The sequence below is a fragment of the Rhinoderma darwinii genome, chromosome 1 (genome assembly GCF_050947455.1).
Source record: "Rhinoderma darwinii isolate aRhiDar2 chromosome 1, aRhiDar2.hap1, whole genome shotgun sequence".
NCBI lineage: Eukaryota > Metazoa > Chordata > Amphibia > Anura > Rhinodermatidae > Rhinoderma > Rhinoderma darwinii.
The window spans coordinates 179100805-179677520 of NC_134687.1; the positions used below are offsets into that span (position 1 = coordinate 179100805).

Below are 576716 nucleotides of genomic sequence, written 5' to 3' on the forward strand. Positions count from 1 at the left end.
CTCCTCCTCACAGCGCAGAGTGCATGTGAGGAGGAGGAGTTGATGCCATTCTGACTAATGGCATCGCTGTACACTGTGTGGCAGGGCCGGGGTGTACAGCAGGTGGAAGGGAGCGCTGCGCTGGCTCCCTTCCCCTGCTTGAAAAGCACCCTGGCCCGGCGACACCTTCGATGGCGCCGCTAGCAGCTGCAGCTGCTGCTGCTGCTACTACTGTAGCGACGCCACTATAGCAGAGCGGGGAGGTATCTCCCCGCTCTGCTATGTGCTAGCCGCACTTTAGCTCCTTGAAGGAGCGGAATCCCCGTGTTTTCGGGGATTTCGCTACTGGACAGAGCGCTTGATGTCTCTGTCCATATCTGGGCAGTGACATCAGGGGAAACTCCTGAAGCGGAATCCCCAAACACATGGGGATTCCCCTTCAGGAGTTTCCGCTGATGTCACTGTCCGGATCTGCCCGTCCCGGCACGGATGCAAAACTTAATGCAAACCGGCCGGGCAAAATGGCCGATTTTACCAGCCGACACTCGGGCTCGGGAACGACCCGGTCGTGTGAATCCCGCCTTACAAAATAATTTATTATGAAAAAAAGTAAAAAGAGTTACACATATTTGGTATAGCCACGTCCGTAACAACCCCAACTATAAACTATTACATTATTTAACCCGTACGGTGAACGCCGTAAAAAAATAAAATAAAAAAACACTGCCAGAATTGCTGTTTTCTATTCATCCTGTCTTCAAAAAAATGTGATAAAAAGTGATCAAAAAGTCAAATGTACTCCAAAATGGTACCAATAAAAACGACAAGTCGTGCCGCAGCAGAAAAAAAAATTATGGCTCTTAGAATATGGCAACACAAAAACAAATAATTTAGAAAAAATAGTGTTTTTGCTGTGTAAAAGTAGTAAAACATAAAAAAAAAGAGATAAAATTTGGTATCACCGCAATCGTAACAACCGGCTGAATAAAGTTATTGTGTTATTTAAACTGCACGGTAAACGGTGTAAATTTAAGACACAAAAAAGTGGTGACATTTCTGAATTTTTTCTATTACCCCACCAAAAAAGTTAATATAAGTTAATGAATAAATTATATGTACCCCAAAATGGTGCTATTAAAAAATACAACTTATCCTGCAAAAAACAAGTCCTTATACAGCTATGTCGACGCAAAAATAAAAAAGTTATAGCTCTTTGAATGCGACGATGGAAAAACTTAAAAAAATGCTTAAAATACCTTCCGTATTAAGGGGTTAAATAATGCTCATTGAAATCAATTGCTGTCCATGTACTAGATGGACATATTGGGCCTTCCAGCATGTCTTTGTGCAGCTACCAGCAACAGCTAATTTATGGTGGTCCCAAAAAATAACACTTTTAACTTAAAATGCCCTAATAATGTAAAATACAAATGTGTCCTTCTTTACATTTCCTCATATGTCAACATATCCTGAGATGTGTGGAGCAAGAATGAAGAACATGATTTCGCCATACTCTATCACAAGGTTTCTATGCCATATGTGTCTGCGTCTGGCCACCCAGTGGTTGTGATGTGTATTGCAGCCTGTTAAGGGTTTTATAAACATGTCAAGATATTGCATTGAATTTGTTTAAAAAGAAATTGTCCTTAGAGTCCTTAACCTCTTAATACCAAGGGGATTTTAAAACTTAATGACCAAGCAATTTTTTAAGAGCTATAGCTTTTTGTTTTTCTGTAGACATAGCTGTATAAGGACTTTTTTTGTGGGACAAGTTGTATTTTTTAATAGCACCATTTTGGCGTACTTATAATTTATGGATTAACTTTTTATTAGCTTTTTTAGTGGGGTACTGGAAAAAAACTGAAATTTCGCCATTCGTTTTTGCATCTTAATTTTACGCCGTTTACTGCGTGGTATAAATAACATAATAACTTTATTCAGTGGGTTGTTACGATTGCGGTGATATCATATTTGTATAGTTTTTTTATGTTTTACTACTTTTACACAGTGAAAACACTTTTTTTTCAAAATGATTTGTTTTTGTGTCGCCATCTTTTAAGAGCCGTAACTTTTTTTTATTTTTCCCAATTCAGAGCGTCTGGCAGAAGCTGTTTCACTAAGCTTGATACCCCTTTCATTCAGTTAAGCGATTGTGACAAAGGCCTGCGATAGTCCGAAACGTCAAGAAAAAATCGCCTATTACAAATGAATCATCCATACTATGATAAATTCATATCTTGGAAATAGAAAAATTTTGGGGGAAAATTCTATATTGATTTCTATATTCAGCTCTACACTTGAGTGCTTGGGTTGTTTTTTCTACACAAGTGTAAAACTGACAGGCATCTGTTAGGCCATGCCTCTGGCATGACCTAACAGGCAATCACTACAGGCCTTTGTTAGGCCCCCAAGCTGCCATAGAAACCATCGGCACCCCACGATGCACGCGGGGTGCCAGTGGGGTGAGAGAGGGAGCCCCCTCCCTCTAAAACCACTTAGATGTGGCGCTCGCTATTGAGCGCAGCATCTGAGGGTTTAAATATGATCGTAGAACACTGCTAGTGGTCTCCGATCAATGCCCTAAAGCCCAAGGCCGTTAGCAACAGTGCAGCAGCCATCTTGCCCGGAGTCCCCATCTTGATTCTTTTAAAGTGAATAAGAAAGTCATTGCTCCTTTAGGACAATTTTGTATGTTTCTAAGTTATCTTTGACCTTGCTTCCCATGCAAGGCTTGGACAGGAGGAAAAGGGAGGGAGTGAGATGGGAGAGGGAGACCCCCATCTTAAAAGAATGACCTATTATATCCTTGCCAAGAGAGATAAGCCACCTGCAACCCTGATGTGTGAAGAACTATAATAATGCATTTGAAATGTATCGTATGTCTGTAATTGGCTGAATTTGAAATAGTCCCATTGCCTCTGATTGGTTAACCTCAAGCCTACACCCCTTTTGAATGATATTATTGTAATTGAGTTTGGCAATAAACCTCAGAGGAGTATTTTGAGCATACCAGCAGCGTCTGTGGGTTATTCCTCTATCGATATATCAATAAAACATGATTTGGAACTGGATAAATCACTGGAGGGTGTTTATTGGTTGACATACCCAATACAAATTTCAATCTAATATAAATTTCGGCCCATGATTGTGTCAACAAAGGCTATATACACCTTTTGAGGGCTTTTTTTAGTTTTTTTTAATTAAATACACAGTGTGTTTTGTGTAACTTCTTAATAACTTTTTATTAAAAATTTGTTTTAATTTTTGAGATATAGCTGTTCTGTTTTCTGTATACAGAGCAGTTGTATTGTTCGGTATTCACTGAATCCGTCAGTCCCGCGGACCTGATGGGTTCAGTGTCGGTGGGTGCTCCGTGTCTCTGCCACGCAGGATCCACCTGTAATCTATCACATCTAAGTTATGAACTTAGATGTAATAGATTACAGGTGGATCCTGTGTGTCACAGACACGCAAAACCCACTGTCAGGGACGTGCAGTCCATGAGGACAGATTAATTTCTGGCTGCTGCATCTCTGAGGGGGCGGCAGTGCAACTGAAACCAGCCACCACGCCACCCCCTCTTGCACTAATTCTACCTGCATCTATAGGACGCAGATACAATTACATGCATAAGTGAATGGCCGGGCACGTGTGAGCTTAGTTCTGGTGCGGTATATATGTACTGAGCTTGGTTCTGGAGCTGTATATATGTACTGAGCTTTGTTCTGGTGTTGTATTTATGTGCTGAGTTTGGTTCTGGGGCTGTATATACTAGTATGTACTAAGTTTGGTTTTGGCGTTGGATATATGCACTGGGCTTTGTTCTGGTGCTGTAAATATGTACTGAGCTTTGTTCTGGTGCTGTATATACGTACGAATGTTGGTTCTGGTGCTGTATATATATATTGGGCTTGGTTCTGGAACCGTATATGTCAGAGCCTGGTTCTGATGCTGTATATATGTACTGAGCTTGGTTCTGGTGCTATATATATATATTTATGTACTGAGCTTGGTTTTGGGGCTGTATATATGTACTAAGCTCGAGTCTGGGGCTGTATATATGTACTAAGATTGGTTGTGGTGCTGTATATATGTCAGAACTTGGTTCTGGAGCTGTAATTATATAGGATATATTTCTAATAACAAAATTTCAGGGCAGATGGAATTGTTTTCAATTCATTGTATATTTAATGGGAACCTGTCACGTAGTTTTAACCCCTTGAACAGTCACCATGCGGTAATATATGACCTGACAATATGTCCAAACATTTCCCTGTATGTTTTATTCAGATGCAGCAAAATCTATAAAATCAGTTTTTGAAACTGTGCACACTATATGCTAATTACTCATTAAAGGGTCATGGGACGGTGCTGCTATCCTGAATAGTCACATAGGCCTCCAAACCCACCTTTCCATGCTTGATTGACATCCCCCTGGCTGTTTTACATCACTACCAGTCTCCTCTAACTTTCTCGGATGCGCCATTGCCTTGTACTACTTGGGCACGCACCGTGCAGCGAGTTGTATTCTGCCCAGGTGCACCACGCATGCCATTACAAGGCAACGGTGCATGTGCAAGAGTTGGAGGAGGCTGCTAGTGATGTAGAACAGCCAGGGGGATGTCAATCAAAATCTGGGGACAGCAATTTAAATTTTCACCTCAGGCAGCAGAAAAGATTGAATCTGCCCTGCTCACTGTCACTGAACCCGTCAGATCTGCGGGACTGACAGATTCAGTGAAAAGCGTTAGATACAGCTCCTCTGCATAGAGAATACAGAACAGCTGTATCTAAAAAAGTTAAATGAATGTTTAATAAAAACTTATTAAGAAGTTACACAAAACACACTGACTTACCTGTTTATTTTTTTTAAAAGAAAAGCCCTCAAAAGGTGTAGATAGCCTTTAATCTAACTCATGCAAAGGTAAGGGTGGACCTATTTGTAGCTCTTCTCTAGAAGGAAAAAAAACCTCTCTCTAGTATCACCTGTAGGTTACTACTCTGTAAGTCCATCTCTGACCCGTTAAACAGCCTTAAAACTTGATTCACGTTAATAGCCAAACCTAAAACATGATCTCATGTCTATGGCCAGTTTTAAGTTGCTCATACACATCAGATGACAGTCGGCCAAACCCGTCAATTTTGGAAAGATTGGTAGACTATATGATGTGTATGGGTGTGACTTTCCCCCTGATGACAGATTTTGGGGTGAAAGAAAAATCGATGCTGTTGGATTTCAACATGCCCTGTCCTTTGGCAACGGCTTATATCCTGCAGGAACAGAGGTGTTGGCCGAGACAAGCGTGCATGTCTATGTGGGCGTAAGGCTGCCTAACAAGTGCATCTTAAAGGGGTTTTCCCATCAGGGACATTTATGACATATCCACAGGATATGTCATAAATGTCAGATAGATGCGGGTCCCACCTCTGGGACCCGCACCTATATCTAGAACGGGGCCCCCTAAACCCCGTTCTACCTCTCTGTGGTCCGGCTGACTCGTGTGATTTCAGACCATGAAGAAGGAAACATCCTGTGGATATGTCATAAATGTCCCTGATGGGAAAACCCCTTTAAGTGTATGGGCAGCTTTAGAATGATTCATCTATAAATACTTAATTCAACTTGGGCTTCAAAAGGCAAATTGAGCAACTTTCGGGAGTGTGTCCACTATGTTCAATTCAGTGAACTCTTTTTAACCCCTTCCTTCTTTGGCCACTTTTGGCCTTCCTGATAGAGCCTCATTTTTCAAATCTGACATGTTTCACTTTATTTGGTAATAACTTCTGAATGCTTTTACCTATCCAAGCGATTCTGAAATTGTTTTCTTGTGACACATTGGACTTTATGTTACTGGCAAAATTTGCATTTTTCTGCTTGTAAGACAGGCAGTTATACCACACAAAATTGTTGCAAATTAACATCCCCCATATGTCTACTTTAGATTGGCATCGTTTTTTTAAAATTCTTTTATTTTTATAGGTTGTTACAAGGCTTAGAACTTTAGCAGTAATTTCTCACATTTTCAAGAAAATTTCAAATGGCTATTTTTGCAGGGGTCAGTTCAGTTGTGAAGTGGCTTTGACGGCCTTATATATTAGAAACCCTCAATAAGTCACCCCATTTTAAAAAGTTCACCCCTCAACGTATTAAAAACAGCATTTAGAAAGTTTCTTGACCCTTTAGACGTTTCACAGGAATTAAAGCAAAGTAGAGCTGAAATGTACAAATTTAATTTTTTTTTTTTTTTGCAGATATTCATTTTAAATAAAAAAAAATTGTAACACAGAAAGTTTTACCAGAGAAATGCAACTCAATATTTATTGCCCAGGTTCTGCAGATTTAGGAAATATCCCACATGTGGCCCTAGTGTGGTAATGTACTGAAGCACAGGCCTTAGAAGCAAAGGAGCACCTAGAGGATTTTGGAGCCTTCTTTTTATTAGAATATATTTTAGGCACCATGTCAGGTTTGAAGGGCTCTTGCGGTGCCAAAACAGTGCAAATCCCCCAAAAGTGACCCCATTTGGTAAACTACACACCTCAAGGAAATTATCTCGGAGTATAGTGAGCATTTTGACCCCACAAGTTTATTGCAGAAATTATTGGAATTAGGCCGTAGAAATTAAAATCTACATTTTTTCAAAGAAAATGTAGGATTAGCTATTTTTTTTTTCATTTCCACAAGAACTAAAGGGGAAAAAGCACTGCTATTTGTAAAGCAATTTCTCCCGAGTAAAACAATACCCCACATGTTATCATAAACTGCTGTTTGGACACACAGCAGGGCTCAGAAGGGAAAGAGTGCTATTTGACTTTTGGAGATCACATTTAGCAGGAATAGTTTGCAGAGGCCATGTCACCTTTACAAAGCCCCTGAGGTGACAAAACAGTGGAAATCCCCCACAAGTGACCCCATTTTGGAAACTACATCTAGATAATTTCCTCAATGGGTGTAGTTTCCAACCCCTGTTGTCTTCAGATGTCGATCCTCCCAGTGGCGGATTAAGTAGACCATGGGCCCTGGGCTGTTACCCAAACTTGGGCCCCCCTTCCTCACCGTAACTATTTTTAACACTACCTTTTTGGGCAAGCATTAACAGTGTTACGATTCCCCTTGTCACAGCGCGGTGTCCCTACATACTGACAGTATCACACTGTGCAGGGACACAACCTCCTGACAAGGGGAATTGTCTATCAGTCCTGGACTGCAGAAAGACTTTTTGTGAAATACAAGGATTTCCTATAATAAACATGTCAGGAGAGGTGACAGATTCTCTATAAATCTAGTGACTCACAGGTGACGACGTCTCAGATTCTAGTAGTTTTTTTCCTCTTTTCTTCTCCATCCGGTCCAGCGCTCATGACGACTTCTCCCGGCCATGACTCATTTCTGCAGAATTTGCCACTTAGACGTCTCCTCACTTTTCCAACATTTCCACACCTATAAACGAAAATAAAGTTATCATGGTGCCACATAGTGTACCCCTAAATATAATAGCACCAAACACTGCGCGCCTGAATATAATACCACACACTGTAAAACACCATACACACAGCCCCCTGTACATAGTGCCACACACAGCCCCTGTAGATATTACACACCCCCATAGATATCGCCATACACAGCCCCCTCTATATATCACACATCCCCCTCGTAGAGAGCGTTACACACAGCCCCCTATAGATAGTGCCATACAGCCCCCCTGTAGAGAGCGCCACACAGCCCTCCCCCTCTTGTAAATAGCACCAAAAAGCCCCCCCTATATAGAGCGCCACACACATACCACGGTGGATAGCACTACACAGCCCCCCCTTGCCTCACAGCGCTCCCCCTTGTATATAGTGCCTCACAGCGCTCCCCCTTGTATATAGTGCCTCACAGCGCTCCCCCTTGTATATAGTGCCTCACAGCGCTCCCCCTTGTATATAGTGCCTCACAGCGCTCCCCCTTGTATATAGTGCCTCACAGCGCTCCCCCTTGTATATAGTGCCTCACAGCGCTCACCCTTGTATATAGTGCCTCACAGCGCTCCCCCTTGTATATAGTGCCTCACAGCGCTCCCCCTTGTATATAGTGTCACACAGCGCTCCCCCTTGTATATAGTGCCACACAGAGCTCCCCCTTGTATATAGTGCCACACAGCGCTCCCCCTTGTATATAGTGCCACAAGGTTATGTACACATTTAAAAACTTTATATTATAATTATATATATATATATATAGTATGTCTGTGTATCAGTGTGATTGATTGATTTTATTAAAAAATATTTTTACTTTTTGAGATACGGCTGCTTTGTATCCTGTATCCGTCAGGTCAGCAGGACTGACGGGATCAGTGACACGCAGGATCCACCTCAAATCTATCACATCTAAGATTATAATTTAGCGCAGGGCCCGTTTCACTGATCCCGTCAGTCCTGCTGACCTGACGGATACAGGATACAAAGCAGCTGTATCTCAAAAAGTGAAAATATTTTTTAATAAAACGTAATTACAAAGTTGCACCAAACACACATTTTTATTAAAAAAAAATAAAACCGACGTTATTTTTGCGACGTTTTTTCCGTAGACAATGCAGGTTTCGTTTTTTATCGTTTTTATGCACACATTTTTTGCCATTTTAGAATTTTTATTCATAAAGTTTGAAAATAATAGTAAAAAAATAAGCTTTTTTACGTTTCAGCTATTTTTTTTTGGTAATAACATTGTTTTACCCTAAAATAGACCTTTTATCTGTGATCGTCATTGTCTACCGTAAATTTTAATATATTACATGTCTATATTAGGGTAATTGGGTCAGCGCTAGCGTTACAACAATGATTGGCGGGGGGGGGAACGTTTTTTTTGGGGTGGGTATTTTATGTGTATTTATTATTATTATTTTTTTTTGCACTTTACTATTTTTTAATTCTATGTTCTGATCCTCAAAGGTCAAAAAAGACCTTTGGGGAACTTTATATCTACTTTCTCTTTGTTTTACACCATGTTTTTCCACTGTAACTGGAGCTGCACAGCAGCCCCAGTTACAGGGGAAATCAGCCCTCTCACAGTGACGATTGTCACTAATAGGGCTGTGCTGGGTCTAGTAAGACCCAGCAACAGTCTGCCACTAACGGCACCCGGCGATCATGTGACCTGTCACATGATCACCGGGAGGAATAGAGACAGCGCCGCTGCTGCTGTCTCTATTCCTGTACACAGCGTTCATTGAACGCTGTGTAAGAAGACATCGGAGAAGACAGAAGCAGCGAAAGCTGCTTCTGTCTTCTCCTCAGGGTCCCCGGCAGTCACTGACAGCCGGAGACCCGACATTCAGCTGCCCGATCGCGCGGGCAGCAAGTTAAAACCCGAGCCGTAGAAAGTCTATGGCTCGGGTTTTAAGCACCCGTCCCTGACCGCTGGCCGTAAAAATACAGCCAGCGGTCGGGAACCAGTTGGGCAGGAGGATAATCCTGTACTGACCTCAGCGCCGGTGACCGCCCGCCGGCTCTTCTCTTGCTGCTTTGGAGTAACAGAACAGCCGTCCGTCGCTGTTCTGTTACTCAATGGCGGCGGCCCGCACTGTCAGGGAGGCGTGTCCTACCCCTGGATCCCGGCGAATTCCCTGCTCCTCCCCATCTTCGGCCGTTAGCAGCGCTAGCGCGCTGAATAGATTTAGGGGATAATGTGCGTTTCGGGCTGCCATGGGCCCCCTGGGAGCCTCGGGCCCCGGGCGGCCGCCCGAAACGCCCATATGATAATCCGCCACTGGATCCTCCTAAGGAGTCTGTGAGGATGGACCAGTTTGGGCTATCTACCCAGGAGAGACAACGCAGACGCACTTCGGGACTCTGTCTATATTGTGGCCTCGGAGGCCATCTTCTCCAATTGCCCACAACTCCTCTAGAGAGGCAGTTGATGGTTGCATCAGTAAATGGACTACCTCTGCCAGACCAAGTTATAGCTGTGACCAAGCCGCTGAGGCCCCAAGTGGGAGCTCTCCACTCCGATCTTCTATCGTTCTTTGTCTTGTCCAAGGCTGTTAACCCCGTGTTGCTGGGCCTGCCTTGGCTCCGACTACATGCCCCGGTCCTGGACTCGAGCTCTGGAGAGGTTCTCCAGTGGGGCCCTGAGTGTCACAGCTGATGCCTGGTGCAGATTCGTTCAGCTCAGCCTCCTCTGCCTCGGTCATTGGCAGGATTGCCTGGTCATTATGCTGCATTTTCGGACGTCTTCAGCAAAAGGGAGGCGGAGACGCTGCCCCCACACCGGGCGTATGACTGTCCTATCGAGCTGATTCCTGGTGCATCCCTTCCCCGTGGTAGGGTATATCCTCTCTAAGGATATATACTAAGAATATCCAGGAACCTCTGATTAAGGTAACGAAAAAATAGTACACGGTGCCGTCCCAGAAAAATACAATTGTAGAAAAAAGAAAAAATAATAAATGTATCTAGGACATATCAAGCACTATATCCTCTCTCCCTGCCAGAGACTTTGTCCATGTCCGCCTATGTTAAGGAGAACTTGGAGAGGGGCTTCATACGGAAGTCTTCCTCCCTGGCAGGAGTCGGGTTCTTCTTCGTCAAGAAAAGGGATGGTTCCCTGCGTCCTTGTATTGACTACCGGGGTCTCAACCAGATCACGGTGAAAAATAATTATCCGTTGCCACTGATCTCAGAACTGTTTGATCGTATACTTGGTGCCAAGATTTTTTCCAAACTGGACCTGCGTGGGGCTTACAACCTAATCCAGATTTGCCGGGGTGACGAATGGAAGACTGCATTTAACACCGATGATGGACACTATGAATATCTAGTAATGCCCTTCGGCCTGTGTAATGCTCCCGCGGTCTTCGAGGAGTTCGTTAATGACATCTTCCGTGGCCTCCTCTATGTTTGTGTTGTGGTCTATCTTGTTGACATCTTGATTTTTTCTCCAAATCCTATGACTCATCAGAGACATTTCCGTCAAGTTTTGCTGCGGTTTAGGGAAATTGGAGAAGTGCGTGTGTGAGAAAGATGCTCCACCCTTCCTGGGCTAAATCGTCTCAAATAGAGGTCTCAAGATGGATCCTGAAAAGGTCAAATCCGTCCTGGAATGGCCACGTCCTCAAGGCTTGAGAGCCATACAGCGCTATCTGGGATGCGCCAATTTTTACAGACAGTTCATTCCAAACTTCTCCTCACTGACATCTATCTCTAACCTCACCAAGAAGGGCACAATCTCCTGAGGCAGAGTCCGCATTCAATAGCCTAAAGAGTGCCTTCACGTCAGCTTCTATTCTCCATCATCCAGCTGTTTCTTGACAGTTCTCGTTGGAGGTGGACGCCTCATCCGTCGGTGCTGGTGCACTCCTGTTCCAGAGAGGTTCCAAGGGCAAGTCAATGGTATGTGGATATTTCTCTAAGCTCTTCTCTTCCGCAGAACTCAACTACTCGATTGGGGATCGGGAGTTACTGGCCATCAAATTGGCCCTGGATGAGTGGAGACAAGGGCACAGCTCACCCCATCCTGATTTTTACGGACCACAAGAATCTCACCTATCTCCAGACGGTCCAACGGTTGAACCCTCGTCAAGCCAGGTGGTCATTGTTCTTTACCAGGTTACAGTTTGAGCTCCATTATCGCCCAGCCAATAAGAATTTGTGGGCCGATGCCTTGTCCAGGTCATTCAAGACAGAGGACACCAAGGAGATTCCACAGAATATTATTGATCCGTCTTGCATTGTCTCTGTCAACCCCTTGCAAGTTAAAGACATCCCTCTGGGGAGGACCTTTGTGCACCTGGCTGACAGAGGGAGAATCCTCCACTGGCGACACTCCTCTGAAATGGCCGGTCACGCGGGCACCCGTAAGACCCGAGACCTGATTGCCCATCATTTCTGGTGGCCCACACTGCCCAAAGACATTATGGACTTATGTTTCTTCCTGCTCAGTGTGTGCAGCTAAAAAGGTTGCTCACTCCAGACCTACTGGTCTGCTCCAGCTGCTGCCGGTGCCCGATGCACCCGGGCAGCATATAGCTATGGACTTTATCACTGACCTGCCTCTCTCTGCAGGATGCAGTACTGTCTGGGTGGTGGTGGTGGATCGATTTTCGAAGATGGCCCACTTCGTTCCTCTGACCGCCCTTCCATCTGCTCCTCAACTGGCCAAGCTTTTCATCCAACACACCTTCCGCCTGCACGGCTTGTCGCGGCATATTGTGTCTGATCAGGGGGTTCATTTCACCTCGAAGTTCTGGACAGCCCTCTGCGGACTCCTCATGTGAAGTTGGACTTTTCCTCAGCCTACCATCCTCAGTCCAATGGTCAGGTCGAGAGGATCAATCAGATCTTGTAGAACTACCGTCCACCACTTCATCTCCAAGCAGATGACTGGGTGCAGCTGCTTCCATTGGCTAAATACTCATATAATAATCACACCATTGAGTCCACATGGAATACTCCGTTCTTCATTGTCTATGGCCAACACCCACGAATTCCTCTCTCGGTTCCTGATAGGTCCGAGGTACCAGCAGCTGACACTGCTTTTAGGGACATCCTGCAGATCTGGAAGCAGACTGGATCGTCCATCCTACTGTCAGTCGACCGCATGAAACGGAAGGCAGACACAAGTAGAAGAGAACCTCCTCAATTTCTCCCTGGCACGAAAGTCTGGCTGTCCTCTAGGAATATCCGACTGAGGTTGCCATCATACAAATTTGCTCCCAGGTTCCTCGGACCCTTCCAGATCCTACAGCAGATCAACACTGTCACCCACAAGCTTCGGCTGCCTCCTACCCTCAAGATCCCAACTCCTTCCATGTCTCCCTCCTGAAGCCGGTGGTTCTGAACTGCTATACCAAGACTCCTAGTCCTCCGGTTGCCTCCAGCGGCCCTTCAGACATCTTCGAGGTTAAGGAGATCTTGGAAACCAAGAGAATAAGAGGAAGAACTTTTTATTTGGTGGATTGGAAGGGGTTTGGTCCTGAAGAGAGGTCCTGGGAGCCAGAGGCGAACCTCAATGCTCCTACCCTTATGAAGAAGTTTCTCTCCCGCTCTGGCCCCAAGAGGAGGGGGCGTAAGAGTGGGGATACTGTCATGTCCATGGCCACAGGCCATCAGGTTTACTCACCTCCTGATGGCCGCAGCCATGGGTCAGCGAGCGCTGGCCCCAGTCTCCTTCTAAGGAGACGCCAGCGTTCCCTTCCGCTTACCTTGGTCGGATCCCGTAGGGTGCACCGAAGTTTAATGTCCAAATTAGTACGCTGGAGTATAAGAAGGGCCCGGCCCCTTCCTCCCATGCCTGAGCGTTGTTGTCGTACCCTAAGTTTGCAAATGGTCTCCTAGTGTTTCCCAGTTCCCAGTGTTCCCCGTTCCTGTACCTGTATCCTGTATCCCGTGCTACCTGGTCAACTGCTGAGCTGTAGTCGTGCTGTGCTGTATTCCACGCCTGACGTCTGTCTGCTGCTTAAGTCCCAGCCGAGCCTGTCATTGCTACTGTCCGAGCTGATACAGGTACACTATATGAACTATAGACTGTGATCTGCGTCCTGTTGGCCAGCTGCCATACCATCAAGGCAGTACGGCCCAGTGGGTTCACGCACCCAACAAGACAGACTGTTCTGTAGGCAAATCAAACAGCTCCAACAGAATTTACCAGCAACAGCTGTAAAGACCTGGGGCCTACCAATTAGATCTTACCAAATCGATCCTTGCAGTCTTGGGGCATATGTGAGGTCATACACCATCAATGCAAGGGGGCTATCAAGAGTGCCTTGGATGCTATCGGTTTACATTCCTTTATCCGTCCACATTCTGTTACAATCTGGTTTTCACGCCTTCCGCTCCCAGATGGACACTTCCTGTGGAGAACGATCTTTTTCATCGCATAATCATTAATTGATCTTAATCAGATAATTCAGTTGAAGAAAAACATTAACATTTACATATTTATATAGTAAAGAAATATTCGGCACACAAGGTGATGATTTTAGCAAATCTTTCGGTTTTATTTTATCAAAAGTTGATGCCAGAGGCTTAGTGCGACGTTTCGGTCGTAAATTAGACCTTCATCAGGCGCTTGTACCTCCTGGTGCCTGGTTCATCCAGTCGTTGGCGCTGCATATTTTAGTAGCGGTTTACCGTTTTGTTATGGCGCTACTAAAATAGTGCCTGATGAAGGTATAATATACGACCGAAACGTCGCACGAAACCTCTGGCATCAACTTTTGATAAAATAAAACCGAAAGATTTGCTAAAATCATCACCTTGTGTGCCGAATATTTCTTTACTACGTAATTGGGTTGGAACCCTATTCGTGCACCTACCGGATCTTGTTAGCTCTGAACCACTACATACCCAATTACATATTTATGTTAAACATTCACACTGGGCAGTAACTAAAACTGATAGATACAAACTGATTCTTCTTCTTTTTATATACTGCACAGAATTTTCTGCTCTAAAATTTTCCTTTCACAACAAAAATATTTTCAAATGGGAATCTACTTGCACTAAGAAGTTATCATTTGCACAAACATAATACTGGCGCATGCCTCCAATAGTCCAATGTTAAGGCTGATCCAGAACTTTACATAAAACTTAACCTCAGTTTTTAATATTCCCACAGCACTTCTGGAATACCATTATTAAACAAACTAACTTTGGGATATCATCTGGAGAACTCCTGATATGTTATCATTGTGTCACGTAGGGTTTGTGGACCCACTGGGCCGTACCGCCTTGGCGGTATGGCAGCTGGCCAACAGGGCGCAGGTCAAAGTCTATAGGGTACCTGTGGCAGCTCGGACAGTAGCAAGGCAGGCTCGGCTGGGACTAGGCAGCGGGTAGACGTGAGGCATGGAGTAGCAGGACAGGTGTGGAATACAGCACAGCTCGACTATAGCTCAGCACGGCACTTGACCAGGATAGCACGGGATACAGGATATGGGATACACTGGGAAATAAAAAACACTGGGAGACCATTTGCTTAGACAAACTAGGATACGACAAACACTGCTGGAAGGGGCCCCTCTTATAATCAAGGGTGCTCATGGGCTAATTTGGCATTAAAGTCTGATGCACGCGCTGCCTCTTTAAGAGCGGGCATGAGCGTGCGCGCGCACCCTACGGGACCCGGCCGAGGTGAGTGGAAGTGTGCGCTGGCGTCTCCTGAGGAGGAGACTGGGGCCAGCACTCGCCGACCCATGGCTGCGGCCGTCAGGAGGTAAGTGAACCTGACGGCCCGCAGCCATGGACATGACAGTTTGTACAAACACCAGTTCAATACTTGGGGTACAAACTATTCCCCTGTCACTACACACAACTTCTGCAGTGGGGAAGATACTGGCCAGGCTTCAGGCCACCCTGAGAACAGGTCTACACATACGAGCTCATTTTCATACACACCTACCTCGGGTATTTGTATGTTCTGCAGTCGCTGGAATGGGTACTCTGGCCTGGGTGCACTTTTCATAGGTACCTTTGCTGTTTTACCTATGTCATGCCGTGCACATATAATGCAGGCTGCTACAAACCTAGTGGTGGCATTATTGAATCCAGGGACAAGCCAATTCACTGATACCTGACTGCACATACTCTCTTTGTCAGGTCTGTCATCTCTTACGCTCTCAATTGGTTTACCCGATGATCCAACAAAGGTCCCACTACCAATGGGCCCATAATTGTGGGCGATGCGAAAAGCGTACCTAGAGTCAGTGTAAATGTCGGCCGTCTTACCTTTTTCCAGGTTACAAGCATTAGCGAGCACCTCCAACTCCGCTTCTTGAGATGAATAAGAAGGTGAGAGTGGGGGTTCTGGATGATTTACTTTGTGCCTCGTATCCTGTCCTGTACATACTGTATATAATTAAGTATCTTTACATTACAAATTTACATTAAAAACCCATGTCACATATAGATGGACCATTTCAAAAGGGTGGTGTTTTTGGGGTCACCAAAATTATTTTTCCACATTCATCTGATAATCCAGAATATTTGTAAATCTCATTTTTATCAGGTTCTGTAAATACTTGATTAATACAAAAACAAATAAAAATTATTTTATTAAAATCTTGCATAAAATTAATAATGTTCCTGTAATTTTCGCCTCCTGTGTAAATTTGCTGGAGGGGGATGGTCTCTTACACAATACCTCATATTGGGTAGAGACTACAGCACAGCATACCCTGTGCCATATTTACCATTCTGGAAAAATCTGCATCTACACAGAAAAACCAAAAAAATTAGGATGCTGTCATACACATTTAATCTGGATTATTCATTGGGGTCTCATACACATTTTGTAGATCTCCTGGAACCAAATTAATTAATTCAAAACAAAACAAAATTGTACCTGATCATTCTCATCACTACTCCCTCCTTTTTGGACTCTGCGGCAGTAGTGTAGCAGGGTTCAAAACTGCATATCTCAACATAATAAGGTTGTGCACTATCTGGGGGAACTAGTTTGGCCCCCCTATAATAAACAATAGCCTAAAACAAAAATGACTTTCTCCTGACAAAACAGCATGTTATCTTTTAGATACCTTGCAACCATTTACTTTTAAAACCTCATACATTTTCAAAAATTACATTCAGGCAGTACTATAGCACTTCCTATGCATATGTAAAAACAAAAACAACAACTATAATTCTTTATCAAATAAAACAGAAAATAATATATCTGCTAATATTAATTACTGCAATCCAATAAACTATATGCGGGAGTAGGGAACAGTAGGTACATACATCTTCAAGGCCCCGTGTCTCACAATATCTGTATTTTAATTCATTTGAATTAAGTTCAAAACATTACAACATTAAATCTTATCACATCATAACACATAAATAAGCAGCAAAACTTTTATCTTTTATGCAAATTCTGACATAATATTTTACACACTCAGTACTTACGGACAACAGCGCATGCGCAAAGATAAGAAACATTCCTAAACACTGCAACCAGCGAGCAGACTTCTCCTGTCTCACACACATAACCCCTCCTTTTCTTCAGACTAATGCTTTTCTAAAATTACTCCAATTTAACCCTATACATAAAACACTAAACATTTTACACTGTACTGCTATTAAAAATGAGAACATACAATATAGATCTAAAATCAGTGCAATATTGTAGTCACTTGTCTCATCAGTCCATGCTCTATATATAAGCTTATATCAGTCTGCTTTTCAGACTTCACACTGCACACGTTATATCACACACATGTTACATCACACAACCCCCCTCCCCATCACAATCTATATTAGTCATCATCATCATCACCATCAATTCCTTACATGCAGCACTCCGGATTCATTTTCTGTCTCTGTCTATCCACAAAAAGTCATTTATTAACATCCACACAACCTAAATTTTTGAACAATCAACTCATTTGATCACATATCTCATCCTCCCCATTCACTCTGTGGGTTGTAGTCTGGGGATTTGCTACGTATGTTGGTGATTATTTCTTTAAGGGCTTTGGGTGTGTGCCAATACCAATGTCCTTCACTGTCATTTGTGTAGGTAGCACGGCAATAGCACTAGGTAACACGGAAACAGGATACGGGATACAGGAGCAAGGTACACTGGGAGGCTAGAAGACACTGGGGGACCATAAGCAAGACGAACAATGGAAAACTAACAATGCTCTGGCAAAGGGCAATATGGCAGAGCCCTTTTTATAGCCCAGGGCATCCTGGGCCAGATTGCAGATTTACTGCAAAAACGCGCGCACTGGCCCTTTAAGGCCGTGCACGCGCGGGCGCGCGCGCTCGTCGGAGACGCTCAGAATTTGGAAGTGAGTGCAGGCGCCTGACTGGGGGACGACGCTGCAGGGAGGTAAGCTGTCCATGGCCACGGCCGTCGAGGTTAACGACCGAACGACGGGCCGTGGCCATAGATGTTACAGGTATGTCAACCGAAACCCGCCCTCCATTGATTTATCCAGTTTCCAAATCGAAGGTGATCGAAATATATCTCTGAGAGAAAAGATTACACAAGAGACCATGTTTGTATTCTCAAAATCCTTCTCTGATCTTTATTGATCCAAATAAATATATAAGTATGATAATAGAAAAGGTGTAGGCTTTGATTTCAGCCAATCATCTACAAAATGATAATGACTCTTATTCAGCCAATGAGAATATTTCAATGCGTTATAATGATTCTTCACCCTTCAAGGTCTCTTAATTGGCCTGTCCCTTGTTACATGGGAGAGACATTTCAGATACACAAGTTAATGTGTCTCTACTTCTTATCTCACTAGAGAATAGAGACTGCAGATAAGATTGCACAACATTAAATCATTTAAACAAAGCCCTTCTTCAAGGCTGACCCCCTTATGGTAAACAATGTCATTCTCCATTCTACCAAGAATGATTGATCTGCTCCTTACAAGAATAATAAAAACATTCAACTCAAGAACACATAACATAGAATTGTTTCAAGACAGCTGCTGACTTAGATTAATATATTCGTTTTTACTTATTAATCTCAAAATGGCTCCTTCAGGCCACAAGATGGATTCCAACGATCCAAAATGGATGCCTACCATAGAAGATGGAGTCCATGCAAAATGTCATCTTTTAAACATATTGTAATCACCAGTGGCGGATTAAGTAGACCATGGGCCCTGGGCTGTTACCCAAACTTGGGCCCCCCTTCCTCACCGCCGCCCTGCCGCGCCGTAACTATTTTTGACACTACTTTTTTGGGCAAGCATTGACAGTGTTACGATTTCCCTTGTCACAGGGCTGTGTCCCTACATACTGAGAGTATCACACTGTGCAGGGACACAACCTCCTGACAAGGGGAATTGTCTATCAGTCCTGGACTGCAGAAAGACTTTTTGTGAAATACAAGGATTCCTATAATAAACATGTCAGGAGAGGTGACAGATTCTCTATAAATCTAGTGACTCACAGGTGACGACGTCTCAGATTCTAGTAGTTTTTTTCCTCTTTTCTTCTCCATCCGGTCCAGCGCTCATGACGACTTCTCCCGGCCATGACTCATTTCTGCAGAATTTGCCACTCAGACGTCTCCTCACTTTTCCAACATTTCCACACCTATAAACGAAAATAAAGTTATCATGGTGCCACATACTGTGCCCCTAAATATAATAGCACCAAACACTGCGTGCCTGAATATAATAATACCACACACTGTAAAACAACACATACACACAGCCCCCTGTACATAGTGCCACACACAGCCCCTGTAGATATTACACACCCCCATAGATATCGCCATACACAGCCCCCTCAATATATCACACATCCTCCCCGTAGAGAGCGTTACACACAGCCCCATATAGATAGTGCCATACAGCGCCCTGTAGAGAGCGCCACACAGCCCTCCCCCTCTTGTAAATAGCACCAAAAAGCCCCACCTATAAAGAGCGCCACACACATACCACTGTGGATAGCACTACACAGCCCCCCCCCCCTTGTATATAGTGCCACACAGCGCTCCCCCTTGTATATAGTGCCACACAGCGCTCCCCTTGTATATAGTGCCACACAGCGCTCCCCCTTGTATATAGTGGCACACAGCGCTCCCCCTTGTATATAGTGCCACACAGAGCTCCTCCTTTTATATAGTGCCACACAGCGCTCCCCCTTGTATATAGTGCCACACAGCGCTCCCCCTTGTATATAGTGGCACACAGCGCTCCCCCTTGTATATAGTGGCACACAGCGCTCCCCCTTGTATATAGAGGCACACAGCGCTCCCCCTTGTATATAGTGCCACAAGGTTATGTACACATTTAAAAACTTTATATCATAATTTTATATATATATATATATATATATATATATATATAACCCAATTACCCTAATATAGACATGTAATATATTACAATTTACGGTAAACAATGACGATTACAAATAAAAGGTCTATTTTAGGGTAAAACTATGTTATTACCAAAAAAAATAGCTGAAACGTAAAAAAGCTTATTTGTTTTCTATTATTTTCAAACTTTATGAATAAAAATTGTAAAATACCAAAAAAGGTGTGTATAAAAACGATAAAAAACGAAACCTGCATTGTCTACGGAAAAAACGTCGCAAAAATCACGTCGTTTTTATTTATTTATTATAAAAATGTGTGTTTGGTGCAACTTTGTAATTAAGTTTTATTAAAAAATATTTTTACTTTTTGAGATACAGCTGCTTTGTATCCTGTATCCGTCAGGTCAGCAGGACTGACAGGATCAGTGACACGCAGGATCCACCTCAAATCTATCACATCTAAGATTATAATTTAGCGCAGGGCCCGTTTCACTGATCCCGTCAGTCCTGCTGACCTGACGGATACAGGATACAAAGCAGCTGTATCTCAAAAAGTGAAAATATTTTTTAATAAAACGTAATTACAAAGTTGCACCAAACACACATTTTTATAAAAAAATAAAAACGACGTGATTTTTGCGACGTTTTTTCCGTAGACAATGCAGGTTTCTTTTTTTTTATCGTTTTTATACACATCTTTTTTGCTATTTTAGAATTTTTATTTATAAAGTTTGAAAATAATAGTAAAAAAATAAGCTTTTTTACGTTTCAGCTATTTTTTTTGGTAATAACATAGTTTTACCCTAAAATAGACCTTTTATTTGTGATCGTCATTGTTTACCGTAAATTTTAATATATTACATGTCTATAATAGGGTAATTGGGTCAGCGCTAGCGTTACAACAATGATTGGCGGGGGGGACGACGGTTTTTATTGGGGTGGGTATTTTATGTGTATTTATTATTTCATTTTTTTTGCACTTTACTTTCCTATTTTTTTATTACTGTGGTCTGTTCCTCAAAGGTCAAAAAAGACCTTTGGGGAACTTTATATATATTTTTTCTTTCTTTTACACCATGTTTTTCCACTGTAACTGGAGCTGCACAGCAGCCCCAGTTACAGGGGAAATCAGCCCTCTCACAGTGACGATTGTCACTAATAGGACTGTGCTGGGTCTAGTTAGACCCAGCAGCAGTCTGTCAGTAACGGCACCCTGCGATCATGTGACCTGTCACATGATCACCGGGAGGAATAGAGACAGCGCCGCTGCTGCTGTCTCTATTCCTATACACAGCGTTCATTGAACGCTGTGTAAGAAGACATCGGAGAAGACAGAAGCAGCGAAAGCTGCTTCTGTCTTCTCCTCAGGGTCCCCGGCAGTCACTGACAGCCGGAGACCCGACATTCAGCTGCCCGATCGCGCGGGCAGCAAGTTAAAACCCGAGCCGTAGAAAGTCTATGACTCGGGTTTTAAGGACCCGTCCCTGACCGCTGGCCGTAAAAATACAGCCAGCGGTCGGGAACCAGTTGGGCAGGAGGCTAAGCCTGCTGTACTGACCTCAGCGCCGGTGACCGACCGCCCGGCTCTTGTCTTGCAGATTCGGAGTAACAGAACAGCCGTCCGTCGCTGTTCTGTTACTCAATGGCGGCGGCCCGCACTTGTCAGGGAGGCGTGTCCTACCCCTTTCCCGGCCAATTCCCTGCTCCTCCCCTCCTCATCTTCGTTAGTTAGCAGCGCTAGCGTGCTGAATAGGTAGCTTTGCAAGATGATGTGCGGTTCGGGCTGCCATGGGCCCCCTGGGAGCCTCGGGCCCCGGGCGGCCGCCCGAATCGCCCATATGATAATCCGCCACTGGTAATCACTTTCACAACCACAATCCTTTCTGCACAGGCTGGTATCACACTGATAAATGTCCTTCCTTATCCCCCTTTTGGTCCACACTCCGCACCTTTGCAGTTTGGGGAATTTTGCTGGGAAGTGTTGACCTGGTATTTGGGCCCTCCCCTTCCTGGTTCCCTAATTTTAGGGCCTTGATAATTCGCCTCTCGAAACAGAAGAAATGTTCCCCTCTGATCTGCACAGCTGCATATTTTTTATTTCCTGACTTATTGGAGCTTTAACTAATTAATTTTTTCATAGACGTAGTGGTATGAGGGTTGTTGTTTTTTTTTTGCGGGACGAGCTATAGTTTTTATTGGTAGCATTTTGGGGTACATGCGACTTTCTAATCACTTTTTATCCTATTTTTTGGGAGGCAAGGTGACCAAAGAACAGAAAATCTGGCATAGTTTTTTTTATACAGCGTTCACTATGCATTATAAACTACATGTTAACTTTATTCTGCGGGTCAGTCCGATTCCGGCGATACCTAATTTATAGCACTTTTTTATGTTTTACAACTTTTTGCACAATAAAATAACTTTTGAAAAAAGAATGTATTTTTTCTGTCGCCAAGTTGTGAGAACCATAACGTTTTCATTTTTTCGTCGACTGAGCTGTATGAGGTCTTGATTTTTGCGAGACGAGCTATAGTTTATGTATGTACCATTTTTGGACACATGCGACTTTTTGATAATTTTTTATTCGAATATTTGTAGGGCAAAGTGACCAAAAAACTGAAATTCTATCATCGTTTTTACGGGGTTTTTTTTTTTAAGCTGTTCACCGCGTGGAATAAAATGACAAAATATTTTTATAGCTCAGGCCGTTATGGTCACACCGATACCAAATATGTATGGTTTATTTCTTTTTTTTATTATAATAAAGGATTTGATAAGGGAAAAAGTATGATTGTTTTTGATTTTATTACTTGAAACTTTATTTCCACTCTTTTTTTAAACTTTTTTTATACTTTTTTTTACACTTTTACACTAGGGGACTTGAAGGTCCAACTGTATGATTTTTTTTTTTCTAATACATTGCACTACCTATGTAGTGCAGTGTATTAGATCTGTCAGTCATTCACTGACAGCAAGCCGATTAGGCTTCACCTCCCGGCGGGGCCTAAGGGTATGTTCACACGAGGTCATTACGTCCATAATTGACGGACGTATTTCGGCCGCAAGTACCGGACCGAACACAGTGCAGGGAGCCGGGCTCCTAGCATCATACTTATGTACGACGCTAGGAGTCCCTGCCTCGCTGCCGGACAACTGTCCCGTACTGAAAACATGATTACAGTATGGGACAGTTGTCCGGCAGCGAGGCAGGGACTCCTAGCGTCGTACATAAGTATGATGCTAGGAGCCCTGCTCCCTGCACTGTGTTCGGTCCGGTACTTGTGGCCGAAATACATCCGTCAATTACGAATGTAATGACCTCGTGTGAACATAACCTAATCGGCTTCCGTAATGGCAGAGCAGGAGGCTATTGTTAGGCCTCCTGTTGCCATAGCAGCAGTCACAGCTCTGCCATGCCTGCCGATCTGCTAACAACCTCTAAGATAGCAAACCGAGCAATGCCCCAAATTGTGGCAATGGTCACAGTGACTGATATAATAAACCAGAAAGAGAAGAAAAGTCACGACCAAGTATTTGCAAAATTACAAACAATCTTTATTTCAGTCAAAAATACACAGAAAACACATTACAACTAAACACAGTAAAAAGAATGAACCCTCATAAAGAGATGGAATCCGAACATAAAAGCAGCCTGGTCCCCCAGATGTTGAAATGGTCACAAGATCCCACAAAGAGCATAAATCAATATTATTAGGCAGGTGCTAAGCATAGTACATTTGCACAGATAGATACCTAAAAAAATATACTTGCAAAGTGCAGTCATAGGCAAACTAATGAGCAAACTATGTAGTGGAAAATGAGCAGGAGATCAGGACCGGGAGGGGAGACCGCTGCCAGACCCGACGCGCGTTTCGCTGGTGCTTCGTCAGGGGTGGCTTTCGATCGCTGCATCTAAGGGGTTAATGGCAGGGAATTGGGGTTAGCTCTGGTTCCTGCCATTACAGGTGGATGTCAGCTGTAACATACAGCTGACATCCACCGCTGATGACGCCGGCTCAGCTCCTGCCATCTTGCCGTCGGCTACAGAAGCCTTTCAGGCCCTGCCTCTGGGCGGGGCCTGAAAAGTTTCCATGCTAGGCAGACCGGGAGGCCAGTATTAGGCCTCCGGTTGCCATTGCAGCCACCGGAACCCCTGCAATTTCATTGCTGGGGTGCCGATGAGCTGCAAACAACTTAAATGCAGCGGTCGCTTTTGACCACTGCATTTAAGGGGTTAATGATGGGGATCGAAGTTAATTTTGGTCCCCGCCATTACAGTCCGATGTCAGCGGTAATACACCGCTGACATCCGGTGATGATGGCACCGACTCTGAGACGGTGCCATGCATTTGTCGTATGGATACGGCAAAATGCGGGATGCACTAACTTTCCATGACGTATCCATATGGGAAATGTCGGGAAGGGCTTAAAGTGGGTTGTTTTTTATACCCTTTGTGAAGTCGAGTTATGTAGTGTTAGGGCTTATTCAGACGAACGTGATATACGTCCGTGCAACGCGCGTGATTTATGGACCTATGTTAGTTAATGGGGCCGTTCAGACAGTCCGTGATTTTCACACAGCGTGTGTCCGCTGCGTAAAACTCATGACATGTCCTATATTTGTGCGTTTTTCGCGCATCACGCACCCATTGAAGTCAATGGGTGCGTGAAAATCTCGTGCAGCACACGGAATCACTTCCGTGTGACGTGCGTGATTCGCTCAACAGCAGTAAAAACTATGAATGAAAACAGAAAAGCACCACGTGCTTTTCTGTTTACAAACATACAGAGTGTCATAATGATGGCGGCTGCGCGAAAATCACGCAGCCACGCATCATATGCTGCTGACACACGGAGCGGTTATGTACCTTTTGCGCGCGCAAAACGCCATGTTTTTTACGCGCGCAAAACGCACACGCTCGTGTGAATCTGGCCTTACTCTGATTGATCCCCCCCAGATTTTTTTTTTCTAACCCCCACAGAACCTGTGGATGGGTGTAACAGGATCAGACTACGCAGAAGATTTGTCTGAAGCCTATAACCAAGGAGACATATAGGTCTGTGTAGGAGCTGCATACACAAAATTGTAGGATATTTTTAATCAAGACTATTTGCAAAGATGCTTAATTTTTTGGTCATTCTAGAAGCATTGGTGCAATAAACATTTGATTACAAAAAACACATAACCTTAAAGTTACCCACTAAGCACTTTGTATAAACTTTGTGCCATATAATCTTTAAATATATGAAAATAAGAGATTTTTCAGATATTCATGTTCACCAGGTGAGAAGTGATATAAAATTAGAATTTAATGAGTGTTCCCGTGGCACGTTGGTTCCGACAGGTTTTAGAGATCCTTCATTTTTCTGTAATTACCGGTTTTAAAGAGTTATGTTTCTCTGCACAGTTTTCTATTGTTCTCTATAAACTGTATATAGATATATGTGGGGGAAGGCAAACTCGTATCATTCTGTCTAAATATTATTTTTGTCATTAGCCAGATGGCACAATACAAGTGTAAAGTGATACAACAATAGACTTTATTTCTGTTTTATTTTGGCAAAGACGTACGAAGGGATTACATTATGTCATTTAGCCCCAAAAAACATTAAAATGACAAAATAAAATAAATATTGGTTAGTACTGTATGTCATGTGCTCCATACACACAGCGACATAGTATCCGTTTGAGTTTGTGTTTTTAGTTAGTTAATGTGTGAATATTTTGTGAAAATGTGATGCGTTTTTTAGTTTAATAAAAATATACCGTTTTTCTTTATAAAATAATCCATACAAAATGAATCATAAAAGTTGATATTTCTGAGTTTTTTGCAGGAGGAAAATCGCTGATTTTCGCTGAGTTTTTTGCCCGTGGCCATTGAGCGTTGCAGGCATAATATGCCGCGAAATACGCTTTCTCTGCCTCCCATTGATGTCAATGGGAGGTCAGAGGCGTAAACGCCCGAATATAGGGTATGTCCCTTCTTCTTCCCGCGAGCCGCTTTTTCCGCTCGCGGGAAAAAAACGCCTCCGCCTCCCATTGAAATCAATGGGAGGCATTTTCGGTAATTTTTTGGTGCGTTTTGCGGTGCGGTTTCCGCATCAAAAATCTTGTCAAAAAAACTCAGTGTGAACCCAGCCTTAGTCATTTACAATAAACTTTGTGTTTAATGCAACTGGACTGAGGAGGCAATAATAAGCGGTTTAGTTTCTGCCATTTTCCCGGTCTTTGGAGCCTCTGGGAATTCTGGGAGGGTAAGCAGGCAGTGTATGATAATCAATCACTGGGAAAGCAGATCTGACTTTTACAAACGTGATGATATTCTGCTATTCAGTTGTCCTTAACGTCCTTTAGCTTACACTATATTATCACCATTAAATCTTGTATCTTTTTTTGTTAGCCATTGTTTATGATGCATTACAGATATTGACTTTTGATAACATACCGTATGTCTAGTACAATGGTGAATGAGAACTGAACAGTAGTTAAGTGTTGTGCAATTGAAACAGATGTGTTCTGCAAGTAATAATAATAAAAAAATAAAATAAAAAATAAAATGAAGAATAACCTGCTGAAAAATAAAGTTGACCTTTGAGGACTCTAGAGGACACCCTAATGAATGGGATGGGCTAGGGTCATGATATGCGCCATCAACACTTCCACCTTGGTAATGGCTCCCCAGTTCTAGATTATTAAGCGCATAAATATTTTTTATTTCATAATGCCGGGTTTGCTAAAGAACGGAGGTGGACTGGCAAAAGAGACATTATTTAGAGACTCTACGAAAGCATGAGGTTACAGGACATGGAACTCATCTATGACTTCTAATATTCATAATAATTTATAGTAGAGGGTAAATTGTTCATTATAATATACTAATTGAATGACAGAAATTGCCCTCATTGTCCCATCAGTGCTAGCCACAATGCCCACCATACAGTGCTAACCAATTCTCCGAATAGAACCAATAACAAATGCTCCAAAACAGTGAAAACAACATTGCCCCCTCTACAGTGTCCGTCACTGTGCACACGCAAACAGTGCCTGCCACAGAGTCCTCCAATATAGTCCCCACAAAAATAAAAAGACAAACTATTCCTATATGGTGCCATCCCTACTACTATAATATCAGCAGGGTATGTGCACACACAAACTCAAAAATGTCTGAAAATACGGAGATGTTTTCAAGGGAAAACAGCTCCTGATTTTCAGAAGTTTTTTTTAGCAACTCGCGTTTTTCGCGGCTGTTTTTCTATATCAATGAAGTCAATGAAAAACGGCTCCAAAAACGGCTGTTTTTCTATATCATGAGTCAATGAAAAACGGCTCCAAAAACGGCTCAAGAAGTGAACTGCACTTATTTTTCGCGAGCGTCTTTTTACGTGGCCGTTTTTAAAAACGGCTGCGTAAAAAAAAAACGGCCCATCGGAACAGAACACCGTTTTTTCCATTGAAATCAATGGGCAGATGTTTGGAGGCATTCTGCTTCCGAATTTTTGGCCGTTTGGAGGCCGTTTACGGCCCGAAAAACGTCTGAAAATAAGCCGTGTGCACATACCCTTAGGCTACATGCACACGTTGCGTATTTTGCTGCGGAAAAAATTAACCAAAACTGCAGGAAACCGCAAGAAATTAGCAGAAAAAAAAACTTACCTGAAGGTGCGTTTTTTAATGCATTTTTCGGTGCAGTTTTTATGTTTTGCTTCGTATAATCATTGCGTTTTTATGCTGTGGGTTTTGCTGCATATTTCTTTAGAACTAGGGAGATAGAATTTGAAAGTGGAATCGCAAGATAAATTGACATTCGATTCCGAAAATACGCGCTGCGGTTTTGAAAATACGCAACACGGATTAATTTACGTGCGGGAAAATACTGCAGCGTGTACATGAGATTCCCGGAAATCTCATTGCCTATGCTGGTACTGTATTACACTGTGGTTTTGCCACACGCAAATACGCACGGCAAAACTACATGTAATACGCATCGTGTGCATTGACCCTAAGGGTATGTGCACACACACTAATTACGTCCGTAATTGACGGACGTATTTCGGCCGCAAGTACCGGACCGAACACAGTGCAGGGAGCCGGGCTCCTAGCACCATACTTATGTACGATGCTAGGAGTCCCTGCCTCGCTGCAGGACAACTGTCTCGTACTGAAAACATGATTACAGTACGGGACAGTTGTCCTGCAGCGAGGCAGGGACTCCTAGCATCGTACATAACTATGATGCTAGGAGCCCGGCTCCCTGCACTGTGTTCGGTCCGGTACTTGCGGCCGAAATACGTCCGTCAATTACGGACGTAATTAGTGTGTGTGCACATACCCTAAGGGTATGTTCACACGGCTTATTTTCAGCAATTTTTCGGGCCGTAAACGCCCCGAAAAACAGCTGGAAAAATTGAACATCTGCCCGATGATTTCAATGGGAAAAAACTTCATTTTGTTCCAATGGCATTTAAAAAAACGGCGCGTAAAAAAACGCACCGTAAAAAGAAGCGCACGTCACTTCTTGAGCCATTTTTTGAGCCGTTTTCATTGTGTCAATATAAAAACAGCTCCAAAAACGGCCGCAAAAAAACGCATCAAAAAATGTTTGATGCTTAAAAAACGGCTGAAAATTAGAGGCTGTTTGAAAACAGCTCCATATTTTACAGCCGTTTTTACTTTTGCGTGTGGCCATACCCTAAGCCCTTAATCACACGACAGGGTTTCCCGGCTGCAGTAGGAACAATAGACCCCTAATGGGGCTATTCACACGACCGATTTTTTGACGGCCCGGGAAACCTGGCCGTCAAAAAATGGGACATGTCCTATTTTCGGCCGTTTACCCGGCTCCCATAGAAGTCTATGGGGCCGGGTAATACACGGCCATCACCGGAATGTGTCCCGAGTGATGGCCATGTATTCAGTCGCTCGCTCCCTCCTCACAGCGCAGAGTGCATGTGAGGAGGAGGAGTTTATGCCATTCGGACGAATGTCTGTACGCTGGAGGTAAGTTTATACACTGTGTTGCCGGGCCGGGGTGTACAGCAGGTGGAAGGGAGCACTGCGCTGGCTCCCTTCCCCTGCTTGTTTTAAAAGCGCCCTGGCCCGGCGACACCTTCCATTGACTTCAATGAAGTACAGCTCCAAATTACGTCCGTAAAAGATGCGGCGAAAAACGCCAGTACATGCATTTACGTCTGAAATTCAGGAGCTGTTTTCTCCTGAAAACAGCTCCGTAATTTCAGACGTAAATGCGGTTATTGTGTGCACATACCCTAAGGGCGGATTTACACGAGCGTGGGCGTTTTGCCATGTTTTTTGCGTGCGCAAAAGGCACTTAACAGCTCCGTGTGTTATGTTCATATGGTGCGCGGCTGAATGCTTTTCACGCAGCCGGCATCATAAATGACACTCCGTTTGGATGTTTGTAAACAGAAAAGCACGTGGTGCTTTTCTGTTTACATTCATTTTTTTACTGCTGTTGCTCGAATAACGCGCGTCCCACGGAAGTGCTTCCGTGTGGTGCGCGTGATTTTCACGCACCCATTGACTTCAATGGGTGCGTGATGCGCGGAAAACGCAGAAATATAGAACCTGTCGTGAGTTTTACGCAGTGGACTCACGCTGCGCAAAAATCACGGACAGTCTGCACTGCCCCATAGACTTGCATAGGTCCGTGCGACCGGCGTGAAATTCACGCGGGTTACATGGACGCAAATCACGTTCGTGTAAATCCGCCCTAACTCTTCTGACCTTAATTGACAGATAGACACTTGAAATTTCTTACTTTTCCACTCACTGTTCACACAGAGTTTTTTGCAGGCAAAAAATTCTGCATGGAAAAATCAGCTCTGGTTTTTTTTAAGTGGTTTTGTACCACAGGCGGTTTTGACACTTTTTTTTAGGCTTTTTTTACCTCTTTCTTCAACAGGTAAAGGAAAAACAGCGAGCGGCTTTTACCATAAAACGCGTCGAAAAAAACCGCTTCAAAACACGCCACGTGTTCGCTGCATTTTTTTCCGTCTCCCATTGATTTCAATGGGGTTTTTGAGGCGGAAAACGCCTCAAGATAGGGCATGTCACTTCTTTTTCCCGCAAGCGCTTTTTTCCGCTTGCGGGAAAAAAACTCCTCCACCTCCCATTGAAATCAATGGGAAGCAATTTCGGTAGTTTTTTGCTGCTGCTTCCGCGACAAAAACCACAGCAAGAGTTTTTTGCAGGTGGAAAAATCTTCAGGAATTTTGAGCCAGATTTTGACCTGCCGGCAGAACACGTTTTTTGCAGCGTTTTTCAGTCGCGGCCATTGAGTACCGTGGGCAAAAAACGCCAAAAAAAACGCTTTCTCTGTCTCCCATTGTCAATGGGAGATCAGAGACGGAAATGCCTGAAGAAAGGGCATGACGCTTTCTTTTCTCGCAACCATTTTTTTCCGCTCGCGGCAAAAAAACTCCTCCGCCTCCCATTGAAATAAATGGGAGGCGTTTTCGGCCTTTTTTTGGCGCGTTTTCCGATGTGGTTTCCGTGTCAAAAACAGCACCAAAATAACTCTGTGTGAATAGGGACTTAGCATCTTGAAAAACTACCAGCAGTGAAAAAAAATGTCCATTAGGGCGGATTTACACGAACGTGTAATACGTCCGTGCAATGCGCGTGTTTTTCACTCGCGTCGCACGGACCTATGCTAGTCTATGGGGCAGTGCAGACTGTCAGTGATTTTTGCGCAGCGTGAGTCGGCTGCGTAAAACTCACGACAGGTCTTATATTTCTGCGTTTTTCGTGCATCTTGTACCCATTGAAGACAATGGGTGCGTGAAAATCACGCGCACCTCACAGAAGCACTTCCGTGGGACGCGCGTGATTCGCGCAACAGCACTCAAAAGTATGTTTGCAAACAGAAAACCACCACGTGCTTTTCTGTTTACAAACATCCAAACAGAGTGTCATTATGATGGCGGCTGCGCGAAAATCACGCAGCCGCACAACCTATGTGATGACAAACGGAGCTGTTAAGTGCTTTTTGCTCACGCAAAATGCCGCGTTTTTTGCGTGCGCAAAACGCACACGCTCGTGTAAATCCGCCCTTAACCCCTTAATGACCGGGCCATTTTGCACGTTAATGACCAAGGATTATTTTTTGTTTTTTCCCGGTCGCATTCCAAGAGTCGTAACTGTTTTTGTATTCCGTCTATATAGCCGTATAAGGGCTTGTTTTTTGCGGGACGAGTTGTATTTTGTAATTGTACCATTTTTAGATGCTTATAACATATTGATTAACTTTTATTAACTTTATTTTAGGAGAGAATTGAAAATAAGCAGCTATTCCAGCATTGATTTTCACGTTACAAATTTACGCCGTTTACTATGCAGCGTAAATAACATGTTAACTTTATTCTATGGGTCGGCACGATTACGGGGATACCAAATATGTAAAGGTTTTATATGTTTTCCTACGTTTGCACAATAAAAAGCCGTTTAGAAAAAAATCACTTGTTTTTGCATCGCCGCATTCCAAGAGCCGTAACGTTTATATTTTTCCGTCGATGTGGCCGTATGTGGGCTTGATTTTTGCGGGCCAATGTGTAGTTTTTATTACTACTATTTTGAGGTAGATAGGACTTCTAGATTAATTTTTATTTAATTTTTTATGGGGGGAATGGGAGAAAAGAGAGAATTTTGCCGTTGTTTTTTGCGTTTTTTTTGGACGCCGTTCATCCGGCGGTTTAATTAATGTGTTCATTTTATTGTTCAAGTTGTTACGATCGCGGGGATACCATATATGTGTATGTGTCATTTGTTTTGACACTTTTACTAAATAAAACCACTTTTTGGGCAAAAAAAGTCGTTTTATTTGATTTTCACTGTAATTATTTTTTTATTTTTTGTCACCAACTTTATTTAACTGATTGACATTTTTTTTTTTAGTCCCACCAGTGGACTTCAGTATGCGATGTGCCGATCGCATATATAATGCTTTGGTATACTTAGTATACCAAAGCATTATTGCCTGTCAGTGTAAAACTGACAGGCAATCTGTTAGGTCATGCCTCCGGCATCGCCTAACAGGCAGATGCTGAAGGCAGACCTGGGGTCTTTGTTAGACCCCCCGCTGCTATGGAAACCTGACGGCGACCCGCGATTTGTTTGCGGGGGCGCCGATCGGATGACAGAGGGAGCTCCCTCCCTCTGTCAAACACATTAGATGCCGCTGTCACTATTGACAGCGGCATTTAATGGGTTAAACTGCCGGAATCGGAGCGCGCTTCGATTCCGGCAGTTGCAGCAGGAGCCAGGCTGAGTATAACAGCTGTGCTCCTGCCGCTGATCGCGTGGGTACAGTCTCAGTACCCGCGCCATCACAGGACGAATATATCCGTCCTCCTGCGCGAACTAGCAGCTGCTGAGGACGGATATATCCGTCCTTCGGCGTTAAGGACTTAAAAACTGATCGACTGTCAGTATTTTATGGCCATTTTGAATCAGCGTCACTAAATTTTCATCCATTTCCAGTCCGTCTGTCCGTTTTTAATGGCCATTTGACAACTGTTTTGCATCAGTTTTTCATGGCCGTTAAAAAAACTGATGAATTTCATTGGTCAGGCTTTTTTTGTCCCAACCCTCTGAAAACACCCAGAGAAAGGTCACATGTTCACCTAGACCTATTTACAGCCTCCCTGTATATGATGCCACACACCTCTCTGTATATGATGCCACACACCTCCCTGTATATGATGCCACTCACCTCCCTGTATATGATGCCACAGAGTCTCCCTATATATGATGCCACACACCTCACTGTATATGATGCCACACACCTCCCTGTATATGATGCCACACAGTCTCCCTATATATGATGCCACACATCTCCCTGTAAATGATGACACACACCTCCCTGCATATGATGCCGCACAGCCTCCCTGTATATGATGCCACACAGCCTCCCTATATATTTGCACCTATAATACCCCTTGGGCAGTATTATAACAATAAGACATAGTCTACAAATAGAAAACTTATATACGTCTCATGTACATATATACACAAGAAAAATTCTCGTACAGACATATGTGAGTCCAAAATAATTTTATTGTATCAAAAAATGGAATACCCTCCCAAAAGACGTCTATACAAAAAACATTCAATTTAAAACATACTTAAAATCAGACTTTCCGAGACGGTCATTAAACCACCATAGCCAGTATATTACAATTATGCACAATGCAAAAATGGGTAAAAAATACCTCAAAGATAAGTTTGGGAATTACAAACAAGTATACAGTTCCATGATGTCAGTAACCCACAGTTCAAGTGTAAGAATATCACTGTTGTAATGTTAGTTATCATGCATCATTATAAAGCCCAATATCATGGCTGCATCTCATTTACCTGAGGCTGGCATGGTGGCTGTTAGACGGGCTCAGAGAAGAAACACCTCGACGCACGTTTCGCACCCTTCCTCAGGAGGTGATGCTAGTGTGCAAAACTATGGTATAAGTACTATACCTGTATATTGGTAGCCAATGGCACATGATGGTTAATTAGGTCCTCCCACGTGTGTCTTCCGCGTCAGGAGCGTTCCGTGCAGAGATGGATTCCCCCATCTCTACACTTCCGCCCTCACAATGACAACTTCCGGCACAACGTGTGGAGAGCCAATCAAGCGCATGCGCACACTACCCTATGTGTCAAGTCATCTGGCGATATAGATAAGCCGTCCAGCTTTTTCCACTTGACACATAGGTTCACTCGGCATCCCAATAGTTTGGTTAGCTAGCAGTATTCATCCAATTCCACACACTATCAAAAAATTGTAAAAGATAAAATGAATAACAGTTTTTTCATAAGTAAGATGCAAAGCTTAGGGACTCATTAAGCCCCTTTGGTGACATAGTGTCTAATGTCACAATCCACTTAAGTTCCCTCCTTAAGAGTTGTTTAAAAGTGTCTCCTCCTCTATTTCCCTCATAGATCCTATTTATGCCTTTAATTTTTAGAAGCCTCCAGTTGTTTTTGTGGAAATCTCTAAAGTGTCTCGCCAGGGGTTTACACCTGTCGCCAAATTCATCTCCATGATCTCTACCGGTAATCCCCTTTATGTCGCGAATGTGTTCCATCACGCGAGTTCTCAACTCCCTAGTGGTCATACCAACATATATTTTATCACACGGCAACTCGCATGATTGACAACATTCTTGACACTGCAGTTTATGAAATGGACAATCTTCTATCTTTTATTGTCACTCAAACCCACAAAACTATCGGTCCTCTCCATGACAGTACAGGCCCCACAATGGCCACATGATACATTCCCCCATTTTGGTCCCCTTGGACCAAAAAGATATGTTGATGGCGGGGTACAATGACTCTGAACTAAAATATCTCGTAAATTCGGACTACGTCTCGATGTGCGGTTAAAATTTTGCCCAAGATTTTATCTGTTTTTAGGACTGCCCAATGTTTCTGGAAGATACCTCTCATTTTATTCCATTGTTTGTTGTATCCTGAAATAAATCTTACCACTTCATCAGGCCCTTTCTTAGTCTTTGGTTTCAGGAGCTCTGTTCGATTCTTTGATTTTCCATTCTGAAATTCTTGTCTCACATGAGTTTCCTCATACCCCCTTTTTTGAAATCTCGATATAAGATCTATAGATCGAGCTTCAAAGCATTCATCAGAGGAGCAAATACGCCTTGCCCGGAGGAATTGTCCTCTGTGGATTGCCTTTATGACATGTTTGGGATGGGAGGAATCTGCCATTAGGTATGCATTGACTGAGGTCTCTTTTCTAAAGATGTCAGTTTTGATTTTCCCCCCAGTCTCAATCAGAATCTGAATATCTAAAAATTCAATTGTTACTGTGTTTACTTACTAGTTTAATACTGACATCGTTCTCATTAAGATATTTCCAAAAACCTCCAAGATCCTGTTCCGTACCCTGCCAGACAAACAGAATGTCGTCAATAAATCGTCGCCATGATACCACAGATGACACATATGGGTTATTGTCACTTTGTATAGTACTTCTCTCCCAGAAGCCCATAAACAAGTTTAAGTACGATGGGGCACAAGTGGCCCCCATCGCAGTGCCGCGCGTCTGTAAATAGTATTTGCCTTTAAATGTGAAAAGTTGTGACAGAGCACAAATTCAAGTAGCTCTAAGATAAAATTAACAATTTCTTTCCCTAGATTCCCTGTTTCCAGAAAAAATCTGCATGATCTCAAACCATGCACATGGTTAATGGATGTATACAGTGACTCTACATCACTAGTCACAATGTGCATGTCGTCCTCTAGTTTTAGACCTTCCAGGGATATCAACATGTCAGTTGAGTCCCTTATGTAGAAAGGGAGAGCTTCAACATGAGGTCTTAAATAATGGTCAATAAAGCGACAGATCGGCTCACACATTCCACCGATCCCCGAAATAATCGGCCGACCGGGGGGGCAAATAACATTTTTATGGACCTTTGGTAAGAAATATATCGTAGGAATCCTAGGTTCTCTTACTATTAGACCTTCATATATCTCAATAGGGATCATTTTATTGTCAACTGCTTGTTTCAAAATGGACTCAAGCTGTGCATTAAAAATAGTAACTGGATTCTGTTGTAAAATTCTGTCGTATCTGTATCATTAAGCTGTCGTTTGGTTTCTTGTTCATACATAGTTGTAGGCCACGCTACAATATTGCCCCCTTTGTCCGCAGGCTTGAACACAATATCCTTAATATTTTTTTTTCTCTCTAAGAGCTGCACGTTCGGCTTCAGTTAAATTATCATTATAGTTTGATTTAATAGTTCTCATCTCCTCTGTAACTAATTTCACAAAGATCATAACCTGCGGACAAAGGGAGAAAGACGGAAACGTGGTACTCTTTTTGTGTGAGTTTTTTGGGAATTTCTCCCTCCCATACTCATCATGTATGTTTTCCTCATAAAGGGCTTACAGGGCCATTAATTCCGCTCTCTCCTCATCCGTACTAGGTATAAATTTCTCGGGGTTAACCCCTTCCCGCTCCTTGACGTACTATTACGTCATGGCAGCTGTATCGTTCGCGCTCCATGCCGTAATAGTACGTCTCGGGAGTAACGGCCGTTTCGGCCGTCCTCCCGACACATACAGGAGCTGTGACGCTGCTGTCTTGTTCAGCAGCTGTCACAGCTCCTACAGCGGGGACCGATCGCTGTGTCCCCGCTGATTAACCCCTTAAAAGCCGCGTTCTATAGAGATCGCGGCTTTTTAGGGGTTAAGCTGCCATCGCCGGCCTGCTACGCGATAGCGGCCGGCGATGGTGACTATGGCAACCGGACACCAAACAATGGCGTCCGGCTATGCCATAGACGGAAGCCTAGTGGGTCCTAACAACGTCAGGACCCACTATGCTTGCTGTCAGTGAGTAGCTGACAGTTCTAATACACTGCACTACGCATGTAGTGCAGTGTATTAGAATAGCGATCGGGGCCTCCTGCCCTCATGTCCCCTAGTGGGACAAAGTAATAAAGTGAAAAAAAAGTTAAAAAAAGATGTGTAAAAATTAGAAAATAAAAGATTTAAAAGTAATAAAAGTAAAAATCCCCCCTTTTCCCTTATCAGTCCTTTATTATTAATAAAAATATATAAACAAACAAATAAACTATACATAATTGGTATCGCCGCGTCCGTAACGGCCTGAACTACAAAATTATTTCATTATTTATCCCGCACGGTGAACGCCGTAAAATAAAATAATAATAAACCGAACCACAATCACAATTCTTTGGTCACTTCACCTCCCAAAAAATGGAATGAAAAGAGATCAAAAAGTCGCATGTACCTAAAAATGGTGCTGATCGAAACTACAGTTCGTTATGCAAAAAATAAGTCCTCGCACGGCTTTATTGATTGAAAAATAAAAACGTTATGGCTCTTAGAATAAGGAACACAAAAAGTGAATGATTGTTTACAAAACGTATTTTATTGTGCAAACGCCATAAGACATAAAAAAAAACTATAAACATCTGGTATCGCCGTAATCGTATCGCCACGCAGAATAAAGTGAATATGTCATTTATAGCGCACGGTGAACGCTGTAAAAAAAAACTAAAAAAAAAACAATAGTAGAATTGCTGTTTTTTAGTCACCACGCCACCTAAAAATAGAATAAAAACTGATCAAAAAGCCGCATGCACCCCAAGAAAACTACAATGAATTCCTCAAGGGGTCTAGTTTCCAAATTGGGGTCACTTTTGGGGGGTTCCCAATGTTTTGGCACCACAAGACCTCTTCAAACCGGACATGGTGCCTAATAAAAAAGAGGCCTCAAAATCCACTAGGTGCTCCTTTGCTTCGGAGGCCGGCGCTTCCGTCCATTACCGCCCGAGGGCCACATGTGGGATATTTCTCTAAACTGCAGAATCCGGGCAATACGTATTAAGTTGCGTTTCTGTCATAAATTCTTTTGTGTTATAAAAAAAATGGTATAAAGAGGATTTTCTGACAAAAAAAAAATGTAAATTTCACCTCTACTTTGCTCTAAATTTTTGTGAAACACCTAAAGGGTTCATAAACTTTCTACATGCTGTTGTGAATACTTTGAGGGGTCTAGTTTCTAAAATGGGGTATTTGATAGGGGTTTCTAATATATGGGCCCCTCAAAGCAACTTCAGAACTGAACTGGAACCTAAAAAAAAATAAAAATGAGGCAATACTTCGCTTCTTACATTATACTGATAATGAGCCGTGCCCACCCCGAGATTACCCCAGTTTTGACCGTTTGTCTAAACGGAGACCCCTATTACACCGTTCCAGTGCCCGGTTTTCCCAAGCATACACCCCCGAGAAGTGTATTTCTATTGATGAGTCCCTGGTACATTTTAAAGGGAGGGTTCAATTCCGCGAGTACCTGCCGGGTAAGAGGGCAAGGTATGGCGTGAAGATGTATAAGCTGTGAGAGTGCATCAGGGTATACCTACAGGTTTAGGATATATGAAGGAAAGGCCACCCCCAAACCAGACTGCATCCTGGACTACAATAGGTACATGGGAGTGATGGACTTGTAAGATCAAGCCCTGAAGCCCTACAGCGCCATGCAGTGTGGTATAAGAAGCTGGCCGGGAACATCATATAGATGGCTTTGTACAATGCGTACGTGCTACGTCGATGTGCAGGCCAGACGGGAACTTTCCTGGAATTTCAAGAGGTGATTATCAAGAACCTAATCTTTAGGGACCAAGAAGGGGGGGCACCCAGTACTTCTGGAAGCGAGCCCACACGCATCGTACCAGGGCAACACTTTCCAGGGGAAGTTCCCCAAACTGGCAAGAAGGGAAAAAGTCAAAAGAGGTGCAAAGTCTGCTATAAGAGGGGGATAAGGGAGGACACAATATATCAATGTGACACGTGTCCCGAATAACCAGAGCTCTGTATGAAAGTGTTTTAAAATTTATCATACATCCCTTGGTTTATAATTTACCCCAATTTTACTTACCCTGATGCACTCCGCACAGCTTATCCCCCCTCGTCTTTCCCCTCTGGGCCCTGCTGTGTGTCCAGGCAGCTGATAACAGCCACATGTAGGGTATTGCCATACCCGGGAGAACCCACATTACAGTTTATGGGGTGTAGGTCTCCGGTCAAAATGGCCACTACACCTCTAGATGAATGCCTTAAGGGTGTAGTTTTTAAAACGGGGTCACTTCTTGCGGGTTTCAACTGTACTGGTACCTCAGGGGCTTCTGCATACATGACTTCGCACTAGAAAATCCCGAGTAGGCCAAATGGTGGTCCTTTCCTTCTGAGCCCTCCCATGGGCCCAAACGGCAGTTTATCACAACAAATGGGGTATTGCGGCACTCAGAACAAATTGCGCAACAGAATGGGGTATTTTGTTTCTTGTGAAAATAAGAAATTTTCAGCCAAAACTACATATTATTTGACAAAAATAATTTTGTTTTCATTCCCAGCCCAATTCAAATAAGTTCTGTGAAGAAACTATGGGGTCTAAATGGTCACATTACCCATAAATGAATTCCTTGAGGGGTGTAGTTTCCAAAATGGGGTCACTTCTGGTGGGTTTCCATTGCTTTGATACCTCTGGGGCTCTGCAAATGTGACATGGCACCCGAAAACCAATCCAACAAAATCTGTACTCCAAAGAACACACAGCGCTCCTTCCCTTCTGAGCCCTCCCATGGGCCCAAACGGCAGTTTATCACCGCAAATGGGGTATTGCCGCACTCAGGACAAATTGGGCAACAAAATTGAGTATTTTATTTCTTGTGAAAATAAGAATTTTTTAGCTAAAATGACATATTATTGGAAAAAATATATTTTTTTTAAATTCCCAGCCCAATTCAAATAAGTTATGTGAAGAAACTATGGGGTCTAAATGGTCACATTACCCATAAATGAATTCCTTGAGGGGTGTAGTTTCCAAAATGGGGTCACTTCTGGTGGGTTTCCATTGCTTTGATACCTCTGGGGCTCTGCAAATGCGACATGGCACACGAAAACCAAACCAGCAAAATCTGTACTCCAAAGAACACACAGCGCTCCTTCCCTTCTGAGGCCTCCCATGGGCCCAAACGGCAGTTTATTGCCACAAATGGGGTATTGATGCACTCAGGAGAAATTGGGCAACAAAATTGAGTATTTTGTTCCCTGTGAAAATAAGAAATTTTGGTAAAAAATTACATCTTATTGGAAAAAATTTCATTTTTTTAATGTCACAGCCCAATTGAAATAGGTGCTGTGAAAAAACTGTGCGGTCAAAATGCTAACAACAACCATAAATGAATTCCTTGAGGGGTGTAGTTTCCAAAATGGGGTCACTTTTGGTGGGTTTCCATTGCTTTGATACCTCTGAGGCTCTGCAAATGCGACATGGCACCCGAAAACCAATCCAACAAAATCTGGACTCCAACAAACATATAGCGCTCCTTTCCTTCTGAGCCCTCCCATGGGCCCAAACGGCAGTTTATCACCACAAATGGGGTACTGCCACACTAAGGACAAATTGGGCAACAAAATGGGGTATTTTGTTCCCTGTGAAAATAAGAAATTTTGATCACAAATGACATTTTATTGGAAAAAATGAAATTTTTTTCATTTCAGAGCCCAATTCAAATACGTGCTGTGAAAAAAATGTGCGGTCAAAATGGTAACAACAACCCTAAATGAATTCCTTGAGGGGTGTAGTTTACAAAATGGGGTCACTATTGGGGGATTCCTACTGTTTTGACACCTCAACACCTCTTCAAACCTGGCATGCTGCCTAAAATATATTCTAATAAAAAAGAGGACTCAAAATGCACTAGGTGCTTCTTTGCTTCTAGGTCTTGTCTTTTAGTCCACGAGCGCAGTAGGGCCACATGTGGGACATTTCTAAAAACTGCAGAATCTGGACAATACATATTTAGTAGTGTTTCTCTGGTAAAACCTTCTTTGTTACAGAAAAAAAAATGAATAAAATTGAAATTCAGCAAGAAAAATGAAATTTGCAAATTTCACCTCCACTTTGCTTTAATTCCTGTGAAATGCCTGAAGGGTTAAAAAACTTTCTAACTGCTGTTTTGAATACTTTGAGGGGTCTAGTTTTTAAAATGGGGTGTTTTATGGGGGTTTCTAATACATAGGCCCCACAAAGCCACTTCAGAACTCAAGAGGTACCTTAAAAAAAAGGCTTTTGAAATTTTCTTAAAAATATGAGAAATTGCTGTTTATGTTCTAAGCCTTGTAACGTCCAAGAAAAATAAAAGAATGTTCAAAAAACGATGCCAATCTAAAGTAGACATATGGGAAATGTGAACTAGTAACTATTTGGGGTGGTATAACCGTCTGTTTTACAAGCAGATGCATTTAAATTCTGAAAAATGCAATTTTTTCAAAATTTTCTCTAAATTTTGCAATTTTTCACCAATAAACACTGAATATATCGACCAAATTTTACCACGAACATGAAGCCCAATGTGTCACGAGAAAACAATCTCAGAATCGCTTGGGTAGGTTTAAGCATTCCGACGTTATTACCACATAAAGTGAAATATGTCAGATTTGAAAAATGGGCTCTGAGCCTTAAGGCCAAAACTAGGCTGCGTCCTTAAGGGGTTAAAGAAATGCCTTTTGAATTTTTTAACTTTAGACTCTTGTACCTCAGATTCCCACTTCTTAAATTCAGATTCCAGCTCTCCCTTGAATTTTCTAATATCCTCCTCTGTTGTATCTTTCTTTAATTTATCTTTTAACACTTCAATTTCCACTTCCAGCGTTTCAAGTTTTTTTTTATCCACACCGATAAGAAGCTCTCTGCACGGAAGCTCTCTGCACGGAACGCTCCTGACGCGGAAGACACACGTGGGAGGACCTAATTAACCGTCATGCGCCATTGGCTTCCAATATACAGGTATAGTACTTATACCATAGTTTTGCACACTAGCATGACCTCCTGACGAAGGGTGCGAAACGTGCGTCGAGGTGTTTCTTCTCTGAGTCCGTCTAACAGCCACCATGCAGGTAAATGAGATGCAACCATGATATTGGGCTTTATAATGATGCATGATAACTACCATTACAACAGTGATATTCTTACACTTGAACTGTGGGTTACTGACATCATGGAACTGTATACTTGTTTGTAATTCCCAAACTTATCTTTGAGGTATTTTTTACCCATTTTTGCATTGTGCATAATTGTAATATACTGGCTATGGTGGTTTAATGACCGTCTCGTAAAGTCTGATTTTAAGTATGTTTTGAATTGAATGTTTTTTGTATAGACGTCTTTTGGGAGGGTATTCCATTTTTTGATACAATAAAATTATTTTGGACTCACATATGTCTGTACGAGAATTTTTCTTGTGTATATATGTACATGAGACGTATATAGGTTTTCCCTATATATTATGCCACACACCTCCCTGTATATGATGCCACACACCTCCCTGTATATGATGCCACACACCTCCCTGTATATGATGCCACACACCTCCCTGTATATGATGCCACACAGCCTCCCTATATATGATGCTACACACCTCCCTGTATATGCCACACACCTCCCTGTATATGATGCCACACACCTCCTGTATATGATGCCACACACCACCTGTATATGATGCCACACACCTTCCTGTATATGATGCCACACACCTCCTGTATATGCTACACACCTCCCTGTATATGATACCACACATCTCCCTGTATATGATACCACACATCTCCCTGTATATGATGCCACGCATCTCCCTGTATATGATGCCACGCACCTCCTGTATATGCCACACACCTTCCTGTATATGATGCCACACACCTCCTGTATATGATTCCACACACCTCCCTGTATATGATGCCACACACCTCCTGTATATTATGCCACACACCTCCTGAATATGCTACACACCTCCCTGTATATGATGCCAAACACCTCCTGTATATGCCACACACTTCCCTGTATATGATGCCACACACCTCCCTGTATATGATGCCACACACCTCCCTGTATATGATGCCACACACCTCCCTGTATATGATGCCACACAGACCCCCTGTATATGATGCCACACAGACCCCCTGTATATGATGCCACACAGCCTCCCTGTATATGCCACACAGCGCCCTGTATATGATGCCACACACCTCCTGTATATGATGCCACACAACTCCCTGTATATGATGCTGCACACCTCCCTGTATATGATCCCACATACCTCCTGTATATGATGCCACACACCTCCCTGTATATGATCCCACACACCTCCTGTATATGATGCCACACACCTCCCTGTATATGCCACACACCTCCCTGTATATGATGCCACACACCTCCCTGTATATGATGCCACACAGGCCCACTGTATATGATGCCACACAGACCCCCTGTATATGATGCCACACACCTCCCTGTATATGCCCCACAGCCCCATGTATATGATGCCACACACCTCTCTGTATATACCACACTTCCTCCCTGTATATGATGCCACACAGACCCCCTTTATATGATGCCACACAGACCCCCTGTATATGATGCAACACAGCCTCCCTGTATATGCCACACAGCGCCCTGTATATGATGTCACACACCTCCCTGTATATACCACACTTCCTCCCTGTATATGATGCCACACACCTCCTGTATATGATGCCATGCACCTCCTGTATATGATGCCACACACCCCCTGTATATGATGGCACACTGACCCCTGTATATGATCCCACACACCTCCCTGTATATGATCCCACACACCTCCTGTATGTGATGTCACACACCACCCTGTATATGATGCCACATAGGCCCCCTGTATATGATGCCACACACCTCCCTGTATATGATCCCACACACCTCCTGTATGTGATGCCACACACCACCCTGTATATGATGCCCCATAGGCCCCCTGTATATGATGCCACACACCTCCCTGTATACGATGCCACACACTTTCTGTATATGATGCCACATACCTCCTGCATATGCTACACACCTCCCTGTATATGATGCCACACATCTCCCTGTATATGATGCCACACACCTCCCTGTATATGATGCCACACAGACCCCCTATATATGATGCCACACACCTCCCTGTATATGCCACACAGCCTCCCTGTATATGCCACACAGCCCCATGTATATGATGCCACACACCTCCCTGTATATACCACGCTTCCTCCCTGTATATGATGCCACACACCTCCCTGTATATGATGCCACACAGACCCCCTGGATATGATGCCACAAACCTCCCTGTATATGCCACAAAGCTTCCCTGTATATGATGCCACACACCTCCCTGTATATACCACACATGAATGCCCTACATACTCACCGATGCAGCGCTGTCTTCACGAGATCTGCAGCAACACAATGACACTCACTAATGCAGCTCATCTTCACGGGACCTGCGAAGGCGGCATGATGACGTCATCGCGTCGCCTTCGCAGAACCCGGGAAGACGAGAGACCACGCCTGAAGTGGTCGGCGCTGCATCGGTGTGTCATCGCGTCGCCGATAGCCAGCAAGGGAACTAGTAGTTCAATTGCCAATCCTCATGTCACAGATCCGTTTTTAACGGTTGTTACATGTATTGACAGCCGTTAAAAACAGATCCATTGACTTCTATGGGGGCCGTCAGGCCGTGAAACCGGCCAAAAATAGGACATGTCCTATTTTTTGATGGCCATTATTCACGGGCCGTTAAAAAAATGGCCATGTGAATACACCCATAGAACATCATTGTTCTGAAAACGGCCGTGTGATGACCGTTAAAAGAATGGCCGTCACACCGGCGTTTTTCACTGTCATGTGAATAAGGCTGGGTTCACACTACCTATTTTCAGGCATAATGGAGTCGTTTTACGCCTCGAATTACGCCTAAAAACACGGCTCCAATACGTCGGCAAACATCTGCCCATTCATTTCAATGGGTTTGCCGATGTACTGTGCCGACGACATTTTACGCGTCGCTGTCAAAAGACGGCGCGTAAAATAACAGCCTCGTCAAAGAAGTGCATGACACTTCTTGGGACGTTTTTGGAGCCGTTTTCTCATAGACTCCAATGAAAACAGCTCCGAAAACGCAGCGAAAAACGCTGCGAAAAACGTGAGTTGCTCAAAAAACGTCTGAAAATCAGGGGCTGTTTTCCCTTGAAAACAGACGTTTTAGCCCCGAATTGCGTCCTAAAATACGGCTCCAAAGCGTCGGAAAAACATCTGCCCATTCATTTGAATGGGCTTTACGAAGTTCTGTGCCGACGGTCATTTCAAAGAAGTGCCTGTCACTTCTTGAGATGTAATTGGAGCCGTTTTCCATTGACACAATGGAAAAACAGCTCCAATTACGTCCGTAATGGACGCAGCGAAAAGCGCCTGCACTTGCCATTACGTCTGAAATTGCGGAGCTTTTTTCTCCTGAAAACAGCTCCGTGATTTCAGCCGTAACGGACGTGTACGTGTGAACATACCCTAAGGCCTAAGTGTTTTCAATTCACATTTATAACCAGAGAAGTCTCATAATTGTTTTTTTCTGCTTAGTCTTTTCCTTCTGGTCTTGTAAAATTGCACATTACTCGACAGTCCTGGAAACAAGTGCCAGATTATTAGGGTTTTCTGGATTATCAGATGTTGTAGTAAAATAATTTTAATGTACTCCTTTTTTTTAATTATTACCCAAATGTTTATTTTGTTTCGCCCACTGCCTATTGGAATATCATTATTACAGTATCAAGGTGATTCAACACCAAAATAAGGAACACATTTTACACATCCGCTTCATCTCGGAAGGTCATTACAGCTTGAATGGATATTAGCAAATAGTTACAGAAGATTAATAACATGGTCCTGGCTATTTTATTAATGTAAAATTGTGTCAAGGACATTCCATAGCACTTTAAAACAACTTAAGAATTAGTAATGTATTGTGCAAATCATTCCCCAAGGGCAAAGAAATAAACACAGATGGAGAAATATTAATATCAATGGCAATCTACCAATATCAGGCTGTGCCACCAGCTCAAACCAAAGTAAAGAAAAGCGTGCTTTGAAGTGCAACAATGTTAGGTCAATGTCAGAATACTGAAGGTCTTTGTCTCACTGTTGTTTTTAATGTTTAAAAGGGGTTATAGGACTAATAATTTGTATTTTAAAAGGACACAGAAATTGAAAAATAAAAGTAAAGGTAACATTTAGCAGTTGTTGTTTTTTTATTATTATTTGTTTTCTATTACTAAGGCCCTGTTCACACTGAGATTTTTGCAGGCACATATTTTTCCGTGTTTTTTCGCTGCGTTTTGCGCCCATGGCTATTGAAGCTAATGAAAGGACTGTGGGCAAAAAAACACTGTGAAAAACACTCAGAAACTAGTGATGCAGGCTTTTTCTGCCTCCCAATGTTTTCAAAGGGAGGTTAGATGCCAAAAGCCACCCGTGAAAAAATACGCCTATGCCTCCCATTGAAACCAATGGGGGGCGATTTCGGCCATTTTTGACACTGATTCCAATGTGGTTTCCGCATCAAAATTAGCGCCAAAAAACACAGTGTGAACTGACCCTAATAGACCATATTTACACATTGGTGAAGAAATCCAAAACAGTGATGCAGTAAAGCAGTTAATCAGAACCCTACTCTGTACTGATGAGGAGCAACTACCCTTAAACAGTGCTGAGAGTAAGGAGATGTGATATCCACAGGATATGCCATAAATGTCTGATAGATGCAAGTCCCAGCTGGGACCCGCGCCTATCTCCCGAACGGGAGTCCCCTGACCCCTGACCCACCTGGTTACTGAATGCAAGTTATGGAAACAGGGGTAGCACAGTGACTTTGGTAGTTTTCAGAAACCCGTCCTGCTGTGCACTGATGCTCCACCCGGATACAACGGCAGCCTCAACAGACAGGACCTAAAAGTAGAATTACTTCACCAGATTAAATACCTCTGTTCGGAAGATAGGTGCATTCACATTTATTGAACTTACAAATATCGAGTAGCTGAGTGAGATTACCCGCTTTCAGAAACCTTTCATGCTGTGCACTTATGCTCTGCCTGGATGTGGCAGCCGCTTCACCAGGCGTGACCTAAATTTAGAATTACTTCACCAGATCAAGTACAAATTACTTAGAAAAAAGATTGCCAAACTTTAAAGACAAAAGATAAGAAAGAATTACTTCACCAGATCGGGATAATAATTTAAAAGGATTGCCAAAAAATTGGACATCAACCATCTACAGGTGGAGAAGATTTTAAACAATTGCCAACTTGCCCGGGCCAGCCATAAAGCAAAACACTCAAAAGATGTCTCTTCATCACATAGTCACTATTGATGTCAAAGTACATGAGTCTGCGTAGCATCAGAAAGAAACAGCACAAATTATATTTACATGGGAAGTGTGTTAGGAGGAAACCTATGCTTAGAAAATATTTAAAGTGTTACAAACGCAATAACCAGGGCTACAAACCTATTAAAATTATTGTGCTAGCAATATGCAAAACCCTTAGGCTGGGTTCACACGAGCATGTTACGTCCGTAAAGGACGGAACGTATTTCGGCCGCAAGTCCCGGACCGAACACACTGCAGGGAGCCGGGCTCCTAGCATCATAGTTATGTACGACGCTAGGAGTCCCTGCCTCTCCGTGGAACTACTGTCCCGTACTGAAAACATGATTACAGTACAGGACACTTGTCCTGCAGCGAGGCAGGGACTCCTAGCGTCGTACATAACTATGATGCTAGGAGCCCGGCTCCCTGCAGTGTGTTCGGTCCGGGACTTGCGGCCGAAATACGTTCCATCCTTTATGGACGTAACATGCTCGTGTGAACACAGCCTTAGGCTACAGGGTGCCCTGTGCGGAATTGCCCTTTGGTGCCCCCCACTTTATTTATCATTCTTATGTATTGTCGGCATTTGGTGCTTTTGTTTGTGCATTTGTCACGTCAAAAATGCTTGATTTAACCCTTTCCCGACATTTGACGTATCCATATGCCAAAGTCGGGTAGGGGAAGTATGGAACGGGCTCACGGAGTGAACCCGCTGCATACGATGCGGGTGTCGGCAGTTTGTTACAGCCGACGCTTCAGAGTAACGAGCGGCATCCCGCTCGAGCGCGATCCCGCTCGTTTAACTCGTTAAATGCTGCGGTCAATAGCGACCGCAGAATTTAAATAGTTAGAAAGAGGGGGCGACCCCCTCTAACAGCTCATCACGCCCCCGCAACGCAATCGTGGGGGGGAGGGGGGCGATGGTTGCTATGGCTGCCTGGGGGCCTAATGAAGGCCCCCGGGTGAGCCATCTTTGTACGCCTCCGGCAGGGCTTTATAGTTGCCTGTCGAAATCACGATATACTGCAATACATTAGTATTGCAGTATATCGTGCAAGTGATCTAACGATCGCTGGTTGAAGTCCCCTAGGGGGACTAATAAAAAAAAGTTAAAATGAGTTAAATAAAATAGGTTTTTTTTGTGTAAAAAAATAAAATAAAAAAAAGTTAAAAAAAAAAACCTTTTCCCATTTTCCCCCTAGAGCATAGTAAAAAAAATAAATAAACATAATTGGTATTGCTGCGTCCGTAAAAGTCTGAACTATTAAAATATATCATTATTTAACCTGCATGATGAACGCCATAAAAAAAACTAAAAAACTGTAAATGCCAGAATTTCTATTTTTTGGTCACCTAATCTCCCACAAAAAAATGAAATAAAAAGTGATTAAACCGTCGCATGTACACCAAAATGGTATTATTCAAAACTACAGCTTATACCGCAAAAAATAAGCCCTCATACCACTTAATCGACAGAAAAAAAAAAGTTATGGCTCTCGGAATTTGGCGACACAAAATAAATTTTCTTTTTTACACTTAGGTTTTTACTTGTAAGTAGTAAAATATAGAAAAAACTATATATATTTGGTATCGCTGTAATCGTATTGACCCACAAAATAAAGTTAACATGTTGCTTTAATTGCACAGTGAATTCCGTAAAAACGGCGTGCAAAAAACCATGGAGGAATCTCTGTTTTTTCATTTTCTACCACACAAATAATTTTTTTCACGTTTCCTAGTACATTATATGGCAAAATAAATGGTGCTACGAAAAACTACAACTCGTCCCGCAAAAATCAAGCCCTCATAGTACTATATAGACGGAAAAATAAAGACATTATGGCTTTTGGAAGGTGGGGAGGAAAAAACGAAAATGAAAATCTGAAAAAGGGCAGCTGCGGGAAGGGGTTAAGCGTCCCATTGACATCAATAGTAAAGCGCTCCGTTAGTGCCTACGATGCGTTTTGTGTTAAAATGTGTCGCGTAAAAAATGAAGCGTCAGGTCAATTCTTTGGCATGTAAAACGCGCCAAAAATGCGCCAAAAACGCACCTACTTTCTTTAGTCCCAAAAAAATTTCTTTAGCGCCAAAAAAACATACCGAAGGCGTGCAAAAAGCGCGATAAATACGCGTCAAAAGCGCCTGTAGCTTAAAAAGAACTTTACAAAAACACTAGTATTTTTAAGTGTATGTGTACACACAAAATTAAAAACGTCTGAAAATATGGAGCTGTTTTCAAGAGAAAACAGCTCCTGATTTTCAGCCGTTTTTTATTCAAAGTCGCGTTTTTCACAGCCTTTTTAACGGCCGTTTTTGGAGCTGTTTTTCTAGAGAGTCTATGAAAAACAGCTCCAAAAACGGCTTAAGAAGTGACATGCACTTCTTTTTTGTGGCCGTATTTTTCCAAGGCTGTTTTTCAAATTGGCCGGGTAAAAAACGCCCAGTTGGAACAGAACGCCGTTTTCCCAATGGGCAGATTTTTGGAGGTGTTCTGCTTCCGATTTGTGTGAACAAGGCCTATGTTTTGGTAAGGCTGTTTTCACATTACGTCCTGCCTGTCCATTCATCATATGCTGCGGAAAAGCTCCGGGCGCATACATTAAATGGACACAAAAAACATGTAGTATAATGTTTTTTTACTGGACGCCACTACATAAAATAGCGCAGTCCCACCTGAACTGAGGCTTTTTTAACATCAGGTGATTGGGGCTGTTTACCATACGTTCTGGGAGCTTTCCCGGTGGATACATTACACGGATGGGCAGGATATAATGTGAAATGACCTTTAGGCTGAGATCACACGGGGCGGATGAAGCTGCGTAAAAGAACGCAGTGTATCTGCCCTGTGCGCCGCAGGGAATTTGGGGCGAAAAACTGCACCAAACTGTGGCCCAATTTCTGGCCTGGAATGTCTGCTGCGAAAAAATGCAGCGCTTAGCAGCCTGATAACAAGCCTGGCCTCCTGGGATGACCTCTCATCCCAGGAGACCGGTGCAGCGGCAGTCACCTGGGATGATGCGTCATCCTAGGAGGTCGGCCCCCTGACATCATCCAGGCCAGCCTCCTGGGATGACGTTTCATCCATGCGACCGCCGCTACAGCCTGTGATTGGCTGCAGCGGAGGTCACATGAGATGAAGCGTCATCCCAGGAGGATAAAACACAGATTCCTAGTCAAGTATAATATATTGTTTTTTTTCTGAGTTGCGTTTTTTTCGGTGGGATCGCTATTTGTTGGGGAATTTACCTCCCATTGAATAGAATGGGGAAAACCTGCAACAAATAAGGCGTGTTTACACAAATACAATTGACGTGCTGCAGAATAAAACTCTACACCGCAGGTCAGTTTTTTTTCCGCTCAGTATGTACGCAGCTTGCGGAGGAGATTTGTTTTATCTCATCCACTTTGCTGCTACTGTATTTGCTGCGGATTTTCTGCAACGAATTCCATTGCAGAAAATCCGCAGTATTTACGCAACGTGTGAACTTGCGCTTACTCCGTTTACTCAAAGGCTATCTTTTGTATAACAGAAAAAACTATTAAAACTGCTGTCCACGTGGGCAATGTTGGCACTTTTTAATACTTATTATTTAACCCCTTAATGACCAGCCTATTTTAAACCTTAATGACCAAGCCATTTTTTACGTTTTTCCATCGTCGCATTCCAAGAGCTATAACTTTTTTATTTTTGCGTCGACATAGCTGTATAAGGTCTTGTTTTTTTGCGGGACAAGTTGTATTTTTTAATAGCACCATTTTGAGGTACATACTATGTATTGATTAACTTTTATTAACTTTTTACTGGGGGGGGGGGGATTGAAAAAAAACTGAAATTTCGCCACACTTTTTCGCGTCCTAAATCTACGCCGTTTACCGTGTGGTATAAATAACAAAATTAATTTATTCAGCGGGTTGTTACGATTGCAACGATACCAAATTTGGATAGTTTTTGTATGTTTTACTACTTTTACACAGTAAAAACGCTTTTTTTTTTTCAAAATTATTTGTTTTTGTGTCTCCATATTTTTTTGCGGTCAGACTTGTAGTTTTTATTGGTATCATTTTGTAGTAGGTGCGACTTTTTAATCACTTTTTATCACATTTTTTTTAAGTCAGGATTCACAGAAAACAGCAATTTTTCCATAGTTTTTTATTTAATTTTTTACGACGTTCACCATGCGGGTTAAATAATGTAATAGCTTTATAGTCGGGGTCGTTACGGACGCGGTGATACCAAATATGCATAACTTTTTTACTTTATTTTGGTTTTTTAATAGTAAAGCAGTTTGTAGGGGGAAAAAGTGGGTTTTTCATTTTTTTTTTCACATTTTTTTTTTCTTAACTTTATTAAACTTTTTTTTTACTTTTTTACTTGTCCCACTGGGAGACTTTAATATGCGATCATCCGATCGCTATTATAATACACTGCAATACTTTTGTATTGCAGTGTATTACTGCCTGTCCGTTTAAAACGGACAGGCATCTGCTAGGACATGCCTCCGGTATGACCTAGCAGGCATTCACTACAGGCAGACCTGGGGGCCTTTATTAGGCCCCCGGCTGCCATCGGAGATACAGACACTCAGCGATCTTATCGCCTGGTGTCGTGGGGGAGAGAAGGAGCTCCCTCCCTCTCTCCAAAACAACTCAGATGCGGCGCACCCTATTGAGCATCGCATCTGATGGGTTAAACGGGGGAGATCGATACTTATATCAATCTCACACGTTCGAGCAGGGACGCCCCCAGCCCTCAGCTACCTCTGGCAGCTGAGAGCAAGGAGATTTGACAGCTCTCTGCTCTGTTTATTTATTCTGATGCAGTGCCGTAAAAAGGCTTATGCATCAGAATAAAGCCCATTAGTGGCCGACGTGAAAAGGCGTATTGGCGGTCACTAACAGGTTAACTCACAGTGTGAAGGCCGTAAAAAAAAAAAAAAAATTGCCATAATCACTGTTTTTTGTTAAAAAGAAATTATCAAAAAGTTGCATGTACCAAAATATTGTGCCAATAAAAGCTACAGCTCGTCCCGCAAAAAAAAAAGCCCTCACACCGCTGAGACGAAAATATAAAAAAAGTTATGTCTCTCAGAATGCGGTATACACACATACACATGCATACACACACTACATGGCCAAAAGCATGTGGAGACCTTACCATTACACCTATATGGGCTTTTTGGACATCCCATTCCAAAACCATGGCTGTAAATATGGATTTGGGCCTCTTTTGCAGCTATAACAGTCTTCTTTCTTCATTCTTTTTGGGGTGTGTGTCTGTGGGAGTTTGTGCTCATTCAGTTAAAAGAGCATTTGTATGGTCAGGCACTGATGTTGGTCAAGAATGTCTGACTCACAATCAGCATTCAAAGTCATGTTGAGGTCAGGGCTCTGTGCAGGTTAGTCAAGTTTATCCACACCAAATTCGTCTAACTGTCTCTTTATGAACCTCGCTTTGTACGCAGGGCATAGTCATGCTGGAACAGGTAAGGCCTTTCCCTTAATATGCAGCCACAAAGTTGGAAGTAGGCAGTTGTCCATAAAATCTTTGTATTTTGTATTAACATTACCCTTAACCCTCAAAAAACTGTCCCAGAACATTATCTCTCCTCCACCAAAATTTACAGTAGGCAATATGAAACCGATAGGTACCACTCTCCTGGCATCCCAGAAACCTTGACATCAGATTGCCAGATAGTGAAACGTGATACATCCAGAAAACACATTTTTACTGATGCAGAGTGCAGTGGCAGAATTGAAGGCACTCAGGCTTATTGGCCGTTGTGCCCAGGACTGTGTGGCTAGGAAGGGGTTAAGGTTTGCTACGTAAGCTAGGTGGGTCTGGTTACATAGGAGGGGTATAATAGGAAGCCTATAGCAGTGGGGCACCCGCCCATAAGGGGTGTTTTGGGGAGGGTTATAGGGTAGCTGGCACACCCTCCCAGGCTAGGGTTTATAAGGGGAGGTGGGTAGGACATCTTCCTCTTTTGGCTGTTACCACTCAGGGATTTGTATTGCCAAGGAACCGTGTGTGCACTTCTTACCTGTTATCCCAACCTTCCTCCCAATTTTACTTTTTATAAATAAAAATAAAAAATTCTAAAAAATTGAAAGTGGTAAAACTCAAAGGAAAGGATCGGTTTTAAAATTTTTTTTTTTAAAAAAGAGAGAAAAGAAGCATGATACCCTTGGTGATACTAAGAAAGGAAACCGCATACGATTTGGCTTTTTGATGTATGTTTATGACACTCCAATGTTGGAGTCCAATATGTTGTTTGATGGCCATTTTGGTTGTCATTGTTTTATCTTCTCGGTGTGTTTGTTGTTTCTCATGTCACAGCAGGCGGTATTTGTGAAAGTACGACCTACATGCCCTGCCTTATGCGGGCTGGCATACGGGTACATTAATAATTGTTTAACCCCTACCCGCACCAGGACGTAACTGTCCGTCGTTGCGGGAGGTTACTTCCCGCACGAGGACGTATAGTTACTGAGTTTTTCCCGGTGCACACTGTCGGCGACAGTGTGCACCGGGAACCGGGAGGTCAGCTGTCACCGACAGCTGACACTCCCCTCTTGCCGGCCAGCGGTCCTTTGCCGCTGATTTTGGCGAATTAACCCCTTAAATTCGGCGATCGGGTGCAATCGCCGAATTTTGGGGGTTTCGAACATATCGGCAGACCCCGGTCCGAAATCGCGGGGTTTGCCGATAGTTACTATGGCAAATGGAAGCCAAACAATGGCTTCCGGGTCTGCCATGGACGGTAGCCCATCAGGACCAACCTTCGGCTGGTCCTGATAGGCTTCCTGTCAGAGTGACAGGAAGTCACTGTGTCGTTCCCGATGGCACACTGTCGGCGACAGTGTGCATCGGGAACTTGGAGATCAGCTGTCCCCGACAGCTGACACTCCAGTGTTGCCGATCAGCGGCTCATCGCTGCTGATTTCGGCAATTAACCCGTTACATGCGGGGCTCGATTGCGATCTCTGCATGTAGCGGGTTTGTAGCGCATCAGCAGCCCCCATGCAATCATGGGGGCTTCTGATGCTTGTGATGGCACCCGGGGGCCAGACAACGGCCCCCAGGTCTGCCATGTATGTCAGCCTTTGAGGATCAGCCTCTGCTGATCCTCGTAGACCAACTGTCAGAGTGACTGTGACGTCACACTGACAGTTGGAATACATTACACTACCTAGGTAGTGTAATGTATTCTAGCAGCGATCAGAGCTGCAGGTCAAAAAATGAAAGTGTAAAAAGTAAAAGAAAAGTTAATAAACAAAAATATAAAGTGTAAAAAGTAAAAAAAAAAGTTAATAAAAATGTTTTATAAAAGTGTAAAAATAAAAGGTTTTGTTTTCCTATAATAAGTCATTTATTATAGGGAAAAAATGAAAACGTTAAAAAAATGTACACATATTTGGTATCACCGTGTTCGTAACGACCCAAACTATGAAACTATAATGTTAATTTTTCCGCACGGTGAACGGCGCAAACAAAATAAACGGAAAACTGTCAGCATCGCTATTTTTTGGTCACCACCCCTCCCAAGATATAGAATAAAAAGTGATCAAAAAGTCGCATTTACCCCAAAATGGTACCAATAAAAACTACAACCCGTCCCGCAAAAAACAAGACCTCCCACAGCTTTTTTGACGAAAAAATAAAAAAGTTACGGCTCAGAAAAGCGTGTCTCAGAAAATAAATAATTTTATAGAAACGTAATTTTATTGTGCAAACGCTGCAAAACTTAAAAAAAACTATACACATATGGTATCGGCGTAATCGTACCAACTGGCAGAATAAATTAAAACGTAATTTATTGCACACGGTGAACGCTGTAATAAATAAAGAATTTAAAGCGCCAAAATCACTGTTTTTTGGTCACCTTAGCTCTAAAAAAGATCCTGAGGGGCCAAAATGCTCACTATACCCCTAGAAAAATTCCTTGAGAGGTGTAGATTCCAAAATAGGGTCACTTTTGGGGGGTTTCCACTGTTTTGGTCCCTCCGGGGCGTTGCAAACCCGACAATATGAAAACCAATCCAGCAAAATCTGCGCTCCAAAATCCAAAAGGCCCTCGTTCCCTCCTGAGCCCTGCTGTGGGTCCAAACATCAGTTTACGACAACATATGGGGTATTGCCGTAATCGGGAGAAATTGCTTTACAAATGTTGGGCGGCTTTTTCTCCTTCTCCTTTATTCCTTGTAAAAATGAAAAAATTCTATGTTTCCACAGAAAAATAGGTGATTTTCATCTTCACAGACTAATTCCACTAAATTCTGCAAAAAAACTGTTGGGTCAAAATGCTAAGTATACCCCTAGAAAAATGCCTTGAGGGGTGTAGTTTTCAAAATGGGGTCACTTTTTGGGGGCATCGACTGTTTAGGTACCACAAGACCTCCTCAAACCTGACATGGTGCCAAAAACATATTCCTAAAAAAAGGAGGCCCCAAAATCCTCTAGGTGCTCCTTTGCTTCTGCGGCCTGTGTTTCAGTCCATTAGGACATTAGGGCGACATGTTGAATATTTCTAAAATCTGCAGAATCTGGGCAATAAATATTGAGTTGCGTTTCCCTGGTAAAACCTTCTGTGTTACAGATTTTTTTTTATTACAAATGAATTTTGACAAAAAAAATGAAATTTGTAAATTTCACCTCTACTTTGCCTTAATTCCTGTGAAACGCCTAAAGGGTTAAAATACTTTCTGAATGTGGTTTTGAATACCTTGAGGGGTGCAGTTTTCAAAATGGGGTGATTTATGGGGACTTTCTAATATATAAGGCCGTCAAAGCCACTTCAGAACTGAACTGGTCCCTGAAAAAATGGCCTATTGAAATTTTATTGAAAATATGAGAAATTGCTGCTAAAGTTCTAAGCCTCGTAACGTCCTAGAAAAATAAAAGTACGTGAAAAAAAATGATGCAAACATAAAGTAGACATATGGGGGATGTTAACTAGTAACTATTTTGTGTGGTATTACTATCTGTTTTACAAGCAAATACATTCAAATTTAGAAAAATGCTAATATTTGCAAATTTTTGCTAAAATGTGAAGTTTTTCACAAATAAATATTGAATTTATCGACCAAATTTTTTCACTAACCTAAAGTACAATATGCCACGAGAAAACAATCTCAGAATCGCTTGGATAGGTAAAAGCGTTCCGGAGTTATTACCACATAAAGTGACACATGTCTGATTTGAAAAAATCATCTGTGTCCACAAGGCCAAAACAGGCTGTGTCCTAAAGGGGTTAAAGTTATATATTTTGGAAATATTAAATTAATAAATAAATAAAGCTGTGGCCGACCTTCCGTGTCAACCCACGTTTAAAAGTTCAGTGGCAGTGGTCTGGTTTATTTATGGTAAAGGGTTTAGTCTAACCTAGCGTGATAGAAGGGTATATGCACACAGTCTGCTTTACACCATTCCAGCTGACGCTTGGCATTGTGTATAATGACCTTAGCCCCTTCCCGCACCTTGACGTTAATGTACGTCAATGTGTGCAGTTCGTTCCCGCACCTTGACGTGCATTAACGTCTGCACTTTAAAAGTTAACCGCCGCGCGGCGCAACACCGCAGCGGCGGTTAACTTCACAGTTAGTATGCCCCGATGTCCGGGCAGACTACAAGGGACGAATGAAAGTGGTCCCTTGCTCCAGATCGCTCTGATTGGTTAGTCTGTTCAGACTTTCCAATCAGAGCTTAGGATCTTAGAAGTACGACGTCACAGGCTCCGATTTCCTGTTGGAGTAAGGAAGTTAAGGAGATCGGAGCCTGTGGACGTCGTGAGAAGAGAAAGTGACAAAAAAAAGCCCAAAAACACCCATTAACCCCTTGATCACAGCATTTAAACTGTGATCACCCCCTCCCTTCCTCTCCCAGTCTATAAGGGAGATTTTTTTCTGTTTTTTTAAAAAAAAATAATAATCATAAAACTCAAAAAAATAAGTTTAGTGAGCGTTAGTCAGCGTTAGTGAGCATTAGTGAGCATTAGTGAGCGTTAGTGAGCGTTTAATCAGCGTCAATTTAGTCGGTGTAAGACCGTCTGTTAGTCAGCGTCAGACCGTCTTGTTTGTAAATCAATCAGCGTCAGTCATCGTCTTTTTGTGTAGTTTAGTCACCGTTAGCCAGTTTTAGTGTCAGAAAATAAAAAACTTACTGTGTACGTTAGTGTTAGATCAGTGCATCAGTCAATCAGCGTCAGTTAGGATCAGTCAGTGTGTGATTGTCAGTCAGCGTCGTCTTTTTGTCAGTGTACTTTAGTCAGTGTCAGTCAGCGTCAGTTAGTCAGTCCTTTTGTCCGTGTTAGTGAGAGTTTGTGTCATAAAATAAAAAAATAAAAAATAAAAATATTAGTGTACATTAGTATTTTATGTAAAAAAAAAAAAAGACAAAAAAAGTTATATTATACATTTGTTGTATACAGCACTTTAGTATACAAGTCCACATATACACTTTAGTAAAAATAATAAAAATGGCCCGCAAAACCTTTACTGCAGAGGAGGCATATGAGATGCTGGCATCGGACACCGATACTGCAAGTGATCCTGGGTCCGCATTTGTGCTGTCCTCCTCCTCAAGCGACACCGAAGAACCTCCTTGCAGTCGCAGGAGGGTTAGTGTTCAGGTTACACCTGCACTTGAACCTGAACCCAATTGGTTGCCCCCAACCTCCTACACCCCCCAAGTACCGGACTTTACTGCTGCTGCAGGGGTCCAAGTCCAGACATCAGGACTGTCCGAAATGGAGTTTTTCCAGCTCTTTTTTTCGGACAGCGTTGTGGAAAATATTGTTGAGCAAACTAATCTCTGTGCTCAACAATTCATTGCTGTCAACCCTGGTAGTTATTATGCCCGGCCTTACAGGTGGCATCCCACCGACAAAGCAGAAATGCTTCAGTACTGGGGATTGGTCCTAAATATGGGCCTAACGAAGAAGCCATCGGTGAGGGCCTATTGGTCCACCGATATTCTGTACCACTGCCCCTTATACCGCACCACAATGCCCAGGGCTCGTTTTGAGGCAATCCAAAAATTCTTGCATTTCAATGATAATTCCCAGTGCCCCCCCCAGAATGACCCAAATTTTGATCGACTCTATAAAATTAGACCCCTTATTTCCCATTTGGCCCAAACATTTGCATCGTCCTATACCCCATCAAGACAAATTGCCATTGACGAGTCCCTGGTGCATTTCAAAGGAAGGGTGAAGTTCAGGCAGTATTTGCCCAACAAACGTGCCAGGTATGGCATCAAGATCTATAAGTTGTGTGAGTCGGAGTCGGGCTACACACATACTTTTAGAATATATGAGGGAAGGGACAGTCAGATTGAGCCCCCAAACTGCCCACCTGTCCTGACCACAACTGGGAAGATTGTCTGGGACCTCCTGCACCCACTGTTTAATCAGGGGTACCACTTGTATATAGACAACTGGTATACAAGTGTACCCCTGTTCAAATGCCTGGCAGAGCAAAAAACAGTGGCGTGTGGGACGGTCCGCAAAAACCAGAGACAGCTCCCAAAAACCCTTCTCAGTCAACCCCTGCAGCGTGGGGAGAGCAGGGCGCTCCACAGTGAAGGGGTCCTTTTTTTAAAATTCAGGGACAAGAAGGATGTCCTAATGCTAACATCCATTCACGACGCCACCTGCTCCCTTGTCCCTGTGCGTGGTGCAACACCCACCACCACGTCACGGCCTCTCTGCATCCAGGCCTATAACAAATACATGGGGGGAGTGGACCTTTCTGACCAGGTGCTCAAGCCGTACAATGCCATGCGGAAATCAAAAATTTGGTACAAAAAATTGGCGGTGCACTTTGTCCAAATGGCATTGTACAACTCCTTTGTAATATACAGGAGCACTGGTCAGGAGGGGACATACCTGGAGTACCAGGAGAAGGTAATCAAATCCCTTCTCTTTGGGAATGTGGCAGAGGTAGGGGAAAGTTCTACCTCTGCAAGCAGTGATGTCCCCAGGATAGTTCCAGGACAGCACTTTCCTGGTGAAGTGCCGTCCACAGAAACAAAAAAGCGCCCCCAGAAAAGGTGTCGTGTCTGTGCCAAAAGAGGCATAAGGAGAGACACGACATACCAGTGTAACACCTGTCCCACCCACCCTGGACTGTGTATCAAGGAGTGCTTCCAAATATATCACACCTCTCTGGAGTTCTAAATTAAATTTGTATCTGCCCCTTTCAATTATAATTATCGTCCCTTTCATTTAAAATTACAGTGCCTTACCATAACCATTTCACCATTTAAAAATTGAACATCCCCTCCATAACAAAACTAAAAATACCCATTATACCCCTAGATGAATACCTAGGATTTGTAATACCGTGTAGTATCTGCACAATTTTTTAGGCCTATGCAAACATGACATGTGCCCAAAAATCATCCAAGTAAAATAAGGCCTCAAAATCCTTGTGGTGTTCCAATACTTTCTGGCCCTGCCATATGTCCAGCAACAGCAGATTAGGGCCAAGTTGGGGGTATTTATAAACTCGAAATAGCCTGATAAATGTTGAGGTGCTTTTCTTCACTTGCATGCTCTGTGTCTGAAAAATCTGTCCTATAAATGAAGCATTTGTGAAAAAAATTGAAAATGTTCTTTTTCACACCACATTTCCACAAGATTCTGCAAAAAAACTGTGCGGTCAAAAAAGTGATGACACCCCTAGATAAATTCCTTGAGGGGTGTAGTATTCGAAATGGGGTCATTTCTGGGTGTTTTCTATCATTATGGGGGCTCAGAGTCTCTTCAAAGATCAAATGGAGCCGTTGAACCAATCATGCAAAACTTGGGCCCTGAAAATCAAAGGCTGCTCCTTCAATTCCAGGCACTGCCATGTGCCCACGCAACATATTTGGATCACTTTGAGGGTATCTCTGAACTCAGTTCAAATGGGCCAATAAATGTTGGTGTTTTTCTTCACTTGCATGCTCTGAACAATCTGTCCTATAAATGAAACATTGGTGAAAAAAATTGAAAATAGTTTTTTTCATGCCAGATTTCGACAAGATTCTGCAAAAAAATTGTGTGGTCAAAAATGTGATCGCACACCGAGAAAAATTCTTAGAGGGGTGTAGTTATCAAAATGGGGCTATTTATGGGGGTTTCCCATAATTATGGGGGATCAGAGTCTCATGCAAAACTTGAGTCCTGAAAAACTAAGGCTTCTGCTTCACTTCCCTGCACTGCCATGTGTCCACACAACATATTTGGACCACTTTGGGGGTATCTCTGAACTCGGTACAAATGGGCCAATAAATGTTAAGGTGCTTTTCTTCACTTGCATGCTCTGTGTCTGAAAACTCTGTCCTATGAATGAAGCAGTTATGAAAAAATTTAAAATGTTCTTTTTCACGCCAGATATCCACAAGATTCTGCAAAAAAAATATGGGGTTAAAAAATTGATCACACCCCTAGAAAAAATTCCTTGAGGGGTCCAGTTTCCAAAATGGGGTCACTTTTGGGGGGCTTCCACTGTTTTGGTCCCTCCAGGGCATTGCAAATGCGACATGGCACTGAAAACTATTCCAGCAAAATCCGTGCTCCAAAATCCAAATGACGCTCCTTCTCTTCTGAGCCTTGCTGTGGGTCCAAACAGCAGTGTATTACCACATATGTGGTATTGCCGTAATCGGGAGAAATTGCTTTACAAATGTAGTGGGGCTTTGTCTCCTTTATTCCTTGTCAAAATGAAAAATTTCTATGTTTTTCCAGAAAAAAAGTAGATTTTCATATTCACACACTAATTCAAATAAATTTTGCAAAACAACTGTGTGGTCAAAATGCTAACTATACCCCTAGAAAGATTCCTTGAGGGGTCCAGTTTCAAAAATGGGGTCACTTTTTGGGCATTTCCACTGTTTTGGTCGCTCCAGGGAATTGCAAATGCGACATGGCACTGAAAACTATTCCAGCAAAATCCGTGCTCCAAAATCCAAATGACGCTCCTTCTCTTCTGAGCCTTGCTGTGGGTCCAAACAGCAGTGTATTACCACATATGTGGTATTGCCGTAATCGGGAGAAATTGCTTTACAAATGTAGTGGGGCTTTGTCTCCTTTATTCCTTGTCAAAATGAAAAATTTCTATGTTTTTCCAGAAAAAAAGTAGATTTTCAGATTCACACACTAATTCAAATAAATTTTGCAAAACAACTGTGTGGTCAAAATGCTAACTATACCCCTAGAAAGATTCCTTGAGGGGTCCAGTTTCAAAAATGGGGTCACTTTTTGGGCATTTCCACTGTTTTGGTCGCTCCAGGGAATTGCAAATGCGACATGGCACTGAAAACTATTCCAGCAAAATCCGTGCTCCAAAATCCAAATGACGCTCCTTCTCTTCTGAGCCTTGCTGTGGGTCCAAACAGCAGTGTATTACCACATATGTGGTATTGCCGTAACCGGGAGAAATTGCTTTACAAATGTAGTGGTGCTTTGTCTCCTTTATTCCTTGTCAAAATGAAAAATTTCTATGTTTTTCCAGAAAAAAAGTAGATTTTCATATTCACACACTAATTCAAATAAATTTTGCAAAACAACTGTGTGGTCAAAATGCTAACTATACCCCTAGAAAGATTCCTTGAGGGGTGCAGTTTCCAAAATGGGGTCACTTTTTCTCTCTTTTTACTGTATCGGCAGCACAAGAACTCTTCAAATCTGACATGGTGCCTAAAATATATTCTAAAAAAAGGAGGCCCCAAAATCCCCTAGGTGTTCCTTTGCTTCTGAGGCCTGTGCTTCAGTCCGTTATCCCACATGTGGCTGTTGTGTGCTATTTCTAAAAAGTGCAGAATCTGGGCAATAAATATTGAGTTGCATTTTTTGGAAAAAAACCTTCTGTGTTACAGAAAAAAATGGATTACATATGAATTTTGGCAAAAAAAATGAAAATTGTAAATTTCACCTCTACTTTGCTTTAATTCCTGTGAAACGCCTAAAGGGTTAAAACACTTTCTGAATGCTGTTTTGAATACTTTGAGGGGTGCAGTTTTCAAAATGGGGTGATTTATGGGAACTTTCTAATATATAGGGCCCTCAAAGCCACTTCAGAACTGAACTGGTCCCTGAAAAAATAGGCTTTTGAAATTTTCTTGAAAATATGAGAAATTGCTGCTAAAATTCTAAGCCTTGTAACGTCCTAGAAAAAGAAAAGAATGTTCCAAAAACGATGCAAATATAAAGTAGACATATGGGAAATATAAACTAGTAAGTATTTTGTGTGGTAATACTATCTGTCTTCCAAGCAGATAGATTTAAATTTCGAAAAATGGTAATTTTTGCAAATTTTCTCTAAATTTTGATGTTTTTCACAAATAAATATTAAATTTATCGACCAAATTTTTTCACTAACATAAAGTACAATATGTCACGAGAAAACAATCTCAGAATCGCTTGGATAGGTAAAAGCATTCCGGAGTTATTACCACATAAAGTGACACATGTCAGATTTGAAAAATCGGCTTCGTCCTGAAGGCCAAAACAGGCTCAGTCCTGAAGGGGTTAGGCTTTGTACAACTGCTCCATCATGGAAACCCATTTCATCAAGCTCACGATGCACAGTTTTTGTGCTGATGTCACTTCCAGAGGCAGTTTGGAACACTCTAGTAAGTGATGCAACAGAGCATAGACAATTTTTACACACCTGCCATTAACACCTTAGATGTCGTATTCAAAAGCGATCGCGGAATCTTAGTCGTTTGTAACGATCGGCATCGACGCAATGTTATCGTGACGATACTGATCGTTGATATGGCAACCGGAGGCCTAATAATAGCATACTAGTCTGTCACGTACGATAGCCTATTAGGCCCCGCCCACAGATGGGACCTAATAGGCTTGCTGTCTGTGAATGACTGACAGCCCTAATGCATTGCACTACGTGGTGCAGGCCCTCAAGTCCCCTAGTGGTGCAGGCCCTCAAGTCCCCTAGTGGGACAAAAAAAAAAAGTTGAATAAAAGTGTCAAAATAAAAGTTTCAAGTTAATAAAAACAAACATTGCCTTTTTTCCTATAATAAGTCTTTTATTATAGGAAAAAAATTAACATTAGAAAAGGTACACAAATTTGGTATCGCCACGTCCGTAACGACCCCAACTATAAAACTATAATGTTATTTTTCCCACACGGTGAACACCGCAAAAAAAGATAAGTAAAAAAGCATGCCAGAATCAATTTTTTTATCACCACCCCTCCCAAAACATGGAATAAAATGTAAACAAAACGTTGCATGTACCCCAAAAACGGTACCAATAAAAACTACAACTAGTCCCACAAAAAACAAGCCCTCCCACAGCTTTTTTGACTGATAAATAAAAAAAAGTTATGGCTCTCAGAATATGGTGACTTTATGATTTTGTCACGAAGCGCGTTAGTGGACCCACTAGGCCGTACCGCCGTAGCATGAAAGCAGCTGGCCAAACAACAGGAAACCCCAGCAATACAATGTCTTGCACAAGGGTACCTGGATAGTCCGGACAGTGGCCGCAGCTCTGGCACTGATGGAGATGGGTGCAGTAGGTAACGCCAAACGTGGCGGATGACACAGGTGCCGCTGGTTGCGCCAGACGTGGCGGATTCCCCCGGACGTGGCTGATGACACAGGACGTGGCGGATTCCTCCGGACGTGGCAGATGACACAGGACGTGGCGGATTCCTCCGGAAGTGACAGATGACACAGGACGTGGCGGATTCCTCCGGACGTTGCAGATGACACAGGACGTGGCAGACACAATAATAAAGGCACAACACGGGAAACAGGAACAAGGCACGGGTAACAACTGGAACGGGAAACACTAAGGGACCATTTGCCAGACAGACTGGGAAAACTAACAACGCTCAGGCAAGGATCAGAAGGCCTGGGGCCTTCTTATAGACCAGAAAATCATGGCAGTTGATGATGATGACGATTTCCTAAGTGCGCGCGCACGCTCGTGCCCGGCCTTAAAGGGCCAGCGCGCGCACTTAGGAAATCGTCATCATCATCAATTGCCATGATTTCCTGGTCTATAAGAAGGCCCCAGGCCTTCTGATCCTTGCCTGAGCGTTGTTAGTTTTCCCTGTGCCATGAGAAAACAATCTTAGAATCGCTTAAAAAAAAAAGCAGAAGCATTCCAAAGTTATTATCATATAAAGTGACACATGTCATATTTGAAAAAAAAAGGCCTGGTCCAGTAGGTGAAAACAGAATGTGTCCTTAAGGGGTTAAAGTCACTGAGTTCTTTATTTATATACATTTGTTAACCATAACATTAAAACCACTAACGGGTAATGTAAAGAACAGGGATTTTCTCATTAAAATGGCACCTGTTAAGGGGTGGGATATCTAAGGCAGCAAGCCTACAGCCAGTTTTTGAAGTTGCTATTTTGGAAGCAGGAAAAATAGGCAAGTAGTAGGATCTGAGCGACTTTGACAAGGGACAAATTGTGATGGCTAAATGACTTGGTCTCAGCATCTCCAAAACGGCAGGTGTTGTTGGGTGTTCCCAGTTTGCAGTAGTTAGTATCTACCAAAAGTGGTCCAAGGAAGGACAACTGGTGACAGGTTCATGGACGCCCAAGGCTACAATGCGCATGTGAGCATTAGAACTGGACAAAGGAGCAATGGAAAAAGGTGGCCTGGTCTGATGAATAACGTTTTCTTTTAGATCATGTGGACGCCCTGGTGCGTATATGTCGCTGTCATGTCCATAGCTTTGGGCCGTCAGGTTCACTCAACTCCTGACGGCCGCAGCGTTGGCTCCAGTCTCCTCCTCAGGAGACGCCAGCGCTCACTTCCACTCACCTCGGCCGGGTCCCGTCGGGTGCACGCGCACGCTCGTGCCCGCTCTTAAAGGGACCTAAACCGGACTTTAATGCTAAATTAGCCCATGAGCACCCTGCCCAGCCCCTTCCTGAAGAGCCTGAGAATTGTTTGTCGTATCCTAGTTTGCCTAAGGAAATGGTCTCCCAGTGATTTCCAGTTCCCAGTGTATTCAGTATCCTGTATCCCGTGCTATCCTGGTCAAGTGCCGTGCTGTGATGTAGTTGTGCTGTGCTGTATTCCACGTCTGTCCTGCTACTCCATGCCTGACGTCTACCCACTGCCTAGTCCCAGCCGAGCCTGCCTTGCTACTGTCCGAGCTGCCACAGGTACCCTATACAAACTATAGACTTTGACCTGCGCCCTGTTGGCCAGCTGCCATACCGCCAAGGCGGTATGGCCCAGTGGGTCCACAAACCCTACGTGACAGTACGCTCAGGCGATGGACTCCGCTGGTCGATCCAAGACCAAGATGACGTCACAAGAGATGCGGACGGATATGTTTGACCTCCGGTCTCGACAGGACCAACTCCTCCAGGCCTTGAACATTCTCGCAAGTCGGCAGGAAGCACGAGCTGCCGTTCCTCCTACTACACATCATGGCAGTACTAATTCTCAGACTACACCTCCTGGCAGTGTTGATCCTCGTTTTTCTTTGCCACTTCCTGACCGCTATGATGGAGACGCAGGTACCTGTAGTGGATTTTTTAACCAGTGCCAGATCCACTTCAGCCTGTATCCTAGGGCATTTTCGTCTGATGGCGAAGGGTCGCTTTCATCATCTCTCTTCTTACTGGCAAGGCCCTTGCATGGGCGAATCCTATCTGGGAGAGACAAGGACCAGAGACCCGTGACTTCCAGGGGTTCCTCTGGACATTTCGCACGGTGTTTGAAGAGCCTGGATAAGTCTCTTCTGCAGCGGCTTCCTTGCTGAACCTACGCCAAGGAGACATCTCTGTGGACGAGTACGCCATCCACTTCCGCACCCTGGCGGGAGAACTGTTGTGGAACCATAAGGCCCTGGTGGCTACATTCTGGCATGGACTGTCTCCTAAAATTAAGGACGAACTTGCGCTCGAGACCTGCCATCTACCCTGGATGACCTCATCCTTCTGGCTGCCCGGATTGATAGAAGGCTCCAAGAACGACTCCAAGAGGTTCATCGGGAGAGAGCTCTACCTAGTCCGGTCCCTACCTTGCCGCAAACCCTGCCGTCCTCAGATGCCGATCCACCTAAGGAGTCTTTGAGGATGGACCAATGTAAGCTATTTACCCAGGAGAGACAACACAGACACACTTCGGGACTCTGTCTTTATTGCGGCCTTGGAGGCCATCTTGTGCGTCTGTGTCCTCAAAAGCCCCAAAGCCTAGGGTTGGTAGGAAAGACAACCTTGGACAAAGAAGGATGGCAGCAGCGGGATGGCAGCTGGCCAAACAGGTAAGTACAGAGTTCAATATTTCAGCGAGGATACCTGAGGCAATCGTAGACAGTAGCGAGGCAGGCACGTCCAGGACAAGGCGGTAGAAGACGTCAGGAGAGGCGTAGCAAATCAAGCGAGACTGTAGCACAGCACGGCAACAGCACGGCACTAGAACTGGGTAGCACGGAAACAGGATACGGGATACAGGAACAAGGTACACTGGGAAACTGGAAGACACTGGGAGACCATAAGCACGACAAACTATGAATAGCAAACAACTCTCTTGCAATGAGCAAGAGGGCAGAGCCCTTTTTATAGCCCAGGGCATCCTGGGCTAGATTGCAGACTTCCTGCAAAGTCCAGAGGTGCGCCTGCGCTGTTTCTCCTGGATTGATAATTTTAGTCGGTCTACATGCATCGGGACCTCGGGCAAAGCAATAGAAGCAGGCAAGAGGGGTTGCTGGAAGTTGGGTGCTAGTCTAGGGCGCAGCGGCTCCTGACGAACCTCGTGAGATCTCTCCCTCAGCCTTATGTCTACCCGAGTGGCAAGCAGAATCAAGTCGTCCAAGGCAGGAGTCAGATCTCGAGCGGCCAGTTCATCCTTGATCTCGGACGACAGACCATGCCAATAGGATGCCACCAAGGCTTCATTGTTCCAGGATAGCTCTCCTGCCAGAGTCCGGAACTGGATCGTATACTCGCCCACGGAGGTGTCCTCTTGGCGAAGGTTGAAGATGGCTGTGGCTGTCGATAAGACTCGCCCAGGCTCCTCAAAAACAGTTCGGAATATTCACACGAACCCCTGGAAATCTTTGGTCTCGGGTCCCTGACGTTCCCAGATAGGATTAGCCCATGCCAGGGCCTTGCCAGTCAGGAGGGATATGATGAATGCGATCTTGGCTCCGTCCGACGGAAATACTCGATAGTGCAGGGTAAAATGAATATGGCTTTGGTTCAGAAACCCCCAACAATCACTGGCGTCTCCATCGAACCGAGAGGGCAATGGCAGCGAGAACCGAGGTTTCGGACAGGAACTGCCAGGTGAAGTAACAGGAGGATCGGCTTGAAGGACTTGCATAGAGGCAGGAAGAGAAGCAACTAGCGTCCCTAGGTGCTGCACCATAGAGTCCACTGCCACAAGGAGCTGATCCTGCCTAGCTCGGAGATCCAGCAGGTCCGCCTGCATGGCTTGGGAGGGTGCCAAGCACTTGAATTGACCAGTGGAGTCCATGGCTAGAGCGTTCTGTCACGAGGCGGGGTGTAGACCCACTGGGCCGTACCGCGTAGCAGGATGGCAGCTGGCCAAACAGGTAAGTACAGAGTTCAATAGTTCAGCGAGGATACCTGAGGCAATCGTAGACAGTAGCGAGGCAGGCACGTCAGGTGGAAGACGTCAGGAGAGGCGTAGCAAATCAAGCGAGACTGTAGCACAGCGCGGGAACAGCACATGACGGCACTAGAACTGAGTAGCACGGAAACAGGATACGGGATACAGGAACAAGGTACACTGGGAAACTGGAAGACACTGGGAGACCATAAGCATGACAAACTATGGGTAACAAACAACGCTCTGGCAAGAGCAAGAGGGCAGAGCCCTTTTTATAGCCCAGGGCATCCTGGGCTAGATTGCAGACTTCCTGCAAAATGCGCGCACTGGCCCTGCGCGCCTGCCGGAGATAGTCTTGATGTTCGGAAGTGAGTTCCGGCGCCTCACAGGAGGACGACGCTGCAAGCAGGTAAGATGTCCATGGCCACGGCCGTCGAGGTTTAAGGCAGACGGACCGTGGCCATAGACGTTACACTGAGGCTCCAAGTAGGGGCTCTCCACTCAGAACTTCTATTGCTCTATGTCCTGTCCAAGGCCGTTAACCCTGTGCTGCTGGGCCTGCCTTGGCTCCGACTACATGCCCCAGTCCTGGACTGGAACTCTGGAGAGGTTCTCCAGTGGGGCCCTGTGTGTCACAGCCGATGCCTGGTGCAGATTCGTTCGGCTTTGCCTCGGTCATAGGCAGGATTGCCTGGTTATTATGCTGCATTTTCGGACGTCTTCAGCACGCTCGTGCCCGCTCTTAAAGGGGCAGGGTGCGCACCGGACTTTAATGCTAAATTAGCCCATGAGCACCCTGGACTATAAGAAGGGCCCAGCCCCTTCCTGCAGTGCCTGAGCGTTTGTCATATCCTAATTTTTCTAAGCAAATGGTGTCCCAGTGTTTTCCAGTTCCCAGTGTATCCTGTATCCCGTGCTATCCTGGTCAAGTGCCGTTCTGTGCTGTAGTCGTGCTGTGCTGTATTCCACGCCTGTCCTGCTACTCCACGCCTGACGTCTAGCCGCTGCCTAGTCCCAGCCGAGCCTGCCGTGCTACTGTCCGAGCTGCCACAGGTACCCTATACGAATTATAGACTTTGACCTGTTGGCTAGCTGCCCACGAACTGCTAGTGGGTCCACGAACCCTACGTGACAGTCGCTTCTCAGAGGAAGAGATGGCACCAGGATGCACTATGGAAAGAAACGAAAGCCATTAGAGGCAATGTAATGTTGTAGGCAATGTTCTGCTGGGAAACCTTGGGTCCTGACATTCGTGTGGATGTTACTTTGACATCTACCATCTACCTAAACATTGTTGCAGACCAATTACACCCCTTCATGGCAATGGTATTACCCTAATGGCTGTGGTCTTTTTCAGCAGGATAATGTGCCCTGCCACACTGCAAAACTTGTTCTGAAATGGTTTGAGGAACATGAGAGAGTTCAAAGTGTTGTTTGGCCTCCAAATTCCCCAAATCAATTCAACATCTGAGGGATGGGATGTGATGTAAAAACAAGTCTGATCTATGAAGGCCCCAACCTCACAACTTACAAGACTTGAAGGATCTGCTGCTAACGTCTTGGTGCCAGATACCACAACACACCTTCAGAGGTCTTGTGGAGTCCATGCCTTGAAGGATCAGAGTTGTCTTGGTTGCATGAGGGGGACCTACACGATATTATGATAGTGGTTTTAATGTTATGGCTGATTGGTGTACAGTACATCTCTATGGGGGGGATAATTCCCCCCTATAGAGCCCTCTGCTGTCATTAAAACGCCCAGACCCCCCTTGCAATATACTCCCGGCCCCCCAGCGTTGGCCGACTCCTTTTAAATTAGTAGGGGCTGGAAGCTGAGCACAGTATAATCCTTCCCCCACTAATTCAAAAGTGATCAGCCGACGCTGAAGGGCGGGGGATTATACAAGGGGCGGTCTGAGCATCTTACTGACAGCCGACGGCTCTATAGGGGGGAATAATCTTCCCCATAGAGTCCTCACTAGCTACCATACTGCAAGGTTAGCAGGGTCTGAATGTCTGACTGACTGCTGAGGACTCTAAGCGGAATCTGCCCCCTTAGAGCCCTTAGCAGTCAGTTAAACGCCCAGACCCCCACCTTGCAGTATAGTAATTAGTGAGGGCTCTATGGGGGGGATTATACGGCCACATTTAGCCCTCAGCTGGCAGTAAGTTGCTCAGACAACCCCCATCACTTAAATAAGTGGGGGCAGGAAGCTGAGCGCGCAGTATAGCTCCCCCCCCCCACAGCACTCCCCCACAGAAGTCAGAGTCAGTACCCTCCTTGCAGTATAATCCCCCCATAGCACCCTCAGTAGTTATTATACTGCAAGGGAGGGGGGTTTCAGTGTGATTTTCTAATTACTTTTTATTAAAAATCATTTTTACTTTTTGAGATACAGCTGCTTTGCATCCTGTATACAGGTCAGCTGTATATAGCGCTGAATCCTGTATCCATCAGGTCAGCGGGACTGTCTGATTCAGTGTCAGCGGGACCTGCAGGATCGAGCTGTTACCGATCACATCTAAGTTCATAACTTAGATGTGATCGATAATAGGCGACTTAATGGATTCAGGTCTCAGCGCTATATACAGCTGCTATGTATACAGGATACAAACCAGCTGTATCTAAAAAAAAGTTACAATAATTTTCAATAAAAATAAATCAAAACTTGCACCAATAGCATTGATAGATATCTTTTTATTTATATATATATATATATATAAATACGTTTTTAAAGGTGTGCGTAGCCTTTAAACTGTAACTAAACTTTTATCACGTGACATGTCAGAAGTTTTCATCGGTGTGGGACCGAGCACTGAGACCCCCACCGATCACTAAAGCGAAGCAGCAGAAGTGCTCGGGTGAGCGCTGTGCCGCTTCATTTATGATCGACTTTCAGCCGAATGAGCGGTGTACAGACTCATAGACTTTCTATTGAGCCTGTACACTGCTCCAAGGCAAGGCAAGCCAAACCGAAATTGAAGCAGCACACCGCTCACACGAGCACTTCTGCTGCTTCGTTTTAGCGACTAGTGGGGGGTCTCAGTGTTCGAACCCCACTGATCAAAACTTCTGACATGTCAAAAGTTTTTAAAAAAGTTGTTACACTTTAAAGAGAACCTTTCACCTGCCCATAGATGTGCATTTGAGCGCAGTATGTAATGGTCAGGGCTGCACAAACACTGGGGCACTTTCCTTTTTTTTGCCTAACCTCTTTCCTTATTTAGATATCGGTGCCGTAATATTTGGCGCCCGATATTTAAATAACCCCATGGACTGTCAATGGGACGGTAATTGGCAAGGGGGCATGTAACATCGCTGTGACACTGTCCAATCAGCTACGGACAGTGTCAACAGCAAGAGCTGGAGAGAACATGTGAACGCGCACGCTCTCACTCTTCAGCTCTTGGCAGGCAAGTACAAGACTGTGTGATCTCTTGCGAGAGATCAGTCTTGTCGCCCTTGTCTGCCGAGAGCTAAAGAGTGAGAGCGTGCGTGCGTGCACAACTCCGATGCCATGGAACAGAAGAAGAAGAATTCACACTTTTCTCTTCTGTTCCGCAGTGGTGGCGGAGCTGCGCGCTCGCGCGCACACGCTCTCCTCTCTCAAGGTCTTGCTGTGACACTGTACGTAGCTGATTAGACAGTGTCACAGCGATGTTACATGCCCTCTTGCCAATTATCTCCCCATTGACAGTTCAGGGGGTTATTTAAATATTGGGCGCCAAATATTACGGCACCGATATCTAAATAACGAAGGAGGATAGGAAAAAAATTTAAAGTGCCCCAGAGTTTGTGCAGCCCTGCCCATTACATTCTGCACACATATGGGTAGGTGAAAGGTTCTCTTTAAGGCCCCATGCACACAACTGTATTTTTTCCCTCCCGTAAATACTGGCGTAAATACGGGTCCTTTGTCACCCGTATTCCACCCATATTTATGGACCCGTTTTCTCTGCTAAATTGCACTGCACTCATCGGCAGCCCCTTCTCTCTATCCAGCACTGATCGCCTGCCTCTTGTCCCTATCCAGCTCTGATCGGCAGCCTCTTCTCTCTATCAGTGCTAGATAGAGAGAAGGGGCAGCCCTTTTGGGAAGAGTTTCCACAGCGGAACGCAGCGATAGAAAGAAAAAGAAGTTCATACTTACCCCGGCCGTTGTCTTGGTGACGCGTCCCTCTTTTGACATCCAGTCAGACCTCCCTGGATGACGCGGCAGTCCATGTGACCGCTGCAGCCTGTGATTGGCTGCAGTGGTCACATGGGATGAAACGTTATCCCAGGAGGCTGGACTGGAGGAAGAAGCAGGGAGTTCTGTGTGACTATGAACTTTTTTTTGTTGCAGGTTTTTACACACTGTCCAGCGGTAGTCACTGTCCAAGCTGCTGAAAGAGTTACTGGCGATCAGTGCAGCCCCTTCTCTCTATCCTGCACTGATCGTTTAACTATTTCAGCACCCTGGACAGTGACTATCCCCTGACGTCGCCTAGCAACGCTCCCGTAATTACGGGTACACACACGTAGCCACTCGTAATTACGGGAGCCCCATAGACTTCTATGGGCCTGCCCGTGCCGTAATTACGGCCTGAAATAGGATATGATCTATATTTTTCAACGGCCCGGGCACCTTCCCATAAGCAAGCGGGAAGGTACCCATAGCCAATAGAAGTCTATGGGCCCGTAATTACGGCCTGTAATTACGTGCGTTTTTACTGTCGTGTGCATGGGGCCTAAAGGAAAGGTGTTATAATTTTTTTATTTTTTTTTATTTTACGTTTTACTTTATGGGTCTATTTATTCTAATTGTTTTAATATGTTCCCTAAAGTAACTATTTATTCATATGTTTGTACTTTTGTGGGGGCAGCCATCTTTATTTTTATTTTTCATACTGCTAATTTTTGTTTTGCAGGTGCCGCTGGACCATTTGAACTACGTCGTAGATTCACAAATTGGGCAGGTATAATCCCAATAGGCCACGCAGCCAGGTCAAAAATGCAGCTGAAGGAAAGTGCACAGGTGCGTTTAAATAATAATAGCCACTCCCACTAGCCTTGAAGGGAGTGGCGTGTGGTGCATGGGATATGTAGTAAAAAGTAAATGAATAGCGTATAATGTGCAAGTAGTAATAATATGTGTGAAATATAGGGGGTCTTCAATGCTGGGAGAGCATGGTGTGTTGCGGTCTGGCATAGCAAGCAGGGCAGCCCGCTCTATGTACTATCATGGCATTACAAATTGGGTGCTACCAGGCTATATAGGCTGTGCCTCATGATTTACGCATTAGCCCTCCATGTTTTACACACTGCACCCACACTTCATGCATCACTCACGTTCCTGACCCTTTTAGTACTGCCCCCTATATTTTACACTTTATTCACCACTCACTATACTCAGTACTGCCCCCTATATTTCACAAATATTATTACTACTTGCACATTATACACTATTCATTTACTTTTCACTACATATCCCATGCACCACACGCCACTCCCCTCAAGGCTAGTGGGAGTGGCTATTATTATTTAAACGCACCTGTGCACTTTCCTTCAGCGGCATTTTTGACCTGGCTGCGTCCTATTGGGATTATACCTGCCCAATTTGTGAGTATGGCCATTTTTTGTGGTTTTAATCCTATTCTATGTCCCACTTTTTTCTGTGGTGTAGCTTCAAGTTTGGAACGAAAAGTTCCAGTTAGGGACTCGCAAGTGTGGGGATCCGTGACGAGGATTGCGAGCTTGCGTTCTTTTTGCCAAAATTACAACCAATACCTCATGTATTTTCCATGTTTACTTGTATGATATCTACTACTTTTTGGACGCAGCCAGGTCTTCAATGCTGGGAGAGCATGGTGTGTTGCGGTCTGGCATAGCAAGCAGGGCAGCCCGCTCTATGTACTATCATGGCGTTACAAATTGGCTGCTACCAGGCTATATAGGCTGTGCCTCATGACTTACACATTAGCCCTCCATGTTTTACACACTGCACCCACACATCATGCATCACTCACGTTCCTGACCCTTTTAGTACTGCCCCCTATATTTTACACTTTATTCACCACTCACTATACTCAGTACTGCCCCCTATATTTCACACATATTATTACTACTTGCACATTATACACTATTCATTCACTTTTTACTACATATCTCATGCACCACACGCCACTCCCCTCAAGGCTAGTGGGAGTGGCTATTATTATTTAAACGCACCTGTGCACTTTCCTTCAGCTGAATTTTTGACCTGGCTGCGTCCTATTGGGATTATACCTGCCCAATTTGTGAGTATGGCCATTTTTTGTGTTTTTAATCCTATTTTATGTCCCACTTTTTTCTGTGGTGTACGTCGTAGATTCGTTGGACTACTTTGCTGATCTAATTTTTTTTCTTTTTTTTTTATAAAATGGTTAAAGTGGATTGTGTGGAAGAGTTATTTCAATAAAATAAATTTTTTACGTCTCTGTTTTTAAATCCTTCATTACTGCCTTAGTAATGGCAGCTGTCTGATTGAGAACGTCCATTACTAAGAAGGGGTTTAGTGTTAGCCAGTAAAAAGGCTAGCACTAACCCCCTATCATTACCCCAGTACCCACCGCCACCAGGAGTACCGGGAAGAGCTGGGTACGATCCAGTACCCGAACATCTGAAGTGAAGCGTACTGGGGTGGCCGCAGGCTGGTACTATCAGGCTAGGAAGGGCCAAAAACCGTGGCCCTTCCCATCCTGGTAATGCTAGGCTTCTGCTGCTTTATTATATCTGGCTGGTTATGAAAAATGGAGAGGATCTCAAGTAATTTTTTTTTCAATTATTTATTTTGAAAAAATGACTTAGGGTTCCCTATATTTTTCATAGCTAGCCAGATACAATAAAGCAGCAGCAGCCTAGCACTACCAGGGTGGGAAGGGCCTCGGTTTTTGGTCCTTCCCAGCCTGATAATACCAGCCTGCGGTAGCCCCACTGCCTAACCGTCATTTCAGATGGTCAGGTACTGGATCGTACTCGGCTCTTCCCGGTATCCCTGGTGGCAGTGGGAACCGGGGCAATAATAAGGATTAGTGGTAGCCTTGTTACTGGCTAATGCTAAGCCCCAGCCTTAGTAATTAAACGCTGTCAACAGACAGCAGCCATTACTAAGACCATAATAAAGTATTAAAAAAAACAGACATAAGAAAAAAAAAAAAATATTGAAATCAAAACTCCCCCATGCAACCCTCTTTCACCATTTTTTTTTTTTTTTTTTTTTAAATGTAGATCATCGAAGTAGTCCAATGAATCTACGACGTAGTCCAAACAGTCCAGCGGGACCTACCAAAAAAAAAGTTAGCAGTACAAAAATGTAAAAAAACTTACATTTGCCACAATAGAAACTAGAGGTCAAGGAAAAGTAATTCCCCTTCATGTAACTCTGCTACCTATCAACTAAAAAGTCATCCGCCGGAGGGAAAATTGTTTCCCCATGGCAGAGTACAAGAAAGTCTAATTCCCAGGTGAGGCTTTCTTGTACTCCACCATCAAGAAATGTTTTTCCTCCCGGCAGATGATTTTTCTGTTGACAGGTAGCAGAGTTCTTCCGTAGTTGTGTTAGGGGGCAAACTCGCCAATTTCCCAGTGCCCCCAGAATGGGCCCCTACTCTAGGGCCAGGGCTGTGTGCTTGCCCCCTAGACTAAAATTTGCCAGCCAACCCCTGGCCATTGGCTCCCTGCTCCGCCGTATGCTCTTGTAGGCCACAGCCTGAGGCCTACAAGAGATTGGTAGCACGCTGATGACGTCAACTGCCCGACACGATTACATCACTGCATCATGCCGCCCACGCCGGGCCACTGAACTCAGTTAAAAATCATAAGTCAATTAGGTAATAAAAAGGGGGCATAGAAGATGTGTTAAACCATTTTCTGTGATAATGCTGCGTTGCTGATCTATGATACTAAAGTAATATAGTAAGTAGAATTCTTTAAATCTTTTCTATACATGAAACAGCACTTTAACAAATAAACAGCAAATCTTTTCCTATTTAAAAAAAAATGTATATATTGCATATTTGTTGTGTAAAGCTAGTAAAGACAAAAACTCGGATAGATTTGGGGGTGGGGGCGTCTTTTTATAGTTCGCCTCAGGCAGCAGAGGGGCTAGGTTCACCCCTGACTGTGCCACTGCCTGTTTACAGTATAGTACAGCATAAGTATAAGCCTAACTAAAGCTTTCCCAAGGTCCTGGGGCTCCATGGGGAGATGATTTAATTAACAGGTTCCCGACCGCTGGCTGTATTTTTATGGCCAGCGGTCAGGGTCTCTGAAGTCCGCCGTATAGACTAATTATGGCGGCACTTCAGAGACTGTGCACGCGCGATCGCGTGCACACAGCTCTGTGACCCTGGCTGTTGCTAACAGCCATGGGCACTGGGCAGAATGTCAGGGGCCAATCTTTTGGCCCCTGAACATATGATCGCTGTGACAACCAATCACAGCGATCACATGCATTTCTACGTATAATACAGTGTGCACGCGATCGCGTGCACACAGCCCTGTGCCAACGCTGTTGCCAACAGCTCTGGGCACTGGGCAGAGTATCAGGGACCAATCTGATGGTCCCTGAACATGTGGTCGCTGTGAAAACCTATCACAGCGACCACATTTGTTTTATTTTGACTTTTCTGGCAGTAAATCTCCTGCCTCTTTTCTTCTCCTCAAACATTGTTTCAGTGTGAGGAGAAGAAGAGAATCGAGAGAATTGCTGCCAGAAGAATACAGTTAAAGTTACAAAAAAATACAGTTACACTATAAAACATTCTCTGTATAGATAGATTTCTATCTATCTATACAATCTATCCATCTATCTTTTTTTCTATCTACCTATCTTTCTTTTATTCTATTAGAATAGGCAGGTAGGGAGTATATAATTATATATATATCCACATATATATAATATATATAGCAATAGCGGTTTATTTTTTTGTTAGCGGTAGTGTAGATATATATACCAGTTAGTTTGTGTGTTTTATAAAAAAAAAAAAATATTTGTTTAGTTCGTGTTAGTGTTAGTGACGTTATGGCGAGGAAGTTGTTTAGCGCCGAGGAGGCATACGCCATGCTGTGGTCTGAGTCGGAGACCGCATCAGAGATGGCGTCAGAGATGGAACCTGTTTTGGGCAGTGACGATGACAGCGTCACTTCATGTTCATCTTCAGGGGACGTTGTCCCTGATGCAGTTGAAACTGCAGAACATGAAAGCGCAGGGCCAAGTACCGCTGTAGCACGGGACAGCCTGGTCCCTCCAGTCCAGGCTCTTGTATGGGCACCTGCCCCATCTTTTGGGCCTTGAATCCACGGATTTACTGCCACTCCTGGCATAACCGTGGACAATACAAATTTTGTCCAAATGGATTACTTCCATTTATTTATAACGGACGACATCCTAAATCTGATTGTCCACGAAACTAATTTATATGCCGCTCAATATATAAGGCAGAAACCTTCATCCACCCATGCCAGAGATTGGACGTCCACCAATTTGCAAGAATTAAAAAAAATTGTGGGGCTCACCCTAAATATGGGTATTGTCATAAAGCCCTCCATTAGGTCTTACTGGTCAACAAGACCCGCCCAAGCCACCCCAGTATATTCTGTAGTAATGCCCAGGTCTCGTTATGAAACAATAATGAGGTTCCTCCACTTCAACGACAACGCACAGACCCCCCCAAGTACCGATGCAAACCGGGATCGGTTGTTCAAAATAAGACCACTGATAAATTCCCTCAATAATTTATTCCTGCAACTCTACACCCCTGAGCAGAATGTAAGCGTGGATGAATCCCTCCTCAACTTCCATGGAAGACTTAGCTTTCGCCAATATCTACCTTCCAAAAGGGCAAGATATGGCGTTAAGCTTTATAAACTGTGCGAAAGCGGGTCAGGATATACCACCGCCTTCAGAATTTATGAAGGGCGGGACCACTCAATAAATGTTCCTGGATGCCCTCCTGATCTTTCCATCAGCAGTAAGATCGTGTGGGAGATAATGCAGCCTCTGCTTCACAAGGGGTACCACCTGTACTATGATAATTTTTATTCGAGTGTGCCCCTGTTTAGGCATTTGCATGCTGCAAGGACTGGGGCATGTGGTACCATGCGCAAAAACCGAATTGGTTTTCCGCAGCAATTAGTGGGGAAGCGCATGGTAAAGGGGGATTCCTGTGCTTATGCATCTGAGGAATTGCTGGCGGTCAAGTACAGGGATCGCAAAGACGTGTATCTACTAAGCACGATTCATACCGCAGGAACAGTGGCAGTGAGGGAAAGAGGGGCAACATCAGACAAGCACAAACCAGTGAGCGTGTCCAAATATAACAAGTACATGGGGGGGTGGATTTAAGCGACCAGGTTTTACAGCCCTATTTAGTGAAGCGAAAAACAAAAACCTGGTACAAAAAAGTGGCCATTTATTTGTTACAGGTGGCAATCCACAACTCATTTGTGCTCTACAAAAAAAAACAGAGGCAGAGACACATACCTGGATTTCCAGGAGAAAATAATTGAAGGCCTCATTTTTGATGTTCAGGACACCAGAGAATGCCCCCAGTCTGAGGATGTCATGCGACTGACTGAAAGACACTTCATCAGTCGGATTCCCCCAACACCAACCAGAAGCAACCCCCAGAAAAGGTGCCGCATCTGCAGAAAAGACAGGCACCGCGTCTGAGAAAAGACAGGCACCGCAAAGATTCCCGATATTTCTGTCCATCATGTCCCTCACAACCAGGCCTGTGCATTAAGCCATGTTTTAAAAAATACCACACTGTTCTGCAATATTAGATTTTAGTTAATTAGTTGAAAAAATATTTGCCCTACATTACATTTTTATTTTTCCCCTGATTTTACTCCAAGGCTGAGGGAGGGAATGGGTGGGGGGTGGATGTCATGTTTGCATGTTTTCTAAAGTTCATCTGCTGGAGAGCTCCATTTGCATAAACCTGCAATTTCTTATTTTAGAAAACCCCAAAAAATAAATTCCCATTATACCCCTAGATGAATATTTTGTGATCTCTGCTTCAAGAGCAGATATTTTGGAAGTGTTATAGAAACTCTGTTGAGTTTTGTAAAACCAGCTTTGAAAAAAGGCTCTTTGTGAAATAAGCTTCTTCTATCGTCCGCCCTTCTACATCTCTATGTGATAATAAGACACACATGTTTGGTATCCCCATGCACAGGAGAAGTGGCAGAATGTGAAAGGAGATGAATTTTGTCCGTGGTCCATACTGTGTGTGAAAAATGCTAGCATAAACTGACGCAATTGCTAAAAAAAAGCAAATTTTATTTTGTTCCATCTTATTCAAGAAACTTTCAGAAGAAAACTGGACTGTCTAAAAATATGATAAACCCCTTGAAGGAAACCTTGTGGGGTCTACTTGTATGAATGAAGTCATTTATGGGGTGTTTCTAATGTTTCAGCAGTATTACGCCCCCCAGAAAACTGTATGCTGCTATAAAATCAAATGCTAAATTCCTGGACTGAAAAGGCCAAAAAGCCTCCTTTTATGCCAAGACCTGGCATATGCCCGCACAGTGAATAAGGCACACATATTTGGTATGCCCATGCACGGGAGAAGTGGAAGAATGTGAAAGGAGATTAATTTTGTCCGTGGTCCATACTGTGTGTGAAAAATGCTGGCATGAACTGACGCAATTGCTAAAGTCTTGCATTTTTTTCCAATTTTGCCCACTTTAGAGAAAAAATAAAAATGATATATACTGACAAATGCCACTAAAACAAAGCCCTATCTGTCCTTTAAAAAGAGTGTAAAATTCAAAGATGAACTTTATTCACCTGCAGAGTTATAGTCATCTAAAGAAGCAAATTGTGAAATTTGCTCTGGTCATTTAGCTGTAAAACAGCCTAGTCCTTAACCGGTTAAAGTAAATCCAGTATAATTATAAACAGCACGCAAATCAACCACCAGTTAGACAAAGAAGATTATGAGGTATCTGTCACACAATAAGGCCTTATTCACACGAACGTGTTATATGTCCATGCTATGCGCGTGATTTTCACGCGCGTCTCACGGACCTATGTTAATGAATGGGGCCGTTCAGACTGTCAGTGAATTTCATGCAGCGTATGTGCACTGCGTGAAACTCATGACATGTCCTATATTTGGCCGTGCTTCACGCAGCACGCACCCATTGAAGTCAATGGGTGCATGCAAATCGCGTTCGGCACACGGAAGCACTTCCGGGTGCCACGCGTGATGCGCGCTACAGTAGGAAAATAAATGAATGAAAACAGAAAAGCACCACGTGCTTTTTTGTTTGTAAACATAATACCAGAGTGTCATAATGATGCCGGCTGTGCAAAAATCACGAAGCCGCGCACAATATGCTGATACCACACGGACCTTTTGCGAGTGCAAAACGCAGCGTTTTTTGTGAATAAGGCCTAACTGAACTTCTAGTCTGGACAACTACTTTAAAGCAGTGTTCGAAGAGTCCAAGAAAAAAATGGCAGCAGATTAGATGGAAAAAAGTTAAATCCCCTACCACTCCAACGCCGATCTTTGCGCTGTGGTCTCTGTTTTCATTCCAGAAGCGAATCACTGAGGCCAGGAATTGGCTCCAGAGGTCACGCACGGGTACGGCACATTATTGCTGATGGAATGTAAACAGAGAACAGCAGAATACCTCAGGAGTGGTGGGGGATTTGACAGGTGAATATTGTGTTTTGTTTTGTTTTTAATTATTATTAGATTTTTTTTTGCTTCCAGTTTGTTTTTTGTCTTCTTTGATAACCCATTAAAGTATTTAACCCCTTAATACTGTAGACATTTTGTGACCTAATTACCAGACACTTTTAGCAATTTTCCACACATGCTGGTTTGATGACTGTAACATTTTTCTTTTATTTATTTCTTTTATTAGGGTGATTTTTGTGAGATTTTTCATGAAAAATAGGGTTGTTGTTTTTTTACCATGTTTAGGCTATGTTCACACGGAGTATTTTGGGGGAGGAATATCTGCCTCAAAATTCCGTTTGGAACTTTGAGGCAGATATTCCTCTCCCTGCACGCCGATTTTCGCGGCAATTATCGCGCCGTTTTTCGCCCGCGGCCATTGAGCGCCGCGGGCATAAAGCAGCGAGATATATGCTTTCTCCTGCCTCCCATTGAAGTCAATGGGAGGTCGGAGGCGGAAGCGCCCGAAGATAGGGCATGACGCTTCTTTTTCCCGCGAGGCAGTTTTACTGCTCGCGGGAAAAAGACGCCGACGCCTCCCATTGAAATCAATGGGAGGCGTTCTCGGGCCGTTTCTGCCGAGTTTTGCGACGCGGTTTCCGCGTCAAAAAACTCTGCAAAATACCCCGTGTGAACATAGCCTTATACATATTTATCAAAACACTCTAGCAGAAAAAACAGACATTGTTATGCTTAGCAATTATTCAAAGTTTGGCTTTTATTTCTTAAACCGCTCTAGAGAAGTGAAAGCTACACAGTGTGATGGTGGAAATGGACAACAAGGCCAGTTATTGTGTTAGATAATTTTGATATATTTCATCCATAGAAGATGTACTAAGCAAAATGTACCAGAATTCTGGCCCAAATTGCACTAATAAAACTCTAGTATATGCTGTGCGCCAAATTTTGTACACTGCTTTGAAATGTGTCTAGAAAAAGGGGAATGGCTTAGCGGAGTCATAAAATGTATCATATAACTTAAATGGGCACTGTCATTTCAACAAACTTTGGATAAATGAATAGTACAGGCGATTCTAAGAAACTTTGTAATATATCTTTTTAGAGTAACAAGCCTCTTTCTGCTGTATCTGGCTGTTTTTCTGCTCCCCCTCCCTCTGTTAAACTGACTTTCACTCTGAAAATTCATCTCTATCAGTCTGGAGTCGGACTGTAGCTCACATGTACCAGATTACACATGTCTATGGAAGATTATGGAGAGGGGAAGGGGAAGAGGGAGCAGGAAGTGCAGGAGATAAGAGCAGAACGACAGGCATAGGAACTTTCTATCACAACCAAAGCACTTTATTCACATCAGTATAGGTCAGTACTTCTTTATATATTTCTCCTGCATGATCCTGGGGCTGTTTCTGAGTGAGAGAGAAGGTTATGAATACTCCTCTTCTTACTGTGTGTAGTGTAAGGTAGGTAGTCTCCACCCCCCAGCTCAGAGAGAAATGCAAACTACAGATATAGCATGCAAAGGGGAAAAACTGCTAAACATTTTAAAATCAAAGTAATATAATGGCCAGAAATAGTGCTGCTCACACACATGGTAGTTATCCTGATAAGTCAAACGATCGACAGGTATCCTTTAAATGCGTGCACCATTTTTGTTGGAGCAAAATATTCATGTAAATTACACCAGCCAAAAGGTGATATAAGAAAAGGTGTCTATCATGTCTAGCAGGATGCACCATATTTATCATACAGTGTGTAACGTCTGCAGCCGCAGACCGTCACTCTCACTTACCCCCTGATGGCCGCGACCACATAACTCCATGTCCAGGCCAGCATCTCCTCCTCAGAAGTCAGCGCGCACACCCTAGAGACCAGTGCAGAGCCGGGCTCTTTCCCAAACTTAAAGGGCCAGCTCGCGCATGAAATTAATCACAAAATCATCCCCAGATCCCTGGACTATAAAAAAGGGCTTTGCCCTTTCACTCCTTGCCTGAGCATTGTTATGTATTCCCATGTTAGTCTTAGCAAATGGTCCCTTAGTCGTATCCTGTTCCCAGTGCTCCCGTGCCCTGCTACCTGTATCCTGTATCCCGTGCTGTATTTGTTCCTGAGCCTTATCTAGTGTTGGAGTCGTGTTGAGCCATCTGCCATGCCTGTTGTCATACACTACGTCTGGTGTTATCTGCCACGCCTGTTGTTATATGCCATGTCTGGTGTCATCTGCCATGCCTGTTGTCATACACCACGTCTGATGTCATCTGCCACGCCTGATATCATCCGCCATCATCTACCTTCAAAATCCATCTGTGCCTAAGCCCCTGCTACTATCTGGACAAGGTACTCTTGTGCTAGGAATTGGTATAGACTGCTGTTTGGCCAGCTGCTACTCCGCTATGGCCTAGTGGGTCCATATACCCACGGATCATGACAGTACGCTCAGGCCATGGACCCGGCTGGTCAACCCAAGACCATGACGACGTCACAAGTCATGCAGGCAGACATGCAAGTCAGAACCAGTGCCGACTCCCGATTCTCCCTGCCACTACCTCCTCGCTATGACAGAGACGCGAGGACCTGCAGAAGATTTCTGAACCATTGCCAGAACCACTTCAGACTGCATGTAGTGGCCTTCCCTTCTGATGATGCAAGGATCGCCTTCATAATCTCTCTCCTTACAGACAAGGCTCTGGCATGGGCGAACCCCATTTGGGAACGTCAGGGACCAGAGACCCGTGACTTACAGTCTTTCTTACAGACCTTCCGTACAGTATTTGTGGAACCTGGGAGAGTCTCTTCTGCAGCTGCATCTCTGCTGACCCTTCGCCAGGAAGATATCTCCATGGGCGAGTTATCACTGAAAGTGGATGCTTCCTCTGTTGGTGCAGGTGCACTTCTGTTCCAGAGGAGCTCCAAAGGAAAGGCAGTAGTATGTCGCTACTATTCTAGTCTTTTTTCTTCTGCTGAGCGCAATTACTCTATTGGAGATCGGGAGCTACTGCCCATCAAATTGGCTCTGGAGGAGTGGAGACATCTTCTAGAGAGCGCTGCTCACCCCATCCTGATCTTCACCGACCACAAGAACCTTACCTATCTTCAGTCCGCTCAAAGACTGAATCCTCGTCAAGCCAGGTGGTCGCTGTTTTTCACCCGTTTCCAATTTCTGCTCCACTACCGTCCCGCTGACAAGAATGTGAGGGCCGATGCCCTTGTAAAGGATCTGCCAGGCACAACTTCTGTGTATACGCCCATAGGTAATCAGTCTGCACCTGAGTCTATGCCTCTGAGACTGACTCCATCTTCCACCACTCAGGATGGCAGGCTTAGGAGTGGGAGAGCCTATCGCAGCCTGGCCAGACGGAGCTAGCTCCCGCCCTCTGTCTATTTATACCTGCCTTTCCTGTTCCTCCTTTGCTTGTGATTCTTTTCGTGTGGTTTTCTGGCCCAGCTACAGCTTCTGACTATTTGATCCCGCTCCATACTGACCTTGGCTTTCTGACTACTCTCCTGCTCTGCGTTTGGTACCTCGTTCACTCCTGGTTTGACTCGGCTCGTTCACCACTTTTGTTGCTCACGGTGTTGCCGTGGGCAACTGCCCCATTTCCCCTAGCTTTGTGTACCCTTGTCTGTTTGTCTCGTGCACTTACTGAGCGTAGGGACCGCCGCCCAGTTGTACCCCGTCGCCCAGGGCGGGTCGTTGCAAGTAGGCAGGGACAGAGTGGCGGGTAGATTAGGGCTCACTTGTCCGTTTCCCTACCCCCATCATTACAGCCCTGTCCAGATCGTTTGAGATGGAAGCCACGGTGGAGTCCCTCAAGACTATCATAGACCCGTCCTGCATCGTCACGGCTAATCCTCTGAAGTTTAGAGACATCCCTCTGGGGAGGACTTTTGTTCGGTTGGCAGACAGGAGAAGAATTCTCTGCTGGGGACACAGTTCTAAACTGGCTGGGCACGCTGGTGTCCGTAAAACCTGAGACCTGATTGCTCGTCACTTCTGGTGGCCCACGCTACCTAAAGATGTTCTGAACTTTGTCTCTTCTTGCACGGTGTGTGCTTCTAACAAAGTTGCTCACTCCAAGCCTGCCGGCCTGCTTCAACCTCTGCCTGTACCCAACGCCCCCTGACAGCACATTGCTATGGACTTTGTCACAGACCTTCCCCCCTCCACCATCTGGGTGGTAGTGGTCCGGTTCTCTAAGATGGCACATTTTATCCCGCTGACCGGCCTACCTTCTGCTCCTCGACTGGCGAGTCTCTTCATTCTACACATCTTTCGCTTGCATGGCTTGCCTCTTCACATTGTGTCCGACCAGGGGTGTTCAGTTTACTTCAAAGTCCTGGAAAGCCCTTTGTAAACTCCTGGATCTGAGATTGGACTTTTCCACAGCTTATTACCCCCAGTCCAATGGGCAAGTCGAGTGGATCAACCAGATCTTGGAGAATTATCTCCGCCACTTCATCTCTTCACAGCACGATAACTGGGTACAGGTTCTTCCATGGGCCGAGTTCTCATACAACAACCACACAAGTGAGTCCACCACTTCCACTCCATTTCACATTGTATACGGTCAACATCCTAGAGTCCCTCTTCCAGTGTCGACCACATCTCAAGTACCCGCTGCTGACTCTGCATATGGGGACTTCCTGCAAATCTGGCAACAGACCCGGTCCTCTATTTTGCTGGCAGTCAATCGCATGAAGCGAAAAGCAGATACAAGCAGAAGAGAGCCGCCTCAGGATCTTCCTGGTACCAAAGTCTGGCTGTCCTCTCGGAACATTCATTTGAAGGTGCCCTCATACAAGTTCGCTCCCAGGTTCCTTGGTCCTTTCGAAATTCTGCAACAAATAAACCCTGTCTCCTATAAGCTGCGGCTGCCTCCTGCCCTCAGAATCCCCAATTCCTTTCATGTGTCCCTCCTGAAGCCTGTGGTCCTGAACCGCTACAGCAAGACTTCTAGTTCCACAGTTGCTCCCAGCGTTTCTTCTGATCTGTTCGAGGTGAGGGAGATCCTGGACTGCAAGAGGGTAGGAGCTAGGACTTTCTATTTGGTGGACTGGAGAGGGTTTGGTCCTGAGGAGAGGTCCTGGGAGCCAGAAGAGAACCTCAGTGCCCCTGCTCTTATAAAAAAGTACCTCTCTCGCTCTGGCCCCAAGAAGAGGGGGCGTAAGAGGGCGGATATTGTAGCGTCCATGGCCGCGGGCCGTCGGGTTTACTCACCTCCCGATGCCCGCAGCCATGGATCCGTGAGCGCTAGGAGACGCCAGCGATCACTTCCACTCCGGTCTGCTGTGTCCCGTAGGAACACTGCCATGATTTCCTGGTCTATAAGAAGGCTCCAGGCCTTATGATCCTTGCCTGAGCGTTGTTAGTTTTCCCAGTCTGTCTTGCAAATGGTCCCTTAGTGTTTCCCGTTCCAGTTGTTACCCGTGCCTTGTTACCTGTTCCTGTATCCCGTGCTGTTCTTGTTCCTGTGCCAATTAGTGTCCGAGTCGTGTCATGTCCTGTGTCATCTGCCACGTCCGGGGGAATCCGCCACGTCCTGTGTCATCTGCCACGTCCGGAGGAACTCACCACATCTGGCGCAACCTGTGGCACCTGTGTCATCCGCCACGTCTGGCGTTACCTGCTGCGGCCTTTTCCATCTGTACCAGAGCTGCGGCCACTGTCTGGACTACCCTGGTACACATGTGCGGGACATTGTATTGCTGGGGTTTCCTGTTGTTTGGCTAGCTGCCTCCCTGCTACGGAGGTACAGCTTAGTGGGTCCACTGACCCGCCCCGTGATACCACGGACATGACACTGCAGTGCTCTTAAAAAGGACCTCCACCAATATATTAATGACATAATCTAAGGATAGGCCATCAATTTTAAAATCCCGGATAAATTACAGTATTCTGATGATTAGGCAGGAAGTGCTTGGAGATTGGAGGAGAGAAATTCAATCCTTTACCAGTGCCTCATCATCCTTTTCTGGCTATCATAACTTACAACCTTCTGATGGCAATGTACAATATAGCTTTCATTCTTTACCACAGTTCCTTGGAAACCTAGTGGTTCCCATGAAGGCAGTACCAAGAGATATCACTTTTAGGCTGGGTTCACACGAGCATGTTACGTCCGTAATGGACAGAACATATTTCGGCCGCAAGTCCCGGACCGAACACACTGCAGGGAGCCGGGCTCCTAGCATCATAGTTATGGAGTCCCTGCCTCTCCATAGAACTACTGTCCCGTACTGAAAACATGATTACAGTACGGGACAGTTGTCCTGCAGCGAGGCAGGGACTCTTAGCATCGTACATAACTATGATGCTAGGAGCCCGGCTCCCTGCAGTGTGTTCGGTCCGGGACTTGCGGCCGAAATACGTTCCGTCCATTATGGACGTAACATGCTCATGTGAACCCAGCCTTAGGGTGTAGTCACACGCTGCAGATTTTATTGCAGAAATTTCTGCGAATAAATATCATTAATATACATCTGAATGGAACTTGCAGAAATGCATGCATCCGCTGCAGAAACAACCACAATTAGATTAATGGAACTAATTTTCAGTCGCAGAAATTGTTGCAAAAAAATCTGCAGCGTGTGATTGCACCCTTTACTGTAGATATGGGAAAGCACCCTAAGGCTGGGTTCACAGAGTTTTTTGTAGGCGGAAAATCTACCTCAAAATTCTGTTTGGAATTTTGAGGCAGATTTTTCTCTGCCTGCACGCCGATTTTCGCTGAATTTTTCGCCCGCGGCCATTGAGCGCTGAGGGCAAAAAACGCTGTGAAATACGCTTTCAATGCCTCCCATTGATGTCAATAAAAAACTCATACATTAGGCATGGGAAACTTATTTTAGCCTACCCAAGGAGGCTTGGTATGCAGCAGGCAAAGCAGAAAACAAATTTCAGCTAGAATATAAAGTTATGAAATGCTTTATCTGCTCCTAGTTACAGCAAGCATCCTTGAGGTAGGAATAGGGCTTCCCTTTGAGTGGAAACAATTTCTAGGGATAACCTTATGGTGATAGGGTTGGGAATCTCTGCTCTATCAGATATTGTAGAAGAGAGATCACAATTCTCTAATAACTAGTATCATAGACCCCAGGAAACACCTTGCTAAAGTTAAAACCCAAAGCACAAGTAAAAATATAGCCGCAAGTGTTATAAATGAAATGCTCGTACTTTAGACATTAGAAGAGCAAAGAATAAATTTATGACCTGCAGTCAAAATAATGTGATAGAAGATCAAAGGAAAGAACCACAGAACCCAAACATATAAGAAAGCAAATAAATATCAAAGCTGTAATCACAGCCGGAGGTCAGAGCTATTTGAATGGTATAAAAATGCCAAAGAGAAATAATTAAGGGCTATTAGGATCATACCCAGCAAACAGCAAGTAAACATCTACAACGGAGCAAGTCCCCAAGCAGGCAGTGATTCCCAGAAAACAGGTAGACAGCACAGCATCTTTTCATTCAGCATACAGCATGTAGCATTCTTAATCCCGTGAATCAGATTAATTATTCATTATTTAAAGATGCATTATTCATTGACTTGTGTAAAAAGCTTATTTAGTAAATTTGTCTTAACAGTTTTCTTATGTAGATTCCCAATTCTTGAAGTAAAAATCACATTTCTCTATGGATGCTTTATATATATATATAATTACCAACATTTGCTAAGACTGACATTTTATATGGCTAAGGTAGCTGAAGTGATTTCCACCAAATTTATTAAAAGGTGCACACCTTTTCATAAATGTGATGTTTTTTTTACCTGTCTGACAGTCAGGAAAATAAATCTACGCCTGCTATGAGAAGCCGTAGATTTGCACCAAATTTGCACAAAATTTGCACCATTTCCACCTATTTTACATAATTAATTTGACCTAAATTAAATGGGTTTTCCAGTCCCTGAAAATTGATGGCCTATCCTCAGGATAGGCCATCAATAGCTGATCGCTCGGAGCCCGACTGCTGGGACCTCCACCGATCAGCTGTTTTGAATCGGCCAAAGGGCTCATACTGTCAGGTCCGTATTCCACACCGAATAACCACCTCTGTAAATTGAAAGCTGAAGGCATGCCTGGAGAGAAGTACACCACACAGATGTTTGGTACAGCTTCCCTTTCTCAGTCAGGAGGAAGACTGAAAAACTTTTTATTCAGAACAAAGAAACACAGAAAGAGACACATGCCCCTCCCTCGAGATGTGGGACTTGCTTAAGTCCCATTGGCTCCTCTACTGTAAGTTTTCCTGTACATTCTTCTGCACACTCCTCTTTGCATTCCAGGGGGCGGTGTTTTCCATAGGCGTGTTATGCAGGCTCTTTGTGCTCCATGAATCCAATCTCTTTGTGTAATATACTGAATATATATATATGTAAGGATAATATTTTTCGAACAATATACATGGTAATGATCCCTGACAGTCCCCCCTAAAAATATTATTCTATCCCTGAGTCTTGCCTAGCAACCTACCACTGACCATCAAATGAGGAGAAAGAAATGATCCAGCGCTGATGATGGTATTAAAAGGGAGATGAGAGTCCCATGTTTATTGGAGAAAAGTAGTAAAATCGAAAGGGAGACGCAGTCCCAAGATGCAAGTAGTCAGGCTTTGAACCTGAGCCTACGCGTTTCGAACGCGAGCTGCGTTCTTAATCATGGCAAGTAAGGTAATGACCGTGTGTCTGAGCTTTCTCTATAAGCTGGGCAATCAGGTGTTGTAGCAAATATGCAAATGTCAGTAATTAGTAAACCACGTCAGTTAAAGAGTGACTGGCGATCTTCTGGCAGGTAAGTAAAAAAAAAAATTTTTGAATGAATGTATAACATATCCACACATTGATATTGTATATAAATCTAGTGTATGATGTTGATACAATTTTGTTGCAGAAATAGAATATATGAAAGTGACTGCGGCATTGTTAATATTAAGTGAGCCCGTTTTTAATCGTTGAGCTCATATAGGAAAATTGAGACACACGGCCCTGAAAATACTTGTGCATACATAAAAAACATTACATGTTGACAAATCATAACATAAAAGATGTTAGTATGTAGAGACAGTTAAAAAAGATAATGAAGAAAAGACGGATAATTGTATATTTCTATAGTGTGACGACCTGTTCAAGATCTATGATTGTACAAAAGAAATCTCTCGTTTGTAAAATTTGATATATGTTAAAATAAATAATTTATTTATAATATAATACGAATATGTCGAAGTTATATCTTATTTAGATGTTATAATGATCTAATATGCCAAATGAACAGAAACTTATGGTCTTATGTGACCTATATCGAAATAACAATGTAGTATATTCTTGCAAATATGCTGGATGTTGAATGGTAAATATTGATCCTGTTATGGAAAGATCAAAATATTAGAATATTGAATTCAGAATGACCAATTGAATCTGTTTCAGAAGAGGAGAAACATGACGGTAGACAAAAAATGAACGCTAAGTCCCATGACTGACGAAAACCTGTGAATGGAAAGAATATGTCCATATATACACCTGACCATCTATCTATACCGCAAGAACGGAGTCTCTATGAAAAAACACCAATTAAGATATGGATGTGAACTGCACATGATGATGGTATTATTATAATGGCGTAAATAATTGTTATAGTGTAGTGCTAATGGAAAAAGGTGCACTAACGCATCATGTGAAGTGTGGATTGAGTCTGATGCTATGTATGGGTAGAATCCGTTTTTTTGATGAAAATAGACCACTAGTAAATTAAACCAATTTTAAATAGATGATAATATTAATACAAATGTAAATATAAGAGGGAGTATCACAATATCAGAATAAGAATAAAAATTTAATTTCTGCAATGAGTTGTATCATAACAGAAAAAATGATCTGAGTAATTGTGAAAATTGTTTGCATATGGACATGTATAAACCAATGATATAGGTCCGGTTTGGAGTGCGTCTATGTTTGTTTATTATGGAAACCGCTAAATATGAGATTGTGCATTTCAGGATAATATATGAGGTATATATGAGAAATATGTGTAGAGAAATTATAGCTAGTAGGACTCATAGGGCCTGCATGTAATATATCCTACATATATTGTAATGAAATTAATTTTGAATAGAATGAACAATCAGGGCGGAAGAAACCGCCATGCGGAGAAAATCCACCTCCGAACAGCGACGAAACTACAAGGAGACCACGTCCCGCAGAGAAAAATCCCGCGACCCCGGCCGAAGCACCCAGCAACACCAGGTGAGTACCGTGTGTGTTGAATAATAATATAACTAGTCAAAAATTTATGTATATGTTGCTAGTGTTGGAATTATCATATTGTGAAGATGTAGCCCTTGAATAGTTGGAAAAATTGTTGCATTAGTCCAAAACAGATCCAATAGAAATGTTAACACAAGCAACAATATTTTGTTCTAAGACATAGATATATTCTGAAAACTGGATGATGTGTTACTGAGAGGAAGATGTATATTAGGCTTGATTAATATTTTGTTTGTGTGGTTAATTATTTGACACCGATAAATTCCTATATCTGGGGTGTGAGAGGAAAAACCAAATGTCACAAAGTTTGGTGGCAGATCATGATGTTAATATAGTTGTCAGAACCCAATTTTGATAGATGTAGTTGGTATGGACAAAAAAATATTGTATTAATCAGCAAAACATGTAATTGAAACTAGGTATTACTATATATATTACATATCATTATCATGAGTGGGATTGGCATTGTGGAATAAAGGATGGATATTGGATATTTGTAAGTTAATAGTGAAACATAAGATCCTTCCTAAGGTTGAGTCCTTTCGGAAAACGAGTTTCTAAATTATAAATCCAGAATGCCTCCCGTGTAAGTAAACGATGTTTCAAATCACCTCCTCTATTTGTCCCCCTTGTTTTCTCTATGGCATATGTGCGGAAAGAGTTAACATTTCTGTTATGGCAAGTAACAAAATGTCTGGCTGCATTGGATATGTTGATAATAGATGGATTGCGTATATAACTAAGATGTTCCAAAATACGAATTTTAAGTTTCCTTATAGTGCAGCCTACATACTTGAGTTTACATGTAGTGCATTCAATGATATACACTACGTGGTCGCTATTGCAGTTCATGTAGGATTTGATTGCAAAAGTGGAGGTATCTGTAGAGTTTGAGTATTGTTTAGTTATTGTTACAAATGTGCAGACTTTGCAAGGGCTGACCCCACACTTGAAAAATCCCTTATGTGTCAACCAGGTAGGTTTGGGGTTGTTTGTTGGTAACAATGATGGAGACAATATATTACCTAGGGTTCTGGATTTATAATTTAGAAACTCGTTTTCCGAAAGGACTCAACCTTAGGAAGGATCTTATGTTTCACTATTAACTTACAAATATCCAATATCCATCCTTTATTCCAGAATGCCAATCCCACTCATGATAATGATATGTAATATATATAGTAATACCTAGTTTCAATTACATGTTTTGCTGATTAATACAATATTTTTTTGTCCATACCAACTACATCTATCAAAATTGGGTTCTGACAACTATATTAACATCATGATCTGCCACCAAACTTTGTGACATTTGGTTTTTCCTCTCACACCCCAGATATAGGAATTTATCGGTGTCAAATAATTAACCACACAAACAAAATATTAATCAAGCCTAATATACATCTTCCTCTCAGTAACACATCATCCAGTTTTCAGAATATATCTATGTCTTAGAACAAAATATTGTTGCTTGTGTTAACATTTCTATTGGATCTGTTTTGGACTAATGCAACAATTTTTCCAACTATTCAAGGGCTACATCTTCACAATATGATAATTCCAACACTAGCAACATATACATAAATTTTTGACTAGTTATATTATTATTCAACACACACGGTACTCACCTGGTGTTGCTGGGTGCTTCGGCCGGGGTCGCGGGATTTTTCTCTGCGGGACGTGGTCTCCTTGTAGTTTCGTCGCTGTTCGGAGGTGGATTTTCTCCGCATGGCGGTTTCTTCCGCCCTGTTTGTTCATTCTATTAAAAATTAATTTCATTACAATATATATAGGATATATTACATGCAGGCCCTATGAGTCCTACTAGCTATAATTTCTCTACACATATTTCTCATATATACCTCATATATTATCCTGAAATGCACAATCTCATATTTAGCGGTTTCCATAATAAACAAACATAGACGCACTCCAAACCGGACCTATATCATTGGTTTATACATGTCCATATGCAAACAATTTTCACAATTACTCAGATCATTTTTTCTGTCATGATACAACTCATTGCAGAAATTAAATTTTTATTCTTATTCTGATATTGTGATACTCCCTCTTATATTTACATTTGTATTAATATTATCATCTATTTAAAATTGGTTTAATTTACTAGTGGTCTATTTTCATCAAAAAAACGGATTCTACCCATACATAGCATCAGACTCAATCCACACTTCACATGATGCGTTAGTGCACCTTTTTCCATTAGCACTACACTATAACAATTATTTACGCCATTATAATAATACCATCATCATGTGCAGTTCACATCCATATCTTAATTGGTGTTTTTTCATAGAGACTCCGTTCTTGCGGTATAGATAGATGGTCAGGTGTATATATGGACATATTCTTTCCATTCCCAGGTTTTCGTCAGTCATGGGACTTAGCGTTCATTTTTTGTCTACCGTCATGTTTCTCCTCTTCTGAAACAGATTCAATTGGTCATTCTGAATTCAATATTCTAATATTTTGATCTTTCCATAACAGGATCAATATTTAACATTCAACATCCAGCATATTTGCAAGAATATACTACATTGTTATTTCGATATAGGTCACATAAGACCATAAGTTTCTGTTCATTTGGCATATTAGATCATTATAACATCTAAATAAGATATAACTTCGACATATTCGTATTATATTATAAATAAATTATTTATTTTAACATATATCAAATTTTACAAACGAGAGATTTCTTTTGTACAATCATAGATCTTGAACAGGTCGTCACACTATAGAAATATACAATTATCCGTCTTTTCTTCATTATCTTTTTTAACTGTCTCTACATACTAACATCTTTTATGTTATGATTTGTCAACATGTAATGTTTTTTATGTATGCACAAGTATTTTCAGGGCCGTGTGTCTCAATTTTCCTATATGAGCTCAACGATTAAAAACGGGCTCACTTAATATTAACAATGCCGCAGTCACTTTCATATATTCTATTTCTGCAACAAAATTGTATCAACATCATACACTAGATTTATATACAATATCAATGTGTGGATATGTTATACATTCATTCAAAATTTTTTTTTTTTACTTACCTGCCAGTAGATCGCCAGTCACTCTTTAACTGACGTGGTTTACTAATTACTGACATTTGCATATTTGCTACAACACCTGATTGCCCAGCTTATAGAGAAAGCTCAGACACACGGTCATTACCTTACTTGCCATGATTAAGAACGCAGCTCGCGTTCGAAACGCGTAGGCTCAGGTTCAAAGCCTGACTACTTGCATCTTGGGACTGCGTCTCCCTTTCGATTTTACTACTTTTCTCCAATAAACATGGGACTCTCATCTCCCTTTTAATACCATCATCAGCGCTGGATCATTTCTTTCTCCTCATTTGATATTCTACACCGCGGGCCGTCGCGGGGATCCGACTGACGCTACCAGGAGACGCAGACCGGTGAGCTGGAGGTTCTCTCCCTGTTTTCACTACCACTGACCACTCGAACCAGGCGGGTAGGGGTTTTGGATTTCTTCACCAGCTTGAGACGAGCTACTCCTGATGAGTAACCCCCCTTTGTACCTGGACTTCCAAGGTGTCGGAGTGGTCCTAACTTTCCCTATTCTCCTCTGGATACAGGATGGTTGTCTTGATATAATCTACAAACCGCTGCTGGTTGTAATATATATATATATATAATTAATCCGGTCTACATTTTATTAATGGTAACAACTGTCGCACTGTCACTTACTGTCCTAATGGGACTTTTACCCCTGCAGATATAACAGGTCATGGGCAGCACAGTGACCTTCACCTCACACCTCCACATAAAACTCCTCAGATTGTAATTTGCAGCACCGTAGCATATTTACACACATAATTATAAACCTCAGACATTATAAACAATAGGGCCTCAACTAATAATCATAATGCTATCACCCTCAGGTTTCGGGTCCCATCAGTTCATTGCGAGTCCTGTACACCATCGTCTTCTTCTTCTCCTGTCTTCTGCTCTTCACTGACTGTCACCCTCAGGGTAACACACACAATTGTGGAGTCAGACTACGTTGGTGTCCAGTGGGGGAGTTATTATTACCCCCTCCTAGCCACTTACTTATCAAAACACTTGATCCTGCTGACGGATTCACTCAGGTCTTTGGTCTTTACTTTGATCTTTACTGATGTCATCAGGACTTGGTTTGGTCCTTCTCATCTGTCCGACACCGTCTCCTTTAGTTTACGTCATCAGGCTGTACATAGCACCTCATGTTGTGAGCCTGGGGTGAGATCCCACGTAGGCGGATTAGTGGAGTTGTATTGTGACTATCAAACCCTCCGCATCTGTACTCTTCCTCTGGCAAGTTACTTGTCTGGGAGGCCGCTTAGAATTGTGACACTGCCGTCAGTTCATGATAAACGCGTTGTACTGGCTCAGGCTGCGCCTGCCGCATCTCAGTGATGGAGTTCATCGTGTTAAAAGTCTTTTAGTTCATATTTTCTGGCACTTGCTGGGGACCCCCAACTCTTGTCAATTGTTAAAATAAATACTAATCTGGTGATAACATCATCCGCATACATTATAAACGTTGTTCTAAGTACATACAATAATGTCAGGCCCTTAAATGACATCAAACACCTTTATATAAGGAAAAACTTCTCTGTTACAATGGACAGGGCACCTAGAAGATGTGTAATTATTGGGTACATTTCATTTGCACTTGGTGATACCCTTTCAGCAGGATTTGTACCTTGATCTCAGCTGATTGCCTAGAACATCTCCACCTCACAGAAACATACACAGATTCCACATGTTTATCTGACAAGTGTCTTAAACCTATTTTTCTTACTCTAATCTGGTTCGTTCTACCTGGGAAGGCCTCTCAAGGTCGGTTCTCTTCGTGGGGAGGCGGGTATGATAAGGTTGGCACCGGTCTGCCAGGACTGTTCTGTAGGCAAATCAAACAGCTCTAACAGAATTTAGCAGCATCAGCTGTAAAGCCTGGGACATACCAATTAGATCTTACCACGTCGATCCTTGCAGTCTTGGGGCATATGTGAGGTCATACACCATCAATGCAAGTGCCATCAAGAGTGCCTTGGGTGTTACCGGTTCATCTTCCCTTATCCATCCACATTCTGTTAGAATCTGGTTCTCACGCCTTCCGCTCCCAGTTGGACTCTTCCTGTGAAGAACAAGCTTTTCATAGCCTAATCAGTAATTGATCTTAATCAGATAATTAACTTGAAGGAGAACATTAACAATGACAGATTTATTTTAAACGTTCACACTGGTCAGTAACTAAAACTTACAAACTGATTCTTCTTCTTTATATACATATCTATACATACACATATACACTGCACAGAATTCTCTGCTCTAAAATTTCCCTTTCACAACAAAAATAAACAAATAAAAATGTTTTCAAATGGGAATATTCCGCTTCTGTACCTTTTATCTGACGCATGACTCTAATAGTCCAATGCTAAGGCTGGTCTAGAACTTTACATAAAACTTAACTTCAGAATTTAATATTCCCACAACACTTCTTAAATACAGTTATTAAACAAACTAACTTTGGGACAACGTCTAGAGAACTGCTAACATCTTATCATTGTACAAACATCAGGTCAATACTTGGGATAACACTGTTCCCCTGTCACTTACACACAACGTCTGCAGTGGGGAAGATACCGTCCGGGCTTCAGGCCCCCCTGAGAACAGATCTACACACACGAGCACATTGTCATACACTTCTACCTTGGGTAGTTGTATGTTCTGCAGTCGCTGGGACTGTTAATCTGGCCGGGCTGCACTTTTCACAGGTACCTTTGCAGTTTTACCTATGTCACGCCGTGCGCACATCACGCCGGCTGCTACAAACCTAGTGGTGGCATTATTGTATCCAGGGACAAGCCAATTTACTGACACCTGACTGCATATACCCTTGTTTTCAGGTCTGTCTTCTCTCGCTCTCTCAATTGGCTTACCCGATGATCCAATAAAGTTCCTACTACCAATGGGCCCATAATTGTGGGCGATGTCAAAAGCGTACCTAGAGTCAGTGTAAATGTTGGCCGTCTTACCTTCTGCCAGGTTACAAGCCTCAGCGAGCACCTCCAGCTCCGCTCCTTGAGATGAACAAGAAGGTGAGAGTGGTTTCTGGATGATTTACCTCGTGCCTCGTATCCTGTCTTGTACATACTGTATAATAAAATCTCTTTATTACAAATTTACATTAGAAACCCATGTCACATATATATATAACATCTAAAAGGGGTGGCGTCTTCATCCTCTAAAATAAAACCAAATGTTATACACTTCTCCACACTCATCTGATAATCCAGAATACTTTGAGAATCTCACTTTTATCAGGTTCTGCAAATACTTGATTAATACAAAAACAAATAAAAATAAAACATTCCTAAAAACTTTACATCAAATTAACAATGTCCAGACAAGTTTTTTATTTTTTTCCCTTCTCCCCCATCTAAATCTGTAAAGACCCATCTGTGAGTGACGTCACCTCTGCCTCCTGTGTAACTTTGCTGGAGGGGGATGGTCTCTTACACATTTTTAGATCTCCTGAAACCAAATTAATTAACTCAAAACAAACCAAAATTGTACCTGATCAGTTCCTTCACCATTCCCCCCTTTGTGGACTCTGCGAAAGTAATGTAGCAGAGTTCAAAACTACATCTCAACATAACACTAGTTTAACCCCCTGTAATGTACAACAGCCTGAAACAAAAAGGACTTTTTCCTGACGACAATACATTTGATTTTTACAATGACATAACTCATGTGTGAAATCAAAAACAAAACAATTGTAGTTAGTTATTCAATAAAAACAGAAAATATTATATCTGATAACATTAATTACTGCAAACCAATAAACTGTATATAAAAATAGGGAACGGTGGGGGCACATACATTTTCAAAACCCTGTGTCTCACAGTATCTGTAGTTTAATACATCTGAATTATCAAAACACATGAATTCTGATCACATCATAACACATAAATATCGTAACTTTTATAAACAACAGCGCATGCGCAAAGAGAAGAAATTTATTTAGGTTTGTAGACATTACTGATATATATATATCTAGCAGTGCATATTGTAATCCCTTTGTCCCATCAGCCCTGCAGACTGCACCCAGTAAGCCCCCCTCCTCCACCCAAACACAGCACACTACAGGGGAGAGGGAGGGGGGTCACACACTCACAGCTTCTAACAGCGTCTAGTCTCACAATCTTAACACTTTCAATGCCGGCAAAACAATATACATATCTGCAATCATTCATCACACCATTGTCTAGGAATTATCTACGTTCAAAACATCAACCACATAATTTGTAACAGTACAATCTGTCGGCCACCATCTCTATATTATGATGACGTGTTGTTTCATCAGTGAACTAGACTGGAACTTCTGTAAATAGAAAAAACACTACAAATGACAAAATTAACAAGGCGATTATTTCATACTGATTTGGTTGGGCCGGGCGTGGCCACATCAGGGGTGGGTGGTGGGGGCAGCCTCTCCCATTGGAAACACAGAGCACAGCTGTGAGGGGGGGGTTTCCCACCAACAATGAGGACACACTCAACATGAGGTACGGAAGCCATTACCGGGCGTCGGCTGGTCCTGTTTTCTAATACATACAATACCTTTCTTATTCCTAACTTCCTCTTCTGCAAATCCCTCTAAAGCACTTTCCATCAATTTCTTCATTTTACTCACATACTGCTTCCCTTCTCTTCGCTTCATTAAATCATATGCCTAACAGTCTATATTATACACGTAATTTATATAACAATTTTTGGTCAACGACTCCCAGGCCTCGCCGGAAATATTAAAATTCCTCAGTCTACAGCCTCCGGTCCGCCGAAATATAATTTTTATTTAGACTCTCCGGCTTCGCTGGAAATATTAAAATCCCAGTCGATAACTCTCCGGTCTCTTATATAATCTTATTTAGACTCTCCGGCTTCGCTGGAAATATTAAAATCCCAGTCGATAACTCTCCGGTCTCTTATATAATCTTATTTAGACTCTAATTACCCAGAGGATGGTTAGTCGGGCGCGACTAAGGTCTCACAGGTTTTTTTACCCTCACAGCGGAAAATATCACCTCTGTCGCCTGAGATAATCCAGGAAATCAACAAAAGGGTTCTACAGATCGCCACAAGACTGTCCACTAACACAGATAAGACGAAGATTTATAAAATCAATTCGCTTACCGTGTTATTGCGGAGGTGATCAAATTCCTTCAGTGGGCAACTTTGAGTCCTCTGTTTCACCCTGTGATTGTCGGTTGTCCGGATTTTGATATTTCCTCGAGTGAGGCCCCACATTCGGGCGCCAAATGTCAGGTCCGTATTTCACACCGAATAACCACCTCTGTAAATTGAAAGCTGAAGGCATGCCTGGAGAGAAGTACACCACACAGATGTTTGGTACAGCTTCCCTTTCTCAGTCAGGAGGAAGACTGAAAAACTTTTTATTCAGAACAAAGAAACACAGAAAGAAACACATGCCCCTCCCTCGAGATGTGGGACTTGCTTAAGTCCCATTGGCTCCTCTGCTGTAAGTTTTCCTGTACATTCTTCTGCACACTCCTCTTTGCATTCCAGGGGGCGGTGTCTTCCATAGGCGTGTTATGCAGGCTCTTTGTGCTCCATGAATCCAATCTCTTTGTGTAATATACTGAATATATATATATATATATATATATATATATATGTAAGGATAATATTTTTCAAACAATATACATGGTAATGATCCCTGACAATACGAGATCTGCTTTCCATTCATTACCGTCACTACCCGTACTGTGAATCGCCAATACAGCGGCGCAGTATTACAACCCTCTCCCATTCACTTCAATGGGAAAAGGTTGAAATACTGTGAATCAACGCTACTGCTTTGTCGCGGTTCACAATACGATCAGTGACCGGAACGATGCAGCCCCTTCAAAACAGCTGATCGGCGGGGGTCCCAGCAGTCGGACCCAAAGCGATCAGCTATTGATGATATCCTGAAGATAGGTCATCAATTTTTAGGAACTGGAAGACCCCTTTAAGTCTCTTTTGGAAATCACTCCCATTTTCTCGTCAATAATCAAATTTGGGCAGTGCGATGAGAAAAGTAATTTGCTACATTTTATCAGCACAGTTCACACCTAACACTGGCGTAAAATGCTTTTTAAATGTCTGCCAGAGTATCTCAGAAGATTTCTCCTAGTCTCATGGTAGTCTCATGGTATTCCCAACTGAAACATTTATAACATATCCACAAGATGCATGACATTAACCCCTTAAGGACCGAGCCATTTTTAATTTTTTGTTTTGTTTTTCACTCTCCGCCATAACTTTTTTATTTTTCCATCAATGGTGCGGTGTGAGGGCTTATTATCTGCGGGAGTAGTTGTAGTTTGAACTCCATTTGAAGCACCATTTGAAGTACCATATAATGTACTGGGAAACTGAAAAAATAATTGGTTTTAGTTTTTACTGCTTTCACCGTCCGGTAAAAACGACAACTGAACTTTATTCTGTGGGTGAATAAGATTACAGCGATACCAAATTTATATATGTTTTTTTTTATATATATATTACTACTTTTAAAAGGAAAAAACCTTTTTCTTAAAGAAAATTTTTTTTGTTTCACCACATTCTGAGAGGCGTAACTTTTTTATTTTTCCGTGGATTGAGTGGTGTGAGGGCTTATTTTTTGTGGGCAAGCTGTAGTTTTTATTAGTACCATTTTTTGGTACGTACAAATTTTAGATCACTTTTTATTACATTTTTTTGCGAGTTATGAGCAATTTTAAATTTATGCTAATTAGTTTCTTAAAGACCAACTGGGCGTGTTTTCACTTTTGACCAAGTAGGTGTTGTAAAGAAGTGTATGAGGCTGACCAATCAGCCTCATACACTTCTCATTGTTCCAGCCCAGCATGATCCACAGCACAGTGTGATTGTGCAGTGAAAGGAGCTGGGCTGGAACAATGAGAAGTGTATGAAGCTGATTGGTCACTGATTGGTCAGCGTCATACACTCCTCTGTACAACGCCCACTTGGTCAAAAGTAAAAACACGCCCAGTTGGTCTTTAAGAAACAAATTAGCATAAATCTAAAATTGCTAATAACTTGCTCAAAAATGATCGTTTTTCAAAATAAAAACCACTGCTGTTATCTACATTACAGCGCCAATCAGACTACGTAGAAGATAGGGCACTTATAATCTGGTGACAGAGCCTCTTTAAATAATTTTATATTGTAATAGTTCAAACTTTTACGGACGCAGCGATACCAATTTGTTTATTTTTTTATTTTTTACATTACTTTAGAGGAAAAGGGGAGTTTTTTGAATTTGTAATATATATATATTTTTTTCACTACCAATAACTTTATTAAATTTTTTTTTACACCATTTACTATTCCCCCTAGGGGATTTAAACCAGCGATCATTACTAATGTATTGCAGTATATCGTAATTTTCCCAGGCTTCTATTAAGCCCTGCCAGAGACACGGCAGACAGAGGCAGACAAAAGTCAGCCCCGGGGGCCTTCATTACGCCCCGGGCTGCCATCACAACCACCGGCGCCGCCCTATCGCGGTGTGGGGGCGCCGATGAGCTGTCGGATGGAGGCGCCCCCCTCTCTATAACGCCTCAGATGCTGCAGTCGCGATTGACCGCAGCATTTGAGGGGTTAAACACCCGCAGGGTATGGAGGGCGCTCAGCCTGTGAGTGCCCTCCAAACATCCCTATGACACTTATCATGTGCATGTACATGATAATGCGTCAAGGCGTTAAACGATTGTCACGACTAGAATATAAGAGTTAGCACTTAGATATAGGTATCATATTAAAGCCTGGAATCTTATATTTTAAATAATATCAAAAGAGGTAGTAGCGATCAAAAATTTTACTTCCAGGTTCTTTGTGAGTATCAGGGTGGGTAGCTGCAAGTGACAGCAGGATGAAAGAACACAGCCGGGGTTACGCCACTGGTGGTGCTCAAGACCGCAATACCAGACAATCGCTATCACATGGGTGAAGCACGCATCAATACTGACTAAAAACAAAAGGCACAAGTAACTCACCAGTGAATGAACAAAACTGAATACTGAAGGTAGTAGAAGTTGGAGACGATGCATAAATGGAGTGGATGGCAAATGAATAGCATGCAAGCAGTTAACAGATGAATAGACAGTGGACAAGAATAAACTGCACTCACTGACCCTATCTGAATACCATCCTACAGCAGGGTAAGACAACAGCTTGGCAGCAGACCAAATGCACAGGAATGGCAGACAAACCAGTGGAACTACTGATCCTAGGATACACATAAAATCACTATACAAAAACTAGATCTCTCAGAGGACCAACAGGTCCCACAGTACAAACAAACACATAGACAAGAACAAACTCATGAACAAGAATCTCAAAAGAGTTTAGTACATGCCAGAACTAGTATAACCTGAGTAATACAGAGCTGAAGTATATATAGGCCCAGGAAAAGCACTTCACCCTAATTAAACAGACAAAGCTAAAAGATGACCAAATCCATACTCAGATCGAAGGCATTGCCTAGCAACACCCAAACACAGAGATAACAAATCATTGATTAGCAGAAATCCTGCTGCTAATCGTTACACCTGCCAATGTCATTTCTCCCCTCTGTACAGCCTTCCAGTGGCCCCAGAGGGGTTAATTTTTACTGTTAACCCCCACTCTACCACTTATAGAGGATATGACGATACTGTATATATGGGACTACTTTTATACTGAAGAAGTGAGGAGATGAGCAGTTGCACATCTAATCATCCCCTGTGCCTGTTCAGACCACTTGTCAACTTCTTTTTGATTCAAATGTTTACTGGCATCTGGATTGCAGAGATTTTTGTTCTCTTCAGTTTTGATAATTTAGTAAAGATATGTGCATGAAGATATAGGCATAAGTGACATGTATGAACTCTGCACATCTTGCACTTTTATTTTTAGGTGGTGTTGTGTGTCTCAGACTCTGCTTGGGACAGACATAATCTGAATATATATGCATTTTTTTTTACAAAACTTTACGCTTTAATGCAAAACTGCATTAAGGCGCCCATAAATGTAAAGTGCCTGGTGGCATTTTTACAATGTGCCAGGTTCCTACTTTCAGAAAATATGTGGTTATGGGTGAATAATATAAATTTTTTTGTTTTATAATTCATTTTTATTTGTTTCTTTGAACATAACATGCTGTACTCTAATAGAAACCAATATAGGGAAAAGAGAACAAGGAAAACTTACGCAAACTTATTTATATTTGGAATGTTTCCTTCTTCCCTTTTTCTGAGAACCATCCTTGTTTTGGCTAATCACTTTACGCCCACACAACCGAAAATTAATGGACTAATTTAGTGTCCGGACAGAAACTCGTTAATTTATCACGCTCGCAACATTTTTTTGGCGCAGTGTATGACAACGTATTTACACAGTAATTTAATTTTTGTTGACTGTAAAATGGGGTTTAAATGTGAATATGTTTGCAAAATATGATTTTTTTGCAGTTAGCTGAAATTATATTGTTTTTACTTGACATCTACACATTCTACATATCTAACAAATATTCTCAATATTCAAAAAAGGCGATAGCACTCTGCGAATACTAAAGCCACCTAAACACTATAAATAAATAAATAAATATGTCTTGCTGCTGAATCTACTTACAATAGTGAGGTTCTTAGCACACATTTTGATCAAATTGTGTGAGTCCACCTGCCACGATAAGGCGACCTCTGATGAGCCAGCTAAAATTCTGGGAAAACACGTTGAGGCTAGATCATAGGGGTATATAGATTATAAGACTCAAACTCAAATCAACCAGGGGTCGCTCTTTTCAGAGCGCATGAATAGCATTTGATTGGTTACTATCAGGGACAGTATCTATACAGGCGTGAGTGAGTCTCCAACAGCCCAAACATCCATAGGGCATATGTTTAGGAGGACTAATATCACTATGCCTGAGAGAACATTGGACGATAGGGCATACTTGTCTTAAATATTTAGAATCAAGTACTGCTATACTTTTTGAGCCTTTGGTATGTCCTAAATTACCTAACAGTATTTATTAAACCACCATTATCATTATTTCCCTGCCAGTAATTTATATGAAACCTAAGACTGCAAACAATACAAAATCCAAAAATGGCGACAGCACTCTGCGAACACTAATGCCACCTAAACACTATAAATAAATAAATATGAATTGCTGCTGAATCTACTTACAATAGTGAGGTTCTTAGTGCACATTTTTATCAAATTGTGTGAGCCCACCTGCCACAACAAGGCAACCTCTATAAGGTGGGTCCCTACGATGCTGGTACCCCCAGAACGGGGACTAAGCCTAGATATACCAGGGGATGGTAGGAACCAGCATTAAACTAATTAAGATCACCCAGGGCAGAATGGGAGGAGTGCAAGATCAACAATGGCAGCAGTCAACCACACATATATGCAATACATAAGAGACAACAAAATTTGATCAGCACATTCCAACAAAATTAAACAAAACGTGTGTAGATGTTCAAGGAAGCCTAAGACTGCAAACAATACAATATTCAAAAATGGCGACAGCACTCTGCGAACACTAATGCCACCTCAACACTATAAATAAATAAATAAATGTGCATCGCTGCTGAATCTACCTACAATAGTGAGGTTCTTAGCGCACATTTTGATCCAATTGTGTGAGCCCACCTGCCACGACAAGACGACCTCTATAAGGTGGGTCCCTACACTGCTCGTACCCCCAGTACTGGGTTTAAGCCTACATATACCTGGGCATGGTAAGAACCAGCATTAAACTAATTAAAATCACCCAGGGCAGAATGGGAGGAGTGCAAAATCAACAATGGGGGCAGTTAACCCCACATATATGCAATACATAAGAGACAAAAAAAATTAATCAGCAGGGAAGTATTGCTGCAAGGGGGGGATGTAGCTTATCGAGAGGGGGGCGTTGGTGGGGTGGAACAAGAGTTTGCAAAGGGGGGAGCAGGGGGTTGAAAAAAGGGGAGACATTGTTGTAGCGAGGGTGGTGTAAGGAGCTCATCGCATGGGGGGCGCTAGTGCTGCGATTAGAGTTGTTACAGATGTTCACACAGGATGAGACTATCGTTCTCCTGACGCTGATAGAACTAGATTATCTAGCAAAGTCAGGAGCGCGCACAGTGCAGAATGGCTTGATTGACATCGAGCCGCTCACGCCCCCTTTTTATAAAAGATAACCAGCACTAGCTGAGTTATGAAGTTGGAAAAAAAGGTAGTTAGGGAAGGAATTAAAAAAATGTTTTAAACAACACTAGATTTAGAATTTTATTTAGGTTCAGGATGCATTTAAAAAAAATTTGACTCAACTTGGGAATAACCCTTTAAGGCCACAGTAAATGATGTGCTGGGAGAAACAGCTAAATGTCAATATAGCAGAAACAAAATCAATACAGCACAGCAATCGGGACAGCCTGGAGGCCGAGCTTATGGTAAAGATTCATTAAATATTAATTATGTTGATAACAAAATAACGCTATAAGGGGGGAGAAGTTAAAGGCTATGTAAACCTTTGAAGACTATTTTTAAAAAAATAAAACAATTTATCGTGGTGTTTAATGCAACTTTTGATTTTTTTTTTATTAAAAATAGTTTTTACAATTTGAGATACAGCTTCTATGTTTCCTGGATACATAGAAGCTGTATCTTGTGCTAAAACCAGAATTCGTCAAGTCTGCAGTAAGTTCATAACTTAGATATGATCGATAACAGGTGGATCCTGCGTAGAGACACGGAGGAAACCAAAACCATCAGTCACCGAAACCATCAGTCCCGCTGACCTGACCAATTCGGGTTTCAGAGCAAGATACAGCTATGTATCCAAGATACATAGAAGCAATATCTCAAAAACTAATTTTTTTTTTAAATAATTTCATAATTAATTAAAAAGTTGCATTAACCGCTTCCCATCGCCGCCACTTTTGGACTAAATGACAGAGCCCCATTTTTAAAATCGGACGTGTTAATTTATGTGGTAATAACTTTAGAATGCTTTCACCTAGCCAAGCGATTCTGAGACTATTTTCTCGTGAAAAATGTTACTTTATGTCAGGGGTAAAATTTGGTCGATAAATTCATTTGAAAAAAACACCAAAATTTTGAGTAAAAAATGCAAAAATTTGCATTTTTCTAAATTTGAATGTATTTGCTTGTAAGACAGATAGTAATACCACACAAAATTGTTGCTAGTTAACATTTCTCATATGTCTACTTTATGTTGGCATCATTTTTTGAAGATAATTTTATTTTTCTAGGACGTTACAAGGCTTATTTTAGCAGCAATTTCTCACATTTTCAAGAAAAGCCTATTTTTATAGGGTCCAGTTCAGTTCTGAAGTAGCTTTGAGGGGCCTATATTTTGGGGAAACCCTCATAAATCACCCCATTTTAAAAACTGCACCCCTAAAAAGTTTTCAAAACAGCATTTAGAAAATTTCTTAACCCTTTCTTAAACGTTTCACAGGAATTGAAGCAAAATGAAGGTGAAATTTACAAATTAAATTTTTCTTTGCAGAAATTCAATTTGAATCCATACTTTCTGCAACACAGAAAGTTTTACCAAAAAATTTATCTGGAAACCACAAAGTTTTACCTGGATTCTGCAGTTTTTAGAAATATCCCACATGTGGCCCTAGTGTGCTACTGGACTGAAACACAGGCCTCAGGAGCAAAAGAGCACCTAGTGGATTTTGGGGCCTTCTTTTTATTAAATATATTTTAGGCACCATGTCAGGTTAGAAGAGGTCTTGTGGTGCCAAAACAAAGCAAACACCTCAAAAAGACCCCATTTTGGAAACTACACCCCACAAGGAATTCATCTAGGGGAGTAGTGAGCATTTTGACCCCACAGGTGTTCCATAGATTTTATTAGAATTGGGCAGTGAAAATGAAAAAAAAATGTTTCCCACTAAGACGTAGGTTTAGCTCAAAAAGTTAAATTTTTTCATCAAATGAAGGAGAAAAAGTATCCCAACATTTGTAAAGCAACTTCTCCAGAGTACGTAAATACCCCATATGTAGTAATAAATTACTGTATGAATACACAGCAGGGCTCAGAAGGGAAGGTGCACCATTTGGCTTTTGGAGCGCAGATTTTGCAGGATTGGTTTCTCTGCACCATGCCGCTTTTGCAAAGCCTCTAAGGTACCAGTACAGTAGAAACTCCCAAAAAGTGACTCCATTTGGCAAACTACACTAGGAATTCATCTAGGGGTTTAGTAAGCAACTTTGACCCCACAGATGTCTCATAGATTTTATTAGAACTGGGCAGTGAAAATAAAAAATATTTATTTTTTCCATTAAGACGTAGCTGTAGTTCAAATTTTTTCATTTTCTCAACAAATAAAGGAGAAAAAGCATCCCAACATTTGTAAAGCAACTTCTTCAGAGTAGGGAAATACCACATATATGGTCATAAACTGCTGTCTGGGCACACGGCAGGGCTCAGAAGGGAAGGAGCACCATTTGGCATTTGGAGCGTAGATTTTGCTGGATTGATTCCTGAGCGCCATGTTGCATTTACAGAGCCCCTGAGGTACCAGTACAGTAAAAACTCCTGAAATGTGACTCCATTTGGTAAACTACACCCCTTGAGAAATTAATTTAGGGGTGTAGTGAGCATTTTGACCCCACAGGTTTTTTCAGAATTTATTAGATTTGGGATGTGAAAATAAAAAATTTATAATTTTTTTTCCAATAAAATGTAGTTCTAGCTCACAATTTAGCATATTCACAAGGACTATAGGAGAAAAGCACCTCAACGATCGTAATGCATTTTTCTCCCGAGTAGAGCAATACCCCATATGCGATCGCAAACTGCTGTTTGGACACACGGCAGGACTCAGAAGTGAAGGAGCGCCATTTGGCTTTTTGAGCGCATGGTTTCTAGGCGCCATGTCGCATGTGTAAAGCTTCCTGAGGTACCAGTACAGGACAAATTCCCCAGATGTGACCTTATTTTCGAGACTTTAGCCCTCAAGGAATTAAATTAGGGTTGTAGCGAATATTTTGACCCCACAGGTGTTTTATAGATTTTTTTATCAGCCAATTGGGCCATGAAAATATAAATCTAAATTTTTTCTAATAATATGTCATTTTAGCTCAACATTTTTCATTTTTACAAGGAATACAGGAGAAAAGACACCCCAAAACTTGTCACGCAATTTCTGCCGTGTAAGGCAATAACCCATATGTGGTTGTAAACTGCTATTTGGACACATAGCTAGGTTAGGAAGGAGCGCTATTTGGTTTTTGGAGTGGAGATTTTACAAGATTCGTTTTCTGACACCGTGTTGCATTGAGCTAAGGTACCATAAACATATATCTCCCAGAGCAAATTACACTTTGGCTAGGTGATTCCACACACTGTACCTCACCTCCAAAAATATTAAATGGTAACAAATAGAAATTCTTTCTTCACTAATTTTGATAGGGCATCTTGTAATAGTAGAAATGGAAGGCTACTTTTTTTCTTCCATATAGACTCCATATTGCCCCCTTCTCATGTGGATATACATCCAGGCTTATTTATAATGCTTTAGATAGCTATTCTATACCCATTGTGCATATGCTTACTGACATGGACCTACCATTGTTATGTATTTTATACAATATTTAGGTGTAGCCCATATATAGCTGTATTCTATGGGATCCTCTATGTGATTTTATCCCTTATCTTTTGTTCTACAATAAAAAATGTGATATTTTTTATATTTAAACTGAATAGTGCATGACCCTTGTCCTTCTTATATACTGTATACAAATGATGTTGTGGAGTTTCTATTTGTTACTATTTAATATTTTTGGAGGTGAGGAACAGTGTGTGGAATCACCTAGCCAAAGTGTAATTTGCTCTGGGAGATATATGTTTACGGTATTGATTTCTGTGTTTTTCACAGCTTGTGGCTCTGGGTCGAGTATGGACTTCAGAATGCGAGATCTATCGTGGCTCTCACAATTGGATGAGGTCTTTAAAGAGGATTCCAATTTGTTTTTAGATATCAATGGCAAAGATGTTAGAGGTTCTATTAGTCGACTCAAAGAATTACTCAATAAAAGGACCAAAGTATGGTGGAATAAAGCGTTCCTAGAAAAATACCTGTCCAAAGGGTTAATACCGAGGGGTGTAAGGATACAGGTCTTCCCATATTTTATTATAGATGACGATAGATTCAAAGTGGGAGGAACTATCCACAAGTTGTTCTAGAGGCTTTATGGACCTATTGATCCAGTCCAACCAAGCCACCCTTATTGAGCTTGAAAGTGAGATTGAGGAAGTTCAAGCTAGGGTTAAAAGAGATCACTCTAGTGAAGCATTAGAAAAATAAAATGCTGAAATAGAGAAGGAATTCCTGAAATAGGAACATGACAGATGTACTGTCAAATCCAAAAAATTCCAGAGAGTTAACAATGACCTGCAACGAAATCAGGAATACAGATGGTGAAAAACTGCATCTCGGTCTGTATCCCGCTCAAGATCTGGATCCGTTTCTTCCCAAATTTCAAATGATGAACAATTGAGAGTCAGGAGATTTGGGGATGCAACTGTAAGTAATCATGAACCGACCTTCCCACGTAGGAATACGGAGAGACAAGTGGAAAAACTTAAAACTACACCTCCATTGGCTTCTGGGAGAGACAGGTTTTTCATTGTGATGGCACTCACGCTGTCGACCGTGTGCAGAGTTGGTTGAGATACATTGATGATCTTCTGACCATTTAGCAGGGGACAGAAACAGAGCTGCTGCAATTTATGCAGCAGGTCAATTATCTCAACATTACATTATCCTACAACTACGATAAGGCAGATTTTCTAGATGTTACTGTTGAGACAGATGAGAAGAGACATTTACAAACTGATGTCAGGAAAAAGACATCTGTCAATTCTTTGTTACATGTTACATGAGGGATGTCCGGGTTGGCCAGATCCTTAGGATGAGGTGAATCTGCTCATCCAATGCGAAGTTTGGGAGCCAATCAAGTGATTTCAAAGAAAGATTCCCTGAGAGGGGCCATAGTCATAGAAACATTAAACAAGGATATAGGCGTGCAAAGGCCACCTAACGTAAATCATTACTATAGCCATCAAAACATAAAGATGTTGGAAATAATACAATTAGATTAATTTCCACCTTCAATAATCAGTGGCAGACGATGAGATCTATACTAACTAGACATTGGCCCACCCTACAAATGGAACTGATCCTTGCAACAAGTTTATCCAAAACTCCTCTAATGACAGCTAGGAGAAGTAGGAATTTAAAGGATATACTCGTGAAGAGCCACTGCTTGGCCAAACAGCTGAACACCTTTACTTTAAGGGGCCTAGTGTGGGGAAGTTACCCCTGTGGGGACTGTGTGGCATGTCCTTTGAACCAGTGGGAGGGTGTAGACAATTCCAAATCCAACACTATACATCCTGTAGCACCACATGTGTCATATAATATGCCACCTGTGGCTATGATAAGATATATGTTGGGTTAACATCATGTCAGTTACGAGTTCAGACTCGCGAGTATGTGCGGTATATCATTGCTGCGAAAGAAATCAAAGATTTGACCCTTCTCAAAACTATACAAAAACACTTTAAACTATGCCATGGATGTGACCCAAGATCCTTTAAAGTCAGAGGGATTGATAAAATACATTGTGGTGTCAGAGGAGGAGATGTGAGGAATTTACTTGCCTGAAGAGAGTGTAGATGGATAATAACCCTGGTGTAAGGGCAGGAAGGAGGTGAAGGGAAAGTGAGCCCTAATCTACCCACCGCCCTGTCCCTGCCTACTTGCAACGACCCGCCCTAGGCGACGAGGTACAACTGGGCGGCGGTCCCTACGCTGGCTAAGTGCACTGGAAGACAAACGGGGAACACGCAAGGGAAGGGGCAGTAGCCACGGAACGCCACGAGGAAACGGGGCGGCGAACGAACAGTCAGGACCAGGACGAAGTGAGTACACCCGAGCGGGCACGGAGACAGAAGCAAGCCAGGGCAAGCAAGCAGAACTGCATCAAGGCAGAAGCACGGCAGAAGCAGGCTGGAGCAAGCAGCAGTGGGGCCAGGAATCCAAAAGAATTACAAGCACTGAGGGAGAGCACAGGGCAGGTAATAAAGGGCAGGGGGCGGAGCTAACTCCGAGAGACCAGGCCGCGATAGGCTCTCCCACTCCTGAGCCTGCCACCCTGGTTGGTGGGAGATGGTGTCAGTCGAACAGGTCTGGCCTCAGGTGTGGATTGATTAATCCCAGGAGTATAGCTAGATGAAGTACCTGGCAGATCCCTAACACCTGGGTACAATGGTCCCTTCTGGCCTTAACAAAATATGTAGTTTTGCGGCGTATTTGTATTCTCTCTGCCTTTTTATTTTATGTATGTATTAATTGTGTGTTTATGTTCAGTTTTTAATTATAGATTCCCATTTACCGCTTTAGAGGCTCTGTGTTGTGAAATGTTGTGAAATTCAGAATAAGAAGTCTCATGGTCCAAGTCTATTTTGTGAATACCAGTCCTCGGAACCATTAAGTGTTGAAGAACTATATGATGGATTGTTTCTCGGTTTTAAATAATTGTTTATACAAAACCTGCCTGTTCTTATTTTATTTTCCCATAGTTATTTTCTTTCTTAATCATTTTCACTTTATATATTTTTGTCTTAGAAGTGGTATTTTGTGCACATAAGATTTTTCATCACATAATATTCTTTTATTTTCTAGTATTTTTTACTATCAATATATTGCTTTAATTATGCATCACTATGTTACTTTATGTAATTAATTGATATGTGATTGTTTTTGGATGCACTATTTTCACTAATGATTGCTCTTTATTGATATTAAATTGATGCATTACGTGCATTTCACCTATGATTGATTGCGTATTTTAGTCTTTTACATGTGGATATTTTTTAATCGTAAACGCCCCGAAAAATGGCTGAAAATACGGAAGCTCCAAACATCTGCCCGTTGATTCCAATGGGAAAAGTGCCGTTTTGTTCTGACGGGCGTTTTTTTACGCAGCTGTTTGAAAGAACGGCGCGTAAAAAAAATGGCCAGTAAAAAGAAGTGCATATCACTTCTTGAGCCATTTTTGGAGCCATTTTTCATTGGGTCAATAGAAAAACAGCTCACAAAACGGACGTAAAAAACGCATCAACTAATGCTCGATGCTTAAAAAATGGCTGAAAATCAGAGGCGGTTTTCCCTTGAAAACAGCTCCGTATTTTACAGCCGTTTTTAGTTTAGCGTGTGAACATACCCTAACTTGGGGACTTGAAGATCTGATCTTCTGATCCCCTGTACATTACACTGCACTACGTGCCTCTGATATGTATGACAAGAACAGTAGGCACCAGCTGGTGCCTGCTTATTTCCACGACCTCCGGTAACACCTGCAACAATTGCAGAACACGATGACCCCTCCAGTAAACCTCTGCCTCCGAGAAACCGAGTGAAAGACCACCAGGGCGGATAGCAGCTCTGCACTCAGCCTAGAAGACGAAAGAATGTCCCAATAACCACACAGACGGTCGCATACCTGGAAAGGAAAAATCTATTTAACAGCAAATCGGGTCTAACATAACCAGAAAAGTAGTTAGAACGCCAACAAACTATACGACGAACCTCAGCGTCCGGGAGGCCTAATTCGCTAGCCATAGTCGCAGCCCCAATTCTAAATGAATGTGTACTAAAATCCTTAGGCGGAAAGCCAACATGAGCTAATACTTTCTTAAAAACCGAAGAAAACTGAAAACAAGTTAGCGGTATACCGTCAATATGGGCCAGGAAATGCGTACCGAGGGACAAGTCCATAATTATGAAGCAACAAGGGCGACCGGGCATGTAACTCCCGGGACTGGGCGCAAAGACACACAGCAACCCCGCACTAACACATCAGTTTTAGACCCCCATATGCGAAGGCGGAGGGATGAAGAGGAAAGGACTACATCCTCTAATAGTAAACCCCAAGCAAAAATAGGGAGGATTTCTCCAGCTCACCTTGTGGAACTTATGTATATTGTGGATGGTAGTCCTGGCGCTCGGATCCTCGTGGTGGCACACGGAAAAACTTGTTGTTTTGTAGGAAAAGATGGTTGGATCCAGCGCTGACAGTAGTTAAAAGGAAACTTTTTCCAAGTTTTATTAGTTCTTTGTTAAAAGAAGATTTTCATTGGCGTATATAGTATATCTTGCAATGTTAGATTGGAGGTAGGTAGCCTACGCGTTTCGGATGGTATCTCCGTCCTTATTCATGGCTTCTAAGCCATTAATAAGGACGGAGATACCATCCGAAACGCGTAGGCTACCTACCTCCAATCTAACATTGCAAGATATACTATATACGCCAATGAAAATCTTCTTTTAACAAAGAACTATTAAAACTTGGAAAAAGTTTCCTTTTAACTACTGTCAGCGCTGGATCCAACCATCTTTTCCTACAAAACAACAAGTAAACCCCAAGAGCGGGATGCGCTCATGAGGAACAGCTATGAAACTCACAGGGCACCGAAAAATGCTAAAACAAAAGCGACCGAAAACAACATTACTTCAAAACTTGAGCATTGAAAAACGACTTAGTCACGTCCGATCAACCCCTTAGTTTCGAGAGAATTTAAACGCCCGCGAGCCGACGCTGCGCCACTAGGCCAGAAACACAGCGAGCATGCTAATGCGACAAGTATTCCAATGTAATGGACACGCCAACATCATCAGTAGAAGAATGCAACCTATCCCAAGCTACCTCCACCCACTCATTCCATGCATTACCATAAGGAGACCAGGTGGACGGGGCTAGGGACGATCTGACCTAAGGCACTAATTCTGATCCAGCAGCCTCCACAAAGCCAAAGGGCAGGGGGTCCCCTCAGGGTCTGCCAGCGGACAGAGGGAATGAAAAACCTGCCAATTGAAACGAGAAAGAGGATCAGCAATGCAATTCAACACTCCAGGAATGTGGCGAGCCCGAAACTGGGTATTACATTGCAAGCAACGCAAGACCAGATGATGTAGCAACACCACCACTGGCTCGGAGGAAGAAGTGAGTTTGTTAATAGCAAAACCTACGCTCAAATTATAAGACCAAAAAACAACTGAACTATTAGACATGGAGCCCCCCAAAGGTCGACCGCCACCACAATTGGAAAAAGCTCAAGCAGGGTCAGGTTAGCGCACCAATCCCTGGCTCGCACTCGTCGGGCCAGGGGGCAGCGCACCAGGCCGAGCCAAACATGGCCTCGAAACCCATGGCGCCGGACCAATCAGTAAACAATTCCAGATCAAGATTAGAAACTGACGGAGTACGCCAACAAGTGCGCCCATTATATTCCCCCAAAAAGGTACGCCAAATGCGTAAATCAGCCTTAATGGGAGAAGTAATGCGAATAAAATGGGAGGGCCGCAAAACCCCCGGCGGTGGACAAGGATAAACGCCTGGAGAAAATCCTACCCATGGGCATAACCCTGCACACGAACACCAATAAACCCAACAAGGACTGTATCTGACGAAACTGTAGCTTGTGGGAGACCAAAGCTAAATACAGACATTCCCTAATCTTAATAATTTTTGGCTCCGGCAAGCGAAACACCATTTCCTCAGAATCTATCTCAATACCTAAAAAACAGAGCGATGTGCAAGGGCCCTCGGTCTTATCCTCAGACAAAGGAACCCCGAAACGGCGGAAAATAAAACGAAAATAAGACAAAAGATAAGTAAAGTGAGGTGAAGAAGCCGGGCCAACAAACGGAAAATCATCAAGGTAATGAGTGACAGAATTAGAACCAGCAACATCACGCAAAACCCATTCAAGGAACGAACTGAAAACTTCCAAATAAAAGCAAGAAATGGAGCAACCCATAGGCAAACACATGTTGTAGTAGAAAGCCCCATCCAGATAGCAACCCAACAGGTGAAAACAATCCGGAAGTATAAGTAACAGGCGAAATGCAGATTCAACATCAGATCTAGCCCTATCAAACGACACGTAAGAAACCGCAGCCAAATCCTTGCTAATACCATCGTTAACCGAGATACCTCTAGGGTGGGAGAGGTGGTGAATGAGGCGGAACTTACCGGGCTCCTTCTTGGGGACAACCGCCAAAGGAGAAACCCGTAGGTTGCGAAATTGGGGTTCAGAGAATGGGCCCGCCATGCGGCACAGCTCGACCTCCTTACCCACCTACTTGCTAAGTACAAGGGGGAACTCCACCGCAGATTTCCAATTTTTGGAAAAAAACGGATACTCACTGTAGGTAAACAGAATGAAAAAACCGTAAGAAAAACCGACTCTAAGTAGGGCAGGCACCCCCATCTTGGGGTATCGCTCTAACCAGGGGAGCATCTCTAAGACGTGGACCGGAGTCCTCTGCACTACCAAAATGCGAAGGCCGGGATGAGGGCAAGGTGCACCTAGTGCACCTACTGGCGGAGTGGGTACCTCCGCTAGTGGAGCATTCATGTCTAAACTTACATGACCCGTAGAACCTGCAATGGCCATCGTTAAAGAGCCAGCAAGTACCGGATTTGCAAAAGTCACCACCCCCAACTCTGGCCCTGACTCCGGGGACAGAGGAAGGGGTGGTAGACGGAAAGGGCCTCTGAGACATCATAAGGCGCAACCAGACATCGGTCGCCTTAGTACACCACGCAGAACCGTCATGCGATCTGAAAGCGCTAAAAATCGTATCCATGGACACAAACAATTTATAACCGCAATCCGGGCATTTCTGGCCCAGCGTGCAACCTAAAACAGCAAAGGCCTGTATCCAATTGTTAAAGGTCCTAGCCAACCTGAGTTTCATCTAAACCCCCCGCTCAAAACGCCTTTCTTTATCTACCGTAGTAGAATCAATCTAAATCAAGGACCATTTGTCAACATAGTCGTTTCTAAATATTTTTTCCGTGGTATCATCAGAAAGGTGCGCCCCCAGGGGGGCAATACCACAAAAATATGTATCCCTGAAAACGGGTATGGAAGGCGTCGATGTGGAGGTGGAAGCCTCAGCTGAGGACTTCGCGGCCACGGACTGCACCTGACGCTCCGCGAGCGGAGGGGCATTGCCCGCCAACAGGGAACGAACAGCAAACAACAAGACACCATCAGAAACATCATTCACATTCCATGCCCGCAGGCAGTCATACTTACCGGGGACAGATGCACGTCCTGGGACCATGGTCGAAGGCGTTGAAGTCAGAAGAGAAGCAGGCATCTCGGGAAACATCGGTACCACGACCGGCTCGACCGTCGACACCACTAGACTCCCCCTGGCAGACCTTGTACGATGACGCCGAGCCGACCGAGAACGAGAAGTAAGCACGCCACGCTCAGCGGAACTATAACTCCCTGAAGACGAACTTGAAGATGTTGGAGACCGCCGAGAATGCCGATGGCAACAACGTCTTGACCGCCGGGACCAACCACGGTGAGAACGATGACGGTTGCCACTAGCTTGCGACGCAGCGGATGAAGGGGTGGAATGGGCGTTTGCCAGCACATATACATGCCCCAAAGTAGGATGCACTAACACAGCATCCTCTGGGGCAACAGTAATAGACGGACGCAATGGGATTTGACCCTGATTGCAAGGAAAAAGCTCCTCTGCGCTATCCACAGTCATCGTCAAATAATGGAGGGGACAGCTCTCTCCATGTCCCACTATCCCCAGCCTGTCCTGCCTGGGGAAGAGGGGGAGCTCCAGCAGCATTCTTGCTCATAGGCAATCTAAAGGCAGGGGGGAGGAGGGGGGCTCTAGGTAACGCTACTACAGCGCCGACACTAGCAGCCACTAAGAGACTGCAGCCACCCCACGCCTTCGTCCTGCAGTCGCAGACGAATTATCTCAGTCAGCTCTTGCCGGTCCATTATAAAAATCACACAGCCAAAAGAGGAAGGAGGAAGTGGCCCTGTCCCTATAACCCATTGGTACATTCAAGCTAAATCTTGCCTCGTAAACGTAGTAAAGTGTCCACTATATATCATATAGGGGAAAGAACATATTTAAACCAAGTATAGCTTTGTGCATTGACCTACAATTATCGATATATAACCTACAAACACGGGGTGCAATTAACACATAAAGTATGGAAAAATACAAAAAATTATTGATTTGGAAAGTATACAAACAATTAAAAGATGAGCCATGCATGCAAAGCATGAAAAAGGCGTCTGCCTATGCAGAGAGCAAGTACAAGCAGTGATCAGTGGCGGATTATCATTAGGGCGCTATGGGCGGCCGCCCGGGGCCCAAGGCTCACGGGGGGCTCATGGCCGGTCAAACCGCACATGATCGTACGTGCCCCCTCATGCCCGGTGGCGTCGCTAGCACCGGAGGGGGCCCCGGTGCTAGCGGCAGCCACATTCATTTGTATCTGAGTCCTCAGGACTTAGATACAAATGAATACTATAGGCTGCAGCCGGTCACGTTCGGCTTGCAGCCTATAAGGCGCTGGGAAGAATCCCTGCGCAGGATACAAAGGGGGAGCGCTGTGTGACACTATATACAAAGGGGGGAGCGCTGTGTGTCACTATTTACAAGGGGGAGCGCTGTGTGACACTATGTACAAAGGGGGAGGGCTGTGTAGCACTATATACAATGTGGGGGCTGTGTAGCGCTATCCACAGCTGTATGTGTGTGGCGCTCTTTATAGGGGGGCTTTTTGGCACTATTTACAAGAGAGGGAGGGCTGTGTGGCACCCTCTACAGGGGGGGCTGTATGGCACTATCTATAGGGGGCTGTGTGTAACGCTCTCTACGGGGGGATGTGTGATATCTACAGGGGGCTGTGTGTGGTGCTATCTATGGGGGTGTATAAAATATACAGGGGCTGTGTGTGGCACTATGTACAGGGGGCTGTGTGTATGTGATGTTTTACAGTGTGTGGTATTATTACATTCAGGTGCGCAGTGTTTGGTGCTATTATATTTAGGGGCACAGTATGTGGCACCATGATAACTTTATTTTCGTTCATAGGTGTGGAAATGTTGGAAAAGTGAGGAGCCGAAGACATCTGAGTGGCAAATTCTTCAGAAATGAGTCATGGCCGGGAGAAGTCGTCATAATCTCTGGGCCAGATGGAGAAGAAAAGAGGAAAAAAACTACTAGAATCTGAGACGTCGTCACCTGTGAGTCACTAGATTTATAGAGAATTTGTCACCTCTCCTGACATGTTTATTATAGGAAATCCTTGTATTTCACAAAAAGTCTTTCTCCAGTCCAGAACTGATAGACAATTCCCCTTGTCAGGAGGACGTGTCCCTGCACAGTGTGATACTGTCAGTATGTAGGGACACAAGGGGAATCCTAACACCCATTTGGTAATGCTTGCCCAAAAAGGTAGTGTTAAAAAAATGTACGGCGCGGCAGGGCGGCCCAAGTTTGGGTAACAGCCCAGGGCCCATGTTCTACTTAATCCGCCACTGGCACTGATGCAACAGGGATATGGAAAAAACAGCAAATTGTAACAGAAAAAATAGAGCGCAGCATTTTCACCCGATCGACAACCCAGTGATGCCAGAAAATGGACGCCAGAAAATGGCGTCCGAGTCTGCCTTGTACGGGAGCCGATGAGGACCCGCCTGCGGCGTGTCCTCATAGGCTTGCTGTCAGTGAATAACTGACAGCGCTAATACACTGCACTACGTATGTAGTGCAGTGTATTAGAGTAGCGATCGGGGCATCAGGCCCTCATGTCCCCTAGTGGGACAAGTAAAAAAAGTAAAAAAAAGTTAATAAAAATGTGGTAAAACAATAAAAACACACACATTTCAAATAAAAATAAAGCTAAACTGATTTTTTTCCCATAGTAAGTCTTTTATTATGGGAAAAAACGTAAAAATCAAAAAAACTATACATAATTGGTATCGCCGCGTCCGTAACGACCCAAACTACAAAACTATTATGTAATTTATCCCGCACAGTGAACGCGGTAAAAAAAAAACATGAAAAACAACACCAGAATATTTGTTTTTAGGTCACATCTCCTTCCAAAAAATGCTATAAAATGTGATCAAAAAGTCACATTTACTCCAAAATAGTACTAATAAAAAATGACAATCCGTGCCGCAAAAAATAATCCCTGACACCGCTTTGTGCACGCAAAAATAAAAAAGTTATGGGTCTTAGAATGTCGACACAGAAAACAAATGATTTTATAAAAAAAGTGATTTTATTGTGCAAAAGCCGCATTACATAAAAAAAACTATATAAATTTGGTATCGCCGTAATCGCATCGACCCGCAGAATAAAGCCAACATGTAATTTAGGGCACACTGTGGATTCCGATAAAAAAACCAATAAAAAACTATTCCAGAATTGCTTGTTTTTGGTAATTTCCTTTACCGAAAAATGAAATAAAAAGTGATCAAAAAGTCGTATGTGTTCTAAAATGGTACCAATAAAATCTACAGCCCGTCTCGCAAAAAACAAGCCCGCACACCGCTCAATCAACTGAAAAATAAAAAGTTACGGCACTAGTAATGCGGTGATGAAAAAACATCTCAATGCGCAGGCCGGAGAGGAACATTCCTGCAGTTTCAGGGCCCTAGTATTTAGGAACTAGGAAAGGGAATGGACATAGCACATCCGCTGGAAGCGAGGGCGCCCGTATTATACCAGCGCAAAACTTTCCCAGTAATATTTCCCAAACTACGAAGGAGAAAAAGTCCCCAAAAGGTGCAGAGCGTTACAAAAGGGGGATAAGAAAGAAAACCGTTTATCAGTGTGACACCGGCCTGTGCATAACGGATCGCTTCACACCGTAACACACATCTATGGATAATTGCATTATTTACCCCATTATTATACCCTCTTATTATGCCCTGATGTTCTCCGCACAGATTACATATACCCCTGATATACTCCGCACAGATTACATATACCCCTGATGTACTCCTCACAGAATACATATGCCCCCACATTATAAACGGAAATACCAGCAAAACCCCAAACAGAACTATTACAAAGCAAAATCCATGCTCAAAATGGCGGTCTTTCCCTTCTTAGCCCTACAGTGTGCCCAAACAGCAATTTATGGCCACAAGTAAGGCATTACCATACCCGGGAGAACCCGCTTAACAATTTATGGGGTAAGATTCTCTAGGAGCACAACATCTTGTGCGGCGAATGGGCAGATCAGTGGAGAAATTGCAATTTTCACTTTGCACAATCCACTGCGTATTCATTTCTGAAAAACACCTGTGGAGTCTAAATTCTCACTACATCCCTTGATAAATGCCTTTAGGGGTGTAGTTTCTAAAACGGGGTCACTTTTGTTTCGTACATCAGGGGTTTTGCAAATGCAACATGGCGTCCGCAAACCATTCCAGCAAAATCTACGCTACAAAAGATAAATACCGCTCCTTTTCTTCTGAATGCTCCCATATATGTAAACAGCTGATTATAACCACATATGGGGTGTTACCGTACTCGGGAGAAATTACTTTACAAATGTTGGGGTGCTTTTTCTTCTCTATTCCTTGTAAAAATGAAAAATGTGTATCTAAAACTACATCTTGTTGGAAAAAAAAAATATTTTTCATTTTCATGGCTTAATTCTAATTAATTCAGCAAAAAACCTTTGGGATCAAAATTTTCACTATACCCCTAGATGATTCCTCAGGGGGTGCAGTTTCCCAAATGGAGTCACTTTTGTGGTGTTTGCACTGTACTAGTACTACAGGGGCTCAGCAAATATGACATGACACCCAGAAACCATTCCAAAATCCAAATGGTGCTCCTTCCATTCTGAGCCCTACCGTGTGTCCAAACAGCCGTTTATGACCACATGTGGGGTATTGTTTTACTCGGGAGAAGTTGCTTTACAAATGTTGCGGTGCTTTTTCTCCTTCAGTCCTTGTAGAAATGAAAAAAAATACCTAAACCTACATTTTCTTTGAAAAAATGTAGATTTTCATTTTTACGGCCTACTTACAATAAGTTCTGTAAAACACCTGTGGGGTCAAACTGCTCACTGTACCCCTAGATAATTTCCTCATGGGGTGTAGTTTCCAAAATGGGGTCACTTGTTGGGGGTTTCCACTGTTTTGTCCCCTCAGGAGCTTTGCAAATGCGACATGGCCTCCGCAAATCATTCCTGCTAAATTTGAGTTCCAAAAGCCAAATGGCGCTCTTTCCCTTCTCAGCCTCGCCGTGTGTCCAAACAGCCGTTTATTACCACATGTGGGGTATTGTTTTACTCGGGAGAAATTTCTTTACAAATTTTATGGTGCTTTTTCTCCTTTAGTCCTTGTGGAAATGAAAAAAAATTAGCTAAACCTACATTTTATTTGAAAAAATGTAGATTTTCATTTTCACAGCCTACTTCCAATAATTTCTGCAAGAAACCTGTGGGGTCAAAATGCTCACTATACCCCTAGATAATTTCCTCAAGGGGTATAGTTTCCAAAATGGGGTCACTTGTTGGGGGTTTCCACTGTTTTGTCACCTCAGGGGCTTTGCAAATGTGACATGGCCTCTGCAAACCATTCCTGCTAAATTTGAGCTCCAAGAGCAAAATGGCGCTCTTTCCCTTCTAAGCCCTGCCGTGTGTCCAAACAACCGTTCATTACCACATGTGGGGTATTGTTTTACTCGGGAGAAATTGCTCTACAAATGTTGTGGTGCTTTTTCTACTTTAGTTCTCTTGGAAATGAAAAAAAATTAGCTAAACCTACATTTTATTTGAAAAAATGTAGATTTTCATTTTCATGACCTAGTTCCAAAAATTTTTGCAAAAAAACTGGCCGGTCAAAATGCTTGCTACACCCCTAGATAAATTCCTCGAGGGGTATAGTTTCCAAAATGGGGTCACTTGTTGGGGGTTTCCACTGTTTTGTCACCTCAGGGGCTTTGCAAATGCGACATGGCCTCCGCAAATCATTCCTGCTAAATTTGAGCTCCAAGAGCCAAATGGCGCACTTTCCATTCTAAGCCCTGCCGTGTGTCCAAACAACTGTTTATTACCACATGTGGGGTATTGTTTTACTCGGGAGAAATTGCTCTACAAATGTTGTGGTGCTTTTTCTACTTTAGTTCTTTTGGAAATGAAAAAAAATTAGCTAAACCTACATTTTATTTGAAAAAATGTAGATTTTCATTTTCATGGCCTAGTTCCAAAAATTTTTGCAAAAAAACTGGCCACTCAAAATGCTTGCTACAGCCCTAGATAAATTCCTCGAGGGGTGTAGTTTCCCAAATGGGATCACTTTTGGGGGGTTTCCACTGTTTTAGTTCCACTAAACCTGTTCAAAGCTGACATGGTGCCTAAAATATATTCTAATAAAAAGGAGGCCCAAAATCCACCAGGTGCTCCTTTGCTTCTGAGGCCGGTGCTTCAGTCCAGTAGCACACTAGGGCCATATGTGGGATATTTCCTAAAACTGCAGAATTTGAGCAATAAATATTGAGTTGCATTTCTTGGGTAAAACATTCTGTGGTACAAAAAAAATGGATTCAAAATGAATTTCTGGAAAAAAATAATGAACTTTGTAAATTTCACCTCTACTTTGCCTTAATTCCTGCGCAATGTCTAAAGTGTTAAGAAACTTTCTAAATGCTGTTTTGAATACTTTGAGGGGTGCAGTTTTTAAAATGGGGTGACTTATTGGGGGTTTCTAATATATAAGGACCTCAAAGCCACTTCACAACTGAACTGGCCCCCGTAAAAATAGCTTTTTGAAATTTTCTTGAAAATGTGAGAAATTGCTGCTAAAGTTCTAAGCCTTGTAATGTCCTAGAAAAATAAAATGATGATCAAAAAACGATGCCAATCTAAAGTAGACATATGGGGGATGTTAATTAGCAACATTTTTGTGTGGTATAACTGCCTGTCTTACAAGCAGATACATTTAAATTTAGAAAAATGCTAATTTTTGCAATTTTTCGCTAAATTTTGGTGTTTTTCACAATTAAATACTGAATGTATCGGGCAAATTTTGCCAATAACATAAAGTCCAATGTGTCACGAGAAAACAATCTCAGAATCGTTTGGATAGGTAAAAGCATTCCGGAGTTATTACCACATAAAGTGAAACATGTCAGATTTGAAAAATGAGGCTCTGTCAGGAAGGTCAAAAGCGGCCAAAGAGGAAAGGGGTTAATGTTATCTTCATTGAAAAAAACTGTGCTTTTCTTTAAAAAATAAGGAAATTTCTAAGTGACCCTAAACTTTTGAACGGTAGTGTACGTTCCAAATAAAGTATTTTTTGTATTTTTCCATACTTTGTGTGTTAATTGCACCCCGTGTTTGTAGGTTATATATACATTATCTGTACTCAGAGTTACCACTGTGTGTTATCTGTGGTATTAGGCCCTATTCACATGACAGGGATTCTCGGCCGTGAACGGCCGCGGTAGGAACAATAGACCCAAAACAGATAGAACACTGGAGTGATGGTTGCTGGAAATGGGCCTCTATACACCTATGTAGATACTGCATTAAAAACCAGACGTTTGCAGCTAGAATAGTCATTTACCACATTAACAATGTATAGAGTGTATTTCTGATTAATTTAATGTTATCTTCATTGAAAAAAACTGTGCTTTTCTTTCAAAAATAAGGAAATTTCTAAGTGACCCTAAACTTTTGAACGGTAGTGTACGTTCCAAATAAAGTATTTTTTGTATTTTTCCATACTTTGTGTGTTAATTGCACCCCGTGTTTGTAGGTTATATATACATTATCTGTACTCAGAGTTATCACTGTGTGTTATCTGTGGTATTAGGCCCTATTCACATGACAGGGATTCTCGGCCGTGAACGGCCGCGGTAGGAACAATAGACCCAAAATGGGGCTATTCAAACGGACGAAGCTGTGGCCGGGGATTCCGCTCCAGGAGAAGTCCCTGACCTCACTGTCCATATATGGACAGTGACGTCAGGGACTTCTGAAGCAGAATTCCCGGCGTTGAGGCTGGTGATTCCGCTCCAGAAGTCACTGACTTAACTGTCCATATATCGACAGTGACGTTAGGGACTTCTGAAGCGGAATCCTGGGCGTTGAGGCCAGTGATTCCGCTCCAGAAGTCTCTGACTTCACTGTCCATATATGGAACGGTCCCCTACAGGAAGGTAGGGGGTGCCATCTATGGGGGATGGCAATGTACAAGGGTGCAGTGTAGCACTACCTACAGGGGGGCTGTGTGGCATTACCTACAGGGGGGCTGTGTGGCAGTACCTACAGGGGGGCTGTGTGGCATTACCTACAGGGGGGCTGTGTGGCACTACCTACAAGGGGATCTGTGTGGCACTACCTACAAGGGGGTCTGTGTGGCACTACATACAAGGGGAGCTGTGTGGCATTACCTACAGGGGGCTGTGGCAGTATCTACAAAGGGCACTATGTGGCATTATCCACAGAGGGCAGTGTGTGGCATTATCTGCAGAGGGCAGGGGTGGAATTATCTACAGAGGGAAGTGTGTGGCAGAAAATTGACAAATGAAATTCATCCGTTTTTAAAACGGACAGGGAAAAAAAACAGATGCAAAACAGGTCAAAATCGGCCCGGAACGGAGAGGGAACAAAACGCCCGTTTTTATCGACCGCCACTCGGACCCTGTCATGTGAATAGAGCCTTACATAGGACTGCAGGTAACATCTACATTATCTGTACTCAGAGACTTGTCACTGTGTTATCTGTGGTATTACATAAGACTGCAGTTAACATCTACTACATTATACATTTACCCTGGGTGAATAATCTATTATTCAGCAAACGCTTCCGCATTTTTCTTGGGTTTCAAATTTTGGTAATTAGGTTTTAAAATACACTCATATTTTTTTATAATATTTTTTACAAATACTTATTATCATTCCTTTGTGTAACGGGTTTTCTATACTAGTGTGTATATATATATATATATATATATATATATATATACATACACCGTGTTCCAAATTATTATGCACATTGGATTTAAGTGTCATAAACATTTAATTATTAGTTTTTCAATTAAACTTAGGCCTCATTTACACGAGCGTGTGCGTTTTGCGCGCGCAAAAAACGCTGCGTTTTGCGCGCGCAAAAGGCACTTGGCAGCTCCGTGTGTCATCCGTGTATGATGCGCGGCTGCGTGATTTTCGCGCAGCCGCCATCATAGAGATGAGGCTAGTCGACGCCCGTCACTGTCCAAGGTGCTGAAAGAGCTAACTGATCGGCAGTAACTCTTTCAGCACCCTCGACAGTGAATGCCGATCACAATATACACCAACCTGTGAATAAAAAAAGATGTTCAAACTTACCATGAACTGCCTGCTTCCTCCAGTCCGGTCTCCCGGCCGTTGCCTTGGTGACGCGTCCCTCTCTCGTCATCCGGCCCCACCTCCCAGGATGACGCCGCAGTCCATGAGACCGCTGCAGCCTGTGATTGGCTGCAGCCTGTGCTTGGCCTGTGATTGGCTGCAGCCTGTGCTTGGCCTGTGATTGGCTGCAGCTGTCACTTGGACTTAACTGTCATCCCGGGAGGTCGGACCGGAGTTATCGGTAAGTCAGAACGTCTTTTTTTTTTTACAGGTTCATGGATTTTCGGAGCGGAAGTCACTGTCCATGGTGCTGAACCAGTTTAACGCTTTCAGCACCGTGGACAGAGACTGTCTCCTGACGTCGCGTACCCGAACATTTTTTACCGGTTTCGGTCAAAACGAGTTTTGCCGAACCCGGTGAAGTTCGGTGCGCTCATCTCGAATTTGACACTCCGTTTGGATGTTTGTAAACAGAAAAGCACGTGGTGCTTTTCTGTTTACATTCAGGAGTTTGACAGCTCTTGCGCGAATCACGCAGTTCGCACAGAAGTGCTTCCGTGCGGCATGCGTGGTTTTCACGCACCCATTGACTTCAATGGGTGCGTGATGCGCGAAAAACGCACGATTTTAGAACATGTCGTGAGTTTTACGCAACGCACGCGCACTGCGCAAAATTCACGCATCGTCTAAACAGCCCCATAGACTATTATAGGTGCGTACGACACGCGTGAAAAGCACGCGCGTCGCACGCGCGTATAATACGCTCGTGTAAATGAGGCCTCATGGATGGTATTGTGTCTTACGGCTCTTTGGATCATTGTAATGAATCTCAGACACCTGTGATAATTAGTTTGCCAGGTGTGACCAATCAAAGGAAAACTACTTAAGAAGGACGTTCCACATTATTAAGCAGGCCACAGGTTTTAAGCAATATGGGAAAGAAAAAGGATCTCTCTGCTGCCGAAAAGCGTGAAATAGTGCAATACCTTGGACGAACTATGAAAACATTGGACATTTCAAGAAAACTTAAGCGTGATCATCGTACTGTGAAAAGATTTGTGGCTGATTCAGAGCACAGACGGGTTCGTTCAGATAAAGGCATAATGAGGAAGGTTTCTGCCAGACAAATTAATAGGATTAGGAGAGCAGCTGCTAAAATGCCATTGCAAAGCAGCAAACAGGTATTTGAAGCCGCTGGTGCCTCTGGAGTCCCGCGAACCTCAAGGTGTAGGATCCTCCAGAGGTTTGCAAGTGTGGATAAAGCTATTATTCGGCCACCCCTAAACAATGCTCACAAGCAGAAACAGTTGCAGTGGGCTCAGAAATACATGAAGACTAATTTTCAAACCGTGTTGTTTACTGATGAGTGCCGTGCAACCCTGGATGGTCCAGATGGATGGAGTAGTGGATGGTTGGTGAATGGCCACCATGTCCCAACAAGGCTGCGACATCAGCAAGGAGGTGGCGGAGTCATGTTTTGGGCTGGAATCATGGGGAGAGAGCTGGTAGGCCCCTTTAGGGTCCCGTACGGTGTGAAAATTACCTCTGCAAAGTACGTAGAGTTTATGACTGACCACTTTCTTCCGTGGTATAAAAAGAACAACCGTGCCTTCTGTAGCAAAATTATCTTCATGCATGACAATGCACCATCTCATGCTGCAAAGAATACCTCTGTGTCATTGGCTGCTATGGGCATAAAAGGAGAGAAACTCATGGTGTGGCCCCCATGTTCCCCTGACCTCAACCCCTTTTGAGAACCTTTGGAGCATCCTCAAGCAAAATATCTATGAGGGTGGGCGGCAGTTCACATCAAAACAGAAGCTCTGGGAGGCTATTCTGACATCCTGCAAAGATATTCAAGCAGAAACTGTCCAAATACTCACAAATTCAATGGATGCAAGAATTGTGAAGGTGATATCAAAGAAGGGGTCCTATGTTAACATGTAACTTGGCTTGTTAAGGTTTTTTTTATTGAAAGAGCTTTTGATTTCTGTAAATATGACCTCCTGATGCTGCAAATTCAACAAATTACCATTTTAGTTCTCTTTACAACCTTTAAAATGTTTTGATCTCTGTTGTGCATAATAATGTGAAACAGTGCATTTTGAGTTTTTTACTTCTAAAAAAAATCTGTTACCATTAGGAGATTTGTTCAATAAAATTCGTATTATACGCCAAAGGTTGATGGCTTGAAGATTATACTGACTGTCATTTGCATTGACTATTTAGGAAAATCAGCGAAAAATAAGATTTGCATAATAATTTGGAACGCGGTGTATATATATATATATATATATATATATATATATATATAACAATGTATTATGGTATTTGAAACAACTTTTTTATTGTTTTTTATTAAAAAAATGTAATAATACTTTTTGAGATATAGCTGTTTACATCCTGGACATATAGAAGCTGTTTCTTGCGCTCCAACCCGAATCCATGAGGTCCGCAGGACGTTTGACTTCAGTGACAGCGGGTCCTGTGTGTCTCTGTCACAGGAACCACCTGTGATCGATCTCAACTGAGTTCAATGCACCTGTTATCTATCACATCTAAGTTCATGAACTTACTTGTGATCGAGAACAGGTGGATCCTGCGTAACCAAAGTTGTCAGTCCCGCTAACATGACAGATTCGGGTTTGATCGCAAGATACAGCTGCAAGATGCTGGGTGCCGACTCTAGTGCCCAATCAGGAGACAGCTAGAATCGTCACTCAGAGAAAAGGGGCAGGGCTTGCAGTGTGCCATGCAAGAGCACTTGCACATTATGTGCCCGTCTTAGTGGCATTTGTGGTCTCAAATTAAACATTTGTCTTCTAGTTCATGAAACTTGCATGACTTAGATGAAAGGTATGTTTACAATGCCTGCCCCTATATCGCTCTGTCACCAACTTTGAGGCCTCAAAACTGCTGACAGATTCCCTTTAACCCCTTCCCTCTTTGGCCACTTTTGACCTTCCTGACAGAGCCTCATTTTTCAAATCTGACATGTTTCACTTTATGTGGTAATAACTCCGGAATGCTTTTACCTATCCAAGCGATTCTGAGATTGTTTTCTCGTGACACATTGGACTTTATGATACTGTCAAAATTTGCCCGATACATTCAGTATTTAATTGTGAAAAACACCAAAATGTAGCGAAAAATTGCAAAAATTAGCATTTTTTTCAATTTAAATGTATCTGCTTGTAAGACAAGCAGTTATACCACACAAAAATGTTGCTAACTAACATCCCCCATATGTCTACTTTAGATTGGCATCGTTTTTTGATCATCATTTTATTTTTCTAGGACGTTACAAGGCTTAGAACTTTAGCAGCAATTTCTCACATTTTCAAGAAAATTTCAAAATGCTATTTTTACAGGGGCCAGTTCAGTTGTGCAGTGGCCTTGAGGTCCTTAGATATTATAAACCCCCAATAAGTCACCCCATTTTAAAAACTGCACCCCTCAAAGTATTCAAAACAGCATTTAGAAAGTTTCTTAACCCTTTAGACATTGCGCAGGAATTAAGGCAAAGTAGAGGTGAAATTTACAAAGTTCATTATTTTTTTCCAGAAATTCATTTTGAATCCATTTTTTTTGTACCACAGAATGTTTTACCCAAGAAATGCAACTCAATATTTATTGCCCAGGTTCTGCAGTTTTAGGAAATATCCCACATGTGGCTCTAGTGTGATACTGGACTGAAGCACCGGCCTCAGAAGCAAAGGAGCACCTGGTGGATTTTGGGCCTCCTTTTTATTAGAATATATTTTAGGCACCATGTCAGGTTTGAACAGGTCTAGTGGAAGTAAAACAGTGGAAACCCCCCAAAAGTGACCACATTTGGGAAACTACACCCCTCGAGGAATTTATCTAGGGGTGTAGCAAGCATTTTGACCGGCCAGTTTTTTTGCAAAAATTTTTGGAACTAGGCCATGAAAATGAAAATCTACATTTTTTCAAATAAAATGTAGGTTTAGCAAATTTTTTTTCATTTCCAAAAGAACTAAAGTAGAAAAAGCACCACAACATTTGTAGAGCAATTTCTCCCGAGTAAAACAATACCCCACATGTGGTAATAAACGGTTGTTTGGACACACAGCAGGGCTTAGAATGGAAAGTGCGCCATTTGGCTCTTGGAGCTCAAATTTAGCAGGAATGGTTTGCGGAGGCCATGTCACATTTGCTAAGCCCCTGAGGTGACAAAACAGTGGAAACCCCCAACAAGTGACCCCATTTTGGAAACTATACCCCTCGAGGAATTTATCTAGGGGTGTAGCAAGCATTTTGACCGGCTAGTTTTTTTGCAAAAATTTTTGGAACTAGGTCATGAAAATGAAAATCTACATTTTTTCAAATAAAATGTAGGTTTAACTAATTTTTTTTCATTTCCAAGAGAACTAAAGTAGAAAAAGCACCATAACATTTGTAGAGCAATTTCTCCCGAGTAAAACAATACCCCACGTGTGGTAATAAACAGTTGTTTGGACACACGGCAGGGCTTAGAAGGGAAAGAGCGCCATTTGGCTCTTGGAGCTCAAATTTAGCAGGAATGGTTTGCGGAGGCCATGTCACATTTGCAAAGCCCCTGAGGTGACAAAACAGTGGAAACCCCCAACAAGTGACCCCATTTTGGAAACTATACCCCTTGAGGAAATTATCTAGGGATATAATGAGCATTTTGACCCCACAGGTTTTTTGCAGAAATTTTTGCAAGTAGGCTGTGAAAATGAAAATCTAAATTTTTTCAAATAAAATGTAGGTTTAGCTAATTTTTTTTCATTTCCACAAGGACTAAAGGAAAAAAAGCACCATAAAATTTGTAAAGAAATTTCTCCCGAGTAAAACAATACCCCACATGTGGTAATAAACGGCTGTTTGGACACACGGCGAGGCTGAGAAGGGAAAGAGCGCCATTTGGCTTTTGGAACTCAAATTTAGCAGGAATGGTTTGCGTAGGCCATGTCGCATTATCAAAGCTCCTGAGGGGACAAAACAGTGGAAGCCCCCAACAAGTGACCCCATTTTGGAAACTACACCCCATGAGGAAATTATCTAGGGGTACAGTGAGCAGTTTGACCCCACAGGTGTTTTACAGAACTTATTGTAAGTAGGCCGTAAAAATGAAAATCTACATTTTTTCAAAGAAAATGTAGGTTTAGGTATTTTTTTTTCATTTCCACAGGGACTGAAGGAGAAAAAGCACCGCAACATTTGTAAAGCAACTTCTCCCGAGTAAAACAATACCCCACATGTGGTCACAAACATCTGTTTGGACACACAGTAGGGCTCAGAATGGAAGGAGCACCATTTGGATTTTGGAATGGTTTCTGGGTGTCATGTCATATTTGCTGAGCCCCTGTAGTACTAGTACAGTGGAAACACCCCAAAAGTGACTCCATTTGGGAAACTGCACCCCCTGAGGAATCATCTAGGGGTATAGTGAAAATTTTGATCCCAAAGGTTTTTTGCTGAATTAATTAGAATTAAGCCATGAAAATGAAAAATATTTTTTTTTTTCCAACAAGATGTAGTTTTAGATACACATTTTTCATTTTTACAAGGAATAGAGAAGAAAAAGCCCCCCAATATTTGTAAAGTAATTTCTCCCGAGTACAGTAACACCCCATATGTGGTTATAATCAGCTGTTTACGTATATGGGAGCATTCAGAAGAAAAGGAGCGGTATTTATCTTTTGGAGCGTAGATTTTGCTGGAATGGTTTGCGGACGCCATGATGCATTTGCAAAACCCCTGATGTACCAAACAAAAGTGACCCCGTTTTAGAAACTACACCCCAAAGGGCATTTATCAAGGGGTGTAGTGAGAATTTAGACTCCACAGGTGTTTTGCAGAAATTAATACGCAGTGGATTGTGCAAAGTGAAAATTGCAATTTCTCCACTGATCTGCCCATTCACCGCACAAGATGTTGTGCCCCTAGAGAATCTTACCCCATAAATTGTTAAGCGGGTTCTCCCGGGTATGGTAATGCCTTACTTGTGGCCATAAATTGCTGTTTGGGCACACTGTAGGGCTAGAAGGGAAAGACCGCCATTTTGAGCATGGATTTTGCTTGGTAATAGTTCTGTTTGGGGTTTTGCTGGTATTTCCGTTTATAATGTGGGGGCATATGTAATCTGTGCGGAGTACATCAGGGTATATGTAATCTGTGCGGTGTACATCAGGGTATATGTAAGCTGTGAGGAGTACATCAGGGTATATGTAAGCTGTGAGGAGTACATCAGGGTATATGTAAGCTGTGAGGAGTACATCAGGGTATATGTAAGCTGTGAGGAGTACATCAGGGTATATGTAAACTGTGCGGAGTACATCACGGTATATGTAATCTGTGCGGAGTACATCAGGGCATATGTAATCTGTGCGGAGTACATCAGGGTATATGTAAGCTGTGAGGAGTACATCAGGGTATATGTAAGCTGTGAGGAGTACATCAGGGTATATGTAATCTGGGCAGAGTATATCAGGGGTATATGTAATCTGTGCGGAGTACATCAGGGCATAATAAGAGGGTATAATAATGGGGTAAATAATACAATTATCCATAGGTGTGTGTTACGCTGTGAAGCGATCCGTTATGCACAGGCCGGTGTCACACTGATAAACGGTTTTCTTTCTCACTCCCTTTTGGGGAATTTTTCTCCTTTGTAGTTTGGGAAATATTGCTGGGAAAGTTTTGCGCTGGTATAATACGGGCGCCCTCGCTTCCAGCGGATGTGCTGTGTCCATTCCCTTTCCTAGTTCCTAAATAGTAGGGCCCTGAAACTGAAGGAATGTTCCCCTCCGGCCTGCGCATTGAGATGTTTTTTCATCACCGCATTACTAGTGCCGTAAATTTTTTGTTTTTCAGTTGATTGAGTTGAGCAGTGTGCGAGCTTGTTTTTTGCGAGACGGGCTGTAGATTTTATTGGTACCATTTTGGAAAACATACGACTTTTTGATCACTTTTTATTTCATTTTTTGGTAAAGGAAATTACCAAAAACAAGCAATTCTGGAATAGTTTTTTATTGTTTTTTTTATCGGCATCCACAGTATGCCCTAAATTACATGTTAGCTTTATTCTGCGGGTCGATACGATTACGGCGATACCAAATTTATATAGTTTTTTTTATGTATTGCAGCTTTTGCACAACAAAATCACTTTTTTTATAAAATCATTTGTTTTCTGTGTCGCCATATTCTAAGACCCATAACTTTATTATTTTTGTGTGCACAAAGCGGTGTCAGGGATTATTTTTTGCGGCACGGATTGTCATTTTTTATTAGTACTATTTTGGAGTAAATGTGACTTTTTTATCACTTTTTATAGCATTTTTTGGAAGGCGATGTGACCTAAAAACAAAGATTCTGGCGTTGTTTTTCATGGTTTTTTATTTACGGCGTTCACCGTGCGGGATAAATTACATTATTGTTTTGTAGTTTGGGTCGTTACGTACGCGGCGATACCAATTATGTATAGTTTATTTATGTATTGCGGCTTTTGCACAATAAAATCACTTTTTTTATAAAATCATTTGTTTTCTGTGTCGCCATATTCTAAGACCCATAACTTTTTTATTTTTGCGTGCACGAAACGGTGTCAGGGATTATTTTTTGCGGGACGGATTGTCGTTTTTATCAGTACTATTTTGGAGTAAATGTGACTTTTTGATCACTTTTTATAGCATTTTTTGGAAGGAGATGTGACCTAAAAACAAAGATTCTGGCGCTGTTTTTCATGTTTTTTTTTACCGCGTTCACCGTGCGGGATAAATTACATAATAGTTTTGTAGTTTGGGTCGTTACGGACGCGGCGATACCAATTATGTATAGTTTTTTTGATTTTTACAGTTTTTCCCATAATAAAAGGCTTACTATGGGAAAAAAGTCAGTTTAGCTTTATTTTTATTTGAAATGTGTGTGTTTTTATTGTTTTACCACATTTTTATTAACTTTTTTTAACTTTTTTTTACTTGTCCCACTAGGGGACATGAGGGCCTGATGCCCCGATCGCTACTCTAATACACTGCACTACATACGTAGTGCAGTGTATTAGCGCTGTCAGTTATTCACTGACAGCAAGCCTATGAGGACACGCCGCAGGCGGGTCCTCATCGGCTCCCGTACAAGGCAGACTCGGACGCCATTTTCTGGCGTCCGATTGCCACAGCAACCCAGCGATTGCATCACTGGGTTGCCGATCGGGTGAAAACCTATCAGATGCTGCGCTCTATTGAGCGCAGCATCTGAGGGGTTAATCTGCCGGATCGGAGAATAGCTCCGGTCCTGGCAGTTACAGGAGGGTGCCAGCTGTATAATACAGCTGTCACCCCGCGGTGATGGTGCCGGCTCTGCTTCTGAGCCCGCACCATCACTGCGCCGTACATATACGGCGCTTTGCGGGAAGCACCTCCCGACAGCGCCGTATATATACGGCGGATGTCGGGAAGGGGTTAATATCTGCAGATTTAATATCAACAGGTCATCTGCCATATTTGATTTATATACAGGTCATTATGCACTGTATATTAAACTAAAGTACATGGAGTCTCTGGGAGAGAGCAAGATGCTAAAAATATACTGCTGGCTTTGGGGCATAATACCAGAATTAAGTTTAACCCCTTCCCGACATCCGCCGTATATATACGGCGCTGCCGGGAAGGTGTTCCCGCAAAGCGCAGTACAGTTAGGCCCCATGCACACGACCGTGTTTTTGCGTCCGCAATTCCCCCGCAAATCCACGGGAGAATTGCGGACCCATTCATTTCTATGGGCCCATACACACTATCCGTGTTTTCACGGGTCTCCGCATGTCCGCAAATCCGTGCCGCAGAAACTCAGGACATGTCTTATTACGGGCCGCAAATTCCATGCGGACATGCCAATAGAAGTCAATGGGCCCGTGGAAATTGCGGATACACCTCCGTGTGTCATCCGCAGTTTGCGGATTTGTGGAAATGTTGCTAGGCGACGACCGGGAATGAGTTCTGTCGTCATCCTGTTTTACCTAGGCTTTTTTTTTTTCATCCGCATTTTGCGGATTACATACGGATGAACTGCGGATTACATACGGATGAACTGCGGATGACATTTCACGGAACACGGTCCTGGAATTTGCAGACCAGAAAAACACTACGGTCGTGTGCATGAGGCCTTACGTCGCAGTGATGGTGCGGGCTCAGAAGCAGAGTCGGCACCATCACCGCGGCGTGACAGCTGTATTATACAGCTGGCACCCTCCTGTAACTGCCAGGACCGGAGCTATTCTCCGATCCGGCTGATTAACCCCTCAGATGCTGCGCTCAATATTGCGCAGCATCTGATAGGTTTTAACCCGACCGGCAACCCAGTGACGCAATCGCTGGGTTGCTATGGCAATCGGACGCCAGAAAATGGCGTCCGAGTCTGCCTTGTACGGGAGCCGATGAGGACCCGCCTGCGGCGCGTCCTCATAGGCTTGCTGTCAGTGAATAACTGACAGCGCTAATACACTGCACTACGTATGTAGTGCAGTGTATTAGAGTAGCGATCGGGGCATCAGGCCCTCAAGTCCCCTAGTGGGACAAGTCAAAAAAAGTAAAAAAAAGTTCATAAAAATGTGGTAAAACAATAAAAACACACACGTTTCAAATAAAAATAAAGCTAAACTGACTTTTTTTCCCATAGTAAGTCTTTTATTATGGGAAAAACCATAAAAATTAAAAAAACTATACATAATTGGTATCGCCGTGTCCGTAACGACCCAAACTACAAAACTATTATGTCATTTATCCCGCACGGTGAACGCAGTAAAAAAAAAAACATGAAAAACAACGCCAGAATCTTTGTTTTTAGGTCGCATCTCCTTCCAAAAAATGCTATAAAAAGTGATCAAAAAGTCACATTTACTCCAAAATAGTACTAATAAAAACGGCAATCCGTCCCGCAAAAAATAATCCCTGACACCGCTTTGTGCACGCAAAAATAAAAAAGTTATGGGTCTTAGAATATGGCGACACAGAAAACAAATGATTTTATAAAAAAAGTGATTTTATTGTGCAAAAGCTGCAATACCTAAAAAAAAACATATAAATTTGGTATCGCCGTAATCGTATCGACCCGCAGAGTAAAGCTAACATATAATTTAGGGCGCACTGTGGATGCCGAAAAAAAAAAACTATAAAAAACTATTCCAGAATTGCTTGTTTTTGGTCATTTCCTTTATCAAGAAATGAAAAAAAAGTGATCAAAAAGTCGTATGTGTTCTAAAATGGTACAAATAAAATATACAGCCCGTCTCGCCAAAAACAAACCCGCACACCACTTAATCAAAATAAAAATAAAAACATGATGGCACTAGTAATGCGGTGATGAAAAACATCTCAATGCGCAGGCCGGAGGGGCACATTCCTTCAGTTTCAGGGCCCTAGTATTTAGGAACTAGAAAAGGGAAGGGACATAGCACATCCGCTGGAAGCGAGGGCGCCCGTATTATACCAGCGCAAAACTTTCCCAGCAATATTTCCCAAACTACGAAGGAGAAAAAGTCCCCAAAAGGTGCAGAGCGTTATAAAAGGGGATAAGAAAGAAAACCGTTTATCAGTGTGACACCGGCCTGCGCATAACGGATCGCTTCACATCGTAACACACATCTATGGATAATTGTATTATTTACCCAATTATTATACCTTCTTATTATACCCTGATGTACTCCTCAGAGATTACATATACCCCCACATTATAAACTGAAATACCAGCAAAACTCAAACAAAACTACCAAGCAAAATCCATGCTCAAAATGGAGGTCTTTCCCTTCTTAGCCCTACAGTGTGCCCAAACGCAATTTATGTCCACAAGTAAGGCATTACCATACACGGGAGAACCCGCTTAACAATTTATGGGGTAAGATTCTCTAGGGGCACAACATATTGTGCGGTGAATAGGCAGATCAGTGGAAAAATTGCAATTTTCACTTTGCACCATCCACTGCGTATTAATTTCTGAAAAACACCTGTGGAGTCTAAATTCTCACTACACCCCTTGATAAATGCCTTTAGGGGTGTAGTTTCTAAAACGGGGTCACTTTTGTTTGGTACATCAGGGGTTTTGCAAATGCAACATGGCGTCCGCAAACCATTCCAGCAAAATCTACGCTCCGAAAGATAAATACCGCTCCTTTTCTTCTGAATGCTCCCATATATGTAAACAGTCGATTATAACCACATATGGGGTGTTACCATACTCGGGAGAAATTGCTTTACAAATGTTGGGGGGGCTTTTTCTTCTTTATTCCTTGTAAAAATGAAAAATGTTGATCTAAAACTACATCTTGTTGGAAAAAAAAAATATTTTTCATTTTCATGGCTTAATTCTAATTAATTCAGCAAAAAACCTTTGGGATTTTCACTATACCCCTAGATGATTCCTCAGGGGGTTTCCCAAATGGAGTCACTTTTGGGGTGTTTCCACTGTATTAGTACTACAGGAGCTCAGCAAATGTGACATGACGCCCAGAAACCATTCCAAAATCCGAATGGTGCTCCTTCCATTCTGAGCCATACCGTGTGTCCAAACAGATGTTTATGACCACATGTGGGATATTGTTTTACTCGGGAGAAATTGCTTTACAAATGTTGCGTGCTTTTGCTCCTTCAGTCCTTGTGGAAATGAAAAAAAAAATACCTAAACCTACATTTTCTTTGAAAAAAATGTACATTTTCATTTTTTCGGCCTACTTCCAATAAGTTCTGTAAAACACCTGTGGGGTCAAACTGCTCACTGTACCCCTAGATAATTTCCTCAGGGGGTGTAGCTTCCAAAATGGGATCACTTGTTGGGGGTTTCCACTGTTTTGTCCCCTCAGGGGCTTTGCAAATGTGACATGGCCACCGCAAACCATTTCTGCTAAATTTGAGTTCCAAAAGCCAAATGGCGCTCTTTCCCTTCTCAGCCTCGCCGTGTGTCCAAACAGCCATCTATGAGAACATGTGGGGTACTGTTTTACTCAAGAGAAATTTCTTTAACATTTTATTGTGCTTTTTCTCCTTTAGTCCTTGTGGAAATGAAAAAAAATTAGCTAAACCTACATTTTATTTGAAAAAATGTAGATTTTCATTTTCACAGCCTACTTCCAAAAATTTCTGCAAAAAACCTGTGGTGTCAAAATACTCACTATACCCCTAGATAATTTCCTCAAGGAGTATAGTTTCCAAAATGGGGTCACTTGTTGGGGGTATCCACTGTTTTGTCCCCCCAGGGGCTTTGCAAATGCGACATGGCCTCCGCAAACCATTCCTGCTAAATTTGAGCTCCAAGAGCCAAATGGCGCTCTTTCCATTCTACGCTCTGCCGTGTGTCCAAACAACCGTTTATTACCACATGTGGGGTATTGTTTTACTCGGGAGAAATTGCTCTACAAATGTTGTGGTGCTTTTTCTTCTTTAGTTCTTTTGGAAATGAAAAAAAATTAGCTAAACCTACTTTATTTGAAAAAAATGTAGATTTTCATTTTCATGGCCCAGTTCCAAAAATGTTTGCAAAAAAAACTAGCCAGTCAAAATGCTTGCTACACCCCTAAATAAATTCCTTGAGTGGTGTAGTTTCCCAAATGGGGTCACTTTTGGGGAGTTTCCACTGTTTTAGTTCCACAAGACCTCTTCAAAGCTGACATGGTGCCTAAAATATATTCTAATAAAAAGGAGGCCCAAAATCCACTAGGTGCTACTTTTGCTTCGGAGGCCGGTGCTTCAGTCCAGTAGCACACTAGGGGCACATGTGGGATATTTCCTAAAACTTCAGAACCTGGGCAATAAATATTGTGTTGCATTTCTCTGGTAAAACGTTCTGTGGTACAAAAAAATGGATTCAATATGAACTTCTGGAAAAAAATAATGAACTTTGTAAATTTCACCTCTACTTTGCCTTAATTCCTGCGCAATGTCTAAAGGGTTAAGAAACTTTCTAAATGCTGTTTTGAATACTTTGAGGGGTGCAGTATTTAAAATGTGGTGACTTATTGGGGGTTTCTAATATCTAAGGACCTCAAAGCCACTTCACAACTGAACTGGCCCCTGTAAAAACAGCATTTTGACATTTTCTTGAAAATGTGAGAAATTGCTGCTAAAGTTCTAAGCCTTGTAACGTTCTATAAAAATAAAATGATGTTAAAAAAACAATGCTAAACTAAAGTAGACATATGGGGGATGTTAATTAGCAACATTTTTGTGTGGTATAACAAGCAGATACATTTAAATTGAGAAAAATTTAGGTGTTTTTCACAATTAAATACTGAATGTATCGTGCAAATTTTGCCAGTAACATAAAGTCCAATGTGTCACGAGAAAACAATCTCAGATTCGCTTGGATAGGTAAAAGCATTCCGGAGTTATTACCACATAAAGTGAAACATGCCAGATTTGAAAAATGACGCTCTGTCAGGAAGCTCAAAAGTGGCCAAAGAGGGAAGGGTTTAAAGGCCTTTAAACGGTGAGGGTTTAAACGTGTACAACAAGGTGGCTGTGTCTGTTTCACTTTTTTCGCTAAACAGCACCATTAACAACAAGTTACTGTATTGAGAATTGCAAACAGTGAAATGTACTGTAGAAAAAACGAATAATAATTTTATAAAGGACTAATATATTAACCCCTTCAGGACTGAGCCTGTTTTGGCCTTGTGGACGCAGCCGATTTTTTCAAATCTGGCATGTGTCACTTTATGTGGTAATAATTTGGAGGTGTGCTTTGGGTCATTGTCCTGTTGTAGGATGAAATTGGCTCCAATCAAGCGCTGTCCACAGGGTATGGCATGGCATTGCAAAATGGAGTGATAGCCTTCCTTATTCAAAATCCCTTTTACCTTGTACAAATCTCCCACTTTACCAGCACCAAAGCAACCCCAGACCATCACATTACCTCCACCATGCTTGACGGATGGCGTCAGGCACTCTTCCAGCATCTTTTCAGTTGTTCTGCGTCTCACAAATGTTCTTCTGTGTGATCCAAACACATCAAACTTCGATTCGTCTGTCCATAACACTTTTTTCCAATCTTCCTCTGTCCAATGTCTGTGAGCTTTTGCCCATATTAATCTTTTCCTTTTATTAGCCAGTCTCAGATATGGCTTTTTCTTTGCCACTCTGTCCTGAATGCCAGCATCCCGGAGTCGCCTCTTCACTGTAGACGTTGACACTGGCGTTTTGCGGGTACTATTTAATGAAGCTGCCAGTTGAGGACCTGTGAGGCGTCTATTTCTCAAACTAGAGACTCTAATGTACTTGTCTTGTTGCTCAGTTGTGCAGCGGGGCCTCCCACTTCTCTTTCTACTCTGGTTAGAGCCTGTTTGTGCTGTCCTCTGAAGGGAGTAATACACATCATTGTAGGAAATCCTCAGTTTCTTGGCAATTTCTCGCATGGAATAGCCTTCATTTCTAGGAACAAGAATAGACTGTCGAGTTTCACATGAAAGCTCTCTTTTTCTAGCCATTTTGAGAGTTTAATCGAACCCACAAATGTATTGCTCCAGATTCTCAACTAGCTCAAAGGAAGGTCAGTTTTATAGCTCCTCTAAACAGCAAAACTGTTTACAGCGGTGCTAATGTCAGGGCTAAAACTTCCTTCTTCCTGTTATTCCACACCGAATAGCCACCTCTGTAAATTGGAACTGAGAGCATGCGAGGAAAATGTACACCAGTCAGACAAATGTTGGTAGACATCTTCCCTCAGTTCAGTAGGAAGTGAACTGAATTTTTTATTAAACAAAAGAAAGAAACACACGTTCCCTCCCTAGAGATGTGGGACGTGCTTAAGCCCCATTGGCTTCCTGAGGTACGGACGCCATTACAGGGCGGCGGCTGGTCCTGTTTTTTGTAATACATATAACATACAATACCTTTCTTATTTCCAACTTCCATTCGCTTCACCAAATCATACGAATAGGATCGTCCGGGTACGGGTGATCCTGATGATTTGAATATGGACCGTAAACCATCCATTCTAACCGTCTATATTATGCACGTAATTTATATAACACCTTTTGGTCTGCAACCTTCTAGTGACCGGTTTCACCGAGGTCTGGCTAACATATTACCTACGACTTATCACACGACTTATCAGTGCGTTGCACCCCGCGTGCACCTGTCCCACGACTTAGCACACGACTTATCGCACATTTTACACATTTTATCGTGCCCACATGCCCGCGTATAAGACATGTTATAATACTATCCACGACTTATCACACATCGTATTGTGCCCGTGTGCCCCTGTATAAGACAGGTTATATTTTCTATCTAGTCCCTAATTACCCAGAAGATCGTTAGTCGGGCACGGCTAATTTCTTACGGGTTTGTGACCACACAGCGGGGATGTCGCCTCTGTCGCCTGAGATAATTCAGCCAACCAACAAGGGTTCTATGGACTACCAAAAGACCATCCACTAACACAGATAAGTCGAAGATTATAAAATCAACTGACTTACCGTGTTATTGTGGAGGTGATCAGGCTCCTTCAGTGGGCAGTCCTGGGTCGTCTGTTTCACCCTGTGATTGTCGGTTGTCCGGATTCCGAAATCCCCTCAAGTGTGGCCCCACGTTCGGGCGCCAAATGTCAGGGCTAAAACTTCCTTCTCCCTGTTATTCCACACCGAATAGCCACCTCTGTAAATTGGAACTGAGAGCATGCGTGGAAAAAGTACACCAGTCAGACAAATGTTGGTAGACATCTTCCCTCAGTTCAGTAGGAAGTGAACTGAACTTTTTATTGAACAAAAGAAAGAAACACACGTTCCCTCCCTAGAGATGTGGGACGTGCTTAAGCCCCATTGGCTTCTCAGCTGTAAGTTCTTCTGTACACTCCTCTTGCATTCCAGGGGCGGTGTCTCCATAGACGTGCCCCTGATACATGGTCCATTTTGTTACATTCCAGCTCTTTGTGTAATATACTGATATATACATACACATATATGTAAGGATAATATTTTTGCAAACAATATACATGGTAATGATCCCTGACAATCCCCCCTAAAAATATTATTATTCTATCCCTGAGTCTTGCCTAGCAACATACCACTGCCCACTCGAGCCAGGCGGGTAGGAATTTTGGATTTCTTCACCAGCTTGAGACAAGCTACTCCTTATGACTACCCCCCTTTGTACCTGGACTTCCAAGGTTTCGGAGTGGTCCTAACTTTCCCTATTCTCCTCAGTATACAGGATGGTTGTCTTGGTATAATCTACAAACCGCTGCTGGTTGTAATATATATAACCAATCCAGTCTACATTTTTATTAATGGTAATAATTTTCGCACTGTCACTGTCCTAATGGGACTATTACCCCTGCAGATATAACAGGTCATGGGCAGCATCTTCCCCAAACCTAAAGACCCCCGGGTAACATGACCTCCGAGCTGTCATTGCTGCACTACTTACATATGAGTGACAACAACCAGTGACCTCCACATAAACCTCCTCAGATCGTACTTTGCAGCACCGCGGCATATTTGCACACATTATAATTATAAACCTCAGACAATATAAACAATAGGGTCTCAACTAATAATATAATGCTATCACCAATCTCATGCTATTACCCTCAGGTTTTGGGTCCCATCAGTTCATTGCCAGTCCTGTACATCACCGTCCTCTTCTTCTTCTGTCTTCTGGGGAGTCAGACTGCACAGTGGTATCCAGTGGGGGATTTATTACTATCCTCCACCTGGTCGCTTACTTATTAGAACACTTGATACTGCTGACGGATTCATTCAGGTCTTTGGTCTTTACTTTGATCTTTGCTGATGTTATCAGGACTTGGCTTGGTCCTTCTCATCTGTCAGACACCGTCTCTTTAGTATACGTCACCGGGCTGTACATAGCACCTCATGCTGTGAGCCTGGGGTGAGATCCCGCGTAGACGGATTAGTGGAGTTTTATTGTGACTACCACAAACCCTCCGTATCTATCCTCTTCCTCTGGCAAGTTACTTGTCTGGGCGGCTGCTTAGAATTGTGACACTGCCGTCAGTTCATGATAAACACGTTGTAGTGGCTCAGGCTGCGCCTGCCACATCTCAGTGATGGAGTTCATCATATTAAAAGCCTTTTAGTTCATGTTTACTCACACTTGCCGGGGACCCCCAACCCTTGTCAATTGTTAAAACAAATACTAATTTGGTGATAACATCATCCACTATAAACGTTGTTCTAAGTACATACAATAATGATGACAGGCCCTTAAACCACATCAAACAAACACCTTTATGTAAGAAAAACTGCTCTGTTCCACTGGACAGGGCACCTAGGAGACGTGTAATTACTGGGTACATTATATTTGAACTTGGTGTCACACTTTCCAGCAGGATTTATACCTTATTCACAGCTGATTACCTGGAACATCTCCTATTCACAGAAATATACACAGATTCCACATGTTTATCTGACAAGTGTCTCAAACCAATTTCCGCCCCCCCTACTCTGGTTCGTTTTACCTGGGAAGGCCTCTCAAGGTCCGTTCTCTTCGTTGGAGGCGGGTATGATAAGGTTGGCACCGGTCTGCCAGGACTGTTCTGTAGGCAAATCAAACAACTCTAACAGAATTTAGCAGCATCAGCTGTAAAGCCTGGGACATACCAATTAGATCTTACCAAATCGATCCTTGCAGTCTTGGGGCATATGTGAGGTCATACACCATCAATACAAGCGCCATCAAGAGTGCCTTGGGTGGTACCGGTTTACCTGCCTTTGTCCGTCCACATTCTGTTAGAATCTGATTCTCACGCCTTACGCTCCCAGTTGGACATTTCCTGTGGAGAACAATCTTTTTCATTGTATAATCAGTAATTGATTTTAATCAAATAATTAACTTGAAGAAAAACATTAACAATGACAGATTTATGTTAAACGTTCACACTGGGCAGTAACTAAAACTGATATCTACAAACTGATTCTTCTTCTCTTTATATATATCTTTACATACACATATACACTGCACAGAATTCTCTGCTCTAAAATTTTCCTTTCACAACAAAAATATTTTCAAATGGGAATCTACTTGCACTGTGAAGTTATCATTTACACAAACATAATACTGACGCCCCCAATAGTCCAATGCTAAGGCTGGTACAGAACTTTACATAAAACTTAACCTCAGTATTTAATATTCCCACAACACTTCTTGAATATCGTTATTAAACAAACTAACTTTGGGACAACATCTGGAGAACTGCTGACATCTTATCATTGTACAAACATCAGTTCAATACTTGGGATAACACTGTTCCCCTGTCACTACACACAACGCCTGCAGTGGAGAAGATACCGGCTGGGCTTCAGGCCACCCTGAGAACAGATCTACACACACAAGCACATTGTCATACACTTCTACCTCGGGTAGTTGTATGTTCTGCAGTCGCTGGGACTGTTAATCTGGCCGGGCTGCACTTTTCACAGGTACCTTTGCTGTTTTACCTATGTCATGCCGTGCACACATCATGCCGGCTTCTATAAACCTAGCGGTGGCATTATTGTATCCAGGGACAAGCCAATTTACTGACACCTGGCTGCACATACTCTTGTTGTAAGTTCTGTCTTCTCTTGCTCTCTCAATTGGCTTACCCGATGATCCAATAAAGTTCCTACTACCAATGGGCCCATAATTGTGGGCGATGCCAAAAGCGTACCTAGAGTCAGTGTAAATGTCGGCCGTCTTACCTTCTGCCAGGTTACAAGCCTCAGCGAGCACCTCCAGCTCCGCTCCTTGAGATGAACAAGAAGGTGAGAGTGGTTTCTGGATGATTTACCCCGTGCCTCGTATCCTGTCTTGTACATACTGTATATGATGAAGTATTTCTACATTACAAATTTACATTAAAAACCCATGTCACATATAGATAGAACATTTAAAAGGGGGCGTCTTCATTCTCTGAAATAAAAACAAATGTTATACACTTCTCCACACTCATCTGATAATCCAGAACACTTTAAGAATCTCACTTTATCAGGTTCTGTAAATACTTGATTAATAAAAAAACAAATACAAATTACTAAAATCTTTACATAAAATTAACAATGTTCAGATAATTTTCACCTCCTTCCCTACTAAATCTGTAAAGACTCATCTGTGAGTGACCTCGACCTCTTGTGTAAATTTGCTGGAGGGGGATGGTCTCTTACACATTTTGTAGATCTCCTGGAACCAAATTCATTAATTCAAAACAAACCAAAATTGTACCTGATCAGTCCCTTCACCATTCCCCCCGTTGTGGACTCTGCGAAAGTAATGTAGCAGGGTTCAAAACTACATCTCAACATAATAAAATCGGGCACTCTATCTGGGGGGCACTAGTTCGACCCCCTGTAATACACAACAGCCTGAAACAATAATGACTTTCTCCTGACAAAAATACATTTTATCTTTAAAATGACTTGCAACCATTTACCTGTAAAACATTTCACATTTTCCAAAATAACATTTAGGCAGCACTATAGCACGTGTCTCATGTGTAAAAACAAAACAATTGTAATTAGTTATTCAATAAAACGGAAAATATCATATCTGATAATATTAATTACTGCAAACCAAAAAACTGTATATAAAAATAGGGAACAGTGGGGGCACATACATTTTCAAGACCCCGTGTCTCACAATATCTGTAGTTTAATACATTTGAATTAACATCAAAACACATTAAATCTTATCACATCATAGCACATAAATATGCAGCGTAACTTTTATCAACAACAGTGCATACGCAAAGATAAGAAACTTTCCTGTACACAGAGAAAAGAAACAGATTTTAACCCCATACACAAAACTCTAAGAATTTTTGTTTTTAGACATTACTTCTGTTAACAATAAGAGCATACAATATAGATCTAAAATCAGTGCAATATAGTAATCCCCTTGTCTAATCAGTCCACGCCCGCCCTGTATACCAGTCTGCTTTTTCAGACTTTACACAGCACACAGCCCCCCTCCCCCCCCCCAACCGCATTCCACAGGAGGGGGTCACACACTCACTCCTCACTGCTTCTATTTTCACAATCTTAACAATTTCAATGCCGGCAAAACAACGTACGTATCTGCAATCATTCATCACACTATTGTATAGGAATTGTCTACGTTCAAAACATCAAACACATAATCTGTAACTGTGTCCAATCTGTCGGCCACCATCTCTATATCATGATGACGTGTCTTTTCACCAGTGCACAGTGTCCTGCACACTGGGACGGAATCTAGAATTGAAAAAAAAAACACTGCTGCATGTGTTACTGAGGGAAATGACAAAATTAACAAGGCTATCATTTCATACTGATTTGATTGGGCCGGGCGTGACCTCATCAGGGGTGGGGGGGCAGCCTCTCCCACAGGAAGCACATTGCTCAGCTGTGAGGGGGGTTTTGCTGCCCACAATGAGAACACACTCAACATGAGGTACGGACGCCATTACAGGGCGGCGGCTGGTCCTGTTTTTTGTAATACATATAACATACAATACCTTTCTTATTTCCAACTTCCATTCTCTTCACCAAATCATACGAATAGGATCGTCCGGGTACGGGTGATCCTGATGATTTGAATATGGAACGTAAACCATCCATTCTAACCGTCTATATTATACACGTAATTTATATAACACCTTTTGGTCTGCAACCTTCTAGTGACCGGTTTCACCGAGGTCTGGCTAACATATTACCTACGACTTATCACACGACTTATCAGTGCGCTGCACCCCGCGTGCACCTGTCCCACGACTTAGCACACGACTTATCGCACATTTTACACATTTTATCGTGCCCGCATGCCCGCGTATAAGACATGTTATAATACTATCCACGACTTGTCACACATCGTATTGTGCCCGCGTGCCCCTGTATAAGACAGGTTATATTTTCTATCTAGTCCCTAATTACCCAGAGGATGGTTAGTCGGGCGCGGCTAATTTCTTACGGGTTTGTGACCACACAGCGGGGATGTCAACTCTGTCGCCTGAGATAATCCATCCAACCGACAAGGGTTCTATGGACTACCAAAAGACCATCCACTAACACAGATAAGTCGAAGATTATAAAATCAACTGACTTACCGTGTTATTGTGGAGGTGATCAGGCTCCTTCAGTGGGCAGTCCTGGGTCGTCTGTTTCACCCTGTGATTGTCGGTTGTCCGGATTCCGAAATCCCCTCAAGTGTGGCCCCACGTTCGGGCACCAAATGTCAGGGCTAAAACTTCCTTCTCCCTGTTATTCCACACCGAATAGCCACCTCTGTAAATTGCAACTGAGAGCATGCTGGGAAAAAGTACACCAGTCAGACAAATGTTGGTAGACATCTTCCCTCAGTTCAGTAGGAAGTGAACTGAACTTTTTATTGAACAAAAGAAAGAAACACACGTTCCCTCCCTAGAGATGTGGGACGTGCTTAAGCCCCATTGGCTCCTCAGCTGTAAGTTCTTCTGTACACTCCTCTTGCATTCCAGGGGCGGTGTCTCCATAGGCGTGCCCCTGATACATGGTCCATTTTGTTACATTCCAGCTCTTTGTGTAATATACTGATATATACATACATATATATGTAAGGATAATATTTTTGCAAACAATATACATGGTAATGATCCCTGACACTAACATAATTGCACAAGGGTTTTCAAGTGTTTTCTAATCATCCATTAGCCTTCTAACACAGTTAGCAAACACAATGTACCATTAGAACACTGGAGTGATGGTTGCTGGAAATGGGCCTATATACACCTATGTAGATATTGCATTAAAAACCAGACGTTTGCAGCTAGAATAGTCATTTAGCACATTAACAATGTATAGAGTGTATTCCTGATTAATTTAATGTTATCTTCATTGAAAAAAACTGTGCTTTTCTTGCAAAAGTAAGGAAATTTCTAAGTGACCCTAAACTTTTGACCGGTAGTATATATATATATATATATATATATATATACACACACACATATATACACACACACACACACACACACACACGATACACCTTTCAATATAGATGATCGTCCAAGCTTCCCTAGAAAACTGCCTAGAAAACTCAATAGAAGTCGATGAGTCATCTCCAGTCTACAGGTTTCATGTGGCTGCTGTAAAGCAAAAGTCTAAATTATGTTAACATGGGGCTCCGACAAGATGGCTGCCCCCATAATCATGTACAGAAAATGGATTATACAAATCTACAAATTGAATATATATAAACAGATCAGAAAAAATAAGATGTATCAGTATCTGGTTTTAATTAGTAATAAATAATAGGTGATACACTCCCTTTAGATCACAAAGCATATTAGATAGTTCCATAACATTTCACTATAGAGTGATTAAAGGGGTTGTCCCACCACAAGAACTTATAACCTATCCACAGAATGTGTTAAGTTTTTGGATCACTGGGACCCCACCAATCGAGAACAGGGGTCCCAAGTTTCATTTGAATGGATCGCAAGTCATGCATGTTCACTGCGCTCCATTCATTCTCTATAGGATTGATGGAGATAGTCGTGAGCTGTACTGCTTAAAGAGGACCTGTCACTAGATCAGATAAGTTGAGAGATATGGCCCACGCTTGTGTTTGCTCTCTATAAGTTAATTTGTTGTAGTTAACCAACGGGGTGGATCTAGTTTCCCTGCCACTTATGCTCATCAATCAGCGCGTGGCAGCTTGAGGTTAGTTCACGCCCTGTTGGCTAACTACAGCAAATTAGCATAGAGGGAGCCAAGACAACAGTGGGCCATATCTCTTGAACAAGGGGGGAGTCAAGGAAAAAAAGAAAAATAGCACTGGAATCAGGGAGACAACGCTATTCAGGTCAGTAAACCAGTTTAACTTATATCACCTAGTGACAGGTTCTTTTTAAGCTTCATTTACCTAAATCCAGGAAACCCACTTTGTTATTTATATATATATATATATATATATATATATATATATATATACACACACACACACACACACACACACACACACACATTCAGATTTGTATGATTGAAATCATGAGCAAAGAAGGCAGTTCAGAAAGTTTGCTCTAATGGGCAGACTCCTCTCTCTCCTTTTTCTTGTAATTCTGACATTTGGCATTACGTATACCTGCAGAGCTGCCAACCGCTTAGAGACTTACAGATACGGAGAAACAACATGTTGTCTGCCAAAGTCATGCCAGGAAAGCTCTGGGAACTTAAACAGAACCTTTCAGCTCGCCTGACAAGTCTGTATTGGTAAATACAGTTTATGGCCAAAAGTATATGGACATCCCTGCAAATTATTGAGGTCAGTTGTTTCAGCCACAACCAATGCAAAAAAAAGTGCATAAAATCAAGTACACAGCCATGTAATATTCATAGACAAAATTGCTAGTAGCATGGGCCATCCTGAAAATAATGCCAAGTTAGCTGGAGAAGTGTGAAGCATGCCGCCGCTTGATCCAGGTGCAGTGGAAACGTGTTCTCTAGAGTGATAAATACGCTTCACTCTGGCAGTCTGATGGGGGAACCTGAATTCGGCGGATGCCAGGAGAACGCTACAGACCAGAACGCATAGTGTCTAGTGTCAAATTTGGTGGAAGAGGGATAATGGCCTTGGGTTGTGTTTCAGGGATTGGGCTAAGCCAATTATTTTTAGTGAAGGGTAATGTTAAAGGGGTTGTCCAGTTTCAGCAAATTAATGTTAATAAAAAGTTATAAATTTTGTTATATACTTTCTGTATTAATTCCAAATGGTTTTCAAGATCTCTGCTTGATGTTATTCAGTAGGAATATTCATTGTTTACTTCTAGTGGATAAATTCTGTTCCTGGTCATGTGATGGATACACAGGTGCTGAGATCGTTACAAGACACAGCTGTGATACACATACTGTAACTTTTATTAAATCCTGCACCTGTGTGTCCATCACATGACCATGGACAGAATTTTATCCACTGTAAGTAAACAATGAGAGGCCTCCCTTTAGAGCGCATAGCGTGGGGGACACATGGGATCACTTCGCCCCCCTGTTTTCCCTCTTTTTATATCTTTCTTTTCCCTTATTCTGTTCTCTTGTTTGTTCTGCAGTCCTCTTTTCCCCCTATTTCTGTCTTGGTGTCTTCCCACACCCCTTCTTTGGGGTGTGTTTTGGTATTTACCTTGTTCTGGAAGTTTCCTCAGGTTGACCTTGTGACCAGGCAGATGTTGGCAACAGACAACCTAAAAACGAACCATGAAGGGACATAGCCCTTAAAGAAATAGTATACTGAATGATATACAAAAGTACAAAAAATCTTTATTAAATATAATCACCAATAACATATAATGGAAAAATTATGGGATACATCATACACGGAGATATATGCAGCAGGGTCAGATGGAATAGACCATAGACAAACAGAGTCAACCATCTAAGGATGACCAAACCACGCTCAGATAGTCCATAGGACAGAATTATAAACCCATGGGTATAAGGTAATAAGGCCCACACATAGTGTAGTGCTACCAGCTGATTATAACAATATGCAGAAGTAGACAATAGAATCTACCATTACCTACTATTGCCTACAAAGTATATAGCAATACATGAAAAAGTGAAGCTAGAAGCGTCCAGAGAAAACATATAGGTTCAAATGGCCAGAAAGATATAACTGACAGATGACTGGACACAATAATACGACCATGTAGAGGCTAAAAGAGCTAACACATACCCTGGGACATGATAAGGAGCGCAGGAGATCAAAAAAAGCGGATGGATGAATGAACGCCTTGACGCGCGTTTCGCCCTGTAGACCGGCTTCGTCAGGAGGCTACATGTAATAAAACTCTAGGGGTTTATATAGAAAAGGAATGAGGTTAGACTCACCTGTGATGAATGAAAATCGGCGCTCGACACGCCCGCCGGGCGGCGTACACATCACAGGACACGCCGTGCGTCAGATGGCAAGCGTCACATGATGAAAACATCACCATGACAACGCTAGACGCTAAGCGGCACTCCCGGATGCGGGCCCCACCACGCACGCGCGATCGAGCGTCTGTGCAAACACCACAGGAGAGGCAACGAGAATAACTAAAACAAAATTAAAATAATGACAAAAACAGAGGTGGGAATTCCTATAGGGATAAGACCGGCTGGAAATAATTGCACAGAGACAAAAATAAAACAAATATAAAATATGAAAGACGGCAGCGCATATATTAGAAAGTACAAAAGTGAAACATAAATTAACAAAGTGCAATGTGAAAAGCGGAGGACATACACCATTCTAATGGTGATGAAGATAATATATAAAGTAGATAAATGAAATAAATATATAAAATAAATAAATAAATAATGTAACAAAATTATAAAAATTAATAAATACAAATACATATATATATATAAATATATAATAAAGTGAAATAGTGATGAAAATACAATATATAGAAGCCATGCAAATGTGAAGGTGTACGAAAATACAAAAACATAAAAAATATGTATAAAAAATATATATATGAGCAAAACCGTTATATAATAATGAATTAATATAAAATCTCTCAAACAGAAGCCGAGAGTAGATAATATGATGTACAGTATAAAAAGCCAAATAAATGGACTTGAGATACAATATAATACAATTGTAATATATATATAGAACTCCACATAACAAATGCTCAGAAAAAATAATAGTAACAAATATACAATAAATACGATAGCGAGCAGGGATATGAAGCTCATAATACATCAATACAAATAGACATCTTTATCTTCTCCGCTCCTGAGTTCAAATTAAGACCGTCTTCTCCAATATATAGGAAGGTAAACCCACTCACTGGAGGGAACACACTAGAACATAAAAAATAAATATAAAAAACAAGAAAAAAACCCTAGAGAAAATAAAATTCACGCATAGTTGAAAATTACAGAAAGGGCCTAAAACGGGTGGCCTCATTTAGGCCAAATGGCGTCACAGTATTGAGTAACGTGATCCATTTCATTTCCTTTCTCAATAATGCCAAACGTACATCACCACCTCTACCTCCCAGAGAAACTCGATCTATTCCACGTACCTCAAAACCCTTTGGATTACAAGAGTGAAACTCACGAAAATGTCGAGCGACAGGCTGGAGTTTATCCAAATCTATAGCACTGGAAGCTGACTTAATTTTACTGACATGTTCCAACACCCGTACCTTCAAATGCCTGCTGGTCATGCCAACATAAATGAGGTCACAAGGGCAGGTGGCAAAATATACCACAGCTGCTGTGTTACATGTGGTGTTATAAACAATTTTATAGTCTTTGCCTCTATCAGAGCTATAAAAGTTGAGGGCACGTGGAATATATTTACATGCAGCACATTTGCCACAATTATATGAACCCCAGGGAGGGCCCCTACTACCGAACGGATTTGGGGGAGCATTGGGAATATAATGACTGGCTGTCAGGAGATCCCTCAGATTTTTGGATCGCCTCCAAGTGATGGAGGGGTAACTAGGTAAGATCCCTGTCAAATCACGATCAGTAAGAAGGACACTCCAATGTTTTTGTAGGATATCACGAATTCTAGTTCAATGAGGATTAAAGGTGGTAATAAATCTAACATTCTGATCAATGTTGTTCTTTTTAGGTCTACTCACCAGGAGTCCATCACGAGTTGAATTTTTAGCTCTAAGATATCCTCTTTTAATAACCCTCTGACTATAACCACAATTTTCGAACCTTGCCGTCAGATCCAGTGCTTGGCGCTCAAAGTTGCTGTCATTGGAGCAGATGCGCCTAGCCCTTAAAAACTGGCCCACAGGTATAGACGTTGTGACCTTCGGGTAATGAGCGGATGTGGCATGGAGGAGGGCATTAGTGGAGGTTTTTTTCCTAAAAATGTCGGTGGAAATAAAACCACTGTCATCTTTGGTGATACAAATATCCAAAAAATCAACACGAGTCTGACTATAGTGCCACGTAAGCTTGACATTGATATCATTCGAATTGAGGGAGGTGAGAAAAGATTCCAAATCAGACGTGGAGCCCTGCCAAATGAATAGAATATCGTCTATATACCTCGACCACAGGAGAACCGAATCATGACCCGGAATTTGCTGGACAGTGTAAAAGCCAAATAAATGGACTTGAGATACAATATAATACACAGCCCCAGAAAAAGGTTGGCATATGAGGGCGCACAAGTCGCCCCCATTGCCGTACCCTGAAGCTGTGGGAAGAGGCGGTCCTTAAATACAAAAAAAATTATGTGTCAATGCAAAATTAAGAAGACACAATATGAACTCAATAAGATCCGGGTCATGATTAGTCATCTGTAAAAAATTTCTTGATGCTTGTATCCCGTGGTCGTGGTATATAGACGTGTACAAGGACTCCACGTCACACGTAACCAAAAACATGTCATCCTCAAGATACAACCAATCAAGACGTTGTAACATGTCTGTGGTATCCATAATGTATGACGGCAAAGTTTCCACACATTTTTGCAGATAAAAATCCACAAATCTGCAATGTTCTCACACAAACCTCCAATCCCCGATACTATTGGATGACCGGGGGGGTTAGTAGCATTTTTGTGCACTTTAGGCAATAAATAGAACGTTTGTTTAATGGGGAAATCCACAGATAGGCCCTCCCTCAATTTGGAATTGATGATTTGTGCATCCACACCCCTTTGTAATAACGTATCTAGTTCTCCTTTAAAAACTAGCGTGGGATCGGATGGTAACCTGCGGTAACAATGGCTCATATCAAGTTGGCGAAAGGCCAACATTCATACATCTGTGCCGGCCATAATACAACATTGCCCCCCTTATCGGCTGGTTTGATAATCACATCCTTAAGTTTTTTAAGTTCCAAAATTGCCTGCCTTTCTTTATAGTTAAGATTACAAGATGTTCTAGAGTCAGAGATAGTTTCTAGATCTTTTTTAATAACAGTCCAGGTATTGGTTTGAGCAGCTGAGTGGCTGGAAATCCTGGAGGATAAAAGGCCCTGCTGTCTCGTCCGATCAGCAGTTCGTCTGAAGAAGCCGCTTGAAGCAGCCCCGCCCGTCGCAGTATTTCTCAGTGGGTTGTCGCACAGCTAATGCTGTGTGGACAAGTGCTTATTTATTGGACATTTCCGTATTGGACATTATTTATTTAATTATTCAGTTATTCAAGTTGATTATAAAGATATATGAATATATTTATTTTACCCATCTTCAAGCCATCAACCGTTGGAGTATAATGCAAATTTTATTGAACAAATCTCCCAATGATAAGGGTATGTGCACGCACACTAATTACGTCCGTAAATGACGGACGTAATTCGGCCGCAAGTACCGGACCGAACTTATGTACGATGCTAGGAGTCCCTGCCTCGCTGCAAGACAACTGTCTCGTACTGAAAACATGATTACAGTACGGGACAGTTGTCCTGCAGCGAGGCAGGGACTCCTAGCATCGTACATAAGTATGATGGTAGGAGCCCGGCTCCCTGCACTGTGTTCGGTCCGGGACTTGCGGCCGAAATACGTCCGTCAATTACGGACGTAAATAGTGTGTGTGCACATACCCTAACAGTTTTTTTTTTAGAAGTAAAAAAACTCAAAATGCACTGTTCCAAATTATTATGCACAACAGAGATCAAAACATTTTAAAGGTTGTAAAGAGAACTAAAATGGTAATTTGTAGAATTTGCAGCATCAGGAGGTCATATTTACAGGGTTGAGGTCAGGGGAACATGGGGGCCACACCATGAGTTTCTCTCCTTTTATGCCCATAGCAGCCAATGACACAGAGGTATTCTTTGCAGCATGAGATGGTGCATTGTCATGCATGAAGATAATTTTCCTACGGAAGGCACAGTTCTTCTTTTTGTACCACGGAAGAAAGTGGTCAGTCATAAACGCTACGTACTTTGCAGAGGTAATTTTCACACCTTCAGGGACCCTAAAGGGGCCTACCAGCTCTCTTCCCATGATTCCAGCCCAAAACATGACTCTGCCAACTCCTTGCTGACGTCGCAGCCTTGTTGGGACATGGTGGCCATTCACCAACCATCCACTACTCCATCCATCTGGACCATCCAGGGTTGCACGGCACTCATCAGTAAACAACACGGTTTGAAAATTAGTCTTCATGTATTTCTGAGCCCACTGCAACTGTTTCTGCTTGTGAGCATTGTTTAGGGGTGGCCGAATAATAGCTTTATGCACACTTGGAAACCTCTGGAGGATCCTAGACCTTGAGGTTCGCGGGACTCCAGAGGCACCAGCGGCTTCAAATACCTGTTTGCTGCTTTGCAATGACATTTTAGCAACTGCTCTCCTAATCCTATTAATTTGTTTGGCAGAAACCTTCCTCATTATGCCTTTATCTGAACGAACCCGTCTGTGCTCTGAATCAGCCACAAATCTTTTCACAGTACGATGATCACGCTTAAGTTTTCTTGAAATGTCCAATGTTTTCATACCTTGTCCAAGGTATTGCACTATTTCACGCTTTTCGGCAGCAGAGAGTTCCTTTTTCTTTCCCATATTGCTTGAAACCTGTGGCCTGCTTAATCATGTGGAACGTCCTTCTTAAGTAGTTTTCCTTTGATTGGGCACACCTGGCAAACTAATTATCACAGGTGTCTGAGATTGATTACAATGAGCCAAAGAGCCCTAAGACACAATGCCATCCATGAGTTTAATTGAAAAACTAATAATTAAATGTTTCTGACACTTAAATCCAATGTGCATAATAATTTGGAACACGGTGTAAACAGCACAGCCTTTTATTTCCAACTATTTGTATGCTTGTCTTTTATTTATGGTATTTCTGGGGGTTGCATACGTTATCCGATGAATCTTCCTATTGAATAATACCTTTAATGGCAGCATACAAAGACGTTACACAATTGTAGCTTCCAACTTTGTGTTAACAGTTTGGAAAAGGTCCTTTCCTGTTACAACATGAATGTGCCCCAGTGCACAAGCAAGGTCCATAAAGACATAGTTTGACAGGTTTGGTTTGGAAAAACGTGAGAAGCTTGCACAGATGTGTGCATATATATATTGTAGAATGAATCGATCCTCCACAGCACTTCAGATGCAAAATATTTTTTCTTTAATGTATCTTATAAGCGGACCCGTCCATTCTGACTCCATGTTCAGTGACATTTACCTGCTTGCTGATAGGAATGCTGTCCACACGCTACCATTACTGGATATTATTGTCTGTGGTGGTCTTGCACCCTGATGGATTCATCACCAGGAATTTCCTCACAACAAAGCTTTACTTATTCGGATGCTAAAGGGGCGTAGCTAAAGGCTCATAGGCCCCAATGCAAAGATTCTTCTTGGGCCCCCCCCCCTCCCCAAACTTCTCATGGCCGACGGTCCACAGCTTTCAGCTGATTTGCTGGGTCTCCTAAGTGACCCAACGATACAGCACTAGCAGCCAGGGGTGCCACTAAGGACTTAAAACATCAGGGGCAATAGCCCCAATACAAATACCCCAAAAAAATGTGTGTGCGTGTATGTATATGTGTATATAGGAGACAGCATATCTATAGCACTATGACCCTATAGTTATGGATAGGATTAGATACAGTGGCTAAGCAGACAGTATCACAAATGATAGGATTAGATACACAGCTCAGCAGACAGTGTCACACATGATAGGATTAGATACAGTGGCTCAGCAGAAGAGTATCACACATGATAGGATTAGATACAGTGGTTCAACAGAGAGTATCACATATCATAGGATTAGATATAGGGCCCAGCTCAGCAGACAGTATCACACATGGTAGGATTAGATACAGTTGCTGTAATGGCAGGAAGGAGGTGAAGGGAAAGTGAGCCCTAATCTACCCACCGCCCTGTCCCTGCCTACTTGCAACGACCCGCCCTAGGCGGCGAGGTACAACTGGGCGGCGGTCCCTATGCTGGCTAAGTGCACAGGAAGACAAACAGGGAACACGCAAGGGAAGGGGCAGTAGCCACGGAACGCCACGAGGAAACGGGGCGGCGAACGAACAGTCAGGACCAGGACGAAGTGAGTACACCCGAGCAGGCACGGAGACAGAAGCAAGCCAGGGCAAGCAAGCAGGTCAAGCAGAACTGCAGCAAGGCAGAAGCACGGCAGAAGCAGGCTGGAGCAAGCAGCAGTGGGGCCAGGAATCCAAAAGAATTACAAGCACTGAGGGAGAGCACAGGGCAGGTAATAAAGGGCAGGGGGCGGAGCTAACTCCGAGAGACCAGGCCGCGATAGGCTCTCCCACTCCTGAGCCTGCCACCCTGGTTGGTGGGAGATGGTGTCAGTCGAGCAGGTCTGGCCTCAGGTGTGGATTGATTAATCCCAGGAGTATAGCTAGATGAAGTACCTGGCAGATCCTTAACAGTACTCCCCCTTTTATGAGGGGCCACCGGACCCTTACTAAGGGGACCCGGTTTAGTGGGGAAGAAGAGGTGGAACCTCCTGATCAATACCCCAGCGTGAACATCACGGGCAGGTACCCAAGTCCTCTCCTCTGGCCCGTATCCTCTCCAATGGACCAGGTACTGGAGGGAGCCCTGGACCATCCTACTGTCCATAATCTTGGCCACCTCGAATTCCACCCCCTCAGGGGTGAGAACGGGAACAGGAGGTATCCTCGAGGGGGACCAGGACGGGGAGCAGCGTTTAAGGAGGGAGGCATGGAAGACGTCATGTATGCGAAAGGATGGGGGGAGCTCCAGACGGAAGGATACAGGGTTGAGGACTTCAATGATCTTATAAGGTCCAATAAATCGGGGAGCAAACTTCCTGGACGGGACCTTAAGGCGCAAGTTCCTGGACGACAACCAGACCAAATCCCCGACGACAAACCGGGGGTTAGCAGAACGTCTACTATCCGCCTGAATCTTTTGTGCGCTCTGGGACGCCTCTAGGTTCTTCTGACCCTGGGCCCAGACAGTGCACAGTTCCCGATGAACCTCCTCTACCTCAGGATTATTGGAACAACCAGGGGAGACGGAGGAGAACCTTGGGTTAAACCCGAAATTACAGAAAAACGGGGAGACCCCTGACGAGTTACTGACCCGGTTATTCAGGGAAAATTCAGCAAGGGGAAGGAATGAGACCCAATCGAATTGACAGTCAGAGATGAAACACCTTAAATATTGTTCCAGGGATTGGTTGGTCCTTTCCGTTTGGCCGTTAGTTTCGGGATGGAAGGCGGAGGAGAAGGACAGATCAATCTCCAACTTTTTACAAAAAGCTCTCCAAAATAAGGAAACAAATTGTACCTGTAAAGGATCTGCCAGGCACTGCTTCAGGGTTAACTCCCAGAATTAATCAGTCAACACCAGAGTGTACATCCCTGAGACAGACACCAGCTTCCTCCACTCAGGCTGGCAGGCTTAGGAGTGGGAGAGCCTATCGCAACCTGGCCAGACTCAGCTAGCTCCCGCCCTCGGTCTATTTAAGCCTGCTCTTCCTGTCCATCTGTGCTTGTGAATTCTTTCCCTGAGGTTTCCTGGCCCAGCTACAGCTCCTGCTACTTTTTGATCCTGCTCCATACAGACCCCGGCTTACCGACTACTCTTCTGCTTTTCGCTTTGTACCTCGCACTCTCCTGGCTTGACTCGGCTCGTTCACTACTCTGTTGCTCACGGTGTTTCCGCGAGCAACTGCCCATTTCCCTTGCTTGTGTTCCCTTGTTTGTTTGTCGTGTTTGTCATGCACTTACTGAGCGCAGGGACCGCCGCCCAGTTGTACCCCGTCGTCTAGGGCGGGTCGTTGCAAGTAGGCAGGGACAGAGTGGCGGGTAGATTAGGGCTCACTTGTCCGTTTCCCTACCCCCCCCCCACCATTACAAATTCACAAGCCCTATACCTAGTCTACCCTGGTCCCTGACACCATTATGGAACCCCGTGAAACCCTGGCTCAGCAAATGCAGGGTCTCTCCCTACAGGTCCAGGCCCTGGCTCAGAGGGTCAACCAGCCTGATGCTACCTTGGTAGTTCCCCTCACCGCACCCCTTGAACCCCACCTCAAGTTGCCCGACCGGTTCTCAGGTGACCGGAGGGCTTTTCTCTCCTTTCGGGAGAGTTGTAAGCTTTACTTTCGCTTAAAGCCTCACTCCTCAGGTTCTGAGAGCCAGCGGGTGGGTATAATTATGTCCCGGCTCCAGGAAGGGCCCCAAGAGTGGGCCTTCTCCTTGGCTCCTGGCGCCCCTGAACTTTCCTCCGTTGATTGTTTCTTTTCTGCCCTCGGACTTATTTATGACGAGACTGACAGAACTGCCTTTGCCGAGAGTCAGCTGGTGACCTTACGTCAGGGTAAGAGACCTGTTGAGGAGTATTGCTCTGACTTTCGGAAGTGGTGCGTAGCTTCTCGGTGGAATGACCCTGCCTTAAGGTGCCAGTTTAGGTTGGGTCTGTCGAACGCCCTGAAAGACCTGCTAGTTAGTTATCCCTCTTCTGACTCCTTAGACCAGGTTATGGCTTTAGTGGTACGACTTGACCGACGTCTCAGGGAACGACAACGTGAACGTTTATGTGTTTTTTCCTCCGACTCCCCCATGATGCCTCCCGAAGTCCCGTTGCTTCGTTTCTCCCCTAAAGACTCAGAAATACCTATGCAACTCGGGGCCTCCGTGTCCCCTCAACAACGTAGAGAATTCCGCAGGAAGAATGGTCTCTGCTTCTACTGTGGGGATGTCAAGCATCAAGTAAACAACTGTCCCAAGCGTAAGAATGCTGCCAGAGAGCTCCCGCGTCTAAGTGATCATCGGGGAGGTCACTTGGGCGCACAGGTATTTCCCGTAAATATGAAACGTACTAAGATATTGCTTCCCTTTCAGGTCTCGTTTGGTGGTAGGTCTGCTACCGGCAGTGCCTTCGTGGATTCAGGGTCCTCTACTAATATCAAATGGGGTAATGAATGTTGTACGTCATGTTTTTCTGTTAATTCTATTTCTCCCCCTAAGGAGGTGAATACGCTACCCGAGTTTGTTCAGGACTTCGCTGATGTTTTCTCTAAAGAGGCCTCCGAAGTATTACCGCCTCATAGAGAATACGATTGCGCTATCGAATTGGTACCAGGAGCTAAGCTTCCTAAGGGTAGGATATTTAACCTTTCTTGTCCCGAACGTGAAGCCATGAGGGAGTATATCCAGGAATCCCTGGCCAAGGGTTACATTCGTCCCTCTTCTTCTCCGGTAGGTGCTGGCTTCTTCTTCGTAGGGAAGAAGGATGGGGGTCTTAGGCCATGCATTGACTACCGTGGCCTGAATAAGGTCACGGTAAGGAACCAGTATCCCCTTCCTTTGATTCCTGATCTCTTTAATCAGGTTCAGGGGGCCCAATGGTTCTCTAAATTGGATCTACGGGGGGCGTATAACCTTATTCGCATCAAAGAGGGGGATGAGTGGAAGACTGCGTTTAACACGCCCGAAGGCCATTTCGAATACCTCGTCATGCCCTTTGGGTTGTGCAATGCCCCTGCGGTCTTCCAGAACTTCATAAATGAGATTTTGAGAAATTACCTGGGGATATTTCTTGTAGTGTACCTTGATGACATATTGGTGTTTTCCAGGGACTGGTCCTCCCACATAGAGCATGTCAGGAAAGTGCTCCAGGTCCTTCGAGAAAACAAACTGTTTGCCAAAATCGAAAAATGTGTATTTGGGGTACAGGAGATACCATTTTTAGGTCAAATCCTCACTCCTCATGAATTCCGCATGGACCCTGCCAAGGTTCAGGCTGTGGCTGAATGGGTCCAACCTGCCTCCCTGAAAGCGCTACAGTGTTTTTTGGGGTTCGCTAACTATTACAGGAGATTTATTGCTAACTTCTCGGTCGTCGCTAAGCCTCTTACGGACCTCACTCGCAAGGGTGCTGATGTCCTCCATTGGCCCCCTGAGGCCGTCCAGGCTTTTGAGACCCTCAAGAAGTGCTTTATCTCGGCCCCCGTGCTGGTTCAGCCCAACCAAAGGGAGCCATTTATTGTGGAGGTTGACGCGTCCGAGGTGGGAGTGGGGGCCGTCTTGTCCCAGGGTACCAGCTCCCTCACCCATCTCCGCCCCTGTGCTTACTTTTCTAGGAAGTTTTCGCCCACGGAGTGTAACTATGATATTGGCAACCGCGAACTTTTAGCCATTAAATGGGCATTTGAAGAGTGGCGCCACTTCCTGGAGGGGGCTAGGCACCAGGTAACGGTCCTTACCGACCACAAGAATCTGGTTTTCCTAGAATCTGCCCGGAGGCTAAACCCGAGACAAGCTCGATGGGCGTTGTTTTTTACCAGATTCAATTTTTTGGTTACCTATAGGGCCGGGTCTAAAAATATTAAGGCGGATGCACTGTCGCGTAGCTTCATGGCCAGCCCTCCTTCGGAGGAAGATCCTGTTTGTATTTTGCCTCCAGGTATAGTCATTTCCTCTATCGAGTCCGATTTAGTCTCTGAAATTGCTGCTGATCAAGGTTCAGCTCCTGGGAACCTTCCTGAGAACAAGCTGTTTGTTCCCCTGCAATTCCGGCTAAGGGTACTTAGGGAAAATCACGACTCCGCACTATCTGGCCATCCAGGCATCCTGGGTACCAAACACCTCATTACCAGAAATTATTGGTGGCCTGGTTTGCCTAAAGACGTTAAGGCCTACGTCGCCGCCTGTGAGGTTTGTGCCAGGTCCAAGACTCCCAGGTCCCGACCAGCGGGCTTACTGCGTTCGTTGCCCATTCCCCAGAGACCTTGGACACATATCTCCATGGATTTTATCACCGATTTGCCTCCATCCCAAGGCAAGTCGGTGGTGTGGGTGGTGGTAGACCGCTTCAGTAAAATGTGCCACTTTGTGCCCCTCAAGAAACTACCCAACGCCAAGACGTTGGCTACCTTGTTTATCAAACACATCCTGCGTCTCCATGGGGTCCCCGTCAATATTGTTTCTGACAGAGGGGTACAATTTGTTTCATTGTTTTGGAGAGCCTTCTGTAATAAGTTGGGGATTGATCTGTCCTTCTCCTCTGCCTTCCATCCTGAAACCAATGGCCAAACGGAGAGGACTAATCAGTCTCTAGAACAATACTTAAGATGTTTTGTCGCTGACTGTCAATTTGATTGGGTTTCTTTCATTCCCCTCGCCGAATTTTCCCTTAATAACCGGGTCAGTAACTCGTCAGGGGTCTCTCCCTTTTTCTGTAATTTTGGGTTTAATCCACGGTTCTCCTCCGTTTCACCTGGTTGTTCCAACAATCCCGAGGTGGAGGTCGTTCATCGGGATCTGTGCACAGTCTGGGCCCAGGTTCAGAAGAACCTAGAGGCGTCCCAGAGCATACAGAAGGCTCAGGCCGATAGAAGACGTTCTGCTAACCCCCTGTTTGTGGTCGGGGATCTGGTGTGGTTGTCATCCAGGAACTTGCGTCTCAAGGTTCCGTCCAAAAAGTTTGCTCCCCGGTTTATTGGGCCGTATAAGGTCATTGAGGTCCTCAGTCCTGTCTCTTTCCGGCTGGAGTTACCCCCGTCTTTTCGTATACACAACGTGTTTCATGCCTCCCTCCTGAAACGCTGCTCCCCGTCCTTGGCCCCCTCGAGGAAACCTCCTGTTCCCGTCCTCACCCCTGAGGGGGTGGAATTTGAGGTGGCCAGGATCGTGGACAGCAAGATGGTCCAAGGCTCCCTCCAGTACCTGGTCCATTGGAGAGGATACGGGCCCGAGGAGAGGACTTGGGTACCCGCCCGGGATGTTCACGCTGGGGTATTGGTCAGGAGGTTCCACCTGCGTTTCCCCAGTAAGCCGGGTCCACTTAGAAAGGGTCCGGTGGCCCCTCATAAAAGGGGGGGTACTGTAAAGGATCTGCCAGGCACTGCTTCAGGGTTAACTCCCAGAATTAATCAGTCAACACCTGAGTGTACATCCCTGAGACAGACACCAGCTTCCTCCACTCAGGCTGGCAGGCTTAGGAGTGGGAGAGCCTATCGCAACCTGGCCAGACTCAGCTAGCTCCCGCCCTCGGTCTATTTAAGCCTGCTCTTCCTGTCCATCTGTGCTTGTGAATTCTTTCCCTGAGGTTTCCTGGCCCAGCTACAGCTCCTGCTACTTTTTGATCCTGCTCCATACAGACCCCGGCTTACCGACTACTCTTCTGCTTTTCGCTTTGTACCTCGCACTCTCCTGGCTTGACTCGGCTCGTTCACTACTCTGTTGCTCACGGTGTTTCCGCGAGCAACTGCCCATTTCCCTTGCTTGTGTTCCCTTGTTTGTTTGTCGTGTTTGTCATGCACTTACTGAGCGCAGGGACCGCCGCCCAGTTGTACCCCGTCGTCTAGGGCGGGTCGTTGCAAGTAGGCAGGGACAGAGTGGCGGGTAGATTAGGGCTCACTTGTCCGTTTCCCTACCCCCCCCCCACCATTACAGTACCCCTCTGTCAGAAACAATATTGACTGGGGCCCCATGGAGACGCAGGATGTGTTTCACAAACAAAGAAGCTAACGTCTTGGCGTTAGGTAGCTTCTTAAGGGGCACAAAGTGGCACATCTTGCTGAAGCGGTCGACTACCACCGACACCACCGACTTGCCCTGAGATGGAGGCAAATCGGTGATAAAATCCATGGAGATATGGGTCCAAGGTCTCTGGGGAATGGGCAAGGAACGTAGTAGGCCCGCAGGTCGGGACCTAGGGGTTTTGGACCTAGCGCAAACCTCACAAGCGGCGACGTAAGCCCTAACATCTTTAGGCAACCCAGGCCACCAATAGTTTCTGGTAATGAGGTGTTTGGTGCCCAAGATGCCAGGATGACCAGATAGAGCGGAGTCATGGTTTTCCCTGAGTACCCTCAGCCGGTATTGCAGGGGAACAAACAGTTTGTCCCCAGGGACGTTCCCGGGAGCTGCACCCTGATCAGCCGCGATATCAGAAGCTAAATCAGAATCCGTGGCAGAGACGATTATACCAGGGGGTAAAATACAAGCGGGATCCTTCTCGGAAGGAGGATTGGCCATGAAACTACGTGACAGAGCGTCAGCCTTAATATTCTTGGACCCAGCCCTATAGGTAACCAAGAAATTAAATCTGGTAAAGAATAGTGCCCACCGAGCTTGTCTAGGATTAAGCCTCCGGGCCGATTCTAGGAAAACCAGATTCTTGTGATCCGTAAGGACCGTTACCTGGTGTCTGGCCCCCTCCAGGAAGTGCCGCCACTCCTCAAAAGCCCATTTAATGGCTAGAAGTTCGCGGTTACCAATATCATAGTTACTCTCCGTGGGCGAAAACTTCCTAGAGAAGTAAGCACAGGGGCAGAGATGGGTGAGGGAGCTGGTACCCTGGGACAAGACGGCCCCCACTCCCACCTCGGAAGCGTCAACCTCCACAATAAATGGCTCCTCTTGGTTGGGCTGAATCAGCACGGGGGCCGAGATAAAGCACTTCTTGAGAGTCTCAAAGGCCTGGACGGCCTCAGGGGGCCAATGGAGGACATCGGCACCCTTGCGGGTAAGGTCCGTAAGAGGCTTAGCGACGACCGAGAAGTTGGCAATAAATCTCCTGTAATAGTTGGCGAACCCTAAAAAACACTGTAACGCCTTAAGGGAGGCAGGTTGGACCCATTCCGCCACAGCTTGAACCTTGGCAGGGTCCATGCGGAATTCATGAGGAGTGAGGATTTGCCCTAAAAATGGTATCTCCTGTACCCCAAAGACACATTTTTCAGTCTTAGCAAACAGATTATTCTCCCGAAGGACCTGGAGCACCTTCCTGACATGCTCCACGTGGGAGGACCAGTCCTTGGAAAACACCAGTATGTCATCAAGGTACACAACAAGAAAATTACCCAGGTACTCTCTCAGGATTTCATTAATAAAATTCTGGAAGACAGCAGGGGCATTACACAACCCAAAGGGCATGACCAGGTATTCGAAATGACCCTCGGGTGTGTTGAACGCAGTTTTCCACTCATCCCCCTCTTTGATGCGGATAAGGTTATATGCCCCCCGTAGATCGAACTTAGAAAACCATTGGGCTCCCTGAACCTGATTAAAAAGATCCGGAATCAAAGGAAGTGGGTACTGGTTCCTTACGGTGACCTTATTCAGGTTACGATAATCAATGCAGGGCCTAAGACCACCATCCTTCTTCCCCACGAAGAAGAAGCCAGCACCTACAGGAGAAGTCGAGGGGCGAATGAAACCCTTGGCCAGGCATTCTTGGATATACACCCTCATCGCTTCACGTTCAGGACATGAAAGATTAAATATCCTACCCTTAGGAAGCTTGGCACCAGGCACCAAATCGATAGCGCAATCGTAATCTCTATGGGGGGGCAACACCTCGGAGGTCTCCTTAGAAAACACATCGGCGAAGTCCTGAACAAACTCAGGAAGCGTGTTTACCTCCTCCCGGGGAGAAATAGAGTTAACAGAAAGACATGACATAAGACATTCATTACCCCATTTGGTGAGATCCCCAGTATTCCAATCAAATGTGGGATTATGCAACTGCAACCAGGGGAGACCTAATACCAGATCAGACGATAATCCCTGCATCACCAGTACAGAGCACTGCTCCAAATGCATGGAGCCAACCAGGAGTTCAAAAACAGGAGTATGCTGAGTAAAATAACCATTAGCAAGGGGGGTTGAGTCGATTCCTACTACAGGGATGGGATAAGGTAAATCAATACAAGGCATCTTTAGAGACATAGCAAAATCCACAGACATGATATTAGCAGATGAGCCAGAATCCACGAAAGCACTGCCCGTGGCAGACCGGCCAGCAAACGAGACCTGAAAGGGAAGCAAAATTTTATTGCGTTTCACATTAACGGGAAATACCTGTGCGCCCAAGTGACCTCCCCGATGATCACTTAGGCGCGGAAGTTTTCCGGCTTCTTATTCTTGCGCCTGGGACAGGTGTTCAGTAGATGCTTGTCGTCCCCACAGTAGAAGCAGAGACCATTCATTCTGCGAAACTCCCTACGTTGTCGAGGGGACATGGAGGCCCCGAGTTGCATAGGTACCTCCGAGTCCTCCGTGGAGGGGCGAGGAGACGGGACCTCGGGGGGAATCGCAGAAAAGTCAGAGGGGAGCACACTGAAGCGTTCTAGCTGACGTTCCCTGAGACGTCGGTCAAGTCATACTGCTAGGGCCATAACCTGGTCAAGGGAGTCAGGCGAGGGGTAGCTAACCAGCAGATCCTTCAGGGCGTCAGATAATCCTAACCTAAACTGGCACCTTAGGGCCGGATCGTTCCACTGAGAAGCTACGCACCACTTCCTAAAATCAGAACAGTATTCCTCAACCGGTCTCCTACCCTGACGTAAGGTCACCAGCTGACTCTCGGCTAAAGCAGTCCTGTCAGTCTCGTCGTAAATGAGTCCGAGGGCAGAGAAAAAACGATCAACAGAGGAAAGTTCAGGGGCGTCAGGAGCCAAGGAGAAGGCCCACTCTTGGGGCCCTTCCTGGAGTCGGGATATGATGATACCCACCCGCTGGTTCTCGGAACCTGAGGAGTGGGGCTTTAGGCGGAAATACAGTCTGCAACTCTCCCGGAAGGAGAGAAACGTCTTACGGTCCCCTGAAAACCGGTCAGGTAACTTGAGGTCGGGTTCTAGAGGTGAGGTGAGGGGTACTACTAAAGCAGCGTCACCCTGATTGACCCTTTGGGCCAGGGCCTGGACCTGTAGGGAGAGGCCCTGCATCTGCTGGGTCAGGGTCTCAAGGGGGTCCATGATAGCGTCAGCGTAGGAGAAATGATAGACTAGGTAAGGGCTTGTAATTATGTAATGGCAGGAAGGAGGTGAAGGGAAAGTGAGCCCTAATCTACCCACCGCCCTGTCCCTGCCTACTTGCAACGACCCGCCCTAGGCGACGAGGTACAACTGGGCGGCGGTCCCTACGCTGGCTAAGTGCACAGGAAGACAAACAGGGAACACGCAAGGGAAGGGGCAGTAGCCACGGAACGCCACGAGGAAACGGGGCGGCGAACGAACAGTCAGGACCAGGACGAAGTGAGTACACCCGAGCAGGCACGGAGACAGAAGCAAGCCAGGGCAAGCAAGCAGGTCAAGCAGAACTGCAGCAAGGCAGAAGCACGGCAGAAGCAGGCTGGAGCAAGCAGCAGTGGGGCCAGGAATCCAAAAGAATTACAAGCACTGAGGGAGAGCACAGGGCAGGTAATAAAGGGCAGGGGGCGGAGCTAACTCCAAGAGACCAGGCCGCGATAGGCTCTCCCACTCCTGAGCCTGCCACCCTGGTTGGTGGGAGATGGTGTCAGTCGAGCAGGTCTGGCCTCAGGTGTGGATTGATTAATCCCAGGAGTATAGCTAGATGAAGTACCTGGCAGATCCCTAACAGTTGCTCAGCAGACAGTATCACACATGATATGATTAGATACAGTGGCTCAGCAGACAGTATCACACATGATAGGATTAGATATAGGGCCCAGCTCGCTGACATTGCGGCTCCAGCGCTGGACAAGGAAAGGTAAGTATCCGAATTGTTTTGCTTTTTTATGTGTTACTGTAACGTCTATGGCCGCAGATCGTCGAACAGACTTACCCTCTGACGGCCGGCACTCACTTCCGGGTTCTGAGACTGTTTCCCGCAGGGCGCGCACGCCCGCGTGTGTACTTCGTTCAAGGGCCAGTGCGCGTCCAGTTGTTAAAAATCCGTAATTAGCCCAGAATGCTGCTGGACTATAAAAAGGGCTCTGTCCACTTGATCTTTGTCTGAGCATTGTTGTATACCTAATGTTTGTCTTGCAAATGGTCTCCTAGTGTTTTCCAGTTCCCAGTGTTACCCGTTCCTGCTGCATATACCCTGTATCAGGTGCTACCGTGCCTCTGTGCCATCTACAGTGAAAATCAAGTCGTGTCTTCCGCTGCATCTACTGTGCCATCTACAGTGAAAGTCAAGTCGCGTCTTCCGCTGCATCTACTGTGCCATCTACAGTGAAAGTCAAGTCGCGTCTTCCGCTGCATCTACTGTGCCATCTACAGTGAAAGTCAAGTTCTGTCACTGCTACTGTCTACATTGCCTCAGGTACCCTTTCTGGACTATAGACATTGTATTGTACCTAGTTGGCCAGCTGCTATCACATTACACGCTACGGCCTAGTGGGTCCATACCCCGCGCCGTGACAATACGCTCAGGCCATGGACCCTGCTGGTCAATTTAAAGCCCTGTCACCCTCCCGTGCCATGCAGGCGGATTTGCAGGATCTGCGAGCACGACAGAATCAACTTCTTGTGGCAGTAGACTCCATGGCACAACAGCTTGGGGCGTTAGCTGCTTCCTTCCCTGCTCCAGTTCAAGCTCCTCTGATTGATCCTCCTGCTACACCTCCTGGCAGCTCCAGTCCTGATCCGCGGTTCTCGTTGCCATTGCCAACTCAGTTTCATGGAGACGCAAGTACTTGCAGGGGATTTCTTAACCAGTGTCATATCCACTTTACCCTGCACGCCAGAGCATTCCCGTCAGACACAGCCAGGATCGCCTTCATTATTTCCCTACTTGCCGGCTCGGCTCTGGCATGGGCGAACCCAATCTGGGAACGACAAGAACCCGACACTTCCAGGAGTTCGTGCGGATATTCCGTACTGTGTTCGAGGAGCCTGGACGAGTCTCGTCGGCAGCCACTGCTATGTTGAACCTTTGCCAGGAGGACACCTCCGTGGGTGAATACACCATCCAGTTCCGGACCCTGGCAGGAAAACTGTCTCAGAACAATGAGGCACTGGTAGCTTCCTTCTGGCATGGTCTATCATCCGTGATCAAGGACGAACTTGCTGCTCGGGATCTACCATCTTCCTTGGACGACTTGATTCTACTTGCCACTTGAGTGGACATAAGGCCCACAAAGAGGTCTCAAGAAGTGCGACAAGAGAGATGGCTTCCTAGACTGGCGCCTAACTTTCAGCAACCCCTCTTGCCTTCTTCTTCTGCTTCACCCAAGGTCCCGATGCAGGTGGATCGGCTCAAGCTGACAGTACAGGAGAAACAGCGCAGGCGCACCTCTAGACTCTGTTTATATAGCGGACTCGCTGGCCATATCGTGCGTCTCTGTCCCCAGAAGCCAAAAAAGCCCAACGCCTAGGATTGGTTGGAGAGACAACCCTGGGCGATACAGCATTTAAAAGAGAACTCTCCTCCAAACTGTTCAATCCTGTGACCATCGTCGCTGGCGAGAGGCCCCATCCGGTCTCTGCCTATCTGGCTCTGCAGCCAATTTCATCTGCCAAGACCTGGTGGACCTTCTTCATTTGCCCACTGTTCTGCTGGAAAGGCCGTTGATCGTTGCCTCGGTAGATGGACTGGCACTGCCTGACCCAATTTTGTCGGTGACCAAGCCGTTGAGGCATCAAGTGGGAGCCCTTCACTCTGAGCTCATCTCCCTGTTTGTCCTGCCCAAAGCCGTCAACCCCGTGCTGCTGGGTTTGCCTTGGCTCTGTCTACACGCCCCAATTATTGATTGGAACTCTGGAGAGGTTCTCCAGTGGGGTCCCAAGTGTCTCAACCGCTGCCTGGGGCATATCGATCCACCTCAGTCTCTTCCGTCTCAGTCATTGGCAGGGTTGTCTCTTTGTCTGTTCTCAGATGTCTTTGACAAGAAGGAAGCAGAGACGTTGCCACCACATCGAGCGTATTATTGTCCTATCGACTTAGTTCCTGACTCGTCTCCTCCCCGCGGTAGAGTATACAGTCTCACCTTACCAGAGACTCAGTCAATGTCAACCTACATTAAGGAGAATCTTGAGAGCGGCTTCATAAGGAAATCCTCATCCCCAGCCGGAGCCGGGTTTTTCTCTGTCAAGAAAAAAGATGTATCCCTCCATTCCTGTATTGACTACCGGGGTCTCAACCAGATCACGGTAAAGAACAGATACCCATTGCCGTTAATCTCTGAACTCTTTGATCGCATTCGGGGGGCAATTTTTTTTCTAAACTAGACCTGTGGGGGCCTAAATTTAATCCGGATACATCAGGGTGACGAGTGAAAGACTGCGTTTAATACACGTGATGGGCACTACAAATAACTGGTTATGCCCTTCGGCCTGTGTAACGCCCCCGCAATGTTTCAAGAATTACATTTTTCGTGATCTCCTCTATGTCTGTGTTGTGGTGTATCTCGATGACATTTTGATTTCTTCCCCAGATCCAGTAACTTATCAGAGTCATGTCCGCCAGGTTCTGCTGCGATTAAGGGAGAATCATCTTTATGCCAAGCTGGAGAAGTGCGTATTTTGAAGAAAGTCTCTACCCTTCCTGTGCTATATCATCTACGATCAAGGCCCATTCTGAGGAGGATCCTGAGAAGGTAAAGGCTGTCCTGGAATGGCCACGCTCCCAAGGCTTAAGGGCCATACAACGCTTCCTGGGATTCGCCAACTTCTACCAGCTGTTCATTCCCAACTTCTCTTCATTGACTGCACCCATCTCTACTCTTAACAAAAAGGGCATGAATGCCAAGGTGTGGACTCCAGAGGCAGAGGGCGCGTTCAAAACCTTAAAAAAGGCCTTTACGTCAGCCTCTATTCTTCATCATCCCGATTAGAGATGAGCGAACTTATCAAAAGTTCGGTTCGGCTAGTTCGCCGAATTTCACAAAAAAGTTCGGTTCGGACCGAACTAGTTCTGACCGAACCTGTCACTTACGTGCGCCGAGCATGCTACTGTCCAGGGTGCTGATAGAGTTAATGGGCTGCACTAACTCTTTCAGCAACCTTGACAGTACATGCTCGGCGCGCGGAAAATACCATTTAAATGTAATAAAAAAATAAAAATTATACGTTCGTACTTACTTTCCTCCTGTCCGGCCTCCAGCGATGACGTTTCATCCCTTTCGCCGCTGCAGCCAATCACAGGCTGTAGTGGCGGTCACGCACGTCAGGATGACGCTTCATCCCACGTGACCGCCTCTGCAGCCAATCACAGGCTGCAGCGGCGACATGAATGAAACGTCATCGCTGGAGGCCGGACAGGAGGAAAGTAAGTATGAACGTATTATTATTATTTTTTGGCATGTATGTATGTTGGCATGTATGTATGTATGTATATCTGTGCATGTATGTTTGCATGTATGTTGGCATGTATGTATATATGTGCATGTTTGTATGTATATTTGCATGTATATATTTGCATGTATGTATGTTTGCATGTATGTATTTTTGCATGTATGTTGTCATGTATGTATGTATGTTGTCATGTATGTATATATGTGCATGTGTGTATGTATATTTGTATGTATGTATGTATGTTTGCATGTATGTTTGCATGAATGTATGTATATTTGCATGTGTGTGTATATATATATATGTATGTATGTTGTCATGTATGTATGTATGTTGTCATGTATGTATATATGTGCATGTATGTTGGCATGTATGTATATATGTGCATGTGTGTATGTATGTATCTATATTTGCATGTATGTATGTTGTCATGTATGTATGTATATATGTGCATGTATGTTTGCATGTATGTTGGCATGTATGTATACATGTGCATGTTTGTATGTATATTTGCATGTATATATGTTTGCATGTGTGTATGTATGTTTGCATGTATGTATGTTTGCATGTATGTATGTTGTCATGTATGTTTGTATGTATGTTGTCATGTATGTATGTATATATGTGCATGTATGTATGTTTGCATGTTTTTATTTTTGCATGTATGTTTGCATGTATGTTTATATATATGTGCATGTATGTAATTATGTTTGCATGTATTTATGTTTGCATGTATATTTGTGCATGCTTGTATATATGTATGTATGTATCTTTGCATGTTTGTTTGTATGTATGTATGTTTTCATGTGTGTGTGTATGCATGTATGTATGATAGTTTGCATGTATATATGTGTGTATGTTTGCATGTATGTATATTTGCATGTATATATGTGCATGCTTGTATATATGTATGTATGTTTGTATATATGTATGTATATATGTATGTATGGCCATGTATGATACTGTCTGCTGGCGCCCTGTATCTAAGTCAACTTCGCGGCAGGCTTCTATACATGGTATAACAGTCAGTATCACACATTAAACTGAATCTAAGCCTACGACATGTTTTATTTCATTATTTTATTTTTTTACAGGTTTGGTGTTTGGACTACGTCGGTTTCGAGGACTACTTCGATGACGGTTTTTTTTCTACAATAAAATGGTTAATGAGGGTTGTGTTGGGGGTGCTTTATTTCAATAAAATATTTTATCTATATCTTTGTCTTTTTCTTTTCAAATTTTATTATTACCACTTTAGTAATGGCCGCTGTCTGAGTGACAACATCCATTACTAATGCGAGGCTTAGTGTTAGCCGGTGCAGAGGCTAACACTAACCACCATTATTACCCCGGTACCCAAAACCACCAGGGGTGCCGGGAAGAGCCAGGTACGATCCAGTACCCGACCATCTGTTGTGATGGTCGGGCCCTGGGGCGGCCGCAGGCTGGTATTATGAGGCTGGGAAGGGCCAAAAACAGTGGACCTTCCCACCCTTGTAATGCTAGGCTGCTGCTGCTGTGTTGTATCTGGCTGGTTATAAAAGTGGGGGGGACCCCACGTCATTTTTTTAAATTATTTATTTATTTACATTTTTTTTTTAAAAAAGACATGGGGTTCCACCCAATTTATCATAACCAGCCACATACAACACAGTGTTATTAGCCTGGGAATGGACAAAACCAGTGGCCCTTCCCACCCATGTAATGCCAGACTGCTGCGGCCTTGTATATGGCTGGTTATTAAAAATGTGGGGGACCCGTCTATTGCTAAATTTGTTAAATTCCAAAAAAAAAACGACGTGGGGGTCCCCCCCATTTTTATAACCAGCCCGATACAACACAGCAGCAGCAGCCTAGCATTACAAGGGTGGGAAGGTCCACTGATTTTGGCCCTTCCCAGCCTCATAATACCAGCCTACGGCCGCCCCAGTACCCGACCATCACAACAGATGGTCGGGTACTGGATCGTACCAAGCTCTTCCCGGCACCCCTGGTGGTGGTGGGTACCGGGGTAATAATGGGTGGTTAGTGCTAGCCTCTGCACCGGCTAACACTAAGTACCGCCTTAATAATGGACGCTGTCAATCAGCCAACTGCCATTATCTAGGCACTAATAAAGTTTGAAAAAAAAAACACAAAGACAATTCTTTTTTATTGAAATAAGAAATCCCCAACAAAACCCTCGTTAACCATTTTATTAAAATTTGAAAAAACGCAGATCTACGCAGTAGTCCAACGAATCGTAGATGTAGTCCAATCGGTACATCAAAATCTGCAACAACATAAAAAAACAGTTATCAATGTGAACAATACCAATACTTCTACTCACCTACACACATATATACACGCACACACAAACAAACAACCATACACAGACACACACATATATACACAAACACAACAAGATATACACACACACATAAACAGACAAACACACACATATACACGAACTCACACATATACAAACAAAAACACACATATCCAAACACACACACACACAGTTATACACACATACACGAACACATATACACAAACACATATACAAACAAAAACACACATACCCAAACACACATATACACAAACACATATACACAAACACACCCATATATACACACAAACACACACCCATATACACATACAAAAACACACACAAACATCTACACACAAACATATACACAAATACACCCATATATACACAAACATATACACAAAACACATATACACAAACACACCCATATATACACACACACACATATAAAAACAAAAACAGACAAAGTCACATACCCAAACACACATATATACACAAACACACACATACACAAACACGGTTTCTTTTAAATGCTGCTGGGGAACCCGCTCGATCCACTATATACGGCTGCGCTACAGTGCAGCATTTAAAAGAAACAGGATCCTGACCTGTCCATAGCGTTTAAGGCAGCACAGAGTATTTCAGGAGATGAGCGTGCAGATTCAGTGCTGCTGCGAACTCTGCTCTTACCATTACGTAGCTCTCAGTCTGTTACCTCTCCTCCACTCCTGTCCTCCAGAACACCTTCACATGATTGGCAAGTCACCACGTAATGGTAAGAGCAGAGTTCACAGCAGCACAGAGTATTTCAGGAGATGAGCGTGCGGATCTTGTGCGGGGTGGTGACTTGCCAATCACGTGAAGGTGTTATTGAGGACAGGAGTGGAGGAGAGGTAACAGACTGAGCTACGTAATGGTAAGAGCAGAGTTCACAGCAGCACTGAATCTGCACGCTCCTCTCCTGAAATACTCTGTGCTGCTGTGAACTCTGTTCTTACCATTACGTAGCTCAGTCTGTTACATCTCCTCCACTCCTGTCCTCTATAACACGTTCACATGATTGGCAAGTCACCACCACGCACAAGATCCGCACGCTCATCTCCTGAAATACTCTGTGCTGCTGTGAACTCTGCTCTTACCATTACGTGGTGACTTGCCAATCATGTGAAGGTGTTCTTGAGGACAGGAGTGGAGGAGAGATAACAGACTGAGAGCTACGTAATGGTAAGAGCAGAGTTCACAACAGCACTGAATCTGCACGCTCATCTCCTGAAATACTCTGTGCTGCCTTAAACTCTGTGGACAGGTCAGGATCCTGTTTCTTTTAAATGCTGCACTGTAGCGTAGCCTTATATAGTGGATCGAGCGGGTTCCCTAGCAGCATTTAAAAGAAACAGGATCCTGACCTGTCCACAGAGTTTAAGGCAGCACAGATTATTTCAGGAGATGAGCACGGGCAGCCGTTCGTTTTTCCGAGCCGTGCTCCCATCATGCACACGACCGTAAAAACACCCGTTATTGCGGGTCGTAATTACGACCCGCAATAACGGGCTCATAGACTTCTGTTACCCACGGGTACCTTTCCGTATTCTCACGGGAAGGTGCCCGTGCCGTTAAAAAAATAGAACATGTTCTATTTTTCTATTTTACGGGCCGTGCTGCTATAATTATAATGACAGCACGGTTCGCAAAAGCGTCCGGCTGCCCGTGGCCGGCCGGCCGTGCTCGTACTTACGAGTCGTAATTACGAGCACGGCCCGTAAAATAAAAAAATAGAACATGTTCTATCTTTTTAACGGCACGGGCACCTTCCCGTGAGAAAACGGGAAGGTACCCGTGGCTAACAGAAGTCTATGGGCCCGCTATTTCGGGTCGTAATTACGACCCGTGATAACGGGTGTTTTTATGGTCGTGTGCATGAGGCCCCGTAATGACGGGTGGCTACATGTGTGCACCCGTCATTACGGCAGCGTTGCTAGGCGACGTCAGTAAGGGTATGTGCACACACACTAATTACGTCCGTAATTGACGGACGTATTTCGGCCGCAAGTACCGGACCGAACACCCTGCAGGGAGCCGGGCTCCTAGCATCATATTTATGTACGATGCTAGGAGTCCCTGCCTCTCCGTGGAACTACTGTCCCGTACTGAAAACATGATTACAGTACGGGACAGTTGTCCTGCAGAGAGGCAGGGACTCCTAGCATCGTACATAAGTATGATGCTAGGAGCCCGGCTCCCTGCGCTGTGTTCGGTCCGGTACTTGCGGCCGAAATACGTCCGTCATTTACGGACGTAATTAGTGTGTGTGCACATACACTAAATAGTCACTGTTCAGGGTGCTGAAAGAGTTAACTGATCGGCAGTAACTGTTTCAGTACCATGGACAGTGACTACCGATCACAGTACCTGTAAAAAAAAAGACGTTCATACTTACCGAGAACTTTCTGCTTCCTCCAGTCCGGTCTCCTGGCCGTTGCCTTGGTGACGCGTCCCTCTCGACATCCGGCCCGACATTCCTTGATGACGATGCAGCCTTGTGAGCGCTGCAGCCAATCACAGGCTGCCGCGGCCTCTGCAGCCAATCACAGGCTGCAGAGGCCTCTGCAGCCAATCACAGGCTGCCGCGTCAGAAAAGGTCGGAATGGAGGAAGAAGAGGGACTCGTCAACAAGACAACGACCGGGTACGTATGAAATGCTTTTTATTTTATTTTTAATCAGCAGCCTCTTTTCTCTATCAGTGATTGATAGAGATAAGTGGCTGCCGATTTGTATAATGTTTTTGACCGGGTTCGGTCAAAACGGGTTCGGCCGAACCCGGTGAAGTTCGGATTCGCTGCGAACCGAACTTTACCGGAAGTTCGGACCGAAACCGGGTTCGGTTGTCCCGGTTCGCTCATCTCTAATCCCGATGTATCCCTACAGTTTTTGTTGGAGGTGCCTCCTCTGTTGGTGCTGGCGCACTCTTGTTCCAGAGAGGTTCGAAAGGCAAGACTGTGGTATGTGGCTACTACTCCAAGCAGTTTTCTCCCGCAGAGCACAACTACTTGATTGGGGATCGGGAGTTACTGGCCATCAAGCTGGCCATGCAGGAGTGGAGACACCTACTAGAAGGTGCAGCGCATCCTATACTGGTCTTCACGGACCACAAGAACCTGACCTATCTTCAGACGGCCCAACGGCTGAATCCTCGTCAAGCCAGGTGGTCACTGTTCTTTCCTTGGTTCCAGTTCGAGCTCCACTACCGACCTGCCAACAAGAATGTGAGGGCCGATGCCTTGTCTAGGTCGTTTGAAACAGAGGACACCGTAGAGTCTCCACAGAATATTATCGACCCTTCTTTCATCTATTCTGTTAACCCTCTGCAAGTTAGTGACATTCCTCCGGGAAGGACTTTTGTACGTCTGGCAGACAGAGGAAGAATCCTTCCCTGGGGTCATAGTTCTAAGCTGGCAGGCCACGCGGGTATCCGTAAGACCCGAGACCTAACTCGTCAGTTCTGTTGGCCTACGCTGCCAAAAGACGTCATGGACTTTGTCTCCTCCTGTACGGTATGCGCAGCAAATAAAGTTGCCCACTCCAGACCAGCTGGTCTGCTCCAACCACTGCCTGTGCCTGATGCCCCATTGCGACATATTGCAATGGACTTTTCTTACTGATCTGCCTCTCTCTGCTGGATGCAGTGTGGTCTGGGTGGTGGTGGATCGATTTTCTAAAATGACTTATTTCGTTCCACTGACTGGCCTGCCTTCTGCTGCTCGACTGGCTGATCTTTTCATTCAACACATCTTCCAGCTGCACGGCTTGCCTCTGCATATTGTCTCGTATCGAGGGGTAGAGTTCACCTCGAAGTTCTGGAGAGCACTCTGCGGCCTCCTCGGTGTAAAGTTGGACTTCTCCTCGGCTTATCATCCTCAGTCCAATGGACAAGTCGAAAGTGTTAACCAGATTATGGAGAACTATCTGCGGCACTTTGTCTCCAGACGGCATGATCACTAGGTGCAGCTGCTCCTGTGGGCTAAGTTCCCCTATAATAACCATACTAGTGAGTCCACCACCTCCAGTCCGTTCTTCATCGTCTACAGCCAACATCCTCGTATACCTCTTCCTGTCTCTACTAAGTCCCCGGTGCCTGCAGCTGACTCTGCCTTCAGGTAATTTCTGCATATATGGCAACAGAAATGTATCTTCTATTCTGCTGGCGGTGGACGGCATGAAGAGAAAGGCAGACACTAGAAGACGAGAACCTCCCCAGTTTCTTCCAGGTGCGAAGGTCTGGCTGTCTTCCAGGAATATCCGGCTGAGGGTGCAATCTTGAAAGTTTGCTCCCAGGTTCCTCGGACCCTTCGAGATACTGCTACAAATCAATCCTGTGTCTTACAAGCTTCGGCTGCCTCCTACCCTCAAGATCCCTAACTCCTTCCATGTCTCCTTGCTGAAGCCCGTGGTCCTGAACTGCTACTCCAGGACTCCTCGTTCCGCAGTGGCTCCTAGCGACTCGTCAGGGACTTTCGAAGTGAGGGAGATCCTGGCCACTATGAAAGTGGGAGATAGGACGTTTTAGTTGCTGGATTGGAGGGGATTTGGTCCAGAATAGAGGTCTTGGGAGCCAGAGTAGAACATCGATGCCCCTGTCCTCGTGAAGAGATTTCACTCCTGCTCTGGCCTCAAGAAGAGGGGGCGTAAGAGGAGGGATACTGTAACGTCTATGGCTGTGGACCGTCGTTCAGACTTACCCTCTGACGGCCGCAGCCATTGACGTCTGTGTTCTCAGCGGCATCTCCCTCCAGGGAGACGCCGGCACTCACTTCCGGGTTCTGAGACTGTTTCTTGCAGGGCGCGCGCGCTTGTGCACAGTCTTGAAGGGCCAATACGCGTCCAGTTGTTAAAAATCAGTAATTAGCCCAGAATGCTGCTGGACTATAAAAAAGCTCTGCCCACTTGATCTTTGCCTGAGCAAATGGTCTCGGAGTGTTTTCCAGTTCCCAGTGTTAGTCGTTCCTGCTGTCGTTCCTGCTGCCTGTACCCTGTATCCCGTGCTACCGGAAGTCAAGTCGTGTCTTCCGCTGCATCTACTGTGCCATCTACAGTGAAAGTCAAGTTGTGTCACCGCTACTGTCTACGTTGCCTCAGGTACACTTTCTGGACTATAGACATTGTATTGTACCTTGTTGGCCAGCTGCTATCCTGCTACGCTGTATGGCCCAGTGGGTCCACACCCCGTGCTGTGACAGTTACGAATTATTTTTGTGTATTTTGTGTCTTTTTACAAGTTCGGTTGTTGGACTACTTTGGATTCGAGGACTACTTCGATGACGGCTTTTCTTTATCCTCAATAAAATGGATAACGAGGGTTGTGTGTGTGATTTTTATTTCAATTAAATATTTTTCTTATGTCTTTGTATTTTTCTAAACTTTATTACTACCGCCTTAGTAATAGCTGCTGGCTGATTGACAACGTCCATTACTAAGGCGGGGCTTAATATTAGACATGAAGAGGCTAACACTAACCCCCATTATTACCCGGGTACCCACCGCCCCCAGGGGTACCGGGAAGAGCCAGGTACGATCTAGTAACCGACCGTCTGCAGTGATGGTTGGGGACTGGCGCGGCCGCAGGCTAATATTATTAGACTGGGAAATGCCAAATCAGTGACCCCCTCCCACCCTGGTAATGCTAGCCGGCTGCTACTGTGTTGTATCTGGCTGGTTATACAAATGGGGGAACCCCACATCGTTCTTTCCAAGTATTATTTTTTTTTTAAATGTCTTGGGGTCCCCCCCATTTTTGATAACCAGCCAGATACAACACAGCTGCCACAGCCTAGTATTACCAGGGCGAGAAGGGCCACTGTGTTTTGCCTTTCCCAGCCTAATAATACCAGCCTGCGGCTGTACAGATAGTCAGGTACTGGATCGTACACGGCTCTTCCCGGCTCCCCTGGTGGCGGTGGGTACCAGGGTAATAGTGGGGGTTAGTGTTAGCCTCTGCAGCGGCTAACACTAAGCCCCGCCTTAGTAATGGACACTGTCAATCAGCCAGCAGCTATTAATAAGGAGGTAGTAATAAAGTTAAAAAAAATACAAGGACATAGAAAAAATATTTTATTGAAATAGAACCCCCCCCCCACACAATCCTCATTAACCATTTTATCAATAACAAAAAAAAGCCATCATTGACGTAGTCCTCGAATCTGACGTAGTCCAATGACCGAAACTTTAAAAAAACACAAACACAATAAAAAAAACTTAGTAAGGGCCTGTTCACATCACCGCTGCCCTTCTGTCGGAGGTTTCCGTTGGGTAACCCCTCAACGGAAAGGCAAACTGAAACCTCAGCTTCCGTTTTCTCAGTATTGATCTCCATGATGATGGAAACGTTGCTAAAGGTTTCCGTTTGTCACCGTTGTGACAGGGTTCCATTGTTTTAACGGAATCAATAGTGGAGTTGACTGCGCTATTGGTTGCGTCAAGAACAACGGAACCCTGTGGCAAACGGAAACCTTTAGCAACACTTCCGTCACTATGGCGATCAATGGTGAAGGAAACGGAAGCTGAGGTTTTAGTTTTCCATTTAGTTGAGGGGTTACCCGACAGAAAGCTCTGACGGAAGGGAAACGCTGATGTGAACACAGCCTAACACATATGGTAAGCTTAGATACAGTGCCCAAGTGCATGTGTGACCCTGTATCTAAGCCTAAGGTAGGCTTAGATACAGGGTCCAGCAGACAGTAGTCTTATACAGTATAAGATTACGGTCTGTTGGGGCCCTGTATCTAAGCCTAACACACAGTAGGCTTAAGGGTATGTGCACACACACTAATTACGTCCGTAATTGACGGACGTATTTCGGCCGCAAGTAGTGGACCGAACACAGTGCAGGGAGCCGGGCTCCTAGCATCATACTTATGTACGACGCTAGGAGTCCCTGCCTCTCCGTGGAACTACTGTCCCATACTGAAAACATGATTACAGTACGGGACAGTTGTCCTGCAGAGAGGCAGGGACTCCTAGCATCGAATATAACTATGATGCTAGTAGCCCGGCTCCCTGCACTGTGTTCGGTCCGGTACTTGCGGCCGAAATACGTCCGTCAATTACGGACGTAATTAGTGTGTGTGCACATACCCTAAAAGGGGTTGTCCAGTCCCGAAACATTGATGGCCTATCCTCAGGATAGGCCATCAATAGCTGATGGGTCGGGGTTCAACTCCAGGGACCCCCGCAAATCAGCTATTTTGAAAGGGGTGTAGGGCTCGTACGAGCGCTGCTTCCCCTTCATTTCCCTTACTTGCTCAAACTGTGAATCACTGACACGTCTGTGTTGGCGATTCAGTGTGAGAAAGTGACCGGAATGAAGGGGAATTAGCGTTTTTACGAGCTTTGCACCCCCTTCAAAACAGCTGGTTAGCGGGGGTCACGGGAGTCGGACCACGACCCATCAGCTCCAGAAAGTAATATTAACACACAGACAGTAATATTAAATCTTACCCTCCTCTTCAGCCACAGTGGAGGTCCTGACTCAATCCAGGGTCGGGATGCTGTGCGCAGCGCATTGCGTTGTGACGTCTTAGCTGTGCACAGCGCTGTGACATCAGGACCGCCGTGAGCTCCGGAAGGAAGAATGTAAGTACTGTTAGTTACTATAGTAACACTGGCCCGTGTAGTTTATTACATAGGCCCCAGTTACTATGGTAACTTTTCATTGATGTGTTGCAAGAGGCCGTGGGCCCCCTGCCTTTGGGGCCCGGTCGCAATTGTGAACGCTACAACCCCTATAGTTACACCACTGGCTACAGCCATCGTCACCGGTGTGGCCAGGTCTGCCGAGTTCCTTACCTTGAGCCCACCTGCAGCTAATTACTCTGAATGGGAACGCTTGTTGTAGATGACCCGGCAATTACACAGCATTACGCTTGCTGAGTACTACAAGGTCCAGCGCATACAGCGCGGCTTAGGATTGCGAGCAAGACCAACTCTTTATTCTGATAATGAGGAGTTAAAAAATAAACTTGCAGGTTTTTTAACAAGTGTACATTTGATATTATTACGTTGAATATTGAATTTATTCAAAAGGAACTCTCCACACTCGGCCAAGATACAGATTCCATACAAGAGAAACTTGTCATCCAGTTACCCCAACAGGAATATGATAAATTAAAGGCTAATATTGAGCACCTGATTGCCAAATTCAAGTTCGAGCTGGAGGAGCGCAAATGCAATAAGTTTGAATGGGACTCAAGAAACTATAGAGTTATAAACTTATAGAGTCTACAATTGGCTAACAACTACCTCAAATTGGAGAAACAGGCGCTACCCTATACACCGGAATGGAAACATACACTCATCCGAATAATACAATATGTCCCAAAGGTCATTTTCTCTTGAAGAGGCCTATGCGTTTCTTGCCTATGACACGGACTCTCTTTTATTTATCAACCTCCTCATCCAGTGATGAAGAGGAGGGACACCCTAGGAGACGCCCCATGTCCTCCACCACAGTTGAAATCCCTGAGAGAAGTGACCTCGCAACAGTTGAAACCTCCGAGCGAAGTGACCCCATTTGGACCACAACACCAGACAATTACGAGCTCCAAATCCCTGAGTACACGGGCAGCCCAGGGATAAAATTAGATACGGCAGGGCTCAGTGAGATAGACTTTTTCAAGTTCTTTTTCATGGATGTATTTATAGAGCTTATGGTGTCCCAGACAAATTTATATGCCCAACAGTATATAACAAAGAACCCCACATCATTTTATGCCCAATTCCACAGGTGGACTCCTGTAGACGCAGCAGAGCTTGGCAAGTTCTGGGGACTGCTCTTGAACATGGGGCTTCTGAAAAAGCCGTCAATTAGGACCTACTGGAGTACAGATATGTTATTCCACACCCCGATGTACCACATGGCCATGTCAAGGATGCGTTATGAGGCAATACTTCGCTTCTTACATTATGCTGATAATAAGCAGTGCCCACCCCGAGATGACCTCAGTTTTGACCGTTTGTATAAACTGAGGCCCCTTTTAGACCATTTCAGTGCCCGGTTTGCCCAAGCATACACCCCCAAGAAGTGTATCTCTGTTGATGAGTCACTGGTACATTTTAAAGGGAGGCTTCAATTCCACCAGTACCTGCCGAGTGGTATGGCGTGAAAATGTATAAGCTGTGCGAGAGTGCATATGTACGCATACGTACAAATTTAGAATATATGAAGGGAAGGACAGCAGTATTCAGCCCACAGAATGCCCCCGCCCCCTTACTGGGAATTAACGCAAAAATTATGTGGGATTTGGTGCACCCACTTCTGGACCAGGGTTGCCACCTCTACCTGGATCATTTTTGTACTAGCGTCCCACTCTTCAAGTGCCTCGCTTCCAGAAGTACTGTGGCATGGGGCACTGCTGGAAAAACCTGGGAGGCCTCCCTAAGACTCTGCTTGGGCAAACACTCAGAAGGGGTGAGACCAGGGCACAATCTAGCAGCAATATATTTTGTGTCAAGTACAAGAGAGATGTCCTTGTATTGACAATACATGGCCACACCAGTACCCATGTACCTGTACGAGGTACCAGTACAGAGACCCCCAAACCAGACTGCATCCTGGACAACAATAGGTACATGGGAGGGGTGGACTTGTCAGATCAAATCCTGAAGCCCTACAGCGCCATGCGGAAATCGAGGGTGTGGTATAAGAAGCTGGCTGTGCACATCAAACAGATGGCATTGTACAATGCGTATGTGCTACGTCGATGTACAGACCAGAGGGGAACTTTCCTGGAATTTCAAGAGGTGGTTATCAAGAACCTAATCTTTAGGGACCAGGAAAGGGGCGGCACCCAGTACTTCTGGAAGCTAGTCCACACTCATAGTACCAGGGCAACATTTTCCAGAAGTTCCCTAAACTGGCAAGAAGGGAAAAAGTCAAAAGAGGTGCAGAGTCTGCTCAAAGAGGGGGATAAGGGAGGACACCATATACCAATGCGACACGTGTCCCGAAAAACCAGGGCTCTGTATGAAAGATTGTTTTAGAATTTATCATACATCCCTTGATTTTTAATTTACCCTGAAGCACTCCGCACAGCATATCCCCCTTATCTTTCCCTTCTGAGACCTGCCGTGTGCCCACGGACACTGAAATGGCATATAAATATACATACCTCCCAACCGTCCCGGATCCGGCGGGACAGTCCCGGTTTCTCACCACTGTCCCGCCGTCCCGGTCGGTCTGCAAAATGTCCCGCTGGGTGCTGCAGCTGTATCAAAATAGCTGATCGCTGCTGACAGGCGCCCTGCATGCCAGACGACTGCAGAAGCGATCAAAAGAAGGCAGGAGTCTTGCGGCTGTGTTTTCACTGGGATCAATGCCGGCACGGGAGTGGACCAGTCCAGTCACCTGATCTGTCATCTGATCTCGCCGGCATTGACACTAGTGAGAACGCCGCCAGAAGACTCCAGCCTTCTTCTGATGGTGAGTGAAAGCAGAGCGGAGAGTGGTAGCAGTAGGGCCTTATAAGGGGGCTGTGTGTGGAGCTATCTACAGGGGGGCTTTATCTGGAGCTATCTACAGGGGGGCTGTGTGTGGAGCTATCTACAGGGGGGTTGTGTCTGGCACTATGTACAGGGGGGGCTGTGTGGAGCAATCTACAGGGGGCTGTATCTGGAGCTATCTACAGGGGGGCTGTGTGTGGAGCTATCTACAGGGGGGCTATGTGTGGAGCTATCTACAGGTGGGCTGTATCTGGAGCTATCTACAGGGGGCTGTGTCTGGCGCTATGTACAGGGGGGCTGTGTGGAGCAATCTACAGGGGGGCTCTATCTGGAGCTATCTACAGGGGAGCTGTGTGTGGCGCTATCTAGAGGGGGGCTGTGTGTGGCACTATCTACAGGGGGGCTGTGTGTGGCGCTATCTACAGGGGGGCTGTGTGTGGCACGATCTACAGGGGGCTGTGTGTAGAGCTATCTACAGGGGGGCTGTGTGTGGCGCTATCTACAGGGGGGCTGTGTGTGGAACTATCTACAGGGGGCTGTGTGTGGAGCTATCTACAGGGGGGCTGTGTGTGGAGCTATCTACAGGGGGGCTGTGTGTGGAGCTATCTACAGGGGGCTGTGTGTGGCGCTATCTACAGGGGGGCTGTGTGTGGAGCTATCGACAGGGGGGCTGTGTGTGGCGCTATCGACAGGGGGGCTGTGTGTGGGCGAATCTACAGGGGGGGCAGTGTGTGGACCTATCTAAAGGGGGGGCTGTGTGTGGAGCTATCTACAAGGGGGCTGTGTGTGGAGCTGTCTACAGGAGGGCTGAGTGTGGCGCTATGTACAGGGGGGCTGTATCTGGAGCTATCTACAGGAGGGCTGTGTCTGGCGCTATGTACAGGGGGGCTGTGTGTGGAGCTATGTACAGGGAGCTGTGTGTGGAGCAATCTACAGGGGGGCTGTGTGTGGCGCTATCTACAGGGGGGCTGTGTGTGGCACTATCTACAGGTGGCTGTGTGTGGCGCTATCTACAGGGGGCTGTGTGTGGCGCTATCGACAGGGGGGCTGTGTGTGGCGCTATCTACAGGGGGGCTGTGTGTGGAGCTATCTACAGGGGGGCTGTGTGTGGCACTATCTACAGGGGGGCTGTGTGTAGAGCTATCTAGAGGGGGGGTGTGTGTGGCGCTATCTACAGGGGGGCTGTGTGTGGAGCTATCTACAGGGGGGCTGTGTGTGGAGCTATGTACAGGGGGCTGTGTGCGGACCAATCTACAGGGGGCTGTATCTGGAGCTATCCACAGGGGGGCTGTGTCTGGAGCTATCTACAAGGGGGGCTATGTGTGGCGCTATCTACAGGGGACTGTGTGTGGCACTATCTACAGGGGGGCTATATCTGGAGCCATCTACAGGAAGGCTGTGTCTGGCGCTATGTACAGGGGGGGGGTCTGTGTGTGGAGCTATGTACAGGGGGCTGTGTGTGGAGCAATCTACAGAGGGGCTGTATCTGGAGATATCCACAGGGGGGCTGTGTCTGGACCTATCTACAGGGGGGCTATGTGTGGCGCTATCTACAGGGGACTGTGTGTGGCGCTATCTACAGGGGGGCTATGTGTGGCGCTATCTACAGGGGGCTGTGTGTGGAGCAATCTACAGGGGGCTGTGTGTGGAGCAATCTACAGGGGGGCTGTATCTGGAGCTATCTACAGGGGGGCTGTGTGTGGCGCTATCTACAGGGGGGCTGTGTGTGGAGATATCTATAGGGGGCTGTGTGTGGAGCTATCTACAGGGGGGCTGTGTCTGGGGCTATGTACAGGGGGCTTTGTGTGGAGCAATCTACAGGGGGCTGTGTGTGGAGCTATAGACAGGGGGGCTGTGTGTGGAGCTATCTACAGGGGGGCTGTGTCTGGCGCTATGTACAGGGGGGCTGTGCGTGGAGCAATCTACAGGGGGGCTCTGGTAGATGATTTTTCCATTGACCGGTAGCAGAGTTACACAAATGGAAAAAAAAAAATCCCCATCATGTAACTCTGCTACCTGTCAATTGAAAAGTCATCAACCACAGGGTCTCCCTCTTGACTTTCATTTTTCTCAGCCTTATGGTTTGACCTGCAGCTGCTGCCGTGGTGAGCAAATGTTATACCCAAGATAGGAAAAGTAACATAAAGACAACATAACCGGATCCACAATATCTGTGATATCCAGACGGTCTAGAGATCCGCAGTGACAATGTGCGCATGTTATTTGCAGAAGGATCTGGCCGTGATTTGATGTGTTTATGCGGGATATTGTGCGTGGTTAGGGGGCGAGGCTTAAAATGTCCCTCTTTTCCGAATTCAAAAGTTGGGCGGTATGATATATATAGAAAATTGCAAATCTCACACTGCACCATCTGCTGCGCATTATCTTTTACACAGTATCGGTGGGGTCAAAATGCTCACTACACCTCTAGATGAATGTCTTAAGGGGTGTCGTTTTTAAAATGGGGTCAGTGCTCGGGGGCTTCAACTGTACTGGTACCTAAGGGGCTTCTGCATACATGACTTAGCACCAGAAGAGCTCCAGTAGGCCAAATGGTGGTCCTTTCGTTCTGAGCCCTGCCGTGTGCCCAGGCAGCTAATAACAGCCACATGTAGGGTATTGCCGTACCCAGGAGAACACACATTACAGTTTATGGGGTGTATATCTCCGGTGGCACATGCTAGGCACAATATATCGGACACTGAAATGGTATATATATATATATATATATATATATATATATAGAAAATTGCAAATCTCACTCTGTACCATCTGCTGCGCATTATCTTTTACACAGTACCTGTGGGGTCAAAATGCTCACTACACCTCTAGATGAATGTCTTAATGGGTGCAGTTTTTAAAATGGGGAAACTTCTCGGGGGTTTCAACTGTACTGGTACCTCTGGGGCTCTGCAAATGCGACATGGAAACAAAACACAAATCCAGCAAAATCTGGACTCCAAAGAACACATAGCGTTCCTTCCCTTCTGAGCCCTCCCACGGGCGCAAACTGCAGTTTATTACCACAAATGGGGTATTGCCGCACTCAGAAGAAATTGGGCAAAAAAATTCGGTATTTTAATCCTTGCAAAAATATGAAATTTTGCGCAAAAACTACATATTATTGGAAAATATTTTGTTTTCTTTAATTTACAGTCCAATTCAAATAAGTTCTGTGGAACAACTATGGGGTCTAAATGGTCACAACACCCATAAATAAATTCCTTGAGGGGTGTAGTTTCCAAAATGGGGTTACTTCTTGTAAAGGATCTGCCAGACACAGCTTCTGTGTCGACGCCCGTGGATAATCAGTCTGCATCTGCTCCTAGGTCTGATAGAGTGACTCGATCTGCTACCACTCAGGCTCGGAGGCTGAGGAGTGGGAGAACCTATCACAGCCTGGCAAGACGGAGCTAGCTCCCGCCCTCGGTCTATTTATACCTTCATTTCCTGCTCTTCCTTTGCCTGTGATTCTGTCTGTTTCCTGGCTCTGCTGTTCCTGCTAGTACTATTGACCTCTGCTTCAAATTGCCCCTGGCTTTACTGACTACTCTCCTGCTCTGCGTTTGGTACCTCGTACACACCTGGTTTGACTCGGCTCGTTCACTACTCTTGTTGCTCACGGTGTTGCCGTAGGCAACTGCCCCATTTCCCTTAGCTTCTGTGTACCCTTGTCTGTTTGTCTGTCGTGCACTTATTGACCGTAGGGACCGTCGCCCAGTTGTACGCCGTTGCCTAGGACGGGCCGTGCAAGTAGGCAGGGACTGAGTGGCGGATAGATTAGGGCTCACCTGTCTGTCTCCCTACCCCGACATTACAATTCTGGTGGTTTTCCATTGCTTTGATACCTCTGGGGCTCTGAAAATGTGACATGGCACCCAATAACCAATCCAGCAAAATCTGGACTCCAAAGAACACATAACGCTCCTTCCCTTCTGAGCCCTCCCACGGGCCCAAACGGTAGTTTATCACCACAACTGGGGTATTGCCACACTCAGGAGAAATTGGGCAACAAAATGTGCTATTTTATTTTTTGTGAAAATAAGAAATTTTGTGCTAAAACTACATATTATTGGAAAATATTTAGTTTTTTTAAATTGACAGCCCAATTCAAATACGTTCTGTTGAACAACTGTGGGGTCTAAATGGTCACAACACCTATAAATGTATTATTTGAGGGGTGTAGTTTCCAAAATGGGGTCACTTTTGGGGGATTTCTACTATTTTGGCACCACAAGACCTCTTAAAACCCGGTATGCTGCCTAAAATATATTCTAATAAAAAAGAGGCCCCAAAATGCACTAGGTGTAAAGCTTTCACAGATTAGTGGTAGCTGTAACTGTTTTTTTAGCAACTAGATGTTACCATTTACCTTATTTATTATTATTTCAGTATCTTATATAGCGCCAACATATTACGCAGCGCTGTACAGAGGTCCTCTTTTTACTGTCCCCATTGGGGCTCACAATCTAATTTCCCTATTGGTATGTTTACCTTGGCAATAAGGCGAGTCCCTACAGACTCTGACACTGTCCAATCTGTGCTGACATTATCAGACTGTGTAGCGACACACCCAATTTTTTTATAAATTTCCAGGAGGAATAACAGAACAATGGCAAAATGTAGAGTCCTAATAAAAGATGTTCCGGAATTGTTATTTCATAGGGAATACAAGTGTCAAAGGATCGCAGTTTGCCTAAGTGTGTACATAATGAGTAACACTATTTCCGACATCATATTAATTGTACTATCCCTTTTTTAGCAGTTTTTTTCTGAGCAAGTGGGTAGAGCCTAATGGCTATCATGTCTTCTATACACTACACACAGAGAAGAGCAGAATCTGCAGCAGAATGGAGGAGATTATACAGCAGTACTGACCAGTGTAGCTGAGAATCCAGCACTAGGGTTTTCTCACACTGCTCCCTCTTCCTGCTTTTTTATTTCCCTCTTCATAGACTTTTAGAGGGAGCGCGTCTCTTTCACTCTTCTTCCACCTCCTGTTTCTCCCTCCCCTCTCCAAAGACTTCTATGGCCAGCGTATCTATCACATTTCTATGGTCCTGCTCCCCTTCCCCTGTCCATAGACTTCTATGGACAGTTTGTCTATGTCTCTCTCTCTCTCCTCTTGCTCCCCCTAGAATTATATAGGCGTGTCTGTGTCTTTCTCTGCTCCCTCTACCTCCCCCCCCACAGACTTGCATGGGCATTGTGTCTTTATCTGCTTTCTCATCAGTCTCCGCCTCTGCCCTCTCGATAGACTTCTATGGGCAGCATATGTTTCCTTTCTCTGGTCCTGTTCCCCCTCCCCCTCCTCTCTCCATAGTCTTCTATGGCCAGCGTGTGTTTGTCTCTGTCTTGCTGCTTCCTCCTCTTGCTCTTCCCTCCCCTCTCTATAGACTTCTATGAGCATGTCTGTATCTCCTCTCTTTGCTTCTGTTCCCTCTCCCGGATTCCCCCATCCCTCTCCAGAGACTGCTATGGGCAGCATGTCTCTTTTTTTTCTCCCTGCTCTTCCTTCCTCTCCATAGACTTATATGGGCAGCGTGTCTGTGTCTTTCTCTCAGCTCCCTTCTCCATAGACTTCTATGGGCAGCAAGACTGTGTCTCTCTCACTCTGCCCCCTCCTCCTGCTACCCCCTCCGCTCCGTAGACTTGTATTCGCAGGCTGTGAAGAGACACACCCAAACAGATTACAGGAAGATTACAGGAAGGGAGACACCTAGTGGCAGGTACTTCACACAGAATTTGCATGGATAAAACAACTAAGTTTTAACAGTAAGCAAATTACAAAGGTACACTATTAGATTAGAATAAATAGTTTGAAAAGTTAGTGTCTATTTAAAGACAGACCCCTTTAGGTTTCTGGTCTTCCTATTTAAATCAGAGCAATCTTGCACTGGTTGCACCCCGCCTTCCTAGGAAGTTATTACAGACCATGTGGAATGCTACAACCGGGTTCCCACAGGTTGGATACACATTGTGGTGCGTTATTTTGACCAGAATTTCCACAGGCTAAAAAAGTACTGGGGGGAAAAAAAAAACTATCATACCAACCCCTTCCCTTTTCTCAGGCCATGTGACCCTGTAGCGGTCACACTGGATGAAACATCATCCCAGGAGGCTAGACTGCAGAAAGTAGTGACTTCTGGGTAAGTATGATTTATTTATTTTCCTTAATTGTGATTTTTGTGGTGGATTCATGCAACTCCTCCGCAGAAGTCGCAACACTTGGCTTTCTGTTGCGGGTTTTGCATCCCCATTGAATTCAATAGGGGAAAACCTGCAACAGAAAATCAACGAAAACGCAGCATAAATTTACAAATTGGAACAAATCAGATTTCATCCCTATTCAGATGATCAGCAGTAAAACAGATTTCCAACTATTGCCTCATATTTAATACTGATAAAAGGGCAAGGAAAACTAGAGATGTTCAATTCTTGTGCTTTACCTTTTTAAAAGAAGACGGCTGTTTTATGGCAGCCTGTGTCCACTGACCCTAAGGCCTCATGCACACGACTGTGTTTGGTCCGTGATCTATGAACCGTATATCGGCTGCATTTCCCGGACCGAACACAGTTCAGAGAGCTGGAGTTCCCTGCATCAGAGTTATTGTTGATGCTAGGAGTGCCTGCCTCCCCACGGGAATACTGTCCTGTACTGAAAACATGGTTACAGTACGGGACAGTATTTCCGCGGGGAGGCAGGGACTCCTAGCATCAACGATAACTCTGATGCTAGGAACTCCGGCTCCCTAAACTGTGTTCGGTCCGGGAAATGCGGCCGACATACGGTCCGTATATCACGGACCAAACACGGTTGTGTGAAAGAGCCTAAAGCTATTACACGGCCCGACGTGGGCCATGTAAACGAGCGCCGGTCAATGAGACAGCTCTTTAATCGGCGCTCGTTTGCTCCTTTCACAAGGAGCGAGTATGGGGACGAGTTCTCGTTACTCCGTTCGCTAATCCTCATGCATTTGTATTATATCGGCAACACATCTCCCTGCTTACAGAGATAGATGGAGATGTGCTGTCAACAATGATAAAAGTTTATGCATTTAAAACGATACAATCAGCAAACGCTCGTTCATCGGCTGATTGTTGCCCTGTTTACACACAGCAATGATCGGGAGTGCAAATCTGCACTGTGGAAATCCAGCCTTAAAGGTTTTCCACTTTCTGACAACTGAAGACCTATCCACCGGATAGGTCATCGGTATATGATTGGTGCGTGTCCGACACCCGGACCCCACACCGATCCGCCACTCCGGCTGGCTCCGGGCACCGAACGATATTGCCGGAAGCAGATGGCTCTGGTCAAAGAATAGCGGCCTCTATGCAGTGGTCGGAGACACCTGCTTCCGGCTCCAACTACTGCACACCGTTCCAAACATCCAATGCACGGAGTCAGCCGGAGTGGTGGACACGCACCGATCGTATACTGATGACCTATCCGGGGGATAGGTTGTCAGAAAGTGGAAAACCTTTAAAGAGGCTCTGTCACCACATTATAAGTGGCCTATCTTGTACATCATGTGATCGGCGCTGTAATGTAGATTACAGCAGTGGTTTTTATTTAGAAAAACAATCAATTTTGATGGAGTTATGACCTATTTTAGATTTATGCTAATGAGTTTCCTAATGAACAACTTGGCGTGTTTTTACTTTTTGACAAAGTGGGAGTTGTACAGGAGTGTATGACGCTGGCCAATCAGTGACCAATCAGCCTCATACACTTCTCTCAATTCACTTACTCACACATTAACGTTACTGAAGTGTCCTGACAGTGAATAGACATCACTACCAGCGTTTGTGTGGGACTTAATGACAGCAAGCGTGATCCAGCGAGATTACGCTTTGCTCTGCTGTAAATCCCACACAAACGTTACCGAAGTGCCGGGATTGTGAATAGACATCCCGTCCTGGCTGGAAGGAATGTCTATTCACTGTCTAAACACTTCAGTAATGTTAATATGTCAGTATAAGACAGCACATAGCGAACAACGCAGTGTCACTATGCGCTGACTAAATGAATGGAGAGAAGTGTATGACGCTGATTGGTCACTGATTGGTCAGCGTCATACATTCCTCTGTACAACGCCCACTTGGTCATAGATTAAAAACACGCCCAGTTGTCTATTAAGAAAGTAATTAGCATAAAGCTAAAATCGCTCATAAAGTGGTGAAAATAGATAGTTTTTCTAAATAAAAAGCACTGCTGTCACCTACATTACAGCGCCGATCACATTATGTAGGAGATCGGCACTTATAATCTGGTGACAGTCTCTTTAAGGCTGGGTTTCCACAGTGCAGATTTGACCTGTATTTTGTAAGCCAAAACCAGAATTGGATCCACGAGAGGAGACCTAGAAGGCATTTCTTTATATATTTCTTCTGTTTAGATTCCGTTCCTGGTTTTGGCTTAAAAAACGCATGAAAAATCTGTATCAAATCTGCACCGTTGGAAACCAACCCAAAGTTAACCCTACAATACAGATTACGGACCAGAGACAGATTTCTGTGGAAAAGTTGTTCTGCCATGTTGGATTTGTTCGCTCGTTGTGGGTTGTAGTCGTTGGAAGAGTCGTTCATGTCAGATCTGCATCCTCTCAATAAAAGCCCAGATCAGAGATCTAAGCAGACATTGATTGTGTATTTGTAATTTTAACTTATGGTTAAACTGTAAGGCCTCATGCACACGACCGTGTTTTTGCGTCCGCAATTCAACCGCAAATCCACGGGTTAATTGCGGACCCATTCATTTCTATGTGGCCATACCCACTATCCGTGTTTTCACGGCTCTCCGCATGTCCGCACATCCGTGCCGCAGAAACTCCGGACATGTCTTATTATGGGCCGCAAATGCGGTGCGGACATGCCAATAGAAGTCAATGGGCCCGTGGAAATTGCGGATACACCGCCGTGTGTCATCCGCAGTTTGCGGATTTGCGGAAGTGTTGCTAGGCGACGACCGGGAATGACTTCTGTCGTCGTGAAGTCTGGAGACAGTGCATGAGAGCAGCAGAGAGCAGCAGAGAGCAGCATGGCTTCAATAAACGTCGAGAAACTAATCATCCTGGTCCAGCACAAGCCCTGTCTGTGGGATAAGCGGGTGGAAGAATATGCAGACAGGAATCTGAAAGATCTTGCCTGGCAGGAGGTCTGCAGTGAGGTGCATCTTACCGAGTGGGAGAAGGCAACTAAAGTGCAAAAGAAGCGCATGGGTAAGTTTCACACCTTGATGCGGTTTCTGAGTACTCCTGTCATGTCATAATGACATGCCTGACGTTTTGATTGTTGGCAGTTGGATCACTGAAACACCCACCAATCGCTGAAATGAAGCTGCAGAAGTGCACGTGAGATTGTGGGAGTCTCATGGCTCTGAACAGCACCGATCAAAACGTGACATGTCACTATGAGGGTATGTTCCCACACACTAATTACGGACGTAATTCGGGGGTGTTTGACCTCTATTACGCACGCTAAATACGCCGCAATAGCGTTGACAAACATCTGCCCAGTGAAAGCAATGGGCTGACGTTTGTGTGTTCAAGCGGCGTGTATATTTACGCGTCAATAGACGCCCGCGTCAAAGAAGTGACCTGTCACTTCTTGTGCCATAATTGGAGCCGTTATTCATGGGCTCCTATGAAAATCAATTACGTCCGTAAAGGACGCTGCGTTAAAGCGCCAGCACATGCCTTTACGGCTGAAATTCCGGGTGATGTTTTCTCCTGAAACCAGCAACGTCATTTCAGCCGTTACGGACGCTGTCGTGTGGGCACATGGAAAACGTGGCAAGTCTGCTGTAGTTTCTGCAACGTCGGAATTACCTGTCAAATATGCAAATGTAGGTGCAGATTTGTTTTGTAAACAACAAAAATTTGCAGCATCATTTTCATATAATAAACAACATTTCCTAATATCTAGTAATGTACTCTTCTAAAATGTTGATCTGTGATTGGTTTATTTTATATCATAGTCGAAAACGTCAAAACACGCTGGAACACGTGCCGAGACCAATTAAAGCGTGAGATGAATGACAAGGGGAAGAGCGGAGACGGACGTCTGAAAAAAAAGCCATACATGTACACCAAACAACTTTCGTTTCTTCTTGATGTAATTCAGGTTGGCCCGTAAGTATTGCTTATATACTTTGATCATTATAGTCTGCCCATGTAGCCAGTTGTGTAAGTACCGCTGTAGCAGCCGTAGCGACTGCTACGGGGACCGCGGCATGAGGGGACTCCACCATGTCCGGAGGCTCCGCTAGCAGCCGCTATAACGGCTACAGCGGGACGCAACTGAACACTACGGCTGAGCAGGGAGGTATCTCCCCGCTCTGACATTAAACAACAGACATGTATCCCCTAACCACTGAATAGGGGATACATGTGTGATCGCTGGCATTGACAGGGAGAACGGGGGACAGAAAGTACCCTGAACTTCTCCATCCCAAACCTCGTACTTTCGCCAGCTCCGTCAAAATGAATGGAGCCAAAGTCGTGCTTGTGCGCATACATTACCAGCGCTCCTTTCAATTTTTGGGAGATGTGCAGACGGCAGAACTTAAGGGGACTTTCAGTCCCCCCTTCACCCTATCGCTGCCAGCGATAAGGCATGTATTTGTAGGACACACTATAGGTGGCATTTGTCCGGGGGGCGGGGAGGGGGGCCTGTATGGCGTTAGCGGCATACAGCCCCCTCACTAGATAACGCCGTACAGTCCCCCTATAGATAACGCCATATAGTACCCCGGTAGATAATGCCATACAGTGTACAGTGTGGGGCTGTATGGCGTTATCTACAGGGGTGGGGGCAGCAAAAAAGGCACTATCTACAAGGGGGGGTGACACCCAGTGGAGGGATGGCCCCAGTCAAAAGTTTGCTATGCAGCCCTGTCTTTCCTAGTTAGGGCTCTGCATGTAGTGATGCATACATAGTGTATTTGCCCAGCTGTAGACATGACGTTAAATTACTACAAAAATTCCCTAACATTATGTTTTCATTTTCAAACAGAACCAAGGATAATCTGGAGGAAGAAGAAGACTCTGATGAGACTCAAATTGAAGAGCCTGACGTAGCTTTGGGGACTGCTAGGTCCACTTCCACTCCTGTGACAGCGGAACCAACAACAGTGGATAATCCAGTCTGTGCCGCGGACGAAGAAATTATACCCCGAGGTAAACGTCGACGTTCTGCCAAAGGTCCAACACGTACAGAGCCAAGGCAGGAAGTCGACTTGCGTGTATTAGAGCACTTGGAGAAAAGAGCTACTGAAACTGAAGAGGGCACCTTCTGTCGCGCTCTCTCTAATATTCTTAAAAAAGTGCCAATTTCCAGACAGATAAGGTGCCAAACAGCACTAATGGAAGTCGTGGAAATATTTGCGACACATCCTGACCCACGTGCAATGCATCAGGCCATCGAGTTTCATAGACGGGGGTGTGATGCAAGCACCTTCAACTCTGTCCCTCCAGCACCTGCAGCAACCGCGCAAGGCATCCAGCATCCGTCATATGTAGACTCAATGCCGCTATTCAGTGACGATCGTTCAGTTTATGGCATGCCAGGACCTTCTCAGCAACAGTATGGGCAAATGCAGCAGGGGGAGGCAGTTCCACGACCACATCATGAACCTGCACCTTCGCAATCCTTTTACAATTTAGTTATATAACATAGTTTTGTTTATGTTTGTTGACACTATTTTATGCAAGAAATAAAATACGTTTATAGTTAATTATGTGTTTGTCTTTATTATTATTGCAAAACATAATGAGGTATTGGTCTGCATTTCTGCCAAATGCAAATAATCGGATTTTTTTTTTTTTAAATTAATAAAGAATTAAAAAAAAAAAAACAGAAATACATTAGCTCGCAACCCGCGTCAAGGGTCCTCATTCTCTTGCGAGTCCCTACTCTACTACTGCAACTTTAACTACTAACATTTGTAACATAAACCGGAAATACAACAGTCCCTCTCAAATTTTAATTTGGCAGACGAAGCACATCCCTTTGCCAAGGAACTGCTCCCTCAGGTGATACAAAATAGTCTGTATACAAATTACGGACTGCCAGTCCAGACACTCCAGGTCTTCCATGTGGTGTGTAGTCCAAAGGGATGTAATTAGTAGAGAAATGGTTCAGCTCTGCGTCCACTGCCGACTCATGAATCCTCAGAAAATTGTGGAGGACAACACACGCTTGTATAACCTTTGTCACATTTTCAGGATTCATCTGAATGGAGCTCTGGAACACACGCCACTTGCTGCTTAGAATTCCGAAGGCGCACTCCACATACCGTCTTGCACGTGTAAGGCGGTAGTTAAAAATGCGCCTCTGTTCATCTAAGCCACGCCTAGGGAATGGACGCATCAGGTGAGGGGACAGTCCGAAACCTTCATCACCCACAATGACAAAGGGTGCTGGTGGTCCTGTAGATCCTGGAAGCTGTCTAGGTTCCGGAAGGTCGAGCTGGTTAGATGCTAGCCGTTCACCCATTCTGGAAGCCCTGAAAATGCCAGCATCCGCAGAGCTTCCATAGGCCCCAATATCGACAATTATAAACCGATAGTCACTGTCAGCCAAGGCCAACAGCACCACCGAGAAAAACTGCTTATAATTGAAATACTGAGACCCTGAGTGAGCAGGCTTTTTTACGCGGATGTGCTTACCATCTAGCGCACCAACAGTTGGGAAACTGTGCTGATTGGAAGAAGCCATCGGCAATCCGAATCCAGTCCTCTGGCTTGGGCATTGGCATAACTGCTGCTCGAAGTTGCTGCCAGATGACTTCGCAGGTAAGCCTGACAATCTTAGAAATAGTGGAGCACCCCAGCAGAAACTGGAAATGTAGCGATGCAAAGGAGTTGCCGGTAGCAAGAAATCTGTAAAAAAAAAAAAAAACATATATAACAAAATATGCACATACAGGAAAAATATCTGCAGCACGGTGGCAAGGCGGCAATATGAACAGGGGACAAGTATACTAATATTGTTTGCAGGGTAGAGACATGTCGTAGAAGGGGATTTAGGTTTTCTTACCTCAGAGTGACGATCAGGCGTTCCTCTGGAGAAATGCAACGTCTCATGGTGGTGTCCTGGAAGATCAGTCCAGGACGAAGGTCTGCCAGCAGACAGTCAAAAGTTTGCACGGACATACGGCAGTAGCTGAGGAACTTGTCCGGGTGCTGCCGCAGGTCTGAGTACAGCATGTTAAAATGCCCCTTCCTAAGCCGTTGTGAGATAATGGGGTGAACCCAATATCTCCTCCTCCTCCTCGGTTCTTCGTCCAGCATTGGTGGTTGCTGTCCAAATCGCCTGGAGAGGAGCCAGTGCAGGAGTACATCGTCCACATCATCAGAAGACATGTTCGCAGTGAGTAACTGACAAAAACCACAGCTATATCAGCAGCGCAATGTGTCCGAACTCGCACAAAGCAAAGATCTGGAAAAATGCAGCAGGAAATGGCTCCAGAGCGATCATGTGACCTTCTAAAGGGGGTTTGACCAAGCTTTTGGCATCCTGTTTAAAAGTCCTTTTTTTTTTTTTTTTTTTTTTCATCCGCATTTTTGCGGATTACATACGGATGAACTGCGGATTACATACGGATGAACTGCGGATGACATTCCACGGAACACGGTCCTGGAATTTGCGGACCAGAAAAACACCACGGTCGTGTGCATGAGGCCTAAATCCGCAACATTTGAACTCTGCGTTATAATGGATAGATTTGTACTTCTTCCATATTTTGGATCCACTCCTGGCTTACAAATACTGAAGCAAAATACTGCTGTCTGAATGAGGCCTTAGGCACTAGCAGTAAACAATAAAGGTTCCTATTGAATGACAGCAAGCAGAGATCTTGAACACCGTGAGAAATTGATACAAAAAGCATATTAAAAATGTGTGTAACTTTTCATAATATATATAAATATATACAAAATAATAACCTTTATTTGCTGAAATTATATTACTACTTCAATCAGTTTTCCTGTTTACTAGTATGGGTTCCGCAAAGGTGAAGTCACAATGAAAACCTAGACTCGCCTTTTATTCCCAGTGCCAAGCACAAATCCTCTCCACAGCCGCAGCTCTGTTGTCCTCAGTGACCCCTCTTCATAGTGTATGTAATACTGCGCAATGCCACCATGTATTCAGGCTGTGGAGATAACACCATACTAGAGGAATAGTGACACGCGCGTCCATTATGTAATCGGATTACATTCCGGAGCACTGGGACAGGACACACCACAGTATTTAGCAGCCGCCATATATAATCTTGACAGGAAACTGCGCCGTCCAATAAGAAGAGGCTTGGAACCGGCCAATCAGGCGTCGCAGCACATCGTCCAATCATTGCAGCGTGCTCTTACGTACTCCAGCCTCCTCCCTCACTTGTCTGTTTGCTGCACAGCAATCATTAGCGGGGCTTCTCCCTGCGCTGTGGTTTCCTCCTCCTCCCGCTCCGCCTCCACTTCCTCGTCTGCTGCAAAGTGACAGCAGAGAGGGCCATAGTAACACCAGTGTGCTTTAGGGAAGGGAAATACCTGCAAGGGTTCCTACTCTTGATTGACGGCTCGGCAGAGCCAATAGGAGCGAGCAGACTGGTAGCCGGGGGCGGGACTAGCGTTGTAACCCAAGCTGGGCTGAGGATAGGTTGAGCGCTGATGGTGTAGAGCGCTAGTGCCTTTGCTGTATGTATGTGTGGTGTGTGTGAGAGGGAGAGAGTGAGTGTCAGGGAATACAGTGGAGCAGTGTCTCTGGCTGGAGACAGGCTGTTGCATTTCAGTGCTCACTGCAGCAATCTGTGTTATTTTGTTATGTTTGGGGGGAGGGCTGCTGATAGACACATTTTCTTCTTGATGCTGGTGAATCATATCTGACAACCGCAGAAGGCAAGGGGAAAACAGACTGAAGTTTATCTCCAGGATATAAAGACATTGATCCATTGACAGTCTCCAAGTGCACACTGCAGCTGGAAATGTCTGAACACAGGGCCATTGATCCTAAGTTATCTACGCTGGACAGGGCGGTGAAAGGTAAGAGCTGCGGGCAATGGGGCTCTGCTAGTAGTCAGCATATGTTCTACTGTCAGCTATGAGCTATGGGGCTCCGTGTGTTCATTGCAGTATTTGGGGGTGGACTGCGCAGCCTCCGCTTCATACACCTCTCCCATATCCCTCATGTGCCATGTATATATCTGCCCAGATCACCCCCGGGAGATGTGAATCATTACCCTGGCATTGGGTGGGTGGTGGTGGTAGTGGCGAGGTCCTCGATGCTCAATCCCTAATCTGCCAAATGGAAACGATCATTACCCCGCAGGATTGGCTTCTTTGTGGCGATCACCCGGCTCACTGCATAGTATGGGAGTGCAGCAATGCCATGCTGAAGGAATTGTGTGTGGGTGGCAGACTGGATGTTGAATTATTCTGATTTGCCTCCTATGGTGTGGCCTGAATCATGGCATCAATTCCACATTTTCCGTTTCTAATCCCTGATTCTATGTTGTGTATTTATAAATATTTGTATATATAGATCTGTGTATAATCTATTTAGGATGCAGATTAGAACAGGTCCATGTTGTTGATACAAGATCGCCGTCTCTATCACATCATTGTAAAGAATGGGATGATGATGATGGTGGTATTGATCTATGCCCGATGTCACCGTGATGACCCAGTGCCTGCCTGCGGTGTATAATGATCTATACACTGGCTATTGTGTCAGATGGGTGATCACATATTACAATGTTGCACCAGGGGATTGCCTGATGCCCTGGGGGAAGCTGGATTAGTGGAGAAAAGCCTGCAGTCAATATGTCCTCACATTGGTGTCTTCTCCGGAGACCGCTGTCAGTATTCCACCTACTGTGCTCTTCCCACATTCTGTACAGTTCTCTTCTTAACCCTTTCTTCCCACCAGATGACTGTTGAGGCCTGCCGCACCATATTCTTCCTGCGTGATGTTAGATCTCCCACCATACTCTTCTTCACATTATACCTATATAGCTGCCAATAGGCGTTGGAAAATCCAGCCCAGCAATTCTGAGATGGTAAATTCCAGCGTATAGTACTAGGAGGGCTGCAAGTAGGAGCAGTGCCACATTCCAAGCACAGGTTCGGAAATTAACCCTTTTCATCTAGGGTTTCACCCACATTCCTACTATTAACAATTTCTTGGGTGGAAACGAATATAACGTTTTCCTGTTTTTAAATGACCCGCTATAGTTATGTGTATTGCAAGTCGTCCCCGAGACTTCAACATGCATTAAAGGACATTTTAACAAAGTTTCTTTGTGTATTCCTATAATCGATCACTATGGATGAAACCAGGTGCAACATCATGAGCACTGTATATGAATGCATCCTATTGCGATCTCTATATCTATATATATATATATATATCTCTGATGACTAGCAAAGGTGTGGAGCTTTGGAAGTAATAACATCTAACATATAGTTTAGGGCCCCATGCGTATTCCGTGCAGGGTGTAATACAGGACAAGTAAAGTGAATGAGACTTCAAGAAATCTCATCTACACGTTGCAGAATTTTTCTGCACAGAAATTGACTTGCGGTGCGGATTTTAAAACCTGCAGCACGTCCATTTATCTTGCGTTTCCATCTCCGAATTGTATCTGACAAGTTTATGAAATAACGCACCAAAATGCACAGCCTAAAAAACACCCCTAAAAATGCATAAAAAAAACACAATATTAGATGCAGGTTTTACCTGCAGAATTACCTGTGCTTATCTGCAGCTTTGATACGGATTTTCTGTGTCACATTCCGCAACATGTGAATATTGCCTAACATTTTACAGTTTGTTTTTTTGACGCAGTGTCTTGACATAGACTCATTATCCTATACAAGCATCAGCACTTTAGAAGTAGAACATAACTGACGATCCTTGTCGATTGAATAACGTTCATGGTGGATATGGGCATTAGAATTGATTTCAGGATTTACCTCTGCTGATTCATCCATAAATAACCATTACTTTATGTTGGTAGCTGTGGTATAGTAAAGAACTGTAGCATGAGGGGCATATATTAGTATATGACAGGGATGCTGACTATAGGTGGAAAGAGGTTAGTCGCCAGTTACACATATTTCTGCTCCTGGTGTATGGTTTTATATATGGTATACGTGCACACCGTCACCATCCGTGATCTATTTTCTACAGGTGGTTGAGTCTGCAATTCACGACTGACTCGATTTTGCATTGTAACTACATCATAGGCATTTCTTGGCTGCTGTTGAGAAGAATGAGAGATTATATAAGGACATTGATGTTTGCATGAAAGGGGAATGATGCAGATACGTTATGCAGGTTTATTAGAAGTGGAGGGGGCGGATGGGGAGGGTTGCTACATAACATACTTTAAGCAGGGTGTGAATTTATTTCAGGGAGAATTGAGTTTTTATCTCCATTCAATGTCTGCTTTGTGCTGCACCTCTGACTGTAATGTATCCTGTGCTAGGGGGCTCCACTGGTCAGCACCCCATCATGCTATCTGCATAGAGATTTTCTATGGATTTCTCCCCACAGTCAGAAGCTTCGTGGTAGGTTACTGGTTTTGGTATGTCTGTCAGTCAGGGTGCAGGAACCTATATTGTAAGCTGCATTGGGGTTTAATTGTTCCAGTTGAGGGTGCAGTCTATATAATGCAGTACGTTCTGGGGAAGCGAAGTATATAATGATCGTAAATAAAACCTGCGTTCACGCTAAACTGGCAACTTTTCCCAAAGAAAGGCTTACTCCATCCATGGACAAGTTCTATTACTGTAAAATGAACACGTTATTTTTTATTCTAAAATCAAAGAGACTTTATTTTTTTTAAATCTTCTACTGCAGCCTGAGATATGGGATTGTATGATTGACTGCTGCCAAGCTGCTTTTCCACATCTATGCTGTGAGCAATCTGTGCCAATCCGGCTTATCTGCTGAATCATGTCTGACAGTCTGGTTGCTAGGGATACACTGCCTAACAACATTAGTCTTCTTTTTTTGGTGGAGTTGTAATGTCCCAAAAGGCTGTTTATAGCTTAAAGAGGTATTCCCTACTGAAACATTTATAGCAAATCCATGGGATATGCCATAAATGTCTTATAGATGTGGGTCCCAGCTCTGGAAACCACACCAATCTCCAGAACGGGGGCTAACCTGTCCCGTCTAGATGGTCACCGCCTCCTGGAGAGGGATTAATGGAGAGGTAGCCACGCACGTATTTATTTCTATAGGATTTACTATACCAGCCAAACCTGCCAATATAAACAGCCATCTCTATTCAGTCTCCGCCTGGATGCGGCAGCCAGAGTTGGGTCCCGCATCTATTAGACATTTATGGCATATCCTGTAGAATTGCCAACTGGGGGACAGTGAAGGGGCAAATATCCTTGGCAGGCCTAAAAACTTTCAATTAAGCATGTCCTCACCAATAATATCTAAATGAGTGCATGTCCATGTTCTCCTCACTCACAACTGTCACTTTGTCTCTCTCTGATACAAGATTAGAGAAGTAAGAAGATTTATCATTTCTCAAATGGGTGAATGTAGCATTACTGGGTTAAGTGGGATACGAGACCTGAAGGCCGTATAAGGGGCTGGGGAGTAATGCGTGTTATGTACAGTTTCTAGGTTATATGATCGTGACCAAGTATAGCAAAAGAAGAGCCATGGGAATAATTATGTCATGGACATGAAAGACAGAGCGTTTTGTAGCCTCTATTACGAGCATGGCCTACCGACGCAAAACAAAAATGGTCGGACTGACGGAAAGGAGGGTAGGTAGGTCTTGTGGGCACTGATTTATGGTGCTTTTCTTTGTTTTGCCTGGAATATGCTTTTTAAAATATTAATCTGCGTTTTTGGCCAGACAATATCTAATGGAATGAAGTTGGAATATATACGATTGCAGACAAATAAACATGGACATTTTGGTGGGTGGCGAAATCTGCTGCAAAATATGCAGCATGATCTCAAATCCCCATTGGAATGTACTGTATTTCGTTGCAGATTTTCAGTTCAGAATCCACACTAAAAACATGCAACAAATACACCACATGTGAACGTGGCCGGAACCAATATATGTTTGGTATGTGAACGCGTTGTACTTCCTGTAGTCTTTTCATGTATTGATTTGATAGCAATATCTAGATACAGGAACATTATTTTTTTTTAAATATTATTCCGATTGAGTTTTTTTTATATTTTGCGTGCATAGAGAGGCAATATTTAATCGTGGGACAATGAAGCCACTATTCCACCAACCAAATGTTTTAGTAGCCAAGACATAAGAACCCAAAAAATCTAAGCGTTCGTAGCGAATTCTAGTTGTACCTGGGTTGTGAACTAATTAAGTATTAAAGGGGTTTTCCCTTAATCGTTTATCAACTATCCACAGAATAGGTGATAAATGTCTGATCGGGGGGTCCAACTGCTGGGACTCTAAGGGCTCTTGATTAAAATAAAAGAAAGTGATAATCTCTTGCTGTATTCTGCCAAATGAGATCAATAAGATGTTTGTGCAGAATGTGTGTGTGCTCACATCTTGTCCTTTGCATTAGACCTGTCCTGCCCCTCACAAAACCATGCAGGGTGCACTCTGGCCTAGGCTGTTTTTTTTTAATATAACCTTGATATTGTTCTAAATCGATTTTGCTTCTAAGATATGAGATCGATTGCTTCACTTCGGAGCCTGTTTTGAACAGTGCTGGTTGTATGTTGCACACCCAACCCCTCGGGGAACAAGGCGGCGTAATAATGGTTTACTGCTCAGGAGTTGCCTCCGGCTGTTTATTATAACTGCTATCGGAAGTCAACTAAACTTGTTTTCATGGTTTATTTAACTTTGCCCTCAAAAGAATTTTTTTTGGTCAGTTTTCCCATTGTTGATAGGTGTAACTAGTGGTAGCGGAATAACAAGATGGCGCAGGAAATGATCACTTGCATCCATATTCTTGGTATTATGAAATGAGACGAACACAGTCTTTCTGTTCATATGCACATTGGATACGAGAGCCACCCCTATTAGTCACTGCATAAAAAAAAAATACAAAAAAGGGGAAAGACCCGCGCCTGATACTGTAGTGGTCTATGCAATTAGCCAGGTATAAAGTCAGTACTTGATACTTACAGAATAAGAGTACGAACACACACACAGTGTTAACACTGCAGATTTTCCGCAACGGATTCATTGGGGAAAATCCGCAGCATATTACAGTAGCAGCAGTATAGGTGAGATTTCAAAAAATCTTGTCCCCACACAGCGGAAAAAAAACACCAGAAAAAACACACCTAAATTGACCTGTGGTACGGTTTCCTCAAACACAGCATGTCAATTAATGCTGCGCAATCGCAGCTCTTCTGTTGCGGGTTTTCCCCATTAAATTCAAAGGGGTGTTTAAATCCGCAAACAAAGTAGTGTGTTATGACATTTTCCGCGGAATCACAGCGATTTGGCCGCAAAAATCGCAAGTGAGGAAAAAAAAAAAGTTATACTTACCCAGAGTTCCCTGCTTCTGCTCCAGTCCGGCCTCCTGGGATGACTTTTCACATGGCCTGCAACGTCATTCAGGGAGGCCGGACTGCGTGCAGAGAAGAGAGAAGGGGTAAGTATGAAAGTTTTTTGTTTTTTTTCGGCGCTGCTATACGCAGCGGAAATTCAGCTGGAGAAACACCCTACAATGGGGTGTGATTTGTCGGACGTCATTCCCTTCGGTGTTCAGGGCGGGTACGCTTGACGCATCAATCACACCACCCATGGAAAGATGTTTCGGGTATCTTGAAGTTGGTATATGTTCACCCCATGTTCGTGCTCTACGAGTGGCATATACGTCGGGAAATGCTCCTGACGTATACATCTAACTTCCTATAGAGCTCGCTCTTTTGGCATACCTTTGACTGGTATACGTTTTTCCAGTTGAGTCAAAGAGCATGTAGAAGAAAATGGCAGACGTATGCAACTGTTCGGCGACCCTGTTCACTGTGTACGCCGAATGTGATGTGAACAGATCATAAATTGACTTTCTGGATAACTGGCAATACAGTCACCAGTAAAGCGGATCCTGAAACCTGAGCTTCTAAAATTATATGAAGTGTGTATCAGATGTAAGATAAAAAGAATGATCAAAGAGGACCTTCACTACAGTCAAGAGTTTCATGGGTTTTGGGTGAAAAACTTGTCAAGCAATGATCTAATTTCTAGAGGTTTTTTTCCTTTTTAGTTTCGTACGCGTACGCTTGCTTCTCTTTATCACCGAGGACTGGTTTTCTTTGGAAGGCATATTTAAATATGCTGAGACTTGTACTGTCGTTGTTTTAAGTTTATGCCTGCGTAGGGGAAGTAAAACGCTGCTCCACGTGTGAAATTTGTCTACAGATTACATTGGACAGCCTTGAGTGCAAAGTTTTTCTATAATTTATTTTAACATCCGGATGTTATTTATATAAAAGTTATTTTTCGGTCGTGTCCTTCAAATTGTATTTGTATAGTTTGTTATTCATTGAAGAGCTTTTATGAGTGCGCCCATTGGGACATTACCAGGAATAAGCCAGTTCCAGTTTATTCATGTTATCATGGCAGTCTTGGGTGTATCCGGTAGGGATATGCGTTATGTCTCTAGTTTAGAGAACCGGGCTGTCGTATACATGGTAATTACTAATGAAAACAAGTTTCCACACAGATTTCTACACGGCTGTAATCTGCGTCGTTCTATAAATGCATCATATTGAGAGATATTAACTGGCTAGGAGAACCTCTTCCTAAAAAAAGACTCCAATATGGTGAGAGCGGAGTGACAAACAAAATGGCGCCAATACAGTTTTTTTTCTATTAACAATGTGACCGTATTCCATCCAGTTTCAGAGACGCTAATTCAAAAGTGACAACCGATATAATGACCGCCACAACAAAAACGTAACCATACCAATATCTCAGTGTAACATACATCATTGCTAAACTGTGGAAAACTTCTGATTTTACTTGTGCAAGGCCGTTTTTAGGTTTAACCGATGGTACGTTACTATAGTGGGCCTCATTTATCAAAACTATTGAACAGGAAAACTGGGCTTGTTGTCCATAGCAACAAATTACAATGCAGCTTTCATTTTTCCAGATCAGTTTAAAAAATGAAAGCTAAGCTCTGGTTGCTATAGGCACAAAAGCCAGACTTTCTTCAAGTGTTTTTTTTATTTTAGGGGTTGTCGGTTGCGTCTTTTGGCGATTATTGCATTGCAGTCCTATGTACACTACCGTTCAAAAGTTTGGGGTCACCCAGTCAATTTTGTGTTTTCCATGAAAACTCGCACTTATATTTATCAAATGAGTTGCAAAATGACTAGAAAATATAGTCAAGACATTGACAAGGTTAGAAATAATGATTTTTATTTGAAATAATAATTTTCTCCTTCAAACTTTGCTTTCGTCAAAGAATGCTCCATTTCCAGCAATTACAGCATTGCAGACCTTTGGCATTCTAGATGTTAATTTGCTGAGGTAATCGGGAGAAATTTCACCCCATGCTTCCAGAAGCCCCTCCCACAAGTTGGATTGGCTTGATGGGCACTTCTTGCGTACCATACGGTCAAGCTGCTCCCACAACAGCTCTATGGGGTTGAGATCTGGTGACTGCGCTGGCCACTCCATTACAGATAGAATACCAGCTGCCTGCTTCTTCCCTAAATAGTTCTTGCATAATTTGGAGGTGTGCTTTGGGTCATTGTCCTGTTGTAGGATGAAATTGGCTCCAATCAAGCGCTGTTCACAGGGTATGGCATGGCATTGCAAAATGGAGTGATAGCCTTCCTTATTCAAAATCCCCTTTACCTTGTACAAATCTCCCACTTTACCAGCACCAAAGCAACCCCAGACCATCACATTACCTCCACCATGCTTGACAGATGGCGTCAGGCAATCTTCCAGCATCTTTTCAGTTGTTCTGCGTCTTACAAATGTTCTTCTGTGTGATCCAAACACCTCAAACTTCGATTCGTCTGTCCATAACACTTTTTTCCAATCTTCCTCTGTCCAATGTCTGTTTTGCTTTTGCCCATATTAATCTTTTCCTTTTATTAGCCAGTCTCAGATATGGCTTTTTCTTTGCCACTCTGCCCTGAAGGCCAGCATCCCGGAGTCGCCTCTTCACTGTAGACGTTGACACTGGCGTTTTGCGGGTACTATTTAATGAAGCTGCCAGTTGAGGACCTGTGAGGCGTTTATTTCTCAAACTAGAGACTCTAATGTACTTGTCTTGTTGCTCAGTTGTGCAGCGGGGCCTCCCACTTCTCTTTCTACTCTGGTTAGAGCCTGTTTGTGCTGTCCTCTGAAGGGAGTAGTACACACCGTTGTAGGAAATCTTCAGTTTCTTGGCAATTTCTCGCATGGAATAGCCTTCATTTCTAAGAACAAGAATAGACTGTCGAGTTTCACATGAAAGCTCTCTTTTTCTAGCCATTTTGAGAGTTTAATCGAACCCACAAATGTAATGCTCCAGATTCTCAACTAGCTTAAAGGAAGGTCCGTTTTATAGCTCCTCTGAACAGCAAAACTGTTTACAGCGGTGCTAACATAATTGCACAAGGGTTTTCAAGTGTTTTCTAATCATCCATTAGCCTTCTAGCACAGTTAGCAAACACAATGTACCATTAGAACACTGGAGTGATGGTTGCTGGAAATGGGCCTCTATACACCTATGTAGATATTGCATTAAAAACCAGACGTTTGCAGCTAGAATAGTCATTTACCACAGTAACAATGCATAGAGTGTATTTCTGATTAATTTAATGTTATCTTCATTGAAAAAAACTGCTTTTCTCTAAAAAATAAGGACATTTCTAAGTGACCCTAAACTTTTGAACGGTAGTGTATATATTGCGTGTCACAAAATATTTCTCTATGTGCCATTGCATGCGGTGTTGTAATGTGCAGATTACTGTTATTGTTGTGTAGCCCTATCCTAAAAGAAGAACCATGTATTTTGGGAATTGTGTAAGTGAAACTCAAACTAGGCAATTAAGTTTATTTTTTATATGTTTAGTGAAAATAAATGAGCCATCTAACAAGGTAGAATAGTCCACAATGTGTTTCCGATAAATATGGCTGTTTCGAAGGGTCTTTATATATTTCTATTTTATAATCTGTTGCAGTGATTTTCATCTTTAATTGAATTTATTCTTCTCTAAGCAACATAATCCAATTATTAGAAATGTTTCCTTGTCCATTGTACTTCCAAAAAAATTCTTATAAGCTTGTGTAAAACGTGGATAGATTCCTCTCCGATCTGATTTAAGGATGTGGGGAGAGGTAATATCCGCTTCCTATTGCCCGAAACCTTGAACAAATAAAAACTACAAAGATGTACTATCCTTGCCAGAACACTATTTAAACACATGTAAATCTCTTAAAAGGGTCTTCCAAGATTAGAAAAATATCTGGTATTGCAGTTCAGCTCCATTGAAGTGATTGGGGCTGAGCTGCAATACCACACACAACCTGTGGACAGGTGTGGCACTCTCTTTGGAAGAAAGCAGCCATGTTTTTCTAATCATGAACACCTCTTTTTCATTCTGGAAGACCCAGTAGTGTTGGGAATTTAGGGTATATTCATATTCTTCCAATCTCTCAGGGCTAAATGTTATTCCTGAGCCCTTATTATCATTCACCCTTAGTAGATAATACATTGTTTGGTGTGTTGGATAACTTTTAAAGCCTAGGAACGAAGGCACTGCTAAGGTACAAAGACGTGACGGTCTATGATGAGATATGTGAAACAATAAATATGAACAAATTTTAAAACATACCGTACAGAATTGATCACAAAAGCTGACCATGCCTGAACAGGTATTCCCATAAATCTGGATTACAGATGTGTGTAGACGTCTGGCATCTTCTCTAACAAGCTCGGGTAAGAGGTAATAAGTCCTTGGGGTAAATGCATACATGTATGGTCAAGACACAAAGTCCTGCTTCTTATATTGTATTGCCCCAGTTTGTTATCCACTACTAACCAAGAAATCAATGGGAAGTCATATGCGTTCCAGCTACCATCTTGGGATAGTTGCGACCAGAACTGCACGTGGCGTGTATAAATATGCTTTTGCTCAATTCTAGTGAATACACCAGATATCTACAGGAGCATGGCTGTCTGGTGGTATCGTGTACCGGTTGCGTTTTCTATTATTGAGGTGTTCCATCAAGAAGAATAAAATAACCGCGGCGCTCGCCAATCTTCTTCTAAAATCACCTTTTTTGACATGTATGACTGGCACAAATCACGTAGGGATAGTGTTCCAAGTGGCCCACGGCCGTCTCACGTGCAGGAACACTTTTTCAAGGCCTTCACTGTTGCTTAACAGTGGCCTAAATAGATTTTTGACTATACTATATTAAAAAATGTCAATTCTGCATGCACAGGCTTGTTTTCCATCTCCGCATGAGAAGATTCCTCAGGAAATTGAGCAGCTTCAGGATATAACATGCCAGACAAGGGAAACGTTCAGGAACAAGAAGAATAAGAGAGAGGCTCGAAGGTAAACCACAGTTTTGGGGATGCTAAACGCCACAGTCCTAAAGAAAGATATACAGGGGTGGCATTTCAGTAGAAGAGCCCAGTCAACTAGATGCTCTCTTTCAGTCAGAGTTTATGCAAGATATCCCAACATCATTGGAGTTGTCAGGGCTCTGGTCCTGAAACGTAACGCTTTCGTCCTTCTAAAACTGGTTTTGCAGAAGTGTAATATAGGCAGTGTATGTGTATGTGTGTATATATATATATATATATATATATATATATATATATATTCAGATGTTGTAACATTGACTGTCAGCAGATCAACATGGTTTGGATGTTAGAGAAAAGATTATTAAAGGAGTTTTCCGGGACTTCGATATTGGTGGCCTATCCTTAGCGCTCCGGCCCTCTTCAGTCAGTTTGTCCGTGGGGGTGTCGAGACTCGTATTCCCACTGATCTGATATTGATGGCCTATCTAAAAAAAATAGGTAGTCAATATCAAAGTCCGGGAAAACCCCTTTTAGTACACAAGACACATCTGCATGGCTTCTGACTAGAGCTGCACATCGTTTGGTGATCACATTGGTGTTTTCAATGGGCTTTCTGGCTAATAACATGTTTATGCTCCTTTTTAAATGTAAAGAGTTACATATAGATAGCCGCTTTGGCGACGAAACTGCACCATTCCACCCCGTGATTTGTGCCAGTCACATGATTCCATCAGCTACGTCTCTTTATTGGTAGTCACAAGTAACGACCACCCGTCTCCCACATCTGTCCTAAACACGCCCCCTGTGGTCAGGATGTCATACCATGATGCGGCAAATACATATTCCTGCTTGTGAGGGGCAAGATGTAAAGTAGGAGGGGTTCGGGCTGCCCGTGATGGAATTGACCTGCCAATTTAAATGCCTACTGAAAGGAGAATGGAGTGCTGTGACCCTGTAGCTGGCACTTATAACTGTGTAACGGGCAGAATGGTGCATCTGAGTGCCGGAGCGGCTGTGTATAAGTATCGGTCTTTTCATTTAAAGGAGCATAAACCTATTATTAGCCGGAAAACCGCTATAAATAAGGGTATGTACAAGATGGAGAACTTTTGCCGATTTAACCCTTTATGGGCATCTTGTAAGCACCCTTCTTTTAAAGAACCATTTAAATATGATCACCAAACTACACATGCAGCTCTAGTCACAAGCCATGCAGACATTTTCTATGTACTTAAAGGGGGTTTCCGTAACTTTGATATTGATGGCCTTAAAGGGGATTTCCCATCAGACATTTATGTCCTATCCAGAGGATATGTCCGATAGATGCGGGTCCCACCTCTGGGACCTGCACCTGTCTTTAGAATGGGGCCCCTTAAACCACATTCAACCATTTTCTGCTCCCTCTGCCTCCCCAGCGACTTCCTGACTATATGGTCGGGAGTTACGAAAACAGCATAACACGCTGAGCTACACTGTTTTCGTAAGTCCCATAGCAGTGAATGGCAGTTATGGAAGCAGCGTAGTATGCGAGCTACGCTGTTTCCGTAACAACCATTCAGTTCTATGGTTATGCGGTTACCTAATTCATGGTCGGAATTCACCTGCTTCTGCCGCAACATCGAGCGACTGAATGGGATTTAGGGGGCCCTGTTCTAGAGATAGATGGGGTCCTAGAGGTGGGACCTGCATCTATCTGACATTTATGAGGCAATATGTGGAAAACCACCTATCATACAGTGTTATCACAGATCACATTGGTGTACACCACCCAGTATAACTATAAGTATGAGGGAAGGGAAGAGGGAAAAGGTGTGATCTGAATTAATATTTAACTTTTATTGATATACATTAAGAAATTTAATTTCAAATTTTAATTGATATACATATAAAGAATTAAACTAAAAAGTCCGTTGGTGCAAAAGGTATGTGTGAGTGACCCCAAAACTCACATACCCGAGGCCATGTAAATGTTTATAAATTGTGAATGCTATCAAAAGTGTTCAGACAAGGACCACATATGGTGATATGCTTGCAAAATGGCAAGCATATGATCTCAAATTGCATAGGTGCAAAAATGAGAGCGATGGTAGCCTGTAGCACTACCAAGCGGCTGCACTGCGGTAAAGTCTGAACATAAGCCTACACACTGCGCCCTTGCGCTGAATCCCCTGTGTACCAGAGCTAAAGCACCAACCACAGCCAGGATTATACTGCCGTGATTTGCTAAAGACCGTAGGTAAGGATACTGTTGTATCGAGGCTGTATAGTGTTCAATTGAATTATAAGTCAGTTGCGATGTAAGGTAACAGATGCATAGATCTGTGCACGACTTGGAATGATTAGAAACAGTAGTGATACACCTGCAGAGCGTGACCGTGCAGTGGATCAGGGCAATTGTACTACCGCACGACCGTACATGGCTGCCGTGAATAGTCTGAGCAGTCAACAGACAGCTGCACTCTCACGTCGCCGTCTCTGTGTGACAGAGCAGCAGCGTGGAGAACAGCCGTTATACCCTGCTGTGCCCACGTCCAGCTGTCAAGGGAGACGCGGCACATACAACGTGCAGGAGTATAACTCCACTGTGAGTGGACTTGGGCTCAGCGTCTAGCCCTGACCCGTAAGTGAACGGGGTAGGCAGTAGTGGAGGAGCCGCACGGCAAGTGCACCAGCAGTCAGATTGAACCGTGACGGCTGGATAGAACAACACACCCAGCCGCTCGTGTTTGACAGCAGAGTGTGCTAAGCTAACAGCACTGTCATGCTGTAAGCTGTCAGCCGGCTGATCTCAGCCAAGCATTGGAAACAATGATAGATTCACGATCAATGGGCCTGAATGTGGCAGCTAAGGCCATGTATTGCACCAAGGAAATTATTAAAATGATAGAGCACCCGACGCGCGTTTCACCAGCATTCTGGCTTCTTCTAGGGGTGGGGGACCGCCATTCATCGTCCTATAAATAGGGCAGAAAGTGATTGACAGACAGGCCAGCCAATCATAAGCCTGGAGGAGAATGCAACAGAAAAGTTGAATGAGTAACAACTTGAATTGAGAGCCATAAGTTATATGTGCTCACATCCAATTAAACAATTAAAAGTCTGAACACTTTTGATAGCATTCACAATTTATAAACATTTACATGGCCTCGGGTATGTCAGTTTGGGGGTCACTCACACATACCTTTTGCACCAACGGACTTTTTAGTTTAATTCTTTATATGTATATCAATTAAAATTTGAAATTACATTTCTTAATGTATATCAATAAAAGTTAAATATTAATTCAGATCACACCTTTTCCCTCTTCCCTTCCCTCATACTTATATCTAACATTTATGACATATCCTGTGGATATCAAGAAAAAAAGGGATTTTTGAAGCAGCACTAATCCCGAGTATGATGCGGTGCACGCTGTCAAGCCAGGTAAACCCACTCCGGCACGATGTAAATTCAAAGAAGTAGTAGGACAACAGCACACGTCTTCAAATCATCAAAGTGGTTTTATTGTCAAGACATCCACAAACGACAGGCAACGTTTCGACCCATAGTGAGTGAGGGGTCTTTGTCAAGCCTAACATCATGTCTAAAAACATCGTTATAAATAGGTGAATACAAAAAATCACATGGTCCGCTCCAACCAGTGAAAATCGCGAAAACGGTCTCCCAGGTGAAGCATACATTAGTCTTAATGACATTCTTCAATTTGTTATATAATCTTCAAAAAAGTGTAAAAATGCAACATACATCTTCAGTACATCATCAACAATAATATGTCCGTCACTACTGTTGTAATAGAAAAACGAAGGAGGGAAGTTCACCACACTCCAGGTTCCAGTTACGATCCTAGAGCGCTACTGCGCTTGCTCCGCAATCAGTCGTTTCTGCTTCACAAATGGAAATCGGCATTTGATCAAAAAGAATCACAATCGGATATACGTAGATAAGATAATATCCTCAATCATGGTAAGAATCCATCGAAATGTAGTTATATGTCTAAACAACTTGAGGCAAACTCAATTCGGTTGTTATAGATGCCTTCACTAGGTGACGATAAGTCACGTGTGACTAGGTCTCCGAAGAGTCAGAAAAAAGGGAAAGAGGTCAGATTATTACTACTTCATAATATAGATCACAAAGTGATAATATTGTCAAATAATCTAGTGTGTTAAATCGCCTACATAAATTAGATCACTAGAGTGACCAAAAAAACTTTTTGGGGAATGCTCGTAATACCTGTCCGACGAAATACATCAGACAGTTATACCGCAAAAAAACACAAGATTATAGAATGATGATCCATCATCATCTATGACCTCCCTATTAGGGTCCCTCTAACCTCAAAAGACAATGCACAAAAAACTCCCGATGGATGAACACATAAGAGGAGCCATTACGATCTTCATTCTGGTCATACATCCGCTGGTGTGTGGTGAATAAGCCTCCATCAAGAATATTCTTAAACTGTAATAAATATTCAAAATATGTTTACAAAGACATCATGAAAACCATAAGATGAAAAATCGATGCAATGAAACTTATCCAAGAAATCACTCATCATGTATGTGTACATTGTTAATAAAAAATGTTAAAAACAGCAATGGGATCTCAGAGTCCCGGTGTTATCTTATATTCTAGATTCAAGCCTTTGGGGTATAGGGAATCTAATTCAAAGATCCAGCGGAATTCCTTCTTTTTCAATAGCTTCTGTCTGTCCCCTCCCCTCCTGAGTATCGGGACACAATCTATTACCCTAAATCTCAATTGATTTAATTGATGATTTTTCTCAATAAAATGCCTCGGTAATGGAAGTTCCATCATTTTCTTCCTGATTGTACTCTTATGCTTATTAATTCTCAATTTAATAGGCATAGTCGTCTCTCCTATGTAAATTAATGAACAGGGACATGTGATCATATACACAACGAAATCTGAATTGCACGTAAACCTATGTCCAATATTAAAGATCTTCCCAGTGTATGGGTGCTGAAATTTATTCCCTTTCAAAATATTATTGCAATTGCAACAATTCAAACACGGAAAATTTTCATTCTTGGGGGGGGGGGGGGGGGGCAAAGTAGTGATTGTGTGTTTTTTTTCTTCCAACTTCCCTCCTTCGTTTTTCTATTACAACAACAGTGACTGACATATTATTGTTGATGATGTACTGAAGATGTATTGTATGTTGCATTTTTACACTTTTTTGAAGATTATATAACAAATTGAAGAATGTCATTAAGACTATTGTATGCTTCACCTGGGAGACCGGGTTCACGATTTTCACTGGTTGGAGTGGACCATGTGATTTTTTTTTTTTGTATTCACCTATTTATAACGATGTTTTTAGACATGTTAGGCTTGACAAAGACCCCTCACTCACTATGGGTCAAAACGTTGCCTGTCGTTTGTGGATGTCTTGACAATAAAACCACTTTGATTTGAAGACGTGTGCTGTTGTCCTACTACTTCTTTGAATATCCTGTGGATATGTCATAAGTGTCTTTCATGGGCAAACCCCTTTAATTTAGGAAAAAGAATCAATATCAGATTGGTGTGGGTCCGACTCCTGGCACTCCTACCAATCATCTGACCTGAAGGGGCTGCAGCACTAAGGATCAATATCAAAGTCCCGGGAAATCCCTTTAATCATCTTTTCTCTAATGTCCCGGCCATATTGATCTGCTGACAGTCATTGTGACAGCTTCTGAATATATATGCTGCTGACAGCCTCTGCAGAACAGCATCTGGGAATTTGGCTTCCTTGCTGCCGCAATGCTGTTACCCTAAACTCTTCAGTCGTTACACTGAGGGATTCCCATGATAGATATGTGACAGATACAGTATAGTTTAGAGAGTTGTTAGTAATGCAATTCTGTAATACAAAGAGAGTTCTAAAAAAGTCTTTCCTTTTTATTCCTGATGTTCTTTAACATGTCTCCTGAACTGTCTTTTCCACTTGCCCTTTCGTCAGAAAGTCTCTAGCTCCAGTTACATGACTTATCAACCTATCAGTCACTGTATTACATTACCTGCACAGACCAGTGATGCAATTTCTGACCACCGCTTGCAAATGTGTCGTAGTTGTAGTGTAGTAGCAACATAGCTTGACTGCAAAATGCACTGAAATATTATTAGTAAATAACCAACTATGTAGTGTTTGTGATTCCCCTCCCAGATACAAATTGTTGAGAACTTAGAGACTGTTTACACCGGCCAATTATCGGCTAAACTAGCATTAACAAAATGCTTGTTCCAATCATTGCTGTGTGTAAACCGGGCAATGATCAGCTGATGAAAAAGCAAATGCTCGTTCATCAGCTGATTGTATGGTTTTGGCAGCATAACATATTATCGTTATTGTGTGTAAACAGGGAGACGTACTGCCGACGTGATAGAAATGTATGGGGACGAGCGATCAGAGTAAGGAGCGCTCGTCCCCATACATAGCTCCTTGTGGAAGGGGCAATCTAGCACCGAGCAACGAGCTGTCTCTTTGATCGGCGCTTATTTACACAGCCCTCATTGGGCCGTATAATAGGACCTTTTACTCATGGTACAACCAACATGGGGCTAAGCAATGCAGCAGATTGTAAACATTACCTAGGAGATGTTGAACGCCATACATCGTACGTGATTTTATTATGGGTACATTCCTTATTACAAGGGGGTCCTACGATCAATGGTGTTTTTATGACAACATTTTTCAATAAAGGCTCGTCCACATGTAATTGAATTGCCGGGTTATTTCCGACCAGAATTTTGGCCTGGAAAAAACGCAGCAGAATACAGTAGCAGCATGGTGAATGAGATTTAACAAATCTCATCCACATGTTGCGTAAGACTTCAGACCCGAAATTGATCTGCGGTGTGTATTTTTCAGACCGCAGCATGTCGATTCCTGCTACAGAAAGTGTGCAGAATTGCTGCGTTTTTCATAGAAGTCTCCATTTCCTAAAATTGGATAAAATGCAATTTCCGCACCATTTTCTGCCGTAAAAACCGCAGGAAAAGGTGCGTTTTTGCTGCAGCGGAAAGCCACTGACTTTCAACGGAATTGCTGCAGAAATTTTCTGCAGCAATTCCGTGTTGTGTGGACAAGCCCTAAAGCTTAAACCCTATGTACACCTTTTTGAAAACAATTTTTTTAAATCAATGTTTTTATGTTTTTTCTGATTTGAACCCGTTAGTGACCGCCCCATAGTGTTTTTACGGCGGCCACTAACGGGCTTTGTTCCGATGTATAGGCCTTTTTACGGCGCTGCATCGGAATAAACAGAGCAGGGAGCCGTTAAATGTCTCTGCTCTCACCTGCCAGAGGTAGCTGAGGGCTGGGGGCGTCCCTGCTCGAACGGGTGGGATCGATATCCGTATCGATCTCATCCATTTAACCCCTCAAATGCGGTGCTCAATATCGAGCGCCACATCAGAGTTGTTTTGGAGAGAGGGAGGGAGCTCCCTCTCATCCCACTGGCACCCGGCGATAAGATCGCTGAGTGTCTGTTTCTCTGATGGCAGTCGGGGGCCTAATAAATACCCCCAGGTCTGCCTGTAGTAAATGCCTGCTAGGCCATAGACAGAAGTATTGCAGTGTATTATAAATGCGATCGGATAATCGTATAGTGAAGCCCCTAGTAGGACTAGTATTTTTTTTTTATAAAAAGTGAAAAAAAAAACATACCGTATATGAAAAACCCACTTTATCCCCTTACAAACTGCTTTATTATTAAAAAAAAAAGTGATAAAGTTACACATATTTGGTATCGCCGCGTCCGTAACGACCCCAACTATAAACTTATTACATCATTTAGCCCGCGCGGTGAAAGTCGTAAAAAATAAAATAAAAAAACATGCAAAAAGTGATTCAGATGTGATCAAAAAGTCGCGTCTGCTCCAAAATGGTACCGATTAAAAACGACAAGTCGTCCTGGAAAAAAAAAGCCCTCATACAATTGCATCGGCGAAAAAATAAAAAAGTTATGGCTCTTCAAATATGGAGACACAAAAACAAATAATTTTGAAAAAAAAAGTGTTTTCACTGTGTAAAACTTACAAAATCAATATAAATTTGGTATTGTTGCAATCGAAACAACAACCCACTGAATAAAGTTATTGTGATACCACACGGTGAACGGCGTAAATTTAAGACGCAAAAATATGTGGCGAAATTGCAGGTTTGTTTTTTTTTGTATTTCCCCCCCCCCCCTCAAAAAATAAAAGTTAAGTTATTCAATAAATTCTATGTACCCCAAAATGGTGCTATTAAAAATGACAACTTATCCCGCAAAAAACAAGACCTTATACAGCTACGAAAAATAAAAAAGTTTTAGCAATTTGAATGAGACGATGGAAAAACGTAAAAAATGGCTTTGGTCATTAAGGTCTAAAATAGGCTGGTCATTAAGGGGTAAACAACTTTTTTCCTTTTTATTAATTTAGTTTTTTTTATTTAAGATGCAGCTTCTTTGCATCCTGTATAAATAGAAGCTGTATCAGTCTGTCTCAAAGCCACAAACGTCAGTACATCAGAGCTGACGACTCGTCATTCGTCTCTAGGATCAAGCTAATAATGATCACATCTGAGTAAGATTTTAGATGTGATAGTAGTTAGCTGGATCCTGTGTGTCGGAGACGTTCAGAACCAGCTTTCAGCCAAGCCGTTACACTCAGGAGAAGCTTTCAGCCGAGCTGTTAGTTCAACTGAACTGCTGAAATCTGCTTTGATGGAACAATACAGTTTGGCTGGGTTCACACGTCCGTAAAGGACGGAACGTATTTCGGCCGCAGGTCCCGGACCGAACATAGTGCAGGGAGCCGGGCTCCCGGCATCCTAGTTATGTACGACGCTAGGAGTCCCTGCCTCTCTGTGGAACTACTGTCCCGTACTGTAATCATGAGTACGGGACAGTTGTCCTGCAGCGAGGCAGGGACTCCTAACATCATACATAACTATGATGCTGGGAGCCCGGCTCCCTGCACTGTGTTCGGTCCGGGACTTGCGGCCGAAATACGTTCAGTCCTTTACGGACGTAACATGCTCGTGTGAACCCAGCCTTTCTGTGTATACAGGTAAACTTTTTTTTTTATATGTATAATTATATATATATATATATATATATATATATATATATATAAGTCGGTTGTTTAAAATCAGATAAAACATTGTTTTAATCTTCAAAGGTCTATATAGCTTTAAGGCCTTTTTCACACGGCAGTATTTTACATCAATATTTGGATGCTTAAATCAGGAGTGGAACCTACACGGAGAAGTATAATGAAAAGATTTGTAGCTCTTCTGTGTTATGGACTCACTCCTGGTTTTGGCTTTGTGAATGCAACCTAAAAGGCAACTCTACACAAAATATTGCATTTTATCCAATGCTTACCTTAAAGAGGCTCTGTCACCACATTGTGCAACCCCTATCTGCTATTGCAGCAGATAGGCGCTGCAATGTAGATTACAGTAACGTTTTTATTTTTAAAAAACGAGCATTTTTGGCCAAGTTATGACCATTTTCGTATTTATGCAAATGAGGCTTGCAGGTAAGTCGATGTAGCTACTTACCTGCAAATGCTGATGCTGCTGTAGAATCAACTGTAGCCTCTGGTGCCGACACGATGCAGGACCTGTGAGTGACGTCACAGATCTGCACTGCCAGAAGCTGGGCGTTCTGAAGAGAAGTGGATGATACTTCTCATCAGAAAGCCCAGCTAGTAAAAGTAGTAAATACGCCCCGATGTACACACACAATACACGCCCAGTTGTACTTTTGCAAGCCTCATTTGCATAAATACGAAAATGGTCATAACTTGGCCAAAAATGCTCGTTTTTTAAAAATAAAAACGTTACTGTAATCTACATTGCAGCGCCGATCTGCTGCAATAGCAGATAGGGGTTGCAAAATCTGGTGACAGAGCCTCTTTAAGACTATATTAGACTATAAAGCGCATTATCGTTGTTTAAGGGAGTTTTCCAGTGTAAAACACCTGTAAGTGAGCCCAATGGAGAGAAACTGAATGCAGGGGATCTCACTGCTGCAAACTATAGGGATTGGTTGTCCCAATAGAAACCTCAATGCAGAAAAAATGATACCATTATATGGTACCCATGCAGGGCCAGACTAGGACACAAAATCAGCACTGGCATTTTAAAGCACGCATGCCCACCTAATGTCCATGCAATTTTTTTGAGTGGCACGCTCTCCAGCTATACGAAAACACAAAACATTTTCAAATGCTGCCTTCCTTTTGTGCTATTCAGATATTTCATAAATCAATAAATCCCACAAAACGACTAAATGGGAGCAGGATGTAATGGGCTGAATGTATACACCGGTCACAACTCTCATACAGGAACGCTGTCTGATTATCGGTTCTAAAATGTTTGAGCAGCACAGAAGGAAAACCGCAAAAAGGGGGGACTGATGAAAATGCATCAATGGGGATAATTCCCAGGAAGGGACACATTGAAATATGATTGTGGAGAGTCCATAAGTTGTTAATGAAATAAATTTTGGGCCGTAAGGATAAATTATATACGAGCTTAAAGGCTATGTACAACCTTTAGAAATCGTTTATTTTTTAGTTAATGTTTTTCAGTGTGATTGGTGAAACTTTCTAATTATGTTTTTTATTAAAAATTATTTTTACTTTTAGAGATACAGTGACTTTGTATACAGAGCAACTGTATCTAGCGCTGAAACCTGTATCCGTCATGTCAGCGGCACTGACGGGTTCCGTGTCAGCAGGTCCATGCAGGATCGAGCTGCTATCGATCACATCTACGTTTATAACTTAGATGTGATAGATAACAGGTGGACCCACTGACGCTGAACCCGTCAGTTCCGCTGACCCAACGAATACAACTTTCAGCGATAGATAGCTGTATCTCAAAGTAAACAAATATAATTTTTAATGAAAGGTATTTTGAAAGTTTCACCAATCACAAAGACATTTTTATAAAAAAAAATTCAAAGGTTTACATAGCCTTTCATTGTTAGGTGGATGAAATCAATATTTGAGTAATCCTTATTGCCCAAATTCAATATATTCTTTGTATCGCTACTATACCCACTACCAATGCAGTCATATAGAGTGAACATATAAATAATGGCATCATATACACTTGAATATTGTTTTTATTCATACTGTACACGTGAATAATAGGACATATACTGTGTACGCTAACAATGCCGTCATTTACACTGTACACATGAGTAATGCTGTTTTGTTTATTATATATATATATATATATATATATAAATCTCACACACCAGAATGCTGCCATATATAATATATACAAATAATACCACTATATACTGTGTACATAAATGATGCTGGAATATATAGTAAAAAAAAAATGGAGGGAAAGGGGGTAGGAGGAATCCTCCAGCTCACCACTGTGTAGTTTTCAGTCCAGACTGCGCTCGGATTCCCGCGACGGCACGCGGCAACAATCGCAAAGAAGAGAGGAAAACTGATCCAGTGCCAGGTAATATTTAAAAGGAACAATGTTCCAACTTTTGCCAAACAATATAAAATTCCAGTACAGGGATTGTTCGCAAATGGTGATATGCATTGTCCGAAACGCGTAGGCATTATGTCCTTATTCATGGCTTGTCGTAAATAAAACCGTGGCATTCCGTAGTTTATATCCGGTCAATATGGTGGAACGCAGTGCAGCATGATAACGGTGCAATGAAACGCAACTTGATTATACGGTACTCATATCATTCCGGAAATTCCGAAAGACCTATATCGCACTATCTGGTAAGTGAAAAAAATTTCCTTCTTAAATGCAAAAGCATAAGAAAGGAACATTACCATATTATGTATTTTAATCAACCACTCATTTCAAAAATATTATGTCTATCGGGGTCAAATTAAGCTATAGAATTAAAATTATTAAGCATATATTGGTCGAAACCAACAGCTACATATACTGGCAATATTGATGAAAAAGTTGCACAACTTTGTTTTGGTTATAATTTTGTAATAAATGCATTATTTTGCTTTCATTTAATCAACAAAGTATAATCAACAGGAAAATAAATATGAAGGGATCTAAAGGGAGTAATGAGAGGGGTTTAAAGATATCATAACTCCTATCTTCTCATGCCCCAAATGGAATTTAATAATGGAACATGAGTTCTTTTCTAAGATTAAGACCTGATGGATACCTGGTTTTGAGACCAAAGATCCAAAAGGCCTCTCTGTACAGCGACCTGCGTCTCAGATTACCGCCTCTTGTTGGATTATTGACCCTTACTATGGCATACGTCTTTAGTGTTTTAACCGACCTATTATAATGGGTAATAAAGTGTCTGGCTGCATTAGAACGGTTGATGACAATTGTATGGATTGCAGGTTGATGTATGTTGGATGTACAAATAGAAAATTCAAGAAAAGGATTCTTGAACATCTAGGTTATATAAGAAATCTCAATATCCTCAGTTTTCTTCTCTTCTTTGCTGGAATATATACTGTACACAAAGTATATATGTGGTCAATACAAAGATCTAGCACATAACCTGTTCTTTCCAAGAGCTTTAGAAAGGACCAGGGAAAATTAATTGTGTGTGGAGGAAAGGTGTTTCAGTCATCAATATAGGAAAGAGTTCTTTACAGTTAGGGTATGTGCCAACGTAGTGTTTTCAGGCGTATTTCGGGGCATTTACGCCTCGAAAAATGCCTAAAAAAACAGAAGCAGAATGCCTACTAACATTTGCCTATTTGCTTCAATGGGAAATACCGCGTTCTGTTCCGACAGGGCGTCTTTTTACACCTCATTTTCTAAAAACGTCACGTAAAAAGATGCCTGCGAAAAAGTGTCACTTCTTGAGCCGTTTTTTGGAGCTGTTTTTCATTTTCTCTATAGAAAAACAGCTCCAAAAACGGCCGTAAAATACGCTGCGAAAAACGCGAGTGGCTTAAAAAATGTCTAAAATCCCTTTAAAACAGCTCTGTATTTGACGTTTTTGATTTTGTGTGTGCTCATACCCTTAAAATAGTCTTAGGCCCCATGCACACGAACCCCGAAAATCCACGGGATAATTGCGGCCCCATTCATTGCACAGCCCGCGATTTGCGGGCAGGTTGCGGCTGACTCTCCGTGGCCGGCCGACCCAAAAATCACGGCCGTGCACATGGCTACTGTCGTGTGCATGAGGCCTTACTATGGATGCCCTATACCAAGAGGTATAATGGCAGATACTATGTCCGTATTTAAAAAGGAGCTAGATAGTGATTTACTGATGAATGGCAATGAGGTTTAGAACTCATTTAGTAATGAAAGACGTGTAATTGATTGACAGGGATTGAACTTGATGTGTTTTTTTCAATCTATGGAATTATGTAAATGCATAATGCGGCCATATATACTGTACACATGAAAAACACTGCTATATACTATACGCTTGAATACGTAAATATACTGTATACCGTACACATGAATAACCTGGGACACATGCTGCACATGTGCCACTCACTAGTAAATACGCTATACACGTGCCACTCAATCCTAGGACTTTGACTTGGGATACGTCGGATTCTGGCTTGGTGTCAATTCTTTTTACGGGAAAAAACCCAGCATGTAGCACTACATTTTCCGACTAATCTTGAGGAAACGGTGACTAATCCTCTGACGCAAATGTCAACAGAGCCTAACTACCCCGCAGCTGGGGGACTTCTAGGAACTTATAATTTGGTGACAGAGCCTCTTTTAAGCTGCGGATTTTCGGCAACGAAATACGTCGCGGAAAATCCACAGTATTTACTCCACGTGTGGACTAGCCCTTCGTGTTTGATCAGCGACCGAGTATAGATGGTGAATGCTATAATCAATAAAAACTGTGTGAGTGGCAGCCAACCAGCCCAACTGGCATTTGTCAGAGGGCCAGTCTAGTCCTATACCCATGGCATTAGGCAGCTCTTCACTCTAGTTAATAAGGGGAGTGATCCTGATTCACACCCTTTTTAAGTCTCTCACCTGTAACAGTAAACCTATAAGATGCATAGAACTTAAAAAAAATTATTTTTTTTTTACTTTTTCCATCAATTGTTTTTTTTGAGAACACGCACGACAAATGATCTATTGATGGATACAAGTTGCAGTCAACTAGGTCAGCACTGGGATAATGCTATAAAAGACCTGGGATAATCACTCAATGGCTTCTGCCAAGCACTAGCGTGGTGTAGTATAGGACCATGGATTTACAGTTGAACACTATTTAGCAGTTTACATATAAAGTAATTGTATAAATGTATTTCATGACGTACCTTGTACTAAGTTACAGCCTGTATTGTTGCCTCGAGCTTCAAGTTTCAGAGTTGAATTCCCTCAGCTGTCTTTGCGGTCTGTTTAGAGCTGCCTCTGGTGATTTGTATTCTAAAAACTATCCTCTACACAAGGTAATGTACAGTATTCTGATGAAAAAAATGAACTGTTCCACTGCAGTATTCGATGTGATCGTCTCATGACGAGCTTGTCGACTATTTCCAATAATTAGAAGAAGCCTTATGAATACAGCTCTGGAGTATACAGGCTGTAATTTGGGATCAGTGCAAAATAATTAAAAGCAATGTATTTACAAAGTTACTTCAGTGTTTTATTTAGTGTATATCAAACGCTGTAAAATGATGCTCGATGGTGGACGTATATTATCCTTTAACATTTAAAGTTACTTTTCTATGACCTCGGGCAGCTACCAGGTATAATAATTTTACTACCTTTTTTCTGGCTTCAATAAGGCTTTTTTTATTTTTTTCTGCTAAACGAATGTTCTCTGTCTTTTTTACTTTGAATATGACGTTTGTGCCATATGGGGCACATATGATATACTTCTTTATGCATAGGAACTCCCACTGGGTTGTGGGCATTTCTGCTTACTCTCCCAACTTTTGTCTGGATGTAGTATATACTGTTCTATTCGGTCTACCTACGAGTTACAGCATCTCTGTCGTGACATATGCATACGATGGTCTGTATGAAAGAAATATCTGAATTTATAGTGTTCTGCTCTCTTGATATGTTCTACATAGTAAGCGGTTCTAGCAATCATACCAACGACATGGAAGAGTTTCCCTGTTGTTCAGTGGCGTGGAAGCTATTGGCAGCGGATTTGCATTACTTTTGTTTCCTGCGTGAATTTTGTGCCAGAAAAATTATTTATACATGAGTTATTGCAGTGTGTGTTCCTCAGCTATGCTTAGGGGTTGGTATTTTTTTTTTGTTTAGGTGTCAGTTCATAGCTGCATCGCAGTGTTTTTTTATTATTATTATTATTATTATTATTATTATTATTATTATTATTATTTTTACAAATGTATGTAATGGAAGTAAAACATAACACTAAGCATATAAAAGCCATTTTATCCAATAAAATATTGGTTTTAGGGTAGTGTAGTTTTCAGTTTATTCCAGGGATAGGGTATTTGTAAAGAAATATATAGATTGGCATTAGTAAAATGAATGAGTTTTTTTTTTTTTAACTAGTAAAATATATTTTTGGGGATATAACTATCAATCAGTAAATAACCCCTTTGGTGTAAAGTATCTACATCATTGTTTGCCTATTAGGAGGTAAATGCGTATAATCAGGGTTAGATTATAGGGAGGACACTTGAGGCACCTGCCCCGGGCCTTCACCACCATCGGGACCTAGGTGGCATCCACTAGCCACACTCCCTTCAGGGGACTGTTCTTCTAATCCCAACTCCTAGCATACCCAGGACATAATAATAGTAAAAAAAAATATTTATATAGTTCCAACATATTCCGCAGCACTTTACAGTTCAGGGGGTACATTGTACAGACAATATCAGACATTACATATTGACAAAACTAATTTACAATTCAAAGAAGAGGGGTGAGGACCCTGCTCGCAAGAGCTTACAATCTATGAGGAAATAAAGGAGACACAAAGGGTAAAAAATGCTTAAGTACAATGGTCCAGCCTTCTTTTATACATATGGGGTAGTACACATAAAGCTGCATGAGCCGGTCACCAGCCAGTGTCTGTATGACAGACAAGAAGTGTATTAGGGCGCAAGGAGTGTGGGGGATACTGCTGAATGAAGGGACCGTCTAACTAATGTAAAGGGGGGGGGGCAGGGAGAGGAGTCAGATTAGGGAATGTTATAGGCCTGTTTTAGATGTGTTTTCCAGGCATGTTTAAAACTGTGGATGTTGGGAATTGATCTGATTGTCTGGGGTGGTGCATTTCAGAGGACCGGTGCAGCACGAGAAAATTCTTGGAGACGGGAGTGGGAGGTTCGGATTATGGAGGATTTTACTCTAAGGTCGTTGGCAGAACGTAGAGCCCGAGTAGGCTGGTAGACAGAGATGAGGGAGGGATGTAAGGAGGAGTAGTGCTGTGGAGAGCTTTGTGGGTGAGAGTAATAAGTTGGAATTTAATTCTGAAGAGTATGGGCAACCAGTGCAGTGACTGGCAGAGGGTAGAGGCATTGGTATAGCGGTTGGTCCGATAGATGAGCCTGGCTGCTGAATTAAGGAGAGATTGGAGATGGGAGAGTTTAGTGAGTGGAAGACCGATTAGTAATGAGTTACAGTAATCAAGACAAGAGTGAATCAAAGCGACAATGAGAGATTTGGCTGTTTCCACAATAAGAAAAGGGCGGGTTCTGGAGATGGTTTTAAGGTGAAAGTGACAGGAGCGTGAGAGTGATTGAATGTGTAAAGAAAAGATCTGAGTCAAAAATAACCACAAGACTGCGCGTGCTGCCTAGGAGTTATGGTAGTGCCACACACTGAGATGGAGACATCAGGTTTAGGTAAGCTAGTAGATGGTGGGAAAACAAGGAGTTTTAGAAAGATTCAGATAGAGAGGACATGATGTTAGATACAGCTGATGGATAATCACTGGTGTTTTGTATTAGAGCGGCAGTGATGTCATGGGTATAGGCATATAATTGGGTGTCATCAGCGTAGAGATGGTACTGGAAGCCAAATCTGCTGATTGTTTGTCCAATAGGAGCTGTGTAGAGAGAAAACATAAGCGGACCTAGGACTGATCCCTGAGGAATCCCGAAAGCAAGCGGAAGAGGAGAAGAAGTAGACCCAGCAAATGCAACACTGAACGAGCGGTCAGAGAGATAGGATCAAGAAAACCAAGAGGGAGCAGTGTCTTTAAGGCCAATAGAGTGGAGCATGTTAAGTAAGAGTTTGTGGTCTACAGTGTCAAAGGCTGCAGAGAGATCCAGAAGAATCAGGAGAGCGTATTTACCGTCCGATTTCGCTGCCAAGAATGAGACTTTAGTAAGGGCAGTCTCTGTGGAGTGTAGAGTGCGGAAACCAGATTGTAAGGGGTCAAGAATTTACTTAGCAGCGAGATAGTGGATAAGGAGAGAGTAGACCAAGCGTTCCAGGAGTTTGGAGATGAAGGGGAGATTAGAGACCGGTCGGCAGTTGGCAGCACTGGATGGGAAAAGAGTCTTTTGTTTTTTCCCAGTAATGGATTTATAACGGCATGTTTAAAAGAGGAGGGAAAGATTCCAGAAGAAAGGGAGAGGTTAAAATTTTAGTCAGATGACTTGTGACAGCTGGGGAGAGGGACTGGAGGAGGTGTGAGGGGATAGGGTCACTGGGACTCGTAGGACGAGAAGAAGAGGAGCCTAGAGACTTCTGCTATTGGGTCAAATGCTGAAAGCGAAGAAGGGGGAGTGCGGGAGGGAGGGGGATCAATGTTACTAGGGGACTGGGAGATAATATCATGCCAGATGTTGTCAATTTTAACTTTAAAATAAGTGGCCAGGTCGTCAGCACTGAGGTCTGTGATCGGCGTCTGTAGTTTAGGACTAAGGAGGGAATGAAAAGTATCAGAGACGTTTGTATTGCTAGATAGTGCGGAGATGAGAGAGGGGAAATAGACTTGTTTGGCTTTGTGAAGGGCAGATTTATACATTCTCAGCTTAAATTTGTATTGGAGGAAGTCTGATGAAAAATTCTATTTTTCTCCACAGATGTACGGCACAGCTCGAGCTCCACTGGAGAAAGTGGGATTGAGGTGTTTGCCAGGGTTGTGTATGTCTTTGCCGGGCAGTTCAGAGTGTAGGGGGGGCTGCTTCATTCAAAGCATTTTTGAGTGTTAATGTAATGTTTGGCGGCCAGATTGGGACATGAGCGGGAAGAGATAGGGGACAATATAGACTGTCTATGAGCTGCTGAGTATTAATGGCATGTAGATTTCTTTGATACGTAGGCATGACCTGAGGAGGCAGAGAATATTTGAAAGTAAAGAAGAGAAGGTTGTGATCAGAGAGCGGGAGAGGAGAATTATTAAAGTCAGAAACTGAGCAGAGACGTTAGAAGACCAGGTCAAGTTAATGCCCGTCTTCATGTGTAGGAGAGTTAGTAAGTTATGACAGACCTGGGGAGGTGGTTAAAGATAGAAACTGGGAGGCAGATGAGGAGATTGGGTTATCAATGGGAATATTAGTCACCCATGATGAGAGTTGGTGTTTCAGATGATCGGCATTGTGGAAGCCAAGCCGCAAGATGATCCAGGAATTGATGTGGTGAACTCGGGGGAAGGTAGACAAGTGCCACTCGGAGGGAGAATGGGCGAAAGAACTTGAGGGTGTGGACTTCAAAAGAGGGAAATGTGGGTAAGGGGACAGGGAAAGAATTATACCTACTCCTCCAACCTTCCTGCTCTCAGGTCTTGGGGGGGGGGGGGGGGGGGGGGATCAGTGTCAGACCGGTGTAGCCATCTTTCTGTAAGAGCCAGGAGGTTGAGAGAGTTAGAAAGGAATAAGTCATGAATAAAGGTGAGTTTGTTGCCCACGGACTGAGACTTCCAGAGTGCACAGATAAGAGACAGGAGAAGACATACAAGAAATGTTAAGAAGTTTAGCAGGATTTCTGTGTGGCAGGTAAGGGCTTGAGCTTGGCAGAAGAAAATGGAGGACCAGGGTTTGGAGAGATGTCCCCTGCAGCTAGTAATAGGAGAATGGAGAGAGACAGCAAATGGTTCAGTGTTTTGTAAGCGTGACTTTTGTGTTGAGCAGTGGGATGTGATTAGAATTGCGATCAGGGACTTCTGCCTTCAAGTCCCCTAATGGGACAAAGTAAAAAAAGTAAAAAAAAGTTGTGTAAAAAATAAAAGGTTTGAAAGTAATAAAAATAAAAATCCAACCTTTTTTCCCTTATCAGTCCTTTATTATTAATAAAGATAAACAAACTATACATAATTGGTATCGCCGAGTCCGTAACTGCCTGGATTACAAAATTATTTCGTTATCTATCCCGCGCGGTGAATGCCATAAATGAAAATAATAACCAATACCAGAATCACAATTTTTTGGTAACTTTACCTCTCAAAAAATGGAATAAAAAGAGATCAAAAAGTCGCATGTATCTAAAAATGGTCCTGATCGAAACTACAGTTCGTTACGCAAAAAACAAGTCCACACACGGCTTTCTTGATTGAAAAATAAAAAAGTTCTGGCTATTAGAATAAGGGTATGTTCACACGGCCTATTTACGGACGTAATTCGGGCGTTTTTGCCCCGAATTCCGTCCGAAAATAGCGCCTCAATAGCGCTGACAAACATCTGAAAGCAATGGGCAGACGTTTGTCTGTTCACACGAGGCGTAATTTACGCGCCGCTGTCAAATGACGGTGCGTAAATAGACGCCCGCGTCAAAGAAGTGATCTGTTACTTCTTTGGCCGTAATTGGAGCTGTTATTCATTGACTCCAATGAATAGCAGCGCCAATTACGTCCGTAATGGACGCGGCGTTCAAGTGCCTGCACATGCCGTTACGGCTGAAATTACGGGGATGTTTTCAGGCTGAAACATCCCCGTAATTTCAGCCGTTACGGACGCCCTCGTGTGAACATACCCTTAGGCAACACAAAAAGTTAATGATTTTTGATAAGTATTTTATCGTATATAATTGTATCGCCCCGCAGAATAAAGTGAATGTCATTTATAGCGCACAGTGAACGCTTTAAATTTTTTTTTTAATAAAAAACAATAGTAGAATTGCTGTTTTTTTAGTCACCACGCCTCTTAAAAATAGAATAAAAACTGATCAAAAAGTCGCACGCACCCCATGAAAACTACAATGAATTCCTCAAGGGGTCTAGTTTCCAAAATGGGGTCACTTCTGGGCTCTGCCATTTGTCCAACCAGCAGTTTATGACCACATATGGGGTATTGCTGTAATCGGGAGAAATTGCTTTACAAATGTTGGGGTGCTTTTTCTCCTTTATTTCTTGTCAAAATTAAAAATTCGTACCTTTTATCGGAAAAATGTGATTTTTCAATTGCACAGCCTAATTCCACAAAATGCAGCAAAAAACCTGTGGGATCTAAATGCCCACTATACCCCTCGATAAATTCCTTGAGAGGTGTAGTTTGGGTCACTTTTGGGGGGTTTCCACTGTTTTGACACCACAAGACCTCTTCAAACCGGACATGGGGCCTAATAAAAAGTAGGCCTCAAAATCTACTAGGTGTTCCTTTGCTTCGGAGGCCGGTGCTTTAGTCAATTAGTGCACTAGGGCCGCATGTGGGATATTTCTCAAAACGGCAGAATCTGGGCTTATTGTATTGAGTTGCGTTTCTTTGGTAAAATCTTCTGTTTTACAGAAAAAAATTGAATAAAAAGTATTTTCTGACAAAAAAATTTAATTTGTCACCTCTACTTTGCTTTAAATTCCTAAAGTAACTATTTTGGGTGGTATTACTATCTGTCTTACAAGCAGATGCATTTAAATAAAATAAAAAATGCTATTTTTTTTTTTTTTTTACATTTTCTTCTAAATCTTGCTATTTGTCACAAATAAACACTGAATACATCGACCAAATTTTACCACTACCATAAAGCCCAATGTCTCACGAGAAAACAATCTCAGAATCACTTGGATAGGTTTAAGCAAATATGTCAGATTTGAAAAATGGGCTCTGAGTCTTAAAGAGGCTCTGTCACCACATTATAAGTGCCCTATCTCCTACATAAAAAGATGGGCGCTATAATGTAGATGACAGCAGTGCTTTTTATTTAGAAAAACAATCTATTTTTACCACGTTATTAGCGATTTTAGCTTTATGCTAATGACTTTCTTAATGCTCAACTGGGCGTGTTTTTTACTTTAAACCAAGTGTGTTTTTTACAGAGGAGTGTATGACCAATCAGCGTCATACACTTCTCCCCATTCATTTAGTCAGCGCATAGGGATCCTGCTAGATAGGAATGTGCTGTCTTATACTGACACATTAACGTTACTGAAGTGTTTAGACAGTGAATAGACATTCCTTCCAGCCAGGACGGGATGTCTGTTCATAATCCCGACACTTTGCTAACGTTTCTGTGGTACTTACAGCAGAGCAATCGTAATCTCGCTGTAACCTCTAATTTACAGCGTGATCTCGCGAGATTACGCTTGCTCTGCTGTAAGTACCAGAGAAACGTTAGCGAAGTTGTAGTTTCGCTCAGCCTTTAAAAAGTTTGTGATGGGGCCCCAGCATTTTCCAGATATGCCCCCCACAGTCAGTGTATATTGGTTGTGTATACACTGCTCACCCTCTGGAATCTGTACAGGTCAGGAAATTGTAGGGGTCCCCTGATGAGTGTTTGGCAATCCTATCAAGCCTAAAAGAGTTTGAGGTGGCCTCGCGTTCATGTAGCTCTCTCCATTAAGTCTAAGAGAGTCACTGACTCTGTAACTCCCATAAAGTGTAGAGGGTCATGCACCTCTCCTAATATGTGGCTCCAATAAGGTTGGGGTCTGGGTCCCAGAGGCGGGATAGGGGCCCCACTAAACTTTCTGGCAGGAACCTCCACTAGTCTGGCACTGCATATGATACATGACATTAGAAATTTTCATTGAAATATTTTATATAATTATGATTATTTTAATGCTTACATGTAGTGCACAAGCCTTTTTGCTATTCAAAATGCTGCTGCAGGTATAGGTCCTATTCTTATCCCTTTTGATAAAGTAGTAGCACGCACGCACACACACTCTTTTTAGGTAATCTGGTATCAACCACCGGCCCCTGGCCGCAATCTTCCTTTCCCAGGTAGCTGAGATTGGATGTCCCAGAAGGGCATCTGGAGTTCTTCTGAATTTGAGCATAAAGATCTGGCAATGTCGCTCACGGATTGTGAGCATATCTAAGGCTTCGTTTCCATCTGCGTCAGGGCTCCGTTCATGGGTTCCGTAGGAGCTTTACGTGAGGGGAACCCATGAACGGAACCCTGACTGAAACAAACGGAAATCACAGGTTTCCGTTTGCATCACCATTGATTTCAATGGTGACGGATCCCGTGCAAGTGGTTTCCCTTTGTCACCATTGTTTAAGGGTTCCATCGTTTTGATGGAATGAATAGCGGTATTGATTCCGTCAAAAAATAGTCTCCTTTTAATTTTAATGTCAAAGAAGAGGAAAATCTACAATATTTTGTGGATCTTGTTGCCTCATTTGCTGTGAATTGCAAATTGGATACCGTATTTGAGAACGCATTCACAGCTGCACTCCTTCTTGGCTTCACTTCATCTCTTTCCTTCTTTCTTCCTTCTTGGATTCCTTGTAAAGAGCGCATTTTCTACATCCTGCATAAACACCCCCAGTTCTGTTATTCTTCCATTGAGCTTACATAAAACACTGCTGGAAAACGCGGCTGTCAAATGTGTGGGCTAACTCTAACGCTGTACAGGCTAGGTGCGATTAGTTAATGGGCATCAGCTCGTGACAACACCCACAAACCTCCCTGGTACAGACCAAACGTGAATCGTTTTCTTTTTCCGCTGAGCCAATAATAGCTGCACTTGGATGCTGATTGCGTTTTGGAAATGACTTATTTTTATTTTTTTCTCTTTTTGAGCTGTCACATTGTCATTTAGCATTCACATGCAGTGTCATTTCTGTGACGCTCGGTACTATTTTTGTTTCATGTTTTAATGCTTGATTATATAAGATAGGATAGCAAATTAAAAAAAATCTGGTTATGTTTTTTTTACGTGTGCCTATTGAATACTAGGAGTGGGGGTGGGGTCCATGTAAAACAATACATCAAGATGGTAATAAGCAGCGCTCCCACAGTAATCTTGGTAATTGTAATGTTCCCTGCTAATGCTGTGTGCAAGCTGCCGCTAACATGAGAAAACTGTAATTGTAAGATTACATAGCTGGAGATAAATCGTACCTAATGAAGGATCGGGGCATGATGGGAGGGGATCCGCTCCCTTTCAGATGTCGCCATCAGCTCACAGAGGTTGTCTTTGGTAATTGGAATCTAAATGTACAGCGCAAATTTGACTTGTTATCTGTATTTCTAGTTTGGTATGGGTTTTTAAGTCTCTATTAAGGAGTCCAGTGAAAGTATTGTCTAATTATAAGGAAGGCTGTGTTAAAAAAAGTAAAAAAAAAAGACCTTTTTTTTTTCTCTGGTAAGAAAAAAAAAAAAGATTGGTCTTCGGTTTTATTCCTGTGTCCATGGAAACCAGCAGAATTGCATAAAAAGAGAAAATCCCCTCAACCTTTCACCTTCTCCCTTCCTCCCACACACACGTACAGCATAGAATTCAGGAATATCAAATTGAATTAGAAAGATGTAAGATGTACCGTCAAGCCACACTGACTGGTACAAGTAGCCCCCAAATGTAGAATACAAGGTGGGGAGTCCATGAGTGTTCTCTGAAAAAGTGCCCTGTGCGCTTTCCTCGATATGAAATAATGCCGTGCCAGTTTTTGTACCCAGATAATCTGGTACTTGGGCATGAGTATTGCTATTGGAAGTCTGACTGACTGACTGAGTGTCCCTCTCACACATATCTGTCTAAAATAGTCTTCTTGCTAGGAACCCAAGTGGTAAGAACGATGTCTAGTTCTAAAAGTGCTTTTATTACATATGTATATGCAATAATCCGATCTCCCGTTCCATTCAAGATGGCCTTCGGGAGCGTATGCATGCGCAAACGGGTCATTTGTGAGGACATCAGTAACTGAGGATCAACATGGCTATGCCATTAATGTCTATTCTGTAGGGGTCCATCTGGGGGGCTTGGGCCTCCTCCAATTTAGAGAATAGTTGCTAGTGTAAAGGGGCAGTACATGAGCAGTAACAGGCCATATACGATCATAATATCATCACTTCGGTTTGTGGCATATCTAGTTGACATGGTGGGAAAATCCTTAAATTACCAGGTTTTGTTTGGATATCTGTAGTATGTGTTGTGTAAATGTCTGATTTGGCTATTTTTGTAACTTCTGCATTTTTGTGGAGTCGCAAACATTTTTTCCTTTTTAATGTTGATGATTATGGCTAAGGGTATGTTCACACGGCCTATTTTTGGGCCGTAAGCGGACGAAAACTCGGAAGAAGAACGCCTCCAAGCATCTGCCCAATGATTTCAATGGGAAAAACGGTGTTCTGTTCCGACGAGCCGTTTTTTTTTTGTTTTGAAATATCGCCGCAAAAAAGAATTGCAGGTCACTTCTTGGGACGTTTTTGGAGCCGTTTTTCATAGACTCTTCTGAAAACAGCTCCAAAAAACGCCCCGAAAAACGCGAGTGGTTTAAAAAACTTCTGAATATCAGGAGCTGTTTTCCCTTGCGTGTGAACATACCCTTAGTTAATGAAAACAAAAAATTGTGTCTCAGAAAATTAGAATATTATATAAGCCCAATTTCAAAAATATTGGCCTACTGAAAAGTCTGTACAGTATATGCCCTCAATACTTGGTAGGGGCTCCTTTTTAATGAATTACTGCATCAATGCAGCGTGGCATGGAGGCAATCAGCCTGTGGCACTGCTGAGGTGTTATGGAAGCCCAGGTTGCTTTTATAGCGGCCTTCAGCTCGTCTGCATTGTTGGGTCTGGTGTCTCATCTTCCTCTTGACAATACCCTATAGATTCTCTATATTGATTATATAACTGTATGTTCAATATGTTTTGGTAAACCGCTAAAATGGCAAAACTTGTGTCACTGTCCAAATAATTTTGGACCTAACTGTAGACATACTTTATATTATGAAATATTCAGACAACTGTAGGTACACTGTTCAACCCATCCATTTTTGTAATGGGGATATATTTTAGAAAAAAAATACTGTTCTGTGCCTTCTATGCTATATGCATTCAGAAACCTGATCACTGGATACAAGAGATATCGGTTACGTGTTACTATGGTTTCACTTGGGATGCAGTTTGGCTTTTAACACTGTGACTGACTTGCTTTAGCTTCTACTTGGGATTTGGAGTATGATACAGGCCTCTTAAAAAGTGTCTTGAAAGATTGATATTTTAACCAGTCAAGCATGTCCTGCCACCGTACAATTTTGTCACGTTTGTGTTTAACTCGTTCATTATGTTGTTTCTGCAAATAAAGAAGGTCATTTTGCAGATGAGATGGACCAGTGCAAATGTTGATAGTCATACTATCACCGCGTGTTCCATTAATGTTTAAGCTTTCAAGGGAAGTTTATTGGGCATGAAGCTATTTAGTGGGTGACGTGGGGGAATAGGATCAGTTTCCTAATGAGCCATTTGTGGAATAAGTGTCCAGTATTAGATATATTAAAGTTCCTAAACTTTGGGACCATTTCTGATGGAATGAGTTTAATAGAATAGTCCCAAAGCTTTACTAGAACGATCTAGTAGCGGAAGGTGGCCGATTAGACCTAATAGTTTGTTATATTGGCTGTTTTTTTTTTTTTTTTCTTGGTTATGTTTGGCACGTGGCTACAGTGGATATAAAAAGTCTACACAACCCTGTTATAATGCCAGGTTTTTGTCATGTTACAAAATCAGTCCTTGTAAAGCCATTGTTTTGTTGATTTGGAAGTATGCTTTGGGTCGTTGTCATGCTGAAAGGTGAAATTCCCCTTCACCTTTTTAGCAGAGGCCTGTAGGTTTTGTGCCAATATTGCCTGGTATTTGGAACTATTCATAATTCCCTCCACCTGGAATAAAGCCCCAGTTCCAGCTGCAGAAAAACAGCCCCAAAGCATAATGCTGCCTCCACCATTCTTCACTGTGGGTATGGTGTTCTTTTGGTGATGTGCAGTGTTGGTTTTCTGCCAAACATACCTTTTGAAATTATGGGCAAAAAGCTCAAACTTGGTCTCATCAGACCATAACACGTTTTCCCACATGCATTTGGCAGACTTGATGTAGGTCTTTGCAAAACATAGCCGGGCTTGGATGTTTTTCTTAGAAAAGGATTTTGTCTTGCCATCCTACCCCACAGCCCAGACATATGAAGAATACGGGAGATTGTTGTGACATGTACTTGCCAGAAAGTCCTGCAGCTCCTTTTAATGTTTCTGTAGGCCTCTTGGTAGCCTCCTGGACCAACTTTCGTCTTCCCTCAAAACTTGATGAAAAGAGATGTCTAGTTCTTGGTAATGTCACTGTTGTGCCAAACGTAATCCACTTCTTGATGACCGTCTTCACTATGTTCCATGGTATATCTAATGCCTTGGAAATTCTTTGGTACCCTTCTCCAGACTGATGCCTTTCAACAATTCGATCCCTTTGATGTGTTGTAAGCTCTTTACGGACCATGGCCTTTGCTGTCACATGCAACAAACAAAATGTCAGGAAAATCCTAATGGGACAGCTGAGCTTTATATGGGGTTACTCAGAATCACTTTAAATAATGGCAGCTGTGTACTGACTACTATTTAACATGAGTTTAAATGTGATTGGCTAATTCTGAACACAACCACATCCCCAATTCTAAGATGGTGTTCATACTTATGCAACCACATTATTTTTGTTTTTTATTTACATTTTTCCCCCCTAAATGATTTCCATTTGTTTTTCACTGGAATTGTACAGATTATGGGTCACATTAAAGGTGGAAAAAGTTCTGAAGTTATTCATCTTGTCCTGATTTTTTGACATAACAAAAACTGGCATTTTAACAGGGTTGTGCAGAATTATTATATCCACAGTAAGTATTTATATTGGTGCATGTCCATAAAAAAATAAAAATAAATAATCATTCATTAAGTTTAGTACATAGACAAAGGGCAGGAGTAACATGCAGAGCTATGAAATAAAATGTTGCAGCAAGTGTGACCGATATATGTGAACACTCACGGTCCTGTCGGAGCAAAATACATATGTATACTTCTTTGGCACATATTATGTAAAATGTCACAATGCCAGTGTGTGAAATTTCATCCTTTGGAAAAGCCCCTTCTACTTTGAAATACTGAAAATCAGAATTGGAGTACAGAGTAGAAAATATTGCAGATGCTTCTCCATCATTTTTAGACACCATTTAGCAAAAAAATGTTGATCACGTGTGAAAGGATGATAAATGTCCAAATGTTTTTGAAATGTGGTGCACATCCTTTTTTTATTTTACACAACTTTTTACTTGAATATTTGCAGTGGCAGTTACTTTTTTTTTATAAATGAAAATCAGGCAAATTTTATTTGAGGTACATTTTCTGAGGGTTTGTTGAAGCGCCAATGGGAAAAATAAGCTTGGAAAACGCATGACATTTCACAACTTTTTTTATAAAGCACATTTTTACACTGTTTTTTAAGCCCTTCCTGACATCCGCCGTATATATACAACGCTGTCGAGAAGGGATTCCTGCAACGTGCAGTACCATTATGTCGCGGTAAGGGTATGTTCACACGCCTAACAAAAAACGTCTGAAAATACGGAGCTGTTTTCATAGAAAACAGCCTCTGATTTTAAGGGTATGTTCACACGCACTAATTACGGACGTAATTCATGCGTTTTTGCCCCGAATTACGTCTGAAAATAGCGCCTCAATAGCGTTTACAAACATCTGCCCATTGAAAGCAATGGGCAGACGTTTGTCTGTTCACACGAGGCGTAATTTACGCGCCGCTGTCAAATGATGGCGCGTAAATAGACGCCCGCATCAAAGAAGTGACCTGTCACTTCTTTGGCCGTAATTGGAGCTGTTATTCATTGACTCCAATGAATAGCAGCGCCAATTACGTCCGTAATGGACGCGGCGTTCAAGCGCCTGCACATGCCGTTAGGGCTGAAATTACGGGGATGTTTTCAGGCTGTATGTTACAGCTGACACCCTGCTGTAACAGCCAGGACCTTAGCTAGTCTCCGATCTGGTCGATTAACCCCTCAGATGCCGCTCTCAATAGAGTTTGCAGCATCTAATAAAATTTTATCTGACCGGCGATCGCTGGGGTGCCCATGGATGGTATGGCAACCAGAGGCCTAACAATGGGCTCCGTGTCTGCCTTGTATGGAAGCCTATGAGGACCCGCCTCCGGCATTTCCTTATAGGCTTGCTGTCAGTGTATGACTGACCGCTCTAATACACTGCACTATGTAGTGCAGTGTATTAGAATAACGATGAGAGGTGTAGGCCTTCAAGTCATCCTAGTGGGACAAAAAAAAAAATATGTTAAAGTTAATAAAAATGTTGTATAAAAATAAAAGTTTGAAGTTAAACTCCAAATTGCCTTTTCTCCCCATGTCTTTTATTATTGGAAAAAACTTAAAGAATTAAAAAACTATACAGAATTGGTATCGCCGCGTCCGTAACAACCCAAACTATAAAACTGTTACGTAATTTATCCCGAACGGTGAACACCGTATAAAAAAGCAATTTTCTCCCCAAAAATGGAATAAAAAGTGATCATAAAGTCACACTTACCCCAAAATGGTACCAATAAAAGTGACAGCCCATCCTGCAAAAATAAAAAATAAAAAAATCCCTGACACAGCTTTGTTCATACAAAAATAGAAAAGTGATTTTTAAAAAAAAAAATAATAATTTTATTGTGCAAAAGCTGCAATACATTAAAAAAACGATATAAATTTTGGTATTGCTGTAATCTTATCGACCTGGAGAATAAAGTTAACATGTAATTCATGGCACACGCTGAATGCCCAAAAAAAACTATAAAAACAATTCCAGTATTGCTTTTTTTTGGTCGTTTCCTCTTCCAAAAAATGAAATAAAAAGTGATCATAAAGTCAGGTGTCCCAAAATGGTACCAATAAAATCTACAGCTTGTCTCGCAAAACAACAAGCCCGCACACTGCTCCATCAACCGAAAAGTAAAAAAGTTATAGCACTAATAATGCGGTGATGAACAAGCATCCCGATGTGCAGGCCGGAGGGGAACATTCCTTCATGGCTCTAGTATTTAGGAGTTGGGAAGGGACATAGCACATCCGCTGGAAGCGAGGGTGCCCGTATTACACCGGCGCAAAACTTTCCCAGCAAAATTTCCCAAAATGTGCAGTGTTTTACAAAAGGGGGATAAGAAAGACACCTTTTATCAGTGCGACACTGACCAGTGCATAACGGATTGCTTCACAGTGTAAGGCCTCATTTACACGAGCGTATTATACGCGCGTGCGACGCGCGTGCTTTTCACGCGTGTCGTACGCACCTATAATAGTCTATGGGGCTGTTTAGACGATGCGTGAATTTTGCGCAGCGTGAGTGCGTTGCGTAAAACTCACGACATGTTCTATATTCTTGCGTTTTTCACGCAACACGCACCCATTGACTTCAATGGGTGCGTGAAAACAACGCATGCCACACTGACGGTCCTGCGTTGCATGCGCGAAAATCACGCAAGAGCTGTCAAACTCCTGAATGTAAACAGAAAAGCACCACGTGCTTTTCTGGTTACAAACATCCAAACGGAGTGTCAAATTAGAGATGAGCGCACCGAACTTCACCGGGTTCGGCAAAACTCGTTTTGACCGAAACCGGTAAAAAATGTTCGGGTACGCGACGTCAGGAGACAGTCTCTGTCCACGGTGCTGAAAGCGTTAAACTGGTTCAGCACCATGGACAGTGACTTCCGCTCCGAAAATCCATGAACCTGTAAAAAAAAAAAGACGTTCTGACTTACCGATAACTCCGGTCCGACCTCCCGGGATGACAGTTAAGTCCAAGTGACAGCTGCAGCCAATCACAGGCCAAGCACAGGCTGCAGCCAATCACAGGCTGCAGCGGTCTCATGGACTGCGGCGTCATCCTGGGAGGTGGGGCCGGATGACGAGAGAGGGACGCGTCACCAAGGCAACGGCCGGGAGACCGGACTGGAGGAAGCAGGCAGTTCATGGTAAGTTTGAACATCTTTTTTTATTCACAGGTTGGTGTATATTGTGATCGGCATTCACTGTCGAGGGTGCTGAAAGAGTTACTGCCGATCAGTTAGCTCTTTCAGCACCTTGGACAGTGACGGGCGTCGACTAGCCTCATCTCTATGATGGCGGCTGCGCGAAAATCACGCAGCCGCGCATCATACACGGATGACACACGGAGCTGCCAAGTGCCTTTTGCGCGCGCAAAACGCAGCGTTTTTTGCGCGCGCAAAACGCACACGCTCGTGTAAATGAGGCCTAACCCACATCTAAGGATCGTTTTATTTACCTCATTTACCCCAAGCAAAATCCACGCTCCAGATGGTGCTCCTTCCCTTCTAAGCCCAACAGTATGCCCAAACAGCAGTTTCCGGCCACATGTAAAGCATTGCCATACCCGGGAGAACCCGCTTATCAATTTATAGGGTAAGATTCTCCAGTAGCACTAGCTGGGCGGAACTCAGGCTGGAGTGCGGGAGCCGGGACTTAGCTGTCTGACAGCTGAGCTCTTGCTCCAACGCCCGCAATCGAAGTTTACTTAGATCGCGGCCGTTTAACCCATTTAAATGCCGCCGTCAATAGCGACCGCGGCATTTAACTTGTTTACAGAGGGAGTGTGCTCCCTCTGTCACCCATCGGCGGCCCGCAAATGCAATTGTGGGTCTCCGATGGGTTGTCATGGCAGCCGGGGGCTTGATAAAAGCCCCCAAATCTGCCCTGGACATATGCCTGTTAGGAAAATAAATAATAAATGTGAAATAAAGATTATTAATAAAAATTACAGTAAAAAAATAAATTTTTTTCCATAAAAAGTGGTTTTATTTAGTAAAAGTGTAAAAAATAAATAAAAGTACACATATATGGTATTGCCGAGACCGTTATGACTCAATAATAAAGTTAATATGTAATTTAAACCGCAAGGTGAACACCGTAAAAAAACCTCAAAAAACAATGGCAAAATAGCAATTTTTTCCATTGCCCCCCCAACAAAGTCATAATAAAAAATAATCAATAAGTCCCATACACCCCAAAACAGTACCAATCAAAACTACGTCTCGTCCCGCAGAAAACAAGCCCAAAAAAGACACTACGTTAATGGAAAAATAAAAAAGTTACGGCTCTTGGAAAGAGACGATGCAAAAACAAATAATTTTAGTTCAAAAGTGTTTTTATTGTGCAAAAGTCGTAAAACATAAAAAAACCTCTACATATGTGGTGTCGCCGTAATCGTACCGACCCATAGAATAAAGGTAACATGTTATTTACGTCGCACAGTGAACGGCGTCAATTTAAAAACGCATAGAACAATGGTGGAATTTCAGTTTTTTTTTTATAATCCCCCCCCCCAAAAAAGTTAATAAAAGTTAATAAATAAATTATATGTACCCAAAAATGGTGCTATTAAAAAGTACAACTAACCCCGCAAAAAACAAGTCCTCATCCAGCTATGTCGACGGAAAGATAAAAAAGTTAGAGCTCTTTGAATGCGACTATAGAAAAACGAATAAAATAGCTCGGTCATTAGGGCCCAAAATGGGCTGGTCACTAAGGGGTTAAGGCCTGTGCTTCAGTCTATTAGCACACTACGGCCACATGTGGGATATTTATAAAAACTGCAGAATCTGGGTAATACGTTTTTAGTTGCATTTATCTGGTAAAATCTTGGGTATTACAGAAAAAAGTGGATTAAAAAAGTATTTCTGCATGAAAAATGTAATTTGAAAGTTTCACCTCCACTTTGCTTTAATTCCTGTGAAACTCCTAAAGGGTTAAGAAACTTTCTAAATGTTGTGAATGCTTTGAGGGGTACAGTTTTTAAAATGGGGTGATTTACAGGGGTTTGTAAAGTATGGGCCCCTCAAAGCCACTTCACAACTGAACTGGTCCCTGAACAAATGGCTATTTGAAATTTCCTTGAAAATGTGAGAAATTTCTGCTAAAGTTCTAAGCCTTGTAACGTCCTAGAAAAATAAAAAGATGTACAAAAAACGATGCCAATATAAAGTAGACATATGGGGGATTTTCATTTGCAACTATTTTTATGTGGTATAACGATCTGTCTTACATGTAGATGCATTTCAATTTATAAAAATGCAAGTTTTTGGAATTTGTCTACGTTTTTTTTGTTTCACAATTAAATACTGAATGTAACGACTAAATTTTACCAGTAACATAAAAGTCCAATGTGTCACGAGAAAACAATCTCAGAATCGCTTGGATAGGTAAAAGCATTCCCAAGTTATTACCACATAAAGTGACATGTCAGATTTGAAAAATGAGGCTCTGTCGGGAAGGTCAAAAATGGCCACAGCAGGAAGGGGTTAATTCAGCGGCATAAACATACGCCTCGTATGAACTACAAGGCCTATTTCCCATTGAAAACAATCGGAAGCTGTTTTCAGATATATATCTGAAGTGTATTTGAGCGTAATATAATCATTTCATGTGCCGAAATGCGCCTGAAAATATTCCATGTGAACATGGAATTATAGATAGAGCATAAAATGGAACTTTTAGTGGACGACTGACCGCTAATATGAAAACAACCAAGACTGTTTCACTCTGTTGCTACTTGTTTAATATTTCTGCTTTATAAGGCATGCCACGTTGTGGACTTAGGCCTCATGCACACGAACGTATTTTTGTCTTCCCGTAATACTTGGTTACACGTATTTGACCCGTATTGCACCAGTATTTACGGACCCGTGCCCGTAAATATGGGTCCGTTGTCACCAGTATTCCACCCGTATTTACGGGCACGTTTTCGCTGCAAAATTGCACTGCACTAATCGGCAGCCCCTTCTCTCTATCAGTGCAGGATAGAGAGAAGGGACAGCCCTTTCCGAAGTAAAAGAAATTCATACTTACCCGGCCGTTGTCTTGGTGACGCGTCCCTCTTTCTACATCCAGCCCGACCTCCCTGGATGACGTGGCAATCCATGTGACCGCTGCAGCCTGTGATTGGCTGCAGCGGTCACATGGGCTGAAACGTCATCCCGGGAGGCCGGACTGGAGGAAGAAGCAGGGAGTTCTGGGTAAGTATGAACTTCTATTTTTTTTTTTTTACACGTTGATATATATTGTGATTGGAAGTCACTGTCCAGGGTGCTGAAAGAGTTACTGCCGATCAGTTAACTCTTTCAACACCCTGGACAGTGACTATCCCCTGACGTCGCCTAGCAACACTCCCGTAATTACGGGTGCACACACACGTAGTCGCCCGTAATTACGGGAGCGTTGCTAGGCGACGTCGGGATAGTCACTGTCCAGGGTGCTGAAAGAGTTAACTGATCGGCAGTAATTACGGGCGTTTTTACGTTCGTGTGCATGGGGCCTTAGTAGCATTCTACTGGATATTACCTCTGGTCTTGCATGCCTATCTATGCTTATAGTTCAGGGCTGTCATCAGAATTTAAGCACTTTGATACTAAAAATACTTATTTTTTTTAGTTAAAGGGGTTATCCGGGGACCAAAAATTGCATTAATATTTTTATATAAAAAGAAGTCCGTAATGTACTTTAATTAAAAATTTGGTACTAAATAGTGCCGTTTAAACCTAGAAGTGAATTGTTCTCCTGGAGCTTTTTTAATATTGATGAAGCGCCGACACGGCCCCGTGTGACTGAGGGCTTGCTTCCTTTGCTGTTCGTGTCTGCGTGTAATCACTGGCATGACCGCAAGGGGCAGTCACATTGCCTATTGCTGGAGTCCCCGAGCACAGCATCAGCTAGTGCTTTGCTCGACTCAAGCCCTGCTCCCGACATTTGGTCACTGACTTCAGCTGATGCGCTGCCTGGGGACTTCAGAACTGCTGCCAATGTCACTGTCCATATATGCATCCTAGATTTGATTCATAAAATGAGGTGAATACTGGCAAATGCTTTAGGGTATGTGCACACGATAAGTGGCTTTTACGTTTGAAAAGACAGACTGTTTTCAGGAGAAAACAGCTGCCTTTTTTCAGACGTAAAAGCTCCTCCTCGCATTATGCGAGGTGTCTTTGACGCTCGTAAATCTTGAGCTGCTCTTCATTGACTTCAATGAAGAACGGCTCAAATTACGTTGCAAAGAAGTGTCCTGCACTTCTTTGCCGAGGCAGTCATTTTACGCGTCGTCGTTTGACAGCTGTCAAACGATGACGCGTAAATGACAGGTTGTCTGCACAGTACGTCGGCAAACCCATTCAAATGAATGGGCAGATGTTTGCCGACGTATTGAAGCCCTATTTTCAGACGTAAAACGAAGCATAATACGCCTCGTTTACGTCTGAAAATAGGTCGTGTGAACCCAGCCTTAGGAAAAGAAGCTAAATTCACAGGAAATCTAGCAAGAGACAGTCTAGAAAGTACCGAAGACATTAATAATGCAAACACTGTAGCTTGAGAATGCTCCTAATCGTGCACGCATAAAAACCTCCATTTAACGGCACTATACCTTTTATTTTACTTTCCCAACCTTTGTACAAATGTATTGTCTCGTTTATTGTGCCTCTCTTTGCTTCACTTCCTTTCTACCTTCTGTCTCTTTTTACTCTCGTTCACTTTCTCTATCTTGTTTTTTTTTCTTTTGCTCTTTCTTTTCCTTTTTTTTTTTTGTCTTTTTGGCACACTCTTTCTCTTTCTTTGACTATCTCTTTGCGGGTCGCGCTCTCTCTGTCGCGCTCTCTCTGTCGCGCTCTCTCTGTCGCGCTCTCTCTGTCGCGCTCTCTCTGTCGCGCTCTCTCTGTCGCGCTCTCTCTGTCGCTTTTTGGCTCTCGCCCTTTTTTTTGTCTTGCTCTTTGGCTCTCGCTCTTTGTGGCTCTCTCTCATGCTCTTTGTTGCTCTCTCACGCTTTGTCACTCTCCTCCTTTTTTTTAAATATATTTATACCGTTTTTTTCTTTAATAATACAAGTGGTGTTTGCTGTGAATACTTATGGCCTATTGCGGAATAAAAATTAATTTTTTTCTAAAGAAATCGATACTGAGAGATATTTAAATTATGAATTGTAAATATATATATATATATATATATAATTTTTTTTTTACTATGTGCGTTTCTATCGTTTATAGTGTAAATGATAAAAACCGCTGGTTGACTTATGTATGTGCTGCATTTACCATATGTTTTTATTTTCGGACGCAGGTTGGGTAAATTTGACAATAGAACAATGCTTTGACTTCAGGTTAAATATTGGCTTTTGTTTCACATGGGTGTTATCACAGAGATATTTACATGCCTGCTATTTGTAAAGTACAAGTGCGGAGCAGCTGGACATTTATTATAAGCAGCAATGAGAAGCCAAGTCCTGAATAGTGAACCAGTGCTCGGGAACAGTGAAGGAAGCCGCTGAGCTCCAATTACCTTTCTATGAACATCATTAAGGACAATCCCACTGTGTTAGCCAAAAATAAACTTCACATATTAATGTTTTGTTTTTAGAATGTTTTAAGTATGGGGGAAGCTAGAAGAGATTCACAGATTCATATCTATGATAAGGCAACTGCCATGTACTGTATATCGAACATTTGACACCCTACTGTATGTCTCTTGTGTTGTGTCCAAGATAATGGTCATCAGAATCTTAAACACCAGCTCAACTGAAAACATATTGTATAAATTGTTACATACTTTTACAGAAACTATCATTATTTCTTGCTTCGAGGTTTTTGTGTTTTTTCTTATCCGGTTGCCTAGCAACCACCTGCCATCCTGTAAGGCTGGATTCACACAAGCATGTTCCATCCGTAATGGACGGAACGTATTTCGGCCGCAAGTCCCGGACCGAACACACTGCAGGGAGCCGGGCACCTAGCATCATAGTTATGTACGATGCTAGGAGTCCCTGCCTCGCTGCCGGACAACTGTCCCGCACTGTAATCATGTTTTCAGTACAGGACAGTAGTTCCACGGAGAGGCAGGGACTCCTAGCGTCGTACATAACTATGATGCTAGGAGCCCGGCTCCCTGCACGGAGTTCGGTCCGGGACTTCCGGCCGAAATACGTCCATCCATTACGGACGGAACATGCTCGTGTGAATCCAGCCTTAGGGTGACAACCATTTCAGTACGTGAATTTAAAAAGGGGTCATCGTAAATTCTATATATCAAACAGCAGGCTGCTTCACTATCTGCACAGGCCTGTACTAGGGCCTTCAGGAAGAAGGAGCAAGACATGGGGAAGACCAGTGTAAAGGAATAGTGAAGGAGCGGTCAGTAGATATCAAAGAAGGAGTTACTTTTATATTCTAACCTGTGATAAAGAAATCTGTAATCTGGTCATTTTCACAACTGTTTCTTTTGTACTAGTTTTTTACCTTTTTCTCGTCTTTTGTAAAAAATAATATTTAATAAAAGCTCTCTAGCTGTTACACCTCATTCACACGACCGTGTGCATCGGCCGAGTCCCCTCAGTGATCCGAGGAAAGATAGGACATGTCCTATCTTTCCTCGGATCGGAGACTCCGATAATTTTCCACGGAGCCGATTCACCCGCTAAAGTGGCTCCGTGAAGACTATCAAAAGCAGCCCGAGTGGCACAACGCTCGTGTGCATGAGGCGTAATAAGCTCCAGATACTGTTATGGAGCTGTGGCACCAGTGATGACACAGCTGTAATGGAACTTGGCATCGTAATCAGATTTGTCACTGGCATTTGCCATTAAGCTAAGCTGGCACCTGGGTCAAAATGTTTTCACTTTTTTTACATACATAGTTTTTCACACTCTTGAATCGCAATTGATTTACGCAAAAAAATGTAATGCATGTAATAAATGTAAAATGGACTCCTTGGCACCACCTGATACAAACAATAACTGCTTCTATGAACTAAGAAATGTGTTATGATGGGATTAAAATTACGCTCTACCACGTCCCAGTGAGTGATATAGAAAGGAGTTGTAGTCCTGGATCTTTCACATGAATTTATACAGAATGGAAATGTCCACCAGGCTCACACTTGACACCTGTGGCCAAAAATACTAAAATTGGAGAGCAGTGATTCACACCTTATGTGGGGAACACTTCTATCCGGAGGGAGAAGGTTTTATTTTTTCAAGCTCTTTACTTGTTTCCAGTCTAGCTTACAAAAAACGATGGAATGGATAGTGATTATCCCTGTGGATAGATGACAGGTTATCCTGCGGAAACCCGTGTTTCTAAATGACATCGATGGTTTCTCAGATCTCTGCTGATCGCACGCTGCGCTACGTATGGACGGGATTAGTAGTTGGAGTGCACACAAATGAATTCATTACTTTTGTATACAAAAGTAAATACGCTCTGGGTGGAGGAGATAGTAGTGGGGCATATCTTGGCCTCGGTACATGGCCTTCATTCCTTTAGTGCTGTGTGTCCGGAAGGTATATCCATTATATCCCTTTAGCAAGTGAAATATTACTACAGTAACTAAAAAAAACTAAAACTGGATTACTGGTTTACTGCATTAATGGGGTTCATAGGGGGCACTGGCAAGGAACGCTGTAATACCAGGACCATGTCCTAAACCCTGACATACCACATCAAAGTGTATGTATATGTGTGTGTGTGTATATATATATATATATATATATATATATATATATATATATATAGTGTGTGTATGTATATAATATGTGTGTGTATGTATGTGTGTATGTGTATATATATATATATATACACAAATCAAAAAATGAGCAGCAACTCCACGTCGCACGGGCGATAAAGTACACATTTTTTTTCACCTGATACCTTGGAGTTGCTGCTCATTTTTTAGATTTGTATGTACTTGGAACTTGGTCTATTTCTTAGAGCTTGCACCCACACGCTGCCAGTGCTGCCTCTCTCTGTATATACGTGTATGTATGTATGTATGTATGTGTATATATATATGTGTGTGTGTGTGTGTGTGTGTGTATATATGTATGTATGTGTATATATATATATATAATGTGTGTGTGTGTGTGTATATATATATATATGTGTGTGTGTGTGTTTATTAATAAAACCTTTTGTGTGACTATGTGCAGATACATTTGTTCTAATAGCTAGTTTGTCCCATCCAGCGTTATAATAGATCTACTTTTGTTCTAGCATTTGTTTAGGAAAAACGATGTACCAAATGCTGTTCACGTGGTGGATTTGACAGGTTCACTGTTAGTTTTTTAAGGGTTTTGCACAATGACAACTTGTGTGTTCTGTGCTTTATATATTGCAAGTCTTTACACAATCTTCCATGCCTTGTAATGATCAGCAGTTAAACGGCTTTCCTGGACAGTTGCCTAGCAACCTGCTATAGAAGAGGGCAAAAACAATGGGAAATGAGGAATATCTTGGCTTTTGGAATATTAATGTCATCGTGTTTGAAGCTTCAAATCAGTCACAGTTCAGTAGTAAAGTAGAATCATTACCATTTAGATGAAGCAGACGGATGCAAGGAGCGGCTTCTTCCATTGCTGCTTCGTCTGCTGGAGAAATATTGGCGATTTTTCTTATTTAACTAGAAATCTTTTTTTTTTTTTTAGTTGTTAACTAGCCAAATATATAAGCTGGATATATTTTGAGAATAAGGTACAATTCTAATGAATAAACCAGGAGATTTCCCAATGCCCCTTCCCCCATTTATTATTGATTCTAAGAATTTATGGCCTTTCACCATAAAGCGGTCAAATGTGCAACGGATGTGACAAATGCTTTACCTTTTTCGTTTTATAGTCCATTGCAAGTTAACCAGTCATTTGTTAATTATATTTCACATATTTCTGAAGTGAAGGTTTCATTGTGTGTGTGTGTGTGTGTGTGTGTGTGTGTGTGTGTATGTATGTATGTATATATATATATATATATATATATATATATATATATATATATATATATACATCTCTACTCCTGTAGATTATAAGCAAAGATGCAATATGACAGTACATATGTGTCTTTCCTTACCTTGAATTTGGTTAATGACTCCAATTTATCATTAAACCAATTCATTACAATATCGCGACATGCAGGCCAGTGGCTCAGCTATAGGTACCACAGTTGCGGCTAGGTCGATGGCCCCCCACACCACGTCTGTCCGTAGTTACTGGGGTTTGTGTAGTAAACTACACAGGCCCTGTTACTACAGTAACCGTATATTTACCCTCTTTACTCCTGAGTCGGGTCCTCTTTGTGTGACGCGCTGGGTCTTGACGCTGATCAGTGTCAGGATGTTGTATGCGCGGCACACATCATTTTGTGACACTGAAAGGCAACAGAATCCTGCGCCCGTAGAGGACAAGACTCAGGAGCGAGGAGGGTAAGTTAATGGATACTGTCTGCTGGGGCTCTGTATCTAAGGCTATCATGTGTGATGCAGACTGCTGGGGATCCTGTATCTTAACCTATCATGTGTGTTAGTGTTTCCTGAGCCGCTGTATCTAAGCTTATCGTGTGATACTGTCGGCTTAGCCGATTTAGCTAAGCCTACGGTGTGATACAGTTTGCTGTGCTGTGTATCTAATCCTATCGTGTGATGCTGTCTACTGAGCCAATGTATCTAATCCTATCCAGTGGCTTAGCTACAGGGATCGTAGTTTTATAAATATTCTGTCTCATATCTATACACAATGCATTTGGAAAGTGTTCAGACCCTTTCGCTTTTTTTTTTATCGTGAGGCTTTTTGCTAAAATAAAAAGAAATTCAAGGTTTCCCCCATCATTCTGCACTCAGTACCCCATAATGACAAAGTGAAAATAGAATGTTATTAATCTTTGCTAATTTATTAAAAAGGAAAAACTAAAATATTGCATTGACATAAGTATTCAGACCCTTTACTCAGTACTTAGTTGAAGCACCTTTGGCAGAGATAACACCCTCCAGTCGTCTTGGCCATGATCCCACAAGGTTTGCACACCTGGATTTGGGAATTTTCTGCTATTCTTCTCAAGATCTGTCAGGTTGGATGGGGACCATCGGTGGACAGCCATTTTCAGGTCTCCCCAGAGATGTTCGATTGGGTTTAAGTCCAGGCTCTGGCTGGGCCACGCAAGGACATTCACAGAGTTGTCCCTAAGCCACTCCTGTGTTGTCTTGGCTGTGTTCTTAGGGTCATTGTCTTGTCGGAAGGAGAACCTTCATCACAGACTGAGGTCCAGAGTACTCTGGATCAGGTTTTCATTAAGAATATCTCTGTACTTTACTCCATTCATCTTTCACCCAACCCTGACCAGTCACCCTATCCCAGCCACTGAAAAACACCCCACAGCATGACACTGCCACCACCACGCTTCACTGTAGGGATGATATTGGGGAGGTGATGAGCAGTGCATGGTTTCCTCCAGACATAGAATTGAGTTCAATCTTGGTTTAATCAGACAACAGAATCTTGTTTCTCACAGTCTGAGAGTTCTTTAGGTTCTCTTTTGCAAACTCCAGGTGGGCTTTCATGTGCCTTTTACTGACGAGAGGCTTCTTTCTGGCCACTCTTCCATTTAAGCCCAGATTGGTGGAGTGCTGCAGTGATGGTTGACCTGCTGGAAGATTCTCCCATCTGCACACAGGATCTTTGGCGCTCAGTCAGAGTGATCATTGGGTTATTGTTCACCTGTTACCAAGACCCTTCTCCCCCTATTACTTTGGTGGGGCGGCCAGCTCTAGGAAGAGTCCTGGTTGTTCCAAACTACTTCCATTTAAGAATTATGGAGACCACTGTGCTCTTGGGAACTTTTAGTGCAGCAGAAATTTCTTTGTACCCTTCTCAAGATCTATACCTCCACACAATCCTGTCTTTCAGCTCTACAGTCAGTTCTTTCCTCCTCATGGCTTGGTTTTTGCTCTGATATGCATTGTCAGCTGTGAGACCTTATATAGACAGAGGTGTGTCTTTCCAAATCCTATCCAATCAAATTAATTTACCACAGGTGGACTCCAATCAAGGTGTAGAAACATTTTAAAGATGATTAGAAAAACGGGAGACCCTCAGAACTAAATTTCAACTGTTATAGCAAAGGGTCTGAATACTTCTGTCCATGCAAAATGTAAGTTTTGCATTTTTTATAAATTTTGCAAAAATTTCTAAAATTCTGCTTTCACTTTGTCACCATGGGGTATTGAGTGCAGAACGATTGGGACATTTTTTTATTTTAGCACAAGACCTTTAACAATGCAAAATGTGAAAAGGCTTTTCGAATTCAGTGTGTGTGTGTGTGTATAATATAATATTTATTTTTCTCAACGTCCCTGGCTGCTAGTGCTACACCAATGGGTCACTTAACAGACCCAGCGATGTAGCTGAAAGTTACGGGTGGCTGTCTAGAAAAGTTGGGGGGGGCCCAAGAAGAACATTTTCACTGTGACCAATAAGCCTTTAGCTATGTTCCTGGTGCTAGCAAAACCCGTGGCAGGGTGCAATCTACATCCCAACCACTTGGTGGCCAAACAGAAATATAGCATAGGCATCTGGTGACATATTTTTTTTTTTTATTCTTTTTTTTTTTTTTAGAGTTGTTCATTTTGTGCCACACATCTCAAGATATGTTGAGATAAGGTAAACAAGGACACATCTGTATTGTAACTTACTGGGTGTCTGTCAGCAGGTCCCTTGCTAGATGTGCTATTCATACAGGGGAGTGATCTACAAGCAGCTGCTTCCCCTGCAGAGTCCTGGGGTTGAGCATAACTGCAGAAGTTAAGTAAGAATAACTATAATAGGCAATCTCACGTAGCCTTTTTCTGCATTGGAAGCTGCTCATAACGCCAAATGTGAGCATCTTTCCTGGGAGAATTGGGTTTGTTTGCTTTGTATACAGTTCCTAATGGCCTATACTATATACAAAGCAAAGCAAGTGTAGTAAGAGGCCTGCTAACTGGTCTCTTTAACGGTCAATTTCTCACCTGACTTGCCTTGATTTATACGGTCTTCCCTTACAGTTATGTATGTTTTATGAATATAAGCATCTCCGTTTTGGAAGTCCTAAGTGAATCTTTACAGATCGGCTGGTCAAATAACTATCATTTTACACCCAGTTGCGGGTGTGTCGATCACCAACAGTTGTTTTACAGTAATATAATATATTACAAGTTGTTTTGTGGTCATTTTCCTTGGTGATTTGGAACAATTGTCACTTAAAGGGGTTTTCCTCATAAATTATCACCTATCCACAGATTTAGAATCTGTGCGCTAAAAATCAGCACCGTATGGACTAGGGAACTGATTCCTATTGAAATAAATGGGAGGTAAAATAAAGGCGTTTTCCACACGGATTTTAACGATGAAAAAGCGTTGAAATGAGCTTGAAAAAAAATACGATTTGTGAACAAGGAGATGTGCTTCCGACATGATGGAAATGTATGGGGACGAACGATCGTAATGACGATCGCTCGTTCTCATCCATTACAGATCATTGGTCCTTGTGAAAGGAGCAAACGAGCACCGATCTATGAGCTGCCTTGTTGATCGGCACTCCTTTTCAAGACCCATATCAGGCTGTGTAATAGGACACCTAGTCATCAATGAGATAAAGTCTACCCTGTAACTGCCACACGTATATTGTGGAAATTTTCCATGCAGATTTGCGCACCGAAACTCTGCAGCTGATTATAGAACCAGCGATGTGGATGAGATTTGAACAAAGTTTATCCATATGCTACAGAACGTGTAGAAGGAGTGAATCCGCGGCAAAATCTGCACGTAGTGATTTGTTGCGGTCATTTCTGTGACTGTCCTATTCATCTGAATGGAATTTACAGAAATCCGTGCACCTCCTGCAGAAGCAACCACATTCATTTGCACGGAACTGATTTTAAGTTACACAAATTTCTGCAACAAATCTTTCAAGCGTGAATATACCTTAGGGGTCAATGCACACGATGCGTATTACGTGTGGTTTTGCCGATCCTATTTGCGAGCGGCAAAACCGCAGTATAATACAGTACCACCATAATCAATGAGATTACAGGAAATTTCATGTACACGCTGCAGTATTTTTGCCCAGGAAAATTGACCTGCGGTGCGGATTTTAAAATCTGCAGCATATCAATTTATCTTGCGTTTCCGCTTGCGAATTGTATCTGCCTAGTGCTGAGAAAAAGCGCACTAAAACCCTCAGCATAAAAACGCGCCGAAAAACGCATCAAAATGTAAAAAACTCATTTTCCGCAGCAAATTACGCAACGTGTGCATGTAGCCTAAGGTATGTTCACACAGGGCCTATACGCTGCAGAAAAGTCAGCAGTGTAAATAACCCAGAACTTGCAGGGAAATTCAGCAAATATTTGCACCATATTTGCTTTTAATTTCATGTGTATATTTGGTCGGAATGTGCGCTGCAGAGAACGGTTGCCAGAAAAATAAAAAAGGGCTATACTTCCCTCTCCAGGCGTTGGAATAGCAGCGCGTCTCCTCTCTTCTGACTGCTCTAAGTCCAGGCACCCTCCTGTGATTGGCTGCAAGTTCACATGTGATGAAACGTCATCATAGGGGGTAGCCTGGACAGAGCAGGGTAACGAAAGAAAATAATAGGCTCCTTTTTTTTTCTAAACCTGCAGTGTTTGTGGCAAATTCACAACGTAATTGCAACCAATTCTGCAAACCATGGCATTTGTTACAGAATTTGAACAAAGGGAAAAATTCTGCAAAAATTGCGCAGAGAAATCACAGCATAATTTGACATGCCGAGAATTTATTATCCACACTGTAGGTAAATGTAAGCACGTATTCTGTGGGTAATCTTTTCGCTTTGTGTGGAGGAGATTTGTTAGTCTCACTTTGCTGCTACTTTAATATGCTGCGGATTTTCCACCCGCAAATTCAAATGAAAAACGTGTGTACATACCCTAAAGGGTTAAAGATGACCATCTTTACTGAAAGTGTTAAGACTCTTTTACATAGGCACAAATGATCGCCTGAACGATCGTTTGTACCGGATCATTGCCCAGTGTAAACATGCTGAGTGGTCAAACAATAAAACACTCATTTGTCTTTTGATCACATCTTTTATGCGGGCATGAAAACTTGTTTTCAGCAGGATATCCCGTTGTGTAAATGGGATGTGCTGCCGACTATATTGTAAAATGTATGGCAGGGGGAGGAAATGTGTGTAAACAATGCCAGAATTGATGTTTTCTACGCATCCTGCCTTAAAAAAAAAAATGTGATTAAAAAGTGAACAAAAAGTCGCACATACTCCAAAATGGTACCAATAAAAGCTACAAGTCGTCCCACAAAAAAAAAAAAAAGCCCTCATACAACTGCATCGGCAGAAAAATAAAAAAGTTATGGCTCTTTTAAGACACAAAAATGAATAATTTTGAAAAAACTGGATTTTTGCTGTGTAAAAGTAGTAACATAAGAAAACTATATACATTTGGTATCATCGCAATCCTAATGACCCGCTGAACAAAGTTATTATGTTATTTATATCACACGGTAAACGGCGTAAATTAAGTATGCAAAAAAAGAGTGCCAAAATTGCTATATTTTTTTTTTCTATTACCCCCCCCCAAAAAAATTATAAAAGTTAATCAATAAATTAGATGTACCCCAAAATGGTGCTATTAAAAAATAGAACTTGTCTCGCAGAAAAAAGTCCTTATACAGCTATTTTGACGCAAAAATAAAAAAGTTATAGCTCTTGGAATTCGACGATGGAAAAACGTAAAAAAATAGCTTGGTCATCAAGGTTTAAAATAGGTTGGGTCACTAAGGGGTTAATTATAGGCAAAACATAAAACATTGCTGTGAACTGCTTCTTTAATAGTGGAAAAGGAACCTTTTTTTTATTTGACGTCAATCTTCCTAATGCTTTTGCACTTCACTCTCAGGTCAGAGACATGCGAACGGCAGTGAAAATATGAAGCAAGCCTAAATTAGTTTTGTCCGATTCCTCTCCAATGACATGCAGACCATTGCACCTGTCTAATGCCATTTTATACCTGGTTTATAGCCATTTTTACTATGTCTAGAATGTGTCAAATAATGGGCTAAATTTGGACGCATTTCATTTTAAACTAATTTAAGAACAGATGTTTGCCCCTTACTTAACACTTTTAAAAAGTGTCTGGGAAGGGGCGTGGCTTAAAATGATCCAAAAGAAAACTAAGCCAATCAAAAGTTGGTATTCGGAACAGAAAAGGTTTAGCAAGATGCGCCATCATAGTCTGCGCCACTGTTATAAATTTGCCTATCTTCAGATTGCCTGGCCTATGTTTATGCTGTCTAAGGCCTTGTTCACACAGTGCGGATTTGCAGCATATTTTTGCCTGCATTTTTAAAGGCCAAACCAGAATTGGATCCAGGAGAGCAGACCTTTAAGCCCTTCCTTTATATATTTCTTCTGTTTCGATTCCATTCCTGGTTTTGGCTTAAAAAATACATACACATCTGCACTGTGGGAACAAGACCGCTTAGTAAACCTGCCCCTATATGTTTTGCTTATTGGACTTATTTTTGTCCCCGGTTTTTTTTTCAATGCATTTCTTCTTTTTAATCTTTTCTGAACACCATTATAACTATACTGTGTACTCCTATGAATTGTGCATTTATACAAATTTTTCTGTTTATTTGACCCACCAGTTATGGGATGGGAAGTTGCACTGGGCATTTGATCAGATTCTCATAAAATGGGCAGTCTGTGTTAATTGGGGGCATTCTGCAAGTGTGGTATGTTGACATCTACATCGGGCACAGCTCCGTGAATTCTTGAAGTAGGCCGCAATCTTGCATGTTACTTGTATCTTCTGAGTGAGACGACTTGTTTTTCAGGTCTGTGTTGTGATTTTCAGCACTTCTTCTTCTGAAGTTCTTCTATCTTTCTGTGGCATTGTTCAATATTTGGAGCACAGTCTGGTGGAAGATGATCTTCTTGTGATTTTGACACCTGTTCTCAGTCAGCTTGAGAAAAGGGCAATGAGTTCTCCTCCGTCTGCTGCTGCTAGTCCTGCTGTCCACAAGGAATCTGGTTACTCTTACATAGTGGTTTTCAAGCACAAACCCATCCGGTTTCCTCCAATTTACTTGATAACATTATACCTTGGAAGCCGCTGGGGCACTATTATCTAACATTGACTTGATATTTGCAAGGAAATTCTAGCAAAACATTATCATCACGTCCCTAACATCTGGGGCTGAGCTGCAATACCGGACGCAGCCCATGGACAGTAGAGGCGCTGCTTCAGGGAATAAAAAGCAGACCCTTTTTCCTAATCTTAGACAACCCCTTCAAATGTTTGCTCAATTTTGGAGTACGTCATTCACTCTTGTATGAGGAATTGCTGAGTCGGCAGTTCGGATGCATAGTTTTTAGGAGAATGAAGGGGTCATGACCCCTCATTTGATTATACATAAGGCTGTGGCTGTTCCTGGTATAGCAGCTTAGCCTTATTAACTTGAATGGGATCTTACTAATCTGCTTATAAACGGGGGTCTTGAAGGTTGAACTCCCACCAATCAAACATTGATGGCCTATCCTAATAATAGGCCATGAAGGTTTTACTCCCGAAAACCTCTTTTAAATCCCCCTGTATGTAGATGGCCACTGACCAGTCTATGGTATGGTCGGGAAATGTTTTATGCACACCGTCAATAAACAATTGACACATAATTCTCATATTGATATTATTAAAGGGAATCTATCATCAGAATTAAGCCTAACAAACGATTCCCAGCACTCGGTAGGGCACTTAAAAACATGTGGACACATACCTCTGTGTCCCATCATAGCATCTCTATTGCCGAGATAATGAACCTTAAATGGGTATGTTGTTTGACGGTTCCAGTGTTGCGCTACATCATCACAAGCAAGTTGCACAAAGCTGGAGCTGTCAATCAACATCAAGGGGGAGAATTTGGGCAGAGTAAAGTGACAACCTAGAAATTGGGTGATACTTGCGGGGTAATTTGCATACCGAATAATAGTTCATATTCTCGGCAATAAAGATGCTATGAAGGTACATGAATATATGTCCACATGTTTTTAAGTGCCCTACCAAGTGCCGAAAGTCGTTTGGTAGGCTTAATTCTGATGACCGATTTCCCTTCAAGTGTAAATGTCTATCTTAACAATTTAGATACGAATGTAAAAAAATTGGATTGTTCACTGATCAAATTCTGTGTAAATGCAGTTTTAGTTGGCATAGCACAAGGAAAACAAAATCCCTTGAACTGCCAGCAGAAGTCTTAGTCTGTTCTCAATTGCAAAAATTTTTTATCGATCCAATGCATCTAAAAAAAAAAATTTACGTTATCTTGATTACATATATTCTATTTTGTGTCTACAGCTCCTATGCAGAATTATGTGTCTCCATAGTGACAGTCTACAAATAAACCCTGTGTAGTCTGATCCTGCAGTCACACTCCCTTTCATCTGTCCTCTACTTCGTACTGACAAACATTAAGTAGGTTAGGAGCGCTTCATTTGTTATATGAACGTTTCTATTTTGTCCTATTTTCTTATTCAAACAATATTTTCACGATAAATGTGCCCCGAGATGACTTCTGTCAGTGTCTAGGTCTGGTGGATGTTTTGCATTTATGTCTTTTAACTTGATTTGTGTAAACAATTTGAACAGTTTGCAATTATTTTACGCATTCCAAGACTTGTCCAGTAGCATTCATACCATGTAATGTTCGATGCTGCCAGTAACTCTCTGACTACCTCCATTTCCATGGGGAGAGTGGTTGTTACAATAAAAAAAATAGTCCTTAACTTAATGTCTACATGATGAACCTTGTGAAGGAGAAATAAGATAACTTATCTAGGACAAGTTATCTTAACTACGGATGTTAAAATCCAAATCTTCTGTTATCAAAATTATCTTAAACTGTAAAACGGGTGGTTAAACTGAAAATGCTTAATAAAAGGGCGACCGTTATTTGCCATTCTTTTCATTTAGATTTATTTCTCATGGTTCAGTTATGGATCTGTGTTGTAGGGATCATAATACGGTGCCCATAGTTTACTATGAGACCATATTGTACCTCAATGTTCTATAGCATGCTGTATTACGGAGGTATTTTCTCGTAGAAGTGTTATTTCTATTGTAGAATATTGTGCCACAGGAAGGCACATGTATGGCAGCATATAGCTTTCTAATATGCACATGGAAAACTGTTTCTGAACTGATTTTAAGTTAAACGGATACTAACTTTTCAAACAACTTATGCTAATCTAATAGTATACATGATCTATATACATTTTGTAATTTACTTACTGTTAAAATTTAGGTGTTGTATCCATGCAAATTCTGTGTGAATTTACTGCCACTAGGTGTCTTCATTCCTGTAATCTGCTGTCCACTCGCTGTTGTCAAGCAAAGTTCTATCTGGTTACAAAGCAGAATTGATGGACTGCAGAAAGGTGGGGTGTCTATTCACTGCCTGCCTATACAAGTCTTTGGAGAAGGGAAAGGGGAGCAGGAGGAGGGAGCAGAGTGAGTGTGAGTCTGACACAGACACACGGCATACAAGTCTATGAAGAGCTCTATGGGAGCAGGAGCAGAGTGAGAAAGACAGACAGACGTGCTGCAGCTGCTGCTAAGATTTCTATGTCGCCCCTGTCCTGGTTTCTAAGCGACTGCTCAATACTTCAGACCGTCGGGATTACTCACCCCCCCCCCCCCCGGCGGCCGCAGCCAAGGGTCTGTGAGCGCTGGCCTGCATCTCCTCCCCAGGAGACGCCAGCGCTCACTTCCGGTCCGCTGTGTCCTGTATGGTGCTCGTGCTCGGCCTTAAAGGGCCGGCGCGCGTTCATGGGAATTATCATAGATTAGCCCATGATCACCCTGGACTATAAGAAGGGCCCTGCCCCTTTGCTCTTTGCCTGAGCGTTGTTGTGTTTTCCTATGTTAGTCTTGCAAATGGTCCCTTAGCGTTATCCTGTACCCGTTGTTCCCGTGCCCTGCTTACCTGTACCCTGTATCCCGTGCTATTTGTTCCTGGGCCTTAAACCTGTTGGAGTCGTGTTGTGCCACTGGATCCGCCTGCTGTGTTACACCACGTCTGGTGTCCGCTGTCAATGTCCCATCTGTGCCTAGCTCTTGCTACTGTCTGAACCACTACAGGTACCCTTGTGCTTGGACTATTTATATATTGACTTGGTACTCTGTTGGCCAGCTGCTATCCCACTACGGCAGTACGGCCCAGTGGGTCCACATACCCACAGATCGTGACAATATATTTGTGTGTGTGTGTGTATGTATGTATGTATATATATATATATATAATCTATCTCTATCTATCAGATAGATATTTTTTCTGTGATAGGAGAATCTTGCTCTCCTATCTCTATGTCTGCAGTCTATAGAAGACCTGATAGCAGTTAGGCTCCGCCCACTAGCTCAGAGACCACTGAGAATCAGAGATCTAGCCTGCAGAGGAGAAAACAACTTTTATTTTTCATGTACACACGTATGCCAGCTTATTCTGAAAAGTTCTGTATGCTATTAAGGTTTTCTCAATTCGTGTACATAGCGATTTTTTTTTTTTTACATTTAACTGTTTGCCCATGGAAAATACTTCTTAAGTTCCTACAATGCATTGCTTTGGTAATATGAGGGTTTTATTTATTTAAATTTATACATGAATATAGAAGAGCACTACATGTAACTCAAAATCAAAATGTATTTAGTATGTAAGTCAATGGAGTTTTGTTTTGTTTTTTGTTTTTTTTAAATTGTGTTATGGCTTGGGTATGAAGGCTCGAAGACTTCTGTGAATGCTGCAGAGTCTATTCGTAATATTGGATGTGACCGTTCTACATTACGCATAACTTTCATGCAGTTCCATACAATTGTATCTCTGACTGTAGTGGAATAACTATATTCTGTATAGTAACAAAGCTGTTACCAGGCTGAGGTGGTGAATAACTAACGCCTATCTAAAAGACCACCTTTTTACCTAAACCAGCCCTTTATATAGACCAGAATTCCGGTAAAAGGTTTTCCGTTCCATCTTCGAGAGGTCCATCCCTCTAGAAGACAATTTGTCAGTCATTTTTGGTGGTCTCCGAGGTTTCACTGCGCCATGTATCCTGAATCTACTGAAGACCTTTAATAACCTTGTTAGAGTACCTAATAATGAGCCAAATGTTGAACTAGTGAAAAGCTTTGAAAATTTTTGTTTTTTATGGAGTATTGCTTCTTTCATCCTCATCCAGTCATTGTGCAGAATACAACAGTTCTCTGACATAGCTCTGCATGGTACAAAAGAAAATGAATCGTTTTATGATTGTTCCACAATGTTATCATGGGTGAGACATTACGGCGGTAATAGCTGATATCTACGCGGAATTCTGTGCCAGGCCCAATGATTTCCAGTATCTGTAACAATGTCGCTCTACACAGCTGAATGAGACAATGACTGCTGATTTGTAATTGTTCACTTTCTGTGTAGGAGCGTTGTATGCTTATGTCGGGGAGTACAAGTACATGAATTTATCTGGATATAATAAGGGAGCAAGTACATTAATACTTTAGAAAACTGACTTATAAGATATTTTTTTTTTTTTTTTGGTTGCTTATGGGAACAATTATGTTTTATTGTCCTTTTACTATAATTGGTTGCTTTAAGGAACTTCAGACCACTGTTGGTACAATCTCCTTATAACGTTTCAGGTGACTATTCAGAATAAGCTATCAGATGTGTGTACATGAGGAATAACACAATTTCTGGCCATTATATGACTTGTATGTGGCATTATTTAGCAGTTTTCTCTTCTGCAGGCAATATCTCTAATTCTCAGTTGTCGCTGAGCTAGTGGGCGGATCCTAACTGCTATCATGTCTTCTATACACTGCACATAGAGCAGAATCCTGCTGTCCTATCTCTCGCATACATAGAAGCTGCAGCAGCAGCATAGAGGAGATTATTCAGCAGTAATAAGCAGTGTAACTGAGTCCAGCACTGGTGTGACATATAACTCTTACCATAGCCTGTGTCTTTCTTACTCTGCTCCTTCTTGCTCACTCCTCCCCTCTCCATAGACTTCTACCGGCAGACAGTGAAGGGACACACCCCCACCTTCTGTGGCCTGTCAGTTATGCTCTGTAAGCAGGGAGGGATTTTACTTGACAACAGGGGATGGACAACAAATTACAGGAAAGAGACACCTAGTGGCTGTAACTTCAAACACAATTTTCATGGATAAAACTACATTTTAACCATAAGTAAATTACAAAGTTGTTTTGTATACAGTATACTATTGGATTAGCATTTGTTGTTTGAAAAGTTAGTGTCCGTTTTAAAATGTAATATCTGTATGAAGCTGACATACACTGTATTTCTTTTTATTATGGTGATTAAATTGCATATGGTGAGATATTGAGGACTTCTGAGGCTCAGAAGGCCTTGATAGGATGTTAGGGGACCTCTTAGTGGTTATGTAGTGCCCTTATGTTTAAAATAAGGATAAGATTCAGTCAGATAGCAACAGATGTCGTTTGTCCATGGGTGAAACTTCTTGACTTGAGTTATATGGCCAGTGAAGCTATTTTGGTATTCTAAAAAAAAAAAATGTACCAAACTGTCATATAGACAAGGCACCAGGACCAAAATGAACCTTAAAGGGATTCTCTTGGAAATCAGAAAATGAAATAACTAAAAAATACATGATTATAAATAAATTCAGAAATACCTTCTATTATTTTTAAGTGCTGGTCTTGTAATCATTAGGTTAAATAAAATGGTCGCCGTCACATTAGAAAACGCAAAACCCGTCCTTTATTGGAGAGCACATACAGCAGGATGGGTTACGTCAAGATACAGAGCTCGAGACGACTTTCATGTTCTAGCTGTCAGTCATAAGGACGTGAATGCGCAGTCAATCTGAGGGTATGTTCACACGGCTTATTTTCTGCAGTTTTTTGGGTCGTAAACGGCTGAAAAATCGGAAGCAGAACAACTCCAAACATCTGCCCATTGACTTCAATGGGAAAAACGGTGTTCTTTTTTCCGACGTTCTTTTGAAAAACGGCCACGTGAAAAAACGGCCGCGAAATAGAAGTGCATGTCACTTCTTGGGATGTTTTTGGAGCCGTTTTTCATAGTCTATAGAAAAACAGCTCTTAAAACGGCCGTGAAATACACGACTTTGAATAAAAAAAATCTGAAAATCAGGAGCTGTTTTCCGTTTAAAACCGCTCTGTATTTTCAGAAGTTTTTGGTTTTGTGTGTTCACATACCCTAAGAGAGGAGAACGACCTATTGGCTGTATACCTGAAAACAGCTGACAATCACCTCATTTGTATTTCAGCGCGCTTCGTTTCAGAATAGCCCTGGGGCACACAAACACAGCTGAGATAAGCGTCGTCTGTTATAAGTATATAGCCAATAGGTTGTTCTCTGTTAGATTGACTTCGCATTCACGTCTCTGTGGCCGACAACCAGAGCAGGATGGAACGCTTACGCCGATCTCAAGCTCTCTATCCTGATGCAACCCATCCTGCTGCGTGTGCTCTCTTACAGAACGAGCTTTGTGTTTACTAATGTGATTGCGGCCATTTTAACTAACCTAATGAGCACCCCCTAGACCAGATGAACATTTATAAATCATTGAAGGTATTTCTGAATTTATTTATAGTAATACATTTTTTAATTATTTTAATTTTCTATATTTTCTAAAGACCCCTTTTAATATTTTTGTGTTTAAAAAAAAAATAGGTGGTGTTAGATTTAGTTCACAGAATGCGGCTGGAAAGAAATATTTAACAAGCTTACTTGTATCGTGTGAATTCTTCACGGCTCCTCAGCTGGTTGTCAAAGAAAGCAAACCTACGCGAGAAGTAAAAACTTCACTGAGATCGTTGCCCACAAAGTAGAATTCTCTTTATTAGCCAAGATCTTTATTACAGGGGTTTCCCAAAGAATTTCTGGAACTCCCATTGGAGCCATCTTTCCATAGATAGCCGAGGCAGGTCATCTCCCAGGATCAGGCGAAGGCACTCTACGTAATTTACCTACCGATCTATCTCCATAATCTCTTATACCTCCGTTCCTAGACATTTATAGTAATAAAAGTCCATTCTAGAGATCTTATTGAGAAATTGCTTCAATATTTGGTGAAAAAAAGTTTGTGCTAAAACGAAATACAATTCATGATCCACTAAATAATTTTCATGACCGAACTGTCCATTTTTCTACTGAAACTATCATTTTCCATCGCGCTGATGTTAACGTGGTTTTCTGAGATTATTAATTTTTGTTGTTTTTCTATTCACTGTGTGGTAAAATAAATAGCTTGACCGAGTGTGAACTGGGCCTTACATGTACAACTCCTTAATAAAACAACATATTGTCTCTAGAGTAGCTATATAGACATTTTTCCTAGTTAGTTTTTTCATAGCCAAATTCAGGACTAGATCCGAAATAAGATGTATAAGGCTCCGATCACATCTGAGTTGGAGGCTCTGTTAGGGGCCTCATCGCAGATTCGGCAAAGATTACGGGAACAATACCGAAGCACGCTGTGCTTTTGTTTCCGGTAAAACCACGGACATCCTGACGAAAAGCTGACGGGGCCCATTAAAATCAATTGGTTCTGTCGGCCGCCAGTGGTATCCGTGATGAAATGGAGCCTGGCACTTCCGTTTTATCACCTTGTTCTGCTCCTCTGACGGAGTACAACTATGGAATACCAAACGCAGATGTGAACAGGGCCGAAGTCTTTTTTTTTTTTTTACTTTATTATGATTTTAATATAATCTTTTGTGTAAAATGTAAGGTGCTCGGATTACTAATGATGCAGATTTTGGATTTATTTAAGGTGCTGCACCTTGAAGTACTATCAGGGTGAGAGCTTATTGTTTTTGTTTTGTTATTGGTTCTTCTATTCCCAGGGTGATCTCTAGGATGATTTCACAAGTCCTCATGGGGATAAGTAGTTTACTGGAACAGTTTGTTATGCTCGGTATTTGGGCTTTCTGTTTGTGGCACATGGTACAATAATGATACAGTATACCGTGGTTCTACTTCTGGACAGTGATGTAACAATGAGTGTTTACTTTTTATATACTGTGTCTATACATACTTATAGGTTTGTGTTTACCCCTATCACATGTTACCTTCAATCTTTATGTTGCCCTTGTAGCTGCCCGGTAGTGATGCATTTCATGTTCTATTAAAAACCTTAGTGCCCTAGGGGTGATCCACATTTACAGTCCAGCTCACTCTTAATAATGGCAGACCCCAATTGCTTTAACTATTTGGTGGGGGTTCGACTGCTGAGGCTCCAATCAATCCTCAGAACGGAGGGTCACATGCTGTGCAGGAAATGGCAACACAGCCCAATTCACTTAAATTCACTTTATTGCTGGTTCTTTAACACGGGGTGACCAGGAGCGCTGATTTGCAAGTGAAAAGCCAAACGAAGCTTCTCTGCTTTTTGTTTAGGTGGTAGATGGGGGGGGGGGGGGGATCCCAGAGGTCAAACCTCCCACCGTTTGTGAAGTGATGGCTCAGAAATATGCCATCTGTACTAATGGTTAGAATTCCCCCTTTTAAAGAGGACCTGTCCTGATGTGTGTTTTAGTAAATACTTGTATTCCCCATGAGATACCAATTCTGGAATATCTTTTCTTAGAACCCTACATTGTGCTGTTCCTCTGTAATTCCTCCTAGAAAAATATGAATAGATTGACCACTGGGTGTTACCAGTTGGGGGTGTGACCCTACACATACTGACACTGTCCAATCAGTGCTGACCGAGTGAGGGTGAGAACAAACGACGCAGCAGAACACACGGGTGAAAACGTCCATATTCGGTGGCGAATAGGTGCACCATTTTTCCAGTAATTCCACACTTTTACCTGCATTATCATGCAGCCATTCGTCGCCGATGTGGTTCCGGCTGAGTACGACTTCCGCCCGCTGTGTGTTCTCACCCTGAGGGCTTATTCAGACAAATATAATGTGATATACGTCCGTGCAACGCGCGTGATTTTCACGCGCCTCGCACGGACCTATATTAGTCTATGGGGCTGTGCAGACAGTCCGTGATTTTTACGCAGCGGGTGTACATTATATTGCTGCATTCTCTACTGAATGTGTTTATTCAATACACTCACACCGTTTTATATACACAGTTGTGGGTATGTTCACACACTGCAGATTTGTTGAAGAAATTTCTGCAATCGGAAAGGCCTTTCAGTGCATCTGAATGGGGTTGTTTATTCAGCATGTGCATGGATTTCTGCAAACCCCATTCAGATGAATGAAGTTGAAGAAATGTCTGCAATAAGTCTGCCTTGTGTGAACATACCCTAATTGTGTGGGTCATGGTGTGAATAACACACGCTGACATTCGAGGAACAACCGGCTTGGACTATAAAAAATCACTGTATATGATGCCAGTTACCCTAATAATAGCAGGGCAGAAAGTACTGGAGGTGCTCAATCGAAGTACTTTCTGCCTTTCTATTATTAGGGTAACTGGCAATATATACAGTGATTTTTAGTGATGTAATTAAAACAAGGAAACCCTGAGTCGACAAATGGATCTGAATGATGTTAGGTTGGGATCGACCCATGTAGATGAACAGATGGCACTAGAAATGATTGGGCTGTTAGAATTCCCGAGGGTAGGTTTGGCCCGGCAGCTGTTCGTTTGAATTGATGTATGTAGATACTGCAGAATGACTTTCCACAGCTCGTTCATTGCAGCCATTTTCACTTGACCGTATAGAATGAGAACTCTATAGTAACAACCGTAGTCCGGCAGAAATGACTTTGGAGGTTTTAATGCTTTTCAGAGATTTTGGCTAAAAGCTGCAATCTTTAGTGCGTTCTTTCAAAAGTGCATCATGCCTTCTACATATTGGTATTTGTTGGCTTTTACTTTAGGGAAACGGACATAAAAATCTGCATGTAAAAACTTTGATTGGGACTTTTACGTTCGGTAGTGGGACTTTCCAGAGACATGTGACTCAAAATCCATTTACTATGAAGCCTAATGATTCTCCAATGATGTAAAGCTTTAAAGTCAAGTACACCTTTAGGCCCTGTTAACATCTGCATTTCGGGTTTCTGTTGTTCTGCTCAGTCAGAGGAGCCGGAAGTGCAGGCTCTATTGAACAACGGAGACAGCCGTTGCCCGGCGGAACCTATTGACTTTAATGGGTTCCGTCGGGTGTCCGTGGATTTATCGGAAACAATAGTGTAGTATGGTGCACTACTGTTTCCAGTATTTTTGGCGGAATCTGCGACAGAAGCCCATAACGGAGCCTCCAATGCAGATGTGAACAGACCCTAAGTCAACAAATGCCAAAATGAAAATGCCTTCCTAAAACATCTGGCCGCTGTCGGAAAATACCGTAACAAAATAACCATACAAAGATAGGCTGATGTGACATACATGGACCCTATTGTTCTTATTCATTGCAATGTGCTGTGAAATTGTAGGCGTCCCTCTAAACGAATAGAAATTAGTGTTGTCGTGCTTGTATTTTATGCATTGCTGTAAAAATAACCTGTAATATAATAGCGTGATGGAGAAAATTACTTATAGAATTTTATCTTGCTGTAACACAAGTGTTTTGTATTCTGTAAAGGGAGTGTTCCTTTTTTAGTTCTAACACTTCCTCTTTTTAAGAAGTCATTCCAAGGCTGTTGCATAATAATTATAAAAGAAACAAAACAACAACATAAAAACAGCAACCGCGTAAATTCCGATACTCTTTAATGACCTAAATATTGGGTGTATGGTGTTCGGGGATTTATGTTTATATGGTATGTGATAATGATATCTCATTTGCTTGTGTGGTGCTTAAATCCGAATTCTTCATCCCTCAATTTTCACTATTTTTTGTCCTTTGTTTTTACTTTTATTGTAAGGTTGAGATGTGTAGGTTACAGCATTATTGTACTTCTGTTCACACATCTACATATTGAATTGATTTCGCACGGACCTATGTTAGTCAATGGGTCCGGTCAGACAGTCCGTGAGTTTCACGCAGCGTGTGTCCGCTGCGTAAAACTCACGACATGTCCAATATTTGTGCGTTTTTCGCGCATCATGCACCCATTGAAGTCAATGGGTGCGTGAAAATCACGCGCAGCACACGGAAGCAGTTCCGTGTGACGCGCGTGATTCGCACAACAGCAGTCAAAACTATGATTGAAAACTGAAAAGCACCAAGTGCTTTTCTGTTTACAAACAGGAGTGTCATAATGATGGCGGCTGCACGAAAATCACGCAGCCACGCATCATACGCTGCTGACACACGGAGCTGTTATGTGCCTTTTGTGCGCGCAAAACGCACACTATCGTGTGAATCCGGCCTTATTGAAATCCATACTGCATGTTAAAGCCACATTTACAACCCCACTCTCCCCCGCACACCCTTTGTATCCTGCATGTGAACATGTAAGGCTCTGTTTACATCTGCGTTGGGGTCCCGTTCTGATGTTCCGTCTGAGCTTTCCGTCAGAACGGGACCCTGACCAGGCACGAACGGAAACTAGAGTTTTCCTTTTCCATCACCATTGATTTCAATGGTGACGGATCCGGTGACCATGCATCGGATCCGTCGTTTTGCCGGAAGCAATAGCATAGTAGACTAGCAGCAAACACCAGCTTACGTCCACATATATGACATTTTATACCCGGGAGAACACGCTCAACATTGTATGAGGTATTTGTCTTCAGTGGCACAAACTGGGCACAACATATTGTGCATTAAAATGGCATATCAGTGGAAAATTTTAATTTTCACTTTGCGCCATCCGCTGCGCATTAATCCCTTCACACCACAACTTAATAGCATGTCGTGGTGCGGGGGGTTATATATGGAGCCGGCTCATGTGCTGAGCCCGCTCCATATGCTGCAGGTGTCAGCTGATCGTGCTGTTACAGGAGCCTGTAAAAATGACATTCTACTGCAATACATTAATATTGCAGTGTATTGTACCAGCGACCTAATGATCGCTGGTTCAAGTCCCCTAGGGAGACTAATAAAATGTGTAAAAAAAAAAAAATATTTAAATTAAGTGATTATTAGTGAAAAAAAATATTATATATTTTAAAGTCCAAAAAAAAAAACTTTCCAGTTTTTCCTCTAAAGTACTGTAAAAAAAACAACAAATAAAATAAACAAAATTGGTATCTCTGCATCCATAAAAGTCCGAACTATTACAATATACCACTATTTAACTCGCAGGGTGAACGCCGTAAAAATTAAAGAATTTAAAATACCTAAATCGCTGTTTTTTTTTTGGTCACTTTAGCTTTTAAACAAAATTTAATAAAAAGTGCTCAAAAAGCTGGATGTACCAAAAAATTGTACCAATAAAAACTACAGCTCGTCTCGCAAAAAATAAGCCCTCACAACGCTCAATCGACCAAAAAAAAAAAAGTTATGACTCTCGGAATGTGGTGAAACGTTTTTGTTTTTTTAACAAATAGTTTTTACTTTGTAAAAGTAGTAAAATATAAAAAAATATGTATGAATATGGTATCACCTTAATCATATTAAGTCTCTGAAAAAATTTTAGTTGTCGTTTTTCACCGCACGGTGAAAGCCGTAAAAACGAAACCCAAAAAACAATGGAAGAATCACAACTTTTTCCAATTTCAGCTGGCAAAGAATTAAATTTTTTGTTTCCCAGTACATTAAATAGTACTTTAAATGGTTTCACTAGAAACTACAACTCCTCCTGCAAAAAATAAGCCATCACACCACTCTACTGACGGAAAAATAAAAAAGTTATGAATCTTGGAAAGCGGGGAGGAAAAAACGAAAATGAAAAAGCAAAATATGGATCACTCCTGAAAGGGTTAATTAATTTCTAATGAAAAAACATTTATGACCACATGTGGGGTATAGCCGTACTCTGGAGAAATTGTTTTACAGATGTTGGGGTGCTTTTTCTCCTTTTATCCTTTTGTGAAAATGAAAAAATGCAACATTTCTGTGGAAAAAATGTTGATATTAATTTTCATGGCCTAATTTGAATAAATTCTGCAAAAGAGCTGTGGGGTCTAAATGCTCACTATACCGCTAGATAGATTCCTTAAGGCCGGATTCACACGAGCGTGTGCCTTTTGCGCGCGCACAAAAAACGCAGCGTTTTTCGTGCGCAAAAGGTACTTAACAGCTCCATGTGTCAGCTGCGTATAATGCGTGGCTGCGTGATTTTCGCCATCATTATGACACTGTTTGTAAACAGAAAAGCACGTGGTGCTTTTCTGTTTTCATTCATACTTTTTACTGCTGTTAAGCGAATCACGCGCGTCACACGGAAGTGCTTCCGTGTGCTGCGCGTGATTTTCACGCACCCATTGACTTCAATGGGTGCGTGATGCGTGAACATCTCACAAATAACGGACATGTCGTGAGTGTCACGGACAGTCTTCACAGCCCCATAGACTAACATAGGTCCGTGCGAGGCGTGTGACAATCACGCGCGTTGCACGGACGTGTATCACGTTCGTCTTAATAAGCCCTAAGGGTGTAGTTTCCCAAATGGGGTCAGTTTTGGGGTGTTTCCACTAGTTTGGTCCCTCAGGGGCTTTGCAAATGCGACATGACACCCAAACACTATTCCAGCTAAATTTGAGCTCCAAAAGCCAAATAGTGTTCCTTCCCTTCTGAGTCCTGCCGTGGGTCCAAACAGCCGTTTATTACCACATATGGCATATTGGCGTAATCAGGAGAAATTGCTTTACAAATTCATTTGTTTTTTGTTTTTTCTCTTTTTATTCATTATAAAAATTAAAAATGTCATTTTTTTTTTCCTGAAAAAAAATGGATTTTCATTTTCACCGTCTAATTCCACTAAAATCAGCAAAAAAACAATTCTTGAGGGGTGTAGTTTCCAAAATGGGGTCACTTTTGGGGGGTATCCCTGTTGTGGTCGTTCAGGGGCGTTGCAAACGCGACATGGCACTGAAAACCAATCCAGCAAAATCTGCGCTCCAAAATCCAAATGGCGCTCTTTCCCTTCTGAGCCCTGCTGTGGGTCCAAACAGCAGTTTATTACCACATATGGGGTATTGCCGTAATCAGGAGAAATAGCTTTACAAAAAGTAGATTTTCATTTTCACAGACAAACCCCAATAAATATAGCAAAAGACCTGTGGGGTCAAGATGCTAACTACACCCCTAGATAAATTCCTTGAGGTGTGTAGTTTCTAAAACCATGTCACTTTTGGGGAGTTGTCACTGTTTTGGCACCTCAAGACCTCTTCAAACCTGACATGGTGCCGAAAATATATTCTAAAAAAAAGGAGGCCCCAAAATCCTCTAGGTGCTCCTTTGCTTCTGAGGCCTGTGCTTCAGTACATTATCACACTAGATCCAAAACTGCATAATCTGGGCAATAAATATTGAGTTGTGTTTCTCTGGTAAAACCTTCTGTGTTACAAAAAAAAAAAGTATTACAAATGAATTTCGGCAAAAAAAATAAAATTTGTACGTTTCCTCTCTACATTGCTTTATTTCCTGTGAAACGCCTAAAGGGTTAAGAAACTTTCTGAATTCTGTTTTGAGTACTTTGAGGGGTGCAGTTTTTAAAATGGGGCGATTTATGGGTCTATCTAGCACATAAGGCCCTCAAAGCCACTTCAGAACTGAACTGGTCCTTGAAAAATAGCCTTTTCTTTCCTTGAACTTTTCTTGAGAAATTGCTTCTAAAGTTCTAAGCCTTGTAACGTCCTAGAAAAAGAAAATAATGTTCAAAAAACAATGCAAACATAAAGTAGACATATGGGAAATGTTAACTAGTAACTATTTTGTGTGGTATTACTATCTGTTTTATAAGCAGATACATTAAAAATGAGAAAAATCCTAATTTTTGCAAATTTTCTTTTAAACTTTGGTGTTTTTCACAAATAAGCAATTGATTTATTGACCACATTTTTCCCTCTAATAAAGTACAATATGTCACAAGAAAACCATCTCAGAATTACTTGGATATGCAAAAGCATTCCAAAATTATTACCACATAAAATTACACATGTCCAACTTGAAAAAATGGGGCTGGACCTGAAGACCAAAATGTGCTCTGTCCTGAAAGGGTTAATGTGAGTGGGGATCACTTTATTGAGATAGAATATTAATTATTCATTATCACCAGTATAACATTGAAATCAAAATGACAAAATTACAATAAACAATGTAAAAATAAAAAAAACCTTTTCAAATAAAGCTTACCAGGTATGTCGGTGTTATACACCTGGATTATTCCCTGATGTATACTCCGGCTTGCCCATAGCTCCCATGCAAGAGTGTTCTTTTAGCATACACTGGGCCGGTATGTATTGAAATACCTTCTTTATCACTGTATAGAAAACGTGTGGTCTACCATGCTTTTCTATGTAGTGGGTTACAGTAAAAAGTACACTTTTTTTCTTTTAGGTATAATTTTTTTTTTTACAATGTAAGTTAATGGCCGATGTATGCCATACAGTTGCTTACGTCTGAGGCACGGGTTGGGGGATACACCCAGCGTATACCTCCATTGTGCCTGGAAAAAGAGAAGGAGCCTTATGGTATGTTCCCACGCGTTGGATACACTGAGGAATAGTCCGCAGTGTATTCGACCCCAAACCTGCGGGGAAATCCAGCCTTATATTCGTGAATACACATGGGGAGACAGTAAGACTGCACCAGTCTTAATAACATACAAGCAAGGGTAATATGCCACACGCCTCTTAATAAATTTGTTGCATCTTTGGCTGTCCATGCGACACTAAATGAAATCAACACCAGCCAGGAGATTTCCGCTATAAATGACTGCATTTTCTGGTGTAAATTAAATGCTTTAAGTCGCATGTGGCTACACCCCCATCTGCTAAGCTCCACCAACCCAAAAATTGGCCAGAGCGGGGGAAAAAGCCCAAAAGTCGCAATTTTTGAGACTTTTGATCCGTTTTCAATATTTTTATGCCAGAAAACTGGAGTAGGAACCCCATGTGTAACGTGGATGGTTCTTATAGCACCAGTTATTTTCCCCTAAACATTAAATGGGAGACTCTCCTCCACCATATTCCCTGTCCTTGAAAAAGACAGGGCCAACCTTCACGTTGGATGGGGCCTAGTGTGGTAACTTCTGTTGGCACCCCCCCATCCCATATAGTGTTTTGTCATACATTTTACAAATAATCAAGGCAAACAATGAGGAAAAAAAAGCACCATACAGTTCATTATTTTGGCCAAATAACACTTCTATACAGTTGCCTAAATAACAATACTATGCAGTGCAGCCACCACCATACGCTGCAAAAATAATATACTGTACAGTGCCTAAGTCGCAGTGCCCCACAATGCAAATACCACCATAGTGTTAAAATAATGCAAACCTCTAGTGATCAAATAGCCGCTCCATACATCATTTAATAATGGTGCTATATGATTAATATTAAGGCTTCTTTCACACGAGCGTTACTATACGTTTACCTCTCTTCTGTCAGATGAAGAGAGGATCGAAACCTTAAACGGAAAGCAACGGTTCTGTTAGAATTACCATTGATTTCAATGGTAATTCTTTTGTTTCAGTTGCTTTCCCTTTGTCTCCGTTCGCTAGGTTTCCGTTTGTTTTTTTAACGGAAAAAAAAGTGCAGTCTGCAGAACTTTTGTTTATGTTCAAAAAACGGAAACCTAGTGAACGGAGAAAAACGGAAAGCAACTGATACAAAAGAATCACTATTGAAATCAATGGTATTCTATCGGAACCGTTGCTTTCCGTTTTAATGTATCCTCTGACGGAAGAGAAGTAAATGTATAGTAACGGTAGTGTGAACTTATCCTAAGTGATCGTCACAACCACCCCTTCAGCAGGTGCACAGGTCCTGCACCCCTAAAGCCCGACCTGAAAAAACCCCATATAGATGTAAGGGCATTAGGAGACGTTTGACTGGCGTGCTATGCCACATGAAATTTAAGAAGACATTTAGCAGCACATTTTGTAAAATCTAACTTACTCCGTTGATCATCATGAACATTGATTCCACCCAAGTTTTAGGGTCAGGACACATGTAGCGGCGTCTGAGTCAAGCCAAAAACAACGTCCACGTGTGGTGGGCGTGAATTACAAATGATTAATTTGTGGCTGCATGATTTTCAAGGTAATACTGCAATTTAATCCACTAAACCCTGAGACGATTGACATTTGTTACTGGCCGTGCAATTTTGCGGGTAAAATTGTGCAGCAATTAACGGTAATTTTTTTTAATCCGCGCTCCCCACACATGGTTGTGAATTTTTGGCCACATGTGAAAGACGCTACGTGTGTCCTCACTTGTAAAATATCAGGGGTTGTATTGATCTAAATACATCACATTAGCTGTAAATTAATTAAAAAATTTGTAACAAATTTTTTTGTAATCCGCAAAAGTATTTTATATACAAAATGTTAGTGATTGCCCCAGTAGCCAAAGGTTTCACCACAGACATGCCTACATATGTGTTCTGTTAAAATATAGCCAAGTTCTGCTTTGATTAAACATCACACAGAGATAATAGATTTCACCTTCAGACGCTTTTTGGAAAATTGAGAGCATGGAAATGTGTAGCTATGGTAACACAGGATTTGCAGTATTTAATCATTGTATTTTGATACTAAGGTTTTTTTAAAGATCAAGGCTTTAACACGTAAGTAACAGATCTTCAATTAAGGGTCTGTTCACATCAGGTTATGGCTCTCTGTTTGACGTATACGCTGGGAACAGCTCTCAATGTATACCTCCGTTGGAAGGCTGCGTAGGCCTACAGTTGGATACGGCAAAGTCTCCCATTGTAAAGAAATTATATACCCTGTGTTAAACATTTTTTTTTTTTTACTGTATACTATTGTATAGTCTACACTATTTCATACTTTTTTTTTTTTCCACTTTGATACCGGCCTGTGGGAGGCCAAAAGAGCAAAATTTTGGCCTCTTTTGGGTTAATACAGTTTTATGGATTCGCTTCGCGTGTACACCGGGAGCTTTTTCCGGCGTAAATGCTAAGCGTACATCACTAATGTGATGTGAACAGGGCCTGAGACATTTTAGTGCTTAAAATGTGGAAACAATGCCTGGTTTTAAGTTTCTCAGTGGCCCTGAGAAAGAGGGTAGGGGCTGGGTCTTCAGTATCTTTTGTGTACTGCATAATCTTCCCAGGATTTCAGCTGTGTGTTATGCTACGGAAACCCCGGAAATAGCTTGTTCACTGATTTTATCCTATTTATGTCCAAAACATTTCGGCATGTCCCCGATCTTACCTATTGGAGTGTTACTAGTTGCAGCTAGTTACTCTATTTAAAGAGGATCTCTCACTAGTTTAGTAATGCCTAATCTCCTAGCTAATTTAATAGGCGCTGTCACACTGATAATGAAAATTGTATCCCAAAAAGTTTATTCTTTTAAAAGTTATGAGCTTTTTTCTAAATATGCAAATGAGGCTATACTAGACAAGTGGGTTATTATCCTAATGTAGAGCTACCACACAGCCTCTAACGCTGTCCTATCAGCATGAAGCTGCTTCACACAGTGTGAGAGACTGAGCCTATACTAGACAAGTGGGTGTAAACAGCAGCGATTCTCCTGAGGTGGAGCTACCTCACAGCCTCTGACGCTGTCCTATCAGCATGAAGCTGCTTCACACAGTGTGAGAGACTGAGTCTATACTAGACAAGTGGGTGTAAACAGCAGCGATTCTCCTGAGGTGGAGCTACCTCACAGCCTCTGACGCTGTCCTATCAGCATGAAGCTGCTTCACACAGTGTGAGAGACTGAGGTTGGAGGAAATGGGGATCACTTCAAATAGCCATATCTCTGGCTGTGGACCACCTAGAATAGTGGTTCTGTGGCATATGACAGATGAGATTCTAATCTTTTATATTCCACAAGGATTGCAGTTCTAGCTGTGAAACAACCGGAGATATCACCAGTTAAAAACACAGTTGGGAATGGAAGTTGTATACGATATGATCACACTGTGTTGCTGGGCTGGGGAGAGGAGAAATGTATGACGCTGACAGCGTCATACAGAAATTATTACACCGCCCAGAGTGAAAAGAAAGTCACCTCCTATTTGGCAAGTATCGCCAAACTAGCATATTTAGAAAAATGCTCACAACTTTGCAAATAATAAACTTTTGAAAAAAATGTACACAGTAGTTATCAGCATCATAGCGCCTATTAGATTAGATAGGAGACAGGGAATTCATAAACTGGTGACAGATCCTCTTTAACAACACTCTCTTCCCTGTGATGGGCCCTAGGCTGAGCACCCGTGTAGAGGCCTCGCCTTGTGTTCATGTAAATAATCTTTTAGCCAAACTATTTTCAGCTACTAAATACAACAAAAGTTTGTATTTTATTCACGAACCGCAAGAAGTATTGAAAACCGTTAGGAATTGTAAATAAAAGTTTCATAACTTTTTGCTATACATTAATTTTTATTTACATAAATTATAAAAGCCCTTAAATGCGATGTGAAATAGAGATAAATCATGTCTTGTTCACACCTTAGACCAATTTCAGACAGTTAAAGTTTTCTTGAATCGACCAGTATTCCCTTCACAACGGGTGGCTGGGAGCGCCTATGTGCAGGGAAAATCACTAAAGGGGGACGCAGTGCTAAACCAGCGCTGTAGGCCCTTCATTCTGAGGATCGTTTGGAATCTCTGCAATCTGACTGATAGCAAAAAGATGGCATATCTTAGTGATATTCCATCACTTTGTGTGATGGGAATAACCCTTTAATGTTTAGTAAAGCTGCTGCAAAATAATTTAGAAGTGTTGGTTATATTCTGGTAGCTTATCATGCTAAGTGCAATTCCCAGGTAGAGTCTCATCGCTGGTACTAGCCAAGGGGACTCCGTCACCAACATGGGCTTCGATAAAGTCAAAGGGGTTTTCCAAGATAATAAAATTCTCTACAAATATGTCTTGCCACCAGACATATATAACTTACTAATGTAGTTGCTGTAGAAATTTCAGCAGTTTCCATCATTTCTGTGCCCTTCGTCGCACTGCCGAAAGTTCAGTTTTTCCAGCAGTCCTATCACTGTGTCGACACGGGCTTGTGCATGCTGCAAACTGCCCCCCCCCCCCAAAGTCCTGTGTCGACACGTCACGTTACTTGTCACGCTAGAGGACTGGTCTATTACTAATGCCAGCCTGCCCATCTTGATGTGTAGGGAGAGTGAGGGTGGGAGAGAAAAGAGACGTAAGACTAGGGGCGGAGCTATGGAGAGTCGGTGGTAGGGCACGTCTGACAAATAAGCTATGATGGCAATTTTTTTTCACTGGTGTACGCTCGCTTCAAGGACCGCCTACTGACCGGGGCGCACGATGGTTTGCAGTCTGGGAACAAGAACCAAAAATGTACTGTTTAAACTGGAGAGGGAGTATGAAGAACATATAAGAAATGTGTTACAGGTATTTTTGTTTTTTTTGTTCCCCTGAATAAACCCCTTTAAAACTTTCTTATACAGGGTTTTATTGTTCAGAAGTGTCATTGCTGATTAACTTTTCCTACTGCATCACTGACTAGCGCATTCTGTCCTCCTGCAAAAAGAGGAACCTTTCTTTGAAAAGTTAGGAATACCTGACTGGTGTGTCACCTTGAGTAACCTTATGTGAATTGCACAAGTATTGGCTCATTATTGCTCCTCATCCTGTCCACTGAGCATCATATGGTAACCCTGTAACCCCTATTGTGGAGCTGGCCCGTATTCAATCACCCTGTGCCAGCTTTGTTCGTTCAGGGTGGAATTGCTCTCTGAATATTATAAGCCTCGGTAATTGGAAAATGTGTGCAATTCTCCCTTCAGAATTCCACACTTGTTAAAATGTAAGCCTTTAGACAGAGATTATACGGCGTTCAGTTAACTGAAATGGGTTTTTGATTTATAGGAAATAAATCCCGAAATAAAAATAATCAAAAATAAATAAATTGTAAATCTCTCATGTACAAATCTAATTCTTCATTTTTGGTGTATATCTCGGCACTTTCCGTCAATTAGCTGTGACAACAACATGTATTGGAACATCAGTGTAACAAGCTTACTATGACAGATGGTTTTCTTCATTTAGGAGGTTATTTTTTTTTTTTGCGCAGGTGGAATTGAACTGTCCATCTGGCTGAATAAATACGCAGTGCAGCCAATCGTTTCCTCAGTCTGTGGGCAGACATGGGTGCCTTGTAAATTTTCTTCCAACACCCTCCGTGCCATATACAGTTATGGATTTTGCTGGTGTCCATAAAATAACAAATTACACTTCTGAAGATGTGTAGCGAAAAATCCCAGCGGTGGTCCAACTGGAACAAAAATTGGCAAAACCTGCAAGGAACATCCTAAAATTTCATTAGTAACAATGAGAACTATAGGTTGACAATTCTGTACAATTTTTTTTTTATAATTTAGGGAGAAGTACAACTTTTTGTATTTTGAAGCCACCCTCATACTGGGCGACAGCAAGTTAAATCGGCACAGAGGGAAAGGGATGCCAATATCCTGTCTAAGGAGCAGAAAGAACACTAGACAGTTTGTCATTAGCCATTATCCCAGACCGTTTTTCTTTTACTAGTTCAAGAGGGTCATTTATTACCTCAATACGACAAGTTTTCACGGTGAAAAACATTTTTCGGTTTTGAGTCATTTTTGGGGACATCCTTCACAGTTTAGTTCAGTAGAGCCTTTGCAGCTGATTTTGGTATGCTAGGTCTGTCGTGGAGTGTAGAAGTCTATAAAATATGATCTAAAATCTTTTAGAACATTCCCACCACACGTGATACATGGTTGGAAACAGTTTTTAAGTCCTTGAGTTGCCCCCCTCTATCGAATTGTAAAAAAGTCTGTTCAGCTGAGTGACAAAATGGCACCCATTACTTCTCAGGGGCTGTCTTCCTGTTTTTCCAGATTCTTGAATGGTATGTCTGGTTATACCTATTGTCATGATTTGGTCCTCCTTGGAGGATTTGAAATTTGAAGTTTTAAAAAAAAATTAATCCATAAACATTGCTAATGCCAAACTTAGGCTCTGTTCAAATCTGCGTTGGTTTCCTGTTCTGATGTTCTGTCTGAGCTTTCTGTCTGACCGTTCCTGTCGGTTTGTGTCTGTTTAGGGTCCCGTTCTGATGGAAACCTCCGATGGAATGTCAGAACGGGACTCCAACGCAGATATGAACGAAGCCTTATTAAGCATATTTGCCCTTTTTACTATGGGCAGATAAGTCGTTGTAGTAACTGGTATTGTATAAAACCTCATTCATACAAAACAGAGAATGCTGGGGGTTTCATACAGTTGTTTTCCATTGACTTGGGGAAAACCGCCACCGACTAAAAAAAGACCTGTTTGGACATGCAGTAATCTACTATACAACCTATTCCAGGGGAATTTTATATAACCGGTTCTTAAAGATGAAGTCAAGGTAAAAACGTGTATTTAACATTTGCATGCTGTATTTGCGCACATTATTTTTTTAGACACTATAAGTGTGACTTTGCTGTGAAATCCGTGCCAGAAATAATCCACTGCTGTGTAGGTTTAGCTGAAGGGGACGGAGGGGCGGACAAAATGTGTCAACCAAAAGTTGCCGTAAGTAAAAGTGTCTAACATGTCTAGCAAGATGTGCCAAATTTATCATACAACGTGCACCACAATGATAAATTTGGTCTAGTTTTAATCTGTCTACGTTTAAGACCATAATAATACATCTGCACCATTGCATGTCATTTTTAAGGCCAAACTATTCTTTGGACATTTAGATTATAGCCTCTGTGTGCTGATCTTGCGGAAGGTAAAAGCAAGATGGCGCATGGTCAGAGACATGATGTGGTGGAACTTGAAGCTAGATTTGTTTTTAACTTAATATTTATTGCTGAATTAGATTTTGTGTGAAACGACCAAGTTCACATCGGACTGATATGCTGTGGAAAAGTACGCAGTGTATCCGACCTAGCACCCCCAGTCTGTCGTTCCCATAGAGAAGCGTCCCTTCTCCCCACCTCTGGTCTCCGTACAAACTGGACTCCTGTAATGATGCTACAGCCTGTGATTGGCTGCAACAATCACATGGGATGAAACCTCATCCCAATAGGCCGGCAGCACGGAGAACACCCAAGGGAACAAAGGGAGTATAGACTTTTTTTTTATTCACTTTAAACAAGAAAAAGGAGTTTTGTTTTTTTTTTCCTTCAGATTTGCAACTTTTGCGACACAATCCTCCGCTTTTCTGCTGCAAAATTCACAATATTTTCTATTTGTTGCAGCTTTTACCTCCCCAAACCGAAACAAAAGTGCAACGGTTCCGCAGAATAAATTGGCATGCTGCGGATTAAAAGTCTGCACCAGAGGTCATTTGATGCCCCTTTCCTCAGCAGATTTTTTACGCAGCTTGTGGGTGACATTTGTTCAAATCTCATCCACTTTTGCTGTTACTGTAATATACTGCAAATACGCTGAAATCCATTGTGGAAAATCCGCAGCTAATCCGCCTGGTGTGCACATACCCTTAGGCTGGGTTCACACTGAGTTTTTTGCAGGAGGAAAATCTGCCTCAAAATTCAGTTTGGAATTTTGAGGCAGATTTTGCTCTGTCTGCACGCCGATTGAGCTCCACGGGCTTTTCTGCCCGTGGAGCTCAATCGGCGTGCAGACAGAGCAAAATCTGCCTCAAAATAAGCTTTCTCTGCCTCCCATTGATGTCAATGGGAGGTCAGAAGTGTAAACGCACGAAGATAGGGCATGTCCCTTCTTTTTCCCGCGAGCCGGTTTCTCTGCTCGCGGGAACAACCGACTCCGCCTCCCATTGAAATCAATGGGAGGCATTTTCGGACGTTATTTGGCGCGTTTTCCTACCCGGTTTCCGTGTCAAAAAACTCGTCAAAAAACTCCTGTGTGAACTCCCCCTTAAGATGTCACTTTAAACATATTTGGCAGACTTCAGTGCTTTATTCATTATGCTTATAACATTTTATATAATATTTTCTGCATTTGACATTGCAGCATAAAAAATATGAACCGACAACCAGAAGGTTTTTTTTTTGTTTTTTTTTTAATGGCACTTACATTGATGCCTTGAAAGCCAAATGTGGCTGCTTTTTAACGCCTTGTGTCAAGTTTCCCTTTCCGACACATGAAATGTCATCATTTCTATGCTCAATGTTTGATACTTTAAAGAACAAAAGACGCACCACTATAGGATCACTAGAAGTGTTATCAGCGCTCGCTTCTGAAAGGTTTTTGTATTAATAATCCTGATGGCTTTTTAACTTTCCGCTTCTCTTATAATTATGCTTTTTCTCAAAGTACATCCATTATCTGGAGCAATCTCGTATTGCTCATACTGTCAGTTTGCCTTTTCTTTTGTTCTGTCCGGTAGCATGAGATGTCTTCATTTTATTTGACAAAGTCAAAACATTTCAGGATCTGCCAAATGTGATCATCTAGAAAGTAACACAACTGGACCCAATAGTGGTTTCCTACTGCTTTGTAAACCAATACACACGCTTGTAATAATGTGGTGTATCCTAATTGGAGGTTGGATGTTTAGTAGTTGGTTTTTATAGGCCCTCTACAGAATAACCAAAATAAAATAAAATTTTCCCTTTATTTTATTGTTATTAAACCCCATGTTTTATACAGAGGGTAACATAGAACTGGCATAAGGCCTCATGCACACGACCGTGTTTGGTCCATGATATACGACCGTGTGCAGGCCACATTTCCCGATGCTAGGAGCCCGGCTCCCTGAACTGTGTTCGGTCCGGGAAATGCGGCCGACATGCGGTCCATATATCACGGACCGCATGTGGCCGCGTGCATGAGGCCTAAGACCTTGTTAATAATGCCTAACAATGCTAAACTAGTGGGTATATTCTAAATAAAGAGCATCACATATGCTTTGCATGTGTGGCAGCTTCCCTTACCTTCGTGCCCACTATAAGCTTCCCATTGTGTCCTATGACCAGTACCAGATCTACATCCCAGTAGCATGTAGGCACACCTTAAAGAAATTGTAGAAAAACATACCTTCATTTATCCTGAAACAACTCCCTCACCTGTCCACGGTTGTGTGTGGTATTGCAGCACAGCCCTATTCACGTCAATGACGTTAAGAAGTTTGTGGTGAACTTTTTATAACTTCTAGCACCTTTTGCAGCCGAAGACTGGCCACACACTTTAGATAGCTGTGAGCCTAACTATTCCTAACGACTCCCCCATACACATGTCGAGCGTGCATATGTTTTCAATAGGGAGAAGTAAGAAAGCCGTTACTATACTCCTCTGGCAGCGGGTTATCTCATTACAAACAAAAGCATTGGGCAAATTCATGACCGATCCACCTTTACCCCCGACAACTGCCGTCTGGGCAGAGCCGGACGGCACCATACACATTAGATGGTTGGCCAGTCCCGCCGTAATCTGCTGGTTCGACCGCTGTACAACTAATGTGAATGAACACCTTGCGTCTTTACTCTCCCTGGGTGTTATCTTCTCCCTCCCACAGCACGTTGATTTAATTAATATACAGCGATCAACCATAAAAAAAGCCACCTGCCTAACGTTGTGTAGGTCCCCCACGTGCTGCCATAACCGTTCTCACCCATCAAAGCATGGACTTCGCACGACTTCTGAAGGTGTTCTCTGGTATCTGGCACCAAGACGTTGGCAGCAGATCCTGTAAATCCTTTAAAGAGGCTCTGTCACCAGATTTTGCAACCCCTATCTGCTATTGCAGCAGATCGGCGCTGCAATGTAGATTACGGTAAAGTTTTTATTTTTTAAAAACGAGCATTTTTGGCCAAGTTATGACCATTTTTGTATTTATGCAAATGAGGCTTGCAAAAGTACAACTGGGCGTGTTTACAGTAAAAGTACAACTGGGCGTGTATTATGTGTGTACATCGGGGCGTTTTTACTTCTTTTACTAGCTGGGCGTTAGGAATGGGAGTGTATGATGCTGACGAATCAGCATCATCCACTTCTGTTCGTTAACACCCAGCTTCTGGCAGTGCAGACACACAGCGTGTTCTCGAGAGATCACGCTGTGACGTCACTCACTTCCTGCCCCAGGTCCTGCATCGTGTCGGACGAGCGAGGACACATCGGCACCAGAGGCTACAGTTGATTCTGCAGCAGCATTAGCGTTTGCAGGTAAGTAGCTACATCGACTTACCTGCAAACGCCGATGCTGCTGCAGAATCAAATGTAGCTTCTGGTGCCGATGTGTCCTCGCTCGTCCGACACGATGCAGGACCTGGGGCAGGAAGTGAGTGACGACACAGTGTGATCTCTCGAACACCCTGTGTCTGCACTGCCAGAAGCTGGGCGTTGTGTAGAGAAGTGGATGATACTTCTCGTCAGAACGCCCAGCTAGTAAAAGAAGTAAACACACCCAGATGTAACACACATAATACACGCCCAGTTGGACTTTAGCAAGCCTCATTTGCATAAATACAAAAATGGTCATAACTTGGCCAAAAATGCTCGTTTTTAAAAAATAAAAACGTTAGTGTAATCTACATTGCAGCGCCGATCTGCTGCAATAGGAGATAGGGGTTGCAAAATCTGGTGACAGAGCCTCTTTAAGGTGCAAGATGGCGGCCTCCATGGATTTGTTATTCCAGCACGTCCCACCGATGCTCAATCGGATTGAGAACTGTGAAATTTTGTGGCCTAGTCAACACCTTGAACTCTGTCATGTTCCTCAAACCATTCCTGAGCAATTTTTGTGTAGCAGGATGCATTATCCTGCTGAAAGAGGCTACTGCCGTTTGAGAATACTTTTACCATGAAGGGGTTACTTGGTCTGCAACAATGTTTAAGTAGAGTGTACTTGTCAAAATAACATCCACATGAATGCCAGCACCCAAGGTTTCCCAGCAGAACATTGCCCAGAGCATCACACTGTTGCTGCCAGCTTGTTTTCTTCCCATAGTGCAACCTTGGTGCCATCTCTTCCCCAGGTAAGCAACACACATGAACTCGGCTGTCCACATGATGTAAAAGAAAACGTGAATTATCAGACCAGGCTACTATCTACCATTTCTCTATGGTCCTGGTCTGACGCTCATGTGTCCGTTGTAGGCACTTTTGGCATGGACCAAGGTCAGCATGGGCACTCTGACCAGTCTGCGACTACACAGCCTCAAATGCAACAATTTGCAACGCACTATGTGTTCTGATACTTTTCTATCATATCAAGCATGAACTTTTTCAGCAATTTGTACTACAAATAGCTCTACTGTGAGAACAGACCAGATGGGCTTCCCTTCACGCCCCACATTCATCAATGAGCCATGGGAATGCATGACCCTGTCGCCAGTTCACTGGTTGTCCTTCCTTGGACTACTTTTAGTAGGTACTAAACGCCGAAACCCCCTTGACGACCTGGCATTTTGGAGATGCTTTACCCAGTCTAGCCATTACAATTTGGCTTTTGTCAAATTCACTTACTGCCTAATATATTCCACCTCTTGACAGGCATTATTGTTCTTAGATAATCAACGTCATTTAATTCACCTGTCAGTGGTTCTAATATTATGGCTGATTGGTGTATAAATTCATAACATTCAGGGTATGTTCACACGCTAAACTAAAAACTGCTGTAAAATACGGAGCTGTTTTCAAGGGTAGACGGCCTCTGATTTACAGCCGATTTTTATGCATCAAGTGTCTTTTAATGCGTTTTTTACGGTAGTTTTTGTCCCTGTTTTTCTATTGAGACAATGAAAAGCGGCTCCAAAAACGAATCAAGAAGTGACATGCACTTCTTTTCTGCGCCATTTGTAAAAACGGCGTGTAAAAAAACGCCCAGTAAAAAAACGAAACGTGGGAACAAAACGCCGTTTTTCCCATTGAAATCGATTGACAGATGTTTGGAGGCGTTCAGCCCCTGTATTTTCAGCTGTTTTTTTGGGTCGTTTACAGCCCGAAATATGGCTGAAAATAGGCAGTGTGAACATACCCTTACATGTACATACACATTGTTCAGTATACACATATATGTAAGTTTTAACTAAAGCAGGCACCCTTCCACATGGCCACCTATAGTCAAAGGCTTACTGTGCCTATCGGCAAATCCAACCTCAACCATGATACCTCTTACAACTGATGATTGGTAACATATTCCGCTTTAATTACTTCTTAGCATAGTTAAAGAGGCTCTGTCACCAGATTTTGCAACCCCTATCTGCTATTGCAGCAGATAGGCGCTGCAATGTAGATTACAGTAACGTTTTTATTTTAAAAAAACGAGCATTTTTGGCCAAGTTATGACCATTGTTGTATTTATGCAAATGAGGTTTACAAAAGTCCAAGTGGGTGTGTTTAAAAGTAAAAGTCCAAGTGGGCGTGTATTATGTGCGTACATCGGGGCGTTTTTAATACTTTTACTAGCTGGGCGTTCTGATGAGAAGTATCATCCACTTCTCTTCAGAACGCCCAGCTTCTGCCAGATCACGCTGTGACGTCACTCACAGGTCCTGCATCGTGTCAGACGAGCGAGGACACATCGGCACCAGAGGCTTCAGTTGATTCTGCAGCAGCATCGGCGTTTGCAGGTAAGTAGCTACATCGACTTACCTGCAAACGCCGATGCTGCTGCAGAATCAACTGAAGCCTCTGGTGCCGATGTGGCCGACACGATGCAGGACCTGTGAGTGACGTCACAGCGTGATCTCTCGAGAACACGGCTGTGTCTGCACTGCCAGAAGCTGGGCGTTCTGAAGAGAAGTGGAGGATACTTCTCATCAGAACGCCCAGCTAGTAAAAGTATTAAAAACGCCCCGATGTACGCACATAATACACGTCCACTTGGACTTTTACTTTTAAACACACCCACTTGGACTTTTGCAAGCCTCATTTGCATAACTACAAAAATGGTCATAACTTGGCCAAAAATGCTCGTTTTTTAAAAATAAAAACGTTACTGTAATCTACATTGCAGCGCCGATCTGCTGCAATAGCAGATAGGGGTTGCAAAATCTGGTGACAGAGCCTCTTTAAGACGATGGTCTGTCATAAGAGCCGCCATATGGCAACCCCAATTCTGGGAACCAATGAAAGCCACAGCTACTTACACAGAATGCAGGAGCGCAGCAGTTATTGATATAGTCAGCATTGCTCTGCCATCTTACATTGTGTGCAGAATTATGCCACGCAGTTTCAGCACAACAATCCTGTAGGATCTACCTGTGTTTTTTTTTGTATTCACTTACAGGTTACTGGTTTTGCGATAATCTGCTAAAGGCTCTAAGGCCTAATGCACACGACCGTGCAGTATTTACGGTCAGCAAATACTGCACAGACGGGCTGCGAAGTGTCATCCGCATCTGCGGACAGTTCTCACCGTTATAAGTATAGGAGCACGGTCCATAAATGCAAAAAATCGGGTATGTGCTATTGTTTTGCTCCTCATTTCTACGGCCCGGACGCAAACCTGTAAATATACGGGAAGTTGTCCGTGGCCAATAGAAATGAATGTGTCAGTATTTTAAGAATTACGGTTGGGTGCATGAGGCCTAATGTAGATTGGCTGGTGGCCTTGAGTTCTGTGAATAATGTTGCGAATGGTCAGTCTTCCTGCAGAAGTATGTTTAAGCTCTCATTCTTGTTTTAAATTTATTTATTTTTGTAGATTATATATTTTTTTTTTTAGGGAAGGTTTTATGTAAGGCTGACAACTATTTAAAACAAACAAAAAACCTCCCCAGTGTCTCATAAAAAAAAACAAATTGTTTGAGGAATTAAAGGTGCAATTATTTTTACATTAGCCCCGTACTGTAGGATCTAAAATAACCCCTTCCAATCTTGATGTTAGACATTCTGGTGGAAGGAACCGCGCTGTAAGAAATACCTCAGTAATGCTGTTTGACCTATTTTCATAGCGCACAACGTTTAAATTATGTAAGAATGTTCTTTTATTGTGGCTGAGACTACATGATCGCATGTAAGTGAAAGAAAGAGGGATACGGCAAAAGGAAGAGTTGTCTAGCACGAGGAAGGTCAGAATGGCGGTTTTATATTACAAGCCAGATAAAATGAACTTGTCAGACATTTGTGATGTTTCTTGTCGACCTTTAAGGGAAAGACTCTTATTACTATGGGTCATTGGTGAATGTAGCCGCTGAATGGCTAGAGATCATTGTTGTTCAGGAGTCGGAAAAGACAGTTTGGGTATGTTCACATGCACTGTTTTCAGACGTAATTCGTTTTATGCCTCGAATTACGGCTGAAGAAACGCCCCTAATACGCCTACAAACATCTGCCCATTTCTTGCAATGGGAATTACGATGTTCTGTTCCCACGAGTCTTTATTTTACGCGCCGCTGGCAAAATACGGCGCGTAAAATGACTGCTCGTCAAAAGAAGTACAGGACACTTCTTGGGACGTTTTTGGAGGCGTTTTTCATTGACTCCCTTGAAAAAAGCTCCAAAAAGTCAGTGAAAATCGCTAGTGGCTTAAAAAACTTCTGAAAATCAGGAGCGGTTTTCTCTTGAAAACAACTCCGTATTTTGAGACGTTTTTGACTCTGCGTGGGAACATACCCTTAGGTATCAAAGTGATTCTTCATAAATTGGTGAATTTCAATTCAGCCATAAAGCCAGAGAGGGTGAAATTAAATAAATATATATATATATCATTTAATTTTATTTCTTTTTTTCTTGTTCAACCTGTCCTAGTACTCATGCTATATAAATCATATATTGACATTTGCACCTAACCGTTATTTTTTTGGGGTTTGAATGTGTTCTTTTTAAGAAGTAGTAGCAAAGAAGATTTTATTGAAAGCTGTGATATAAACTACAACGCGCAAGAAAATGGCGACCGCACACTGCGAACACTAATGCCACCTAAGCCACTAAATATAAATAACTATGCATTACTGCTAAATCTACTTGCAATAGGGAGGTTCTTAACGCTTATTTTGATCAAATTGTGTGAGCCCACCTGCCACGACAAGGCGACCTCTATGAGGTGGGAACCTACGCTGCACATACACCTAGAACTGGGACTAAACCTACATATTCTTGGGGATGGTAGGAACCAGCATTAAACTAATTAAAATCACCCAGGGCAGAATGGGAGGAGTGCAAGATCAAAAATGGAGGCAGTCACTAACCCCACATATATGAATCACATAAACACAAAAGTTTGAACAGCACATTCGAACCAAATGAAACAAAACGTGTATGCAGGTGCAAGAACGCCTGTGACTGCAAATTTATACCGCACACAAGAAAATGGCGACCGCACGCTGCGAACACTAATGCCACCTAAGCTACTAAATATAAATAAATATGCATTACTGCTAAATCTACTTACAATAGGGAGGTTCTTACCGCTTATTTTGATAAAAATCTGTGAACCCACCTGCTACGACAAGGCGACCTCTATGCGGTGGGAACCTATTCTGCACATACACCCAGAACTGGGACTAAACCTACATATTCTTGGGGATAGTAGGAACCAGCATTAAACTAATTACAATGGAGGGAACGCAATATAAACGAACTACAATGTACATCTTTGAAATCGTTTTTGATTTTTTTTAAATAAAAATGTGTGTTTTGTGCAACTTTCTAAATACTTTTTATTAAAAATTATTTTTACCTTTTGAGATACCTCTGCTTTGTATCGTGTATACAGAGACACGCAGGTAATGGCTGACCTGAGGGATACAGGTTTCAGTGCTTGATACAGCTACTCTGTATACAGAATACAAAGCAGCTTTATCTCAAAAAGTAAAAATAATTTTTAATAAAATATTTTTAGACGTCAGCTTCGATTGATGTGCTGACGTGGATCTGGCTGTATACACTGCAGTCCTCAATCACTGCTGAGAGGGGCACGTGCAGGTGGTCAGGGGCAGGGAGAGCGCTCCTCTGATTAATAGTGCCAACCCATAACTATAAGGGGGGATTCACACGAGCGTGTATTCGGTCCGTGCGTGCCGCGTGGTTTTCACGCGCCACGCACAGACCAATACAAGTCTATGGGGCAGTACAGACAGTCCGTGCTTTTTGCGCAGCGTTTGTCAGCTGCGCAAAAAGCGCGACATGCTCAATATCTCTGCGTATTTCGCGCATCACGCACCCATTGAAGTCAATGGGTGCGTGAAAACCACGCAGGTCGCACGGAAGCACTTCCGTGCGAACCGACTGAAACAGCGCACCAGCTGTCAAAAGGATGAATGTAAACAGAAAAGCACCACGTGCTTTTCTGTTTCCAAGCATCCAAATGGAGTGTCTTTGAGATGAGCGAACCCGGACAATCGAACCGAACTTCACCGGGTTCGGCCGAACTCGTTTTGGCCGAACCCGGCAAAAAAATTTCCGGTACGCGACGTCAGGAGATAGTCAGTCACTGTCCAGGGTGCTGAAAGAGTTAAACTGTTTCAGCACCATGGACAGTGAATACCGATCCCAATAAACATGAACCTGTAAAAAAAAACGAAGTTCTGACTTACCGATAACTCCCGGCTTCTTCCTCCAGTCTGACCTCCCGGGATGACAATTCAGTCCAAGTGACAGCTCCAGCCAATCACAGGCCAAGCACAGGCTGCAGCGGTCACATGGACTGCCGCGTCATCCAGGGAGGTGGGGCCCGATGTCAAGAGAGACGCGTCACCAAGGCAACGGCCGGGAGGGAAGTTCTCGGTAAGTACGAACTTTTTCTTTTTTTTTTTTAACAGGTTTCTCGATATTGTGTTCGGCATTCACTGTCGAGGGTGCTGAAAGAGTTACTGCCGATCAGTTAGCTCTTCCAGCACCTTGGACAGTGACGGGCGTCGACTAGCCTCATCTCTATGATGGCCGCGCATCATACACGGATGACACACGCAGCTGTCAAATGGTTTTTGCGCACGCAAAATGCCGCGTTGTTTGCGCGCGCAAAAACGCAACGTTCGTCTGAATCTGCCCTAAGGCTGGGTTCACACGAGCATGTTACGTCCGTAATGGACGGAACGTATTTCGGCCGCAAGTCCCGGACCGAACACACTGCAGGGAGCCGGGCTTCTAGTGTCATAGTTATGACGCTAGGAGTCCCTGCCGCGATGCAGGACAACTGTCCCGTCCTGTAATCATGTTTTCAGTACGGGACAGTAGTTCCACGGAGAGGCAGGGACTCCTAGCATCGTACATAACTATGATGCTAGGAGCCCGGCTCCCTGCAGTGTGTTCGGTCCTGGACTTGCGGCCGAAATACGTTCCATCCATTACGGACGTAACATGCTCGTGTGAACCCAGCATTCGTCTGTTATATTCTTTGATAGGTGCTATCAGCCAAACCGCACAATAGTTTTTTGGGCACAATTGGACTAATAGTGCATGGGACCTTTCCCCATACTATGCTACTCTAAAATAGGGTGGCATAGTATGATGACATATGCACTTTAAATTCAGCTTTCACCTATATATCAAAAATATTGTGGAGGTTAAAGACAAAATTGAAGCTCCCTTTTTTGATTAGCATTGACTATGTATTAGCAACTGAAAAATCCAGCATCTTTGCAATTTTGTCATTGATATGTTTCTATATATATATATATATATATATATATATATATATATATATATATATATATATATATATATATGCTATACTGAAAAGGAAAAAAAAACTAAAAATAAGTTAAACAAACAAAAAATAAGTAAGTATATATATTTTTGTTTGTTTTTGCTAGTTTAACTTGTTTTTAGTTTTTTCTTTTTTTTTTTTTTTTCTTTTCGGTATAGCCTATATTTTAATATTTATGCTTTTGAGAATATTCAGGGCAGCTTGGCTCATTAACACATAATATATAGACAATATTTTATCAAAGGCAGGGCTTTACAGGGGTTTGTTTTTTTTGGGGGGTTTTTTTTATACTTCACTCTCTTAGCCCATAAACTATTTGTACTGGAACTTTGTAATATTGAAAATGTATATATTTTTAGATCTTATTTAAGAATTGGTTCATATGCTATCTGTATAATTCAATGGACCTTTGGATTATTGTAGTAAGGCCTTATTCACACAAGTATATTTTACGTCTTTGTGCAATTCAATGGGGCTATTCACACATGCGTTTGTTTTTATTTGACCAAGTGCATGTCCGTTGCGTGAAACTCACTGCATGTTCTTTTCTGGTCTTTTTTTGCGTTCCACGCCGCCCATTGAAGTACGTAAAAAAACACGGACAGAACACGGACGACATCTGTCTGCTGTCTGTGTTTCACGCATCCGTTGCTAAAGAAATGCTGAGAAAAACAATAAATAAATCCAGGAAGTGCTTTCAGACGAGAAACACGGATGTGAAAAACTGCTGCCAGACAGAATGTACACTGATACCACACGAACATGAAATGCATATAATACACTTTTTTTGCACACTCAAATAGGACACGCTCGTGTGAATGCAGCCTGAGTGAACATTTTGAACTCCTGGTTGAAAGTGGGACCATATTCCAACAGGTCTTCTCAAGCAGGCCATACCTTTGAGATAAAAGCATAGTTGCCAACTTACCTGAATTTGCCGGGACTGTCCCGAATTTACAGAGACAGTCCTGGCAAATTACTGTCCCGGGACTTGTCCCGGCAACTGCTGCATTCAATTGTATATGCGTCCTCAGGATGCAAATACAATTGAATACTATGGCAGAGCAGGAAACTATCTGCTTCCTGCTATACTATTTATCATCCTGGAGTGAAATCCCTGGTCAAAGCGTTGCCAACGCCCTTGCCGGGGATTCCGCTGCAGGAGGTGCCACGGACGTCACAGCCTTTATATGGACGGTGAAGACAGGGATTTCTCTGTTAGCGGGATTCCTGGCCAGAGCGTCTGCAACGCTTTGGTCGGAGATTCCGGCGCTCCAGAAGGAGACCATGTCTTCACTGTCCATAAAAGGGCAGTGATGTGAGGGACATTTCCTGCAGCGGAATCACCAGCCAGAGCATTGCCGACGCTTGGCCGGGGTTTCCACTCCTAGAGGGAGCTGCCGACTACTTCACTGTCCATATATGGACAATGAAGTCAGGCGCTCCTTCTGGCGCGCTGGAATCCCCAGCCAAAGCATTGCTGATGCCTGGCCGGGGATTCCACTCATAGAATGAGCCCATGACTTCATTGTCCTTATAAGGGAAGTGACGTCCGGGGCGCCTCCTGCAGCGGAATCCCCGGCCAGAGCATTGCCGATGCCTGGCCGGGGATTCTGCTTATAGAGGAAGCCACAATGGCTCTATCTACAGAGAGGGTGGGTTGGGGCTTACAGTGAGAGTATGTGGCACTATAAACAGGGGATATATGTGGCACAATCTACAGGGGAGATATGTGGCACGATCTACAGGGGAGATATGTGGCACGATCTACAGGGGAGATATGTGGCACGATCTACAGGGGAGATATGTGGCACGATCTACAGGGGAGATATGTGGCACGATCTACAGGGGAGATATGTGGCACGATCTACAGGGGAGATATGTGGCACGATCTACAGGGGAGATATGTGGCACGATCTACAGGGGAGATATGTGGCACGATCTACAGGGGAGATATGTGGCACGATCTACAGGGGAGATATGTGGCACTATCTACAGGGGAGATATGTGGCACTATCTACAGGGGAGACTGTGTGGCACGATCTACAGGGGAGACTGTGTGGCACGATCTACAGGGGAGATATGTGGCACTATCTACAGGGGAGATATGTGGCACTATCTACAGGGGAGACTGTGTGGCACGATCTACATGGGAGACTGTGTGGCACGATCTACAGGGGAGACTGTGTGGCACGATCTACAGGGGAGATATGTGGCACTATCTACAGGGGAGACTGTGTGGCACGATCTACAGGGGAGACTGTGTGGCACGATCTACATGGGAGACTGTGTGGCACGATCTACAGGGGAGACTGTGTGGCACGATCTACAGGGGAGACTGTGTGGCACGATCTACAGGGGAGACTGTGTGGCACGATCTACAGGGGAGACTGTGTGGCACGATCTACAGGGGAGACTGTGTGGCACGATCTACAGGGGAGACTGTGTGGCACGATCTACAGGGGAGACTGTGTGGCACGATCTACAGGGGAGACCGTGTGAACAGACAAACGTCTGCCCATTGCTTTCAATGGGCAGATGTTTGTCAACGCTATTGAGGTGCTTTTTTCGGACGTAATTCGGGGCAAAAACGCCCCGAATTACGTCCGTAATTAGTGCGTGTGAACATACCCTAATAGTTGTCAGCCAAACTAGTGCAGACATTTTGTTAGTTTTTTTTTGTATGCAAAAATCCTGGACAGCCCAGCCCCACTAACCACGCCCCCCAGCACACACACACACACACACACACACACACACACACACACACACACACACACCCCACCCCAAAGACGCAACACCTTAAAGAGGCTCTGTCACCAGATTTTGCCACCCCTATCTGCTATTGCAGCAGATCGGCGCTGCAATGTCGATAAGAGTAACGTTTTTATTTTTAAAAAACGAGCATTTTTGGCCAAGTTATGACCATTTTTGTATTTATGCAAATGAGGCTAGCTAAAGTCCAACTGGGCGTGTATTATGTGTGTTACATCTGGGCGTGTTTACTACTTTTACTAGCTGGGCGTTCTGACGAGAAGTATCATCCACTTCTCTTCAGAACGCCCAGCTTCTGGCAGTGCAGACACACAGCGTGTTCTCGAGAGATCACGCTGTGTCGTCACTCACTTCTTGCCCCAGGTCCTGCATCGTGTCGGACGAGCGAGGACACATCGGCACCAGTAGCTACAGTTGATTCTGCAGCAGCATCGGCGTTTGCAGGTAAGTCGATGTAGCTACTTACCTGCAAACGCTGATGCTGCTGCAGAATCAACTGTAGCCTCTGGTGCCGATGTGTCCTCGCTGGTCCGACACGATGCAGGACCTGGGGTAGGAAGTGAGTGACGTCACAGCGTGATCTCTCGAGAACACGCTGTGTGTCTGCACTGCCAGAAGCTGGGTGTTAACGAACAGAAGTGGATGATGCTGATTCGTCAGCATCATACACTCCCATTCCTAACGCCCAGCTAGTAAAAGTAGTAAAAACGCCCCGATGTACGCACATAATACACGCCCAGTTTTACTTTTACTGTAAACACGCCCAGTTGTACTTTTGCAAGCCTCATTTGCATAAATACAAAAATGGTCATAACTTGGCCAAAAATGCTCGTTTTTTAAAAATAAAAACGTTACCGTAATCTACATTGCAGCACCGATCTGCTGCAATAGCAGATAGGGGTTGCAAAATCTGGTGACAGAGCCTATTTAAGTGTCCCTGAAAAAAAAAATCAAAGTTGTCCAAACTCACGGACTTCGGGGGCCTTCCAACTGTCCCGTGATGGCAGATGTCGGGTTAAAGAAGGGATCATGCCCTATCCTTTGTTTAGAAATGTCTGGCATTGACTTATTCCGCTCTCCTTATTGAAATAAACATGCACGCTCAGCTAAGCCAAGAGGTTATATTTATGGTGGAGTCAGGAGAACAAGCACAAAATGCAAAAGAGTTAAGCTCTTTAATCAATAGAAAAAAAAATATTAATTAAAATGCAACTCAACCGAACACTCTTCCACAAAGTTATTGAGCCATGGGTTGTCTGATGTCTCATTTGTATTATGACATCAATGGATTTAGATTCAGCTCTATACTCTGGCTTCTGAATCGTCGGTGCCTTAATGGTTGATGTCGTTTCTGTTGCTTATAGAGTGATAAATAATGAGAATAATTGTATAGTGCATCATTCTGTATTTGTGGAACTGTGATCTGACACCACATTTTACAAGATGTGTAATGCCAAAGTTTATTTGGGCTTTATACCTGGGAAAAGCAATTTATTTTTTAATAAAGATATTTATTGGAATGGGGTAGGGGAATTTTTTTAAAATCTCATTATAAAACTGGCTTGATTTATTGAATTTTATATCCGTTATGGATGTTTTTGTGTCTGCTTTATCCACGGGACGAAATATATTAATGCCCTGTTCTTTAAATTTGCTTTGGAGCTAACGGCAGACTATATTGCACATTCTTTTTCTGGGTTTTTAAACCTCTTTAGTACCAAGTTAGTATAATGATACTTTGGCAGAGCTAATGTGTTTTTTTTCTGCCATAATGTTTTTTCTTTCTGGCGGTTTTAGAGACCTATAGAGATGCCTATGGGAAAAACGCTAGAAAGAAAACCATACCCAGAGCATGCTGCGTTTCGGAAAAAAAATGCCACAAACCAAAACACTTTTTGTATATAGTATTTTCTACATTTCACTCCAGACTTCAAAGTATGATTTGGCACAGTGTTTTTAATCTTAAAAAAAAAAAAAAAAAGGCAGTGAAAAACAGCAACAAAAATGCCTCGCAAAACACTGTGTGAATACAGTCTAAAGAGGACCTATTTGCTTTCCTGACATGTCTGTTTTAGTAAATACTTCTGTTCCCTATAAAATTAAACTTCTAGAGCATCTTTTCTTTTTCCTCTGTTATTCCTCCTGGAAATGTATGAATACATTGAGAATCAGTGCTCACAGTATCCGACTGTGATGGGGAACACGGCCTATTGACGTGTTAAAGGGAATGGTATCACCCAGTTGTCAATTTATTCATACATTTCCAGGAGTAATACCAGAGGATTGGCACAATGCAGAGTTCTAGGAAAACATGCTTCAGCGTTAAGTGTTTATATCTGGTTGAGTATATTATTAGTATTCGAACGCTACAGAATTACCATGCACTTTCATTGCCAATGCTGAATCTTGGCAGCAAAATGCAGTTGCAGTAATGCCACGTCCAACACAAAGCTCCAAGGTTTACATCTATCTCTAGAAGTTCAAGTGCTTGGTCAATGATATTATGTTCTGATGTAAAATTTCTCAAACTTCCTATTGTACCCCAGTCTCCCAAACCTTGAAGAACCCCAGTCTTCCCCAAAGGGAGCAGCAACCACCTTGGCAGGCATTACTACTTAGTGTGTATTTACAGTTGCAGGTAGCCACAGTTACTAGCGTTCTGCCACGGTTTTTGCATAACCGCAAATTTCAGCAAAGAGCCACAATACTATCTACACCTGGGGTTTTAAACTCGGCCGGGTAAATGGGCCGCACATAGAATAAAATGTGAAGTTGACGGGCCGCATTACTTTCAAATTTGAGACAATACAAAATTATTGTTAATCAATTAGTTATTTGAACTATTCTAACTTTACTACATTACTATAACTATACTACATTACTATAATACTACATTACTATAACTATACTACATTACTATAATACTACATTACTATAACTATACTACATTACTATAATACTACATTACTATAACAATACTACATTACTATAACTATACTACATTACTATAATACTACATTACTATAACAATACTACATTACTATAACTATACTACATTACTATAATACTACATTACTATAACTATACTACATTACTATAATACTACATTACTATAACTATACTACATTACTATAATACTACATTACTATAACAATACTACATTACTATAATACTACATTACTATAATATTACTACATTACTATAATACTACATTACTATAATATTACTACATTACTATAATACTACATTACTATAACAATACTAAATTACTATACTACAGCACTAACAATACTATAATACAACCTTACTATAATACTACAGCACTATAACAATACTATAGCAATACTACAGCACTATAACAATACTATAATATTACATTACTATAACAATACTACAGCACTATAGCAATACTACAGCACTATAACAATACTATAATATTACATTACTATAACAATACTACATTACTATATAATACTACAGCACTATAACAATACTATAATATTACATTACTATGACAATACTACATTACTATATAATACTACAGCACTATAACAATACTACAGCACTATAACAATACTAAATTACTATACTACAGCACTAACAATACTATAATACAACATTACTATAATACTACAGTACTATAATAATACTACAGCACTAACAATACTATAATATTACATTACTATAACCATACTACATTACTATATAATACTACAGCACTATAACAATACTATAATATTACATTACTATAACAATACTACATTTCTATATAATACTACAGCACTATAACAATACTATAATATTACATTACTATAACAATACTACATTACTATATAATACTACAGCACTATAACAATACTACAGCACTATAACAATGCTATAATATTACATTACTATAACAATACTACATTACTATATAATACTACAGTACTATAACAATACTACATTACTATAATAATACCACATTACTATAACAATACTACATTACTATAACAATACTACATTACTATATAATACTACATTACTATAATACTACAGCACTATAACAATATTACAGCACTATAACAATACTACAGCACTATAACAATACTAAATTACTATACTACAGCACTAACAATACTAGAATACAACATTACTATAACACTACAGTACTATAATAATACTACAGCACTATAACAATACTACATTACTATATAATACTACATTACTATAATACTACAGCACTATAACAATACTATAATACTACGTTACTATAACAATACTAAATTACTATAATACTACAGCACTAACAATACTATAATACAACATTACTATAATAATACTACAGCACTATACCAATACTATAAAACTACATTACTATAACAATACTACATTACTATATAATACTACATTACTATAATATTACAGCACTATAACAATACTATAATACAACATTACTATAATACTACATTACTATAATAATACTACAGCACTATAACAATATCTATAATATTACATTACTATAACAATACTACATTACCATATAATACTACATTACTATAATACTACAGCACTATAACAATACTATAATACTACATTACTATAATACAGCTATACTATAATAATACTACATTACTACATAACTAAAACAATACCATATTACTATAATAATACTACTACATTACTATAACTATACTATACATTGCTATAATACCCCATTGCAATAATACTACATTACTATAATACTACAGTACTATAATACTACATTACTACAATACCACATTACTATAACAATACTACATTACTATAATAATACTACTACATTACTATATTACATTACTATAATAATACCCCATTGCAATAATACTACATTACTATAATACTACAGTACTATAACAATACTACATTACTACAATACCACAGTACTAAAACAATACCACATTACTATAATAATACTACTACATTACTATATTACATTACTATAATAATAACACATTGCAATAATACTACATTACTATAATAATACTACATTACTATAATACAACATCGCTATAACCATACTACATCACTATAATAATACTGCTAGGTTTAAACTTCCCAGAAATTTGCGCGTTTATTCCACGTGCTTATTTTAACAAACCAGGTTTTTCCAGTTTACGTTTCGCTAAATGCAGTCTTGCGGCTTATTTGTCAGCATTTGGCACACACAAGAATGTTAAGATTGGGCAGCTCCTTTTTAGATAGTGCCACAGTGCCCTCTGTGGATAGTGCCCTCTGTGGATATTGCTACACCCCTGTAGATAATGCCACAGTGCCCCCTGTAGATAATGCCACAGTGCCCCCTGTAGATAATGCCACAGTGCCCCCTGTAGATAATGCCACAGTGCCCCCTGTAGATAATGCCACAGTGCCCCCTGTAGATAATGCCACAGTGCCCCCTGTAGATAATGCCACAGTGCCCCCTGTAGATAATGCCACAGTGCCCCCTGTCGATAGTGCCACAGTCCCCCCTGTAGATAGTGCCACAGTGCCCCCCTGTAGATAGTGCCACAGTGCCCCCCTGTAGATGGTGCCACACCCTCTGTAGATGGTGCCCTCTGTAGGGGCATTATACTGTGTGGGGCACCTATGGGGGCATTTATACTGTGGGGGGGGGGGCACCTATGGGGGCTTTATACTGTGTGGGGAAAGCTATGGGGGCATTATACTGTGTGGGGCAGCGATTGGGGCATTATACTGTGTGGGGGCACCTATGGGGGCTTTATACTGTGTAGGGGCAGCTATTGGGGCTTTATACTGCATGGGGAAAGCTGTAGGGGCATTACACTGTGTTTGGGCAGCTATGGGGGCATTATATTGTATGGTGGTAGGTGTAGGGAGGCACTATATGGGCATTACACTGTGAAGGGGTAGCTTTACGTGCATTATACTGTGTGGTGGCCACTAAGGGGGGCATTATACTGTCTGTGGGGGGCCCACTCAAATGTGTTTCACCCCCTCCTGTGCTAAACCCCTAGCTACGCCTCTGATGGACGGGTTGGGCCACCATCCGCAGCCATAGTCGGGCCTCAGCGACGCACATCAGCAGCATACCTTGAGCCTGCCTCACCTGCCCCCCCCCCACCCGCCCGCACATTTGTCTTTGTTTTCTATGTTGCAGGGACTTATTTTTCTAATGAAGCTAAGTACTGGCATCTATCTACGAATGATGTTGACATACTGTACATCAAACAAAATGGGGCTACGAATGGTAGTGAGGGGGTCACAAAATTCTCGGCCAGAAGTGGGTCCCGGCCTCAAAGTTTGGGAACCACTGATGAACCAAGGATTAAAATGGAAAAGTCTGAGAATTAGTCGGGGGCCATTTCACTAAAATAAAGCATCTTCGTTGTCTTGGCTAGCGCTTATTGAATGTGAATTCCAACAGTATAAATGTATTCCTAATATTTCACAGATTCTTTCTAAGAGTCACAGCTCGCCATGAAATTGATTCTCCTTTTATAGTTTGAGTGAATTACTCCATTTAAGCAAACAAATAAAAATCTTATCTCAAAATAGAAATCTGTGAAGAATGGTACACTATTGGAGATGGAATATAAAATAAATCTTTAATCGGAAGCGGTTTTTGCTGCTTTGTCTGCACTAAAGGATCAAAAATAAATCCAGGTGATATTTTGACATTACGTGTGAATAATAATAAAAAAAAAAATCAAAATGAAAAACAAGCAAATTGGAAATGTGATGTTTTCATCTTGTTCCCTGGATATAATTGAAGAAGCGCATATTAACATTTAAATCCGAAATTGAACTACATTCATTATACTTAACAATTTTAATCTGCTCACTTTGAAATGGAATAAAACATTGTAAATGAGGATCTTCTCTCCGTATATGAGCCTGCCCAAAGACCGACTAGGAAAATAGAGAGGTAGTAGTATGAAGACATAGAGACTCAAGAGCTTTAGACACTAGGAACTGTATGGCCAATTTACTCTAGTATGTAGAAAAGCACAATCGGGAATGCCGTGGACCACCAAGCGTTGCACCAGGACGTGCTACTTTTCAGTTGTCTGGTACAATTTCATTGCTGAGTATTCTCCGATACATTTAATCTGTGCTGTCACCTTCTACTTCTTCCGCAGTATGATTGTTAGACACGATCGGGTGATCATATACTCCATATACTATTGGGTGATCATATACGATCGAGTGATCATATACTCCATATACTATCGTGGTGATCATATACTCCATATACTATCGTGGTGATCATATACTCCATATACTATCGGGTGATCATAAACGATCGAGTGATTATATACTCCATATACTATCGTGGTGATCATATACTCCATATACTATCGGGTGATCATATACTCTATATTGGCATATCATTGAATGTGTGTTTACAGTATGATGTATAACCGTATATGAGAAAACAGTCCCATCTGGTATTTGTGCCACTATCTGGGATGTTTGGAATGTTTGACCAGCGTTTTCAGGTTGATTTTTCTTTTTGGCTTTATATGGACTTTTTATAACTAGCATTAAATATATTTGCTAATGTATTTCGCTCTTACTATGATGTTTCTGTAATTCCCACCAGTTGCCCTGGTGAGAAGGAACAGCAGACTTTTTCATCACTTCTCCTGTGGCTAGGTGACAAATGTGGGTTGTGGGAAACCCTCTTCAGATACGTTACCACTTTATCAGAAGCACTTGGTAAAATCTTGTTGGCTAACCAAGTGATACAATTGGTGAGGACAGAGGAACTCTCAGTTCCCGGAAGAGTTGGCTTTTGGCACAGTAAGTATTTTCAAGACAAAGGGACCACATGGAAGTCCTATTTCTAGAGGTTACTTTGTATACATAAGAGCAGTGGTGCACAACCTGCGGCCAAGGGCCCACAATGTATTTTTATGCGGTCCCTAAACATCAGGACACAGACCTACTTCTCTGTGTCCTGATGGGTTTTAAAAGTCACTGTTATGGTGGGGCACTATGTGGCTGGCATAGTTATTGCAGTACTGGATGACTGTATGATTTCTATTTTAAGCAATTTAAAGGAGCAATCCAGGCACAACTATTACTATGTTATGTCTAATGTAGACCATGACGGTTGTGTCCTTCGGTACTTTTTGAATCCCTGTGTCATGCCCCGCCCCCTTAGGCTCTACACTAGACACAGGGGTTTTCCCATCTGAGTCATTTTATGGCACATCCACAGAATATCCCAAAATATAGTGTGCGCACCCATCCACAGGATATACCATAGATGCCTGATTCTGCATTCCGGAGAGGAGACAAGTTGGAGAGATGACCCTGCATGCATCTCTTCATACTAGTTTGACAGTTGTGAAATGCTCAGTTGTTTCCTATAAACTACAACGGGGACAGTCTCAACCCTGAGCTCTGCTCTTCTCTGGAATGCCGAGCAGGGAACCTCCATCTATCGGATATTTATGCCATAAATTGTCGAGATGCAATAAATGTCTAAGTACATTTTTAAAAGGGATTTATATATATATGGTCAATCAGTGTGTTTGGTGAAACTTGATCATTTGTTTTTAATAAAAATAATTTTTGCTTTTTGAGATAGTTTTATGGCCGTTTTTGTGACTGTTGCCCTCAGATCATTAAAGGTTGTGCATTAGAACACGGGGTAAGACTGGTTTCCAGTGCCTCAATGCCCTTCTGTAACTTTCCTATTTATTCTGGTTTTGTATGTATGTCTATTTCCCAGGGGAAAGAGCAGAGGCATTCGCTCTCTTCTCAATAGCTGCATACAATGGTCTGAGTTGTCACTTGTTGTCCTCATTAACATAGACGGGTTTTTCATCTGTCACATACTTGTCAAAACTGGATTTTGTGGCTGATTTATTGATGTGTTTTGACAGTAAATGGAGAGTTTGATAAATTTGCTATTGGAGTATTGCTGCTTCGAGAAGACCTAGCGCTGTAAATAGCCAAATACTAACCACTGCTCCGTGTCATCCAGGCTAGGGGTTGCTGAATGTATACACTGGATTATATACCCGTGACCCGTATTTCTTAGCACTTCAATTTCTGGTGCTCTTTCTGATCATTTTACAAAGGCTTTTTCTCCCCATCTATCTGAACCTGTGGAATAACTGTGAGGAGCCGCTTTTCTCCTTCAGACAAGCGGCGCTCTGCCAAGGACTGGGATTATTGAATTCATTTCTGGAGTTTAGATCCTTTGAAATCCAATGCACAGGTCTACAGTAATCCCAATAAAGGGAATTGTGTTTTTATCTTGAATCTAGTTCTTCAAAGACGATGGGAATGGACTTTTCACAATATTTCACAATAGCAATTTATGTGAAAAATCAAATAGCTGTGCATATACTTTGCCCCACTGTTTTTGTACAGATTTTAAGTATCTTATTTATTATTCTGTCACACAAAACCGAACTACTTGACTGTAACTGTATTAATGTTATCCAAGCTCTTTGTGCCCCGCACTTTAGTAACAAAAATCAGCAGAATTCTGAATTTAGCGTTCGTTGTGAATGGAGGAGAAAACTTAGAGACACTGTCACCACATTATAAGTGCCCTGTCTCCTACATAAGGAGATCGGCGCTATAATGTAGGTGACAGTAATGCTTTTTATTTAGAAAAAGATCTATTTTAATCCACTTTATGAGCGTTTTTTAGCTTTATGCTAATGAGTTTCTTAATGCCCAAGTGGGCGTGTTTTTACTTTAGACCAAGTGGGCGTTGTACAGAGGAGTGTATGACACTGACCAATCAGCGTCATGCACTTCTCTCCATTCATTTACACTGCACTAGCGATATAGTTATATTGCTATGTGTAGCTTCATACACACACTATAACATTACTGTAGTGTCCTGATAATGAATATACATCACTACCAGCCCGGACGTGATGTTTATTCAGAATCCTGACACTTCTGAATATTTTCTGAGATTCCAGCAAGGCAAGCGTAATCTCGTTTGAAATGACAGGTTACATCGTAATCGCGCGAGATTACGCTCGCCTTGCTGGAATCTCACAGAGACGCTACAGACATGTCAGGATTCTGAATAAACATCACGTCCAGGCTAGTAGTGATGTATATTCATTATCAGGACACTACGGTAATGTTAGTGTTTGTGTATGTATCTGCACATAACGATATAACTATATCGCTAGTGCAGTGTAAATGAATGGAGAGAAGTGCATGACGCTGACTGGTCACTGATTGGTCAGCATCATACACTCCTCTGTACAACGCCCACTTGGTCTAAAGTAAAACACGCCCACTTGGGCATTAAGAAACTCATTAGCATAAAGCTAGAAATCGCTCATAAAGTGGTTTAAAATAGATCGTTTTTTTTTAAAAAAAAAGCATTACTGTCACCTACATTACAGTGCCGATCGCCTTATATAGGAGATAGGGCACTTATAATACGGTGACAGAGCATTTTTAAGGTAAAATGTTAAAAATCAATAAAACATGAGCTGTAAGTTGAGCCTATCGTGCCCTATTGTTGGACCCACTTTTCATGAACTACCCTAAGCTGGTGTTTGCAATTTTTTGCAGCAAGAACCTTCATAAATTTGCAGCATGTCAATTTATGCTGTGGATTCATTGTTCTTCTGTTCTGGGATTTCCCTATTGAATTCAATGGGAATGTAGAATTTGCAAACAAATAGGCAAATGTTGCGACTTTTGCAGCCGAGACACTGCGATTCCGCCGCAAAAATCGCAAATAAGAAAAAAAAAAACTCTCTTTTTGTGTATAACCCTTTCTTTTGTTATCCATCCAGTCCGGCCTCCTGGGATGATGATTCACCCCATGTGACTGCTACAGCTATCACAGGCTGCAGTGGTCACATTGGCCGCAGCGTCATCCCATGAGGCCAGACTGCACGGACAACAGAGGGACGCGTCACCATGACAGCCAGGGGTAAGTATAGACATATTTTTTTTTTTTCAAGCGCTGGTATTCGCAGCGGAGATTCCACCCGAAAAACTGCACCACAATTTGGTACCCTGCGAGTTCTAGGTTGGATATGCTGCACAGTTTTACGCAGTGTATCCGACCTGTGGGAACCCAGTCTTGGGCTACACTATTTCCAAAACTCAGGAGCTATGGAAACAGTGTAGCTCACTGTGCTAATGTTTCCAGAACTCTCACTTGTATGGGAGTTACAGAAAACAGCGTAGCTTGGCGAGCTCGGTTGTTTCTGTACTCCCGGCCACCTTGTAACTCAGAGGGAAATACCCTTTTAGGTTACAGTCTTACAAGTTCCTCCCAGACTTCTGCATGGATACGCAGAGGGAAAGAAGAGGCTTAGCTCCCATGTGTTCACAGGTACTGATGGTATTCCAGATTGTATGGTTGTGTTCAGATGGCACTGGTTTCTTTGGGTGCTCGAGGTAGGGTCCCAACCCGGGTGTAGGTTAAGAATTTGTACTCGGCACACCTTGCTTGTGTTACAAAAATATATATTTTTATTATGGATGCCAGAGGCTGCATGTGCGACGTCGACGTTTCGGTCAGACAGACCTTCGTCGGGCACTGAGCCGTGCTGGGGACTGGACCGGTACAAAATATGATGCGTATATAGCGCTGCTGTGGTCAGTAAGCCGCTGATTACTGACCACAGCAGCGCTATATACGCATCATATTTTGTACCGGTCCAGTCCCCAGCACGGCTCAGTGCCCGACGAAGGTCTGTCTGACCGAAACGTCGACGTCGCACATGCAGCCTCTGGCATCCATAATAAAAATATATATTTTTGTAACACAAGCAAGGTGTGCCGAGTACAAATTCTTAACCGGTATTCCAGATTGGTCATTTGTGTCTTGTAGTCCTCTTTCTCACATCCTCAACCCGAAAACAAGCTTTATGAAGCCAAGCAGGCGAAAATCAAGTTGACCTTAGGAAACCTTGAGATTTGTTCTCAATACAATAATGTGTTGTACAACTTTTGGGTTGAGGATACAAGAAAGGACTCAGAGGCATATGACCAATCTGCTTTGCCATCGTCACCTGTGAACGCATGGGAGCTAAGCCTCTGGGACGAACTTGTAAGACCGTAACCTGTTGAGCTGGAGACTTTTATATTTGAACTAGGGCCTCATAATAGCTTGCGGCGTAGTAAATTATTTTAGATGGTTGCCTCATCCCTTATTATACTGCTCACACCTTTAAACCCTAGTTATAACCTCAGGACAGTCTGGTGTTCCCAGCTTATGAGCCCAGAGCTAGTGATGCAAATTCCGCCCATGAATTGTTCTTAATGGTAATGAACACAAACAGTCCCTACAGTAGGGTTGCCTAGTACCTAGACAGTGGTGCCAACTTTCTGTATAAGTGTATGCTAAATAGCTGCACCAGCACGGTAATAAAACAGAATTGACCCTACATTTGTGCCCATTAAATTGTGCCATCCTCAGTGCCAATATAATACATCACACTTCTGTACTGCTGTCTAAGTCACATGAAATTACATTCAAATCCGCAGTCGATAAAATGCAGTTTTCTCTAAAATTAAGGTTAGAAGTGGTAGATTAGACAATTTGCAGCATGCCCTGAATTCTGTGCAAGTTTTTCCCACCTTATGTGGATTGGGCTATAGAACCCTACCCGGATCCATTGCACTGTAAATTGTTGCAGATTTTTTTTTATGCGGAATCACAATATGCCCCGTTCCATTTATCTGGATGAGTTTGCTTCTGCTGTGTGTGGATTTCTGCAACAAAATCTGCAGCGTATACAGGTGGCCTCAGGGTACCCACACGTAGCAGATTTTCCGCAGTGTTGTCGCAGCCAAATCCACACATTTTGCTTCAAATTTCACTCCTTTTACATTAAAATGGAGGAAATCCACAGTAAACATCCAGAACAAATTAGTGTGCTGCGGATTTGAAGATCCACACCATACTCTGTGCTGCTGAACATTTTACACACTGAAATCAATGATACGATTTTTTTTAAATCCATACGGAAACTGCAACAAAACCGTTACGCGTGCAGGGTCAGTTCACTAGTTGCGTAAATACTGTGGTTTTTCCGCAACTGAATTAGTTGCGGAAAATCCGCAGCAAATACAGTAGCAGCAAAGTGGATGAGATAAAACAAATCTCATCCACACACTGAGCAGAAAAAACGCTCAGAAATTGACCTGCAATGCAGAATTTTATTCCGCAGCATGTCAATTGCACTTGCGTAAACACTGCTTATTTGTTGCAAGTATTCCCCATTAAAATCAATGGGGAGCTAAATCCCGCGACAAATAGCAGACGTTGCGTTTCAGGAAAACAAAAGTCTCATACTTACCCATAAGTCTGTGTTCCTCCCTCCAGCGCAACCTCCTGGAATGACGTTTTCATCCCATGTGACCGCTGCAGCCAATCACAGGCACATGGGATAAGACCTCATCCCAGGAGGCCGGCCTGGATGACATCAGAGGGCCGACCTCCTGGGATGACTCTTCATCCCATATGTCCGCTGCTGCAGCCGTCTCCTGGGATGGAATAGTTTTGAAACAGCGGACGTTCTGGGGAAAAATTGCACCACAGTTTGGTGGGCTTTTTCGCACGGAATTCCCTGCGGCGCACAGTGTGGATACCTTGCATGCGTTTACGCAGCGTATCCGCCCTGTGTAAACTCGGCTTAACTGTACTAATATCTGCAGTCAGAGATTAGCACTGAAAAAATACACGATGGGCAGATTGGTTAACCGACGTTCCAGTAGATAAAGAGTGTCTGAATCCCGCAGGCTTGTTTTGCATAGTGTTGGGATTTCTAAGGGACACCTGAAAGAGGGCACATAAACCTATCTTGTGGCTCCTGAGCTACACTGTGGCCTCCTGGTACTAGTACAGTCCTACATAACACTCATGTGTAAGGCTCCATGCACACGACCATAGCTTTCATCTGTAATTATTGATGAAATTGCGCACTTATTAGTTTCTATAGGCCATGGACACCTTTCCGCATATTTACGGCTGTAGAAATGATCTTCAAAATTTAAAACATATCCTAGTCTTGTCTGCGATTGCGGCACAAACTCGCCCAAAGAAGTCTATGGGTGCTTCCGCAATTCCAGACGGATACACCATATTTGCAGACAGTAAAAACTCTTATGGTCGTGTGCATGAGGCCTTAAATTATTCTTCGACGTATCTAATGTAACAATGCATCATATTATCATTAAACAGTATTAAGATGTAATGGTCCTTTAAATCCAGTGTGGGTCTAGTAATGACAGATCGATCTGGCAATGATAAGGTAAGCTGCTATTTTCATCACACAATTACTACGTGTTCTATCCTATTGCTTACTAATATACTTTGTATTTTTACGGAACGCTTTTTGCATTTTTTCCACAAATAATTATGGTACATGGATTAGATGTAATCTTATTGCTAATGCATTAATGTCATGCTGAGCCATCTGGTGGCTGTATAAATAAGGGTTGAGTTTCCCTGCCCCCTGTGGGGAACACATATCATCAAATTGTTACGTCCATTGTTTTTGTTTTGTAGAGGAACAAGAAAATGACAGTAATAGAAGATTCAATCTGAAGTGTTTTCCTTTCTTTTGTATCCTGTGCAGAAACGTTTATTGTATAGAACACAGTTGTCAATGCTAGATAGCAAATAATCAAATCGCCTGATTGATACCGATCTAAACCACCGGCCGATCATAGAGATCAACATTCCAACAATATGTTTTCTGAAATGAATAGCTTAAATTCACTAATCCAAAATAATAAATGGAACCAAAAGTTAGGGATGATTATATATAGATAGATAAAATTTGGAATGCATGGGAAATATCAGTCTTTTTCATAAAGCTCTTCTCCTAGCAGAGAGTGAAATCTCAAATTTTATAAACTACAAAGGGATTGAGTGTTTTTCTCTAATCATCTGCTGTGTATTGGTGTAAAAACTGCCCGAGGCCTTCTTCACGCACACTTTTTCCTCAGCAGCACAAGCATTTTTGATGGCGTTTTGTAAATGCGTTTTTCCTATCCTTTTTTAAGTCCTATAGAGAAACTTCTGACAAAACGCTATACCTAGAGCATACTGCATTTTGAAAAAAATATTATTGACCCCAAAATACTAGAAAACGTCAAACCAAACCACTGTGTACGTTGGCTGTCTCCTATTTTACTATAGACTTTACTCCTTAAAGAGGCTCTGTCACCAGATTATAAGTGCCCTATCTCCTACATAATCTGATCTGCGCTGTAATGTAGATAACAGCAGTGGTTTTTATTTTGAAAAACTATCATTTTTGCGCAAGTTATGACCTATTTTAGATTTATGCTAATTAGTTTCTTAAAGCCCAACTGGGCGTGTTTTTAATTTTGACCAAGTGGGCGTTGTACAGAAGAGTGTATGACGCTGACCAATCAGTGACCAATCAGTGTCCTACACTTCTCATTGAAAATGGCACAAATTAGCGCATAACAGGCTTAGATTGTTTTTTTTTTTTTATCCTTATGACTGCCTGAGCTACACCAAATTTGGCGCATTTCACTCCGATGTACTTCAGTTTGACTGGTGTTTCATACATATTTCATATATTTATAACTGGAAACCCTATAGATGTTTTTTTTTTTTTTTTTTACATCTTTAGTTTTTTTTAAATAAAAGTTGGCCACTGTCCCCATCTGTTGAGCAATGTATTTTGTATAACCCACAATAGGGAGTTGGGTAAAGGAAGTGACAACTTCTCTGAACACGTCTGGCTCAGAATAGTGACTTTTGACCGCCATTTTTGGTGTGGAACCACAAACCTTTTGATAGTTGTGTAATCTCACAAATGTGGAGTCACATCCCTGAAATAGTGAATACGTGTTGATGGGTGGAAACCTGGGAATAGATCAGTTCCATTGAAAAATTTATAAAAATAGCAGCACAAGCTACTCTAATACTGGGCCTAGGGACGGGAGAATCTTTGTATCTGACTGGAATTGCTATTTCATGCTGAGCGTTTACTCTTTTTCTTTCTGCTCTTAACTTATGGTTTTTGGCTGTTAGACATCAAGCTGATCATATGCCAGAAAGTCGGAAGTATGTGTGGACAGATCTATAGAGGAGCAGTGTATGCCAAGGTTTTTGAAATGTATCCTAAAAGCACAACGCAATAAATGTTGTATTAAAAGCGCTTTTACAAGCTGCAGTTAGCTGTAACGTATACTCATAAATAGCGAGGCCGGCACCATGACTTGTTTCTTGACGTTTTCCAAATCCGTACAAAAATACCAAAGGATAAACCTGCATCAAAATAGTGCAAAAAAAAGCTCATAGTATAACTTAGTCATACACAAATACAGCAGTGGTAACCAACGTAATCTTCAAACCCGAACATAAAAGGAAGGGGACAAAAGGCTCAAAAAAAACCACATTATCGTACTTTATCTGCCGTAAAATGTTTAGCAATTTGTCATTTGTTAAAATCCAATTTAGAGGAATACTCCAGGCAGAACTGATAGTGTTATGCCTAGTTCAGGATCTACGGGCGATGCATGACACACTAAAAAGATCACTAAAGAGAGAATTCATGTGTCAAGCACCGCCCCTCAGGCCCGGCACCAGGGATAATAGTCTTTCCTAGTCCAATATCTTAACAGAAGCTACACACAATGAAAGAATATTACCACTCAAGTGAAGACACTGCTTGTCTTTCTTTTTTTTTTTTTTTTTGTACGCTATCAATGATAGGGCATCAAGTCATAAAGACCATGTTTCAAAACAACACCTTCCAGCAAGCCCTGACAACCTGCAGGGATTTGTAGTTTAATACCATACTGGAGATTGTAGTTATGAAACCTGGTCTTTATGGCTTGATGCCCTATACGGTTAGTATTTGGTATATAAGCTGGTAGCAGATTTATTAAGATTGGTGTTTCATAGGCCAGTCTTAATAAACAGTCCACTGTAGTAAGATGTGACACATTTAGTAAGAGGGAGACTCCTTTTAATAAATGTTGCATCTTTCAGCTGGCCGGGCCTTAGAATTGTGGTGTAACAATATTACCGTGGCCAGGCCCCATCCCTCTTCACCACCTCGTATCTACTCACCTCAGAGCTCTGCTTCTTCCCCCCATATCTCTCAGGCTCTCACAACAGGCCGCAGTGCATACATGGTCCTGATGCCGAGCAAAGTTAGGGCCTTAAATGTGAAACCGCACTCAACCTTGTGTGCACCCCGGACTGCTGTAAGAGCCTGAGAGTATCCATGAGGGAGAAGCGGAGCTCTGAGGTGAATTTACATATATATATATATATATATATATATATATATGATATTTTTTTTTATTGTTCGATCGGTTGGGAGCTACTATGTTATGTTCCACCGAGTAAAATCCCAGAATTCCACTATAATTTGTCGGTTTCTGGTGTAAATTTGTTGGGCAGCAGATGGTCACGCCCTGTCAGCTAAGCCCCATCCACTTTTACAGAAGGGTCTGGAGCAGCATAAACTGCCCAAAACTCGAAATTTTCCCCGCAATTGTGATTTTTGGACCTTTTTGTGACTTTTCGAAACTAGAAAACTGGTGTAGAAAGGTTAATAAATTCCATTATGCTAACTATCAGGACAATACTGGATCTGATCCTAAATAGCTTCTAAGGTTCATTTGCTGAGCATGCTGTTATTTATTTTGTCAGCTTTAGCCATTGCTGCAAACTGTAACTACCTTGAGGTGACAAAACCTTCTCCCTGGCTATATTCATGAATAATGTAGGTGTATTTGTTTGCATTATGAACACGTTCTTCCTGTGCTTTCAGAATTTGAAGTACCTGAGGCAGTCACGTGTTTCACCTTCTAAACACAATCTTAGGCCAAAGAACGTAGTGTTCATTGGTAGGCCCAGGCCAATTTACCAGAGGACAACCATCTACAATAAAATATAACAATTATTGAATTATGAAATTTATTTTTGCTGACTTATTCTTCAGTACACTTACATACACTTTTGTTTGCAGATTGTAAAGTTTTGTTATAAAAACATGTCTACCATGTTAATAACTACAGCAAGTTGTTAAACAACTATTAAAAGTGCTTAGCTATATTTCCTGTCAAATTTGATGGAATCTGTGATGTAGCCATCCAAGCAGATGTGAACAGATCCTAAGGGACTGCATTAAATGTCCATTTTTTTTTTTACACTTGGAGATTTTAATAAATGTCCAATCATTGTAATAGACTGTGTGTATGGATAAAATAATCTGCAGAACGGAGTGGTCATACACTTGATCTTTGAATATCTCTCTTCTTGGGGCTCATTCAGAGAAGCGTGTATCTCGTCCGTGTGACGGCCGTTAAAACAACGGCCGTCACATGGACTCGTGTATTTCAATGGGGCCGTTCACATGATCGTTGTTTCAACGGAGCGTGTGAAGGGTCCGTCAAAAAATAGGACATGTCCTATATTACTGCGTGTCACGCATTCCTCCATAGACTCTAGTCTATGGGGGATCCGAACAATGCGTCCCGCAGGGGTGCACCTTGGACATGAAAGACTGCAGTTTTTCACATCCAAGAATGGTTACGATCCTGTGAATGTAGCCTTAGAGTGAACACTTCTTTGCAACCAGTACACGCAGTTCTGCTTTTTTACCTCTATGGAAATTATTTCATGGGTCTATGGGCCAGCATAGCAGTATACCATACATTTATAATTTTGTTCTCTGTATTCCAAATTTAGGATTGACATGTACTCATGGAATTTCTTTCTAGGTTTTGCTAATGTACACTACCGTTCAAAAGTTTAGGGTCACTTAGAAATTTCCTTATTTTTGAAAGAAAAGCACAGTTTTTTTCAATGAAGATAACATTAAATTAATCAGAAATACACTATATACATTGTTAATGTGCTAAATGACTATTCTAGCTGCAAACGTCTGGTTTTTAATGCAATATCTACATAGGTGTATAGAGGCCCATTTCCAGCAACCATCACTCCAGTGTTCTAATGGTACATTGTGTTTGCTAACTGTGTTAGAAGGCTAATGGATGATTAGAAAACACTTGAAAACCCTTGTGCAATTATGTTAGCACCGCTGTAAACAGTTTTGCTGTTTAGAGGAGCTATAAAACTGACCTTCCTTTGAGCTAGTTGAGAATCTGGAGCATTACATTTGTGGGTTCGATTAAACTCTCAAAATGGCTAGAAAAAGAGAGCTTTCACGTGAAACTCGACAGTCTATTCTTCTTAGAAATGAAGGCTATTCCATGCGAGAAATTGCCAAGAAACTGAAGATTTCCTACAACGGTGTGTACTACTCCCTTCAGAGGACAGCACAAACAGGCTCTAACCAGAGTAGAAAGAGAAGTGGGAGGCCCTGCTGCACAACTGAGCAACAAGACAAGTACATTAGAGTCTCTAGTTTGAGAAATAGACGCCTCACAGGTCCTCAACTGGCAGCTTCATTAAACAGTACCCGCAAAACACCAGTGTCAACGTCTACAGTGAAGAGGCGACTCCGGGATGCTGGCCTTCAGGGCAGAGTGGCAAAGTAAAAGCCATATCTGAGACTGGCTAATAAAAGGAAAAGATGAATATGGGCAAAAGCACACAGACATTGGACAGAGGAAGATTGGAAAAAAGTGTTATGGACAGACGAATCAAAGTTTGAGGTGTTTGGATCACACAGAAGAACATTTGTGAGACGCAGAACAACTGAAAAGATGCTGGAAGAGTGCCTGACGCCATCTGTCAAGCATGTTGGAGGTAATGTGATGGTCTGGGGTTGCTTTGGTGCTGGTAAAGTGGGAGATTTGTACAAGGTAAAAGAGATTTTGAATAAGGAAGGCTATCACTCCATTTTGCAACGCCATGCCATACCCTGTGGACAGCGCTTGATTGGAGCCAATTTCATTCTACAACAGGACAATGACCCAAAGCACTCCTCCAAATTATGCAAGAACTATTTATGGAAGAAGCAGGCAGCTGGTATTCTATCTGTAATGGAGTGGCCAGCGCAGTCACCAGATCTCAACCCCATAGAGCTGTTGTGGGAGCAGCTTGACCGTATGTACGCAAGAAGTGCCCATCAAGCCAATCCAACTTGTGGGAGGGGCTTCTGGAAGCATGGGGTGAAATTTCTCCCGATTTACCTCAGCAAATTAACAACTAGAATGCCAAAGGTCTGCAATGCTGTAATTGCTGCAAATGGAGCATTCTTTGACGAAAGCAAAGTTTGAAGGAGAAAATCATTATTTCTAACCTTGTCAATGTCTTGACTATATTTTCTAGTCATTTTGCAACTCATTTGATAAATATAAGTGTGTTTTCATGGAAAACACAAAATTGTCTGGGTGACCCCAAACTTTTCAACGGTAGTGTATGTATACAGAAATAAAAGATATACATAAGCGAACGTCCTTTTTTTGGGGGGGTGGTGGTCGTGGGTGGGATTTTACGGACCGTGCTCCCATACTTTATATGGGAGCACGGCCTGTAAATATGGGCGGCAGTCCGTGACCAGTCATACCCGCAATCACGGACCATGATTACAGGCACGGTCGTGTGCAGGTGGCCATGGACTGGATTCACGCAGGGTTTTTATGTGGTGTTTTAAACTGCACTTAAAAACGTCAGCGTTTTTATGGTGTGTTTACATGTTTTAGGTGGCGGTTTTTATTTAGTGTCATTTTGTACATTCGTTTTTGAAGTCCTACAGAGAAGCTTATGATAAACGCCAAGAAAAAAACATACCTAAAAGCATACTGTGTTTTGAAAAAAACTTAACTGATCCTAAAAACACCACGGACCATAATTTAGGCTTTCTCATATACCGCCGTAGACATTAAAGTAACATCTAGCCTTTAGAGCACTGGCATGCCGGCATGTAAAGCATGATCATTTCATACGATTAGACCAAGGTGAAAGAGGTTTTACACTTTTAAAAAGATCATTTCAAATAATCAAAATGGTTGTTATCTCTTGAAATGATTTTCCAACATGCTGTTAGGCTATGTTCACACAGAGTTTTTTGCAGGAAGAAAATTCCTCCTGCAAAAACTGCTCCAGACGGTTTTTGCACAGTGGTTTTACAAAAACTCGTCAAAACACTCGTCGAGGCGTTTTTTTCCTCTTACTGATTGAAATGGGGTTTTGGAGGCGGACACCGCCTCAAGATGGGTCATGACGCTTCTTTTTACCGCGACGCATTTTTTTTACTCGCGGTAAAAAACCTCGTCCAACTCCCATTGAAATCAATGGGAGGCATTTTCGGGCGGTTTTTGACGAGTTTTGTGGCGCGGTTTCCACGTCAAAAAACTGTTTTTATTTTTGAGGCCATCAAAGTGTGATCAGTGGGTGTCCAGCCCAACAAGGTGTTGAGAATGTTGACCATGACCCTTTTCATTCTCTGGAATGATGGTGGTCCTCAGTCATGTACCATTCAAACTTTTTTGCCCCGTCAGGCTATGAAAACAAAAAGTTACATGATGTGAGAAAAAAAGCAAAAAGGTAGAAAGACCGCAGCACGCGCAGTAATCAAGGCATCAAAAAAAACTTGAGAAAGACCCTCGCTTGGGTCGAAATGTCAATATTTATGGTGAAATAAAGACACCTTTTTTTGTATATACCTTGATTACTGTGTGTGCTGCGGTCTTTCTACCTTTTTGTGTCTATTTTTGGAGTTGGATTGGCTACGACTCGACACTGCCTGCACTGATTGAAACTTTCTCCTGTTTAGACGCCCCTTGTGAATGCTCTCTGGGACTGTGATGTGCTGCTGATCTCTCTCTCATAATGTGGGAAAACCCATTTAAGAAATTATTGGCCCATGTATAGCCATTTTAAGATTGTAGGATATGAGAGTGGTGCTTCAGGGTTCTACGACGCGAGTTACTTCAGTACAACTGAACTGAATTGGCTAGGCTTGGGCTGACCTATAAAAATCTATACTGTAACGTTGCCGTAAGTTTCTCTACGGCCCACTTTATTGCACGCATTTTCCAGTTTGTCAATATTCTTTTTGGTACTTAATAGTATGTCCTTCTATTCTATTTGGCACTGCAAAAAAGGATACACATCTTCCTTTTACTTGGTCATACAGTTAGTGTATATACAGTGAAGGAAATAAGTATTTGATCCCTTGCTGATTTTGTAAGTTTGCCCACTGTCAAAGACATGAACAGTCTAGAATTTTTAGGCTAGGTCAATTTTACCAGTGAGAGATTATATAAAAAAAAAACAGAAAATCACATTGTCAAAATTATATATATTTATTTGCATTGTGCACAGAGAAATAAGTATTTGATCCCCTACCAACCATTAAGAGTTCAGCCTCCTCCAGACCAGTTACACGCTCCAAATCAACTTGGTGCCTGCATTAAAGACAGCTGTCTTAAATGGTCACCTGTATAAAAGACTCCTGTCCACAGACTCAATGAATCAGTCTGACTCTAACCTCTACAACATGGGCAAGACCAAAGAGCTTTCTAAGGATGTCAGGGACAAGATCATAGACCTGCACAAGGCTGGAATGGGCTACAAAACCGTAAGTAAGACGCTGGGTGAGAAGAAGACAACTGTTGGTGCAATTGTAAGAAAATGGAAGACATACAAAATGACTGTCAATCCACATCGATCTGGGGCTCCATGCAAAATCTCACCTCGTGGGGTATCCTTGATCCTGAGGAAGGTGAGAGCTCAGCCGAAAACTACACGGGGGGAACTTGTTAATGATCTCAAGGCAGCTGGGACCACAGTCACCAAGAAAACCATTGGTAACACATTACGCCGTAATGGATTAAAATCCTGCAGTGCCCGCAAGGTCCCCTTGCTCAAGAAGGCACATGTACAGGCCCGTCTGAAGCTTGCAAATGAACATCTGGATGATTCTGAGAGTGATTGGGAGAAGGTGCTGTGGTCAGATGAGACTAAAATTGAGCTCTTTGGCATTAACTCAACTCGCCGTGTTTGGAGGAAGAGAAATGCTGCCTATGACCCAAAGAACACCGTCCCCACTGTCAAGCATGGAGGTGGAAACATTATGTTTTGGGGGTGTTTCTCTGCTAAGGGCACAGGACTACTTCACCGCATCAATGGGAGAATGGATGGAGCCATGTACCGTCAAATCCTGAGTGACCACCTCCTTCCCTAAACCAGGACATTAAAAATGGCTCATGGCTGGGTCTTCCAGCACGACAATGACCCGAAACATACAGCCAAGGCAACAAAGGAGTGGCTCAAAAAGAAGCACATTAAGGTCATGGAGTGGCCTAGCCAGCCTCCAGACCTTAATCCCATCTAAAACTTATGGAGGGAGCTGAGGATCCGAGTTGCCAAGCGACAGCCTCGAAATCTTAATGATTTACAGATGATCTGGGGAGTGGGCCAATATTCCATCTAAGGGTATGTGCACACACACTAATTACGTCCGTAATTGACGGACGTATTTCGGCCGCAAGTACCGGACCGAACACAGTGCAGGGAGCCGGGCTCCTAGCATCATACTTATGTACGATGCTAGGAGTCCCTGCCTCGCTGCAGGACAACTGTCACGTACTGTAATCATGTTTTCAGTACGGGACAGTTGTCCTGCAGCGAGGCAGGGACTCCTAGCATCGTACATAAGTATGATGCTAGGAGCCCAGCTCCCTGCAGTGTGTTCGGTCCGGTACTTGCGGCCGAAATACGTCCGTCAATTACGGACGTAATTAGTGTGTGTGCACATACCCTTACATGTGTGCAAACCTCATCAACTACAAAAAACGTCTGACTGCTGTGCTTGCCAACAAGGGTTTTGCCACCAAGTATTAAGTCTTGTTTGCCAAAGGGATCAAATACTTATTTCTCTGTGCACAATGCAAATAAATATATATAATTTTGACAATGTGATTTTCTGTTTTTTTTTTAAATATAATCTATCTCTCACTGGTAAAATTAACCTAGCCTAAAAATTCTAGACTGTTCAGGTCTTTGAAGTGGGCAAACTTACAAAATCGGCAAGGGATCAAATACAAATTTCCTTCACTGTATAATAGTCTTGCTTTACGATATCGAAACAATTTTCCAGCTTTTGTTACACCTGTTTCATTCATCATGGCTTGAGTTGGTAAAGTTGGTCAACAGAAGAAAAATTATGTTTGTGTTTTGGTGTTGTAGTAATTTAAATGGGGCTTGTCTTGCTATTGTTGGTTGCTGAATGTTTTAAAGCGATAAGATAAGTACAAAGCTAATAAATGTGCAACCTGTAACAAAAGCTACTGATAACACATGTATGTCCGGCTCTGTTCATAGCTGCGTTAGGTTTCGTTCACATCTGCGTTAGGGCTTCGTTCATGAGTTCCGTCAGCATTTTCTGTCAGGGGAACCCATGAACAGAACCCTGACTGAAACAAACGTTTCTTTCAGGGTTCCGTTCATGGGTTCCCCTGTTGGAAAGCTCAGATGGAACCCATGAACGGAGCCTTCATCGTTCTTCTAGGTCAGGTTTCTGTTCTTTAATAGCGCCGCATGCTATTCTGTTCTGCTCATCAATCTACCCAGTTAGGAATAAAATAAAAAATTAATGGGATCTACCAGGATTCATTACAAAACAGAATATAATGAATCCTTCATGTCCGTCATTGATCTTGTTAAAACAGAAGACCTAACAATAGTGTGAACACAGCCTAAATATTTATGGAAGCTCTCCGAACCTAAGGTGTAGATATCATGGGGGAGCAAACGTTGTCAGCAAAGGTTCGTTTAAAGAAATGGTAGTTTGCTTACTGTGTTGTGTCCTATTCGAAGTAATAAATCTCTGAGCAGTGCCAAAGGAGTTAATCGTTCCTTAGAGACATTTTATCCTGTAAAATTGTGTTGATTACAAATTTATGTTTCTATGAAATACCAGTAGATTATTTTCTCTGGATCTCTCATTTAAAGAGGTATTCCCAATTTGAAAATGTATGCCATATATATCTGAAAAATGCGGGTACCAGCACCTATCTCCAAAACAGGGATCACTCGATGGCTGTGAGGCGGCTGCCACATTAACACGGAGAATGAATGGAGGGTTGGCTGAGCATTTGGGCGGCTCTCTACATTTACACCTATCTGAGTTACGGAAACAGTGGAGCCCGCTAGCTTGTTTTTACACCTTTAACATCTACCATTGAGGCAAGTTTGGAATCTTGGGCTCTCTTTGCTCTTACAACTGATACAATTTGACCCATAATGGATCCTGAAGGCCCTCATTACGCATAAATGGGTCATGCAGGATTTCCTGTGTTTTTTTTTTTTTGTACTAAACAGAATAGCTATCCTGAATGGAAACCTGAGAAATTTGCAACCTATTTGTGGCGATAGCCGTCACATGATATGCCCTTACCGTGGGCCTTCTGTTTGGAAGTTGGTGAGGGTCTCAAATTCCAGACTTGTTACGAAGACGTGTCTGGAGATTACACCCAGCCTATATGACAAAATCCCTCTAATTTATGTTTCGTTTTTTTAGGTACTGAGTTCTAGAAATGGTAAATTGTTTTTATTATGATCTAAATTAATATAATTTCAGTTTAGCGAGGGATCTATTGTATCAGTTTTGGGGATTTTCTTGTTTCAGTAGTAAATAGTTTGCATTCATAGTATTGGTTCAGTGGCATTGGCTGATGGACACCAGTTTATGTAGACATATTGCACGTGTAACGTGAAGTTATGTAAAAACGTAGCACTATGGGCCATCGCCTCTGCAGTGTGATCAGAAGTGCTATGAATTTTAATGGAGTTGCTTTGTATTCCGAATAATATGTTCACTCTGTGGAAAATGGGATATGAGGAAATACGGTTTGAAAGTCAATAATGTAACATACAGTTATAGATATTTCCAGGAAAACAGGGCTTTATTTAAAAACGATGAAGAAATTTTGAATTGCGTATTAAGCTTCTTAAGTATGAATACTAGTGTTTAATAGAATTTTGGGTACTTAGGGGATGGAAGATATTGGAGGAATCAATCATTTTTATTTTATTTTTTAATAATTCATGAACCCTTTCCTGCATTGCCGCTTCACAACCACATTCTGTACTGTAATCCAGCCAAAGTGACTGTGTGGTGCCGTTACCTCGTGGCACCGCCTGATACCCACACTGATAACAAGCACGGCATGAACTCGAGTTCACTCCTTGTATGGCAATGACATTGAAAAGTAGACATGAATAGACATTCTTAACAATGTATGCCAGGTAATATTAATACCAAGGACAAGAGGCTTTTTATTTTATTATGTTTTTTTGCTATAGGCATTGTAAAAAAGATGTTTCACACTGATGTGTTTTTGTTATATCAAATACTGCAATGTGAGTGTGACTGGTACAGAGAAAATGTACACTAGACAGTGTACATTTAGGTCTTAGGGGTCTTTTACTTGGGGCTTTTATCAAGTAAAATTTCATAATATCGACTAAAAGTTTGCAATCGTTGTCCAGTTTAAACATGTGAAACAATTGCATGATCTGCGAGCAATTGCTCGTTTGTTGATCAAATTTGTTTTTTAAAAAGTATCGTTGTTTGGCGATACTTCCCCTCGTGTAAACAGGCATCTGCTGCTAGTTATTAGCAGACTGGACAGGAGGTAATACCAGCGATCTCAAAAGCGATCGAAGTTATAAAAAAACATACGATTATTGTTTACACGTAAATGCATGACTTTCGAACGTTAAGGACTCGCTCAATCGTCACTCATTTTGACAAATTTATCCTCACGTGTAAAGGGACCCTTAAGTTTGCCCAATAATATCACGAAGGCTAGTGCTGCACAGTGACTTTTGGTGTTTGACTTATGTACAACCTCAGTGTTTCCCTATAGGTGAAAAAGTTGCACAGCAATGACAAGGTTACCAATATGCTACTTTTTAGGCCCGGTTCACTTCTGCTTTGGAGGTTTGGTTGAGGACCTCCATCGCAGATGTGGCCGAAAACAACAGAAACTATTCTTTCCGGTAAAACTGTGGAAACCTGACAAATCAATTAGTCAATGGATTCTGCTGGTCACTGATGGTGTCTGTTGTACAACAGTACCAGTGCTTCAGCTGATACATACACAGGTGTCGGACCCCCACAGATCATGTACTGATGACCTATTCCGTGGATAGGTCATCAGTTGTCCGGTAGTGGACAACCTGTTTTAAGTTCCAAAAAAAAACCTTTTTCCATTTCCCGCCTAAGCTATTTGTAAAAAATAAAATAACAAACATAGTTCAGAATTTTACAAACGTGGTGATATAAATTATTAGGCCGGATTCACACGAGCGTATCAGTGTGTCGGCCGCATTTCCCGGACCGAACACACTTCAGGGAGCCAGGCTCCTAGCATCATAGTTATCTGTGACGCTAGGTGTCCCTTCCTTTCCGCGGAACTACTGTCCCGTACTGAACACATGATTACAGTAATAGACAGTTTTCCCGCAGTGACACCTAGTGTCAGATAGCTATGATGCAAGGAGCGCAGCTCCCTGCAATGTGTTCGGTCCAGGAAATGCGGCCGACATACAGACGGTACATCACGGACCGAACACGCTCATGTGAATCCAGCCTTACAATATAACATTATTTAACACGCACAGTAAATGCTGTAAAAAAAAAAAGTAAACCGCCAGAATCGCTGTTTTTTTGGTCACCTCATCTCCCACAGAAAATGGAATAAAAAGTGATCAAACTTGTACCCCAAAATGTCACTATTAAAAACTACAGCTTGTTTCGCAAGTAATAAGCCCTCACACCACTCAATTAACAGAAAAATAAAAAATGTATGGCTCTAAGAATTTGGCGACACAAAGTAAAATAAATTTTTTACACTTAGTTTTTACCATGTAAAATACCTGTATTTGGCATCGCCGCGTTTGTCCCTCAGAATAACGTTAACATGTCATTTTAATTATACGGTGAATACCGTAAATACAAAGCCCAAAAAACATTGATGGAATCACTGTTTTTCGTTTTCCACCCCACAAAGAAGTTTTCAGTTTCCTAGTTAATTATATGGTACAATAAATAGTGCCATGAAAAACTACAACTCGTCCCGCAAAAATCAAGCCCCATAGGGCTTTATCGAGGCAACAATAAAAAAAGTTATGGCTTTTGGAAGGGGGGGGGAATGAAAAGAAAAATGTGGCAGGAAGGGGTTAATGTTAGATTCACACTTGGCAGATTTTGTTGCAGAAATTTTGGTCCGTCCCATCCGGGTAATGCTAACCTGCTGCTGTGTTCTTTCTGGCAGGTCATGAAAAATAGAGGGGAGCCCGCATCGTTTTTTGAAAAATAAAAAATTAATTACTGGAAAAAACAAGCAACTTGGGGTACCCCCCTATTTTTCATAACCTGCTACATACAACACAGCAGCAGCATAGCATTACCAGGACGGGAAGGGCCACAGTGTTTGGGCCTTTCCAGCCTAATAATACCATCCTGTGGCCACCCCAGTGCCAGACCATCACTTCAGATAGTCGGGTACTGGATTGTACCCGACTCATCCCTGTACCCTGGGTGGCGGTGGGTAGCGGGGTAATAATGGGACGGGTTAGTGTTAGCCTTTTCACCGGCTAAAACTGAGCACGGCCTTAGTAATGACCGCTGTCAATCAGACCGCGGCCATTGCTAAGGCAGTAGTAATAAAGTTTAAAAAAAAACAGACACAAAGAAAAAATATTTTATTGAAATAAAACGCCCCCACTCAACCCTTGTTAACCGTTTTATAAAGGAAAAACAAAAAAGACGTTTTCGAAGGAGTCCTCGAATCCGAAGTAGTCCAACAACCAAACCTGTAAAGAAACACAAAAAAAATTGTAATGAAAACGCAAAACCATTTTAAGGCCACATTCACATCACGTTAGCCTACGTTTATCGTATACGTCGGAAAAGCTCTCGACGTACACAATAAACATGTTCACGGGACTCCATTATCCCAACTGAGACCAATAGTGTGTCCTTTTGGTCTCCGTCTGACTGGTATATGTCGATTTTATATCTTTATTTTTTTTTTGAAGGATGGAATTTGTTTTTTATAATGTTAAAAATAACACATATAAAAAAGTTTTTGATCTTTACAGGTACACTTTAAAGAGGTTGTACAGGATTTTAAAAAAATTGCGGCTTTTTTTTTAAAAAAAACGTGCCACTGTGACACTGTTTTTGGAAGAAAGCAGCCATTTTTTTCTGATCCTGCACAGCCCTGATAAGAATTGGGCTCTGACCTGTTGCTACGGGCAACAAGTCCAGTTTTTCTTTTATACCGCTTTAAAAAAATGTAACCCAATTCTACTAAATCCAACCATATGTACGATCATTGTACTAATAGAAATGTCCTATGGGTACTCATTACACTTTTTCGTAGATATACTCTTTTATACAGCCTCCCAGTAAAGCCCAGCTAAACAATCCCGTCGTTCAGTTCATTGTTTAATTTCTTATAAAGTGTGAGTCACTGTATACCGTGGTTAGGAGTGATGCCAGTGCTGCAAATTTGTAATTGTACTGCAAATGCTGACGGAGGATTCCCCAGTACAGGCCGCTGCATGTGTGATGAATAATGTATAACTAGTAGCAGATTCATGCTGATAAAACATGGGATTCATGCAGCCATCACATCCAGAGCGTCTCAATCAGGATGCCGCGGTGCCTTTCAGTCCAGTCTTCAGTAAAAACACACAAGCGCATGTCGTCTTCCCAATATGTTCAAGATTTTATACTGGGAAAGTGAACAAATTCTAATTATTATTGGATTTGACATGCCAGATTCCATGCATATATGGATTTTAGCCAGAGCTGAGAGCCCCTGGGAGCATATTAATATTAAATTGGTGCCATGTAATACTTCATTTCCCCACAATTTATATTATTTTGTGCAGTTGGTATTCTGCAGCCTGGTATTGATGCACCTGCCATAGTGATGTCACACTCATGACAACATTTTACTTTATCAGTGGTTTACCTGAGCAATCCATCATTGTTGATCCAGATCAACCATGAACCACGTGTTTCTTTCAATATTCATAAAAAGAGCATATGACTGTTATGAAATAAAATTGATTGTCCACCAACAAAAAAAAAGGATGATTATTTTTTTTTTTTTTTAAATTCTTCCTATTATGTTCACTTTGTTAATAAACCAGTCGGTAACCTATACGTTTGAGTTGATATTCAATTATATTCAAGATTATGGGTTTAGCATGCCTACATAGGTTGGCATAATGTTTGCTCTATACCAGAGGTGTTTAAGTGTAACTAAACGTTCGACAAACTTCTGATGTCGTAGTAACATGTCAGAAGTTGATTGGTGGGGGGTCCGAGCTCCGAGATCCCCACCAATTGCTAAAACGAAGCGGCAGAAGCGCTCGTGTGTACTCCGATACATCGGCTTTCCGGAACAGAAACGAAGCGGCTGAGTGCCCACAAGAGCGCTTCTGCCGCATAGTTTTAGGGATTGGTGGGGGTCTCATTGCTCGGACCCCCACCAATCAACTTCTGACATGTCACTATGACGTCAGAAGTTTGTTGAATGTTGAGTTACACTTTAAAGGCTATGTACAGCTTTTTGAATATTTTTTTTATTATTAAATCAAATGTTTTTCGTGATTTAGGCACTTTTTGAATTGACTGTTAAACATTTTAGACTCTTATTCCTCTCCATTTTTTTTATTTTTTTTATTTTTTACGATACAACTTCTAAGTACACTGTATACTTAGTAGCCGTATCGTTCTCTCAGCCGATTTCCTCAGTTCAGCTGAACTGGCGGCTTGGCTGAGAGCTCGTCCTGTGTGTGATCAACTTAGATGTGATCGATATTAGGTGGAGCCTATTTGTCAGAGACCCGCTCTCAGCCAAGCCGTCCGTTCACCTGAACGGACGGCATCGGCTGAAGGGGAACGATACAGCTACTATGTATACAGGATACAAAGAAGTTGTAAAGTAAATAAAATAATTAACAAAAGTCCAAAATGTTTAAGTCTATTCAAAAAGTGCATAAAATCACAAAAAACATTGATTTAATAAAAAAAAAAGTAAAGGTTTCCATAGCCTTTAAGGCCGCGACACACTTTTTGATTCGATAGATGGTGTTGATCTGTACTGAATATTGATAGTGATATGACTCTTATTCCAGTGTTAACTGCCAGTCGTATGATTTTTACCCTCCTGCCACATTCCAATAATGCTATGACTTCCCTGATACCACTAGTGCACAATAGTTTCTGCAGTCACTCACAGCTGTGGAGCCACGTACATAGAGCCCGAGAGCAACAAGTGGCACTAAGCCACTGGTTGGGCAGCGCTGTCATATATAATAGTATTAGATTCTGTTTACAACCGTGACCATGACAGCTGGGCTGGATCAATTTTCATACAGATTCTGACAGACCCCATTAATACGTCTGGATTCCATTTTATTGACAGAAAGAATAGCATTGCATAGCATTAAGCAATTAATTCTGTAAAACAAATACATGATACTATGATGGTAAGCACGTAACACGTGTGAACGGAGCCTGATAACTTATTATAATGTTGCAGCCTATTGGGAACTTTATTATTCATCCTACACTAGTTTTCAGGCGTAGCAAAGATGCACTAGAAAGATGCACAAGAAAGTCACTAAAAGTGGGTGGGGCTTGGCTGAAGGGGCGGGCCTTCTATGGCCTGACTAATCTATTAGATAACCGAGAAGGACGTGGTGTCCGAAGCTCACATAGAGCTCCGCCCAACTGCCAGTTAGCTCCGCCCACAGGCAGAAGACTGAGGAAGGATATGTGAGTGATTAGTGGCTTAGCTATAATGCCCCCTCCCTCCCATACACAGTATAATGCCCCCTCCCTCCCATACACAGTATAATGCCCCCTCCCTCCCATACACAGTATAATGCCCCCATATGTACGGACCTAATAGAAAAATAACATACATACTTGCCTATCCCCGTTCCCCAGCCAGCTGGAGGATCCTTCTCCTCCGGTCCGTGCGATGTGAGTGACTCGGTGCAGACAGGCACGATGACGTCACTATATCGCGCCTGCCTTCACCGAGCCGCTCACAGCACACGGAGTACAGTGCAGAGGAGGCAAAGGATCCTCCACCCGTCGTGGGAACGGGGATAGGTAAGTATGTATGTTATTATTTTTCTATTTGGTCCGTACATATGGGGGCATTATACTGTGTATGGGAGGGAGGGGGGCATTGTACTGTCTATGGGAGGGAGGGGGGCGTTGTGCTGTCTATGGGAGGTAGGGGGCGTTGCACGGTCTATGGGAGGTAGGGGGGCGTTGTACGGTCTATGGAAGGTAGGGGGGCGTTGTACGGTCTATGGGAGGGAGGGGGGCGTTGTACTGTGGGGAGCATTATGCTGTGTGGAGGCAGCTATGGGGAGCATTATGCTGTGTGGAGGCAGCTATGGGGAGCATTATGCTGTGGGGGGACAGCTATGGGGAGCATTATGCTGTGTGGGGGCAGCTATGGGGAGCGTTATGCTGTGGGGGGCAGCTATGGGGAGCATTATGCTGTGTGGGGGCAGCTATGGGGAGCGTTATGCTGTGTGGGGGCAGCTATGGGGGATTATACTGTGTGGGGCAGCTATGAGGGGCATTATACTGTGGGAGTAGCTGATATGGGGGGCATTATACTGTGGGAGTAGCTGTTATGGGGGGCATTATACTGTGTAGGGGCATCTATGGGGGACATTATACTGTGTGGGGGCAGCTATAGGGGGCATTTACTTCACTGCATTCCTTTTGCTAGCAAACCCGTGTAACAGGTTTTCTATACCAGTTTACTATAACTTACACCAGAAATTGGTGTAAATCAGCACAATTCTACTTCAGTTTATAGCTGTAGTAAACTTAACAAACTGAACGGTCAGAGATGCGCTTAAATTGTTAGGCGGCGTGCGGCACTTAATAAATTAGGCCCATCTTACTTCAGCATTCTTAGGCATCTCTTACCCATGAATGTTTTTGGCAATTTAATCTGCATTTCAAAACACACGGTTTATTAAAACGTAACATGTGATTTATATGCCTTTTTTGTAGCGTTTTTCATTTGGTGTCATTTTGTACATGTTTTTCTGGCGTTTTTTTAAGTCCTATAGATAAGGCTATAGGAAAAACACCAGAAAAGAACGACCTATCCACAGCATGCTTCATTTGGGGAAAAAAAACGCCACTGACCACAAAATTGCCCCAAAAACACAGACCAAAATGCAGTTGTGTGTAGTGCATTTTATATTTTACTACAGACTTTAATTTAATATCTGGCCGCAAAAAAACAAATAAAACGCCAATAAAAGAGCAGCAAAACGCTGTGTGTGAATCTAGCCTGAAGATTAATTCCCCCCTATGTGTTTCCTACTTCTGTGGTGATCTTAAGGGTGAAGTGCCAGCTTCTAATGTGGAAGCTATTAATGCAGATCAGTAATGTATTTCCGTAAATTAGGCGAATTTCTCATGAGTTAATGAATAATAGAGACGTAAAATGTGACCAGATTTACTTTTCTGTCTTTATTTGCTTTGAACGGATATGTTTGATCATGACTTTTTGAACAGTATATCATCTCAAAGGGGAGAGAAAAGACATGGACCGCACATCCACTGTATACTATGATCAATGCGGCTAGGCAAAATATTTAAATATGAACGTGAGGTTCTTTGTAACATTTTGATCAAATTGTATGCAAGCCCACTTGCCACTTCACGGCGACCTCTAAAAGTGGGTCCCTACTCTAGCGGTTGCAGCACCGCATGGCGGCTACCGCCACCGCAGCACCACTCCTGCAGAGGGAGCAACCCAGGGGCCCAAAAGCACCCATGCCTTCAGACCGTGCCAAGCCTCCTTGGCTCTGGGCCACGTCCCCCCACAAGTGCAGCACTACAGCAACAGACAGCACCACAACATGTGAACAGATGTAATGAGCTCACCTTGCCATGCGCCCCTAGTGGCCGACTGAGAGTACAAGCAGGAGCAGGAACACTTATGAGGTCATTCCTAAATTAAAATCAGCTGGGCCAAAAGTGTGGAGTGCTGGTACCAAGTAAAACAAAACAACAGAGGGGATAGACTCTGTATAATATCAAAGGGGAGAGAAAAGACATGGACCGCACATCCACTGTATACTATGATCAATGCGGCTAGGCAAAATATTTAAATATGAACGAGAGGTTCTTTGTAACATTTTGATCAAATTGTATGCAAGCCCACTTGCCACTTCACGGCGACCTCTAAAAGTGGGTTGCTCCCTCTGCAGGAGCGGTGCTGCGGTGGTGGTAGCCGCCATGCGGTGCTGCAACCGCTAGAGTAGGGACCCACTTTAAAGAGGTCGCCGTGAAGTGGCAAGTGGGCTTATACAGTTTGATCAAAATGTTTACAAAGAACCTCATGTTCATGTTTCTAAATTATGCCTAGCGGCTCAGATCAACGTATATACTGTGGATTGTGCGGTCCATGTCTAGTTTCTCACAATGCTGATTTTGAACAGTATATGTTGGGCACAAAAGCTCCCAATCCATCTTATCATGCCATGTATCGTATCGTATCGTATCGTACTGGAAAGTTGGGATATGAAAATGAAGAATAACAAATTAGGTGGGACTTAATATTAAAGATGTTCCTATCTGCAGAATAAGTGATTTTTTTCACTGTAGCATATATCGGTTTGTCATTTCGCGCAAGTCATTGAGACATATTTATCAATGCAACTGCACCAGTTTTCTTGTGCAATTGAAAAGATTGGCATACAGCCTGAATATCATATTTATCATGCCCCCACCACATTTTTCGGACATGTGCATATTGGTGAAAAAATATGGCAGAATTTTACGTGAAAGTTGTCACTCCTCCACATGAGGAACTGGCAGTAAGAGAAGTCATTTACCACCTGGCATAACGCACTAGCTGTGCCATACACACCATTTGATGAATATTGTGTTGATAAATATGGCACACACTACACTAAAGTTACATACTGGCATAATGCTGGCAAATTATTTTCTCCTACCTCCTCATAGACATGCCAGCTTGGCCAAGTAGGGAATCAGCTGACACCTCTGGCAGCTGTTCCTGGCAGAACAAAAGGATCAGGCATGTTGAAATTGAACATCCACAATTCTTGTTTCCCTGGACATTTGCTGTTAGAGGTGGTTTTCTTTCTTTATGCTGGACCGGATGCTTCAATAGCCAGTATATGCTTTTCTTTGGGGAAAATCAGTCAATAAGGATGTACAACGGTCAGCCATAACATTAAAACCACTAACCGATGAAGTGAATAACCTGGAAAAACTCGTTACAATGGGGCCTGTCAAGGGGTGAAATATATTAGGCAGGAAGGGAACAGTCCGTTCTTGAAGTTGATGTGTTGGAAGCAGAAACAATGGGAAAGCGTAAGGATCTGAGCGACTTTGACAATAGCCAAATTGGGATGTCTAGACAGGATCAGAGTATCTCCAAATGGCAGGTGTTGTGGGGTGTTCTGGGTATGTAGCGGTTTGGACTTACCAAAAGTGGTCCAAGGGAGGAGAGTTGGTGAACCAGCGACCAGTTCATGGGCGCCCAAGGCTCATTGAAGCGCGTGCTGAGTGAAGGCTAGCCTGTCTGGTCTGATCCCACAGAAGAGCTACTGTAGCACAAATTGCTGAATAAGTTAATACTGGCTATATAGAAATGTGTCAGAACTCTGTGTATCACATCTTACTCCGAAGCCACTGACTGGTCAGAATGCCCATGCTGAACCCTATCCACTCCCGAAAGCTCCTACTATGGCCACGTGGGCATCAGAACTGGACCATAGAGCAATGGAAGAAGTTGGCCTAGTCTAATGAATTACCTTTTTTCCTTTAAATCATGTGGGCGGCTGGGTGCATGTGCATTTTTTACCTGGGGAAGAGGTGGCACCAGAATGCACTATGGGAAGAAGGCGAGCTGCCGGAGGCACTGTGATGGACTTGGCAATGGGTCCCGGGATTAATCTGGATGTTACTTTGACATGTTGGGTTTCTGTAAAGGTTTCTGTTGTTTTACCAGAAGAAATAGCGCAGCATGCTCCTAGCGGAGCTTCTGGCGCAGATGTAAACACATCGTAATAAGGGTGCAGTCACACGTGGCAGAGTTTGTGCAGAAATTTCTGTGACTGAAAAACAGTACCATTCCTCTGAATGCAGTTGTTTCTGCAGCATGTGCATGAGTTTCTGAGCGTTAAATTCAGTCCCAGAAATTTTAGTTAGGCTACTAAAATAGACCCAGATTTTAGTTTCCTATTGTGATATTGATATTGCAGCTAGTTGAAATTTTACCTGCACTGTAAAAAAAAAATGTACTAGCTACCTTAACATTGCTGTAGGCCAAGTACACCCCTTCATAGTAACGGTATTTCCTAATTGCAGTGGCCTCTTTCAGAAGATTAATGTCTCCTGAGAAACTGCAAACATTTTTCAGGAGTGGTTTGGGGAACATGACAAAGAGTTCAGGGTGTTGAGTTGGCCTCCAAATTCCCCAGATCTTAGTTTGATCAAGCATCTGTGGGATGAGCTGGAAAAATAAGTCCATGAAGGCCCCGCTTTGCACCTTACAATACAAAGCAGGGGTGGGGAACCTTTTTTCTGCCAAAGGCTATTTGATAATTCTGTATGGCCCGCGAATGATGTCATATATTATCAACTTGAAAATGTGCCTGCTATAGTTCGTCAAACATCTACTTAACTCACCCCTAAGGTGATGGTTGTAACTGCTTCTCTTTGGTGAGGCGTGTGATGTTAGCCGGTATTGATGGTGTTGCTACTGCGTTGGTCAGTCTGGAGCGCAGTTGATTTTTTGGTAAGGTTTGACAAGAAGTGCTCAGCAGCAGTAAGTTGTTCCGACTTACTTAAAGGGGGTTTTCCCATCAGGGACATTTGACATATCCACAGGATATGTCTTAACTGTCAGACAGATGCACCTCTGGGACCCGCACCTATCTCTAGAACGGTGCCCCCTTAAACCCATTCTACCTCTGTGTTCCGGCTGATTTCCGACCATGAGGAAGGAAACCGCGTAGCTCACTGAGCTTCGCTGTTTCCGTAATAACCATAGTAGTGAATGGCAATTACGGAAGCAGTGTAGCATGCGAGTTACGCTGTTTCCGTAACTACCATTCAGTTGTATGGGACTTACGGAAACATCGTAGCTCAGCGAGCTACGCTGTTTTCTTACTCATGGTCAGAAATCACATGCTTCAGCCACAACACAGAGGTAAAACGGGGTTTAGGGGGCCCGATCTAGAGATAGGTGTGGGTCCCACCTCTGGGACCCGCACCTATCTGACATTTATTACATATCCTGTGGATATATCATAAACGTCATTGATGGAAAAAAAAACCTTTAAGTCATCTGGCCTCACTTTGTTTGTTTAGGACAGGTCCTATGTCTATACTACAGCTACATTTCTACATTTAGGCCTCAGCTAAGTTTCAAAATTTTAGGTCATGAGCAGGAGGAGGGCAGATGGAACCAAGTACTGTCATTCACTACTAGTAAATGAGGATGTGGCGGACTGAGTGAGGAGGTTAGTGCATGCCGGCCCGGGAGTGGACCAGTCCAGTCATCTGACCTGAGTCACCTGACCTCACGACACGCACTGGCCTCACTCAGACTGCCGTCATACTTGGCTCAGTTCGCCCTCTTCCTGCTCCTAAATGTGAATGAGTAGGACAGAGCCAAGCAGAGAATCACACGGTGGCAGCGGCGGTCAGTGATGTTGGTGCGTGCTGTAACGGCAGTGGACCAGTCCATTCACCTGACCTCACACCACTGACGTGAGATCAGGTGACTCAGGTCAGGTGACTAGAATGTGCCACCTGGGAATGGACTAGTCCGGTCACCTGACCTTGCGTCACTGACGTAAGGTCAGGGGACTCTGGTCAGGTGACCGGACTGGTCCACTCTTGGGTCGGCACGCACCGACCTCACTCAGACCACCGCCGCCACCACCATACTTGGCTTTGTCCGCCCTCTTCCTGCTACTAAATGTGAGTGAGTAGGGTGGACGGAGCCAAGCAGCGAATGATGCGGGAGCGCGGTCTGAGTGAGGTCGGGCCAGACCAAATTATGTCGCGGGCTGCCATGTTCATGGCCGTGGGCCGTCAGGCTCACTCACCTCCTGACGGCCACAGCCATGGGTCTGCGAGCGCTGGCCCCAGTCTCCTCAGGAGACACCAGCGCTCACTTCCGCTTACCTCGGCCGGATCCCGCAGGGTGCGCGCACATGCTCGTGCCCGCTCTTAAAGTGCCAGCGCGCGCACCTGAAGTTAATGTTGAAATTAGCCCATGAGTACCCTGGACTATAAGAAGGGCTCAGCCCCTTCCTCCTTTGCCTGAGCATTGTTGTCGTACCCTAAGTTTGTCTAGCAAATGGTCTCCTAGTGTTTTCCAGTTATCAGTGTTCCCCGTTCCTGTACCTGTATCCCATGCTACCTGGTCAAGTGCCGAGCTGAGCTGTAGTCGTGCTGTGCTGTATTCCACGCCTGTCCTGTTACACCACACCTGACGTCTGCCTGCTGCCGAAGTCCCAGCCGAGCCTTTCATTGCTAATGTCCGAACTGCCACAGGTACACTATACGAACTATAGACTGTGCCCTGCGTCCTGTTGGCCAGCTGCCATACTGTCAAGGCGGTGCGGCCTAGTGGGTCCACGCACCCAACGTGACAGTACGCTCAGGCCATGGACCCCGCTGGTCGATCCAAGACCAAGATGACGTCACAAGAGATGCGGACGGATATTATGGACCTCCGGTTTAGACAGAACCAACTCCTCCAGGCCTTGAACATACTGGCACGTCGGCAGGAGGCGCAAGCTGCCGTTCCTCCTACTACACCTCCTGTCAGTGTTGATCCTCAGACTACACCTCCTGGCTGTGTGGATCATCAATTTTTTTTGCCACTTCCTGAACACTACGATGGAGACACAAGGACCTGTCGTGGATTTTTAAACCAGTGCCAGATCCACTTCAGCCTGTATGCAAGGGCATTTTCGTCTGATGGTGCAAGGGTCGCTTTAATCATCTCTCTCCTCACTGACCGGGCCCTTGCATGGGCGAATCCTATCTGGGAGAGACAAGGACCAGAGACCCGTGACTTCCAGGGGTTCCTCCGGACATTTCGGACGGTGTTTGAGGAGCCTGGACGAGTCTACTCTGCATCAGCCTCCTTGCTGAATCTATACCAAGAAGACACCTCCGTGGGCGTGTACACCATCCACTTCCGCACCCTGGCGGGAAAACTGTTGTGGAACAATGAAGCCCTGGTGGCTACATTCTGACACGGACTGTCTCCTAAGATTAAGGACAAACTTGCCGCTCGAGATCTACCATCTACCCTGGATGACCTCATACTTCTGGCCGCCTGGATTGATATAAGAATCCGAGAACGGCTCCAAGAAGCTCGTCGGGAGGAAGGCTTTCCTAGTCAGGTCCCTACTTTCCAGCAACCCCTTCTGTCTTTTCTCCATGCTTGAGAAAGGCTCACACTGAGCTGAAACGTGGAATAAAAGGATCTTTTTCCAAATATTTGGTTGTGCTGCCTCACTTTCTTCCACCCTTCTGTCCTCTGATGCCGATCCTCCTAAGGTGTCTGTGAGGATGGACCAGTTTAAGCTGTCTACCCAGGAGAGGCGACGCAGACACACTTTGGGACTCTGTCTATATTGCGGCCTCTGAGGCCATCTTGTGCGTCTGTGTCCCCAAAAGCCCCAAAGCCTAGGGTTGGTAGGAGAGACAACCTTGGGTAAAGAAGGACTTCTGTCTAAATAATAATTGTCCATACCCGTGTCCGGCGAGAAAATGCATCGGGTCTCTGCGTATCTGGACTCTGGATCCGCTGATAATTTCATTCGTAGAGACCTGGTGGATCGTCTCCAATTGCCCACAACCCCTCTGGAGAGGCCATTGATGGTTGCATCGGTAAATGGACTACCTCTGCCAGACCCAATTATAGCTGTGACCAAGCGCTGAGGCTCCAAGTGGGAGCTCTCCACTCCGAGCTTCTATCGTTCTTTGTCTTATCCAAGGCCATTAACCCCATGCTGCTGGGCCTGCCTTGGCTCCGACGACATGCCCCAGTCCTGGACTCGAACTCTGGAGAGGTTCTCCACTGGGGTCCCGAGTGTCACAACCGTTGCCTAGTACAGATTTGTTCAGCTCAGCCTCCTCTGCCTCGGTCATTGGCACTATTGCCTGGTCATTATGCTGCATTTTCGGACGTTTTCAGCAAGAGGGAGGCGGAGACGTTGCTCCCACACTGGGCTTATGACTGTTCTATTGAGCTGATTCCTGGTGCATCCCTTCGCCGTAGTAGGGTATATCCTCTCTCCTTGCCAGAGACTCTGTCCATGTCCGCCTATGTTAAGGAGAACTTGGAGAGGGGCGTCATATGGAAGTTTTCCTCCCCGGCAGGAGCCGGGTTCTTCTGTCTCAAGAAAAAGGATGGTTCCCTGCGGCCTTGTATTGACTACCGGGGCCTCAACCAGATCACGGTGAAAAATAAGTATCCGTTGCCACTGATCTTAGAACTGTTTGATCGTATACGTGGTGCCAAGATTTTTTCCAAACTAGACCTGCGTGGGTCTTACAACCTTATCCGGATTCGCCTGGGTGATGAATGGATGACTGCATTTAACACCCGTTATGGACACTATGAATATCTAGTAATGCCCTTCGGCCTGTGTAATGCGCCCGCGGTCTTCCAGGAGTTCGTTAATGACCTCTTCTGTGACCTCTTCTATGTTTGTGTAGTAGTCTATCTTGATGACATCATGATTTTTTTTCTCCAGGTCCTATGACGCATCAGAGACATGTCTGTCAAGTTTTGCTATGGTTAAGGGAGAATCGTCTGTACGCCAAGTCGGAGAAGTGCGTGTTTGAGAAAGATGCTCTACCCTTCCTGGGCTTCATCGTCTCGAATAGCGGTCTCAAGATGGATCCTGAAAAGGTAAAGTCCGTCCTGCAATGGCCACGCCCTCAAGGCTTGAGGGCCATACAGCGCTTTCTGGGATTCGCCAATTTTTATATACAGTGCATTCTAAACTTCTCGTCACTGACATCATCTCCTATCTGTAACCTCACCAAGAAGGGCATGAATGCCAAGGTGTGGACTCCTGAGTCCGCATTCAATAGCCTGAAGAGTGCCTTCACGACAATCTCTATCCACCATCATCCAGATGTTTCTCGACCGTTCTCATTGGAGGTGGACGCCTCAGCCGTCAGTGCTGGTGCACTCCTGTTCCAGAGAGGTTCCAAGGGCAAGTCAATGCTATGTGGATATTTCTCTAAGCTCTTCTCTTCCGCAGAACGCAACTACTCTATTGGGGATCGGGATTTACTGGCCATCAAATTGACCCTGGAGGAGTGAAGACCTCTACTAGAGGGCGCAGCACATCCCATCTTGATTTTTACGGACTACAAGAATCTCACCTTTCTCCAGATGGCCCAACGGCTGAACCCTCGTCAGGCCAGGTGGTCGCTGTTCTTTACCAGGTTCCCAGTTGAGCGCCATTATCGCCCGGCCGACAAGAATGTGGGGGCCGATGCCTTGTCCAGGTCATTTGAGACAGAGGACACCACGGAGATTCCACAGAATATTATTGATCCATCTTGTAATGTCTCTGTCAACCCCTTGCAAGTTAAAGATATCCCTCCTGGGAAGACCTATGCGTGCCTGGCTGACAGAGGGAGAATTCTCCGCTGGGGACACTGCTCTAGACTGGCAGGTCACGCGGGTACCCGTAAGACCTCATTGCCCGTCATTTGTGGTGGCCCATGCTGCCCAAAGACATTATGGACTTTGTTTCTTCCTGCTCAGTGTGTGCAGCTAACAAGGTTGCTCACTCCAGACCTGCTGGTCAGCTGCTGCCGGTGCCGATGCTCCCTGGCAGCATATAGCTATGGACTTATTACCGACCTGTCTCTCTCTGCAGGATGCAGTACCATCTGGGTGGTGGTGGATCGATTTTCGAAAATGGCCCACTTAATTCCTCTGACCGGCCTTCCTTCTGATCCTCAACTGGCAAACCTTTTCATCCAACACATCTTCCACCTGCACGGCTTTCCGTGGCATATTGTGTCTGATCGGGGGGTCCAGTTCACGTCGAGGAGTCTACAGATTGCTCTCCAGAACCTAAACGTGAGATTGGATTTTTCGTCTGCCTACCATCCTCAGTCCAATGGTCAAGTCGAGACGATCAATCAGATCTTGGAGAACTACCTACGCCACTTCATCTCCAAGCAACATGATGACTGGGTGCAGCTTCTTCTGTGGGCTGAGTTCTCATATAACAATCACACTAGTGAGTCCACAAAAACCACACCGTTGTTCATTGTCTACGGCCAACATCCACAAATTCCTCTCCCGGTGTCCGTTATGTCCGAGGTACCAGCTGCTGATTCCGCTTTTAGAGACTTTCTGCAGATTTGGCATCATACTCGTTCCTCCATCCTACTGGCAGTCGACCGCATAAAACGGACGGCAGACACGAGCAGAAGAGAACCTCCTCAGTTTCTCCCTGGCACGAAGGTCTGGCTGTCCTCCAGGAATATAAGACTGAGAGTGCCATCATGCAAATTTGCTCCCAGGTTCCTCGGACCCTTCGAGATCCTGCAGCAGATCAACCCTGTAGTCTATAAGCTTCGGCTGCCTCCTGCCCTCAAGATCCCCAACTCCTTTCATGTTTACCTCCTGAAGCCGGTAATTCTGAACTGCTATACCAAGACTCCTAGCCCTGCGGTTGCCTCCAGCGGCCCTTCAGACACCTCAGAGGTTAAGGAGATCTTGGACACCAAGAAAGTAAGAGGAAAAACTTTTTATTTCGTCCTGAAGAGAGGTCCTGGGAGCCAGAGGAGAACCTCCATGTTCCTACACTTCTGAAGAAGTTTCTCTCTCTCTCTCTGGTCCCAAGAGGAGGGGGGATACTGTCATGTCCATGGCCACGGGCCGTCAGGCTCACTCACCTCCTGACGGCCGCAGCCATGGGTCTGTGAGCGCTGGCCCCAGTCTCCTACTCAGGAGTCGCCAGCGCTTACTAATGCTTACCTTGGCCGGATCCTGTAGGGCGCGCGCATCTGAAGTTAATGTTGAAATTAGCCCATGAGTGCCCTGGACTGTAAGAAGGTCTCAGCTCCTTCCTCTCTTGCCTGAACGTTGTTGTCGTACCCTAAGTTTGTCTAGCAAATGGTCTCCTAGTGTTTTCCAGTTCCCAGTGTTTCCAGTTCCTGTACCTGTATCCCGTGCTACCTGGTCAAGTGCCGTGCTGAGTTGTAGTCGTGCTGTGCTGTCCACGGCATTCCACGCCTGTCCTGCTACACCACGCCTGACGTCTGCCTGCTGCCTAAGTCCCAGCCGAGCCTGTCATTGCTACTGCTGCCACAGGTACACTATACGAATTATAGACTGTGACCTGCGTCCTGTTGGCTAGCTGCCATACAGTCAAGGCAGTACGGCCCAGTGGGTCCACGCACCCAATGTGACACGGGCCTTATATGGCATGGGGGCCGGACTTTCCCCACTCCTGCTTTAAAGGATCTGCTGCTAACGTCTTGGTTTCAGTTAACAGAGGACACCTTAAGAGGTCTTGTTGAGTCCATGCCTCGATAGGTCAGAGCTATTTTGGCAGCACAAGGGGGACCTACGCAATATTAGGCAAGGCTATTTCTGAACGGTGTATATTGACCATATACATGAAGGCTGTTGACCGATCCCACTCAAAGTACCTTAGCTTACAGGAATAATATATTGTTCCATTATTAACACCAGTGGAAATAAGGATCCTGCAGGGTTTTAGGAAGTCCCAGGGCTGTTAAAATCAATGAGCAAGATAGCCAATTTTCCTTAAAAAAATAAATAAAAATATTGCCGACACAGTTTTGCCTTTTTACAGCTGTTTTATATTTATGTCTATGTAGTTTCTGGTTCCAGAAGTCGTCTTCTTTTTGTCCATCACGGTTGTAAGCATAGGAATGTCCCAGCTTTTAATTTAAACATTTTGGAACTGCTGTTATTTTTAAGAATAAATAAAATAGAAACGAAAAAAACACAACTATTGGAATTGCTAATAATAATTTCAATGTTAGATTTGTCATGTAAATTCTTCAGCATTATCCCAATTTACCAACAGAGGGAAAAGAATGAGTCAACATGTAAAACAGAGCTTGGGTGTGATGACATGAGTCAAAAGGACTGGAAGGAAATCTGTTTTACAGTAGTAGGAATAATGTATTGGAAATTGTCAGACTCGTATTTTTCCAGAACTGTTTTTTTTCCTTTTTGTTACCTCATTTGCCAACACTTACCTTGTGTCCTTTATGTAAAAAATAGACTGCAATTCAACTATATTTAAAACCAGAGGGCTTACCCAGGAAACGATCTGTGGGCGCTCCGAGTACATGAGCCTGACTCAGAGCTCTATATACAAAATTGCATTTTCATTTCCTGAACATAACATAGGACTTTTTTACATGCACTAAAAGCCTCTGAATTTGATGAATACATAGTTGTGGTATTTATGTAAATTAATATACACTTAGCTGAGAGTAGTTTAGGCCGCGTATGTGTATTTTTCCCCCAGACCTATACCTTTTAAAAGGGAACTAAAAAGTATAGGGCCAAAAGTTTTGTCCTTCGTTTTTCCGTCATGATGTTCGTTGTTTTACCATAAGAAACAGGGCATCATGCTGCACTATTTCTTTCTGCATTTTTCACCACATCTGCGACGTAGGCTCCTGACGCAGATGTCAACATGACCTAATACATGTGATCAGTAAGGACTACTAAAAAAGACCAGAATAGTACATACAGCGAGTTTCTTGCAATGGACACGCACTCCGTGAAAAAACATGGCTATGTCAATAGCCCCATTGAAATGCATGGGTTTGTGTGCCATCCGTTGTTAAAACAGACAGCACACTGACAAGAGTCACGCTCCTGTGAATAAGGCCAATAGGTTTATCCACTATCCGCTGCCCATATACTCTCTCCAACTCTGAGATACCGGTAATAAATAAAGCTGTATTTCTCTTAAAAAAAAAACAATAAAACAAATCGAGAGATTCATAAAACTCATTTGTTACAGCATTAAATAATAAAAGAGGAAAAAAACATATATTATGTACAGATCGCAGTGGTTTGGTACTGAGAATAGCACTTTAAAAAACAAACAAGGATGTGACCCCTGGTAGCTGGCGGGCACAATACATATATACACAAAAGGAGCTGCCTGCAACAGCCAAACCCAATTTCCCAACTACCAATGACAAGGAGAATAATACTCTTTAATAGCTACGTATAGCTGGACTAACCACAATTATGATTAAAATTATCACCAACCTAGATCGGACATACAAGTATGTAACCTGATTGAACAGGCATGTATATGTGTAACATAGAGATGTGTCGTCCCTAACCAGTTAAATTGTTTAACAAATAGTAGGTAGCAGTAAGTCCGATCAACGGCAGTGTCTAAAACATTAACAGCCCCCCCGACATGTTTCGCTAACAAGTAGCGTCTTCAGGGGCACACGGGGCTAATGGCGGCGCGGGGTAAATTAGATCCTGATATAGACACACACAATGACGTGTCTGAAGGTGTGTACGGCCGGATGGCCAATGGCATTGAGGGAGACGAGGACGTCTCTCAGCTGTGTTCAACCGACCAATGAACAACAGTGTAAGGTACCTCAATCAGAGACAGGTTGCGACGCATGCGCACAAGGATGAAAAACTGACTTGGTGTATTTAGACCGGCCGGGACCGCGACTTACCTAGTAAGTTGCTTGCGCCTGCGCAGATGTGGCAGACAGGGACTTAGTGCCAGAGGCTCGCTCTAACTAGCGATGCCTACTGTCATATATACTAGTGCCAATTGCCAACTATGTCATGCAAGCGGCATTCAATGAGTATGAATCCAGCAATAGTAAGGGCACACAAAGCAACTATATAAGAGGGACCTGCAGTCTATTAAGACATGCACAAAGTAATTAAGCCAGCGTCAATATAGACTGACTAGATCAAATAAGGGGAGGAGGAAGGTTAAGGGGAACTACAGACATCCCTCCTCATATAACCTTAACGTGCTCCCTGACAGGTAATTACCATATCGATGTTTACGTCACGGTCCGGGTTCTTAAACCCGATGCTGTGTCACAATAAAAGAAGGGAAGAAAAAAAATCATCCTTCTCAAATAGAGAATGTCTCCAAAATCCCTATTTTTGGGATATGCCATATTTACAAGAATCAGTACAGGATCAATGAACATATACACACTATGTCAGTGATAGCCAAACGCCTCCATTATGTGGTCGAAATCCTAATAGTTGTCACTACGTAGATCATTCTAACCATTTGATCAGAATGATTCTCACTTTGTTAGATTATTTTATTTTTTATTTGTATCATTTGGAAAAGTCCTCCACTTCACTGTGAAGACCATTATGGCAAAGGGGTAATGGTGGACTATGAGTATTTCCTATAAATATATACGTAATTCCACAGAGGTCCATAAATATGGACAATAATAACATCGGGAAAAATTCTCGATGCTCAACTGTAGAGCTAAAGAAACGCACTGAAGGTAAAACCCTCATTAAGACCTAAAGGAGACATGGTATTAAGTCGGTGAATCCACCTCGCTTCCTCTTGCAGAAGTTTCCGGTCCAAATTGCCCGCTCTGGGTCCCATTTTAACCTGGGCAATGCCCCAAAATTTAAGCAGCTTGGAGTTACCTCCGTGAAATTTTACAATGTGTCTAGAAAGAGTGGCATCCTCATTACAGGTTACCGCACTTATATGTCTAGACACACGTCTTCTCAATTCCTGAATGGTTTTACCCACATATAGCTTAGGACAGGGACACTTGGCAACATAGATCACTCCCTTACTTTGACAATTCATAAATTGTTCAATTCTATATAGCCTACCATCGACAGGATTATAAAAGTTTTTTACAGTCGGCATTAAGGGGCAAAAGGAACATTTGCCGCAAGAGTGGAAGCCCTTCAGGGGTGACTTGAGCCATGTCGATGTGGTATTAGATTGTTTAGAATAATGGCTATGAACCAAAAATTCCCGTAGGTTCTTACCCCTACGGTAAGTGACACTAGGGTTGGCCATTATGGCATCTTTAAGATCAGGGTCAGCCATGAGAATAGCCCAGTGTCTCTTTAGAATTTGGACAACCTGAGGAGAACAGGCATCAAAGGTGCCAATACATCGAATGACCCCAGATGACTTATCCCTAGCAATTTCGCCAGCACTCGACAATAAATCCCTCCTCTCAGAAGCCCTTGCTCTAGCGTATGCCCTATGCAGCCATTTTTTAGGATAGCCACGTGCTGTAAACTTGTTGAAAAGACCATCGCATTCTGTTTGAAAGGCTAGGTCGCTCGAGCAATTGCGTCTAGCCCTCAAGTATTGGCCAATTGGTATGCCTCTCTTGAGGGCAGAGGGGTGATAGCTCTGCCAATGCAGAAGGCTATTGGTCGCAGTAGCCTTACGGAAAACATCCGTTTGGACACCGCCACCAGGATCCAACGATATCTCGAGATCAAGAAAATTTACAGTATGATCATGAATTTCATATGTAAATTTCATGCCAATATCATTGGCATTGAGCATAGACATGAAGTCACTAAAAGTGTTGACATCCCCATCCCAAAGGATGAGAATGTCATCAATATATCTCCCCCAAAAAGAAATATGTGAGGTGAAGGAGGAGAAATCATCAGAAAAAACTATAGTGTCTTCCCACCACCCTAAGAAAAGGTTCGCATAAGTGGGTGCACAGACCGTACCCATCGCCGTCCCCTTTATTTGGTGATAATATTTATGATCAAAAATAAAATAATTGTGAGTAAGTAAAAAACGTAAAAGTGACAAAACAAATTTATTGTGACTTTGGAATTGAGTGCCTTTAGTGTTTAAAAAGTGTTTTATAGCAGTGAGTCCTAATTCATGCTGAATGTTAGTGTAAAGCGACTCCACGTCTATGCTCGCTATCATTGTGGTTGAAGTAACATTGATCTCATGGATCCTGGTGACGGTGTCCTTGGTGTCCCTAAGGTAAGAGGACAGAGAAGAGACAAATGGTATCAACATTTCATTGACATAGTGGCTAATGCCCTGTGTCAGACTGTCATTACCCGATACTATGGGTCTACCAGGGAGAGGAGAAGTTGCCTTGTGCACCTTTGGCAGCGCATAAAAGGTTGCCAAAGTTGGAGTGGAATTATAAAGGTATTTAAATTCGTCGGTAGTGATAAGGTTCTCATTCTTAGCACCATTAAGGAGAGAGTATAATTCGGCAAGATACTTGACCGTAGGGTTCGAATCTAGAATGACATAGGTGGTATTATCATCAAGTAATCTATGGACCATGCGGACATAGTCGGCATGGCCCATAATTACAATATTACCCCCCTTATCTGAGGGTTTGAGGACTAGATTATCATCTTTACACAAAGTGTCCAATGCCTGTCTCTCATCATTAGTAAGATTACCGAAAATACAAGATTTCTTGGTCTTAAGTTTTTTAAGGTCATTGCACACCATCCTAACAAAAGTATCGATATGGCTATACTGTGAGAATGGAGGTGTAAGCTTAGATTTAGGACGTAAGGTCGAAAGCGGTCCAACAACATCTGTCACACCGAATTCACTCTCATAGAGCAAACTTTCAAGATCCCTCAAGGTATTGCATTCTGTACGATCCTGAGAGGTTTTCTCAGATAAACTACCTTTGAAGTACTTATGTAGGGCCAATTTACGTGCAAAAAGGTTAATATCCTTAACCCATGTGAATTCATCGTAAGATGGAGTAGGAGTATATGACAGGCCCTTTTTAAGTAAACTTAGTTGGTGAGAGTCAAGCTGATATGAAGATAAATTTATTATTTGCATCTCATCGTCTCTTTCTGCCTGTGTAGTGAATTTCACGACTTCATTCCCCAGTTCAGGCTGGGTGGGCCTAAAAAAGGAAAAGCAGCTGGGGGACCAGTACATGATTTGTTTGCACTGTCCCCTCCATATATGCTTGGATTGGTACGAGAGGAATGAGGGGTAGACAGTATATTCACAGGGTTTATTAAAGATGAAGGAACTGGCATAGATGATGCAAAAGAGGAAATTGAGGTACTGGAGGGACATGTTGTAACACGGTTAGGAACGTTAGTTGTAAATTGTTTGGACACAGTCGGGGTTCTTTTAGAGAAACTTGGTCTGTTATTTTTTATCTTCCGTTTAGTACCAAGTCTTAGACTGTCAGCACTATTTCTAAGTTCCTCTGTGCCCGAAGTATCACGCTATGGAAATAAAGATAAAAACAAAGCGCACATCGTGCCTGAATTTGTATGTATAACGAAAAAATGTATATGGTCAAGGGTACTGACCTGGTGATGTTATGCTAGGAGCACAACATCCCACACGTGCATTCAGAGGTAGCTCTGTCAGAGTCGGTTGCAGCCACAGTTCCCAGTCCGGAGATTTGAGGTTCAATATCCGCTGAATAAATCCAGTATAAGGAAAAAAATCGGGGAAATCCAAGGGCGCAGCCGTATCCAGATAAAATTGTTTTTATTTTGTACATAGAACAACAACAAAAAGGATTGTGTTTCGAAGCCGTACCGGCCTCTTCGTCAGGTCAGAGTACAAGTGATTGTCCTACGAAAGCACACAGTTTATATAATCCAAAAAGCAAATGACTACCGGGTTAAATGAGAGGTCAGATTAAAAGGCGGGTTCAAACAGGTTGTTCTCAACGAAATAGGCCTGTTAACCCCTTAAAAACTTGTATATATATATAAACACATATATATATGTATCGATAAATATCAACCAAGTTTATATAGAATTAAAAAATAGTAATAAAAGTGTATGTATATACACAGAGAAAAAATTACATTAAAAATTGTTAAAACAATTGCATTCGAAAGAATATATCTAAAAGACATGGAGCATATACATATATATACACACACATATACGTCTATCTTAAAAAACACGTGAAAAGACTATCCAAAAAGATGTAACTTCCTATATGCGCTAATTGGAAATATACAAATAAATAGATAAATAAATGAATGCCTGGACATAAAAACAAATTAGTGCAGAAGATAAAAATGACATTAGGAATGATCACATCATATATCTATACCCACTGTATAAAAAGACAAAACGTGTTATGTAATGGTCTACTTGAATTCATTCAGAAATGTCGGTTTTTGTGTTTTTAGTTTGAAGATGGTTTTACTATATACATTCAGACCTGTCGGTTTTAGTGTTTTTAATTTGTGGATAGAAAAATATATTGTAACAATCTGAATAACTAAGGTCTAATCAATAGGAAAAATGACTAGAAACAGCTCTCTTAAAATCACGGACAAAGACCATCCAAAAAGGGGATATGAATAAGATACTCTATATATACGCTGGATGAGAACATATAAGCACCTAAAAGAATACATATCTAGACATAGAGGAAAGTATTATGAAATTTATAAAGATATTTGGAAAGATCCCATTTCATGTCTACATACATTATATATGGAGCCAAAAAACTGCATTAAATAATGGTCTCATTGAGTTCGTTCAGACCTGCCGGTTTCAGTGTTTTTAATTTATAAATCCAAAATATTTCTTTTTTACAAAGAACGTTAAAACGGTCAGGGTAACTTACTGAGATCTGGTCGATTGGGGTGATAGTAAAACATGCAAAATTTCCCTCATGTGCTATAGTACAATGTCTAGAGACACTATGGAGCAAAAATTTATTTTTACAATTAAACCTATGTTTATTCAATCTACAATGTAGGGGCTGAATTGTCCTTCCTACATATTGAATACCACATATACAGTTTATAAGATAGATCACAAAGCTAGATCGACAGTTTAGCTTCGTTTCAATGTTAAATAATTTTTCTGTTTGGTGTGATCTAAAAGTATATGTTTTGTCCGTAATTGATTTACAACAAAGACATCTATTTTGTCCACATTTAAAGCTCCCCTTTTCTAATAGTGGGTCGTATAGTTGTATTTTTTGGGATGAGTCTTTTAAAAAAGACAGATTCACCCGACTTGGAGCAAGAATATTTTTTATTGTTCTAGCTCTTTTGAACGTTACATGTGGTTTTGGAGGTAAGGTTTTTTGTAAAAACGGGTCATTTTGTAATATATGCCAATGCCTTTTTAATATCTCTCCTATTTTCTTATTCGCTGTATTATATTGTGTAATAAAATTAAAACCGAAATCATCTCGATTCTTCTCATCATTTTGTTCTTTAGGTACATTGCCATATTCTAGTACATTGTTGGTATATTTTATTAAGCAGTCTTCTTGGGACAATGCAGAGGTTTTCTTATATGCATCGGTTAATAGTGTATCTGGATACCCTTTATCTTTAAAACGTTTGTATAATATTTTGCTTTGTTTTTTAAAATCACACCTAAGGGTACAGTTTTTCCTAATTCTCTTATATTGGCTATATGGAATATTTTTGAGCCATTTCGAGTAGTGGCCACTGTTAAAATTTAAGTAACTATTAATGTCCACTTTCTTAAAAAAATTGCATGTTAAAAACTTGTCACCTGAATAGGTAATTGTCAAATCCAGATAGTCAATTTCTTTTTCTTGAATGTTATAGGTGAAATTGATACCCCATAGGTTTTCATTTAATGAATTACAAAAATTGGTGGCACTTCTCAGGTCGCCATTCCATATAAAAATCAAATCGTCTATATATCTTTTGTATAAGAGAATATGTTTCCTAGCCCATGGGTGATTCCATATAAATAAGTCTTCAAAAGCCCCCATAAAAATATTAGCGTAGCTCGGTGCTACTCTGGTGCCCATCGCTGTGCCCTTAACTTGATGGTATATATTATTATCGAACGAAAAAATATTATTTTTTAAAATGAATTCCATACTCTCAAGGTAAAATTTTATTTGAATCGGTTGGAGATCTTTGTCTTTTTCAAACATATTTTTGAGGGTTCTTATTCCTAAAGAGTGCTCAATATTGCTATATAGTGCACTCACGTCCAAAGTAATCAGAAGTGGATTATTTTTCGGTGAAACTAAACGCAGTTCATTAATGAGCTGCGTTGAGTCTTTCAAAAAACTGGGCAGATTTACGACATATTTTTGTAAAATCAGGTCTAAATAATGAGACAAATGACAGGTGGGTGACTGAATACCAGAAATAATAGGTCTACCAGGTGGATTGTTGGGGTCTTTGTGTATTTTCGGCAGGTGGTAATAAAATGGTAGATTAGAGTTTTGTGGGGTAAGGTATTTCCTTTCATTCTTATTGAGAACCCTATCTGAGAAAGCTTGATCTATCAGTGATCTAAGATTTTTAATGATGTTCTCGATGGGATTGTAATCAAGACAGACATAATAATTTGTGTCCGATAGAATATTTGAAGCTTCATTAAAATAATCCACCGTATTCTGGATTACTGTGCCACCACCTTTGTCTGCCGATCTTATTACAATTGATGTATTAGCTTTAAGGTTCTTCAGAGCTTGTTTTTCACTATAAGATAAATTGTTCTTATGTGGAAGATATTGCGATTCTACGTCTTCCAAATCTCTACCCACTAGATGATAAAAAGTATTGATAAAATTACCCTGATGGGCTACAGGATAGAACTTTGAGGGTGCTTTCAGACTGGTGTGTTTAAAGATAGGGGGTGATTCATTCTGTTGAATATTATCTAGACCAGATTGGTCTTTATCAACCCGTGATTTATAAGATGTTAGTTGGAAGTATCTTTTTAATGTTAATTTCCTAATGAACCGATGTAAATCAATAAATACATCAAACCCATTTATACCAGAAGTAGGGCAAAAAGCGAGACCCTTTTCCAGGAGAGAAATTTCAGATTTGTTTAAAATGTAATCGGAAAGGTTAAAAATTGATACAAGTGGTAACACAGAGGTGGGGGGCGAAGAGACTTTTACTCTCTTTTTCTTTTTGCCTCCCCTGGTTCCTCTATAAGATTTTTTCTTTTTTTCGGGCGGAAAAATTCGCTTATAGCCAACTGTTGGGAATTTTGGCAAGGTGGTATCTCTAAAAAAGATGATGAGGAAGGAGAGGGGGAAGAGGGAGATGATATATTCTCTACAGGTCTGAGATTTCGCTCTCCTATAGGTGTGACACATAATGCCGGGGTAAGAAATGGAACTGACATAGTAGAACCCTTTCTTGTATTGTCAATAGTAGTCATAACTTTTGACAGATCAGGGCTATCTAGGAAGAGTATTTCCCCATTAAAGTCTTCAGTATTAATTACAGTATTAGATAGTTGGTCATTAGAGGTGTCATGCGTGGTTAATATCGATAAATCCATATCTCCATCTGATATATACGAGAGGAATGAGGGGTAGACAGTATATTCACAGGGTTTATTAAAGATGAAGGAACTGGCATAGATGATGCAAAAGAGGAAATTGAGGTACTGGAGGGACATGTTGTAACACGGTTAGGAACGTTAGTTGTAAATTGTTTGGACACAGTCGGGGTTCTTTTAGAGAAACTTGGTCTGTTATTTTTTATCTTCCGTTTAGTACCAAGTCTTAGACTGTCAGCACTATTTCTAAGTTCCTCTGTGCCCGAAGTGTCTGACTCAGAAAAATCAGTAAAGTCAGTAAACACCGTATTCCGTTTGGGCTTGGAAAATGGCTGCATAGGGCATACGCTAGAGCAAGGGCTTCTGAGAGGAGGGATTTATTGTCGAGTGCTGGCGAAATTGCTAGGGATAAGTCATCTGGGGTCATTCGATGTATTGGCACCTTTGATGCCTGTTCTCCTCAGGTTGTCCAAATTCTAAAGAGACACTGGGCTATTCTCATGGCTGACCCTGATCTTAAAGATGCCATAATGGCCAACCCTAGTGTCACTTACCGTAGGGGTAAGAACCTACGGGAATTTTTGGTTCATAGCCATTATTCTAAACAATCTAATACCACATCGACATGGCTCAAGTCACCCCTGAAGGGCTTCCACTCTTGCGGCAAATGTTCCTTTTGCCCCTTAATGCCGACTGTAAAAAACTTTTAGAATCCTGTCGATGGTAGGCTATATAGAATTGAACAATTTATGAATTGTCAAAGTAAGGGAGTGATCTATGTTGCCAAGTGTCCCTGTCCTAAGCTATATGTGGGTAAAACCATTCAGGAATTGAGAAGACGTGTGTCTAGACATATAAGTGCGGTAACCTGTAATGAGGATGCCACTCTTTCTAGACACATTGTAAAATTTCACGGAGGTAACTCCAAGCTGCTTAAATTTTGGGGCATTGCCCAGGTTAAAATGGGACCCAGAGCGGGCAATTTGGACCGGAAACTTCTGCAAGAGGAAGCGAGGTGGATTCACCGACTTAATACCATGTCTCCTTTAGGTCTTAATGAGGGTTTTACCTTCAGTGCGTTTCTTTAGCTCTACAGTTGAGCATCGAGAGTTTTTCCCGATGTTATTATTGTCCATATTTATGGACCTCTGTGGAATTACGTATATATTTATAGGAAATACTCATAGTCCACCATTACCCCTTTGCCATAATGGTCTTCACAGTGAAGTGGAGGACTTTTCCAAATGATACAAATAAAAAATAAAATAATCTAACAAAGTGAGAATCATTCTGATCAAATGGTTAGAATGATCTACGTAGTGACAACTATTAGGATTTCGACCACATAATGGAGGCGTTTGGCTATCACTGACATAGTGTGTATATGTTCATTGATCCTGTACTGATTCTTGTAAATATGGCATATCCCAAAAATAGGGATTTTGGAGACATTCTCTATTTGAGAAGGATGATTTTTTTTCTTCCCTTCTTTTATTGTGACACAGCATCGGGTTTAAGAACCCGGACCGTGACGTAAACATCGATATGGTAATTACCTGTCAGGGAGCACGTTAAGGTTATATGAGGAGGGATGTCTGTAGTTCCCCTTAACCTTCCTCCTCCCCTTATTTGATCTAGTCAGTCTATATTGACGCTGGCTTAATTACTTTGTGCATGTCTTAATAGACTGCAGGTCCCTCTTATATAGTTGCTTTGTGTGCCCTTACTATTGCTGGATTCATACTCATTGAATGCCGCTTGCATGACATAGTTGGCAATTGGCACTAGTATATATGACAGTAGGCATCGCTAGTTAGAGCGAGCCTCTGGCACTAAGTCCCTGTCTGCCACATCTGCGCAGGCGCAAGCAACTTACTAGGTAAGTCGCGGTCCCGGCCGGTCTAAATACACCAAGTCAGTTTTTCATCCTTGTGCGCATGCGTCGCAACCTGTCTCTGATTGAGGTACCTTACACTGTTGTTCATTGGTCGGTTGAACACAGCTGAGAGACGTCCTTGTCTCCCTCAATGCCATTGGCCATCCGGCCGTACACACCTTCAGACACGTCATTGTGTGTGTCTATATCAGGATCTAATTTACCCCGCGCCGCCATTAGCCCCGTGTGCCCCTGAAGACGCTACTTGTTAGCGAAACATGTCGGGGGGGCTGTTAATGTTTTAGACACTGCCGTTGATCGGACTTACTGCTACCTACTATTTGTTAAACAATTTAACTGGTTAGGGACGACACATCTCTATGTTACACATATACATGCCTGTTCAATCAGGTTACATACTTGTATGTCCGATCTAGGTTGGTGATAATTTTAATCATAATTGTGGTTAGTCCAGCTATACGTAGCTATTAAAGAGTATTATTCTCCTTGTCATTGGTAGTTGGGAAATTGGGTTTGGCTGTTGCAGGCAGCTCCTTTTGTGTATATATGTATTGTGCCCGCCAGCTACCAGGGGTCACATCCTTGTTTGTTTTGTAATACTGCTGGGTTAATTACCCTTACTGTCTGACCCTGTTCCTAGTAGGAACGTTTATTCATTTAGCTACTAATTTAATTGGTATGGCAGGTTTTTTATCAAGAAAGCCAGACCTGGAGACCTTATCTGCAGACGCGGCAATTGTCTTCTCTGTGGGTAATATCCCCCTACAACAATTTGATGTTCAAACAGCATTCAGGGACCTACAAAAAACCTACCAGAAATACATTAGATCCTGCTGGGAGGTGGCGAGTTTAGAAACTTATTTGCAACAAAAAATCATATATAGAGGTTTGAGGATTAACATCACACCGAACTCCTATAGAGATAACACAGCCTTTGTTAAGGGCTGGGAGGAACTCCTTACTGACAGTTCTATGCGTTTGCTCCAGTATCTACTGGAGTTTGAAAAACAAAACTATAGTACTGTCAGTGCACAACTTGAAAAGGAGATTGTGGACATACAGGCTTTCAGTTCATGCCCTGAATTTGGGATCTCTGAGATTAAGTTACAGAAGAACATAGAAAAGCTACAGGGAGAAGTAAAGGAACGTAAACACCGTAAATACGTTCGTGATCGGAGAGACTTCGACCTTGGACAGGTTTATACTTATAAAACCAACTCATACTCCAAGCCCAAACGGAATACGGTGTTTACTGACTTTACTGATTTTTCTGAGTCAGACACTTCGGGCACAGAGGAACTTAGAAATAGTGCTGACAGTCTAAGACTTGGTACTAAACGGAAGATAAAAAATAACAGACCAAGTTTCTCTAAAAGAACCCCGACTGTGTCCAAACAATTTACAACTAACGTTCCTAACCGTGTTACAACATGTCCCTCCAGTACCTCAATTTCCTCTTTTGCATCATCTATGCCAGTTCCTTCATCTTTAATAAACCCTGTGAATATACTGTCTACCCCTCATTCCTCTCGTACCAATCCAAGCATATATGGAGGGGACAGTGCAAACAAATCATGTACTGGTCCCCCAGCTGCTTTTCCTTTTTTAGGCCCACCCAGCCTGAACTGGGGAATGAAGTCGTGAAATTCACTACACAGGCAGAAAGAGACGATGAGATGCAAATAATAAATTTATCTTCATATCAGCTTGACTCTCACCAACTAAGTTTACTTAAAAAGGGCCTGTCATATACTCCTACTCCATCTTACGATGAATTCACATGGGTTAAGGATATTAACCTTTTTGCACGTAAATTGGCCCTACATAAGTACTTCAAAGGTAGTTTATCTGAGAAAACCTCTCAGGATCGTACAGAATGCAATACCTTGAGGGATCTTGAAAGTTTGCTCTATGAGAGTGAATTCGGTGTGACAGATGTTGTTGGACCGCTTTCGACCTTACGTCCTAAATCTAAGCTTACACCTCCATTCTCACAGTATAGCCATATCGATACTTTTGTTAGGATGGTGTGCAATGACCTTAAAAAACTTAAGACCAAGAAATCTTGTATTTTCGGTAATCTTACTAATGATGAGAGACAGGCATTGGACACTTTGTGTAAAGATGATAATCTAGTCCTCAAACCCTCAGATAAGGGGGGTAATATTGTAATTATGGGCCATGCCGACTATGTCCGCATGGTCCATAGATTACTTGATGATAATACCACCTATGTCATTCTAGATTCGAACCCTACGGTCAAGTATCTTGCCGAATTATACTCTCTCCTTAATGGTGCTAAGAATGAGAACCTTATCACTACCGACGAATTTAAATACCTTTATAATTCCACTCCAACTTTGGCAACCTTTTATGCGCTGCCAAAGGTGCACAAGGCAACTTCTCCTCTCCCTGGTAGACCCATAGTATCGGGTAATGACAGTCTGACACAGGGCATTAGCCACTATGTCAATGAAATGTTGATACCATTTGTCTCTTCTCTGTCCTCTTACCTTAGGGACACCAAGGACACCGTCACCAGGATCCATGAGATCAATGTTACTTCAACCACAATGATAGCGAGCATAGACGTGGAGTCGCTTTACACTAACATTCAGCATGAATTAGGACTCACTGCTATAAAACACTTTTTAAACACTAAAGGCACTCAATTCCAAAGTCACAATAAATTTGTTTTGTCACTTTTACGTTTTTTACTTACTCACAATTATTTTATTTTTGATCATAAATATTATCACCAAATAAAGGGGACGGCGATGGGTACGGTCTGTGCACCCACTTATGCGAACCTTTTCTTAGGGTGGTGGGAAGACACTATAGTTTTTTCTGATGATTTCTCCTCCTTCACCTCACATATTTCTTTTTGGGGGAGATATATTGATGACATTCTCATCCTTTGGGATGGGGATGTCAACACTTTTAGTGACTTCATGTCTATGCTCAATGCCAATGATATTGGCATGAAATTTACATATGAAATTCATGATCATACTGTAAATTTTCTTGATCTCGAGATATCGTTGGATCCTGGTGGCGGTGTCCAAACGGATGTTTTCCGTAAGGCTACTGCGACCAATAGCCTTCTGCATTGGCAGAGCTATCACCCCTCTGCCCTCAAGAGAGGCATACCAATTGGCCAATACTTGAGGGCTAGACGCAATTGCTCGAGCGACCTAGCCTTTCAAACAGAATGCGATGGTCTTTTCAACAAGTTTACAGCACGTGGCTATCCTAAAAAATGGCTGCATAGGGCATACGCTAGAGCAAGGGCTTCTGAGAGGAGGGATTTATTGTCGAGTGCTGGCGAAATTGCTAGGGATAAGTCATCTGGGGTCATTCGATGTATTGGCACCTTTGATGCCTGTTCTCCTCAGGTTGTCCAAATTCTAAAGAGACACTGGGCTATTCTCATGGCTGACCCTGATCTTAAAGATGCCATAATGGCCAACCCTAGTGTCACTTACCGTAGGGGTAAGAACCTACGGGAATTTTTGGTTCATAGCCATTATTCTAAACAATCTAATACCACATCGACATGGCTCAAGTCACCCCTGAAGGGCTTCCACTCTTGCGGCAAATGTTCCTTTTGCCCCTTAATGCCGACTGTAAAAAACTTTTATAATCCTGTCGATGGTAGGCTATATAGAATTGAACAATTTATGAATTGTCAAAGTAAGGGAGTGATCTATGTTGCCAAGTGTCCCTGTCCTAAGCTATATGTGGGTAAAACCATTCAGGAATTGAGAAGACGTGTGTCTAGACATATAAGTGCGGTAACCTGTAATGAGGATGCCACTCTTTCTAGACACATTGTAAAATTTCACGGAGGTAACTCCAAGCTGCTTAAATTTTGGGGCATTGCCCAGGTTAAAATGGGACCCAGAGCGGGCAATTTGGACCGGAAACTTCTGCAAGAGGAAGCGAGGTGGATTCACCGACTTAATACCATGTCTCCTTTAGGTCTTAATGAGGGTTTTACCTTCAGTGCGTTTCTTTAGCTCTACAGTTGAGCATCGAGAGTTTTTCCCGATGTTATTATTGTCCATATTTATGGACCTCTGTGGAATTACGTATATATTTATAGGAAATACTCATAGTCCACCATTACCCCTTTGCCATAATGGTCTTCACAGTGAAGTGGAGGACTTTTCCAAATGATACAAATAAAAAATAAAATAATCTAACAAAGTGAGAATCATTCTGATCAAATGGTTAGAATGATCTACGTAGTGACAACTATTAGGATTTCGACCACATAATGGAGGCGTTTGGCTATCACTGACATAGTGTGTATATGTTCATTGATCCTGTACTGATTCTTGTAAATATGGCATATCCCAAAAATAGGGATTTTGGAGACATTCTCTATTTGAGAAGGATGATTTTTTTTCTTCCCTTCTTTTATTGTGACACAGCATCGGGTTTAAGAACCCGGACCGTGACGTAAACATCGATATGGTAATTACCTGTCAGGGAGCACGTTAAGGTTATATGAGGAGGGATGTCTGTAGTTCCCCTTAACCTTCCTCCTCCCCTTATTTGATCTAGTCAGTCTATATTGACGCTGGCTTAATTACTTTGTGCATGTCTTAATAGACTGCAGGTCCCTCTTATATAGTTGCTTTGTGTGCCCTTACTATTGCTGGATTCATACTCATTGAATGCCGCTTGCATGACATAGTTGGCAATTGGCACTAGTATATATGACAGTAGGCATCGCTAGTTAGAGCGAGCCTCTGGCACTAAGTCCCTGTCTGCCACATCTGCGCAGGCGCAAGCAACTTACTAGGTAAGTCGCGGTCCCGGCCGGTCTAAATACACCAAGTCAGTTTTTCATCCTTGTGCGCATGCGTCGCAACCTGTCTCTGATTGAGGTACCTTACACTGTTGTTCATTGGTCGGTTGAACACAGCTGAGAGACGTCCTTGTCTCCCTCAATGCCATTGGCCATCCGGCCGTACACACCTTCAGACACGTCATTGTGTGTGTCTATATCAGGATCTAATTTACCCCGCGCCGCCATTAGCCCCGTGTGCCCCTGAAGACGCTACTTGTTAGCGAAACATGTCGGGGGGGCTGTTAATGTTTTAGACACTGCCGTTGATCGGACTTACTGCTACCTACTATTTGTTAAACAATTTAACTGGTTAGGGACGACACATCTCTATGTTACACATATACATGCCTGTTCAATCAGGTTACATACTTGTATGTCCGATCTAGGTTGGTGATAATTTTAATCATAATTGTGGTTAGTCCAGCTATACGTAGCTATTAAAGAGTATTATTCTCCTTGTCATTGGTAGTTGGGAAATTGGGTTTGGCTGTTGCAGGCAGCTCCTTTTGTGTATATGAGAATAGCACTTTAACTCTGAATCTACCAGTAACATAGTATGAGCCGTATAGATGGAGAACCCTGCCTAATCCAAGGTTTGCTAGGATTGGTAACCATGGCAGTTAATACTAGTGTCGTAAGTTTCTGAAAGGTTCTTCTCCTAATGGGGGATGTTACCTTTGATTTACTTAATAACTTATTCTCTCATTTCTGGCCTTGGTAAAATCCTAAAATACAATATATTACAAGCTGTATTGTTCAATGTAGTATAGTGTGTTCAGATAAAGCGAAGGAAGCAACTAGCTAGTGAGAAGTGCCAACTACTGTACCGCCTGGTTTTCATTGAAGTACAATTATTGCCAAGTAAACAGACAAAACTTTCACAATGTGCAGAACTGGAAGAACTTGGTGCCGCTGTCTCTTTCGTTACTCTATATGATCTGTTACTTTGACATCGTTTAGGATTACACACCCAAACCACATTTATAGTCTCCTCAAGATAAAGCGTTCTTGATATTATTGCTCTTGGCAAAAGTGAAGCACCAAGGTGAACTGTGTTTCTTCCCCAGATAAGATATGTACAGTGTGGTTTTCTTGCCATGTGGATAAACAGATCATGATGACTATAATCTTTTGAATACATAATACATCTGTTGCGGCAGTATGAGTAGTGTAGTATACAGCAAATAGTTACGTCTTGGAGGACATCAGATTAGAGAAACGACTAATTACAGGTGACATGATCTTTGACAGTCCAATTAAAACTAAGGTCGCTTCTAAGCACAGGTCTTATGTTGATAGGACATCATCAATTTTACGTCTCAATATTATGCGGGCAGGCATTTGAAGTGGGAATTAGAAGGATTACCTCGAACTGTACTGTGATGCATCCTCAACTCCCTAGATCGTTCTTCCAGCTGTTCATGAGATGTGAAACCTTTATTAAAAGGAACATGCGTAAGCGCACATCCTCCAATAACTTTCGTCCGGTGTTTACATGAAATATTTTACATAGATTACAAGGGCTTTACCAGGTAGATCAAACATGCTTGGCTTCCCAAGTCTCTCATCTTATGTGTTTTCGCTGAGCATCGGATGATATTCAGCAGCAACTCTCTATTGTCATTATACATTATTTTCTTAACCACCTTGTGCACATAACCACGAGTCTGGAGATACATTTTAAAGTCGGCCTAAAGTGCTTCCTGCCTTGTTTCTTTTATATATATATATATATATATATATATATATATATATATATATATATATATATATATATATATATATATATATATATATATATACTTCGTATTGTGTTTCCAGTGAGCTACCATTGTCTCTCTACAAGACTTAATTTATAAAGCATAGACCACTTTTCTGATATTTGAAAAATTAATTTCCCATCTGTGATATACAGGCTCTTAGGACAAAGGCCCACCAGTGAGGGCCCATTATAAATATCACGTTAACTTCGACTGCAACCGGTGGTCGGTAGGAGGTTGGTGGTACAGGGTTGGTAGGAGATACCATGTAGATGGTTTGTCATTTCGGTGAAGTTGAGAATGTTGTGGGTCACCCTGCTCCTGTAATGTTTTACGAGGATTCAAAAGCAATACGGTCTTCCTCCTCTCACATGGCTAGAAATGCTGAAGTCGCAAGGTAATGCGTCACCTTCCTCAGTATAACTAGTTACACAACCCTCCAGCCAGAAAACATTCTCAAACTATATACTTGCATCATTATTCATAAGCACTTGGCAATGAATAATTACAGTTTTTATAGCAGTTCCCACTTAATGATAAATGAACCACAATTTGTTTTACAATATGGATTGTATTTCTCTTAAACATTTGTTGATCAATGTTCTTAAGAAATGACTAAAGTCCAGTGACCACACCTTCCTGACTGTTTTTATGTATGCTTAGGCTCTGTTCACACCACATCTGTTGTGTATGTCTGGCGTATATGCCAGGATAATCAACTGACGTATTGCCCTGATGTATTCAACTGTATTCCTCACAGTTGTGTACATCAGTTATTGTCTCCTATTAATAAAAATGAATTGGGATACCCTTGTATTTGGAAGCGATGTGAACTAAACTTTTCATCCCGCCCGAATATATGTATAAGTTGAGTTTATATGCCGGACATACGCACCAAATATGGTGTGAATAGAGCCTCATAGACATTAATAGAGGCTGTAGTGTGTCATTCAGCTATCCCCCATTAAGCAGATACTGTCTTGACAGAAAAAGTGATTATTGCATGGGTCTCCATCAATACTGTAGGCTCTTGGCATAGTCCATTATAAACAAAAGTCACTACGCAGATTTGAATAGAGCCTAAATCAATTGTACCTTCAAAAACTACATTCTTTACGATGACTAAATTGTACTTGTTCTTGTTTTTGTCTTCTAGCTGTACCGTTTCCGCCAAGTCATAGGCTTACAGCAAAAGAAGTATTTGATAATGATGGCAAACCTCGGGTAGACATATTAAAAGCTCACTTAATGAAAGAGGGAAGACTTGAGGAAAGTGTCGCTCTTCGATTAATAACAGAAGGAGCTTCAATTCTTCGCTTGGAAAAAAATTTGTTGGACATTGATGCGCCCGTCACAGGTAAGTGAAAAGAATATGAACAAAAGTGCCAAAAGGGGTTATCACATTTAAAAAAACATGTATTACCTATCCACAGAATAGTTGTTCTCAGTTGTTTCTATCCCATAGACTTTAGATGTATTGGAAGCATGCATGCTTCACTACAACTCCTAACTGCGTTTGTGCAATGAGGAGGAATGGGGAATCTGGGACCCCCGTTCTAGTGATCAGTCGGGCCCACAATGACCATGCATTTATCACCTATCTGTAGATAACATAGATGTTTTTCATGGGATAACTCCTTTAAAGCGTTTTCCATCTACCCTTGGACAACTTCGACACTGCCTTTGAACATCTTTTTAACGTGTAGCCATTTACTTTTTGTTCCAGTGTTCAACCCTTGAGCATACAAAAAAATTAGACACACACCTTGAAGAGATCTTTGTATTGCTAGAATTTGCTAGGGGATAGGATAGGGTTGTTTCAACCTTTCAGAATAGTAGTTACATTTACAGAGGTTGTTTCATTAAGACAACCCCTGTCCATTTTAGCTATTAGGGCATATGGATGTCATAGAGGTTGGTCCTCTGCTCCGTGAGCCGGAACTGAGAGCGGCATTTGCACTAGCAGGACGGCCCATCCATGTAATGTGGTAACATGGTGATTAGTTGTATGCCACACCGGCTTTCATTTAATAAGGGGTTTTACTTCATGAGACAACCCCTTTAACCCGCTACAGAATATCCAGAGCAGTGCTTGGGCTAGCAGTCTGACTTTAGAGGGAGCCTACTAAAGTCTGTAGAATCTTGGCTTTAAAATAAGAGGATTGCGACTCCAGCCACTGTCTTGCCCGAGCTAGAGCAGGTTGAAGTGCAGCTTTCTCTTCTGCCTGTGTGAAGAGCAGAGGAGGCAGTGAAGGACGTGCTGACAGCAGTTCAGGTCAGGAAATCTGATCTTTCTCGTGCCCCTATATAGCTTCAGATGACCCCAGGAAAGGGGGTAACATGAACTTTTGTTCCTGTCATCACCCACCTTATCAATCAGAGAGCATACTTGCTCTCTGATTGTCACGTTATATGTTTTTTTTAATCACTCCTGTAAGCCTAATTAGACTATTAACTCCACAACACGGTCAAAATAAATGTTTAGAAACCTTTTTTTTTTTTTTTTAATTCTTAGTGAAAAATGTTTTCCCTTATGCATAGTTTTATTATTGAAAAAAACGAAAGAACAAAAAAATACATAATTAGTATTGCCACATCAGTATTGACCCGTAAATTAAAATGTTATTTATCCCGCGAAGAAAAGCCTACAAAACAATCACAAAATAGTTTTCTCTTCATGTCTTCTCTTAAAAACAGGAACAAAAAGTGGTCAGAAAGTCATATGCACCCCAAAATGGTACCAATAAAAACTACAAGTCGTCCCACGTAAAAAACAAGCTCTTAGGCCCCATGCACACGACCGTATTTTTGTCCATCCTTAAATACTGGTGTAAATACGGGTCCTTGGTCACACGTATTCGACCCGTATTGCACCAGTATTTACGGACCCGTGTCACCCGTATTTACGGGCACGTTTTCTAGGCAAAATTACACTGCAGTAATCGGCAGCCCTTCTCTCTATCAGTGCAGGATAAAGAGAAGGGGCAGCCCTTTCCGTAATAAAAGTAAAAGAAATTCATACTTACCCGGCCGTTGTCTTGGTGACGCGTCCCTCTCTTGACATCCAGCCCGACCTCCCTGGATGACGCGCAGTCCATGTGACCGCTGCAGCCAGTGATTGGCTGCAGCGGTCACATGGGCCGTAACGTCATCCCAGGAGGCCGGACTGGAGGAAGAAGCATGGAGTTCTGGGTAAGTTTGAACGTCTTTTTTTCTTTTCTTTTTTTTTTACAGCTTTATCTATATTGTGATCGGCAGTCACTGTCCCTGGTGCTGAAAGAGTTACTGGCGATCGTTTAACTCTTTCAGCACCCTGGACAGTGACTATACACTGACGTCGCCTAACAACGCTCCCGTAATTACGGGTGCGCACACGTAGTCACCCGTAATTACGGGAGCACCATAGACTTCTATGGGCCTGCCCGTGCCGTAATTACGGCCTGAAATAGGACATGTTCTATATTTTTCAACGGCACGGTCAATCCCGTAAGCATACGGGGAGGTACCCGTGGCCAATAGAAGTCTATGGGCCCGTAATTACGGGCGTTTTTACGGTCGTGTGCATGGGGCCTTACACATCTTTTTCGATAAATACATATAAATGTGGCGACACATTAACCCCTTCCCGCACCTTGCCATTAATGCACGTCAAGGTGTGCAGTAACTTCGCGCATCTTGATGTGCAGTTACGTCTGCACTTTGACAGTTAACCGCCGTGCAGCGCTACACCGCAGTGGCGGTTAACTGTGCAGCGTATCTGCCCTCCATTCCCTGTTGCCGATCAGAGTCCCATCGCCGCTGATTTCAGCAGTTAACCCCTTAGATGCAGAATTTAAGACGTTTAGAGCAGATCGTCAGCCGGAGTCTGGTCTTCATAGGCTTCCTGTCAGAGTGACTGTCAAGTCACAATGACAGTTAGGGTATGTGCACACACACTAATTAAGTCCGTAATTGACGGACGTATTTCGGCCGCAAGTAGTGGACCGAACTCAGTGCAGGGAGCCGGGCTCCTAGCATCATAGTTATGTACGACGCTAGGAGTCCCTGCCTCTCCGTGGAACTACTGTCCCGTACTGAAAACACGATTACAGTACGGGACAGTTGTCCTGCAGAGAGGCAGGGACTCCTAGCGTCGTACATAAGTATGATGCTAGGAGCCCGGCTCCCTGCACTGTGTTCGGTCCGGGACTTCCGGCCGAAATACGTCCGTCAATTACAGACGTAATTAGTGTGTGTGCACATACCCTTAGAACACATTACACTAGGTAAGGAGCTGCAAGTCTCGTAGTCCCATAGTGTGACAAGTAAAAAAAAAAAAAAAAAAGATATGAAAAATGTTTTATGAAAGTTTAAAAATAAAAGTTATAAGTTACATAAACAAAAAATGCTTTTTTTCCTATAATAAATCTTTTAAAAAAGTAAAAAAAGTACACATATTTGGTATCACCACGTTCGTAATGACCCAAACTATAAAACTATAATGTTATTTTTGCTGCACGGTGAACACTGCAAAAAAAAAAAAGTAAGAAACAATGCCATAAACACTATTTTTTGGTCACCACCCCTCCCAAAATATACAATAAAAAGTGATCAAAAAGTCGCATGTACCCCAAAATAGTACCAATAAAAACTCCAACCCGTCCCGCAAAAAAACAGGCCCTTACACAGCTTTTTTGACAGAAAAATAAAAAAGTTATGGCTCTCAGAATATATGGTGGCACAAAAAATAAATTATTTTATAAAAAACAGTGATTTTATTGCGCAAAAACTGCAAAACATAAAACTATATACATATGGTATCGCCGTAATTGTATCGACCCGCAGAATAAAGTAAAATTGCCCAGGGTGAACGCCGTAAAAAAAAAAAAGAATAAAAAACATTGTCAGAATTGATGGTTTTTGGTCACCTTGCTTGCCAAAAAATTGAATAAATAGTGATAAAAAAAAACGCATGCACCCCAAAATGGTACCAATGAAAGTGACAGATTGTCCCGCAACAAATAAGCCCTTACACAGCTCCGATGGTGAAAAATAAAAAAGTTCTGGCTCCCAGAATATGATGATGCAAAATGTGCAGTGTCCCAAAAGCAGATAAGATTGGGCACCATTTACCAGTGCGATGCTAGCCACATCTCTGCGGATTATTATTTATTTACCCCATTATTATGCCCTGATGTACTCCGCACAGCTTATATATGCCCCCACATTATAAACTGAAATACAAGTAAAAACCCAAACAGAACTACTACCACGCTAAATCTGCGCTCCAAATGCCGCTCTCTCCCAAACAGCATTTTATGTCCACAGATATGGCACCGCCATACCCAGGAGAACCCAATTAATATTTTATGAGGTATTTGTCTTCAGTGGCACAAACTGGGCATAACATCTAGTGCACTAAATTGGCATAGCAGTGGAAAATTTACATTTTTCACTCTGTACCATCCGCTGCGCATTAAACCCTTCGCGCACCACGAATTAATAGCATGTCATGGTGTGGGGGGTGATGTATGGAGCGGGCTCAACGGACAGGAACAGCGATCACCTTGGTTCTACAAAAAACTTAATAAAAAGCTGTATGTACCAAAAAATGGTACCAATAAAAACTACAGCTCGTGCCGCAAAAAATAAGCCCTCATACCACTCTATTGACGGAAAAATAAAAAAGTTATGGCTCTTGGAAAGCGGGGAGGGAAAAACAAAAAAGAAAAAGCAAAAAATGGATCAGTCTGTAAAGGGTTAATTAATTTCTAATGAAAAAAACATGTATGACCACATGTGGGGTATAGCCGTACTCGGGAGAAATTGCTTTACAAATGCTGGGGTGCTTTTTCCTCCTTTATCCCTTTTGTGAAATTGAAAAAATTCAACCTTTTAGTGGAAATAATGTTGATCTTCATTTTCACAGCCTAATTCTAATAAATTCTGCAATAGACCTGTGAGGTCTAAATGCTCACTATACCCCTAGATAGATTCCTTAAGTGGTGTAGTTTCCCAAATGGGGTCACTTTTGCGGGGTTTCCACTGTTTTGGCCTCTCAGGGTCTTTGCAAATTCTTTATGGCACCCGAAAACCATTTCAGCTAAATTTGAGCTCCAAAAGCCAAATAGCGCACCTTCCCTTCAAAGCCCCGCTGTGGGTCCATACAGCAGTTTATTACCACATATGGCGTATTTCGGGAGAAATTAATTTACAAATTTTGGGTTGCTATTTATTGCTCTTTTATTCCTTGTGAAAATTTAAAAATGTCAAGTTTTTTTTCAGAAAAAAAGTAGATTTTCACCTTTACAGACTATTTCTAATAAATTGAGCAAAACAACTGTGGGGTCAAAATGCTAACTCTACCCCTTGAAAATTTCCTTGAGGGATGTAGTTTCCAAAATGGGGTCACTTTTGGGGGGTTTCCACTGTTTTGGTGGAAGTCTATGAGCTCGTACTCCGATACACTTTGTGATGATCCAGTCATCCGGTTTGCTAGAAACCACGAGGCTATGTGCGAAGCAGTGCAAACATTATTTTGTTTTTAAGGATGTTATATCCGGTCGTATACATAAGAAAGCTATCGGCTAAAATATTGTTTTGCCAACCGATTTCTTCCCTGGCTTTCCCATTCACATGTGCATTTGGCTTGGCTGAATGGGCTTATTGTTTCAATAGAGGGGGTGAGGTAAGCAGCTGGCAGACACAAATGGTGTCACTCATCTACCAAAGCGATAAAGGATATGACGGGTTAAAATCCGTTCACCTTTCTTTCTTTCTGCTAAAAAATTTCCCTCATACACATTAGGATATTGACAGACCCTACTGATATTGTCAGTAGTCTTCTGCCCACACTCCATAGATAAATAGTAAGTTATTATAAACACTGCCATGTAACCGGTTTGGAAACTGTATGCCCACCACCAATTCTTTATATATAATATGTTGACCAATGTTATTCACAGAGAATGGTAATTACATTTGTATGCCGTTTTAATCATAAAATGCAAAATGTAACTCTTGCTAATACTGTCATGCCACTTGCTGAGATACATACACACACACACACATATATATATATATATATATATATATATATATAATATATCAGTATGTGTGTGTATGTACGTGTGTGTATATATATATATAATATATTTTTTTGTGTTTGTAGATTTCTGATGTAAACATGAGGAAATAATTCTTCTCTGCTTTCAATTGGACTTTTTTTTTTCTTTCTAGCTTCACATTTCAGTATCCGCATGCATTATTCATCATTTACCTTCGGGCATAGATGAGAATGAGTGAAACTTTGGAAGTTACAAAATGTTACTCTTCTGGATCAGTATAGAAATTATTTTAATGTGAAGGATTGCTACACTTTTTTTTTTTTTTATTAATGCCAACGCCTAGATGTGATCTACCTAGATGTCCTTAATGCTCTGGCTAATAATATTTGGTCATTTTTGTAATGTATTTTCTGGTGGTGTTGAACTAAAGTTAATGTAGACCCATTAAAATAAATTTATAAGGCCCTTTAATTTGCATTAAAAATGTGAAAATATATATATTTTTTTTATTGTCTATGTTGAAATATGAATTTAAAGGCTGAAAGCCTGAGGCGGTTTTATTAAGGCATTTCCTGTTCTGATTTGTTAGGTGCCGCACAGCCATGAAGACTGAGGGCTGATTCAGACGAACGTGACGTTTTTGCGCGCGCAAAATACGCTGCGTTTTGCGCATGCAAAAGGCACTTGACAGCTCCGTGTGCCCTGTTCATATGGATGCGCGGTGGCGTGCTTTTTGCGCAGCCACCATCAATATGACACTCCGTTTGGATGTTTGTAAACAGAAAAGCACGTGGTGCTTTTCTGTTTACATTCATTCTTTTACTGCTGTTTGCGCGAATAACGCTTGTCCCACGGAAGTGCTTCCGTGGGGCATGCGTGATTTTCACGCACCCATTGACTTCAATGGGTGTGTGATGCGCGAAAAACACAGAAATAAAGAACATGTCGTGAGTTTTACGCAGCGGACTAACGGACTCACGAACTCATGGACAGTCTGCACTGCCCCATAGACTTGCATGGTTTTCACGTGGGTCTGTATGGCGCTATCTACAGGGGGGGCTGTATGGCGCTATCTACAGAGGGGGCTGTATGGCGCTATCTACAGAGGGGGCTGTATGGCGCTATCTACAGAGTGGGCTGTATGGTGTTATCTACAAGGGGGTCTGTATGGCGTTATCTACAGGGGGCTGTATGGCGTTCTCTACAGAGGGGGGGCGCTGTATGGCGTTCCCTACAGGGGGGGTTCTGTATGGAGTTCTCTATAGGGGGGCTGTATGGCGTTCCCTACAGGGGGGGCTGTATGGCATACAGCCCCCCCTGTAGGGAACGCCATACAGCGTGTTCCCCCCCCCCTGTAGGGAACGCCATACAGCGTGTCCCCCCCCCTGTAGGGAACGCCATACAGCGTTCCCCCCTGTAGGGAACGCCATACAGCGTCCCCCCTCCCAAAAAAATGCGACCTACAGTGTGTCCTAATATAAGACATGTATCCCCTATCCACAGGATAGGGGATACATGTGTGATCGCTTGCAGCGATAGGGAGAACGGGGGACTGAAAGTCCCCCAAGTTCTCCATGACTAACCTCTGACTTCCGGCGTCTGTGTCGGCAGCTCACTAAAAATGAATGGAGCGCTGGTCACGCATGCGCACAAGCGGGACCGGCGCTCCATTCATTTCTCCGGAGCTGCCGACACAGACCCCGGAAGTCCGAGGTTTGTGATGGAGAACTTCAGGGGACTTTCAGTCCCCCGTTCTCCCTATCGCTGCAGGCGATCACACATGTATCCCCTATCCTGTGGATAGGGGATACAGGTCTTTTGTTTTATGGCAGAGCGGGGAGATACCTCCCTGCTCTGCCGTAGTGTTCAGTGGCGTACCGCTGTAGCAGCCATAGCGGCTGCTAGCGGAGCCTCCGGCCATGGTGGGGGCCCGTGCCGGCGGGCGACACGGGCCCCCCCATGCCGCGGGCCCCGTAGCAGCCGCTACTGCTGCTACGGTGGTAGTTACGCCACTGAGGCACCTATACAAGACAGTATAAAAACTACTAGCCACAACAGATGAGTATATTAATGAACTAGTCCGTGGCTTAGTAGCGACCCACAGAAGGGACTATATTATCCGCTGCCGGAGGAGGAAGGAGACTGATTCTGCACAGAGCCCCAATAGCACAGATTAGCAGCACCACCAAGAGGGACACATGGAAGCAAAAATTTATCATTTTTTTATATGCTAGAAACACTGCAAATTACTTTCAAACCGCTATTAACAGCATTTCAGGTTGAGACGCTAGATGCCGAACATTTCCTGGTTCGGTGGACACGAAAACCTAATTTGCGTGCGGCGTAAAAAGTCATTTTTTTACCCTGTTACAAGCCCTAAGATCTTCAACACTGGTATGCTTCGACAACTTTTTTTTTTTTTTCCTTATTGATAACTAGCGTGTCAGCCGTTTATTAGTCCAAAATCTCTTGACAGACTTTAATTTTATTTTTTGTGTGTTTTTAATAAAAACTTTGTTTTTTATAAATTGCATCGATTCTGTCGCTGCTTGCTGTGACAATAATCTACTCTTTGCTGTCTTCTTTAGCCACAATTTCATATCACACTACTATAAACAGAGTTTTGTATTTGGTAGCAGTGTCTTGTGGATAGTAGGAAATGCAGATATGTATTACAGAGTGACTACAGACTACAGAGTGATGGCTTTTGATATGAATCTCGGATTGACATGTAATCCTTTATCTGATTTTGCACACAATCGAATTTGTTGATCAGATAAATATGCAGTTGCTAAGCAAAACCACTCATTTTTACAATTTGGTATTTGTACAGTTAGTTTTTGTGAGTTTGAGTTTTATCCTTCTCTGTTTTGTATGGTCTTTTTGTTTAATTGGGAGACAGCAGCACCAAGTAAAATAATGAGATGAGTTGTTGTATTCTGATTTTATTTATCGTGAGCACTTGAATTGCCCGGAGGCTTTCAATACAGATACGTTTGTGGTAAACCATATAAACAATAATGTATGATGTAGTCATGTCTAAGGACAATCTAGTCAAAACCATCTTGTGATATGTCATAGAAACACGGGAGAATATCCCGCTGGTGAAGTCTGTGATTTTGTACCACGGCCTTCCAGAATGACGGGCTCCATAGAGAGCTCAATTCCTTTAGCATTGCTCAGATATTTCTGTTACTGAGAATCTGGCACAACCTTTGCAGTAACCTGCCATTGATTCGAACGGAGGTTTGATTAGAATGGTGTCAGATTTTCTTGGGAAATCGGTGACCGTGTGAAATCAGACTTAATGGATCTATTCGATGACCTATCACAAAATGGAGGACATCTTACCCCTGGGACACCCACCTATTGGAGGGAATGGGAGTCCAATGACCCCCATGTTTTAGTCCAAGGGGCATTCGGCTGTTTCAGAAAGTCCCATATACTATACCTAAAGCGGATCGGTCAGATATTTATACTGTCATGTAAGAAGGCGGCATAAAGAATTGAGAGGCACGCTGATTTCAGCGTGCCTGTCACTTATTAGTTCATGTCAAGTAGTTTAGAAGTATTTAGAACGTATACTTGCTGAGTGCGGCCTGCACAGTAATAGGAAGAAAAGTGTCAATTAGCGGCGGGGCGAGGGGACATAGGGAGCGTGGATATACTTGCGAGGTGGAGGTCGCATCACTAGGATCCCCAGCTATCAAACGCTTATGGCATAGCCGGAGAATGGGCTGTAAATGTTTTTGATCAGAATACCAGCGCTATTGTAAAATAGCTTTTTGTTTTTTTTTGTGGCAATTAAAATTTATTTAATGCAAAATACAACTGTTACCATTTTAACAACATAGGTTATTTTTTGTCAGTTGCTTTTATTAGGAGTTGGATTTAATTGTGGAGAGTAGCAGTAGTAAGTGTCACGTGCCAAAAATCAAACTCAATTTTTTCCAGCTTTATTTAGAAGAAATATGGAGATTCCTTCTTTTCAAACAAGTCCATTGTTGCTTGGAATAACATAAAAAAAATAAAGCGTTATTTTTGTGGTTTCAGCTAATGTTTTGTTCTAAAACCAGCTTGCTCTCAGACCACATGGAAAGCTTGATAAAAGCATTTCTTCTCCATAATCTGCATCACCAGGTTTTGCGGCTGTGCTAGCAGCATGGAGCCTGGTTACTGTACTGGGACAGCCATATATACAGCTGCTTGTTCTATGTAACAAAAAGCATATTTCTAAAACTACCGTAAAAAGCAAATCCAGAGAACGTCCTCTAAAAAAAAATGCCCAATATACATATGGATTCACCAAACCATTGTATACTTAAAGGGGTTTGCCCATCAGAGACCTTTATGGCACATCCACAGGATATGTCATAAATGTCAGATAGATGCGGGTCCCACCTCTGGCTCACTATCCTATCCCTAAATGGGCCCCCTAAACCCCGTTCTACCTTTCTCGGTTCCTGTAATTTCCGACCATGTAATCAGGAAAACAGCGTAGCTCGCTGAGCAACGCTGTTTACTGTTTACGTCACTCCCTTAGAAGCGAATGGCAGTTACGGAAGCAACGTAGCACGTGAGCTACGCCATTTTCGGAACTGCCATTCACTTCTATAGGTGTTACGAAAACGGCGGAGTACCCATATTTCTTCTAGAAAATTACTCTGTACATACGGCACCTAATGAAGCATTGGCCCGGGAGGACATGGGGTCACTGTAGCTCCATAGTACAGCCAGTGATGGGGCTGGTTATTCTGCCCATTAGACCCGTGATTTAGCCAGGATTTGCGGCTGCAAGAAACTGTCCTTTCTCTGTGGGTTTACCTGTAGTCATATGGAAAACCCCACACATGGTGGCTCAGCTATATTTCATCTGTATGCTTTTCGTTCCTCTCTGGTCATCCATACCAGAAGAATATCTAGCAGATGGAGTATTACCGCTTTATACAAATGACCTGGGGGTCTATGACAACATTCCCTGTGCCAGGAAGAAGTCTGTGAAAAGCCTCAAAATCTCCAGTTAGCGATATTTTCTGTAGAAAGAGATCAGCCCTTCTCTAGGCAAAAACTGAATCCACTTTTCAGCATTATAGGCCTTCTCCCCTATCTTTTTGGTTTTATTAAGGTCATCATTTTGCATATACTGTATGTCTATGAGAATCTGTTAATTGGATTCTCGGATTTCTAATGGATTTATATGAATGTCACCGATTCTTACTGAAACATTTTCAATACAGGCAGTCAAAGCACAACTCAATCATTATAGATTTACTTTGCCATAGCAATCTTGTCTCACAATTCAGTGTAATTTAGCTGTAGGATTTTCTCATTGAGCTCTACTGAACTGCATTTATGTCCTCATTTGACTCTGCAATGCATCTGCAGAAAGCTAAGCCATCCTTTCCCATGTCCTGGTTTCCGCAGTGTAAGCTAGCATATGAAGGAAGAAATTGGTTACTGGAATAGAAATAAAGCAGAGACTGCACAGGGCAGGGAGAATACAATCCGAGAAAATACAAGGTGAAAATGCAATGGTATTTCGTATTGCCTCGTAAGTAGGTAGTATAAATGGCATTCTTTTGTTAGCAGCATGTTGGAGATATGAGTCATATAAATTATCTGTAAAGGATAATCGTCCGCTGATAATGATGTTGTGTGGCAATATAGCAAGCTGTATACACATTTATTTGGCAAGGTCTTTATGTTCTCGAAAATCCAATGCGAGTTACTGTACATCCAGGTTTCTATGCAAATTCATTCTTTAAAAACCTGGTTATTCATTAAAATCTAGGAAATTACTCGACCTCCGGCGGCATTTGCAATTATTCATATTTAGCATAATGTAAGAAATTAGTGAGATATAATAAGGCAGTTTTGCCAAACCAATGGTTCGGGAGCCATATGTGGCTCTCTGCCGCCCTGCTTGTTGCTCTCCAGCTGGGGAACGCTCTAAATATTACGGTGTCCTAGTGGCATCAGCAATATCATAGGGTTACTAGGATCTAAACCATATATCAGGCAATGAAGACTTTGGTAAGCTCTGTATGACTTCGGTGCATAGACTTTCTATTTAATATCTGGTGTGGCTCGACACAAGGTATCGCATTTGAAAGTGGCTCTCAAACAAGAAAAGGTCTGCATTAGGGGGGTAATGCTGAATAAATATCACCGTAATCAAAATATATTGAAGCAATGACCTAGATCACTAAACCGATCTAATTCAATGGGACCTGTAGTCAGTAACTTCTTCCCAGCTTGACCGGGTTGTATGGCTCCTATGCTGGGGGAATACAATATTTGAAGTTATATATGAGAAACAGTGAGCTAACACCTAGACCCTAGGCCTAACAACCTGTCTATGGGGGTACTTGCACTGTGCTCTTGCTGTGCTTTGGGGTACTTTGATATTGTTTTTTAAAGGGAGTACTTTGCAATACACCAGTGTGATGAGCGTTACCAAGTCTAGTTAATTTATCAAAAATGTAAAGAGACTGATAATAGAATTCACATGCAGAACTAGAGAATATCAGGCTATATTTTCTAGACATAATATATATTAATCTTTTGGGTAGACCTAGGCGATATCTTACTCCTTTTCAAGTGGAGCCATCGATGGTTGGTTGGTGGCCGTCTGACCTCCGGGACCCCCTGCTGATCATCAGAATGAAGGGCCTGCGGCACTCACTGGAGATTATGTAGACACAGCAGTGCAGTTGTTCCTGTTCCTGCAACTCAGTCACATTCGTAACCTAAGGATTGGCCATCAATGTTTTAGTCCATTTAAAACCCCTGTAAGGGCTCCTGCACATGTGTATTACAGCTCAGTGCAGGATGCCCTATATTTAGAGTCAGGGAAGGGATCAAAGGAAAAGAGAACAGGGAAGCCTGCTCAGGTTTTATCATTTTTTTTATACAGTCAAATTCCTTTAGTCCAGTTTGACCAGGAGCTGACCATGTGGACACTAACCTAGCAAGAGGAGGCTTTTCTAGATACTACTGTCACTAGTTTAGTAATGCCCTATCTCCTAGCTAATCTAATAGGCGCTGTCACACTGATAATACAAGTGAAAATTGTGTCCCAAAAAGTTTATTATTTTAAGGCATCATTTACACGAGCGTAATATACGCGCGTGCTTTTCACGCGTGTCGTACGCACCTATATTACTCTATGGGGCAGTGCAGACAGTCCGTGGGTTTTGCGCAGTGTGAGTGCGCTGCGTAAAACTCACGACATGTTCTATATTTCAGCGTTTTTCGCGCATCACGCACCGATTGAAGTCAATGGGTGCGTGAAAACCACGCAGGTCGCACGGAAGCACTTCCGTGCGAACTGCGTGATTCGCGCAACAGCTGTCAAACTCTGAATGCAAACAGAAAAGCACCACTTTTCTGTTTACAAACATCCAAACGGAGTGTCATAATGATGGCGGCTGCGCGAAAATCACGCAGCCGCGCATCATACACTGATGACACACGCAGCTGTTAAGTGCATTTTGCGCACACGCTCGTGTAAATCAGGCCTAAAAGTTATGAGCTTTTTTCTAAATGTGTAAATGAGCCTATACTAGACAACTGGGAGGTAACACCAGCGAATCTCTTGGGGTGGAGCTACCTCACAGCCTCTGACGCTGTCCTATCAGCATGAAGCTGCTTCACACGTTATGAGACACATATTCACGTAAAACAGAGATATCTCGGGCTGTGGACCACCTAGAACAGCGGTTCTGGTGTCATATGAAAGATTCTAATCTTTCATATGACAGCAGGATCGCAGTTCCAACTGTGAAACAACCAGAGGTATCTCCAGTTGAATAAACAGTCGGGAATGGAAGCTGTATACTATATGACCCTATGTTGCAGGGTAGGGAAGGGGGGGGGGGTCTGTATGCTGATTGGACAGTGTCATACAGAAAACATTACTCCGCCCAAAGTGAAAAGAAAGAGTCACCTCCTATTTGGCTATTAGAGCCACATTAGCATATTTAGAAAAATGCTCATAATTTTTAATAATCGTTTTTGGGGGAAAAAAATCACGCTGTAATTATCAGCATCATAGCGCTCATTAGATTAGTTAGGAGATAGGGAATTAATAAACTAGTGACAGATCCTCTTTAAACCCTTAACGCAACTCTACGTCATGGTTTGCCCTGTCTTAAGTTATGTCATGGTGCTTTTCTGTCACCATGTCAAAAGAGATGGTGACAGAACCGTGATATCAGCTTTCACAGACAGCCTATAGTCACTGGGATGCGTCAGAAGACCAATCGCGGCACCACCCGAGATTGCTGTGATTGGTCAGTCAGTAGTGACTGACCAATCATAGCATTGCAACATGATTACCCGGTAAAAAGAAGCAGGCTATCATGGTTTCCCATCGGCTGTTGGCAACAGGAGGCCTAATAATAGCCTCCTGTCTGCTAAATACAGCAAAAATTCAAAATTCAGCAAAAAAAAAAACTGTGGGGTCAAAATGCTCACTATACCGCTAGATAGATTCCTCAAGGGGTGTAGTTTCCCAAATGGGGTAACTTTTGGAGGTTTCCACCTTTTTGCAAATGCAACTAAATTTGAGCTCCAAAGGCCAAATAGCACCCCCTTCCCTTCTGAGCCCTGCTGTGTGTCCAAAGAGCAGTTTATTACCATATATGGGGTGTTGCCGTGCTCAGAAGAGTTTGCTTTACAGATTTTGGAGTGTTTTATTTCCTTTATCTATTGTGAAAATGGAGAAATCTGAGCTAAATCTACATTTTATTTGAAAAAACTTAAATTTTCACTGTGTATGAGAGCGGGGCTGAGGCTGTGTGATACAGCCATTGCCTCACTCCTGAATCCTTACAAGTGCGCGCCGTCCACGTAATGCGATGCGGTCAGCTCTGCACTAATGAGCGGCGGCACTGAAGACCGAACATGGCGGGCGCACTGCAAAACACCCCCATGTTCTATTTTCAGTACACCGCCGCTCATTAGTTCAGCTCCGACCGCATCACCTCATGGTGACCGCGCGCGCACTTAATGTCAGGAGCGGGGCAATGGCTGTATTACACAGCCGGAGCCTCGCTCTATAACGGCGGAGATGAGCGAAAACTCTCATCTCCGCCGTTATTCCCCTGAATGCTGCGATCAAAGCTGACTGCAGCATTCAGGGGAAAATGAGAAGGGGGGATGCCCCTTGGATCGCGTCACAGGAATACTTGTGACGCGATTGAGGGACATACCATATATGGGCAAACAGCCCAGGGTCCATTGAAGCCCCAGGGCTGTCTTACCATGTTTCCTGTTGTTAGGGCATACTTAGGTATGTCCTAACAACTGCCTCTGTACAATCAGTGCACAGGCTAATGTACTGGCATATAGAGATATGCCAGTACATTAAAGTTTAAAAATAAAGTAAAAACATAAAGTAATATACACCTTTTTTTACAATAAACATTAAAAAAAGCTTCTATACATAAAATATGCACATTCGGTATTTGTGCGGCCGGAACAATTTTTTTTTTCTCGTCATTTTTGATGTGTACTCTGTCAAAAAAATAAAATAAAAACTGCTTTCTTTCACTTGGAACCTGTCGTGTGAATAAGGCCTTGAGTGTCGGCCAATAAAAACTGCCAGTTTGGGCCGTTTTTCCCGGTCGTTTTGCATCCATTCCGATTACGTTCCCGGGCCGTGTTGCCGATTTTGACCCGTTTTGCATCCGTTTTTTCCTCTGTCCGTTTTGAAATCTGATGAATTTCATTTGTAATTTTTTTGCCACACACTTCCCTCTGTAGATAATGCCACACACTGCCCTCTGTAGGTAATGCCACACACTGCCCTCTGTAGGTAATGCCACACACTGCCCTCTGTAGGTAATGCCACACACTGCCCTCTGTAGGTAATGCCACACAGCCCCCCTGTAAGCAATGCCACACAACCCCCCTGTAAGCAATGCCACACAACCCCCCTGTAGGTAATGCCACACAGCCCCCCTGTAGGTAATACTACACAGCCCCCCTGTAAGCAATGCCACACAGACGCCCTGTAGGTAATGCCACACAGCCCCCCTGTAGGTAGTTCTACACAGAGCCCTTGTACATAGCCCCCCCCCCCCATTGATGGCACCCCCCCTACTGTGATGTAGGAGACCGCTGCAGGAGAAGTCCCTCACTTCACTGTCCATATATTGACAGTGAAGGCAGGGACTTCTGGAGCGGAATCCCCGGCCACATCGCTGGAGATTCCGCTTCAGAAGTCCTAATGTCACTCTGTCCATATATGGACAGTGAAGGCAGGTACTTCTCCTAGAGCGGAATCCCTGGCCACATCGCCGGGGATTATGCTTTAGAAGTCCTGACGTCACTGTGTCCATTTATGGACACAGTGAAGTCAGGGACTTCTGCAGGAGCGGAATCCCCAATCCCCAGCCACAGAGTTGAAAAAATACCCTCCTCCTACTCACATGCATTTCGCACTGTGAGTAGGAGAAGGAGAGAGAGCGAGCGATGGAAGACACGGCCGTCACTTGGAGCACATTCAAGTGATGGCCGTGTATTACCCGGTCCCATAGACTTCTATCGGAGCCTGGCGGCTGGGAGAACGTCCGAAAATAGGGCATGTCCCGGTTTTTGACGGCCGTGTTTCCCGGGCCGTCAAAACATCGGTCGTGTGAATAGCCCCATTAGGGGTCTATTGTTCCTACTGCAGCCGTGTGACGGACGTTTTTTGAACGGCCGTCATACGGCCTGGAAACCCTGTCGTGTGCATAAGGGCATATTGTGAGGCATGAGGTGTGATGAATTTAACCTCCATGTGCCTCACATTAATAGTAATTAACCCCATCATGTAACTTACACATGATTATGACTGATAAACATGATGGGGTTAATTACTATTAATGTGAGGCACATTCAAAATTCATCGCACCACGTGCCTCACATCAGAAAATGGAAGAACTGGTTTTTTTTTTATTACTGTTGGCAAAGTATCGTTTTGGTATCGAAATCGCAATACTACACAAAGTATCGGTATCGAAGTCCAAATTCTGGTATCGTGACAACCCTAGTTTCTACTGTCATGGTCCCTCAGGGGCTTTGCAAATGTGACATGGCACCCGAAAACCATTCCAACTAAATTTGTGATCTTAAATGGTGCTCCTTCTCTTCAGAGCCCTGCCGTGGGTCTAAACAGCACCAAACAATTTATTACCACATATGGGGTATTGATAATCGTGATAAATTGCTTTTCAAATGCTGGGGTGCTTTTTCTCCTGTATGCCTTGTAAAAATGTGAAAATGTCTACGTTTTATTGGAAAAAAATGTAGATTTTCATTTTCACAGCCTAATTCCACTAAATTCAGCAAGAAACCTGTGGGGTCAAAATGCTCACTATACCCCTTCATAAATTCTGTTTTAGCGCCACAAGACCTCTTCAAACCAGACATGGTGCCTAAATATAGTCTAATTAAAAAAAGGGCCCAAAATCCTCTCAGTACTTTTGAGTACTTTGAGGGGTTCAGTTTTTAAAATGGGGTGATTTATAGGGGTTTCTAATATATAGTGCCCTGAAAACCACTTAAGAACTTAACTGGTCCCTAAAAAAGGCTTTTGAATTTTTGTTGAAAATGTGCGAAATTGCTGCTAAATTTCTAAGCCTGGTAACGGCCTAGAAAAATAAAAGGACGTTCAAAAAAAATGATGCCAACATAAAGTAGACATATGGGAAATATAAACTAGTAACTATTTTGTGTGGTATTAATATCTTTACATGCAGATACATTTACAATAAAAAAAAAATAAAATTCTTGCAAATTTTCCCAAAATGTTGGTGTTTTTCCACAAATAAACACTAAATGTATCGACCAAATTTTACCACTAACCTAAAGTGCAATATGTCACAGGAAAACAATCTCCGATTCGCTTGAACAAATAAAAGCATTACAAAGTTATTATCACATAAAGTGACAAATGTCAGATTTAAAAAAAAAAAAAATTGGCCTGGTCCATAAGGCCAAAACAGGCTTGGTCACTAAGGAGTTAAGCAGGAACTCACAAAGTCCACGTTGTTTTGAGGGGGTACGAAGTGATTACTTATCAAAGCTATGGCTCTAAATTGAGTGCCTTACCTTGTTATATGCACAGTTCTATGAATTCATCTCTGGTTGGTTAAGAATATATTTTGCCTTCAATCATTCAAACTCATTTGGGGGGTATGTTTGGGAAAGTCTGAGGCTCCTTGCTTTAGACGTTATGATCTGCTCTGTAATGTTAGGATGTTTTTTTTATGATTGTACTTTATTTGCTCTGTAGTATTCCCTACAGCCAGTGTTAGTCAAGTTGTTTTGACTACAGGCGGCTGGAGAAATCCGGCTTGTCATTTGCACTGGACTTATTAAAATGTATGTTCATATTGGTTATCTTTCAGCTGGCTTCAGAAAGCCCTCAACTACTTTGTGCATACTTTTTATGATGAGTCTGCAAGTATTCCAGCAAACGCAGTCCATCACATTAGTTCTTAAAGCATTTTAAAATGTCATTATCGACTCCAAATGATGATGATATTCATACACAAAAACTTCTTTCCCATTAAGGCGCGAAGTGCATTTTCCATTAGAGCATTTCTCCTCGGCACCTAATAAACATCTCATCGCTGATCATTAGAAGCCTTTTGTTTTCGTTGTGATATCATCACTAAATACTCGATCATTATAAATGAACGCATTTATGTGTTATAGAAAAATGCAGCAAGGGAGAACGATACCATGTCTATGCCACTGTAAAACATAAGTGAAATCCTATACCTACAAAACAGTGGGAAAATAATGCCCTTCAAATATTTCCAAAGATTGCCCAATCATTTTCCCAGTTAGGTTGTATATCATTCTGGGGTGTAACTTTTGAAGAAGACTCAGTGGGACCATTCACTCACGGAGGTATCACAGCGCCATTTTTGTCTACAGGTTTTGTGTGGTAATGCAGCTCAGCTCTATTCAATTTAATGGAGCCAAGCTGCAATACCACAGTTTGCCTGTGGACGGGTTTTTCACTGTTTTTGGAAGAAAGCAGCCACGTTTTCCTAATCCTGGTCAACACCTTTAAATCTTGTCACTTCAGAGAGGTTGGAGCTCCGTTGTTCTGATACTTAGCTGCAAATTCCCTGCACAGATGTGAATTAAACAAATCACATACTGACTACCTGCAGCCACCACTAGAGGCAGCCTAATGCAAATTGTTACACATTGAACTCAATAATAACACAGTATGTAGTAAGCTCCCACTAGTGGTGGTGGTGTGTAGCCAACATGTTATCGATTTTAAATAAATGTATTTTAAAGGCAATTTTGGAGTTCTGACTGCTATAAAGATATTTTAAGAAATTAATCGGTTCACAATTTTGAACCTAAAAATGATCTGCTGATAAAAGGTGGAGATTCACATTATTATGTAGTATATTTTGTGCCTGTAATAAAAGCAACATGCTTAGTTTCTCAGATGCCTTTGCACTTTATGCAACATGACCTGGGTAATAATATGGTAACTATAAGCATCAGCAGTAGGGGGCTGTTACTTGCTAAAACTGTTGCTTAATGCCAGTTGCACACGACCCAGTGCCACTCGGGCCATTTTTCACGGCATCCGAGTGCCACCGGATAGTTTTCACGAACCCTTTCACTTTAGAGGGTGAATCAGGTCCATGGAAATGCACCCGACTCTCTGATACGTGGGTCAATAGGACATGTCCTATCTTTCCACTGATCACGAATGGGACTCGGGCGGCACACATGGGACTTACGCGTAACATTAACTTGTTTTCGTGTTGATCATGATAAAAGTGGTATTAAATACTGCAGTTGCCATTTTATGTCTCATTGCGCAATAAAAAACACAAAAAAAAACCTGTTCTAGTCATAAAATTTATATTTGGATACCGAAACAGAGTGACCCAACATGCATTATTCTATCTCTAGCTATATAGCTATATATATATATATATATATATATATATATATATATATATATATATATATATATATATATATATATATATATATATACACACACACACACACGATCCCTTGCTGATTTTGTAAGTTTGCCCACTGTCAAAGACATGAACAGTCTAGAATTTTTAGGCTAGGTTAATTTTACCAGTGAGAGATAGATTATATTTAAAAAAAAAAAACAGAAAATCACATAGTCAAAATTATATATATTTATTTGCATTGTGCACAGAGAAATAAGTATTTGATCCCCTACCAACCATTAAGAGTTCAGCCTCCTCCAGACCAGTTACACGCTCCAAATCAACTTGGTGCCTGCATTAAAGACAGCTGTCTTACATGGTCACCTGTATAAAAGACTCCTGTCCACAGACTCAATGAATCAGTCTGACTCTAACCTCTACAACATGGGCAAGACCAAAGAGCTTTCTAAGGATGTCAGGGACAAGATCATAGACCTGCACAAGGCTGGAATGGGCTACAAAACCATAAGTAAGACGCTGGGTGAGAAGAAGACAACTGTTGGTGCAATAGTAAGAAAATGGAAGACATACAAAATGACTGTCAATCGACATCGATCTGGGGCTCCATGCAAAATCTCACCTCGTGGGCTACCTTGATCCTGATGAAGGTGAGAGCTCAGCCGAAAACTACACGGGGGGAACTTGTTAATGATCTCAAGGCAGCTGGGACTACAGTCACCAAGAAAACCATTGGTAACACATTACGCCGTAATGGATTAAAATCCTGCAGTGCCCGCAAGGTCCCCCTGCTCAAGAAGGCACATGTACAGGCCCGTCTGAAGTTTGCAAATGAACATCTGGATGATTCTGAGAGTGATTGGGAGAAGGTGCTGTGGTCAGATGAGACTAAAATTGAGCTCATTGGCATTAACTCAACTCTCCGTGTTTGGAGGAAGAAAAATGCTGCCTATGACCCAAAGAACACCGTCCCCACTGTCAAGCATGGAGGTGGAAACATTATGTTTTGGGGGTGTTTCTCTGCTAAGGGCACAGGACTACTTCACCGCATCAATGGGAGAAAGGATGGAGCCATGTACCGTCAAATCCTGAGTGACAACCTCCTTCCCTCCACCAGGACATTAAAAATGGCCCGTGGCTGGGTCTTCCAGCACGACAATGACCCAAAACATACAGCCAAGGCAACAAAAGAGTGGCTCAAAAAGAAGCACATTACGGTCATGGAGTGGCCTAGCCATTCTCCAGACCTTAATCCCATCGAAAACTTATGGAGGGAGCTGAAGATCCGAGTTGCCAAGCGACAGCCTCGAAATCTTAATGATTTACAGATGATCTGCAAAGAGGAGTGGGCCAATATTCCATCTAACATGTGTGCAAACCTCATCATCAACTACAAAAAACGTCTGACTGCTGTGCTTGCCAACAAGGGTTTTGCCACCAAGTATTAAGTCTTGTTTGCCAAAGGGATCAAATACTTATTTCTCTGTGCACAATGCAAATAAATATATATAATTGTGACAGTGATTTTCAGTTTTTTTTTAAATATAATCTATCTCTCACTGGTAAAATTAACCTAGCCTAAAAATTCTAGACTGTTCATGTCTTTGACAGTGGGCAAACTTACAAAATCAGCAAGGGATCAAATACTTATTTCCTTCACTGCGTGTGTGTGTATGTATGTATATATATATATATATATATATATATATATATATATATATATATATATATATATATATATATATATATAATCTCTGCATATTGGGGCAATCATAAGACAATCACAGTTTCTAAAAGTTACAAGTAACTTTCCTGGCACAGACAAAATGTCATTTATCTGTCAGTATAGCTCATAGGAGGGTCTCTAGTAGGCACAGTCTGCAAAAAAAACTCCATAAAAGCATGTGATAAATATAAAAGTATGAAGTTGAACATAATAGTAGAAGCACAGTTTGCCTTTTAGAGCTTCTGCCTCCCTCTGTACAGGCATGTCTGCCATCTGCTGCTATGCGGAGCCCAGGACTTTGTGCTATCACAGTAGTTTATATGCTAATGTTGTATTAAGATGAAGCAGTCTGCTCATCATTTGCTCTAGTTTGATGTGCTGGATTTGCATTGTGTAAGATTTCCAGGTGTTTTGTCAAATAAGTAAAGATACCTTGCGTTATATTTTTTTTTATTGTCGGTAGTTTTGCAAAATTGGAAAGTAAAGCCCTCCATGTATAGAGTACTTCATTTACTTCATATCCAGTCATCCCCAGCCAGTGACTCTTGAGTTATGAGCATATGCACTGGCTACCATACAACATCCACATTGACAGTATTGCAAACATATCTTAACCCCCAGAAAATGTCATTTAGGGTGATCTAGTACCAGTTTGTCAAATTCCATGACTTAAGGTACGTTTGTTTTGCTATCTATGACCTCCCACCACCAGTAACCCAATAAGGGACCACAACTTGAAATTGGTGTAAAGGCCACAGCAGCCATTTATTAAATACACAAAATATTGAAATGCAATCAAATAACATAACCATAATATAACAAACATTTTATAAATTAACATCCTGCACTATTCTGCAAACATTCCTCTGTTAAAGGATCCTTGAAGGCACTTCAAGCATTATATTTTAACTCCATCCTTTCCTTGTCTGGTCTGGAACTTATTGCCCTATGGCCGTACTGCACCTGACCTGAGGGCATCAACCATCTCCAAGACCTACCCTTCCTGGGGACCCTGCCCATCAAGAATGTATAAAACAAGCTGGGTAACAATACTACCCAGGGTTAAATGCCCCGAGTTCTTTTACAACAATCTTATATGTGGTTCTACTTCTTCCCATTACGTTACTTCAAAGACCCCTCCTCCTACCGCCACGACGTTCATGTGTGACACCTTACACATGAACGTCCCTCCACAGCTGCAAGGCTTTTCCCAAACCGTCCCGAATGCCCAGAGTCCACATGTCCAACCCCACATCATTTAAATGCACTCTGTCAGACCGAAGAAAGCCGACCTTAGCCCCCTCCAACTCCCTATGGCGCACCACCACACCACCATTGCGAGCGACAAATTTCCCCACAACTTTGTTCACTTTAGCGCTAGCTCGGTTCAGACTCTGCACTGAATGCGCTTGTCTCCACACCCTGCGAGCAACAATGTCAGTCCATACAATGATCAGACCAGTTAAGGAGGACCACAAACGCAAAAGGTCCAGCTTAAGATCCCTCATCAAATCCCCGGACAACCTTTTCCCCAAATCATTCCTGCCAAGGTGAATGACCAAAATATCAGGTGCCCTATCCAAACCTGAATAAAACTGAAGCTCTGGCAACAGCCTGCACCAAAGCATGCCCCTCAAACCCAGCCATCTAACCTAAACGTTGGACTGGGCAAAGCCCAACAGGCGTCCAGCCGGGCGAACATCAGCCCAAACACCTCGCCATTGCACGTATGAGTGCCCCATTATCCACACCAAGGAGGGGCCTGTACCTAAAACGAAATGCATAACAAGAGTAAGGTAATGCAAACCACACCTGCAACATAACACTCCCAAACCGCCTTAAAGCAAATGAGGCCGGACATAAATCCTATATCTGTATGACTCCCACTTTTTGACCATAGCTTTGGACAAACCCCACCTAGCCACTTCAGCAGCTGCGCCAATTCTAAACGAATAAGAGCTATATTCCGATCCCACCCGTCCAGACAACGGGATACATTTCCGAAAAACCTGCACAAACTGATATTTAGACCGCGACAGACCATCCGCATGAACCAACAAATATATCGTCCTAACTGCCACATAATCTTGAAAACAGCGAACCGAGCACACCTTAGACCCTGGTAACGCCTGTAGGCGCACCAAAAAACCTTTCCCCGCTCGGTCTGTCTTTGATCGGTGGAGCAAGCATGACATGAAGGACCCTTTCAATTCAACATCTATGAACAATAAAACCCCAGACACCCGCTTACTTGCCACCACCAACTCTGATATCCGGAACGCCCCAAAGGAAAGCTAAAGAAAAAGCCAGCGTAAACAATCGAACTTCAAACCCCGACACACATTCCAAGAGATCAAAAGATCCCAGTTTCCTATAATCCCTAGACACGGAACCTCTCCTAAAACCCTTCATCGCCTGCCTAACCAAAAAAGACTTGGAGGGGAGGAGGACGTGACTAAGTCTAAACCGAAAAGCCAGTGCCGACAATCGCCTAGACACCCCCGAAGCAGACACCCCCTCACTGTAAGAATTACCTATAAAGTACAACAAGCATGCCAACCGATCCCGGCATCAATACTCACCTTCGCGCTCCCCAGCAAGGCTTCCCAAACCTGCCAAACTGCACTGTACCCCTTCCACGTAGCCTCACTAACTGACCGTCTAATTAAAGACATCGCCACCGTCATATCACCTTCCAAAGATTCTCCGGGCAAGCAGTGCCATAAGTCTCCGCCTCCGGCGCCAGGAGACTAAACCTGTCCCACTGTTGACGAGAAAGGGAATCAGCCACAGAATTGAGCACCCCTGGAACATGAACTGCTACAAAATGCGAATTCAACACCAGCCCCCTCAAAACCAAATCGCGCAATAATCGCACAACTGGAGGGGAATTCGTCGTTTGCGCATTGATGGCCTGAACCACTCCCAAATTATCACACACAAAACACACTCTCCTGTCTCCCAGACAATCACCCCAGATTTCTGCAGCGACCACTATCGGGAACAGTTCTAGCAAAGCCAAATTACGGACAAACCCACTTTAATGCCAGACACCCGCGCACCACTGCCCCTGGAAATACGCCCCAAAACCACAAGCACCTGACGCATCCGTAAAGCGTTTCAAATCCACACTAGATACTGGCCTATCCATAAGAACGGACCGACCGTTGTAGCTTTGAAAAAATTCCCCCCCACACCAACAAATCCGCTTTTAACTCACAGGGCAACCTAACGAAATGCTGGGGAGAACGAACCCCCACGGTGGCACTAGCCAACCACATACAAAAAAATCCGCCCCATAGGCATAATCCGACATGCAAAATTCAAACGTCCCAACAAGGACTGCAAGTCCCGTAACTGAATCTTCTTCACACGGAAAGCATGCGCCACCAAATCTCTCAATTCCAGCAATTTGTCCACGTGCTAAACATCTCAAAATAAGTGCAGGAAATGGAGCAGCCGATTGGGAGGCAACAATCAACAAAATATCCACCCTGCCAACAACAGCCCAACAAACACAAACTCTCCGGATGCACTGGCAACAAACAAAACGCGGCTTCAATGTCTGTTTTCGCCAAAAGAGAGCCCTTCCCGTACTTGCGAACCCAAACGACCGCCACATCGAAAGAAGTATAACTAACTGCGCAAAGGTTAGGGTCAATGCCATCATTCACCGACTCCCCTTCAGGATAAGACAGGTGATGTATAAGGCAGAATTTGTTAATCTCCTTCTTTGGAACGAAACCCGGGAACAGGGGGCGAGGAAAACGAGCCACCCCTGCGGCCCAAAGCCACCCCTTTCATCAATTTTTCCATAACTAAATCGGGCTGCGCCAAAGAAGACGACAAATTGCGTGTCACCCCCTCCCAGACTGTAGAAGTACAAGGAATCGGAAAACCCTCCGCAAAACCCTGACACAATAAATCCGCGACCTTCTTATATGGGCACACCTTTAAAAATGGAAGTATTCTTTCCATCCTTATCGGCGTCGCCTCTCTTCTGCTCAGCATCTCCCTGTTTGCCCTTATGCTTCCGGAAGCATCTGGACAAACCATGGGCGCCTCCGCAACCGGAGCACTCGTGCTTGTACCTGCAATCGGAGCCAAATTTACAATGGCCCTCGTTGAACTGCCAGCAACAGCCTTTCCCGGATGAAGCCGACCGTCCCGTTGCCGACCCCTGACCGCCGGCTGTGTCACGAAAGGACTGATGCCCTTGCTTTGGAGCCGACATCAACCGCATCCAAAGACTAATATCCTTGTGATCCCATCTCAAGGAAGGCCGCACCGCCTTCCGCTGACTAAATTGTTCGTCGTACCTCAACCATGCATTACCCCCATACACCCTGTACGCCTCCCCCACAAAATCCATGTAACAAAACAGCGCTGAGCAATTCTCCGGCGCCTTTTCGCCCACCACGCTAGCCAAAATAGCGAAGGCCTGAAGCCAATTCGCAAACGTACGAGGAATCAACCGATAACTACTTTTTACTCTCATCCGGTTTCCACCGGTCCAGATTAAAGTTTTCCAATGGCAACAAAGCAAAAATTTCCACATATTCATCCTTCCGGATCTTCTCTCTAAACTCTGATTTCAAGTGCGCCCCAAGCGGGCCTTCAAAGCACACATACACCTCACCTCTCGTCGCGTCTGCCAAACGCACGTCATCTTCTTGGACGTACCAGCCCCCCCATCAACAGACTTATCCACATCCACCACAGTCCCCGCACCAGGCTCCACCACACTAGCAACTGCAATCCCTGCTGCAGACGCACCTCCACACAACTCACTAGCAGCACCCCACACACTCGCTGGGACTGACCTACGTCCCCCACACCTTTACTGAAAAATTCCTGCATAGCCTTAAACAACAACTGCATATTAGATACCGAAAACATTCCCCCCATCCCCAGAACAGAAGTAATGGTGGACTCATCCCGGCCGTCCCTGACGTGACCTCCCAGCGGCCGTCTCCATGGATCCAGATGGTCTCTCCTCCGATCGCGGCGTTACAGGAAGGTGATCCAGCAAAACCCTCACCCCGCAGCTGGCAGACGTCGTGGCTGAAGTAGCACCAGACCCAGTCGACACCGGCCCGTCCAACGCACCGCCACCCGCTTCTGGCATGGCATAAATAGATAAACAGTCCTCTCTCCCAGGACCATCGGCATTATTCCTACTATCCTCCGAATCCTCTGCAGCTCCCGACAGCAAGTCATGTGGCACGCTGGGAGGGCAAGATGGCTGCTGACCCCCCCCCGACGGAAGTTGAATAGACTCCCGGACCGGGTACTTCCGGTCCCCGCAGCACGCCTCCCTGCTCCAGCAGGAGGCGACGACATCCTCACGAAGTGCAGTCCCCGACTCCGACCGCTGAGCTCCTCCAGCGCCCGGAACATCAACACTGGAGAGTGCCGTCACTTCCGGTCCCTCCGCCACTTCCAGTCTGGCCGTTTGAAGAATGGAGGAGGGAAGATGGCCGCGGCCCCACTCCTCCTGCCACCTACAATCCGGCCCGCCTGCCGGCATTCCTCCCTGACCTCCTAGACCCCAAGTCTTTAGCCAGCTTTGGAGCCGGAGGAGGAGGCTCCCTATTGTTGCTCCCACGGCACCGACAGGACCGAGGAGTTACCTCAGGAGAAAGCCACTCCGGAGGCCTGAAATGCTGACTCCTGCGTCCCTCCACGCCCGAAAATGCAGCCACAGGTACCGGAGGCAAAGCCCCACCAAATTGTTGCTCCAGCTAGCCAGGACCATGAAGAAGCGCAGCATCCTGGATCCTGGCCATCATGGACTCCAAGGAACCATCCATGCTGCAGTTAAGTTAAGCACACTACACTACACTACCTGCAAAATTCCTTCTTCTGTTGTGCAGCGGGAAAGAGAGCTGCCTCTATCCCACCAGGGCTTATATACACGCCATACTCCTCCCTCAACTTAAAGATCCACCCCTATTCCACCCCCGTTCTGCTTAACCCTTTAACCCTCTTTCCAACTTAGCCTCTAACCATAGCTCTACCCAAACCACCTTGTCATGCGCTCTCTCCATTATGTCTGCGCTTACTCACTTAAAGAGGGTTGTCCGGGCATGGACAACTGATGACCTAGTCACAGGATAGGTCATCAGTATATGATCGGTGGGGGTCCAACACCCAGACCCCGCACCTATTTACTTTCACAATATATACTGGCATATAAAAATTTAGCCATGTTATTGAGCTAGCTTTTTTATATTTCGGAATAAAACCTGATTTAATGTTTTTCTTTCGAACCTGAATCTTCTACCCTTTCTATACATTACAGTGTGTGTCTCTTGTAGTATTGCATAAGAGTGGGCTGCTGGGCATATTTCACTGCAACCAGAGCAGGATAAGTGAAATGCCACCTGCAGTCTGCTAGCACCCGTCATTAACTCTCTCCGTCATTCTTTTTTATTTTATAACTTCCTAAAATACACAGAACAAGGACAGCCTTGTATGAAGGGCAGCTAGTCGGGAAGCTTTTTCCTTTTTATCATGCTTTTATATTTACTGGTAGCCATACTGTATCAAACAAGAATGTCTTGAAATGTTTTTAAGAAAACTTTTCTCAGGGAATACCTGCTTCCACCATCTAAGTAACGGTAGGCTGATGGAAGCTGGTCACATGAAAATCGGAAGCTGCTCATCACCTAGGCTCATCAGTCATTTTCATTGTCCGCAAAAAAAACGTGTTTAACCTCTTTCGACAAACAATGATAATCTGGTGTGCTTAAAGACGGGAAATTTATTTTTACTTGCAGCTGCAGACTCTACCTTGTAATTTTTCATGATCTGCCTAAACATTTAAACTAGGCAGGCACAATAAAATGTACAAGTTTGTAATGTAAGTAAGGAGTATTTTCCATTTTGCATATACACTCCCTTTAGAGAGATTGGAGACGACACTCTTAAAAGGTATGTATACACTGGGGGGGGGGGATATACTAGCTTGTCTATGGTAGTTTTCTGGCATAGATAAGTCGCAGATGGTACAAAGGGGACAGGGCCACTTGCGGATCGACAAAGTTACTATAATTTACATCAGAAACTGGCGTAAATTATAACGCAAATTTATAAATTATAGCTTAGATTTGACTTTCTGGCTCACGTAAGGCCACAGATGTTCCTAACTCATTCACTGGGTGATATCTTTTCTTTTTTGGGATTGTACAATGTTGTGCGAAGAGCCGCACAACCTCAGATTTCATGACATTACCATATTGAATGCAGCTTGTATTAAATATGAGATGGGTTTGTTGAGAGCATAGTAAATGTGCATATATCTGCTGCGTTTCTGCCTAATATTCCCTGTGGCTTTTTAAGGGCTTTTAAATCACACGCGGCAGTTTATTGCTGTGTGCCTGGATTTTTGTCTGTATGCACTAATTGTTTTCAGGAGTCACTTGGGGTAGCTGTTCTCAAAACACTGAAAGCTTCTTTCACTTACCGTCCATTGTTAAAGGTTTCATCTATTTAATGCGACTGAGTAGGAAGATTGGTTAAAAGGAAGAAATTCTAGAATGTTTTGAAATTTTTCATCATGATCTCTCAGATAAATAGCCATAGGGAAGAGAAATATATGTTTAGATACGCATAGGAGCTGGTTAAAGATAGGCAGAGAGTAAATATATATATATAATATGTATGTGTGTATGTATGTATGTATGTATAGGAGCAGAGGTGGCAGTAAAGGCTGTTTTACACAGGCAGATTTCTGCTCATAACGAGCGCTATTTGACAAGTCCATCGCCGATTTAACAAGTCCATCGCAGCTCGTTAACCGGCTCTTTTACATTGGCCGTTTCTTCTTGTATGGGAACGACTGATCGTTAATACGATTGTTCGGTCCCCATCAGCTTGCATCATTGTTGGCTGTACATCCCCTGTTTACACTAGTAAATGTGCTGCCAACAATGATGATTTTAGACACTGCACAAACTATGTGATCAGCCAACGGACGAGTGTTTCTCGTTTGTCGCCTGATTGCTGCCATCTTTACATGAGGCAATAATCGGACATTAACGTTTGTAAGAACGCTTGTTTGGCCGATTAAAAGACCTTGTAAATGGACCTTAACACCTCTACAGGTGTCATTGATGTGTGCACACTCTGAATTCAGTCTCATGCGTATTTAAAGGCTATGTAAGCCTTGAAAACTTCAGCCATTCGTTGGGATGAGAAAATGGGAGCACTTTCTCGAGGGACTCAGGATAGTAATGCAAGGATGTGTCATGTAGTATACATGACACCCCATGATGAAGAACGAGTGATTCCACCTTATATTTCGCGCTGTATCAAGCAATTTTTTTCCAAATAAATAAATATATCTATATATATATATATATAGATATATGTATGTAAATAGGCAGCACTCACAAAGGCTTAATGTGTTCACACACATATATATATATATATATATATATACATGTATATACACACACACACACACACACACACACACACACACACACACACACACACACACACACAGAGGTTGTACTAAATATTTTTCACCCTATTTACCATTACATGGAATTACCACAAATGATCTACTCCTCCTTAGCTTAAAAAATACTCCTTAAGGCTATGTTCACACGGGGTATTTTGCCGAGTTTTTTGACGCGGAAACCGCGTCGCAAAACTCGCCAGAAACGGCCCGAGAACGCCTCCCATTGATTTCAATGGGAGGCGTCGGCGTCTTTTTCCCGCGAGCAGTAAAACTGCCTCGCGGGAAAAAGAAGCGACATGCCCTATCTTCGGGCGCTTCCGCCTCCGACCTCCCATTGACTATTTCTCGCTGTTTTATGCCCGCGGCGCTCAATGGCCGCGGGCGAAAAACGGCGCGATAATTGCCGCGAAAATCGGCGTGCAGGGAGAGGAATATCTGCCTCAAAGTTCCAAACGGAATTTTGAGGCAGATATTCCTCCCCCAAAATACTCAGTGTGAACATACCCTAAAAATGCTAGGAGTAGTATTTTTACCCTGCTGAAAAATGTTTATACTGTGTCTCCTATCTATCTTTTTACAATAGTTTGTCGTTCAGTTCTTTTATATGTGAAGGATAATGGATACTTTGGCATTGCTGTGTTACATTATTTCTCATATGCCTTAGGTGGTTACTTTTTTATGTTTATTGCAATGCCTTATCCTGTATTGCCTTTACCCTTCCAACATTGCCAGTTCTATTATTGTAGACACGTTATCTACAATCTACAATTTACTCTTATTGCATGTAAAATAATCCTTTTTTTTTTTTTTCATGCAGTTTGTGGGGATATCCATGGACAGTTCTTTGACCTGATGAAGCTGTTTGAAGTGGGGGGATCACCTGCCAACACACGTTACCTCTTCTTGGGCGACTACGTTGACAGAGGATACTTTAGCATTGAAGTAATTAAATATCATACTTAAATGTTTTTTCATCCACTTGTAGCTAATTTGTCCGATAACAAAAATTGTCCATGTACAGTGAAGTGTCACATATTGGCTCTGTAGAACCAGGCACATATCAGGGTCCATTTAGTTGTGTCACCCACATACCCATGTCCATGCAGCCTATAGTGCCAGTCACAACAGTGCTCAATATAGAGTTCATTCAATTACAGGAGACTCCAGAAGCCTAAGTTACAAACAAGCCGTCAAACACTTACTGTTAAGACAGAACTGTTCAGCAGAACTGCTCTATGATGGATCACTTCTTCTAGAAGACACATTTCCGTAACTCGGAGCCAATTGAAAGCATAATTGATTTTTAACGTTCCATAAAAAAGTTACATAGCTTTGCAATACTTTACTGTTATTTCACATTATGGTTCTCTAATCTTATACATAGCTGCTTTCAACATTCTGCGAGTTGCCTTTGGAAACAGACCGTGGTTTAGCTTCACTTCTTTGTCGGCTAATAGCTTAGCTGCAACTGTCTTCTAAGTTCACACAATGCTCTGCTTTCTGGTGCTAGAATAGAAAACTAGCAAAAATCTGATTTTAGTTTTAGACATGAATGAAGAAGAAACAATCATGTAACTCAGGATAAGTACCATTTAACCCCTTGGCGAAATGTGACATTACAGATCGTCACGACCGTGAAGGGGGAATTATGGAAGCGCCATATGTTACAGCCAACACTTTACTGCAACGACCGGGATCGGAAATAACTCCGAGCCCAGCCGTTTAACCACTTGGATGCCGCGGTCAGTAGCGCCCGCTGCATCTAAGCCATTGGAAAAAGGGAGAGCCACCTCCATCACCCGATTGGCGTGGGAGCATGGGGGCCTAGTGAACGTTCCCATGTTTGCTATCTTTGTGCTCTTATGCAGGCACTGCAATTTTTTTTTTTTTAAAGGGCTTTTCAAGCGAATAAAGATTGATGGCCTATCCTCAAGATGGGCCATCAATAGCTGATGGGTCGGGGTCTCACTCCCGGGACCCCCACCGATCAGCTGTTTTGAAGGGGCCACATCGCTCGTACTCCAGGCTCCCAGCTGTTTTGAAGGGCACTGCTTCCTCTTCATTTCTTCTAGTTTACTGAATCTTCGACACGCATTTAGTGGAGACTGACAGTATTGCAGCCTTCTCCCATTCACTTCAAGGGGAGAAAAGGCTGCAATACTGTGAATCACCGCTAAATTCGTGTCAAAGATTCACAGTGAGCAAGAAGAAATGAAGGGGAAGCAGCACTCGTTCGAGCACTGCGGCCCCTTCAAAACAGGTGTTCGGTGGGGGTCCCGGGAGTCGGACCCCGACCCATCAGCTATTGATGGCCTATCTTGAGGATAGGCCATCAATTTTTATTGGGTGGAAAAGCCTTAAAAAAAGCTTTTTTTTTTTTTTTCTCAGTCCCCGAATAAGAGTGCAAACATGGGGACTTTAACTAGGCTCCCACGCCAATCGGGTGACGGAGGTAGCCCTCCCTTTTTACAATGGCTTAGATGGGGCGGGTGCTATTGACCGCAGCATCTAAGAATAGGCCATGAATTTTTATTGCCTGGAAAACCCCTTTAAATATACAAAAAAAAATAAAGGTAAAAAAAAAAAGCTTTATACATTTTTCCCCTAAAGTAATGTAAATAAAAACATAATTAGTACTGCCAAGTAAGTTCGTAAAAGTCTGAATTATTATAATATAATGTTATATAACCCGCATGACTGTGTTTTATTAGAAAAGTAAATAGCCCTCAAAAAAAGAATTATTTCTCAAAATATAGCTATTAAAAAAAAAAAAAGTTATAGAAATACCATAGACAGTGCTGTTTTAGTCATAGCTGCGAGATCTTGCAATACGGCCGCCGGGGTTTATGAAAGCACTGCTGGGCATGACAGGAGCTGCTAGGCCAGAAGTCTGGACCCAGCTCCTGCGGTGAGTCAGGTCATTTACGTGTTCCGCGCAAGCCGTGAAAACCCATTTTTCTGTATTTTATTTTTTACATTTTTTTTTCGTAGTTCTATTTTGAGAATAATTTTTCTTTCATGAGTTATGGATTTTTCTAATAAAATACTTGCACTCTGTCAAATGCTATTTAGCAGGCTAAGGTGAAAGTGTTAATATTGGTGAAAAGTAGTGTAAATGTATTGATCCTGTGGTTTTGTCAGCCATAATTCAGTAAAGTTGTTTTTTCTTTCAGTGTGTGTTGTACTTGTGGGCCTTGAAAATTCTATATCCCAAAACTCTGTTTTTACTCCGCGGGAATCATGAATGTAGACATCTAACAGAGTATTTTACCTTCAAACAAGAATGTGAGTATATCCCATTGTAGTGCATGACCACCCATTTTAGTTTTGGTTATATTTACACCTGCGCCACCTCTTGTATAAAAGTAGACACGTTTTCCTTGCATTGGTCTTTATCAGTATGAGGCCACATTCACACACAGTGATAGTGTGGTGGACTCTCTGCCACAGTCACCCTCCAAGTGTGCAATATAATTTTTTTTTAAATGGTAATCTCCCATTCACGTTTTACATAACATCAAGATTGGTTTTACTGTGTTTTATTTTATAAAGGGGAAAACTAGTGAAAATGATCTTTTGAAAAGATCACGTTATTGGGAAAAGGTCACATTATTGGCAAAAGATCTTATTATTGGCAAAAGATCGCATTATTGAGAAAAGATCACATTATTTAAGTCTGTGGTCTTAGACCACCAGTAGTTTCCAGAACTAAAGGGCTCTACAGTGCGCTTACTCCACTTTGATAACTGCACAGAAACATCATAATGTTATAAGGTAACTGACATTGATTTGGTTGGCCCTTTGCTTTGAATGTTTTGTCAGATTTTCAGCAACTGAAAACTATGAGCAGTGCCAAATGGGTTTAAGAAGTTTACCTTCACCATTTGGTTCTGGGAATCGGCAGAGGTCCGAGATCACACTTCAAATTGTTCCTCTTGTCTGCATTCTAAATTTTAAACCAATAAAACATGCATAAGCTTGCATGACTTTATATATAAAAGGCAATGTAAAAAGTGTTAAAGAAGACCTCCAGTGGAAACACAACTTTCCATGCCTGCACTCCTTACCTGACTGTATACCACACTCTACACTTCTTTTATGTATTCTGTACTTACTATTTGAACTGCTGCCTTGTCTGTGCTTAGAAAAAGCCTCCAGCTTGATTCTTAGATTTCTCCAGCTTTCTCTTTCTCTCTGCTTTGCTATTAAAGTAGCTCTGTCACTAGTTTAGTAATGCCCAAACTCCTAGCTAATCTAATAGGTGCTGTCACACTGATAATGCTAGTGAAAATTGTGTCCCAAAAAGTTTATTATTTTAAAAGTTTGAGCTTTTTTCTAATAAGCAAATGAGCCTATACTAGCCAAGTGGGTGTCAACACCAGTGATTCTCCTGAGGTGGAGCTGCCTCACAGCCTCTGACGCTGTCCTATCAGCATAAACCTGCTTCACACAGTGTGATCGACTGAGGCTGGAGGGAAGGAGGATCACTTCAAATAGCCATATATCCGGCTGGTGTCATATGAAAGATGAGATTCTAATCTTTCATATGACACCTGGATCGCAGTTCTAGCTGTGAAACAAACGGAGGTATCACCAGTTGAATACACCGTTGTGAATGGAAGCTCTATATTATAAGATCAGGCTGTGTTGCTGGGTTGGGAAGAGGAGAAGCTGTATGCTGATTGGACAGAAAACATTACACCGCCCTGAATGAAAAGAAAGAGTCACCTCCCATTTGGCTATTAGAGCCATATTAGGATGTTTAGAAAAATGCTAATAACTTTGCAAATTTTTTTTAAAAAAAATATGACACTAGTTATCAGCATCATAGTGCCTATTAGATAAGATAGGAGATAGGGAATTAATAAACTCTTGACAGATCCTCTTTAATCTCATGATGCTTCAGCACAGCATCACATGACCAGCTAAAGACCATATTATTTCTGCATGCTGGGGACACTGTGCTTATCATGAAGGTACAAGGCACAATTCAATATACTAAAATTTAACCAAATAAGACACAGAAAACAGATATGTGGATAAAAAAGGCCGCAATGTTTTTATTAAGGGTTACCAAAGATAATCAATAATAATAAATACTTTAAAAACCAAAATACTTAAAACCAATATAATAAAAACCACATATAATAAATAAACCATTTTTAATAAATCAGTCCACCCAGCAATAGCTGGGAGACAAAAAACCCACAAGCCTTCACTTAAGAAGGCAAGGCCCCCAAAGAACAACAAAGCGACCTTTCAACCACATTCTGTAAACCTAAATTAAAAATATCGACACCAACATCAGATAGATGTACGCCATCAAATCTTTACAAGTCAGAAATAAAACCTTCCAAATTGGTGTGGCGATTGCTAAAACCCCCTAAACATGGGAGGTATTCAAACATTACTCTATTAACACGTTTTCTGATACGTTCAAAGAAAATCTTCTCTTTGCAAGACCAAGTTAATCTCAGAAAAAAACAAAACGGTATCAGGAAACATGCACTTAATTAAGGCAAAGTCCCTTTTCATTGCCCACAATAAATCCAATGTTTTAGATTTTCCTAAGTCATTACCACCAACATGAATTATAATAACATTTGGAGAAGGCCATAAAAGAGTGCTTTTTAATTTTTCCTATAACACGACCCCAGGTCAGGCCTCGGATACCACACCAGAAAACATTAACATTCTTAATATCAATAGATAGGTTCTCAGTGTAGATCCTCTTATTTACTCGCTTTTGTGCCCAAAAAACAAAAGAATGGCCGAGGATCCAAAATACTAAAGGAGAACCTAAGAGAAAAGAAATGAACTGCTAATTAATAAATCAGGCCGAATATATAATCTAAACCTATTAGATTCCCATCTATCAATGCGTTTTATAATTGCTTCATCAAGGCCTAATCTAGCTGCCTCAGTAGCAGCCCCAATCCTAAAGGAGTGGGAAGAAACTCTATAGTTGCTTAAGTGTAATAAGGATAAGCATTTTTTTAATACATCATTAAATTGATATTTCGTTAAAGGACTATGATTCTCGTGAATAAACAACTGGCCACTAACTGATGGCCTAATCCGTAACCAATTCTTCACATTAAGGATGAGAAAACTTTAATGGATATAATGAAATAAAACTACCTCTTCCAAATTGATCTGTTTTGGATTTCCTTAAATGAATCAACACAACAGCTTCATCCAAAGAAATCTCACTAACATCCAAACCCGAATGAACTGATTTACTAGCAGCGACTAGCTCACTAATTCTTAAAGCTGCAAAGAAAGCCACTACAAAAACAGAATGAAATAAAATTAACCCAAAACTATTAAAACAAACCTTATCCAAAATTGTCCAAAGATGACCTAATGGCTCAAAAGAAATAGGCCTTCTCCCATCAGGCTGATTAAAAGATTTACGATAGCCTTTTAAAATGTAATAGGAAAAAAAGGCAGAAAAAGCTTGATTTCCAACCGATTTTAAGAAAAAAGATATACCAGCTAGAGTTTTAGATATGGAAGAAGCAGAAACTCCTTAATACATTAAATCAGAAATAAATAATAAACCAACACAAACATCACTACTCAGGTGATCAGCTTGCAAAACGGAACAAAATTCAATCCAGTCCTTCCATGCAGCTGAATAATCAGCCCATGTACTAGAAGCCACTTATTATCGGATATTCTGCGTCACTAGTCCGAAATCAAATCCCATAAATGTGCTTGGCGTTCCATTCCGATTAAATCCTCATCTGGAGCCAATTCCCGAACTCTCACCCACTGAGAACGAGACAAACAATCTGCTAAAATATTCTTTTTACCTTCTATATAATTAGCTTTCAACCAGATATTAAAACACATACGTAATAAAACTAGATGTCTCAATAATTTTACTACTAACTCTGATTTTGAAGAAAAGGTATTAATTACGAAGCATACACCTTTATTATATGAGAAAAGTAGAATTTGTCTAAAAATAAGATCCCCATAAAACAATAGCCACAATTACCGGGAATAGTTCAAGTAAAACTACCTTTTTTTGTAATCCCATTTTTTGACCAAGCAGAAGGCCATTGTTCCGCTGACCACATGTTGTTCCAGAAGGCACCATAACCTATACTACCAGTAGTGTCAGTAAACAGAGAAAAACTCATGTTGCCAACAACTATGGCCATTAAAACTAAGAAGAAAATCAGACCATAAACTTAAGTCTTCACGCAACTGCCGAGTAATTCTAATGTGAGAACCAGGAGTTTTGAGACCTCTGGTAGAAAAATACAATCTTTTAAAAAAAACTTGTCCAATAGGAATAACCCTATTAGCAAAATTTAAAAGCCCTAATAAAGAATGTCCTTTAACTGGTTGCCGACACAGGACGAGTATGCTTGTCCTGAGCGGCGAGCACTTCGCGCATTAGGACGAGCATACTCGTTCTGTGTGACAGCTGTCCCTGCGCGCGTCTGTGCGCGCGATCGAGAGCGGGGCAACGGCTGTAATACACAGCCACGGCCCCGCTCTGACTGCGGAGAGAAGAGAAACATCTTCTCTCCGCTGTTAACCCTTTGAACGCCGCGATGACAGCTGATCGCGGCGTTCAAAGAAAGGGGACTGCACATTGATCGCGTCACAGAAAATAACTGTGACGCGATCAAAGCCCACAACTGGTATGGCCAGACAGCCCAGGGTCCAGTGAAGGACCCCAGGGCTGTCTGAACATATTTCCTGTTGTTAGGGCATACTGAGGTCTGCCCTAACAACTGCCTGTGTACAATCAGTACACAGGCTAATGTACTGGCATACAGATCTATGCCAGTACATTACAGTTGCAAAATCAAAATGATAAATCCCTTTATGAGATTTAAAAAAAAAAGTTACATGAATGTAAAAAAAAATAATGGTAAATAAATAAATAAAAAGTAAATAAAATACACAGAAACACACATTTTTTATAATAAATAAACTTTTTAAAATATAAGTCCCAAAACATTAAATAATACAGACATATTTGGTATCGCCACGACCGTAACAACCTGTACAACAAATGTATAACATTATTTATGATGATCGGTGTATGGTGTAAAAAAATAAATATTAAAACTGCTGCGCAACTGCTTTTTTTTCTGCATTTTAATCTAATTAAAAATGTATAGAAATTAAACGATGATGTATTTGTACCAAAAAATGGTACGTACATAAAGTACAACTTGTCCCGCAAAAAACAAAGTCTCATACAACTACGTCGTACAAAAAATAAAAGCGTTATGAGCGTCGGGATGCAAAGAGGGAATTTTAAAAAAAATTGCTCTGTCCTCAAGGCTAAAATTGGCCGTGTCCTTAAGGGGTTAATGTGGTTTTCTTTTTAGCCATCATGACAAATAATAAAGATCTCATTTTATGCAATTTAACAGAAGGTAATCTAAATTCCATTTTTTCTGAGTCCATAATAATACCTAAAACCTCTAAAGATAAACAAGGAAAAACTGTTTTTTCCCTAGCAATCGGAGCACCGAATAACTCAGAAACTTCAAAAACGTATTAAATAACAACAAACAAGAACCAGAAGGACCAATAAACAAAAAGTCATCCAGATAATGTAAAATTTCCAATTTTTTCAAAAACTTCCGATTCAATGACCCAATGCAAAAAACTCGAGAGAGCTTCAAAATACCTGCATGACATAGAAAATCCCATAGGGAGACATTTATCGAAATAACATTTATTATCAAAAACCCAAGGAATTAAAACCTTTCGGGTGTACAGGCAATAATCTAAAAGCGGTTTTGATATCCGCTTTTGCTAAAAAAAAAAGCTCTGACCACAACTACGTAAAATAATAATTGCTTGATCAAATGAGGCATATTCTACTGAAGAAAAAGATTTCTCAATCTCATCATTAAGAGAAGACTTCTCAGGATAGGATAAATGGTGGATCAACCTAAAATCACCTACTTCCTTTTTTGTAACTATGCCTAACGGGGATAATCTAAAATTAACAAAAGGCGGGTGAGAAAAAGGACCCGTTATTCTCCCTAAGTCTAATTCCTTCTGTAATTTTTTCCTTCCTATATATGAATATAGATTATTTACCCAATAACAGCCTTTGCCACAAAATTCAGGTACCTGAAAACCTTCAGAAAATCCTAAATAAATGAATTCCGCTTTCTCCCTGTCACGGTAGCCATGGAAGCATTCTTTCCACTTTCACTGGAGTCAGTGCTTTTAGATAACTGCTCCCTTGTATTAAAGAGGCTCTGTCACCAGATTTTGCAACCACTATCTGCTATTGCAGCAGATCGGCGCTGCAATGTAGATTACAGTAACGTTTTTATTTTTAAAAAACTAGCATTTTTGGCCAAGTTATGACCATTTTCGTATTTATGCAAATGAGGCTTGCAAAAGTACAACTGGGCGTGTTGAAAAGTAAAAGTACAACTGGGCGTGTATTATGTGTGTACATCGGGGCGTGTTTACTACTTTTACTAGCTGGGCGCTCTGATGAGAAGTATCATCCACTTCTCTTCACAACGCCCAGCTTCTGGCAGTGCAGGTCTGTGACGTCACTCACAGGTCCTGCATCGTGTCGGCACCAGAGGCTACAGTTGATTCTGCAGCAGCATCAGCATTTGCAGGTAAGTAGCTACATCGACTTACCTGCAAACGCCGATGCTACTGCAGAATCATCTGTAGCCTCTGGTGCCGATGTGTCCTCGCTCGTCTGACACGATGCAGGACCTGTGAGTGACGTCACAGCGTGATCTCTCGAGAACACGCTGTGTCTGCACTGCCAGAAGCTGGGCGTTGTGAAGAGAAGTGGATGATACTTCTATACACCACGCCCAGCTAGTAAAAGTAGTAAACACGCCCCGATGTACGCACATAATACACGCCCAGTTGTACTTTTACTTTTCAACACGCCCAGTTGTACTTTTGCAAGCCTAAATACGAAAATGGTCATAACTTGGCCAAAAATGCTCGTTTTAAAAAAAATAAAAACGTTACTGTAATCTACATTGCAGCGCCGATCTGCTGCAATAGCAGATAGGGGTTGCAAAATCTGGTGACAGAGCCTCTTTAAGCTGCTGTTGGTTCGTTTGACTGTTTTTGTTTTTTTTTAAAACATCTTGACATTGGATGAGTGCCCCCACAAAAGGAGCTCACCTGTTTATATTTGCAATTATTCAACCATTTGCAAGTTGATTCGTTGTAGGCAAAACAGACACCCTTACGCATAGTACCATGCAGAGGGGTAGTCTGTGTATTAACAGTTGATCTCTGAGGCAACATTAAATTAATCCACAATCCTTTAACACCCTATTTAATGTTTGGGTGTACCGCCAATTTTTGACGAAACATCTCATCGTAGTGATACTATGCAAAACCACCAAAATTTCGATAAGCTTCTAAAATAATGTCAACATGCTGAAAAAGCCCTGAACAAAACTCAGGATGACGCGCTCCTAATACGAAAGCAAAGATACAAAACGCTTGTAACCAATTATTAAAAGATCTTGGTAAGGTACGCTTTCTCTCATCCTCCGCTTTCTCATCCTTCTGATCACTGCAAACCACATGCTCCTTTGCAAAGGACAGCAGTGATAAAAGGTCAATAAATTTGTTTCTCCATATACGTTCTTTTATAGTGTTTGTTAAATTAAAACTAAAGGAGAAATTTCACAAGAAATTGCCTCCTTACAACAAGTTTCTACAACACCTAAACCTTTTTCGAACAACGGAACAGAACAATCAACCTGATTAACATTAGAATTAAAAACAGGAACAGTATTAAGATTTTGACTAACAATAGAACTACTAGCTAAACTAGTAGTAGCTGGAGGTTTAACCCAGACTTTAGAAACAGAATGAGAAGCTGCAGAATTTAACATAAACTCTTTCAATAAATGAAGAAAATTAGACATTAAATCAGCATTAATGACATTCTGTGGTACATTTGAAATCCCACTACTCCTTGATGACGCCTCCTGGAGTAATCCAGAGGATACTTGCTTCCCTTGAAAGTTTGAAATCTGCTCCTCCTGAAGTGGATACTGTGAGAGGTTTACCACAGAAGACTGTAATCCAGGTTGGTGAGAACCTCCATCTGCATGAGAAAAATCCCTTATCCTGAGACTGGACTGAAGAAAAACCAGCAGCTGAAGGGTTAATGACTGTAACTTCAGAATGGCTCCGCTGAGTTGAAGAGGCACCCGGTGCCCTCGAAGAGGCTGAACGCCGGCTCCTGTCCCTGGGCGGAAGTGCTCCACTGTGCCGAGAATAAGAAGAAATGCTCCGCTGTCTTCTAAAATCTGGGGGCGGAGTGTACACAGACTGCTCATCCTCGCTCGCTCCGTCGGCAGAACTGGCGGTCACTCGCTTGTGATGAAACTCTTCTGTGACGTCTCCTCCTGGATGTCGTCATCGACGGCGGAAGTCATCATCCCAGGCACTGGACTTTTTCTTTGCTCCAGTGCAGGTCGCGGCTCCGGGATACTCAAGCAGCTTCTCAGCCAATCTTCTCCTCCTGCTGTCTCCGCACGGACGATGAGCTGCCGAAGCAGGTCCTCCATCTGCGCTGGTCAATAACACCGAAAAAGGCCATACTTACAAATGGACACAGCCAGGTCAGAAACGCTGATGAAGGAATGAGCAGGTGCTTTAAATAATAATAGCCACTCCCACTGGTCTTGAGGGGAGTGGTGTGTGTGGTGCATGGGATGTGTGGTAAGAAATAATAAATGAATAGTGTGTGTGCAAGTGTAATACTATGAGTGAAATATAGAGGGCAGTAATGAGTGAAGTGCCTCAATAGAAATAAATGGGTAATGGGGTGCAAGTGTGTGAAACATGGAGGGATAGTGTGTACGTCATGAGGCACAACGTGTATAGCCAGGTAGAAGCCTATTTGTGACGCCTTGATAGTTCATAGAGCGGGCTACCCTGCTTGCTATGCCAAACAACACACCATGCTCTCCCAGCATCAAAGACCCGGCTGTGTCCAAGAGAAGTGAATATATGTAGTAATGAAAAATACCTGGGGTATTAGTAATCATTTTGGCCAAAAGGACGCAAGCTCGCAATCCACGACAAGGATCCCCAGACTTGCGAGTCCCTATCTCCTTAAATGGAACAGAACGTTCCTGATGTGCAAACAGAACCGATAAAAACAAGGGGACATATACAAAAACACCGAAAAAGGCCATACTTACAAATGTTTGCACATCAGGAACGTTCTGTTCCATTTAAGGAGATAGGGACTCGCAAGTCTGGGGAGTTTCTGTCCCCCCCTGTGGAAGACTAGTGTGGTACAGGAGCTGCTGAAGCCCGTGATGGGTGACACATAGATCTCTATAGAATCAAGTATAGAAAGCATGTCACCGAGCCTGATTCACACTGCTACTAAGCAAACATCCCAGTCTGATATAGAGAGATAGAAGCAGCAAGAAAAAAAACAAAACTCACACATGGAATACCATAATGGTATAACAGTAGGTTATGTATTATGGTTTTGTTTACTACAAATAAAACCTGAATATTTTTTTTATGGTCGATTGCAGAAAAGTTATTGACACAAAAATAGATTTTAGATTTTTGAACAGTTATGAGACTCCTCAAAAAAATAGAAGATAATGCAAGGAAATCTATATGGGTCTACTAATAGTAAAGAAATCTTATGTAGCTACCTGGACAGTAGATGTTATATATTTCAGTTTTTAATGCATATATAAATGGTAAAAGTTACACTTTATTTCTCAATGAAATTTTTTTTAACGCATGTCACTATTCTGAACAGAATCTGACAATTTTGAAATATTTGTCCCTTATTTTTGCCATAAATTGCTTTGTTTTATACATACAGTAACTCTTGTGACAGTACATTATTGATTTTTAATGTGTTCATTAAAAGGTAAAATAAAATATTCAGAAAGAGTGTATGACGCCTGCATGGATGCCTTTGACTGCCTTCCTCTGGCTGCTCTGATGAACCAACAGTTCCTGTGTGTACATGGTGGCTTATCTCCAGAAATCAACACTTTAGATGATATTAGAAAAGTAAGTACCTATAAAGAAGAGTTCTACCTATAAAGTTTTTTTTCCCAATGATATTGTCTGCAAACATAAAAACAAATAATTGTTTTTGAACCTTCTGACGGATTAATGATGCACTAGATTGTAAACCTTCCTAAAAGATCTCATTCGTTCCCTGTTAAGACTCCGTTTAGACAAGTCGGATTTAACACCGATTTCATGTAAATGTGGGTTTCCGCAACCCCATTCACATTCTACAGAAATTACATGTTGAGATTTTGTCCGCTGCTATGGAAATAAGTAGCATGCTACTTATTTGCGCGAATTCCGCACTAAAAATCTGAGGATTAGTCCCATTAAAGTTTGTGTTTTGAAGTAAAAAGTGTCCAGTGAATTTCAGAAACATGCCTGATATTCTGTGCAGGTTCTTTTCATAACGTTTCTTTAAACAGGGTTTTATCTCTTTTTTTTTTTTTTTTTGTTTCAGTTTCAGAATTCCAAATCCTCTGCTTCGCTTTACACTGCCATAGAGTTAAATGAGATGTTTCTGGCTGCCTCTAGGGTTAGCTTACTGAAAACAGATGAAGACAGTAGTGAAAGCTTAAAAGAAACTGTTTATGGCTATGTTCACACGTGGTGTGATTGCTGTGGATTTTCTGGCTGGATTTACCGGCGGAAAATCTGCAGCGTATTACAGTAGCATCAAAATGGATGAGACTTTAACAAATCTCATCCACACGCTGCAGAAAATTCTCAATTGTCAATTTATGCTGCAGAATGGTTGCGCATTTGTTGCAAATTTTTACCCGAGTTCTATGGGAAACTTTTAATCCACAACAACTACCAACTGTTGCAATTTTTGCTATGGAAAAGCTGCGAATCTGCAGCAAAAATCGCAAGTAGGAAAATAAAAAAAAGCCCTATTTCCAGTTTCAAATAAAAAGACCATCATACTCCTCTCCCCTGGTCTGCCTTAGCGATGCCCCACTGCTCCCCTTTCTGGTCTCTTTGCTGCATGACTCAAGGGAGGACATTTGAATGCTGCAGCCAATCACAGGAGGCTGGCCACACAGAAACCATCTGGGGATATAGGGACATTTCGCTATGGGAGGCCAGGGGAGTTTTTCTCCACTCTTCTTTTTTTGCAGCGGCACATCCGGCCAAAAACTTGCAACAAGTAAAACACAATTTGGTGCGGACTTTCGGCTGAAATTCCCTGAAGAATCCAGGTTGGATTTGCTGCAGAATTATCTGCAGCAAATCCGACCCCTGTGAACATAACTGCTTTAAAAAAAAAAGTGGCACCTAGTGGCGGTTGCAGGCCATTAGAATGTTACATTTTTAATTCTTTGACTGTGTAAAGAAAAGTAGGGAAGCTCTGACTCCTTTAAAGATTTATTATGAAATTAAGGCTGTGCCGTGTCTTTGTATGAATGCCTATGGAGGCAGGAAAGATAAGCAGCTGCCAAACACCTCCAGCACCACTGATCTCAGAGCAAAAAAAACAAAAAACTTCCTTCATTTATTTTCCCCTTCCACCTTATAAACTACCCCTTATAAAGCGAATTTCCAGTTTTCCTAAACAAGTGATCAGGATTGATTGGGAATGTCACATATGAATTGTTTCTTGAGCTGCATCTTCTGGGATTCCATGCTTAATTGCAGATTTACTCGGAGTTATTAGCTTTTTTTTTTTTTTTTATATATATAGAATATGCGGTTGGTAATAAGTCTGTCCGTGGCTTTTTGAAACACAATCTGCATATTTATCAACACATTATTTCATTCCTGAGAATTTCAGTTATGAGACCATGAATAATTTACAAGCCTAAAATACGTTTGGAATTCTAGCTCAGTTTTGCATATTTTATGATACACATTTGAGGCTGAATCTCTGAATGCATCTTTCTAATGAAAGTTTTCTTCTTTTTAATTGAACGTCAAGGAGATGAAATATCACTTCATTCCGCTCAAATAATATAAAGCCCTGGGCTAAAATTTCACTGTTTTATAACTGAATTATTTACGTTTTATTTTACTTCTTGACTAGATTAGCCAGTTTGATAGATATATAAATCAATGTGACAAGTCATCTGCAACTTATGAAAGGTTTCCCAAGGTTTGCAGGATCATTCCATGCACTGAATGAAAGACTTCAGACACTGAAAATTTCTTACTAGTAATACAAGTTGACTTCATTACATTTAAAGGCTATCTACACCTTTGAACCCAATTCTTTTTTTTATCAATTATAATAAGTTTTTAGTGATTTCAAACAACTTTTAATGTAAGAAAATAATGTACTTTTAAAAATACAGCTTCTATATATCCTGATACATAGAAGCTGTATCCTTCCGTCAAAGCTGATTCCGTCAGGTCAGCTAGACTGACGGCTCTGGTAAAAGCTGGTCACGCGGGATCCAGCTAATAACGATCACATCTAAGTTCATGAAGTCAATTTAAAAGTCGCTTTAATTCTCCTAAAACATTGTTTTATTTAAAAAATAAAAAATATTGGGGTTAAAAGGTGTACATAGCCTTTAAGCTTTTTTTCATTTCTTCTTTAGACTAGGGCTATTTTGTTGCTGTGGACATGGTTAAAAAATGTGTAACAACGAGAATTGCTGATAGCCAGCATTGAAAGCTTTGTTCCATGTGGATAATGCCTCTAAACGTGTATTATTTCATATGGGTGGGTGGGGGGGGGCTCCCGCTTGGTACCGCTTGGTACCGCTCTCTATAAGCCAGGCCAGAGAGCCACTGCAAAGAATGACTCTTCCCCCACCCCCTCTTCCATGTATTACATGTTTACTCATTCATTTGCAAGGGTTTCATGTAATAGTACATTACCCGGGCAGCGGCCATTGCCACTGGACCATATGCTGCTATGCCGAGAAGTTTTTATCATACCCAGATATAATACTGGTAAGGGACTATTAGTTGAATCCCAATTTTTATATGCTCTTCTATGTTGTTCATTTAAGAATTAAATAATGTTGTTGTTTTGCTTTTTTCAGTTAGATCGCTTTAAAGAACCCCCTGCATACGGGCCCATGTGCGATATTTTGTGGTCAGATCCCCTGGAAGACTTTGGTAATGAGAAAAGCCAAGAACATTTCACTCACAACACAGTTAGAGGGTGCTCTTATTTTTACAGGTAAGTAGTTCATAATGTTTATCGATGATGTATTTTATCATTCTTTACACCATTGTTTGGTATTTTCTCCAGCGGACCATACTCCCAATTCTCTTATTGGTATAGGTTTAGCTCGATTCAGGATGGTTGGCAGGAGACAAATCAGTTAGCTTTTGTTTTCTTTTTCTCTGGTGGAGTTGACTGAATTTCCTTTGCTGCACCTTTGTTAAATAAACCTTACTACAGCCAATAAAGCATGGTAACTGCCTAAGTAATGAATTTTCCCCTGTCGGTTTCAGGGTATTTTGTCACAAGAACAGTCTGTTTAGTTAAATTGTAAAAATATATATATTTAACTTCTTCCCGACATTTGTCGTAAGTATACGTCATGGAAAGCCAGTGCTTCCCGCAAATTGTCGCATACCTACGACAAGTTTATGGCACCGGCTCAGAAGCTGAGTTGGTGCCATCATCCTCGGATGTCAGCTGTATGTTACAGCTGACACCCTGCTGTAATGGCGGGGTCCGAAGTTAGCTTAGATCCTCGCCATTAACCCCTTAATTGCAGTGGTCAAAAACGATTGCTGCATTTAAGGTGTTTGCAGCTCATCGGCACCCCAGCAAGGAAATTTCCGCATTGCAGGTCGCTGCAATGGCATCTGGAGGCCTAATAGTGGCCTCCCGGTCTGCCTAGTACAGAAGCCTTTCAGGCCCCATCCGGAGGCGGGGCCTAAAAAGCTTCCCTAGCCGTCGGCAAGATGGCGCTGGCTCAGGAGCTGAGCCAGCGTCATCAGCGGTGGATGTCACCTGAATGTTACAGCTGACATCCACCTGTAACGGCAGAAACCAGAGCTAGCTCTGATTCCTGCCATTAACACCTTAGATGCAGTGATCGAAAGCGATCGCTGCAACTTAGTGGTTGGCAGTAGATCGGCAGCCCTGCCCTGCAATCGCAAGGCTGCCGACTGCTGATATGGCAAAAGGAGGCCTAACAATGGCCTCCTGCTCTTCCATTGCGGAAACCGATTAGGCCCCGCCCGGAGGCGAAGCCTAATCTCCTTGCTGTCAGTGAATGACTGACAGATCTAATACATTGCACTGCATAGGTAGTGCACTGTATTAGAAAAAGAATCTGCCAGTTAGACACTGTCAGATGGGCACCACATATTGGCATATCTATGAAAAAATTCCCATTTTCACTTTTCAACATCGAGTGCACACTAATTTCTGGAAAACACCTGCAGGGTTAACATGCTCACTACACCCCTGGGTGAATACCTTGAGGGGTGTAGTTTCCAAAATGGAGTCACTTCTGGGGAGTTTCCACTGTTTTGGTCCCATAGGGGCTTTGCGAATGCGACAGTGCCCAGAAACCAATTCTGCAAATTCTGGACTCCAAAAGCCAAATGGCGTTCCTTCCCTTCTGAGTCCCGCGGTGTGTCCAAACAGCAGTTTATGACCACATATGGGGTATTGCTTTACAAATGTTGCTGTGCTTTTTCTCCTTTATTTGTTGAGAAAATAAAACCTTTTGAGCTAAAGCTACGTCTCATTGAAGAAAAATTTTTTTTTTTTCATTTTCACTGCCCAATTCTAATAAAATCTATGAAACCCTGTGGGGTCCAAATGCTCACTACACCCCTAGATTAACTTCTTAAGGGGTGTAGTTTCCACTGTTTTGGTCCCTTTGCAAAAGCGACGTGACGAGAAACCAATCCAGCAAAATCTGTGCTCCAAAAGCCAAATGGCGCTTCTCTTCTGAGCCCTACTGTGTGCCCCAACAGCAGTTTATGACCACATGTGGGGTATTGCCGTACTTGGGAGAAATTGCTTTACAAATGTTAGGGGACTTTTTTTTCTTCCTTGTGGACAAAATTTTTCATTTTCATGTCCAAATTCTAATAAAGTCTATGAAATTCCTGTGGGGTCAAACTGCTCACTACACCCCTAGATGAATTCCTTGTGGGGTGTAGTTTCCAGAATGGGGTCTTTTTTTGAGGTGTTTCCTTTGTTTTGGCATCACAAAACCTCTTCAAACCTGATATGGTGCCTAAAATATATTCGAATATAAAGAAGGCCCCAAAATCCACTAGATGCTCCTTTGCTTCTGAGGCCTGTGCTTCAGTAAACTAGCACACTAGGGCCACATGTGGGATATTTCTAAAAACTGTAGAATCTGGGCAATAAATATTGAATTGGTAAAACCTTCTGTGTTACAGAAAAAAATGGAGTAATTATGAATTTCTGCAAAAAAAAAAAAATTCGTACATTTTATCTCCACTTTGCTTTAGTTCTTGTGAAACGCCTAAAGAGTTACATTTTCTAAATGCTGTTTTGATTACTTTGAGCGGTGCAGTTTTTAAAATGGGTTGATTTATGGGGGTTTGCATTATATAGCCCCCTCAAAGCCACTTCACAACTGAACTGGTCCCTGTAAAAAGAGCCTTTTGACATTTTCTTGAAAATGTGAGAAATTTCTGCTAAAGTTCTAAGAGCCTTGTAACGTCCTAGAAAAATAAAAGGATGTTCAAAAAAAATTATGCAAACATAAAGTAGACATATGGGAAATGTTAGTTAGCAACTATTTTGTGTGGTGTCACTATTTATTTATTTTTTGCAAGCAGATACATTTAACCCGTTAGTGACCGCCAATACGCCTTTTCACGGCGGCCACTAACGGGCTTTATTCTGATGCATACGCCTTTTCACGGCACTGCATTAGAATAAAATTGCGGCGCCGTGAAAAGAGATAGCTCCCTGCTCTCAGCTACCGGAGGTAGCTGAGGGCTTGGAGCACAGTCTGGGGACCGTTATTTGCGGTCCCCAAACCGGCGATCGCCGGTATTCAACGAATACCGGCGACCGCCGTTACAATTAACGCAGCGGTGGAAAATTAACATTTTTATCTCCTCTCACCATGAATGTTTGGTGAGAGGAGATAAAAAACTAACCTGAAGGGCCTCCGATGCCCGCGATCGTGCCCCCCTTCTCTTCTCCCGCAGCTGCCGGGAAGAGAAAAAAAATGGCGCCCGCGCATGCGCACACAATCTAATTAAGATTGCGGCGCCGTGCAGTGGGATAGCTCCCTGCCCTCAGCTACCAGAGGTAGCTGAGGGCTTGGAGCACAGTCTGGGGACCGTTGTTTGCGGTCCCCAAACCGGCGATCGCCGGTATTCAACGAATACCGGCGATCACCGTTACAATTAGTGCAGCAGTGAAATCTAACTTTTTATCTCCTCTCCCCATGAATATTTGGTGAGAGGAGATAAAAAAAACACTTGTTAGGCCCCCGATCGTGCCCCCCCCCCTCCCCCCAACCGCCGGGAAAATGTAAAAAAAAATGGCGCACGCATGCGCTGTCAGTGAAAGGCAGCTATTCTGCCTGTACATAGAAACTGATCAGGGACCGTTATAATTGGTCCCTGATAAGATGGTCACTGTGATATACCTATCACAGTGACCATAGTCCCATATTTTCAAAATACAGCACAAGATTTGTGCTCTTTCCCTCCCTCCTCTCACTGTAGTTGATCTGTGAGAGGAGAGAGAGAGATACTATACAAATCTTGTGCTGTATTATACTGTAAAATACACCACATACTTACTCGCCAGTGTTCCGATATTATCCGAATATTGTCCGTAATTACCCCAGATTACCCGTAATCACCCCAGATTACCCGTAATCACCCCAGATTACCCGTAATTACCCCAGATTACCAGTAATCACCCCAGATTACACGTAATCACCACCGTTTTTTTGTTTGTCTTCTAAAAAAAAACTAAAAAAAACAATTATTAGTGTGGTGAACATGAACCGCAGAAGCCGCAGAATGTTCTCTGCAGAGCAGGCATAAGCCATGCTGTGCTCTAGCGGTTCCGGCAGTGATACGGACACTGCGTCAGAAGCAGAACTTGGCTCAGAAAGCGACACAAGTTCTGCTTCTGCCACTGGACCCCCCAGCCCTATGGTGGTGGACGCAGCGGTCAGCGATGAAGCGTCAGGAGACGGGCCTAGTACTGCAGTCCCTTCCGCAATTTGGGATCCTGCAATTGCTTTCTCCCCCCAAGTTTTGCCATTTACAGCGACTCCAGGCATCAACGCAGATGTCTCAAATTTTAGTCCCTATAATTTTTTTCATTTGTTTATAGGCGATCAGGTCCTGGAACTAATCGTCCAGCAGACGAATTTATACACCAGGCAATTTGGCACCCAAAATCCCAGGTCTTGCTATGCCAGAGGATGGATCCCCACAACAGTTTCTGAAATAAAAAATTTTTGGGGAATTACCCTAATCATGGGCATAGTAAAAAAAAACCTCTATCCGCTCCTATTGGGCTACCAGCGCTATCCACAGCACGCCTGTATTTGCAGCCGTTATGGCCCGAACGCGCTATGAGACTCTAATGCGTTTCATGCATTTTTCTGACAATACACAAATCCCCCCAAGAAGTGACCCAGCCTATGATCGCCTCAACAAACTGAGACCCCTAATCTCCCTCCTAAGTGACTCATTTTTCAATTTATACACCCCAGGCCAAAAACTAGCGGTAGATGAGTCCCTTATGTCCTTCAAGGGCCGTCTATCGTTTCGCCAGTACATCCCCTCCACAAGAGCCCGATACGGAGTGAAACTCTATAAGGTGTGCGAGAGCACAACGGGCTACACCTGTGGCTTTTTCATTTATGAGGGCAGGGACCGCCACCTTAATCCCCCAGGATGCCCAGAGGATATTGGCATTAGTGGGAAAATTGTCTGGGAACTCATGGTGCCATTCCTACAAAAAGGGTACCATGTGTACACCGACAATTACTACACCAGTGTCCCCCTGTATAAGTCCCTCCATGCTGCGAATACAGGGGCCTGTGGGACGGTACGAAAAAATAGTCGGCTTCCCTCAACGACTGGTGTCCAGGCGACTAGTAAGGGGTGCGTCACTCTCATTTGCAAGTGACCAGTTGCTCGCTGTCAAATGGAGTGACAAAAAGGACGTGTACATGCTCTCCACCGTGCACGAGGACACCACAGTGGCAGTAAGAGAGAGGGGCGCTACCTCTGATAAGAGGAAACCGGTCTGCGTGGTGGACTATAACAAGTTCATGGGGGGAGTCGATCTATCTGACCAGGTCCTACAACCGTACCTGGTCAAGCGCAAAACTAGGGCCTGGTATAAAAAGGTAGCGATCTACCTTATCCAAATGGCCACTTACAACAGCTATGTGCTCTACAAGACCCAGGGAACGCTCAGTTTCCTCCAGTATCAGGAGAAAATTATAGAGCACCTCCTGTTTGACTCCCCCGCACCTAGAGACTCCTTCGAGTCAGAGGATGTCAAAAGGCTCACTGAGCGCCACTTCCTTCACCCCGTCCCTGCCTCTGTGAACCAAAGATACCCCCAAAAGAGATGCCGGGTGTGCAGTAAACACGGAAGGAGGAGCGATTCCCGGTTTTACTGCCCCATGTGCCCTTCAAATCCAGGCCTGTGCAACTACCCCTGTTTTGAGACCTACCACACCGTTTCTAATTATTAATTTTATCTATAATTTAGGGAAAACCAAAAAGGGTGGGGAGGGGGGATTCTTTTTAGGGAGTCAATTTCATTTATGCATATTTTTTTGTTTCGTTTCTGGGCTTTCCAAGGGAGGGAGGGATTCTCATGGGGAGGTTTATTTATTTCAGACTGTAAAACTAAATTTACCCTTTATGATTTTTTTTATACAATTCTTGGACAATTAAATCCTGGACTTGATCACTCACAAATGAATACAGTTTATTGTGCAGGAGCCCACATCTGTCTATTCAGAACATGGACCCCACAAGTGTTCTTGAAATAAAAAATAAATGTGGGCATTGCATTTATTAGTAGATAAATCCAACACCTGCGGCCCGTGCCGCCCCTGAATTAGTGGAAGTCGTGCATTTTAGCAATGGTTACAAGAATAAATTGGGGATGTATTTCCTTTTTCTTATGACTATGTCCTGCCACATACGGCTGTTACATTCCTAATTCTGTACCGTGATACGGGCATGATATTTTTTTTTTTGGAGGATCTCTAATAATTGAGCTGTTCCTTATCAATACACCATGGGCTTTGTTACGGTTCTTATGGAAATACTGACATCATTTTGGGGATTAGTGATCCTTTACTGTTCCTATAGATGGTTTTGGACATTGCCCCTCTATATATTCTGTAGGTGATTGGTTGTTTTGTGCACATAGCGGTTCCTACCTTGCCGGGCAGGGGCCTGTTATGGTGTACCGCGTCACTTGGCACGTTCGTCCCTCATATAAGGATTTATGGAGCTAAAGAGACGTTGTACAACCAGTCACTGAAAAAAAAAGCTTGTCTTGACAGCCCTACAGGTGTTCTTCTATCTAGTGAACAGACTCGAGTTTGCAACATAGTTGGATACATTTTCCTCCATTTGTTTGAAGATATTGCCCGTCACTCCAGTACAGTTTATTTTTTCCTCTCTGACTGATTTTATATTAGGACAGAATTCTGTCCACAATGACATCATAATGGCACCAACTGCTTCTTCAGCAAGACATAGTCATAAGTACAGGCAAATACGTCTATAGCGACATGTATCCGTTATGAATACACGGCTTCACTTCTCTTCTGTATGCCGCACAAATTTATTAATGTGGCATATTTCTAACAAAATAACCTTCTACCATGTCTCCTCTATTTCATGTGGAAACTTAATAAGAGTTTGAAGAAAACATTATATACCCATAGTGTCTGAAATGATACCCATTATTTCCTCCTTTAACAAATTTTTGGTCCGCATGCCCACTACACCACTAGATGAATACCTTTAGGGGTTTAGTTTTTAAAATGGGGTCATTTCTGCGTGGTTTTTTTTTTTTTGTTCAGGCAGCTCAATGCCTCTAAATGCATGATATGGGGCCGAGAATTTATTAAATTGTGCCCTGAAAGCCAAAGGGTGCTCCCTCTCTTTTTGGCCCAGCCACACGTCTAATAAGCAGATTGGGGCAACAATGAGAGTATTTTTGAAAACAGGAGAAACCGGGTGATTGATTTTGTTTTTTTTTTTCCCTCATTTTCATGTTTGCTTTACAAAGAAATCGGTCTTCAAACTGATACTTTTATGAAAAAAGTGAAGTTTAATTTTTTTTCACCTGCTATGCATTAAATTTAGCAAAAAACTGTGGGGTCAAAATACTTACTATACCCCTAGATAAATACCTTAAGGGGTCTAGTTTTCTAAATGGGGTCGTTTATGGGGAGTTTCTATCGTTCTGGTAATTCAAAACCTCTCCAAATATACTGTGGGGCCTAAAACATTTTCAAGCAAAATAGGAGTCCTGAAAGCCTCCGGGTGCTCCCTTTCTTTCGGGCCCTGCTGTGTGTCCAGGCAACACATTAGGGTCACAATGGGGGCATTATTGAAAACAGGAGAAACAGGGTGATAGATTTTGGCGTGTGTTACTTCATTCTTATGGTCGCTTTACACAGAAATCGGTCTTCAAAGTGATACTTTTATGAAAAAAGTGATTTTTTTATTTTTTTTTCACCTGCTATGCATTAAATTTAGCAAAAAACTGTGGGGTCAAAATACTCACTACACCCCTAGATAAATACCTTAAGGGGTCTAGTTTTCCAAATGGGGTAGTTTATGGGGAGTTTCTATCGTTCTGGTAGTTCAAAACCTCTCGAAATATATAGTGGGGCCTAAAACATTTTCAAGCAAAATATGAGTCCTGAAAGCCTCCGGGTGCTCCCTTCCTTTCAAGCCCTGCTGTGTGTCCAGGCAATGCATTAGAGTCACAATGGGGGCATTTTTGAAAACAGGAGAAACAGGGTGATAGATTTTGGGGTGTGTTTCTTCATTCTCATGGTCGCTTTACAAAGAAATTGGTCTTCAACGTGATACTTTTATGAAAAAAGTGAGATTATATTTTTTTACGCCTGCTTTGCATGAATTCTTACAAAAAAACACTGGGGTCAAAATACTTAAAACACCCCTTAATAAATACCTTAAGGGGTGTAGTTTGCAAAATGGGGTCACTTGTGGGGGTTTCCACCATTCTGACACCTATGAGCCTCTGAAAATCTGGCTTGGTGCAGGAAAACCAAATGTACTTCAAAATGTATAAAATTATTACTAAACTTGTAAGTCTTCTAAATTGCTCAAAAAAAAAATTTTTTTTTCAAAAGTGCTGCCAAAATAGAGTAAAGAGATGGAAATATATATTTAATAAAAAAAATTGTACTGTATGTATGTACATATGTGACATATTGCCGTTAAAAATAGGAAAAAATGATAATTTTTACAACATTTCTTCAATTTTTCTATTTTTTAATTAATTTCCGCAAATCGTATCAGTCTACTTTTACCACTAAAATAAAGTACAACATGTGACGAAAAAACAATGTCAGAATTACTTGGATATTCAAAACTTTCGCTGAGTTATTCTCTGATAAAGTCACGCATACCAGATTTAACAAATCTGGCTTGGTCATTAAGGCCCAAACAGTCCCGGTCATTAAGGGGTTAAATTTAGAAAAATGCAAATTGTTGCCATTTTTTGCAAAATGTTGGTGTTTTTCACAATTAAATACTGAATGTTTTGACCAAATTTTACCACTAACTTAATGTCCAAGGTGTCACGAGAAAACAAACTCCGTATCGCTTGGATACATAAAGCGTTTAGAAGTTAACACATAAAGTGACACATGCCAGATTTGAAAAATAAGGTTCTGTCAGGAAGGTCAAAAGTGGCTGCAGTAGGAAGGGGTTAAAGAGAACCTCTCACTTTGGACATGCTGTCACATCTGCAGGCGTTTTGTTATAGAGCAGGTGGAGCTAAGCAGATAGATATCTGGAGAAATTTTTTTTCACAAAACGATATAACTTGTCATTTATTTGCTTAAATCCCTGCTCATTGTGGGCTAAAGAGTACAGTGGGCGGCCTCGACTATTGATTGACAGCCTTTCCTGTGTAAATGAATGTGCCAATCTCTGAGTAGGATCGCCCATTGGACTTTTAAAGAAGACCTCCAGCAGAAAGCTTTTAATTATTAGGGGCTCTGATCTGGGGTCTGCAATTTTTAGAAGTTCTAATCTGGGGTCTCTAAACATGGGGGCGAGCTGGTCTGGGGTCTGTATATACAATGGGGTCTGGTCTAGGGTCTGCATACTGGGGTGGTTCTGGCCTGGGGTCTGTATAAAGGGAGTTGGACAGGTCTGATGTGTATTAATTTTAGGAGCCTTCTTAAGGTGGTCATATGTACTATTTGCGATTCAAATACTGTCAGTTGGGGGCATGTTCTATATAAATGGACGGGGGGCATAAGGAAAAATGTTGCACTACGCACACCATTTTTTGTTCCCATCGTCTAGTCAGAAATAAAGATGCAGTGCTGGATTTGTCACATAACAGACACCAACAACTCCTGATGGGACCATTGGCCTATAATAGGCTACGTCATTTTGATGGGAAGAATAGTGTTGCATACAGTACTATTCCTCTAATCAAATCGGAAGGAATCTGCGATGGAGGTTCCGAGCGTCTGACAGTAGTGTGAGCTGAGTCTTCTAACTGATCGCTTTCTTGCGGATACTCGAGATTTCTTGTCACCTGCGGTTACTTGGCTTGAAGGTTGAAAAATACTGCTCTATGCTATTAATACCAGGATGCCTCAGCACCGCATCATATGAGCAGCTAGAGCAAGTACCATCTCTGCCTGCTGGGAGGATTTTCCTGATTTCAGTATTATCCGATTAAAGATAAGAGACCATAAGTATACAGTCAGGGAGAAAGAACTGTCATCTTCTTCATTATATGGCCCTGTTCACACTGAGTTTTCTTGCAGGCAGACAAAATCTGCCTCCGAATTCTTTCAGGAGGCTTGAGGCCTGCGCTTTTTTTGCTGCATTTTTCGCACCATTTTTCGCCCCCCCGCGTCCAATGAAGCTAATGCAAGAACCGCAGGCAAAAAAGGCAGCGAAAAACGTTCGGAAACTAGCGCCGTGTTTTTTTCTGCAGTGGGAGGTCCGAGGTGGAACCGCGGCAAGAAAGGACATGCCGCTTTTTTTTTTCCCCGCGAGCGGCCAGAAACCGCCCTAGAAAAAAACAGCCTCTGCCTCCCATTAAAACTAATGAAGGGCGATTTTGGTGTTTTTTTGGCACCGATTCTGACGCAGTTTCTATGTCAAAATCGGCGCCAAAAAACAGGGCCTAACTGTGTGTTTAGTAGTAAGCCGTAAGTGTGATAGGAGTTTGTGCCCCCTTCCCCTGTGGAGAACTTGCGTGGAACAGTCCATGCAATTTTATCATATAGGAAGTTCTAGTGCCTGTATGAGTGACACATATATGCCCAAAACTCAAATTAAAAAAAAAATGTCACCGAAGTTTGATTCAGACTGTTGCTATGCAATGGCCCCAGTGTGATTATATATAGTGATAGAAGCAGCAAGAGAAAGAATAGGTAGGAGACTGACAAATGTAATTCCTTAACCCCTTCAAGACAGCCTGTTTTGGCCTTCAGGACACAGCCAATTTTTTCAAATCTGACATGTTTCACTTTATGTGGTAATAACTCCGGAATGCTTTTACCTATCCAAGCGATTCTGAGAATGTTTTCTCGTGACACATTGGACTTTATGTTACTGGCAAAATTTGCTCGATACATTAAGTATTTAATTGTGAAAAACACCAAAATTTAGCTAAAAATTGCAAAAATTAGCATTTTTCTAAATTTATATGTATCTGCTTGTAAGACAGATAGTTATACCCCACAAAATTGTTGCTAATTAACATCACCCATATGTCTAATTTACATTGGCATCGTTTTTTGAACATCCTTTTATTTTTCTATGACATCACAAGGCTTAGAACTTTAGCAGCAATTTCTCACATTTTCAAGAAAATTTCAAAAGGCTATTTTTACAGGGGCCAGTTCAGTTGTGAAGTGGATTTTAGGGCCTTATATATTAGAAACCCTCGATAAGTCACCCCATTTTAAAAATGTCACCCCTCAAAGTATTCAAAACCGCATTTAGAAAGTTTCTTAACCCTTTAGATGTTTCACAGGAATTAAGGCAAAGTAGATGTGAAATGTTCAAATTTCTTTTTTTTTTTGCAGAAATTAATTTTTCATCTATTTTTTTTGTAACACAGAAAGTTTTACCAGAGAAACGCAACTCAATATCTATTGCCCAGATTCTGCAGTTTTTAGAAATACCCCACATGTGGCCCTAGTGCACTTATTGACTGAAGCACAGGCCTCAGCAGCAAAGGAACACATAGAGGACTTTGGAGCCTCCTTTTTATTAGAAAATATTTTAGGCTCCATGTCGGGTTTGAAAGGCTCTTGCGGCACCAAAATAGTGGAAATCCCCCAAAAGTGACACCATTTTGGAAACTATACCCCTTGAGGAAATTATCTAGGGGTATAGTGAGCATTTTGACCCCGCAGGTTTTTTTCAGAAATTATTGGAAGTAGGCCGTGAAAATGAAAATCTACATTCTTTCAAAGAAAATGTAGGTTTAGCTAATTTTTTCTAATTTCCACAAGGACTAAAAGGAGAAAATGCACCACTACTTTTGTAAAGCAATTTCTCCCGAGTAAAACAATACCCCGCATGTGGTCATAAACGGCTGTTTGGACACACGGCGGAGCGCCATTTGGCTTTTGGAGCTCAAATTTAGCAGGAATGGTTTGCGGAGACCACGTCACATTTGCAAAGCCCCTAAGGGACCAAGACCGTGAAAACACCAAAAAAGTGACTCCATTTAGGAAACTACACCCCTTGAAGAATCCATCTAGGGGTGTAGTGAGCATTTTGAACCCACAGGGGTTTCATAGATTTTATTAGAATTGGGCAGTGAAGATAAAAAAAATCCTTTTTTTCCAATAAGACGTAGCTTTAGCTCAACATTTTTCATTTTCTCAACAAATAAAGGAATAAAAGAACCCCAACATTTGTAAAGCAACTTCTCTGGAGTACGGCAATACCCCATTTATGGTCATAAACTGCTGTTTGGGCATACGGCAAGGATCAGAAGAGAAGAAGTGCCGTTTGGCTTTTGGAGCACAGATTTTGCTGTATTGGTTTCTTGACACCATGTCACTTTTGCAAAGCTCCTAAGGTACCAGTACAGTGGAAACTCCCCAAAAGTGACTCGATTCACGAAACTACACCCCTTGAGGAATTCATCTAGGGGTGTAGTGAGCATTTTGACCCCACAGGTGTTTCATAGATTTTATTAGAATTGGGCAGTGAAAATAAAAAAAATCCTTTTTCTTCAATAAGACGTAGTTTTAGCTGAAAATGTTTCATATTCTCAACAAATAAATGAAAAAGAGCACCCCAACACTTGTAAAGCAACTTCTCCTGTGTACGGCAATACCACATATGTGGTCATAAACTGCTCTTTAGGCACAGAGTAGGGCTCAGAAGGGAAGGAGCGCCATTTGGCTTTTGGAGTACAGATTTTGCTGGATTGGTTTCTGGTCGCTATGTCGCATTTGCAAAGTCCCTGTGGGACCAAAACAGTGGAAACCGCCCAGAAGTGACCCCATTTTGGAAACTACACCCCTCAATGTATTCACCTAGGGGTGTAGTGAGCATATTAACCCCACAGGTGATTGGCAGAAATTGGTGTGCACGCGATGTTGCAGAGTGAAAAATGGTTTTTCAATAGATATGCCAATATGTGGCGCCCAGCTTGTGCCACTGGAGACACACACCCCAAAAATTGTTAAAAGGGTTCTCCCGGGTATGGCGATGCCATATATGTGGAAGTAAACTGCTGTTTGGGCACACTGTAGGGTTCAGAAGGGAGGTAGCGCCATTTGGCTTTTGGAGCGTGGATTTTGCTTGTAGTAGTTTTTGTTTGGAGTCTTACTGGTCTTTCCGTTTATAATGTGGGGGTACATGTAAGGCGGGCAGAGTATATAAGGGGCATAGTCAGGTGGTATAGTGGGGTAAAAAAAACAATAAAATAATCCATAGATGTGTGTTATGCTGTGACACAATCCTTTCTGCACAGGCCGGTGTCGCACTAATAAATGGTCTTTACTTATTCCCCTTTTGGTCCGCACTCTGCACCTTTGAAGTTTGGGGAATTTTGCTGGCAAAGTGTTGTCCTGGTATAATACAGGCGCCCTCACTTCCAGCAGATATGTTTGGGCCCTCCCCTTCCTGGTTCCCTAATTTTAGGGGCCTTGATAATACGCCACTTGAAACAGAAGAAACGTTCCCCTCGGGCCGGCACAACTGCATATTTTTATTTCCTGGCTTATTGGAGCCTTGACTAATTTTATTTTTTCATAGACTTAGTGGTATGAGGGCTATTTTTTTTTGTGTGACGAGCTGTAGTTTTTATTGGTACCATTTTGGGGTACATGTGACTTTTTGATCACTTGTTATCCTTTTTTTTTTGGGAGGCAAGGTGACCAAAAAACAGCAATTCTGGCATCTTTTTTAGTTCTTTTTATACAGCGTTCACCATTCGTTATAAATTACATGTTACCTTTATTCTGCAGGTCAGTCCGATTCCGGTGATACCTAATTTATATCACTTTTTATGTTTTACAACTTTTTGCACAATAAAATAACTTTTGTAAAGAGAATGGATTTTTTTCTGGCGCCAAGTTGTGAGAGCCATAACGGTTTTAAATTTTTCGTCGACAGAGCTGTATGAGGGCTTGTTTTTAGCGAGACGAGTTATAGTTTTTATAGGTACCATTTTTAGGTACATGCGACTTTTTGATCACTTTTTATTTCAATTTTTGGAAGACAAAGTGACCAAAAAATAGCAATTATGTCAGTATTTTTTAGTTTTTTTTTTACGGCGTTCACTGTGTGGAATAAATAACATAATATTTTTATAGTTCAGGTCGTTACGGTCACAGCGATACCAAATATGTATGGCTTTATTATTTTTTTCAATAATAAATGACTTGATAAGGGAAAAAGGGCGATTGTGTTTTGTTATTATTTGAAACTTTTATTGTATTTTTTACAACTTTTATTTTTTTTACACCTTTCTTTAGTCCCACTAGGGGACTTGAAGGTCCAACTGTTTGTTTGATGTTCTAATACATTGCACTACCTATGTAGTGCAATGTATTAGAAATGTCAGTTGTTCACTGACAGCAAGCCGATCAGGCTCCGGGTCGGGGCCTAATCGGCTAACGTAATGGCAGATAGGAAGCCATTGTTAGGCATCCTGTTGCCATAGTAGCAGTCGCCAGCCTTGCCATCGCATGGCAAGGCTGTCGATTGCATACAAACCACTTTGATGCAGCGATTGCATTGAATCGCTGCATTAAAGGGGTTAATGCCAGGAATCGGAGCTAGCTCCGGTTCCTGGCGATAGATCGGGGTGTCCGCTGTAACATACAGCGGACACCCACTGCTGATGACGCCGGCTCTGAGCCGGCGCCATCTTGCCGATGGTACCGGAAGCCTCCTGGTCTCTTTGAGTCTTCGGACTTCTCAATTTCTTTCAACTCTTGAGAGCACAATTGTCTTTTCCAGTGAACAGTTCTCCAGTCTTCTTCTTATATGTCCAAAGTAAGCTTCAGTCTGATTCAAGTGAAAGAATGGGCCTGGATTGGTCAAAACTCTCATTAGTTTTCTATATATTTGCATATTTTCCATAGTTATGAGTTTATGTGTAGTGTCTTCCTACGTGTAGATATAATGGGGGAATTTATTAAGTCTGGCGTTTCATGCACCAGTCTTATTATAAAGAAAGTTAAATGTGCCTAATTTATTAAAAGGCGCATCTCTAGCCGTCCGTGTACCAGAAAGTGGAATCTACGCTAATCGGTTTCTAGCATAAATTATGGTAAATTTGTCTGGGTGGGGGTTGCCCCACCCTCTTCCTCATAGTTACATAGTTAGTACAGTTGAACAAAGACGTATGTCCATCAAGTTCATCCAAGGGATGGGAAAAAGGGAAGGGTTGGAACAAAAATTCTACATGCTCTGCCCACTTTTCAAACAACTGCTGTGAGAAACAGAAACGGCATAATAGTCTTTGTTCCGTTTGCAACTTTTCTCCGCTAGAAAACTGGCGTTGAAAAGTTAACAAATTCTCCCCTTAATGTATTCTGTACAGCAGTTTTGCTGGGGGAAGCCGCTTCAGCCCAATCATTTCCCTTGTCCTGTCTCATAGAGGGGGTCCCAAGGTCGTCCCCTCCCCCCCCCTTTGACTTTCATATGCTTTTAATTAAGCATATGCGGGTTAGTAGACCCAGGGATTTTACCAGGAAGAACGTATTTAAAATTCATAGGCATGGAAAGCTAGACAAGGGCACTAAAATTGTAGTATTTACTAGGCTTTGTGATTGCTGCATAATTAACTTTGATAGGATAGTTTATCATTGTCATTGCAGGAAAATCATTTTTTATTACTACCTTTCCTCAAGAGAAAATCTACACACTTTAACCATTTGTCTTGTGCTGGACCTGACAAACTAGTAATATTGTGATTTTATGTATTAAATCTGAGAGTGTATTGTATAGAAGAATCTGTATCCTCAATATAGTCCTTGTCATTAAGCTGCTCCGTATAGGGTAAGTTATGTCGTCCACTTTTTACTCTGCCACACATAGGATGATGAAGGAAGAATCGGTCATGTGTTTTGTTCTTTGTGAGCTAAACGTCCCTGTGGTTTGAATTGGCATATTGCAGTCGTCACAAGATGGTTAAAGAGGAGCAGCTTATCCCATTCCCATATTATTTTTCATTCAACATAGCCGTATGAGGGCTTGTTTTTTGTGGGCCGAGTTGTATTTTTTAATGTTACCATTTATTGTACCATATAATGTCCTGAAAAACTGAAAGAGAATTATTTGTTAGCTGGAATGGAAATAAAAAGCAATCCTTCCATTGATTTTTGGGGTTTTGCTGTTAGAGCGTTTACCGTGTTGTAAAAATGTCAAGCTTACATTGCAGTGCGGCTCTTTAGCTGTGTGACAAACATGTGACTTATGTAACAGATATAGCATACTATATAATATGATTGCAGGCAATTTCCTGTGCGATGGTGCCCCCTGCTGCTCTAAATGACATCCTCCGGTCTTCATCTCTCAATTCAATGACATCACTTCCTGTCTCCGTAGCTATGGGGTCTAGTCGTCTACCAAAATCAACTGACGATAATTTGAATAGGGGCCTGGGGGAGAATAGGTCAGGGAGGCTCCATCCTTGTAGTCAGAAGCAGTTCTGGAAGATGTCTCCGCGTCTTGTGAAATGTTAAACTGGTAAAATGTTTTTTATTTTGTGGAATTAGGATGTAAGAAATAAAGTATTATTATCCTTCTTACTTTTGAGTCCATATTTTATTGTGGGGACGTGAATGAAACGAAGGGGGAGCTAAATCTTAGGGACTTTTCTTTACCAGCATTTAAGGTGAATTTCTGTTTCTGGGATTATTATTAATAGAATGTTACACCTCCCATGTTCAAACATCCGTTTTAGCTAATGTTGGGGCCATGGCTACTGGGGAAAACTGTTCATGTGTGTCCATGACTGTATAGGTACAAGGACGAGTTTGCATACAGTGATCTCCATGTACAATATCATGGTGCGCAGATACAACAATGTAGTCAAGGGTGAGCCGCCCCTACAGCTTTGGTCCCAGAGTTCAATGTTCTACGACTGAATTTAACCAGCATTTACAGAAGCAATTTCTCTATCTTTGGGTTATCCCTTAGGGTCCTTTTACACCGGCCGATTTTAGTTGTAACAACGTGTGCCGTTCAACGAGACCGCTCGTTAATCGGCGCTCGTTTGCTCCTTTCACAAGGAGCAATGATCAGTAATGCATGGGGACTGCGATCGCTCGTCCTAATACATTTCCGTTATGTCGGCAGCATGTCTCCCTGTTTAGACAGGGAAATGTGTTGCTGACAACGATAATATTTTCTGCTGCATAAACGATACGATCAGCCGATGAATGAGCGTTGGCTTGTTCATCGGGTGATCGTTGCCCTGTTTACACAGGGCAATGATCTGGAACAAGTGTTTATATGAACACTCATTTGCCTGTGTAAAAGCGCTTTTTGTTCCGGGATGTGAAACGTTAAATACTTTTGTGTCACAAAAGACAAAAGTATAGTAGGTATGATACCTTTATTGGCTAACCATAAAAGTTCTATATGCAGCTTTCAGAGCACACAGGCCCCTTCTTCAGGTGAGTTAACAAATGAATGACGTAGAAAAAAGCACATTTAGATGTTACACAAAGACAATTAGTACATGACGTGATACATCATTAGGATAAACTGGGGCAATAAAACGGAGGTTATAGGGGTGATGACTTAGGAGATGAGGGATCTGGAGTCAGTCTGATGGGGGATGTGATGTGTGTCCATGTAGTGGCTCATAAATCCAGGTGTTAGATTGAGGCCTTGTGTCAATGACTGGAATGTTATCCGCTTGAATTCCCAAATTTTTCTCTCTCTGTTGTTTTTAAAATGACCCTTCAGAATTAGTACCTTTAAATCTGCCAAACTGTGATCAGGTCCAGAGAAATGGTTTCCCACGGGTGTATCCACCTCCTGTTTTATTGTATGTCTGTGAAGATTCATCCTGGTTTATAGTTTTTGTATTGTTTCACCAATGTAGATTCCTGTATTGATGCACCTTGTACACAGGATCATGTACACTACATTGGAGGATGTACAGGAGAACGTGCCAGGGATTTTATAGTCCTGCTGCGTGTTTGGTATGTGGATGGTGTTTGATGACAAGATGTTGGTACAGGTCTTGCATTTTCTATTGTTGCAAGGAAAAGTGCCAGTCTCTGATGGTGATGAGAGGGCACTTTTGACCTGGAGATTCCTTAGGTTAGGTTTGCATACAAACAGCCACCAAACCTAAGGAATCTCCTGGTCAGAAGTGCCCTCTCATCACCAATAAGAGACTGGCACTTTTCCTTGCAACAATAGAAAATGCAAGACCTGTACCAACATCTTGTCATCAAACACCATCCACATACCAAAGACCCAACAGGACTATAACATCACTGGCACGTTCTTCCTGTACATCCTCCAATGTAGTGTACATGATCCTGTGTACAAGGTGCATCAATACAGGAATCTACATTGGTGAAACAATACAAAAACTAGAAACCAGGATGAATCTTCACAGACCTACAATAAAATAGGAGGTGGATACACCCGTGGGAAAACATTTCTCTGGACCTGATCACAGTTTGGCAGATTTAAAGGTACTCATTCTGAAGGGTCATTGTAAAAACAGAGAGAGAAAAATTTGGGACTTCAAGCTGATGGTAAAATTCCAGTCATTGACAAAAAGCCTCAATCGAACACCTGGATTTATGAGCCACTACATGGACACACGTCACATCCCCCATCAGACTGACTCCAGATTCCTCATCTCCTAAGTCATCACCCCTATAACCTCAGTTTTATTGCCCCGGCTTATCTTAATGATGTATCACCTCATGTACTAATTGTCTTTGTGTGACATCTAAATGTTGTGCTTTTTTCTAAGTCATTCATTTGTTAACACACCTGAAGAAGGGGCCTGTGTGCTCTGAAAGCTGCATATAGAACTTTTATGGTTAGCCAATAAAGGTATCATACCTTCTATACTTTTGTCTTTTTTGACACAAAAGTATTTAACATTTCATATTGTCTCTGGCTAACACGGTACTACACTATTTTTTACTGTTCTGGGATGTGTAATACCAAAAGATTTCAGGGTTCTGTGCAGTTCCTTTGTTCATTAAATTAGTTATGTGCCCCAATAGACCTTACAGTTTGATTTCCCAACCATACACAAACTGATGCCAATTTCATTAAAAAAACAATTATTCTGCAAATGATTTCTAGGTCAGATCATGTCCTGATTAGAAATAATCCCAAATGTCCACAGTTGGGATACAGCAATGCAATGTACTGTGCTATCATTATGGCTTTAGCAAACTCCTTTGACCCCAAACGCTGTCCCTCATTATTCTGCAGTATCAAGCTCTATTGGAATTGTTTATTAGATTTGGATTAAATAAATGTTACGTTGCTTCAAAAATCTATTCTGGTTCCTAACTGCAATGAATCATAGAGTAATGTAAACTTTGGGAGTTTATATGCATTTCGGATTCCTGTCAAAACCTGACATTTAATGTTATTCAAAGGCATTTTAAAGGGGTTGTATAAAGTAGACATCATATATAAATGTCCCTTCTTGATCACCGAAATGTTCGGAGGTACGCTTCAGAAAGTCAGCGTATAGACCTGCATTCTATTGAGATTTAGGTGAATCTGTTTCAATTAAATCCTAAGGTTTAACACTATCCCTAATGTTTAGGAGAGATGTCGAATTATTATTTTGTCTTTTTTTCCCCTAAATCTATACAATTGACACGTTCGTTATTGTTTGCCATCTATGTAAGGCAGCTGCTACCATGACAACATCTTACGTTCCAGTGTATTAACCTAAATGCAATTGGATAAATGTTTTCTGCATAAAGTATAATGAGGTCAGCGCTGTCTGTGACTATACTGGTATAGATTCTCTTTAACTTTTTGGAAACGTTTTACTTTTGATCAGAGAAAATGCATTTCCCTTTGTTCCCGACATTTATAAAGAAGATGCCTCTCCTAATTTGCTTATTTTCTTTGAAGAAAACCCTTTTCTTCTCTCAGGGTTTAACCTGATATGCAAAATGTTCTTAGCTGAGTCACTTAACAAAAATATTTTGTGTTTGAGCGAATTGATCTGCTCGCCAACCAGAATCTAGGAAAACTGGGTTAACAGCTGATGGTTCTTGGTTGAACAGTCACTGTATGAAATGTGTACCTACCCAAAATTGCATTAAAAAGTGGTCTTTTCAAGGAAAACAGGCAGTATGCAAAGTATGGTAGAACATTAAATCTTGAGTCTTCTCAGATCTAACATCATGCTCCTTGCTCCCGGTTCCTCTTTATCTCCAGGCACCAACACACACCGTTTTAGAACGCTGGTTGGTGTCAGGAGGTGAAGAGAATAAGTCTTCTGTGTTGCTGTGTTGACATTCATCGCTCCCTTGGCGACCGCATGTCCCGCTACTTCACAACATTGCTTGATAAAGGACCATCTTGATCCGAAACGTTGCCCACATTTGCTCATTCTGGAGCCTAATAAATCTACACACATTTTTGCATTCAACGAATTGTGTACTGTCCTACTTTCTAGCTATCTGGATATATTGTGGGTCTGTAACAGTGGGATCCTTGAGGACTTGCACCTACACTCATTTCAAACTCAGTAGAGTACTCTCTCCCACTAACATTTATCGCTGTCCTCTGCACACCAGATGGCTAATTTTACTGAACATATGAAACATGTTCTTGGACATCAAAATAAGACATTTGATGCACATACCTTCTAACCATGGAGCACAGTAGATAAATGTGCATCCATCCAGCACCCTGTCTCTGAGCAGATGGCAAAGGTAGAGTGTTGTGCAGGGGACCCATCCTAGTTGGCCAATTTGGGCTGCCTGGCTGGCACCAATTGAACATTTCTGGAGTCAATGGAGCGGACATTCCACTGATGTAGCTGCTCTTAGGCGACTCTTGGCTGTGCTGGAAGGTGCTGCTGTCAGCTGATCAGGTACAGCGGGGATAATTATCTCACCACATGACACCCGTGCCCAGGGCCAGATCTGTCATTTTACATTTCCAGCCACATATGCCCCCTTACATTGCCTGCCAAACATACCCTCATGCATTGCCAGTCACACATGCCCTTAAGCATTGCCTGCCGTACTTGACCCATACATTTCCTGAGACAGACCTGCAGCTGTCGCCCAACAAGCGGTTTCCTTCCGATCCGTTCTAGAGACCAGCGCTGCTCGTTAGTGTTTTTTTAAACATGCAGAGCAGAAGGGGGGGTTTTGTTGAAATTCTGGCACTTCTGGGATGGTTCAGGACTGCCGTCTGAGGCTAGATTCCTAACTTGGCTGGTGCGGACTTGAATATGTGTAGTGCTGGGTATATCCCAAGATCGTAATGAGCATAAGATCGATGCAAACTAGAACATATTTTGAACACATATTTTCAATTGGACTGGTAATGTAACTCCGTAACGTTGAGGTCAATCTTTTACATTTAGAGAAATTGTGTTGTTTGATCATTGTGTCTATTTACACTGGGATTCTTTGCACTATAACAATAGTCAGTGCATGTACGTGAGCCTTTACTTGAAACATTACTCTGATCAGCTATAGATTGTTCTATCTTCACCAATTTAATCCCATGTACTTTCATGCTACTGCTATGCTACAATCAAAAACGATGTCTTATTTATGGTCATAAGCAACAGAACCAAAGCACTGCCTATTCTATCATCTGTTGCTTGACCTGTCTTTTGCATAATAACCATAGGCAAAATCTTTTCCTACAAACCCCGTATGACCAAGGCTTAGTGGACAACTGTTAAACAAGAATTAACATTTAGTTGGTTATTTATCTACTAGTGAGCGTAGTGTTTTAAATGTCAGCTTAACAATGTTTTTTTGTTTTTGCCTTCTACTGGATCAACACTGTAGGATAATACCAAGGGCATACATATTATACAGGCAGAACATGTGGCTGCTATGGGGCCCTTGCAGAGGGGGCCAGCCCTGATTTGTATCATTCCTTTTGCTATTGGGAATTTGTGCAGATCTCCCCTCTCCACAAAAAATTGCATTGTTAGCAAGCACAGAATGAAGACTTGGCTCAAGGGTCATGGGAAGGGCATGTAGTGGAAAATAAAGACCAGACTTTCTGTCCTATGTGGCACAATAATTGGAGGGGCACCAGAGCAAATCTAAAAACAGCCCTCATCTTCTATGTTCGTCACTGGCCTCATTTTTCAAAACTACATAATAGAAAACTGGCTTCAAGTATGTATATACCATAGGGGCAAACCATGTGGCTGCTATGTTGTGGCCCCTGGTGATAAGGGGCCCAGACCAGGTTGGCTGCATCCCATTCGTTGGAGAGAACCCATGTTAGGGATTCCCTCTCCAAGGGTCGGAGGATTTAATTCAAGTTTGCCCCTTCACGCTTTGTACATCCCTGGATAATACTTTGAGCTTGATGGACTTGTTACATAGATAGTAAGGTGGAAAAAGACACAACTGTTCAGTTCTGGTAACCTGTTACACATGGGTTATTATAGGAATGGGAAAGCTCAGATTTGCTACCTAAAATACCTAAATGTATGGGTAAGCACAATAGTTAGCCTAAAATAAGAGGAAAATAAATTACATTACTACACTTCTAAATCATTGAGGCAAAAAGGCTTTAAGTGTTTATTTAAGTATTAATTTAGGTATTAATCTGAAATGCAATCTAAACAAATTAAATTAATTTAAGAACGTGTGAGTTTACCAAATAAAAGAAATGACAACCATGTATTTTCTGCCTTTTTAAATAAATAGCACTTTATACCACCATTCAACTGATGCAAAAATATTGGTGTAACCCAACGAATAAAAACATTAGGGTAAAAAAATCACCACGTGCACAAAATTGCCTCGTCACTGAGGGCCAAAATACTATGGTTGTTAGGAGGGTAAACTTTGGGCTCCTTTAAAATAAAAATATTGGTAAAGTTAAAGGGGTTTTCCCATGAGAGATGTTTATTACATATCCACAGGATATGTCATAAATGTCAGATGCGGGTCCAACCTCTGGGACCCACACCTATCTCTAGAACAGGGCCCCCTAAACTCCGTTCTAGCTTTGTCTGAACTCGCTGACTCCCGGCCACTTCCTGGTTATATGGTCGGGAGTTACGTAAACAGCGTAGCTCACTGAGCTATGCTGTTTCTGTAACTCCCATAGTAGTTTCCGTAACTTCCATTCAGTTCTATGGAATTCACAGAAACAGCGTAGCTCAGCGAGCTGCTTTGTTTACGTAACTTACGACCATATAACCTTTTTCATGGTCGGAATTCACCTCATTCAGCCGCAACACAGAGTAGCTGAACAGGGTTTAGGGTGCCCCATTCTGGAGATAGGTGTGGGACCCGCATCTATGTGACTTTTAGGACATATCCTGTGGATATGTCATTAAATGTCTCTCATGGAAAAGCCCCTTTAATTAAGTTGGTATTTAGTTAAATGAATGTGCCACTTACTAATGAAGATTGTTATTTTTCCTTCCCAGCTATCCAGCTGTCTGTGAATTCCTTCAGCACAATAACTTGTTATCTATACTTCGAGCTCATGAAGCCCAGGATGCTGGGTAAGTTATTTATGTGTTATTAGAATTAACTCTATAACACACGAGATGTGATGCTAAGTATTGTATTAATGAAGCTTTTGGATTTCAAAAATGTAATTGTCGCTGATCGTATATAAGGATCCCCATTGAAGACCTGTAATGTGCGTCACTGCTGGTCATAAGATGACACTTGACAGAGAAAAAAAATATGCTCATGAGCTTCACTTACATTGTAATAGATGAACACCAGTTTCACCAGTTAAAGACACAGTCAGTAATGGTAATTGTGTATTCATATCGTATACAGCTTCCATTTCTGACTGTGTTTTCAACTGGTGATATCTCTGGTTGTTTCACAGCTAGAACTGTAATCCCGGTGGCATATGAAAGATTAGAATCTGTTTTAGGTGGTACACAGCCCGAGATTTGGCTATTTTAAGTGAACCCCCTTCCCTCCAGCCTTAGTCTCTCACACTGTGTGTGAAGCCAGTTAATGCTAATAGGACAGCGTCAGAGGCTGTGAGGTAGCTCCACCTCAGGAGAATCCCTGGTGTTTACGCCCACTTGGCTAGTATAGCCTTATTTGCATATTTAGAAAAAAAGCTCATAACTTTTAAAATAATAAACTTTTTGGGACAAAATTTTCACTAGCATTATCAATGTGACAGCGCCTATTAGATTAGTTAGGAGATTGGGCATGACTAAACTAGTGACAGAGCCTCTTTAATGTCTACATTAAAACTATTAAACCTCACATAACATAGCACTTTTTTCTTGTACAGACTGAGCCCAATTTACCAATGGCAAAATTGTTAGAATCATTCTATCCTACAAGAACAATTCATCTATTGTGCTATTATGAATGTCCATCGTAAAACAGTAACACATTTTCCTAACTTTTGTTTTATTGTTTTCAGGTATCGTATGTATAGAAAAAGCCAAACAACAGGCTTCCCCTCCTTAATCACAATATTTTCAGCACCAAATTACCTAGATGTATACAATAATAAAGGTAAACGATACTTTGTTTGCAAAGTGCAAACACTATAATGAATCCAAGCAAAATCTGAATCTTCTATTAGACTTTATAAAATGAAAATTTAATTGGCTTTAGTTCTGTTAAAATAAGCACTGGTCCTGCGTATGAAGACTTGTGCCAGGATCTGGAGTTCTAATTTGAGAATGGTAGGAATATAGACTAGACTAACTCTAGAATGATATTCTATTAGTAGATAATTCTTTTTGATATGTGAGATGTGCTACAATCGACCAAAAAATCCTGTTTCTGTAAAAACAAAAACCTGTGACCTTTATTGTTGGCTTGCAGTTTGTTCATAAATCATCATGAATAGATTACATCTTGACAAACATTAGTTGGAATTAATATAGATGTTATATCAAATGTGTTCATTTAATTAAGATCATGGGCCTATCTAAGGAAACTCTATTCTAAAACTGTAAAACAATGTTTTTAAGAAACACTACGTTTAACCCTTAACGACATGGCTGAGCTTGCTCCATACTTAGCGGGTGACGGCTGTGTAATACAGCCGCCACCTCACTGCAACAGGATGAATCAAAGATCACATTGAATCCGCCCGTTTAACCTATTAAATGCCGTGGTCAAACCCGACCACCGAATCTAAAGCGTTAGAATGATGGGGCGGCCCCCTTCGATGTGAGCGTGCCCCCCCCTGTGACACGATGCTAGTCATGGCACCCTAGGGGCCCAATGAAGGCCCCCAGGTCTGCCGTCCTTGTACTCCGTTACAGCTTCATAGGAGACTGTAGAAAACACGATATACTGCAATACATTAGTATTGCAGTATATCATGTCCCCTAGGGGGACTAATTTTTTTAAAAAACCTTATTTAACAGTTTTGTTGAATGTTCCAAAAAAAATTATATTCAACATTTAACCCTTTTCCCATTTTTCCCCCAAAAGTAATGTTAAAAAAAATAAAATAAAAGTTAACATAACTGGTATCGCCATAATAGTCTGAACTATTACAATATAACATTATTTAACCCGCTCGGTAAAGACTTTATAAAAATAAATAATTAAAACACCCAAATTGCATGTACCCCAAAATGGTACCAATAAAAAAAATAGTTATGGCTCTCAGAATATGGCGACACAAAGCAATTTTTTTTTTTTATAAAAGTGGTAAAACATATAAATTTGGTATCGTTGTAATCGTATCAACCCGTATGAATAAAGTGAACATTAAGTTTTTACTGGCTGATGGATGCCATAGAAATGAAACCCCCAAAGAATGGCGTGACAGGAAAAACTACAGCTTCTCCCACAAAAAAACAAGCCCTCATATGGCTATGTCATAAAAAAGTTATGACTTTTGGAAGGCAGTGAAGAAAAAAAACGTTGTTCCATAGCAGAGAGGTTTACAGCAAGGTCTGATTTGTTCATATACACTTTATTATGGAGAACAGACTCTTGGGGCCAATGGACTATTCCACAGTTACAATTTGGGTTAACTAAAATTAGTTTAATAACGATAGGTATATGTACCCATACTATAATGTCACTCGTACTTCCATGCTCTGCTCCTTTGTACTGACAGGAAGTCACATGTGAGAAGCCCCATAGATGCTGTGCACCGTAGATTGGGTTGACACAGGATACGGTTTAGGCTTCTTCACAATGGCTGCCTATGACTGACCCCTCTGGTTGTGATCTTGTAACAGAGACTGTGGCAGAGGGCCCATTGGAAATTCCTCCGAGTGTCAAACCTCGGCTCATGACTGTTTTTAACCGGTGTTTGAGACTTTATGAAAATCTTTGTGTAGGAGAAATACATTGGAAATTTAGTTTCATTAGGTGCATTATTTAACTTGTAAAGTTCTCTGTGATAGCACTGAAGTGTTCTTAAAGATATAAGTTTATATTTTTATCTTAAAGATTTTTTTTTAATTTTTTTTTATTGCCTTAAGTTCAGAAGCACATCCATATCCACCCCAAGCACTAGACCGGGCCGGTTACCTCTATAGAGGTTCACTTGCTAAAGTAGAAAACAGAGCTAGATAACCTGGCTGATTTGCACTAGAACAAACAGACCATGTGGTGGGAAGAGGTTGAATATCGGTAATATTTATTGCTAGGCCACGTGTTGTGATGTAGAATTGATATTCTTGAGATCGACAAACCAATAAAGCTTTCTGACCTTTCTATATTAGGAAGCTGCTTTTTCTTCGAGTATTCAAAAAGTTTACCTCATGTTTAAGTTTAATGATTTCTTTTTGGCACCTAAACTTGAGATTACCTGCAGCCTGTAGAGCAGAGGTAATGTTGCCAAGTAAGCATTTAGAGTGTATTTAAAATGCCATCGTAATAACTTTTGAGTCAGGTCGTGTGCCAACAGACCATTATATTCTGTAATAAATTTTACACTGGAGCAGTTTTCATCAAGGTTCATGTTGAGTTTTCACATTTCATCATATTTACGGCTCGGCGACCAGCTTTGCTGGTCTACTCAGCATGCAGTGTCAGTTTTTAGCTGATGATTGGTCCTCCGTATTCCACTTGCTACAGATGACCTAAAACACAAAGACGCCAAGTCTGCATGAATTTCTAGCTTTTCACAGGTTGTGGATAATGATCGGCTTATATGCCCTGCATACCAGAGTGACTTTTCTGTTTCTTCCTCCTATTGCAGCTGCAGTATTGAAGTATGAGAACAATGTCATGAATATCAGACAATTCAACTGTTCTCCTCATCCATACTGGCTTCCAAATTTCATGGATGTCTTTACTTGGTCCTTACCATTTGTTGGAGAAAAAGGTATGTTTAAAGATCAAGGTCCCTTTATGCCTAAATAGAAGGACAGGGCCATTCTATACAACCAGTTAGTTAAGAGAGAATATTAGTAATTGGATATGTTATCAATGAGCAAACAAATATGTAACCCTTCCAAGAAGAGATCAGGATTAGTTTTATCGTGTAGTGTTTGTAGAATGGAACGGTACGTAGAAGCTTTTCTTGTTCAAGATGCTCGGTCTCCATTGGTAACAGGATTAGGTAAACTCAAATACGATCTGCAGTAAAGGCTCATGTACACAAACAAAGCCGGTGCCCCTAAGATTCCATATAATGGGTTATACACCTCTATGCAGCCTCATTTTCTACCATAGAAACAATGCTTCTAGGGGAAGAATACCACAATATGGCATGCTAAGGAACATGCCACAATGTTTGTGTGTCTCTGTAATATGGACGTATACATGAGGTCTATGACTGAAGTATATATATCATCTCAAGAAAGCAATCGCCTCGAATAAATTTTGTTTTAAAAAAAAAAAAGACCAATTCTTGTAGTGCTACTAAAATCAGTTGCTATGGTAGACTGAAGTTACAGAAGCCTCTGATCAGCATCCGGCGGTATCAGGGGATTTACAGACCCCCCCCCCCCACACCTTCATTCAATCACTCCATCACCGGAGTTGTCCGATCGCAGGAACACCACCCATTATGTCTTCGGTCATGTCTCTTTGAAATATAAAATCCCCTTTAACTCTTAATTATGAATTTTGATTAATTATTAACAAGGAATAGATATATTTAAAATGGTGAACTGGTTCTTCATACATGAATATTTACATGTGGTAGAAAGCTTCAGTATTAAGGAAACCATGTCTATTTGTTCCACAGTGACCGAGATGCTTGTAAATGTACTTAGCATTTGCTCTGATGATGAACTCTGCTCAGATGAAGATGCTGATGGTAAGAACAGTTGGATTTTGGAAACCTATTTTTGCTTTTTAATGTACATTTTAATCTAAATGTATTTGCATCTATTGTAGTTGTGAGTGTATAAGGACCAGAATTATTTTACTCACTGACTGGGATTTTATGTGGTTTGCGCCCTTGCATAACTCGAAAGAAATTGGTGTGGTACTATGCTAACTCATGGCTGGTTTGCTTTCTACAGACTTTATTACAATGTATTTATTGTACTTTTGATCTATATGTTCTTCTAGAGACCTACTAACCAGATCCGACTAAATCCGACTAATTCCCCTCCTAAATGTAGGAGGTGAAGGCTGTCAATCACTGTCACCATTGTCCCCCGTATGTTTTATGTGACAGATCCATGTCAAGTCAGAACTTTCGGATGTCATTTAAAGTCCTTATTTTAAACTGCATATTACTTTCCCACAGCACCACATAAGTCTTCAGCATGTGTCCCTTGGACTCTTGACATAAGCATTAGGCCGGATTCACACGAGCGTGTGCGTTTTGCGCGCGCAAAAGGTCTGTGTGGCATCAGCATATGGTGCGTGGCTGCGTGATTTTCGCGTAGCCGGCATCATTATGACACTTTATGTTTGTAAACAGAAAAGCACGAGGGGCTTTTCTGTTTTCATTCATTCTTTTTACTACTGTTGCGCGAATCACGCGCGGCACCTAGAAGTGCTTCCGTGTGCCGAGCGCGATTTGCACGCACCCATTGACTTCAATGGGTGCATGCTGTGCGAAACATACATATGCTGCGTGAAATTCACTGACCGTCTAAACGGCCCCATTCACTTACATAGGTCCGTGTGACGCGCGTGAAAATCACGCGCGTAGCACGGACGTATAACAGGTTCGTGTGAATAAGGCCTTAGGCCCCATGCACATGACCGTGCCCGCAATCCCGGCCCGCGATTGCGAGCACGGCCGGCCGCTGACTGACAGCCGCATTTTCGGGCCGTGCTCCCATACAAAGTATGGGAGCACGGCCCGCAAAATGCGAAAGAACGGACATGTTCCATAATTCCCGGAACATTTCCACGGCACGGACACCCCTCCGTAGTGCTACGGAAAGGTGTCAGTGTTCAATGAAAGTGAATGGCTCCGTTTTTGCGGACCGCAATTGCGGTCCGCAAAAACGGAGGTTTTTTGCTGTCGTGTGCATGGGGCCTAACTTTGTAAATGTTTATCTAGATAGATTTTATATTCCTCATTTATCATTTTGTTTTCACTTTACATGACTAGTGCTGACCAAGTAGTGTAGAAGCATTTTTCATTCATACATTTTCATGTGTTGGTAGACCTGCATGCCCACGAAGCTCTCCTGTATCTCCAGTTAAATTACACACTTATTACACATTACTTATACCTTTGTGATGACCTATAGGTGTGTAATAAATAATAAGAGCTATACAGAAATAGTGATCTACAGTACTGCACACACAAATAAGTACTGTATGTGTGTATATATAGCCTCCATATTCTGTGTGTGTATATAAAGAATACTTCCATATACTCTACATATTTATAATACATCATTAGGCCCCATGCACACGACCGTAAAAAACCTCCGTTTTTGCGGACCGCAATTGCGGTCCGCAAAAACGGAGCCGTTCACTTTCATTGAACACTGACACCTTTCCGTAGCACTACGGAAGGGTGTCAGTGCCGTGGAAATGTTCCGGGAATTATGGAACATGTCCGTTCTTTCGCATTTTCCGGGCCGTGATTGCGGGCACGGTCGTGTGCATGGGGCCTTATACTGTACATATAAATACAGCTGTATGCTGTACATGTCTGACATCTGTGACCAATACCAATCTATAGAACAGTGGGCCAGAGTTCCGGTTGTGTTTTCTCCTGCACAGCTAGTGCTGCAGCCCCTTCATTCTAAGGATCGGCAGGAGTCCAGGCAAGTGGACCCCACCGGGATTAATTGTAAGGGCTTCTCCTTACTATGATGGAAAAACCCTTTTCAATACGATCATTCTAAATCTGTGTTGTAAATTTTGTAAGATTCCCTTTGTCTAATATTTTTATAATACTATATTTTGTTCAAAGAACTTGTTTATTTTTGACTTTTCCTTTTTGTTAGACGTGTCCCCCAACAGAAAGCTGATTACAGGCTGTCCAGCTGCTTGGATCCTAACGCTCAGCTGTAATCTGCACGAGAATCTGGCAGCGAGCGTTCAGGTCTCCTGCGGCATATCTGCAGGAGAAGTGAAGCGTTACACAGTTAGTAGACGCTCTCTCCCCTTAGAATTTCATTATGGGGGAAATGTGTTTTCTAAACCAGACCACCCTTTAGTAAATCAGAAACCATTCAGTGGCCCAAAAAGTAAATTTTCATACCACAGCACTCTGTCTAGGGCATTTTAATAAATATTTTCGTCATATACATAGCTGCATTCAAAATGTGTTCCCAAATCTGCTAGTTGCTTTTGGATGAGACAGCATTCATACACAATGCTGCTTGTAGGTATTGAGGGAAAAAAGTCTCTCTTCCTCTGCAAGATGCAGAAGTGCTAGTGGCATGCAAGCAATATGTGCCTTCCAGCACTTCCGTAGTAGACAAGATGCCCATGCTGATTTTGGAAATAATGTGGCTAACCAGCATGGTACTCTCTAGCCCTATTTTTCAGTGTGCCCTGCACATCCTATCCCCCATTTACAATAAGTAAGAGGGCTGAGCATTCCTTGTAGAGTTTTCAGGCAGGGTTGCTGGGACGTAATAGGGTTTGACGGAAGAAAAACAAAAAATTGCCTTGTTAAAGATTTGTCCAGCATGGATGCATGTATATTACTGCTATCTTCTACATTATGTAGATGTCTGTGCATGTTGTCATTGTCCCACTCTTTAGAGTTTGTGGATTACTTGCTAACACGGATAATACAAGAATGTAAGGGTGTTCTTTTTGGATAATATAATGGCATTTACCAGCTACTGAATGGCTCTTGTTGACTTCAGACTGAAAACGACTTGTTTTATATACTCATCACTTCTTCATTTGTCAATGAAATCTGGCTGATGAAAAGTACTTTACATGCCATCACCTAACCCTCTCGCCGTTTGTGTGTTCGGTCCCTTCTCAGTTCTTCAGTCTTTTGGGGGATTTTTTCTAATTTCTTTGCTTTATTCTACAGACACCTTTTACTTTAGTAGTTGTTTCACACTTTCCCTTTTCTTTTCCATCCTTCAAACTTTGTTTGTTCTTTGTGTGTTTTCCTCTGGATTTTCTTAAGAAGATCATCTTATTTATGCACAGAAAAAAGGTATTTTATGGTTGGAGAGGACAGTGTGTGGGCATCTGCTTCAGATTGCTGTTTTTTTTTTATACTTATACCTAGGCATGACGAGAAATCAAATAAAAAAAACTACGCCCCATGCAGTCTTAACAGCTTTAGCTTTGTTTAGTTCAGATCTTCGTCTATTGGCTTACATCACTGTGAGCTACGTAGGCCAAAGCTTCTCGAATTGTCATGTACCAGCTTATTTTCCAATGATACGCAACGTTACTACTAATGTGTGCAGCCCTTGTATAGGCAGTTAACATTTTATATTCTAGAAGAATTTTGTGTAATTTATTACATATCCAGTTAATGTTCTTTTTTTTTAAAATGGGTTCTTTGCCAGATATTTTGTTTTACTATGAAAAAAATGTCAGTCCGGATGTAGAATTCCCTTTTCTTTTCTTTTTTCTTTTTTTTTTGTTAATGCTTTATATTTGTGGCAACAAATTAAGCTTCATGTTCAAAGGGATTTAACATTTCTAGGGTGTGCTGTGGTGTGATTATTTATAACTTAAGTGTGGACAAATGTGACACAAGTTTTGCATTGTGAAATTGTAGTGCTTTGTTGTGCTGCGTTTAAGCAGCGTACAAGCAAGGTATATATGGTCCGCAGATAATATTTTAAGATCCACATCAAGGGGTTTTCTCACGACAGAAATTTATGGCATTTCCACAGGATATGCCATAAATGTCTGATAGATGTAGGCCCCAACCCCGCTACTAGCTGGTGAGGCAGTGGCTGGCCGCTGCATCCAGGCGGTGATCGGGTTCTGGGTTGTATTTCAGTACAATGGGTAAAATCTGTAGCTTCCTGAGAAGTTTAGAGCCTGCCTTGGATTCTTAAATCCACAGCAGACCCTATTCACTTGCATTGTACTGCATTTTGTTGGACTATGACACCAGATTGTAGCGTGCCAGCAATGTGTCCCACATAAACAGTGGCAAAAAAGTTAACCCCTATAAGCAGTGCCAGGATAGTTCTGGCACTGTTGTATTTACTGTGAATAGGTACAAGACTTTGTGCTGTTTCATTTTGTAATATATTTTCATAGGGGTTAGAGCAACTGTTTTTTTGTCATGCAGAACTCCAAATCCTTTTCTTACATTTAGATTCCCATCTGCCTTCAGCTACCACAAGGGGTAGCTCACTGCACGCATATCTATACAGCACTTATCAAAGTCAATGGGAGCTATATAAAATGCATATGTGACATGCTCCCCGGATGCATATAGCCAGAATCTATTACATTTTATCGCTTATTTCTTACTTGACATGACGGCCATGATTTGTCCAGCTTTGATTGAAAGGCTATGTACACCTTTTGAAATCTTCTTCTTTTTTTTTTTTTTGTAATAAAAATGTCATACCAGTTTAGTGCAACTTTCTAAATGTATTTTATTAAAAATAATTTTTACTTTTTTAGATACAGCTGCTCTGTATTCTGTATACCGAGCAGCTGTATCTAGCGGGGAAACCTGTATCTGTCAGGTCAGCAGGGCTGATGCTTTCATTGTCAGCGGCTCCTGCCTGTCTCTGACACAAAGGATCGAGCTGTTAGGGTATGTTGACATGACCTCTTTTCAGATGTAATGGAGGCGTTTTACGCCTCGAATTACACCTGAAAAGACGGCTCCAATACGTCGGCAAACATCTGCCCATTGCTTACAATGGGTCTTAAGATGTTCTGTGCAGACGAGCTGTTATTTTACGCGTCGCTGCCAAAATACGGCGCGTAAAACGACGGCTCATCAAAAGAAGTGCAGGACACTACTTGGGACGTTTTTGGAGCCGTTTTCTCATAGACTCTATTGAAAACGCAGCGAAAAACGCGAGTTGCTCAAAAAACATCTGAAAATCAGGAGCTATTTTCCCTTGAAAACAGCTCCGTATTTTCAGACGGTTTTTGTTAAGCGTGTGAACATACCCTTACTGATCACATCGAAGTTCATCAGTAGATGTGATAAATAACAGGTGGATCTTGCGTGTCAGAGATCTGCTACACTGAACCAGTAGTGCTGAGCTACACTACTACACAAAAACTGTGAACAGGTTTGGCGCTGTTTTTGGAAGAAAGCATCCATATTTTTCTAATTCTGTACAACCGCTTTAAACTAAAGTGCTTTATATAAAATCTGTCTATACTTTAGTACTTACTAAATAAATGATATTGTACAGTTGTGAATGGCCTAAGAATATGATAGACTCGTCTTTACTGTCTTTACTGTATTATCTGCTCACGAACACATTATTATTAGCTATTAGCAAATATTAGCTATTAATATGTAATTTCGACTAGATTGCTCATTCTTATGTTAATGAGTCATACTGCCCTGGGTATTGACACAAGCTCTAAAAAATAATAAAACGATACTAAGCTCCGACAGCAACAGCTAGCCTGTTTGTGAAAGGTGTCTAAGTAGCAACAGATATTTTTTTTTCTAGCTAGCCTAGTCTAAAGATAAACAAACTAGTGTGCGTCACCACGTTTGAAACCACCAGCATGCCGTTATACAGCTAGGATTTAGTGTTCCAAACCTGCGCACATCAAAGACGGCTATTTTGGGAATAGTTCGTAAAGTAACTTACAAGTTACCGAGATGAGCATGGAAGCAGCATCAGGTGTATGCGCTTTGTGCACATGAATCAGAGAAAAGTAGCCCTCAGCTTCATGTGTGCATTGCGCATGCGCCCGATGCCACCCGAAGTGTGCAGGTTTGGAACACTACACACCAGCTCCATGACTGCATGCAGGTGGTTCTCTTTAAAGGGTAACTAAATGTTCAACAAACTTCTGACATGTCAGAGCACTGAGACCCCCACCAATCGCTAAGCAGCTAAAGCGCTTGTGTGAGCGCTGAGCCGCTTATTTTCTGTTCGGCTTTTTCCGGAAAGCCGATGTAACGGTGTACGGGCGCATAGACTTTCTATTGTGCCCGTACACCGCTACATCAATTTATCGGTTCTGAAAAAAACACAAAAAAGGACAGTCAATTATATTATAAGCATTATTTCCTATACATATCATTAGCAGAACAGATTTCCCTCAGTATTAGAAGACACCGTTTCAACTTTAATTTCAGTAGAGTGAAATCCAAATCTCATGAGAATCTCCTCCTCTTCTGTGAGAGGTACCAACTGTGAGGGGGAGGAGTTGACTGCATGCAACATCTGAATAATCTGGTCAGGATTAGGGGTGAGAGGATCAATTCACCTGTTTCACCGTTCTGTCAATTTTCTGGTCTATAAAACACAATTGAAGAATCGATTTGCTTATTTTCCTCATAAATTTGCCAAAAGTGAATCTCAAATCTGGCGAATGAATTCCCCATTGCCTCCTAAAGGGTGAAAAATCTGTGAATCACAAATCAGCCAAAAAATGTCCACCTCTCGTCAGAAACATGAACTTTGCTTTATAGAGAATATTGTTATTTTATAATCTGCTAGATTATGTAACAGCTTTGTGTAAAAGATTAATTTGAGTCTCTAACTACATACGCACAGATCCAGCAGCAGCCACTGAGGAGAAAGCTGTGACAGGATTTACCTCTGCTGCTTTTTCTACCATCCTCTTCCTCTACAATACACATAAATTTATTTTATATTACTGCTAATATAACCATATCCTGCATGAAGTAAGATAGCAGCAGAGATCCATCATAGGTGCTGATCCGTCATCAACATCTAAATAAGGCTATGTTCCCATCTGCGTCAGGGCTCCGTTCATGGGTTCTGTCTGAGTTTTACATCAGGGGAACCCATGAACGGAACCCTGACTGAAACAAACGGAATCCATAGGTTTCCGTTTGCATCACCATTTATTTCAATGGTGACGGATTCGGTGCAAATGGTTTCCATTTGTCCCCATTGTGCAAGGGTTCTGTCGTTTTAATGGAATGAATAGCGCAGTAGACTACGGTATTGATTCCGTCAAAACAACGGAACCCTTGCACCGGATACGTCACCATTGAAATCAATGGTGATGCAAATGGAAACCCTATGGTTTCCGTTTGTTTCAGTCAGGGTGCCCTTCATGGGTTCCCCTGACGGAAAGCTCAGATGGAACCCATGAACGGAGTCCTGACGCAGAAGTGAACGAAGCATAACTAATTTACTCAACCAATAGGTTTACTTTACGAATGATGTCTCGTAGTTGTGTGGAAAATCAGGGAATTTGTGAGCGGCTTGTCTTACATACCAGCTTTGACAGATTATTGTCTTTCCTCTTGCACTTACTGTATATGAATTTCTTGCAGGCAGTATGTATGGAGAATGTATATTCACAAGTTCATATGAATCTGTATGATTGACATTTCTTTTAATTGTATTAATTACAGGAGCAACAGCTGCAGCTCGTAAGGAAGTAATTAGGAACAAGATTCGCGCTATTGGGAAAATGGCAAGAGTGTTCAGTGTACTGAGGTGGGAAATCATGTATTTTCTGCTTTCTTTATTTTGTTCCTTCAATATTTTTACCAGGGTATACAGTAAAACTATTTGACTTTTTCATACTTTTTGTATCGCATCATTTGAGAAGATCGGTCACGTTTATTTATATATTATTAAACCTACAAAAATAGGATTCCTTTAACCATCATATCCAAAAAATAACTAGCCCAACCTCTAGGGTTACACTACAAAACAAAAAAACTATATAAATCCCAAGTCTACACAAATCTTTATTGTCTTTATTAATGTAGGGCGGACACAATCCTAAAATTACATAAACCACATGAGACATTTAAAAGGCTAAAACAAGAGAGTGTGGACAACATCCGAGCTACAGAGACAGCCTTGAAGAATATGCATAGCATAAAACACAAATGCCAAAATAACGTCAATTTTCAAATGTCTATGTGAAGGACTCAAATGTATGGGATTAAATACTATCAAAGTCTTTACATGTTAATGAAAAGCAAACAATTCCTCCCTATCCTGTACTGACCCGGGTTACACATGTCCGTTCTGATGCTTGTGTTTCCACCACCTCACACTCCAATGTGCGTTTCGCTGCGTGCTTATTCTGGCAGTTATTTATGATTTGTCAAAAATGTAGAATTGCAGAAGTATACTACTCGTAAATTTAGTTTTGGACATCATATAAACTATTTACACACAAGAAGATATTCAGTAGTCATAAAAACTATGGAACACAACATTTCAACCAGTACTCGGTCCCAAAAGACTACACTTTTTTAGCACTACTCAAAAACGGAAAATTCGAGTGTAAAGTAAAGTCTATATATCTCTATATCTGCTTAAGATGTGTCCTTCCTGTGACCTGGAGGAAAGAAATGTGGTAACCAAAGATTTTATTTCCCTTCTGACTGAGGGATTCAAAAAACATTAAATGGAGGAATTGCCACCCCCTCAGGCCCTGCACTAAGAATAACACAGTGTATCAGTTTTGCTTAATATGTTCCTTTAAACAGGTTGTCTGCCTTGGACAATCTTTTGTTAAAAGGGTCCCCTGAAAATAAGCAGATCACAATGTGTCCCCTTTCTGGCACCCCTAGCGATCAGGTCTACTTTGCAGCCCTATTTGGCAGCAAGTGTTTGGTTCTCCTGCAGCACCACCACAGGAGAAATTAATAATTATATAGTGCCCATTGAAGTAAATAAGCTTTCTGTATAATGTATGGACATGCCGGGTCCTCCAGAGAGAGAGATGTTTTCTTCTCTCAGGCTGTTCTCCACTCCTGTTAATGGATGAAATCCCCCCCCCCCCCTCTATTAACTCAAAATTCTCTAATGAGATATTTGTAAGGCCTTCACATCAGCGTCGGGTTCCGTTAGACCTTTCCGTCGGAGGCACCCATTATCGGAAAGACAAACAAACTATAGCTTCTGTTTGCATTACCATTGATTTCAATGGTAATGCTTCTGTTGCAAATGGTTTGTTTGTCTTAGTTCCGTAAGGTTTCCTTTTTTTTTTGCGGAAATAATAGCCTAGTTGACTACGCTTTTGTTTTCGCTGAAAAAAAGCGGAAAACTTACGGAACGGAAACCAATTGCAACAGTAGCAGTTCTATTGAAATCAATGATAATGCAAACAGAAGCTATGGTTTCCGTTTTGTCTTAACGTTCATGGGTTCCTGCGACACAAAGGTCTAACGGAACCCATAAATGGAACCCGACGCTGATGTGAACGAGGCCTTAATGGGTTTCTTAAGCCAGGCTACCCCTTTAAATGAAATATTCCTGTTATGTGGATACATTTGATGATTAGGCATCTTTGCATAAACTCAACAAATTCACATTGTCTATTTTCTTGCCATTACATGACCCACTTCAAGACTACACACGTTACTACATCATAGCAGTGAAGCAGGTGTCCTGGTCTTTTGTGCCCTGTGACAGCCCAATATTTTGCTCACTGCCCTCGGGTGTGTCACGGCTTTGAAACTTTGCTCGGTATACAACTTTTGCTCGGTAGGTTGTTTTGCAGCAAGCTGTGCAGATTCCCTGTGAAAAGTAGATCTCTTGTAAGCAATAACCTGTGCACTTTACTTTGAGGTCATGGCGAGATTATCTGTCACTTTCCTCCAGGCGTCCCTTGCTGTGTTTTCAAGTAATTATTTTAGGTCCTTGGTCTCGCTTGGCATTAAGTTCCAATTTATTCTGGGAGCGGAGCCAAGATCAGGGGTCCAATCGTCACAGGTGTAAACACAGCTTTCAACTCGCTTTTCTCAATGCTGTGTATCTGTACATATAAATACAGCATTATATGGAAGGGCTGCTGCTAAAACAACCGTTTGATAGTAATAAATGCATTCCTCATATCCCACATTTCAAGCACAGTTCGCTTGATCCCGCACATTGTAGATAAAATTTAAAATTTGCAGGAATTGTAATTGATTTTAAAACTGTTCTGTCGTGGATTTTCTGACCTGTGGTACACAGTGATCTTTTGTAAAATTATGAAACCAGACACGGAAGTTAAGTTGGTCGTTAAAAAGAAATGAAGTTATTTCAGGTTATATGGACAAAGATCCTTATGCTGGTACTTATGTATTAGATTTCTCACTGTCTGCCTGCGCTGAGTTCTATCTATACGTATAACAGGGTTATTTCATTGAAGTTGAGGGGTTTTCTTCAAAAATATTGCAAAAATGCCCTAGGTCAGTTGTGGGACGTGTGCGATCTAAATGGACCACAAATGCTAATGTGTTATTGGTGAGGGTATGTGCACACGATAGCAGGTATTTACGTGTGAAAAGACAGACTGTTTTCAAGAGAAAACAGCTGCCTCGTTTCACACGTAAATGCTCCTCCTCGTAATATACGAGGCGTCTGTGACGCTCGTAAATCTTGAGCTGCTCTTCATTGAGTTCAATGAAGGACGGCTCAAATTACGTTGCAAAGAAGTGCCCTGCACTTCTTTGCCAAGGCAGTCAATTTACGCTTCATCGTTTGACAGCTGTCAAACGACGACGCGTAAATTACAGGTCGTCTGCACAATACGTCGGCAAACCCATTCAAATGAATGGGCAGATGTTTGCCGATGTATTGTAGCATAATACGCCTTGTTTACGCCTGAAAATAGGTCGTGTGAACCCAGCCTTAGGGGACGAGTATAGGGATTGTCAACATCATGACATATCTGTGTTGGTATACTGCTGCTGTACCATCTAGAAGGGCTTAAAGGGTATGTACATCTTTTGCAAAAAAAAAAAATAATAATTACATGCACCATAGCATTTAAATAAAGAAACTTTTGCAAGTAGTCTCCTATGCAGACTTTTATGGTTCAGTGGTCAAACTGAGGACCCGGGCTTCTTAATCCATAGTTTATGCAGTTTGAATTACCAAAGACATTGTATTCAATTCATGCTTATATAACACATAGATGTTTTGAACTGTTCAGTGGTATGTTCTTTTTTTCTTACTATTGTTGCTCTTTTATAAATGGTATATTTTTGAATTTCATAAAATGGTGCAATCCATTAAGGAATATAAATACAAGCATGTGAAAATGTTTAGAATTCAGCAAAAATAAAACTCCAGTGAATTTTTTTTAAAAAAGGAACATCTCTACAGTCTATGTTTAGCATTAATCTACTAGTCTGGTTGCTGCAGTTTATTTGTATAGACAGATATACCCCAGAGATGAGTACTGTATTACAGGGACTTTAACTCCTGTTGAGAATTTATGAACAAGAAAATAACATTCTGTGACGGGACAGTCCTGTTCGTAATATCTGTTTGTTTGATTCCATCTCTACCCAAATAATAACATTGATGAATGTTCCTGTTTTCTTAGTTAGCACTTCTCTGTAATTGGGGACAGGAAATTGTAAACATAGTAATTATCCATTATAGGGGCTATGGAGAGCTGTCTTTAGTCACTCAGTCACACAAGCTGTATGCAATTATACACACTTCTTGTATCCGCTCTCTTCTCTATGTCTATCAAACTTCTGTATGTAATACCCAGAGTTGTGACAATGTGCTTACTTGGAATCGTGCACAAAGACATGGTATCCCTACACTGAGGTAAATACAGGTCTATATTACAATCCACATAATGGGAGATAGCAATGCAAACTACTTCTAGAGTTTCTATGTTTTTTTAATGCAGTCAGATATGGTTTACAAATAAGACACATGTAAACACATAAAAATGGGCTTATCATTGTGATATTTCATATATTAGTTTACATGACGACATTCATCTTTAAGAATAATGCAAATGTTTCCATTTACAATCAGCAAGTCCCAGAAAGTATCCGTTAGTGTTTAGGCTTCCCAGCATTTTGAAACTGGAAAACAAGTACATAACCGTATGTTTCCCCCCACACCTCCATGACCACACCACCAGGAGGGATTCCCCGCCTCCAAAGGGACAGGAAACAACAGGAAGCAGTTTAAATTCCCCCTCCTCCTTACCTTCTCAAGTTGTTTCCTGTCCCTTGGAACAAAGGAAGCAGGATCCGTGTTGAGCTGCGTGGGATCAGAACTTTCTTCAGACGCCACAGTCTTTCTCTCCCCTGGACGAACGAGCAGTGTCTGTCAGGGAGGATCGGGGCAAGGAGCTGGGCTTCGAGCAGCATGTGCCTCCTCTCCAGCTCCTTGACGTATGCCCTGCAGTGCGGGCAGCCCCGGGCTTCTGGACCAGGACAAACGTTGGTCGTGGGGGTTAGCGCTAACGTGGCAGGGTAACGGGTGCAAGGTTGTGGCTTATAAAAGTAGAATAGCAATAGTTATTCATGTTTTCTGTTGTTCAGAAGAATACCTTATGAGCATGAGAGAAGATAAATTACCCTTAAATGTCAATGGTAAAATGCAGCTTCTGGTTACATCTAGAGTGATCAAGTAAAGACGTCACTTGTGTTGCAGGTGGACGTCATTGAGACCACTATTGGCGTTGTTGAACCTGAAAGTTACGTTTAGTTATTGCGGACTGTTCTTTTTTAGGCCCCATGCACACGACCGTGAAAATGGACCCATTCACTTTCATTGAACGCGGACACCTTTCTGTAGCGCTACGGATGGGTGTCCGTGCCGTAGAAATGTTCAGAAAATTATGGAACATGTCCGTTCTTTTGCATTTTGCGGGCCATGCTCCCATACTTTGTATGGGAGCACGGCCCGAAAATGCGGGTGGAAGTCGGCGGCCGGCCGTGCCCGCAATCGCGGGCCGTGATTGTGGGCACGGTCGTGTGCATGGGGCCTTACACAACATATTAGGTTAAAGGCAAATCCACTAGTCGAGAATTAAACTTCTATTTTGATAATTAAACAAATTCAATCAGAGCTCTTTATATGTAGTGTTAAAAAATGTTTTTGTTTTTTTCTTTAAATAGAGAAGAGAGTGAAAGTGTGCTGACTCTCAAAGGTCTGACACCCACTGGAATGCTGCCTAGCGGAGTTCTTTCTGGAGGCAAACCATCACTCCAAAGCGGTAAGAGAATTTTAATGTGCACCCTAGTGAAGGAGATCTCTCACGTTCTTTTACTAGAAGGAATTAATTTAGGGGTTTGATTATAGACTACATACATCACTGAAACATGGCAATTACCTAGAACAGCTTATATCTAACCAGCAGTAATACTGTAAAAACAAATCAATCTAAAAATATCTCTAAGTCCTATGTGCAATATTCATTGAGGAAAAGGTTGTAACAAGCTGCATGTCTTTCGTTTCCTTATTAAAGTATAGAAAGTCTTACCTTAAATGTCCATGATCATACGAGACTTCAAATAAAAAAATCATCTTGGGATCAAAAAGTATGTTCGAAACTATCCTGTCTTACCTAACGCATTGCAATGTACCTTTAGATGTTCCAGAGTTCATATGGACATCCATTCCCATTAAACTTGGGCTATACCTTTGTCAGTTAATCTCTAGTTTTAGCTATTTATTTATTTCTGGCAATTATGTTATTCATCTAATAATATTTCTAATAATATTATCTAACAAATATGGTAGTAAGAGATGGACAAAAGTTTGAACTGTATCCTGCCAAGCCTTTGAGGCCAACTTCCATGTATCTGGTCTCATCTCCATTCTAGTTCAACCCTGAGATGTTGAAGATCTTGGTAATCCGAAAACGAATACTTGGGATATGCCTCCTTTGAAAGACTATAGACGTTAGGCAGCATATCCCTAGCAACTGGTCTGCCTCAAAGACCACAATATTAATCAGATTGTCATAAAAATAATTTTAGGTGGCAAACCCTTTTTAATTAAAATAGAGCGGTCTGACTGGCTGCCCTGGGTCAGTATACATATGTACAGGTGTTTCTTTAAAGATGGGTGATTCCTATTATAACATTGATATGCAGTCTCTATTACATCAATGTGGTACATTGGGAATGCAGTACATTTTGTAAGTTAAAACTACATAAAAAGGAGGGTGGTGAAAATTGCCTTATATTTGCCTCTAGTTTTGTATCTATACGGTTATGCCAATAGATTACCATTGTAAGGTACAGAATTATTATTGTTTTACAGCCATTAAAGGTACAAAGATATGTAATTGTGCTTTGCTCATGTCTGAAAAAAGAATGTACGACAACTTAGCAGCGATCCCCAATCGCTATTATCTTTATTGCCTCATTAGCTCCAATGCGTAAAGATGATCCGACCATAAGCCATTTTGGTTTGATTTGTTGTATTCTTTCACAATTTAAATGGCTTCGAGTGCTAATTTCTTGGAGAAATAGCTTGCCGCTAACCTCATAGCTCATACATATAATAGTATGACTTTGTTAAATAGGAAACTGGAAAAAACAGAACAAGGGAACAAAAATGGGTTTACTGATTATACTGGTTATCTGTAAATTAGGCATTAACACTCAATGCTAAGCAGCAGCTGCTAAAGGAAGTACAATTTTAGGGTGCATAAAACATAAACACCCGTAATCAAAATATAATGTGCCCCCTCTATTAATCTCTTGTAAGAGCTCTTCTTCAATATGGAGTTCAGTATTGAGCTCCATAATTTAAAAAGGATATAAGAGAGCTAGTGAGGGTTCAAAGGTGGGCAGATTACTAAATAGGATGGGATGGGAGATCTCTCTTTATAATGAGAGGCTAATAAAGTTGGGCTTATTTAGCTTGGAAAAAAGACGGCTTAGAGGTGAACTTAACCCCTTCCCGACAATTGATGTACATTTACGTCGTAGTCGGGGGAATATGGAGCATGCTCACAGAGAGTCCGCTACATACGCCGTCGGTGTCAGCTGTATATTACAGTTGACACCTCGCTCTAACGGCTGGGATAGGTGATAACTCTCAATAACAACCGCAGCATCTTAGCCGTTAGACAGAGCGGTGCCCCCTCTCACCCCATCGGCCGATAAGTGATCGCGGATTGCTGATGGTTGTCATTGCAGCCTAGGGGCCTAAAGAAGGCCCCCAGGTTTGCCATCTTGGTCCTCCTATTAAGCCCTGCCAGAGACTCGCATGTTCAAGTCCCCTTTTGAGAATAAAAAAAAAATGTACAAATTGGTTAAATAACGTTTTTAGGAACATAGGAAAAAAAATTAAGTCAAACGAAAAAACCTTTATCCTATTTTTCCGTTAAAGTAATACAAATAAACATAATTGGCATTGCCTCGTCTGTAAAATTCTAACTATTACAATATAACGTTATGTAACCTGCAGTATGAATACTGTTTAAGTTTCTTTTTTTAAGAGTTTTGCAGTACATTATATAATACAATAAATAGTTCTATTCAAAACTACAACTCGTCCTGCAAAAAAAGAAAAACCTCTTACAGCTATGTCGACGGAAAAATACAAAAGTTTTGACAGGTGGCTGATAAAAAAAAAAATTGCCGGGAACTGGTAAATAATATGTATAAATATATAAAGACATTGCTGAGAATTGGCACATAAATGATACTGTAAATTCCAAAAACTGAACAAAAAGGCCTAACGGATGAGTTAGAATTAATCATGAGTATAGGTGCTTTGTCTTGATTTCACGATGTATATCACCATACCTAATTTGCCAATAAAAACGTATTGATATTTTATATACAATGTAAATATACGCATGATTTCTCCCATTATTCAACAGGTATTTGTGCATTTTTGGACTTCTCACAGCTATTAAAAAGCAACCTTCCAGTAGTGGGTCACTTTTCATAAAATATGAAGGGCCAAATAGTTTCAGCTCAAAAACTTTTCTTTCTTCATAAATTGTGCTTGCTGCTAAATGCCACTAACATGATTACAGTGACTTTAGACTACCGCTCCCTACATGGGACATACAGGAAATGGTAATCGGAATCACTCACTGTAGGCTATCTAGACTTTAAGGGGTTGTCCCACCACAACAACGAATCACCTATCCACAGCACGAGTACAGCACTCCTCTATCTCTGGCAGTCGCATAGAGAATGACTAGGGACCCTCATTCTTTTGATTGGTAGGGGTCCCAGCTGTGGGACCCCCAGCGTTCAAACACTTTTCACCTATCCTCTGGATAGGTGATAAGTTGTTGTGGTGGGACATCCCCTTTTGGAGTCTAGTAAATTAAACAGATTAGGGCTGGGCGATTATGACCTAAATTAAAATCACGAAGAACATGTAACCTCGATTACGATTAATGAACAATTTAAACCACACCTCTTTTTTACATGTCATGCCCCTGTTTGCATGATATGCCATTGAATGAATATTTATCCCCTGAGCCTACTGTATACTACTGTATATAATATGCCCTTTGACACTGCTCCCATACAGTATAATGCATCCATAACTGCCCTCCACACTGTATAAAGTTCCCCATAGCTGCCCCCTCACAGTAAAATGCCCCATAGCTGCCCCCACGCTGTGCAATGACCGCATAGCTGCATCACACACAGCCCCAATAGTGCCTAATAAAAATAATAATACATACTCAACCCTGTTCCAGCGACGAATGGAGGAGATCCCTCTGCTCCTCCGGTCTGTGCGGCATGGCGCAGAAAAGCGTGATTATGTTACTGCCACGCATCCGGCAATACATAGTGAATAGTAGAGCAGGGACCTTACGGCCCCCTGCTCTACCGTTGAATTCAACTGTATCTGCATCCTAAAGATGCAGATACAGTTTAAACCGGGAGGGAAAAAAAAGGCGCAATATGACGTCGGTTAATGCAAACCTCTAGTCAGGGAGACTGAAGAGTCGCCTTAAGAACAGTGGTTTGGAAAATATGAAGTGACATGTTTGTAATAAGTAGAATTAGATATGTTCTTATCTACCCAACAATTTGTAACACTGTCTAACCCATGGTGCAAGTCTACCTATTCTTAATTCTTTATCACAGGAGATTCTGAAGGATCCTGAAGCTAGATGCTGCTGTAGCTTTTTTTTATTTTAGCCTGACAAACTGACATGGAGGAAATAAGGTGGATTGTGGAGGTTTTTTTTTTCTTGACCCTGCATATCCACAATTTGTGAGGCCAGGAATTCTCATGCAACTACCGTGTTACTACCATGTCAGTTCTACAATGTGAGAACCCCGCCAAACTACACAGACCTCGTCTGCATTTTTATCTGGACGGAGCATTTTTTTGTGCCCTTAAAGGAACCCTAAACCAAACTCGGCAAAAACGGCCCGAAAATGCCTCCCATTGATTTCAATGGGAGGCGTCGGCGTCTTTTTCCCGCGAGCAGTAAAACTGGCTCACGGGAAAAAGAAGCGACATGCCCTATCTTCGGGCGCTTCCGCCTCTGACCTCCCATTGACTTCAATGGGAGGCAGAGAGAGCGTATTTCGGTGTGTTTTATGCCCGAGGCGCTCAATGGCCGCGGGAGAAAAACTCCGCGAAAATCGGCGTGCAGGGAGAGGAAAATCTGCCTCAAACTTCCAAACGGAATTTTGAGGCAGATATTCCTCCTGCAAAATACTCCGTGTGAACATAGCCTAACAGTCCTTGTGTCTTCTTACTTACAGACTAGTGGGGGGAGGGTCCTGCTTCAACCAGTTACACATAGGTTTGTGAGGAGGGAAGAAACAAATGATTCCCAGGTCTTGTATTGTTACATACGTTATTTATTCCAAGATGTCATGGACAGCATTTATCATGGTTTGTATTGACAAGTTCAATATTTTTTTTAATGTTTCCTCCTTATGAGAAAAATCTCCTTTGTACATGATGCAGGTATGATGATTTCTACAGTTTTATCTTTCTAAGTGAACTAAACAATGGTGTGGTTGCCTTGGAGTATTAATAAAAAGGATGGTTTCTCTTCAGAAGTTTTGTAGGCGTTTTATCTCTTCTAAACTTGAAACCTGTTTTCATGATCTTGGGTATCTTGTTTTTATACATCTAACCGTTGCCAAGTGGAAAAAGCTGAAAAATAATAATAAACAATTGCCAAGCTCAGCCTATTATCTGTGTAGCATCTATGTCGTCTTCTGTGCAAAACAAGTCTAGCACTTACCGTAACATCGTTCACCTGCTCCTTTGCTACTCACTGACTTTATTCGTAAGAGTTCAAATCCTCTGCTCATTTTTCTCATCCATTTTGCTACCCTTTCTTCTCTTTAGCTACTGTTGAGGCTATAGAGGCCGATGAAGGTAATTGGCAAGCCCCCTTTCTGTTGCATTTGCAGCAGATAAGGGACCTGCTGGGTGTATTCATTTTGCTGTAGCTTGTAAAAAGTGTGTGGGTGTTGGGCTAACGATTGTGGCTAAGTATTAACCGAAAGGTGCTTGCTTTAAAGGGGAATGTAAAGCTACATTTTGCTATTGCCATTAGTCGATCAATTATCACAGCTCCAACAAACAACATATTTCAAGGCAATAGAGAGTGGAGCAGGTGTTAATATTCACCTACCTAACAAACCTGACTTCTCTGTAAAGTGACTTTTCAACTGCCTTTTATCCAACAGTACAGTATGTTCACTTTACACAATATACAGATAATCCTCTATTTTCTATGCATCAGAATTGAGCTATTAGTCAAATTGTAGCCAGTATTTTTATGAAAGCAAATTATCTCACGAATTTTACTTTGTTCTCTAATTGAAGCCACGAGATTGAAGCCATCTCAAAATTTACCATAGCTGTATTTGGATTTTTGTTTTCTATTCTGTTGTTTTTTTTTAGAATATAAGAAAAAAAAATGACTGCAATTTCTAGGGAAAAATACACTTGAACAGAAACTTTTTCTGAATTTTCTTAGCCACAAATGTTCCCCTTTAAATCAATATTTTCAGTTGTATTTTGTTCTTGAACACGAGTTTCACGTCTTTTATCTTCTCCAAATTGGACGACCTTTAATAATTTCCATCCAGGAATAAGATCATCGATATGGTAACTACTATTGTTAAAACCAACTAGCAAGAGAAAATACAACTGTGTTCTAAATAGCAGCACTTTGAGCTGTTATTTATGTTGGAATTGTCTATTCCTATCAGCAAAATCTAATTTGCAGTGTGCATTGTGTTGCCCAGTTTGGCTGTTGTGTGTGATTTATGTGATTCTGTGTTGTGTGTAGTATAATATTGGTGCAAATTGCTAACACTTACTGGGTCTCATTTACTAAACGGCAGTAAGTCCAGTTTTGAAAGGAAATAAAATCTATAGTTTGTCAAAATCTTCCCATGGAATTTTATTTTATGCTTCTTCATGTCTGTTTTAATAAGTAACAAGTATACTAGAAATTGTAATATATAGTCCTGCACATAGTTTTTGTCATGTTAAAAAAAACAATGGTTGCATGCAAAATACGTTGTATAGAGATGATTGTAAACTAAGATAAGACGTAGCAATTTTACTAAACTAATATTAAAGTAATAAATATGTATTTCAATAGGACAAACAAGTTGTACAATTACATTAAGAATCCATCATTAAAATATTGGGAGAGTGTATGGATAAAATTAACAGAGCCAAGTAGAAATTACAGTGATTTCCATAGTAGTCATGTTCCATTGTGTATGTACATTAAAGCCGTATAGTCAATTGGTCCCCATGTCTGGTCAGCAAACCTAGCGGAGCACATTGTTGGCCAGTGAGGCTTCTGCTCTTCTTATAAATATATAAGTTAACAAAGCCCGTTCTACTCCTCTCTGAAATCCCACATTTGGGATTTCCAAATGCATGACGAACTGCAACATTTCTTCTATTTAAATTCTGAATGTTTTGGAAATATTCAAAATCCTAATTTCTAAGAATTGACAAATTTACTACTGAAGTTGAATATTGACTAAACATACATTGGTCTTCATTTGCTTTATGTGTATATATATATATATATATATATATATATAAATTCTTATTATATTTGAGAAAGTTAGAGGTAGTCTATAAAGCTTTGATATGGCCTTTGCTTTTTTTTTCCATTCTTTCCCTCCCATGCTTCCTAACCAGATCTAATTAATGTGTGTTTTCACATTAACATAAGATGTATAAAACAATGGGATCATTCATCCATTTTGTTATTTCTTTTCTTTTGTTTTTTTTCTTTTTTTGTAAATAGCCATAGGTTATTTGGAGAATTGTCCATGGGAGTTCATCTCAAATAGTAATCTGTAAAACTGTGATATTTATTGGTTAATCTTGCTTTATGTTAATCAGTCTGACTACATATGGGCTTTTGTAAACTAATAAAAGAAATTAAATTCTAACTTTTAGTTTTCTTAAAACATAGGTAGCAAGACTGAGGAACATTGGCTCTTAAGACTTGCAATATCGTATGTTGCTTATAGCCTTCATAACCCAAAAATTCTCCACATTTAAATGATCATATAAGTTGGGGAGATATTTTTTTTTAATGATTTTTTTGTTGAATTATAATCAAACGTAAATTAGATATATAGATGACATTTTTAGATAGTAGAATAATAATCATTCCATAGAAAAATAAATTTTTGGTTGGGATTTGTGCTGAAAAGATATAGTATTATATTTTATTACCACAAGTCCCTTAGTCTCTTTTACTGTACTCCTACATTTTCTTTGGTGATTTGTATTAGTTTGTTACGAATGCCTCATTTGCCCATTTATATCCTTGTCAGATTCCATAGATTCCAGATTCCGTAGATTCTATAATGCAAAAGTAATTTTGTGCATATTAGATTGTTCTGTTTAAAACTATTTAGAACATCTCCAGTTCTCGTGTCACTGATTATTTAAGGTGACAACATAGATCGAAACTAAGAATATTTGCGATCATACAACAGTCTATGGCTTGTTAAAATTGTAAACTCACATTTGTTCCTTTTTAGATATATTTCAGCTCCGTCACAAACTTGATTGTGCTTAGATTTCCATTTCTTTCATGGATTTGGACTTTCGTTTTAGAATTGTATTACATGCAGTTACTAGAATTTTTTTAATTTTTACATTTCATGCACTTATATTGTAATTAAAATAAACTGTTAAACATTTTAGTGTCAAAAGATGAGTGAGGTTCTATTAAAAATTAAATTCCACATGGCTATGGGTAAGCTACCTTGTTGCTATGCATATCGGATCTGTAAAGCAAAATACAGTCAATTTCGTCATCAAAAAGTTTAGGAATCATTGTTTTAAAATTATACGTATTTCAAGGGAAAATTGGATATTGGGTTAATTCACCAAATCTAGTATGAAGTCCTTCTAATTGCATGAAGTGAAAAACATTCTGAGTTGAACTCAACTGGATAGTACTATATTTCATCTTGTTTTGTTTGAGTGGTGTTATATTTATTTTAGTTTTCAATCCAAATATTTTCTCTTTCCCATTCCATATCATGTGTTGGCTAGTTTATTTGATTTAGCATTTGATAGGAAAGTTTATTTTTTGTACTAATATAATATTTTTGCATTTTTCTTGTCCATTTTCTGTCTAGCTATCAAAGGATTCTCGCCGCAGCATAAGATTACTAGCTTTGCAGAAGCCAAGGGCTTGGATCGCATTAACGAAAGGATGCCACCACGTCGAGATGCTTTGCCTTCAGATGCCAATCTTAACTCTATCAACAAGGCTATTTCTTCAGAGACCAATGGCACTGACAGCAATGGCAGTAACAGCAGCAATATCCAGTGACCACTTCCTGTCTATTAATATATATTTTTTTGTAGCTGCACAGCATGATAGGATTGCCGCTCATCAGCAGATGGGTGATCTTGATTTGGGTAAATGCTACTTACTCTTGGGGTTGGTGTTGAATTCAGTTTACAGTGTCATCTAAAGAGAGAAAAAGATGTATTTTAGTGTGGACACTAGCCTCATCTGGACATGCCTATAAATGCTTGTAGAAAACATACACACAGATATTACTTACCTACATAGAACATATTTTCCAATGATATTGGGAACCTGTAGTTATATTACAGAAAGGCCTTCTTTTAGTTACTGAACATACAGTACATATTTGTTTAATTTCTTACTAACTATATTGTATGTTTACATTTGCAACTCTAAACTAAAACTAGACATTACAACATTTTTAACATAACGTGCAAACCAGAATAAGGACTATTTATTGATGATGTTTTGTTACTCTCGTCAGATTGGCTCTTTTCTTCCCTCCCCCTTTCTGTGGGAGGTGCCTGCTTTGTATCATTATTAACATTAATCAGTTGCACGCACCTCCAACAGTGTATGGGTTTCACACACCATATACATGGGTAGTCTTAATGCCACCGGTACTGGGACACAGACTTCGGTGCAGTGTCTCGCCAATGGAGGACAAAAGGCAAAATAAAAAAATATATAAAAAAAGAATGAAAAAAAATGTAAGAATGTTGAAAATTGTAAAAGATGCCAAAAAGGAAAGTTTAATTTTGTACAGATTATGCTTACCTCAGGTTACATTATTGTGCTTGAATGCCCTTCTTACTATAGAACACATAGCTTACTTCTTTGGCAGTGAATATCTTTTTTTTTAATTATTATTATTATTTTATTTTTAATTTTTTTCTTTAAAAAAGAAAAACTGGAATAATGATATCCATTTTATTTTTATTTTATTTTTTGCTGTTCTATCTAAGGTTTTTTGGTAAATAAAGTATTGGTTGTGGCTTGCTGAATTTTAATATTTATGAGTGGTGCATTTTTAAGTATAGTGAACAAGACACCATATTAAGTGCAGTGAAAAGCATCTATATTCTGTAAAAATTCGCCTATGCATGTTTTTTAATACAAAATGGCTGTATAGGCCTGTATGGGACTGTAATGCGCTTAGTGGTTGGACTTATACTGGAAATGTATGTATACTGGCATACTTTATATTCTCTTAAAACGCTTAATGCCTTTGAAATTTTGTAATCAAACAAAAAGAAAAAGCTTTGAAAAAAATCTAAAGAGAGAAAGAATATTCTTAATGTTTTATAACATATGCTTGTCAGTGCACACATATATATATGGTTAGCATGTTTAGCAAAACTTGTGAAACTTAAAATAAGTTTGTGGTTACATGTGGAACTCTTTAAGTGCATGATAACTGTTAGTGTCATAATAGTTTGGTCATTCTGTTACGTTTTGTCATGTGCCACAAATGTGTAATTCTTTTCACTTATTTCCCCCTTTATAATATGAGTTACGGGTTATTACTGACTTATAGGAACCTAAAATTTGAATTGGATAAAAATAAGTCCATTGATTTTTTTCTAACAGTTGTTTAAGTGCCCAAGTAATTCACTACAGCCTAATGCCTTGCCTTTGTAATTTGACTTCTGAAATGTTGGCAATCGAAGCATGCACGTGTAACAATGACAAAAAAGCATTTTATATTACTACTCAATAAAATGTGCATGAACTTAAGTAGCTGTTTGCTTCCTGGTCTTTTTCTCACAAATCATTCTTTATGTTACTCTTGAAAGACTAAAGGGGCGTCTGGTTTAGAAAACCTATTTTCAAATGTCTTATTAGGGGATTTCTGAGTCCCTTATTCATAACCACATACAAACAGCGTCTCTTGCTCTGTCCATGCATTACACAGAATGTCTATTGATTTCAATAAGTAGCACGTAATACTTCAATTATCCTGTGGTGGTGCTGCCAGGAAATTCAACACTTGTTGTTTGCACCTGAGCAGTGGGGCACCATGTGATCAGCTTATTTTCTGGGGCCATTCTTGTACAATTGTTTTTCCATTCACTTGATGTCACGTATGATCAATGATCTTGTTGTTGATAAGCAAATTTGTAAACATATTTACAAAAAGGCCCTAAACTGTATCAGAAAAATAGTGCTACAACCACAGTAAAAACATGTTAAGAAATTCATGAGCACAACATTTTCAACCTATTTAGATGAAAAAACAAAATGGTGTTCCATGGTGGACATTCACTTTTATGGTATTTCTAATGTTTAGCGGATAATAAAAAGCACTAGTTGTTCCTCTGGATTTTTCAGCGTCTCTAAATCTTTCAATATATTCCGACATTCAAAAAAAACAAAAACATTCTGCCTCATTTGTACAATACAGAGGAACAAACAAAAAGCAAAGATCATGGACTAGGATCAACATGCAAATCAGCACAAAAGCAATTTAGTGTTATGACAATAGGTAGATGATTTGTAGAATAGGTTACAATCTGTGTTTTATGTGAATTAAAGAGGACCTCTCAGCGCTCCTGACATGTCTGTTTTAGTAAGTACTGGTATTTCCCATAAAATCACAATTCTGGATAATCTTTTCTGAAAATTCTGCGTTTTGCTTTTCCTTTGTTAGAAACTCCTAGAAATTTCCGACTATATTGACAACTGGGTGTTACTGTTCTTGTTAAAAAGGCAAGTGCCTACACAGTCTCACGGTCAGCACTGATTGGGCAATGTCAGACTGTGTAGGACACACCCCCAACTGGTAACACCCAGTGGTCAATTTATTAATACATTTCTAGGAGGAATATCAAAGCAACAGCACATCGCAGAGTTCTAAGAAAAGGTGCTCCAGCATTGATATTTCAAGTGAAATACAAGTATTTACTAACACAGACATGTCAGGAAAGAAGATCTGTCCGCTCTCCTATGTTGATTTATAATAAATATAAATAAAAAATAGGCATTCGGTCACATTGTGCTTGCCTTCTTGGGTGTCTTTTAATATTGTTTTTTGCTTGAATACTCATATTGACTTTACCTCTCTGGATGGTGGCTACCTGCAATAAGGCAGGGGGAGCAAACCATTTCAACTTACTGACCTGTTAATAACATGCCAAGTTGTAAAGCATGTGATATGTAATTCATTTAAATTAAATATTCACATTTTGGAGAGGCTGCATAGAACAAATTAATAAGACTAAATTCACAAACCATAGGAATTTTTATGGGGTTATTTTTACAATAAAGCATAAGTTCAAATTGGATGATATAGTTTTAGAGAGAGACAAAAATATAGTTAAAGTTACAGTATGTGTTATAATCCATTATCATCTGGAGGTCTACTGCAGGAAATTATCACTGGTGGTCTAGGGGTAGCGTTGAGGTTTAGAGTAAGGCTATGTTCACACAGAGTTTTTGCCAGGCAAAAAATTCTGCCTCAAAATTCTGTCTGGAATTTTTGAGGCAGATTTTGATCTGCCTGCACCCCATTGAGCACCGTAGGCAAAAAACGCAGCGAAATACGCTTTCTCTGCCTCCCATTGATGTAAATGGGAGGTCAGAGACATAAGCACCCGAAGATAGGGCATGTCGCTTTTTCCCACGAGACAGTTTTCCGCTTGCGGGAAAAAAAACGCCTCCGCCTCCCATTGAAATCAATGGGAGGCATTTTAGGGCGTTTTTTGGCGCCTGTTCCGACACGGTTTCCGCGTCAAAAAAAGTGTAAAAAAAACTCTGTATGAACTGGCCCTAACCTCTTTGGTGGTATAGAGTAGTGAAGTGGTTACTGATTAAATCCCTGGCGGTCTAGGGCAGTGAAGATATTAATGGTTCAATCCCCAGTGAAGGGGTTTATTGTAGAAACCCTATTGTTCTAGAGGTAAAATAATAGTCCAGTACTTGATTCTCACATCTCCATTGGTGTCCTGCTGTAGCAGGAAGTTGAAGCAGGAAGTTGCCAACCCATAATAGTAGCCCTGTTCCCAGCATTCCTTGTTTGTTTGCGTAGAACTGAATATTTGCTTTCAATGACATATCATTAAAGACCAGAACACAATAAATAAAGCAAAGTACAGTTACAAGAAAAAGTAAGTGAACCCTTGGGAATTACCTGGATTTCTGCATTCATTACTAATAAAATGCGGTCAGATTGTTATCGAAGTCACAATTTGAGACAAACACAATCGAACTAAACTAATAACACACAAACTATTGAACTATTCAAGTCTTGTATTGAACACATCGAGTCCTATCCACAGTGCAGGGAGAAAAAGTATGTGAACCCTTGAATTTAATAAACTGTGATTCCCTTTAGAAGCAATGACCTCCCCCAAACATTTCCTGTAGCTGCAAATCAGATTTTGACAACATTGAGGGGGAATTTTGGAGCATTCCTTCCTGCAAATGTTTGTTCATCAATATTTCTTGGCGGCTTTGTGTGCCCATCCCTCTTCAGGTCATGCCACAACATCTTGATAGGGTTAAAGTGTAATTGTTGTTTACATTTTTGATCCCCATGAATCAATGTTACAAGCGGTGATAAGAAACTTTGTAATAAATCTTATTGCAGAAAAATGCCTTTTTCTCCTCTTATCAGACCTCCCCACCCCCTCCTTCTGCATGGATCACCTCTTAATTCACTGGTAAAATCGATATTCAATGAGGCAGAGATAAAGACAGAGTATCAGCTCACTGAGAGATCAGGCTACAGCTGCTGCCCATAAAAGTCTTTGAAAAGGGGCGGAGGAGGTTGTTGCTGCTGGAGGGAGACAGAGCAGAGCGTCACAGACACATAGGGACGCTCTTGCAGCTTCATTGTTTTACGGTCTCATCCTAGTACTATATTCACAGCTACACTGCTCAGTACTGTTGTATATTGCCTCCGTGCTGGAGTGTGTGCGCGCTACAGAGAGATAGGGAAGTGGAATTCTCCTCTTTTCTCTATGTGCAGTGTATGGGAGACATTAGAACAGCTAGTCTTAGCCCCCACTCTGCTGCTGAGTTCAGGGAAAACTTACAAATAGAAATAGAGCGTACAGAGGGAAAAATGGAGATAAATGCATGATACAAGTCATATAATTGACAGAAATAGTGTTATTCCGAATGTACACACACACACGACAACTTATTCTAAAAAAAAACACCTGAAACTACAGTTACACTTTCAGGTTAGGACATTGACTTGGCCATTCCAAAACACAAATCATCATCTTTCTCAACCATTGTCTTGTGGCATCACTACCTCTGGTTTGTGCTACAAAGTCCCACTTTTGTCTCAGCTCTCCATATAACATTTTCTCAGAAGCGTTTTGAAACATCCAGGCAGTCTTAGGCAAATTTGAGATGGGCCGCCATGTTTTTTTTTGGACCGCAGTGGCTTCCTTTGTGGTGTCCACGACCACCAGAGGTTTTTAGAGTCTTATCGTTTGTCAAGTCTTCAGTAGGTTTATTGCTGCTACCCTCGGGTTCATTCTCACCTCTTTCTGGATAACTCATTGTGGGATTATGAGACATTCATCAGGCCTGCAGAGTATGGTGTGAACCCACTGTATCACAGAGGGATTTGACATCGGGCTAAACAAGGGACCTGAGACTAAAGGAACCCAAGGTAATCAACGTTTAACCTCTATACAGGAAACTGGACTTTGCTGATGGGGAAGCCTAGGTTGCTATACCTGGAATAGCCTCCCTTGGCGACAGCTGACACAAACAGGTGTGGTACAGAAACAGCAGACGGTATGCAACGGATCCCCTCACTTCCTCCATGCTGTTTTGATCACTCGGTGACTTCCGAGTACAAGTGCGCATGCGTTAAGCCTGATATCTCGCACGTGACTGTTCCTACCCTTTCATTCCATCCTGAGTCATGACACGCATTGGTAAGTGGAACGCATCTCGCGCATGCTCAAATGGACTGATCTCGTTCGTAGTAGATTAACCTTATGTGTCCCACTCAGGAACAACACAGTAAAAATCGATTATTATTTATTGTTTGAAAAACAAAAATATATGTAAAGCTTCTACCCTCTGGGTTAATTTAAGGCTCAACAAGAGGTGACAGTTCCCTTTTGAACGGAGACATCTCACCCTTGATAGGGCATGACACACTGCCCGATCCGTTTCACACAGATCGTGCATATATTGTCCCAGTAGAGCCATTATAACCACTCATGAGGGAACGAATAGAAGCAGGACTATGTCCTAGATTCGACTCAAATTTTGTGTTAGTTTAAGGTTTTCATCACTTTCAAATATGTATTTTTTACAAAGGTAGACATTGATGTATTTAATCCCTTCCCGACATATGACATACAGTTACGTCATAGCCGGGAAGGGAAAGTATGGAGTGGGCTCACGCAGTGAGCTCGCTCCATACGATGCCGGTGTCGGCTATATGTTACAGCCGACACTTCAGAGTAACTAGCGGCATCGCGCTTGAGCGCGATCCTGCTAGTTTAACTAGTTAAATGCCGCGGTCAATACCGATGGGGGCGATGGTTGCTATGGCTGCCTGGGGGCCTAATGAAGACCCCCAGGTCCGCCATATTTATACACCCATTAAGTCCTGCCTCAGGGCTTAATAGATGCCTGTCAGAATCACGATATACTGCAATACATTAGTACTGCAGTATATCGTGCAAGCGATCTAACGATCACTGGTTGAAGTACCCTAGGGGGACTAATAAAAAAAGTAAAAATGAGTTAAATAAAGTTGTTTTTTTTGTGTAAAAAAAAAAAAAGTAAAAGTAAAAAAAAAAAACCTTTTCCCATTTTCCCCCTAGAGCATAGTAAAAAAATAAATAAATATACATAATTGGTATCGCCGCGTCCGTAAAAGTCTGAACTATTACAATATATCACTATTTAACCCGCACGGTGAACGCTGTAAAAAAAAAACTAATTGTAAACGCCAGAATCTCTATTTTTTGGTCACCTAATCTCCCACAAAAAATTAAATAAAAAGTGATCAAACCGTCGCATTTACACCAAAATGGTATTATTAAAACGACAGCTTATCCCGCAAAAAATAAGCCCTCATACCACTTAATCGACGGAAAAATAAAAAAAGTTATGGCTCTCGGAATTTGGCGACGCAAAATAAATTTTCTTTTTTACACTTAGGTTTTTAATTGTAAAAGTAGTAAAATATAGAAAAAACGATACATATTTGGTATTGCCGTAATCGTATTGACCCGCAGAATAAAGTTAACATGTTGTTTTAATTGCACAGTGAATTCCGTGGTTTTTTAATTTTCTTCCCCACAAATAATTTTTTCCCCGTTTCCTAGTACATTATACGGAAAAATAAATGATGCTACGAAAAACTACAACTCGTCACGCAAAAATCAAGCCCTCATAGTACTATATTGACGGAAAAATAAAGACGCTATGGCTTCTGGAATGTGGAGAGGAAAAAACGAAAATGAAAATCTCAAAGTTGTCTAGGTCAGGAAGGGGTTAAAAATGGTATGGTAACAGTCGATATACGTAATTCTTCAAGCCATGATATACGTAATTCTTCAAGCCATACGATCAAGCTGCTCCCATAACAGCTCTATGGGGTTGAGATCTGGTGACTGCGCTGGCCACTCCATTACAGATAGAATACCAGCTGCCTGCTTCTTCCCTAAATAGTTCTTGCATATTTTGGAGGTGTGCTTTGGGTCATTGTCCTGTTGTAGGATGAAATTGGCTCCAATCAAGCGCTGTCCACAGGGTATGGCATGGCGTTGCAAAATGGAGTGATAGCCTTCCTTATTCAAAATCCCTTTTACCTTGTACAAATCTCCCACTGTACCAGGACCAAAGCAACCCCAGACCATCACATTACCTCCACCATGCTTGACAGAAGGCGTCAGGCACTCTTCCAGCATCTTTTCAGTTGTTCTGCGTCTCACAAATGTTCTTCTGTGTGATCCAAACACCTCAAACTTCGATTCGTCTGTCCATAACACTTTTTTCCCATCTTCCTCTGTCCAATGTCTGTGTGCTTTTGCCCATATTAATATTTTCCTTTTATTAGCCAGTCTCAGATATGGCTTTTTTTTTTCCACTCTGCCCTGAAGGCCAGCAACCCGGAGTCGCCTCTTCACTGTAGACGTTGACACTGGCGTTTTGCGGGTACTATTTAATGAAGCTGCCAGTTGAGGACCTGTGAGGCGTCTATTTCTCAAACTAGAGACTCTAATGTACTTGTCTTGTTGTTCAGTTGTGCAGCGGGGCCTCCCACTTCTCTTTCTACTCTGGTTAGAGCCTGTGTGTGCTGTCCTCTGAAGGGAGTAGTACACACCATTGTAGGAAATCTTCAGTTTCTTGGCAATTTCTTGAATGGAATAGCCTTCATTTCTAAGAACAAGAATAGACTGTCGAGTTTCACATGAAAGCTCTCTTTTTCTAGCCATTTTGAGAGTTTAATCGAACGCACAAATATAATGCTCCAGATTCTCAACTAGCTCAAAGGAAGGTCAGTTTTATAGCTCCTCTAAACCGCAAAATTGTTTACAGCGGTGCTAACATAATTGCACAAGAGTTTTCAAGTGTTTTCTAATCATCCATTAGCCTTCTAACACAGTTAGCAAACACAATGTACCATTAGAACACTGGAGTGATGGTTGCTGGAAATGGGTCTCTATACACCTATGTAGATATTGCATTAAAGACCAGACTTTTGCAGCTAGAATAGTAATTTAACACATTAACAATATAGAGTGTATTTCTGATTAATTTAATGTTATCTTCGTTGAAAAAAACTGTGCTTTTCTTGCAAAAATAAGGACATTTCTAAGTGACCCTAAACTTTTTAACGGTAGTGTGTGTGTGTGTGTGTGTGTGTATGTATATATATATATATATATATATATTTAATATTCATGGAGATAGACTAGAAATGTAGTTAATATTTTAATTGCATATGTCACCTTAGAGGGAATGATGATTTGAAAATGTAATTGCTTCTTTCTTCCTCCATTTGGCAACACAGGACCCATTTTACTTTATTAATAGAAAACCAGTATTTTAGTTATTCATTTATTTAAGAAAGGGTGTGAAGGTTAACCCCTCATTAGGGCCTTTTGGATTAACGGTATCCAACCTGTGGATCCATCTTGCTTAGTCTTTCATGAACAAATTATACAGATTTTCTAGGCCATAATTTAATTGCCTGTAAGCCCCAGAATTTTAGGGTATTGAAATCATTTTGATGATAATTATCATGTCTTGCCAGCGGGTCTCTTTTCAGCATTGATAATAATTACATATTGTAACACACAATGACACAATTCTGCATTGAGCAGCTGAACGCTGCACCGTTTATTTGCACATAAGGGAGAATAAATCCAATTTTTGAGATTTTCTACTTTGGAGTGCTGCCTCTTTCTCTTGTCCTCCTCGTCTGTATTTGTGGGATCTACAAGTTGGATTCCTGGAGGCTAGCACCCACTTGCCCTGAAAGTTTAGTTCAGCTGTGCTGCCAATACCTCTACTGTTTGGATAATTCTTGTTTAGTTTTCCCCTACATACAATTTATTGCAAGGGCACATTACCACGTATATAACACCCAGTTTTAGTTTCAGATCTTGGATCTCTTAAATAACTATGTAGCACATCCTTAAAATGTTCCCCTCTTCTGTATGCAATTGTTGGGTTTTGTGTTAATAGTTCATCGTCAGCCAACAAAATGTTCGTGTTTATTTTAGTATTTTTGTCTTCTATTACTGCTCGTTTATTAGTGCCCAGCAAAGAGTTTCGATCAGTATGTAATGCCATATGATGGGCTTTTTTAAGGTCTCTCTTGGATAGCCTCTCTTAATAAATCTATCTCTCAGTTTATTACTGGCAATCTGGAAATCCTCTTCCCTTGAACAGTTCCTTTTCAGTCTCGGGTATTGTCCAACTGAAATACATCGTCAATGTTTTTGGGTGATAGCTATCCCACTGTAAAATACTGTGGGTTATATGTTAGAGGTTTTCAATTCCTCCTTTGAGAAGGAGTTTTTACCCCCATCGATGGAGGAGGTCACGATTGCGTTGATCAACCTAATAAAAATCCTGTTAATATTTACTCTTACAGGGCAATAGCTTTAATAAATACAGATATTAAAATCCTTGCCCCGGCGCTGTCGTCTAGATTTGTAAAAGTAATAACAAAAGTTGTCCATAGTGTTCAAACTGGGTTTATTCCAAATAAATCCAGTACAAATTAATATAAGAAGGATTTGTGGGAATCTACATGCTGTAGATTTTGAAGGAGGAGAAAGAGGCAATCCTTTCTCTGGACGCCTCTAGGGCATTTGACTGTGTCAAATGGCCATTCCTAGCCTTGGTTTTGAAAAAAATTTGGGTTTGGTCATAACTTTTGTAAAATGGATTACCTTGCTGTATGCTCGTCCCTGGGCAAGAATTTCTGTAAATGGAAAAGTGTCATAATTTTTTCATCTAATGAGAGGTACAAGACAGGGGTGTCCTTTATCACTCCTACTGCTTTCAATTATAATGGAACTGTTAGCTCCTAAATGGCTTCAGGATCAACAGGGCTGAAGAGAAAGTCCGCTTATATGCTGATGACGTTTTTATTTTCCTCCGCAATTATTCAGAGTCTGTGCCTGCAATATTAGCAATATTCTCAGAATTTGGTAGATTCTCAGGAGTTAATAAATATTCGGCTAAATCCTTTATATTCCCCCTTGTTGATCCCGTATATTATATAAATCTGGGTTTGAGATTCTCAAACCAGATAAAAGCTTTAAGTATCTGGGCGTGGTTATTTCTAAGTTTCCGGATGATTACATCAAATTAAGTATTTTACCCGCAAATAATGAAATTAGAGGGAAATGCAAAGTGTGGAAAAAATTAACAGTATAGATATCTGTCAGGGTTGCTCTAATAAAGATGATTATCCTCCCACAAATAATGTATATTTTGGTCCATTCACCTATATGGATACCTGGAAAATAATTCAGCTGCTTGGAAAACATGATAGATGACTTTTTTTTGGTGGGGGAAAAGACCAAGGTTAGAGTATAAGTAAACAACGCATCCGCTACTAGAGGGGGGACTAGCAGCTCCTAATTTTAGACTGTATTATTTGGCTGCCCAATCTACTTATTTTTGTGACTGGTTAAAAGACCAGCATCTTGTTGATCTTTGCATAGATCCTAAGTTCGATTGACTGGTTGAGCTTTTGGAATCTGGCCAACTAATTAGAGCGCCTTATAAAAAATTTTTGCTCTCTATTCAAATGTATAAGGTCTGGTAGGCGGTTAGAGAGATTGGGCATAAAAGGACTGCAACTACATACACTCCGATATGGAACAATACTCACCTCCTTCAGCTGGAGGGATTCCATGGTTTTTGGATAAAAAGAAAATTATATTGATTGCTCAACTTTTTGTTGAAGGAAGACTAAAAAGTTTTGATACGTTAGTAGATCAGGGTTTAATGGTGAGATATGAGGTCCTTTTTTTTAATCCTTAACTGGAGAGTCTGGTGACCAATCTTGCGAACCCCCAGTATTTGGAAGTTGTGAATTTTAGATTCCTTGAGTTGGTCCATGCTGATGGGGCAGTCAAAGGTCGTCTTTATAGATTATAAATATATAGAATTCTAATGTGAATGTTCGTATGTGTAAATGGGCTTCCGGGTAGATCCAAATGGAACAGTAAATTTACCACGGGTATTTCAATAGACTGGGAAAAGCACTTTGGAGGTAGGTATAAGGCCCATTAGTGCCAATCTGCTACGAAAAGTTGTTTTTTGATACTTATGATTTTTTATTTAATTTATGAAAAAAACTTTATTTTTACCGTTTTTTTGTTTACTTGTCCCCGTCGTAGGAGACTTGAACCTGGATCGCTTGCACGATATACTGCAATACTAATGAATTACAGTATATCGTGATACTGACACTCTCCTATGAAGCCCTGCCGGAGTACAAAAATGGCAGACCTGTGGGCCTTCATCAGGCCCCCAGGCTGCAATGCCAACCAATAGCACCCCGTGTTCACATTGCGGGGGTCGTTGGAATGTTACAGGTGTCCGCCACCCTGTTTTTAGTCTTTTAAATGCCGCTGTCGCTATGGACTGCGGCATTTAACAGGTTAAACAAGCCGAAATCGCATTAGAGCAGGATCCAGCTCGTTACTCTGAAGTGTCGGCTGTAACCCACAGCCTGACACGCTCATTCTATGGAGTGGGCACAGCCTGTGAGCCCGCCCTATAGTCCCCCACCCGACGTGCGCCGTATATATATATATGGCGGAAGCCGGGAAGGGGTTATACACTTGTATTGGAGTGGTCCAAATCTATGGCGCTACTGGGTAAAGATCATGAATATGATTAACCGTATATATGGGTTCAAAATCTCTATGGATTTCAAATTGTTTATTCGTGTTGATACAAGCTGTATCAAGGTTTATAGCAATGACAAAATAGCGGCTCTTAAATTGCTAATGATAGCTAGAGTGGTGTTTATGCAATATTGGATGTCTCCACAAATCCCTCACATTCTTTGTTGGGAGAATCGGGTATCTTGCAATATAGGGTTTGAAAAAAATATTTATCAATAGAGGAATCAACTGGTTAAATTTCATCAAATAAGGGACAAATGGATTTCCACTCATCTATCTGATTAAGTGGAATAGAGGTGGGTATTGGCGCCTTAATGGCAATAGAAGTTATAAACTGCACAAGTTAAGCAGATTGATGTTTATTTTCCATTTTTTTCCCCTGCCGCAGCCAACTTGGGGGAGGGAATGGGTTTGCTTATAGTTGTTGGAATTTATAAAGATGTATGTTATAATTCTTTTTTCTAATAATAATATTTAGAAAATAATGTTGGTTGCTGTCGGTTTTCTATAGATCTTTATTTGTACTTGTAGTTAATCATCAAGCCATATAGTGAGATCTTAAAAAATGTATTGTGTATTTACCTAACTCATATGTGAAATGTAAACCTACAGTGTTAGGCCCCCTGCACACGGCCGTGCCCGTAATCATCCGCATTTGCGGGCTGTGCTCCCATTATAAAGTATGGGAGCATGGTCCGTAAAATAAAAAAATAGAACATGTCCTATTTTTTGTGGGTCATTTCTACTTCCCGGACAACTTCCCATAAATATACGGGAAGGTGTCCGCGGGCAATAGAAATGAATGGGTCCGTAGTTTGATCTGCAATTACGGTCCATAATTGCGGATCATAATTACGGCCGTGTGCATGGGGCCTTAGAGTTCAAAATGTGTGCAAAATTATGGAAAAACTTGGGAACACCTTCTCACAAAATCAAAATATGATCTATGTTTCATCCCCAATAAATAATATGATGTGTGAAAAAACTAAAATCTTAATTAAAACGTGCAAATACTCTCACCAGTCCAGGAACAGGTTCGCATACAATAGGGCACAAACTGTCCCCATCGTTGTCCCTCATCGCTGGAGAAAGAATTGGCCTTCAAAAATAAAAGTGAGCTCTAGGACAAATTTTCATATATCAATAACAAATTCATTAAATGATTATATGTGATTACCTCATGATTTTAAATACTGATACAGCTTGAATACCTAAATGGTGATGGATACTACTGTGGAAGGCCTTTATGTCTAGACTCGCTATTCTCTTATGTGGAGTATTATTTAATTCGCAAAGCACCTGTGAAACCCACACTTTTAAACTAATCTCCTTAATTGAAACACCTTATGCCTATTAGCTCATGAAGAAGTCGTTAACACAGAATTTCACTTTTTCTCCTGGCACTGTAGATGTTTATTTAACGTGCTCATTAAAAGACTTGAACAGTATGACTGTGTGTTATTAGTTTAGTTAGATTGTATTTGTCTATAATTGTGACTTAAATAACAATCGGACTACATCTTATTAGTAATCAATGCAGAAATGCATGTAATTCCAAAGGGTTCACTTACTTTTTCTCACAACAATATATCCCAAATGACAACATTTTTCATGTAGATTATGTGTATATAAACACTAAAATGTTGGCTAAAAATGTGAGTATATGCTCTGAAGAACCAAATCGCATCGCCACAAAAAGAACACCTTTTATACCATGTCTGTCAGCAAAATGCTGTTTTTTGAACCAATCACTTTAGCTAAATGAGAACTGTTTTCTTTAATTAACTTACTTTGTGATCCTCTGGATATTTGGCTATGTTTTAAAAAAAATATAAAAATAATGACCCCCTCATGTATATTAATTATACGCTCCTAACAGTGCAACTTTCTTTTACAAGCTGTACAATGGTGAAGTTTCAGCCTCTAGAATTATTCAAAGATGGGCAAACCTCTTAGACTCAGTTACACTTAAAGAGGCTCTGTCACCAGATCCTCAAATCCCTATCTCCTATTGCATGTGATCGGCACTACAATGTAGAGAACAGTAACGTTTTTGTTTTTTTAAATCTGTTCATTTTTGGCCAAGTTATGATCTATTTTATATATATGCAAATGAGCTTTGAAGTGGACAACTGGGCGTTTTTTTTTCGTTATGTCCAACTGGGCGTGTATTGTGTTTTTAACTGGGCGTGTTTACGTGTATGACGCTGACCAATCAGTGACCAGTCAGCATCATACACTCCTCTACATTAATTTACACAGCAGCGATGTCCAGCCACATAAACAGAGATTAACGTTAATCAAGTGTCCTGATAATGAATACACATGAAATCCAGCCTGGACGTCATGTGTATTCAGAATCCTGACACTTCTGAATCTTTTCTTTGAGATTTCTAGCAAGGGAAACTAAATCTCACGAGATTACGGAGGTAAACGAGATTTCGTTTCCCTTGCTGGAAATCTCACAGAAAAGAGTCAGAAGTGTCAGGATTCTGAATACACATGACGTCCAGGCTGGATTTCATGTGTATTCATTATCAGGACACTTGATTAACGTTAATCTCTGTTTATGTGGCTGCACATCGCTGCTGTGTAAATGAATGTAGAGGAGTGTATGATGCTGACTGGTCACTGATTGGTCAGCGTCATACACGTAAACACGCCCAGTTAAAAACACAATACACGCCCAGTTGGACATAACGAAAAAAAAAACGCCCAGTTGTCCATTTCAAACCTCATTTGCATATATATAAAATAGCTCATAACTTGGCCAAAAATTAAAGTTTTTAAAAAAAACAAAACGTTACTGTTATCTACATTGCAGCGCCAATTACATGCAATAGGAGATAGGGATTTGAGAATCTGGTGACAGAGCCTCTTTAAGGGGAGTTATTATATATTTGATTTTATTGAGCAGATACTGTAGTTATATCTGGAGCAAGATTTTACATCTATTAAGATAACTTTTTTATTTTTCCGTCGTTGGAGTGGTGTGAGCGCTATTTTTTTGCGTGAGGAGTTGTAGTGTTTAAAGTACCATATAAAGTACTGGGTTTAGTTTTTATGGCTTTCTCCATGCAGTACAAACAGCAACTGAACATTATTCTGCTGGTCAATATGCTTATGGCGATACCAAAGTGATATAGTTTTTTTTAATGTTTTACTACTTTTACAAAGAAAAAACAATTTGTTAAAAAAAAATTTTTGTGTCGCCACATTCTGAAAGCCATAACTTTTTATTTTTTGGTCAATTGAGCTGTGTAAGGGCTTATTTTTTGCGGGACGAGCTGTAGTTTTTATTGGTACCATATTGGTACCATTTTGTGGTACATTCGACTTTCAGATCACTTTTTATTAAACATTTTTTAGATCTAAGGTGACTAAAAAACATTTTTTGGTGACCATAAGCATTTTATTTATTTTTTCTACAGTGTTCACTGTGCGGGTTAAAAAAATCTTATATTGTAATAGTTTGGACTTATAATTCGGACGCGGCAATACCAATTGTATTTATTTTTTTAATTACCATGGGAAAAGTTTTTTTAAAATATTTTTTATTTTACACTACTAAAAACTATACTGAACTACTTTTTGCAGTTTTTATTAGTGTTCTAAGGGATTAGAACCAGTGATCATCAGATCGCTGGTACAATACACTGCAACACAAATGTATTGCAGTATATTGTCATTTTTACAGACTCCTGTTAAGCCCTGCCAGAGGCAGGGCTTAGCAGGAGAAGAAAGAAGGCAGACCTGGGGACCTTCATAAGTCCCCTGGGCTGCCATAACAGCCATCGGCACTCCGCGATTGTGCCGTGGGGAAGCCGATGGGCTGTTTGAGGAGGCCCCCTCTTTCTAACGGCTTAGATTCCACGGTCGCTATTGAGCGCGACATCTAAGTAGTTAAACGGCCGGGATCAGAGCGCTCTCTGTTCCTCGCCATTAGTGCGAGGTGTCAGCTGAAATACACAGCTGACAACCACGTGAGCGCGCTCCATACTTCACCTCCCACACCATGACGTATCATTTTGTCATGTGGCGTTAAGGGATGAACTACTGTTCCTTGTATTTATCTCCTGCTTGAGTAATGTCTTGTCCACTGAACATGTGATTATCTCCCCTCTCCCCCCTCCTTGTTTTACGGGACCTCATACATCACATGCTTCTTATCTCCACTGCTCCCTGCTCTCTCCCCTCCCGAAACATCCTCATAACTTTTGAACGGCACAAGGTAGAGGGTTGAAATTTGGTGGGATTTAACGGGGTCATAAAATCTACCAGTTAACGCCAAAAAAAAAACCACCCCACCCCCTTGGGGTGATGGGGTGTGCAGTGGCAGCAAAATCTTAAATGGCACGGGGGGGTTAAATGGCATGAGTGGGGGCTCTTTTCAATACAAAACCGATGCTGCAAACGATTTAGAGATATGATTTTTTTTCTCTGAGATATTTAACGTTAAAGTTATCATCTTCATTATTGGCTACCGCCGGTGTTAGCATTACCCAAAATGTACCGCGCGGGTAAAATCCTAAATGTGTGTGTGTGTGCATGTGTGTGTGAGCTTGTGTGTGAGCTGTCTGCGCCGAGTCACTCACAGCACAGACCGGAGGAGAAGTATTCTCCACCCGTCATGGGAACTGGGATAGGTAAGTAATTATGTTATTATTTTTCTATTAGGTACATACATATGGGAGCATTATACTGGCTATGGGAGGGTGCATTATACTATATGGGGGGCACTATATTGTATATGACAGCTGAGGGGGGCATTATACTGTATGCAGGGGCGTAGCTAAAGGCTCATGGGCCCCGATGCAAAAATTCTTACTGGGCCCCCCCCCCGCAAACTTCTCATGGCCGACGGTCCGCAGCTTTCAGCTGCATCGCTGGGTCTCCTAAGTGACTCAACAATGCAGCACTAGCAGCCGGGGGCGTCACTACGGCTGGGTTCACACACCCTATTTACGGACGTAATTCGGGCGTTTTAGCATTGAATTACATCCGAAAATGCGGCTCAAATGCGTTGGCAAACATCTGCCCATTCATTTGAATGGGTCTTACGATGTTCTGTGCCGACGGTCATTTTTTTTGTTACGCGCCGCTGTCAAAAGGCGGCGCGTAAAAAAGACGCCCGCGTCAAAGAAGTGCCTGTCACTTCTTCAGACGTAAATGGAGCCGTTTTCCATGGACTCCATAGAAAAACAGCTCCAATTACGTCCGTAATGGACGCAGCGAAAGACGCCTGCACATGCCATTACGGCTGAAATTACGGTGCCGTTTTCTCCTGAAAACAGCACCGTAATTTCAGCCGTAACAGACGCTGCCGTGTGAACATACCCTCAGGGCTTAAAATGTCAGGGGAAATAGCCCCAATACATATGTGTCCGCCCCAAAAAAAGTGTGTATATGAGACAGCATAGCATATCTATAGCACTACGACCCTATAAACTATGGATAGGATTAGATACAGTGGCTCAGCAGACAGTATCACACATGATAGGATTAGATACAGTGGCTCAGAAGGCAGTATCACACATGATAGGATTAGATACAGGGCTCAGCAGACAGTATCACACATGATAGGATTAGATGCAGTGGCTCAGCAGACAGTACCACACATGATAGGATTAGATACAGTGGCTCAGAAGGCAGTATCACACATGATAGGATTAGATACAGTGGCTCAGCGGACAGTATCACACATGATCGGATTAGATATAGGGCCCAGCAGACAGTATCACACAAGACACGATTAGATACAGGGCCCAGCAGACAGTATCACACATGATTGGATTAGATACACAAAATATTTTTTCTATGTGCTTGTATCTTTTTAAACTTTATTATCACCGCCTTATTAATGGCCGCTGGCTGATTGACAACCTCCATTACTAAGGCGAGGCTTAATGTTAGCCGGTGCAGAGGCTACACTAACCCCCATTATTACCCCGGTACCCACCGCCACCAGGAGTACTGGGAAGAGCCGGGTACGAACCAGTACCCGACCATCTGTAGTGACGGGCAGGCACCGGGGTGGCCGCAGGCTGGTAGTATTAGGCTGGGGAAGGCCAAAAACAGTGGCCCTTCCCACCCTTGTAATGCTGCCTGCTGCTGCTGTGTTGCATCTGGCTGGTTATGAAAATTTGGGGGGACCCCACATCGTTCTTTCCAATTATTTTTTATTATTATTTTTTTTAAATGACGTGGGGTCCCCCCCATTTTTCATAACCAGCCAGATACAATAAAGCAGCAGCAGCCTAGCATCACCAGGGTGGGAAGGGCCACTGTTTTTGGCCTTTCCCCTCCTGATAATACCAGCCTGCGGCCACCCCAGTGGCAGACCATCACTACAGATGGTCAGGTACTGGATCGTACCCGGCTCTTCCCAGCACCCCTGGTGGCGGTGGGTACCGGGGTAATAAAGGGGGTTAGTGTTCGCCACTGCACCGGCTAACACTAAGCCCCGCCTTAGCAATGGACATCGTCAATCAGCCGGCGGCCATTACTAAGGCGGTAGTAATATAGTTTAAAAAAAAACACAAAGACATAGAAAAAATATTTTATTGAAATAAAAAAAAAACCCACACAGCCCTCATTTACCATTTTATTGATAATAAAAAAAAAGCTGTCATCGAAGTAGTCCTGGAATCCGCCGTAGTCCAACGACCGAACCTGTAAGAAAACACACAAAAAATGATTAGTAACACATGTGTTAGGCTTAGATACAGGGCCCATGTGTGATACTGTCTGTGGGACCCTGTATCTAAGCCTACCACAACGTAGGCTTAGATACAGGGTCCAGCAGACAGTAATCTTATACAGTATAAGATTACTGTGTGCTGGGGCCCTGTATCTAAACCTACAGTGTGGTAAGCTTAGATACAGGGCCCAGCAGACAGGATCACGCATGGGCCATGTATCTAAGCCTACCATGTGATTGGCTTAGATACAGGGCCCAGCAGACAGGATCACGCATGGGCCATGTATCTAAGCCTACAGTGTGGTAGGCTTATATACAGGGCCCACCAGACAGGATCACACAATCTGTGATCCTGTATCATGGGCCCCCTAAGCCTGATACATCATAGGCTTAGGGGTTGTGCAGTCCCTAAACATTGATGGCCTATCCACAGGATAGGCCATCAATAGCTGATGTGTCGCAAATCAGCTGTTTTGAAGGGGCCGCAGCACTCGTACGAGAGCTACTTCCCCTTCATTTCACTACTTGCTCACACTGTGAATCGCCGACACGGATTCACAGTGTGACCGGAATGAAGTGACAGGAATGAAGGGGAGCAGCTCTCGTACGAGTGCTGCGGCCCCTTCAAAACAGCTGATTGGCGGGTCCCGGGAGTCGGACCCCGCCAGTCAGGGCTAACCTTACCTTCCTCTTCGGCCGCGGCGGGAGTTCTGTCGTCTCGATGCTGTGCGCGGCGCATAGCGCTGTGACGTCATGCGCTGCGCACAGCTCTTGACGTCAGGACCTCCGCTGCGATCCGGAACCAGGAAGGTAAGTAAAGTATGTTACTATAGTAACAGGGGCCCGCGGCCCGAGTTACTATAGTAACTTTTTATTGATGTGGTGTGGGGGGCCGTGGGCCCCCTGGCTTCGGGGCCCGGTCGCAATTGCGACCGCTGCAACCCCTATAGCTACGCCAGTGACTGTATGAGACAGCTATGGGGGGTATTATACTGCATGGGGCAGCTATAGGGGCATTATACTGTATGGGGGCATTATACTGTATGTGGCAGCTATGGGGGCATTAAACTGTATGGGGCATTATAGTGTATGGCGCTGCTATGGGGGGCATTATATTGTATGGAGTGCATTATACTGTATGGGTGCATTATACTGTAGGGGCAGCTATGCGGGGCATTATACTGTGGGGGAAGCTATGGGGCATTATACTGTGTGTGGGCATCTATGGGGCATTATACTGTGTGATGCAGCTATGGAGGGCATTATACTGTATGGGACAGCTATGGGGGCATTATACTGTGGGGACAGCTATGGAGGCCATTATACTGTATGGGGGCATTATACTGTCTGGGACAGCTATTGGGGGCATTATACTGTTTGGGGGGCATTATACAGTATGGGACAGCTTTGGAGGGCTTTATACTGTATGGGGGCATTATACTGTATGTGGCAGCTATGGGGGGCATTATACTCTGTGGGCGTTATACTGTATGGGACAGCTATGGTGGGTATTATACTGTGTGGGGCATTGTACTGTATGGGACAGCTATGGTGGGCATTATACTGTATGGAACATTATAGTGTATGGGGCAGTTATTGGGGGCATTATACTGTATGGGGTGCATTATACTGTAGGGGCAGCTATGTGGGGCATTATACTGTGGGGGAAGCTATGAGGGCATGATACTGTGTGGGGGCATCTATGGGGCATTATACTGTGTGAACAGCTGTTGGGGGCATTATACTGTGTGGGGGCAGGTATGGGGGCATTATACTGTGTGGGGGCAGGTATGGGGGCATTATACTGTGTGGAGGCAGGTATGGGGCATTATACTGTGTCGACAGCTATGGGGGCATTATACTGTGGGGGCAGCTATTGGGGCATTATACTGTATGGGGGCAGCTATGTGGGGCATTATACTGTGGAGGCATTCATGGGGTCTGTCCGGCTGGGCATAGGTGTGTGCAGGAGTCTGGTGCTGTTGTGAAGGGGTAGGGGGGCCAAAGCTGAATTCTTGCACCTGGGCCCATGAGCCTTTAGCTATGCCTCTGTATGTGTATATATTTATGTGTGTGCATCTTCTACATTATCTGTACTCATATAACACCTACAAAGAATTGGGTACAATTAACACAAAAAGTGAAGCAAAATAATCACAAACTTTATTGAGACAAATTTAACATGATAAAAAATGAGTCATGCAAAGCATGAATAAAAACGTTCAAAAATTACAGGGAATAAGATACAAAGAAATGGGAATAGAGTGTAATGACATGAACTCAGGTGGGGCAACAAGACTGGTTGGTAACGTGATTGAAGCAAAAGTACAGCATAGGTAATATATTGTAGTCAAATAGCATGTATTAATGCTGATGTGTATATAACGATTCTGTTGCCAAACACTCATCTACCATGAAACAGTTACGAGAATAAGAACAGATGGATACATGATACTTCAAATGAGTAAATCATAGAATAAGTAAATAGACATAACATACCCATAGTAATGAGAGACCCTGTAATGAGAGACCGTCAGACCCGACGCGCGTTTCGGCGGGATGCCTTCGTCCGGGGGTGGCGTCTCTCCAGCTGGTATCTCCCCTTATCTATAAACCCCTGTCCAATCATGTGCTAGTACACAGGGTAAACAAGCAACTTGTCAACGGCGTCATGCGCCAGGTGTAGATGAGACCGCTTACGAAACTCCGACAGCACGTCATCAGAGTGGTAGCGGAGCAACGGCGTCTGACGCCGAGGTGCCGTTCCCACTCCGATACAGACACACCAATCGGAGGGAAGCAGAGGCCCATCCCCCTGACGTAAGCGCACAGCTCAAGTGCCAGTGCAGGTGATAGGATGTACAGAAAATGCACATGATTGGATAGAGCAGTAGAGGACGTCGAGACGACATAACATCATAATGTAAAAAACTACTGTGAATTCATTAAGCTTTACGATAGAAATCCATATGTATGTGTAAAAACATTTAATGCTATAGCCATTAAAGGTAGTGTAGCTTATACAGTGAAAGCAAATCGGTTGGAAATCGATGTATATAACTATATGTTTATGTTTAATGTGAAAGACGCAACAGTGTGAACAGGGATATATCCAAAGTGACAGGTAAACATTTACAAAAAAAAAAAAAGATATACTGAAAAATAATAAATAAACAGTAATCATAATGAATTGGAATGTGTTTAATAAATAATGTGCTATACAAAGACATTAATACTCATATAATAAAAAGAATATATGAAGAAGGTGTGTAGTGCAGCATGGGAAGAAATATAATTAAAAAAATATAATTAAAAAAAAAAAAAAAAAAAAAAAAAAAAATTTGAAATATATATATATATATATATAAATAATATAATATACATGTATACATGTGAATATGTGTGTTAAAACAAAAAAATATATTAAGATTATTAATCAATAAAAAATTCATTGATTAATAAACGTTACATAAAGAGTGAGTTGTGAGTAAAAAACAGTGATGAATAATGTATCCAATGAATACAAATTGTATGTAATATATATGTGTGTATACATCACACTCAATAAACCCACATGTGCAAAAATATATACAAATATTTACAAAAAGAGTAGTTTTATATACATTTGGGTACAGTATATATACATAAATATAAATATATAAAAATACAAATGGATGATGTATATAATGATACAGAATAAAAATTACAGTAAATAATCAAACAGTAGTATATTATTATTATATGAAAAAAGGAAGTTTCTTCGAATACTTTGTAATTTCCATGTCTCTGTTTCCTCTAGCTATAAAGTACTTGATTGGGTCTATATGAAAGGGAAGAAAGTAATAAGTTAGATACACAATAACATAAATAGTTAAAAAATACTTAAAAAATGACCCGCTGGAGGTCAATGGTCAGAGAAACGGAGCAAAATTAAGATTTTCATTGAGACCCAGGGGGCGCATTGTTCTCAGAGTCCAGATCCATTTTGCCTCACATTTCGCCAGATTTTTTGCAACTTCACCTTTACGGATATTTTGTTTAATACAATCTATCCCTTTTATTTTCAATTTAGTAGAATCACAGGAATGGTGAGTTTTGAAATGTCTTGCAATGGGTTTTAAGGTCTCAATCACCTCTATCTCTTTAGCCATTGTGATGTCACGTATATGTTCCCTTACTCGTATTTTAAATTCTCTCGTAGTCAAACCAACGTAGATCTTAGGACAGGGGCATGTTGCATAGTAAATAACCGCTTTCGTGGAGCAGGTAATTGAGTGTGTAATATTATAAGAGTGTTTACCTGTCGAGTCGGAGAAGGATGTCGCTTGTTCAATGTTAGGGCAGGCGACACAGTGCCCGCATGCCTTACATCCCCATTTAGGGCCTTTAGTTCCGAACGGGAATCTGTAGTTCTTATTCTGATAATGGCTTCTCACCAGGTAATCTTTGAGATTCCTAGACCGTCTTGCTGTAACACAGGGGTATGTAGGAATATATTTTGCGATGGTCGAATCTGTGAGTAAGATAGGCCAGAATTGTTTTAAAATTCCTTTCATCTGATGCCAATGTGAATGGTATTCTGTAATGAATCTCACCTGTGTATCGGATTTGTTTTTAGGTTTGGGGAACAACAGACTTTCTCTGGGCGTGTTCTTAGCGCGATGGTAAGCCTTCTTTATTGAACGCTTGCTGTATCCCCGTGCCAGGAACCGACTGGTGAGATCGTATGCCTGTTTTTCAAATCCGTCTAAGGAGGAACAGATCCGTCTGATTCGCAAAAATTGACCCGTTGGAACGGCCCGAACTGTCTGTACGGGATGAGAGGAGGAAGCAAGAAGTAGGGAATTAACTGCAGTGGCCTTACGAAAAACGTCAGACTGGAGGAAACCATTTGAATCTCTGGTTAGTTTTACATCCAAAAATTCCACCTGATGTTTATCACATTGATATGTGAGTTTGATGTTCAATTTATTTTTATTCAAGTCCCCGATAAAGGTTTCAAATGATTCAGATGTACCCTTCCAGACGAGGAGGATGTCATCTATGTACCTGGCCCAAAAGATGACCCTGTCCATAGAGACATCCTGCCTCCCCTGGAAGAGGTCCCTCTCCCACAACCCCAGGAACAAATTGGCATATGACGGGGCACACGCTGCCCCCATCGCCGTGCCCTGGAGTTGTAGGTAGAAGTTCTCGTTGAAGATAAAAAAGTTATGCGTAAGAGCAAACTCCAATAGTTTGACCAAGAAACTAGAGAGTGCACTTTCCATATTCCCTGATGTTAAAAAGAAGGAGACCGCTTCTAAGCCGTCAGAGTGTCGAATGCTAGTGTATAGCGACTCCACGTCACATGTGGCCAGCAGCATGTCTTCCTCCACGCTGATGCCATCTATTTTCTGCAATAGGTCCGCCGTATCTCGGACATAAGATGGTAATAATTCTACAAGACTCTTTAGATGATGATCGATATATTTACATATCTTTTCAGTCAGGTTACCCCTACCTGAAATTATAGGTCTTCCCGGTGGGACTTTTGAGTCTTTATGGACCTTCGGGAGTAGGTAAAATGTGGATATCGTCGGTTCTGTTGGAATGAGTGTTTCGTAAAGTGCTTTCGTAATAATGTTATCAGAAACAGCTCTTGTCAGGATCTTATCTAGTTCTGTTCTGAAAGTGCAAAGGGGGTTAAATGTTAGTTTTTTATAACAATTTTTCTGATGCAATTGTCTATAAGCCTCTGATTCGTACATTGTACATGGCCAAATTACAATATTCCCGCCTTTGTCGGCTGCTTTGATTACAACGTCACTAAGTTTCTTTAATTTGTTTAGACTTTGGCGTTGCACTTTTGACAGATTATCATTGTTGATATTACTGGAGATTCTCTCAAATTCTTGGCTAACTGCCTTGACAAAAGAGTCCACTGCTGGACACATTGTCATAGCTGGAAAGCGTTTAGATTTAGTCCTTAAGGATAAGGGGATAGTACCTGTCGAGTCATATACTTGTTCATTTAGCAGTTCCTCTAAATCCCGTAGAGTCTGTTGTTCAGTATCGGTTGGAAAAATGTCATCGTGTTCGGATCTATGAAATAATTTTTTATATATTAAAGACCTACCAAATATATGCAGGTCCTTAACAGCAGAAAATGTATCAAACCTGGCGCATGGAGAAAAAGTCAAACCTTTTTCTAAAACCTCCATATCAGGAGTAGAGAGAATGTGCGTGGACAAATTAATTACCTTGAGAGGGTTCGGTATTTCATCCATCTCAGGTTTTCTTTTGTTGGCCGCTTGTCTATATGTTGCTTTTCTTTTCTGTCTCGTTCCGTATGGATGGTAAGGTCGTTGGTGTGACCTACCTTCTGATTCACTTTGAGATGATAAGGATGTTATGGATAAAGAGCGGTTGTTCTGTGCCAAATGGTGGCTCTTTCTCCATTTATATATTTTCTTCTGAGTGTAATCATTAGTGTCACGCGAGAACTTTTTAGACTTTATTTCTTTAATGTCCTTCTCCCATTCACCGAACTGTTCCTCCAGTGTACGGTTGAATAAAGCAAGGCCCTCTGATGTCATTCTTTGATTCAGGTGACCTTGCACTTCATCGATCTCAACATCCATCTCATCTAGTGTGGTTTGATTCAGATTCACAAGTAACTCCATAAAACGGAACGAACTCTGATCGCAGATCTCCTCCCATCGTGTGATGAAAATGATATCATCTATGGGAAAAGACGGGAAGATCTGGACTCTGAGACCTCTGGGAATCAATTTTCGTTTTAAGTAGTTCTCCAAAAATATCTTGTTCCACCATATCTTCATACGGCGATGGAGTAACATTTTGTACTTGTTTTGTAATTCGCTCACGTTTCCCTGACCATGTAGAAGGAAGAGTGATCCAGCACTCTTCCTTCTACATTGTTGTTCCATACCGCGGGCCGTCGCGGGGATCCGATTGACGCTGTTGGAGACGCAGACCGGTGAGCTGGAGGTTCTCTCCCTGTTTCTATTCACAATTATAAATACTTATCATTCCTTTTGCTAACAAACCCGTATAACTGGTTTTCTATACCAGTATATGTATATTTGTCAATTATTATGGTAATATATAGATTTATTTACTTAAAGTCAACTTGATACAGGATAGCCTAGACACTGAGCAAATTGTGGACCAGGGGACCAACCATATCCTTTCCATGTATTCACATGGCCGGGATTGTGGAAGTTCTGCCATTCAAAAAAAAAAAACAGAAAAGCCTGTTTTCTAATCCTGATAACGGCGGGCTGCTGACTTGACAGGCATATCTAGAGGTCACACTGCTGGAACCCTACAGCTACGCCTATATTAATATAATACCCCAGACCAAACTCCCTACATATATTCAGATACCAGACCCCTAAATATATTCAGATGCCAGACCAAATCCCCTAAATATATTTAGACTCCAGACCAGATCCCTAAAATAGATTGACCCCAGACCCCTAACTTAATTCAAACCCAAGACCAGACGCCCTAACCTAATTCAGACAAAAAATATCCAGAACCCTGACCAGACTATACACTTACTCACTTTCGGTTACCTTCTCACTCTCAGTTATTGTTCTGTCCGGTGTCAGGACTTGTGTGCACTGCGGCACACTATGTCTTTTCGCTGGACAGCGTGAAGATCCAGTGTAGCGACACCGAAAGCTTAGCAACAGCCGGGAGCAGGGAGGATAAGCATATATGCATATTTATTTTTATTTGCTGCTCCTGCACACTGTTTTTAGCCTCCCTCCCTGGGAACTGGGTGAAAACGACATTTACCTGGGTGCCTGGGTGACGGAGGAAAAAAAATATAGTGACTCCTGGTAAAATCGGGAGAGATGACATGTCTACCTCTCAGGTGATGGAAAGAGTTTAATATGGTCTTTATGCACCCTTAGGTCCATACCATTAATTTGATGGGTCTGTGGGGGAAGAGCCCCTGACAGCAATACTACCTTTACTACCCTCATGGCAGCCCTACCTTTCATTACAGAGAAACAATTCCCAATGACTTCTTACGCAGCTGTAGTTGTATATTAGAAGAACTGCAGCCAGAAATGTTCCATCTAACCTGCATATTTATATTCCTTTCCTCTCAATCATTTCTGTAAAATGGCTCTGTTACTATACTAAGTGGGCAGGTTCTTCATGTGTGGAGCTGTAGAAGTGTGCTGGGCCTGACTAATCAGATGTATCCCCCCAGCTGCTCCCCCTCTGCTCTCACAGCATTTGTGTCACACACAGGCGGAGGCAGAGAGAGACTGCAGCATCATCCCCTCTCTCCTACCTCTCCTCTGTGTCATTAGTTTATAAACATCTACAGAGAGGCCGCAGACAGGGAAGAAGTAACTACAGGCTGTTGGAAGGTAAGGTAGATGCCACTTTCCCCTAATAAGATTTGTTATAAAGTTCCATGTATTCACATGTAACACTGATTTTTGCAAATAAAATTATAAGCGGTGTATGGTACCTATACTACGTAGTAACTCTTTATAGATAGATGATTCCTCCATTTTATAGAATAATATGGTAACATGTACATTAATCCCTTTCCAACCTTTGCCATACATTTACCACACAGTGGGTGAGCAATTCCTGCACTCCACCGTACATGCAAGGTGCTGTGATGGCACGGACTTAGCAGCTTAGCCTGAGCCATCAGCAGCTAGTTTCAGCTGTATACTATAGTCAGGGCCGTCATTAGGGGGTGGGCAAACTGGGCAATTGCCCAGGGCCCCTATGAGCAAAGCAGCCCCCTACCTTCAGCACCACAACTGCTGTTTAGATTCCCGACCAACATCTATGGAAGCTACATCAGATTGCATCATATTAGCAACATTTGACTGGCCCACAGAGAATCCTCTGGTATGCCCAGGTGCCGAGCTGCATCTTTCTCAAGCCGCGGGGCAGAGAAGTATTGGTTCACTGCCCCGCCGCTTACTCTTGTCGGCCACAAGCTGTTTAAGGCCTGTGGCCAGCTAGAGGTCGGGAGGATGTCGGCGTCTTGACGCTGGTGACGCGATTACGTCACAACATTGCAATGCTGGGCTACAGAAGAGGACTTATCTGATCTGTTTATTGGTGCAAAGGGGGCCTAACTACTGCATGGAGGGCACAAGGGGGCCAAACTACTGTTTGGAGGGCACAGGGGGCCTAACTACTGTTTGGAGGGCACAGGGGGCCTAACTATTATATGGAGGGCACAAGGGGCCTAACAACTATATGGAGGGCACAAGGGGGTCTAACAAATATATGTAGGACACAAAGGGACCTAACTACTATATGGAGGTCACAAAGGGAGCCTAACTACTATATATGGGCATAAAGGGGCCTAACTACTATATGGAGGGCACAAGGGGAGTTTAACACATATATGGAGGACACAAGCAGGCCTAAGTACTATATGGAGAACACAAGAAGGCCTAAGTACTATATGGAGGGCACAAGAAGGCCTAACTTCTATATGGAGGTCACAAAGCGGCCTAACTACTATATGGAGGGCACAAAGGGAGCCTATTAACTATATATGGCCATAAGGGGGGCATAACTTCTATATGGGAGCACCAAAGGGATTTAACTACTATATGGTAACACAAAGGAGGCCTAACTACTATATAGGGGCACAAAGGGGGCCTAACTACTTTATAGTATGCTTACTGCATACTGTTTATACTTTGAACATAATAATAACACAGTATGCTGTAAGCTACTTGAAGTGCCAGCTACAGGCTCCCCCTTGTAGTGCAGGCAGATGGAATTTTATCGTAGTCGTATAACTGCATTAGAAAAACAGTTCTAATTATTATAAAGATATATTAAGAAATTAATTAGGGTGGACATTCACTTTACATTATGGTGTTTCCTGCAGAAAGTCATTAGAGATTGAGGTATAGCTGTACTTCACTGCATTGCCATCATGGAACAAGTGACGAAATGTCTGTTTCAAGATTTGTTATGGTACGCTGATTTTGGCCAATGTCGATGAGTTTTTAAAAAATATTATAATTATCTTGGAAATAGACTAATTAATCTATATTTCCTTTACCTAGAGATGAGTGTAGCTCATGTGACTGCAACTGTAGTCAACAGGTGCACTATAAATTTAAATCTATAAAACCCATGGAAATTGAAATAAGCAATACAAACTGCTCTATCAACAAATAAAGAAATACTCTGAAAACCTCTGCTGAGACCCAACATGAGCAAGGAGCAATTTTCTATTTTTACTACTTTCAGAAATTGATTTTTTAAATGTGCTGCTTTGTATTTTTAGTGGTAAAATTCAGAACTGTATTACATAATAAATTGAACTGAAACATCTGCAGAAGCTGGCTGGTTCTGGAACCCCCACAGAAGCTATGTTAACAACAGCTGGGATACCTTTGCCCAAAAAAAATTGTTTGCATCAACTTGGTTAACTTAATTACATTTTAAAGGAAAATAAGATGAAAAATTGTCCTGCAATCCAGTATAGCTAATAATAATCCAGTATATCCAGTAAAAATACAGCATTTCCCAGGTAAAGTAAACCTAGACCTGCCAATGAAATGCCAAGTAAAGGTGACAGTGCCATGATGCTAGTGACATCTGTGACTGGTTAGAGAACATCAAAAATTTCAAATTTGAACATTATAGTTAGGTTATAGGGGAACAATGTAGGCAACATTTCTGCAGAATGATGATTTGGAATGTACACATTTCCAGAGATTGTCCTCACCCACATCAATCCCAGACCATAATGGGGATCATAATGTAATTTCCCTAGAGTTCACTGTGTGAAGAATGAATATGAACTAAGAGCGTCCATAAGGTTCCTTAGTGAAGCCAGTATTAACTAATCACACCCGAAGGACCAACACCAACTGTGAATTGTCTGTAAACACCCAAACTTACAGATCAGAAGAACAGAACACCTGCTTCAATGCTTATAACTAAACCTATAAGGATGAAAGATATGAAATAAATTATCCAAAGGTGCAGAGTTTACTATTTTAATTATGTCTGAAAGTACTTTTATGTTTCTGAAAGACCAAGAGGTTTTGCAAGTGTTGGAGGCGAAGGATTCTCAAAACTTTCCTCAATGGAGCGTATGGCGACAATGTGAAAACTGCCTTTCTACTAAGAGTTTCATATTTCTGTCAAACTGTTATGGAGATCCAGGGTCAGGCTTGGACTGGCCCACTGGGGAGCTGGTGAATCTACTGGTCATGTCCTGCTCTCTGCAGCCAGCAGGCGCCGCAAACGTACTAACACAAACCTCCCCAGCCACGACCGGCAACTCATAAGACATCTTAATTTACTAACTGTGGCAAGTAACAAGTTGTCATTTTGCCACATTTAGTGAATTATGATGACATCTTGTTACTTAATGTTACATCCTGTATGTCTTCTCCCTCCATGGGCCCCAGCAAGGCCATTTTAGCTCAGTGCCCCGGATTCCTGCATTCTCAGATGAAGATACAGTTGAATATCATGGAAGAGTGGGGATCAGCCAGTTTACTGCTCCACCATTTACTCTGTAGCCGTGGCTCTGCGCAGGCAGGTGCGATGACATCACTTCATTACATCAGCCTCTGCTAGTGTTCCGTTGAAATGTCTTGTAGGCTCCAGGCATTAGATGGTCTGTAGCCCTGTTGGGGAAACTCAGGGGGCACCAATACTCTATGGGGGACACTAAGGGTTCATCATTAATGTACAGGGGCACTAAGGTGACTTCATTGCTATGTGTAAAGCACAAAGGGGGCAGAAATACTGTGTGGAGGGCTTCAAAGGGGCACTTTTACTGTGTAGAGCACCAAGCAGACACTATTGCTGTGTGGGACACTATTATAGTGTGAAAGTCATTATTACAGTGTGAGGAGCTCTATTACAGTGTGGGAGAATTAATACAGTATGAGAAGCACTGTTAGGCTGGGTTCACACGACCTATTTTCAGACGTAAACGAGGCGTTTTACGCCTCGATTTACGTCTGAAAATACGGCTCCAATACGTCGGCAAACATCTGCCCATTCATTTGAATGGGTTTGCCGACATACTGTGCCGACGACCTGTAATTTACGCGCCGCTGTCAAACGACGACGCGTAAAAAAGACGGCTCGTCAAAGGAAGCGCAGGACACTTCTTAAGACGTAATTTGAGACGTTTTTCATTGATTCCAATGAAGAACAGCTCCAAATTACGGCCGTAATTGACGCCTCGCAAAATGCGAGTACGAGCAATTACGTCTGAAATTCAGGAGCTGTTTTCTAATGAAAACAGATCCGTAATTGACGTTATCGTGTGCACATACCTTTACAGTGTGGGAGTCACTTTTTCAGCGTGAGGACATTATTAAAGTGTGAGCAGCACTATTACAGTGTGAGGGGTTTTATTACAATGTGGAGGTACTATTACTGTGTAAGGCATAAAAGAGGGCACTATTATTGTATGGGTTGAAACTAAGACAACACTCTTACTGTGTGTGGCACAAAGGGAGGCACTGTTATTGTGTGGGGGCATTTAGTGGGGCACTATTACTATCTGGGGTTCTATCTGTTTGCCACTATTATTTTTGGTTGTATCTGTGGCACTATTTTTGAAGCAGGAGGGCAATGTAAAATTGAGTAGCTTGATGCAAGGTTTGTGTAGAGGTGGAGGTTGTATTGGAAAAGTGAAGAGCCTAAGATATCAGGGCAGAAAACTGTAGAGTCGAGTCGTGGTCATCATGGCATATCATGGCAGTCTGAGCCGGATGGACAGAAATGGGAGAAGATGTCACCAGTGAGTGACTGGATTTAACTGTGCTGTACAGCATGATTATATTCTGCAGAACGCCTGTGTAGAACTGATATCTCACCACTATTCGGTCGCTATATGGTGATCTAATTGGTTTTTATGGAAATTATATATCATATGGCAAATTATTTGGGGGCAGAGCTAATGCATCTATATACCGTATACAGGTGCCCACAGATCCATGCCCCACAGCTCAGATTTTCATTATAAAGTGATATCTAGAGATTGTGTACTACTGAGCTGGTGTATCTAAGCCTGTCATATTGTGGAAAAGTTGTTTTATAGCTATATTATCATCAATACCAATTTTTTTGGAGGGGGGACATATGCATCTTTAGGTATGTGCCCCAGATCTTTCAACACCCTAGAAATGTTGCTGGCCTCACCTCCTAAACGTGTCCACGGGCGTTGACGCTGCTCAGACATAGAACTTCAGCTAGGATCAAGAATAACTACAATCATGGCTATTTAACCCCTCAGATGCCACATTCGAAAGCAACTTCAGCGCCTCGAGGTAATATATAATATAATATTTATTTTTTTATAACGCTTTTTATTGAATTTACATTTTCAGACAAACAATAACAATACACGACATAAAAATGTCCTTTACCCATATTTAAATCACTTAGTATAACTTATACAAATATTCGAAAGAATCTAAAACGACAAAATAAATAATATAGTATTATATATATATATATATATATATATATATATATATATACAGCGCGGCACATAATGTAGAAAAAATGATGGGGGATTTTCTTTTTTTCTTACCATTTACCCAAAATATGAATGTAACAATAGTCAATTAATAAATTATATATACCCCAAAAGGGCACTAATAAAAACAATCTCTCATACGACTACATCATTGGAAAAATAAAAAACATGGCTCTTGGAATGTGGTGACACAAAAATGATTTTTGTTTTTTAAAAAACCATGCTTTTATAGAGCAAAAGTAGTAAAATATGAAATTAACTAGACATATTTGGTATCGCCACAATCATAATGACCTGTAGAATAAAATTCTAATGTTATTAATACAAATAGCAGAGTTACTATTTTTTAACATTCACCCCCCCAATAAAAAATTTAATAATTAAAGGTTAATCAATAAATGACATGTACCACCCAAATGATATTTAAAAAAAAACAAAGCGGATTTCCGTCATGGTGTCAGTCATTTTACTGAAGAAAAAAAAAAGTGCAGCATGTTGCGCTATTTTTGTTAGGAATTTTTTATCGGCTTATAAGCCTCTAACACAGCTTTTATCGGCTTATAAGCCTCTAACACAGATGTAAGCCTAACCCAATATTTCCATGTAGCCGTAGGGTGGCAAGGCCTTAACACTGCCCAGAGCTGTTATGCATATTGAGCAGAAGTGATGTTGCCATTGCACAGTTTTTCTTTAAAGTGAATCTATGGTCAAAAAATGATCTATTGTTGTAATCTAGTTTTTATTTATTATTCGAGGATGGAATAGGATGAACATTCTATACCCTATACATCTTCTAGTACCCACCCACCTAGCAAAGGTAACAACATGACTAGCGTAGTGAGGGAAATGAGGCAAGAACCGTACAAACCACAGAAGACTTGTGTCTTATTTTTGTCCTGTCAGGAGTAGGTGCAATATTACTCACATGCCCAACCCACCGTTTGATTTCTATCCGGGAGGCTCTCTTCTGAGTTCTTTTGTCCCGCTTCCTGCAAATGGGAACCTATGCCATGGCGGTGTCTATAGCAATGATCATCATTCACAGCGGTAGGGTGTGTCCCTGGCATTATTTTTGGCCTGGCATGAAACATTATTTATATTGCCATGGTCCTTAGTATTTTTCTTATAAAGAAGGAAGGGCCCTTGTTTAATTATATCTGTTAGCTATGGGGAGGGGGGTGTCAAGCTTGTTTTATTGCATAAACCATGGAGGTTGTCCCTAGCTAATTATTTAGTAGCTAGCTAGCCTTGTCTGGCTGTGTATTCTGGTCTTAGAAATCCTTGGCTTAGTTACAAAAATGACTTTGGTTCCGGATGAGTCTGAGTATGGCTTTACCTTGTTCTCTTTGAAATTCAAGCTCTTCCTAGAAATATTCCTACCTGAGATTAGTATCAGAGGAGATTATACCGAGCATCATGCCTTCCTTGGTGCTTACAGTAAAGTAGACTAAGTGGAAAACAGGCAGGCCCATCTTTCTGTTTCTGTTTTTTTTCCAGGTCCAGTTGATGGTGTTCAAAAAAGTATATTAGATGTAAAAAGACAAGCGGAAATCTATCTATCAGAACTAAGGACACTCATGTGATATACTACGCCACATGTGGATGCCCGAAAGTGTATATAGGACTTACTTCCAGGGAGTTGAGAGTTCGCACTAGAGAGCATGTGCGGGACATCATGGGGGCTAGTGAGATTGAAGATTTAGCACAACTTAAGACACTGCCGAGACACTTTAAAGTACTTCACGATTGTAATCCCAAAACATTATCAGTACGGGGGATTGAAAAAATACATTGTGGCATCAGGGGTGGCAATGTGAAGAGGGTTTTGGCACAAAAAGAGTGCAAGTGGATTGTCCTACTGGGATCAATGAGACCCGATGGATTTAACGAAAAATTAAGCTTTGTTCCCTTTTTATAATCCCTGTCGTCTAGTTTATTTTACTAATTATGTGTTGTATTGTAACGTTATATATTTATAGGTATCGCTTTATTCTTCCCTCACGTCCGACTATCTTACATGGTGGAAGTATGATCTGGACCATCTGAATACTCTTGAAAGGGATGGAATATGAAAACAAAGATCTGCTGACTCTACTTATGAAATTGCTGCTATATGATCATTTACTGTAATATATTCCCTTCCCTCTAATAGGCGCTATTGTGGTCCTTTCTTCCTATTTGTTCCATAGTGTGTCACTGGTTTATGAGCTATTTTGTCAGAAATCATATTTAGATTATTTATGACGTCACTGCCTTTTATATTATAGTATTCCTTTCACTATATAATTCCTTTGGGAAAATATATTATGACTGGGTTTTTGTTAACCCCATAATTACTTATGTTTTGCTCTTATATAATTAGCACTGAATAGCACATTGAGGTAGTATAATCCTTTATTATCTACTATGTCACTTTATTTTTATAATGTTTCACTAATAATTTTTTCACGTTATATTTCCTTTTTGATAATATACTTGAATTGGGTTATTAGTAACCACATAATTGTTGTTCATATTAATAGCACTGGTGAGTTGTTTTTTGCCATGATACAATACCTATATATGATATTGATGTCAGTTTAATACATATTTCTATATTTTTTTGCCACTTTCTATCAATTTTTCTCACTTGTATTCACTTTTTTGGCTTTTCTATTATTTTTAATTTTTTTATTTTTATTATTATTTTTTTATTTTTTATTTTTCATCATTCATCATTTATTATTTCTCATTTCTGATTTATCACTCTTCCTTGTATTGTCTTACATTCTTTGTCACTGGTTCATATTCCACATCTCCTGGATGTTGTGCGCATGTCTGCTGCTGTTGTTACCGTCGGTGATGCACGGCCCCCTTCGGCTTCTTTTCACGCACTACGCATGTCCGGAACTCCCGTTACGCGTCGGGAATCCGGATATGTGCTACAGCGTGTGAACCGGAAGTGGGGCATGCCTCGGTGATCTCGGTGATTGTGTACACTTGGATACACATTTAAACACTATATAAGGACCGGATTTGTCTGGATGTGAACACGTACACCCTGAGGAAGCATCTAACGGCGAAATGCGCGTTAGGGTCTCTGTGGCTGAGCCAACACGGATCTGTAACACTCTCCCTCTATATAATGGGTAAGACTACATGTTTGACTACTTATGATTGATACTGATTGCTCCCTATACCTCCCCCCCACCTTTATTAGATTTTTACATATAGGGTTATCAGAGGACATTAGGGTGCATCAGTTTGGAACCCAGTGTGGTTGAGAAAGTTCACATAATCTCTGTGGGCAGTCTATGTAGTCTTTAACCAAACCATTATACTCTTTATTCAGTACTTTCCTTGTTGTGCTCTATAATACCGCAGTGTTAGTACTAGAGTCTTAAATCTAGATGTTTTTTAAATGTATGTCATATTTGTGCAATAAAATTGTTATATTCTTATATATACTCTGCCTACGAGCTCTATTTTTTCGGTATGGTTCTAATAGTTATGGAGCAGTCTATATGGTAAATTATGGGGGGAAGTTGGTGTCCCATACTTCACCCAGCCTATAATGAGAATGCGTTTGGAGTCTATCTATTTGTAAGGACATCAGGCAGTCTGAGAATTAACAGAGGCTTATAATGTAAAGAAAGTTTCTCATCTTCCTTTAAGGGTCTATTATATATGCTCAACCTGTACTTCGTAGGCAGAGAAAACGCAAGTCGCTCTTCAGGATATCTGCAATGCAGCATCATTGTCTAAGGCTGGGTTCACACAACCTATTTTCAGGCGTAAACGAGGCGTATTATGCCTCGATTTACGCCTGAAAATAGGGCTACAATACGTCGGCAAACATCTGCCCATTCATTTGAATGGGTTTGCCGACGTATTCTGCAGACGACCTGTAATTTACGCGTCGTCGTTTGACAGCTGTCAAACGACGACGCATAAATTGACTGCCTCGGCAAAGAAGTGCAGGGCACTTCTTTGCAACGTAATTTGAGCCGTTCTTCATTGAACTCAATGAAGAGCAGCTCAAGATTTACGAGCGTCACAGACGCCTCCCATAATACGAGGAGGAGCTTTTACGGCTGAAACGAGGCAGCTGTTTTCTCCTGAAAACAGTCTGTCTTTTCAGACGTAAAAGCCTCTCATCGTGTGCACATACCCTAATATTCATCAAGCATTACAGGCTTGATATTAGGACTTCAAAAGAGTTGAGCCAATGGTACAGTTATAATAAGTGAATCCTTGGAGAATATATCCACCCCCCCTTGTTTTCTATTTATATCCCATCTGTGCTGCATGATAAAAATCTGTCCTGGTTCTGTGCAAGGCTGAACCAGGACTAAAAAGCTTCCCTGGCACACAAACACACATACCCCACATATCACAGAAAAATACTGGTGTGAAATGTGCACTGTGGAAAAACTTGCTTCACTTGGTTACACTCCTCTTCACTCCCTTAACACGTTAGTGACCGCCCATTGGTCTTTTTACGGCGGTCACTAACAGGCTTTATTCTGATGCATTAGCCTTTTTACGGCTAATGCATCAGAATAAAGCAGCACCGCCAGGAGCAGTAAAAGCTCCGTGCCCTCAGCTACCGCAGGTAGCTGAGGTTTGGGGGAAGAAAAAAAATACTGTCTAAAATATGTAATTTATTTTTACGCCGTGAATATAGGAAAAAGCAATATTTGTTTGTTTGTTTATTTTTTATCTCGTTTCCGCTTCACGCTAAATAACCTGTTAAATTAATTCTTCAGTTTATTATGTTCCTGTAGATACTTAATATGTGTGGGTTTTTTGTTTTTATGTAATATATGGGCAATAAAATGTATTTTAAGCAAAATTATTACCTTTTTTTGGACATTTTTTTATTTATTTTTTTGTTAATTTATTTTTTTATCCCATTAAGGGATAACTTTATTTATAACTTTATTATTTACTTATAATGTTTTAGCATTCTCTTGTAGGCTAATACATGATCTTCTGTGTCACTTTGACACAGGCTTGTATTAGGGCAGCACATAGTGTGCCCTAACACCAGGCATACGGAGCAGACAACCTTGGGGTCCTTTGTAGGACCGCAGGGCTGACTGCAGAAGGATTCCCCGGTCTTTGATCGCGTCACCAGATTGCCGGTGATGCGATCGAAAAGGGGAGTCCACTCTGATCTTACCGCCGTTACGTACATCGGCAATCAAAGGGTTAAACTGCTGGGGTTGGAGTATTTTTCGATCCCAGCTATGTTCAGAAGGCTGCTCTAAGATCAGAACATGTTAGTTACAGTTTAAACGCTAAAAGACATCGCTGTAGACTAAGCACCAGCACCGCCTGCCGTCAAAAGACGGTGGGCGGTCATTAAGGGCTTATTAAAGTTAATAATAAATAAAACAAAATCCCAAGTAAAAAAAAATAAAAAACCTCACTTTTTCGATTGTAAAATGCTTTATTATAAAAAAACAAAACAAAAGAAAAAAAACTAATTACACATATTTGGTATCACTGCGTCTGTTATGACCCCAACTATAAAAATATTACATTATTTAAGCCGCACGGTGAACCCCGTACAAAATAAAATAAAAAACAATACCAGAATTGCTGTTTTCTGTGCCTCCTGCCTTCAAAAAAAATGTGATTAAAAGTGATCAAAAGTCACATGTATTCCAAAACGGTACCAATAAAAAATAAAAGTCGTCCCAAAAAATAAAAACCCTCATAGCTGTATCGGCAGAAAAATAAAAAACGTATAACTCTTAAAATATGGTGACACAAAAACAAATAATTTTGAAAACAAAGGGTTTTTACTGTGTAAAAGTAGTAAAACATACAAAGTCTATATAAATATGTTATCGTTGCAATCGTAACGACAAGCTAAATGAAGTTATTATGTTGTTTATACCACACAGTAAATGACGTAAATTTAAGATGCAAAAAAGTGTGGCGAAAAGTGCTGTTTTCTTTCTATCCCCCCCCCCCCCCCCAAAGAACAGTTAATAAAATGTCATCAATAAATTAAATCCAAATCCAAAAGAAAAGGCAGCACTCCGGTAATATAGAAAAATAAAAAAATTATTCACCCAACATACAGGCAACGTTTCACCTTCCTCGTGAAGGCATTCTCAAGCAATGAATATGTGTGCTCAAAGCATATATATAGTGTGCAAAAAATGCAAATCGGCAATGTAAGATAATCATACATGATTAACAATAATGTGAAAAATACAATAGTGCAGAATAAAGTGTTTGCAATTAATGCAAAACATGTAGAAAATATGTGAATCAATAGTTGAATATCACATACAAACATATCTAAAAATAATCACATAAAATACATAGATATGTCATAAAGTGTCAATTATAGTGATAAGAGTTACAGCTGGCACTCACCCATAGTCGTCACGAACACCATACCTGTTCTGGCTAAGAAAATCAAGATAATGTATTATTACCGTCATGACGTGCCAAAATCTCCTGGTGATTAAACCTGCCGATAAAGAAGGTGCGGTCGTTGTTATGGACCGTTCCATGTATATTGGGGAAATCAGACAACAGTTAAGAGATTAATTGGTTTATAAACATGTTGAGGTGGATCCTAAAGCACAGATCCTTAAACGGATGAAGATCGTTAGATAACACTTATGCCATTGATTTAATAGATAAGGATTTACATACAGTACATATCTAATACCGTGTCATCCAGTGACTCATTTATTATATATTTTACCTAAGATCCATAAAAGTCTAGAATCACCCCCTAGTAGACCTATTGTTTCGGGTAGAAACTCCCTCCTGAGTCCAATAGACATCTTTCTGGATAAAGTCCTTAGAAATTTTGCAATAAGTACTAAATCATACATTAGGGACACCTCTGATTTCTTGACTAAAATCAAAGAAATTACGGTTCCCCCAATGTAATATTGGTGTCCTTTGACGTCACAAGCCTGTATACCTCTATCAATCATGATAGAGGTTTGGCTAGCGTCAAGAAAGTCCTTTATACAACTTAATACTCAGATAGCTGTAGGGAATTTATCTTAGCCCTTCTGGATATTGTCCTAACGAGCAATCATTTTCTGTTTGATGACAAATTCTTTATACAAAATGAGAGGTACAGCCATGGGGGAAAATATGGCACCCACATATGCCAATATCATTATGGCAGACGTTGAGGAGACGTCCATCTATTTGTACCACCACTTCTTAAATATTTTGAAGTGGTGTCGATACATAGATGACATATTTGCAATTTGGACAGGTGGCCCTCTACTATTGGAAGAATTCTTTACCTTCCTTAATGATATAGATCAAGATATAAAATTCACAATGGTCCACTCCACTAATTCCATCCAATTTTTGGACACGACGGTCTGTGTGTCAGGGGACAAACTTAGCATGGACTTATATGTTAAAACAACGGACTGTAACAATTTGTTACTTTATGAAAGCTTTCACCCAAGAAATATGGTTGACTCGTTACGTTTAAGTCAACTGCTTCGGGTGAAAAGAAGTGTTGCTGATCCAGAGAATCTTGACTCGAGATTGAAAGATATGACAGATAAATTTGTTAGGAGAGGCTATCCTAAGAAACTTATTAAGAGGCATGTGGATAGAACTAGGTTGATGGATAGAGAGATATTATTAACATCGAATAACAAAGTTGACAAATGCAACATGATCGCTATGGTCAGTACATTTAGCCAATACAGTACCAGTGTTAAGAAAATTATCTATAAACTCTGGGCTGTGTTGGGCAACTTCTACAAACATATACCTGAATTCTCTCTACCACCATTGATCTCATACAAGAGACCGAGTAATTTGAGGGACAGAATAGTAAAGTCTGAGATACGAACCTGTAGGCATGAGGGTCAAGATACACAATCTGGTAGGAAAGGCAGCTATCCGTGCATGTCTTGTAACAATTGTCCCCTTATGTTGAAAGGTAATGTTTTTACACATCCTGTGACATCAGAAAAATGTGATGTCAGATTTTCATTGACATGTAGACATGATTATGTTATTTATGTCCTTTTATGTCCTAGTCATTTAGTTTATGTTGGCGAGACAACTACTGAATGCCGTTTACGACTAAATAATCATAAGTCAAGTATACGTACCGGTAAAAGTGAGTTACCGGTCTCTAGACACTTTATGGAGGCGAGACATCCTGTTGATAGCCTTAAGTTCATGATTGACTATGTTCCACCATTGAAATGGGGGGGGGGGGGCAATGGGGAACTTCTATTAAAACAACGGTAAGTAAGATGGATTCATCACCTGAACACATTGGCTCCATATGGTCTAAATGTAGACTATCCAGTTAGTGTGTTTAGGAAGTAAAATTCACATATTTTAAGATCTTATGTAATTTTTTGGTAAAACTTCAGTGAGGGTCACTTGCCCAACCCCTCTAGGCCTATATCGAGTCGATATCAGTTGTCTGTAGGCAGTATGTGATACATTTTTAATGTACAGGGTGGGCCATTTATATGGATACACCTTAATAAAATGGGAATGGTTGGTGATTTTATCTTCCTGTTTGTGGCACATTAGTATATGGGAGGGGGGGAAACTTTTCAAGCTGGGTGTTGACCATGGCGGCCATTTTGAAGTCGGCCATTTTGTATCCAACTTTAGTTTTTTCAATGGGAAGAGGGTCATGTGACACTTCAAACTTATCGAGAATTTCACAAGAAAAACATTGGTGTGCTTGGTTTTAACGTTACTTTATTCTTTCATGAGTTATTTACAAGTTTCTGACCACTTATAAAATGTGTTCAAAGTGCTGCCCATTGTGTTGGATTGTCAATGCAACCCTCTTCTCCCACTCTTCACACACTGATAGCAACACCGCAGAAGAGATGCTAGCACAGGCTTCCAGTATCCGTAGTTTCAGTTGCTGCACATCTCGTATCTTCACAGCATAGACAATTGCCCTCAGATGACCCCAAAGATAAAAGTCTAAGGGGGTCAGATCGGGAGACCTAGGGGGCCATTGAACTGGCCCACGACGACCAATCCACTTTCCAGGAAACTGTTCATCTAGGAATGCTCGGACCTGACACCCATAATGTGGTGGTGCACCATCTTGCTGGAAAAACTCAGGGAACGTGCCAGCTTCAGTGCATAAAGAGGGAAACACATCATCATGTAGCAATTTCCGATATCCCGTGGCCTTGAGGTTTCCATTGATGAAGAATGGCCCCACTATATTTATCAGAAACTTGTAAATAACTCATGAAAGAATAAAGTAACGTTAAAACCAAGCACACCATTGTTTTTCTTGTGAAATTCTCGATAAGTTTGATGTGTCACATGACCCTCTTCCCATTAAAAAAACTAAAGTTGGATGCAAAATGTCCGACTTCAAAATGGCCGCCATGGTCAACACCCAGCTTGAAAAGTTTCCCCCCTCCCATATACTAATGTGCCACAAACAGGAAGTTAATATCACCAACCATTCCCATTTTATTTAGGTGTATCCATATAAATGGCCCACCCTGTATATTTTTTACATTTGTTATATTGAGCCAAATTGGGTATTCTTTACTATATTCACTCTTTATTTCTATTTTTCACAGAATATTGTTGGAAGTTGGCTGAGCACTCACTGGTCGAGATGAACACGACTGATTTGAGAGTTGTTACATTAAGGCATCATTTACACGAGCGTAATATACGCGCGTGCTTTTCACGCGTGTCGTACACACATATATTAGGCTATGGGGCAGTGCAGACAGTGCGTGAGTTTTGCGCAGCGTGAGTCCGCTGCGTAAAACTCACGACACGTTCTATATTTCTGCGTTTTTTGCGCATCACGCACCCTTTGAAGTCACGTGCTTTTCTGTTTACAAACATCCAAACGGAGTGTCAAAATGATGGCGGCTGCGAGAAAATCTCGCAGCCGCGCATGATACACTGATGACACACGCAGCTGTTAAGCGCCTTTTGCGCACGCAAAACGCCACGTTTTTTGCTTGCGCAAAACGCACACGCTCGTGTAAATCAGGCCTAAAACTGTTCTTTGTGTCATGACGATGAACTAATATTATGAAACCCAGTTTATACCTGATCTCATATCAATTATTGAAGTTACATCTAAAGTTTCCTTGCACATCCTTGTGTAATTTTCCCCTCTACTATGAAAGACAACATGATAGGGCACGTACATATATTGGTCACAGGAATCCGTTGATCCTAATTTTTCCTTGTGGTAGGTGATACACGCATCCTGAGTTTTATATTGGTGATCCTCTGTTGGATCGTGCCGCTGTATATAGGGACATGTTCCTCCTGAGTGTGGGTTGTTCCGAGAACAATAATTATAGTGCCGTTCTATATGGGTATTCCCCATTAGATTTGACTGTCCCTGGTACTGGGACTTCGCTCCATCCAATAAGTCCGGGGGATTCAGCAATAAATGCAGTGATAATGCGTTAACAACTATGGTAAACAACTTGTTTGACTACTGTAAATACTACAACACAGGAGATGCATCATTTGAGAAATAGATTTACCTATTCTAAGATGGCGAGCTTGGTCTACTTTTTAATAATATGCATGAGCGCGTGCAGGGCCGCCATCAGGAATTTCAGGGCCCTGTACAGCTAAATTTTCTGGGCCCCCCTACCGTGGCACCGCCTGTTAACGGTACTCTGTCCAGCACTATATCATGCTACCCAGGGCCGCCATCAGGGGGGTACTAGGGGTTCTGATGTGAGGGGCCCGGCCAAACCTAATTGAAAGGGGGGCCCGGCAACTGCCGCGACTTGCCTTTGGTAGAAAAAAAACAGGCAATGGGGCCCGTTTTTTTCACCAAAAGAATGTCGTAAGCTGCGAGCCCCCCCCCCTCTCGCCATGGGGCCGTCAAACACCGCGCGTGCGCACTCGCGAGTGTCCACGAGCGCGCACCCGCGACGGCACGCACCCGCGACGGCACGCACCCGCGACCGCCCACGCGCGCGACCACCCACGACCGCCTGGAACTGCGCACCGAATGTTGAGGCAGATTTTGACCTGCCCACACTATCTTGCCGCGTTTTTTGCCCGCAGCGTTTGAGGACAGCAGACAAAAAACGCTGCGAAAAATGCATTTTCTGCCTCCCATTGATTTCGATGGGAGGTCAGAGGCGGAACAGCGGCAAGAAAGGACGTGCTGCTTTTTCTTTTTTCCGCGACTGGCCCCCATTGATTTCAGATTAAATCAATGGGAGGCGGTTTTGGAAGTTGTTTGGTGCGGATTCTGACGCAGTGTCCGAGTCAATATCAAGGCCCAAAAACTCTGTGAACTGGGCCTTATTGTTAGGGCTTATTCAGACGAACGTGTAATACATCCGTGCAACGCGCGTGATTTTCACGCGCCTCACACGGACCTATGTTACTCTATGGGGCTGTGCAGACTGTCAGTGATTTTCACGCAGCATGTGTCCGCTGCGTAAAACTCACGACATGTCCGATATTTGTGCATTGTTCGCGCATCACGCACCCATTGAAGTCAATGGGTGCGTGAAAATCACGCCCAGCACTTCCGCAGCAGTATAAACTATGAATGAAAACAGAAAAGCACCACGTGCTTTTCTGTTTACATACATACAAACAGAGTGTCATAAAGATGGCGGCTGCGTGAAAATCACGCAGCCGCGCATCATACGCAGCTGATACACGGAGCTGTTATGGACCTTTTGCATGCGCAAAACGCCACGTTTTTTGCCCGCACAAAAAGCACACGCTTGTGTAAATCCGGCCTTAGGGTAGGAACACACTAGGCATGAACACTGCGGATTTTATGCAACACATTTTATTGTGGAAAATCTGCAGCGTATTACAGTCGCAGCAGAGTGGATGAGATTTGAACAAATCTCATTCACACGCTGAAAAAAAAATTGACCTGCAGTGTAGCTTTTTAAGCCACAGCATGTCAATGTATTCTGTGGAATCTCTGATCCTCTGTTGCAGAAATGCTGCGGTTCTGCCGCAAAAATCACAAATGAGAAAAAATAAAGGTACTTTTTTAAATTTATAAAAAAATGTAGACATACCCCGGCCGTAGTCCTGGCGACGCGATCCTCTATTCTTAGAGCAGCCCGGTCTCCTGTCATGACGTTTCATCCCATGTGACTGCTGCAGCGGTCACATGGTCTACAGCGTCATCCCAGGAGGCAGGGCTACGTTCAGAAGAGAGAGATGCGTCACCTAAACTACGGCCGGGGCAAGTCTAAACTTTTTTTTCCCTGCAGGATTCCCGAAGAGGACATGCCTCACGAAATCCTGCGCCACTATTTGGTGCAGTTTTGCTGGCAGAATTCCCTGCAGCTACCGGGGCGGATAAGCTGTGTAGTTTTACTCCGCATATCAGCCTAGTGTGTTCCTACCCTTATGATTTCGCTCCTGGAGCTGCTGCCCGCGCGGGAGTTTGCAATTGCGCGCGATCGGTCGCGCGCGTGGGCGGTGTTTGACGGCCCCCATGACGAGAGGGGGGGCCCGCAGCTCACGACATTCTTTTGGTGAAAAAAAAGGGCCCCATGGCAGGGGCCTGTTTTTTTCTACCAAAGGCAAGTCGCGGCAGTTGCCGACCCCCCCTTTCAATTAGGTTTGGCCGGGCCCCTCACATCAGTACCCCTAATACCCCCCTGATGGCGGCCCTGCGCGCGTGACGCGATGTGTCAGGTGACCTTCTTCTCACAACTTTCTCCAATCTAACACATGATTGGTGGTTAGTGAGAACTGAATGATCCGATGTGAGCATGCGCTGTGGGTTTTTCAAAACGCCGAGATTTTGGCGCGTCATGACAGTAATAATACATTACTTTGATTTTCTTAGCCAGAACAGGTATGGTGTTCGTGACGACTATGGGTGAGTGCCAGCTGTAACTCTTATCACTGTAATTGACACTTTATGACATATCTATGTATTTTATGTGATTATTTTTAGATATGTTTGTATTTGATATTCAACTATTGATTCACATATTTTCTACATGTTTTGCATTAATTGAAAACACTTTATTCTGCACTATTGTATTGTATTTTTCACATTATTGTTAATCATGTACGATTATCTTACATTGCCGATTTGCATTTTTTGCACACTATATATATGCTTTGAGCACACATATTCATTGCTTGAGAATGCCTTCAAGGGGAAGGTGAAACGTTGCCTGTATGTTGGGTGAATACATTTAATATTTTTCTATATTACCGGAGTGCTGCCTCTTCTTTTGGATTTGGATCTAATTTTGTTTTGAGGTTTTTTGTCAAGATTCCTCTGAGGATAGCACCCAATATATGCTACAGTGCAGCTCCTGCATTCCATTTGTTTCTTCTCATCAATAAATTATATGTACCCCAAAATGGTGCTATTAAAAAATACAACTAGTCCCGCGAAAAACAAATCCTTATGTCAACACAAAAATAAAAAATTTATAGCTCTTTGAATGCAATAATGGAAAAACTTAAAAAACTGGAAAAAGTAGCTTGGACATTAAGGCCTAAAATAGGCTGGTCACTAAGAGGTTAAATATGTAAACCACATAATCAACAAAAGAAGTAAAATAAAAGTGGAACATAAACACCTAATCACATGGTCAGGGACAGATGTACAGTTATTTATTCAGTCAGGGACAGCAGTAGGCTACCACAATAAAAGCGCCAATAATATAATATTTAACCAAGAATAGTTGGAAAGTGTAGAATCATTGCTGGCAGTATCAGACTGTGTAGAGACCCATCCTATTGACAAGGGAAATGGTAACAATAGTCAACTATGCCTGGGCTATTCCCATAGAAGTGAATAGGAGTTACGGAAACTGCTTAGCTCGGCGAGATTGGCTGTTTTTGTAACGCTTGACCACCTATTCAGGAAGTGGCTGGGAGGCAGCGGGAGCCAAGCAAGGTTGAATGGGGTTTAGAGGGCACCCTTCTAGAGCTAGATGCAGGTCCTAGAGGTGGAACCCGCACCTATTGGACTAAAGGATATGCCATAAATGTCCAAGATGGGGGAAAAACACACACACACACACACACACACACACACACACACACACACACACACGCACACACGCACACACACACACACACACACACACACACACACACACACACACACACACACACACACACACACACGTGCCTATTGTATAAGTAATACAGTGTATTACATCCCCTGCTCCAATGACTCCCCCTGTTCTGTAATGTATAATACATTTTACTCACTGTTAAATGAAGTTGCAGCTGACAGTCTGCACTGGATCTGTCAGTTCCGTGCTCCGCTCTTCCCCTTCCCTCAACACATTCAATGGACTGTGCAAATAAGAACCAATCAATACTTTTCTGTTCTTTAGGAAAAGTGCTGATTAGCAGCAATAGCAGATCAGTGACTGACAGGCTGCTCTACCAATCAGCACTATCCCTTTACAAACAAGAAAACTGATAATCAGGGAGAGCGCGGGCCCCCATAGCCCAAGGGCCCCACAGCAGCGCTGTGGTCGGCCTCTATTGGAGGTACGACACTCATAATAACTAGTGTAAGAACAGTCATGTTGCCTTTGTCAAATAATTTGATTCTCATTCGATCGTGTGGTTTAAAAAATATAAAGCAAGTCTTTGATTTGTTGCAATGGCCAACACCATATTTTCTTCATATAGGCTTTATAGAAAACCTCAAATATCCTTGAAGAAATCATTTAAAATAATAGAATTTGCATTTTAATCACACTTATTTATGTCTTTACATATCATTAATCATATTCACTTGACTTGCCTAAGTAGAGTCGTGTGTTATTGAACCTTCACTTATCCCTTCTTTTCCCCCACCCCTACCTTTGAGAAAAGACACGTGACACCGAGGTTGGATGTGAAATGGCCACAGCAGCCGTTTATTAATTTTCATAGTTTTTTAAAATGCAATTTTGATCCGAAACATTCGGATAACTAATTAGGAATCCAACCAGAGAATTCCTCCTAATAATTCATATGACCCAACATGGGTCAGAATCATAAATAACAATTAACGTTAACATTAATCCGAGCAGGGGAAGTCCTTGAAGCCATTTTTAGATATTCTTTTTTACCTCGAGTTAGCCATCTGCAACACCACCAACACATTACCTCCAGCCGTAAACCAGCTCGGAAGCACCGCTCACCTCTGCAGATGGCTCCAACCACCAGAAGACCACTTCAAAGGGATAACACCCTATGAAGTCTTCAAACCATGTACCTTTTTTGGGGGACGCATACCCCCGATGCGACCCCCCCACCATTTCGTACTGATGGACCTCAAGGACTCCCCCCGCCAGCTGCTATGACACCTGGACCTGCTCCGAATGAAAATAAAACAACATGTTAGATAAGCACACAGTAAAACAAAACAATCATAGACGAACTCACATAAAGACCACAAGGGACAAACGAAACAAAGGGCGGGAGGGTGGGAGCTTATGAAATTACGTGTTTCTCCTCCCTCTGCTTCCGGATCAATGCCGAAAACAGCGTGAAGACTGGTAGCGTCCCCTAACTCCTCCCTACCTCTCGTCTCCCTCCCCCTGCATCTCCCTCTTGTTAACCCTTTCCCTACTAGGTCCTGTCATAGAGGCTTCCCCCTGAAGCCCTGCGGGCTGCGTCCAGCCTCTTCTTGACTTGCCTAAGTAGAGTCGTGTGTTATTGAACCTTCACTTATCCCTTCTTTTCCCCCACCCCTACCTTTGAGAAAAGACACGTGACACCGAGGTTGGATGTGAAATGGCCACAGCAGCCGTTTATTAATTTTCATAGTTTTATAAAATGCAATTTTGATCCGAAACATTCGGATAACTAATTAGGAATCCAACCAGAGAATTCCTCCTAATAATTCACATGACCCAACATGGGTCAGAATCATAAATAACAATTAACGTTAACATTAATCCGAGCAGGGGAAGTCCTTGAAGCCATTTTTAGATATTCTTTTTTACCTCGAGTTAGCCATCTGCAACACCACCAACACATTACCTCCAGCCATAAACTAGCTCGGAAGCACCGCTCACCTCTGCAGATGGCTCCAACCACCAGAAGACCACTTCAAAGGGATAACACCCTATGAAGTCTTCAAACCATGTACCTTTTTTGGGGGACGCATACCCCCGATGCGACCCCCCCACCATTTCGTACTGACCGACCTCAAGGACTTCCTCCGCCACAGCGAAACAGGCCTTGACCACCTTAAGCCTGTGAGTTCTGCCACACCACCACCGCCCTTTCAATTCCTTCTGCTATTGCCAGACTCCACAGATCAATCCCAACCTCGGTCAGATGAACCCCATCACTCCTCCAGTAGTTCCCCACTCCTGACTCCGAATCCCTGTGCCGCACACAAATGCCCCCATTCTTGGCCACAAAACGGGACACCGCCCGATTTACTTTGATGCGAGCCTTATTGACCCTCTCCACTGACCTAGCCAGCCGCCAATTCTTCCTTGGAACAATATCAGACCACACTATCACTAAACCGGGATAAGAAACCCACAAACACAACATATCGTGTTTGATATCCCGCACCAACTCACGAAAGGGGCGAACCCCCAAATCATTTCCACCCACGTGCAACACCAAGACTTCTGGAACCCTATCCAGCCGAGAGTATGTCTGAAATTCCGCTAACACCCTGCTCCACAACATACCTCTAAATCCCAGCCAATGCAAAACCGCGTCCTGCCGCGGAATGCGCAGCTGGCGACCATCAGGGCGGACGTCTGCCCTCAAAGCCCCCCAATGCACGTAAGAGTGGCCCAACAACCACACAAGACACGGAAGCTGATCTGAAACGGAAAAGAAAGTTAAATACAAGCACACAAAAATTTTCCGCCCACTAACAACATGACTCATAACAAATGGGGGCGCACGTAGGACCTAAACCTGTTGGACTCCCAATGGCCAATGCGCCGCACCCCCTCGTCATCCAGCCCCCAGCGCCCCGCCTCGGTTGCTGCGCCAATCCTGAAGGAATGAGATGAGTAAGGGCCCGCCGCGACGCCAACCGCCGCCAAGCATTTTTTAAATACTGCGCCAAATTGATATCTGGACAAGAATGACCCATCCTCATGACATAGCAACAGCAACTCGGGAGACCCCACCCATGGTTTAAAAACACGCATGCAAGCGACCGGACACATCGCCGATCCCGGGAGGGCAAACAAAACTATCCTCTTTCCTTTACCCAGTTGGTCAGTTTTTGACCGCCGCAACCATATCTCGAGCCTATCCCCATATAGGCTCACCTCCTCCAGTCTCAACCCCCTTGCCCGCTTGGTACTAGGTGAAACCAGCTCGCCAATTCTAAGTGCCCCAAAGAACGCTAAGGAAAATGCTAACTGAAATAACTCCACCTCGGACGAAGAACGACAGACCGACACTAGCGATATGCCCAAAGAGATGAGAAGAGAAAGCGACACGGGCCTTCTACAATCCGCTTCGACCCTACCTCGACGCAGACCCTTTAAAGCCTGTCCCACTAAAAATTCCTTAGACAAATCCCGAAAGCCCCGCAACTTAAAACCAAAAGCCAACGCAGAAATGAAACGATTGACCTTTGCCAGCGAAAACCCCGCCTCCCAGGCGTCCCCCAACCAGTACAATAGTGCCACCAACCTGTCTTGATCCGTGCTGACGTTACTCAACTCTCTTACCCACTCATCCCACTGCTTCCAACAAGCAGAATAAGCACTCCACGTCGTACGTGCCAATGACCTTTCCACCAATCGCTCTACGGGACCGAAACCAGATCCCAGAGATGTTCCGGACAAGCCAAACCGAGACGCTCCGCTCCCGGTGCCAATTGACGAAATCGATCCCACTTCGAGCGAGAAAGAGCATCAGCGATACAATTCCGTACCCCCGGCACATGCACCACCACCACCCACGCGTTCAAAGACAAACACACCAAAACTAAATGTCGCAACAACTGAACTACCGGAGGAGAGGATGCAGTGATGTTATTAATGGCCAGCACCACCCCCATATTGTCACAGTAAAAACGAACCTTCTTATCCCTGAGCCTGTCCCCCCAAATGGTTGCCGCAACCACGATAGGGAACAGCTCGAGCAGGGCCAGATTCCGCGTGAGTCCACTGGACACCCAGCTAGCCGGCCAGTTACCTGCACACCAAGGACCACCCCTGTATGCTCCAAACCCACCTGCACCAGCCGCATCCGTAAAAATTTGTAAGTCACTCGTATCCTGCGCTGGAGCCATCCATAGCGAGCGACCATTATACTGACCCAAAAAATCGTCCCAAACTTGCAGATCAGCCCGATGCTCTTCCCTGAGCCGCACAAAGCGATGTGGCGCACGAACCCCCGCCGTCGCAGCCGCCAAACGTCTACTAAAAACCCTCCCCATTGGCATAATCCGGCAAGCGAAATTCAACTTCCCCAGCAGTGACTGGAGATCGCGCAACGTAATTTTTCTCAACCTACAAGCCCGACGTACCTCCTGACTCAATGACCCTAGCTTATCCGCAGGAAGACGACACTCCATTACCACCGAATCAATTTCAATTCCTAAAAAACAAATGGTCGACACCGGGCCCTCAGTCTTTTCTGGCGCCAAGGGGATCCCAAAATCCCTCGCAACCTTCTGCAATGAATGAAGCAAATTACCGCAAATAGGCGAACCCCCCGGGCCGACGCACAAAAAATCATCCAGGTAATGTATCAAAGAGTCGACCCCGGCTACTCCCTTCGTCACCCATTCCACGAAGCTACTAAATGCCTCGAAATACGCGCAAGAAAGGGAACACCCCACCGGAAGGCACCTATCCACATAAAAAGCCCCATTCCAAAAACAACCCAACAACCGTTGGATTCTGGATGAACCGGCAACAACCGGAAAGCCGCCTCAATGTCGGTTTTTGCTAACAGCGTGCCGGGCCCCGCAGCGCGAACTAGCCCCACCGCCTTGTCGAATGATGTATACACAACGGAGCACAACTCATGATCAATCCCATCATTCACCGACGAGCCCTTGGGAAACGATAAATGCTGAATTAAACGAAATTTTCGAGGCTCTCGCTTTGGCACAATACCCAATGGGGACACCACTAAATCCTTTATTGGCGGATCAACAAAAGGCCCCGCCATGCGACCCAACGAAACTTCTTTAAACAGTTTTTCAGACACGACCTCGGCATGCAAGTAAGCCGATTTAAGATTGCGCCGCGTCACCGGAACCTCATAAGGAGGCGGAGGAATTATGAAACCAACACAAAAACCTTCATAAATTAACTTGGCCGCAACCCTATCCGGATACTCATTTAGATACGGGACCATCCTTTCCACCCTCACCGGCGACAACCCCTTGACCAGCTGAGGAGGACTGGTTCCCTGACCGCTTCTTCCGCATACATTTTGCAGCCCCGTGGGATGAACTATTACATTCTGAACACACGTGCTTGAACTTACACGTGGCCCCAAACTTACCCTGGCCATCGTTAAATTGCCAGCAGAATCCCAATTTTGCCCCTGAACCTTGCCCGGCCTGGCTGGACTGACCTCCTTGGCCAACGCTCCCGGGAAAGGACTGCTTCACCAGAGCCGTAACCCTCAACCAAAGCGCAATATCCTTCTGGTCCCACCGAATCGCCGGCCGAACCGCCTTTCGCTGACGAAATTGCTCATCGTACCTTAACCACGCCTGCCCCCCGTATGCCCTGTGAGCTTCCCCGATGGCATCAAAATAGCAAAATAACGCCGAGCAATTTTCCGGCACCTTCTCTCCGATCACGCTGGCTAATATGGCAAACGCCTGCGACCAATTGACGAACGTCTGCGGGATAAGCCTATACCGCCGACGTTCCTCCTCCTCCTTCTTACTCTCGTCCCGCTTGCCTTTATCCAAATTGAATTTAGCAAGCGGCAGAAGAGAAAAAATCTCCACATACTCGTCCTTCCAGATCCGCTCGCGGACCTCCTGTTTTAAGTGGGCCCCCAACGGACCTTCGAAGCAAACATACACCTTGCCACGAGCACGATCATCAAGACGCACCCTATCGTCTTTTTGCGCCTCGGTCTGTACTGATACCGCGACCGCCTCCTTAGATGCCGCCAGCCCTTCCACAATCCCGGGACGCGACTGTAAAGATCCAACCTCCCGGGGACCTTCCCAAACTACCGCCGGGGACACCACCGTAACCACCGGCGCCGCCGCCCTATCTAGACGCCCGACCAGCTCCCGCAAGCAACCTACTAAATCCGCTAAACCCACGCCGTCACGCCCGACCGCGCCGCTACCGGCAGCCGATGCCACGCTTGCTGCCCCCCACCGACACCCGACATAAAAATCGCTGGATACGGCAAAGACGGAGTTATGCACTCACCGGGCTGCACAGGCGCTGTGTTCCCGTCAGCCGGACCGTCCTGACCTCGCCGAAAATCGTCCAATTCGCCTTCTTCCAAATCCTCTCTCGCAGACGACTGGCCATCCCACGACATCTCCTCCACGGGGACAACGACGTGCTGACAGATGGGCCGGCCACCTGCCGCCCGACCGCGGGGACCCAGACTTCCGACCGGACCTGTTGCCTCGTCGCCGCAGCAGATCTAGGCGTCCTCCTCGACGGTCTCGTGGAAGCCTGCCCCCTGGCCGGAACATCACCATGAGGAGGGGTGACAGGGAGCCCGGCCTGCGACCCCCTGTTTACCGCCGGACCTCGTCGCGACTGGGGATTCCTACCAGGACGCAGGGCCTGGGAAGAGGCGGCCCTCCCAGCTGCCTGGCCTGCAGCGTCTTTTGAAGGGCTCCCCTTGCGACGCCGTGCCCGCGGGACTACCTCCGGGCTGAGGCGTTCTGGAGGGCGGGACCGCCGGGAGCGACGGGGAGACCCGGCCCGAGCCACCGTCGCCCCTGAAGACGCTCTCTGCCTCATACGAGCAGGAGCGCGTGTTGCCAACTCCCCCCCCCGCCGCCACAGTACTAGCACTAGGGAGGGGGCCGGGGGAGGGGAGCCTGTCCCCCTGAGTAACAGACCTCGAGCGCCGGGCCTGGCGTGAAGGCGATTCAGCCCCCGGGATCTTTGACAGTGCAGCCACGGTCTCCTCTAGCCAGCCGGGACCGTGGAATGCAGCTGTCGCACGCAGCTGCTCGAGCATGCCGACCTCCGACATGGCAGGTAAGCACAGAGCGGGGCAGCAGTGGGAGCTTATGAAATTACGTGTTTCTCCTCCCGCTGCTTCCGGCTCAATGCCGAAAACAGTGGGAAGACTGGTAACGTCCCCTAACTCCTCCCTACCTCTCGTCTCCCTCCCCCTGCATCTCCCTCTTGTTAACCCTTTCCCTACTAGGTCCTGTCATGGAGGCTTCCCCCTGAAGCCCTGCAGGCTGCGTCCAGCCTCTTCTATAAGCAAATGACTTCACAACTGACCTTCAGGGATTATTGTTGCTTGTGACCAATATTTCTCGTACATTTTAAGGGAATGACTTGGCTTTTGTACTTACCTCTTTGGCATTTATGAGTTGAATTATCTGTGATGTGCATGAACATTCTTAGGGCAGGTTCCGTAAAGTTTGCGGGTTTTTTCACGGAAACAATAGCATAGTCAGCTATGCTATTGTTTTTGTGAAAAAAAACAACTTTTTCGGAATGGAGACAGACTGAAACAAACTAAAACGGAAGCATTACCATTGAATTTTTTGCAGCATGTGAACTGGGTTGCGGAAACCTCATATGCATGGGATGCAGAATTATCGGCATGTCATTGGAATCCGTATCAAATCCAACATGTGTGAACGGGGCCTTAGGGTGAGTTAAAAAAACTCTGTTAGGGCAGATTCACACGAGCGTTGCGTTTTTGCGCGCGCAAACAACGCGGCGTTTTGCGCGCGCAAAAACCATTTGACAGCTGCGTGTGTCATCCGTGTCTGATGCGCGGCTGCGTGATTTTCGCGCAGCCGCCATCATAGAGATGAGGCTAGTCGACGGCCGTCACTGTCCAAGGTGCTGAAAGAGCTAACTCTTTCAGCACCCTCGACAGTGAATGCCGAACACAATATCGCAAAACCTGTAGAAAAAAAAGAAAAAGTTCGTACTTACCGAGAACTTCCCGGCCGTTGCCTTGGTGACGCGTCCTTGGTGACGCGCCTCTCTTGACATCGGGCCCCACCTCCCTGGATGACGCGCCAGTCCATGTGACCGCTGCAGCCTGTGCTTGGCCTGTGATTGGCTGGAGCTGTCACTTGGACTTAATTGTCATCCCGGGAGGTCAGACTGGAGGAAGAAGCCAGGAGTTAGCGGTAAGTCAGAACTTCGTTTTTTTTTCTACAGGTTCATGTATTTTGGGATCGGAAGTCACGGTCCATGGTGCTGAAACAGTTTAACTCTTTCAGCACCATGGACAGTGACTATCTCCTGACGTCGCGTACCGATAATTTTTTTGCCGGGATCGGCCAAAACGAGTTTGGCCGAACCCGGTGAAGTTCGGTACGCTTGTCCTGCTTCGCTCATCGCAAAGACATCCGTTTGGATGTTCGGAAACAGAAAAGCATGTGGTGCTTTTCTGTTTTCATTCATCCTTTTCACTGCTGTTGCGCGAATCACGCTCGTCCCACGGAAGTGCTTCCGTGTGGTGCGCGTGATTTTCACGCACCCATTGACTTCAATGGGTGCGTGATGCGCGAAATACGCAGAGTTATTGAACCTGTCGCGCTTTTTGCGCAACAGACAAACGCTGCGCAAAAAGCACGGACTGTCTGTACTGCCCCATAGACTTGTATTGGTCCATGTGGACCGAATACACGCTCGTGTGAATCCCCCCTTAGGCCAAATGCACACAATATTTATTACATGCAAATTTGTCACTGGTATTTTCGTGCGACAAATCCGCAGTGTAATACAGTACCAGCAAAGTAAATGAGATCAAGAAATCTCATCTACATGTCGCATTTTCTGCACAAAAATTGACCTGCGGTGCGTATATGAAAATATGCTACATGTCAATTTATCTTGCGTTTCCGCTTGCGAATTGTTTCTGACTAGTTTTAAAAAATAAAAAGATCTGCAGCATAAAACCTGCACCTATTTCCGCATCAAAATGTAAAAACCGCACCTAAAAACATATAAAAAAAATGCACTATTAGGTGCAGATTTTACCCGCGGTTTTGATGCAGATTTTCTGCACCGGATTCCTCAATGTGTGCATTACAAAATTGGCTGGGGATTTACAGCAAATTAACCCTTTGCATTATAAAGGATGAAACACGTTACAATTCTGCAACATTATAGGCATGCAGATGATTTAACCCCTTCCCTCCTCAGTCATTTTTCGATTTTCACTTTTGTTTTTTCCTCCCCACCTTCCAAAAGCTATAATTTTTTAATTTTTCTGTCTATATAGCCATATGAGGGCTTATTTTTTGTGGGACAAGTTGTAGTTTTTCATGGCACCATTTATTGTACTGCATAATGTACTGGGAAGCTGAAAAAAAATTATTTGTGGGGTAAAATAGGCAAAAAACAATGATTACGCCATTTTTTGGGGGGTTTTGTTTTTACGGCATCCATCAGGCGGTTAAAATGACATATTCACCTTATTTTACAGGTTGATGCGATTACGGCGCTACCAAATTTATATGTTTTGTTTTATGTTTTACCTCTTTTAAAAAAATAAAACTATTTGCTAAATTAAAGAAAAAAACTAGGAAAATGAAAAAAAAAACAAAAAACATTTTAACATACTTTATATATTGTACAAGTGGGGTCAGGAGGAATGGGAAGGAGGATGCAGAGGGGAGAAACACTCACCAGGCTGCAGGTCCGGTTGGTTGTGTAGAGGAGCTGGCTGGGGGGCGGGATCTCCACACGGAGCTTCTGCTTCTCATGCTGCATCTTCCCCGTCCAGTTCGTGAAGCAACAGGTATGCAGTGGAGGCAGCGAGCGTTGCGAGGGGGGGCCGCGAGCGTTGCGGGGGGGGCCGACAGTCTGGGGGGGGTGATGACAGCCCGGCGGGCCCCTTTTCTTCAGCCATGTGACTGGGCCCCTGACGGGAGTACTACTAGTACTGCCCTGATGGCGGCCATGATGCTAGGAGCCCAGCTCCATGGAGTGTGTTCAGTCCGTGAAACAAAAGTTTGTGCTGCATGGAATAAACATACACAACATGTACAAAGTATTTTGGACACACCTTTTAATTATTGAATTCAGATGTTTCATTCAGTCTCATAGCCACAGGTGTAAAAAATCAAGCACCCTGCCATGCTGCCTACCTTAACGCCTCATGCACATGACCGTTGTGCCACTCGCTCTGTTTTTGACGTCATCCGAGTGGCACCCGATAGTCTTCACGAACCCATTAACTTTAGCGGGTGAATCGAGTCTGTGAAAAATTATCCGAGTCTCCGATCCAAGGAAGACGAGCGTAAAACTCGTCCATGTGGTGTGCATGGAAATCCCACACAGCACACATACCCATTGATTTCAATGGGGCCATTCACACATACAGGAGTTTACACACAGCGAGAGTCCATTGCGTGAAACTCACTGCATGTCCTATATTGGTGCGTTTTTCACATCCGTGTGCTGTGAGTGATTTGCGCATCAATTCCATTGGAAAAAAGAAACAGATGCAATAACAGATGCAACGCACACGGACCAGATTTACGTGCGTAAATCCATCACGTTCGTGTGAATGTAGCCTTACAGACATTTGTGAAATCTGCGGATACACAGCATCAAACCCAGCAACTGTGTGTCCATCACATGAGCATGGACAGAATTTTATCCACTGGAAGTGAACAAGGAATGTTCCTACTAAATAACAACCGGAAGTCTTGAAAACAGTGTGGAATAAATACAGAAAGTATATAGGAGAATTGTATGACTTTTAATGATATAAAAAATAACAATAATTTGCTTAAACCGGACAAAACCCTATTAATTTACTCACTTAGAAGGATGGTGTGTTACTTGACTTTATATGAGTTGAATGTCTTAGTTGGTGATAAATACAGAATATGAATGAAATCATAATTTATTCCAGATAACAGCACTGTAAAAATACGACTTATATACTAGATATACAAGACATTAGTCACAGTTTACATTTCTCCTTACCCTCTAGGTGTTGCTCTCTACAATTTTGTAAAAACTATATATTAAATGATATAATGTCAACTGTGAATGCCTGAAATGTAATATTGAACATTACATAATATTTTCACTACTGCAAATGAAAGAACGCTCGTTAAATTGATGTAGGACTAATTATTCTCTGGTCAATAGTGTATGTTTATGGAGATCAGTTGGATGTTATTTAAATAAATTAGTTTGATGGTGAAATTTTAATAAAATATATTAATTTTAATTTGACATACTAAAAACTAATTGCAATGGATTAATTGTGCTTGACTTTTGAAATTAAATAAGCAATTAGTCCAATATTACAGTTTACCAATTTATTTATAATTTCTTAACTTAATTAGTTGTAAACTTTCAACGCTAGGAAATGTATATCCAGAAAATAAGATAATGTAACATAAAACAAACCAAAATAAGTATTGTAATTGATATTAACTCTAGTAAGCTAAGGGTTACGGGTCCATGGAATGATCAAGTAAGAATCAGCCTATTGGATAGTTCACACGTTGCGTAAATACTGCAGACTTTCCACAACAACAAAAAATTTACGGAAAATTTGCAGCAAATACAGTAGCAGCAAAGTGAATGAGATAAAACAAATCTCATCCACTTGCTGCGTAAATACTGAGCAGAAAAAATGCGCATAAATTGACCTGCAGTGCGGAATTTTATTGTCAATTGTATTTGCATAAACGCTGCCGGTTTTCCCCATTGAAATAAATGGAGACGTAAATCTCGCAACATATACCAGTTGTTGTGGGTTTTTTTGCAGCGGGTTCGCAGCGATTCCGCCGAAAAAACGCAACTCAGAAAATAAAAATCTTATACTTAACAAGAAGATTGTGTTTCTTCCTCCAGGTCAGCCTCCTGGGTGGACGTTTCATTCCATGTGACCGCTGCAGCCAATCACAGGCTGTAGCGGCGGTCACATGGGATGAAACGCCATCCCAAGAGGCAGACCTGGATGATGTCAGGGAGCCGGCCTCCTGGGATGACGCTTCAACCCTTGTAACCATCTATGCAGCCAATCACAGGTGCAGCAGTCTCCTGGGATGAAACGTCATCCCAGCGGGCCGGCCAGCTACCAGGCGAGCAAAGTGCTGCAGTTTTCCGCAGCGGACATTCCGGGTGAAAAAATGCACCACAGTTTGGTGCGATTTCTCGCCCCGAATTCCCTGCAACGCACAGGGTGGATACGGTACTTGCTGTTATGCAGCGTATCCACCCGGTGTGAACTTAGCCTATGAGCGTCCTGCTGGGAACGGGTTTTCACCCACCCACTTAGTAAATATGGCCTTTTTTTTTTTATATTTTTTGTGGTTTTGAAGTTATCTATGTCCCATTTTTCTGCTGGTGTTTTTAAATTAGGAACGAAAAGTTCTAGTTAGGAACTCGCAGGGCGCTGGGGACCCTTGACGTTGGGTTGCGAGCTTTGCGTATTTTGGCCAAAATAACAACGAATACCCAAGTTTCATGGATCTGTTTACTATGTATACTTTTTTTCAGGATGCAGCTGGGACTTATATGCTGGGAGGGCATGATGTGCTGGCGTTTGGCTTGGCATGCAGAGCAGCCCGCCTTAGCTAACAGTAGCGGCGTTACAAATAAGCTGTGATTCGGCAAGATATGCTATGCCTGACGACCAGCACATTGTCCCTCCACGTATTAAACTTAGTACTGACACCCCATATACTATTCACAGCACTGACCCCCATTCATCACACATTTATTTCTTATTACATTATCACACATTTCTGACACTTCCATTCATACACTTTTCTTTCTTACCATACATTCACACCTTAGCACTACACTAACACTGACACTCATTTATCACACACTTGTGAGCACTTAGTTCGCCACTCCCCCCAAGACTAGTGGGAGTGGCTATCACTATTTAATGCACCCTCCTTCTGCAGCATTTTTTGACCTGTCTGCATCCTGCTGGGAACGGGTTTTCACCCACCCACTTAGTAAGTATGGCCTTTTTTTATTTTTTTTGTGGTTTTGAAGTTATCTATGTCCCATTTTTTCTGCTGGTGTTTTTAAATTAGGAACGAAAAGTTCTAGTTAAGGACTCGCAAGGCACTGGGGACACTAGACGTTGGGTTGCGAGCTTTGCGTATTTTGGCCAAAATAACAACTAATACCCCATGTTTCATTGATCTGTTTACTATGTATACTTTTTTCAGGACGCAGCGTGGTCTTATATGCTGGGAGGGCATGATGTGCTGGCGTTTGGCTTGGCATGCAGAGCAGCCCGCCTTAGTTAACAGTAGCGGCGTTACAAATAGGCTGTGATTCGGCAAGATATGCTATGCCTGACGACCAGCACATTGTCCCTCCATGTATTACACTAAGTACTGACACCCCATGTACTATTCACAGCACTGACCCCCATTCATCACACATTTATTTCTTATTACATTATCACACATTTCTGACACTTCCATACATAAACTTTTCTTTCTTACCATACATTCACACCTTAGCACTACACTAACACGGACATTCACTTATCACACACTTGTGAACACTTAGTTCGCCACTCCCCTCAAGACTAGTGGGAGTGGCTATCACTAATTAAGGCACCCTCCTTCTGCAGCATTTTTTGACCTGTCTGCGTCCTGCTGGGAATGGGTTTTCACCCACCCACTTAGTAAGTATGGCCTTTTTTTTTTTTTTTTTGGTTTTGAAGTTATCTATGTCCCATTTTTTCTACTGGTGTTACAGTGAGTAGTCCTGGTCATTTATAGTATGTTAATTAAAGGGGTTTTCCACATTCTGACAACTAATGGCCTATCCACCAGATAAGTCATCAGTATATAATCGGTGCGTGTCCGACACCTGGACCTCGCTCCGATCCGCCACTCCACCTGCCTCCATGCACCGGATGTTTGGAACTGTATGCAGTAGTTGGAGCCGGAAGCAGATGGCTCCGACCACTGCATAGCGGCCGTTCGGCAGAACTGCAGCTCGGCTCCTATTCAATTGAATAGGAGCCGAGCTCCAATACTCCAGCTCGGCCACTATTGCTTTCGGCAATATTGGCCGATGCACGGAGGCAGCCGGAGTGGCGCATCGGTGCGGGGTCCGGGTGTTGGACACACACCGATCATATACTGATGACCTATCTGGTGGATAGGTCATCAGTTGTCAGAACATGGAAAACCCCTTTAAACTACTGCAGTGACATGCCACTTAAAGGGACACTACCACCTAAATTAATTTTTTTTTTTAAACTTATTTAGAAGAGTCAGTGATCCTTATTGCCACAACCCATGGCTTCTATGAGTAGAACTAAGACGGTCTGTACATCTTAGGGAGCACGACACCCTTTTGGAAAAGTTTAGTGGTTCAGTTCACAGACTCGTACTAAGGTCAGCTTCTAACTTGTCTATATGATGAAGATCGTTTTTGGTAGGTTTCACCGTAAGGGTATGTTCACACGGGCTATTTTCAGCCGTATTTCTGGCCATAAACGTCCCAAAAAACGGCTGAAAAATCAGAAGCAGAACGCCTACAAACGCCTACAAACGTCTGCTCATTGATTACAATGGGAAATACGGCGTTCTGTACCGTTGGAGCGTTATTTTACGCCTCATTTTAAAATAACGGCACGTAAAAAGACGCCCTGTAAAAAGAAGTGCATGTTACTTCTTGAGACGTTTTTGGTGCCGTTTTTGATTGACTCAATAGAAAAACAGCTCCCAAAGCGGCCGCAAAAAACGCCAGTTGCTTAAAAAATGACTGCAAGTCAGGGACTGTTTTCCCTTGAAAGCAGCTCCGTATTTTAAGCCGTTTTTTGTTAAGCATTAAAACATACCCTTAAGGTCCACAATACATTGGTCATTGGGTACTCAAGATCATTTTAGCAACAGTTTTGCTAAAATTCTCTACGTCAAAGGCCAAGATTATGTGCCTGTTATTTCCAATACAAGTTTCTAACCTGTGCTTAGGTAGTACTTCCCAGCTGTCATTCTGTCACTAACCCTCTGACTACTAGTAACAATGAAGGGATATCATTTAGCTGCATTGCAGGCTGTACGAGGAGGTTATCTTTAGGAAACTGGAGTGTAGTCTTCTGTGCTGACATCCAGCAGCCAATATGAAAACGGAATAATTATCAATTTTTATGAACACATAAGAAAAATAAAATAAAAAGAAAACGTTCTAACTGTGATGTCACTTTGAGGCTGGATTCACACGAGCATGTTCGGTCCATAAAGGACGGAACGTATTTCGGTCGCAAGTCCCGGACCGAACACACTGCAGGGAGCTGGGCTCCTAGCATCATAGTTATGTACGAAGCTAGGAGTCCCTGCCTCGCTGCAGGACAATTGTCCCGTACTGTAATCATGTTTTTAGTACGGGACAGTAGTTCCATGGAGAGGCAGGGACTCCTAGCGTCGTACATAATTATGATGCTAGGAGTCTGGCTCCCTGCAGTGTGTTCAGTCCGGGACTTGCGAGCGAAATACGTTCCGTCCTTTATGGACCGAACATGCTCGTGTGAATCCAGCATAACAGATACAGCTGTTTCTAATGGCAGAATATCAGAATGCGATTCATATATAGGCACTGTAGGCATAAAATAGATTCTCACTGTCAGACTGCTTAAAATGTACCAAAACTTTTTAATAGGCGTGTGCTTTTTTAATATATCTGGTGCAAATTACGCCTAATACATCCTTTACTAGTATTATGCTGATGTATGACTGTATTTTCAGCAATATACAAACAACTTGTAATGACGGGGCAAGGAGACAGACAGGTGAGCCCTAATCTACCCGCCATTCAGTCCCTGCCTAATTGCACGACCCGTCCTAGGCGACGGAGTAAAACTGGGCGACGGTCCCTACGCTCAATACGTGCACGAGAGACAAACAGAAAAGGGTACACAGAAGCTAAGGGAAATGGGGCAGTAGCCCATGGCAACACCGTGAGCAACAAGAGTAGGGAACGAGCTGAGTCAAACCAGGAGTGTACGAGGTACCAAACGCAGTGCAGGAGCAGGGCCGCCATCAGGGGGGTATTAGGGGTACTACTGTAGGGGGCCTGGCCAAACTTAATTGAAAGGGGGACCCGGCAACTGCCGCGATTTGCCTTTGGTAGAAAAAAACAGGCCCCTGCAATGGGGCCTGTTCTTTTCACCAAAACAATGTCGTGAGCTGCGGGCCCCCCTCTCATCAAACACCGACGTGAGCTGCGGGCCCCCCTCTCGTAAAACACCGCCGTGAGACATAGGCCGCTAGCGCGCGCGCGCTCGACCGCAAACGCGCACCCGCGCACACACGCGCGTACGACCGCACATGCGCGCGCACGAAGGACCGCAGGCGCGCCCCGCGCGCGAACAGCCGCATGCGCGCGCCCGAACGACCGGGCGTGCCGGTGCGCAACCTGCTCGTGCCCGCACCACAGGAACATCGCCGAACTGCTGGCAAGGACAGTCACACAGGGAGAGCGGCGCACAGACTACATACCTGCTGGCCCGCCTCCGCCTCTTCCGCCTCCGCCTCCTCCTCCTCCAGAGAGTAGCTGCGTAAGGAGAGGAGGAGTCCAGTTGTTTCGCGGCGGCAGAAGTTCTACGGTCCCCGCCATTTTCTGGAGCCTGGAGGTGAAGGACTGGACATCTGGACCGAAGACATCGCCTGACGAGGACTGGAGTGGGAGCAGTTCTTCTGACACAGTGAGTAAAATGTCTCAAAGTGCTGTTTAAGTATGGCCCTGTTCACACAGAGTATTTTGCAGGCCGAAAAAATCTGCCTCAAAATTCCTTAAAGAATTTTTAGGCAGATTTTGACCTGCCCACACTATCTTGCCGCGTTTTTTGCTGCGTTTTTTGCCCGCGGCGATTGAGGACAGCAGACAAAAAACGCAGCGAAAAATGCATTTTCTGCCTCCCATTGATTTCGATGGGAGGTCAGAGGCGGAACCGCGGCAAGAAAGGACGTGCTGCTTTTTCTTTTTTCCGCGACTGGCTCCCATTGATTTCAGATTAAATCAATGGGAGGCGGTTTTGGAAGTTGTTTGGTGCTGATTCTGACGCAGTGTCCGAGTCAATATCAAGGCCCAAAAACTCTGTGAACTGGGCCTTATTGTTAGGGCTTATTCAGACGAAAGTGTAATACATCCGTGCAACGTGCGTGATTTTCACGCGCCTCGCACGGACCTATGTTACTCTATGGGGCCGTGCAGACTGTCAGTGATTTTCACGCAGCGTGTGTCCGCTGCGTAAAACTCACGACATGTCCTATATTTTTGCATTGTTCGCGCATCACGCACCCATTGAAGTCAATGGGTGTGTGAAAATCACGCCCAGCACTTCCGCAGCAGTATAAACTATGAATGAAAACAGAAAAGCACCAAGTGCTTCAAACATACAAACAGAGTGTCATAATGATGGCGGCTGTGCGAAAATCACGCAGCCGCGCATCATACGCTGCTGACACACGGAGCTGTTATGGACCTTTTGTATGCGCAAAACGCCACGTTTTTTTCACACGCAAAAAGCACACGCTCGTGTAAATCCGGCCTTAGGGTAGGAACATACTAGGCATGAACACTGCGGATTTTATGCAACACATTTTATTGTGGAAAATCCGCAGCGTATTACAGTCGCAGCAGAGTGGATGAGATTTGAACAAATCTCATTCACACGCTGCAAAAAAAAATGTGTGGCTTTTGGCTTTTTAAGCCGCAGCATGTCAATTTATTCTGTGGAATCGCCGCTCCTCTGTTGCGGAAATGCTGCGGTTCTGCCGCAAAAATCACAAATGAGAAAAAAAAAAAATGCACATTTTTAAATTTATAAAAAAGTTTAGACTTGCCCTGGCCGTAGTTTAGGTGACGCATCTCTCTCTTCTACGGATGTATTACACGATCGTCTGAATAAGCCCTAACAATAAGGCCCAGTTCACAGAGTTTTTGGGCCTTGATATTGGCTCGGACACTGCGTTAGAATCAGCACCAAAAAACTTCCAAAACTGCCTCCCATTGATTTAATCTGAAATCAATGGGAGCCAGTCGCGGAAAAAAGAAAAAGCAGCACGTCCTTTCTTGCCGTTGTTCCGCCTCTGACCTCCCATCGAAATCAATGGGAGGCAGAAAATGCTGTCCTCAATCGCCGCGGGCAAAAAACGCAGCAAAAAACGCGGCAAGATAGTGTGGGCAGGTCAAAATCTGCCTCAAAATTCGGTGCGCGGTTCCAGGTGGTCGCGGGCGGTCGCAGGTGCGTGCGGTCGCGGGTGCGCCCTCGCGAGTGCGCACGCGCGGGAGTTTGCGGGTGCACGCGATCGGTCGCACGGGCGGCGGTGTTTGACGGCCCCCATGACGACCCCCATGCTACCCAGGGCCGCCATCAGGGGGGGTATTAGGGGTACTGATGTGAGAGGCCCGGCCAAACCTAATTGAAAGGGGGGCCCGCAGCTCACGACATACTTTTGGTGAAAAAAACGGGCCCCATTGTAGGGGCCTGTTTTTTTTCTACCAAAGGCAAGTCGCGGCAGTTGCCGGGCCCCCCTTTCAATTAGGTTTGGCCGGGCCTCTCACATCAGTACCCCTAATACCCCCCCTGATGGCGGCCCTGGGTACCATGATATAGTGCTGGATGGAGTACCGTTAACAGGTGGTGCCACGGTAGGGGGGCCCAGAAAATTTAGCTGTATGGGGCCCTGAAATTCCTGATGGCGGCCCTGTGCAGGAGTGTAGTCAGTAAAGCCAGGGTCAAAATGAAGCTGAGGTCAATAGTAATAGCTGGAAGAGAAGAGCCAGGAAACAAGAGAGAATCACAGGCAAAGACAAGAAGCAAATTAAGGTATACATAGACCGAGGGCGGGAGCTAGAACCGTCTGGCCAGGCTGTGATAGGTTCTCCCACTCCTCAGCCTACCAGCCTGAGTGGTAGCAGATCAAGTCACTCTATCAGACCTAGGAGCAGATGCAGACTGATTAACCAAGGGCGTCGACACAGAAGCTGTGTCTGGCAGATCCTTTACACAACTCTTGTCATATACAAAAAAAATAAAAATGCCATCCTGGAGGCAAGACAAAAGCAGAATCTACGGTATTAAAATACTACAGATAATCTGTTGATGTTTGATCTGCCTTATATACTTTGCTGTAATCTGAAGTTTATTGTATGAATGGTTGAGTGTGGACAAATGGATATTTTATTAGATCCTGCTTTTGTCTTCGTCCAGGATGGTATTTATTTTTTTTTTTGTATATGACAAGGGTTGTTTAGACATTGCTCTAAATACTTGTAGGGGTATGGAGCAAAAAAGTTATACATTAGCTTAATTCTGGGAGGCCACTAAATATAGTGAGAACAAGTTTTTTATCGTACGTGACCGATAAGGTTGTTTAGCTATTAAATCTATATGCTGACTATTATATTACATCTCATATTATTGAACCCCCAGAGGATTATTTTATTTTTTTTAAATCTTAAATTTTTATTGAAAGATTTTTATACATTACAACCAAACAAAAATACACATAAGTAACAGACACACAATACTGTTCGTATTAGAATGACACTCCATACAAGTAAAACACATCTCAAATTAGCCATTTAAGATCATAATTAAATATAGTATTTTGAATGAGTCCAAGAATTCCATCTCCTCACATTCCGACCATGAAGAACTAAATCAGAAACTAAATAAGTTTCATGATAACATTGGCTATTAACTCTTCTAATGACCTCCTGAATAGAGGGGGAAATCGGAGATTTCCAAGATTGTGCGATGGCCATTCTAGTGGCTATAAGAATATGGTGAATAAGTAATCTATCTAGCGGATCTATTTCCTCCAGATTAATATCCAAAATTGCTATGGCAGGGGATAACGGCACAGGAACCTGTACGAATTCTGAAATAAGTGCAAATACCCGAACCCAAAGGCCAGACACTGATGGACATGACCACCACATATGTAAAGGGGATCCTATCTGTCCACAACCTCTCCAACAAAGTTTAGAAGAACCCGTGATGATATGCGCTAGTCTAAAAGGTGTTAAATACCACCGCAGGTGAATTTTCGGCATTAATTCAGTATGGTTTACACATTTAGAGTGTTTTGCGGCCCAATTTGAAGCTTTAATCCAGGTATCTTCAGAGAAAACTGATCCCAGATCCCTTTCCCATTTTAACATGTAACTTGTTTTACCCTTATTATCCAAAGCAAGGATCAAATCATAAAACTGTGGTAAACCCTTTGAATATCCCTGCCCTTTATTTAAGAATTTGTGGAATGAAGTGAGATTAGTAGGTGATTGGGGAAGTTTCATGGATTGGATACAATGTCTGATTTGCAGATATTGGTAAAAAAGGTTATGGGAGAGTTGATAAACCTTCTGTAAGTCTTCAATTGTCTGAAAAGTGTCAGAGTCATAAAAATCAGAAATAACCTTCATACCTGCGCCAACCCAAGGAGACATGGAAATATGAGGAATAAAGAACTCAAGAACAGAAAGTGGAATACAATCTTTCGACACATGAACCAACTTATTTTTGCAAACATATCGTACCTACACCTGTAAAGAATCAGTCATAGAAGTCAAAGTAAATTTTGGTTCCCCCAGAGGATTATTTAGTGATAGTTAATTCATGTGATTTTTGTGTATCTGGCTAGTTAATTCAATGCATCTTCTGTCATTAATTAGCTAATTAACACATTTATTAAAACCTGCGTGTACGTTCCTGTTCAAGTGGACTACTGGCACGAGCCAAATGAATCCTTTTATAAATTGCATTCTCATTTTTCTTTTACACCACCAATAATCCACGTCACACATTTTATGTGTAAATATCCCCATAAGATCATGTATTGCATCTATGGATTATTACTTTGTTAATAATAAGGTATCTGTTCTTAGGTTCCATTGTTATGTCTATTTTTGTAATGCCAACAATTCCTATGGTTATGAATAACTGTCATCAAAATTGTGGCTAAGAATTGTTTTTAATTATGTGAGGAATTGAAGTGCATTTGATTAGTCAATGTCACTTTTTATTATACTGACCGTAGATTTGAGAAGAGTGACTGAAAAAAAAGTAATAAAATATATTTCTATTATGCTTATTCATTACAGTAAGTACTGGTACTCAAACGGCAGGGGATTTCTGCATTATTACTATGTCATATGCTTTACATCCAGAGCAGGCATTGGCGCTGGGATAACAAACACTACAAGGCATTCATACACAAGGTGCTCATAGGTATCAGTGGGTGCCGCGCAATGCCATGCCATGCACTGGTGTTAAAGGCTATGTACACCTTTGAAAACTTTCATATTTTTTTTTAGTAAAATTGTGTGATTGGTGCAACTTTGTAATTACTTTTTATTAAAAATTATGTTTTACTTTTTGAGATACAGCTGCTTTGTATCCTGTATACAGAGCAGCTGTATCTAGCGCTGAAACCTGAAGCCTTTAAATTTTTCTATTAGCTATGAGCTGATCATGGAGATTACCGGGAGTAAAGGGCTTTTTACACCTGCCGATATTCGGCCGATGCAGCGAGCACCGATCAACGAGACATCGTTGATCGGCACTTGTTTGCTCCTGTCACACGGAACTATGTATGGGGATGAGCGGTCGTTACTCCGATCGCTCATCCCCATAACTTATTATGTCGGCAGCGCGTCTTCCTGTTTAAACAGGGAGATGTGCTGCCGACAATGATAATATTTCACTTTTTTAAAACGATATGATCAGCAGATGATTGAGCGTTTGCTTGTTCATCTGCTGATCGCTGCCCTGTTTACAAAGGGCAATTATCGGCAACGAGTGTTATATTAACGCTTGTCTGCTCGATAATCGCCCAGTGTAAAAGGGCCTTAAGTGTCAGGATATCTAAGGGAGGCATGCAATAGGAAATGAGACTGTCCAAACTGTACAACTCCTTTATCGTGCCCCCTTATGGTCCTATATGTTATATATGTCTTAAACAATGGAAAGCTGGTTCCATAACTAGAAAGAAGGGGAGATCAACTTTCAGTAAATAGGCACAAACCTGCAAACATGATCATCACTTTATCCCCATATGCAATATCAAAACCGGTAAAGGCATTTTGTTTTTGAAAACATAAAAAGGTTTCTAGTAAAACAGAAGAAAGGTGCGATCACTGAAGCTATGAAAGATACTAAAAGAGAAATGAACAGAAGATCTATATTAAAGCCCCCTTATAAATTTCTAAATATGTGAAATAATTATTTTAATATCTTATGATTTCGCTCAAAGAATACAAGAACAGGTTGAATACAAGTGTTGTCACGGGGTAAGACAGCAAATGTCTTCTTATATATGAGATTTGTAACCTCAAGCTCTGACAACACAAGACAGAAAAATATATTTATATTGTATTAAACCATAATTAGCAACCAACATGGAGCTATGTATTTTCTGCGTAAATGTTGCTTAGAAAATCCACACATTTACGACGAATTCATGGTGTATATAGCTATTCAGGATATTATTAAACAGAATCAAACAAAGTCACTTTTTACAATTTGGGACAATTGTTTTTCTTCTTTTAGTTTATTGTTGTTAAGGTGTTCTCCCAGACTATAACATTAACCACTTAATAACCAAACTTGTTTGGACCTTAATGACCAAGCCAGATTTGTCAAATCTGGTATGTCTGACTTTATCAGAGAATAACTCTCCAATAGTTTTACATATCCAAGTAATTCTGACATTGTTTTTTTGTCACATGTGGTACTTTATTTTAGTGCTAAAAGTAGACTGATACGATTTGCATAAATGAAAAAATACAAAATATAGGAAATTTTTCTCTATTTGGAACTGCAATATGTCACATATGTGCATACATACTGTACATTTTTTTTAATGAAATATATATTTTTATCTCTTTACTCTATTTTGGCAGCACTTTTGAAAAAATAAAATACATTTTGAGGAATTTAGAAGACTTACAAATTTAATAATAATTTTATAAATTTTGAAGTACATTTTGTTTTCCTGCACCAAGCCAGGTTTTCAGAGGCGTACAAGTGTCAGAATCAGGGAAACTGCCACAAATTACCACATTTTCAAAACTATACCCCTTAAGGTATTTATCTAGGTGTGTAGTGAGTATTTTGAGCCCACAGATTTTTGTAAGAATTCATGCAAAACAGGTGGAAAAAAATTTAATTTTACTTTTTTCACAAATGTGTTATTTTAAAGACAGATTTCTTTGTAAAGCGAACATGAGAATGAAGAAACACACCCCAAAATCTATCACCATGTTTCTCCTGTCTTCAAAAATACCCCCATTGTGGCTCTAATACGCTGCCTGGACATATCACAGGGCCTAAAAGGAAGGGAGAACTCGGAGGCTTTTAGGGCACATTTTGCTTGAAAATGTTTTAGGCACCACTGCACATTTGGAGAGGCTTTGAGCTGCCAGAACGATAGAAACTCCCCATAAATGACTCTATTTAGAAAACTAGACCCCATAAGTTTTTAAATCTAGGGGTGTAGTGAGTATTTTGACCCCACAGTTTTTTGCTGAATTTAATGCAAAGCAGATGAAAAAAAAAAATGCCACTTTTTTCACAAATGTATAATTTTAACCCCTTAAAAATGAAGCCTATTTTTGATTTTTGATTTTCGTTTTTCACTCCCCGCATTCCAAGAGCCATAACATTTTTCTTTTCGCCAGTGGGCATCGTGCACAGGAGGTGGCTGAAGCAGACCAGGTGGTCTGGAGTGAGCAACTTTATTTGCTGCGCATATCATACAGGAGGAGACAAAGTCAGTGATGTCTTTGGGCAGCGTGGGCCACCAGAACTGACGGGTCTCAGGTCTTACGGGCACCCGCGTGACCTGCCAGCTTGGAAATGTGTCCCCAGAGGAGGATTCGGGAGAGGAACTCGTGGGTAGTTCTCCAAGATGTGATTGATCCTCTCGACCTGACCATTGGACTGTGGATGGTAGGCAGAGGAAAAGTCCAACTTTACACCTAGGAGTCCGTAGAGGGCTCTCCAGAACTTTGAGGTGAACCGAACCCCCCGATCAGACACAATATGCTGCGGCAAGCCGTGCAGTCGAAAGATGTGTTGGATGAAAAGCTTAGCCAGTTGAGGAGCAGAAGGAAGACCGGTCAGAGGAACGAAGTGGGCCATCTTCGAAAATTGATCCACCACCACCCAGAGAGGCAGGTCAGTGATAAAGTCCATAGCTATATGCTGCCAGGGAGCATCGGGAACAGGTAATGGCTGGAGCAGGCCAGCAGGTCTGCAGTGAGTGACCTTGTTAGCTGCAAACACTGAGCAGGAAGAAACAAAGTCCATAATGTCCTTGGGCAGCCTGGGCCACCAGAAATGATGGGCAATTAGATCTCGGGTCATACAGGTCCCCGCGTGACCTGCCAGTCTAGAGGAGTGTCCCCAGCGGAGGATTCTCCCTCTGTCAGCTAGGCTCACAAAAGTCCTCCCTGGAGGAATGTCCCCAACTTGCAGGGGGATTGACAGAGATAATGCAAGACGAATCAATAATGTTCTGTGGAATTTCCATGGTGTGTTCTGTCTCTAAAGACCTGGACAAGGCATCGGCCCTCACATTTTTGTCAGCTGGGTGATAATGGAGCTCAAACTGGAACCTGGTAAAGAACATCGAGCACCTGGCCTGACGAGGATTCAGCCGTTGGACCGTCTGGAGATTGGTGAGATTCTTGTGGTCCATAAAAATTAGGATGGGAGGAGCTGCACCCTCTAGTAGATGTCTCCACTCCTCCAGAGCCAATTTGATGGCCAGTAACTCCCGATCCCCAATCAAGTAGTTGCGTCCTGCGGAAGAGAAGAGCTTAGAGAAATATCCACATACCATTGGCTTGCCCTTGGAAGCTCTCTGGAACAGGAGTGCACCAGCACCAACAGAGGAGGCGTTCGCCTCCAACGAGAACTGTAGAGAAACATCTGGATGATGGAGGATAGAGGCTGGCGTGAAGGCACTCTTCAGGCTATTAAATGCGGACTCTGTCTCAGGAGTCCACACCTTGGCGTTTATGCCCTTCTTGGTGAGGTTAGAGATAGGAGAAGTTTGGGATGAACTGTCTGTAAAAATTGGCGAATCCCAGAAAGCGCTGTATGGCCCTCAAGCCTTGAGGGCGTGGCCATTCCAGGACGGACTTTACCTTTTCAGAATACATCTTGAGACCTCGATTCTAGACGATGTAGCCCAGGAAGGGTAGAGCATCTCTCTCAAACACACACTTCTCCAACTTAGCGTACAGACGATTCTCCCTTTACCACAGCAAAACTTGACGGACATGTCTCTGATGAGTCATAGGATCTGGAGAAAAAATCAAGATGTCATCAAGATAGACTTCTACACAAACATAGAGGAGGTCACGGAAAATGTCATTAACGAACTCCTGGAAGACCGCGGGAGCATTACACAGGCCAAAGCGCATTACTAGATATTCAGAATGTCCATCACGGGTGTTAAATGCAGTCTTCCATTCGTCACCCCGGTGAATCCGGATTAGGCTGTAAGCCCCACGCCGGTCTAGTTTGGAAAAAATCTTGGCACCACGTATACGATCAAATAGTTCTGAGATCAATGGCAATGGATACTTATTTTTCACCGTGATCTGGTTGAGCCCCTGGTAGTCGATACAGGGACGCAGAGAACCATCCTTTTTCTTGACGAAGAAGAACCCGGTACCTGCCTGCTGAAGATATCTTTATGAAGCAGCGCTCCAAGTTCTCTTTAACATAGGCGGACATGGACAGAGTCTCTGGTAAGGAAAGAGGATATACCCTACCAGGGGGAAGGGATGCACCAGGAATCAGCTCGATAGGACAGTCATACACCCGGTATGGGGGCAGCGTCTCCGCCTCTCTCTTGCTGAAGAGGTCCAAAAATGCAGCATAAAGACCAGGCAATCCAGCCAATGACTGAGGTAGAGGAGGCTGAGCCAAACTAATCTGTCCCAGGCAACGGTTGTGACACTCGGGGCCCCACTGGAGAACCTCTCCAGAGTTCCAGTCCAGGACTGGGACATGTAATTGGAGCCAAGGCAGGCCCAGCAGCACGGGGTTAATGGCCTTGGACAAGACAAAGAACGATAACACCTCGGAGTGGAGAGCTCCCACTTGGAGCCTCAGCGGCTTGGTCACAGCTATAACTTGGACTGGCAGAGGTAGTCCATTTACCGATGCGACCGTCAACGGCCTCTCCAGAGGGGTAGTGGGTAATTAAAGAAGATCCACCAGGTCTCTACAAATGAAATTAGCAGCGGATCCAGAGTCCAGATACGCAGAGACCCGATGCGTCTTCTCGCCGGACTCTATGGTCAGGGGTATGGTCAATTTAGACAGAAGCCCTTTTTTACCCAAGGTTGTCTCTCCTAGCAACCCTAGGCTTTGGGACTTTTGGGGACACAGATGCACAAGATGGCCTCTGAGGCCGCAATATAGACAGAGTCCCGAAGTGCATCTGCGTTGTTTCTTCTGGGTGGAAAGCCTACACTGGTCCAACCTCACAGACTCCTTAGGAGGATCGGTACCTGAGGACAGCAGAGGTTGCTGCAAGGGTGGGACCGGACTAGGAAGGCCTCCCTCCCGACGAGCTTCTTGGAGCCGTTCTCGGATACTCATATCAATCCGGGCGGACAGAAGGATGACGTCATCCAGGGTAGACGGCAGATCTCGAGCGGCAAGTTCGTCCTTAATCTTAGGAGACTGTCAGAATGTAGCCACCAGGGCCTCATTGTTCCACAACAGTTCTCCCGCCAGGGTGCAGAAGTGGATGGCGTACTCGCCCACGGATGTGTCTCCTTGGCGTAGGTTTAGCAAGGAAGCCGTTGCAGATGAGACTCGTCCAGGCTCCTGAAACACCATGCGAAAAGTCCGGAGGAAGCCCTGGAAGTCACGGGTCTCTGGTCCTTGTCTCTCCCAGATGGGATTCGCCCATGCAAGGGCCTTGCCAGTGAGGAGAGAGATGATGAAAGCGACCCTTGCGCCATCAGACGAAAATACCCTTGCATACAGGCTGAAGTGGATCTGGCACTGGTTCAAAAATCCACTACAGGTAACTGCGTCTCTATCATAGCGGTCAGGAAGTGGCAAAGAAAAACGGGGATCAACCAAGCCAGGAGGTGTAGTCTGAGGATCAACACTGCCAGGAGGTGTAGTAGGAGGAATGGCAGCTTGTGCCTCCTGCCGACGTGCAAGAATGTTCAAGGCCTGGAGGAGTTGGTCCTGTCGAGACCAGAGGTCCAGCATATCCGCCCGCATCTCTTGTGACGTCATCTTGGTCTTGGATCGACCAGCGGGATCCATGGCCTGAGCGTACTGTCACATTGGGTTCGTGGACCCACAGGGCCGTACAGGGCAGGTAACAGTCTATAATTCGTATATGGCACCTGTGGCAGCTCGAAAAGTAGCAAGGCAGGCTCGGCTGGGACTAGGCAGCAGGCAGATGTCAGACGTGGTGTAGCAGGACAGGCGTGGTATGCAGCACAGCACGACTACAGCTCAGCACGGCACTTGACCAGGATAGCACGGGATACAGGTACGGGAAACACTGGGAACTGGAAGACAATAGGAGACCATTTGCATAGACAAACTTTGGGTATGACAACAACGCTCAGGTCTGGGAGAAAGTTGCTGGGCCCTTCTTATAGCCCAGGGTGCTCTGGGAGCAATCAGCTCAATCTCCCACCTGCGTGCGCTTTGGCTTCTTAAGTCTGGACTGAGCTCGCGAGCACACCCTGGTGGTCACTGTGGAACAGGACGGCCATATGTGCAGACATCTCTGGCTAGAAGGACGTCGACTGGATGGAAGGAGTTCGTGGTCAGCGACCACGGACGTTACAGAACCCCTCTCCAGATTCTCCTTAATATAGGAGGACATGGACTGAGTCTCTGGCAAGTAGAGAGGATATACCCTACCATGGGGAAGGGATGCATCAGGAACCAGTTTAATAGGAAAGTCATACGCCCGATGTGGGGCAGCGTCTCCGCCTCCTTCTTGCTGAACACAAGGACGAGGAGGCGGGGCCGGATAGATCTGCCCCAGGCAGCGGTCGAGGCACTTAGGACCCCACTGGAGAACCTCTCCGGAATTCCAGTCCACAACTGGGGCATGTATTCGGAGCCAGCAGGCCCAGCAGCACAGGATTGACGGCCTTGGGTGGAACAAGAAATGAGATGAGTTCGGAATGAAGAGCTCCCACCTGGAACCTCAGCGGTTTAGTCACAGCTACAATTGGGTCTGGCAGAGGTAGTCCATTCACCGAGGCTATCATCAATGGCCTCTCCTGAGAGGTCATAGGCAACTGGAGGAGATCCACTAGACGGAAATACTCTGGCATGAAGAGAGAAGTGGATCTGGCACCGATTGAGGAATCCCCTGCAGGTACTCGCGTCTCCATTGTAACAAGGCAGTAGTGGTAGTGAGAATCGGGGATCCGCACTGGTGCTGACAGGAGGTGTTGCAGGAGGATCAGTCGGAACAGGAGCTGAGGAGGCTGCATCATGTGCATCTAGCCGCTGTGTAATGGATTTCACTGCCAGGAGGAGTTGGTCCTGTCGTGAACGTAGGTCTCGCAGATCTGCCTTGAGATGACGACATAGTCTTAGGTGAACCAGCGGGGTCCATGGCCTGAGCGTACTGTCACGTAGGGTGTGTGGGCCCACTGGGCCATACCGCCTTGACGGTATGGCAGCTGGCCAACAGGATACAAGTAAAGTCAATAGTTCGAATAGGTGTACCTGTGGTAACTTCAGACAGTCGCAAGATAGGCTCGGATGGGACCTTGGCCGCAGGCAGACACCAGGCCTGATGTAACAAGGCAGATGTAGTACTCAGCACAACACGGCTCCAACTCTCAACGGCACTATGACCAGCATAGCACGAGATACAGGATACAGTAAGCAGGAACGGGTACACTGGGATCTGGAAAACACTTAAGGAACCATTTGCAGAGACGAATTAGGTAACGACAACAACGCTCAGGCAATGCAGGAAGGGGCAGGGCCCTTCTTATAGTCCAGGGTGCTCATGGGCTAATTAGGTTATCAAATTTAGGTGTGTGTGCTAGCCCTTTAAGACCGGGCACGAGTGTGCACGCGCACCCTACGGGAACCAGCAGAGTGGTGCGGAAGTGAGCGCTGGCGTCTCCTGAGGAGGAGATTCGGGCCAGCGCTCACTGATCCATGGCTGCGGCCGTCAGGAGGTGAGTAAACCTGACGGCTCGTGGCCGTGGGTGTTACACCGGTTACCACAGGATACCTGCCGAGGTCTTGTGGAATCTATACATAGATCGGTCAGAACTGTTTAGGTGGCACAATGGGGACATACACTACATAAGGCAAGTCTTTGGGGAGATTATATTACGATTAAGTGAAATGCACCAAATGTATTACAAGGCAGATGCCTCTTTAAAAGTTTTGCACATCTTGGATTATCCTAATGTCAGAAATGGGTGTACTTAATATTAAATATGCTGGGCTAATGGTGGCTCCGCCCCTCCTATTTAACCCCATCCCCTTTTTCTTATTACTTTTCAAAATTGGCTCGATGAAAAAAGTTGCAAATTTGCATCTTTTTTTTAAAGAGGTGTAAACCAGTTGGTAAATTCTCCCCTTTGTGTGTTTATGTGTATGTAAAAAAAACACAAATTTGACCCTGGGTAGTCAGCGGGTGCAATATATAGTCAGAAAAGGAATGCCTGCAGGCAAACAAAACCCTATTTCCTGACCACCCAATAGATAATAAGGATAAAGTTAGAATTTACAACCTTTATTAAGCTACGTGTAGCAAGAACAAACTATACATATAAATTTTACAAATTTCACTGCCACAGACCGAAGTCAGTTTAACAGCTGTAGAAACCCAGCAAAGTATCTGAAGTTTGCAGTGTGTGCCGAGTGTCGGCAGACAGTTAGTGCAGGGGCATCAGTGCCTCTATTAATATGTAGACAAAGATCCGGCTGAGGCAGGAATTAAAAATTAACACAGCCCCCCCGACATGTTTCGCTAACTAGTAGCGTCCTCAGGGGTACATGGGGCTAATGGCGGCGCCGCGAGAAAATTGCTCCTCTTATGGGAGTGTGGAATGACGAGAGGTGGGTGTGTGGATGACAGCCAATCCGGCGAGGCCAACCATCGGGAGCAACAGGGGAGAGTGAGCATCCAATAGGAGGCCAGATAACGGGCAGCCCATAGCAGCCCGTGAACTGCCAGTAATATAGACAAAGTGCCGAGAAAGTTAAAAGACGGCACGCCTGCGCAGTGAGGCGGCTGAGGGACTTAGAGCGGGGCCGAGCAGGGCGGCTTGGCTCAAAGTGTAACAAAGCACAGGGGATCGGCGCATGCGCCGTAAAGGCAAAAACGGACTTAGTGCAATGGACAACTGACAGCCACCATGAATCACTCATGCAGAGCGTAGGGCTGAAAATATGTCTCACTTAACTGTGATTTGTATATGCACAGGTCTATACGAAGACCCAGTGCAATACTACATAAAAGGCAAAGTGCCCAAGTGTCCCTCACAGTCCATGTACATAATGCATCACATACTCCCTTTGAAAAGGCCAACCGGTAGCAGCCGCTCATCCACACCGCCACCTCTGAAGTGATCCTAAAATTCAGTAGTGAATAATATAAGATGACAAGGAGTATGAGAGCACTAAAATGCATCCTCATTCATAAATCACAATAGAACAAAAAAGGGGGAGAGAAGGGGCCGCCAAGCGCATAAAATGCATAGTAAGGTCACGTAAGAACAGTGGATCAAAATAAAGCATATATATAAATATATTCATATATAATCATATAGCCCCCTTGTCAGGAGGCCACAATGAAAAGATGTTGCCGGCAAAGTAGCCGAAAAACCAAGACAATAGAAACGAATAAAGTACAATACAGACAAATCCATACAGAAGCGTGAAGGGAGATGCAGAGAAACTCACAAAAATGCACTAAATGTAAAGCCCTCATTAAGTCCCTGAGGGGTCATGGAACCGAGACGGTGAATCCACCGTGCCTCCTCCTGTAGAAGCCTACGGTCCAGATTACCTGCCCTGGGTCCCAACTTAAACTGTGCAATGCCCCAAAATTGGAGCAACTTCGGATTATCAGGGTGATACCTATGCATATGTCTGGCAAGAGTGGTGTCTTCCTTAAGGTTGATGGGACTGAGATGTCTGGACACCCTTCTCCTCAATTCCTGCAGAGTTTTGCCCACATAAAGTTTAGGGCAGGGACATCTAGCCAGATAAACAACTCCAACACTCTGACAGTTGAGAAATTGTTTAATGTCATAGGACCTGCCGTCAAGAGGATTAGTAAAACTCTTGACTCTAGGCATCAGTGGACAGAAGGAACACCTGCCACAGGGATGAAAACCCGTGACAGGTGACTTAAGCCAGGTGGATGGTGCCCGTAAGGGGGTTGATGAAAAATGGCTATGCACTAGAAGATCACGTAGATTTTTTCCCCTATGGTAGGTAATGGCGGGGTTGGCAGGGATTGCCTCTTTTAGGTCAGGGTCAGCAGTGAGAATAGACCAATACTTCTTCAATACTCTAACAACTTGGGAGGAGCAGACATCGAACGTGCCAATACAACGGATGGCACCAGAAGTCGCTGACAATGCAGACCTAACACCACCATCAGAAAGTAGGTCAGATCTAAGAGACGCCCTAGCCCTGGCATAAGCCCTATGTAACCACTTTTTCGGGTAACCTCTTGCCAAAAATTTATGGTAGAGACCAACACACTCCCTCTGAAAGGATAGCTCATCAGAGCAGTTGCGTCTGGCCCGCAGGTACTGGCCAATAGGTATCCCTCTTTTGAGGGCAGGAGGATGATGACTGTCCCAATGCAGAAAGCTATTAGTAGCTGTAGCCTTACGAAATATGTCAGTTTGGACACCACCACCAGGGTCCAGAGAGATCTTCAGATCAAGGAAATTGATCGTATGATCGTTAATTTCATAAGTAAATCTCATGCCAATGGAATTGTTGTTGAGCATAGACATGAAGTCGACAAATGTGTTGACATCCCCATCCCATAGGATGAGAATGTCATCAATATATCTACCCCAAAAGGAGATATGTGACGTGAAGAAAAGAAGATCATCTGAAAAAACGATAGTGTCCTCCCACCAACCCAGGAAAAGGTTGGCGTAGGTGGGTGCACAAACGGTGCCCATTGCTGTGCCTTTTATCTGATGATAATATTTGGCATCAAAGGTGAAGAAATTATGTGTGAGAAGAAAACGTAATAGTGATAAAACAAAATCATTGTGTCGCTGAAATTGGGTACCCTTTGTGCTCAGAAAGTATTTGACTGCAGTGAGACCCAGATCGTGTTGAATACTGGTATAGAGCGACTCCACGTCTATGCTCGCCAACATGGTAGTAGAGGTGACAGTGATCTCCTGGATCCTGGTAACTGTGTCCTTAGTGTCCCTAAGATGGGACGACAGAGCGGAAACAAAAGGAGACAGAATCTCATCCACATAGAGGCTAATACCCTGCGTCAAGTTATCATTACCCGAAACTATGGGCCTACCAGGGATAGGGCGTTTGTTCTTATGGACCTTTGGTAAGGCATAAAAAGTTGCCAGAGTGGGTGTAGGGTTGTATAGACGCTTAAATTCGTCCAAAGTAATAAGATTATCACTTTTTGCATTAGTAAGCAGATCGTACAGTTCCGACAAATAACCAGTAGTGGGGTTGCTTTTTAAGGTGACATAGGTGGTTTTGTCATCTAATAGTCTGTGGACCATGCCTGTGTAATCAGCACAGTCCATAATCACGATATTACCCCCTTTATCGGAAGGTTTAAGTACTAGATCTGCATTGCCACATAGCTCATCCAGTGCCAGTTTTTCATCGCTGTTAAGATTACCAAAGGGCATAGATCTGTCATTCCTAAGTTTCTTAAGGTCATTACAGACCATTTTAACAAAGACATCGATATGTCCATATTGGGAAAAAGGGGGAGTGAGCCTGAACTTAGGGCGTAATGTAGAAAAAGGGCCCACCGCATCAGCGGCTCCGAATTGATTCTCACGAAGGAGACTCTCCAAGTCCCTCATGGTGTTTTGTTCCTGACGGTCATGGCGGATATTATCCTGTGTAGAGCCCCTGAAATGTTTATGTAGGGCCAATTTTCTGGCAAATAAATTAATATCCTTTGCCCATGTGAACTCATCAAAGGGAGGTGCAGGGGTATAGGAGAGTCCCCTCTGTAATAGAGTCAACTGATGAGAGTTCAATACATGTGAAGATAGGTTAAATATCTGCATGTTGTCATTGTTAGTGGCTAGTGCGCTGGGGATTATTGTTTGCGACCCCAGTGCAAGTTGGGAGGTCCTAAAAAAGGAGATGTGACAGAGGAGCCCATAGCAGTGTTGGATGCACCATACCCATCTCCCAGTGTAGTCCCCTGAGTAGTTTGTGGGGCATTGCCCACCAACATTGTAGCATTTTGAGCATATGATGAGACAGGCACAGACAAAATAGATGACGAGTTGAAGACAGCAGGTGGACATGGTCTATTTCTGCTCAAGAAATCCGTAGGGGGCTGTTTGTATGACGTAGGTGTTCTCTTTGAGTAACCAGGTTTATTGTTCCTGAACTTGCGTTTAGTGCCCAATCTAGGGCTATCACCAGTGGGTCTAGAGTGTTCTGTGCCCGAGGTATCCGACTCAGAAAAGTCGGTATAGACAGTGGTGCGTTTGGGGGCAGGAACAAATCGTGTCTTATAGGTATAGGTTTGCCCTATATCAAAGTCCCTTCGGTCGCGGATATATTTCCGATGTTTACGTTCTTTAATTTCCCCCTGTAACTTCTCAATGTTTTTTTGCAATTTCACCTCCAAAGCGCCAAATTCAGGATGTGATTTAAATATTTGTATATCTCCTATTTCTTTTTCAAGTTGGGCACCAACCCCACTGTGGCTCTGTTTTTCAAATTCCAACAAATATTGGAGCATCCGCAGAGAGCTCTCAGTAAGAAGGTCCTCCCAACCCTTTATGAATGCAGTATTATCACGATGGGAATTTGGCGTGATGTTAATTCTCAAACCCCTATAAATAATTTTCTGCTGTATGTAGATTTCAAGACTGGCTATTTCCCAGCAGGAGCGTACAAATTTTTGGTAGGTCCTCTGCAAATCCCTAAACGCTGTATGGATGTCAAACTGATGCAAAGGAATATTATCAGTAGAAAAGACATATGCCACTTCAGCGGACAAAGTCTCTATATTAGGTTTCTTGGATAAAAAACCGGCCATATTCAATAAATTGAAAATAAGTATAAGAGGTTCAGCAGTGTGAACAGGGTCAGAAAAGAAAGGGTAATTAACCCAGCAGTACTATGACAAAAAACACAAATTTGACCCTGGGTAGTCAGCGGGTGCAATATATAGTCAGAAAAGGAATGCCTGCAGGCAAACAAAACCCTATTTCCTGACCACCCAATAGATAATAAGGATAAAGTTAGAATTTACAACCTTTTTTTAAAATTTATATGTATAGTTTGTTCTTGCTACACGTAGCTTAATAAAGGTTGTAAATTCTAACTTTATCCTTATTATCTATTGGGTGGTCAGGAAATAGGGTTTTGTTTGCCTGCAGGCATTCCTTTTCTGACTATATATTGCACCCGCTGACTACCCAGGGTCAAATTTGTGTTTTTTGTCATAGTACTGCTGGGTTAATTACCCTTTCTTTTCTGACCCTGTTCACACTGCTGAACCTCTTATACTTATTTTCAATTTATTGAATATGGCCGGTTTTTTATCCAAGAAACCTAATATAGAGACTTTGTCCGCTGAAGTGGCATATGTCTTTTCTACTGATAATATTCCTTTGCATCAGTTTGACATCCATACAGCGTTTAGGGATTTGCAGAGGACCTACCAAAAATTTGTACGCTCCTGCTGGGAAATAGCCAGTCTTGAAATCTACATACAGCAGAAAATTATTTATAGGGGTTTGAGAATTAACATCACGCCAAATTCCCATCGTGATAATACTGCATTCATAAAGGGTTGGGAGGACCTTCTTACTGAGAGCTCTCTGCGGATGCTCCAATATTTGTTGGAATTTGAAAAACAGAGCCACAGTGGGGTTGGTGCCCAACTTGAAAAAGAAATAGGAGATATACAAATATTTAAATCACATCCTGAATTTGGCGCTTTGGAGGTGAAATTGCAAAAAAACATTGAGAAGTTACAGGGGGAAATTAAAGAACGTAAACATCGGAAATATATCCGCGACCGAAGGGACTTTGATATAGGGCAAACCTATACCTATAAGACACGATTTGTTCCTGCCCCCAAACGCACCACTGTCTATACCGACTTTTCTGAGTCGGATACCTCGGGCACAGAACACTCTAGACCCACTGGTGATAGCCCTAGATTGGGCACTAAACGCAAGGTCAGGAGCAATAAACCTGGTTACTCAAAGAGAACACCTACGTCATACAAACAGCCCCCTACGGATTTCTTGAGCAGAAATAGACCATGTCCACCTGCTGTCTTCAACTCGTCATCTATTTTGTCTGTGCCTGTCTCATCATATGCTCAAAATGCTACAATGTTGGTGGGCAATGCCCCACAAACTACTCAGGGGACTACACTGGGAGATGGGTATGGTGCATCCAACACTGCTATGGGCTCCTCTGTCACATCTCCTTTTTTAGGACCTCCCAACTTGCACTGGGGTCGCAAACAATAATCCCCAGCGCACTAGCCACTAACAATGACAACATGCAGATATTTAACCTATCTTCACATGTATTGAACTCTCATCAGTTGACTCTATTACAGAGGGGACTCTCCTATACCCCTGCACCTCCCTTTGATGAGTTCACATGGGCAAAGGATATTAATTTATTTGCCAGAAAATTGGCCCTACATAAACATTTCAGGGGCTCTACACAGGATAATATCCGCCATGACCGTCAGGAACAAAACACCATGAGGGACTTGGAGAGTCTCCTTCGTGAGAATCAATTCGGAGCCGCTGATGCGGTGGGCCCTTTTTCTACATTACGCCCTAAGTCCAGGCTCACTCCCCCTTTTTCCCAATATGGACATATCGATGTCTTTGTTAAAATGGTCTGTAATGACCTTAAGAAACTTAGGAATGACAGATCTATGCCCTTTGGTAATCTTAACAGCGATGAAAAACTGGCACTGGATGAGCTATGTGGCAATGCAGATCTAGTACTTAAACCTTCCGATAAAGGGGGTAATATCGTGATTATGGACTGTGCTGATTACACAGGCATGGTCCACAGACTATTAGATGACAAAACCACCTATGTCACCTTAAAAAGCAACCCCACTACTGGTTATTTGTCGGAACTGTACGATCTGCTTACTAATGCAAAAAGTGATAATCTTATTACTTTGGACGAATTTAAGCGTCTATACAACCCTACACCCACTCTGGCAACTTTTTATGCCTTACCAAAGGTCCATAAGAACAAACGCCCTATCCCTGGTAGGCCCATAGTTTCGGGTAATGATAACTTGACGCAGGGTATTAGCCTCTATGTGGATGAGATTCTGTCTCCTTTTGTTTCCGCTCTGTCGTCCCATCTTAGGGACACTAAGGACACCGTTACCAGGATCCAGGAGATCACTGTCACCTCTACTACCATGTTGGCGAGCATAGACGTGGAGTCGCTCTATACCAATATTCAACACGATCTGGGTCTCACTGCAGTCAAATACTTTCTGAGCACAAAGGGTACCCAATTTCAGCGACACAATGATTTTGTTTTATCACTATTACGTTTTCTTCTCACACATAATTTCTTCACCTTTGATGCCAAATATTATCATCAGATAAAAGGCACAGCAATGGGCACCGTTTGTGCACCCACCTACGCCAACCTTTTCCTGGGTTGGTGGGAGGACACTATCGTTTTTTCAGATGATCTTCTTTTCTTCACGTCACATATCTCCTTTTGGGGTAGATATATTGATGACATTCTCATCCTATGGGATGGGGATGTCAACACATTTGTCGACTTCATGTCTATGCTCAACAACAATTCCATTGGCATGAGATTTACTTATGAAATTAACGATCATACGATCAATTTCCTTGATCTGAAGATCTCTCTGGACCCTGGTGGTGGTGTCCAAACTGACATATTTCGTAAGGCTACAGCTACTAATAGCTTTCTGCATTGGGACAGTCATCATCCTCCTGCCCTCAAAAGAGGGATACCTATTGGCCAGTACCTGCGGGCCAGACGCAACTGCTCTGATGAGCTATCCTTTCAGAGGGAGTGTGTTGGTCTCTACCATAAATTTTTGGCAAGAGGTTACCCGAAAAAGTGGTTACATAGGGCTTATGCCAGGGCTAGGGCGTCTCTTAGATCTGACCTACTTTCTGATGGTGGTGTTAGGTCTGCATTGTCAGCGACTTCTGGTGCCATCCGTTGTATTGGCACGTTCGATGTCTGCTCCTCCCAAGTTGTTAGAGTATTGAAGAAGTATTGGTCTATTCTCACTGCTGACCCTGACCTAAAAGAGGCAATCCCTGCCAACCCCGCCATTACCTACCGTAGGGGAAAAAATCTACGTGATCTTCTAGTGCATAGCCATTTTTCATCAACCCCCTTACGGGCACCATCCACCTGGCTTAAGTCACCTGTCACGGGTTTTCATCCCTGTGGCAGGTGTTCCTTCTGTCCACTGATGCCTAGAATCAAGAGTTTTACTAATCCTCTTGACGGCAGGTCCTATGACATTAAACAATTTCTCAACTGTCAGAGTGTTGGAGTTGTTTATCTGGCTAGATGTCCCTGCCCTAAACTTTATGTGGGCAAAACTCTGCAGGAATTGAGGAGAAGGGTGTCCAGACATCTCAGTACCATCAACCTTAAGGAAGACACCACTCTTGCCAGACATATGCATAGGTATCACCCTGATAATCCGAAGTTGCTCCAATTTTGGGGCATTGCACAGTTTAAGTTGGGACCCAGGGCAGGTAATCTGGACCGTAGGCTTCTACAGGAGGAGGCACGGTGGATTCACCGTCTCGGTTCCATGACCCCTCAGGGACTTAATGAGGGCTTTACATTTAGTGCATTTTTGTGAGTTTCTCTGCATCTCCCTTCACGCTTCTGTATGGATTTGTCTGTATTGTACTTTATTAGTTTCTATTGTCTTGGTTTTTCGGCTACTTTGCCGGCAACATCTTTTCATTGTGGCCTCCTGACAAGGGGGCTATATGATTATATATGAATATATTTATATATATGCTTTATTTTGATCCACTGTTCTTACGTGACCTTACTATGCATTTTATGCGCTTGGCGGCCCCTTCTCTCCCCCTTTTTTGTTCTATTGTGATTTATGAATGAGGATGCATTTTAGTGCTCTCATACTCCTTGTCATCTTATATTATTCACTACTGAATTTTAGGATCACTTCAGAGGTGGCGGTGTGGATGAGCGGCTGCTACCGGTTGGCCTTTTCAAAGGGAGTATGTGATGCATTATGTACATGGACTGTGAGGGACACTTGGGCACTTTGCCTTTTATGTAGTATTGCACTGGGTCTTCGTATAGACCTGTGCATATACAAATCACAGTTAAGTGAGACATATTTTCAGCCCTACGCTCTGCATGAGTGATTCATGGTGGCTGTCAGTTGTCCATTGCACTAAGTCCGTTTTTGCCTTTACGGCGCATGCGCCGATCCCCTGTGCTTTGTTACACTTTGAGCCAAGCCGCCCTGCTCGGCCCCGCTCTAAGTCCCTCAGCCGCCTCACTGCGCAGGCGTGCCGTCTTTTAACTTTCTCGGCACTTTGTCTATATTACTGGCAGTTCACGGGCTGCTATGGGCTGCCCGTTATCTGGCCTCCTATTGGATGCTCACTCTCCCCTGTTGCTCCCGATGGTTGGCCTCGCCGGATTGGCTGTCATCCACACACCCACCTCTCGTCATTCCACACTCCCATAAGAGGAGCAATTTTCTCGCGGCGCCGCCATTAGCCCCATGTACCCCTGAGGACGCTACTAGTTAGCGAAACATGTCGGGGGGGCTGTGTTAATTTTTAATTCCTGCCTCAGCCGGATCTTTGTCTACATATTAATAGAGGCACTGATGCCCCTGCACTAACTGTCTGCCGACACTCGGCACACACTGCAAACTTCAGATACTTTGCTGGGTTTCTACAGCTGTTAAACTGACTTCGGTCTGTGGCAGTGAAATTTTTAAAATTTATATGTATAGTTTGTTCTTGCTACACGTAGCTTAATAAAGGTTGTAAATTCTAACTTTATCCTTATTATCTATTGGGTGGTCAGGAAATAGGGTTTTGTTTGCCTGCAGGCATTCCTTTTCTGACTATATATTGCACCCGCTGACTACCCAGGGTCAAATTTGTGTTTTTTGTCATAGTACTGCTGGGTTAATTACCCTTTCTTTTCTGACCCTGTTCACACTGCTGAACCTCTTATACTTATTTTCAATTTATTGAATATGGCCGGTTTTTTATCCAAGAAACCTAATATAGAGACTTTGTCCGCTGAAGTGGCATATGTCTTTTCTACTGATAATATTCCTTTGCATCAGTTTGACATCCATACAGCGTTTAGGGATTTGCAGAGGACCTACCAAAAATTTGTACGCTCCTGCTGGGAAATAGCCAGTCTTGAAATCTACATACAGCAGAAAATTATTTATAGGGGTTTGAGAATTAACATCACGCCAAATTCCCATCGTGATAATACTGCATTCATAAAGGGTTGGGAGGACCTTCTTACTGAGAGCTCTCTGCGGATGCTCCAATATTTGTTGGAATTTGAAAAACAGAGCCACAGTGGGGTTGGTGCCCAACTTGAAAAAGAAATAGGAGATATACAAATATTTAAATCACATCCTGAATTTGGCGCTTTGGAGGTGAAATTGCAAAAAAACATTGAGAAGTTACAGGGGGAAATTAAAGAACGTAAACATCGGAAATATATCCGCGACCGAAGGGACTTTGATATAGGGCAAACCTATACCTATAAGACACGATTTGTTCCTGCCCCCAAACGCACCACTGTCTATACCGACTTTTCTGAGTCGGATACCTCGGGCACAGAACACTCTAGACCCACTGGTGATAGCCCTAGATTGGGCACTAAACGCAAGGTCAGGAGCAATAAACCTGGTTACTCAAAGAGAACACCTACGTCATACAAACAGCCCCCTACGGATTTCTTGAGCAGAAATAGACCATGTCCACCTGCTGTCTTCAACTCGTCATCTATTTTGTCTGTGCCTGTCTCATCATATGCTCAAAATGCTACAATGTTGGTGGGCAATGCCCCACAAACTACTCAGGGGACTACACTGGGAGATGGGTATGGTGCATCCAACACTGCTATGGGCTCCTCTGTCACATCTCCTTTTTTAGGACCTCCCAACTTGCACTGGGGTCGCAAACAATAATCCCCAGCGCACTAGCCACTAACAATGACAACATGCAGATATTTAACCTATCTTCACATGTATTGAACTCTCATCAGTTGACTCTATTACAGAGGGGACTCTCCTATACCCCTGCACCTCCCTTTGATGAGTTCACATGGGCAAAGGATATTAATTTATTTGCCAGAAAATTGGCCCTACATAAACATTTCAGGGGCTCTACACAGGATAATATCCGCCATGACCGTCAGGAACAAAACACCATGAGGGACTTGGAGAGTCTCCTTCGTGAGAATCAATTCGGAGCCGCTGATGCGGTGGGCCCTTTTTCTACATTACGCCCTAAGTCCAGGCTCACTCCCCCTTTTTCCCAATATGGACATATCGATGTCTTTGTTAAAATGGTCTGTAATGACCTTAAGAAACTTAGGAATGACAGATCTATGCCCTTTGGTAATCTTAACAGCGATGAAAAACTGGCACTGGATGAGCTATGTGGCAATGCAGATCTAGTACTTAAACCTTCCGATAAAGGGGGTAATATCGTGATTATGGACTGTGCTGATTACACAGGCATGGTCCACAGACTATTAGATGACAAAACCACCTATGTCACCTTAAAAAGCAACCCCACTACTGGTTATTTGTCGGAACTGTACGATCTGCTTACTAATGCAAAAAGTGATAATCTTATTACTTTGGACGAATTTAAGCGTCTATACAACCCTACACCCACTCTGGCAACTTTTTATGCCTTACCAAAGGTCCATAAGAACAAACGCCCTATCCCTGGTAGGCCCATAGTTTCGGGTAATGATAACTTGACGCAGGGTATTAGCCTCTATGTGGATGAGATTCTGTCTCCTTTTGTTTCCGCTCTGTCGTCCCATCTTAGGGACACTAAGGACACCGTTACCAGGATCCAGGAGATCACTGTCACCTCTACTACCATGTTGGCGAGCATAGACGTGGAGTCGCTCTATACCAATATTCAACACGATCTGGGTCTCACTGCAGTCAAATACTTTCTGAGCACAAAGGGTACCCAATTTCAGCGACACAATGATTTTGTTTTATCACTATTACGTTTTCTTCTCACACATAATTTCTTCACCTTTGATGCCAAATATTATCATCAGATAAAAGGCACAGCAATGGGCACCGTTTGTGCACCCACCTACGCCAACCTTTTCCTGGGTTGGTGGGAGGACACTATCGTTTTTTCAGATGATCTTCTTTTCTTCACGTCACATATCTCCTTTTGGGGTAGATATATTGATGACATTCTCATCCTATGGGATGGGGATGTCAACACATTTGTCGACTTCATGTCTATGCTCAACAACAATTCCATTGGCATGAGATTTACTTATGAAATTAACGATCATACGATCAATTTCCTTGATCTGAAGATCTCTCTGGACCCTGGTGGTGGTGTCCAAACTGACATATTTCGTAAGGCTACAGCTACTAATAGCTTTCTGCATTGGGACAGTCATCATCCTCCTGCCCTCAAAAGAGGGATACCTATTGGCCAGTACCTGCGGGCCAGACGCAACTGCTCTGATGAGCTATCCTTTCAGAGGGAGTGTGTTGGTCTCTACCATAAATTTTTGGCAAGAGGTTACCCGAAAAAGTGGTTACATAGGGCTTATGCCAGGGCTAGGGCGTCTCTTAGATCTGACCTACTTTCTGATGGTGGTGTTAGGTCTGCATTGTCAGCGACTTCTGGTGCCATCCGTTGTATTGGCACGTTCGATGTCTGCTCCTCCCAAGTTGTTAGAGTATTGAAGAAGTATTGGTCTATTCTCACTGCTGACCCTGACCTAAAAGAGGCAATCCCTGCCAACCCCGCCATTACCTACCGTAGGGGAAAAAATCTACGTGATCTTCTAGTGCATAGCCATTTTTCATCAACCCCCTTACGGGCACCATCCACCTGGCTTAAGTCACCTGTCACGGGTTTTCATCCCTGTGGCAGGTGTTCCTTCTGTCCACTGATGCCTAGAATCAAGAGTTTTACTAATCCTCTTGACGGCAGGTCCTATGACATTAAACAATTTCTCAACTGTCAGAGTGTTGGAGTTGTTTATCTGGCTAGATGTCCCTGCCCTAAACTTTATGTGGGCAAAACTCTGCAGGAATTGAGGAGAAGGGTGTCCAGACATCTCAGTACCATCAACCTTAAGGAAGACACCACTCTTGCCAGACATATGCATAGGTATCACCCTGATAATCCGAAGTTGCTCCAATTTTGGGGCATTGCACAGTTTAAGTTGGGACCCAGGGCAGGTAATCTGGACCGTAGGCTTCTACAGGAGGAGGCACGGTGGATTCACCGTCTCGGTTCCATGACCCCTCAGGGACTTAATGAGGGCTTTACATTTAGTGCATTTTTGTGAGTTTCTCTGCATCTCCCTTCACGCTTCTGTATGGATTTGTCTGTATTGTACTTTATTCGTTTCTATTGTCTTGGTTTTTCGGCTACTTTGCCGGCAACATCTTTTCATTGTGGCCTCCTGACAAGGGGGCTATATGTTTATATATGAATATATTTATATATATGCTTTATTTTGATCCACTGTTCTTACGTGACCTTACTATGCATTTTATGCGCTTGGCGGCCCCTTCTCTCCCCCTTTTTTGTTCTATTGTGATTTATGAATGAGGATGCATTTTAGTGCTCTCATACTCCTTGTCATCTTATATTATTCACTACTGAATTTTAGGATCACTTCAGAGGTGGCGGTGTGGATGAGCGGCTGCTACCGGTTGGCCTTTTCAAAGGGAGTATGTGATGCATTATGTACATGGACTGTGAGGGACACTTGGGCACTTTGCCTTTTATGTAGTATTGCACTGGGTCTTCGTATAGACCTGTGCATATACAAATCACAGTTAAGTGAGACATATTTTCAGCCCTACGCTCTGCATGAGTGATTCATGGTGGCTGTCAGTTGTCCATTGCACTAAGTCCGTTTTTGCCTTTACGGCGCATGCACCGATCCCCTGTGCTTTGTTACACTTTGAGCCAAGCCGCCCTGCTCGGCCCCGCTCTAAGTCCCTCAGCCGCCTCACTGCGCAGGCGTGCCGTCTTTTAACTTTCTCGGCACTTTGTCTATATTACTGGCAGTTCACGGGCTGCTATGGGCTGCCCGTTATCTGGCCTCCTATTGGATGCTCACTCTCCCCTGTTGCTCCCGATGGTTGGCCTCGCCGGATTGGCTGTCATCCACACACCCACCTCTCGTCATTCCACACTCCCATAAGAGGAGCAATTTTCTCGCGGCGCCGCCATTAGCCCCATGTACCCCTGAGGACGCTACTAGTTAGCGAAACATGTCGGGGGGGCTGTGTTAATTTTTAATTCCTGCCTCAGCCGGATCTTTGTCTACATATTAATAGAGGCACTGATGCCCCTGCACTAACTGTCTGCCGACACTCGGCACACACTGCAAACTTCAGATACTTTGCTGGGTTTCTACAGCTGTTAAACTGACTTCGGTCTGTGGCAGTGAAATTTTTAAAATTTATATGTATAGTTTGTTCTTGCTACACGTAGCTTAATAAAGGTTGTAAATTCTAACTTTATCCTTATTATCTATTGGGTGGTCAGGAAATAGGGTTTTGTTTGCCTGCAGGCATTCCTTTTCTGACTTTATGTGTATGTATGACACATATACACAGACATACAGTGAAGGAAATAAGTATTTGATCCCTTGCTGATTTTGTACGTTTGCCCACTGTCAAAGACATGAACAGTCTAGAATTTTTAGGCTAGGTTAATTTTACCAGTGAGAGATAGATTATATTTTAAAAAAAACTGAAAATTACATTGTCAAAATTATATCTATTTATTTGCATTGTGCACAGAGAAATAAGTATTTGATCCCTTTGGCAAACAAGACTTAATACTTGGTGGCAAAACCCTTGTTGACAAGCACAGCAGTCAGACTTATTTGTAGTTGATGATGAGGTTTGCACACATGTTAGATGGAATTTTGGCCCACTCCTCTTTGCAGATCATCTGTAAATCATTACGATTTCGAGGCTGTCGCTTGGCAACTCGGATCTTCAGCTCCCTCCATAAGTTTTCGATGGGATTAAGGTCTGGAGACTGGCTAGGCCACTCCATGACCTTAATGTGCTTCTTTTTGAGCCACTCCTTTGTTGCCTTAGCTGTATGTTTCGGGTCATTGTCGTGCTGGAAGACCCAGCCACGAGCCATTTTTAATGTCCTGGTGGAGGGAAGGAGGTTGTCACTCAGGATTTGTCGGTACATGGCTCCATCCATTCTCCCATTGATTCAGTGAAGTAGTCCTGTGCCCTTAGCAGAGAAACACCCCCAAAACATAATGTTTCCACCTCCATGCTTGACATTGGGGACGGTGTTCTTTGGGTCATAGGCAGCATTTCTCTTCCTCCAAACACAGCGAGTTGAGTTAATGCCAAAGAGCTAAATTTTAGTCTCATCTGACCAAAGCACCTTCTCCCAATCACTCTCAGAATCATCCAGATGTTCATTTGCAAACTTCAGACGGGCCTGTACATGTGCCTTCTTGAGCAGGGGGACCTTGCGGGCACTGCAGGATTTTAATCCATTACGGCATAATGTGTTACCAATGGTTTTCTTGGTGACTGTGGTCCCAGCTGCCTTGAGATCATTAACAAGTTCCCCCCCGTGTAGTTTTCGGCTGAGCTCTCACCTTCCTCAGGATCAAGGATACCCCACTAGGTGAGATTTTGCATGGAGCCCCAGATCGATGTCGATTGACAGTCATTTTGTATGTCTTCCATTTTCTTACTATTGCACCAACAGTTGTCTCCTTCTCACCCAGCGTCTTACTTATGGTTTTGTAGCCCATTCCAGCCTTGTGCAGGTCTATGATCTGTGTACACATATCTTATTACTTATAGCATTTATCTGTGTATATTTGTGTGTGTGTATCTTTGAATGACACGCACACGCACACGTACGCGCACGCACACACACACACACACACACACACACACACACACACACACACACACACACAATGCATTCAGAAAGTCTTCATACCCTTTCAATTTTTTTTATTTTTTTATGTTGAGGCCTTATGCTAAAATAAAATACAAAAATTCAAGTTTTTCCCAATCATTCTGCTTTTAATACCCCATAATGACGAAGTGAAAACAAAATGTTTGTAATCCTTTCTAATTTATTGAACAGGAAAAACGAAAATAATGCATTGACATAAGTATTCAGATCCTTTACTCAGTACTTAGTTGAAGCACCTTTGGCAACAATAACAGCCTCCAGTTTGCATACCTGGATTTGGGGATTTTCTGCCATTCTTCTATGCAGATCCTCTCAAGCCCTGTCAGGTTGGATGGGGACCGTCGGTGGACAGACATTTTCAGGTCTCTCCAGAGATGTTCAATTGGGTTTAAGTCAGGGCTCTGGCTGGGCCACTCAAGGACATTCACAGAGTTGTCCCTAAGCCACTCCTGTGTTGTTTTGGCTGTGTGCCTAGGGTCATTGTCTTGTTGGAAGGTGAACCTTTGGCCCAGTCTGAGGTCCAGAGTACTCTGGATCTTGTTTATATTAAGAATATCTCTGTACTTTACTCCATTATTTATTCCCTCAACCCTGACCAGTCTCCCTGTCCCAGCTGCTGAAAATCACCCCCACAGCATGATGCTGCCACCACCACCATGCTTCACTGTAGGAATGGTATTGGACATGTGATGAGCAGTGTCTGGTCGCCTCCAGACATGGCACTTAAAATTGAGGCCATAAAGTTCAATCTTGGTTTCATAAGACCATAGAATCTTGTTTCTCACAGTCTGGAAGTCCTTCAGGTGCTTTTTTGCAAACTCCAGGCGGGCTTTCATGTGTCTTTTACTGAGGAGAGGCTTCTTTCTGCCCAATCTGCCATAATGCCAAGATTGGTGGAGTGCTGCAGTGATGGTTAACCTTCTGGAAGTTTCTCCCATCTGCACACAGGCTCTTTGGAGCTCAGTCAGACTGACCATTGGGTTTGAGGTTACCTCTCTTACCAAGGCCCTTCTACCCTGATTGCTTAGTTTGGTGGGGTGGCCAGCTCTAGGAAGAGTCCTTGTTGTTCCAAACTTCTTCCATTTAAGAATTATGAAGGCCACTGTGCTCTTGGGATCTTTAAGTGTAGCAGATATTTCTTTGTACCCATCTCCAGATCTGTGTCTCATCACAATCCTGTCTCTGAGCTCTACAGGCAGGTATTTCCTCCTCATGGCCTGGTTTATGCTCTGATATGCATTGTCAGCTGTGAGACCTTATATAGACAGAGGTGTGTCTTTCCAAAACATTTCCAATCTTATGAATTTATCACATGTGGACTCCAATCAAGGTGTAGACATATTTCAAAGATGATCTAAGAAATGGGAGGCCTCCAGAGCTAAGTTTCAAGTGTAATAGCAAAGGGTCTGAATACTTATGTCCATGCGAAATTTGAGTTTTCAATTTTTAATAAATTTGCATAAGTTTCTAAAATTCTGTTTTCACTTTGTCATTATGAGGTATTGAGTGCAGAATTATGGGGGACATTTTTTTATTTTAGCACAAGGCCTCAACATAACAAAATGTGAAAAAAGTGAAAGAGTCTGAAGACTTTCCGAATACACTGTATATATATATATGAACAAAAGTTTTGGGCTATACCTCTTAATCATTGAATTAATGTGTTTCATTCATTCATGTGTTCCTCTTGACGAAGCCGGTCTTAGGCTAAACGCGCGTCGAGGCAGTCTTTTTGCTACATCTCACACGGCCATTCCCTCCTTTCCCCACCATGACTTTGGGTACGTCTCTTTAATATCTCTCTGGTTGTCTGCCTAGCCATTACTTTGGTTGAATTTCTGATTCCACTCTATCTACTATTTGTCATTATGCGTATATATTATTAGTTGGTATTCTATTATTTTTTCCTTTAGTTATGCATTAATATCATCTAGTAACTGTGCACTTTATATTGTAGCATTTTTGCTGTTTTGATGCATTAGTGGTGGGGTCGTGAATGGGGTGGTTATTTTTGAGATGGGTTGTTCTGTTAACCCTTAGGTATATTACATCTTACCTAACTGATGTTGTTCTCCGTATTATTCTCCAACCTTTTTTTTTATCAGTCTTTTCTATATATTCATCTTTTGATACCATGTATTGTTGATATTTATCATGTGATAAAGATTTCTATTTTTTACAATACTTGGGAGTTATATATATTTATACATTAAGGCACACCGCCACTGGACTCTGGAGAAGTGGAAACGTGTTCTGTGGAGTGATAAATCACATTTCTCTATCTGGCAATCTATCTGCTTGACTGCGAAGTTCCAACTGTATAATTTGGAGGCGACGGAATTAAGCTATGGGGTGCTTTTTATGGGATGGCCTTGGATCTAATGAAGGGAAATTTTAATGCTTCAGCATACCAAGATATTTTGGACAATTGTATAATTCCAACTTTGTGGGGACAATGTGGGGAAGGCCCTTTTCTGTCCAAGCATGACTGTGCCCCAGTGAACAAAGCAAGGTTTAAAAAGGCATGGTTGGAGGAGTTTGGTGTGGAAGAAGTTAACTGACCTGCAAAGAGCCCTGACCTCAATTCCATCGAACACCTTTGTGATGAACTAGGATGAAGATTGCGAGTTATCAGTGTTTGACCTCACAAATGCTCTTCTGGATGAATGGGTAAAAATTCCCACAGACAAACTTTCAAATCTTGAAGATAGCCTTCCAAGAAGAGTGGAAGCTGTTTTAGCTGTAAAGGAAGACCAACTTTATATTAATGCCTATGGATTTAGAGTAGGATGTCATAAAAACTCCTGTAGGTGTATAATCCATATAGTGTATATATACAGATATATACAACTAGTTCCCTTTGTGCCCCCACAAAATAATATTGCCATTCTTTGGGTAACAACCGTAATAGTGCTTATTTGGGCCCTAACCAATTTAATAGTGCTCTTTGTAGGGCACACAGTAAAAGGGTCCCCAGACAGTGATGATACCTCCTTAGTGCCTCCACACAGTAATGGTGTCCCACACAGTATCATGTCCCCACACATTATCATGCTCCTATAGCCCCCCAGACAGAATCATGCCTCTATAGTGTCGCCACACAGTATCATATCTCGATATTACCACCACACAGTATCATGCCCTGATAGTGCCCCTATAGTACCCCCACACAATATAATGCCCCCATTGTGTACCCACACAGTAGTATGCCCCCATAATGTCCCAACACAATGCCCCATAGTTCCCCCCACAGAGTATCACAGTATCATGCCATCAAAATGTCCCATGCAGTATAATGCCCTCATAGTGCCTCCCCACACAGTATTATGAGGACGCAGATACAGTTAAAACCAGGACATGCCATGGGATATCCTGAATCCAGGACTATCCCAATGTATGCAGGATGGTTGGGATGCATGAAAGCTCCTTTTATCCCCACCTAGCCTGCGGGTGGAGAGCATAATACTTCTGCATACTAGGGCTCAACCCCTCCCTCTCCACATACTGAGCAACAGTATATTCTTAACTCCACTATAGCGCCCTCACTGTTATTGGAAAACCTGTCACTGCTGTTTAGTTGCTGTTTAGCTTCCCACCCACTCACTTCCACAGACAGCTGACAAGTCCTGACTTTTAGGGTCCATTAAAACAGTGTTGTCAAATTGCTCCTCTCAGCCGCTTACTCAGCTAGTCTACATACTGTAGGTTGTAAGCACTGGCATTTTTACATAATAAGACAGTGTGTGTGCAGTCAGATTGCTTCCTATTTGTATTGGATACTCCTCCTTTGCCAAGCCCTGTCCAGCCCTAGAAACATCAGTAGCATCAGGACTAGGTCAAGTGTGGGACTGGTGCTGACAGGAGATTGCAGCGGTCAAGGCAGAACAGAGCCATAGACACTCACTTTTGGCAGTCAGACATGTGTACACTGCTTGCCTGCACAACTTTATGACTCACGAGCGAATGTTAGAGAAAGATACTGACTATAAAAGCCATTGTCTGTCTGAGGCCAAGTGGCAAACCATTCAAGTTTTGTAAAAAAAAAAATTTTTACCATGATTTGCACACAATTGCAGCAAAAAAAAATGCCACAAATCAGCCTTGTGTAAAGATACCTGGCTGATAATTTTGTGTGGAAAAGATGGCAACCCTACATGCGATAGAGCAGCTAAATTTTTTTAAAATGATAAATTAATATAGAATAGCAGAGACCCACAGAGTGCTATAGGAGCCATATTACAATTTTATACAAATCAAAGTTATACAGAGCCGTAATATGTCATGAGCCCAAAGGTTACTTTCTCACGACAGTATTTTGGTCAGTATTTTGCTCCAGTATTTGTAAGCCAAAACCAGGCGTGGGTCCATAACTGTTCGGAAACGTCTGTCCCTTTAAGATTACCATGACTACTAGTCTAGCTTCTGGGTGGTTCTGGTTTTAGTTGTTGAGCATATTCCACTTCCCTGTCTTTCTTCCTATCAGATTGAAGGGTGGAGTACTTAAATCTGGGTTGGTTCTGTTCTCTTTGCTTGTGATTTTCCTTGTTTCCTTGTGTTTGATCAAGCTACTGACTATACCCTGCACCTTTGACTATTTGCACTTTTTAGAACTGTACCTTGGCTTGTCTCTGGATTACCCTTTGCTTACTGATTTGGACTTTCAGCTCTTGGCTGGTTTTGGCCTCTGCAATCCCTGATATCCACTAGCTTGTGTTTTGGACATTCTGTTTACCCTCAGGCTGTCTTGTTATCTGCTCTGGTTTTGCCTGAATTGCACCCATTATCCAACACCGAACTCTGTTAAAATAACCTGGGTTCTATACTGCAAAGTCCAACCTACCTTGAGGTGGGCGCTGACGAAATCCATAGAGTAGCCTTAGATTCTGTTGATAAAAGTTGTCACGGATTTGGGGTTGCGGATTTATTTGCATGCTCATTCCTGACAGTCTCCAGTAGCCTTTGGGGTATCGCTCACCTAGCAATTCCATAAACTTCCACCCTAGGAATTGTTCAACTGGTGATTACATAACATAATCACAAGCCTTTAATGTTATCTTTTTTTCATGATGGAACCTATGCAAGCCCTGGTGGAACAGATGCACAATTTGACTCTGGTACAAGGTCTGGCCGAAAGGATTCAACATCATGAAACTGTGAAGGCGCAAGCAGTCGTTCCAGTTGCAACTCCGGTTGAACCTAAAGTGAACTTACCTGATCGTTTTTCTGGTGTTCCTAAGTCTTTTGTTAATTTTCGGGAGAGTTCTAAGTTGTATTTTCGACTAAGACCTTTCTCCTCTGGAACTGAGCAGCAGCGAGTTGGTGTCTTCATTTCACTTTTGCAGGGAGATCCTCAAACCTGGGCTTTTTCGTTGAGACCTGATGCACCTGAACTTTTTTTTGTGGAGATCTTCTTTGAGGCCTTAGGTTTAATATATGGAGAACAGATATCACTGCATTGGCTGAACCCAATCTGTTATCTCTCCAGCAAGGACAGCGTCCTGTTGAAGATTAATGTTCGGAATTTAGACGGTTGTCCATCTCTTCACGTGCAATGCTGCTGCACTCCGATGTCAATTTTGCTGAGGCCTTTCTAAAACCTTAAAAGATCTCCTAATAAATTACCCTCCGCCCTTGACTTTAGAGTATACCATGACTCTTGTTGTGCGTCTGGACCGACGACTACGTGAGTGCAAAAATGAAATATCAGCAATGACCTCTCCCCTTCCTTGCGCCGAGCTCTCTTCAACTGATGCACAAGAGCCCATGCAGTTGGGCTCCACTATGTCTTCTCAAGAACGGAGACTTTGTCGGAAACGCAGAGGGCTGTATTTCTATTGCGGGGACGCTGATCATACGCTCAAGAACTGTTCCAAACGTCCAGCTCCGGAAAACTTCAGAGCCTAGATGGTCCCCGGCAATGCCATCTGGGCAGTCAGGTTTTTCACACATTTTCTCAAAAAATCCTTTTGCCTGTTAATGTATGGTTTAATAATGTTTGTATTTCTGGTCAAGCTTTTGTAGATTGTGGTTCTGTGGCTAATTTCTTGGATTTCCAGGTTGCACAAAGATAGGCTATCCCCCTTGTTCAGCTGAGTCAAAGTATTTGCTATAGACTATACCCCTCTCTCTCAGAGATCCGTCAAGTTCTCCACTCCGCCTGTAACTTTGGAAGTGGGTACTGTGCATACTGAACTAATTTCTTTCTTTATCCTAGAAAATTTGCCTTCTGAGGTAATATTGGGTATTCCATGGTTGCAGACATATAATCCTGTTATTGATTGGGTAAAAGCAGATTTGATTAAGTAGAATTCTAAATTATATGATTCTTGCATGTCTACTACTAACGTATCTTGCAACACACTATCGTTTCTGGAGTTTATTCAAGATTTTGAGGATGTCTTTTCTGAAACCGGTTGTGAATCTCTCCCTCCTCATAGGACGTATGACTGCCCCATTGTACTTTTCCCTAATGATAAGCTGCCTAAGGGGCGGGTATTTATAATCTTTATAATCTTTCTGCTCTGGAAAGACAAGCCATGAAAGATTATATTAACCCCTTAAAGACTAGGCCAGTTTTTAATTTTAGTTTTTTTCTTCCAGCCTTCCAAAAGCCATAACTTTTCTATTTCTTCGTCAACATAGCCATATGAGGTCTTGTTTTTTGCGGGACAAGTTGTAGTTTTTCATGGCACCATTTATTGTACCGCATAATGTACTGGGAATCTGAAAACAAATTATTTGTGGGGTGAAATGGGCAAAAAACATTGATTACACAATTTTTTGGGGTATTTCGTTTTTACGACGTCCGTCAGGCGGTAAAAACTACATATTCACCATATTCTACAGGTTTATACGATTACGGCAATACCAAATTTAAATGTTTTGTTTTATGTTTCACGACTTTTAAAAAAATAAAACTATTTGCTAAAAAAAAGAAATGCTTTGTGTCGCCATAACAATTTTTATTTTTCTATCAATTTAGAGGCTTACATTTTACGGGGCGAGCTGTAGTTTTCACCGATACCATTTTGGGGTATATGCGACTTTTTGATCACTTTTTATTTCTTTTTGTTTGGAGAGCTAAGATGACCAAAAAACAGCAATTTGCATGTTTTAGATATATTTATTTTTTACATCGTACACCGAGCGGGTTAAATAATGCTCTATTGTGATAGTTTGTACTTTTACGGACGCGGCGATACCAGTTATGTTAACTTTATTTTTTTTAACATTGCTTTAGGGAAATAATGGGAAAAAGTTTTTTTTTTTTAACTTTTAATTATTTTTTGGGAATATTATAAAAATCTTTAACTGTTTTTGCTTTTTTTTATTAGTCCCCCTTTGGAATTGGACCTCAGCTTGTCTCTGGATTACCCTTTGCTTGCTGAGTTGGACTTTCTGCTCCTTCATCATTTGGACTTTCTGTTTACCATCGGGCTGTCTTGTTATCTGGTCTGGTTTTGCCTGCATTGCGCCTCTTATCCAACACCGAACCCTGTTAAAACAACCTAGGTTCTATGCTGCAAAGTCCAACCTGCCTTGCGGTGGGCTCTGGCGAAAACTATAGCGTAGCCTTAGATTCTGTTGATCAGAGTTGTGACGGATTTTGGATTGCAGATTTATTTGCACGCTCATTCCTGAGAGTCTCCAGCAGCCTTTGGGGAATCGCTCACCTAGCAATTCAATAAACTTCCACCCTGGGAATTGCTCAACTGAGGATTCCATAACAGTAACATGGAAGAGATACAAATCTTTCCATTATATTTATTCTCTGTGTAGGTTCCACTCCTGGTTTTGGTTTCCAAAACAGATACAAAATACTGACCAGAATACTGCTGTGTGATAGTAGCCTTAATTAAATAATGTATATAGAGTGGGATTTTGGTTCTATCATATAGTATGTGGTGCAGGCAGGAGGGCGGTCCAAGCTGAACTTTTGTACCAGGGTCAATGAGTCTTTAGCTATGCCTCTGCACCCACTGGTTGTCAGAATGAGGAAAACATGAGCTTTATATCATATAGAAATCATATTATGCCCCCTGAACACCATCCCTGAGGTGCCGAGCGTGTCCGTGCCCGTCAATCTTATACCAATGGGGTATAAGATGGACAGATGTAGTGAAAGATCGTCAATGTATTTATGGTTGCATCCCTTATGACAGGTACTTATTAAGTAACCTTAAAATGGTGTTTTATATGAAACCATAAAAATAGGATATGAAACAAATAGAATGTAATAAAATAAATTATATTTAAAGGGGCTAAATACTACAGATGTGTTATGCCTGGTGCTTTTTCTCCTATAAAAAAATATCCTGAGCTGTGTGGCGCGAGATGACCAGGTTTTAAAAAACCAAAACGTGATTTTGTGATACTCTGTCACGAGATGTCTATCCTATATGTGTCTTTGTGTGGCCACCTACTGGCTGTGATGTGAATTGCAGCCTTCCAAGGGTTTTGCTAGCATGTCACAATTTTGCATTGAAATGGAATTATGAGAAATTTCTAGTCCTTAACCAAATTCAAGCAAAGGTAACCATCTGTATATGGTAATCAGGGGCAGACAGGATATTGCCCTCTTGCTCTTAAATAGCTCAACATAGAACACACCCTTATGTCTCTCTAGCAATCCATTAGCAATTGTGAGCTATGAAATTCAATATCTCAGTTCCTTATTTGCAATCTAATGAAATAAAACTGATTTTAAGGTGACAGTATTCCCCCTTACCTTCTGAGCCCCTCTGTACAGAGAAAGTAGGAAGTGGGCACAGTAGGTTTATCAAATGCTGTTACAAGCGTCTTTGTAGCTAGTCCATGCAGCGTCCCCCTATGAATGCAGAAATACACATTCTATTACATAGGCGCATCTGAACATATGTAATGGAATGTATAACAACACTTGCCCCATGGTAACCTACCGCACATATGATCTCTGTGCCTAGGCAGGATCAAGAAAGGGGACATATTCTAGTTTATGAGGGCCCTATTACCATATTGTGTTACATTACTTTATAGCCCACCAACAAATTAACCACATTACACTCTAGCCCAGGTTCCATGTCTTTTCCAACTCATGTGTTTTTTATTTTCATTATTTTCACTGTAGGAGGAAAGGTAAAGAGCTTATTCCCTTGAGACTGTATTGTTCTTTATTTATTCATCTTATTCTATGTTTTTTCTTACTTATTTTTTTTCCATGTGTCCATTTCCATCCTTCATCACACTTTGGTATGATGCAAAAAAAAAATAAAAAATGTTAAAACCATTATAATGATACACTGTGTTATGCCTGGTGCAAGACCTGAGGGGGAGGTGCATGACACTGGGTTTCTCTCTTTGGCGTTCTTTGAGTCCCTGAGTCATGCGCTGCCATTTAGGCCCTGCAGTAGCAGTTACACAGTGCACCAGCTTTGCCTGGAATGTTCCTTTAAATAGTAACACTGTTGTTGGATAATCTAAACATAAATTTTGCTGTTATCATACTTTTTTCTTTTGCTGCATTTATAAACTGGTTATTATTTATACATCTCTAAAAGTTCTCTATCATATTATTTCTTCATATTCCTAGCACTGTGTAGCTTTTGAAAACGTCTTTGACATTTCATCTCTCAAAATTCGTACAATTAGTACTCCTGTCGCCCTTTCCAAAATCTGATGTATAAAAATGCAGTAAATAGCTGTGAAAAATCATTTTACTTTTTATATTATTTTTTTCCCACTGTTATCACAGATTACATATAAATCTTATTGTAGGTATAATGCATTGCACATTGTGGAATGAATGGCCAGAATATGTTTTGTAGACTGTATCAAGTGCAAGTAATGTAAATCACTGATATAAAAATCTGTCCCTGTTATAAAAACTAATATTGGAGTATTGCCCATAGCCACCAATTAGATCATTGCTTTTGGTATGTATTATTGTGCTGCAGAAAATAAGAGCTACAATCTGGCTGGTTGATCTTGGACAGCGTACCTAGGGGTCTCAAGGCAAAGAACAATTTGGGCCTCCCTTAGGCCTAATTCACACGACTGTGTTCGGTCCGTGATATATGTTCCGCATGTCGGCAGTATTTTCCGGACCAAACACAGTGCAGGGAGGAACGCTACTAGCATCATAGTTATGTACGATGCCAGGAGTCTTTGTCTCGCTGCGGGACAACTGTCCCGTACTGTAATCATGTTTTCAGCACGGGACAGTACTCCTGCAAGGAGGCAGGGACACCTAGCATCATACATAACTATGATGCCGACATGCGGACTGTATAACACGGACGGAATACGGTCGTGTGAATTAGGCCTTATGATGCTGGGTTTTTAGGATAGAGGGCCTGGTGTTTATTTCCCTTTTATTTCCTTTCAATTGTAAGGTGGGCCTTGGGGTTATACGGCCCCTATGCAGGTGTGTTGCAGCAAAGATGGTGTAAAGCAGGAAAATGTTTGCTAACTCAACTTTACTATGCCGAAGGTCTCCGCATGACCCGCTTCAGGAGGGGAAACAAAAAACAAAAACAGTTTGTCTCAATATGAAAGGCACAGTCTTAGTCACAATTCAGGCAGGTAAATAACAGCTGGCTGGATTGGCTTGCTTGTCGCGGACAGAGCTCCTTTATAACCCATTCAGTACCAGACTAATTTTAGTTTTTATGATTTAGTTTTGTCCTCCCTGACTTCAAAAGGTCATAACTTTTTAATTTTTTAGTTGACACAGCCATATGAGGGCTTAATTTTTACGGGACAAGTTGTACTTTCTAATGGTACTATTTATTATCATGTGTGATGTCCTGGGAAGCTGGAAAAAAATTCTGAATTGGGTGGAATTGGAAAAAAACAGCAGATCCTCCATTTTCTTATGGGTTTCATTTTTGCAGTGTTCACAGTACGGTGAAAAGGTCAAATTACGTTTATTCTGCTGGTCAGTACGATCACGGCGATATCAAATTTATATAGTTTTTGTTATGTTTTAGTACCTTTAAAATGTTTAAAAGAAACCAAAAAAAATTGGCATCGGCGTATCGTGACCCCATAACTGTTTTTTTTAATATTTCTGTGTATAGAGCTGTGTAAGGCGTCTTTTTGTATGTGGAATTATGTCGTTTTTATTAATACCATTTGGGCGAATGTCAGGAATTTCTATCACTTTTTATTACATTTTTTTGTGGGAGTTGAAGTGGCCAAAAAACTGTGATTTGGCCATTTTGACCATTTTTCCTGCTACGGCGTTCACCGTATTGGATAAATTTTTTTATATTTTTATAGTTCGGGCATTTTCAGACGCGGGGATACCTAACGTGTTTATGTTAATTTTTGTTTATTTTTGTATGTGATCTATGGAAAGGGGGGTGATTTTAGTTTTTATATATTTTTTTTTAAAATGTAAATCTTTTTTTCCTTTTTTTTTTTTAACTTTTATTTAGCCCCCCTAGGGGGCTTGAACCTGCAATCAATAGATCGCTTATGCCATAGACTGCAATATGACAATATTGCAGTTTATGGCAAAATGAGTGCATTGCTATTGAGACCTACAACAGGCAGAGCTCAATAGCAAAATTTCTATAGCAGGGCTGGGAGCGTTCAGAAGGCTCCCAGCTGCTAGAGGAATACACCATCCCCGCGATCTCACCACGTGGGAGCAGGTGACCGGCCCCGAAGTGTAAGGGGCCGTAAAAACCACTCAGTTGCCGGTGGTCACATCTGACTGGCATCTGAGGGGTTAAATGCTTGCGATCAGAAATTTTTCTGATCACAAACATTGCCACTGGGTTCCAGCTGTGCACCCGCTCTGCCTGTGACCGGGCACCATATTTAAATACCCTTTCAAGACATAGATTTTCATATCTGCGGTCGTGAAAGGGTTAATAAAGGCTTTGGTCCAGCAATGAATGGTCTAGTTGGCCACAACTGGCTTACTGCTTGGTTTCTGACCTACAATTCCTCCCATGACTCTTGCACACAATCTCAGGGATGCTCCTACCTATCACCGGAAACTCACTCCAGGACCATAGACACAGGCCCAATGTTAATGCTGGTGTCACCAACTTCCCACACCTCTCAAACAGCTCTGTAGCAGCTCTCTCTCTCTATAGCGCAGCCTAGCTTTCACTTCTTCAACCCGAACACTCACGGCTGGTTTATAGAACAAGCGCGATCCTAGCGTCAGAACACGAAGTAGCCACGCTGGATCGTCCTGGGGCTTTTATGGCTTAGCAATGACGACAAACTGGGGACGGGTCGTGCATTCCAACGCCATACAATTTAAGTTTCAGTGAGCAAACCATGATCATACCTGTACAATAAACGACAATAAAGTTACAGTGCATTAAAATACAGCAGCACAACATAATCTTCTTAAAACAATATATCTTAAATAGACATAGTTGCAATAAAAATAAGTTTAAGACTGGCCACTAATCTGCCTGTACACCACCTAGGAGAGATAACAGCACTTAATGGATGCCACAGTAATGCACCAACACAAGTACCACATACTTGCAATATATACAACTGTACATAAGCAACATCAAGTAAAAATATATAGTCCCCTTTATGGGTGGGAATTCTCACCCACACTGTTACACTATGACCCTTGTGCCTATTCCCCACTCACTGTTTTGCTAACACTGCAATTCCTCTGGAGTGAGAGGAGTCCTGTACAGGTTCATACCATTCAATAACAAAGGTATGAGACCTACCAAGGCTGGGCACCCCACATGGGCTGCCACCAGTGGTGTAGTTATAGGGGTCGCAGCGGTCACAATTGCGACCGGGCCCCGAAGCTAGGGGGCCCACGGCCCCCAGCACCACGTCTATTAAAAGTTACTATATTAACTGAGGCCTTTGTAATAAACTACATGGGCCCTTGTTACTATAGTAACAGTATACTTACCCTCCTCGTTCCCGAGCGCAGCAGAGGTCCTGAAGTCTTTCAACGTCATGACAACATGACGCTATGTGCGCCGCGCACAACATTGTGATGCTGAATGTAGCCGAAGAGGAGGATAAGTATAAGATTACTGTCTGCTAGTGCCCTCTATCTAAGCCTACCTTCTGGTAGTCTTAGATACAGGGTCCAACAGACAGTGTCACACATGGGCCCTGTATCTAAGCCTACCATGTAGGCTTAGATACAGGGCCCAGCAGACAGGATCACACAAGGGAAATGTGTCGAAGCCTACTAAGTGGTATGCTTAAATACAGCGCCCAGCAGACAGTATCACATATGGTATCACATATCATGCTTCAGCCACAACACAGAGCACTAGAACGGGCCCCGTTCTAGAGATAGCTGCGGGTCCCAAAGTTGGGATCTGCATCTATCTGACATTTAGCAGCTGAAATGCATTGAGCAGCATTGAGCAACTGAAACGTTGCATCCTACTGAATAAAAAAATCTTTTGATATGATCTTTGGAGTGCTGCTTCTATCTCTATTTTTTGTCTGAATCTAAGTCGGATTCCTGGAGGCCTGCACCCTGCTACCCTGGAGGTTGTTGTTCTACTGTGCTGCCCATTTTTCCTATTTGGATATCTCACATTTATGACATCCTGTGGATATGTCATAAATGTCTCTGATGGGAAAACCCCTTTAAGCCCCAATCTTAGTAATGGACACTGTCAATCAGCCAGCGGTCATTACTAAGGCAGTAGTAATAAAGTTTAAAAAAAATGGTCATAGAAAAAATATTTTATTGAAATATATAACCCCCACACAATCCCCGTTAAACATTTTATTGAGAATAAAAAAACCGCCATCATCGAAGTAGTCCTCGAATCCGAAGTAGTCCAACAACCGAACCTGTAAAAAACCACAAACACACAAAATAAATAGTAGCACATAAAAAGGCAAAGCAATTATTATACTTACCTTTCCTGGGTCCAGCACTGGAGCCGCAATGTCAGCGAGCTGGGCCCTGTATCTAAGCCTATCATATGTGATAAAGTCTGCTGAGCCACAGTATCTTATCCTATCATGTGTGATACTGTCTGCTGAGCCACAGTATCTAATCCTATCCATAGCTATAGGGGTGGTAGTGCTATAGATATGCTGTCTCCTATATATATATACATATATATATATATATATATATATATATATATATATATATATATATATATATATATATATGAAACAAAGAAAAACAGCAGCACTCACTTTAGGAAGGAATTGTATATATATCTGGGTGCCCAGCAAGTAGTCCCGATCCTTAGGAACAGTACAGATATGAATAAAAAAAGTCTTGCAGCACTGCAATAAGAAAAATCGTGAAGTTTATTCAGTCCACATCAAGCAAAGGAGCAATGTTTCTGTCCTACAATAGGACCTTTCTCAAGTATATATATACCTATATATAGGTAGAGATAAGCAGCACTCTGCGACAGATTCCAACACGGTAATTGGTGCAAGCAGGTAATCTAGATCCGTGGATTATAAGACATAAACGAAAGAAATCCCACAGCACTCCGATAGTTCCAAAAAGTATGTGATTTATTCAGTCAACAGCTGCAACCGTCCTGCTATAGGACCTTTTTCAAGCATATGACTGAATAAATCACATACTTTTTGGAACTATCGGAGTGCTGTGGGATTTCTTTTGTTTATATATATATATATATATATATATATACATATATACAGTGAAGGAAATAAGTATTTGATCCCTTGCTGATTTTGTAAGTTTGCCCACTGTCAAAGACATGAACAGTCTAGAATTTTTAGGCTAGGTTAATTTTACCAGTGAGAGATAGATTACATTAACAGGTTCCCGACCGCTGGTAGTATTTACGGCCAGCGGTCAGGGTCTCTGAAGTCCGCCGTATAGACTATTTACGGCGGCACTTCAGAGACTGTGCACGTGCGATCGCGTGCACACAGCTCTATGCCCTGGCTGTTGCTAACAGCCATGGGCACTGGGTAGAATGTCAGGGGCCAATCTTTTGGCCCCTGAACATGTGATCGCTGTGACAACCAATCACAGTGATCACATGCATTTCTGCATAGAAAACAGTGTGCACGCGATCACGTGCACACAGCCCTGTGCCCACGCTGTTACCAACAGCTCTGGGCACTGGGCAGAGTATCAGGGACCAATCTGATGGTCCCTGAACATGTGGTCGCTGTGAAAACCTATCACAGCGACCACATTTGTTTTATTTTGTCTTTTCTGGCAGTAAATCTCCTGCCTCTTTTCTTCTCCTCAAACATTGTTTCAGTTTGAGGAGAAGAAGAGACTCGAGAGAATTGCTGCCAGAAGATTACAGTGAAAAAATACAGTTACACTCATAAAACATTCTCCGTATAGATAGATTTCTATCTATCTATACAATCTATCTATCCATCTATCTTTTTTTCTATCTATCGACCTTTCTTTCTTTTATTCTATTAGAATAGGCAGGTAGGGAGTATATAATTATATATATATCCACATATATATAATATATATAGCAATAGCGGTTTATTTTTTTGTTAGCGGTAGTGTAGATATATATAGCAGTTAGTTTGTGTGTTTTATATCAGAGATGGCGTCCGAGATGGAACCTGTTTTAGGTAGTGACGATGACAGCGTCACTTCAGGTACATCTTCAGGGGACGTTGTCCCTGATGCAGTTGAAACTGCAGAACATGAAAGCGCAGGGCCAAGTAGCGCTGTAGCACGGGACAGCCTGGTCCCTTCAGTCCAGGCTCTTGTATGGGCACCTGCCCCATCTTTTGGGCCTAGAATCCACGGATTTACTGCCACTCCTGGCATAACCGTGGACAATACAAATTTTGTCCAAATGGATTACTTCCATTTATTTATAACGGACGACATCCTAAATCAGATTGTCCACGAAACAAATTTATATGCCACTCAATATATAAGGCAGAAACCTTCATCCACCCATGCCAGAGATTGGACGCCCACCAATTTGCAGGAATTAAAAAATGTTTTGGTGCTCACCCTAAATATGGGTATTGTCAAAAAGCCCTCCATTAGGTCTTACTAGTCAACAAGACCCGCCCAAGCCACCCCAGTATATTCTGCAGTAATGCCCAGGTCTCGTTATGAGACAATAATGAGGTTCCTCCACTTCAATGACAACGCACAGGCCCCCCCAAGTACCGATGCAAACCGGGATCGGTTGTTCAAAATAAGACCGCTAATAAATGCCCTGAATAATTTATTTCTGCAACTCTACACCCCTGAGCAGAATGTAAGTGTGGACGATTCCCTCCTCAACTTTCATGGCAGACTTAGCTTTCGCCAATATCTACCTTCCAAAAGGGCAAGATATGGCGTTAAGCTCTACAAATTGTGTGAAAGCGGGTCAGGATATACCACCGCCTTCAGGATTTATGAAGGGCGGGACCGCACAATAAATGTTCCTGGATGCCCCCCTGATCTTTCCACCAGCAGTAAGATCGTGTGGGAGATAATGCAGCCTCTGCTTCACAAGGGGTACCACCTGTACTGTGATCATTTTTATTCCAGTGTGCCCCTGTTTATGCATTTGCATGCTGCAAGGACTGGGGCATGTGGTACCATGCGCAAAAACAGAATTGGTTTTCCACAGCAATTAGTGGGGAAGCGCATGGTAAAGGGGGACTCCTGTGCTTATGCATCTGAGGAATTGCTGGCGGTCAAGTTCAGGTATCGCAAAGATGTGTATGTGCTAAGCACGATTCATACCGCAGGAACAGTGGCAGTGAGGGAAAGAGGGGCAACATCGGACAAGCACAAACCAGTGAGCGTGTCCAAATATAACAAGTACATGGGGGGGGGGGGGTGGATTTAAGCGACCAGGTTTTACAGCCCTATTTAGTAAAACGCAAAACTAAAACCTGGTACAAAAAAGTGGCCATTTATTTGTTACAGGTGGCCATCCACAACTCATTTGTGCTCTACAAAAAAAACAGAGGCAGAGGCACATACCTGGATTTCCAGGGAAAAATTATTGAAGGCCTCATTTTTGATGTTCAGGACACCCGAGAATGCCCCCAGTCTGAGGATGTCACGCGACTGACTGAAAGACACTTCATCAGTCGGATTCCCCCAACAGCAACCAGAAGCAACCCTCAGAAAAAGTGCCGCGTCTGCAGAAAAGACGGGCACCGCAAAGATTCCCGATATTTCTGTCCCTCATGTCCCTCACAACCAGGCCTGTGCATTGAGCCATGTTTTAAAAAATACCACACTGTTTTGAATTATTAGATTTTAGTTAATTCGTTGAAAATATATTTACATTACGTTTTTATTTTTCCCCTGATTTATTTTTCCCCTGATTTATTTTTCCCCTGATTTATTTTTCCCCTGATTTTACTCCAAGGGTGAGGGAGGGAATGGGTGGGGGGTGGACGTCATGTTTGCATATTCTCTAAAGTTCATCTGCTGGAGAGCTCCATTTGCATAAACCTGCAATTTCTTATTTTAGAAAACCCCAAAAAATAAATTCCCATTATACCCCTAGATGAATATTTTGGGATTTCTGCTTCAAGAGCAGATATTTTGGAAGTGTTATAGAATCTCTGTTGAGTTTTGTAAAACCAGCTTTGAAAAAAAGCGATTTGTGAAATAAGCTTCTTCTATCGTCCGCCCTCCTACTTCTCTATGTGATAAATAAGGCACACATATTTGGTATCCCCATGCACGGGAGAAGTGGCAGAATGTGAAAGGAGATTAATTTTGCCCGTGGTCTATGCCGTGTGTGAAAAATGCTGGTATAAATTGACGCATTTGCTAAAAAATTGCTAATTTTATTTTGATCCATCTTATTCAAGAAACTTTCAGAAGAAAACTGGACTGTCTAAAAAATATGATAAACCCCTTGAAGAAAACCTTGTGGGGTCTACTTGCGTGAATGAAGTAATTTATGGGGTGATTCTAATCTTTCAGCAGCATTAGGCCCCCCAGAAAACAGTATGCGGCTATAAAGTCAAGTGCAGAATTCCTGGACCGAAAAGGCCAAAAAGCCTCCTTTTATGCCAAGCCCTGGCACATGCCCGTGAATAAAGCACACATATTTGGTATCCCCATGCACAGGAGAAGTGGAAAAATGTGAAATGCGATGAATTTTGTCCGTGGTCCATTTTGTGTGTGAAAAACCTAGCATAAACTGACGCATTTGTTAAAAAAAAAGCTAATTTTATTTTGTTCCATCTTAGTCAAGAAACTTTCAGAAGAAAACTGGACTGTCTAAAAATATGATAAACCCCTTGAAGGAAACCTTGTGGGGTCTACTTGTGTGAATGAAGTCATTTATGGGGTAATTCTAATGTTTCAGCAGCATTACGCCCCCAAGAAAACAGTACGCTGCTATAAAATCAAATGCAGAATTCCTGGACCAAAAAGCCTCCTTTTATGCCAAGCCCTGGCACATGCCCGCACAGTGAATAAGGCACACATATTTGGTATCCCCATGCACGGGAGAAGTGGAAGAATGTGAAAGGAGATTAATTTTGTCCGTGGTCTATACCGTGTGTGAAAAATGCTGGCATAAACTGACGCATTTGCTAAAAAAGCGCTGATTTTATTTTGTTCCATCTTATTCAAGAAACTTTCAGAAGAAAACTGGACTTGCTAAAAATATGATAAACCCCTTGAAGGAAACCTTGTGGGGTCTACTTGTGTGAATGAAGTCATTTATGGGGTGTTTCTAATGTTTCAGCAGCATTACGCCCCCCAGAAAACAGTATGCGACTATAAAATCAAATGCTAAATTCCTGCACCGAAAAGGCCAAAAAACCTCCTTTTATGCTAAGCCCTGGCACATGCCCGCACAGTGAATAAGGCACACATATTTGGTATCCCCATGCACGGGAGAAGTGGAAGAATGTGAAAGGAGATGAATTTTGTCCGTGGTCTATACCGTGTGTGAAAAATGCTAGCCTAAACTGACGCATTTGCTAAAAAAGTGCTGATTTTATTTTGTTCCATCTTATTCAAGAAACTTTCAGAAGAAAACTGGACTTGCTAAAAATATGATAAACCCCTTGAAGGAAACCTTGTGGGGTCTACTTTTGTGAATTAAGTCATTTATGGGGTGTTTCTAATGTTTTAGCAGCATTACACTCCCAAGAAAACAGTACGCTGCTATAAAATCAAATGCAGAATTCCTGGACCGAAAAGGCCAAAAAGCCTCCTTTTATGCCAAGCCCTGGCACATGCCCGCACAGTGAATAAGGCACACATATTTGGTAGCCCCATGCACGGGAGAAGTGGAAGAATGTGAAAGGAGATTAATTTTGTCCGTGGTCCATACCGTGTGTGAAAAATGCTAGCTTAAACTGACGCAATTGCTAAATTCTTGCATTTTTTTCCAATTTTGCCCACTTTAGAGAAAAAAATAAAAATTATATATACTGACAAATGCCACTAAAACAAAGCCCTATCTGTCCTTTAAAAAGAGTGTAAAATTCAAAGATGAACTTTATTCACCTGCAGAGTTATATTCATCTAAAGAAGCGCATAGCAAATTTGTGAAATTTGCTCTGGTAATTTAGCTGTAAAACAGCCTAGTCCTTAACCGGTTAAAAAAAACAACTGAAAATCACATAGTCAAAATTATATATATTTATATGCATTGTGCACAGAGAAATAAGTATTTGATCCCTTTGGCAAACAAGACTTAATACTTGGTGGCAAAACCCTTGTTGGCAAGCACAGCAGTCAGACGATTTTTGTAGTTGATGATGAGGTTTGCACACATGTTAGATGGAATTTTGGCCCACTCCTCTTTGCAGATCATCTGTAAATCGTTAAGATTTCAAGGCTGTCGCTTGGCAACTCGGATCTTCAGCTCCCTCCATAAGTTTTCGATGGGATTAAGGTCTGGAGACTGGCTAGGCCACTCCATGACCTTAATGTGCTTCTTTTTGAGCCACTCCTTTGTTGCCTTGGCTGAATGTTTCGGGTCATTGTCGTGCTGGAAGACCCAGCCACGAGCCATTTTTAATGTCCTGGTGGGGGGAAGGAGGTTGTCACTCAGGATTTGACGGTACATGGCTCCATCCATTCTCCCATTGATGCAGTGAAGTAGTCCTGTGCCCTTAGCAGAGAAACACCCCCAAAACATAATGTTTCCACCTCCATGCTTGACAGTGAGGACGGTGTTCTTTGGGTCATAGGCAGCATTTCTCTTCCTCCAAACACGGCGAGTTGAGTTAATGCCAAAGAGCTCAATTTTAGTCTCATCTGACCACAGCACCTTCTCCCAATCACTCTTAGAATCATCCAGATGTTCATTTGCAAACTTCAGATGGGCCTGTACATGTGCCTTCTTGAGCAGGGGGACCTTGCGGGCACTGCAGGATTTTAATCCATTACGGCGTAATGTGTTACCAATGGTTTTCTTGGTGACTGTGGTCCCAGCTGCCTTGAGATCATTAACAAGTTCCCCCCGTGTAGTTTTTGGCTGAGCTCTCACCTTCCTCAGGATCAAGGATACCCCATGAGGTGAGATTTTGGATGGAGCCCCAGATCGATGTCGATTGACAGTCATTTTGTATGTCTTCCATTTTCTTACTATTGCACCAACAGTTGTCTCCTTCTCACCCAGCGTCTTACTTATGGTTTTGTAGCCCATTCCAGCCTTGTGCAGGTCTATGATCTTGTTCCTGACATCCTTAGAAAGCTCTTTGGTCTTGCCCATGTTGTAGAGGTTAGAGTCAGACTGATTAATTGAGTCTATGGACAGGAGTCTTTTATACAGGTGACCATTTAAGACAGCTGTCTTTAATGCAGGCACCAAGTTGATTTGGAGCGTGTAACTGTTCTGGAGGAGTCTGAACTCTTAATGGTTGGTAGGGGATCAAATACTTATTTCTCTGTGCACAATGCAAATAAATATATATAATTTTGACTATGTGATTTTCTTTTTTTTTTTTTTATATAATCTATCTCTCACTGGTAAAATTAACCTAGCCTAAAAATTCTAGACTGTTCATGACTTTGACAGTGGGCAAACTTACAAAATAAGCAAGGGATCAAATACTTATTTCCTTCACTGTATATATATATATTGGAGACAGCACACACATTTTTTTTTGCGGGGGACATATGTATTGGGGCTATTGGCCCTGACATTTTAAGACCTTGGCAACGCTGCTGGCTGCTAGCGCTGCATCGTTGGGTCACTTAAGAGAGTTGCGGGCTGTCGGCCATGAGAAGAAATTGGGGGGCCCGAGGAAGACTTTTGCACCGGAGCCCATGAGCCTTTAGCTACGCCCCTGGCTACCACTGTGGTACATATGCCTTTGCCCTGTAAAAATCCTCTGTTTTTTTTTGCACTAGTTTAGAGACCCATTTGGGGAGTCTCACTGTTTGCCAGTCTATAAAAGCAACTGTGAGGCCCCATCCGCAGTTTGTGGATAGGGCTATCAGCTTAGCAGTGGACAATGCAGTTTTCTCCAATCGTTGCAAAACAGTTGATGCTCTGTCCATTATTAAAGAAGACCTGTCATGTCTTCCCACAGCTTTTATCTAATCCATACCTGTTTCCCAGTGGGCGCTAGAGTAAATAATGAGAGTGTCTAGGACTGCAGGGGGCCATTTTACTTTGAAAATAGGAAGGTGTTTGCAGGAGCTAGCCGATTCATCATTGGCTATACTTTACTAGACTTCCATTCGTCAAGACCGTCTCGGAGGGTGGGTTCAAGGAGAACCTGCATGCCCATCCTGCCCTTTTTTGTTTTTGAGGTGTTTTTATTTTGGTTTTGTCTTCTTTACAGATGTCACAGCTATGATGTGATAGGCATGCCCTAAAAGGTGTCGATGCTACACCCACATGCCCGCTGGTCGGCAGCAGTTGGAATTATTTTGTAATGACGAGAAGCTTGGGATTTTAGGGCAAGCAAAAAATGATGTTAGGCCCTGTTCACACAGTTTTTTTTGGCCGTTTTTTGAGGGGGAAACCGTGCCCAAAAAATTCCGAAATTGATTTTAATGGGAGGCGGAGGCGTTTTTTTCCCGCAAGCGGAAAAAAACCGCTCGCGGGGAAAAACAAGCTCCATACCCTTTCTCCGGGCGTTTCTGTCTCTGACCACCCATTTACATCAATGGGAGACAGAGAAAGTGGTTTTCGCTGCTTTTTTTTGCCTGCGGCGCTCAATGGCCACCGTCGTAAAAACGCAGAGAAAAACGCAGCAAAGAGAGTGCAGGCAGGTCAAAATCGGCACATTTTTCCACCTGCAAAAAAACTCTGTGTGAACAGGGCCTAAGATGTACAATAAAAGTTGTGGCCACTCCCACTTAACCATAAAAGAGTTGTGTTTTGAGTTTATTATGTACACATAGCGACTGTTTTCTGGAATAAGGTATCAGTCCCACCATTGCTTGGACACTTTATTTTCCTCTTGTGTTCTTCCAGTCCCACATTATGACTGTGCCCTGCTCCTAGGCTGCATAAGCCATGGAGCTGTTGACTGGCAGTGAATTTATTTGTTTTAGGTGGGCGTCAACCTTCATGCATACCTCCCAACTTTCAAGTATCACAAAGAGGGATAAACGATGCGGCGCGCGCAGTGCTTCCCCCTACACAGTATAACGCCCTCTAGCTGCCACCATACTGTATAATGCCCCCATAGCTGCCACCATACAGTATGCTGCCCCATAGATGCACTCATACAGTATAAAGCCAACAATACAGTATAATGCCCCCTCACTCCTGCCTGACCACCTGTTAGTGTACGGGCTGCTGCTTGTTTGCGTCTGTCACAAGGCTTCTCTGATGGAGCAGGCCTCAAGTGTGGCAGATTTTAGCTCCGCGCCCTTGCCCACTCCGTCGGCCGCTTCAGAGCCTAGCTCAGTTACTGCTCTTGCAGTATCTAGAGATGAGGCTGCTAGGCCTCTTGGTGCTTCTATGCCCGCACCTGAGCCACCTGGCAGATTTGCTAGGTGGTTTGGGAGGAAGGACTCTAATGTAGATACAGCCACTCCTGTGGCTGCATCTGAGGTTGCATATATAACTAAGGGCCCACATCATCCACCTCCCTCCCCCATAGGTCACAAGAGATTGAGGAATATAACAGAGCATTTCTTAAAATGGACTATGTTCCTGGAACTCCTCAATCTATTGTGCGTTTGCCAGGTACCTTTAGGAGTTTGGAGTCGCGTCACGTATCCCGTGAACGCATATCTGCCCACAGATCAGATGCTCGTACCCAGGCTTCTAGATCTCGTTCCCCCAACGAAGCTAGGCTTAGTCGCCTTGGTCGATGTAGCCGCTCTAGATCCATTAAGCGCAGACATTCCCGCAGAAGATCATATGCTAGTACACGAGTGAGCAGGCGATCTTGGAGCTCCTGCAGGGAGCGTTCTGATACTCGCCATTCCTCATCATCTGAGAGCAACGGAGTCAGTCGCCGTAGTGGAAGGAGACGCGACAGTCGGCAACGAAGGCAGAGTTCATGATCAATCAGACACACAGCCGGGAATATTCCAGTTGCCCCTCTGGTTGTTATTCCTGTGGTACCTCTGCTGCCTTCACTCCCAACGAGGGTCGCTCAGCCTTTGGTGTTCCCGAGTGGTGAGTTGCCATGTTCTCAAGAAAGGGTTAATACTCCTGGTAGCAATGGTAATGAGATTTTTGATATGTTAAAAGATGTTTTGTCAAAAATTGATAAGCCTAATGTTTCTATTCCACCAGGGGCGTCGACGCCACAACCTGAGTCGGTTTTGAATACTTCAGGAATGTTATTTAGGGATTTATATTTTTGCGGTGTATCACCGCTGGCTACCCATATTACTGGGGATGTGCGTGAAAAACCAATTCAAATATTTGAAATTTGTGGACATTTGGTCCTCTGTTTCTGTTGACTAGTTAACAGTTGATAAAGAAAGATGTTACGAGAAGTCTGAGGATAAAAAGCCAAAAGTAGCTAAAATATTTGGAGATTGGCTACAGGCCCTTTCCATTATGGCTAGTATCTTATGTCAGCGGAAACTGGAGAGTTCACATGAGCTCTTTACATACGTGGATACTATATTTTTAGCTCATAAGTTGCATTGCGGTTCAGGCATAGACTAGCTTTAAAACCAGAGGTCGGTTGGGCCAACGAGGCCACCAATGTATTGATACAGTTAATGCTGTCTTAGAAGCAACCATCTCCCTTTCAAGTGCCTCCGCTGGTGTCCCTGTCTCCGCAGCGGCTAATAGACGCCCTGGGGCATGTTGGCTGTTCAACTAAGGGTATTGCAAATTCTTTGTTCTTCGTTGTTAACGGTAAAGTAAATTGCCCAGCAAACCGGCCACCAGTGGAAAACCCAAGGCCACCGGTGAGGGTAGCAAACAGAACCCCGTTCTGCCTTTCTCAGGTCCTGCTGCTTCCCTAATTAGATGGTCGGGAGTTATGAAAACAGCAAAGTTTGCTGAGCTACGCTGTTTCTGTAACTCCCAAAGTGAATGGCAGTTACGGAAGCAGCATAGCTCAGCGAGCTTTGCTGATTTCGTAACTCCTGACCATCTAATCAGGAAGTGGCTAGAAAGCAGCAGGAGCCGAGAAAGGCAGAACAGGATTTCGGGGGGTTCCGTTCTAGAGAAAGGTGCGGGTCCCAGAGGTGGATATGCCATAAATGTCCAAGATGGGCAAACCCCTTTAAAGTTTTCACTCACTCTGTGGTCACCACACCAAAGCACCAAGCACTGTATGGGGTGCCACCTCCACTTCACCACACAAATACACTAATTTTATTTTTGGTTTACTACTTTGGTTATAGTATTTTGCTGTATAAAGTAAGTGTACTTATAGTATTGTATTGGTTATTAGAATTAGTATTTATTTTAAAAAAAATAAAACATTTACTTTTCTGTCATCACTTCCTCGGTTCAGCACTATTGCATTCCCATAGGTGAAGTATCCCAAGTTAGTCCTGCTTGATAAGTGACAGTCAAATGAGCAAGATAAAATCATTATAAGTTAGTTACATGAGTGCTTGTGTTATACTCAGTTGTTAACCCCTTCCCTCGGCAGCCATTTTTCGGATTTTCACTTTTGTTTTTTCCTCCCCACCTTCCAAAAGCCATAACTCTTTTATTTTTCCATCAATATTGCCGTATGAGGGCTTGTTTTTTGCTGGACAAGTTGTAGATTTTCACAGCACCATTTTTTGTACCATATAATGTAGTGGAAAATGAGAAAAAATATATATGTGGTGTGGAATAGGAAAAAAACCAGCGATTCCTCAGCCTTTTGGGTGGTTTTGCTTTTACGGCATTCACCGTATGGTAAAAACGCTCGTTACCCGGAAGTGTCGGCTGTAACACACAGCCGACACACTCGCTCTACGGAGCAGTCAGCCCGTGAGCCAGCTCAATATTCCCCCACCCGGCGTTTGCCGTATATATACGGCGGATGTCGGGAAGGGGTTAAATATGGAAATTATTTGCAATATTTATGTTTATTACTTGTGTAATAAACTAGTAATAAAATGTGCAATATAGATTTGTATAGTTTTATATGCGCGTGGAAGTGGTTAGGCTATGGCATCCCCCAGGACATTCTTTGCACAGGGGCCCTCTGCAGTCTGTGTCCGCCTCTGGTAGCAAAGATGCTTCCGTGGATATATCAACACCCCAGGAAACAGGAGGCAGACATATAAATTAGCGGTTTCTCTGTTGGTATTTATATCCCTCATTTTTCCCAGTCTGCTCTCCTTTTCTCTGGAAATGTAAAATCGGTTCAGGAAAGATGTGATTTGGTTCGGGAAAAGTTGGATAAGGAGGTTGTTTTGTGTAGAATGCCACCTCAATTTTTTGGAGCTGCCCTTTCCCAACCTAAGAATTTCGCCCGTTGGACTTATTCATAAAAGGAGGGAGGTAAATTCAGGTTTATAAATCATTTGTCTTACCCTCCTGGCGATTCGGTTAATGATGGTATTCCTCGGGAGGATGTGGTTGTTTCTTATACCTCATTTAACAGGGTGGTTTCCCTTGTTGTTGCAGTCGGCCTGGGCATCTGGTTAGCCAAATCGGATATTGAAACCTCTTTCCGCCTCCTCCTGGAGCATCCCGATTATTTCCATCTTTTGGGTTGCCAGTTAGAGGGCTTGTTCTTTGAGATGTTCAGTTGTTTCCTTGAGTGTGTTGTTCGGTACGTGACAGGGTTTTCATCGGTGATCCAATATCTTGATGATTTTCTTTTCATAGGCCCCTCTGAATCCCACCAGTGTGAATATTTTTTTAAATTATTTTTGTTTCTATGCTCAGTTTTTTGGTATCCCCCTATCTGAGGAGAAGACGCAGGGTCCAGTCCATTGCCTGTCCTTTTTGGGCATACTTATTGATACGAACTGTATGATCCTTCACTTGCCTGCAGATTAATTGGCACGTTTGAGTTTGGAATTGGATGTAGGCATTACCTCAAAAAAATGTATTATTTTTCAGTTACAGTCTCTTCTGGGTCAGATGGTTTTTGCCTTTAAGATTTTCCTTATGGGTAGATTTTTTTGCGTCGGTTGTCCATTTCATTTGTATCGCACATGTTTTGAGGGAAGATCTTCGGGTTTGGAAATCCTTTCTCATGCATTATGATCGTGTATCTTGTTTTCCAGAACTTGAAATTAACAATGATGATGTTCAGCTGTTCACAGATTCCGCCGGCTCCATTGTTTATGGGGCTATTTTTGTTTTTTATTGGTCGGCTGAGCAATGGCCATGGCACTGGATTGACAAAGGCTTCATTAAAACGTAACACTTTTGGAATTGTTTCTGGTGATTCTTGCCATCGGGTCCCGAGATGTCCATCAAACGTATCCTTTTTTTGCTCTGATAATGAAGGAGTGGTGGCTGCAGTAAATAATCTTACATCTAGTTATTTGCCTGTCTTAGCTTTAATATGTTATTTGGTCTTGATATATTTACAGCTTAACCGGTTCAGGACCGGGCTATGTTGAGCCTTCAAGACCAGACACCGTTTAGCCACTTTTAGCACGCGTTAGGGCTAGTGACGTGATTTTTGCGCTGTTTTTTCCGTAGACAATGTAGGTTTCTTTTTTTTTATCATTTTGATACACACCCTTTTTGCTATTTTAGAATTTTTAGGCTTAAAGTTTGAAAATAATAGAAAAAAAAAATCTTTTTTACATTTTAGCAATTTTTTTCTGGTAATAACCTAGTTTTAGCCTAAAATAGACTATTTATTTGTGATCGTGCTTGTCTACCGTAAATTTTTATATATTACATTCCTATATTAGGGTAATTGGGTCAGGGCTAGCGTTACGACAATGGTTGGCGGGGGAAGCTTTTTTTTTGGGGGTGGGTATTTTATGTGTATTTATTATAAATTTTTTTGCAGTTTATTTTACTTTTATTTTTTTATTGTTATGGTCTGTCCCTCAAAGGTCAGAAAACACCTTTGGAGAACTTTATTTGTTTTTACTTTCTTCTTTTACACCTTGTTTTTTCACTGTAGACCCGACATTCACCGATTACTCGAGCAGCAGGCTAAAACCCGCGGCATAAATAGTCTATGACGCGGGTTTTAAGGACTCCCACCGCTGGCTGTAAATACACAGCCAGAGGTCGGGAACCGGTTTATTAGAGCTGAACATGTTCCAGGTGTAGTAAATGTTATAGCTGACGCGCTTTCTCATTCACAGTTGGATAGTTTCAGGGACTTTCATCCCCTAGCGAACCTGGAGGGGTCCCCCTGCCCCTCTTCTTTGTGGGATTTAGCAACATTCAGCTGACGCCTGTATTAGAGAATTCCTTAGCTTCTTCGACTTGGTCATGTCACGTTAAGGAGTGGTCAGAATGGCTGGCCTGCGGTCATGTAGATGAGGTTTTGGACTTGGTCACGACTAGACTTATGACTATGACTTATTTTACTAAATTGCACGACGGGGGATTCCACCGCTGCTGTAGCTCAGAAGTGGATAGCCGGGGTATCCTTTGTTTTAAAATTGTGGAGTTTGAGTGACATTACGAAGAAATTAGTTTTTAGTCTCATTTTGAGGGGTTGGAAGAAGTAGGAAGTTAAAGGGGTTTTTCAGCTGATAAAAATTGATGGCCTATCATCAGGATAGGCCATCAATAGCTGATGGGTCGGGGTCCGACTCCCAGGACCTCTACCAATCAGCTGCTTTGAAGCTGCTTAATTTCTTCTTGCTCACTGTGAATGTTTGACACACATTTAGTGGCGAGTCATAGGTATTTAAGCCTTTTCCCCATTCCCTTTAATGGGATAAATGGCGGGCACACTGGGCATCTCATTGTCCCGGTGGCCTAAACCTGGGTTTTCCCAATGTGGACTTCTCTTGGAGGGGCATTCGAGGTTTAAAATGGCTTCAGGTGTTACCTCAGATTGTGGCGGTTAGCAAGATCTGAGTGAGAGTCTGGTCTTTGTATAGTGTTTTTATTCAGTAACACTATGGTAGCATTATTTGGGCCCTGTATATTGGTATAATTGGTAATATTAGTCTTTGTATAGTTTGTTTTGTTCAATAACAGTATGGAGGTAATATTTATCTACTGTATAGTGGTAATATTTATTACTGGTATAGTGGTATTATTTGTTAACTATATACGTAGGTAAATAATTTTTTTGTTCTCTGAACAGTCTTACTTTTTATTAATAAATGATTATCTCAATGATTACAAGATCTAATTGTCTCCTGTATAATATTGTTCAGCAGTTTTAAAAAAAAGAAAAAATATATTTTAATGTAAATCATGTCGTACAAAAGTCAAGCTGTATTATTGTATTAACATTGTGAGTGATTTACAGAGGTGTTTTGGCTTAATAATTTATATTTCTTTGAGGGAGACTAGGGTCACAGGAACACAGAATTGCTTCTGCATCTAAAGGGATCATTTTTAAAACAGGAGGAAACAGAAGGAGAGTGCCCAAATCCCATTAAAAATTATGGGGCTTTGTGTACCTCCTTCCCACACAGCACTTTATAAAGGTAGCCCCCTATGGATTTCATCAAAAGAACAATCTTGAAAAGGGAAGATTTATGTTTTTGATTGCTTGCAGTTAAATTTAAAATGCATTGAACTACTCAGTTTTCAGTTCCATGAGAATTTAATCGAAAGTACCCAGAGCTGTATGCACAATGCTTTTATTTTATTTGCTTCTTGATTTTGCTTTCTTTCCCTTTGTTTTTCTGTCACACTTTTCTACAAGTTGCTTAGGCTTCCACCACTCAATTCTAGTTATACCTCATTTGCGGTTCGATTTTTTGTCTTCATAATTGTCAGAAGAATTTTGGCGCTAGCTCAATGTTCTGGCATCGTTCTGTATGGAAAACAGCCAGCCCTTTGGTCCAGACATTAGCCAATTTACTTGCAAAAACTCTAAAGTCTCATTACTAAAAAATGAAGGCTTGTGTAATGACGGGGTAGGGAGACAGACAGGTGAGCCCTAATCTACCCGCCACTCAGTCCCTGCCTACTTGCACGGCCCGTCCTAGGCGACGGCGTACAACTGGGCGACGGTCCCTACGCTCAATATGTGTACGACAGACAAACAGACAAGGGTACACAGAAGCTAAGGGAAATGGGGCAGTTGCCCACGGCAACACCGTGAGCAACAGGAGTAGTGAACGAGTCAAAAGTCAAACCAGGAGTGTACGAGGTACCAAACGCAGAGCAGGAGAGTAGTCAGTAAAGCCAGGGTCAAAATTAAGCAAGGTCAATAATAATAGCAAGAGCAGCAGAGCCAAGAAACAGGAAAGAATCACAGGCAAAGACAAGCTGGAAATGAAGGTAAAAATAGATCGAGGGTGGGAGCTAGAACCGTCTGGCCAGGCTGTGATAGGCCCTCCCACTCCCGAGCCCACCAGCCTGAGTGGTAGCAGATCGAGTCACTCTATCAGACCTAGGAGCAGGTGCAGACTGATTAACCACGGGCGTCGACACAGAAGCTGTGTCTGGCAGATCCTTTACAGCTTGCTTCATAAAAAACAAACACAATACAATACTTGGACCAATATTACCCCCATACAGTGACCATATAGTGGTAGTTACCAGTTCTACATAGGCCCTCTGCAGATCATATAAGTTAATAGGGCACAGTAAAGCTGGTTAACGCAGTATGCCAACTGGTGACGTCTTCTCTAATTGTAGTCATTGACTTTTTGTGTCTTTTCCATCTGTTCCAGAACACCATTATGACTTCTTCCAGCCACAACATCTTTTGCTCCTCACTTTCCAGCAACCCATCCTACCTATTCCCCAGCCTCTACACAAACTTCACATCCTGTTTCTATTCCCAATTCTGTGCCTGTTGCTGCTCCATATTACTGTACCTGCTATGTTGCACAGTGCCCCAATAAAAGTGCAACACAGATAACACCCTTGAAAACAATAGCACCAGAAAGTACCCCCAAAAATAATAGTGTCAAACAAATAGTGACACAGGCATTAGTTGTGCCCGAGACAGTAATGGTACCTGTAGCGTCCATGGCCGCAGGCCATCGTGTTTACTCACTTCCCGACGCCCGCATCTATGAGCACTGGCTCCCATCTCCTTCCTAGGAGACACCAGCGCTCACTCCCGCTCCGGTCTACTGTGAACAATCATCATCATCAACTACACTTGATTTCCTGGACTATAAGAAGGGCCCTGCCTTTCTGATCCTTGCCTGAGCGTTGTTAGTGTATCCCAAGTCTGTCTTGCAAATGGTCCCTTAGTGTTTCCCGTTCCAGTTGTTACCAGTACCCTGTTACCTGTTCCTGTATCCCATGCTGTGTTCTTGTTCCTGTGCCTACTAATGTTGGAGTCATGTCTACTGCACCTGCTGTCGTTTGCCACATCCTGTGTCATCTGCCACGTTGTGTCGTCTGCTACGTCTGGCGTAACTTGCTGCACCCACCCCCACCCATGCCAAAGCCTCGGCCACTGTCTGGACTATTCAGGTACCATAGTGCGGGATTTTATATTGCTGGGGTGCTCTATGGTTTGGCCAGCTGCCTCCCCGCTACAGCGGTGTGGCATAGTAGGTCCACATACGCATAGACCGTGATAGTACCCCATAAAGTATTAGTGCTGCTTTTTGTACCCCACAAAGTAATAGGGATCTTCTCAGTGCCTTCAGATAGCAATAGTGAAGCCTTTAGGCTCCATACAGTAAAAGTTCCCCTTTAAGAGCCCGACACAGAGATAATGCCCACCTTTGTAAGGAGGAGGAGACCACAGCACTCCAGTAGAAAAATATATTTCTTTATTCACCAACACATCACCTGCAACGTTTCAACCCTCAAAGGGTCTTTGTCAAGCATAAAATACATACATCAGGTGCACACCTTTTATAATAATCAGTGTTTCAATGGCATCACATCCTGTGTCTCAATTGGTTTTAAAAAACAGTAATATAAAAAAGTAGTAAAAATACATACATATTCAAATGGTGTACGTGGTAAACATGTAGAAACAAGGTGACATTGAGTCTCCCAGGACATTCATAAAAACCACTACATGGTATATTGAGAGATGCCTCGGCGTCAAGATTTACTCAATGCGCATGCTCACAGACTACAAGTAACCGGATTTAGCGTCCTTGGTCACCTACTTGCCACATCGTGAAGTAATCCCTTACCAATGCGCATGTCAGGTTGCTACAAGCAACGTGCAGACGCCTTATCCCGTCTCCATACCCGGGCCAGGCACATGTTTAATTGAATCGTCAGTAGGGCTATGCATGTAAAATCAACAGCAACTCCCCGATGCATGAGGGGGATGAGTTAGATATAATATAATTAGCTGTGCATTGATTCTGACAATTTATCAGATGATAATAGTGGAAGACCGTTATTTTTGGCAGAAGACACAGAACAGCTTCTTAAAAAGATAAGAGCCACCATGAAGATAGAAGATGTCAAGGAGCCCAGGTCTGTCCAGGGTCAGATGTTTGAGGGGCTGGACTCCAGAAGAAGACAAGTTTTTCCAGTCCACAAGAATTTTAAAAAGTGGATTAAAAAAAGAATGGACGGACCCTGGGAAGAGGCTATTTATTCTCAAGAATTTCAAAAGTAAATAACAATTCGCTGAAAAAGAATCATTAATATAAGATAAGACCCCTAAAATTGATGCCCCGGTAGTGACAGTTTCTAAAAGCACTTCCCTGCCATTTGTGGACATGGAATTATTGAAAGACCCGATGGATAAGAAGGCAGAAGGTATTCTTAAGCAAACATGGGAGGCCAGCACAGCAGCTCTTAAACCGAGTATTGCTGCAACATGTACTGCAAGATCATTAAAGATTTGGGTGGAGCAACTAGAGGATCATCTAAAAACCAAGAGAGCAGATTTTGGCCTCCAAACTAGTACTTCAGAAGGCAGTGGACTTCATATCTGACACATTGGCTGATTCTGTCGGGCTTAATGCCAGAACAGCCGCTCTTTCCAACTCGGCCAGATTACCTATCTGGCTTCGTTCCTGGGCAGGAGACGCTGGATCTAAATCAAGATTATGTTCCATAGTCTGTGAAGATGATAGGCTGTTCAGCACTGGGCTAGACGATATTCTAGAAAAAGCCTCAGATAGAAAGAAGGGATTTCCTTCATAAACCTGCTTCTTCCAGCAGAGACGGCCCTTTTGGAACCAAAGAAAAAACCCTCAAGTAGCTCAGAAAAGAGAGGGCAATCCAAGATTGAAAAATCAAAAGGCAGAAAAACAGAAGGTTCATGTATAATGCCAACTCTGGAGAAGGTACCTACAGAAATACTCAATGACGCCCACATTTTTGTGGAGGGAAAATTAAGATCCTTTACCCGTACATGGTCAAATATTTCTTCAAGTACATGGATATTGAACATCATGTCTCAGGGCTATCAACTGGAGTTCAGCTCCCTTCCTCCATAAAATTTTGTAATAATGCCAATATTAACCCCTTTTTCCCATCAGGAGGAGTTCAAGAGTGAAGTAGAGATCCTCATCAGAAACAGGTTGTGATTCTAGTCCAGGCTTTGCAGCACAACCAGGGTTATTATTTCCCTTTCTTTCTAGTCCCCAAATCAAACGGGAAATTCAGAGTAATAATAAACCTGGAACGGCCGAACAAACATATCCAGTACAAAAAATTCAAGATGGAGACGATTGCTTCTACAATCAATCTGCTCAGAGCCTAATGCTTAATGGCCTCAATAGACCTACAGGATGAATACTTTCATGTACCAATACATCCAGACTCGCAAATATTCCTGAGATTTGCAGTAACGTTAAAGGGGGAAGTTCATCATCTTCAGTTCCTGGCCCTACCATTTGGCCTCTCATCTGCCCCCAGGATCTTCACCAAGATTATTTCAGAAGTCGCAGCCTATCTTCATCAAAATTAAATACTAATCCCATACTTGGACGATCTATTAATCTAAGCAGATTCACAACAAAGCTTGAGTTTCCATCTAAAGACAACTCAACAGCTTTTGTCATCCCTGGGCTGGCTGATCAACCTAGAAAAGTCAGACCTGATACCAGAACAATCAAAGGTCTTTCTAGGGATTCTCTTGGATTCACAGGTTCAGACTTCATTTCCTCCAAGAGAGAAAAAAGACTCGCTACTCCAGACAGTCACTTCTTTCAGTTATAAGGCATCAGCTTCCATAAGGGAAATAATGTTGGTATTGGGGTTACTGACATCCTCCATTCCAGCAGTCAGATGGCACAGGCTCACTCAAGAACTCTTCAGAACTTCCTTCTGTCATATTGGGTCAAGAGGCGAGAATCTCTAAACCACAAAAAGAAGATCCCTTTCAGAGTAAAACATTCTCTAATGTGGTGGAGAAAAGAATTAAATCTATTAAGAGGTGTCCCTTGGTCGCAGAAGCATCCAGTTGTTATAACCACAGATGCCAGTCAGTCTGGATGGGGAGCCCAGTCAGGTCAAAATATGGTCCCCCCTGGAAGGACCCCTTCCGGGAATCTCTCTCTATCAAGAGCTTCGTCAAACCTAACAGAACTAACTGCAGTCTGGGAAGCTCTGAAAGCCATAGAAGCAGGGCCGATTCTAGCTTTTCTGCTGCCTGAGGCGAAAATGGAAATGGCGCCCCCCCCCTCCACACAAAAAAAATAAATAAAAATAAATTGTAAGTAAGAAACAACTTGTAAAACGAAACAAAAAAATTAAAGCTGTGTGAACAAAAAAATACATTAGGGCCTGTTCACATCACCGTTCGCTTCCGTTCCGAGGTTCTGTCGGGTGAACCCCGCAACAGAAAGTGAAAGTGACAGCACAGCTTCCGTTTCAGTCACCATTGATCTCAATGTTGATGGAAACATCGCTAATGGCATCCGTTCGTCACCATTCCGGCTGGTTTCCAGTTTTCCGACGGAATCAATAGCGGAGTCGACTACGGAACGGAACGGAATCGAACGGTGATGTGAACAGGCCCTTATTGAACATCATTGTTATAAACTGCAAGGTCTCATAATGCTACAGGCAATTGTGTAGTAAATATCCCTATATTGCCCCAGCTATAAATACTAGTAAAATGACCAGGGCAACGTGTATCCAAAATTCAAACACAAAAATGAAAGAACAATGTCAGTGTTCAAACTTGTGTCAGAGCTCCTTTAATGGCTCTTTACAGTCAGTATAGTAACACATGCTTCTCTTTACAGTCAGTATAGTAACGCACGCTGCACTTTACAGTCAGTATAGTAACACATGCGGCACTTTACAGTCAGTATAGTAACGCACGCTGCACTTTACAGTCAGTATAGTTTCACATGCGGCACTTTACAGTCAGTATAGTAACGCACGCTGCACTTTACAGTCAGTATAGTAACGCATGCGGCACTTTACAGTCAGTATAGTAACGCATGCTGCACTTTACATTCAGTATAGTAACGCACGCTGCACTTTACAGTCAGTATAGTAACGCACGCTGCACTTTACAGTCAGTATAGTAACGCACGCTGCACTTTACAGTCAGTATAGTAACGCACGCTGCACTTTACAGTCAGTATAGTAACGTCTGCTGCACTTTACAGTCAGTATAGTAACGCACGCTGCACTTTACAGTCAGTATAGTAACGCACGCTGCACTTTACAGTCAGTATAGTAACGCACGCTGCACTTTACAGTCAGTATAGTAACGCACGCTGCACTTTACAGTCAGTATAGTAACGCACGCTGCACTTTACAGTCAGTATAGTAACGCACGCTGCACTTTACAGTCAGTATAGTAACGCACGCTGCACTTTACAGTCAGTATAGTAACGCACGCTGCACTTTACAGTCAGTATAGTAATGCACGCTGCACTTTACAGTCAGTATAGTAACGCACGCTGCACTTTACAGTCAGTATAGTAACGCACGCTGCACTTGCTTTCTGTCCACGTCTGTTGGATCTGTACTACCAATCCGTAATATTTGTAAACCGAAACTGCACAGACCAGACTAGGAATGAATGTAATCATCGAGCCAGTAATATAATCTGAAAACTATTCACTGCATGTTCAGGTCTTAAAGGGGTTGTCCCAAGATTAAATGTTATCCCCTCTCTACAGGATAGGAGATAACATGCTTATCAGTGGGGGTCCCTCGTACCCCTGAGTTAATGACGCTGCAGGTCAAGCATACACCCTGCCGCTCCAGTTACTCAGGGGTACAAGGGACCACCGTTCCAGTTATCAGTGGGGGTCCCAGTAGTTGGACCCCCACCGATCAGCATGTTATGTCCTGTCCTGTAGACAGGGGATAACATTTAATCTTGGAACAACCCCTTTAACTGCAAGGGGCAAAAATGTATATTTAGAAAAAAAGGCATATGGAACAGTAGCAAAGCAAAAAATAAACTGTGCACAACCTATAAATAAACATGTACCAGCAGTGTATATACCGCACAGATCCATATATAGCAGCAGTGAATATACCGCACATATAAATATATACCAGTAGTGAATGTTATCAGCCACAGTCCGCTCTTCTCCTCCTCCTCTCATCCAATA

At 42.5% G+C, this 576716-nt stretch overlaps 1 protein-coding gene across 2 annotated transcripts; it reads left to right on the plus strand.

Annotated features, from left to right (window-relative positions):
• The first annotated feature begins 196509 nt into the window (after nt 1-196509).
• On the plus strand, nt 196510-450451 carry PPP3CA (protein phosphatase 3 catalytic subunit alpha). Of its 2 annotated transcripts, XM_075860622.1 has the most exons (14): nt 196511-197059; nt 352801-353001; nt 383659-383783; nt 386015-386126; nt 395740-395885; nt 398879-399018; nt 422158-422235; nt 423132-423226; nt 425889-426014; nt 426882-426953; nt 434592-434676; nt 440061-440158; nt 445246-445275; nt 448536-450451. In XM_075860622.1, the coding sequence occupies exons 1-14, from the start codon at nt 197002-197004 to the stop codon at nt 448730-448732; spliced, it is 1563 nt and encodes a 520-aa protein (XP_075716737.1). In that variant the 5' UTR covers nt 196511-197001; the 3' UTR covers nt 448733-450451. The 2 variants fall into 2 exon arrangements, with proteins under 2 accessions (XP_075716738.1, XP_075716737.1); XM_075860623.1 differs by lacking the exon at nt 445246-445275 and having other exon boundaries at nt 196510-197059.
• Nucleotides 450452-576716: the final 126265 nt, after the last annotated feature.

Bases quoted from the DNA above. Each gene is read 5' to 3' on its own strand.
- PPP3CA (XM_075860622.1), top strand. From the start codon at position 197,002: ATGTCTGAACACAGGGCCATTGATCCTAAGTTATCTACGCTGGACAGG. The intron at 422,236-423,131 runs GTAAGTTATTTA...TATTGTTTTCAG, and splicing joins CATGAAGCCCAGGATGCTGG to GTATCGTATGTATAGAAAAA. The intron at 426,015-426,881 runs GTATGTTTAAAG...TTTGTTCCACAG, and splicing joins ACCATTTGTTGGAGAAAAAG to TGACCGAGATGCTTGTAAAT.